At 42.6% G+C, this 576,716-nt stretch overlaps 4 protein-coding genes, 3 long non-coding RNA genes and 5 pseudogenes across 156 annotated transcripts, besides 35 other annotated features; 7 read left to right on the top strand and 5 right to left on the bottom strand.

Moving 5' to 3' along the window:
- The first annotated feature begins 986 nt into the window (after positions 1–986).
- On the top strand, positions 987–98,251 carry SPSB4 (splA/ryanodine receptor domain and SOCS box containing 4). Of its 3 annotated transcripts, XR_924215.4 has the most exons (4): positions 987–1,632; positions 15,592–16,438; positions 29,930–30,048; positions 38,636–43,524. XR_924215.4 is itself a non-coding variant. In NM_080862.3 (3 exons), exons 2-3 carry the CDS (start codon positions 15,745–15,747, stop codon positions 96,907–96,909), a joined length of 822 nt encoding a protein of 273 aa, NP_543138.1. In that variant the 5' UTR covers positions 987–1,632; positions 15,592–15,744; the 3' UTR covers positions 96,910–98,251. The 3 variants fall into 3 exon arrangements, 2 of the variants coding, with proteins under 2 accessions (NP_543138.1, XP_016862998.1); NM_080862.3 differs by lacking the exons at positions 29,930–30,048; positions 38,636–43,524 and adding an exon at positions 96,782–98,251; XM_017007509.3 differs by having other exon boundaries at positions 29,930–43,524.
- Positions 20,024–20,567: an enhancer, noted in NCBI's record as "OCT4-NANOG-H3K27ac hESC enhancer chr3:140789226-140789769 (GRCh37/hg19 assembly coordinates)". NCBI's record gives its function as "activates a minimal SCP1, AML or CMV promoter by ChIP-STARR-seq in naive H9 embryonic stem cells {active_cell/tissue: H9 hESC(naive)}" and the evidence as "EXISTENCE:reporter gene assay evidence [ECO:0000049][PMID:30033119]".
- Positions 20,568–21,110: an enhancer, noted in NCBI's record as "OCT4-NANOG-H3K27ac-H3K4me1 hESC enhancer chr3:140789770-140790312 (GRCh37/hg19 assembly coordinates)". NCBI's record gives its function as "activates a minimal SCP1, AML or CMV promoter by ChIP-STARR-seq in naive and primed H9 embryonic stem cells {active_cell/tissue: H9 hESC(naive and primed)}" and the evidence as "EXISTENCE:reporter gene assay evidence [ECO:0000049][PMID:30033119]".
- Positions 23,635–24,220: an enhancer, noted in NCBI's record as "OCT4-NANOG-H3K27ac-H3K4me1 hESC enhancer chr3:140792837-140793422 (GRCh37/hg19 assembly coordinates)". NCBI's record gives its function as "activates a minimal SCP1, AML or CMV promoter by ChIP-STARR-seq in naive H9 embryonic stem cells {active_cell/tissue: H9 hESC(naive)}" and the evidence as "EXISTENCE:reporter gene assay evidence [ECO:0000049][PMID:30033119]".
- Positions 32,995–33,504: an enhancer, noted in NCBI's record as "H3K27ac-H3K4me1 hESC enhancer chr3:140802197-140802706 (GRCh37/hg19 assembly coordinates)". NCBI's record gives its function as "activates a minimal SCP1, AML or CMV promoter by ChIP-STARR-seq in primed H9 embryonic stem cells {active_cell/tissue: H9 hESC(primed)}" and the evidence as "EXISTENCE:reporter gene assay evidence [ECO:0000049][PMID:30033119]".
- Positions 36,284–37,057: an enhancer, noted in NCBI's record as "H3K27ac-H3K4me1 hESC enhancer chr3:140805486-140806259 (GRCh37/hg19 assembly coordinates)". NCBI's record gives its function as "activates a minimal SCP1, AML or CMV promoter by ChIP-STARR-seq in primed H9 embryonic stem cells {active_cell/tissue: H9 hESC(primed)}" and the evidence as "EXISTENCE:reporter gene assay evidence [ECO:0000049][PMID:30033119]".
- Positions 52,587–53,103: an enhancer, noted in NCBI's record as "NANOG hESC enhancer chr3:140821789-140822305 (GRCh37/hg19 assembly coordinates)". NCBI's record gives its function as "activates a minimal SCP1, AML or CMV promoter by ChIP-STARR-seq in naive H9 embryonic stem cells {active_cell/tissue: H9 hESC(naive)}" and the evidence as "EXISTENCE:reporter gene assay evidence [ECO:0000049][PMID:30033119]".
- Positions 154,418–154,928: an enhancer, noted in NCBI's record as "NANOG hESC enhancer chr3:140923620-140924130 (GRCh37/hg19 assembly coordinates)". NCBI's record gives its function as "activates a minimal SCP1, AML or CMV promoter by ChIP-STARR-seq in naive H9 embryonic stem cells {active_cell/tissue: H9 hESC(naive)}" and the evidence as "EXISTENCE:reporter gene assay evidence [ECO:0000049][PMID:30033119]".
- Positions 156,433–156,934: an enhancer, noted in NCBI's record as "H3K4me1 hESC enhancer chr3:140925635-140926136 (GRCh37/hg19 assembly coordinates)". NCBI's record gives its function as "activates a minimal SCP1, AML or CMV promoter by ChIP-STARR-seq in naive H9 embryonic stem cells {active_cell/tissue: H9 hESC(naive)}" and the evidence as "EXISTENCE:reporter gene assay evidence [ECO:0000049][PMID:30033119]".
- Positions 181,204–181,583: a silencer, noted in NCBI's record as "silent region_14773". NCBI's record gives its function as "represses an Ori minimal core promoter by ATAC-STARR-seq in GM12878 lymphoblastoid cells {active_cell/tissue: GM12878}" and the evidence as "EXISTENCE:reporter gene assay evidence [ECO:0000049][PMID:35858748]".
- On the top strand, positions 181,465–244,564 carry PXYLP1 (2-phosphoxylose phosphatase 1). 28 transcript variants are annotated; one of them, XM_047449220.1, is made up of 11 exons: positions 181,465–181,620; positions 181,973–182,075; positions 183,856–183,958; positions 184,526–184,596; positions 185,038–185,194; positions 185,337–187,787; positions 209,763–209,894; positions 227,982–228,140; positions 229,018–229,144; positions 236,954–237,093; positions 241,908–244,564. In XM_047449220.1, the coding sequence occupies exons 7-11, from the start codon at positions 209,816–209,818 to the stop codon at positions 242,843–242,845; spliced, it is 1,443 nt and encodes a 480-aa protein (XP_047305176.1). In that variant the 5' UTR covers positions 181,465–181,620; positions 181,973–182,075; positions 183,856–183,958; positions 184,526–184,596; positions 185,038–185,194; positions 185,337–187,787; positions 209,763–209,815; the 3' UTR covers positions 242,846–244,564. The 28 variants fall into 28 exon arrangements, with proteins under 28 accessions (XP_047305176.1, XP_047305175.1, XP_047305179.1 ...); XM_047449219.1 differs by having other exon boundaries at positions 181,465–181,609; positions 185,912–187,787; XM_047449223.1 differs by having other exon boundaries at positions 181,465–182,075; positions 184,509–184,596; positions 185,912–187,787.
- Positions 208,058–208,419, top strand: RPL31P21 (ribosomal protein L31 pseudogene 21; annotated as a pseudogene).
- Positions 209,436–210,180: an enhancer, noted in NCBI's record as "H3K4me1 hESC enhancer chr3:140978638-140979382 (GRCh37/hg19 assembly coordinates)". NCBI's record gives its function as "activates a minimal SCP1, AML or CMV promoter by ChIP-STARR-seq in naive H9 embryonic stem cells {active_cell/tissue: H9 hESC(naive)}" and the evidence as "EXISTENCE:reporter gene assay evidence [ECO:0000049][PMID:30033119]".
- Positions 223,466–223,635: an enhancer, noted in NCBI's record as "experimental_64847 CRE fragment used in MPRA reporter constructs". NCBI's record gives its function as "activates a minimal promoter by MPRAs in K562 erythroleukemia cells, with activity observed for both the introgressed and non-introgressed 3:140992753 variant alleles {active_cell/tissue: K562}" and the evidence as "EXISTENCE:reporter gene assay evidence [ECO:0000049][PMID:34662402]".
- An 8,908-nt stretch (positions 244,565–253,472) lies between the features above and the next one.
- On the top strand, positions 253,473–271,363 carry LOC124909441 (uncharacterized). The gene is made up of 4 exons (XR_007096119.1): positions 253,473–253,568; positions 255,396–258,047; positions 261,277–261,396; positions 268,915–271,363. It is a non-coding gene; the product is annotated as an uncharacterized LOC124909441 (long non-coding RNA).
- PHF5AP7 (PHF5A pseudogene 7) lies at positions 257,050–257,583 on the bottom strand (annotated as a pseudogene).
- Positions 261,280–261,469: an enhancer, noted in NCBI's record as "active region_20622". NCBI's record gives its function as "activates an Ori minimal core promoter by ATAC-STARR-seq in GM12878 lymphoblastoid cells {active_cell/tissue: GM12878}" and the evidence as "EXISTENCE:reporter gene assay evidence [ECO:0000049][PMID:35858748]".
- On the top strand, positions 273,826–399,432 carry ZBTB38 (zinc finger and BTB domain containing 38). Of its 116 annotated transcripts, none has more exons than XM_047447844.1 (9): positions 317,963–318,023; positions 318,261–318,444; positions 319,512–319,586; positions 331,065–331,127; positions 336,512–336,577; positions 353,567–353,671; positions 363,129–363,279; positions 387,908–390,253; positions 392,029–399,432. In XM_047447844.1, exons 8-9 carry the CDS (start codon positions 390,131–390,133, stop codon positions 395,614–395,616), a joined length of 3,711 nt encoding a protein of 1,236 aa, XP_047303800.1. In that variant the 5' UTR covers positions 317,963–318,023; positions 318,261–318,444; positions 319,512–319,586; positions 331,065–331,127; positions 336,512–336,577; positions 353,567–353,671; positions 363,129–363,279; positions 387,908–390,130; the 3' UTR covers positions 395,617–399,432. The 116 variants fall into 116 exon arrangements, with proteins under 116 accessions (XP_047303812.1, XP_047303813.1, NP_001073881.2 ...); NM_001387947.1 differs by lacking the exons at positions 317,963–318,023; positions 363,129–363,279 and adding exons at positions 337,081–337,527; positions 345,899–346,143 and having other exon boundaries at positions 318,144–318,444; positions 387,883–388,005; XM_047447842.1 differs by lacking the exon at positions 317,963–318,023 and adding an exon at positions 345,899–346,143 and having other exon boundaries at positions 318,144–318,444.
- Positions 286,971–287,050: an enhancer, noted in NCBI's record as "active region_20623". NCBI's record gives its function as "activates an Ori minimal core promoter by ATAC-STARR-seq in GM12878 lymphoblastoid cells {active_cell/tissue: GM12878}" and the evidence as "EXISTENCE:reporter gene assay evidence [ECO:0000049][PMID:35858748]".
- Positions 316,943–317,718: an enhancer, noted in NCBI's record as "H3K27ac-H3K4me1 hESC enhancer chr3:141086145-141086920 (GRCh37/hg19 assembly coordinates)". NCBI's record gives its function as "activates a minimal SCP1, AML or CMV promoter by ChIP-STARR-seq in naive H9 embryonic stem cells {active_cell/tissue: H9 hESC(naive)}" and the evidence as "EXISTENCE:reporter gene assay evidence [ECO:0000049][PMID:30033119]".
- Positions 316,943–319,270: a biological region, named in NCBI's record as "P300/CBP strongly-dependent group 1 enhancer GRCh37_chr3:141086748-141087947".
- Positions 317,546–318,745: an enhancer, noted in NCBI's record as "P300/CBP strongly-dependent group 1 enhancer chr3:141086748-141087947 (GRCh37/hg19 assembly coordinates)". NCBI's record gives its function as "activates an origin of replication core promoter dependent on BRD2, BRD4, P300/CBP, MED14 and CDK7 cofactors, with strong dependence on P300/CBP, by STARR-seq in HCT116 cells {active_cell/tissue: HCT116}" and the evidence as "EXISTENCE:reporter gene assay evidence [ECO:0000049][PMID:35650434]".
- Positions 317,811–318,040: an enhancer, noted in NCBI's record as "active region_20624". NCBI's record gives its function as "activates an Ori minimal core promoter by ATAC-STARR-seq in GM12878 lymphoblastoid cells {active_cell/tissue: GM12878}" and the evidence as "EXISTENCE:reporter gene assay evidence [ECO:0000049][PMID:35858748]".
- Positions 318,495–319,270: an enhancer, noted in NCBI's record as "H3K27ac-H3K4me1 hESC enhancer chr3:141087697-141088472 (GRCh37/hg19 assembly coordinates)". NCBI's record gives its function as "activates a minimal SCP1, AML or CMV promoter by ChIP-STARR-seq in naive H9 embryonic stem cells {active_cell/tissue: H9 hESC(naive)}" and the evidence as "EXISTENCE:reporter gene assay evidence [ECO:0000049][PMID:30033119]".
- Positions 322,548–322,597: an enhancer, noted in NCBI's record as "active region_20625". NCBI's record gives its function as "activates an Ori minimal core promoter by ATAC-STARR-seq in GM12878 lymphoblastoid cells {active_cell/tissue: GM12878}" and the evidence as "EXISTENCE:reporter gene assay evidence [ECO:0000049][PMID:35858748]".
- Positions 323,654–324,247: an enhancer, noted in NCBI's record as "OCT4-NANOG-H3K27ac hESC enhancer chr3:141092856-141093449 (GRCh37/hg19 assembly coordinates)". NCBI's record gives its function as "activates a minimal SCP1, AML or CMV promoter by ChIP-STARR-seq in naive H9 embryonic stem cells {active_cell/tissue: H9 hESC(naive)}" and the evidence as "EXISTENCE:reporter gene assay evidence [ECO:0000049][PMID:30033119]".
- Positions 325,276–325,455: an enhancer, noted in NCBI's record as "active region_20626". NCBI's record gives its function as "activates an Ori minimal core promoter by ATAC-STARR-seq in GM12878 lymphoblastoid cells {active_cell/tissue: GM12878}" and the evidence as "EXISTENCE:reporter gene assay evidence [ECO:0000049][PMID:35858748]".
- Positions 325,536–325,665: an enhancer, noted in NCBI's record as "active region_20627". NCBI's record gives its function as "activates an Ori minimal core promoter by ATAC-STARR-seq in GM12878 lymphoblastoid cells {active_cell/tissue: GM12878}" and the evidence as "EXISTENCE:reporter gene assay evidence [ECO:0000049][PMID:35858748]".
- Positions 329,058–329,207: an enhancer, noted in NCBI's record as "active region_20628". NCBI's record gives its function as "activates an Ori minimal core promoter by ATAC-STARR-seq in GM12878 lymphoblastoid cells {active_cell/tissue: GM12878}" and the evidence as "EXISTENCE:reporter gene assay evidence [ECO:0000049][PMID:35858748]".
- Positions 329,238–329,327: an enhancer, noted in NCBI's record as "active region_20629". NCBI's record gives its function as "activates an Ori minimal core promoter by ATAC-STARR-seq in GM12878 lymphoblastoid cells {active_cell/tissue: GM12878}" and the evidence as "EXISTENCE:reporter gene assay evidence [ECO:0000049][PMID:35858748]".
- Positions 329,458–329,507: a silencer, noted in NCBI's record as "silent region_14774". NCBI's record gives its function as "represses an Ori minimal core promoter by ATAC-STARR-seq in GM12878 lymphoblastoid cells {active_cell/tissue: GM12878}" and the evidence as "EXISTENCE:reporter gene assay evidence [ECO:0000049][PMID:35858748]".
- Positions 337,196–337,425: an enhancer, noted in NCBI's record as "active region_20630". NCBI's record gives its function as "activates an Ori minimal core promoter by ATAC-STARR-seq in GM12878 lymphoblastoid cells {active_cell/tissue: GM12878}" and the evidence as "EXISTENCE:reporter gene assay evidence [ECO:0000049][PMID:35858748]".
- Positions 342,586–343,195: an enhancer, noted in NCBI's record as "NANOG-H3K27ac-H3K4me1 hESC enhancer chr3:141111788-141112397 (GRCh37/hg19 assembly coordinates)". NCBI's record gives its function as "activates a minimal SCP1, AML or CMV promoter by ChIP-STARR-seq in primed H9 embryonic stem cells {active_cell/tissue: H9 hESC(primed)}" and the evidence as "EXISTENCE:reporter gene assay evidence [ECO:0000049][PMID:30033119]".
- Positions 343,196–343,806: an enhancer, noted in NCBI's record as "NANOG-H3K27ac-H3K4me1 hESC enhancer chr3:141112398-141113008 (GRCh37/hg19 assembly coordinates)". NCBI's record gives its function as "activates a minimal SCP1, AML or CMV promoter by ChIP-STARR-seq in naive and primed H9 embryonic stem cells {active_cell/tissue: H9 hESC(naive and primed)}" and the evidence as "EXISTENCE:reporter gene assay evidence [ECO:0000049][PMID:30033119]".
- Positions 351,706–352,015: a silencer, noted in NCBI's record as "silent region_14775". NCBI's record gives its function as "represses an Ori minimal core promoter by ATAC-STARR-seq in GM12878 lymphoblastoid cells {active_cell/tissue: GM12878}" and the evidence as "EXISTENCE:reporter gene assay evidence [ECO:0000049][PMID:35858748]".
- Positions 352,096–352,385: a silencer, noted in NCBI's record as "silent region_14776". NCBI's record gives its function as "represses an Ori minimal core promoter by ATAC-STARR-seq in GM12878 lymphoblastoid cells {active_cell/tissue: GM12878}" and the evidence as "EXISTENCE:reporter gene assay evidence [ECO:0000049][PMID:35858748]".
- Positions 359,447–359,536: an enhancer, noted in NCBI's record as "active region_20631". NCBI's record gives its function as "activates an Ori minimal core promoter by ATAC-STARR-seq in GM12878 lymphoblastoid cells {active_cell/tissue: GM12878}" and the evidence as "EXISTENCE:reporter gene assay evidence [ECO:0000049][PMID:35858748]".
- Positions 398,279–405,525, bottom strand: LOC124906291 (uncharacterized). The gene is made up of 2 exons (XR_007096120.1): positions 404,844–405,525; positions 398,279–404,236 (listed from the first exon to the last, which is right to left on the bottom strand). It is a non-coding gene; the product is annotated as an uncharacterized LOC124906291 (long non-coding RNA).
- Positions 400,806–400,978: a silencer, noted in NCBI's record as "fragment chr3:141170008-141170180 (GRCh37/hg19 assembly coordinates)". NCBI's record gives its function as "represses an EF-1alpha promoter that drives an FKBP-Casp9 reporter gene in an ReSE screen in K562 erythroleukemia cells {active_cell/tissue: K562}" and the evidence as "EXISTENCE:reporter gene assay evidence [ECO:0000049][PMID:32094911]".
- Positions 401,772–401,911: an enhancer, noted in NCBI's record as "active region_20632". NCBI's record gives its function as "activates an Ori minimal core promoter by ATAC-STARR-seq in GM12878 lymphoblastoid cells {active_cell/tissue: GM12878}" and the evidence as "EXISTENCE:reporter gene assay evidence [ECO:0000049][PMID:35858748]".
- Positions 405,219–405,861: an enhancer, noted in NCBI's record as "H3K27ac-H3K4me1 hESC enhancer chr3:141174421-141175063 (GRCh37/hg19 assembly coordinates)". NCBI's record gives its function as "activates a minimal SCP1, AML or CMV promoter by ChIP-STARR-seq in naive H9 embryonic stem cells {active_cell/tissue: H9 hESC(naive)}" and the evidence as "EXISTENCE:reporter gene assay evidence [ECO:0000049][PMID:30033119]".
- KRT18P35 (keratin 18 pseudogene 35) lies at positions 420,206–421,590 on the bottom strand (annotated as a pseudogene).
- Positions 436,576–437,455: a silencer, noted in NCBI's record as "silent region_14777". NCBI's record gives its function as "represses an Ori minimal core promoter by ATAC-STARR-seq in GM12878 lymphoblastoid cells {active_cell/tissue: GM12878}" and the evidence as "EXISTENCE:reporter gene assay evidence [ECO:0000049][PMID:35858748]".
- Positions 436,667–564,984, top strand: RASA2 (RAS p21 protein activator 2). Of its 6 annotated transcripts, none has more exons than NM_001303246.3 (25): positions 436,667–436,856; positions 461,803–461,920; positions 465,968–466,071; positions 479,348–479,442; positions 490,173–490,249; positions 503,497–503,580; positions 505,480–505,552; positions 508,526–508,602; positions 509,534–509,635; positions 520,552–520,708; positions 521,046–521,194; positions 522,249–522,363; positions 522,787–522,861; positions 523,584–523,707; positions 526,640–526,746; positions 530,008–530,091; positions 530,740–530,817; positions 535,665–535,738; positions 536,286–536,392; positions 539,770–539,781; positions 557,318–557,400; positions 558,129–558,337; positions 559,060–559,163; positions 559,517–559,706; positions 561,923–564,984. In NM_001303246.3, exons 1-25 carry the CDS (start codon positions 436,724–436,726, stop codon positions 561,951–561,953), a joined length of 2,562 nt encoding a protein of 853 aa, NP_001290175.1. In that variant the 5' UTR covers positions 436,667–436,723; the 3' UTR covers positions 561,954–564,984. The 6 variants fall into 6 exon arrangements, with proteins under 6 accessions (NP_001290175.1, NP_001290174.1, NP_006497.2 ...); XM_011513059.3 differs by lacking the exons at positions 436,667–436,856; positions 539,770–539,781 and adding exons at positions 451,785–456,079; positions 459,208–459,313 and having other exon boundaries at positions 536,286–536,395; NM_001303245.3 differs by lacking the exon at positions 539,770–539,781 and having other exon boundaries at positions 536,286–536,395.
- LOC124906292 (putative uncharacterized protein MSANTD5) lies at positions 471,913–472,558 on the bottom strand (annotated as a pseudogene).
- RASA2-IT1 (RASA2 intronic transcript 1) lies at positions 474,773–475,761 on the top strand. The gene is made up of 2 exons (NR_046792.1): positions 474,773–474,996; positions 475,374–475,761. It is a non-coding gene; the product is annotated as an RASA2 intronic transcript 1 (long non-coding RNA).
- On the bottom strand, positions 548,899–550,340 carry YWHAQP6 (YWHAQ pseudogene 6; annotated as a pseudogene).

Raw genomic sequence — 576,716 nt, forward strand, 5'->3', positions numbered from 1 at the left:
TCCAGGAGCTAATTCATGTAGACACATTTACTAGGAAACATTCCCAGTTGCCCTTTCCAGTCTGACAAATTCGCCCCAGAACCTCTCTCAAAACGTTTCCTTCATAGAGTTGGATTGTCTTTACTTGTTTTCCATGTCCTTGATGAAATGCGCACTCTGCATCTAGACTCTGTCTGCATCTAGACTCTGTCTGCATCTAGACTCTGCCTGGTACCTGGCACAGAGAGGGATTGGGTTAGCAAATGACTGCGTAATGGACCTAAAGTCAATTCTGGGAGCACAGACGAGGGCCACCAAACCAAGAACTTTCAATTTCCCCAAGGAAGCGCAGATACCAGAAGCACCCTCGAGGCTTCTGTTTTGGCCACGCCCTTTACCCCATCGCTCAGTTCAGGCTCCCAATGAGGCGGCCCACCATCAGCGCTGGTAGAGCAAAGAGACCGACTTCCTGCGCCTCGGGTGGGCGGGGAACGCTCCTTGAGCAGGTGCGGTATGAAATTGGACTTTAAGAGATGAGTTGGAGCCTGATCTCAAAAATAAAGTGTGGACGTGTGTGTCTGAGGAAGGGGGATAATAAACCACCCTTTTTTCCTCCTGGCTGCTATTTCCCACGTGCGTTGAGTAAAGGCACCAAAGCTGCCTAGTGACTGGGTGTCTCCTCCCCGTCAGGGGCACCCACCCTGGCGCTCCAGGAGCGCTTGAATGAATCCGGGAGGACCCGCGCGCAGGAATGAATGCGAGAGCTAGGGAGTGAGCGGGCGAGTGGGCGGGTGAGTGAATGGCGACCGCGCCGCCGCCTTGGCACAGGGGCGCGGGCGCGGGCTCCACTTCCCTCTCCCGCCAGCTGGTGGCCTCGAGAAGGTGGCGGCGCCGGCAGCGGCCCGAGCTGGGACGGCCGGGGCGCGGGATGGTGGGGGAAGGGGCGTTCCCGGCGACCGCGCCTTCCGCGGCTATTGGATTAGTGGCCTTCAGGGATGAGCTCAGCCAGATCGGCTTTCAGCTGCAGCCTCCGGGCCGGCCGGGAAGGCGGGGAGCGGGCGGCGGCGGCGGAGGAGGGGGAGGCGGCGGCGGCTGCAGCATCCAGAGCTGGCCGTGGCGGCCGGCGCGCCCCGCGCACAAAAGCACCCAGCCCCAGGGGAGGGCGATGAACACACCACATCCCGGGCCCGGGCCCCAGCTGCTGCTACCGCTGCGTGCGCTCAGGGCGCTGGGGAAGACGCCCGGCGCGCCGGGGGCCAGCGGCCGAGGCGCGGCCCGTGCGCCCTGAGCGCGGGACTCGTCGCCCTCCGGGTCAGGCGCCAAGCTTCCAAGCGGCTAGAGCGCGGGCCTTGGAGCGCCCCCAGGATCGCTTCAGTAAGGCGCTTCCCCACTCCAGGCCCGACCCCCGGCGCCTGAGCGCCAACTTCGCCAAGAACGCTCCTAACTCCAGGCCATCCTGCAGCGCAGAGGGGGCGCTGCTGCCGGGCATCAGCCGTGAGGACGCGCCCCTGGCCGTGCGGAGAGAGCCGGCATTTGCGGGTCACTCGGGCGCCCCTGAGTGGGCGGCGGCGGCAGCAGACCCCTCTCCAGGGAGTCCAGGACCTGCCAGCGCTGGGGATTCTTCCCGAACAGGCGCTTGCCCTCTCTTTTATGGTAAGTACTCTCCAGCTCCTGGTGAGGGGCGCGCGGGGGCCGGGAGCCGAGATCCGGCTGCACGGACTTTGTGCGGGCCAGCACTCGACACAGCTGGCGCTCCTGACGTCCCAGTCCCTGAGAATTCCTCTCTGCAGGTTGTGGCAGTTCGAGATGGTTGATTTGCGCGCAGCCCTGGGGCGTTTGGGGCCCGGCCTTTGGTATCATGGGTTCTAAGCCCTTTGCTTCTCTGCGTAGCGGACAACGCACAAAAAACTGCCATCCGATTCACCCGCTTTGGTTTGGATCCAGGATCCGTCACTCACTGGCTGAGTGACCTTGGACAGGGCGCCAAACCTGTTTCCTCATCCGTAGGATGGGAATGATAATTGTGCACATTTTATAGGGGTATTGGAAAGATCTATGGGATGGTGTTCGTAGGTAGACATGTGCTGGGCACACAGGAAACACTCAATCATATGTTAGCTAGTATTATTATTAGCTTTGCGAGCCCAAGCTTGTTATCCAACTTTCCGAAGCTGCAGCAGTTCCGTCGTCCGTGTAATGGGGACAATAATTCCTGGGGGTCTGTTCGTCCGGGGTATTCGGAGAGGTGGAAGTAAAGCACGGGTCACGCAATAGGCACCGGTGGCTGTTGTTACCGTTTATTCCTGACTCTGGGGCAGTGAGGCTGGTCGCCTGGCCCGAGAGCGACTCAGGGACCAGTCCTGGCCTTGCTTGAATACAAACTTGTCTATGCTCGGGAAGGGAGGGGGTTGGGAGCTCAGGAAACCCTAGGCGCAGGGCTCTGGGAAGGAGGGAGGGGGTCAGAGACTTGAGCGCGGCAAATGTGTCCGCCCTGGTCGCTCTGTACGCGCCAGGGGCTCCAAGCCAGAAGGGGACGCCGAGCCCCCGACCTCTGACTGGCGGGAGAACCGGGGGAGTGGCTGCTCCCGCCGGCCCATGGCCAAGCGCAGACGGCTGCCGGCAGGAAGGAGAGGAGGGCACTTTTCTGTACCGCTGTCGCGAGAAGGTGGAGAGTTCTCAGTTCTGGAGTCAGGCTTGGGTTCGAATCTGTCTCCACCACCAGCTCGCGGTGTGACCTTGGGCAAGTTCTCTAACCTCCCCCCGCTTGGTTTCCTCTTCTGCGCCCCACTCTCCTCCTTGGGGGGTTGGGGGATGAAGATAGGAGTTCCTTTCTCTCAGACTCTGAGCCCTCTATCCTCCCACCCCCTTTCTGGCCCCCTGCCCCCCACCCGCGCAATTTGATGAGCTTAAGTCTGGAAGACGTAAAATGTGTAAAAGCATGATATAAACATCCTTTACCCAAGGGCATATTCCTCTGAGACACATACCCTCTAATTTATTCCATTTTTAAAAATGGTAATGAAAAGAATTTAAGCCACCTTTGGCAAATCACAAACAAAATTCAACTTACTGGACCTTCTACCCAAATATCTCTCCAGTTTGTATTTCTCGTTTATTTTAAAGATATATTTAATGATATAAAAATAAAATCTGCAAGGAAAAGAAATCACCAGAAACAGTCAAAAGATATATGACAAACTGTCACATATGACATATACCACTCCTATCACAACAGGCTCATCTCTTTAAATATGTAAGAGATTCCTGAGGTCAACAAACAAAAGATCAAATGGGCAAAGACACGATTCATACATGCGAAATAAAATAGAAATGATACCAAAACATATGACAAGATACCTTACCTCAATACGAAAAATGCAAGTTAAAATTACAAGATTTTTTTTTAATGTATCAAATTAGCAAGTAGTCATAACCATTTATCAGAAGCATCTTTTAAAAATGTAGATCACATTTCTCCCTAGCTCAGGACCTCCTTAAGGCTGCCACAGAGTAAAATCTAGATGATCCCAGGGGTCCTCAGGTCTGGTACTGCCCTTCTCCACCTCTTCCTCACCATTTTCCTCTCCCCCACTACCCACCCTCCTAGCCTTCTTCCTTTTACTCCAACACTCCAAAGGCTCATTCACTTGCTGTTCCCCTGCCTAGAATACTTTTCCTCCTAGTTTTTCATACAACTGAAACTTCCTCATCATTTACGTAGAACTGTCCTTGGAAGGGCTTCATTTCTATCCCAGAAAGTGGCCAAGCCACAGTGGCCAGTGCAGAATTCCTTGCCCTTTTGGGGAAAGACCTAGTACAACTCACCATACAGGAGTTACTTAATTTCCCCTGAGCTGCCCGACCTGTTGTCACACATCCATGCTCTAGAAAGGTTTTTTCTCTGTTGATACAGGAGTGAAGGGTCTTGGGCATGAAAATCAGGGGAGTGGCAGGCCGTAGATGGAGGTCACCAGAAGTCTCTGCCTATATATGTACTATATAAGTACATAGTATGTACTCTTGATTTATGTGAACATGACCATCTGTGGTAAGAAAAGATCAACTATAAAAAATTTTTAAACCAGCAACACGTTTTTAATAAAACATGGTTCCTACATAAGCCAACTAATTTATTTGCTGCTGATCAGTTCAAGAAATAGGGATTTGTTTTGAGGCTATAGGAAAAACAGTTGTGGGTGGTGTGCCCTTTGGGAAAGAGGTGGTATACCTCAAACCAGTTATCATGAACTTTGTGTGGAACTTTAGAAGAACTTTCCTAAGCAGTGTTGATTGCATGTGATTTTTGCTTCACACATTGAGTTCAGAACTTACTCCATTTAAAATGTATACGTGTGGTGGTTCATGCCCGTAATCCCAGCACTTTGGGAGGCCGAGGCGGGGGGATCGCAAGGTCAGGAGATCGAGACTATCCTGGCTAACACAGTGAAACCCCGTCTCTACTAAAAATACAAAAAATTAGCCCGGCGTGGCGGCTTGCGCCTGTAGTCCCAGCTGCTGGGGAGGCTGAGGCAGGAGAATGGCATGAACCTGGGACGCAGAGCTTGCAGTGAGCCGAGATGGCACCACTGCACTCCAGCCTGGGCAACAGAGCGAGACTCCGTCTCAAAAAAAAAAAAAAAATGCAAACCATGCAGGAGGTATAGAGTGGCTAGTCCTTCTTCAGTCTGACAAGCACGTCTTAATGCAGCCAGAGGTAACAGGTACAAGGCTGTGTACGAGTATTGGAGATAAAGGCTGGTTGGGCACTGGCTCCATTAAGAAATGCAGATGTGGTGCAAGAGATAGCAGCAGGAATCAACAGCTAAGATGAAGACAAAGTGGGTTGGAGGGCAGAGGGTGCAGTGGGACGTAGGCAAGAGGACATAATGGGGCGGAGGGAAGAGGATGTAGTGGGCTGAGGGGCTGCCACGGAGGGGTGCCCAGTTCTGCTTCTGCTAGAAGGGGCAGGGGAGTGAGAGAATGTCAGCCAGGTCAGAGAAGATGGGAAGAGTCCCAGGATGTGCTGACGAGGAGAGTCTGGCATGACTGGTCTGAGGTGGGCCGTGATGACAGACAGTGTGGAAGAAATAAGAGCAGCCTGGAGGGCCCCTGGGTGCCAAGCAAAGAGGTGCAGCTTCTCTCTGGAGAAGCTGCCTGGAGGGTTGAATGAAGAGATTGGTGGGTGTCTTGGTCCAACTTACCTGTTGGCAGCATGGAGAGTGGGTTGGCGGGCAAACAGTGGAGTCAGGGAAGCCTGCTAAGAGACCAGTGGAGTAATCCAGGCAAGTTCTGAACTAGGGGAAAGCTGACGGGGTTGAGTGGTGGGGACCAAGAGACGGGATCCATGGCAGGAACAGTGACATGCAGAGGAACCTGGCATGTGAGAGAGGGAAGAGGCCAGGCTCAGCCTAGGACCTGCAGATTCCGAGGTGCACATGGACCACAGATGTCCCGCAGGGCTGAGAGTGTGGGTGTGCCCATGGTAGGAGGCTTATGATGGAAAGAGGTCAGCTGGCCTTACAAGGTCATTTGAAACAACACCCAGGCAGGGCTGACCAGGGGCTTCTAGTAGGTAGGTCTTGTGCTGAGGAGAGAAGGCAGCACTGGAGACCCGGCTTGAGAGTGTCTGCACGGGGCTGGAGATGCAGGTCATAAGAGAAGATGCATGGAGAGAGAGAGTGAAAAGCGGAAACTGAAGTTGAAGCAATGGACTTGGGGGTGCCCCATTGATGGGGTAGGCAGGAAGACATTGGAGCCAGGAGGAGGCAGGAAAGCTGCTGTGGTAAGCTCTACACTTCAATGTGCTGGTATGTGTGGTGGGAGACGCTGGAGCAGTGCCAAAGTCATCCATCTGACCTTTAATGTTGTGAAATGTCATGTATGGTGAACTGGAGCTCTGCTTTCTCCAGAAGTGAGTGGGCCTTGGCCCGGTTTACTGGCCACAGAGACATTCTACCTGTTATCTACCTTCAGGAGACATCTACCTGTTATCTGCATTCTATGAAATGTGCAAGTTGTACAGATTCCTGGGGCTGGAGCAGCTCCCTCCCCGATCCTGCTCCCTTTCTCCTCTCTTCCTCTCATCCTCTCTCCTTTCCTCCTTAGTATCTCAAAAATGCCCCCAGAGATACTGTAGGCTTAACAGAGGGATCTTCAGAAATCCCAGCAGGTCCCTATTATGACCTGGCTCAAGCCAGAGGCATGAATAGTTCTGCTTTTCTTTTAGGCATTCTGTTTCCAGACAACCAGTTATACCAAGTGGAGAAGGTTCATCTTGGGAGGTAAATGAGGGATTGGACGCAAACCTTATCATGTTTTCATCATCGTTTTCCCCAGAGGGCTTCATTAAATGGTACCCTTCCCATCTTCTCCCTTCATGCTTTGACCCAGCCCAGACATGCTGGGCCTCAGGGAATCCAGCTGCCCTGCAAACAACCTCCACATGTGCCTGGGGCAGGCCTCTGGGCTCAGGGGCAGCTGTGGTGACCGGGCTGGCCCGGACTGCACGTGGCCTTGCTGTCTCAGTGGTATGTCTCTTTCAAATGACCTTGCAGAGCTTGCTGCCCTGGTCACAGCCTAGCAAACCTCCTTCATCCCATTTGCTGCTCTCCTTGCTGGCTGACAGCCCAGCTTGCACCTTGGGGGCCCCTGGCTCAGTCACGCGTGGGAGGATTCCCATGGAAACCCCAGGAGGAGGAGAGGCTCAGGGAAGCCTCATTGATTCTCGCTCCAGGAAAACAGGCGTGAGATGATTCCACCTGGAACTGGACAGATGGCTCTCTTTGTGAGCTCTTGGGGAAGAAAGGGCTTGCCCAGCCAGTTGTAGCCTGAGCTCCATGTGTGTATAGCAGGGAAAAGCTAATGAATGCCTATGAACAAAACCTTGGGGGTTCTTTAGTTCATTCATTGTTGGTGGGTTCATTCTGAATGAGCATCTTTAATAAAACAGCCTCCCTACTTAATATTTGCACAAGAAAAATCTTAAAAACATTCCAGTTAAACTAAGGTCAGGCACCTATCATTGGTACCTTTGCACAGAGTCAAAAATTGAAAAATAAAGACATGAAATAAATAGTCTGAGCTCACAGTGCTCTGCATTCCCAGTTCATTCTTAAGTGTTGGTTCTTTCTAAGGCAGTGTATTGCTTTTCTTCATTTGTTCGTGCTCGTGCATTCCATAGACGTTCACCCACCACTTTCTCTAAGCCAGGTCCATGGGGACTCTGATGAGGGACACCCGGCCCCTGCTCCCAAGTTGCCCCAGTCCGATGGGAGGGAGGCAGCCAAAGAGACATCATGTCCCCTTGTGATAAGAGCTGTGGTGGGCACAAGTACAAGGGCTCTGAGAGCACAGGGGGCTGGGGAGCTCCCCAGAGGCACTAATATCTAATATCCTGAAAGCCTCAGAGAACCTGTCGAGGATTTTGAGCAGGAGCGTGATTAGATCAACTGTGTACTTTTACAAGTGCAGTAGTATATATTTGAAAGTAATATGCAGTCTATAAAGGAATTCCAGTGGTATCTAACTGGATTTCTTTTTACAGTCTTTGTCATTATTCAGATCTCTCGTGGAGTCTGACCCCTTTGGTGTAGGCTGTCTCCCTAAGGGAAAGTGGTTGAGTCTTATGCTTTTCAGCAGCCTGAGATCCCCAGGGCAGGCATCATTACTGCTGGCTAGATGAAAGAAGGAGACTTGCCCCCACCTCTGGCTCCAGCAAGTCCAAAGCCAGAGGCCACACAGAGAGAAGGGCATTTCACGCAGTCACTACCAATCCCCACAGCAGTCATGTCTTCTTGCAGACCCCGTGCCTATTGAGCTCAGCTAGACAGGCCTCTGTGGCTGTGATTTTGGGTCCCAGGCCTCTGAAGACTGTGCATCATATTTTTCAAACTAATGAGGTTCCTTAAACAGTGTGGCATTGCCACTTCATGTCTCCTCATTTCCCTGTCGGGTAGGAACATCTGCTAGGGTCCTGGGAAAGGCAATTAGCAAATTAGAGTTTTTGTTTTCTTGCTCAGCCATGATTGAAGCCCCAGAGCAGATCCTTCTGGATAATGTCATTAAGCATCCCCATCCAAGCATGACGTAGGAAATTAAGTTTGGTTTTGGGGAAAAGTGACGGAGGCATCCTTTGGCGTTCTTCAGGATGCTGGCTGCTTACTGGGTTGAGAGATGATGGTATTCCTGTCAGGAAGATGGATCCTGTTGTATGTCCCATGTGCCTGGCCCAGTGCTGCATGCTGTAGTGGAGATGAGGAGAGGAGAAATGTGCTAAGTGCCCACTCCCTCTGGCTGGAGAGAGAAGGCAGGGATGAGCCCGACTTGGCCACTGCTGTGTCCCTTGCTCTCAGCTGCACAGTGCCTGGCACTGTGTTCACTAAGCATTTTTTGAACGAATAAATGAGGGTTGGAAGCAGGGAAGGATGCAAAGCAGTAGCTAATAAAGGAGTAGACTGGATACAGCCAAGAGTCAGCTGCTCAGGAGTGAGAGTCCAACTATGATAGTGGCATTACTGGGCTTCATGTCCCCATATCCTGACTTTAGCCCTGGCCCTTTCTCTGCTTCATCCTCTGAAAAACAGCAGAGCATGAGCCCTCCCTGAAGCCCAGCACAACCTCTCCACAGTCCATATGTGTGTTCTGCCCCATGTTCAAAGTACCAGGCTTGTGTCTTGCATGGAGGGAGTAGTGCAGTGGCTGGGGGCACAGAAGTGCTGGTGAAAGTTTCCTGCCATCAGAGGAATGCCCTCAAGGTAGAAAAAAGCAGATCAGTAAGGCCTGAAAGATGTCCCCCTGGCTGGCTCAAGGGTGGACAGAGGTACAGGGCAGGCCCCAGGAGGCCTACTGGATCAGGGCAGGCTTCCTAGAGGAGGTGGAGCTCACCCTCATGGACTAATTATCTCTCAAAGGCTCCACCTCCAAATACTATCACACTGGGGCTTTGTGTTAGGCCATTTTTGCATTGCTATAAAGAAATACCTAAGACTGAGTAATTTATAATGAAAAGAAGTTTAGTTGGCTCACGGTTCTGCAGGCTTTACAGGAAGCACGGTGCTGGCATCTGCTTGGCTTCTAGAGAGGCCTCAGGAAGCTTACAGTCATGGCAGAAGGTGAAGGAGGAGAAGGCATGTCACATGGTGAAAACAAGAGCAAGAGGCGGGGGTGGGGAGGTGTCACACACTTTTAAATGAGCAGATATCTCTCCAGAACTCAGTCACTATCCCTAAGACAGCACCAAGCCATGACAGACTCACCCCCATGACCCAGACAGCTCCCACCAGGCCTCACCTCCAGCACTGAGGATTACAACTCAACATGAGATTTGAGCAGGGACAAATATCCAACCTATATTAGGCTTCAACATGTGAATTTGGGGAGGACACAATCAGTTCATAGCCAGGCACATTCAAGTGGTGAAATGGCAATGTTGGAACACATCCACAATTTAAAAGAGCACTCACCACTTACTGGAAGCCCTGTGATGTGCCAGACTTTACAGGTGTCTGCTCTGATACTTGCAAAAGCAGGTGAGGTTAGCACATAGTTAGCAGCACTTCCAACCAGTCTCAGAGAGATTAAGTTCTGGCCTAGGGTCCAACAGACAGGTGGGGATTCACATCTAGGTCTCCTGTCCTTCATTAGATTGCCCAGCTGCTAGTTTCCCTTAACGGCTTATCATTCATGGACATGAGCACTCTGCTGTGCGCCCTGTACTGGGGGAGCAGCAAAGGGGCTGTCTATTTACTTGCCCACCTTGTCACACCACAGTGTGAGCACTCTTCAGGATCTCTGCCTGCCTCTAGTAGGGACAGAGACTTTGAGACTATGATTGCAAAGGAGAGCACTGGGCCCTCAATGACCCAGTATGGGCCAAGCCAAGTACTAGTAAGAGGTCTTCCCTGGGGCTGCTGTTTGGCTGTTGCTTTCAAACATGTTTAAGTGTCTTTTCAGCAACAGCAACTCCACAGTTGGCATGGTTGTGTGCAAGGATAAAGCAGTTTCCCTTAGAAATTTTCTGTGTGGGCCACACAGAGCTGGTTACAGTCATTGCTGTGGAGAGGGCATTATTCTAAACAACATGGAGGAAGAAGTAAGAGCACAGGCTTGTCATATGGTAACTCTGGGGTTGATCCCAGTCCTGCCACTTCCTGGCTGTGTGACCCCAGGTTATGCAAGTTATGCAACCTCTCTGAGCCCGGGCTGCTATTGCAAAGAGTGCTGCGTATGTATGCAGTATGTATGCATGTGCTGTGTACATAGGTAGTTTTGTGCATTTGAGAACATATCTGAATAAATGCTGGAAGTAGAATTGCTAGGTCAAAGGGTCTGTATATTTGCAATTCTGAAAGATGGTGTTAATTTGCCATTTGCCGAGGCTAAACCAGTTTATATCCACTTTAGCAATGTATGAGTCTGTCTTCTGTTCCACACATTCTCCAAGCATGCGTTATCCATTTTTTTGACCTTTAATAAGCTGATAGACAAAAATGGCATTTCAATGGAGTTCTAACTCATTTCTTTTTCAGTATACATTGAGTATCTTTTCAAAGGAACCATTTGTTTTTGTGTAAACTGTTGATATCTTTTCATATTTTGTACTTGTATTCATTTGTAGGAGTTTGACATATATTTGTTGGTAATTTGTGTTGCAAATTTTTTCTTATGTTAAAACAAGTCTAACTTCTTTTACAAGTGCTTTCAGCTACACCGTTTTGTTATTTCCCATTTTCATTTCTTGTTTTACATATTTCTGTCTTCTCCCCCATTAAATGATTATATGGTTTATGTTTTATGTGTTTTTAAAAATTTAGTTACTTATGCATTTAAAGTATATTTAGTGATATGTGAAAATGCAAATTACATAATTTTTAGGTGAAATAATCTAAATAAAGGCCCATTATACCAATTTTTAAAAAGAAAATTCATTATAATTTATAGACCAAAAAAAAAGAGAGAATAAAGCAAAATTCCTCCAAAAGCTGACAATGTTTATATCTGGTTAATGAGATAGGAGAAAGAGGTGAATTCTAGTTTTTGTCCTTTTTTTGTATTCTCTAAAATTTAGACATTTATTTAACCTTTTCTAATTAATGAGCTTTATTTCTTCAGAATAGTTTTAGATTTAAAGAAAAACTAAACAGATAGTACAGAGAGGTCCCATATGCTCACTCCATTTATCACCCTAGTTTCCCCAATTATTAGCATCTTACATTAGTATGGCACATTTATCACAACTAATGAACCAGTATTGATACATTATTATTAACTTATTTTAATAATTAATATTAATAATTGTTATTAACATATTTTTTCAGATTTCCTTTTTTTCTCAGATTTCAGTTTTTACCTAATATCCTTTTTCTTCTCTTTCTTTCTTTTTCTTTCCTTTTCTTTCTTTCTTTTTTTTTTTTTTTGAGATGGAGTCTCCCTCTGTCACCCAAGCTGGAGTGCAGTGGCACGATCTTGGCTTACTGCAACCTCCACCTCCTGGGTTAAAGCAGTCCTCCCACCTCAGCCTCCAAAGTAGCTGGGACTACAGGCGTGTGCCGCCACACCTGGCTAATTTTATTTTTTTAGTAGAGACAGCATTTCACCATGTTGGCCAGGCTAGTCTTGAACTCTTGACCTCAAATGATCCACCTGCCTTGGCCTCCCAAAGTTCTGGGATTACAGGTGTGAGCCACCAAGCCCAGCCCCTAATATCCTTTTTCTGTTCCAGATCCCATCCAGGATACCACATTATGTGGAATTGTTAGGTCTCCTTAGGGCCCTCTTCACTATGATGGTTTCTCAGACTTTGGTTCCGATGACCTTGCCGGTTAGGTCAGGTATTTTGTGGGATGGCCTCCAGATGGAATTTGTCCTTTGTTTTTCTCATGATTAGAGTGAGGTTATGGGTTTTGGGGAAGACACCCAAAGGAAGATTTCATTATATCATATCAAGGGTACACACTATCAACATGATAGATTAATATAATAGTAATATAATAATATAACATAATATAATATGATACATTACATGATTAGCTTTAATAGTTTATATGTTTTATTGATTTTGTTTTGTTTTTGTGGTAGTTTTTCCCAAAGAACCATCTCTTTAGTTTTTGCTTAGTTCTATTATTTCCCTATTTTATTATGCTCCATTCATTTTTTAAAATTTAATAGCATAAATATATCAGCCATGATTTCCTCTGAGAACTGCTGTAGAGGCACCCCGCAGGTTCTAGTATGTGGAATGCTTTTTGTTATTGTTGTATTCCAGATATTCTGCAATTTCTATATGGATTTCTTTTTTGATCTGAGTTGGGGTCAAGTTGTTTAAAGAATTTTTTAAAATGCCTAAGTGATAGGATTTTGTGATCTATAATTTTGTGATTAATTTCTAGTTTTCCTTCTGTGTTATCAGATACTGTATTATTTTTGCTTTTTTTGAAGTTTTGTTTGTGACCTAATATACAGGAAAATTTTTTTGATCATTCCATGAACACTTGAAAAGAACATGCATTCTTTGTTTTCAAGGTATAGAATTTGATGAACACATTAGTTAGATCTGTCTTATTAATTATGTAATTTGGTTTTTCTATGTCTTTACTTAATTTTGGTCCACTGGTCCATCATGAGCTAGAAGAGGGAAATTAAAATTACATGCCTCTGATGTGTGTCTGTCTAAGGCCCCTCCTTATATTTCCTCTAGCTTTTGCTCTGAATTTTGGTGCTATTTGGTGAGTTCGGTCTTCAATTGTGGATCGCATTCTTTATTATTATTAAGTATTCTTGTCTCACTTAAAACCTTTTGTCCTGAAATCAACTTTACTTGCCTAATATTAAGATTACAGTGCCTGCTTAGTTTGAGTTCACACTTCCCTGTTATGTGTTTGCCCTTCCTTTATTTTCAAAATTGTTAAATCACTTTGCTTTGGGGAATGTCTCTTATATGTAGCATATGGTTGGGGGTTTTGTGTTTTTCCCCAGTCTTATAATCTTTTTTTAGCAGTTTACTATGGCCATTTAATGACATGGTCAATATTTCGGTCTTAGTTTTACTATCATATTTCATGCTTTTATGCCTTTTTGCCTCTCTTGCTTTCTAACAAAATCTTTCAGTATATGATCTGTTTTATTTTGTATTATGTTCAAGGTTTGTATCTGCAAGATGTGTATTTTTATTTTTAGTTCTGGAGGTTACCTTTATAACTAGCCAAAATGGATTTAATCTTTTGTTGAGACCATGCTAGGTGTCTCCCTTCTGAAATAATCAATCACAAAATTAGTTTACAAATTTGGTTCCCATTTTTATCTGCTTTGTGGCAGCTTTTTTCAGGTGAGTTTGCTTGGTTTGCCATGTTTTGTCCTGTTCGTTTATTCCTTTCTTTCTTCTATAGCATCTTTGACTATATCCTGTGCTGGTTCCTCTTTGAAAGAGGTAAACCTTCTTGGATCAGCATTTTGCAGGAGACACATGTGGAGGAGGTACCAAGAAGAGGGCAGGATTGCTCCCTGGTTCCCAGGAACTTTGTTCACAGGGTTGTTGTAGTGACTTCCTTTAGTCTTTGCTTCTACTCTGTCAGCAGAGTTCTGCAGCTGTGGGCTTCTCCCAATTCAGAGCCCTCCTCTCACTCTGCCTTGCCAACACACTGCTTCCTGTGAAGATGGCGGGTCTGTGGTTTCCTCTGTTGGCCCTGCCCTCCTCTTCCCCCAGGGTGTAGGAGGCAGCTCCCACTACCAGACCACATGCCCTGTTCCCATTTTTTCTGATAAGGGATCATTAGTTTTTTCCTTCAGGGAATGCCAGCTCCTGGCTGGCTCTGCCAGCTTTGTCTGAGATCTGCCACCACAGGTGTCTTCTCTAGGTGTTTTCTCACAGTATTTTTGATCTTCACTGCTTTTGGTAGCCCTTACCTGTTTTGGGCAGCCTTTCCTTATAAGCTGTGTTTCAGGTTATAAATGTGTTCTAGTTTGCTGAAGAAGGAGTTTGCATTTCTTTTTTTCTCCTGGATTTTGGGTGATTTCGGATATGAAAAGGAGTAACTTTATTCTGCTATCTTAAAACTGCCTAGTGTTGCAAATTGTTATGTGTTCTGGTATTCCCTCAGATTGAACATTAGCCAGAGCTCTCGGAATAGGGTCAACATCTGCTGAAGCTGGGATCTGACAATAGAGAGGGAAGAGTATGAGAGTTAAGAATAAAATGGAATGGTGAAAAACCCACAGGATACTTGTCTGTGCTGTGTGGCAGCAGAGTTCTTTTCGTCCCTACCTGGACTTTGGCTAGGGGTGTACCACTGTCTGGGTGGGAGGTTGAGGCTGGGGAGGGCAGGGCATGAAAAACACCCATCCATCTCCTCATCTGGCTCAGGAGAAGTTGTTCTAGGCCCAGCAGCTCTCAGGCCAGGGAGGGGAGGGCACACGCCTCTGCTCTGGACAGGGCTTGGCTCTCCATCTCTCTCCATACCCAGGGCCCGTCCAAGTAGTCCGAGCTCCTTGGGTTCTGTCTGGTTTCCTAGTGATGGTGGCCAATTCCTTCTCCATGAAAACCAGGATCCTGTCTCAGGGAAGGCAGTCTGGGGTCAGTGCTGTTAATGGTATTTACCTGATCGAACAAAGAGCTCACCCATCCAAAGGGAGGGGATCCACATGGGATGCCCAGAGAACAGAGCCAGAGAGGAAAACCTGTCGGCAGAGTTCCAGGACCCTTTATATTATGGTCTCTCAAGTTCCCCCATCACCAGAGGGAGGTGTTTTATCCTCATGTTTTTTACTGGCAAGAAATCTGGAGTATCCAAGAGGCTAGGAGGCTTTCCTGTGGACCCACAGTAGGAGATGGAGAGAGGGATTTGGACGCAGTTCTGTCTGGCTCCAGAGCCTGGACACCGGCTCCCTTATCCTTCCTCCTCACCTCTATTGACCTCCATTCACCTTCCCATGGAGCTCTCACCCCATCTTCCCACGCTGCCTGATGTCCATGTCCCTGGTGACCCTGCTGCACCTTGTTCTGTGTCTTGCCGCTCAAGCCTGGCTACATTTTAGGAGGTTATTTAGGCTCCCCAGGACTCCAGGGTTGGGAACCAATGGGCCACACCCTACAGCCCTGTGTCTTGAGCAGCTGTGTGCCCCCCAGCCTTGGCACAAGGCTTGTCCCCTGGGATCAAAAGCACCTGGGTTCTCATCCAGGCTCTGACCTTGAGCAAGTCACAACTGCTCTGGGCTCACGCCTTATTTCTAAAATCAGACTCCCTATGATTGTTCTAGGTCCGGAACACAGACCCTGAAGCCAGATGACCTTGGTTTGAATCTTGGCTCAGTCACTTATTTGCAGTGGGACTTCGGCTAATCGCTTATCCTCTCTCTGACTTCAGTGTTCTCATCTGTAAATTGTGAATAATAATGTATATCTCTTATAGGGAGATGTTAAGGATTAAACAAACTAATAAACATAAATAATTTAGAACACTGGCATATGGCAGGTGCTAGATTAGTGCCAGATATGAGTGTACGAATTATTACTATTATTGTGCATGCAAAGGGCTCAGCCAAGGCATGGACATAAATGAAGGGATTGGCAACTGGCTGCTGATGCTGCTGCTATAACCCGTGCCCTTTGCTTCCTTCCAGGAGCTTGGGCCCCTGCCGCAGCCCGGTAGAGGCTGTGGAGGTCTACCGTCCGGAAGCCTGGTTCCCAGCCCCGTGGCCCATTCCTGGCTACGGGGAGTGGAGGCTCCCACGAGGTAGCGGTGGCCTGCAGCGGCCTCCTCCCCGCAGTGAAGCATGGGCCAGAAGCTCTCGGGGAGCCTCAAGTCAGTGGAGGTGCGAGAGCCGGCGCTGCGGCCGGCCAAGCGGGAGCTGCGGGGTGCAGAGCCCGGGCGGCCGGCGCGGCTGGACCAGCTGTTGGACATGCCAGCGGCGGGGCTGGCTGTGCAGCTGCGGCACGCGTGGAACCCCGAGGACCGCTCGCTCAACGTCTTCGTCAAGGACGACGACCGGCTCACCTTCCACCGGCACCCCGTGGCCCAGAGCACCGACGGCATCCGCGGCAAGGTGGGCCACGCCCGCGGCCTGCACGCCTGGCAGATCAACTGGCCGGCTCGGCAGCGCGGCACCCACGCTGTAGTTGGTGTGGCCACGGCCCGTGCTCCCCTGCACTCCGTGGGCTACACGGCGCTGGTAGGCAGTGACGCCGAGTCGTGGGGCTGGGACCTGGGCCGCAGCCGCCTCTACCACGACGGCAAGAACCAGCCCGGCGTGGCCTACCCGGCCTTTCTGGGGCCCGACGAGGCCTTTGCGCTGCCCGACTCGCTGCTCGTGGTGCTGGACATGGATGAGGGCACACTCAGCTTCATCGTGGATGGCCAGTACCTGGGCGTGGCCTTCCGAGGTCTCAAGGGCAAGAAGCTGTACCCGGTGGTGAGTGCCGTGTGGGGCCACTGTGAAGTCACCATGCGCTACATCAACGGCCTTGACCGTAAGTTGTGCTGGGCTGGGGGGCAGGGCTTTCAGAGGCTGCCAGGCCCTAGGGAAGCTGGGCAGGCCACACCTCCATCGCCACTTGGGAGGATCCTGCAATGTGGAGGAATGGTCAGGACCTGGGTTTCAATCCTGACTCTCTGCTGGCTTGGTGATTTGGGGCTGTGCCTTAGTTCTCCCATCGGCAAAAGCATCACGATGATAGTAATCTAGCTCACAGTTGTAACGATCAAATAAAGTAATAGTAATCTAGCTCACAGTTGTGAAGATCTAGATAACATGTGTGAAGTGCTCAGAACAGTGACTGGCACCCAACAGGGGCTTTGAGTGTTGATGCCAATTACCAATCTTCCAGTCTGTACAAAGGTTGTACCAAATGACCCAAGCTAGTCACAATGGGAAGACAGTGACAAGTCCCCAGTCCCTGCACTTAAATGCCATGTACTCAAGTTATTGATAAGTAATAAGTACTGATAACCGTCCTTTATTGGCCATCTACTGTATTTGAGAGGCTGAACACCCCAATTCCAGCGCTTATGGGCCAACTATTAAAGGGGACAGCTGCCTCTTATCTCCAGCCGACTGTCATCTCACGGGAATGAAAACCCTGGGTTGTGGAATCTTGTGACTTTTTCCAAGAGAGCCCAGAAATCTAGCTTGTGTGAACTGTTCCAATTTTTAAAGTTGACAGCTGCTGAAAAGTCTATATGGGCAAACAAAATACCCTTGCAGGCTACAAACCAGCCCACAAGCTGCTGGGGTTGACCCCTGACAACTCTATGGCTTCCTCTCATTTAATATACACAACCATCCGGCAAGATAAAAAGTGTAGGAACAAAGACGGTTATTGGTTTTGGGAGGGAGTCACTCAGGGAGACAGGGTGGCCTCTGGACAGAGGCACACGTGGCTGCCTGTCCTGAGTTGAATCCCAGCTGAGGGGCCAGGAGCCAGGCACTTGTGGGCTTGCACACTCCCCAACATCAGCCCACTAGCACCAATCCAGACTTCCTGCCACACCCCAATGAAGCTCTCAGAGGTGGCGCTGAAAGCTAGAATTTCCAGTTTATTCATTCTAAATAAGAGATGTAATTACCAGCCCCTGAGGCAGATCCTCCTTTTAGAAATAAGAAAACTTAAGAGCAGAGCTACAGAGAGCCAGAATCAGGGTTCCCCCCAGTTCTGATGGCCCTGAAGTCCACTCGTTTCCTATGTTCTCCCCTTTAGATGAGGGACTGAGAGTAACACTCCAGAAAAGAGTAACACTTCTCCAGAAAAGAAGTCAAGGACAAGATTTTACTCAAGCAAAATTTACATTTACTGGAGCACAGGAAGGGGACATTTGATGGTTTCCAAGGGTGGCAGGCTAATGGAAAAGTGGCTGCTGGTATGCTCAGCACTCTGGCATAATTGTCGACATTCTTGCTCATATTTTATTTCCGTGGTTGTTGCCTACAATTGCCATTGAATGGCAAAATGTTGTTCCATTTTCTCTGTTTAATGGGTTAAATCTAGGAACTGATGATTATGTCCCTGAGAAGGGCTAATTTAGTCATCACAGTGCCTTGTGGAAAGTGTCTGGAGCCTTCTGAGACATAGTGACCAGGCAAATCCCAGTGGTGAGAAAACCAACAGAAACAACAAACAATCTTTATTTAATGGAATTGGAAAATTTATTTGCTGGAATTAATCACTGGACTAGAAGAGTGGCCTTGGTGTACCAAGGCTCTGGAGTCTGATGTGACTTATTTCCAAGTGCTCAGTGGTTTTGTGTCTTTGGTGAGTCACTCTTACTCCTTAAGACTCACTTTATTCATCTGCAAAATGGGATAGTATCAGGTCCCCTTTTTGCTGCTGTAAGCTCTTGTGTGGTAGCACCAATAATATGGTAGCTGAGATTTAAGGCCTGACGTTGACACCCAGTGGGAGCTACCAGAGCCAAGAGTTACACTCCTGTTGTAGGCTTCCTCTTGGCTATTAATTCACTTGGGCTTTATTGGTTGCCTGGTTTTCAGGTGCAAAGCCAAGATGCTAACAGGGTTGCAGCCTGTGGGGCCATGCATATTGGAATCAGGAGCAGGGACCTACCTCATGGAGATTGGGTGAGGAAAGGCAGTTATGTTTGGGGTATTTTAAGCTTGTGGGTCCTTCAGGTGGTTGAACAAGTTTGGTGGAACTAAAATGTGAAGTGTTCTAACCTCCTCCTTACTGGCAGTGATTTTTCAGGTTGGCTGAATCTGGAATACTGAATCTAGGAGGCAAGAGAGGCCAGATGTCATGGGATGCAGGCCTGGGGCATCTTCCATTCAGTGATAGGGTTGGCTTATCTGCTATAGCACTAGCCTGTTCTCTAGGTAGGGGTAATGTTCTGTATCTCAGACAGGGGTGTGACTGCAGAAAAGGGAAGCTCAGCTTCTCTGGGCTTGAAAGGCCTATTCATGGCCAGCCTGGGACAATCTCTGACTCCAGAGTGGGCCATAGGAGAAGCTGCAGTGGAGTCTCGCAGGGATAGTTGGGAAGGGACTGTGTGATGCCTATAGCCTGTGTCCTGGGCTGAAGTCCACCATGAATCCCTGGGTTTGGGACTAGTTTGGCTCTAGGGAGTCTCTGAGCAGGGAAGGTGACCCAAGGTGGATTCTGTGCATGGAAAGGATTCTGAGTTAATGTCGGTTGTGGACATGGTGGCAGGTCCCCAAACTCAGACTTGATTGGTGTGTGAGGGACCAGAGTCAAAGACATCCTTGGAAGCAAAAGGCAGGCCAACTCTCTGGGGTTACTTCCCCACAGGATCATAGGAGGAGAGAACTCTGCCCGGGGCACCTCACAGAGCCGGGTCAGACCCTGGCCCCAGCACTCAACAAATGGCTGTTGGCGATTGCCTCCTCTTTCTGAACTTCAGTGTTCTCCTTTGAAAAAGGATGAGGATGATAAAGCTCACCGGCACAGAGCAGACACATAGCAATTGGTGCCCCTGTGTTGATTAACTAGGTGAACTGAGGCAAATTCTGGGGTTCACCTGTGGCTTAAAGCAAAATGGCCTTAATAGAGGCTTTTCCTCTAACATGATGAAAGTAAGGTAATGGATATCACTTTCTCAATTTTTGAATTTTTATTACGGTAAAAGCAAGACTTAGAAAGGGCTCACTACGTTTAACTCTGGAAGCATGTATTCACTGAGGGCACGAACTCCTGGAGGTGTGATTTCCTATTGCAAATGCATAACATTGTCAAACCTTCTGCAAGTGGAATTGTTTTGCTACACTGTGGAGTGAAATGGCTCAGCATCTCAAAGCTAACTACAAAGAGCTGCAGGACGCACAGGGGCCCTGCCATCTAAGTGAACTGAGAAGTATGGAGCCAAGGCCAGGCAAATGGAGAAGCTGTCCCAGGGGTTGTCCAGGGCACAAATAATAATAATAATAATAGCAACAATAGCAACAACTAATACTTATGTAGTGTTTAGTCTGAGTGGGTGAGGGGGGTGGTATTCTAAACACTTTACAATTTCTTTTTGTTGTTGTTGTTGTTTTTTGTTTGTTCATTTGTTTTCTAGAGACAGAATCTCACCCTGTCACCCAGGCTGGAGTGCGGTTGTGCAATCATTGCTCACTGTAACCTCTCACTCCTGGGCTCAAATGATCCTCCCCTCAGCCTCCTGAGTAGCTGGGGCTACAAGGATATGCCACCACTCCTGGCATATATATAAATATGAATGAAACTGGCTCAGGAGGTAATGGCTAATTTAAAAAAAAATTTTTTTTGTAGAGACAATGTCTCACTATGTTACCCAGGCTGGTCTTGAATTCCTGGCCTCAAGCAATCCTTCCACCTCTGCCTCCCAAAGCACTGGGATTACAGGCGTGAGACACGTCACCCGGCCATTTTGCAAATTTTAATTAATTTAATTTTTGTAATGACTCTTTGCACTAGTGCTATCTATATTATCATCTTCAGTGTATGATGAAGAAATTGAGGCACAGAGAGCTTGAGTAAGTTGCTGAAGGCGACACTACGAGTAACTGAGGGAGCCTGGATTCAAATGGAGGCAGACACGGGCACCTTGTGGAGACGTTTACCCTCAAGGCAGGGAGAGAATGCGCAGGAGCATCTGCTCCATCTGGCTGGTGACCGTGCAGCCCAGGGCCAGGTCCTTGCCTTCAGCAGTGAGTCTGGGCGAGTCTCTGAGATGCTGTCCCTGTCATTTTTCCTCCTCTGGCTGGCTTTACCTCCAGCCCTCAAAGCTCTTGGCTCAGCATGGAACTCTGCAGGGTGTTCTGAAATGCTAAGTTGTATAAAGGCATCCCCAGCAGTGGCCATGGATCAGGCATGCTTGATCACTAACAGGGGAATGTCACTGCAAATGTCTCGACTGCTGTGAGGTGTGGGCCCCTGCGGTGGGCCAGGCCTTTGGAATCTGCTCTGGGCTGCTTTCTGGAATTGCTCCGTGGCTCCCCAGCTCCTCTCTCCACATGCAGGCGGCAGGAGGGCTGACAGAACGGCTTTGTCTCACATCTCGGAGTTCTTGGGTGGTGAGTGGTATGTGAGTGACACAGGAATAAGAGGGGAGTATCAGACAGAGACAAGAGGCCTTGGGGTCCCTGGCAGCTTTGATTTGGGGGCATTGATGACACTTTTGTTGGCTCCCATCCATGTTCTGTGCCCTGGGCTTAGGATTTTACTCATTTTTTTTTTCTTTTCGTCGCAATAAGTCATGAGGCAATGTGGCTGTTATTATCCCCATTTTATAGATGAGGAAACTGTCTTGGGAAGGTAACGAATTTGCCCAAGGCCACACAGCTAGCAAATGACACAGCTGTGCTTATACCCAGCTCTGCCTCCTATGCCTGGGCCAACCTGCCCAAGCCTGCCCACCACTGAGCATGGCCTGACCCCACAGAACGGGCGCCAGTGTCAGGGCTGACTTTCACAGGGTGGAGCGTGGAAATACAGGTATCTTGGGCCTAACTGGCTGAGAGGGCTTTCCCCCTGCACGGAGCCGAGGAAGCTGTATTTCCAGACGTCTTTCCTAGATGGTTTAATTGATCTGCCAACAAGTATTTATTGGCTCAATGGCTGAGCAGAGGAGGCTGGCAGCTAGCCAAGGCTTCTGGTATTGATGAAGGCCAGAGAGAGTTTGCTCTCACGATGACTACAAGGACACTGTCTCCTTGCCAGAGCTGCACTCAAGACCTTCTCGCTAGACCCCCGTGCATCTCCCGGGGTAGTGAGGTCCTCCCAGCCTCCAGGACATCTGGACTTGGCCCCTCTGGGCCTGGTCGCCCCTTTGCCCCCATCCCTTATCAATCTGTCCTGACCCCAGCTCACCTCCAGGCCTCAGCCGAGGACTCTGGCTCTGCATGGGGAGTTTAGCACTGAGTTCTTCTGCATCTGCAGGGTTCACTCATTTTTCCACCCATAGGCCTTCTTTCCCCAAGTGGTTATGAAGTTCCTCAGGGCAGGGATGGAAACCCAGGAGGTATGCATGGTGAACTGGGAAGATTAGGGACATCATATGTGCCTATTTACTTGATATCGCTTGGATATTTGTTTCCTACAAATCTCGTGTTGAAATGAGATCCCCCAAGTTGGAGGTGGGGGTTGGTGGGAGGTGATTGGGCCGTGGCAGATACATCATGAATGGCTTGGTGCCCTCCTCGTGGTAATGAGTGAGTTCTCACTATTAGTTCATGTGGGAGCTGGTTGTTTAAAAGAGCCTGGCATCTCTCTTACTGTCTCTCTTACCATGTGACACACCTACTTTCCCTTTGCCTTTCGTCATGAGTAAAAGCTTCCTGAGGCCCTCAGCAGAAGCCGTGCCATGTTTGTACAGCCTGCAGAGCCCTGAGCCAAATAAACCTTGTTTCTTTATAAATTACCCAGCCTCAGATATTTCTTTATAGCGACACAAAACAGACTAAAACATTACTCTTGAAAGGAAAGCTGTGCATGTGGCAACAGATTTAAATACTACCAAAGGGCGTATGGTGAAATAACCCCTCCTGTGTATCTCGGCCCCCCATCCGCTCCTGCTGGCAGCCACTATTAGCAGTTTCTTGTCTTTCCAGAGACATTTGTGACAGATAATTTTTAGATCATACTGAAAACATTCCCCTGTATCTTGTTTTCTCCCTTCAATGGACCTTGGCAGTTATCTACTATCAGTTAATGTAGAGCTGCTTCATTCTTTCTTAGCAGTCGCATGGGTCCATGATATGGTTGTGTTATAATCTAATTACTTAGATCCCCATATTTGGACATTTAGGCAGTTTCCAATCTTTGAGCATACATTTTGATCCCAATTGAAATTTCCTTTCTGCCCCCTCTAGCTAATTAACATCCCCAAGCCTCAGTTTTCCCATCTGTGCAGTGGGAATAATTATATGTACCTTTCAGAGTTGCTGTGAGTATTAGAAGTGATGCAGAAATGAAGCACTGCCCAGCATGAGGCTCACAGTAGGTTAATATTGATATGCGTTCCCTGAATTTCTGATTGCGGTGCTGAGCTCATCTTGCGCACCTGATGAAGGCTCGTGAATGACTTTGTTTCCAGTTTAAAATACAGTAGAATCACGTTAATTTTTTCTCTTTTTAAAATTTATTAATTTGATATTAAGGAGGCTTCAGACACATTGTTGGATTAATATTATTTGAGGTGTCTAATTCAGCCAGTCCTTACATAGTGTGTAGTCAACATAAGACACCTAGCCCTTTACTTCACAGAATAAGCCCATAATGTGTGTGTTTTGCTTTTCTGTTATTGCTGCTGCTGCTAATGGTGAAAGTGGTGGCTCTTTGCTGTGGCAACTGCATCTTGGCCTTTTCAACCACCCTATAGCAGCCCTTGCAACAGAGTACATAGTCGGTGCTCAGTAAATGCATATTAATGTCCTGGCCTCCCACCAACTGAATAAGCTTTTCTTTCCTCTGCCACAGGGGGACTTGAGTCACAGTTGGCTGGAGCAGAGGGGCTGGCTATGAGCTGCCCCTGAGTGACCCTTTTTCCATCTCTCATTGTGTCCTGTGTACAGCACATCTGTCCCTGCACACAGGCCAAGCAGAGGCTGCTTGATGGGTCAGGCATGTCAATGCAGGATCCTGACATTCAGAAACTGCCCCCTACCCTTTGTTTGAAAGGAACAGTCTCTCAGTTGAGAAAAGGCCTCGATCAGATGCTGTGGCCCTTCTTTGAAGGAGGTTTTCATATTAACATAGTCATAATTCGGTTCATGGAAGTCTGGCTTGCAGAAAGGTGGCTTTGAAATGCAGGTGACAGCATTTGAAATCAGGCTTAATCAGGACAAGCATCACCGTGGGCCACAGCATGGTCTTGTGGGAAGAGCAGGGTTCAGGGGTCTTCCAGCACTGGCTTGGCTTCAGTCCTGACTTGGTTTCTAATTAGCTGTGACCCTGAACAAGTCATTTCATGCCCAAGCCTTCATTTTCTCATCTGAAAAACAAACTTACTTTGCTACGAGGTGTCAGGATCATGGATTAATATATAGAAAGTGACTGATCTAGTGCCTAGAACGTAGCTACTGAAAAAGCGGTAGGTTTAAAAATGGCTAATTATGACTATTACTGCTCTCATAAATTGGTAAAATTACAGTTATTAAATATAGAAATAATTATGGTTATTAAATTTTGGTCCACACTGTGAAACTGAAGGATTTCACACGAGGGAATCTGTGGTGGTTTGGATGGTCTTGGACTCGTTTCTCTCTAAGATACATGATGGAAATGCCACCTGAGGTTCACAGGCCATTGTGAGTTTGTTGCAAATGAGCTGGGAGTGTTTAGCCTTCCCTGTGAGCGGTTTCCGGCTGCATGTCTTATTCAAGTGTTTCTCTAAAAGGCCGCAGCTCCCCGTGGTGACTTGCCTGGTGGACATGCATTCACAAGGATACCCAAATGAGCAGCACCTTCACCAGCTGTGTGCAGGCAGACATTCAGCAGGGATGAGCTGCCGAGGTGGCGGCCCTGAGGGCCGGCGTCCACCTCTGCGAAAATAGTGACTTGGTCTAGTTGTGGGCTGGCCATTATTGGACCTTTGGGAAAAAGGGAAGGGGAAGAGGTAAAGGGTCTCACCTTTTCAGGCCCTGGCAGAAGGGTGAAGGCAAAGGCCCCAGACACAGGGATAGAAGAGATGGTATCTGGCAGCCAATGCAAGACCCACCTTTTACAGATGGGAGCTGACTGGACCAGAGAGCTGGGAGGCTTTGCCCAAGGTTACCTGCCAGGTAGTGGCAGAACCTGAACTAAAACCCAGGCCTCCAATCCCCCTTGAAAATGTTCCCCATCAGAAACAAGGGAGTGAGAATTCAATGCAGTTTCTGAGTCCGTATTGAAAAACACAGCTGTGGGAGGATGTAGGAGCTTAGGAGGAGAGTGATTAGGGCCAGGGGTGATGCTGATGGGTTGGAGGGACTTTCTGAGGGGAGGCCTTGGAGCTTGGGCAGAGTTTAGACCAGTGTCTCCCCACAACACACACAGATGAAGACCCTCCATGGCTTCTCAGTGCCTCCTGCATGTCAGAGACCCTGTCCTGGCCGCCGCTCAGACCATACAACCAGGGGGTTAGCACAGTCACAGATACCCAGGTAAGAACTGGTCTTCCTGTTTAGTACCTGCGTGACCTGGGCATAAGTTTCCTAACTTTGCAGTTCCTCGGTATCCTCACCTGTAAAGTGGGCATAGTGATGGCACTTACCCCGTAGAGTTGTCAGCAACACTTCTCAAACCTCAGTGTGCATTCAAGCCACCTGGTGACCTTCTTAAAATGCTGATTCTGACTTAGTAGGACTGGGTCGGGCCCAAGATTCTGCATTTCTAACAAGCTCCTGGATGATGCTGATGAAGATGTAACACAGATCAAGGGCCCCCAATCACAGCTTATCCCCACGCCCCACCATCCACCCATCTACCCGCCATGCTGAATGATCCCGCAGCCAAGCTAAAATGCATATTCCAGCCGGGCTTTGTGGCTCACGCTTGTAATCCCAGCACTTTGGGAGGCCGAGGCAGGCGGATCACTTGAGGTCAGGAGTTCGAGACCACCCTGTCCAACACGACGAAACCCTGTCTCTACTAAAAATACAAAAAAAAAAAAAAAAAAAAAAGCCAGGTATAGTACACATGCCTGTAATCCCAGCTACTCAGGAGGCTGAGGCACAAGAATGATTTGAACCCGAAGGTGGAGGTTGCAGTGAGCTGAGATCGAGCCACTGCACTCCACCCTGGGCAACAGAGTGAAACTGTGTCTCAAAAAAGTAAAAAATAAATAAGATAAAATAAAATGCGTATTCCTCTGTGCCTTGGTCTGTGTTGCCCTCTTTGTTGGAAATGGCCCACTTCCCTGATTCCAGCTCAGCCTGGGGTTACCGAGCCTGGCTCTGCCCTCGTCCTTGCCACCTGGCTGACGCCAGGCCAGTCTCAGGCCTTGCTTGGCCCTGCTCCCGACAAGGCAGCTATGCCTTCTGCATTTCCTCCTTTTCACGTCCGGCCCCACTTCCCTTCCCAGCTACCAAGTGACTCCATGTATGTGCCCTGGAACCCAAATTCTTATAGTTGCCAATGCAGTGTACACGAGTAAATCCACACTCTTATCCATGAATGTTCCTGTGAGGATGACTTTGTTTGGCAAGGGATTACTGCAAATGGAAACAGCTCTTTGTTAAACAGTCATTGATTGAGCACTCACAAAAGGCCAGACACTGCCCAGCTCCACCGCCCTGCACAAAGGCTTGTCAGCACCCTATGCAGCATAGCTCATTTAATCTCCACGGGTGAGGAGAAGTGCTGGTATCACAGTCTGCACATGTGGAGATTAGGCCTGAGGGACATGAAGAGCCAGCAGTTGCTTGGGGGGTGTCTGTCCCGAACTTGAGTCCAGGCCTACTCCAGCACCCACACCTGTAACCTCTGTGCTACTCAGGGTCACGTTGAGTCTTCAGTGGTTTTGCAGGTGGTCCCAGGCCTTGGATTGACTGTGCTTAACAAGAGTTTACTGAAGCCAGCATTGGCAGGCCCCAGTACCACAGCACTTAGATACCCTTAAATACAGTACAGCAAACTGCATTCACTCTGAACTCTTCTGACTTGCTGATGATTCTGAGTGGGTGGTGCTGGGAAAGCATTGAATAGAGGAAGCAAATTTGCCGGGGCGGGGGATGGGGTTTAAGTGAGCGGGGAGAGCCAATGCCCTGCCAGGCTGGCGGCAGCCTTTATTTACAGGGTCGGGAGCCAGCTGATTTGCTTTGGTTAAAGCAAGGGGGCGGTTAGCGTGAGTTACGGCCTCGCCCAGACACTAATAAGGCTGCTTGTCTGAGGCATTCCATAATTCAAGCAAAGGCTGTGCCGCTTAATGGCCCTTCTTCGTCAGATCTTCCAGGACTCGGTGCCTCCTTAATGAGTTATTTGCTTGGGATGAAATTAAGCCGAGACAGCGTGAGCTTGGAAAATACTGCCGTGCAGGCTCTCCCCGGTTCTTCATCCTTCTCAGCGGCTGCTTTCTATAAATAGAGCCGTGAGTTCTGCTTCGTGACCCGCCTGCTGGGAGCCCCAGTGGGCGCCTGGTGTCTCCCATCCCTCTTGTCTCCCACGCCCATGATCTCACTGGTGAGCAGCAGGGGGCTGGAACTGCCAGCAAAGACCTTGTCATCATCCCAGCTTTGAAGTCATTTAAGTAGATGCTTCTGAGTCGATCCAGGGAGCCACAGCTGACTTCCAGATCTTGTCCTCTTTGTTGATGTTTCTCCCTCAAAATGCAATTCATGAGGAGGTCCCAGGGTGAGAGCGTGTTTGCTTCTGGCGTGTTCTGGGGTAGAGGACAGCTCTCTGCCTGATGTTTGAGCCTCACGAGGAAGAGCATGGGAGATACCGTTCATCTCCTAAGGGTGAGGGGTCACCCTTCTGGAGTGAGGGGCCACGGGTCACAACTGAGGGCCACTCACAGTGCTTATGCAGAGGCCAGGCCAGGTGCCAACAGTGGGAGTGGGCTGTTTAGTGAGGGCTCCTTTGGAAGCCCAGAACTCACAAGTTGCCTCAAGGAAGTGGTGAGCATAAGGCTGCATGTGGATTGTGGGAGGCGGCAGGTGGTCCAGGAATGAGAAACCGCTCAGGCACCCCATCACTGCATCAACTGCACGTCTGCCATGGTCTCCCCCCATCTCCTCTATCTTTTCTGTTCCCTCATAATTTGAGGTGCCCCTTGGCTTTGGCTCACTGTGGCCTTGGCAACTTTATAATGTGCAAGCTGGCATGCTGTGTTCCCAGATCTTGGTTTAAAATCCTGTGAGTGTCTGATGGGCCCAGGGCTTCTCCTCAGGTGCAGGCAGAGGCTCCCACTAGCCCTCTGGTTGGGATGGGCCTAGCTGCTTATTCCTCAGCTGTGGAAGAGCTTGGCCCTTAGCATACTTGCCTGGACCTCAGTATCCTTCAGGGCATGTGGAAGACACAGATCTCTGCTGTCTCTCACCTGCCGAATCAGAAACCCTTGCAGTGGGGCTTGGAACGTGTGTGTCACAAGCTTCCCAGTTGACTTGTGCCATCAGTCCCTGCACTGGCCAGAAGTCAGCTGCCTGGAATGCCTGGCTGGAAGGAGGGTGTGGGGAGTGCAAGGTCCTTAGGGGCAGGGTATGCTGGAGGGAGCCACAATGCTCCAGATTCCCAGGAACCGGTTGGGGAGCTCAGTCTAGGGCAGAAGCAAGGATCAGGCTCCCAGTATTGGCTGGAACAAGCTTGGGGGACCTGAAGATCCTTTCCATCAACTCTGCCACAAAGGAAAGGTGTGTTTAGCAGAATTCAGGGGCTTTCCTCTCCAAAGGGACAATGTGTCCATGCAACCTAAGTACCAGTGGTAGATGCTCTAATTTGAAAAAGCAGCTTCATTTCACTGTTTCTTCCTGGTACCTCCTGAGGGGCCTCTGGGTTAAGCGCCAAGCACTCTGCCAAAAGCCAGGCCCTCCGCTGCAGTTCCAGGAGGTACGGTGCTCTTGTGTGCACCACTTCTGCACCCTCAAGATTGTGTAGTACAGCCTCAAGTCCTCCCAGTCACTGCCCTTTTCCCGACAGCAGGGGCTGGGCTGTTCTATTTGTCCTGGCATGTAGTGGATTCTGTGTGTGTTTGTTGAATGAGCTGCTGCATCACTCAGAGGCCACACGGTAGGATGAAAAGCACATTTGGGGCCGGGCACGGTGGCTCATGCCTGTAATCCCAGCACTTTGGGAGGCCGAGGTGGGCGGATCACAAGGTCAGGAGATTGAGACCATCCTGGCTAACATGGTGAAACCCCGTCTCTACTAAAAATACACAAAAATAGCCGGGTGTGGTGGCAGGCACCTGTAGTCCCAGCTACTTGGGAGGCTGAGGCAGGAGGATGGCGTGAACCCGGCAGGTGGAGGTTGTAGTGAGCTGAGATCACACCACTGCACTCCAGCCTGAGCTCCAGACAGAGCAAGACTCCATCTCAAAAAAAAAAAAAAGAAAAGCACATTTGGTTGGCAGCAGAGGCCCAGGGAAAGAGTGCCCATTTCCCACAGCATCCCACAAAACAGAAAGAGTATAGACAAGCTTCTTACTGAAATTTTGGAGAAGGGAATCCTGAGAAATTTCCAGTTAGCTACCAATAGTAAATTGAAATTCATTGCACCCTGCCCGTAGCTACTTAATTTGATATGAGTGTAAAGAAGCCATTCCACTTTCCTCAATCACATGCAATCCTGCTAGGTCAATCGGCCAAGCAGCGTGGGGAGGGCAGTGACACCCAGGCATCTATCCCTGCACCAGTGTTTATGAAGGGCCTGTGGTGTGCTGACCCTTAGCCGGAAGCTGGGCAGCAGTGGTGGGCAAGGCAGGTCCAGTTTCCACTCTCATGGAGGAAACAGAGTAAACCAAGAATACATGCTTATGAAAATTCATAAATGCTTATGAAAATCCAGATATAGAACAAAGTTGGAGAATATGATAAGGGAGGGAGGTCAGCTGCTGCAGTGGTCCCCTTTGGGGGAGGGGCATTTAAGTGAGACCTAAATGATGAGGCAGAGGGAGCCATGTGAAGATCTAGGGGAAGAGCGAGTCAGTGGGGACCAACAGGCAAGCCCATGGCTGGCAGGGCTGGGGATCATGGAGGGCAGAGTGGGGGTGGTGAGGCTCAGGGGTCAGCAGCAGGGAGACACCAACATGTCTTTCCATCTTTTAGACTTCAGTCATTCCACTATTTTTTTTAAAAGTTATACACAATCTCATTTTAAAAAAGTAATTCTTACTACCAGTCTCTTTTCCACTGGGACAGGTCTCCCCGCTGCTAAAAAATGGCATGTTGTTGGAACTTTGGTCAGGGTGGCCTTTGGTTGAGGTGGATATGGCCATTTGCATTTTACAGACAAGTTAATTGAGGCCCAGAAAGGTTGAGAGACTCGCCCAGGGTTGCACCATGAGTGGTAGAGCTGATTTGAACCTCCATCTTGTGCTTTTCCGTCTTGCCATTGCTCCAGAAAACTGAATTCCAGGCTTTTTAAGAAAGCATAGAGTTCCCTGGGTCTACTAAGAACCATCTGGCAGTCCAGCCAAGAAAAGGGGCCTCTGTAAAGCAGTGAACTCAGCGTGAGCTTTGGTAAGTCTCAACTCTGTCCTGTTCTTGGGCAGGGCATTTGTGTTTCAGTCTTCCCTACCTGGGGCAAGTGAGTGACCCAGGGCTTGGAGCCCACCCCGACCTCTGTAGCTGTGACATATGTCCCCCGCCTTGTCCATCATGCTGCAGCCTCTCCACATTCTTGGCTGGACCCTGGGAAGGGCAGCACCAGGGCAGGGCTCTGCTTGGGTAAGCTCTGGCTTCCCCTTTTGTCACCTGGGGTGGTGGAGCTCAAGCTGGCCTGGGCCCTTGTCACCACCATGCTGCGCAAGCCACCCAGGAGAGAAGTGGTGAATTGTGGGCTTGTATTTCCTTTTTGGCTGACACAGGCAACCTCCCTTGGATATTTAAGGTGTTCTGCCACAGTGGACTGTTCAGATATGTGAAAGTTAAAAAAGCATACTCAACCTGAACTGAGTTGTACCCAGAGTCTGGTGTGGGATTATAAAAGGCAGGAGGCGGACAGGTCCTGGAAAGAGCACTTGTCTGGGAGCCAGGAAACCTGGCCCAGTGGGCTCCAGCTTGCCCACTTGCTCTGTGACCTCGGGGAAGTCAGCTCCTCTCTTTGTGCCTCAGTTTCTCCACTGCAAGGAGGGGATTGGATAAGATGACCTCAAGTGGTCTCCATCATTCTGCAGTCTCTGAGATGGAGGGACTGGGCATCTGGATTTTTTGGATGACAAACACTTTACACTGTGGTGCTACATCAGCTCCACATCTGCCCTATCCAATGTGGGAGCCACTAGCCCTAACCATATGTGGTCGTTTAATTAAAATCAAATAAAGTTAAATGTTCAGTTACTTGGTTGTGCTAGCCGCATCCAAATGCTCCACAGACACGGCTCGTGGCTGCCCTATTGGATGAGCCCATGTAAACCATTCCGACCGCGGCTCAAAGTTCTACTGGATGGGGCTGCTTTAGAGCCACTGGAGAGGGCTGAGGAGCCCCAGAGAGAGAGCACAGGCCTCTGTTTCTGCCATGGGACTTCTTCTGGGCCAGTGGTCAGCAGAGTGGCTCCAGGGCCCAGGGAGTGAGTTCAAGTGGGGGTGGGGGTAGGAGAAAGATTTAGCCCAGATACCAGCCAATGAGTGTCAGGCTGCAGGACCAGAAAACCTTAGGCGAATGTCAAAGGTCTTTGGTGGTGGGGGGTAGCCACTGACAGGAGGTATGCCAGGAATGCTGAGGAGGGCCTGGGGGACAGCAGGGGCCAGGAGCTCTGCGGGGGGAGGGGCAGCTGTGCAGAACACAGTGGCAGTTCTGCAGCAGGCCTCTTGCTAGCTCTGTGTCCTTGGGGACGTCCCTGAGCCTGCTGAGCCTCCATTTCTTTGTGGGTGAAATGGGAAAAATAAGAAAGAGGGCTGTTATGGAGATGAAATAAAGCAAAACCTGTGAAAGCCCCTTGTAAATCGCAAAGGCCTGGACGGCGTTAGGGGCTACTTCATATGGCACTATTATTTATCTCAGCTTGTAATCCTAGACTGTCCTCAGTTATGATTTTAAGGTTCTGGGGTGTCCATCCTGTCTTTCTGATGGGGCTGTAGACCATTTAGAGAAGGAGACCAGCCATGTCCCTCCTGTATCCCCAACAGCCATGAACAGTGCTGGTGGCTGCCGCATGGGGAGCACACGTCTTTCTCTTTTCCTCCTGACCTGGTGGCCTTTCACCAGGCCATATTCCTGCCCCAAGAGTTGTTGAACACATTCCTTGTCCCTGACACATGTGTGCATCTGGCTGGGTCTGGTTGTCATTTGCTGAACCCATGGCCCATCGTGAGCCCCACCACATGAAAACAATTCGGGGGCAGAGGTCAAAAGCCAGAGCTGGGCTTTGCCAGGTCTCCCAGGGAGTGCGCCTGGCAGGAGGTAGCCCAGTGCCAGGCTGCATCAGGCGGCCCCTCCCCAGGCTGGGCCAGGCTCTCATCTGCATCCATGGTTGGGAGGTGGCATTTCTGGCTGACTTATTGATGATGGATTGTCTGCTACACTCTAGCCCTGGGTGGGTTCATTGCTTAGGTCTGGCTTTGGCTTTTCGTGAGGTCCACACCACAGACATGCAGAACACAGAGAGGAGTTTGAGCCCTGCCAGATAAACTTTTTCTGTCACAGAACTGCTGTGCTTTCCAGCAATATAGGCGGTGAAGAAAAGCCAAAGTAACCATTTGATGATTATCTCCTTGCCCCAACCCAGGTGCTATCTATCTATCTATCTATCTATCTATCTATCTATCTATCTATCTTTCCATTAAATCCTTTTAGCCCCATGTGTGAAGTGTTAATAATATCCCCATTTCACAGATGGGGAAACTGAGGCTGTGAACGGCTGAAAGGTTTCAGGGCCAGAACTAGAATTTGGACTCTAGTCTGCCTGATTTCAGGCTCAAAGCGTCCCTTTCAGAATGTCCTGAGGGCTCTTTTCTTCCCCTGCTGTCTTCACTCTGACCATGATGAGCTGCACCAGGCTTTCTAAATATCTGAAACGCTCTACGCCATCCCTGCTTTCTTTGTTTGGCCTCAGCGTGGTGATCTGGGCTTCCTCAGATTTGGGTTTAAGGCCAGGTTTTGCTGAGCTGTGTGACCTGTGTCCACCATGGACCTCCCCAGACCATGATGAGCTGCACCAGGCTTTCTAAGTATCTGAAATGCTCTAGGCCATCTCTGCTTTCTTTCTTTGGCCTCAACGTGGTGATCTGGGCTTCCTTAGATTTGGGTTTAAGGCCAGGTTTTGCTGAGCTGTGTGACCTGTGTCCACCACAGGTCCCCCCAGGTGCCCTCACTAGAGTGGGGGTGCCTGGCCAGCTTATTTGATGGAGGAGATAGAGGGCTAGAGTGCCACGTGCATGGCTTCCCCGGCTGGTTTGGAGGGCCCATGGGGACTGTGTACTGTGACTTTTCCAAGGAGACAATCACTGTTGTCTCCACACTGCCACCCCCCCACCCTCTGTAGAGCCCTGGATGGTGCCCCTTATGGTCCCAGGGCGTGTCCAGCAGAAGATATGAGAAAGGCCCCTGCCCCACTTGGGGCTTAGCTCTGCCCCTTTCTCTGGGCAGGGCCAGGGAGGTGACCCTTTTGTGTGGCACCCAGCACCAGAACCTGCTTCTCCACCTCCCCCAGCAGAGGAGTGCGACCTCCCAGCCCTCAGTGCAGCCTCCACATCCCCCGGCGGGCAAGTCTCTGCCTCCATGCTTCTGCTTGTGCTGTGCTCCCTGCCTGATGCTGGCCCACTTCTCCACCTGTCTAAAGCTATCCTTTCTGGAGGCTCCGAGCAATGCCACCTTGGTTTCTAAAGTCCTCTTTAATGACCTTAGTCCATATTGCCCATTCTGTTCTGTGCTGCTGGAGCACATTTGCGGTGGTGAAGGGGGTCTGTGGGGTCTTTATAAGGCATGGCCCCTTCTTAGTGAGCAATCCTCACAGGCCTTTTTCTGAGACTCCTCGTTTGACTCTGGCCCCTGCTTACCTCCCTCCCCTCTGAACTCCAGAACCCTCTGGAGGCCCTGCAGGGTAGAGGGGAAAGACTCTGAAGTTGGGCAGAAAGCCTGGGCTTGCCTCACAGCTCTGCCACTGCAGGCTGTGGGACTCTGCTCTTTGGCGTCATCATCTGTAGAATGCGGCTAATAATGGCAGAGCGAGGTGGATGAGGCCGCAGTGTGGGAAGCCCGGCGTCGCTGGGTAGAGCTCATGTGGATTTACTTCCTCTCCCAGAGAGTAACAGCATCTGATGCAGACCCAGGGAGACAGTAGGCACACGATAAATACTTCTTGACTTTTTTAATGCTTTCTTTTGTGATGTTTCTTTTAAAAGCAACCTAAGGCACTCTATGGCCTGGAGCAGAAGCATAGGGCTTGCTCAGCCTCTGAAGGGGCCTCTAACCGTCCCTTCCCTCCACCTCCCCCACACCCCTCTCCTGGCCTCTCCTTGCCCTCACCCTCATGCCGCCTGGGTGGCTGCACTGGCCTATAAATCAAACGGGTCCCTGGAGACCTTTGACCCAAACCAGATGGCTGTACTATGCCAGCACAGAGTAAGCTTAGCTTCCAACAATGCTTGGCCCCCCTCCCCCTGCCTGCCCTGGGGCTTGGAACATTTTTAGGCAGCTGCCCTGTCAATCACAAACACTTGGTGATCCCAGCCCGGGCAGCAGCTGGAGGCTGTGACCTCTCCAAGACTTCAGGGACCATCTTGGAGATATTCCATTAAGCCATATAAAGATCTCTGGAGGGTCTGTGGTGTCTACTTGTTATGGCACAGGCATTAACCTGGACCAATAGACCAAGCTGGCATTCCCTGTGCTGCTATCTCTCCCTCCTCCTCCTCCAAGAAGCTTTTCTGCACTACGGCAGCTGCTGGAGCTTCTATAGCTCAGAATGTCTGACCCCTCCAGATGCTCATTCATACCTTGTTCATTCTTTCTGCAAACATTTACTGTGCTTCATCTGCCTGGGCCCATGGGGAAGATCAGACACTGCCCTTGTGCCAGTAAGTCCGAAAGACAGCTATGGATACAGAATTGTAGGAATTGGTGATAGGGGTTGTAATTGAGCAGGAAGGCCAGGGCACTGTGGGAACTCAAGATGGATGCACTGCAGTGTCAGAATCCAGGACAGCTTTCCAGAGAGGAGTGCTTGAGCCGAGTCTTGGAGGATGGGTTGGCATTTGCCAAATAGATAGGGTGGCAGAAGGGTGCTTCAGATAGAAGGAATAGCATGTGGAAGGAAGGTACAGGCACAGGATGGGAACCAGCTTGATGGATTCAGGGACCTGCAAGTTGGACAGCATGCTGGAAGTACACCTAGGGGAGAAAATGAGGAGTTGGAACTGTATCAGTGAGAATTAGATCTGCTTGTTTGCAACCAAAAATGCCTAATACTATGGGCTTAAACAAGAATTTCTCTCTCATGGAAGAGAAGTCTGGAAGCAGGCAGTGCAAGGATGTTGTGGGGCTCCATGATCACTGCCCCAGGCTCCTTCTGCCTGCTGCTCCACCTTCCTACCTTGTGGCTTCCATTCCCATAGGTACCTCATTGTCTGGAATGGCTGCTAGAGCTTCAGCCATTGCACCCACATTCCAGGCAGCAGAATGGAAGAGCTAAAGGAGGGCACGTGACTCATCTTTTAAAAGATTTTTCTGAAATGCCTTACTATGCTTCTGTGCATAGCCCAATGGCCAGAACACTATCACATGACCACTTCTAGTGCAAGGAAGCTGAGAGATACAGTTCTGATCAGTAGGTGCTGCCTAGAGCACTGTTCTGCAAAGGATTCTGCAGCCCAATCTTACGTCTGTGGGAAAGAACACTGTGATCAATTAATGATGCCTCCCTTTGGTGTGGGTGTGGAGCCAATAGCATGTGTCTTGCTGGTCTTCTGCCAGAAGGTCCCCTCCCTAGGGATTCCCAAGGTTTGGTGCAGCTCCTGCAAACAGAGCTGGCACATGGCCAGCCATCCCCCAAAGCCCCAAAGCAGAGCGGAATTTAGGTGAAGGGTTTCTTGGTGCTCTGCAGTCTGATTTTATTTCTGATCTGCAGCCTCCTTAAGGCATCCATTGCCCTTCAGCAGGGCTTGAGTCTGCAGAATGGTCTGTGTGGTTGGAGCATGAATTAGGAGGAAAGAAGGAAATACAATGTCACTAATGTAGCTGCAGCCTCATCCCCTGGTGAGAGGTTTTCCAAAATGCAGTAATACAGAAAGAATTTAAGGGAAGTTCTGAGCCATTTTATTTTCACACCTGGAAATGCATTGTCTTTTGGTTTAATTTCACTCCTGCTGTGTGTCACAGCCCAGGGTTTCCTTAGCTGTGAAAGGGGGTAATACTACCTTCCTTGAAGGGTTTTTGAGAGGATCACATGAAATAAAAGAGGGCAAAGCAGGTGGGAGACACAGAGGGTAGCAATTAGGTGCAGAGTTTATGTTCAAACTGCCTGGGTTCCAGTCTTAGCTTTCCTGCTTGCTTGCTGTGTGATCCTGCATCTGTTAATTAACCTCTCTGTGCTTCAGTTTCCTTGCCTGTAAAATGGAGATGATGATAATAGTGCCCACCTTATGGGGCTGTTTTGAGGCCTGTACATATGACATATACATAAACATCTTAAGACCTGGCACACAGTGTGGACGTGTAAGTGGTAATGGCTCTTTGGCCATGGTACAGTATTTGGATCCAACAGGTCTGGGATAAGATCCAGGGTAAATTACTCTTCTAAGCCCCAGTTTCTTTATTTGAAACAAGGATAATGTGACTTGCCTTGCAGAGTGAGGATTACTGACAGAATAACTGTAAAGTCCTGACACATAGGACATACGCAATAAGTTAGAACTATGGTGAAGATTATAAAATGATACCGTGTCCCAGGCTCTGTTATCAGCACTTTATATGTGTCACCTCTTTTATCTCATAAGAACACTATAGAGGCAGGTGGTGTTAACATTCCTCTTGGGGAAACTGAGGCATAGAGGCTTGCCCAAGGTCACGTAGCTGGTAAGAAAGGAAGCTGAGAGTTGATCTCCTGGGTCAGCTGATCCAGAGCCTGTGCTATCCTGCTTGGGAACACTGATTCTGCAGAGGAGCAGGCCCTGCGTTTAAGAGCAGAGGGAAGGGGATAAAGGTGGCCCAGAGCTTCAGGGCCAGCTGCCTGGAAGATGACACGCGCACAGCACAGAGGACTAGGGCTTCTGAGCCTTCACAGCCAGATTTGCATGCAGGACCCCGACCCTTATTCAGGAGGATGAGCTCTCTGAGCCTATCTTGAAGGGGGCTGTCCTTCTGGGGCTGGCGTAGCAGGCAGTGTGCACAGTAGTATGGCTGCAGTAGGTTGACTGGCCGGAAGGAGACCTCTAGGAGGCCTGGAGCATGAGGCTGCAGAATTTAGACTTCCTGTAGGCAGTGGGAGCTGTGTGACAGTCTGACGGAGCATGATGAAAGCCAGGTGTTAGGAGGATTCTCCTTTAGTGAAGTGGTAGGAAGCACCAGGGGGCCTTGGACAGACAAAATTGAAGAAGGTGGAGGGAGGCAGGCCACATAGGGAGGTAACCCAGGAAGAGGGTCCCAGTATGGGGTAAAATGTCCAGCATGTGCTGGGGGAGCCCCCAGTTGTAGGGTCCCAGTGACGTCAGGCACTGTGGCAGCTGCTTTACATCCATGATCTCATTTGATCCTTAAATAGTCCTGGGAAGTGTGTGTGATGTACCCATTTTCCAGATGAGCAAACAGCCTCGGAAGGTCAAGTGGTGGCTTGAGGTTGCAAGGCCAGGGAGTGGCAGAGCTGGACCAGGGCCCAGGGCTGCATACCAAGCCACAGAGTCCTGCATTCCCCACGTGCCCACCAAGGCAAATGCGGGCAGGGCAGAGGAGGAATGGGAGGGGATGATGGCAATTGTCTCTAGTCGCCTGTGAGGAGTTGCTGCCGGATGCGTTCTGGCCTTGTCTGTGGTAGGGGTGGGGAGTGGTGAGATGCTTCTGTACTTTACAACCTTAAATGATAGACTTTTCTTTAGGAAACAAAAGTTTGGTTGGGCTCAGTGAGCAGGAAAATGGAAGTGACCCTTGAGCGGAGATTTAAAGCCCTGTTGGCCATTTAGGCAGCACTGTGTTTAACAGCTGAGACACAGCATCAGGGTGATAACTCCGCAGTGTGCTGTGGGGTGGGGAATGGCCCAAGGGGGTCTCTCTGCTCTCTGAGTTCCATCTGGTCCTGAAACTCCGTCCCCCAGGGCTCTCTTGGAAATGGACCCAGGAGCTACCCACACCTTCCCCTGGACTGCAGAAGCTGTTAGTGCTGGCTTCAAGGGAAGTTGTTGCCAGCGGTACACAGGGACACAGAAAAGGGCGCACAGTTAAATGTACTGCGTACATCCATGCTACAAAGAATAATGCTGGAAGGTATATTCCAAACAGGCTATTGACGATTACTTCTAGGTGGCAGGATAAGACGTGAATTTTCCTGCGTCTTTGCGCTTTTATGTACTTCCAAATCAACACATACAAAAGGATATAACTGTGAAAATTCTAAAGTGCCTCTATCCCCACTTCCTAGCAGACTCTTGGGGTGCCCCCACCACATCCTCTCAGCTCAACTGGTTAGGTACTGCTGTGGGCATCAGTCAGTTTTGCTTTCTCCTAAGCTGCAGGTAGCCACTCAGCCGGATGCAGGCAGCACCGGGATGTGCAGGGGAGTTAACACCCTTGGGGATACCCCTCAATGACTCGGAGACAGGAGTCCATGGTTAAGTGCCCCCAGCTCCCCAGCCTCCAGGGAGACAGTTCTGAGGTCCATCCTACATAGATGCTCAGAGCATCCTAGTGAATGAGCCCAGGATGCCCACAGCAGTATGCAGCTCATTCACACATTCTCTCTACTCTTCCTCCCTTCCCTGTCTCACTTTCTCCGTCTCTCATTTTCATCTCCTGAGATCCTCCCACAAAGCTATCTGCACCCACATCTTTGTCTCAGGAACCCAAACCAAGGCCCAATCTGACCAATTTCTCATAGAGCTCCACAGATATATTCTAGGCATATATAAGCACATCTGTGTCCATATCCAAACACTGATATATACACTTTCTTTTTCACAGAGTACAAACGGGGCCACACTGAACTTACCAGTGTGCAACTCGCTTCCTTCATGATTGAATGAAACATTGCAGGAGGAATTTCAGGCCAAGGAGCCCTTCCTGGCAGCGTCAATCCTGCTTAGGGGGTCATCCCCATCCTCCAAGTTTGGGACCAACCCAAGCCAGAGGCTACTGGTCCTTAAGGAAGGGGTGTGTGTGACAAGTTTTTGCTCTCTTCAGGTGGACGAGGGTCCAAACACTGGCTGACCTTTCCCCATCTGCACCGGGAGGCCAGACCAGGATGGGGATTTGCAGCCACAAAGATTGGCCAAAACGGTTCCAGCCCATACGTCCAGCAGGAGTAGAACAGTGCAGTAAGGACCCCAGGTGCCCACAGACCTCAGAAAGGATACACAGGACACAGAGGAGTCAGGGAGTGAAAGGAGGGCTGTGCAGAGGAGGTAACACTCTGAGTCCTGAAATCTGGGTATTTGCCTAGTGGAGTAGAGCCTGGAGGAGAAGGAGGGGCCTAGCAGGAAGGCAAGGCAGGCCAGAGGCCAGCTTGAACAAAGGTGGAGGGAGGAGATGAGTGTGGGGCAGGTAAGACAGTGAGCAGAGGTGGTGTTTTCAACGTCTTGGCCTGTAGTTTTCCTGAATGGCAATGAAGCATTTTATCAGATTTTCGCAGCCAGGCCTGTGCCAGCAGCCTCAGGGTTGGGAACCAGATGAGATGATGGACACATTTGGACAGAACCTCTTACCTTATTCTTTGGGGAAATTTGTCAAAAGCCAGTTATCTTTGCAAAACCAATTTTCAGGGATTTCACAGAAATCATTTCACAATTTTTGGGTGTTGACAGCTCTGCCATTAATCAGCTAGGGTGACCTTGGGAAAGTCACTCTAGGTCCTGCTTTAGAATTGCTTTTTTTGTTGTTTTGAAAGCAGCTGATAAAATCTTGCAGTGGGGTGGGGAGATCTAGGAACACTTGTCTTGGTTGGTGTTGGCCACTCCCTCCCTCCCCCGTCCCTTGTGTTTTTGCTCCTGCCTCCCTTACAGACCACTTATAAATGAGGGGAAATGCTAAGCAGAACAATTCTTTCTCATCCCCTCTTCTCTCCCTCTCTTCTCCTGCTTCCCAGTTTGGGAATGTATTAATATGTTGGTGTTAGCCCAGAATTTAAACTCCCAATTCTACCACCATGTGTCCATGAGAAAGTCCATTTTTAAATTAACTGAATCTGCACATATTAATTGAGTACCTACTACATGCCAAGCACTATTCCAGGCACTGAGGACACAAAACAGCAGGGACAAAACGGACAAAAGTCTCTGTCCTCATGAAGCTTATATTTTAGTAGGTGGAGACAGAAAATCAGTCAGTAAATGAACAGTAAAGTGTTAGCTAATGATAAGTACGGTGGAGAAAAATAAAATAGGAAAGGAGCTGGAGTGTGTTGGAGGAGGCTGGGGCTTGCAATTTTAAATAAGATGGTTGAGAAACTCGTGGAGAAAGTGATATTTAAGCAAAAAAAACTTGAAAGAGGGGAGGGAGTGAGCTATGTGGGTATCTCTGGGGAGGGTTATCCAGGCAGCAGAAACAGCATGTACAAAGGCTCTGTGGTACATGTGTTAGAACCCAAGAGCAAGGGAGAGAGGAGCAGGGCCTGAGACCAGAGCGAAACCGGGCACAGAGGTTAGCCGATCAAGGATGATGTTTGGCTTTTTCTCTGAGTGAGACGGGGAGTCACTACAGACTTTTGAGAAGAAGGGTGGCATGATTTGCCTAGGTTTTAAAAGGATCACTTTAACTGCAATCTTGAAAATAGACCGTAGAGGGGCCAGGGCAGAAGTAAGGAGGCCAGCTAGGAAGGAGGCTATTTCAATTAAGGTAAGAGATGCTGGTGGCTTGGCTCGGGATGGCAGCAGTGAAGATGGTGAGAAGTAGTTGGATGCTGGATTTATTTTGAAAGTGAAGCCAACATAATTTGCTGTAAAGGATAAGAAAAGAGTCAAGGATAACTCCATGGTTTTGGGCCCAAGTGACTGGAAGGATGGAGGGGCCATTCACCAAGATGGGCAAGACTGTGGGTTGGGGAGTGGCCAGCAGGGGCTCAGATTTGGACATGCTATGGTTGAGATGCCCATCGGACATCCATGAGGAGGTTCTGTGTGGACAGAGGTCAAGCATACAGATTTTTAAAATAGCCATGATGTAGCATGAAATCCCCTGGCGAAGGAGGGTGGCTACTGAAGAGAAGAGGTCCCAGCACCAAGCCCTTGGGCACTGTAATGCTTAGAAACCAAGGCTCAGTTTCTGCTTCTGTAAAGTAGGGATAAAAGCCATAACCACCTCGTGAGCATTGTCATGGAGATTAGTGAGACAGTCCATGTAATAAAGTGCATACAGTAAGAGTACCAAAAACATGAGTTTCTATTAATGACAGAAATTATTGTTTCAACAAGCATGATGCTGTCTACTTATAAGTGCTTTTCAACTTTTGAATCTGTTTTCTATTATTTTTGACCGTCAAAACTGTCCTGAGCAATAAGGCAGGACATAATCCTTCCCATCTGACAAGTGAGAACCCTGAGTTCAGAGAGTGTAAGGGAAGTGCCCAGATCTCCACCACATGTTGGTGACAGAGCCAGGGCTGTCATGGAAACCCCAGACTCCTGCTCCTCTGATCTCTCTGCCACAGCCTGTAAATGCTGACAAATGACTTAATTAAAGTAGTGCAGGTGCTGTTTGCCAGCAGTAATGTGGACGCTGACTTCGCTCAGGATAGCCCAATGGCACTGCCCACTACAGGTGGTACCAGGGGCCCGGGTTCATGCTAAAAATGGCCAGGGAACACAGGCTGCAACCTACAGAGGTGGTGACAGGGCAGAGAGACTTCCTTTTGTCAGACAGTTTCCTTTTGGAAGGCAGATGAGCAGGTAGAGCTCATTCCCTACCAGCTCCCTTCAGCAAAGCCTGTGTCTCTGGAGCCTGCTCAGCCCAGATGCTGCTTTTCTCAGTAGTCAGTGTAACATGGAACACAGCAGGGAGCAAACTCTGGAGGAAGCTATGAACCCAGAGCTGGCAGCATGGGGACAGGCAAGGTCTGGATTTGTGGGAAGCAGAATGTCAGTTTTGAATCAGACGGAGCTAGGTTCAAATCTCAGCTTCCTTTATCCCGAGCTGGGAGACCTGGTGCAAGTCATTTCACCCCTCTGAGCTTTGGCTTTCTCTTCTGCAAGATGGGAGGGTAATCCTTGCTTCTCAGCATTGTTTAAGGATTAGACATAACAATGTAGAGTGAGGGCACAAACAAGGCCTGCTAAATAGTAGATATTATTATTAGCATTAGCATTAGCATATTAGCAAAAGACTTCCAGGGTGAAATCAAACTACATTCAACCAAAGCCCTTCTCCTTCACTAACCATATCTACCATTCTCGACTATCAACAAATGATCAGTCAAGAAGCATTCATTAGAGCCGACTACACATAAGGCTTTGTTGTTGATACAACTAATACCTCCATGTGCCCCTGTGCACCAGGAGTGGGCCTTGAGGCTGGGATGGAACTGGACTCTGCCAGAATAACTCTGGGCAGCTGGGGCCTGCTCAGGCAGCTACCACCTTTGCCCAGACACCCCTTCCTGTACTGCCCTACCAGCTGGCCCTTTAGAGGCTTGACTGGCATGGGGGCTCAGGCTCTTGCTGTGGGGTTTACTGCTGCTGAGGCCGGGTGAGCAGCCTGGGCACTGTCCCAAGGCAGGGAACGAGGAGGCAACATTCCCTGCACGGGAAGGGAACCTTCCTATATGGCAGTGCACGCTCACTGTCTTGTCAACTTCCTCACACCTGTGCTGCTGCAAGGAGGGACTGCTCTCCCATTTTACGAGGCTCAGAGGGGTGAAGTGACATGCCCAAGACCACGCAGCTGTTTCCAGGCTAGTCTGATGCTTGGGCTCTGCTCTTTTTCTTCTGCCTGCTTTCTCCCTCCCCAGGCCTTGCTCAGAGGAGGCTGTAGTCACACCATGGTTGCTGGCCTGCAGTACAGGCTTCAGGGTGGCTCTGGGAAGGGGGTGGCAGTGGGGCTGAGACCGCATGACAGGAAAAGGTGTCAGGAGCCCTATACCTGGATGGGATGGGAAGAGGTGGTGGAAGATGGGGCAGCTGCAGGGATGTGGGAACATTTGCAGAGGGAGTGCAGGGAGACGAAATGGTTCTCTTTCATAAGAGAGTCTGTAGAGAAAAAAATCAAAGCTTCTTGGAACTTAAACCTAAAAATGCCAGCTGAATATGATGACAACAACAATAATAAAATATCTAGTAATGCCATACATTGCAGTAAGCACTTTTCATATTGTCAATCTTCCCAGGAAATCTGCAGAGTAGACCTTAGTTTCTTTTGCACTTGATGGCTCAGAGGGGTCACATAACTTTCCCAAGGTCACCCAACTAATAAGTGACAGAGCCAGGATCCAAACCTGGGTCTGTCTCATTCCAAAACCTTACTCATTCTGCCATACCGAGGTGTAATGCATCACAGTGTTTGAGCTTAGGTGACATAGAGGAGGCCCAGAGAGGTTAAGCTGGGCTTGAGACCCATGGTGGATTAGTCACAGCCAGTGAAGCTTCCGGTTCTCCAGAGCCACCTTCCCACCCTGCGGCGCTGCAGAAGGGCCATGCCGGCTGCCAAGGCTCAGCTGTGCTTCTCTCCCATCATCCCACATGCATATTAATCACACACATAGACTCTAATGAGCAGTTCAACCTCTGCAGCAGGCTCAGACCAGAAGCCAGGGGTCCTCACCAGCTGGGCATGAAGAGCCCTGTGCCCACTCCTCCAGCCCTCCAGAGCCTGAGCCGTGCCTTGCTGAACTCCAGCCTGAGCCATGCCTTGGCCCCCTCTTCTAATACCACACAGGTCTCCCATGTGACCTTGTTCTGGTCACTGCTGTGTTCTGAGCCTCTGTTTCCACCTCTGGGAAGTGGAGGCTAGCAGCACCAGCCCCATGAGATGTCTGTAAAAAAAAAGCCAGGCAGGTCCCGGCAGGCAAATTCCCAGCTGGCCTGGCCAGGTTCCCTGTAGTTGTTGGCAGCCAGGCGTGCTTGCTGTATCTCTACAGCAAGCGGTTTGCAGCAGCCTTGCTGCCTGAGGTCGGCTGGGGCTCAGTGGTCTGCCCTGAGGCTGACACTGCGTATGTCCACCTTCTCTTCCTCCTCCAGCTCCCACAGCTCCCAGTCTCCTCCCGCCATGGCCCTTCTCATCTGACTGTGAGCCTGGTTGGTCTGTGTACCTCTGGCCTCCAGCACTGGGCCGGCTCAGAGCAGGTGCATGGGAACTTGGTGAATGAATGAGTCATTGCATTTGTGCCTGGCTGTTTCCAGATTTGCACTGGCTGCCATGGGACATCCAGGGGAGAGTCTCTGCTCCTGCCCTCTCCAGGTGACCACGGGGAGATGAGGCAGTTCCTTATCTCTGTCAGTTGCCTCGGAGGGAGCTGAGCTAGACAGCTGTTGCATGCACTCTTGTGCCCTGAACTCGGAGAATGGCTGGTGAGAGACTCAGGGAAGGCCTCTTAGAGGAGGCAATTTTTTAATGACGACCTGAAGAGAACATGGGTTGGATATTGTGTTTACTCCTGGGCCTTTTTTTAACCACCCCCAAAAGTCGTGTAACAAAATGCTCTCAAGTGGAAACCACGTTATTGCACCCTGAGGAGGAAGCTGATTGCCTGCTAGACTGAGATGCTGGCTTATTTCTTGGCCTGAAGGTTCTCCCTTGTGCCCTGCCCGCCCCCCGCCCCCCGCCCCTTTGCCCCCCTGGGAGCAGCCCTCAATCACTGTCTGGAGGGTTGGTGTACACATTCTCCAGCCCCCTCACCCTATCCCTTGTGTTGGCTCACCCTGTAGCTGGCTGAGGACAAGCCTCTCCTGCCTGTGCTTCCCTTGTCTCCGAGACCTCATCCATTTTCTCAGTGGCTGCACTGCTCCTCCCAGAGAACATGGGAGATTTAGAAGTACCTCAGAGACCACTAGGGATGCATTGTATCATATGAGAGAAAAGGCTCCACTGGCTGGCGGTGTATTCTGCTGCCAAACGGGGCGTGTCTCGTCGGTCCCTATTTGAGTTAGAGGTGGGGAAGAGGCCGAGGCAGGCCAGGGGTAGGGGTGAAGACCGCTTCAGCCACCGTGCAGAAAGGTGCCTGCGTCCTAGGTGTGCGGGTGATGCCGCAGCCCTCCGCAGTCCCCGGAGAGTTGCTGTGCTGCCGAGACTGCGGAGAGCATGTTCAGGAAGGGATTTCCGGGCTACTGCGAGGCGGAAAATTTGAGACTATAAGCTCCTCAACAGCTGTGTCCTCTGTATTGTTTGGGTCGCTGCCTGGAGCACCATGGCTACGGAATGAATACAAATGCATAATGGAAGAGGCTGTCCTGGGGCGCAGAACAGACTTATTCATTCCCCACTCACCCACCTGCTCCCTTCCCGGCTCCCCTGAGACTTTGCTGGGACTTGGTGTTGTCAAAAGTCATATAAATCCTAATGTCATCTGGCTCTGTTGTCCCCCACTGCCCCAGACATCAGGCAGAAGAAGGGAGTTTTTACTTTTCTCTGTGAGAAGGATGGATGAGGAGGGCCTGTGCCCACCCAAACTTCCTGGGAAGCTGCCAGGACCTGGACCCCTTGTGTCCTGTCCCCTCGGAACATTCTGGAAAATCTATCCCAGTGCTTTCTGCTTATGAAGCTGGGCCTGAGGCTAACCAGGGTGGAGCTGGCACTGTGGGCAGAGGTACTGTCCCAGGATGAGGGAGGCCCAGGGAGGAGATGTGGCAGAGATTATTGGAGATCTTGGATCCAGACTCAATGGAGAGCCAGGAGACTCCTGAGAGCAAGTCTGGATTGGGGCCCAAGGCCTAGATTTGGGCAAGAAGAGCACAGGTCTTCCTCATCCATCCTTCTTACAGCTAAAAGTAAAAACTCCCTTCTTCTGCCTGATGTCTGGGGCCATGGGGGACAACAGAGCCAGATGATATTAGGGTTTATATGACTTTTGACAACACCAAGTCCCAGAAAACTCTCAGGGAAGCCAGGAAGGGACCAGTTGGGTGAGTGGGGAAGAGCAGAGGTAGGAATAACGCCTGAGACAGAAGAACCAGAGGTACCTTCTGCCTCAGTCAGAAGCCTTTTATATGCTTCCTTGTAGAAGAGGAGCCAAACCTAGAATGCGACAACCACCCAGGGCCCCAGGGGGAAACAGCTAAATAGTTGAATAAGATGGCACATGAGTTTAGTGACCAAAGGAGGTACATGACTTGTTAGACACTTGGGACCTCCTAAAACACAGGTTGTAGTAGGACCCTCACCTCCCATCATCTGGACCTTATACTTCTTTTGATGCAGCCTCTGTTAGTCTTAGCTAATTGAACAGCCAGCTCATATTGACCAGTCTCAGAGAACTTGTGACTTTCTTTCATGGAACATATTGCCAGGACAGCTCTCCCTGTCCTGCCAGCTGGATTGATTTCCAAGGCCTAAAAACAGGACTTTACAGGAATCCCTAATGGGTTCCATCTAACTGCACTATGCCAGATTTCCTAGAGTATGGAGACCATTTGGGTTTCTAATTCCATACTCTTTGTGCTGTCTCTCTTTTTCCAGCATGTGCTGCTCACGCATTTGGTAACATCATAGTAAACATATTACAGTATATAGCATCCTACATTAAACATAATGGACATGTAACTGTGATCCAAGTTGCACGTGACTTCTTGACATAATGCTTTTTTTTGGTAGATGTTTAATTAAAACATATTAATTTTAACTTTATGATTTTCTTTCAGTAGTTTTTGAACCAATAAATTCACCATATGTCTCAAACATTTTTTAAGGCCCTTGAAAAACACATAGTCCAGAGCCCTGTGCCTGGAATGAGTGCCCCATGGTTGAAATGGGCCCATTGCCTTCTCCCTGGCATCCTGGTCAGCTGAATGAGCATCCCAGCCAAACTTCCTGTCTCTGATTTCCTTGTCCTCAATCTATTGTCTTTGTGCATGGCTTCTAAATTCATCACCCTGAAATACCCGTTCTTTCCATTTTCACCCTTTCTTGACAGTCTGTGATGGTGACTAGAATCAGGCCATGCCACTCAGCCTGCATGGGGACTCTCCATCAGCAGCTCCCAGCCGCCATGTGACCCAATGTCCCTCTGCCCTTACATAGGCCATTGCTGTAGTCTGGCCAGGGCCTTTGTTGGCCCTTGGACCCGCCATGTTGATTCCTTCATTTCCCCCATTGTTCCTGCTCTTACCTAGACTGAGAATGGGAAGAGCTTCACTAGACCCAGGGATGGTATTTCAACCAAGGCTTTCAAACTACAGAAACTGTTTCTGAGACTGCCCATGTTTTTCTCCAGATTCACACATTTCCCATATTCTGTTTTTGTTTGTTTGTTTGTTTTTTGGTTTTTTTTGAGACAGGGTTTACCCAAGTTGGCCAAGCTGGTCTTGAACTCCTGACCTCAGGTGATCCACCCGCCTCAGCCTCCTGAAGTGCTGGGATTACAGGCATGAGCCACCGTGCTTAGCCACACATTTCCCATATTCTTGATCCTCTCTGAGAACTATCTCCTAATACCTCTTCACTTTGACTTTCTGCTTGTCTCTCACAGAGGAGAGAGACTGGCCTCCCTCCTGTTCAGTGAGGAGGAATGGTCTCTGGGATCTGCAGGTAGCTATATTTGGGAGGCAGGACCTGACAGGGAACTGAGATGTGGCTGGTCCCACAGAGCAAAAGGTCAGTGAGCCTCTGATTGGCTGGCAGATTGATAATATTTAATAATAGAAATAATTTTAAAAGAAAGTGTAATTACCAATAATAAGAAAATTACTGATAATAATAGTGACCCTTTAATGAATAGCCATTGTATTGGAGTTCCTAGTCTGAGCAGTTTACATACATTACCTTACTTAATTCCCGCAGTATTTACATGAAACAAAAACAGGCTCAGAGCAAATGCCAGAGACATCTAAGGTCACATGGGCTGGGAGGACAGCTCAGGCCTGTCTGGTTCTCAAATCCATGCCCTTTCTTCTTCACCAAACCATTTTTTTACTAACCAGCAACTATTTGCCAGTTTGTAGAGAAATGCAGTGTTCCACTGATCCATCTAGTCCTTCACCGGTACCAAGTGGTTTTAATTACTGCAATGCTATGGTTAAAAATCTGTTTTAATAGCTGATAGGACCACTCCCACCTTACTCCTCTTTGTTTTAGATGTTTCTGTTTCGTCTTTTGTGTTTGTTTTTTTGAAGAATTTTAGTTAATTATTTTAGTATGGTCCCCACAAATCCTGTTGGTATTTTGATTGAGATTATATGGCATTTATAGATTATTTTAATGGATAAATGATATTTTTAAATTGTTGGGTATGCCAATCCAAACATAAATGTCTTTCCATTTATTCAGCTTTTGTTATATCTTTTAGTATATTTAATTTTTTTCTTACAAGTCTTACATAATTCTTGTCACGTTTATCCCTAAGTATTTAGGGATATAAAATTGTTTTTATTATGAAAGAAGCCTATCTTTCATTGTATTTCCTAACTTGCTATTTGTCTAGAAGGAAGCTGATGATTTTTTGTTACCAATTTTGTAATTATCTGCCTCACTGAATTCTAAGTTCCTCTAGTAGATTCTCTTTTGATTCTCTAGGGTATTCTAGGTATACCATCAAATCTTCTGCAGATAATGACAATTTTGCCTTCTTTTTCTATATAATTATTTGGCTAATACATCTAGAACAGTGAAAGGTAATAGTGGTGTTGGTGGGTGTCTTAGTTCATTTTCTGCTGCTAGAATAGAATTCCAAAGACTGGGTAATTTATAAAGACAGAAGTTTATTTGTCTCACAGTTCTGGAGGTTGGGAAGTCCAAGAGCATGGCATTGGCATCCGGCGAGGGTCATCCCATGGTAGAAGGTGGAAGCGAGCACATGAAAAAGAGACCAGATGGGGCCAGACATCCTTTTATCAGGAGGCCCCTCCCAAGATACTAACCCACTCCTATAGTAACAGCATTAACATATTTCTGAGCATGGACCCCTCAGGACTTCTTACCTCTTAAAGGTCCCATCTCTTAATACTGTTACAATGGCAATTAAATATCGACATGAGTTTTAGTGGGACATTTAAACCATAGTAATGGGATAATATGACTTTTTTTTTTTTTTTTTGAGACGGAGTTTCGCTCTGTCGCCCAGGCTGGAGTGCAGTGGCGCGATCTCGACTCACTGCAAGCTCTGCCTCCTGGGTTCACGCCATTCTCCTGCCTCAGCCTCCCGTGTAGCTGGGACTACAGGCGCATGCCACCATGCCCGGCTAATTTTTGTGATAATATGACTTTTAATGACTAAATAATATGTCACCATTTTGTTATACCATAATCCAATTAATGTCCTTTATTTTGTATGTATAGATTGCTTATAAGTAATATTGCAAGGAATGCTCTTATTTATACATTTACCACCCATGTTATTTATATCCATGTGGTAGATTGTTAGGAGTAAAAATGATGAGTCAAGGAATAAAACTGTTTTTGACATTGCTGATGCTGAATGCCATCTGATTTCTCAGAAAAGATTTCTTTGTTAACCAAAGTGTATACTTCAAAGCTTCAGATGTTGGTTAGTGCCTTGCAGAATCTTAGGATAGTGAGGGGATTTCCTTAGAAGGGAATTTTTGTGGTGTGAGCTTGTACGTTAGTCTTGTTGGGAAGGTGTTTTATTGTGAGCTTAGATTTAGATAAGAACAAGACATCGTGGCACCAGAATGTGCTGGTACTGAGGCCATCCCCCCTAACCTGAGGTCAGTCAAACAGAGCCTCTGTTTACTTCTTTCTGAGAATCCCCTTCCATTAGGGACTGTTATAAACCATGCAACCATCAGACACATGCCCTAGTATGGTCTTGACTGGTCTTGTCCAAGCCCAAAAAGCCACAGTTTTGTGATAGTGGCTGTCATCAGCCATACAGCAGCCATGTGGCCTCTTCCTCTGGCTCCCCATGGCTCTGCCCTCTGTGCTGACTTTGCACAAGTGTCTCACTCTCACTCATTCTCTCTCATTGTTCTCTGGTGGTCAACCCAACTGCCCTGTAGTGAGCTGCTGGGCTGTGCCCTATTCTTCCCTGGCAGCTCTTATCTTCTCTTGCAGAAAATAGACAGAAGTGTTATGAGTTGATTGTGTCCCCCACAAATTCATATGTTGATGTCCTAACCCCAGCACCTCAGAAAGTGACCTCATTGGGAAATGAGGTCATTGCAGATGTAATAAGTTAAGATGAGGTCATCAGGGTGGGCCTGAATCTGCTGTGACTGGTATCCTTATGGAAAGGGGAAATTTGGACATAGACATGCACACAAGAAGAACGCCCTGTGAGCATGAATGCAGAGACCAGGGAGATACATCTATAAGCCAAGGAAAGTCAAAGATTGCCGGTAAACCACCGGAAGCTAGGGGAGAAGCATGCATGGAACAGATTCTCTCTCACACTCCTCAGAAGAAACCAACCCTGTAGACACCTTGATCTTGGGCTTCCAGCCTCCAGAACTGTGAGGCAATAAATTTCTGTGAAGTTACACAGTCCATGGCACTTTGTTACGGCAGCCCCAGGAAACTGATACACAGGGTTAGGGTGCATCTTCTCAGCCAGTGTGAAGCAAAGGTTCTTCACTGCTGAGGAATGACTTGTCATGGTGGCTTGAACAGGTGAGGCCAAGGGTGGAGAGGCGGCAGGAGGGGAGAGGAGAGAGAGCCTGTGGAGTGGGTACCCTGAGTCCTGGGGTGTGGTAGCCCTCGGTATGGGCAGGGGCCTAGGGAGAGAAGGGAGGGTGCCCTGGTACCCACATTGTAGCCCTCTGGTGAATGCTTGTTTTATAAACTCAACAAAGGGTCCCTGTGAAGTGGTTGGAGGCCCCTTTTCCAGTGCCCAAGACAGATAGCTGCCCCTCTGGTAGCGGGGATGCATGATGGCCAAGAAGGGAATGGAAACTCCCAGACAGCAGAGGGCTGGGTCCCCCTGACACCTGCAGCTCTGTGAGTATGGAAGGATGTGGTACGAGTTGTCATGGGTGAATGGCACTGGCCCAAAAAATGCCACCTGGACCTTCTGAGGCTGGCAGTGAAGGAGCCCCCCGAGGAGAATGGTGGGTGGAGCTTAGAGCCCAACTCTTGTCCCCTTGGACACTGCCACAGCTCTCACCAGGTTGACACTGCCATGCTTTAGTGACCTGGCCAGAGTGATCTGAGGGCCCACGCTTTGCACCTCCCCTCAGCATCGCACTAAGGCTGGGAGGTCAGGAGAGACAGACCTGGCAGGACCAGGGGCTGGGAACCTTCTTTCCATGATAGCACTTTTGTCTTCAGCCTGGGGACACCTGCCAGGTGGCCCCTGCCCACCTCCTCGCTCTGCAGCTGGGGCAGAGACTTAGGAGTCCAGCTACCAGGGGGAGAGCCCAGCTCTGCCCCAAGCTAGTTCTGGAACCATGACTGAGTTACTCAACCTCTTCAAGCCTCTGTCTTCCCATCTGTAAAATGGAGACAATAATCCCCGCCTCGCAAAGTTCTCCTAAGGATTAAATAATAGAATGGGTATAAACTGCCCAGGACGGTGCTGGCACACAGTGGTGATCACCATCAGATGGCTCTTATTATTACCTGTGTAATATTCCCCAAATCATGGACACCTAAATTCTTTCCCACGTATTAATGTTTTTACCTTCCCTTAAGCTAAACAACTGACAGCACACTAAATAGAAGATGCACCGATAACGTGTTGCACATCTTAAACTAGTCATAATAGGTTCTGCACTATTCGTTTCCACGCACCAGCCCTTGCTCACTGGAGACTTGTAGGTTTCCCTGAAGCATTTAGAGAGATGCTTGTAAAGTCATCATGCTTCCCTGAAGGCAGTACTCCTTCTCAAGGGCCCTTTCCTCCAGGAATGCTCCTCTAGCCCCACATTTCGTGCCTTTCCAGTTGTGCAGTGGATTCTCACATAAATCACCAAAAGTTCTAATAGTTTGTTTATTCATGCTTTCATTGATTCATTCATTCCTTCATCTAAGACTAGGAATTACTCAAGCAATAAAGGTGTATCCAGGCAGAAAGAGCAAGAAATCGGAGTTATGAGAGGGCTCGGGGTCTGGGGCAGCTCAGTGTGGATAGAGCTGGAGTGAAGGGTGTAGTCACTTAGTAACTGAGTAATATATACAGAGCAGGTACTGTGGCCAGGCCCTGTGCTAGGTACTGAAGATAAGGCAGCGAACAGGCAGCCAGGGATCCTACCCCATGGAACGTACAACTTAGCAAGGAAAACATACAACCGATTACAGAAATTAGCCTGTGGTTACTAGTGTGCAGGGTGGCATGTCGGGAAGGTAGATGGTCCTGGGAGAGTGTATGAGTGGGGCCTGGTCTGTCTTGAGAGCCAGAGAAGGCCAATCTAAGGAACCTCTAAGCTTAGAGGAGGAATTAACAAGTGAGGTGCCTGTTTGGGGGTGAGGGATGAAGAAAAAGGTATTCTAGGCAGCAGCAGCAGCATGTGCAAAGGCCCTGTGGCAAGAGGGAGGCTGGCACAATTTAAGAACTCAGGTGGCAGGTGACATGCAGGGAGCATGGCAGGAAAAAAAGCTGGAGAGGCAGGCAGGGTCTCACAGAGGATAAAGGAACCAAGCAGGAACAGAAACTTTGTATATATGAAAATTTTCAGTAAGGATAAGTTGGGGTGTGGGCAAAATTGCAGACTTACTAACAGGTAAGTGGCCCCTTTGAGATGCCTGGAGGTCAATGCGGTTGCTCAAAGAAAGCATGGCCAAGAGAACACTGCCTGGCAGAACTCCTCAAGCCCTAGGGCAGCCAAGCCTGCCCATGAGGAAGAGGCCACATCTCTGCCTCTACCTCACACTTGGACTCCAGGACTCCCCTCTATTCCCAGACCCTAAAAGAGGATTTCCTGCAGCCCAAACCAGATACGGTCACTTACAAAAAAAGGAATGGCTCCCAAGTGGCCGCGCCTGTCCTGGGTGCTGCATAAAGCTGTTTGATGTCTCTGTTTTCCCAATACCTGATTGTTAACAACAGGGCTTTAGGAATCCCAGTGGCAAAGGGGCAGCCTCTGAAGACAGCAGCCTACACTGGCCTGGAGCCATGTCCCCCTCTGAGCTGGCTCCATTTGCAGACCTAGCATGCCCTTTCAAGGCACAATTAATTCTAAAGCAGGAGCTGATAACAGTGAACCCTGGGGTAGGCCACATCCCCCAAGGCAAGTCAACTAGGACTTGTTACTGAGCTACTCCAGGTCAGGCACAGTGTGGACACAGAGGGGCCCCACGACAGGGAGCAAAGAGCTTCCCATCCAGCTCACTCATCAACCCAAGGAAATGGCAGCATCGGAACAGCACACACTTTTGGTGCCCTCAGCTGTACACAATCCTGACCCTGAAAATGAATGGAAAAGACTCAGTTGGTGCCTGGGAAGGAATCAGCTTCTGTCCTGAAGTATATTAAAGAAAGGTCTTCTCAGGTGCTACTTGCTTGCAGTTCATTTATACCTCCCTGGTTACCTGCCTCCCATTCCCTCCGCACAACAAACCACAAATGAGAATGTAGGGTAGGTAAGGCCAGAGACAGGCACACCAGCCGCAACCCTCCAACAGCGAACTGCCTACCCACATGAGGGACACAGAACAGCCACAGCAAACAAGAACTCTTAAAGTGCAGCTGTCCGGAGCCATTCAGCAAAGGGGCATGAGGCCCAGCCCTCAGGAGCCAGGCAGAGCAAGGTTGTAGTACCAAAAATGACCTTTTTTTTTTTTTTCCTTCTAATTCTGAATCCTCCAGAATGGATTCAGTTATGTTTAGGGTGATTAGTTCAAGATCAGGGAATAATGAGTCTTAGAAAAATTCCCACCCAAAGAGATCATGCTCAAAGTAGGTTCGTCACTTAAAAGGACCATTGATCCGACAAATTCACTCATGTTGAGAAAGCTTTCCCCAACAGTTTCCAATAAATGAGGTGTCAGTGAAATGATCTCAGCAGTGAAATAAATAATACCAGCATTAAACTATAAAGCAGCCCCTAGAAGGGTGTGATTATCTAGTGAGGGGTACAGACAAGGAGTGCCTGCAGGTCCCTGCGGGTGCAGAATGACAGAGGGACTGGGCCGAGAGGAGGACCTTGTGCAGCATTGAAATGGGGCAGGAATGGGCTGGAGGGAGAGGGCAGGGGAAAAGCACTCCAGGCAGTGGGAGTGGCAGGAGCAAAGGCAAGGGGCTGGAATGTGCTTCATTTCTTGGGGAAGGGGAAGAAAGTACATGAGACTGGCAAGAGGGAAGTTTGTGGGTAGATTCCTTGAGGAGAGCCTGCTGGGGCCAGACTGTGACCTGGACACGCTGCAGACACCTCCCAGGTGGCTGCCACTGACCAGCCACAGAAGCTTCTTTGAGGGCCTCCCAGACACACCCCCAAGGATCTCCTCTGCATGGCAGATGGCTGGGGTTGTTTTTGGCAGCTTAGATTCTGGAAGTCTGTGGGAGGAGATGGCCAGGCGGGAATGAAAGGCTGCCAGACCTCGTGACCTGCACACAGGTGGCCGGTGTCAGGCAGGCAGTGGTGTCTGCAGACTTTGCTGCCCAGACCTGGGCAGGGCCTGCCAGGGCGTCCTGGGAGCCAGCACAGGCTGCGCGGCCGGCCCATCACAAGTGAGCCTTTGTGGCCCCGGTTTACGAAACCAGCCAAATATTTTCCTTGTCACTTTATGAGGTGCTAGGTCTACCCATTCAAGCTGGGAAAAATAAAGCGTCACAGAATTTGCGCCGTTAGAGTTGAGGAGGTTTGAAGTGAACCAATGCTCCTTTTAAAAGAATTCTGTGCCCCTGGGAAGGCCTGTCAGCCTGAGGGGTAGGAGTACACCCAAGATCCCACCTCTGGAAGGGATGGGTACCATCCAAGCCGCCTGCAGGTTTTACAGACGTAGAGAATGAGGCCCTGAGTCTGGAAAGTCTTCAGCCCACAAGGCGGATGGAGTCAGATGAATGAGGAGACTGAGTTCCTTAAATATCTTTAGCACCATACATTCAGGAACCATTTTAGCCTCTTTTTCACAGGTGAGGCCAGAAAGGCTCACAGAAAAGGGTGGATGGGAATTCTCCTTCAGAACTTCACTGCAAGGCAGAAAGGATTCCAGAAGGGCTTTGAGGCTGAGGTGCGTGGTGAAACGGGATGTTACACACTGAAGTTGAAAAGCATCCGCCTTGTGCAGTAAGCCAGTGGGCAGTCACCATTGCGCTGATTCCTGGCCTCCCACTGAGTTCCCACATCCCCTACAAAGCCCCATTTCTTACTGCCCATGGCCTATAATTTCATTGGTAGATCTGCTTCCCTTTTGCCTCTAGTAATAAGTTTCATTTATTGGGTACTTGCTATATTATGCCAAGCATTCCACTAGGTACCTCATTCATTCATTTAACTGAGATTTATCAAACACCTACTATATGCTGCCCCCCGAGGATGCAGCAGCCCTGTCTGGCGTAGTATTGAATCCATTGTTACAGATGGATCATTTGAGCTCAAAGAGAAGTGACTTGCCGAAGACATACAGCTAATACACGGCAGAGTTGAATTTCAAAGCCAGGCGGGTCTGACTTCAAGGTATGGCTTCTCTCCACTCCCTCATTGACAGGGTTAGGAAGAGGCAAGTAATTAATAAAGAAGACACAATGTAAGTAATCATAATTCTTTTCTTTGCCTTCAAAGTTATAATAAAATAGATTAAAGTTTTAAATGCTTACTACGTTTTTTAAAAAAATTTCTTTTCCATCTCCCTTTCCTGGTAAACTGCTTATTATCTTTTAGATGAAATAAAGATACACTTTCATAAAAGAGAATCCGTGATGGCCACTTAAAATTCCACACTACATGTGGTAACTACATCGCCACCTGGTGGTACAGATTTTGCATAACGGGATGTAAATCAAGAGCAAAGACAACAGCTATGGGCCATTGGAAGGGACTACAATTTGGAAGTGAGAATTCAGAGGTTCTAGTCTGTGCTCTGCCCTAGACTGGCCGTGGTGGCACTGAGTCAGCCACTCCAGCCCTCTAGGTGGCAGATCCTTTTTTTGCAGCTCCTGTGTGGGCTGGTGTCCCTGGAGACTCCGTTTTAACTTGGACATTCCCTCTTTATTGTCCTCCTATGTTGCACTGAACTCAAAGAAAAATGCTCAGGTGGGTTTTGAGGTACCAGTTGGGGAGATAGTGTGGGGCAAGGCTTTCTGGAGCCCTCGGGCCACTCCATGAAGGCAGCACCTCCTCCTCTAAGTGTGCACCTTGGCCTGGCCTCAGGTATCCCATTATGGCTTTTCACCCTCCCTGGGATCTGCTCTGACTGCAGTCCTCTTAAGGGCAGTTCTCACCCCATGCCTTTCTCACCAGACCAGAGACCCTCTACCACACCCTAGGGTATCCATCAGGAATTACCTCCGATCAGAGTTCAAGAAACCAAGTTCAGGGTCTAGGATGGGCTTAGCACAGCAGAAGTAGTTTGTTAGTTGTATTCTTTTATAAGGAACAGAAGACCTGACCCCAAACTGCCTTAAGTTAATAAAAGGAATATATGTGCTTTTGTCACTGAGTAATTGTAGTTGCTTTAGCCTCACCTGTAATCCCAGGTTCAAACACCATTGGCAGGGTCTGACGTCTCTCTCTCCATTTCTCAGCTCTTCTTCCTTCGTGTCTAGTGGCACCTTAGGGGTGTCTTATGGGGCTTTAGGCCCCACACCCTCAACCTACCTGAAATAACAGGATCTAAGCAGACAGTGTTTCCTAGATCTCCCATCTCACAGACCACCACTCCTGAGCCCCTCCTACATACACATTCTAGAGGCCTCTGTATGGGGTCATCTTTCTCAGGTCCCCAAATGACTTCAAGGAGGCCCTGGGTCCACCTGTTGCTCCTTCTTATTGCAGGCCATGCCCAGCACAAGTCCTGGAATCCACTCTCATGGGCCCCACTGGGATCTCAGGCTCACCCCTGAACCAGTCAGTCACAGTGGCCACTGGACTGGAATGTGCTGATTGGCTCAGCCTGGTCAGAGGCTCCACGCCTGGGGTTGGGATGGGGCAAAGCCTCAGGAAAAACACACTCCCCAAGGGATCTGAAATGTTTTACCTAAAGGGCAGGTGACGGATGCTGGAGGCAAAACCATCAGAAATCCATTAGTAATTAACATAAAAGTTAGTAGAATGGAAGTTCATACATTATTTATCTTTTGAGTAAATCAGAGTGATAAGACTATCTTAATGGTAATGTCGCTTCATTCACTGGAAAGGTGTGTTCATAGGAATGCAAAAGGCTTAGGAAAAAAATAAATAAGACGAGAAGAGTCTGTTCAGCGACAGAGAAAACAGAGTTGGGCCTGGCCTCTGTCCTGTCCCCACTATGTGTCCATCCAGGGCAAGGACAGTATTGGTGAAGACATGTTTCAACAATGCCTTCAACTCAGCCCTGAAGAAGAAAGGTAGTCCCTTAGGTTTCTGAGTTTCCTTCTGGGAGTCTGTCTTGCATGTGAATATCATCCTGTAACTATTGGGACAGCCTTACATCCCCTCTGCTAGTCTCTAAAATTGACTTGAAGATTTTTATTTGTGCCCAGGCACAGTGGCTCAGGCCTGTAATCCCAGCACTTTGGGAGGCCAAGACAGGTGGATCACCTGAGGTTAGGAGTTCAAGACCAGCCTGGGCAACATGGTGAACTTTTCTCTACTAAAAGTACAAAAATTAGCCAGGCATGGTGGCTCAAGCCTGTAATCCCAGCTACTTGGGAGGCTGAGGCACGAACATCACTTGAACGCAGGAGGTGGAGGTTGCAGTGAACCGAGATCACACCACTGCACTCCAGCCTGGGCAACAGAGCGAGACTCTGTCTTAAAAAAAAAAATAAAATAAAAGATTTTTATTTGTCTGCGGTGGCCTCTTTCGCTGTTCTGTCCTGCTTGGGCTAATGTTTAAAATTCCAGATAGAGTGTCCAAGTGGGCAGGGCCTTAGGGACTCTGGTGCAAGCCCCTTCTGCTGTGAATGGGGGCCAGCGAGGGTCAGAGTCTTACTGAATTCACAGAGCTAGTTAAATCACCGAGCTCAGGAGCCTCTGCCTGGCAACCCCTTCTCGTGGGAGTCTCGTTACCACAGGGTTCCCAAGCAGGCAGACAGAGAGGCAGCCAAGGTGAAGGCCCCGATGACACCTTTGCTATGAATAACCCACAAAATCAATTACTGCAGTGGGCAGAGCAGCAGCCAGGCCCTTCACTGTGTGCTGCTGGGCGCATGTACTGAGATCACTTCTTGCTGCAGGGCTTCCCTTCCTAATTGTATTTTGCTCAAACTAATGTTAAAAATTAACTTTCCCAGCATTCAGATGAGGCCAAAGCAGGAGGTGGAATAAGAGAAAAGACTTAATTTTTAGTGGATAGACCACCAGGGAGCCACCTGGGATAGATGTTCTGTGTGTGTTTGATCTCTCAGAGATGGAGAACATTTACTGAGCAGCATTCTGTGCTAGGTCCTGGGGTACTCCCTAGGATCAGACCGAGGCCATGCCTCAAAGAGCCCCTAGTTTATCGGGTAGCCACACAAGTAACAATAGTGATAGTTCAGTGAGATGAGCATTAATAAAGGGCTCTGGGTAGTGCAGGAGGCGTGGAGGAGAGAGAGAATATCAGGTGTTTGGGTCAGCTGTGGCATCGAGGAAGTGCAGACAGAGGAGGAATATTTGAGTTGAGATTTAAAGACTCAAGTATCCCTTTCCCTAGATGGAGAAGACCGAAAGCAGCATTTCAGGGGAGGGCACAGCATGTGTGAAGGCACAGCGGCTTTAAATTGCACAGCAGCACTCAGGAGGTTGTGAGAAGTCCAAGGTGCATACGAGGAAGAGAGCAGTCAGCAAAGAGACCAGATCATGGAGGGTGACCCCACCGCTCTAACTGGTATTTATTCATTCATCAAAACCTGGGCCTTTTGGAGTCCAGTTTTTTAAATTTAGATTTTACTTATTTTGAATACATTTATAAGGTTTTATTAAAACATGACAGTGATCAGTCTTCTTCCCACCCCTGTTTTCAGCCACCCTCCCCAGAGGCAACCGATGCTGTCAGATTCTTGTGTATTCTAAGGTGTTTCCCACAAATACACAAACAGCAGCAGTCCACTCACACCTTGCCATGCACCTTGCTTCCATCACTTCATATATCTTGGAGGTGATTCAGCACATGGAGCTTCCGCCTTCTCCTTGACAATGGTGGGAGCTCAGTTGTTAGTCCTAGCTTAGAGACCTTCTCATTCCACCCCTCATCTTACAGTGGAAAGGCCCAGAGAAGGTGGGGAGCAGCTCCAGCTCACCTGCTGTTCAGGGACTGAGCCAGGCCTGAAACTCACTCCTCTGCCTCCCATACCCACCCTGGGCCAGCCAGATCCACTTCCTTGCCAGCGGTCCTCATTTGCTAGCCCATCAGCTGGGTGAGGCTGCCATTTTTCATAGCCATTACAGGCAGAGAAGCTGGTGTTTCCATCGGCCTCGTGATGTGGATTTTAGACTTCCACAGTAATCTTTATCATTGTTTTCTCACTTTCCCTTTCTCTCCCCTCTTCCTCCTCCTCTTCCTCCCCATCTTACATCTCAGCAGCCTTGTATCAAGCCTCTGCCCCACCCTGGTCCCAGCAACTGGTCACCATGGCAACAAGGGCCTTCCATCAAAAAGCGGCCTTCCAGGTATTTTATTTTGAGCCCCAATTAAGCAGGGCAGGTCACAGGCTGGGAGCAGTGCAGAGAAGAGTGTTTTACGGCCTGTGAGAGAGCCCAGGTGCTATTTATAGCTCCTTAATCGGTGTTGCTAAATGGGTCTTAACTCACGTCCTGTGGCAACTGCACATTTTCATCGCAGAGAATCTCCGCCCCACAGCCTCACTCCCTCCATCTGTTGGCCTGAGGGAGAAATGGTGCCTCCTCTGTGCTCAGCAGCTGTCAGGCCACTTGACCCTTCTGACCTCCTCCTGACACTCTCTGGCCCTTTGCAGCCCTGCCTTTGGGGATATTTGGTCCACAGCGGATGCTTCTTTCAGGAACCCAGAGGCCTCAGCCCTGTCCCAGGGCTGGAGTTCTGTCCCCAACCTCCCACCACCTCTTCTCAGCCTCCCCATCAAAGCCAGAGTGGTAAGAGGGACATGTAAGACAATATATCCAGGTTTTTGTGGATACTCCAAAAATTCTTTCCATTAACATCTCATAGGTTAACTAGCATTTTCAATCATTAAAACAGAGCAAGTTAACAGCTTCTTACAGTTGGGGAAATAGAGGCTGAGAATGGGAGAGGGAATTAACAGATACCCATTGCCACATACTGCCTTGGAGCTTTATATGTACCATCTCATTCAATCTTCACACAACTTGTTTTATAGAGAAGGAAACTATACCAGTCAGGATAGCCCAGGTTTTGCTGCTGTAACAGACAATCCCCAAACCTCACTGACTTCAAACAACAAAGGTTTGTTTTTGCCCATATTGTGTGCTCATTGCTGTTCAGCAGGAGGCTTTATTCCACAAAGTGTGTCCTCACTTTGGGTCCAGGGCAGAAGGAACAGCCCCTAATGGTGACTAATGGAAAAGTGAAGGCAGCAAAATTCACACTGGCTCCTAAAGTTTCCAAGCAAAAGTAACACACATCACTTCTGCTGCCATTTCCTTAGCAAGTCTTATGGCCACACCTAACTTCAAGTGAGTAGGGAAGGATAAGCTGATCATTGCTCAGAGGGCAAGAGCCAGAATATTTGAGAACAACCACATTGACCTCCACAGAAGCTGAGAGTCCCAGAGGTGAAGTGATTTGCCCAGATCCCACGGCTCCAAAGTGGCAGAGCAGGGATTTGAACTGTCAGCTGTTTCCCCCAGAAACCTGTGCATGTAACAAAGTGGTTATAGACTTGGGCTCTAACGTCATACTTCTGGCTTGAACTCTATCTCCAGTATTCACCAGCTATGTTATCCTAATTAGGCAAGTCATTTAACCTCTCAGAGCCTCATTTATTTGTTAAATGAAGACACTAGTGCAGGACTATGTTCTGAAAACCAAAACTTTTTTCATAAGTTTGGGGCAAACTCATTTGGCAGCCAGACTCAACTTGAACTGGGTGAGACTATTTATATCACTCCTTATTTCACTTGGCGTGAATATTCATAGGTTTCACTGTAGAAATATTAAAGTGTTTGGTTGCAGTCCGCTGGGGATGTTATACCATACATAGCATATGCAACCTAATTACTAAACCCTGGAACTTGCTTTTTTTTTTTTTTTTTTTTTTTTTTGGTAAGGGACAATGGTCCTGTAGTACTTCCCTCATGGGGTCATCATAAGGATTAAGGGAAATGATTTGTCAAAAATTCTGAGCACAGGGCCCAGCACATAGTGAGCGCTCCATGCTTGGTGGTTATTTTTGGTCCCTAGATTGAACTGTTGAGGCAGGAAGAGGCCTGGGCTGCGAGAAACTGCCATGCAAGCTGAAACCACAGCAAGAAAAGAGTGGGAACACTCCAGTTTGCACAGAACCCACATCAGCGGGTCTCTCAGTTTCCTGAGTGTTCCGTCCTAGGAAACAGGTTCTTTAGGGCCCCATTAATCCTCTAGGGTGTTTTTGGAATGATTCACTCTGAGAGCAAATGGAGTGTTTGGGTCCTCGGAAAAAGACAAAGTGCTTTGTAAGTATACGGTATTGTTTTCACACTTATTAAATGTGATGTGCCCCTTCCATCGGGCAAGAGTCTAGGGCTTTGCCATATTCATTTCTCAGGATCGTGGAACCCAAAACCTGTTCCTCAGAAGACCTCAAAGCCCTGCCTTATGGTTAGAACCTGAGACCCCACCCTCCACTCTGAGCAGCTTCCCGTCTCTCCGCTAAATAGACTGGAGTTCTGCATAAATTTCATTTGGCAAAGGGTTCTGCTGTTTGGAGAAAACCCGCCCTTCTCCTCCCAGCTGGAGAACTGCAGCCCAGGGAGGCACCATGCGTGTCAGTCAGAACCTGGGCTAGGACTGTGGTGGGATCCCCACTGATCACTCACTGGCTCCAAGATGCCCTTAGGCAGGTGGTGACCCCCCTGTGATCCACTTTCCTCATCTGTAAATGAAGATGCCAAGGGTTGTTATGAGGATTAAATGAGCTAATTTATGGAAAGTTCTTAGAACAGTGCCTGGTACAGTAGACACACTAGTGATGCTGGCTATTAATATTTTCTCACAGCAAGTTTGTGGTAGAGCCAGTACCTGGGCCTTCTATCAAAAGACAGAAGGAGGCCGGGCGCGGTGGCTCACGCCTGTAATCCCAGCACTTTGGGAGGCCGAGGCGGGCGGATCACGAGGTCAGGAGATCGAGACCATCCCGGCTAAAACGGTGAAACCCCGTCTCTACTAAAAATACAAAAAATTAGCCGGGCGTAGTGGCGGGCGCCTGTAGTCCCAGCTACTTGGGAGGCTGAGGCAGGAGAATGGCGTGAACCCGGGAGGCGGAGCTTGCAGTGAGCCGAGATCCCGCCACTGCACTCCAGCCTGGGCGACAGAGCGAGACTCCGTCTCAAAAAAAAAAAAAAAAAAAAAAAAAGACAGAAGGAATCTTGTTCAACTAAATTCATGGATTTTCCCTCTGCCTGCTGACTGGGCTGTCCCATCATAACCCTAGATGGGTTATTGGGTGCCAGACCTTGCTCCTCTCAGTCCTCGGAGTGGCCAGGCAAGGCATGGGGCAGCAGAGCCCATGGACGGACCACTTCTGGCCTCAAGGAGCTTTCCAGGGCCTCTCAGCAAGTGGCCCAAGTAGAGGGGTTCTGACAGGGGCCTCTGAGGCCCCTTTAGGTAGCTAGGACAATGGGCAAATGAATTGTTTGACCATGTCTTGGACAGATGCCTGGACAGAGCCCCTCCAGGTTACCCCAGCTGTTCTCCCATCTTCTTTGTATCTCATGCTGAGCAAAAGGTCAGGAAGCAGTGCTTTAAATTCAGCACAAGGATCCAAACCACAGTGAGATGCCACTTCATACCCACTAGGATGGTTATAATTAAAAAGCAAACAAGCAGAACAGAAAATAACAAATGGGGAAGATTTGGAGGAATTCCTGGTGAGAATGTAAAACGATGCAGCTGCTGTGGAAAACAGTTTGGCAGTTCCTCAAAAAGTTAAACATAGAATCACCATATGACCCAGCAATTCCATTCTTAGGTATATACAGAAGAGGAATGAAAACAGGTAGGTATTCAAACAAATACTTATGCATGAATATAGCAGCACCATTCACAACAGCCAAAAGGTGCAAACAGCCCAAAATGTCCACCAGTGGATGAATGGGCAAATAAAATGTGGCATATTGATATAATGGAATATTATTTAGCCATAAAAAGGAATGACATTCGGATACATGCTACAACATCAATGAACTTTGAAAACATTGTGCTAAGTGAAAGAAACCTGATACAAAAGGTCTCATTATATGATTCCATACAATCATATAATATTCCATATTCATATTCTGGGCATGGAATATCCAGAATAGGTAAATTCATAGAGACAGAGGGTAGATTAGTGGTTTCCAGGGTCTGGGGAATGGAGGATGGGACATGACTGCTTAATGGGCACAGGGTTTCCTTTGGAAGTGATAAAAATGGTTTGGAACTTGACAGAAGTGACTGTTGAATAACACTGTGAATGTATTAAATGCCACTGAATTGTATACTTTAAAATGGTTAATTTTGGCCGAGCGTGGTGGCTCACGACTGTAATCTCAGCATTTTGGGAGGCCAAGGCGGGCAGATCGCTTGAGTCCAGGAGTTTGAGACCAGCCTGGTCAACATGGGGAAACCCCATCTCTACAAAAAATTAGCCAGACATGGTGGCGCATGCCTGTGGTCCTGGCTACTTGAGAGGCTGAGGTGGGAGGATTCCTTGGGCTCAGAAATTTGAGGTTACAGTGAGTTAAGATCACACCACTGCACTCTAGCCTGAGTGACAGAGTAAGACTCTGTCTCAAAAACATAAAATAAATGATTAATTTCATGTTATGTAAACTTCACCTCAATTTAAAAATTATAAATAAATTCAGTGCAAGAAGTTGCCACCAGAATTCAGTCAACAGGTCAGCTGTGTTCATGTGGAAAATACCAGGGGTGAATTCAGTCAATCGCCCTGAGCATGGCCCTGGGGGAGCACCCTTCATTCCCCATGACCCCAGGAAAGTGTGCTCTCCTCCAGCTGAGGGTATCTCACTCATTTCCAGCTCCCCTGCAGCTGACCTGGCACGTGACAAATCCTTAAGAGCTTTGGAACTAACTCCTATGGGTAATTGACGAAACACGGTGAATGCGCAGGTGCCTGTCCTCTACTCACCGGCTCTGCAATATTGTGCTAGAAGCTTAATCTCAGCACTTGGTTTTCCTCACTGTGAAGTAACATGGGAAAATGAGGCCGAGTCTAGACCCACTGTGCTGGCCCAGCAAGCAACCAGATGCATCTAAACCACCGTGGCCAGCCTGGGCACACTGGCAGGGCTCTGCAGAGGGCAGCTGCGCTGGTCTTAGGTGATTATCATTGTTATCCACGGTCAAGGGCATCTCAGTCTGTGGTCTTTTGAGAAACTGCTTTTGCCACTATCTGAACTAAGGTATTTTTCTGCCTTTTCCCAATTCAAAAAAAGTTCATTTTCTCTATCATTTTTCTCTACCAATATGTTTTTGTCCATAAACCTCTAATGTCTGCTACCCCTTGTCTACGGTAAAATAAGAAAGGAAGTGTCTGTTTTTATGGAAAAAGTAGACATTGTAGGCATTGTACATTAAATATGTGAATGTTCTGGGCGTTGACCAGTGTCTTGTGGGGAACGCAAGAGTCTTGTGAGCCCAGCAGCCCTGCCAATGTTGCCTGCATGACCTTGGAAATCACGTGACCTCTCTGTGCCTGAGTTCCTTCATAGGGTGTGAGGAGGACTGAGTAAGCTACTGTAGGTCAAGTGCTCAGCCGGCATCAGCGCAAAGTGAACTTCCCAATCTGGACACTCAGACACTAAATGGGGTTTAAAAGCAGTTCTGGTTTTTTACGTAGTTACGGACATCATAGCTAGAGTTGGTTGAGGTATGGAAGAACAATGATCAGATTCCTGGATCCAACTGCGTTTGGGCCTCTGTGGTTGGATCCGATCTCTGGCAGCTTACTGAGGGACCAGCTGTCCCCAGTGGCGTTGGCAGGTACTGACATCCCTAACGGTGGTGGATGAGCTTTATTCTGCGATAGAAGTGACACTGTCAGCTCAGTGCTGGATCTGGGCCTAGAAATATTTTGTTTGGCCATACTAAATTAAAACAACACAGAAATGTCACATAAAAACCTGAATTTTGGAGTTTTCTGGAAAAAGCAGGAAATGCCCCCTGCCCATAGCTTACACCTGCTCCCCACTATTCAGTTAGGTTACCTGCCTGGCACCATGGATGCCGGAGTTTGCAGCCTTTGATCTAAATTGCAAATGTATTTGTGGTACTTGAGATAGTTTTCATTAATGCACTGATCATTAGCTTTTTAAAAATTTATCTAAAACAAAAAATCATTTGCCTTGAAACTAGAAGCGGAAGTAAAGTAGCTGTTTTTAAATTTGCCAACTATTATTTTGTATCATGGCTGTTTATAAACTGAAAACATTTATTTCAGACTTCATCATTTACCACTTCTTCTTAGACACAATTTTCCTCTTCTGGAGTATCTCATAAATACTGGGTTCCTCTTGGGCCTAATTGGATCATTTGACTAAAGGAGGAGGGGAGCTTGAGTGAGAAAACTGGGCAGACTCCATCCAAGAATTCAGTTTACTCATCAGTTTTACTTAACTTAAGAAAAACAAGCTTCCACCATCCTCCTCTGGGCCTGTTTCTGAGCTCACACTTGGAAAGGTCAAATAAACACAATAAATCCATTAGAAGGCCTTCATATTAAGCCCCTGGGGTTTATACTATTTAGCAAGAGGCTAAGAGATGACGTTTCCCAAGTAGAGGAAGTTTGCTCAAGCATAGCTGTTTGCTAGAAAACAGGAGTCAACTGTGCCAGTTAGTCTCAGTGGTTGTGAGGAGCACAGCCCCAGGCTGCTTCAGGAAGGGGGCTTGATGGTGGTCGTTCTGGTGGCTGGGTCTGGAGGGGAGAAGACCCCCTTGTGGAGTCCATGTCAGCTCCCTTTCCCTTTCCAAATTCTTCAGGCCAAATCCCAGTTGGAATTAGGTGGATTGAACCCGTTAGTTGCTGCCCCCCACTAGGCAGGGTCCCTCACTCTGGCTGAGCTTGGAAAACCAGCTGGCACCACCACATGGAGCAGGGCTGAGGGTCAGGGCCATGGGGCCCTTGGGACTCAGGAACAGAACTGATAGGGTTGGTGAAGAGGTTTCCTTTGCAGTGACCATCATCCCACTTCTTCATGGGAGTTGGCAGCAGAGAGTGCATCCCAGACCATGTTGCCCCAGTTCCAATCCCATACTCACCACTTAACTGTGACCTTGAGCAAGTGCCTATCCTCTCAACTGCCTCCATTTCCTCCAGTCTGTAGCTGGCCATTCATAATAGTAACTACCTCATTGGGTTGTTATGAGGATTAAATACAGTAAGACAAAGAAAGTGCTTAGAATGTCTCATGACATAGGAAGTACTATGTAAGCTACAACTTACTACAACTATAATGTTACTATTATTATTGCCAAAAAAATCAGTTGAAGAGTCCAGTAAGAGCACTCAGATGGGCTTTGAAAATATGTCAACACTCATGAGTTCCCAAGGCCTCTGCTTCTGATGAGAAGATTGGAAAGAGGATCCTGAAGAGTGGAGCAGGCTGATGGGTGTGGCAGAAGCCACAGGTCACACAGAGCTGGCTCTGAGCCCCAGATCTGAGCCCCAGCTCACAGATGCATTAGATGCTGTGTCCTGAGCAGGACTCTGTGTGGAATTATCTGTGGTTATTGATGTAGAAGCATCCTACCTGGATGTCCAGTCCTCAGCTCCCTACACCAGCCGCCTATTTTTCACCTTGTCCCGAAGAACACTAACTTCTCTGAAATATTAATAATAGCTGTCATTGATTGATTGCCCACAAAGGACAGGGCCTATGCTGGGTACCTGGACTCTGTCCCTTTTCTAATCCTCCCAGCACTCCCCACGAGGCAGGTGATGTTCCCATTTTACAGAGGAAGCAGCCTGCCCTGTAAAGCCAGAACCTGACTCTAGGTCTTCTAAGTCCAGGCCTGGGCTGCTGTTTCCTTCCAGCTCTGCCTTTGCCCAACCACGCTAAGTTCCAAGCAGGCAAGAGTGACTCCATTATTACTCCTTAGCTAGAATTTATAATTCATCTTCTGGCCAAGCTCTTTGAGTTTGGTTGGGGCCACCTAGTAACTTTCTCATTCAATTTTGTTCTCTTTCTCTGTTTTTATTTTTATTTTTAAGTTCTAGGGCACATGTGTACAATGTGCAGGTTTGTTACATAGGTATATATGTGCCATGTTGGTTTGCTGCACCCATCAACTCATCATCTACATTAGGTATTTCTCCTAATGCTATCCCTCCTATAGCCCCCATCCCCCGCCCAACAGGCCCTGGTGTGTGATGTTCCCTGCCCTGTGTCCATGTGTTCTCATTGTTCAACTCCCACTTATGAGTGAGAACATACAGTGTTTGGTTTTCTGTCCTTGTGATAGTTTGCTGAGAATGATAGTTTCCCACTTCATCCATGTCCCTGCAAAGGACATTAACTCATCCTTTTTTATGGCTGCATAGTATTCCATGGTGTATATGTGCCATATGTTCTTAATCCAGTCTATCATTGTTGAACATTTGGATTGGTTCCAAGTCTTTGCTATTGTGGATAGTGCTGCAATAAACATACGTGTGCATGTGTCTTTATTGTAGCATGATTTATAACCCTTTGGGTATATACCCAGTAATGGGATTGCTGGGTCAAATGGTATTTCTGGTTCTAGATCCTTGAGGAATCGCCACACTGCCTTCCACAATGGTTGAACTAATTTACACTCCCACCAATGGTACAAAAGCATTCCTATTTCTCCACATCCTCTCCAGCACCTGTCTTTTTAATGATTGCCATTCTAACTGGCATGAGATGGTATCTCATTGTGGTTTTGATTTGCATTTCTCTGATCACCAGTGATGATGAGCATTTTTTCATATGTCTGTTGGCTGCATAAATGTCTTCTTTGGAGAAGTGTCTCTTTATAGCCTTTGCCTAATTTTTGATGGGGTTGTTTTTTTCATGTAAATTTGTTTAAGTTCTTTGTAGATTCTGGATATTAGCCCTTTGTTAGATGAGTAGATTGCAAACATTTTCTCCCATTCTGTAGGTTGCCTGTTCACTCTGATGATAGGTTCTTTTGCTGTGCAGAAGCTCTTTAGTTTAATTAGACGCCATTTGTCTATTTTGGCTTTTGTTGCCATTGCTTTTGGTGTTTTAGTCATGAAGTCTTTGCTCATGCCTATGTCCTGAATGGTATTGCCTAGGTTTTCTTCTAGGGTTTTTATGGTTTTAGTTCTTACATTTAGGTCTTTAATCCATCTTGAGTTAATTTTTGTATAAAGTGTAAGGAAGGGATCCAGTTTCAGCTTTCTACATATGGCTAGCCAGTTTTTCCAGCACTACTTATTATATAGGGAATCCTTTCCTCATTGCTTGTTTTTGTCAGGTTTGTCAAAGATCAGATGGTTGTAGATGTGTAGTGTTATTTCTGAGTCCTCTGTTCTGTTCCATTGATCTATATATCTGTTTTGGTACCAGTACCATGCTGTTTTGGTTATGTAGCCTTGTAGTATAGTTTGAAGTCAGGTAGCTTGATGCCTTCAGCTTTGTTCTTTTTGCTTAGGATTGTCTTGGCTATATGGGCTCTTTTTTGGTTCCATATGAACTTTAAAGTAGCTTTTTCCAATTATGTGAAGAAAGTCATTGGCAGCTTGATGGGGATGGCATTGAATCTATAAATTACCTTGGGCAGTATGACTGTTTTCACAATATTGACTCTTCCTATCCATGAGTATGGAATGTTCTTCCATTTGTTTGTGTCCTCTTTTATTTCATTGAGCAGTGGTTTGTAGTTCTCCTTGAAGAGGTCCTTCACATCCCTTGTAAGTTGGATTCCTAGGTATTTTATTCTCTTTGTAGTAATTGTGAATGGGAGTTCACTCATGATTTGGCTCTCTGTTTGTCTGTTGTTGGTGTATGGGAATGCTTCTGATTTTTGCACATTGATTTTGTATCCTGAGACTTTGCTGAAGTTTCTTATCAGCTTAAGGAGATTTTGGGCTGAAACAATGGGGTTTTCCACATGTACAATCATGTCTTCTGCAAACACAGACAATTTGATTTCCTCTTTTCCTAATTGAATACCCTTTATTTCTTTCTCTTGCCTGATTGCCCTGGCCAGAACTTCCAACAATATGTTGAATAGGAGTGATGAGAGAGGGCATCCCTGTCTTGTGCCGGTTTTCAAAGGGAATGCTTCCAGTTTTTGCCCATTCAGTATGATATTAGCTGTGGGTTTGTCATAAATAGCTCTTATTATTTATCCAGGAATTTATCCATTTCTTCTAGATTTTCTAGTTTATTTGTGTAGAGGTGTTTATAGTATTCTCTGATGTATTATTGTATTTCTGTGGGATCAGTGGTGATATCCCCTTTATCATTTTTTATTGCATCTATTTGATTCTTCTCTCATTTCTTCTTTATTAGTTTTGCTAGCAGTCTATGTATTTTGTTGATTTTTTCAAAAAACCAGCTCCTGGATTCATTGATTTTTTTTGAAGTGTTTTTTTGTGTCTCTATCTCCTTCAGTTCTGCTCTGATCTTAGTTATTTCTTGCCTTCTGCTAGCTTTTGAATTTGGTTGCTCTTGCCTCTCTAGTTCTTTTCATTGTGATGTTAGGGTGTCGATTTTAGGTCTTTCCTGCTTCCTCTTGTGGGCATTTAGTGCTATAAATTTTCCTCTACACACTGCTTTAAATGTGTCCCAGAGATTCTGGTACATTCTGTCTTTGTTCTCATTGGTTTCAAAGAACTTATTTATTTCTGCCTTCATTTCATTTATTTACCTATTAGTCATTCAGGAGCAGGTTGTTCAGTTTCCATGTAGTTTTGGGGTTTTGAGTGAGTTTCTTAATCCTGAGTTCAAATTTGATTGCACTGTGGTCTGAGAGACAGTTTGTTGTGATTTCTGTTCTTTTGCATTTGCTGAGGAGTGTTTTACTTCCAAGTATGTGGTCAATTTTAGAATAAGTGTGATGTGGTGCTGAGAAGAATGTTTATTCTGTTGATTTGGGGTGAAGAGTTCTATAGATGTCTATTAGGTCCACTTGGTCCAGAGTTCAAGTCCTGGATATCCTTGTTAACCTTCTGTCTTGCTGATCTGTCTAATATTGACAGTGGGGTGTTAAAGTCTCCCATTATTATTGTGTGGGAGTCTAAGTCTCTTTGTAGATCTCTAAGGACTTCCTTTATGAATCTGTGTGCTCCTGTATTGGGTGCATTTATATTTAGGATAGTTAGTTCTTCTTGTTGAATCGATCCCTTTACCATTATGTAATGGCCTTCTTTGTCTCTTTTGATCTTTGTTGGTTTAAAGTCTGTTTTATCAGAGACTAGGATTGCGACCCCTGCCTTTTTTTGTTTTCCATTTGCTTGGTAGATCTTCCTCCATCCCTTTATTTTGAGCCTATGTGTGTCTCTGCACGTGAGATGGGTTTCCTGAACACAGCACACTGATGGGTCTTGACTCTTTATCCAATTTGCCAGTCTGTGCCTTTTAATTGGAGCATTTAGCCCATTTACATTTAAGGTTAGTATTGTTATGTGTGAATGTGATCCTGTCATTATGATGTTAGCTGGCTATTTTGCTCGTTAGTTGATGCATTTTCTTCCTAGCTTCGATGCTCTTTACAACTTGGCATGTTTTTGCAGTGGCTGGTACAAGTTGTTCCCTTCCATGTTTAGTGCTTCCTTCAGGAGCTCTTTTAGGGCAGGCCTGGTGGTAACAAAATCTCTCAGCATTTGCTTGTCTGTGAAGTATTTTATTTCTCCTTCACTTATGAAGCTTAGTTTGGCTGGATATGAAATTCTGGGTTGAAAATTCTTTTCTTTAAGAATGTTGAATATTGCCCCTCAGTCTCCTCTGGCTTGTAGGTTTTTGGCCAAGAGATTCGCTGTTAGTCTGATGGGCTTCCCTTTGTGAGTACCCTGACCTTTCTCTCTGGCTGCCCTTAACATTTTTTCCTTCATTTCAACCTTGGTGAATCTGACAGTTATGTGTCTTGGGGTTGCTCTTCTCAAGGAGTATCTTTGTGGTATTCTCTGTATTTCCTGAATTTGAATGTTGGCCTGCCTTGCTAGGTTGGGGAAGTTCTCCTGGATAATACCCTGAAGAGTGTTTTCTAACTTGGATCCATTCTCCCCATCACTTTCAGGAATACCAATCAAACATAGATGTGGTCTTTTCACATAGTTCCACATTTCTTGGAGGCTTTGTTCATTTCTTTTCACTCTTTTTGCTCTAATCTTGTCTTCTCGCTTTATTTCATTCATTTGATCTTCAATCACTGATGTCCTTTCTTCCACTTGATTGAATCGGTTATTGAAGCTTGTGCATGTGTCACAAAGTTCTTGTGCTGTGGTTTTCAGCTCCATCAGGTCATTTAAGGTCATCTCTACACTGTTTATTCTAGTTAGCCATTTGTCTAACCTTTCTTCAAGGTTTTTAGCTTCCTTGCAATTGGTTAGAACACGCTCCTTTAGCTCGGAGAAGTTTGTTATTACCGACCTTCTGAAGCCTACTTCTGTCAACTTGTCAAACTCATTCTCCGTCTAGTTTTGTTCCTTTGCTGGCGAGGATCTGCAATCCTTTAGAGGAGAAGAGACGCTCTGGTTTTTGGAATTTTCAGCTTTTCTGCTCTGGTTTCTCCCCCTCTTTGTGGTTTTATCTACGTTTGGTTTTTGATGTTGGTGACCTACAGATGGGGTTTTGGTGTGGATGTGCTTTTTGTTGATATTGATGCTATTCCTTTCGGTTTGTTAGTTTTCCTTCTAACAGTTGGGCCTCTCAGATGCAGGTCTTTTGGAATTTGCTGGAGGTCTACTCCAGACCCTGTTTGCCTGGGTATCACCAGCAGAGGCTGCAGAACAGCAAATATTGCTGCCTGATTCTTTCTCTGGGAGCTTCGTCCCAGAGGGGTACCTGCCTGTATGAGGTGTCTGTCAGCCCTTACTGGGAGGTAGCTCCCAGTCAGGCTACACAGGGGTCAGGGACCCACTTGAGGAGGCAGTCTGTTCATTCTCAGAGCTCAAACACCATGCTGGGAGAACCACTGCTCTCTTCAGAGCTGTCAGACAGGGACGTTTAGGTCTGCTGAAGCTGTCTGCTGCCTTTTGTTCTGATATGCCCTGCCCACAGAGGTGGAATCTACAGCAAGGCAGCAGGCCTTGCTGAGCTGTGGTGGGCTCTGTCCTATTTGAGCTTCCCAGCCTCTTTGTTTACACTGTGAGCATAAAACCGCCTACTCAAGCTTCAGCAATGGCGGACAACCCTCCCCTTGCCATGCTGCAGCATCGCAGGTCAATCTCAGACTGCTACGGTAGCAGTGAGCAAGGCTCCGTGGGCGTGGGACCCGCCAAGCCAGGCACGGGAGGGAATTTCCTGGTCTGCCTGTTGCAAAGACTGTGGGAAAAGCGCAGTATTTGGGCAGGAGTGTACCGTTCCTCCAGGTATAGACTGTCACAGCTTCCCTTGGCTAGAAAAGGGAAATCCTCCAACCCTTGTGCTTCTCTGGTGAGGCGACGCCCCGTCCTGCTTCCGCTTGCCCTCCATGGGCTGCACGCACTGTCCAACCAGTCCAAATGAGATGAACCAGGTACCTCAGTTGGAAATGCAGAAATCACCCATCTTCTGCATCAGTCTTGCTGGGAGCTGCAGACCAGAGCTGTTCCTATTTGGCCATCTTGGAAGCCAGACCTAAATCCTCTCTCTCTTTTTGTTTTTAACTGAACTTCTGATATACAGAATTGGATTAAACATAATCCTTAGTTGTAATACACTGTCATCTTTGGTCCCATGCATAGCCCTCTTTAATTCTAATTTCCTTATTTATGTATTTACCCCTTTATAATTTAATGCATACCCATGAATCTACCACCCTACCCAGTGCCTAGAACATTGATAATCAAGCACCTCTGTGCCCCTTGTGTTGTCTCCGCCAATCTGCACCCTTGCTGAAAGGCAACCACTCTCAGAATTTTGTGCTTATTATTCCTTTGCTCTTTTCCTTATAGATTTTTTGTACACAGATGTGTGCCTCAATAATGCCTTGTTTCATTTTAGTTGTTCTGCAACTTCCTAAATTACTTACTCCTATGCCAGTACCACTCAATGTCATTGCTACAGTGTTAAGTAACCTGATATCTGGTAGACAAGTCCTGCTGTCCCCAAATTCCTCATTCCTTTTTAGAAGGAGATGCCACGGGGAATTGGGGACCCATTCCTGAGGACTTCACCCTGCCCTGGATGAAATTAGCACCAACTGTCTCTGCAAGCACCCTTCTGCTTCCCCTGCCTGGTCTCTGATATTGGATGTGTTTCTTTCAGTACCCATAGGGGCAGCTGGGTTGTTCCAGTGCTGCAGTGACAGGGAACACTGCAGAGGTTGGGAAGATCCGTGGAGCAGGGTGCATGCCAACCCAGAGGCACCCCCACCTGACACTCTCCCCATGTGACAAGGGCTGTCCCATCCAAGGCCAGCATGTCCAACCATTGTGCAGCTCCCTGGGGCAGGTTCCAAGTTAAACACAGTCAGACTTTCTGGGACAATTTTAAGCTGAGTTAGGAGTATCCTCTACCAGACCAAGGAACTGGTGCTGTGTGTTACTAATTCTGTCTGCCTGCAGGACCTTGCCAGGCTTCTTCAGTGGACTCAGGGCAATATGAAAGAGCTACTTTTTATTCATTACCTGCATCAGAGGACCTGGGCTGCATTTTCCTTTGTAGAGATGCAGGCTCATTTCAGCTGCCTCCTCTCTCCCGAACACTGGGTTTCTCATTCTCATTGACCCAGAACCTACAATATCCAAAGCAGAGCGGTAAGGGCTGGACAGCTAACACGAGACCCAGCCCTGCCTGTGGGAGCCCATAGGGGTGAGGACAGCTCCAGCAACAGGGAACAGTTCTACAGAGATTCAGGGTGGTCAGGGATTTCCTGAAGTTTGAGGGCAGGGAGACCATATTTCCCAAACCCCAAATTAGGACAATGAGGTCTGGCAGCAGGACAGAATATTTCAAACCAGGATCGTCTCATAAAACTCTCAGGTTTAGTCACCGTAATGATGAGAACCACTCACAGGCCTCTGCCTAGGAGGGTCTGATGAGGATGTGGAGAAGGGCTCACAGCAGCAGGTGTGAGCTGTGTTTCATGGGGACAGGGAAGGGCAAGGAGACCTAGGGAGGCTGCGTTCATAATGGAGTCAGGAAGATAGAAAGGATGGGACAAAGAGATGTTTAGGACGTGGACATGAAAGCACTTGGGGGTAGATTGGGCTTGGAGAGCAGAGGAGGGACATTGTGAGTGTGTCTGAAGATCTCAGCCTGGTAACATGGCTACAAAGACAGGGCTCCCACTAGAGAAGTACAGCAGTAAGGAGGAAGGGCAGGGAACTTGGTTTCACTGCGGAGAGTTGACATGTCTATGAGGCCACAGACAGGGCATGTGGACCAGTGTATTAGAATCACTCAGATCATGTTAAAATGTTGCTTCTGATGCAGTAGGTCAGGGTGGAGCACAAGATCCTGCATTTTCAACAGGCTCCCAGGTGACACTGGTGCTGCCAGTCCACAGATCACGTAGCCAGGCTAACGAGGGTCCCAGACAAGAATCGGGCAGAGATCACATGTGACAATGTCCCTAATTTGGATAAGGAGTTAAGTACATGTTGAATTGAGGCATGTAGTGTCATTTTTCATTTCCCCCCACAAGAAAAATGTCTCGACTTCCAGGAAAACCATTATCGATCACCCTGATTAGAATCCAGGGATGCAAAAATGGAAGGGGAGATGTGCCTTTATATAATTTTTTTCATATGAAGAACTGATTCCTCTAACTTTCACAGGTATGACTTTGGTTGTAAGCAGTTGAGCAGAGCGATATTTTTCTTTCTGCCTCTTTGGAAGTGAATTTTCTGATGAGGTTAGCTCCTTCTCTCCGTTTCACCCATGCGCTCACCAGCACAAGGTGGCAGGGTCTGCAATCAGACAGGAAGTGGCTGGTGTTGCAGTAATATTAGAGTCAGGGCAGCTCTGTGCCTTCATCACATCATGGCAGGGGAAGAATCAGAAGGTTCAGAACCCTGAAGACCAGGACTCCCATGCCTCCTCCTCATAATACCTGGACTCAGGTGTTCTCAGGCATATCCATTAGTATGAATTGAAGTCAACATGTGCCCCCTGCCAGGGGTCAGTCTCATTCTGAGACCTCAGTCTGCCTGCAGAAATAAGCAGTGAATGGATTTCAGGCATGGGCCCAAGGTTCAGGGGGATGTATGTGGTTCCTCTGAGAATAAGGAGGCTGTGTCCTGCCCAGGGTTGTCTCTGCAGACACCTCCTCCCTCTGCTTATATTCAGGGAAGGGTTGCAATTCAGCTCCTGCATATTGGGCTCATTTTGAACTTTAATGACACCAAAAACAAAACAGTTGACTTTGTGACTTGGTTTCCTTTGGGAGTTTAAATAAATATTACTATAGAAATATCATTCTCCTTGTCCAAGGCTTCTCTTCTAAGAGGTGTGAAGATAGAGGAGAATCATATTGGATCCTAGCCTTTCCTCTATGGCTTGTGGAGATTTTGTGGGAAGGCCAGTCAAACATATGGGTGCCCCACGCAGACAGGTTTGAAAGACCTACCTGAGAAGGGGGTTCTGGTTACATCCTTGCCACCCCACCAAATGCTCCCCAAGTCTTTGGGGCTCTATGATTCACCACAAGAGAGTGAGCCCCAGCATTTCAGAACTGACCAGATGCTTAGAGAAAATCTCATTCAGTGGCCTCAGACAGGAAAGAGAAGCTCAGAGAGGGAAGAAATGTAGCATCCCAAGGGGTTAATGGAAGAACTGAGGCTCAAACCCCTGTCTCCTGAACCCAGTCACCTCTGCCTCCACCTCCCTGCCTTCCTTGGCCTGAGGAGTGGCATTCACTGCAGCAGCCCAGGTCCCAGCCAGCCTTTCATCCCTGAGGCCCTGGGCTCAGGAGATCTCAGACTCAATCCTGAGGAGAGAAGACGGAGCAGCCTGTTGGAATGGAAGCTGACCCCAAGTCCACGTCCACAGAGATCAAGGCTCCTGGATCCGAGTCCAGTCCTCTGTTTTTCTCCCACTTTCCTTCAATTTCCAACCGGGGTTCCAGGCTTGCTACCAACATCCCAAGAGTGATATTTTTCGAAGGACACCATCTGCCCATTGTATCAACCCCAGAGGATCTTCTTCCACAGACCCAGGGAGACCAAATAACAACAGCAAACCAAATATCGATGGCATCTGAGCATGTGCCAGGCCATGCTTTAATCCTTTCCGTAGGTTACCTCCTTTAATTCGCACAAGCACCGTCAGAGACAGGTCCACGAGCTGAGTTTGCTAGGACCTTGGCTGGGATAGGACTTGAATTCCTCTGTGAAAATAGAGCCCACTCCGACCCCTTCCATGGATAGATTAGTAGTGGATCTGCCTCTGCTTTTGATGGTAAGAGGCTAGTGAAAGATTCTGGCTTGGGCCTTACACTAGGGTGGAGACTGAGCTAGGATTCGCCTCCAATACAGCCCCCCATGCCCCAGCCCGGGCTCTCAAAGGCTGGGCAAGGGATGGGACCTTCTTCCACCTCTTCACTCCCCGCCCAACCCAAACACACAGAGGTTTCTCCAAGGTGTGTATGCTTCGAGGTCAAGAAGACCCAACAGTGGTCCAGGACACAAACCCCAGTAGGACCTGAGTCTCCAGTGCCTGCCTGAAGCCAGTCATTCTTCCTCACAGCTGGGAGGGGGTCAATAGTGAACACCCATGTGGCTCAGCAGGGCTGGGGGGTGCAGCAGCAAGCCAGCAGTGGACAGGCAGCTGAGCACTGCTGAACTGTTGGCCAGGAAGGCAGAGACCTGTGGAAGGAAGGCCACCAGAGAAGGGTTCAGGTCTCCAGACCCCTTGTTCTTTTGACAGTGCTAGTGTGAGCCCATGGCTAAAATGAGCCTCACCTGTAAAGCTGAGTGAGGCCTCAGTTCAGCCAGTCCTGCCTTTGATAATAACAGCAGCTTAGAGCCAGCCCTGCCCTTGGGCCTGGTTCAGCCCCACCTCCCCGAGGAAACCTGCCTGGCCTCTGTCCAGAGCTCAGAAGCCACATCCCCAGGTCTGCAAGGCTCCTCTAACATTTATCTCACAGGCATCACTTGCCTTGCCATTCACTTTTTCATGTGCATTTTTTTTTTCTATCAAATCTAATTTGATTTGGTACAGTCAAGGCCCTTTCACTGCCAGGATTAAATGTGATTTCTGTTCTGCCAAACGTCAACCGGTGGAGAGGAGCCTCAGCCATCACGCCAAGCCATTTGCCACTCTGATGGAGACACAGGCTGGAGAAGGAAGGCGAGGCCACTCTGCCAGCTGGTGGCTGAGACTTGCCAGGCACCCAGGGCTCCCAGCTGCCTAGCTGCATGGCAGGTCAGGGAAAGGAGGACAAATATTCTCTTAGGCCCTGCAGTAGAACTGAGGTCTAAGAACTGAGAACCGAACCGAATTCCAGAAGCTCTTTGTTCCCAGTTCATTTCCTAGTCCTTAGCCCTGCCCCTCCCACAGTCCCTCACTGGCTGCCCCATTGGCCTGCCTGACCTCATACCCTTGGTTCCTGGGAATAGTGAATTGTTCAACTGGATGAGGAGGGAGGAGAAGAAAAAGAAGGCTGGTGGGTGGAGCAGATCTGAAGAGACGGCCCTGCGGCCTCCAGGTTTCCCTGAGGGGAAATAATGGTTAAGTCGGTGGGGAAGGGGGTGGAGTGTGGTAAGTCATTGGTCAGAGACTGGGGTGCAGAAATGGGTTTAGGAGTAATGCTGAGGTTGATAGTGGCCCAGGTAATAGTGGCTGGATGGAGGAGAGAGTCCCTGAGGATCTGGCAGTCAAGAATCAGGAGCCTGAGTGATGAGAAAGTGATCCCTGTGGAGGAGTCATCAGGGCGTGACAGGTGTGGGTGGAGAGGGGCTGTGGGGGGCCAGGCCAAAGCCCTGACAAACACTGGGCCAGTGGTCAGTGGATGACAGCATCAAGGAGTGGGGAGAGGACTGAGCCAAGTGGTGTAGTGGTGTGAACCACACAGGAAGGGGGATTTCTCACAAACAGAAGGTGGGTGTGGAGCTTTGTATATGGCAGAGGAGCCAGGAGGGGCCCTGCCCTGCCTCCAGGCCTGAGTGAGCACGCAGCCCCCAGAGAAGGTGGAAGGGCAACGGGGTGCCGGCACAGAATGCTTGGTCCAGTTGAGGCAGCTGGGGGGAGCTCACAGAAGGAGCTGGGGTTGCAGTTTTCTGTATGTGGAGTGGCAGTTCCAAAGGGTGTAGTGGAAGATTTGAGTGGTAGGGAAGCTGAGGGCTGGAGTCAGAGGTAAGGGGGACAGAGCATCATGGGGGGATGGCTCTTTAGCAAAGTCAGCTTCTAGAAAGAGGTTCTACTAAGCATCAGGATCCAACAGAACTTTAAATTGTTCCATTCTACCTTCCTTCACTTCAGGGTGTCATTCACTCTCCTCTTTTTCTGGAGGTGGGTACCATCCTGTTTCTAGGGCTCCTTTTTCATTTTGCTGGAATGCCTCCTTGAGTAACTTTCAGACTAGGTGGACAGAAGCTCTTCTTTCAGAGCCACTGCACACATCCAAAAAGGAAGCTGCTGTTTGCTCTGCAACAGTGTAGCTCCCTTTAGCCTGGGAGGGTGAGGAGTCTTTGGGTGAAAATATTTTGCCAGACACACTCTCCTGTCAGTACTGAGTCAGGGAGCTGATGGGAAGGCCAGACCCTTGAGTTCTTCATCTAAGTGGAGGTGTCTTTCCCACACATCCTGCCCACCTCTGCTGTGGAGGTTTTGCCCATGCTCTATTCAGCTTCTCTATTGGACCTTCACAGCTCCAGGAGCCTCTCCCAAAGGCTGCCCTGCTCAAACAGAGCTGGATCAGGCTCTGCAGCTGGGGCAGACAGGAACACAACTGTCCCAGATGTTGGGATTACAGTTCTTTAAGGATTACCCTATGTTTGCTCCTTGGAGCTTGGGGTTTCTCTGGGACTCTTTTGGTGAGAGCCCTGCACATCCCTGGTATACAAGGCTACTGGTCTCGTTGCTTGATTTCTCCACCATCCTGTTGCACCTGCTTCCTGTCTTCCTGGAATTTACCATAATGTCTGGCTGCTGATGGCCTTTCTTGTTTTCCAGCACTCTTATCCTGTCCCTCATGCACACGCATGCACACATGAGCGAATCTTCTGTCATTTCAGAGAGACGCTGGGTAGGAGGGGTGCAGTGTGTGGGCCCAGGCTGCCCCCTTGATCACACTGCCTTTGTCTTTGGAACAGCCCCACACGGTTCAGCTGGAACATTCGAATGGAATTTTTCAAGCACTCCCTGTTCTGGGTTGTCCCCTTTGGAGGCTTCTCACATCCTTGCTTTGCAGCGTTGCTAGGGAAGGCCATGCATTATTTAGGACTATTTTCCTGTGCAACACTCCTCTGCACAAGAAGTAACTTGATAGCTCCGTATCCCAGGGAAAATGAGGGCCCCACCTGGGCTGTGGGGACCATCTGTGTGGATGACGCTTGTTGGCACAGAGTTCATCTGAAGATGCTGCTTGTGTCCCAGCTGTAGTCACAACCCTTTTTGCTGGGGAAACAGTGAAGCTTGTCAACAGAAAACGCTCCAAATTCCAAATGCTTCCTAGATGGGAGCTGAGGTCTCTGTTGGCCATGACAGGGCCAGTCGGTACAGGGATGCCATATTTTAGAAGTAGCATTACTACAGGTAATGATACACTTGACAATTTGCATGATTAAGTGGATTGACACCTAACAGATGCAGACCCTGAGGGCAGAGGAGCCAAGTCATTGAGGAAGAGATGACACTTGATTTGAGTCCAGAAAGATGAGGCATGTTCCTGGCAGGAAGTACAAGGAATGGTGTTCTAGGAAAAAGGAGCAGCATGAGGGGAGTCTCAGGGGCATGAAAGCAATTCTGAGGCTTCGGACACCAAAACCATAGTCTGTGGATAACTGATGAGCACAGTGTCTGCCACAGAGTGTGTGTGTGCTTGCACATGTGTGTGTCTCCTCCTCATTTCATTCCCTGAAAACAAACAGTGCTCAGGTCTATTTGAGTTCAGCTTTCAGGGCTGTCACTCAAACCCTCCCCTATCTGCCGACCATTGTCTAAAATTACAAGAGAATTTCACCTCTTGACTCTAAGATGCTGATCTTTTTTCAAAATATAAATACAGGGTTGGGGTAGGGTAGTGACTTGTGTCTTGGCATCTTCTCACTGCAGGCAGAGAAGACTTCAGAGGGCCCAGGGAAGCAGCTTAAGCCACCAATCTCTGCACCAAGATCTCCACCCATTTCCATCACAGAAACAGGCCATCATAACTGGATGCAATAACTTTCCCCATTTTATTGATAGCTAAACAGAGTCCCTGGGAAGTCCAATGGCTCACCTAGGGTTGTGCAGGTGGTCAGTGATGGAAAATTAAGGAATATTCAGATCACTGGAGAACTTTTGAAATGATTACCTTGTCATATTTTTAGCACAGAACCAGACATCCATCCCTGGCTCCAGGAAATCTTCATCAAGAGCAGAACATTGTTGTCAATTAGGATGATGTACTGAGGCATTTGTAGAACCACAATAAGTAAATTATGACTATTTTTAAGGGTGCTTCCTGGGCTGATGGCCTGAAATAAGACACATTTTAGAGAGAACACCTTTAAGGCAAGGGGCCTGTTACGTCATACCATCATCACAACAGCCCATAGATGGAGGTGTTGCTATCCCCATTTTACAGATGATAAAAATGTGGAGCCACATTTTTCTCCTCTATTAAATGGGTGTTGGGAGCAGAAACTAGGATTCCAAGCCAGCTCCTTCCCCCTACTTTTTCCCATTAGGGCAGGCAGGCAAATGCTTCACTTGTGTTGCGTCTCACCAAGTACTTCTGTCAGTGATTTTTTTTAATGTAAACTTATTTTTGAAGTATAAGATATATGTAGACAGCACACAAATCTTAAGGGTGCTGCTTGATGATGTTTACAAACAACATGCTAGTAGAACCAGAACTCAATTCAAGCAGCAGAAAATTCCAGCCCCCCCTTCCCAACCCCCAGGAATCCCTCATGCCTCCTCCCCATCACTACTCCCTTAAGGTCACCTCTGCCCTAACTTCATCACCTTGCTTTTGCTTCTATACAGAAGACGTCACACAAAATGTACTTTTTCTCACTCAAAGTTATGTCGAAAGATTCCTCCATGCTTTTACATATAATTGTGGTTCCTTCATTCTCGTGGCTGATTAGTGTTCTATATGAAGTTACACAATTTATTTTTACATTCCACTGTTGATGGACAGTAGAATTGTTGCTTTCAGTTTGGTGCTGTTACAAGTAATGCTCCTATGAGCATTTGTGAATGAACATTTTGGTGAACATGTATATGCTTTTCTGTTAGGTGTTTACCCAGGAGATTCAGCAGTTTTAGTCAATGTGGCTAGTTTTCCAAAGTGGTTGTGCAGTTCACGTTGCCACTAAAAGCATTGTGAGCATTCTGGTTGCTCTACATCCTCATCAGCACTTAATACTATCTTTTTCATTTTAGTCATTCTTTTTTTTTCTTTCCTAATTTCAAGTTTTTGGTTTCTTAATTTCAACAGGTGGTTTTTGATTTCATGGAAAAAGTCTTTAGTGGTGATTTATGAAATTTTGATGCACTACTCAATGTGTAGTCTTTTATCCCTCAACCCCCTCCCACCCTTTCCCCCAGGTCCCTAAAGTCCATTATATCTTTGTTTTTTTTTTTGAGATGGAGTCTCACTCGGTTGCCCTGGCCAAAGTGCAGTGGCACGATCTCGGCTCACTGCAACCTCCGCCTCCCGGGTTCAAGCTATTCTTCTGCCTCAGCTTCCCGAGTAGCTGGGACTACAGGTGAGCACCACCATGCCTGGCTAATTTTTGTATTTTTAGTAGAGACAGGGTTTCACCATATTGGCCAGGCTGGTCTCAAACTCCTGACCTCGTGATCCACCCGCCTCGGCACCCCAAACTGCTGGGATTACAGGCGTGAGCCACCGTACCCAGCTTTTATGTCGTTCTTATGACTTTGCATCCTCATACCTTAGCTCTCATTTATAAGTGAGAACATAGATGTTTGGTTTTCCATTCCTGAGTTACTTCTCTTAGAATAATGGTCTGCAACTTCATCCAGGTTGCTGTGAATGCCATTATTTCATTCCTTTTTTATGGCTGAGTAGTATTCCAAGGTGTGTGTATATATATATATATATATTATCATATTTGGTTTATCCACTCATTCATTGATGGGCATTTAGGCTGTTTCCATAATTTTATAACTGTGAATTGTGCTGCTATAAACATGCATGTGCAACTGTCTTGTTCATATAATAACTTATTTTCCTCTGGGTAGATACCTAGTAGTGAGATTGCTAGATCAAACAGTAGTTCTACTTTTAGTTCTTTAAGGAATCTCCACACTGTTTTCCATAATGGTTGTACTGGTTTACATTCCCACCAGCAGTGTAAAAGTGTTCCATTTTCACCACATCTACACAAACATCTGCTATTTTTTGACGTCTGTTATTTCTTAAATTATGGCCATTCTTGCAGGAGTAAGTATTTCATTGTGGTTTTAATTTGCATTTCCCTGATAATTAGTGATGTTGAGCATTTTGTCATATGTTTGTCAGCCATTTGTATATCTTCTTTTGAGAATTTTCTATTCATATCCTTTGCCTACTTTTTGATGGATTATTTGTTTTTTTCTTGCTGATTTGCTTGAGTTCCTTGTAGATTCTGGATATTAGTCCTTTGTCAGATGCATAGTTTGTGAATATTTTCTCCCACTCTGTGTTTACTCTGCTGATTATTTTGCTGAGCAGAAACTTTTTAGTTTAATTAGGTCCCATCTACTTATCTTTGTTTTTATTGCATTTGCTTTTAGGTTCTTGGTCATGAACTTTTTGCCTAAGCCAATGTCTAGAAGAGTTTTTCCTGTTATCTTCTAGAATTTTTATGGTTTCAGGTCTTAGATTTAAGTTTTTGACCCATCTTGAGGTGATTTTTGTATAAGATGAGAGATGAGGATCCAGCTTCATTCTTCAACATGTGACTTGTCAAATCCCAGCACCATTTGTTGAATAGGTTGTCCTTTTCCCACTTTATGTTTTTGTTTGCTTGGTCAAAGATCAGTTGGCTGTGGGTATTTGGCTTTATCTCTGGGTTCTCTATTCTGGTCCATTGGTCTACATGCCTATTTTTATACCAGTACCATGCTGTTTTGGTAACTATAGCCTTGTAGTATAAAGTTGGGTAATATGATGCCTCCAGATTTGTTCTTTTTGTTTAGTCTTGCTTAGGCTATGTGAGCTCTTTTTCAGTTTCATATGAATTTTAGGATTGTTTTCTCTTGTTTTGTGAAGAATGATAATGGTATTTTGATGGGAATTGCATTGAATTTGTAGATTGCTTTTGGCAGTATGGTCATCTTCACAATATTGATTCTACCCATCCATGAGCTTGTTTTGTGTCATCTATGAATTCTTTCAGCAATGTTTGGTAGTTTTCCCTGTGGAAATCTTTCACCTCCTTCATTAGGTATATTCCTAAGTATTTTTCCTTTTTTTTTTTCTTTTCTTTTTTTTTTTTTCTTTTTTCTTTTTTTTTTTTTTTTTTTGCAGCTGTTGTAAAAGGGATTGAGTTCTTGATTTGATTCTGGTCACTGTTGGTGTATAGCAGTGCTACTGATTTGTGTACATTGATTTTGTATACTGAAACTTAACTGAATTCATTTATCAGATCAAGGAGCTTTTTAGATGAGTCTTTAGGGTTTTCTAGGTATACAGTCATATCATCGGCAAATAGCAACAGTTTGACTTCCTCTTTACAGATTTAGATGCCCTTTGTTTATTTCTCTTGTCTGACTGTTCTGGCTAGGACTTCCAGCATATACTGTTGAATAGCAGTGGTGAAAGTGGGCATCCTTGTCTCGTTCTAGTTCTCAGGGGGAATGCTTTCAACTTTTCCCCATTCAGTAGTTTAATGTTGGCATGGGTCTGTAATAGATGGCTTTTATTACCTTAAGATATGTCCCTTCTATGCCAATTTTGCTGAGGCTTTTAATCATAAAGGGATGCTGGATTTTGTCACGTTTTTTCTGCATCTATTGACATGCTTATATGATTTTTGTTTTTAATTATGTTTATGTGATGTATCACATTTATTGACTTTTATATGTTAAACCATCCCTGCATGCCTGGTGTGAAACCTGCTTGATCATGGTTAATTATCTTTTTTGATATGCTGCCGAATTCAGTTAGCTAGTATTTTGTTGAAGATTTTTGCATGTATGTTAATTAGGGATATTGGTCTGTAGTTTTCGTTTTTTGTTATGTCCTTTCCCGGTTTTGGTATTAGGGTGATACTGGCTTCATAGAATAATTTAAGGAGGATTCCCTCTTTCTCTATCTTTTGGAATAGTTTCTTTTTTTTTTTTTGCAGCAATATATCAATTTAATTTGTAAATGAGGTATAACAGGTACACTGCAAAAGATATATAAGCATACTGTTCAGTGAATTCTTAAGTATATACACATGTAATCACCACTCAGATCAATACATAGATTCCCAGCACTGGAACAGGGCTCTCTTATCTTTAATGTCAATAGCACCAACAACCCCAGCCCCACCATCTCACCCCCAAGTAACCACTATTCTCACTTCCATCACCATAGATTAGTTTTGTCTGTTTCTGAATTTTGTATAAGTTGAGTAAAATATAATTGTTGTATGATTCTTTTTACTTTATATTATATATGATTTATAAGATCAGTTATGTATAGTAGAAGTTTTTGTTTTGTGTGGCATTGCATTGTATTAATATACCGTAATTTATTTATCTACTCTCTGATGTACATTTGGGTCACTTCCAGTTTTTCTTTTATTATTATTATTATTATTATTATACCTTAAGTTTTAGTATACATGTGCACAACGTGCAGGTTTGTTACATATGTATACATGTGCCATGTTGGTGTGCTGCACCCATTAACTCATCATTTAGCATTAGGTATATCTCCTAATGATATCCCCCCTCCCCCCACCCCACACCAGTCCCCGGTGTGTGATGTTCCCCTTCCTGTGTCCATGTGTTCTCATTGTTCAATTCCCACCTATGAGTGAGAACATGCAGTGTTTGGTTTTTTGTCCTTGTGATAGTTTGCTGAGAATGATGGTTTCCAGCTTCATCCATTTCCCTACAAAGGACATGAACTCATCATTTTTTATGGCTGCATAGTATTCCATGGTGTATATGTGCCATATTTTCTTAATCCAGTCTATCATTGTTGGACATTTGGGTTGGTTCCAAGTCTTTGCTATTGTGAATAGTGCCACAATAAACATACGTGTGCATGTGTCTTTATAGCAGCATGATTTATAATCCTTTGGGTATATACCCAGTAATGGGATGGCTGGGTCAAATGGTATTTCTAGTTCCAGATCCCTGAGGAATCGCCACACTGATTTCCACAATGGTTGAACTAGTTTACAGTCCCACCAACAGTGTAAAAGTGTTCCTATTTCTCCACATCCTCTCCAGCACCTGTTGTTTCCTGACTTTTTAATGATCGCCATTCTAACTGGTGTGAGATGGTATCTCATTGTGGTTTTGATTTGCATTTCTCTGATGGCCAGTGATGATGAGCATTTTTTCATGTGCTTTTTGGCTGCATGAATGTCTTCTTTTGAGAAGGGTCTGTTCATATCCTTTGCCCACTTTTTGAAGGGTTTGTTTTTTTCTTGAAAATTTGTTTGAGTTCTTTGTAGATTCTGGTTATTAGCCCTATGTCAGATGAGTAGGTTCCAAAAATTTTCTCCCATTCTGTAGGTTGCCTGTTCATTCTGATGGTGGTTTCTTTTGCTGTGCAGAAGCTCTTTAGTTTAATTAGATCCCATTTGTCAATTTTGTCTTTTGTTGCCATTGCTTTTGGTGTTTTAGACATGAAGTCCTTGCCCATGCCTATGTCCTGAATGGTATTGCCTAGGTTTTCTTCTAGGGTTTTTATGGTTTTAGGTCTAACATGTAAGTCTTTAATCCACCTTGAATTAATTTTTGTATAAGGTGCAAGGAAGGGATCCAGTTTCAGCTTTCTACATATGGCTAGCCAGTTTTCCCAGCACCATTGATTAAATAGGGAATGCTTTCCCCATGGCTTGTTTTTGTCAGGTTTGTCAAAGATCAGATGGTTGTAGGTGTGTGGTATTATTTCTGAGGGCTCTGTTCTGTTCCATTGGTCTATATCTCTGTTTTGGTACCAGTACCGTGCTGTTTTGGTTACTGTAGCCTTGTAGAATAGTTTGAAGTGAGGTAGCGTGATGCCTCCAGCTTTGTTCTGTTGGCTTAGGATTGACTTGGCGATGTGGGCTCTTTTTTGGTTCCATATGAACTTTAAAGTAGTTTTTTCCAATTCTGTGAAGAAAGTCATTGGTAGCTTGATGGGGATGGCATTGAATCTATAAATAACCTTGGGCAGTATGGCCATTTTCACGATATTGATTCTTCCTACCCATGAGCATGGAATGTTCTTCCATTTGTTTGTATCCTCTTTTACTTCATTGAGCAGTGGTTTGTAGTTCTCCTTGAAGAGGTCCTTCACATCCCTTGTAAGTTGGATTCCTAGGTATTTTATTCTCTTTGAAGCAACTTTGAATGGGAGTTCACTCATGATTTGGCTCTCTGTTTGTCTGTTATTGGTGTATAAGAATGCTTGTGATTTTTGCACATTGATTTTGTATCCTGAGACTTTCCTGAAGTTTCTTATCAGCTTACGGAGATTTTGGGCTGAGATGATGGGGTTTTCTAGATGTACAATCATGTCATCTGCAAACAGGGACAATTTGACTTCCTCTTTTCCTAATTGAATGCCCACCTTCTCCTGCCTGATTGCCCTGTCCAGAACTTCCAACACTATGTTGAATAGGAGTGGTGAGAGAGGGCATCCCTGTCTTGTGCCAGTTTTCAAAGGGAATGCTTCCAGTTTTTGCCCATTCGGTATGATATTGGCTGTGGGTTTGTCATAGATAGCTCTCATTATTTAGAGATATGTCCCATCAATACCTAATTTATTGAGAGTTTTTAGCATGAATGGTTGTTGAATTTTGTCAAAGGCCTTTTCTGCATCTGTTGAGAAAATCATGTGGTTTTTGTCATTTGTTCTGTTTATATGCTGGATTATGTTTATTGATTTTCATATGTTGAACCAGCGTTGCATCCCAGGGATGAAGCCCACTTGATCATGGTGGATAAGCTTTTTGATGTTTTGCTGGGTTTGGTTTGCCAGTGTTTTACTGAGGATTTTTGCATCAATGTTCATCAAGGATATTGGTCTAAAATTCTCTTTTTTTGTGTGTCTCTGACAGGCTTTGGTATCAGGATGATGCTGGCCTCATAAAATGAGTTAGGGAGGATTCCCTCTTTTTCTATTGATTGGAATAGTTTCAGAAGGAATGGTACCAGCTCCTCCTTGTACCTCTGGTAGAATTCGGCTGTGAATCCATCTGGTCCTGGACTTTTTTTGGTTGGTAAGCTATTAATTATTGCCTCAATTTCAGAGCCTGTTATTGGTCTATTCAGAGATTCAACTTCTTCCTGGTTTAGTCTTGGGAGAGTGTATGTGTCGAGGAATTTATCCGTTTCTTCTAGATATTCTAGTTTATTTTCATAGAGGTGTTTATAGTATTCTCTGATGGTAGCTTGTATTTCTGTGGGATTGGTGGTGATATCCCCTTTGTCATTTATTATTGCATCTATTTGATTCTTCTCTCTTTTCTTCTTCATTAGTCTTGCTAGTGGTCTATCAACTCTGTTGATCTTTTCAAAAAATCAGCTCCTGGATTCATTGATTTTTTGAAGGGTTTTTTGTGTCTCTATCTCCTTCAGTTCTGCTCTGATCTTAGTTATTTCTTGCCTTCTGCTAGCTTTTGAATGTGTTTGCTCTTGCTTCTTTAGTTCTTTTAATTGTGATGTTAGGGTGTCAATTTTAGATCTTACCTGCTTTCTCTTGTGGGCATTTAGTGCTATAAGTTTCCCTCTACACACTGCTTTGAATGTGTCCCAGAGATTCTGATATGTTGTGTCTTTGTTCTCGTTGGTTTCAAAGAACATCTTTATTTCCGCCTTCATTTCCTTGTGAACCCAGTAGTCATTCAGGAGCAGGTTGTTCAGTTTCCATGCAATTGAGTGGTTTTGAGTGAGTTTCTTAATCCTGAGTTCTAGTTTGATTGCACTGTGGTCTGAGAGACAGTTTGTTATAATTTCTGTTCTTTTACATTTGCTGAGGAGTGTTTTACTTCCAAGTATGTGGTCAATTTTGGAATAGGTGTGGTGTGGTACTGAAAAGAATGTATATTCTGTTGATTTGGGGTGGAGAGTTCTGTAGATGTCTATTAGGTCCGCTTGGTGCAGAGCTGAGTTCAATTCCTGGATATCCTTGTTAACTTTCTGTCTCGTTGATCTGTCTAATGTTGACAGTGGGGTGTTAAAGTCTCCCATTATTATTGTGTGGGTGTCTAAGTCTTTTTGTAGGTTACTAAGGACTTCCTTTATGAATCTGTGTGCTCCTGTGTTGGGTGCATATATATTTAGGATAGTTAGTTCTTCTTGTTGGATGGATCCCTTTACCATTATGTAATGGCCTTCTTTGTCTCTTTTGATCTTTGTTGGTTTAAAGTCTGTTTTATCAGAGACTAGGATTGCAACCCCTGCCTTTTTTTATTTTCCATTTGCTTGGTAGATCTTCCTCCATCCCTTTATTTTGAGCCTATGTGTGTCTCTGCACGTGAGATGGGTTTCCTGAACACAGCACACTGATGGGTCTTGACTCTTTATCCAATTTGCCAGTCTGTGCCTTTTAATTGGAGCATTTAGCCCATTTACATTTAAGATTAGTATTGTTATGTGTGAATGTGATCCTGCCATTATGATGTTAGCTGGCTATTTTGCTCGTTAGTTGATGCATTTTCTTCCTAGCCTCGATGGTCTTTACAACTTGGCATGTTTTTGCAGTGGCTGGTACCAGTTGTTCCTTTCCATGTTTAGTGCTTCCTTCAGGAGCTCTTTTAGGGCAGGCCTGGTGGTAACAAAATCTCTCAGCATTTGCTTGTCTGTGAAGTATTTTATTTCTCCTTCACTTATGAAGCTTAGTTTGGCTGGATATGAAATTCTGGGTTGAAAATTCTTTTCTTTAAGAATGTTGAATATTGGCCCCCACTCTCTTCTGGCTTGTGGAGTTTCTGCCGAGAGATCAGCTGTTAGTCTGATGGGCTTCCCTTTGTGGGTAACCCCACCTTTCACTCAGGCTGCCCTTAACACTTTTTCCTTCATTTCAACTTTGGTGAATCTGACAATTATGTGTCTTGGAGTTGCTCTTCTTGAGGAGTATCTTTGTGGCGTTCTCTATTTCCTGAATTCGAATGTTGGCCTGCCTTGCTAGATTGGGGAAGTTCTCCTGGATAATATCCTGCAGAGTGTTTTCCAACTTGGTTCCATTCTCCCAGTCACTTTCAGGTACACCAATTAGATGTAGATTTGGTCTTTTCACATAGTCCCATATTTCTCGGAGGCTTTGTTCATTTCTTTTTATTCTTTTTTCTCTAAATTTCTCTTCACGCTTCATTTCATTCATTTCATCTTCCATCGCTGATACCCTTTCTTCCAGTTGATCGCGTCAGTTACTGAGGCTTGTGCATTCGTCACGTGGTTCTTGTGCCTTGGTTTTCAGCTCCATCAGGTCCTTTAAAGACTTCTCTGCATTGGTTATTCTAGTTATCCATTCGTCTAATTTTTTTTCAAAGTTTTTAACTTCTTTGCCATTGGTTCAAACTTCCTCCTTTAGCTTGGAGTAGTTTGATCTTCTGAAGCCTTCCTCTCTCAACTCGTCAAAGTCATTCTCCATCCAGCTTTGTTCCGTTGCTGGTGAGGAGCTGCGTTCCTTTGGAGGAGAGGCGCTCTGAGTTTTAGAGTTTCCAGTTTTTCTGCTCTGTTTTTTCCCCATCTTTGTGGTTTTATCTATGTTTGGTCTTTGATGATGGTGACGTACAGATGGGTTTTTGGTGTGGATGTCCTTTCTCTTTGTTAGTTTTCCTTCTAACAGACAGGACCCTCAGCTGCAGGTCTGTTGGAGTTTACTGGAGGTCCACTCCAGACCCTGTTTGCCTGGGTATCAGCAGCGGTGGCTGCAGAACAGCGGATATTGGTGAACCGCAAATGCTGCTGCCTGATTGTTCCTTGGGAAGTTTTGTCTCAGAGGAGTACCCGGCCGTGTGAGGTGTCAGTCTGCCCCTATTGGGGTTGTCTCCCAGTTAGGCTACTCGGGGGTCAGGGACCCACTTGAGGAGGCAGTCTGCCCGTTCTCAGATCTCAAGCTGCGTGCTGGGAGAACCACTACTCTCTTCAAAGCTGTCAGACAGGGACATTTAAGACTGCAGAGGTTATTGCTGTCTTTTGTTTGTCTGTGCCCTGCCCCCAGAGGTGGAGCCTCCAGAGGCAGGCAGGCCTCCTTGAGCTGTGGTGGGCTCCACCCAGTTTGAGCTTCCTGGCCACTTGGTTTTACCTACTCAAGCCTGAGCAATGGTGGGCACCCCTCCCCCAGCCTCGCTGCCGCCTTGCAGTTTGATCTCAGACTGCTGTGCTAGCAATGAGTGAGGCTCTGTGGGCATAGGACCCTCCGAGCCAGGTGCGGGATATAATCTCCTGGTGTGCCGTTTGTTTAAGGCGTTGGAAGAGCGCAGTATTAGGGTGGGAGTGACCCGATTTTCCAGGTGCCACCTGTCACCCCTTTCTTTGACTAGGAAAAGGAATTCCCTGACCCCTTGCACTTCCCAGGTGAGGCGACGCCTCGCCCTGCTTTGGCTCATGCATGGTGCCCTGAACCCACTGTCCTGTACCCACTGTCCGGCACTCCCCTGTGAGATGAACCCGGTACCTCAGTTGGAAATGCAGAAATCACCCATCTTCTGCATCGCTCACGCTGGGAGTTGTAGACTGGAGCTGTTCCTATTCGGCCATCTTGGCTCCACCCCCCCAGTTTTTCAATATTACATATTAAACTGCTATTGGGTTGTGTCTGCACCAGCCAGGAGCTTTCCCTGACACAGAAGAGGGAGATGATCTGAAAGTCTATAGGCAGCAGCAACAGCAGTGGAATAGTTTCGGAAAGATTAGTACCAATTCTTCTTTGAATACCTGATAGAATTCAGCTGTGAATCCATCTGGTCCTTGACTTTTTTTTTGGTGGCAATTTTTTATTACCATTTCAATTTCACTATTTGTTACTGGTCTGTTCGGAATTTCTATTTCTTCCTGATTTAATCTAGGAAGGTTGTATATTTCAAGAAATTTTTCTATCTCCTTTAAATTTTCTAGTTTGTATGTGTAAAGGTGTTAATAATCCCCATGAATGCACTTTTGTATTTCTGTGGTATCAGTTGTAATATCTCCTGTTTTGTTTCTAATTGAACTTATTTGGATCTTCTCTTGTCTTTTCTTGGTTATTCTCATTAATGGTCTATCAGTTTTGTTTATCTTTTCAAAGAACTGGCTTTTTGTTTTATTTATCTTTTGTATTTTTTGTTTCAATTTCATTTAGTTCTGCTGTGATCTTTGTTATTTATTTTCTTCTGCTGAGTTTGAGTTTAGTTTGTTCTTGTTTCTCTAGTTCCTTGAGGTATGACCTTAGATTGTCTATTCATGTTCTTTCAGCTTTTTGATGTAAGCATTTAATGCTATGAACTTTCCTCTTAGCACTGCTTTGACTGTATCCAAGAGGTTTTTGTAAGTTGTGTCACTATTATCGTTCCATTCAAAGAAATTTTACATTTCCATCTTGATTTCATTGTTGACCCAAAGATCATTCAAGAGCAGATTATTTAATTTCCATGTATTTGTATAGTTTTGATGGTTCCTTTTGGAGTTAATTTCCAATTTTATTCCACTGTGGTCTGAGAGGATACTTGATATAAGTTTGATTTTCTTAAATTTATTGAGACTTGTTTTGTGGCCTATCATGTTGTCTATCTTGGAGAATGTCCCATGGGCTGAAGAAAAGAATGTATATTCTGCAGTTGTTGGGTAGAATGTTCTGTAAATATTTGTTAAGTCCATTTGTTCTAGGGTATAGTTGAACTCCATTGTTTCTTTGTTGACTCTGTCTTGGTGAACTGTCTAGTGCTGTCAGTGGAGCATTGAAGTCCCCCACTATTGTGTAGTTGTCTATCTCATTTCTTATGTCTAGTCATAATTGTTTTATAAATTTGGGAGCTCCTGTGTTAGGTACATATATATTTAGGATTGTGATATTTTCCTCTTGGAGTGATCCTTTCATTATGATATAATGTCCCTCTTTGTCTTTTTTTTTTTTTTTTTTTTTTTTTTTTTTTGAGACAGAGTCTCGCTCTGTCACCCAGCCTGGAGTGCAGTGGCATGATCTCAGCTCATTGCAAGTTCCACCTCCCAGGTTCACACCATTCTCCTGCCTCAGCCTCCCGAGTAGCTGGGACTACAGGCACCCGCCACCACGCCCAGCTAATTTTTTGTGTTTTTAGTAGAAATGGGGTTTCACCGTGTTAGCCAGGATGGTCTCCATCTCCTGACTTTGTGATCTGCCCACCTTGGCCACCCAAAGTGCTGGGATTACAGGTCTGAGCCACCACGCTTGGCCCCCTCTTTGTCTTTTTAAACTGTTGTTGCTTTAAAACCTGTTTTGTCTGTTATAAGAATCGCTACTCTTGCTTGCTTCTGGTTTCCATTTGCATGGAATATCTCTTTCCCCACTTTACCTTAAGTTTATGTGAGTTCTTGTGTGCTAGGTGAGTCTCTTGAAGACAGCAGATACTTGGTTGGTGGATTTTTATTCACCTTGATGTGGTACTCTCCTGCTTCCCCTAGGGACGGGGCTACCTGAGAGCTGGACTGCAAAGATTGGTATTGCTCTTCTGGGTCTAACCATGCAGTGGGGCTACCAGGCTCTTGGCTGGTGCTGGGAGATGTTTGCAAAGAGTCCTATGATGGGATCTGTCTTCAGGTCTCCCAGCTGTGGATACCAGCACCTGCTCTGGTGGAGGTGGCAGGGGAGTGAAGTAGACTCTGTGAGAGTCTTTGGTTATAGATGTTTAGTGTGCTGGCTTTCTCTAATGCTGGTTATGCTAGCAGTGAGATTGTAATATGGACAGACTTGGGACCCACTTGCTAGCCAGGATTTGGCATGCAGTGGAATTAACTCCTGTTTCTCCTTCCTTGGAGCAAGGTTGTTCTGTCATGAGTTGCTGTAATGTCCTGAGTTGGTTGGCCTCCAGCCAGGAGGTGGTGCTTTCAAGAGAGCACCAGAGTTTTTTTCCTGTTTCACAGAATTTGCAGTGGCCTGCTCCTTCTTTTCATTATGTTATTTTAATTACATCTGAGAGTTACAGAATGAATAAAAATTTAGAAGTAGACAAACATATGAGTCCTCATTTTTACATTAATATATAAATGTAAGTAGACAATAAAAAGTAGAAGAAAAGCCTATTTTTAGAAAAGACCAAATTAATAGCTCCTAACAGTGTCAGGGACATTTATTTGTTCATCAGTTGAGTCTGCATAGACAATCTTTGAATCACCACAGCTGTTTGAGCAAACCTGGATTGGAGGACAAGCTATGCAGTTAACTCTGAATTTTGGCTAAATATTTGACAACTTCTAAGCAGATCCTATCAGACGTCTTCATCACTCCAGACTTCAGTCCCAGGCATCACAGGAAAGAGGATATCATCATTTTAGTCTTCCTTGTTGGTATGTGGCAGAGTCATATTATGGTATTAATTTCTACTTTCCTGATGATTCATGAAGTTGAGCACTTTTACATATGTTTATTGGCCATTTGGATATTCACCTTTATGAACAATGATTCTTTTTCGGTTTTATCTTTAGTCAAAAAATAGTTCTAAGAATAGCTCCCATACTGGAAAATTCTGTGCTTCCTTTCCTATCCAGGTGATTATTTCCAAGCTTTGACATTTGGTAGTTCTAAGAAAAGCCTCAAAGCCAGGAGAGGTGAGAAAGAAGAGCCAAGAGAATGGGCGCAGCCAACGTTGGGCACTCTCCGAGCTCTTAAAGTTCCACAGTGGGGGCAGGAACTCAAGGACTTTCTCTGTGCACTTTGGAATTGTCAGTTTACTCTCCCCTCAGAAGTTCGGAGAGATGATTTATATTTCACATTTAGAGCTAGCAACGTACTCTGAACTCCTTTTCCTTCTTCCTTTGGAATTTAGAATCTAGATTGATTTCAGTGACTGCAGAGAGATGAAGATAAAAGACATTCTGTCCTCTTCAGCCCCTAATTGGGCAGGCAACACACAGGGAGTTGGGTTTGCTGACAAGGCTAAGCATTTTGGGCGTTGAATACCTATTATGTGCCTAGGGCATTAAAGTGATAAGAAAATCTCTTAAGGTCTGCCAATGATTTTGAAATTTTAACAGCTCAGTTTTCCTGATGCCAGATGGGGGACAGGGAGTGGGAGAACTGGGTACAAGGGTGTTGCTGGAGGAGAGATGGGGACACCCTGAGGGAGGGTTGTCAAATGTTGGCCTAGGCACAGTGATTGGGTGACTGGGAGGTGAGCGATCAGCCTTCTGCACCTGGAAAATAGGGCATGGCTGGGCTTCCCCTGTCCAGCCTCATTTTGTATGAGGATCGATATACTGTCTCCATATTTGACTATTCTGAAGATTTTGTACAAGTGGAATTATACAATAAAAATAATAATTATTTTAAAAAGAGAATACAAAAAATTAAAAAAAAAAAAAGATAAAAAAGAGGATACAGAGGTGAGTGTTTGGAGTCACTAGTGCTCCCTGCAGATAGCCTTGGGATCTGGCCTCAAGTGAAGGAGAGCTGGATGTACTCTTGTGCACAGCTTCCAAAGCATGCTCCCCAAGCCCCACTTTAATTTTAATGGCTCCCCTTATTAACTCTGCAGCTCAGGTAAATAAAAATTCCTATAAAACATATTCTCGACTCTTGACTACATTCCCATGTAAAAAGTACTTCACTGCAGGTTGTGATAAAAAAATGTTTGAAAGCTGCAGGCCTCGGGTGGATCTGTAGAGGGCCTTTCTCTGTGGTACTATTCCTATCACAACTCTTGTGTTAGTATTTACCACTCAACAGTTTTGTTGTATCTTAGTACATTATAGGATGTTTATGAAATATCATTTATTCTATTACCAAAAAAGTATTAAGATGCAGGTTCAGGCTTCCAGCATACTCCTGGAGGACTGGGGAAACCAGGCCTGTACAAACCATACCAGATGCCATGTGACCACCATCATCATCTTCCTTCCAGCTGATGCTAACTGATCAGCACTGTTCCTCTCCCCACAAACCTCCAGGCTGTCCTGTTTTATTCCTCCTTTGCCTTTGCCTGTTCTCTCTGCCTAGGATACCCTCCCCACCCTTATGTGCCTTTAACCCTCCTATTCACTCTTCAAAACCCCATTATGTGTCCTCTCTGTGAAGCTTTCAAACAGCTCTTCTATATAAGAAATTCCCAGTTTCTGTACCTGTATATTTAAGAATTATTGCATATATTACACTCTATTAAAATGATTCACCTATTTAAAATCCCAGATCATGAGCCTCCACCACCCCCCTACCTGCCCCCACCCTCTTCCAGAGCTGCCTCTGGTGCTAGCTTAGTTATCCCTGTATCCCCAGGGCTAATCAAAGGGCCTGGACCAGAATAAGAGCTTAATAAGGGGGTCTGCAATAAACCTAGTTAAAGTTGGTTTAACTGGTCCTATGTCCAGTGGTTCCATTATTTATGGATTTTAACTTACAAATTTTTCCAGAACTAGGTGCTGGAAGAAAATGTAACCCGCTGCTGACCATCAAGGAAAGCTATAGGGGAAGTTTCAGGGTTCACAGGCATTTCAGACAGCCTCTCAGAATCTAACCTGTTTGTAGAGGAAACCCCTCTGCAGATCCACCCAAGGCCACCAGCTTTTAAACATTTTCCATCATGACCTGAAGTGAGAAGTCCTTTTCACATTAAGACACACCAGGCCGGGCGCGGTGGCTCACGCCTGTAATCCCAGCACTTTGGGAGGCCGAGAAGGGCGATCACGAGGTCAGGAGATCGAGACCATCCTGGCTAACACAGTGAAAGCCCGTCTCTACTAAAAATACAAAAAATTAGCCGGGCTGGTGGCGGGTGCCTGTAGTCCCAGCTACTAGGGAGGCTGAGGCAGGAGAATGGCGTGAACCCAGGAGGCGGAGCTTGCAGTGAGCCCAGATTGTGCCACTGCACTCCAGCCTGGGCGACAGAGCAAGACTCCATCTAAAAAAAAAAAAAAAAGACACGCTGAACACCTACATCAGAGACCAGAGACAAGGCTTTCATGAAACAATATTTATCCTTGCTATGGGTATTGCTCCCATTTTCTCTTTTTTTAAAAAAAATTATGGCTGGTCACCACCCATTGAATTGATTTTGTGACTCTTTAGTCTCACTGGTTGCATTCCACAGTCTAATGAACACTCCTCTAGGCCTTCAGCTTATGTAACCAGAGAAATCTTCTCCAAGGAGAAGCCATTGACCCTGAAGGCCAGCTCAGAGGAGCAGGCAGGAGGCGGTATGCAGTGGGGGCTGGGATGAGAAGGTGCCAGGATGGCACAGGGCACACTCTAACTGCTTCCCTCTCATTGCAGCCGAGCCCCTGCCACTGATGGACCTGTGCCGGAGATCCATCCGCTCGGCCCTGGGCCGCCAGCGCCTGCAGGACATCAGCTCCCTGCCCCTGCCTCAGTCTCTCAAAAACTATCTGCAGTACCAGTGAGCCAAGCCTGATGGGCAGCACAGACACAGACACACACCGCAGGGCCCGACCCTCCTGTCATTCACAGTCCCATGGCACATAGGGGAAAGGATCTACCCTTCTCCTGGCTCCCCAGGACACTCAGTTCTTTCAAAGACCAGGATGTGGTACCAACTTTGGAAACGAAAGGTCTCTTGCCAACAGTATCTACTGCCCTCGAGGCAGCCCTCCCAAGTCAGACACCTCCTTCGGAGCCACAGAGAGCCTGGAGTCTGCACCTCCTGGAAATCCTGCCACCAACCAGGACACAGCAGCCACCGTATTGATCAGAGAGCCTGTTTCCTTATTCAAGAGAATGAATAAAACATTTAGGCAGGAGACTTTCTATTGTGTGCCCCGTTGCAGACAGGGCCAGGGAGAAATTAGCCAGTGCAGGGGGAAAATTGCCTCTGAATAATGAATGATGAAAGCCTGACGCCGTGCCCCTCCTGGCCCATACGCCTTGCCAGGGCGGCAGGATTGTCACACCGTTTTAGGACTCTGTGCCACTTTGAGAGACTGTTCCCAGGAGGCCCAACCGCAGACCTGGCAAGTGGACAGTGCAGTGTGGAGACACCTTCCGGCTTACCTCTTTGAACGTTGTTTACCTACCCCTTTCCACGTGCTCCCCTTCCCAGCCACTGACTCACAGTTCTCTGGATGCCCAGACACCTCTCTTCAGGGAAGATGAGTCTGACTGGTTTGCCCCAGGGAAGAGCATATCCTTACCATTATTTTAAGTAGCATTTGCATTTTAAAAGAGGAATGCGGAGAGGACAGTACTTAGTCCAAAGGTGCTAACGGGGGAACTGGGGGCATTGTGACACCCAAGTCTGATGTGTCCTGGGTTGGGGGGCCTTCCTGGAGTGTCAGGGTCTCTGGGCAACGTCCATTCAGGGTGCGGCATGGCTGTCACAAAGCTTTATTTGAGCAAATTATTTTTTCACTTTAGGAGACTTCTACAAGTTTGTTTCCTGTTTCAAATGTGTGTGTGATGTGCTGTTTATTTATCAGCTTGAGGTCCATGGGGGCAGCCTTGTGACTGGAAGGGTGGATATGGGAGACACATTCTCTACCTGCTCCGAGCCTGGTCCTCTCGCAGGAATGCTGCTGCTGCCTCCGCCGCCACTGCTGCTGCCACCTCTTATATGTTTCAGACACTCTCTGCCCAGACTCATTTTTAACTGGAAATCATCACAGCAGTGGGATATCAGAGCCCCAGACAGCACTGCCTCTTCCTCCCCACCCCACTGCCCCCACCTTAATGTGAATTTGACTGATGAATGAAGAGCGTTTCTAATAAAGTTTGTCATTCAGTCCTTCAGCTGCGTATTAAATGTTGTTTGGGGAGGGACCCAGAGAGCTTCTTCCATCAACCTGCCTGGTCCGTCAGACTGATAGAAGCCAGGCACGTGAATCCCTCTTTAGACATTTCTTGTCTCTTCTGACTTGTGGTCCTTGCTTGAGCCCAAACTCCAGCTATTTTGCAAAGGCCTGCCCTGGACAAGAGAATGTGCCTGTGTCCTGGGTACATGCAAAGCTGACCTTATGGTGGAGAAACAACTCAGCCTCCTGTTGCCAGAGCCAAGGGGTAGCCCTGCAAAGGGGCTTAGGGTCAGGCAGGGCAAACCCTATGGAACACCAGTTTCCAAGTGGACTGGAGGTGGGGCTGGATGTGACTGTAGTGAATGCATGTTGTCACCAAGGAGCAGTGCAAATTGTTGAAGCATGAGTGTAAAGAAAGGCCAGGCTCAGAGCTGATAGCAGTTCAGGAGTTAGAGTCAGGATAGGGTCTGGGTAAGGACTGGAATAGCATTCATTCAGCAGTACCAGCCAACAGCATGCGCTGTGCCAATTTCCAGGGACCCAGCGCCCAGGCTGATATATCTCATCTCCAGAGATGTGTAGTACAGCATAATAAAGTGAGAAGGAGCTCATGAAGAGGGGTGGATGAGAATAGAATATGAAGGGAAGGCTTCCTGGAGGAAGAGGCACTCTCCAGACTTGTTATTTTAAGGGCAGACAAGCTTCCTGAGGACCACCAAGAGACCAAACTTGCAGCACCTGCCCCCAGGGTAATGTTTCCAGCTCTGACCTCGGGGCTGGGCTCCGCATCAGGCAGCTTTCAGTCATTTTGTTTGCCAAAGGCAGCTTCCTGTGGCCATGACATGGAGGCTTTGAGGCTTTGTGTGTAGGAAGCCTGGGTTTGAGTCCCAGCTTCATCGTTTATGTGCTATGACCTTGGGGAAGTCACTTCCTTCTGTGCACACTGTGCTGGCTGAGCCAGGTAGCCAGTAACTGGGAACTCTTCCTCTCCCAGCTCATGGAGTCCCCATCTCAGCACCAGCTTTCCAGCTTGGATGCATCTGTCTTATCTCGGCTTCCAAGCCTCACTTATGTGGTTTCCCTCACCCTAACAATGTCCTCCCCATCTTTACCCTCTCAAGGATCTGGCTTAGCGTGGCTTCCTTGAGGAAGCCCTCTTTAACCACTCCCCCCATCTCTGCTTCTTCTGAGAATTCAGCTCTTCATGTCCTGACCTGAGGATGCCACTCCTGGGGCCCAGGACCCTCTCCTGAGCACAGGGACTTGAGCTCCTTTGCCCTGTGGTCTCACCTGCCCAGGGAGCTGTGGACCTTTGACGGGCAGGGCCTCTGCCTGCTCCTTCCCACACAGCCCAGACCAGACACATGGGCTCAGCAAAGATGGAGTGGTGGGTGAAGGTGCCCCTGCAGCTGGGATGACCATGGGAAACTGCAAGGAGGAGCGGGGAAGGGAGGATCCTCCCAGAGCCAAGAACCTGGCCTTGAGGCTCACGGATCTCTTGCCCTTTCATTCCCTCACCTTTTCCCAGGTATTTATAAGGCATTTTTCATGCACTCAGCACTATTATGAGAACATGAATAAGGAAATCTGGCCCTGCCATATCAGAGCTCACATTCTAAGGGAGAGACAGGACACACAAGCAAAGAAACAGATGATGTCAGAGGGCGGAGATGAGCAGCGGGTAGGCTAGAGCCAGGGAGCAAAAGGGACCCAGTAATTGAGGGTGATGGGGGGAGGCCCTCTGGGAAGATGCTGAGTACTGAAGAAATGAGAGGGAGCCAAATACCTGAAAGGGCGTGGATCTCCAGGTCATGGGGGGACTTCTGGCTCTCCCAACCTTCTCAAAGTGGGAACTCCCGAGCCCCAATGAGTTGAGCTGAGGAAAGGAAGCCCCTGTGCTGCCACTCCTGCCCAAGCCGCAGCTCAGCATCCCTGTGTGTGTGAGCCCCACACACCTCCAGGCTTGCTTGTGCAATTGTGCTCCCTGCAGGCATGCAAGTGCACCCACACACAGACACACACACGACCAAGGGCCTCTCCCCAGCAGACATCCTGGGAGCTCATGACCACCCCCCAGCGCCAGAGTCCATTATAACCCGGGCCCAGCCCCCTCCCATGCTTGGCACATTCTCTAAAGTTTGGCCTCTCCACGACCCATTTCCAGCAGGGGGACTTGCCAAAGCAGTCTCGCTAGTCACTTTGTAATTGTCTACGAATAGAGCATATGGTGGCACCGTCCCCCACAGATCTGATGATCCCCATGAGCACCCTGTTTCACTCTACCCCATTTGACATTCCCATATTCTGAGTAAAGCCACCCTTTTTCCCTTGCTTTCCTCCTCTGTCATCTGCACTAGCAGCTGGCTCCTGTGTGGGTTATCTTTCACTAGGAAACAAACATTTCATCTCCTTACAGTGTTACAGAAGAAGTGGGAGCAGGTAGCAAGTAACCCCATTATATGGCAGTTGATTTGTGCCAGGGCAGCTGTCTCTGTCCCCAGGGCCTTGGTCCCAGCCACAGCCTCTGAACAGGCGGCGCATATTTGCCAAGTCAGAAGAACAGGGAACCACACAGCATTACTCTTCAGGTCCCTAACAAGGAGTGGAAATGCCCAGTTTTAGTCCAAAACACAAGAAAATTGGTCCACTCTTGCCTATAGTTCTGGGTGCTTGGATCTCATTCCAGCCTACAGATTTGTTTTGTTATCATACTTGTGTGTGTGTGTGTGTGTGTGTGTGTGTGTGTGTGTGTGTGTGTGTGTGCGCGCGCGTGTGTTTTAATAAAATTGAGCCTAACAAAGAAAAATCAAGTAATTTAATAGAAAAATCCAGATTTCAGACTTCTCTTGAAAAATGGGGAGAGGTGTTAAAGCCAGGCCCACATTCCTTCATGGTGAGGTTGGCCAAAGCTGAGTAAAGGAAAGGCCTCTGCTCTGTGGTCCAGCCCTACGTCCAACCCTCCCACAACATAGCACTGGGACCTCTCACTGCCGCCACCCTCAAGGGCGTTCACTCCCTGCGTCTGGGCTAAGGCTTCTGAGTTTGCTTCTCTGGACTATTGGTATAAGACACATAAGTGGGTAGTAAGTACCCACACGTAGGCGTGCACACACATACACACACACGCGTGCACACACACACACCCACGACAGAGGGAGGGCTCAGGAGGGGAGAGTCTGCTAGCTCTGCACTTGACTTTGAAGTCTCTCCAGCCTCAGCCACCAATATTCAAGGAGCTCACAGATGCCCAGGATCTTTACTCAGACACCAGAGAAACCCAGGTGTTCCTGGCTAGATGGTGAACTCCTAGAGGACAAGGACAAGAATTCTCAGGGCCTATTTGTAATGAGCTGGGTGACATGATTAGACAGCCTGGCTGCACATTAGAATCCCTTGAGGAACTTTGTAAAAAGGCCCAGTGTACAGGCCCTTCTTCAGTCCAATTAAATCAGGACCTCTGTGGGTAGGGCCGGGCCATGGCAGTTTTTAAAGCTCCCTAGATGGTTCTAATGCTCAACTAGGGCTGAGAACCACTGGATAAGGCGCTTAATTAAGTCAGCTCCTTGAAGAGGTGGTTGACGTTTGTGAGAATGCACATCCTAGACCAGAAAACGCTGGCCCAGGCTCCCTGCATTCCCACAGCCGACGGGATACTGAGTGGTGGGAGTCCCCAGTGTGGCCAGGTCCAAAGGCAGGGAGTCCCTCCCAGCCCTTCTTCCCCCTTTCCAGCGATGCCGAGCTGGTTGCTCCTGAGCATGGGGGAGAAAGGACCAGCCACACCTGCCCTGATGCTGCACAATTCTTGACAAATTGACTGCAGCCCCACTCGCTCCCTGACCTGTGAGGCCCAAGCTGTGGGGCAGTCTTCCCAGACAGCATTGTCCTGAGCAATCAGAATAACCGTAGAATTAGAAGTGAAGAGCAGACTGAGAATGGCTTGGTCTTCAATGTACTATTTTGAATAGAAAAATTTGAGCTTATGAGAATTTGAGATAGTGAGTGGTTTGGTTCCTGGCATTTCCAAACCTTGCTTTCTTAAGGCCAGGTAACACATTTGGCCAATAATAAATAATAAATTATAATTATAAATTATATGCTTATCATTATAATTATAATTTATATTTATATTTGTATTTATAAATTATATAGTTATAATTATAAAATTATGCCCTTCACACACACACTTCTAGGTTTTAGAGTAAAATGAGCCATGAACAAGCCAAGCCTGGCTTGATGGCAGTGTTAGTGTCCCCAGCTGCTCTGCCTCTTCAATAAGCAGGGCTCTTTCCCTGGGAGGAGGCCTGGTACTGGGTGAGTGCAGCCCAGTTAGTCCATGGAGGAGGATCAGGGTAGGTCATTTCCCTTCTTCCAACCAGCTCCAGGGGCCTCAGTAACACTGTTCCTATGCCTGGGGATTTCCATTCAAGGGAGATAATATGTTGATGATTTGCTGCACAGTGATGGCATTTAAAAAAAAAAAGAGTTGCCTGTTACTTGCCTGATTCAACAAATGGCTCTGTACCAAGCTCTGTGCAAGCTCAAGAACACTCCTGCTGCCCGAGAGCGCCCCTACACCTCAGGGAGACCAACAGGCAAACAGGTGTCAACTGCCTGCTGACAGGATGGGCAGCAGGCCAGTGGAGAGAAGGCACAACAGAAACAAGTGCTGGAGTGTAGAGAGCATAGAGTGTGGTGGGGAGTGTTGAGGAATCCCAGACAACAGAGGAGAAGCTACATGGGGTGGCTCGGGGGACACACACTGATGAAGGGTGGGGCCTTGCAAGTCACACTCAGGAATAAAGGTTTGGGATTTGTCTTAGTAAGTTCGTGTTGCTATGACAAAGTACCACAGACTGCATAGCTTGTAAATAACCGGAATGTAAATATTCCTCACACTTTTAGAGGCTGGAAGTCCAAGATCAGGGTGCCAGCATGGTCAGTTTCTGGCAAGGGCCCTCTTCCGGGTTGCTGACTGCTGACTTCTCATTGTGTCTTCACATGGCAGCGAGCAAAAGAGCTCCCTAGGGCCTCTTTTATAAGGGCACTAATCCTATTCATAAGGCTCCACTCTCACAACCTAATTAGGTCCCACCTCCTAGTACCATTATGTTGAGGGTTAGGATTTCAACATATGAACTTTGGAGGGACACAAATAGTCAGTCCATAACAGTATGGGTCAATGTTCTAGGAGGAAACAGCTAGCACACTGAAATAGTAGACTGAAGAGAGTTCAGTAAGAAAGGGACTATTTACAGATGCATGGGCAGAGTTCGGGGAAACCAGCAGCTGAGGGTGAGGAACCCTGGGGTGGCAACACTGGGAGGGAAAACCATTAGCATCCCTAGGCTCAAAGGGCCAATAAAAGGGAGCAGTAACTGGGAAAAGAAAAAAACACAGCTGTAAGAGAGAGCCACCCAACAGGAGATACGAGGTTAGATGGAGGAACAGAGCCACAGCCACTGCCAACTAAAGCCTGGCAAGGAGGAAGCAGGACATAAATATTCTCACTTGCCCTTGCTCTTCCTCTCATCTCCTGTCTGTGCCTCCCACTGGCTGAAACTCAGGAGCACAGCAGACAAGGGAACCTGATTGGTATCATCCACAGACATCAGCTTTCTACACACAGAGCAGGGCAGAGGAGGAGGGAGAGTGGACGAGTGTCAGGAGAAGACTATATGCAACAGACTTTATCTATAGGATAAACAAACAAAATTGCAAAAATGCAAAACTTGAGTGCATAAATAGATAAAAGCTAATTTGTTTCAAATGTGGGTGGGGGACTTTTGAACCCCACTCCCGTACCTCTCCCATCTGAACATCAGATGCTAAATACCTGAAACACCTCCAAAGAGCCTTAGGTTATCATCAAAATTACATTATTCCTAAAGTACAACCCAAATGTGTGACACAAACAGGTAGGTCCAGAGCCTAGAACTAGATTTTGTAAATGCTGTTGCAAGAGCGACAGAGGATTTGAAGTGGGAATGATGAGGTCCAGTTTGTGTTTTTGTACAGCCTTCCTGCAGGGTCTTTGGATGGGGGCTTAGCAAGTCAGCAGGAGTAGAGGTGGGTAGCGGGCATGGTGGCTCATGCCTGTAATCCCGGCACTTTACAAGGCCAAGGCAGGCAGATCACTTGAAGTCAGGAGTTCAAGACCAGCCTGGCCAACATGGAGAAACCCTGTCTCTACTAAAAATACAAAAATTAGCTGGGTGTGGTGGCCCACACCTGTAGCCCCAGCTACTTGGGAGGGTGAGTCAGGAGAATTGCTTGAACCTGGGAGTCAGAGGTTGCAGTGAGCCAAGATTGTGCCATTGCACTCCAGCCAGGGTGATGGAGCAAGACTCCATCTCAAAAAAAAAAAAAAAAACCAAGAGTACAGGTGGGGAAATTGAGGGAAAGGCTGTTGGTTCTAGGGAGAAAAACAGGGCCTGAATGAAGTCCATGGGAGTAGGGGCTGGGAAAGAGAGCTGCTGCAAACAGGCCAAGTCCACAGAGATTAGTGACTTGGTGCATGCAGGACTCCGGCAAGAAAAGAAGTGAGGACACTCGCAATCCATTCATTCACTTGTTCTCTATACATTTATTCGGGGCCTGCTATGTGTGAGGCACTGCTGTTGATGCAGAGGACACTACAATGAAGAAAACAAATATAAAATCTGCACCCTTGGAGAGCTTATACTCTAGTACAAAAGGTGCATAGACAGGTAACCTGGTAAATGTAAAGTATCTCACATGCATGCTAAGCCAGGAAGGAGTAGAGAGAGCAGATGGCTGCGTTGCCACAGTAGTGTGTTTGTAAATGTTTAACAACCATCTCTCTGGGGATAAGTAAAAGATTTGTAGTGTTTGCTGTTTTCCATAATGTAAATACTCCCACCACAGCCAATTTTAAGCTCCAACGTGATGCCACTGAATGCAGATTGGGAAAAGATGATCAGTAGCCAACCATCATAGAGTGTTTCCAATCATACAGATATGGTAGATGTAAATGATCTGAACAGCAAAGATAATAATGAAATGTAGTAAAATAATTAAAAAGTGATGAGTTTTAAGTATTTATTTGTTTTTAATGTAATTTATTTAATTGTACACTTATATAATTTAATTTTTAATAATGACTGTAATAAATAGCCAGTTTGAAAGATTTCCAAAGTTTTAACCATCAGTTTTTGCAAGCCAGTATGAGCTGGCTCCAGGATACTACTATGTTGCTGAAATTAGGATTATCCCATATTAATTCTGACCTTGTTTGGGTACTCTACCAAGTTTCAGCACATTTCACTTGGCCTAACATTACAATGGTCCCTTTTCTGACAGTCCCCTTGATGAGTGATGAAGATAAGCTGGCTTAGAGTAGATGGGAGTGAGGGAAACCAAGCCTCAATGAAGTTTTCACAGCAATGACCTACACAGAGTCTGACCCATGTATGAGAGTTTATACCTCTAACTATTCCTGGGCACCCAGCATGCACACAACATTACCAGAGACACTAGTTCAAAACAGAGATGCAAAGATCTGAAAATGTTAGCAAATCAAACTTAGGAGTATATATATATATATATATATATATATATATATGTGTGTGTATGTATGTATGTATAGGTTCATCATGACCAAAGTGAATTCATTTTATGAGTACAAGTTTGGCTTAATAATCAAAAAGTGATATAATCATATTGTCCAAATTTAAAAAATTAAAAAAATTATCATCTCAATAAAGGTAGAAAAATTATTTGCTAAAATTCAATACCTTGTTTATGATTCTGGAAAAAACTTTCATAAAACTAGGAAGAGATACACTTACTTAAACTAGTAAAGGATATCCTATGAAACACCTACAGCTGATATCATATTTAATGAAAAATTATTGAATGCTTCCTTTTGAGATGAGTAGTAAGAAAAGTTGCCCTCTATTATCACTTCTACACAATATTGTATTGGAAACCCTAGGCAGTTTAATAAGCCAAAAATAAGAAATTAGAAGGTATAAAAATCGGAAGGAAAGAAACAAAACCACCATCATTTGCAAATGACATCATTGTATACATAGGAAAAAATATAGGAAACTATGAGAATTCATAAGGAAATTTAGAAAATATGAATACAAGGTTAATATTTTAGAAGTTGTATTTCTACATATTAACAACAAACAATTAGAAAATGAAATGTAAAACAATGCCATTTATAGTAACAAAAATAGAAAAATCTAATGAAAAATGTGCAAGACCTCTACACTGAAAATTACAAAACATTGGCAAAAGACATGGAAGAACTAAAGAAATACAGGGCTCTACCGTGTCAATTGGATAATTCAATATTGTTAAAAGTGTCAGTTCTACCCAAAGTAATCTGTATAGTCAATGCAATAACCAAACAAATTTTCTGAGCTTTTTTTGTGGAATTGACAAGTTGATTCTAAATTCATTTGAAAATGCAAAGGACCTAAAATAGCTGTAACAATATTAGAAAAGAAAACAATGTCAAGCCAAGATGGCCAACTAGAAACAGCTAGTATGTGTGGCTCTCATGGAGAGGAACAGAAGGCGTGAGTAAATACAACACCTTCAATTGAAATATCCTGATACTTGCATTGGGACTAATCAAGGAAACAACTTGACCCATGGAGAATGAACAAAAGCAAGACAGGACAGTGACCCACCCGGGAGCAACACAGAGCCAGGGAGACCCTCCCCTGCCCAGGGAAGTGGTGAGTGAATGTGAAACCCCAGGAAACCACACTTCTCCCATGGATCTTTGCAACCCTCAGGTCAGGAGATCTCCTTGTGAACCCACTCCACAGGGGCCTTCAATCTGATAGACAGAGCTATGTGGACTCTTGGCAGAGCAGCTGTTCAGGCATGTATGGAGAGCCTGGAGACTTAGATACTTGGGCTTTCCAGCAAAAAGTAGCTGCAGGTCCAACAAAATGGGAGATTAGACTCCCATACATACCCCTAGGAAAGAGGCTGAATCCAGGGGGCTGAGCAGTGACAACCTGCAGGCTCCACTTCCACGGCACTTCACAAGATAAGACCCACTAACTTGGAATTCCAGCCAGCCACCAGTAGTGGCATTGCACCTCCATAAGAAGGAGCTCTTAGGGGGAGGGGTTGAACACTATCATTGCTGTTTGGGCACCTTAGCCATTCCAGGCTTCAGGCTGTGGAGAGTCTGAGCCAACAGAGGGCAGAAGGGATCCCCCACAGCACAGTTGCTCTACCAAAACATGGCCAGACTGCTGCTTTAAGCAGATGCCCGATCCTGTTCCTCCTCACTGGGTGGGGCATCCCAACTGAGCGTCCAGCCACCCCTGCCCATGTTCACCATCTGACAGAGATTTGAATTCTCCTCGGACAGTGCTCCCAGAGGAATGGGTGGGCCGCCATCTTTCCTGTTTAGGCCACTTAGCCAATCCAGCCTTCAGGCTTTGGAAAGTGAGCAACTGGAGGCAGAAGGGATCCCCCAGCACAGCACAGCTGCTCTACCAAAATGTGGCCAGACTGCTTTTTTAAGTGGGTCTTCAATCCCATTCATCCTCACTGGGCAGGACCTCCCAACCAGGGTCTCCAGCCACCTCCTACAGTTGCCTTTGAGCTGGCAACAGGCCTGTACATTTTTGGAATGAAGTTCCTAGAGGGTGGAACAGGCTGCCATCTTTGCTGTTTTGCAGGCTTCACTGGTGATACCTCCAGATACTGGAAAATGTAAGGTGACTGGAGTGACCCTACAGAAAAGCAGCCAGACTGTTACATGGGTGCCCATTCCCATATCTCCTCACAAGGCAGGTCCTCCAGGCCTGGGCCTCCAGCCACCCTACGCCAGAGCTATCGAACCACTAGCAACTCAGCGATTCCCTGAGCAGAGCCTCCAGGGACAACTGAAAGCCTCTCTGCCACTGCCTCTGCAGTGGAACTGCCCTTGCCACCCTCTGACTAACGAAGGTGTAAAGACCCTAAGTGCTTTATCCATACTTCCAACAAGCTGCAGTCAACCTAAGGAGAGGAGGCCAGTCTGTCTCCCATGGGTTCCACACACCTCCCGCTGCTCATCACCAGACAGGGAATCCCTTGCTTGGGCCCAGCACATACCCTCCATCCTGGGCTGATTGCACTGAGCAATTGCTGACCCAAAGCTCTCCGAGGTGGAGTTCCCAGGAGACAAGCAAATGACCCTTGGCCACAACCACTACTAAGATCTCTTCCTCTGCTGCCTTCAAGTTGGGGAAGAAACATAAACACCGAGAGAGCCCCAGAGCTACAGTGAGCAGCCCAAGAGTGCCAAGTCATGATCTACACAGTCAGGACTCAAGGGGAAGAGGAACCCAAACTTTCAGAGCATTGAGAGGTGACTTGGCTGCAATTGTGAGGAAACACAGGGGAGCCACACAACCAAGCAAGAGTCTCCCAACTGACCAATAAGCCTAAGTGCCACCTGCTGGCTCACACCCCAAAGCTTCAACACCAAAAATACCTCACTAACATACAATTCTCTGAAACAAGGGACAGGAAGTCAGCATCAAATAAAGACCCTGCACAAAGCCTCGGCCCAGTGAAAACATTCAGAATAAAAGTCTATTGACTGTACTCAGTCTACACTGCAGTCAAAGGAATACCCACATGCAGAGATGAGAAAGAACCAATACAAGAACTCTGGTAACTCAAATGGCCAGAGTGTCATATGTCCTTCAAACAACCATACCAATTCTCCAACAAGAGTTCTTAACCAGGCCAAACTGGCTGGAATGACAGAAATAGAATTCAGAATATAAATAGGAACAAAGATCATCGAGATTCAGGAGGATGGCAAAATCCAATCCAAGGAAAATAAAAATCATGATAAAGCAATACAGGAGCTGAAGGACAAAATAGTTGGTATATAAAAGAAACTAACAGGTCCAACAGAGCTGACTAACACAATGTGAGACCGTTTCTCTGAAATAAGACAGTCAGACAAAAATAAAGAAAAAAGAATATGAAGGAATGAACAAAACCTCCGAGAAGTATGGGATTCTGTAAAGAGGCCAAATCTATGAATCGTTAGCATCCCTGAAAGAGATAAGGAGAAAGCAAACAACTTGGAAAGCATATTTCAGGATATCATACATGAAAACTTCCCTAACCTTGCTAGAGAGGCCATCAGTCAAATTCAGAAAATACAGAGAACTCCTGCAAAATTCTACACAAGAAGTTCATCCCCAAGATACATAATCATCAGATTTTCCAAGGTCGAAATGAGGGAAAAATGTTAAAGGCAGCTAGGGAGAAAAGGTAGGTCACCTGCAAAGGGAACCCCATCAGGCTAACAGTGGACCTCTCAGCTGAAACCCTACAAGCCAGAAGAGGTTGGGGGACGATATTCAATATTCTTAAAGAAAAACATCTTCAACCAAGAATTTTATATCCAGCCAAACTAAGTTTCCTAAGTGAAGAAGAAATAAGATCTTTTTCAGATAAGCAAACATTGAGGGAATTCATTACTGCCAGATCTGCCTTGCAAGAGATCTTGAAAGGAACACTAAATATAGAAGGGATAGACCACTATCAGCTAATACAAAAACACACTTAAACTCAGAGACCAGTATCACTGTAAAGCAACCACACAAACAAGCCAACATAATAACCAGCTAACAACACAATGACAGGATCAAATCCACACATATAAATGGCAACCTTGAATGTAAACAGGCTAAATGCCCCACGTAAAAGACAGATATTTTAATTCTCCTGAGACAGTGCTCCCAGAGGAAGGGGTGGGCCACCAAGCTGAATTTAAAAAAGCAAGATCCAATGGTATGCTGTCTTTAAGGGACCCATCCCACATTTAATGTCACTCATGGGCTCAAAATAAAGGGATGGAGGAAAACCTACCAGGCAAATGGAAAACAGAAAAAAAAAAGAGTTGCAATCCTAATTTCAGACTATTCAACATAGTATCAGAAGTGCAAGCCAGAGCAAAGTCAAGAGAAAGAAACAAAGGGCATCCAAATAGGAAGAGAGGAAGTTGAACTATCTCTGTTTGCAGAAGACATGATTCTATATCTAGAAAACCCCATAGTCTCAGCTCAAAAGCTCTTCCTACTGACAAACAACTTCAGCAAAGTTGCAGGATACAAAAATCAATGTACAAAAATTACTAGCATTCCTATACACCAACAACAGCCAAACCAAGAGCCAAATAAGAATGGCAATCCCATTCACAACTGTCACAAAAAGAATAAAATACCTAGGAATACAGCTAACCAGGGAAGTGAAAGATCTCTACAATGAGAATTACAAAACACTGCTCAAAAAAATCAGAGAAGACACAAACATCCCATGTTCATGGATAGGAAAAATCAATATCATTAAAACGGCTATATTGCCCAGAGCAATTTACAGATTCATTGCTATTCCTATCAAACTACCAATAACATTCTTCACAAAACTAGAAAAAACTATTTTAAAATTCATATAGAACCTAAGAAGAGCCAAAATAGTGAAGGCAATCCTAAGCAAAAAGAACAAAGCTGGAGGCATCACATTACGTGACTTCAAACTATACTACAAGGCTACAGTAACCAAAACAGCATGGTACTGGTACAAAAACAGACACATAGACCAATGGAACAGAATAAAGAGCCCAGAAATAAGGCCACACATCTATGCCCATCTGATCTTCAACTAAGGTGACAAAAATGAGCAATGGGGAAAAGACCCCCTGTTCAATACATGGTGCTGGGACAACTGTCTAGCCATATGCAGAAGATTGAAACTGGACCCCTTTTTTACAGCATATACAAAAATAAACTGGAGATGGATTAAAGACTTAAATGTAAAACTCAAATCTATAAAAACCTTGGAAGACAACCTAGGCAATACCAGTCAGAACATAAGAATGGGCAAAGATTTCACGACAAAGACATTGAAAGCAATTACAACAAAAGCAAAAATTGACAAATGAGATTTAATTAAACTCAAGAGCTTCTGCACAGCAAAAGAAACTATCAACAGAGTAAGCCCAGATTGGGTACTGCGCTTAATACCTAGGTAATGCAATAATATGTACAGCAAACCCCTGTGACATGTATTTACCTATGTAACCTTCACATGTACCCCCAAACCTGAAATACATTTTTTTTTTTTAATTGGTGAGACAGAGTCTCTCTCTGTCGCCCAGGCTGGAGTGCAGTGGTGTGATCTCGGCTCACTGCAACTTCTGCCTCCTGGGCCCGGGTTCATGCCATTCTCCTGCCTCAGCCTCCCAAGTAGCTGGGACTACAGGCACCCACCACCACACCTGGCTAATTTTTTTGTATTTTTAGTAGAGACGGGGTTTCACTGTGTTACCCAGGATGGTCTCAATCTCCTGACCTCGTGATCCACCCGCCTCGGCCTCCCAAAGTGCTGGGATTACAGGCGTGAGCCACCGTGCCCGGCCAATAAAAGTTTTAAAAGTTAGAAATCTACAGAATAGGAGAAAATATTTGCAAAACCCTGTGATATGTGTTTACATATGTAACCTTCACATGTACCCCCAAACCTGAAATAAAAGCTTAAAAAAAGTTAAAAAAAAAACCCTACAGAATGGGAGAAAATATTTGCAAACTATGCATCTGACAAAGTCTAATATCCAGCATCTACAAGGAACTTAAACAAATTTATAAGAAAAAATCCAAACAACCCCATTAAAAAGTGGGCAAAGGACGTGAACAGACACATTTCAAAAGAAGACATACATGCGGCCAACAATCATATGAAGAAAAGCTCAATATCACTGATCATTAGAGAAATGCAAATCAAAACCACAATAAGATACCATCTCACACCAATCAAAATGGCTGTTTAAAAAAATTAAAAAATAGCAGATGCTGGCAAGGTTGCAGAGAAAAGGGAACACTTATACACTGCTGGTAGGAATGTAAATTAGTTTAACCATTAGGGGAAGCAATGTGGGGATGCCTCAAAGAGTCAAAAGCAAAACTACCATTCGGCCCAGCAATCCCATTACTGGGTATATATCCAGAGGAATAGAAATCATTCTACCATAAAGACACATGCACGCAAATGTTCATTGCAGCACTATTCACAATAGTAAAGACAAGGAATCAACTTAAATGCCCATCAATGGCAGACTGGATAAAGAAAACGTGGTACATTCGCACTATAGAATACTATGCAGCCATAAAAACAAATGAGATCATGTCTTTTGCGGGAACATGGATGGAGCTGGAGGCTATTATCCTTAGCAAACTAACACAGGAACAGAAAACCAAATACCACATGTTCTCACTTAAAAGTGGAAGCTAAATGATGAGAACTTATGAACACAAAGAAGGAAACAACAGATACTGGGGTCTATTTGATGGGGGAGGGTGGGAGGAGGAAGAGGAGCAGAAAAGTTAACAATTGTGTACTGGGCTTAATGCCTGGGTAATGAAATAATATGTACAGCAAACCTGTATGACATGTGTTTACCTATGTAACCTTCACATGTACCCCCAAACCTGAAATAAAAGTTAAAAAATAATAATGAAGAAAAGAAAAACAAAATAGGAAACTTACATTACCAGATACTGAGAAAACTATGAAGATATGATGATTGTTACGGTTTGAATGTGTCCCCCAAAGTTCATGCATTAGAAACTTAATTCCCAATGCAACAATGTTGAGAGATGGGGCCCTTAAGAGGTGGTTAGGTCGCGAGGGCAGCCCTCATGGATAGATTAATGTTGTTACCTCGAGAATGAGTTAGTTATCATAGGAGTGGTTTCCTGATAAAAGGATGAGTTTGACCCTCTTCCCTCTCTTTTTCTGGCGTGTGCTGTCTTGCCCTTCTGCCTTCTGCCATAGGACGATGCAGCAAGAAGGCCTTTGCCAGATACAGGCCCCTTGACCTTGGACTTCCCAGTGTCCAGAACTGGAAGAAATAAATCTCTATTCTTTACAAATTACCCAGTCTCAGATATTATGTTACAGCTGCACAAAATGGACTAAGATAATAATTAAGATAGTTTGATATTGGGGTAAGCATAAAAACAAATAGACCAGTGAATAGAACTGAGTCCAGAAACAGACCCACACTTACATGGTCAATCGTGTTGCTGCAATTCACTGGGGGAAAGATGGTGTTTTCAACAAATGGTACTGGATCAATAGGATATCCATATAGAAAAAAACATGAATCCTCACCCCTACCTTACACCATAGACAAAAACTAAATGGAAAGTGATTATAAACCTAAATATGAAAGGCAAAACAGCAACAACAAAAAAACTCCTAGAATAATACATAGGAAAAAAAAACCTTTATGTTTTTGGGGTGGTCAAGGCTTTCTTAAACAGAAGACAGAATGCAGTAACAATTAAGAAAAAGACTAACACAGTGAACTTCATTGAAATTAATAACTTCTTTTCATTAAGAATCACATTAAGAGAGTGAAAGACAAGGCACAGTCTAAGAAAAGATAGTTGCAATATACATAACTGATAAAAGAGAGTATTCTTAACACTCCCAAATTGGAAACAATCCAAATGGCATCATTGGTAGAAAACAAAAATAAATAGTGGCATATTCACACAGTGGAATACTATACAACAATTTTCAGCAAAAGAAACACACTGCTGCTACACACCACATAGATGAAGCTCATGGAATGTTGAATAAAAGAAGCTACGCATAAAAGATTATATGATTCCGCTTAGGTGAATTCAAGAACAGGCAAACGTTATCTATGATTGTGGAAGTCAAAATAGTGTTACTTTGGAGGGAGAGAGGCATGTTATTGATTTTGGGAATGAGCATGAGGGAGCTTGCTGGGGTCCTAGAAAAGTTTCACATTTCTATCTGGGTGATGATTATATGAATACATACATATGTAAAAATGCATCAAACTATGTACTTAGGATTCGTGTACTTTGTTTTAGTACACCTAAGTTTTTTGTTTGTTTGTTTGTTTTTGTTTTTTTGTGACGGAGTCTCACTCTGTCGCCCAGGCTGTAGTGCAGTGGCCCTATCTCGGCTTACTGCAAGCTCCGCCTCCCGGGTTCAGGCCATTCTCCTGCCTCAGCCTCCCAAGTAGCTGGGACTACAGCCACCCGCCACCACGCCCGGCTAATTTTTTGTATTTTTAGTAGATACGGGGTTTCACCGTGTTAGCCAGGATGGTCTTGATCTCTTGACCTTGTGATCCGCCCGCCTCAGCCTCCCAAAGTGCTGGGATTACAGGCGTGAGCCACCGCACCCAGCCCACTGAAGTTTCTTTTTTTTTTTAAGGAGGAGGGAGGAGTAACATCCCCAAACTTCTGTGTTTAAAAAGTTACTACCTTCTCACTAGAAATTCTTTGGACTCAATGCAGTGTTTCCCTTGGCAGTAACTACATCTGAGCAGGGAGATGGTTCCATCGCGGAAAAAAGAAAGGGGGCTGAGAGATTTGAAGATCTGGAAGAACAAAGAATCCTACTGTCTAGTGAAAACAACTCCCAGAGCTAACGCCCTAGAAGCACTCACAGGAGTTCAACATCTGTTCAGTGACTCCCTGCATCAAGTGACCTCCTATAAAGCAAGTGTGGGTGCTCTCAGGAGCCCAACTGCACACAGGCCATACGTTCTAAAATTGCGAATTTTCATCTAAAATGCACATTCTTTTCCTGGATAATGATTATGTTACACAACAGCCTCTGGGATTTCCACAAAGAGCTAAACAGGATATCACTGCCCACTAGCTAGAGAAAAATCAGTCTTTTTTTTTCTTTTGTAAACAGAGAAGATACGCCTTTTCTTTTTCCTTTTCTTAAAAAAAAAAAAAAAAAATCTCCCGGCAGGTAAATCAATTCACTTTTCTCAATGTGTAGGCAGTCCCATATTCCTCACCAATTCCTCCAAAATTTTCAGATGAAGTTGCTAGGACTGGATTTGAATTATTAGAAATATAAAACAGAGACCAAAAAAAAATCCATTTCTTGTAGAAATACAAACACATATCTTCAGATGAAATGGCATGATATTTGGGACTAGGGGCAAGGAGAATGGATGGGGATATAAAGATGAAACAGAATTGTCAAGGCCAGGTGCGGTGGCTCACACCTGTAATCCCAGCACTTTGGAAGTCCAAGGCAGGCGGATCACCTGAGGTCAGGAATTCGAGACCAGCCTAGCCTGACCAACATGGTGAAACCCTGTCTCTACTAAATACACAAAAATTAGCCAGGCGCGGTGGCGGGTGCCTGTAATCCCAGCTATTCGGGAGGCTGAGGCAGGAGAATCTCTTGAACCCAGGAGGCGGAGGTTGCAGTGAGCAGAGATGCCACTGCACTCCAGCCTGAGTGACAGAGGATGACTGTCAGAAACAAACAAACAAACAAACAAACAAAAAACAGAATTGTCAATGAATTGAAAATTGTTGAAGCTGGGTGATGAGAACATGAGAGTTTATTATACTCTTTGTTCTAATCTTGTTTGAAATTGCCCATAATAATTATAATAAGAGAATTCTCTGCGGGTGAATTGATTTGGAAGGTTGAGCATTTACATATGATCACATGAGTTTATAATCAAGGAGATCCTGACTGATTTAATCAACTTGCCATTTCTCATCAAGCTTGGAAAATGAAAATAAAATTCCCTGATTTGATACCCAAGTCCCTAATTATTTTCTGCTTTCAATTGTTCTTCACTAACTGGTGTCCAAGCTTTGAGTTTAATATCTTGTTATTTTCATTTTTGATTGCTAAAGAACATATTGGTTCTTCTGTACTCTTTTTTACCTGAATTCTTTCAGTTAAATAACAGCATAATTATACATGTTTTTAATGCGTAGCAATAGTAAATTCCTTTTTATTGCTGAGTAGTATTTCATTGGATAGATATACTACAGTTTGTTTATCTGCTCACCATTGATGGGCATTTGGGTTGCTTCTGGTTTGGGGCCATTACAAATAAGGCAACTGTGAGCATTAATGTTCCGACATAGACTTTCTTTTCTCTTGGGTAAATACCTAGGAGTGGAATGGCTGGATCAAATGAGAGGTGTATGTTTAACTTTTTAGGAAACTGCCAAACTGCTTTCCAAAGTTTTGTCATTTTACATTCCCACCAACAGTGTATGAGAGTTTTACTTCCTTCACATCTTTGCCAACATTTGATATGATCAGACTTTGTAGTTTTAAGTATGAAGTGGTATTTCATTGAGTTTTTAATTTGCAGATCCTTAATAACTAATGAGCTTGAGCATCTTTTCATATGTTTATTTAGCACTCATACATCTTTTTTTGCTGAAATATCTGCTCAAATCTTTTTCCCATTTTTAATTGGTTTGTTTGTTTTTAATTAAGTTTTGAGAGTTCTTTACATATTCTGGATGCATATTCTTTATAAGATATATGCTTTATTTTCTCCCAGTGTGTGACTTGTCTTTTCATTCTCTTAACAGTGTCTTTCAAGAACAGAAGTTTTTTACTTTAATAAGGTCCAGATCAATAATTTATTCTTTTATAGACTATGCTTTTAGTCTCTTATTAAAGAAATCTTTGCCTTACTCATGATTCCAAAGACTTGCATCTGTATTTTCTTCCAGAAATTTTATAGCTTTAGGTTTTATATTTAGGTGTTTGATCCACTTTGAGGAAATTTTTGTATATTTTACCTTAGAGGAATTGATCAAAGTCATTTTATTGAGTGCATATATCCAAATGTTCCAGCACCATTTGTTGAAAAGACTGTCCTTTCTCCACCCAATTGCCTTTGCATCTTTGTAAAAACTGAATTGTCCCTATGTGTATGGTCTTTTTATAGACTCTTTATTCTGTTCCATTGATCTATTTGTCTTTCCTGATGCCAATATTATGCTATCTTGACTACTGTAGCTTTATAATAGGTCTTGAAATCAGATAGTATTAATCCTCCAACCTTGTTCTTTATGAAAGTCATTTTGACTATTCTAAGTCTTTTGTATTTCCATATAAACTGTAGAATCAGCTTGTCAATATCTCCCAAAAAGAAAATTTACTTGGATTTCAGTAGAAATTGCATTGCATCTATAGATCAGTTGTGGAGAGAATTGACATTATTGAGTCTTCTACTTTGTGAAAAAAAAAATACCTTTCCATTTATTTAGGTCTTTTTTAATTTCTCCCAAAAGTGTTTACTAGTTTTAGCGGACAAGACTTGCACTTCTTTTGATAGATTCACCCCCAGATATTTAATATTAATTTAATATTAAATCGGTGTAAAAGCAATGGCAGTTTTTGCCATTACATTTTAAAAACCGCAATTACTTTTGCACCAGCCTAATATTTGTTGATGTTATTGTAAATTTTTAAACACTTTTCTACTTTGGATTCTTGGTTGCTGACATATAGAAAACCAATTGATTTTTATATGTTGATCTTGTATCCTGCCAACATTGCCACAGTAGAAAATTTTTACCTATTAGTTCCATTGTCTTTTTGCAGATTTCACTAGTTTTTGTACATAATCGATCATGGTGTCTGCAAATAAGGACAGCTCTACTTCTTCATTATCAATCAAGATGCCTTTTATTTCCTTTCCTTGCCTTATTGCATTGGCCAGACCCTCCAGTACAATGTTGAATAGAAGCAGTGAGGGAGGACATTCTTGTTTCATACCTGCTTTTAGTGACGTAAGTATTCAGTCTTTCACTGTTAGCTAAGATGTTAGCTGTTTTTCATAGCTGGCTTTTAACAAGTTGAGAACATTCCCCTTAGAAGAAATGCTAGTTTGTTGTTGAGTTTTAATCTGGAGTGGATATTGGATTTTATCAAATGTTTTTTCTGCATGTACTGAGATGATTATATGGTTTGATTTTGCTTTTAGTTTGTTTATTATTTATGTATTTATTCATTTATTTCTCGAGACAGGCTCTCATTCTGTTGCCTAGGCTGGAGTGCAGTGACAGGATTATAGCTCAGTGCAGCCTCAGATTCCTGGGCTCAAGCAATCCTCCCGCCTCAGCCACCCCAGTAGCCAGGAGTACCAAGTGCATACCACCATATCCAGCTACTTTTAAATTTTTTTTGTAGACCTAGAGTCTCACTATGTTGCACAGGCTGGTCTTGAACTCCTGGTTTCAACCAACCTTCCCACCTCCCCGAATTTTGGGAATACAGGCATGAGCCACCACGCCTGGCCGTTGTTAGTTTATTAATGGGGAAAATTGCATTAATCATTTGTGACATGTTAAACTAACCTTGCATTCCTGAGATAAACCCTACTTGGTAATAATTTGTTATCTCTTTTTACACATTTTTATTAATTTGCTAACATTTTGTTTTAAAGTTTTGTATTTGTGTTTGTGAGGGATACTAGTCTGTAGCTAACGTCTCTTGTAATGTCTCTTATCTGGTTTTATGTAAGGGTAATATTGGCCTCAAAATGAGTTGGCAAGGATTCCCTCCTTTTCAATTTTCTGGAAGAGTTTGTGTATAATTTTAATACTATTTCTTTCTTAAATATTTTATAGATTTCATCAGTGAAGCCAACTGTGCCTGAATTTAATACCTGTTATGGGGATCTATGATCAGTAATCTTTGATGTTACTATTGTTTTGGGACACCATGAACCACACCCATATAAGATGGCAAACTTAATCAATAAATGTACGTGTTCTGACTTTTCTACTGACCAGCCATTCTCTGTCTCTTTTTCCTCAGGCCTCCCTCTTCCCTGAGAAACAGTATTGCCATTAGGGCAATTAACCCTACAATGGCTTCTAAGTGTTCTCACTTTAAAAGCTAGAAATTTCTCACTTTAAAAGCTAGAAATAATTAAGTTTAGTGAAGAAGCCATGCTAAAAGCCAAGACAGGCAAAAATCTAGGCCTTTTTCACCAAATAGCCAAGTGGTAAGTGCAAACGAAAAGTTCTTGAAGAAAGTTAAAAGTGTTATGTCAGTGAACGCATGAATGATAAGACAGCAAAACAGGCTTATTGCTAATATGGAGAAGTCTGAGTGGTCTGGATAGAAGATCAAACCAGCCACATTTCCTTAAGCCAAAGTTCAATCCAAAGTAAGGCCCTAACCTAATTTTATGAAGCCTGAGAGAGATGAGAAAGGTGCAGAAGAAAAGTTGGAAACTAGCAGAGATTGGTTCCTGAGGTTTAAGGAAAAAAGCCATCTCCAAACATAAAACTGTAAGATGAAGCAGGAAGTGCTGCTGAAGAAGCCACAGAAAGTTATTCAGAAGATTTAGCTAAGATAATTGAAGAAGATGGCTACACTAAACAACAGATTTTCATTGTAGACAAAACAGCCTTCTATTAAAAGAAGATGCCATTTAGGACTTTCATAGCTAGAGAGAAGTCAATGCCTGGTTTCAAAGCTTCATAGGACAGGCTGACTCTCTTGTTAGGAGCTAATGCAGCTGGTGACTTTTAAGTTGAAGCCAGTGCTCATTTACCATTGCAAAAACCCTGGAGCCCTCAATAATTATGGTAAATCTACTCTTTCTGGATGATAGCACAACTGTTTCCAGCATGGTTTACTGAATGAGTATCTTAAGCCCACTGTTGAGACCTACTGCTCAGAAAAAAAAAATCCTTTCAAAATATTACTGCTCACTGACAACACACTTGGTCACCAAGAGCTCTGATAAACACGTACAAGGAGATTAATGTTGTTTTCATGCCTGCTGACATGACATCCATTCTGCAGCCCTGATCAAGGAGTAATTTTTAACTCAAGTCTTATTATTTAAGAAATAGATTTAATAAGGCTGTAGCCGCCATAAATAGTGATTCCTCTGATTGATCTAGGCAAAGCAAATTGAAAACCTTCTGGAAAGGATTCACCATTCTAGATTCCCTTAAGAACATTCATGATTCATGGGAGAAGGTCAAATATCAACATTAATAGGAGTTTGAAAGAAGTTAATTCGAACCCTCATGGATGACTTTGAGGGGTTCAAGATTTCAGTGGAGGAAGTAACTGCAGATGTAATGGAAATAGCGAGAGAACTAGAATTAGAAGTGGAGCCTGAAGATGGGACTGAATTGCTGCATTAATTATCAGATAATTATTAAAAGATATTATTATTAAATATTAAATATTATCTTTTAATTATCAGATAATTAAGGCATGTACATTTTTTAGACATAATGCTATTTGTGTAGTGTATGTAAATGTTATGTTTATACTATACCATAGTCTGCCATAATAGATTATGGGTGAGCTAGCCTGGTAACTAGCTATGTTATGTTTATACTCTACCATAGTCTATTGGTGACTCACCATAATAGACTATGGTATAGTATAAACACTTATATACACTAGAAAGACAAAAAAATTGTGCAACTCACTTTATTGTGATATGTGCCTTATTGCTGGGGCCTGGAACGGAACCCACAGTATCTCTGAGGTACGTCTGTACTTGAGGGAGATCCCCCTGTCCATTACCAGGTTCTTTCTCTGTGCCACTCCCTCCTCTTCAGTGCTCTGCCCTGTGAACTCTAGCCACCTTGGCCTCCCTGGACTAGCAGCTCCATGTCCTCAAGTGCAGAGATACCACCAGGCTCCACTCGGGGTTGTTCTCTTTGCACCATGTCCTGGAGCCTCTCTTAAAGCAGTAAGCTGGTGCAATTCTAGGCCTCACCTTGTATCTCTTCTGTCGTCCAGAGAACATTGTCCTTAACAGGCAACAGCCTGATGTACAGTGTCTTATTTCATATGTCTTGTATATATTTTTCTGTTTGCTTGGGGTTTTTTGCTTCAGAGAGGAAGTTCAATCCAGTCCCTGGCCCTCCATTTTTTTCTGAAAGAATTATCGATCAACTGATTTTCAACAACATTGCCAAGGCAATTCAATAGAGCAAGGTAAGATTTTTCAACAAATAACACTAGTGTGATTTGATATTGATATAAAAACCAACTCTTATCTCACGCCATACACAAAACCTAATTTCTATTAGAAAACACATGAAAAAATTGTTGCAACCTGGGAATAAGCAAAGGTTACTTGGGGCCAGAAAAGCATGAAACATAAAGCAAAACGTTGATAAGTTGGACTTTATAAAAATCTTTTATCTCCAAAATACACTGCTTAAAAAAAGGCAAGTCATGGTATCAAAGAAAATATTTTCTATTCTTATATCTGAAAAAGTACTTGTATCCAGAACATATAAAGAACTTTTACAACTTAATATAAAGTTAATCAAAACAATATGAAAATGAACAAAGTATTTGAAAAGAAACTTCAACAACTTACAAATAAGCAGAGACACCACCAGGCTCCACTCAGGATTGTTCTCTTTGCACCATGTCCTGGAGCCTCTCTTAAGGCAGCAAGCTGGTGCAATTCTAGGCACACAAAAAGATGCTAAATATTATTAGTCTGGGGAAAAAGCAAATAAAAACCACAATGAGAATAGCTAACATTTAAAAAGCAAATTAAAAATGTTCACAATACCCAGTGTGAGCTAGGATGTGAAGTGTTTGAAACTCCTATACTCTGCTGGTGATGTGTAAAATGGTAAAACCACTTTAAGAAATTCTTTATGAATGTTTAAAACTTGAACATTCATTTACCATACAATCCAGCCATTCCACTCCCAGATAATTTCCCAAGAGAAACTAAAACCTCTTCACAGAAAGACATGTCACAAATATTTATAGCACCTTTACTTAAAATTTCTCCAAACTGGAAATAACCCAAATGTCCATCAATAAGTGAATACATAAGCAAAATATGGTGTATCTATAGAATGGAATTCTACTCAGCAATAAAAACAAATGGAATACTGATAACATATAGCAACATGGATGAATTTCAAAAATAATATGCAGAATGAAGCAATCATACTCAAAAAAGTATATACTATATCATTCCATTTATGTAAAATTCTAGAAAATATAAACTAATCTATAATAACAAAAAGCAGGTCACTGATTGCCTGGGGCTAGGATGGAATGCAAAGGGGTATGAAGGAACTTTGGGTGGTGATAGAAATGTTTTGTATCTGGATTGCAGCACTGGCTTCATTGGTGTGTATACATCTGCAAAAAGTGAAACTGTACACTTTAAGTGGATGCACCTCATTATATAAAAATTATACCTACATAGAGTTGATTAAGGAGACTCTAATATTTGGGAGATTTATTTTATTTTATTTTATTTTATTTTATTTTATTTTGGTTTTCTTGTTTTTTGTTTTTTGAGACAGGGTATCACTCTGTCACCCTAGCTGGAGTGCAGTGGCACACTCGTAGCTCACACAGCTTCAACCTCCTGGGCTTAAGTCATCCTCCCACCCCAGCCTCCTGAGTAGCTGGGACTACAGGCACACACCACAATGCCTGGCTAATTTTTTTTTTTGTAGTGATGGGGTCCCACTATGTTGCCCAAGCTGGTCTAAAACTAACTCTTGGTCTCAAGCGATCCTCCTGCCTTGGCCTCCCAAAGTGCTAGGGTTATAGGCTTGAACCACCATGTCTGACCAGGATTTCTGCTTTCACTTAGGACCTAGAAAGTTGCAAGACAATTCCTCTAACTATAAAAATGACATGTAGGACTGTGGACAAAACCGAAATAGGCCCACAAGAATAAAACAGATAAAGAATTCAACCAAAAGAATATACAAAATTTTATATATAAAGAATAAAAGCCAATGAAGATTGAAAGGATGTCCCAGAAGGAAAAAAAAAATGTGAAAACACAGAAAAGGCACATAAAATAAAGCAAACCGTCTTTTAAAGTGAAAAAGGACTCACCCCGAATTCTTTCTTGCATGAGATCCAAGAACCCTCTCTTGGGGTCTAGATCAGGACCCCTTTCCAGTAACACTGGGAGGGAAGGAACTGATGAGGAAGTGGAATAGTCTTGAACTGGCTGAGTTTAAATCTACAATTGACACATTTAAAATCAGTTCGGCTAAGGTGCCTTCAACTAGTACATTTAGTTCTTTTTCTGAAAAGGGAGTCTATCAGCCACTCACTTAAGAAAAAATAAGGTACATATTTGCATGTCTGAATTAAGATTGCAAATTTTCATACTGACCGCCTGTTAGCAAATTCCATTTCTGTCTTCATTCCTTTTTATTGTTACTTTGAAAGTATCCAACATCTCCAGGCTCTTTGCCTCTGTCAACCTAAATAACCAACAGAGAGAAGCCCTCTAAAAGAAAATAATATTTATTTGGGAATAGGGTATTGCAATGGGAATACACATACCATCGTAAACTATGTGTGTATTCAGGAAAGTAAGGGAAGACAAATGGTTTTAAAGAAAAAATGAGGAGGATTACATAATTGTTTTGAGATGATCACCCTTTGCTACAAGGATCAATAACAATGGTGACACCACTCTGAGTTTGGACAGGCAGTTGATGGGCAGGTGTCCCTGCAGAATTATCTTTTGTGTAAGGTTGTGATAACCTCTGTGCAATGTTTTGGTTTTTGTAGAACCTTTTGTGATAGTTTTTATTATCAGGCATTTGTGCATGAAAACCCTCTCTTTATAGCTTTTTTAGCTCTACTTGTCAGAGTTTGTTGTTGTTATTGTTGTTGCTGTTTTGTTTTGTTTTAACAGAAGTGACTCCATTTTGATTCTGACAACTTGCACACATCTGTGGTGTGTCTATGTCCTCCTCTGATTGTTGTGAGATTTCCATGCTAGAATGTTCACAGAAAGAAAGCCCATTCTCCCCTCTGTATGAAAGAGAATGTGCCAGGAGTCCACTGGCGATCTGAATAAACGGAGTTTAATAATTTGGTGCATATAAATCGACATTGGACCAGAATTTCAAAAGGACCATGGATGCCAGGGAAATTTCTATTTTCTGAAGAGAGATCATTCCTGTAATTTATGCTGGGGCAGAGAAAGTCATAAGCATAAAGAAGATTGCAGAAAGGTATTCGAAGCCCAGTTCCTGATAAGATGGAAAGATGAACACAGGACCGTGTCCCCTCAGTACTCTGTACATAGTAGATGTTCGATAAATATCTACACACTTTTTTAATAGATAAATAAAAAATTATTATTGTCCCTCACACATTTAAGTTCATATGCTCTTCCTTCCAGAAGTTTCATCATTTCAACCTAATTGGTTATTCAGAGATTGCGGACTTCGTCCCACCCTAGAGGGGGATATAATGACAGTCATCATTCCTTCTAGCCGCCTAGCACCCATGAACTGAATTTGGGGAATCCCCCACGGTGTGAATTGGGCCCTCCCACTAGAGGAGCTCTCTCTCCCAGTTTCCCTAGCAGCAAGGGACCAACCTGAGCCCCACCCTGAGTCAGCTGCCTCCATGCCAGACTGTAAATCTAAAGCTGATGATAAGGAGGGAATGGGCCCCCATGGGAGCCACTCAGCAAGGATGGCAGCAGCTGCAGGCTGGGGCAGGGCTCCCCTAGTTCCTGTGCCTGCCTCCCAGGGAGCATTACTCCTGACCATGCAGCCACCTTGCCTGGATTTCTGACCCACCTGGAAATTCTGTGAGCTATTTAATATTCTCTAAGCTTTGCTACTTCCAGTGAGATGGATGGGCCAGCAGCAAAGGCATCACCTAATTAGAAATGCAGAACCCCAGCCCTACCCCAGACCTACTGAATCAGAATCTGCATTTTAACAAGCTCCTCAGTGGCCTGAATTTGCATTAAAGTTACAAAGTACCAAAAGATTTCTCAACCATCCACAAAGAGTTTCTATCATTTGTGATAAAGAGTCCTGCTGATGGGAGTACTCATCTCTGGGTCCCCATCTTCTCATCCATACATTGAGAAGGCTTGACTTGACAGCCTTGAAAAAAAGGAAATTGTGACACATGCTACAACATAAGGGTGTTATGCTGAGACAAATAAGCCAGTCACAGAAGGACAAAAACTGCATGATTCCACTTGCACAGGTCCCTAGAGTAGTCAAACTAATAGAAATTAGAATGGTGGTTACTAGGGGCTGGGGTTGAGGGGAAAGGAGAAGGAGCTGTTTAATGGATATAGAGTTTCAGTTTTCCAAGAAGAAAAGGTTCTGGACATTAGTTGCACAGCAATGTGAATATACTTAACACAAACTGCACACTTAAAAATTGTTAAGGGCCAGACGCAGTGGTTCACGCCTGTAATCCCAGAACTTTGGGGGACTGAGGTAGGCAAATCACCGGAGGTGAGGAATTTGAGACCAGCCTGGCCAACATGGTGAAACCCAATTTCTACTAAAAATACAAAAATTAGCCAGGCATGGTGGTGCACCTGTAATCACAGCTACTTGGGAGGCTGAGGCAGGAGAATTGCTCGAACCCGGGAGGCGGAGGTTGCAGTGAGCCCAGATCGCACCACCGCACTCCAGTCTGCCTAACAGAGTGATACTCCATCTCAAATAAATAAAAATAAATTAATAAATACATAAATAAAAATCAAATCAAATCAAATCAAATAAAGTAAAATAAAATTGTTGGCCAGGCTCTGCGGCTCACGCCTGTAATCCCAGCACGTTGGGAGGCTGAGGCGGGTGGATCACGAGGTCAGGAGATCAAGACCATCCTGGCTAACAAGGTGAAACCCCGTCTCTACTAAAAAAACACAAAAAATTAGCCAGGCGTGGTGGTGGACACCTGTGGTCCCAGCTACTCTGGAGGCTGAGGAAGGAGAATGGCACGAACCGGGGAGGTGGAGCTTGCAGTGAGCCGAGATCGCGCCACTGCACTCCAGCCTGGGCGACAAAGCAAGACTCCATAAAAAAAAAAAAAGCATACGAAAACATGAAAAAGCACATGAAAAGATGTTCAACATCATTAGCCATCAAGGAAGAGCAAATTAAAACAAGGGTAAGATATCGCTTCGTAGCTATCAAAATGGCTAAAATACAAAATCGGGAGAATACCAAATGCTGGTGAGGATGCAGAAGAACTGGATCGCTCCTATTGTTGGTGGAAATGTAAAATGGTACAGTTCCTTGAACTATGAAAAATGATTTGGTAATTTCTCAAAAAACTAAGCATAGAATTACCATAAGACATAGTAATTTTACTCCTTAGCATTTATTCCAGAGAAATGAAGACTTACGTTTACACAAAACTCTGTATATAAATATGCACAGTAGCTGTAGTCATAGTAGCCAAAGCTTAGAAACAGTCCAGATGCCCAATGGTGAATGGTTAAACAGACAGTCAGACATCTATACCATAGAATACTACCCAGCAATACAAAGGAATGAACCACTGATACATCCAAAAACCTGGATACATCTCCAAATAATTATTCTAGATGAAAAAAGTCAATCCTAAAAGGTTACACTCCATTCATATGACATTTTTAAATGTAATGACTCTATTCATATGACATTTTTAAAATGTCAAAATTGTGGAAATAGAGAACAGATTAATGGTTGTGAGGGGTTAAGGAGAGGGTGAGTAGGAGGAAAGTGAGTGTGGCTACACAAGGGCAACCTGAGGGATGCTTGCAGTGATGCAAATGTTCTACCTTCACTATATCAATGTTAATTTCCTGGTTGAATATTGTGTAATAGCTTTGCTCAATGATGTTATCACTGAGAGAAAACAAGTAAAGGGTACACAGGATGTCTCTATATTATTTTTTACAACTGCATATAGATCTACAATTATCTCAAAATTAAAAGTTTGATTTAACACACACACACACACACACACACATAATTCCTTAATTTGGACAATACATTATACAGTCATCCCGCTTATAAGGCTCGCTATGACGACCTTTGCTTATGTCTCTATGTCCTGAAACTCCAGTTTGCACCTCTAGCCACACAGAATTGCTTTTGTTCCCCACACTTGCCTGCCAACTCTACTATTCCTCATCCCCACAGCTGAGTCCCCTGCTCCTAGAGGTCTCCTCTAGTACCCCATTCCCATGTCCTTCACCCAACCCTGCCCCCAGCATCATTTGTGTACCTCTCTCAAACTGAGCATATTCTCACAATTCCCCACTTGCCTGTCTGTCTTCTCATCTGGCTGGGAACTGATCTGCATTCACCTCTGTCCCCTCAGTAGCTGCTTGTTAAGTTGAGCTCAACTAACACTCACTAACACAGTCAACATTAACACCACACCTCTGCAATGCCATTGGACTCAGCACCCTGCCTAACCCATCCCTGTCTCTTACCTTCACTTCCTCAAAATTCAAAATTCTTTGCAGGAATATCCAATTAGCTGAGCCTAGGTCACAGGCCCATATCCCAGCCTCCAGAGGGGTAGAAAAGGGTTAGCCAATCACTACACATTCTGAGGCTGGAGGCAGAGCCCTGTCTCCTACCAAGCACCAAACAACAGAGAATTACCTACAAGCAGGAAGAGGCTTCTGTTGTTGGATGGCCAAAAAATAACAAATACCTAATCTACACCTCAAACTGCAGGAGCACGAAAAGTATAGAAGGCTCTCTAATTTCTTCTCTCCCTAAAAATGTTTCACTTGCTCTTCTTGCTTCCCTCACAAACTCTTTGGGCCACTTTAGCTCAAATAGAGCCAATATATAAAGGGATTACATTTACAAAGATTATTGAAAAATGACAAAAAATGCTCCAGTCCCAGGCATTCAGGGCCAGCTGGTGTCGGAAGATGTGGTCGTTGTCTGTGGCAATAAACCTTAAGTGCTTCCAGCTCATGCATGAATTCTCAACCTTCTTTGGATCCACTCTTAGCTCACCTTCAATTATCCACAACTCAAGTCAACTATGTGTCAGACCAAGAAATCCAGGGGGAGATGATGACGACAATGATGATGATGATAACAGCAATACTAATATCTATTAATAATATTTGATGAGCACTTTTACTCCAAACATGACTCTAAATGCTTCACATTATTTTATTTAATTCTCACAATATCCCCATGAAAGCAATACTATTTTATGCTCATTTTAAAGATGAGGAAATAGAAATCCTGAGAGATTTTCTACTGAAAATGCCCAAGGTCACACAGCTAGTAAGTGGTGAAGCAAAGGTCTAGTTCTAACCCCCATGCCACCCTGCCTTTTGAGAGCAGCTGCCTGTGAGGCAGGGACTACAGCACCCAGGCTCCAGCTGTTAGTGCCTCTGCAGGAGGTATTGGTGCTTCTCAAGCTCGCACATTGAGGAAGACCCTTCTCTTGTGAGGAGAGGCCCAGCTCCCTCCATCATCCAAGGAGGTAAAATATCATCAACATCTGTAACAGATAACTGACTGAATTGTCATTCTGGCTCTTACTTTCTTGGACTTCTTCAACATTCTCTTGGCTTCTCTTTTTACCAAAGGTTGGAAGCATGTTTCCTTGCAACTAAATGAATGGACTGGAGTAAAATGAAAATAAAAGCTTTCTCTAAAATCTCTCAATCCGTTGTTTATTTTTAAATAAATCGATGCTCGTCTAGAGCCCTGTGGGTGTGCTGGCAGCATTTGAGAAAGTCCTGGGTCTGGGAGCCAGCAGACACCTGTGTACAATAATGAACCAGGATCCTCTGCAACCTGAACTTCTAAAACAATCTTGTTGCTTGCCAGACAACTGGGAAAATATGCCCATTGACCTCCCCACTTCCCTGGCCAGGCCAGGGTTCCAGGAAGCCCAATGTTGTTATGCATCTGAGCAGGGGAGGGGGCAGGAGGTGCTGGGGGATGGGAATTTTTGTGCAGAGTGGGTGCATAGGCCCATGGAATATGGGGAAGGAAATCCATATAAATAGATGATGTGCCCAAGTCTTGGCCAGTGCAAATGCCCCATGGAGGCTGTGGTTCAGAGCGTGATGGCTTGTGGCCTCCTTCCCCATCCAGTGTTTCCCTGCTACCCTTTCCTACGGGAGATCAGGCAGGACATCAACAAACCCGGTTTGTTGATGCTTTAGTATTTCCTCACATGTTCCAGTGATAAGGGGCTTCTATTTGTTGAGCTCAGCAAGAATCAGACGCTTTATACACAGTTACAATATTTCTACATGAGGGCTTTGAGTCTGTCCGTGTAACAAAATGGAGGCTTAGAAATTTGGTCAAGGTTCAGAGTCAGCAAATGGTGGAGCTGAGCTAGGCCCAGGTCTTTCTGATGAGAAAATGTCTATGTTTTCTCTGTATATACACAGCACCCAGGAAGGCATGGTTGCCCCCAGCTTGGTGACACCCAAGACCACACCAGGCTCACCTCCACCAGCAAACACAGTGTTGAACAGGGTCACAGAGGGACTGGTAAGAGTAGGGGTGAGGAAGAGAAGAGCAGAGGAATAGTGCAAGAAATATTTCAATAATAATAATAACTGAAAATAATATCCAGTCATAATTGACTGCTTACTATAATTAAAGCAAATAAGAAGGAGACCGTTAGCCTAAGGTTGTCTGTATATCTGGAGCTCTTACAGAGTTAACCCAAAACTTCACTTGGAGGCATTTCTTGTAACCAATTTAAAACAACAACAACAAAACTGAGCTTTATCCAATCACAGGCAGCCAATTAGCCAGTCTGTTATAGAGCTAGGGATCTCCCCTTGAACTATACCCAAATAAAGCAAATGCTCAGCTGTAGCCAATCAAGTAATTTTGTCAACTTTACTTTTGCATTCAGCCTATAAAAGCTGGTTGCTCATGCTGCTGTGGTGGAGCTCTCTGAACCTCTTCCAGTTTTGAGTGCTGCCCAACTCATGAACTGTTCTTTGCTCAAATAAACTCTGTTAAATTTATTTTGTCTAAAGTTTTGCTTTTAACATGCTGTGCCAGACACTATGCAAAGCACTTTACATTATCTCCTCTAAAAGAAATAAATTCCTTAAACTAGCCACCTATGTGGGCAGGCAGAGTGAAAAGTCTCCTCTGCTAGATGGCATGGCTGAAGAATCTACCTCACGAGGATCCAGACCTTGTGAACAATAGACACCGTATACAGGTATGAGAACTCACTGAGCTGCACAGGCAGGCGGTTGATTCCTCCCACCAGACTCTCTCTCTCTGGTGGAGATATAGATGCCCTTCCCACCCACTCTTAGGAAGACTCTGCTTTCTTGTAGACATGTCTGGCCACCGTGATTATCCAACAGTTAGAATATTATCTCAGGGCTGGCCTGAGACATGTGCATGTCTCAGACAGGCTAATGAATCTGAAGCCCCTTCAATAGCTTAACAATATTTGTTCCATATGTGTCAGAGAAGTGTTCTCAATGAATATTTAAATGTCCCCTAGTATGCTTTCTGTCTCAACAGAAGTGGACCATGGTACATTTTGCCACATTTGTGTGGTGTCAAGTGCAGACATCTGAGTTAACTGGTACCATGTTTTCCATTTATTCTGCTGCTGTCTTAGTGGTCCTTGTAGATTGACACCTCAGACCCATCGGCCTGCCCTTTCGTATGATTCCACTGGCTGTGGTGGTTTTGTGAGGATCATAAATGTCCTTCAATTAGAGACAGGTGCCCCAAACTTTATTCTTCTAGTAACATACCGGCCTTTGCCAATTGTGAATTCCTCCTAGCCTTTCTTGAACCTGTCTCCATTTCCAGCCTGTGCTATCTCTCAAAGTGACAGGTTGCCCTTGGGGAAATAGGATATCCTTCTCTGTGTTTTAAAGTTCTCCCAAGTGTCTAGATTTTTGTCATAAGATCCAAGTCCTATTCTACACCTTCTCCATTATTTCACACACTTTGTAAGTCTCTAAGGATGAAAGAGGCAACTTCTTTGTCTCTCTTTCTTAAAAATTACACTCCGCTATTGCTCTAGTTTCTTGATGCTATTTTTTTTCTCACTGCAAAGGAGACCCCTCTTCTTGTGTGCCTGTGCTTGACATCAGGATTTAAATACAACTGCTTGCCTTTGGTATTGTGGCCTCACATTCCAGGCTTCCCTCGTGTCTGATTTCAAAACTGTATCCACTCCAACCACTGAAATGGATTTGCACTTCCACCACAACATTCAAGAGCGAGAAACATTGCATTACTTTCTTTTTTCCTAATTCAAATTCCATCTGGCTCTCAGTCCCTACTTCCCTGGGCAGTGAAACGCCCAACATAACTCACTACTGGGGATACCTTTTCTTCCCTAGGGTCACCCAAGAAGCCAGTGAGTCTCTCACAGTCTTGAAAACTTGGGGAAGGACCTCTCTGGTCTTCAACCTACCACTAAGATTCTCATTGCCCATGTTGTCTGTTTAAAATGGGTGGTGTCACATTTTACACCCTGTATAGGGCACAGTGTTTGTTTGCTGCTACTCCCAACATCACATCCTTTAGGGCCCAGTAACTGACAACTGTGTATAATCCCCTGGAGGCCTTGACACGAAGGTGAGGTGCCATTTTCACCATGTATGGACCTCACCATCACCTTCTCCTCCACCTCCAGGAGTCACCCCAAACACCAGGCACCAGCTTCCACCTCCTCCTCCTCAGGCAGAACCAAGCTTGGGCCCCTAGTGTAGAAGGGCTGTCTTCTGGGTGCCAGGTGCAGCAATCACTCTAGGTGTCTGCTGCTAAGCCCAGAACTCGCCTTTCCAGTGACTAAGCTTCTGCTTGAGGACTTTCATAGCCACAGGGGTGTGCTTGGCTCATTGTGCAAGCCAGAAGTACCTGGAAGTTAACGACCTGGAAGCAACCTCAATCAATGACTTGAGGATAAATACATCAGCTCCTGGTCCCTATGGTGGAACAACACATGGAGCTGTGTTTCACACAACCTCCCAGTGGGATGGAGCCCGAGGTGCCCTTGGCAGTAACCTTCTGGTCAACACACCCTGCATTAGCTGCCCTCCATGCCTGGGCTCACTTCTCCACTCTGCCTACTGTGTGCCTCCTGTGGTCACCTCCCAGATTGCCCACAAACTCTTGTACTAAGGTCTGCTTCAGGGAATCCCAACCTAGGAGCCCTGGTAGCTTCTGTTCTGGGCTCTGAAACCCAAAAGCTATCAACATCTCCAGAGGCAAAGGAGTCCAGACCTAGTCTGCCCTTATCTGTTAAGAAAGAAAAGAGAAGAAAGAAAAATGACCTTTTTCTCCTTCTGGAGTCTCCTCCACAAAGAGGATAAGAGAAATGAACAACACCATATATTTTACCGCCATAGAACAATTACTAACTGAGCACCTACTATGAGGCCAGCCTGGCCCACAGCCATCTGGGGGATAAAGAAGAAAAATGAGAAGGTGCTGATGACCCAGATCTCAGGAGAAGAAAATCAACGTTCTTGGTGTGGGAATGAACAACAGTGGAGCACTGACTCTGAGACACATGTCCTATATTCACATCCTCAGGTATTTGCTGGGAAAATTAGGGCTCAAGGGAATGCAGTGACTTGCTCAAGCTGAAGGTCACCTAATCCAACCATGGTGTGACCACGCCTTGGCCAGCAGGGTCTCTTGCCCTGATATAGGGGGCTCTGGTTGGCAAGGAGAGGACTTTGGCAATGTAGGCCCTACATTTGACAGGACCCAAACAGGGCTTCACTAGGGCTTAGTTTTCAAAACCATGTACTTCAGCTCCACCCAGCCCTTCTAGGGAAGGTGCAATTCAGAGAAGCTGCAACAAACACTCACAAAATGGGTTAATAACAGTATGGCAAACACCAAATTAATTGCCCACTCAAGTAATGCAGTCCATATGGGGGCCCTGGAGAGCAGAGACAATGGGTGGATTCTCTCCCTGTACTCAAGTCAGCAGGAGTCAAAGTCACTGAGATTGAGGATCCAAAGTTCTCCCAGAGCCATGAGTGGTGGCTTCACCTTATTCTGGCCTCCTTGCCTGTAACTTCTATAAAGAGAGTTTTGCAGGGCGTGAAGTCATTGCTGAGACAAAGTAGAGGTTGTGTTTTGTTGCGCTGTGAGCACTTTCTCAAAGAGAGGGTCTGTTTGGAGCTCTGCTTCCCTGGCTTTCCTCTTCTAAAGGCCAAGAGCTTGCAAACACTGCAATGTGAACTATGCATTAAAATTTTATACACTAATATATATTTTACTGAACTTTTTAATAACCCTGGGAGAAATAGCTTTAAATAATTCAATATGGTGTTGGCCCCGAGCTGAACTATGCTACAAGTAACCATGTATAAAATATGACACTAATATTGCATACCTTAATATAATAAATGTTTATCTTGATAATAAGCCATTTGAATTCTAGTAATGTGTGAGTTACAGTTGCTATGGCACAGTCTTGTTAAGGTTTTAAATGAGACATCAACAGCAAAAGCAACATAAATGTACACATTAATCTACTTGCTATTTATAAACGAACCAACTGGACAGTGAATAGCTTATTCATAAATAAAAGCTTTAAATGCCATTTATGAGGCAAGTGAATGACTGGAGGAAGTTTGCGGCCAGTAATGTATGTTTTCCTCAGAGCTACCTTTGGGATTTTATAGAAAGTCCAGCATGAGGACAGAGGTCAGTTTCCCCACCCAACAAGGAGGCCATTGTCAGAGGAAGGAGCCATTGATGCACAGTAGGTGTTCAATAAATTCTTATTGGAAGACTTTAAGTGGCTGCCTCAGGAAGAAGAATTTAAGAATTTGAGTGGTTTCCAAACCTGGCTATGAATCAAAATTACCTGGACGTTGTGTTAAAAATACAGATCTCCAAGTCCCGCCCAGATACAGAGCTAGAATCTTCAGATTTTCAGCCTAGGAATCTCACCCCAAGTCTACAGTCAATTTGCCTTTTAAAAAATTTTAAAAAATTCTACAAGTTTTTTTTATTTTGTTTTGTTTTATTGTTGTTTTGTGAGGGGCTAGGGGTTTGTTTGTTTGTTTGTTTGTTTTTAGAAACAAGGCCCCACTGTGTTGCCCAGGCTGAACTCAAACTCCTGGGCTCAAGCAGTTCTCCCACCTTTGCCTCCCAAGTAGCTGGGATTACAGGTGTGTGCCCTGCACCCAGCTCTATGGGATTTTTAGGGGAGAATCTTAAAGTTGGAAGAAACCCTGGTGATTATCTAATCCAACCTCTAAAATCACATAGCAGGTTTGTGGGCACGCTAGGACCCATCTGCGTTCTGATCCCATACCAATGTCCCAACATTGTTTTCACCAGGCCTGTGTCTCCAAACTGGGGCATGTGTCCACTAGTTGGATTAGTCAGGACTTGAATTTTAGTTACAAGTGGAAATAACCTAAGGCAAATCAATTTAACCAAGAAATTACATGGCTTTAGGTACAGCTAGATCCCAGGATTAAAATGATGTCATTGGGGTTTACCTCTTTCCACCCTTCACTTATGCTTCCTTTGGGTTGGTTCATTCCCAGGCAGTTTCCTCTACTAGCGACCTTGAAATTTCTAGGCTACATCTCAGCGGTTTACCCCCCCAAGCTGAAACAGGCTTTCTCTGTTGCAAGAGTAGCAGCAGACGCCCAAGGGCTGATACTCATTGGTCTGCTTGGGCCACATGTTAATTTTTTTTTTTTTTTGAGGTGGAGTCTCGCTCTGTCGCCCAGGCTAGAGAGCAGTGCCATCTCAGCTCACTCCAACCTCCACTTCCTGGGGTCAAGCGATTCTGCTGCCTCTTCCTTCCCAGTAGCTGGGATTATAAGGCATGCACCACCACAGCCAGCTAATTTTTTGTTTGTTTGTTTTGTTTTTGTTGTTGTTGTTGTTTTTAGTAGAGATGGGGTTTTGCCATATTGGCCAGGCTGGTCTCGAACTCCTGACCTCAGATGATCTACCTGCCTTGGCCTCCCAAAGTGCTGGGATTACAAGTGTGAGCCCCCGTGCCCGGCCCATTTCTGAAGCAAGCATTGCACTCAGAGGAATGTAACCTGAGTTACGGGTATACCTGGGACAGGGCAGGGTCCAGCCATGGACAGAGAGTTGGAGGGGTGGTTCCCCCAGAGAGAAATTGAGCCACTGGTACCAGAAAGGGAATAGAGGCAGGGCAGGAAAAGCAACAGAGCAGCTGTCTCCTCACCAACACTGTGCCAGCCACATGTGAAGTGACAGGTGAATGCAGGCATCTTCTGCAGCTCCCGTCTTACTGACAAAAAGTAGCTTAACACATCAATATTACGTTAAAACAAGCCCAGAAGTAGAGTGCAAAATTCTCATGAATTTTTAAGAGGAAACGAGTAATTTCAAAGAGCCCTCAAGCTTGCAGCAGGCGATGCCAGCTCACCCCAGACTCCCAAGGGCCCGGAGAGGGAGCTCAGTAGGCACATTCACTGGGGGAGTCTGGGAAGCCTGAACTGCAGGGTCTGGCCCTGAAATGATCTGCTGCTTAAATTATTCATTATTTGTTCTTTTGATAAATCTAATATCTCTCCACCCCGGTTGTAATTCCCTCATGGCAGGGCCTGCTCCCTTGCCCCTCCTTGATCTTCCCTTGTGTAGAAGGACCTGAAGGTCCCACTCCCCACTCCAGCCTCAGACACTTTGCCAAGATTGGGTCCTACTGGAGGGCAGACATAGGGTAGTCAATGTGCTCTAAGCCAAGCTAGGGAGAGCTTCAGACTGAAACAGGTTTAGCCTTGGCACTGCCAGACAGGCCAAGCACTGTCACCCCTGGATTCCTTTTCTCTGACTTTAGCAGCTGGGCTGGAGGACATGGGCATGAGGCCATCCATTTGTCCCACTGGCTGATCCTGTTCCTGGCCACTATGATGTGATGAGTATGAGCATCTTTGCCTTCAAGGTGCCCCTAGTCTAAGCAGAGAATGGGGCAGGATCTTGAGCATCAGGACACCATGTGTGGTTGTACAGCTTGAGCACTGCACAAATGTCCCAACTGAGGGGGCCAGTCAGCACTCACTTGCTTATCTGTGAACTCTGGCACAGGGCTATCTGCCCACAGGAAGAGATACAAAACCACCATAGGGCTAAGTGGCAGCTCTAAGGATGTCATGTTCCTAAGACCAGAGTCAGGTCTGAGGAAGAAGCTGGGAAGCGGAGCCATGGGAGTCTGAGGCACCAGCTCCAATACTGGATCCCCAAACCCAGCAATGGGGAGAGGAGGGAGCAATTGTGTGTTAGTAAAAGAGCAGAAACCTTAGTTAGAAGGCAGAAAGAGCCTGGAAACCAAGAGAGACAATGAGAAGTCAGAGGAAGTAGGCAGGTCAGGGAAAAGCTGGGAGAATCTATGAACTGCATATTTACCTCTAACCCATTCCTTGCCCTTCTCCTGCCTGCTCGGTATTGCAGGGAACTGCCTTCCCCAGGCTCTCTAGTTCTCTGACTTCTGGGTAGTGTTATGTGCAAAATCTCTCTTTACTGTTCCAACTCTGGCTACATGCTGTTCCCTTCATCCAGAATATCCTTCTCCACCAGCCTAACTTTTTCAGAACTCAACTTAGGTATCACCTTCTCTAGGAAGTATTTCTACCCACACAGTCTGAATTGTACACATTTTCTTCAAGCCCAACAGCCTCCTGTGCTTCCCTGTTATAACAGACCATATTGTGTTGTTCATCCACTGACATAATCTATTCCCATCCCACCTCACATGGGCTCTGAACTTTCAGAAGGCAGGGTGTCATCTCTCATCTCTGCATCCCCAACATCTAGCACAGAGGAGGGGTCCAATAAATGTTGGTTGGATGCCTACTCTTTATCAAGTGATTTGCATATGTTTTCTCATTGAATAATCACATAACCTGGCATGGCACAAACTGTCATTATCCTTCTCACTTCACAGATGAGTCTAAGTGACTTTCCCAAAGTTGCCCTGTTAAAAGGTAGTTCTTGGCTGGGCATGGTGGCTCTTGTCTGTAATCCTAGCACTTTGGGAGGCCAAGGCAGGCAAATCACCTGAAGTCGGGAGTTCGAGACTAGCCTGGCCAACATGGTGAAACCCCGTCTCTACTAAAAATACAAAAATTAGCCGGGTATGGTGGCACATGCCTGTAATCCCAGCTACCCAAGAGGCTGAGGAAGGAGAATAGTTGGAACCTGGGAGGCAGAGGTTGCAGTGAGAAGAGATCGCACCACTGCACTCCAGCCTAGGTGACAGAGTGAGACTCTGTCTCGAAAAAAAAAAAAGTGGTTCTTGAACCCAAATTCCCCCATGTCCTCAGCCCTTCCCAGCTCCTGAACAGCTTCTCCTACTTGAATGTTTTTCTAAGAGTCTTAGCACAATCCGCCCCTCCCACCCCACCCCAAGATGGATAACACCATTGCTAACCTCAGCCTTGAGATCTATGAGTTTTCTGGAGTTAGAATACTACCTAGGTTTAAATCTCTGTTCTGCTATTTGCTAGGTAACCTTAGGGAAGTTGCTTAATCTCTCCAAACTTTAGCTTCTTTATCTGTAAAATGGGTTCAAAAGAGTCTCTACCTTGTAAAGCTGTGTGAAACTTAAATAAGATGAGATATGCAAAGTCTTAGCATACCACCTGGACCATAGAAAGAATTTTAAAATATCAGCTAGTAGTAATAGAGTAAGTTGATTAATCAGATTATGTATTCTAACTCACTGCTTCTTAAACTTCAATGTGCCCGTGATTAAATTGGGGGTTTCCTTAAAATGCAGATTCTGATGCAGGAGGTCTGGTGTAGAGCCCCAATTTTGCATTTCCAATAAGCTCCTGAGTAATGCTTCTGCTGCAGGTCCAACAGCCCCACCCTTTGAGTACCAAGGCTCTAGGTCAATTAGGAGCAGGACCTTGAGAGTCAGGGGCTTAAAGGGGAGTGGAGGTGTATTATTTTGGAGTCAGGGGTCCTACCTGAGGTGGGATGAAACTGTGAATTTGGGAGGGGGTTCTGCGGTGGACCAAAAGGCAAGTAATAAGAGGGCAGAAGGGTGCCCTGTAGACCAGTGTCCTCAGCTTTTCAGATTGTGGCAGAGGGGCAAGAGGAAAGGAAAGAAGGATTGGGACTTCCTTCCTGGGACCTACCCTCTCACCTGCAGAGGGGTGAGTCTTACAACACATGAGCATGTATCTAGCTGCCAACTGCTGCATCCATCTGTCCTCAGGGAGGAATGCTGGGGCTACAGAATGGCCAAGAGGCTGGGAACAACTGGTCCAGAAAGCAAGTAGCCCTAGGTTCCTGTTCACTGGGGAGTAATGGCCCATCTCTCTGCCCTCCATCCCAGCTAGGGGTATGCAGGAGGTGTAGGGAGGCCCTGAATGGCTGAGCTCCTGAGGTCTGGGTCTAGTCTGACTCCCCGTCTGCTCCCCGCAGGCAGCACATATACCCCACCCAGTGAAGGGCCCGCAATTTCTTTCTGACTTTAATAGTGGCCTTCCAGCCCTGGCACCCCACCTGGTCATTTTGCTCAGGCCTCGCTTGATGAAGCCTAATAGGGGCTTCATCCTAGGCCCACCATGTCCCAAGGTTTTTGGGGAGGGAGTGTGAACTGCAACAGATTTCTAAGGGAAGCATGTCTGTCAATAAATTTTAGATTCTAGGAACTGCCTATGAATGGAGTGTTGTCAAATAGCCCCCACCACAACCAATGTGATGACCAAAAAGCTCCTCTGGCTGGCTTTGGGTTTTTAGCATATGCACATGGTTTTTTAAAAAGTCAGGGAGCACAGAAGAAATTATAAAAGAAGGCCCCAGATATCACCCTCCCTCCCCACCAACTCCCAGTGGGGCCACTCTGGACTCTTCCAGTTGCTTCTGCGTGTATTTCCCTCCAAGTCTCCAGATAATATGATTTTAACATACTTTCTAGACTTAATGATTTTAGGCATTATTTCTTAGTGCATATGACTAAACTCAGGTTATGCAGGAAACTATTTTAAATGTCTCATTTTGATGTCTTTATAAGTGTAAATACCACCTTTATACTTCTGCTCCTAGGGCCACCATGCCTCCAGAATGTCTCTTGACTCTCCCTTGGCAAGCTAAAGATATTAACTTCTCTCCCTACTCCTTCCTACCAACCCAAGATATGGCTTTACTTTAAGTTTTCTTTTCTTTTCTTTTTCTTTTTCTTTCTTTTTTTTTTTTTTTTTTTTTTTTTTTTTTTTTTTTTTTTGAGACAGGCTGTCACTCTGTCACCCATGCTGGAGTGCAGTTCTGTAATCTTGGCTCAATGCAAACTCTGCCTCCTGGGTTCAAGCAATTCTCCTGCCTTGACCTCCCAAGTAGCTGGGATTACAGGCATGCACCACCATGCCCGACTAATTTTTGTATTTTTAGAAGAGATGGGGTTTCACAATGTTGGCCTGGTTGGTCTCAAACTCCTGACCTCAAGTGCCTCACCTGCCTCGGCCTCCCAAAGTGCTGGGATTATAGGTGTGAGCCACTGCATCCAGCCTTACATTATGTTTTCAAGATTGATATTCTGTTCTACAACTCCAATCAAGGTTTATGTTCTTTGTTTACAGGCTGAATCTAACAACTGAAAATCAAGAAGCAACGTTTACACATTACGACTAGGCAAATATTGATGGCAGTTCAGCCGATACAGTAAAGTACTATGAGCACACTGCTTTTCTTGCAAACTTTTTATTTCTCCTGGAGTTTCTATTTATCTTTCTTTTCTCTTGTCCTATTTGCTTATATCACATCCTCACTTTTTTCAAACTTTCCATCATATCAAATATTCTAAGAAGCAAGGAATTATACTAAAAACATTTAATCACCAACCAACCCAATTTAATTCCATTTATGGGGATCACTTATAGCAGAGAGCAATCAGAATAGACAGAGCCCTTGTCACCAAAGCACCAAGGAAGGGTGCTGGGAGCCCCTGGTTGTGCCAGCCATGAACTTCTCAGAATCCGGATCATGGCAAGGTCCAGGAGATCCTAGGAAGGGGCTGGCCAATGGAAGAATGGCGGCTCATGTTAGCTGCTATTTACAAACCCACTCAGAAGCACTTAAACTGGCACATCCTGGCTAGCCATTGGGCCTGCTAACAAGTCATTTTCCCTGTGCCTTCCTCTCATTTCCATCTAAACTTGCTGCATTCTGGACTTGCTGTCCAGCCCCCTTCCCCACCGGGCTGTGCTGCAAGGGATCTCCTGTGTCCTAGACCCCATGTCTTCTTTCTTGGTTTATCCCTCTTGTTTGTGCTAAATAGAAGATTAAGTTTTACCATTTTATATTCAATTCAGAAGACAATCTTAAACATATTTAACCACCAACTCATTAAAAATTTTTAATCACTGGGCATCTTGTTACAAAATTACACAAAGACTCTGATATTTGAAAATCTCGTTTTCCTAAAGTTACCACCAGTGACATCCTATAGTTGAAAAAATGCTGTTTTGCAATTGCCTGAAAGTCAGAAAACAAGAGAGGAGGCCACAGTAGGCCATCGTTGGTGTGGAATTCCCATCCTCCTCTCGGGATGCTTCATGTACCAGGGTGATGCAGGGGTATACAATACATCAGCTACATCATTATCAATCTAGGTATTAAATACCAATAGATGATTAATTGTGTTCTTGTGATTTAGTTAAAAATTAAATGCAAATGGAAGTTCTAAAATTGTCCCCCTGGATCTCAGTGGGTCATCTTTCACAAGACTTGAGGTGCCCAGAATCCTACTTTTGGTACCACTGCTTTATTCAACATGCAGTTACTGAGTGTTTCTTATGCCCGTGTCTCCTGTTCTCCAGGAGCTCACTATTTAGAAGTGGGCACAGACAAAATAACACACCATGACACCAAGAGTGATCAGTAATGTGATAGAGGGAAGCACAAATGCCTGTGGGGGCACTAATGAGGGACCTCACCCAAAGGAAGCAAAGTCTAATCAATTGCTTAGATGGATGTACAGATAAGTGGGTGCATAGGTGGATGGATGGATGCATGGATACATGGATGGATGGATGTATGAATGGATAGGTAGGTGGGCGGGTTGATGAATAGGTGGGTAGATAAATGGATGGATGGATGAATGGATTGATGGATGGATGGATGGATGGATGGATGGATGGATGGATGGATGAGTGGATGGATGGATGGATGGATGGATGGATGGATGGATGGATGGATGAGTGGATGGATGGATGGATGGATGGATGGGCGGGTGAGTGGATGGTTGGGTGAATTGGTGGGTGGCTCAATGATTGGATGAATGGATGAGGAAACATCACAGAAGGCAGTAGAGAATGAGGGCTCAGTCCTGATTGGAGCAATCATCCCTTCCCTAGACTGTAAGGGGTGGAGACAATATATGAGTCATCCCTGGATTCCAGTGTCTGGCACAAGCCTGACACATGGTAGGCATTCAATAAATGTTTGTCAAGTGTGTGAATCAATGAGAGCTAATGAACACCAGGCATTGAGAGAGTTCAGCCAAATGTCTTACCCTTTCTGGGCCTCAGTTTCCCTCCATGTAAATTAGATATGAAAACATGCACCACCAGAATTTATAACACTACTGGTGCTGCAAAAGGTAGACTATGCTTGTGAATCTGCTTTTGAATTCACTGTGCGGCAGGCCTCAGAGAAGTAGCATCTTTTACTTCACCCAGTTTAGCACTCCACCCTTTGATATGTGTGCATTAGCTTGATGCCTAACTATCGCAACATTGGGATACGTATTGTTATGATCATGTCCCTTTGACAGATGAGGCTACTGAGGCTTGAATGGATGGATAAGCAACCTTGAAGCCAGACCCACCAATCCTGGCTCTGCTGTGTAAATCTGGGCAGATCACTTTACTTCTCTGAACCTCTCAAAGATGTAAAGATTAAATGAGATAAAGCATGTAAAGTGCCTGGCATGCAGGAGGTAATTAATGGTGTTTATTTGTTGCCCAAGCCAGGAAGTTGCAGAGACTGGATTGTGTTCTTTTTACCAAAGCATAATGCTACTGAAGCTTTTAAGTTAATCAACGAAAAAGATTAAAATTCTGGTTGGTATATGGTGCTTCAATACATGTAGGGAAGATTTCAGTAACACACTGTGGAACCTGTAATATCTAGAACAACTCACATTGTCAGTGAGCTGCTGTGGCCGCCCCCGTTTGCTGCTCCACCACTCCTTCCGTGCAGTATGTGTCATTTCTTTTCCCCGCCTGCCCCCTGGTGGTAGATTTGGGGACCACAGGCTCAGTCTCTTAACAACAGGCCTTGCAGGAGAGCCAGGCTCATGGCCGCCCCGCATTGCCCTCTGGTGACTGCTGCTAGTTAGCACTTTGCAGAGAAGGAAAGGAGGAATACCGTATGCGCCAAGGAAAGGATTGAAAATGCACTGGCTGGATCTCACTCTCCTGCTCCATCGTTCACTGGTTGTGTGACCTTGGGCGTATCACTTAACTTCCCTGCATATTAGTTTCCCTTATTGGCAAAATGGGTAATACACCCACTCGGAGTTTTTGTGGTGAATAAGATAACTGAGTTAAAACACCTAGCACAAAGTAGATGCTCCATAAAATGTAACTTCTCTCCCAATAAAATGAAAAATAAACAGTACATCATCCAATTATTACAAACTGCCTTACCAGTTTCATAGCAGAGTCAAGTATCTTGATAGATTGGGCCACAGGGTAGGTCAGTTTAGAGGGCAGGGGGAGATAGACAAAGGGGATTGTTAGGAAAATTCAAGGCTTGGGTCACAGCTGAGGATTGCAGGTAAAGATTCAAGAAGACATTGAAGATCTCTAGTCTAGGGGGAGTGGCCAAGATGGCCGACTAGAAGCAGCTAGTGTGTGTGGCTCTTAGGAAGAGGAACGGAAAGGGTGAATAAATACGCACCTTCAACAGAAACCTCCAGATACTCGCACTGCGACTAATCAAGGAAACAACACGACCAGGGAGGATAGAGAAAAGCAAGGCAGGATGACAGCCCACCTAGGAGCAACATAGAGCCAAGGGAACCTCCCCTGCCCAGGGAAGCAGTGGGTGAGTGGGCGACCCCAGGAAACCACATTTCTCCCACGGTTCTTTGCAACCCTTGAATCAGGATATCCCTTGTGAACCCACTTAGTCAGGTCCTTCAGCCTGACACACGAAGCTATGTGGAGTCTCAGCAGAGCACCTGCTCAGGCACGCGTGCATGGAGACCCAGGAGCTTTGGATACTCCAGCTCCGGGCTTCCCAGCAAAAGTAACCGCAATTCTGACAAAGCAGGTTAGACCCCTATACATACCCCTAGGAAAAAGGCTGAATCCAGGGGGCCAAGCACTAATGGTCTGCAGGCCCCACTTCCACAGTGCCTCACAGGATAAAAATTCCAGCCAGACACCAGTAGCAGCATGGCGCCTCCCTGGGATGGAGCTCCTGGGGGTAGGGCAGGCTGCCAGGTTTGCTGTTAGGGCAACTTAGCTGTTCCAGTCTGTGGGCTTTGGAGAGTCCAAACTGACCAGGGGCAGAAGGGATCCCCCAGCACAGCACAGCTGCTCTACCAAAACATGGCCAGACTGTTGTTCTTTAAGCAAGTTCCCAATCCATTCCTCCTCACCAGGCAGGACCTCCTAACCAGAGCCTCCAGCCACCCCACCAGTGTTCTCTGGCCAACAGAGATTTGAAAACTCCCTGGGACAGAGCTTTCAGAGGGAAGGGTGGGCCACCATTTTTGTTGTTTGGGTGACTTAGCCGTTCCAGCCTGCAGTCTTTGGAAAGCCCACCTGACCAGGGCAGAAGTGGTACCCCAACATAACACAGCTGCTCTGTGAAAGTGTGGCCAGACTGCTTCTTTTTCTTTTTTTTTTTTTTTTTTGAGATGGAGTCTCGCTCTGTCACCCAGGCTGGAGTGCAGTGGCATGACCTCGGCTCACTGCAAGCTCTGCCTCCTGGGTTCACGCCATTCTCCTGCCTCAGCCTCCTGAGTACCTGGGACTACAGGCGCCTGCCACCACACCCGGCTAATTTTTTGTATTTTTAGTAGAGACGGGGTTTCGCCATGTTAGCCAGGATGGTCTCGATCTCCTGACCTCATGATCCACCCGCCTTGTCCTCCCAAAGTGCCGGTATTACAGGTGTGAGCCACCGCGGCCGGCCGCCAGACTGCTTCTTTAAAGCAGGTTCCTGATCCCGTTCCTCCTCACTGGGCAGAACCTCCCAAATGGGACCTCCAGCCACCCCTGCCGGTGTTCTCTGCCCAACAGAGATTTGAAAACTCCCCGGGACAGATTTCCGGAGGGAGGAGTGGGCCACCATTTTTGCTGTTTAGGTGACTTAGCCGTTCCAGCCTCTGGGCTCTGGAAAGCCCAAGCTGACTGGGGGAAGGAGAGGTACCCCAACACAGCACAGCTGCTCTATGAAAGCATGGCCACAGTGTCTCTTTAAGCAGTCCCTGATCCTCTTCCTCCTCACTGGGCAGAACCTCCCAACCGGAGCCTCCAGCCACCCCCACCGGTGTTCTTCAGCCTGCAGAAATTTGAAAACTCCCTGGGACAGAACTCCCAGAGGGAGGGGTGGGCCACCATCTTTGCTGTTTGGGTGACTTAGGAGTTCCAGCCTTCAGGCTTTAGAGAGTCCAAGCCAACCAGGGGTGGAAGTAGTATCCCAGCACAGCACAACAGACCCATGAAAACATGGCCAGACTGCTTTTTTAAGAGGGAGGACAAACTCATTCCTCATCACCAAGTGGAGCCTCCTAACCAGAGCCTCCAGCTACACTCACCAGTGTTCTCCAGCTGACAGAAGTTTCAGGACTCCTTGGGATGGATACCTCCTCCCCCAGGAGGAGGGGCAGGCTGCCATCTTGGCTGTTTGGTCAACTTAGCCATTCCAGCCTTTGGGCTTTGGAATGTCCAAGGTGACCAGGGGCTGAAGTGTATCCCCAGCACAGCACAGCTGCTCTATGAACATATGGCCAGACTACTTTTTTAAGGAGGTCCCAATCCCATTCTTTCTGACTGAATGAGACCTCCTATCTGGAGTCCCTGGCCATCTACAGATGCATTTGAGCCAGCAACAGGTCCATACCACCTTGGAACAGAACTTCCAAAGGAAGGGGCAGGCTGCCATCTGTGCTGTTTTGCAGCCTTCACTGGTGATACCTCCAGACACTGAAAAATCTGAGGTGACCATGCACTGGAGCAGACCCCCAGCATACTGTAGCAGCCTGACAGAAAGGTGGCCAGACTGTTAAAAGAAAAAAAAAATCCATCCAAAAGTCAGTAACCTCAAAGATTGAAGGCAAATAAGCCCAGAAAGATGAGAAGGAGTCAGTGCCAGACCACTGAAAACTCAAAAAGCCAAAGTGTCCTCTTTCTCCCAAATGACCACATAACCTCTCCAGCAAAATTTCAGATGAGGCTGAGATAGCTAAAATGACAGAAGTAGAATTCAGAATATGGAAAGTTCAGAATATGGAAAGTTCATGGAACTAAAGGAGTACATTGTAACTCAATGCAAGGAAGCTAAGAATCATGCTAAAATATTGCAGGAGCTAACAAAGTAGCCAGTATAGAGAAGACTGTAACTGACCTGATAGAGCTGAAAGACACAGTACAGGAACTTCATAATGCAATCACAAGTATTAATAGCAGAATACAACAAGCGGAGGAAAGAATATCAGAGCTTGAAGACTGCCTTTCTGAAATAAGACAGGCAGACGAGAGAGAAAAAATGAATAAAATGGAATGAACAAAACCTGCAAGAAAAAGAATGAGATTATGTGAAGAGACTGAATCTACGATTGATCAGTGTACCTGAAAGAGATGGGGAGAATGGAACCAACTTGAAAAACATATTTCAGTATATCCTTGAGAACTTCCTCAACCTAGCTAGAGAGGCCAGCATTCAAATTCAGGAAATGCAGAAAACCCCAGTGAGATACTCAATATGAATATCATCCCCTAAGACACATAATCATCAGATTCTCCAAGGTGGAAATGAAAGAAAAAATGTTAAAGGCAGCTAGAGAGAAAGGCTAGGTCACCTACAAAGGGAAGCCCATAAGACTAACAGCAGACCCCTCAGCTGAAATTCTACAAGCCAGAAGGGATTGAGGGCCGATATTCGACATTCTTAAAGAAAAACATTCCAACCCAGAATTTAATATTCAGCAAAACTAAACTTCATAAGCAAAGTAGAAATAAGATTTTTTCAGACAAACAAATGCTGAGGGAATTTGTTACCACCAGACCTGCCTTACTTCCTGAAGAAAGCACTAAATATGGAAAAGAAAGACCATTAGCAGACACTACAAAAACACACTGAAATGTACAGACCAGTGACACTATAAAGCAACCACGTAAGTCTGCAAAATAAACAGCTAACATCATGATGACAGGATCAAATCTATACATACCAATACTAACCTTAAATGTGAATGGCACAATGCCCCAGTTTAAAAAACATAGAGTGGCAAGCTGGATAGAGAACCAAAGTCCAATGGTATGGTATCTTCAAGAGAGTCATTTCACATGCAACAACACACATAGCCTCAAAATAAAGGGATGGAGGAAAATCTACCAAGCAAATGGAAAACAGAAGAAAACAGGGGTTGCAATCCTAGTTTCTGACGAAACAGACTTTAAACCAACACGATCAAAAAAGACAAAGAAGGGCATTACATAATGGTAAAGGGTTCAATTCAACAAGAAGATCTAACTATCCTAAATATATATGCGCTCAACACAGGGGCACCCAGGTTCATAAAGCAGGTTCTTAGAGACCTTCAAAGAGACTTAGATTCCCACACAATAATAGTGGGAGACTCTAAAACCCCGCTGACAATATTAGATTATTGAGAAAGAAAATTAACAAAGACATTCAGGACCTGAACTCAGCACTGGATCAAATGGACTTGATAGACACCTACAGAACTCTCCACCCAAAAACAAGAGAATATACATTCTTCTCATTGCTACATGGCACTTACTGTAAAGTTGATCACATAATTGGAAGTAAAATACTCCTCAGCAAATGCAAAGGAACCAAAATCATAAAAAACACTCTCTTGGACCACAGTGCAATCAAATTCAAAATCAAAACTAAGAAATTCACTCAAAACCATACAATTTCATGGAAGTTGAATAACATGCTCCTGAATGACTTTTTAATAAATAATGAAATTAAGGCAGAAATCAAGGAGTTCTTTCAAACTAATGAGAACAAAGATACCATATACCAGAATCTCTGGGACACAGCTAAGGGAGTGTTAAGAGGAAAATTTATAGCACTAAATGACCACATCAAAAAGTCAGATCTCAAGTTAACAACCTAACATCACAAAAGAAACTAGTTCTAAAAGAACTAGAGAACAAAGAACAAACAAATGCCAAAGTTAGCAGAAGTCAAGAAATAGAGCTGTACTGAAGGAGATAGTGACATGAAAAACCCTTCAAACAATCAATGAATCCAGGAGCTGGTTTTTTGAAAAAAAATTAATAAAATAGGTAAACCACTAGCTAGACTAATAAAGAAGAAAAGAGAGAAGATTCAAATAAACACAGCCAGAAACAACAAGGAGGATATTGGCACTGACCCCACAGAAATACAAACTACCATCAGAGAATATTATAAACACCTCTGTGCATATAAAGTAGAAAATGTAGAAGAAATGGATAAATTCCTTGACACATACCCCTTCAAAGACTGAAACAGGAATAAATTGAATCCCTGAATAGATCAATAACGAGTGGTGAAATTGTGGCAGTAAGAAATAGCCTACTGATCAAAAAAAGTTCAAGACCAGACAGATTCACAGCTCAATTCTTCCAGACATACAAAGAAGAGCTAGTACCATTCCTACTGAAGCTATTCCAAAAAATTGAGAAAGAGGGACTTCTCCCTAACTCATTCTGAGGCCAGCATCATAGAATGATACCAAAACCTGGCAGACATACAACAAAAAAAGGAAACTTTAGGCCAATATCCTAGATGAACATCAATGCAAAAATCCTCAACAAAATACTGGCAAACCAAATCCAGTAGCACATCAAAAAGTTTATCCACCATGATCAAGCAGGCTTCACTGTGGATGCAAAGTTGGTTCAACATACACAAATCAATAAATGTGATTCATTACATAAATGGAACCAAAGACAAAAAGCACATAATTTTCTCAATAGAATGCAGAAAAGGATTTTTATAAAATTCAACATTAATTCATGTTAAAAACTCTCCATAAACTAGGTATTGAAGGAACATACCTCAAAATAATAAGAGCCATGTATGACAAACCCACAGCCAACATCATACTGAATGGGCGAAGGCTGGAAGCATTTTCCTTGAAAACTGGCAGAAGACAAGGATGCCCTCTTTTGCCACTCCTATTCAACGTAGTATTGGAAATTCTGGCCAGGGCAATCAGGCAGGAGAAAAAAAATGAATGGCATCCAAATAGGAAGAGAGGAAGTCAAATTATCACTGTTTGCAGATGACATGATTCCATATCTAGAAAACACCATAGTCTCAGCACAAAAGTTTATAAGCTGATAAACAACTTCGGCAAAGTCTCAGGATACAAAATCAATGTGCAAAAATCACTAGCATTTCTATACACCAACAACAGTGAAGCTGAGAGCCAAATCAGGAAAAAATTCCCATTCACAATTGCCGCAAAAAGAAGAGATACCTAGAAATACAGCTAACTAAGGAGGTGAAAGGTCTCTACAAAGAGAACCACAAACCACTGCTCAAAGAAATCAGAAAGGACACAAACAAATGGAAAAATATTCCATGCTCATGGATAGGAAGAATCAACATCATTAAAATGGCTATACTGCCCAAAGCAATTGATAGATTCAATGCTATTCTTATTAAACTACCATTTACATTCTTCACAGAACTAGAGAAAACTATTTTAAAATTCATATGGAACCAAAATAGAGCCTGAATAGCCAAGGCAATTCTAAGCAAAAAGAACAAAGCTGGAGGCATCATGCTACCTGACTTCAAACTATGCTACAGGGCTCAGTAACCAAAATAGCATGGTACTGGCACAAAAACAGACACACAGACCAGTGGGACAGAATAGAGAACCCAGAAATGAGATCACACACCTGCAACTACCTGATCTTAGACAAACCTGAAAAAAACAAGCAATGGGGAAAGGATTCCCTATTCAATAAATGGTGCTGGTATAACTGGCTAGCCATATTGCAGAAGATTGGAACTGGATTCCTTCCTTACATCTTATACAAAAATTAACCCAAGATTGATTAAAGACTTAAATGTAAAACCCAAAACTATAAAAATCCTGGAAGACAACATAGGCAATACCATTCCGTATGCACGGCAAAGATTTCATGGTGAAGATACCAAAAGCAATTGCAACAAAAGCAAAAATTGACAAATGAGATCTAATTAAATGTAAGAGCTTCTGCACAGCAAAAGAAACTATCAACAGAATAAACAGACAACCTACAGAATGGGAGAAAATATTTGCAAACTATGTATCTGACAAAGGTCTAATATCCAGAGTCTATAAGGAACTTAAACAAATTTACAAGAAAAAAAACAAGCAACCCCATAAAAAAATGGGCAAATGACATGAGCAGACACATTTTGAAAGAAGACATACATGCAGCCAATAATCATGAAAAAAAGCTCAACAGCACTGATCATTAGAGAAATGCACATCAAAACTGTAATGAGGTACCATCTCACACCAGTCAGAATGGCTACTATTAAAAAGTAAAAAAAGAAACCCAGATGTTGGTGAGGTTGTGGAAAAAAAGGAACACTTCTACACTGTTGCTGGGAGTGTAAATTAGTTCAGCCATTGTGGAAGGCAGTGTAACAATTCCTCAAAGACCTAAAGACAGAAATACTATTCGACCCAGCAATCCCATTGCTGGATATATACCCAAAGGAATATAAATCATTCTATTATAAAGACACATACACATGTATGTTCACTGCAGCACTATTCACAATAGCAAAGGCATGGAATCAACCTAAATGACCATCAATGATAGACTGGATAAAGAAAATGTGGCACATATACACCATGGAATACTCTGCAGCAATAAAAAGAAAGAGATGATGTCTTTTTCAGGGACATGGATGGAACTAGAGGCCATTATCCTTAGCAAACTAACACAGGAACATAAAACCAAATATTGCATTTTCTCACTCCTAAGTCGGAACTAAATGATAAGAACATCTGGACACATAGAGAACACACTGGGGCCTTTCAGAAGGTGAGGGTGGAGGAGGGAGAAGATCAGGAAAAATAACTAATGGGTACTAGGCTTGATACCCAGGTGATGAAATAGTCTGTACAACAAACCCCATGACACAAGTTTACCTATGTAACAACATGCACTTGTACCCCTGAACTTAAAAGTTAAAAAAAAAAGATCTACTCTATGACCTTAAGGAATGACCTCTACTGTGTTGTTAGGACATAAATGTGAAGCTTACAGGACACAGCAGAGGAGATGGAAGTGCAGATAAGTGGGGAGATAGGTAAATGGATAGATAGATGGATGAATAGCTGGGTGGATGGGTAAGGGTATAGGTGGATGGATTGGTGAGTAGATAGATGGATGGATGGATGGATGGATGGATGGATGGATGGATGGATGAGTGTATAGATGGATGGTTGGACAATGGCAAGTGTTCTAGCAAGACAAGAAAGGACTGAGGGATAGGCCACCCAAGGCTCCCTGGAAGAGGGAATATTTAAGCTGCAGTAGAATCTGGATATGAAGAATTCTGCAGCAGACAAGCCAGAGAGAAGAAGGCAGGAGCAGGAGGTCGGGCTACTCTGGGACCAGGAACTTCACTCATATAAGGAGGAGCCCATGAAAACATTCAAACAGGGACATGATGCAGATATTGTATACAGCACCTTCACTTGACTTCTCTGTGTGGGTTGGCTGGGACAAAGAATGACTAGATTTGGTCAAATGCACAAATAATTTAAGGCAACAATCTCTGAAACAAGTATTGAGTAGGAATAGCAAAGGGTCTGTCTCCTGGCCCTGGCAATTTTACTCAGAATCTGCTGGGCCTGCTACTACTCTGTGCAGGGTTGCAGTTGCCCCATCAGAGCCAACCGAGCTAGCTCCTCCTCGCTGCTGTACAGGGGGCGTGGCAGCTTCTCCTTCCACTGGGAGTCAGCCAGACATGATGCAGGGGCTGATCCCAGACCTGCTGAGCATCAGGATTACCTGGGAGACCCAGGTACTTATAAAACAAACAAACAAACACACAAAACAAAAACTCCCAGCTCTAGCCCAAAACAACTGAAGCCAAATCTATAGGGTTTGGCCTTAGAATCAGAATTTTTAATAGCTCTGCAGGTGATGGAGATGTTTATACAGGTTTAGGATAATTGGTGAGGTGAGAAAGAGCAGCGATTTGGAATCAGACCCAGGGACAATCCCAGGCCCCTTCCTTTTGAGCTGTGCAGCCCTGGGAAAATCATTTCACCTCTCTGAGTCTCAGTGTTTCCAACTATAAAATAGTCATGATAAACTCTCCCCAGAAGGGATGTCAGAGGCTGCCAGCACAGTGCCTGGCACATAATAGGTGCTCAATAGATAAAAAATTAAACCCATGGGTGCCTGGGGCCCTGATTGCCCTTACCTGTGTTACACATACACAGCCTATAGTTGCTAATTAAGTCTCCCCAAGAAGAAATGTCTGGAAGTAACTCTGGGGAAAAACAGGGAAGTCCCCAGGAAGGGAGTGCTGCAGCAGATTCAAAAAACAAAAGCTAAGATTTGGCCTGGAACTTTCCTTGGCTGTGACACCACCCCAGATAGCTGGGCCCTTAGTGGGGCAGAGAAGAATGACCCTGGGGCCTCATGTCCCATTTAGGGACTCTTCCTCCCTCCATCCAGCCCCCAGACACCCTCCTTTTTTTTGTTTAAGGCAAGCCAGATCTAGCACCCAGGAGAGCTGCTGGCATTCAGCAGCCTCTGAACACCATGGCCCAGAGGTCTATTGGCTATGGGGTGATAGTTTTTGATGACCTGAATCACTGCCCTGAGATAAAGTCATGAGGTAGGAAGGACAAGATTTGATCTTTGACTGGGTATGAAGAGATATAAGGGAGTCAAAGGAGAGTCCTGGTTTCTGGTCTAAACAAGAGGTGAACCAAAAATGGGCAAAGAAGGAGAAACGGTTCGTTTCACTGGGATAGGACATGCAGGAGGAGGAAGGTTTGTGGCAGGGAGAGAGCATGCATTTATTTGGGCAGGTGGAAGAGAGTTACATCGGGATTAATTTCAGCTCCTGGTAACAGACCCAACACACAGGGGTATTCCGTTTTGTTTGTTTGTTTTTCTTCTCTCATAAAAGAAGTCCAGATAAGCATCCATGGCAGATCTTGAGGCTCTACTAAGTTATCGAGGATCCAGACTGCTCCCGTCTTTTTGCTCCTCTACATGTGACTGTCATCCTTAAAAATCTTCTTGTGATCCAAGATGGCAGTGAAGTCAGGCATTACACCTCATTCCAGACGGTGAAAAGGAGAAAGGGGGAGAGGGACAAGGATGTGACTCCAAGTTAACTGAGCTTCTTTGAAGGAGCCTAGAAGTCCCGCATGACACTTTCACTTCTCAATGGCTAGAACTAGGTCACATGACCACAACCACTTGCAAGGAAGGCTAGGAAATACCTTTATTGTGGACAGCCATTTGCCCATATTTAGAAATATCAGGAATCTGTTACCAGGTAAAAGGGGAGGATAGCTGCAGGAATGCAACCGGCAGTCTCTGCTATAATCTGAGGAGAGCAAAGATCACCTGGTTACCATCAAGCAGGCTATCCAGAGGCAAAACACGTTATCTGAGGAATTCAGAAGTAATTAGGCCTTCTTATTATCTAAAGCAGGCATCTGTTCCAGGTTTCTTTCCCAAAATATTATAAGTAACTAGAATTTCTGCACATCTCTGCAATTCATGCATATGGAAACTCATTGTGCAACCCTTGCTGATATTAAGGCACCAAAATGTCTACAAATATAATCATTTATGACCTACATGGCTTATGTTTCATTATGTAGATTCCTCTCGTGCCATCTCCAGGCTTTTAGGTCCAGAGTTGTGTTGATGAAAAAGCCAAACTTTGTGAAATATCTGAAGAGATTTATTCTGATCCAAATGTGAGGACCATGACCTGTGACACAGCATCAGGAGGTCCTGAGAACATATGCCCAAGGTGGATGGGTTACAGCTTGATTTTATATGTTTTAGGGAGACATAAGGCATCAATCAATATATGTAATGTACACATTTGTTTGGTCCTGAAAGGTGGGAAAATTCAAAATGGGTGAGGGAGTGATTTTCTTATTGGCAATTGCTTGAAAGAATTAAGTTTTTATCTAAAGACCTGGAATCAATAGAAAGAAGTATCCAGGCTAGAATAAGGGCTTGTAGAGACCAAGGTTCTTATTATGTAGATGAAGTCTCACAGGTGGCCACTCTTAGAGGCAATAGATGGCAAATGTTTTCTATTCAGACCTTTAAAAATGTGCTAGACTCTCAGCTAATTTCTTTAGGATCAGAAAAAGACCTGGAAAGGGAAAGAGATTCTCTACAGAATATAAATTTCTCCCTTGGCAGGGCAATTTAAGAGTATCTCAAAGAAATATATTTTGGGGTAAAATATTTTTATTTCTTTCAGGGCCTGCTATCTGTTATGTGATGCTATACTAGAGTCGGATTGGAATTTGGTAACTTACTGCTATAAACAGTCTGTTTTCTCCCTCTTAAGATCTCTGTTTTCACGTTAATGATGGTCAGTTGTGCCTGAGTTCCAAAGGGAGGAGAGTATAATGAGGCATGTCTGACCTCCCCACCTTCCCATCATGGCGTGAACTAGTCTTTCAGGTTTCCCTGGACTCCCCCTAGCTAAGAGGAGGTGTCTATTCATTGGTTGCGAGGCTTAGAATTTTATTTTTGGTTTACAGTTGTCTCTAGTGATCAACTCCTGTCCCTCCTGGTAGACAGGAGAGGTGGGACACTTTTACAAATCTATTTCCTACTTTTAGATAAATAGAGGGCAGAGGTCTTTCCATGTATCTGTTTCTTCTCAATTGTCTTCAGCAGGGTGAGGGACAGGTGTGGTGATAATGAAGGAGGGAGGGACTGTTCCGAGAGTGTGACATGTGGATGTGAGATGCTGCTGGTGGAGTGGGGCTCTGTAATGGGGAGGTCTGCAGTGTGGCTGTGGGTGTGAGTGGCTGAGGCAGAAGACAAATGAAGGCCCTGGCTGTCTGCAGCCCCAGAGGCTAGGATATTGGATGGGTCAGCCTCTGGGCACTGGAGACTCCAGGGTGAGGACAGGACCTGCAGTGAGGAGGGAGGCGGTGAGAGGGAAGTGCCCAGGAGGGTAGGATGTGTCAGCACTGAGCAGGAATGAGGGTGACAGAGCTGTACTGAAGCTGCTGTTAAAGTGAACTAAATATGGTGGCCTGAGAAGGATTCTGTACTCCTATAGTTAAGTCCTTGCGGACGAACTGCAGCCTAGTTTAATAGGTAGACAAGATTGAAAATCTAACTTAGGAGTATGTGCCTGTAACAATAGCTAAGTCTTGGCCAATTCCAGCAGCTGTACTTCAACCATTCAGTCATTGCTGAGCGTTCATACTGTTCAAATAAGGCAAACACCAAGCTGTACCTGTACCTCATTTCTGATTTCTGTATGTCTGTCAGGCCTCTGAGCCCAAGCTAAGCCATCATATCCCCTGTGACCTGCACGTACACATCCAGATGGCCAGTTCCTGCCTTAACTGATGACATTCCACCACAAAAGAAGTGGAAATGGCCTGTTCCTGCCTTAACTGATGACATTATCTTGTGAAGTTCCTTCTGGCTCATCCTGGCTCAAAAGCTCCCCTACTGAGCACCTTGTGACCCCCACTCCTGCCCACCAGAGAACAACCCCCTTTGACTGTAATTTTCCTTTACCTACCCAAATCTTATAAAACGGCCCCACCCCTATCTCCCTTTGCTGACTCTCTTTTCGGACTTAGCCCACCTGCACCCAGGTGATTAAAAGCTTTATTGCTCACACAAAGCCTGTTTGGTGGTCTCCTCACATGGACAAGCACGAAATTTGGTGCTGTGACTCGGATCAGGGGACCTCCCTTGGGAGATCAATCCCCTGTCCTCCTGCTTTTTGCTCTGTGAAAAAGATCCACCTACGACCTCGGGTCCTCAGACCCACCAGCCCAAGGAACATCTCACCAATTTTAAATCAGGTAAGTGGCCTCTTCTTATTCTCTTCTCCAACGTCTCCCACTATCCCTCAACCACTTTCTCCTTTCAATCTTGGCACCACCCTTCAATCTCTCCCTTCTCTTAATTTCAGTTCCTTTCCTTTTCTGGTACAGATGAAGAGAGATGCGTTTTATCCGTGGACCCAAAACTCCGGTGCCGGTCACAGACTCAGGAAGACAGTCTTCCCTTGATGTTTAATCATGGGGGGGAAACCTGCCTGATTATTCACCCACGTTTCAGAGGTGTCTGACCACGCAGGGACACCTGCCTTGGTCCTTCACCCTTAGCAGCAAGTCCTGCTTTTCTGGGGGAGGGGCAAGGACCCCCACCCCTTCTCTCCCTGTCTCTACCCCTTCTCTGCTTTTCTGGGGGGCAAGAAACCCCCAAATCCTTCTCCTTCACCCTTAGTGGCAAGTACCGCTTTTCTAGGGGGCAAGAACCCCCCAACCCCTTCTCTCCATGTCTCTACCCCTTCTCTGCTTTTCTGGGGGCAAGAACCCCCCAATCCCTTATTTCCACACCCCAACCTCTTATCTCTGTGCCCTGATCCCTTATTTCCACACCCCGACCTCTTATCTCTGCACCCCAATCCCTTATTTCTGTGCCCCAACCTCTTATCTCTGCACCCCGATCCCTTATTTCTGTGCCCTGACCCCTTTTCCACTTTTCTGGAGGACAAGAGCCCCCCCACCCCTTCTCTCCGTGTCTCTACTCTCTCTTTTCTCTGGGCTTGCCTCCTTCACTATGGGCAAGCTTCTTCCCCCTTCTTCTCCCTTAGCCTGTGTTCTTAAAAACCTAAAACCTCTTCAACTCACACCTGACCTAAAACCTAAATGCCTTATTTTCTTCTACAATGCTGCTTGACCCCAGTACAAACTCGACAGCGGTTCCAAATAGCCAGAAAACGGCACTTTCAATTTTTCCATCCTACAAGATCTAAATAATTCTTGTCATAAAATAGGCAAACGGTCTGAGGTGCCTGGCATCCAGGCACTCTTTTACACATCAGTCCCTCCCTAGTCTCTGTTCCCAATGCAGCTTGTCCCAAATCTTCCTTCTTTCCCTCCCACCTGTCCCTTCAGTCCCAACCCCAAGTGTCGCTGAGTCCTTCTAATCTTCCTTTTCTACAGACCCATCTGACCTCTCCCCTCCTTGCCAGGCCGAGCTAGGTCCCAATTCTTCCTCAGCCTCCGCTCCTCCATCCTATAATCCTTTAATCACCTTCCCTCCTCACACCTGGTCTGGCTTAGAGTTTCGTTCCGTGACTAGCCCTCCCCAACCTGCCCAGCAATTTCCTCTTAAAAAGGTGGCTGGATCTAAAGGCATAGTCAAGGTTAATTCTCCTTTTCCTTATCCCAAATCAGAGAGTGTTTAGGCTCTTTTTTGTCAAATATAAAAACCCAGCCCAGTTCATGGCTCTTTTGGCAGCAACCCTGAGATGCTTTACAGCCCTAGACCCTGAAAGGTCAAAAGGCCGTCTTATTCTCAATATACATTTTATTACTCAATCTGCTCCCAAAATTAAATAAAACTCCAAAAATTAAATTCCGGCCCTCAAACCCCACAACAGGACTTAATTAACCTCACCTTCAAGGTGTACAATAATAAAGTAGAGGCAGCCAAGTAGCAACATATTTGAGTTGCAATTCCTTGCCTCCACTGTGAGACAAACCCCAGCCACATCTCCAGCACACAAGAACTTCCAAATGCCTAAACCGCAGTGGCCAGGCATTCCTCCAGGCCCGCCTCCCCCAGGAGCTTCCTACAAGTGCCAGAAATCTGGCCATCAGGCCAAGGAATGCCCGCAGCCTGGGATTCCTCCTAAGCCATGTCCCATCTGTGCGGGACCCCACTGAAAATCAGACTGTTCAATTCGTGGGGCAGCCACTCCCAGAGCCCCTGGAACTCTGGCCCAAGGCTCTCTGACTGACTCCTTCCCAAATCTTCTTGGCTTAGCAACTGAAGACTGACGCTGCCCGATCACCTCGGAAGCTCCCTAGACCATCACGGACGCTGAGCTTCGGGTAACTCTCACAGTGGAGGGTAAGTCTGTCCCCTTCTTAATCAATACGGAGGCTACCCACTCCACATTACCTTCTTTTCAAGGGTCTGTTTCCCTTGACTCCATAACTGTTGTGGGTATTGACGGCCAAGCTTCAAAACCCCTGAAAACTCCCCCACTCTTGTGCCAACTTGGACAACACTCTTTTATGCACTCTTTTTTAGTTATCCCCACCTGCCCAGTTTCCTTATTAGGCTGAGATATTTTAACCAAATTATCTGCTTCCCTGACTATTCCTGGACTACAGTCGCATCTCATTGCCGCCCTTCTCCCCAACCCAAAGCCTCCTTTGCGTCTTCCTCTCGTATCCCCCCCACCTTAACCCACAAGTGTAGGACATCTCTACTCCTTCCCTGGCAACCGATCACATGCCCGTTACCATCCCATTAAAACCTAATCACCCTTACCCCACTCAATGCCAATATCCCATCCCACAGCATGCTTTAAAAGGATTAAAGCCTGTTATCACTTGCCTGCTACAGCATGGGCTTCTAAAACCTATAAACTCTCCTTACAATTCCCCCATTTTACCTCTCCAAAACCGGACAAGTCTTACAGGTCAGTTCAGGATCTGCGCCTTATCAACCAAATTGTTTTGCCTATCCACCCTGTGGTGCCCAACCTGTACACTCTTTTTTTCTCAATACCTTCCTCCACAACCCATTATTCTGTTCTGGATCTCAAACATGCTTTCTTTACTATTCCTTTGCACCCTTCATCCCAGCCTCTCTTCGCTTTCACTTAGACTGACCCTGACACCCATCAGGCTCAGCAAATTACCTGGGCTGTACTGCCGCAAGGCTTCACAGATAGCCCCCATTACTTCAGTCAAGCCCAAATTTCTTCCTCATCTGTTACCTGTTTCAGCATAATTCTCATAAAAACACACATGCTCTCCCTGCCGATCGTGTCTGACTGATCTCTCAAACCCCAACACCTTCTACATCCTGGGCATGGTTGGATACTTTCACCTTTAGACACCTAGTTTTGCCATCCTAACAAAACCATTATATAAACTCACCAAAGGAAACCTAGCTGACCCCATAGATCCTAAATCCTTTCCCCACTCCTTCTTCCATTCCTTGAAGACAGCTTTAGAGACTGCCCCCACTCTAGCTATCCCTGATTCATCCCAACCCTTTTCATTACCCACAACCAAAGGGCAATGCTGTGCAGTCAGAATTCTTACACAAGAACTGGGACTGCGCCCTGTAGCCTTTTTATCCAAACAACTTGGCCTTACTGTTTTGCCTATCCCTCAAGTCTGTGTGCGGTGACCACTGCTGCCCTAATACTTTTAGAGGCCCTCAAAATCACAAACTATGCTCAACTCACTCTCTAAAGCTCTCATAATTTCCAAAATCTATTTTCTTCCTCACACCTGACGCATATACTTTCTGCTCCCTGGCTTCTTCAGCTATACTCACTCTTTGTTGAGTCTCCCACAATTACCATTGTTCCTGGCCCAGACTTCAATCCAGCCTCCCACATTATTCCAGATACCACACCTGACCCTCATGACTGCATCTCTCTGATCCACCTGACATTCACTCCATTTCCCCATATTTCCTTCTTCCCTGTTTCTCACCCTGAACACACTTGGTTTATTGATGGTAGTTCCACCAGGCCTAATCGCCACACACCAGCAAAGGCAGGCTATGCTACAGTACAAGCCACCAGCCTGCCTCTTAGAACCTCTCATTTCCTTTCCATCGTGGAAATCTATCCTCAAGGAAGTAACTTCTTCCATCTGCTATTCTACTACTCCTCAGGGATTATTTAGGCCCCCTCCCTTCCCTACACATCAAGCTCAAGGATTTGCCCCCACCCAGGACTGGCAACTCTTAACTCCCTCTTAGAGTGGATAGATGATCTTTGCTGGCAGGGGACCCTCCAATACTTTCACCCTTACTTTTATACTATTCCTTACTTTTATACTCACTCTTATTCTCATTCCCATTCTTATGCCACTCTCTACCTCTCCCCAGCTATCTCCACCACACTATCAACCTTACCCATTCTCTCCTAGCCACTTCTAATCCCTCCTTAGTGAACAACTGCTGGCTTTGCATTTCCCTTTCTTCCAGTGCCTACACAGCTGTCCCCGCCTTACAGACAGACTGAGCAACATCTTCTGTCTCCTTACACCTCCGAACTTCCTTTAACAGCCCTCACCTTTACCCTCCTGAAGAACTCATTTACTTTCTAGACAGGTCCAGCAAGACTACCCCAGACATTTCACATCAGCAAGCTGCCGTCCTCCTCCACACTTACTTAAAAAACCTTTCTCCTTATATTAACTCTACTCCCCCCTTATTTGGACCCCTCACAACACAAACTACTATTCCTGTGGCTGCTCCTTTATGTATCTCTCAGCAAAAACCCACCAGAATTCCCCTAGGTAATCTTTCACCTTCTCGATGTTCCTTCACTCTTCATCTCCAAAGCCCAACTACACACATCACTGAAACAATTGGAGCCTTCCAGCTCCATATTACAGATAAGCCCTCTATCAATACTGGCAAACTTAAAAATGTTAGCAGTAATTATTGCTTAGGAAGACACTTACCCTGTATTTCACTCCATCCTTGGCTACCTTCCCCTTGCTCGTCAGACTGTCCTCCCAGGCCCTTTTCTTGTTTACTTATACCCAGCCCTGAAAATAGCAGTGAAAGTTTGCTGGTAGATACTCAACGTTTTCTCATACACCATGAAAATCGAACCTCCCCCTCTACACAGTTACCCCATCAGTCCCCATTACAACCTCTGACAGCTGCCGCCCTAGCTGGATCCCTAGGAGTCTGGGTACAAGACACCCCTTTCAGCACTCCTTCTCATCTTTTTACTTTGCATCTCCAGTTTTGCCTCTCACAAGGTCTCTTCTTCCCCTGTGGATCCTCCACCTACATGTGTCTACCTGCTAATTGGACAGGCACATGCACACTAGTTGTCCTTACCCAGAAAATTCAATTTGCAAATGGGACCGAAGAGCTCCCTGTTCCCCTCATGACACCAACATGACAAAAATGAGTTATTCCACTAATTTCCCTGCTGGTCGGTTTAGGACTTTCCACCTCCACTATTGCTCTCGGTACTGGAATAGCAGGCATTTCAACCTCTGTCACGACCTTCCGTAGCCTGTCTAATGACTTCTCTGCTAGCATCACAGACATATCACAAACTTTATCAGTCCTCCAGGCCCAAGTTGACTCTTTAGCTGCAGTTGTCCTCCAAAACCGCCGAGGCCTTGACTTACTCACTGCTGAAAAAGGAGGACTCTGTATATTCTTAAATGAAAAGTGTTGTTTTTACCTAAATCAATCTGGCCTGGTGTATGACAACATAAACAAACTCAAGGATAGAGCCCAAAAACTTGCCAACCAAGCAAGTAATTATGCTGAACCCCCTTGGGCACTCTAATTGGATGTCCTGGGTCCTCCCAATTCTTATTCCTTTAATACTCATTTTTCTCCTTCTTTTATTCGGACCTTGTATCTTCCGTTTAGTTTCTCAATTCATCCAAAACCGTATCCAGGCCATCACCAATCATTCTATATGACAAATGTTTCTTCTAACATCCCCACAATATCACCCCTTACCACAAAATCTCCCTTCAGCTTAATCTCTCCCACTCTAGGTTCCCACGCCGCCCCTAATCCCGCTTGAAGCAGCCCTGAGAAACATCGCCCATTCTCTCTCTCCGTATCACCCCCCAAAAAAATTTTCACTGTTCCAACACTTTACCACTATTTCATTTTATTTTTCTTATTAATATAAGAAGACAGGAATGTCAGGCCTCTGAGCCCAAGCTAAGCCATCATATCCCCTGTGACCTGCATGGACACATCCAGATGGCCAGTTCCTGCCTTAACTGATGACATTCCACCACAAAAGAAGTGAAAATGGCCTGTTCCTGCCTTAACTGATGACATTATCTTGTGAAATTCCTTCTGGCTTATCCTGGCTCAAAAGCTCCCCTACCGAGCACCTTGTGACCCCCACTCCTGCCTGCCAGAGAACAACCCCCTTTGACTATAATTTTCCTTTACCCACCCAAATCTTATAAAACAGCCCCACCCCTATCTCCCTTTGCTGACTCTCTTTTTGGACTCAGCCTGCCTGCACCCAGGTGATTAAAAGCTTTATTGCTCACACAAAGCCTGTTTGGTGGTCTCTTCACACGGACACGCATGAAAATGTCATTTCCCTTTTTTTGTCTATAAATCTTCTTCCACCATGTGGCTGCGCTGGAGTCTCTGTGAATCTGTTGTGATTCTGGGGACTGCCTGATTCATGAATCATTTGTTGCTCAGTTAAACTCCTTTAAATTTAATTTGGCTGAAGTTTTTCTTTTATCATCACCTTTGCAAAAATTATAACTGAGACAATTATTACAGTGAAAGAGATCTGGGCTAACTTACTCCATCTTGCTTCTACCCACCAAGCTGTCCTTGTTCATTCCTGGGTATAGGCCAGACAAAGTCCTGGGAAGAACTTACTTAGTTTATGGTTTAGATCTGAAAGAAAGACAGTAACAGCCCTTTCCCAAAACAAATTTCCTCCTGCCTGGAGACTAGACTGCCTTTGCAGGACTAACAAATTAGCCACAAGATTAGAAATTATGGTTTAGGAGTCATGCAGCCAGAGGCTGCAAGATTCTAAACCTCCCCAAATTGCTACTGTTGTAAAACCTAAGATCAGTGCTTAAGATATTTTGCAAACCCTGCACTGGATGGATCAGCTGGCACCACCCAGACAGATAAACTGGTTCCTCCGGTCTTGTGGCCCCCACTCAGAAACTGGCTCAGCACAAGAGGACAGCTTCAACTCCATATGATTTCATCTCTGACCTGACCAATCAGAGGTCCTGATTCACTGGCCCCGTACCCACCAAATTATCCTTAAAAACTCTGATCCCCAAATTATTGGGGAGACTGATTTGAGTAATAATAAAACTCCAGTATCCACACAGCTGACTTTGCATGAATTACTCTTTCTCTATTGCAATTCCCCTGTGTTGATAAATTGGCTCTGTCTAGGCAATGGGCAAGGTGAAACCATCTGGCAGTTACAAATTAGCAGAAGCCCCCAAAGAGAGGGGAATTTTATACCAGGTGGTGGGGAAGTGGCATGGGAGTAGGGACAGCTGAGGTATAAGGCATGAAGGAGGAGTCACCTGCATTGAAGGAATGTGCAGGTAGCAGTGTCCTGGGGGCCAGACAGTGAAGGCAGGTGCTGGATGAGGCTTTCATTGTGAGGGGTAAGAATGAAGGGAGTTTGTTTTCTGTGAAACAGCAGTTACAGAGGCCTCTGTGGGAGGAGCTGGCTCCTTCTCAGTGAAGTGTGAGGAACTGACTACTTAGCAGGATGGGCACTGGCACCCTTGATGCCAGTGCTCTATCCCTCCCCCAAACTAGACCTAACGAATGGATTGTTGCACTCTTCCCTGGTGAGAGCCCTGCAGGGGCCCCTCAAGCCTCAACAGTTTCCTGGGATGTCACCACCAATGAACTAGATCAGAGGTTGGCAAATTACAGTCCACAGGCCAAATCCACCCTACTGCTTGTTTTTGTAAAAAAAAGAAAACAAAAAGTTTCATTGGAACATTTGTTTATTTATTGTCTATGACTGCTTTCATGCTACAAGGGCACAGCTGAGCAGTTGTGACGGAGATGTTGTAGCCTGAAACCCTGAAATATCTATTACCACTCACCCCCACAGCCACACTACAGATGTCCCCATAACTCAGCCTCTTAAGAAAAATTTTGCTGTATTAAAGTCTGTATGAGAGATTAAACACATTGCTCTCCTGGATTAGCGTAATACTCTGCTCAGGGATAAATGCATTTAAAATTTTTAAAATGTTTTTTAATGCTGAAAAAGTATGATGCAGTAAATGGCAAAAAGTGAACTGATCTTCAATGTACAGCCAACAGATTTTTACATATAAATATATTCATGTAGCCAACACCTAAATCATGATAAAGTACATTTCCAGTCCCCTCAAGGTTGCTTTCCACCTGATCACAGGCAGTAGCCCCACTCTTTGGCCACCTGACCTCTTACCTCTGACCTTTAACGTCATTAGTTTTTCCACCTCTTTAACTTCATGTGAAGGGAATGATAACATACGTAGCCTTTTGTTTCTGATGTCTTTCTTTCACCTTATGTCCATGAGATTCATCCACTTTGTTGCAGACACCTGTATTTTATTCCTTTTTATTGCTGTATAGTATTCCATTGTACAGATGTCCACAGTTCAGGGGTTTTCTAATCCATTTTCCTCCTGATGGACATTTGGATGCTTTCAGTTTGGTGCTATAGTGGAAAAGGTTGTGATGAACATTCTTATATATGTGTTTTGCCAGATGCATGCACTTATGTCTCTCAAACATATACTTAGAAATTGAATTTCTAGATCATGGAGTAGGTGTTTATTTTAGTAAATACTACCAAATAGTTTTCTAAAATTGTACCAATTTACATTTCATTTGCAAATACATTTAAATGGCAGGAAAACTTTAGCTATTTGAGTGATGTCTCCTAAAAGTGAGCTCTTCTATATTATTGTGCAGATAAAGGAAATGCCAGAACCAACAGACCTGGAAATCACAGCAAGAAGTGGTCATACCAAGCTGGTATGAATGTGAATCAACTGGATGTCATTAGTACCATATAAAATGAATAGTGCCTCCCTTGGCTCCCAGATCCTGGAGAATCCAGGCCTCAGCTGGGCTGTGTTTCTTGGGCCACTCAGAATGTTTTCTGTCAGGGTTTGGCTCCAACTAACCATACTCACGGGAGACTGATGTACCCCTTGCCCCAGAAGGAGTGTGTTCACAGCAGTGGGATCCTGATCTGATGCCAGGAAGGCTCCTGATCATTCTCAAATAACGACTTCCTGGTAGTGATGTGCTGAGAAGGTAAGGTTTTAACCGTTCAGCTGCTTAAGAAGCATGGACCCTGAAAAGAATCTCCCACCCCATGGCTGAAGTCCCTCCCTAGTGGCAGGATTGAGGACCCTCTATCCAGAGTCGCTCCTCCTTGGATAGTAACATTGTCTCTCTGAATCCCAGGTTTTCTCTGCTGCTCACCTTCCACTGCACACTCCTTATTTTATTTTATTTTATTTTATTTTATTTTATTTTATTTTATTTTATTTTGTTCTATTTTTGAGACAGAGTCTAGATCTGTCACCCAGGCTGGAGTGCAGTGGCCCGATCTCGGCTCACTATATCCTCTGCCTCCTGGGTTCAAGAGATTCTCCTGCCTCAGCCTCCCGAGTAGCTGAGATCACAGGCGTGTGCCACCTCACCCAGAAGATTTTTGTATTTTTAGTAGAGACGGGTTTCCCTATGTTGGCCACTCTAGTCTCTAACTCCTGAGCTCAAATGATCTGCCCACCTCGGCCTCCCAAAGTGCTGGGATTACAGGCATAAGCCACTGCACCCTGCCTCCATTGCACACTTCTTGAGATGGGTTCATGTCCCTGAATTAGCTACTGTCTCTCTGTGCTACCCCAGCCAGCCCAGGAGTCATCCTTTGTGGATTTCATTCATCATATCTTAGAGCTCTGGGGGCCTTAATGTTGTAGTTGCTGTAAGAATTTGATTTGGGACAGGTTGAGTTTCTATCCCTAGTCTGCTCAGGCTACTATAACAGTTTACTATACACTGGGTGGCTTATAAACAACGGGCATTCATTTTTCACAGTTCTGGAGACTGGGAAGCTGAAGATCAAGGTGCCAGCATATTCAGTGTCTGGTGAAGGCCTGCTTTCTGGTTCATAGACAGTGGCTTTTCACTGCGTCCTCACATGGTGGAAGGAGAGCTCTCTGGTCTCTGTAGTTCCTCATAAGTACACTAATCCCATTCATGAGTATTCCACCCTCATGACCTAATCATCTTCCAAAGGCCCCACCTCCTAATACCATCTAATTAAGGATTAGGTTTCCACATTTGAATTTTGGGGGACCACAAATATTCAGCTCATAGTAATTCCTTTTAGGACACCTGAGTCTAGCAGGAAAATAGAAGCACAAGTCAAGAGCTTAGGGGATCTGGTTGGACCAGGATTTAGATTTGGTAAAATCTAAAAAATTAAGTTGAAGGATTAACTCAGGTTACATAGAGCAAATGGCTGAAAATTTAACCTTGAGGAACACTCCAAAATTTTAGAGCAGAAGGGGTAGAGGACCTAGAAAGAACCATATTTTTGAAACTAAGAGCACATCCATCAATCCTGCCATATATAGTAATTATTCAACACATTTGAATTGTTTCAGAAGGCTTTGGACTATTAGTACTGACACCTTAAAGAGCTTCCCATGAATTAAGTGCCAGAAGGACTTTGGACCAGATTCTGACATCTCTGATTGTCATCCCTCATCATGTCCGTCTCAGACGCAAAGGCACATTCTGTGGGATAGGAGTGCTTTGAGGGACTCTTTTGGATTCTACTCCAGAATGGAAAGCAAAGTTTACCCGCATATCCCTTGGCAAGACTTAAATAGGTGACTGTATAAATGAGAGTTCAAGGGTAGTGGTGGAGTAGTGCTATGGGGAAGGAACGAAACTTTATTTGCAGAACAAAGATTAGACTGTATGTGAGACAAAATACCATCTCTGCCTGTCTCCCATTTCCTATTGCAATGTCTGGCCATGTTTGGTGCCCAATAAATATGTGTGGAATGCAGGGATGAAAAACAAATAAATGAATGGATGGATGATGAGTAGATGAATGCATAGATGGGTGGAGTATGAGTGAAGAATGGATGAATGAATGAATGGATGATGGATAAATAGTTGGCTGTATAGACATATGGAGGATAGGTGAGGGATGGATGATGGGTGAGGGATGGATGAATGAATGAATGAAAAAATGGATGCATGGGCAGTGGACAGATGGTGAGTGGATGGATAAGTAGATGAATGGATGGATGAGGGATTGGATGGAGGGCAGAATGAGATTTTATTCACCTGTCTTCCAATATGGTTGCTGCCCTCCCCTCTGCTATGGCCCAAGTCAGCAGGACCCACTAAGAAATTATAGCAGCCTTTTACTTAATCTCTTAAAATTCAGGGACGGGGCTGAAAGACAAATTTCTCTTTCAGCACTGAGGTTTATGTTTACATAACAATAAAATTATAGATATGAAACTGTATATCTATATATCTATATAATGTTACAGGAAAAAGTTAAATTGAAGGATTAATAATGTATGTAAATACATAAAACTTCTAATATGTATTTATATGGCCTCTAAAAGAACACAATAAAGAGAGTACTACTCAAAGAAAAAACACATCATCTTAATGGCATTTGCAATATTTTAGATTCGTAATAATGGGCCCTATATAATTAATTCATGAGAAATATTTTCAAGGTCTTCCTTCTTTGACATTTCAAAAAGATGCCTTCAGAGGACCTGGAGCTTAAAAAAGAAAAAAGGAAAGAAAAGAGAAGATTTTTAAAATCTTACAAAAAGATGCCTATAAAAAAATCCCTGTACATTCATTTGCCTTTGCTGCAAATAACATGCACCCGGGAAGCACCATTTTTCACCTACTTCATCCCCCACACAGACCCGAAAGCCTTTCTGACATTATGACCCAGGGTCCCCACAGCATGACTGGAGTGACTCATCAATTGTCCTGCTCTATTCTAATGGCTCCTAGTGTGGAGATAGGACCCAGGGGTCCAGCCACAGAGACAAGCATTTTAAACTAGGGGAGAGCACAGTTAGGGAGGAATTCCTGTACCTGCCCCATCCACCTTACAGGGTTTCTGAGAGAACCCCTGAAGCAAAATGGATCAGAAGGCTCTTTGTCACTTTCCAGGCCCTGAGTAGAAATTCATGTCATGGCTATTAGAGGAGGATTGTCCTTTCAGAGAGACTCTGACTTGGGTTGGGTCACATCACTCATCTGTTCAGAAGGCTCTGGAGCCCCCTCTCACATGGCAAATATAAGCAAAGCCCTCCCCACAACCTGCAGGGCCATTTATGGTCTGGCCCCACTAACTTTCCAAGCTCGTCTCTTACAACACTCCCTCTACCAACTGGAATTTGACCTACCAAGCTCGATCCTCACCCCTTCCTCACCCCAGGACCTTTGGACTTGCTCTTCCCTCTGCCTGGAACACTCTTCCCTCAGAAGTGCCCACTTTTTGAGCTCTCTGCACAAACACTTCCTCATCACACTGAATCTTCCTCACCAACCCTATCTGAAATACCACCCACTTCCTACTCTGTCCCCTTTTTCTTCATGGCAATAATGTATTAATTTACTTATTGTCTGACTCCTCAAACAGAATGAAACATCCATTAAGGCAGGGACATTGTCTGTCTTACTCATTGGTGTATTCATGGCACTTACAACATCAGTAGGTACTTGTATTAGTTATCTATTGCTATGTAACCAATGATCACTAAGGTAGTAACTTAAAACAACCCATGTTTACTATCTTAAAGTTTCTGTGGGTCAATAATCTGAGCATGGATTAGCTGAGTCTTCTGTAGTAGACTTTCTCATCAGGCTGCAATCAAGGTGTTGGCCAGAACTGGAGTCTCATCTGCAGGTCTGATTGAGGAAGATCCTACTTCCAAGCTCATGTGGTTCTTGGCAGGATTCAGTTCCTTGTGAGTTACTGGACTGAGAGTCTCAGTTCTTGCTGGCTGTGGCCAGAGCCCAATCTCAGTTGATTTCCAGGGGGTTTTCTCCATAGAGTAGCTCACAATATGGCATCTTGCTTCATCAAAGCCAGTAAAGAACAAAGTCTGCCAACAAGACAGAAGTTGCTTCTTATGTAACATAATCATAGAAGTGTTGTTTCATTGCCTTGCCATATTCTATTGTTAGAAGCAGGTCTCAGGGCCTGCCAACACTCAAGTGGAGGGGATTACATAGGGTGTGAATGCCAAGAGGTAGGGACTGTTGGGAGTCAATTTAGAGTCTGTCCACCATGGTGCTCAGTAAATACTTGCAAAATGTTAAATCCAATGTTGAAAACTGATGCTCGGGTAGAAGAACTGTGAGAATCAAGATTTTTGCAATTCATCTCTTACACAATGTAGAACTTCTGTGAAATTTACTTTGTTCTTTTCTCAACTTCCCTCTGATGCTTTGTGGCTAGCTGGCTTGTGTGCCTGCACAGGCTGCCCCAAGTTTTAGGGATTCAATCAAGAGAGACGACCCACATGCAATCCTGGCCCTTCAAGACTCTACAACCCAAAGATCACCATTCAGAGCTTATTCCTTACCCACCATGATCTCCAGAATTGGAGAGTTGCAGCTTTCCTTATTCAATGCTGGAAATGTTGTTCTTATTGAACAGGCACTTGCATTGATGAGGTCTTGTTGCTAGCCAGGTTAATAATGCATCCAAAGGAAAAAAAAAAAACTGTGCAGTCGGGTGGATCTTATTAATATGATTCAATTTTAAAAGGGCTATTACTTCAGAGTCATAATGTCTGGGATGCTGTTAAAGAATCCTTTTTTTTTTTTTTAATAAGTCACCATGACAACAGAGAGACACCCCATCCCCCAGCCTGAATCAATTACAGATTTGTCTGTGTAGGGGATTAGAATGCCTTCAACTTACTGGGAATTATTCTTTGCTGCATTTGGCAAAAGCCCTGGCTTCTTGTCCAGAGTACACAGGAGTCCCAATCCATCAATATTCACTGATGAAGCATCACTGTTCATTAACAGGAACTCGGTCAGCAGACATTTATTGATCACCAGGCATGTGAAGGCACTCTGGGGCATTCAGGGACATGGCCATCTGAGAAGCTGACAGGCCCACTATGGTGACAAATCACAGCTAGTCAAGGCAGTAGAAGCCACATAGGGCTGACCTGCACAAGGGACCTGAGACCAACCAAGACATGACATGCAGCCTTCACAGTTCTGATTGGTGGGGGAGGGCTGGACTGATGGGAGGACCAAGACCACATAGAGGAAAATGACCCTGGGCCTTAATTTTATGCAAACCCAATGAACAAATTTCTGGGTCAAGTTGGTCATGTCACTTAACCTCTTTGGCCTTTACTTTTATCCCTTACATGAAATGGGATTAAGGTTCTCCCTGATGAACTCCTGGGATCACAGGGAGCATCACAGAAGAAAACAGAAGAGTAGGCTTGGTAAGGACAGTGCTTCATTATCTATGTAAAGGAATAAGGACAGGTGGACCTCAAGGTGGCCACTGGGATGGGCAGAGGGGAGGAGGGAGAAGGGCCTTCCCAGCCTGGAGGGGCAAAGAAGTTTGAGCAGGAAGCCCCAGCTGAGCAGGGGCCATGCTAAGAGGAGCCTCCACAGTGGTTCCCAGCCCTGCTTTTTGTGGCTGTTCACCCATCAGGAGAAGCACACACAGTGAACCTCAATCCAGTGAGAAGACAGTGCTCCCTGCAAGCTGGATCATGAGACAACAAGCCCGGGCATCTCCACCACATGGGGGTCCATTGCTCTGTACCTTCCAGCTGCCACCTGGAGCACAAGTGGGCTGCTGGGTTCAAGGGATGAGGTGGGATAGGAATTGTGAGTTACTGAAGTGGGCAAGACCATTGCCTCCAAGTCCTTCCTCAACCTCATTCATGTCTGTCTGTCACCCTGCCTGTCCTCCCCATTGCTCCTCCCTTCCCCAGACTCCTATTCTACCATCACATCCATCCCAGCTTGCTAGCCATCCAGCTGCCCTAGCGCTTCCTTGCCATTGCTAAGAAGAAAGGCAGCCCTGTTGGCATTGCCTGTTATTCTGTGCATGATACTGAGTGCTTGTTTTGTGGAAGGCAATGGTTCCCAAACTTGGCTGGCCCTCAGGGCCATCCCCAGACCTCCTGAACAGGCCAACAAATTCAGCAGGGTAAAGCAACCAGGGGCCCAGGCCACAAATCTTAGGAGGCTATTGCTTCAGGGTCTTGCAAGTGCAGGGTCTGCTCCTGAGAACGGGGGCTCCTTGAACTTTTCACCCTAGGCTCCTCTCTTATTCCACCTTTGTCTCAGCCCAGCTCCTGAGAAAAATCTGTGTGTGTGTGCTTTGAATCTGTATTTCAACCAGTGCCCAAGTCCAGTGCCCAGGCCAGGGTTTTGTACCCACTGCCCTATAGGAGTACTAGTGGGGCCTGTCTAAGCTCTCCTGGATATTCGGAATAAGGAGAGAGAACAGGGTTTCCAAGAAGTAGTTCCCCACTTTTGGGACGTGGTAGAGGGGACACATTCTTTGCCTCCTCCAGCCTCAACATGAAGCCCTGGAGGTGGTGATGGTTTGATGGATGCCAGAGCAGCTGACACCTGCAAGGCTCAGCATTCCATCTCCCTGGAGAAGCCCGCCTTCCCCCTTTGCCATCCTCTTGCCCACCCCAGGCCACCTGGCCCAGGGAATAGAGCATCCCAGATACTGTGGTCCTTCTCCAGTCTGCATATGTCGAAACCTGGGGTAAGAGTCAAACACGGTATCTCTGTAGGGTAGAGTCTCTCCTCTTGTCCATAATTCTGTATGAGGTGACCAAGGAGGGGCCTCCAGGAACCCCCACAGGCTGACTTTGCCCAAGGCCAAGCAGCAGGTCCCACTCTTTCCCCCACTGCAAAACCCCATTGCAGTGGTCCCTAAACCTATTGTGATGTTCCCAAATAAAGTCTCCTGTACCATGCTTTAACAGGTATCACTGAATAATTTTTTCTTTAACAACACCATAGCCTAGGAGAAGAACATGGTGCTTCTCACTTTCACCCAAAAGGACTGGTAACTTGGATCCTTTAAAGTCAAAAGTGAGTTTTGACTGTACACAGGGTGACTATTTGTGAGGAATTGGGAGACTAAAAGGGGCTGAGACATTCACCAAGGTCCAGACATGACACCGCACCTTACCTGGGCCAGGAGCCAGCATAGGTAGGGAGGATGTTGAGATCCTCCATCCTCCCAAACTCTCTTGGGCCCAACAGGGGTTTCCACCAGGAGGAGTGAGAATTAATGGAGGAACCCAAGTTGTCGGATGGAAGGGGAATGAGACTGAGAAGGGAGGCAAGAGTCAGGCAAACAGAGGTCAAACCTGGCTCCGCCCAGAGAGCCGTGTGATGCTAGGCAGGCTGTTGAAACCTCTGAGCATCATTCTCCTCATCTGTAAAATGGAGTTAATATTCCCAACAACCACTGGAGCTTGAATGAGATGGTATATGTGAAGATGTTTAGCAAAAGGTCTGGTGCACAGGAGGTGCTCAATAAAGGGCAGTTGTTTTTATGGGTCATTTAGAATTCTTGAGGAAGCCCTTCTCCTGAGAGAGAAGCACATACAGACGTGCTTTGCTTTTGAGCTTCAGTTGAGAGTCATGGCCTTCAGAATATGGAAAGAGAGTCCCATCTGCAAACTGTCTTCTGCCTGAGAGGCCAGGCTGTGCAAAAACCCTGAAGCGCCCAGGACATGGCTCTGCCACATCTGCCCCTGCCAGAACCATGGAGGGAAGAAAGGCTAGGCTGACTTCTGCTCACCCAACGGACCTTCACCTCTGGGAAACCTTCCCTCTTCTCCAGGCCAGGTTAGGCCCTCCTGCTCAACCCCTATCACTGACTCAATATTGTAGTCTGTTGCTCGTTTGATCATATGTGTTCTTAAACAGGCTTTGGGGGCTGTCAGGCAGATACCCGTCAAGATACTCAGCACAGTGCTGAGAATGCCTTAAACACTCAATAAATGAATGAATGGAGATTGGAGACCTCTTGAAAACACACTTCATTCTTTGTCCATCCTGCCACACTACCATTATGCTGGCCTCTTACTCTTCCAAAAGGACTTAGGTTGATCCTGCCTTTGTTTACCCAGGATAATGGGAGATCACCCCAGTTGTCCCAAGCCTACCTCCTACCCTGCCCCAGCCTGTGGCTCAATTCAACCTCTCTGTTTTAGGCTATTTTGAAACCCACGTAGGATCCAAGGTAGTGGGGATGGGGTGTTGGAGCCAGGTATGATGGGAGGGAGGAAGGGTCAGAGGACGAGGGAGTTAGGACTCCTTAGCTCTTTGCTCCCTGTGAGGTGTGTGAAAATTGTTGGTACTCTGGGAATTGAAGGAGCAGCTAGCTCTAGTATTAGCCAGCTAGACCTAACATTGCTTTAGTTACTTGGGTGGAAGGGATCTTTTAGGCCCCCATTAAAGGCAGATGAACAGGTCTCTGACATCCAGGATTACGTAGAGCTGGGAATTGTTGGTGCTCCCACCAGCCATAGTGGGGAAACCTTGTAATGCGTGGGAACTTAAATAAAGTACTCAAAAGGGTATTATCCTAGTAATGGGGAAAAACCATGTATAGACTAAAGGCTGGTCTGATCCCACATAACAAAGCATAAACATAAATATTCAAACAGAGCAAACTGTTTCTAAGTAACTTATGTGTCCTAGAACAAAGTTCAAAAATATTTGTTAGAAAACAGGAATATTCAGTACCCACAAAAATATAATTTACATTGTTTGGCATTGAATCAAAAATTACCAGGCATGTAAAGAAGCAAGGAACTACATCCCATGATAAGGGGAAAAAAATCAAAATCAACCCAGAAATTATACATTAAATAAATAGGCACATTAAAAAACTCACAACGCTACTATATACGGTCAATAAAGTAGAGGAAAATATGAGCATGTTAAATAGAGACATGAAAAATACTTTTTAAGTTCTTTTCTTTTTATTCTTTACAGAAGGTCTTGCCCTGTTGTCAGGCCAGCATACATGGCTCTCTGCAGCCTTGACCTCCCAAGCTCAAATGATCCTCCCATTTCAGCTTCCCAAGTGGCTAAGACTACATGTATGCATCACCACATCTGGCTAACTTTTTAATTTTTTTGTAGAGACAGAGTCTCCCTATGTTGCACAGGCTGGTCTTGAACTCCTGGACTCAAGTGATACTCCTACCTTGGCCTTTAAAAGCATTGGGATTACAGGTGTGTGCCACCACACCCAGTGAAAAATACTTTTTAAGTAAAGCTTCAATCAAGTGTCTAGATATAAAAAATAAAATATCAGAGACAAAAAATGCACTGGATGAGACTAACAACAGATTAGACATGGCAGAAAATAAAAGATAGGTGAACTTGAAGATGTAGAAATAGAAACTAAAACAAAACACAGAGAAAAAAAGATGGAAAAAAATGAAGAGTATCAGTGAGCTGTGCTACAATTTCAAGCAGTCTAATATGTGTGTAATTGGAGTCCTCAAAAGACAGTAGTGGACAGAAAAAATATTTCAAAAAATAATGGCAGAAATTGTTATAAATTTGGCGAAAACTTCATATATAAAGAAAATTAGACCAATGTGAATCATAATCTAATTGCTTAAAACCAATGATAAAGAGAAAAGTATAAAAAGCAAGCGGGGGGAGGGGGGCACAGGCATTACATAAAGAGAAAGAAATATAAGAATGACAATGGACTTCTTTTCAGAAACAATGCAAATAGGAAGACAGTGGAAGAACATCTTTAAAGTACAGTCATGTGTTCCATAACAGATGCTGCAATGATGGATCACATATATGACAGTGGTCCCATAAGATTATAATAGAGCTGAAAAAGCCCTGTTAGCTAGTGATGTTGTAGTCATTGTAACATCATAGCACAATTGCTTAATTTTTTAAATAAAAATTCTATAAAACCTTCCCATAAAGAAACTCCAGGTCAAGATGGCTTAGTGGTGATGCCTATCAAACATTTAAGGAAGAAATAATACTCATACACATAAAGTTTTCCAGAAACTGAAATAGGAATGAGCATTTCCTAAGTCATTCTATGAGGCCAGCATTACTCTGATACCTGGACCAAACATTATGAAAAAAGGAAAATTATAAATCAATATCACTCATGAACATAGACATAAATATTCTTTAAACATTTTTAGCAAATCAAATACAGCAATGTATTAAAAGGGTAATGTATCATGACCAAGTGGAGTTTAGCCCCAGAAATCCAAGGCTGGCTTAACATTAAAAAATAATCAGTACAATTTACCATATTAGCAGATAAAAAAAGAAAACCATATGATCGTCTCAACTAAAAACTGTATGATCCATCTCTTTATATGGACGAAGAGCAACTGAGAAGATCCAACATCTATTACTGATTTAAAAAAAAAAACCTCTCAGTAAATTAGGAATAGAAGGAAACTTCAACATGATAAAAGCAATTTATGAAAAGCCCATAGTTAACATCATACATAATGGTGGATGTCAAAGACCCTCTAAGATCAGGAACAAGGCAAAGATGTCCAATCTTACCACCCCTGTTTATGCCATTATACTAGGTTTCGGTCAGTGCAAAGTAACAAGAAAAAGAAATAAAAGGCATCCAGATTGAAAAGGAGGACGTAAAACTGTCTTTATTCACACATGACATAATCATCTCTGCAGGCAATCTTAAGGGACCTAAAAAAGCTGCTAGAACTAATAGATTAGTTTAGCAGAATACAAGGTCAGTATACAAAACTCAATTTTATTTATGTCTACTACCAATGAACAATTAGAAATAGAAACTTAACAATATCATTTATAACAGCATCAAAAATTTTGAATCCGTAGGTGTAAATAAACAAGAAACGTATAAGACCTGTGCAATGAAAACTAAAACATTGCTAAGAAAAATTAAAGAAGATGCGAACAAATATAAAAATATGGTGTACATGTGTCAGAAGATTCAATACCGTTAAGGTATCTAACCTTTCCAAAGTGATCTACAGATTCTATACAATCCCAGCCAAGTTTCTAACAAGGATTTTTTTTTTGTAGAAATTTACAAGCTGATTCTAAAACTTATATGGAAATGAAAAAGACATAGAGTGATCAAAACAATTCTGAAAAAAATAAAATTAGAAGACTTATGCTCTTGCCATCGGGATTTATTATAAAGCTACTGTAATCAAGACAGTTTGGCATTATCATAAGATAGACATTTAGATCAGTAGAACAGAATAGAGAGTTCAGAAATAGACCCACAGATACAAATCAATTAATTTCCTACAAAGGTGTCCAGGCAAGTAACTGGGGAAGGGATAATGTTTACAACTGCTGCTAGACTAGTTGGAATCATATGTAAAAACTTGACCCTTACCTCATACCCTATATAAAAATTAACTTGAAATAGAACATAGACTTAAATATCAGAGCCAAAACTGTAAAACTTCTTGAGGAAGTTAGAAGAAAATCATAGTTGTATTGGGTTTGGCAAAGATTTCTGAAAGAGAACACAAAAATCAAGAACTGTAAAAAAAAAAAAAAATCAATAAGTGGCACTTTATCGACATTTAAAACTTTGTTCTTCAAAACACATTGTAATGAAAATGAAAAAGGCAAACCCATAGGCTGGAAGAAAATATTTGCAAATGTAAATCTGACAGATTTGTGTCTAGAATATATACAGAACACTCACAACTCAATAATATGGCAAACAACCCAATTAAATAGTCAAAAGATTTGAACAGATGCTTCACCAAGGAAGATACACAGATGGCAAATAAGCACATGAAAAGATACTCAGCATCATGAAACAATGGTGAATTACAAATTAAAGCAAAAACAATATTGCTACCCACCCACCAGAATGGCTAAAATTAAAAATATTGACCATACCAAGTGTTGGTGAGGATATGGAGCAAAAGGAATTCTCAGCATTACTGATGAGAGTGTAAAATGATATAAGCAGTCTGGAAAACAGTTTGACAATTTCTTTAAAGGTTAAACATATCCCTATCATGTGACCCAGCCATGCCATTCCTAGATAGTTACACAAAAGCAATGAAAGAATGTGTTCATTGGTACAAGTACTAATACTTGTACACAAATGTTCACAGAAGCTTTGTCATAACCCAGTCTGGAAACAACCCAAATGTCCATCAATGGTGAATCAAAAACAAACTGTGGGATATCCTTACCATGGAAAAATAGTCAGCAATGAAAATGAATAAGTTATTGATACGAGCATCACTGTGGCTGAATTTCAAAATAATTGCGCTAAGTAAGTGAAAAATATCCAGCAAAAAAAAGCATACATACTATATGATTTCATTAATACAAAATTTGAGAAGATGCAAACTACTCCATAGTGATAGAAAGCAGATTCATGGTTTGGACTAGAGTGGTGATGGAGACGACTAAAGTGGGCAAATTAGAGGAATATTCACAGAGGGAATGATGAACAGGACTTGGAAAAAGACCAGATGTGGAGGATGAGGGAGAGAGAGGTGTTTCCCATGTTTCTAATTTTCAGATTAGGACAGTTGGCACAGGCGCTATTCCCTACAACAGAAAACACCAGTTAAGTTTTGGACATTATGGAGTTTTTGGTGCTTTGAGAAGTTCAACGGAATCACTGAGTAAGCAATTGGATATTCTGGTCTGTCCTCAACAGGGAGGTGTGGGCTGAAGGCAAAGGATCTCAGAACCCAAGGCAACTCAGCCAGTGTTCATGAATATAAGTCGCCTGGATCCACTGAGGGAAGTGGTGAGCCCAAGTAGTTTCGGGATGCAATTTGTGAACAATCCAAACTTGTAAGATAAATTTGTTCTGCTCCTCTTTGGAGAATACTGAGATGTTTTATTTTCTTTTTATTTAGTGGCTTAAAAAACATATATATGGGGCAAAGAACCCAGTGCAGTTTAGTGAAAAGGGCCCTGAAACGTTCAGGAGGCCTGGATTTTAGTCCTGGGTCTCCCACTACCTAATTTTGTGACTGATTTTGGGTAAGTTGATTCTTCTCTGTCTCTTGTTTATTCTGGGCATAGAATTCTACACTGGCAATGACTTACAGCACTTTACGGCTGTTTTCTAGCTTCCAATCTCTCTCCTTTGGGTCCTAACTGGAAGTCTAGGGTATCGCCTGGGCCCCATCTCTCATGGACCCTGAACTACAATTGCTGTTTCTCAAGTGGCCATGAGACTGCAGAAAGCTCCGTCAGCTGCTCAACCTCCTCTCATCTCCTTTCTGATTAACATTCCATTATAAAACAAGAAGTATGGTCTTTTAGCCCATCTATCCATTCATCCAATTTTCATACAGTACCTACTATGTGCCTGGTATTGTTTTAGATGGAATAGAAAGCCAGAGTCCTTGTTGTCCTTTTATGACTTCTAAATGTTATTTGTGTTCATCTAGTACTTGTTTGTTTCTTTTTTTTCTTTAGAAGCCTCTTTCAGTTGGGCTTAGAGGTTAGAAGACAAAAATGAGTATTTAGATCTATGATTCAGCAAATTACTGCAGTTCTTTGATTTTTTGGCTTAAAGTCAAGTTCAGAGCCATCTCTTATTTTTATTTAATGTGGTTATTTTGTGTTCTGTTCTTCCAGATTTGGCTTTCTAATTAAATTTCACCCAGATAGATGGGAAAATGAGTTTGCCTCCCTAGCTGCTCTCAGGAGGGGGAAGGGACTTGCATAATAGGCCTGCTAGGGGTGGGGAGAAGGGATTACAGCTGGTGGTAAGTAAAATGAATCATGCATACATAAATAATAGAGAACAGACCACCCTGGAGCTGGCCTGGATTGCATTTTTAAAAACTATACATGTGTTAGAGACAGTGCAGCATTTCTGCAAGAAGCTAAGGATGATCTTTAGCTTTTTGCAAGATATTTATCTCCCTGAGGCCCTGCAGTTGCCAGGTGTGGGGTAGAAGTGTGAATGAGGCCATATTCTCTCTTTACATCACAGTTTGATATTCTCTACTATATTAATCAACATAAATCTATTATGTATAATTTTAGTTTTAATCTTTATTTTTGTGTGCTTTGTATTTTTCCAAGTTTCAACAATGAATAGGTACTTCTTTTGTCATCGGAGAAACAAAACCCATGGTAAATGGAATTTTGAAATGAAATTTATTCTCTGGATACTGTGATGGGCACAGAAGAAAGGTTTAGTGTGGATGTATAAAATCTGTCATAAGTCAAGACTGCAGGCAGCACAGGCCTTTGGAACTTAGAACATGGTGCAAATAACCACTCCACCTCCATCCCCTAGAGGACTCCCTGGTATTGTCATCTGTCATCTCAGTCTCTGTCCTAGACTATTTGTCTTTCCCCATGGTAAAGTCCCTTTAAGTGTAGAGGCAGTAGCTCATTGTTTCTTTAAGTCTACAGTACGGGACAAAGGAGGCTGTGCAAATATTTGTACAATTTTTGCTCAAAGGCTTGAAAGTGAATTGAAGCTGGACACCTGCTCCCAGTTGCTTATAGTCTAGGAAGGGATCACTTGTGTAACATGGGAGCAAATGCTGCCTAGCGGAATATTCGTGACTTGGGTGAGTCTGGGACTATTTTTATAAGATGGGTGGGCTCTGCTTTTAATGAATGTTGAGGGTTTCCTTGGAGGTCAAGATGTGAATTTGGAAAGGACAAAGGAGCAGGCTGGGAATAAGAGGGGAGACAAAAGTTATTGAGCATACTGCATGCACTTTTCATTTCTACAGTTTACAGTTACCAAAGAGGATGGCTTGCTCATTTATCATATGAATAACGGTGATGATAGTTGCTATTTTACAGGAACTAATGTGTGAGGTCCTATGCTAGAGGCTTATACTAGTCAAGACTCTCTTGGTTGCAAGTGACAGAGAAAGCCAATTCTAATTTGCTTGGGGGAAAATGGGGTATTTACTGGAACACGTACTTGAAAAATCCAGTGGTATGTGGGATTCAGGCACAGCAGAAACCTGCCTATGACATCCATTCTGTTGTGAAGGTAAACAAAAAAGAAAGAAAGAAAGAAACCTGCCTATCTCACCACTCTGCTTTCCTCTGTCAGCTGCAGTCTCTGGCACAGTCTCCCCAGGTGCTGGCCAGATGGTCCCCAGCTGTGTCAGGCTGCCATCCTGCCTCTTCAGCAACCACGGAGGAAAGAGATTTAGTGGGAGTAATGGTCTTGAGATGCTTCCTCATATCTATTTTCCCTGTAGGAAGCTTTTCTTTTTTCTTCCCTATAGCCCCTTTCTCCATTAAGGCTCGGTGGGTACCACTCAGAACCCAGAGTCCACAGGGGGAGGAGATGCCTCCTCTAGAATGGAAGGTAGCATAGACATCCTCAGGGAATCGGGAAGGTGAGGTAAAGAAACAGGATGTGAGTCTAGGGAGTGTATGATGCCTGATTCCATGAGGGCCTGAGGCTATCCCTATACCAAGTGTGGACCTAGGGAAGGGGGTGGTACAAAGACACAGATCTCAGATAGGTTAAGGAGGAAGCTGAAAGCAGAAAGGGCCTGTGTCCTATCTCCAGGCTGAGACTCTGCCCCCACAGTATGCCCTGCGCTGTCAAGCAAAGCGCTGGTGTGGCAAATTTTGCAGAGAAATGGCTAGAGATGGTGCCCTGAGTTACCTTTAGTCCCCTTGTGACAGAGAAGGGATCCAAGAGTGCCTACATGCTCCCTGCTGAGGGTGATAGTGTGTCCACGAGTGAACCCACCTGCCATGGAGTCACAGAGGCTGAGAGCACAGCATGGACATGTGGCCCAATCCTGCAAACAAAGCCAGGTCCAAGGCTAGTTGCAATGGCTGGCAGAGAAGCTGATTTTCTGCTAGAACTAGAGCTGTGAGGCTGTGAGCCTGGATCTGCCAGGGTCTCATGTGCGCATGAAAGCGTAGTTCATGTGGAAGACAGCAAAACTGAGACGGGGAGTCCCTGAGACCCTGGGACTAAAGCCAGGCCTGAAGCAGACAGGCTCTTCATGTACACAGCGGATCAACCCTTTGTGATTTAAGTTAGTGTGAATTGGGTTGTCTTTTACAGCAGAAAGCACCTTGACTAACCCATGTAGAGAAGAGGGTGACAGTGTGAGCTAAGCAGTAGAGCCTGCAATCCGTGAGAGGACAATCAGAAGGGGCAGAGGAGACATTGTTGGGCGGGCTGCGGTGGGCTTCTGTGGGGGCCAGGTGGGAGAGTTGGGGGTGATGCCAAAGGGGACAGTGAAAAGATTTTGTGCTCATGGATTGGGAGAGGCTGTCAGTATTCAGGGCAGAAAAAAGGCCCGGGATAGCGCTGCATCGGGGGAATACCAGAGGCGGACAGGCAGCAAAGTCCGGTACTGACGAGCCATTAAGGCACCTGATGAAGAAGGCATGACAGGTGGCTGAGAGAATGGCGAGACCACGGGGATAAATGGAGTTGGGAGCTTGGAAGAGGTAAAATTTAGTGCCAGACGTGGTAACTTGAGGAGGAAAGTTCTAAGAAAAAAACCGGAGGGTAGGGGGAAATATGGCTAACATATCTGAGCCAAGTGTGTGGATTTGAGAGCCATCAATCAAGGAGAGAAAGCAGAAGTCAAGGGATGAGATCCTCCCAAAGGTGCACCTCAAAGGTATATAGTAGCAAATTCGAATCCGTATCTATTTTGCCTGAGGCTAGTTGTGCTAGGACACACAGGGTTGCTGTAGACCTCGAGCTGACAGCAAAGACCTCTCTGATAATCGCTGTTGGTCGTTTCATCTCCCACAGAGAAATCTGGTGGAAATCTCCACCAGCTGGAACCTAACATTTGCAATAAATGACCCACAAATACTGATCAAACCAAATACAACCGTTCGCCTATCAGATGTCTAACGGGGCGTTACAGGCAGCCCTCAAGTGCTCTGAGGATCTTCAGCAGCGGCTCCAAGGAAGCCGCGGGCCGGGAGCAGGTGGGAAGGGCGACTGCGCGGGGCCACGACCTCCCCGGGTCTCTGCAGACCGTTGGAGACGGAGCAGCAGCGAGGACTAGAGCAACACAAGGCCGGATGTGTTCTGAGCCGGAAGAGGAGTGTGGGATAGGCCGAAAGGGGTGGGGGGTGGGGGGTGACAGTTTGGGTCTACGTGGCAGCAGGCGCACCCCAGACGCGCGCGCCCACCCGGCGATAGCATCAGCGGCGCCAGGGCAGGCACATGGCCCCAAAGCACCCACACTAGGGCCCGGGCCGGCCAGGGCTGTGTTCCTGGGCCTTGGCGCGCCTCCGCGCAGTCCCTGATCGCAGGTCAGGAGTTGTGAGGCACGCGAGAGCCCTGCGCGTCTGTGGTCGTGGTCCCTGCGCGCTCGGCTTGTCCGTGCCCGTGGCTTTGCACGCCGAGGGCTCTGCAGACTGACCAGTCTCTCCGGGCTGTGCTGGGCCTCCCAGAGGCAGTGTCCTCTCAGCAACCCCGCGCGGTCGCCCCCGCCCAGCCGCACCGCAACACCGCCTCCGGGGCGGAGCTCCAGGGCTCCTGGTGCAGGGCCGGCCGAACTGAGACGGGGCGCGGCGGGGTCGGCAGGGGGCGCTGCCGGGCCCCGCGAGCTCCCCGGTGGCGGGTGCGCGCCGCCCTCGCCTCCCCTCGCGCCGGGAGGAGCTGGCGGCGAGCGCCGAGCCGGGCGCGCAGCGACGGAGCTGGGGCCGGCCTGGGACCATGGGCGGTGAGTGCGGCGCGGGCCTGGGCCGGGGCGGTTGCCGTTGGGGCCGAGCAGCGCAGAGGTTCTAGGCGGGTGGGCGTCCAGGGTCCGAGGTTGGGAGACTGAGGGGGTCCCCCTAACTCGCCAGTGGGAGAGGGGCGGGAAGGCTGGGGGCGCTTCGAAGCGTCGGGTCCGAATCCCGCGACTAAGCCTCCTCCTTTATCCCCGCGCTCGCCCCTGAGCCTAGGACTTGCGCCCTCTTTCCTGCCACTCCCCCCGTGCGCCCGGTGTCCCAGCCCCGGCGCCCGCCCCATAGCCCCCTTCTCCCAGAGCTGGCGCCGTCTCACGCCCGCTGCGAACCCCCGGCTCTGTCTCCAAGCCCTCGCCCCCCGCAGCCCCGCACTCTCCCGCGGAGCCCGCCTCCACCTCGCCCCCGCCCTTCCAGCCCTCTCCCGCACGGCCCCCGCACTCCCGCCGCTGGATTCCAGCCGAGATTCAAGCTCCCGGGATCCCCCTTCCCGGGCGGTCCTGAGCCGGCTAGTCTCCAGGTAAGGAGGCGGCCGCAACTTCGCGGCCTTTCCCGGAGACGGGGCTGGCTCCTCTTGGCAGCCACCTGCAGCCTGACGCCTCCGGGAGTCCCGGGCCTGGCCACGGGGCCGCCCGAGCGCAGGTTAACATTCCTGGATGCGCAGGTTAGGACCGTGTGGTGTAGACCCACGACGTTGCTTTTGCTGGTGAACTTGCCTATGTCCTGATCTTTTAAATAAGCTGGGTTTGTCACACACACACACACAGAGAGAGAGAGAATGGATTTGCTTAGGGTAGGTTGCCTGCTTTGCAGCCGCAGCTGCCTTTTAAATTGTACCTGTGGATGGTAAAGGATTCACGGTGCAGGACGTGGAGCCATATTTTCCCGCTTCGGCTGTGAGTTCAGCGATTGCGAGGGGGCTCTGTAGTGAGTGAGGTTATCACCGCCTGGCTAGCCAGTGTCTTTGTGGAAAGGCAAGGATCCTTTGTAAGCATTCAACAAGTAAAATCAGGAGAGATGGGGAATCAGATCGAGCTGTGAATGGGGAAGTGTAGGGGGGTGGATGGGGGATCGGAGAGTGCTCCACAAATGGAGCCGTTTGTTGATATTTGCAGAAGGCCCGTGGGTGTGAAGCTGGCAGTGCGGAGCCCACCCTTTCAAACGGGATGCGACTGCGGTCGGGCTTGGCAGTAACTTACCCTCCTCAGAGGTGTTGGTGCCCAATCGGGACATCTGTGGGAAGGGGATTTATAGCAGATGGATCAAAAGGCCTCGGGCGCGGTGGCTCACGCCTGTAATCCCAGCACTTTGGGAGGCCGAGGCGGGCGGATCACCAGAGGTCGGGAGTTCGAGACTAGCCTGACCAACATAAAAACCCCGTCTCTACTAAAAATACAAAATTAGCCAGGCGTGGTGGTGCATACCTGTAATCCCAGCTACTCAGGAGGCTGAGACAGGAGAATCGCTTGCACCTGGGAGGCAGAGGTTGCAGTGAGCTGAGATTGCGCCATTGCACTCCAGCTTGGGCAATAAGAGCAAAACCCTGTCAAAAAAAAAAAAAAAAAAAAAACCCTCGTGGTCCCTGGAGAGAGGTGAAGATGCACGGGACAGCCTGAAAGCCAGTGTATGAATCTGCCCCATCCCTTCTCCTGGCTTTCATTAAGTCTTGGATTAAATTAATTGCTTATCTCAGAGAAAGGATGTGTAGGGGGAACTTCTCTGTTAGGGATTGGCTCCTGGCCAGCCCATCCTCACTGATGCCTTGGGAGGCTGCGTTTGGGCACCAGGAACAGCGTGGGCCACCTGGCCTTTGGAGCACAGCACTCCGAGTGTTTGTGGAACTGCAGTATCTGTAACTCTTTTTTCTATTGATCAGCTTGAATAGTTAGCTCAATATTACTTCACTATTGATTAGATAAGTAGCCCAAGGACATACTGGGGCTCAGTAGGGTCTCTCTGTCCAGAAATTCCCGTGGGCTTCTCCTTGGCCCTCCCTACACCGCTCTGTGATGAGTCGCTGTCAGATGCCCCACTGTGCAGGAGCATCTTCAGGGATGGGTGGAAGGAACCACCTCTGTGGCCCCAGGTCCCTGCCTGGTCCCCCCTGTCTACCACATAGGGGTACTCAGTGTTTGTGAGGAAAAAAAATGGATGCCCCGGTGAATTAGTCTGAGTTCACAACCAATGTTTTCTACACTTTGCTACACTGTTCAAAATGTTACCCTTAAATTCAACAGTTTTTTTTTTTTAATGTGTCATATCACCAGAGACAAACTCATTTTTGTGTGTGTTTGGAGCAGTGAGTGCAATCTACGGATCAGTCTCTGATGGTGGGTCGTTAACCTCAGTGGGGACTCCAAGATTTCCATGAAGAAAATCAGTTGTCTTCATTCAAGAATTGGGGTAGGTGGTGGTGGGCGCCCTTGGAAGCTACTAAGTTTGTCTGCTGAGGGTTGAGTCCACCATAGCTTAACCTATAGTGCCCAGAGCTGTAGCCCCAGTCCCCTTTAACATTTCCTATCCCTGCCCACTGACGGAGGAAGCTCCCAGGGAGACAGGGTACCACTTGCAGAGCCCCACTGGCCACTTCAGATTGCACCATCCCCACTCCAGTGGGTGTTGCTTCCTGTGGCGAGCTGGGAGTGCCTCTTCTTGCACATTTCTGGCACTGTGGCTTGCAGCTCTATTGGTGGGAGGGAGGTTGGTGTTTTGGGCCAGTGCTTTGGTCTCTTGGAGGTGGCTATAACCCACTGGCAGATGGGGCAAGGTCCAGCTCTTGTGCCTCTGTCAAAGGCCACCCCCAGGCAGTACAGCCAAATGCTGAGGGGGTGGGAACACCTCATGTCCCCCTTTTTTTGTGGGGGAATCTGGAAAGGGCTAAAATTGAGACTGCCACTTGGCTGTGGGAGCCTGCACTGCCCCTGGCTGTCACGAACTTATCTTTCTTACCCAGATTGTCTCTGTCTTCAGGTCTGGCTCAGAATTCCTGCAGCTGGTGAAAATCTGTTTTCTAGAAGAGGTTTAATTAATGCCTGCAGTCTGTGAGTAAGAGAAAGGGAGGAGAGGGAGAAAGAGACATACTACTATCTAGAGGTGGGTGGGAGAAAGGATAGGAGAATGTTCAAGGTCCTGAAAATTCATAGGGGGAGATTTTGGCCCCAGAACCTGTCCCTGGACAAGGTTCCTGGTTGGTGGATAAGGAAGTGTGCCCACATTCCAGTGTAGGGGTTACCAGTTAGGAGCAAAGTCACTGAGATAGGAAAAATGACCCCATGGGAATCTGAAATCCATTTGCTGGGCCCATCATTCTGGTTTTGAGAAGGCCTTGAAAGCCAGCTGAGACTTGGGCTTAGCACGGCAGGAGAGCACTGAGCTGTTTGAAGTTTTTGAATGAGGTGTGTGCCCTTTTGGAAATAATGGCTTGAGCAAGATTGGTCTGGGGTTTGGCCTGGGAAGCCACTTTACCATGGCTTAATTTATAGGCCCTGAGCTGTAGCCCCAGTCCCCTTTGACATCACCCATTTTCCAATGGAGGAAGCTTCCAGGGAGACAGGGTACCACTTGGAGAGCCCCCATGGCCACTTCAGATTGCAGCCATTGCCACTTCATCTCACCTGAGGTGCTGAGGGGAGAGTCTAGGTAAGTGACAAAAGGAGCAGTGGCTTGGAAGGTCTGTGCACCTGTATTTAGGAGGTGAAGAAGAGGGAGCAGCTTTCTAGTAGGATGGTGGGCCTTTTGATAGAAGCATCTCCCAGGGACTCTTTTTGAACCTGCTGTGCAGCCTTGCAGGTAAACGACGGCCCATTGGAGCCTCTCAACCTGGAGATGCTGCATGGCAGCCACGAGGAGGCACCCGTGAACCCAGAATGAATTTCAGGGTCCGCTCTGAGTCCAAAAGGCAGGAGGGCCCTGGCCAACTAACACCTAACTGAGCCACAGACTCTGGCCTGTTTATCCTCCACCCTCAAAACCAGCAGGCTTCTCTGACCCTTTTTGGACTTTGGCTGGGGAAGCCACTGGCTTTTGGAAAAAGTTCAGTCTGCAGTGATGGCGGGAACAATCTCAGGAGTCTGGAAGAAGTTAATGATTAAAAAGGCATGGAAGAAGAACTGGATGGCGGCTTGGGGAGTAGTTTCTGCAGTCAGGAGGCACCCTTCACCTCATTCCCTTGGCCCACAGTCATCTGTGCATGCGTCTGCCCCTCCCTCCATCAGTGGAGCTCCCTCTGAGCTGCGTACTCGAGGGTGGAGGAGAGTTTGGGGGAACTCAAACATGTGGTAGTAGAGACTGTAGTAACTTTAAAATTCTCTTTGTATTTGCAGAATCATTTCCCCAATTTACACACTCATGTTTCAGTTTACAGGGCATCCTTTTGTCACCTGCTCGCCACCCTTATGCCCCTGGGTGTGACCAGCTTCCTCAGAAAGAGCTGTAATCAATAGCATATTGATTAAAAAGCATATTAAGATGAAAATTATTGCACCTGGTTTTGATGCCCCCACTCTCTCCCCTTTCCTCCTCCACTTCTGTTTGTGGTTACAGCCATCATTTACATTAAAGTTACAAATCATTTTGAATACTATTTGTCCCACCCCTCAGTTATTCAGAGACATGTGTCTTTTCAACCAACAAAACCACAGCTTGCTTTCCTAAGCTTACCTCATTCTTGGATCTAACACCAACCTTCAGGCCTTCAGAGATCCAGCAGTATCATTTTGAGCTTTTAACCGTAAAATAAAATGAAGCTCTTACTTGCTGTTTGTTCTCTGCAGACATAGGAGAATCTAGTTAGAATTAAACATTTACTGTCTTGTTAAGGCTTTATGCTTCTAAAATGAAAGTGGCAGTTGGATTACCGTAAAGTTAGTAAAGTTGTAGAACAAATTTTTGGAAGCTCAGAAATAATAATGGAGGGACTTACAGAAATAAACTATTAAGCTTAAATCTTAAAACATAGATATAAATATGAACTATCTTGAAAGTATAGAAAATTTGGCAAGTATAGATTAATAAGTATATAATATTTTATGCAAGTTATATTAATTATTAGGATCATGCATTATGTTTATACAGTACCTTACTATATAAAAAAGCAACTTTGTCCATATCTCATTTGATTCAATAAGCCTGCGATCTGCTTAGAGATGGGGAGATGGGACCTTGGGATGGTTAAAAGGCTTCCTCTAGAATTCAGATCTCATAAGCAGAGAAATACTATGTAAACCTGGATATCCCTGCCCACGTTGCTTGATAACCAAATGTGGTTACATAGTTTTTTGAAAATTGTAGGTGGTCCTATTCTTAGGGATAAAAATAGGCATTGGTTTTCTCTAAAACTTTCTGCAAGTCAAACAAACAAACAAAAACTCTGTATGTAGCACCCAGAAACCTGAAAGGACTTCTCAAGGTTTGTAGATGTCAGAGGTTCTCTGTTGATGACTTCCTAATACTAGAGTACCTGAGTTGGTTGTGTATTCAGCACAGTGCAGTGATTGAGTGTGTACATTCAGAGGCCAAACTGACTTTAAACCCTGGCTCTACCATTACTAGCAATGTACCCTTGAACAAGTTACTTCTCTGTGCCAGTTTCCTTATTTGTAAAATTTGGGTGGTGATAATAATACCTACTTCATGGTACTGTTGTGAAACTGAAATATAATAATACATGATGAGGGCTTAGAAAAGCACCTACCACATGGTACATGCTTTAAAAATGTTAGCTGCTATTCCTATTCATTTGTTTCTTAAAATTACCTTTTAGGCGCCAACTGACTGCACTGAGATGATGGATACAGGATAATAGTCTCTGTCCTCATGGAACAGAGGACATTATATTTCAGTTTGTGGTGAAGGACATGAATGGCGGTGCAGATCGATTTCCAGGCACTTGCTCACTTACAGCCATGAGAGGCTGTGAAGGGGCTGACCATGGGGTGGTGACCTTGCCAGCTCTTTGAAACAGGCACTCATTTTGACTCATCTGTGTCTGACACATGCTGGTTGTTTTAACTGTCACTCTTGGCCACAGGTTGTTAGTGGGAAGCATGATAAGAGATCCTAGATCTGTTTAGTCACCTGGTTTTGCCAACACTATTTTTGGTCCTGGTTGACAGAATGCTGCCCTGGCTACTATTTTGGACTGGACTGGCTCTTCAGCAGCCCCAGAAACCTTTGGTACTATCAGAGACCCAGTTCTCTGAGCAAGAAATGGCACAGCTGCTCCTGAGAGCAGGTAGGGGACTAGCCAGAGGCAGGAAGCCAGAACACTGCATTTCCTGTGTCTGCCGTAGCTAGAAACTTCTTGACCCAAAGAAACTATGTTGACGGGCATGGGTTTCCTAACTGGTGCTGGAAAGAGAGGACCTTCCTCCTCAGACCTCGCTTTGCTTGCTCTGTGCGTCCTACAGAGAGGCTCCAGCATGGCAGCCTGCCCGACTAGCACCTGCCATCACGGAGCTGGCACGGCCTCCAGCAATGGGCTGTCGACCAGAAAATCCTTCTGTGATTGCTGCTTCAGGAACTCGAGTGCTTCTCTGCCTCGTTTGAGCGTGATTAGCCCAGCTTGTACTCAACATACACTGGAATACTTCATACCGATAAGTCAGCAGTCAGACTGGAAAACCAGTCATCAGTTATCTTAGTGGCAACCAGCTTATTTTTATTTACTTTAAACTATGGTTGACCCTTGAACAACTCAGGGGTTAGGAGCACTGATTCCCCCCACCATGGCCCCCCACAGTTGAAAATCCAAGTATAACTTTTAAATCCCCAATATTGTAACTATACATAGCCTACTGTTAGCCAGAAGCCTTACTGATAATGCAGTCAGTTAACACATATTTTGTATGTTGTATGTATTATATGCTGTATTCTCACAATAAGCTAGAGAAATGAAAATGTTATTAAGAAAATCATAAGGAAGAGAAAACATTTCCTATTCGTTAAGTGGAAGTGGATCATCATAAAGGTTTTATCCTCATTGTCTTCACATTGAGTAGGCTGAGAAGGAGGAAGAGGAGGGGTTGGTCTTGCTGTCTCAGGGGTGGCAGAGGCGGAAGAGAACCTACGTGTAAGTCGACCTGCTCAGTTCAAATCCGTGTTGTTCAAGGGTAGACCTATGTCCTGGAAATTTTAAATGAAGTTTTGTCTTAAAAAAAAAAAAAAAACCTTGCCCCACACTTGTAAAACAAAGAAACAGCAAATAATGCCAACCTTTTGTATGTAGGGAGAATTAAGGTAAAAGGGGGAAAACCCTTTCTCTGTTTTACAAATGGCTCCCCAGGTGCTCTGACTTCTCTGGTCATGATCATCTCTTGATTTCCCAGACTGGAACCTCTTTTGTCGCCAGTGTGTCTGTCTCCGTTGCAGTCCCTAATGGAAACACAGACCTGAAAAATCAAAGCTTGGGCATTTATGGTCGAAGGTCATGGCATGGATGGTTGATTTTTTTTGGCTCTGTCTTCAAAGTGAAAAATCACTGTCTTCTTTGAGAAAGAAAGTATATTTTGGGAGGTGGCTAACGTCAGCAGGCAGGAAGATCTAAGCAAGCCTGTCTCATCCTCGGTTCACATAATTTCTAGCATTGCTAAGTTAGCAGCATATGATTTTTTTTCTCTTGTGCATCTTGCTCTAATGACTGCTGATTATCTTGAAACAGCTGCATTAATTGATGGTGTTTAACGACTCTACTTACACTAAGTAATTGCAGTTGGCTTGGCTGAGGATCCCGAGTTCTTTTTACTTGCTTTTTAGCTTGAGAAGTGTTTATTTACTCTGTGTGCCAAATGCCCGAAGGGGAGTTGGGAATGCCTCACCTCAGTGCCAGCCCACTGCCCAATGCTCACACTCTCCTGGGACATCATCATGTGCCACCACAGCATCCATTCCCTGTGTATTCTGATTGTCTGCTCATGGGCCTCTCTTCCAGCTTGATAGGGAGCCCCTAGAAAGCAGGGACCATACCCAGCTCATCTGTAAAGCTTTGGCCTTTAGCACAAGGACTGGCATGAAACAGGCCTCAATAAAAGTTGGGTGAATGAATGATGAGTGGTTGCAAAGCATATCAGTTATGAATGTGTCTGGCTGAAAGTAGCAGAAAGCCCTGGCTTAGTGGCTTAAGTAAATAGGGGTTTGTTTATCTTATGTAACAAAATGCGTGAAGATAGGTGATTGCTGGTGTTGGTTTCAGCAGCTGACATCTGTCTGTACTGACACTTGTGTTACTCTCTTGGCCTTTCCTTCATGATGGCAAAAAACACCAGCAAACCAGATGTCCCCTGACATTTCATGGCCAGAACTGTATCACATGGGTTGCCCCCAGTTAAACGGGCCATGTGAGTGTGTAGTGGGGCACACTGAGGAAGGCTCACTGCTTAAACAAAGTATGTTTAATGGTTCAAATATGGTAGGCATTCACTTTTTGCTCACACACAGTCCAAAATGGCTGTTTCTGCTTGGGGCTTTCCTCCAAGAGGATATTCAGGGACTCAGGCTCTCAAGGCTGCCATGCTCCTTTGCCTCACTCAGCTGAAGAGGAAGGAACATGGAGGATGGTGTGTGGGAGGATTTTGTGGGCCAGGCTCAGAGGTGCTGAACTACTGGCCCTGACATTCCACTGGCCAGGGCTCAGTCGTGTGAGCATACCTTCCAAGGGGAGGAAATGTGGTCCAGCCACATGCCCAGGAGGGAAAGGAGATGGGTATCACAATTAGCTGGCAGTCTCTGCTACACTGTCTGCCCCCTCCTCCCCCCAAAAATCAGGATTCTCTTAACAAGAAAGAATGAGTGGATATTGAGGGGCTAGTGGGGGTGTTTTCTTTAGAAGGAAATGCTGTGCTAAGAAGGCTCCAGCCAAAAGTCGTCTTCATCCCCAGGAGATCATCTGTTCTGAATCCCTGCTTCTGTTCCTACCTTTGGGAACTGGGCCAGATGACTCAGTAGGACAGTGGGAGGCCCTCATTATCCCCCTGTCTTGACACAGGACATGTTCTTAACAGCTTTGTGGGAATGTGTCCTAGTTGATTCACATCAGCAGTTGGAGGTTACCCCAGAGGAAGTGGTCTTTAGTCCCCCAAGGCCAGAGGAACCTATGAGAGCTCCCTGTTTTCAAGTGCCCCTGCCCACTCAACCTTCCAAAGCTTCTCTTCCTCTCCAGCCCCCACCCCAACCCACATCTGGAGGGGAGGAGAGGACACAACAAAGAGTAACCTGATTCCCCTCTAATTCATTAAAAAGTGTTTTCCCACTACTTCCTGCTAGTTTTCCTCAGTAATAATTGATGAGTGGTATATTGATATACTGGGCTGTAGTGCTTTATTCTTGTTTAGTTTGTCGTAGGTTTCTGTGATGGGGCTATTCCGTCCGCAGCATTCTTCCTGGTGCTCACCCTTCCTTTTTCCCACCCTCCCTCCCTTCCCCTACACACCTGTTGAGCACCTGCTGCTTGCTCTGCTGTCTCTCCACCCAGCCCTGGGGAAGGTGGGCAAGGAAGCTGACATGAGTCTGTCGTGTTGATGAGTAGAGTGGGAGGGGTAGGCTCTGAGGGCTGTGGTTGCCCAGTATTGGAAGATGTCACCCAGCCTTGGGGTCAGGGAAGGCTTCCAGGGGAAGGTGGTGCTTAAGCTGAGTTTAAGGATAAGCAGGAGTTAACCAGGTCAAGAAGACATCTGGGCCAAGAGAGTGGAATGGGCACAGACATTGAGTTATGAAAAGGGGGAACAGCAAGTCGACTGTGCCAGAGTCGTGCGAGATGGTGTGGCCATTCACCCGTCCAACACTGCTGTGCCATGGGGCCTGGCCTTACAGGGTTTGCAGAAAAGGACCAGCCCCCATGGAACTCATGGGCTGGCTGTGAGAGGGGATGAGTCTGCAGAGGAGTTTGGGCCAGAATCTGAGGAGGGCTTGGCTGCTGTCCCAGACTCTGCTCTAAAGGGTCTGCTGCTGGAGGCTGAGTAGGAGAGGGGCCCCATCACTTGTGCCGTCACGTCTTGTGCCCTGTCCCTCTGTGTCTGATTCTTGACTGGTCCTTTGCCCGGGCATTACTCAGGCTATAAAAATAGAGGCTGGCACCAGAACTCCAGCATGTAGTTGGTGAAGAAAGCTGAAGCTGTCATTACATATCAAGATACTTGCCAGGGAGATTTTTGATGGAGCACTTTCTTGGAGCCCAGAGGATGAAGTTCTAAAGTTGGCTTATAGTTTTTTTCTCCCTTGGACTTATACCAATGCTTCTGGCTACTCACTTGGAATATGTACTGGTTGTGCTTGTTACTCACCCCCGCCCCAGGCTCATACATGCCCTCGAGGACACATTGAAATGAACGCTCAATCCTGAAATCCACCAAATGAGGGCTCGCCTTGCCACAGACTGGCCTGATTAGAGGGGCTGAGTCCTCTCCATGGGGCCCGCTGGAGGCTGGTGTGCAGTCCATCAGGTGTTCATGTCCCATATAAGGCAGGACACCCTGGCCCGAAAAAGGAACTTTCAGCACTGCCTGAGAAGGTAAGGGTTCTGATAACTGTGCTTTCTTTCCCTAAGGAAAAGAGGGCTGAGCCAGGGTTTAGCAAAGCTGTCAGCTGCCTTGATTGTGATGAATGGTTCCAAGGGTGATTTCCTTCGTTCTCCCTCCCAGCCCTGTTTATTAAGGTGGACTGGAGACAGTGCTGGGGGGTGGGGTACAGAGAGATGAACCATCATGCTAGTCTAAGCCAAGGGCTGAATGAACTGCACTTTGCTTCAAGCTGGGTTAATCTGTATTTGTAGACAGAGACTGAATAGTTTGATGCTGTTTTTTGGGTGCCTTCTTGGTCCAAGTGCTGCAGGGAATGCAAATAATAATGAGAACGAAATCATGACTGTCTTATGTTTTCCAGGATGGATCTCATCTAATCCCCTCCATGCCCCCTGAGGCAGGCAGCAATATTACACTCCACTAGAATAGAAGCTCCATGAGGGCAGGAATTTGGGGCTGGTTTGGTCACTTCGAATCCCCAGCTTCTATAACTATCCTTGGCATAGAGCAGATGCTCAGTAAATATCTGAATGAATGAATGAATGAATTACTACTTGCAGGTGAGGACACTGCAGCTCAGAGAGATTAAATACCTTGCCCGAGCTGTTAGGTGGTGGAGTAAAAGGCCTGGTCTCAGTGCCAGGGAGGGACCATGAGCTGTGACTTGGGGACCCCAACTCTACTGCCCCTGGAATGAGAGCTACTTCTAGGATAGCAGTGTAGGAGGGCCAGAGCCTGCCTGGCCTGGTCTACTGAACACAGCACAATCTTGGAAAAACCCACCAGTTGTATGATGATACAGCCACAAGGACCCAGGAGGTTGGAGGGTGTCTTCCTGCTGCCAGCGCCATGATGTAACTCAGAGGTGGGGTGATATGCAGGCTGTATCTATCAGCAGCTTGAGAGTGACATTTCAAGAATACCACCTTCATCCAGTCAGGCGTATGCTGAGAAACTTTCAGTGGCTCCCTACTCCTACGGGAACCCAGTCTGGCTCCAGCCCTCCTCCACCCTGTTCACTGATGACTCACTGCATAAGGCCTGTCATCCACGGTACGGTGACATAGGGGTGGGCTTTGCAGCCTGCCTCTGTACCATTTATCCTCACATCAGGCACGCCCACTGACATCCTCCCTGCCTTTTAGTTTAGCACAGTTTCCGCCTCTTTCACGCAGCCCTCTCGCTGATCATCCCAGCACAGTCCCCCACCCCTCGGGTGCCTGTAGCCTTTGTCTGTCTGTACGGTGCATTTCCTAAGGATGTTCTTGGAACTCTGGGTTCGGCAGGTGGATGGAGCTGCTGCTAAGTGGGGCACGAGGCCCCTCCCAGTCCACCTAAGCACCTCCACTGCTACCTGAATTCCACATCAGATTCCATGTTGTGATGAGTGTTGAAAGAGGATACTGTTTGAAAACCACTGGTCTCTATAATTTATCATGTGCCTGCCTTGTGAGATACTGCTTAACTGCATTGTTTAAAAATAATTTAAATATGTTTTACAGTACTCCTTTTTTCTGATTTTTAGAAGTAATACAAGTTTGTTTAAGAAAATTTAGAAAATGCAGAAATATATGCGAGCAAATAAGCCTGCCAGGATTCCTACTTACTTAAGGAATAGTGAGCCAGTCTTCTGTCTTGTAATTTGTTTGTTTTAAAGAAAATTGAGATTACTTGTCAGTACAGCTATAACCACTCATAATATTTAGGACATATTCTCTCCTTTTAATGTTTTTCCTTTTTAAAAAAAAATTGTTACTTTTACAAATAGCAATTATTTAAATTCATTTTTTAAAATAGCACAGGTTCAAATTCTAAAGTGTACAATGAAAAGTCTTGCTCCTACACCTGCTTCAAGCCATTCAGCCCAGCCTGTACATTCTATATTGTAGCTTGTCTTTTTGACTTAACAATATAACGTTTCCCTCTGTCATTACTCACCTTTTTTTTTTGTTATTTGCACCCAACATACTATAAAATCAAAGCATTAAAATATGTGAGTAAATATTGGAAAGTTCTTCCTACTTCACAATAGAGATCACACTGTTAATTTCAGCAGCCATCTCCCGCTAGACCTTTTTCGGTAAATTTATGTTTTCCGAAAATTTACATATATATGTTGGGATATGCTAGCGTTGGTTTTACCTAAGTGAGATTACACTGTATCTAGTATGCTGCTACTTTTGTTTTCTGTCTTTTGTTTTTAACTTGGCGATATTTCTTGGAGGTTTGTCTGTCCACACCTAAGCCCACTTCTTTCTTTTTTTAAGGCTGAATCGTGTTCCATTGTTTGGACAAACTGTGATTTTCCAACTGTTTCCCTATGGATGAACATTTCAGTCATTTTCACATTTTTATAATGACTCCTAATGCTGCTTTGTACATAGGCGGTAACACTTTTGTAGGATAGAAACCTGAAATACAAATTCTTGGGGCAAAAGATGTGCATGTTTATTGTTTTGGTGGAGACCACCATTTCCCCTTCACAGATACTATTCTAATTAATCCTCTCACCAGCAGTGTATGAAAGAACTCATCCCCCTGAGACTAACTAACATTCATGATAGGTGAGAGGTGAATTTTTTTGGCCAATCTGAAAGGTAAGAAATGCCACTAACTCCCTTTTTTTTTTTTTTTTTTTTTTGAGACAGAGTTTTGCACTTTCATGCAGGCTGGAGTGAAGTGGCGCAATCTTGGTTCACTGCATCCTCTGTCCCCCAGGTTCAAGCAATTCTCCTGCCTCAGCCTCCCAGGTAGCTGAGATTATAGGTGCCCGCCACCATGCCCAGCTAATTTTTGTATTTTTAGTAGAGACAGGGGTCTCTACTAAATATAGCTTTGTCATGTTGGCCAGGCTGGTCTCGAACTCCTGACCTCAGGTAATCCACACGCCTTGGCCTCCCAAAGTGCTATGATTATAGGCATGAGCCACCCACACCTGGCTGCCAGCTCATTTTTAAATGTATATTTCTTTCCATCCTGGTTTTCCAAACATATGCATAACTATACATATTGATTAGAATCGTGCCATGCCTTGTTCTCTGTCCTTTTTTCCTTTCACATTAGGTCAGGGACGTTTTCTCTGTTCATTGCATTCTCTCCAAAAGCTCAGTTGTTCAGGGTTGCTGGCCTGTTGAGCTATTGCAGATCACCTGGAGTGTTTTTTATTTTAGTTTATTTGTGTCTTTGATCTTCAAAGATCCTGGGAATGACAAGTCATAGAAAAGAAAGGAGAAGAAACACCTCCTGCAGAGAATTGGCACAAGGAGTGTCCAGTAGACAAGAACCAAATGAAAATCAGAATTAGATATTTGCTCACGGGCTCATCTCTTAGGTATTTGGCGGAGAGGTCCCTAAAATATCACCATGAGCTCTTGTTATATATGGATATTGTATACTCTGTGTTATATGTTAAGCTTGACCTGTTCCGTGCATTCTGCTATGAAAAGTACACAGCTTTGCTGTTGTTGTTTGGATAGAGAGATTATGATGTTTTCAGAGCATTTAATGTCAGTGGAAACATCCAGGAGTCAGTGTGGTATGATGGAAATAGCATTGAACTGGAAAGTCAGGAGAGCTGGCTTCAGACTCTAGTTCTTCCCCCGACTGACCGACTAAACCTGGAGAAGACACCTAGCCTTTTGGGTCGCCTGGGGTCTGCGTGGCAAGGATGACCTGGGTGTAATGGGTTTGGAAAGCTTGGTGGGGGGTAGGCTAGCAGTTAGAGGTCAATTCCAGCTTAGTATTAAAAGAGAGCTCTCTAAGAATTGGCACTTTCTAAGATGAGACTGGCTGTATGTTGCCAGTTTTCAGAAATGTTCTGACAGGCGGTCAGTCAGCTCTCTGCAAACACGCAGACACTACCCCTACTGTCATGTGGCTTAGGGTCAGTCGCAGGAGACAGCCAGCCACCCAGGAATTTCACCATGGTCATTTGATTACATAATGAATAGTGCTGAGAAGTGTCATGGAGGAGAAATACAGGGTAACTTGAGAGTGTGAGACAGGGTGCTAAACAAGGCGGGTGAGTTGAAGGGCAGCCTCTATGAGAAAGTGATCTTTGAGCTGGGATCCAGGGCATGGTCAGCAGTCAACAAGGTGAGAAAGTGGAGGCACAGAAGAGAGGCAGCATGCTGGCTGGAGGCAGGTTGGGGGATTGCTACTGGCTGTAGTGAGTCCTCCATTCATTAATCTCTTCATTCATACATTCATTCACTCTCTCAACAAATATTGGTTAAGCACCTGCTCTGGACCAGGCAGTGTTCTTGGCCCTGGGGATACATGTATAGGGAGCAAGACTGACAAAGTTCCCAGCCTTGTGGAGCTCAGTGTTGCCACATAGTAAATCATTCCCAAACTTGGTGCCTTAAAACAGCCGTCATTTTACACTTATCCTCATAGTCTGGAGGTAGACCAGGCCCAGCTGGCTGTTTCTCATACATGTGTCTCACACAGTTATTCAGGCAATAACTGGTCTCATTCTCTGTGTTTTTGAGCACTTCAGCCTTGGCTTCCAACCCACTACCTGTCTCAGCTCACCAGAGTCCTCCCAAAAAGGCAGTCCAGTGGCGTTATGTGCTGGCTCCAGCATGCTCCTTGGGGTCTTACCTCCCTCCCCTGCCTCAGGCAGCTCCAAGAGTAACAGGTTTCTCCACCTCAGGTTCATTCTTGGGGAGCAGGAGTGATGCCCTTTTGACATTCCAGGCACCTGCCCAGCTGACCCAGGCCTGGAGTCCCCAGTGAGCAAGGCTCTTCTGTGGGGCTGAGAGATGTCTGGGTCTGGGAGAGGCATAATGTGAGGGCTTGAAGTGAGGCTGCACTGGTAGGTGGGGCCGTGGAGGCCATGGGCAGTATTTGGTTGACATCCATGGAGCATTATGGGAAACCACTAGAAGACCAGAGATCTGATGACTCCCTAATGGGAAGATTACAGAAGACAGTCCTTCTTGGAAAACAAGATTTTAAAATTAATCTGTTAGAATGATTTGTCTTATAAAACAAGGCTTTCAGGTATGTCCCTGAAATGCAAGTGTCCTCTAGGATTACTTGTCCTCTGGCTTAAAGAGAGGAAGCATAGATGTCCATCCTGATTCTATCAGTTATTATATCACAATCAGTGATATGGCAATCTGTGGTTCATTATCACAGAGTTGGTGGGTAGAGTCAACTTTCTATAACCAAGACTTCACATTCTACAACAAACATTCCCACCACTGCAATTTCCTATAACACACAACAGTACCCAAGCAGTAACTCCATGCGCCTTGTAAGAGAACTACAAAAACAAACCTCTAAATAATACAGTATAGCTTTTTGCCCTATTTGAAAGACGTATTAAGTAAGAAACTCCATCTAGAAACTTGATTTTATTATGATAATACAGAATAAGTACTTGCTCAGTTAGCTGCAGTTTGTGGAAACTGGTGTGTAAACAAGGATCATGGCCACCCCCATTGCTTTTCATTCTCAAAATTACTTGTGTCAACCACTTTGGCTCCCAAATTTCTCATTAAGTTACATCAACCTGGAGTTGTGTGTTTCATTACAACTGTTAGCTGAGCTGAATCAAAGCTTCGGAGCTTTTAAGAGTTTTTGTTTTGTTTTTTTTTTTTTTTTTGAGATGGAGTCCCACTCTGTCACCCAGGCTGGAGTGCAGTGGCGCAATTTTGGCTCACTGCAACCTCTGCCTCCCAGGTTCAAGCAGTTCTCCTGCCTTAGCCTCCCAAGGAGCTGGAACTACAGGTGCCCGCCACCAAGCCCAGGTAATTTTTTGTGTGTGTGGCATTTTTAGTAGAGACAGGGTGTCACCATGTTGGTTAGGCTGGTCTCGAACTCCTGACCTCAAATGATCCACCTGCCCCGGCCTCAAAGTGCTGGGATTACAGGAGTGAGCCACTGAGCCTGGCCTCTTAAGAGTCTTATTACCTACTTTATTGGCAGGGAGCTGGGACTCGAGGCAGTTCAGATTTCCTCCAAAGCTAAATGTTGTAATTGTGGGTAACAGTGCTCTTAGCTCTATTTTTGCTCTACCTGTCACTTTATAAGTGCAAAGGAGCAATATGTGTGCGTGTGTGTATATATATATATATACACACACACACACGTATATATATACACACACGTATATATACACACGTGTATATATATACACACATGTATATATACACACACGTGTATATATACACACGTATATATACACACACGTATATATACACACGTGTATATATACACACGTATATATACACACACGTGTATATATACACACGTATATACACACACGTGTATATATACACACGTATATACACACACGTGTATATATACACACGTATATATATACACACACGTGTATATATACACACGTATATATATACACACACGTGTATATATACACACGTATATATATACACACACGTGTATATATACACACGTATATATATACACACGTATATATATATATGGAGAGAGAGACAGAGTGAGTGTGTGTGTGTGTGTGTGTGTTTTGAGAGCTTGTTTTGGGATCTGAGTCAGAGAATCCTTGGATCTCAGCACGTGGAGGGCTCCGAAAGGTCACCCACATCAGCCCCTCTGTAGCATCACCAGCAGTGGCTACACACACTTGGCCACCTCCATGGGCAGGAGGGCTCATTCTATACTGACACTGTCAACCTCCTACTAAGTGAGACAGCCGTGTTCTCAGATTTACTTCTAAGGATGTAAAGTTCATGCCCACTGGCACTGGCAGTGATAACAAGCTACAGGGCTCCTGGTGCCCCACTCCTCTTCATGAATGAGTCATAGAATCACCTGCCAGTGAGAACAGGGTCTTGCCAAAGCTCTGTAGGTAAGTGTGATCCCAGCCTAAAAAGGCCTCATTGGGCAAAACGCCTCTCAGTGGCATGCGTGAGTGCTCCTGTCCATGAGTCCATCCAGAGCAAAATCCCGTTCCTATATAATATTGTTAACACAGAAATGCAGGCCTTGATAACCTGTCCTTTCAGGTGTGCCTGATTTACATTGCACAGCTATGAGTCTCAGGACTTTGGAAGCTTTTTTTTTTTTTTTTTTTGCCTTTAAAAGTTTGACTTTTATCATTCAAGCCTTGATATTATGCCACTTGTACTTCCAGTCTTGCAGCCTGCCTGTTTAATCCTCTCGTGCTTTCTTTGACATTTTAAGAAACTTTCAATTGACACACTTTGCTTGCAAAATTTTTTTAAAAACAGCTATATTTTTAAAGTGGCTTTGCGGTGAGTAAATCATGCCAACTGCATGTTCTCCTGTCTTTGTTGAGGTACTTATAGCTTCTCGACATTCTAAAATAATAATGCCAGTCTCAGATGTAGCTACTTTGAAACTTAAGAAAGAGCAAAGCAGTAACGTTGGATGGAACACAGACTTGTCTATGTCAAAAAATAATAATAATAATAACTGAAGCGTACATAAAAGTGAAAATCCTGGCTTGATGAGTTAGTTATTTTAGTCTGTTCTGGCCCTGAGAAATGATCAGATGCCTTGACAAGTTTATCCTTTGTAGAGTTGGAAAAAAAATCTCAAAGGAGAGAGTGGTTAGAACATGTAGTTCACAAAGGAAAAAAAAAAGTTTACTATTTCAGGGATTTAAAAATACTAAATCTGCAGATTATCAGCCTCAAATCCTTTTAGGAAAGAAATGGTAGCTAAATAATTAATGCTGCATATTTTAAAAACATGTAAAATATGAAACAAAAGGTCTGTTAGTGGAAGACGTACAGTCAGTAGGCTGCAGGAGGCTGCTCTGCTGTTTGTCTCTGCTGAATTACACCTGAGCAAACCAGCACTGATGTTTTTAAACATATAATTATGACTGTATGTGTTTTGATTATTGGATCTGAAAAGTTGTGGTACTGTCATCAGATGATTGTGTTTAAAAATAATTTTTTAGAATAATTGTGCATGTTGTCACACCTTCTCCAGTTGTGAGTTGTCACAAACATCCCCTTGCTCACTTACTCCTAACAGAGCCCTGACTCTATTCAGGTCTCTGCCCATTCTATCCCTGCGTGGGCGTCTGCCAGGAGGTGCATCCTGATTGGTTCCACCCAGTCGTTGTATCCATTCCCAGTGTCAGTGATTGGTTTGAGTGTGGGCACATGACACACTTCAGCCAGTGAGATGCGATGGGCAGCCTGGGGGAGGGATTTCTGGAGAAGGCTTCTTTGCTTCCAGTAGAGATGAACAGAGTTATCCCTTCTGCCTTTGCCCATGGCTGAGTATGGCTGTGATGCCTGGCAGTGTGGCTGCCAGCTTGCGACCCTGAGAGAAGCCAGCCTAGTAAGAGGACAGACATGGAAAGCTCTTGGCTTCCCATTGATGCTTGGAGTTGCTGAATCAACTAGCCTTGGAGCTGCTGTCCTAATACTATGGTTTGTCATGTGAGAATGTGGATGAGTCTCTTTGCTTGCTAGGGTTTTCTGTTACCTGCAGCCAAGCCATCTTTATAGATACATGAATTATTTAAGATAAAACAAAAACTAAAGTGCAAAAAGAACAAAGGTGACCACAACAGTGTCTCATATCATATCTAAGAGTGGTATTCAGCCTGGTCAGTGACGAGGTTTTCTGCCTAATGCAGCTCATGAACGCCTGTGCACTTACTCATTACACCTCCAGAAGGGAGCCCCATGAAGAGTACCAGCGTTCTGCTAACAGCAAGTTCTAGATCGGAAATTGGTTTGTCTGCTTAAACAGAAGTGAAATAACAATGGATTAAAATGCTGTGAGATTAATTTCTCTCACCCAAAATGATTTGAGCTGGAAGGCAATCAAGGAATGGGTGGCCTTGCCCCTTGGGGTTATCTAGGGTCCTTCTCTGTCATCCACTAGGATGTTGCTTCCATCTGCATGGTGAAAGTTGCTCCTCATCATGCCAGTGTTTCAGAGCCTGGAATAGGAGAAGAAAAACGTCAGGATGGTCTGGGGCAGGCAGCTTCCTTTTGATCTGGAATGGCCATATTACGTCCAATCACGACTCATTGGAAGAACTTGACCACATCTCTACAACAGTTGCAAGGGAGTTTAGGAAATATTCTCTCTAGCTGGATGGTCATGTATCCAGCTAAAATCCAGAGGGTTCTGTTCATAAGAGGAAGGAAGGAATAGACACTTGGGGCAGTTAGAAGCATCTGCCACATAGTATGTCTGCTACAGTGAAGAAGAACGTGACAAGGACAGATTGCTGGGTACCACTCTGAATGTGAAGCAAGGGTTTCAGCCATGCAGGCCAGCCTCCCTGAGCAGCTTGGAGCCTTTTGCCCCTCGGACCTGCCCTGGCCTCTCTTCAGGTAAATGAAGGGGTTTGAACCAAATGATATTTAAAACCTCTTCAAACTCTGACTTTCTCTGGCATGGTCTAGTGGAGATTCTATTTCTAGAGTTGGGGAGAGGGAACAAAGACAAGGGAGAAGTAGGGTAAGTAGCTCACTTGTGGCTGGTGGGTATTAAAACCATCAGCAAAATCACTGCTAATACTTACTGAGAGCGTATCAGAGGCTAGGTACTGTACCATGTTCCTTACATATCTTAACCCCACGACTCCCTCCCTATACAACCTATGAAATGGGCTCAGAGATTGTTCTCACTTCATAGATGAGGAAACTGTGGCTCATTATCACGTAGAGCAGGGCTCTAGACCTAGCCAGCTGACCCCAGGCCCATGCATTTAACAGCCTATTGTGGGTATGACTGGGAAATGAGGTGGGATTTGTGGGGTGTGGCCAGATCATAACAGGTCCTTAAAGCAGGGCAAAGAACATTGAGTTTGGTGCTGCCCTTTATTCAGGGCCTGCTTCAGGATCAATCTGCAGCACTGATCAGCACACCCCCTGTGTTAGTCCATTTTGTGTTGTAAAGGAATACCCAAGACTGGGTAACTCATAAAGAAAAGAAATGTATTTAGTTCATGGTTATGCAGTCTGTAAGAAGCGTAGTGCCAACATCTGCTTCTGCTGAGGCCTCAGGAAGCTTACAATCATGGTGGAAGGCAAAGGGGGAGCCAGCGTATCACACGGTGAGAGCGGGAGCAAGAGAGAGAAAGAGGAGGTCCCAGGCTCCTTATAACCAGCTCTCACGTCAACTAACAGAGCTAGAGCTCACTCACCAGCAAGAGGACGGCACCAAACCATTCATGCGGGAACCACTGCCATGACCCAAACACCTCCCACTAGGCCCCACCTACACTGGGGATTACATGTCAACATGAGATTTGGAGGGGACACATATCCAAACCATAGCACCACCTCAGCTCCCCACTGGCTTCCCCACAGCCAAGAGGCGGGTGTTACCACTCTATATCACATCTGGGCATGACAGTGACGCAGGTCAAATCACCCCTCACCACCCTAGGGTAGAAGACAGGCTGTTTTTCAGGAGGAGACCCCCAGGTGAGAGAGGGTCTGTGGTGCGGCAAAGTGCAAAATGTTCCAGGGGAGCCACGCCTCATGACTATTAGATATCCTTCAATATGTTGCCCCTGCTGAGAGGGGCAGGGAGGCCTCTGGGCCTGTTCCTGTCCAGTATTCCCCAAGGAGGCCAGGTGTTGGGAGGAGATAGGACCCTGGCCCTAGAAAATAAGGGTAGGTTCATGAAGTGGGCCTGTCTTTCAAGCTGGCCTGCCTGGTGGTGTGGATCCTGCAATCAGACCCCTCTTCCCGCTCCATCCTGCAGCTCAGTCAGCTTAGTGCCCAGAGGGCACTCCAGGGAAGGAGTGAGAATCAGTGAGTGTGTTTTCTGGTCCCACTGATGGTAGGACACCTTGAGGTCAGTGGGGAAGCTGGCCTGGGTAGAGGGCTGTGGGTGCTGGGCCAGGCAAGCCCATCCCTTGGAGAAGCAGACCCAGACATGGCAGGGGCACCCCAGCTCCGCCTGTGTGGCCTCTGGGCAGCTGGCTTTCCCTAGGCACAACACTTCCCTGCATGTATCAGTGTTGGATGTATCATCCCCCTCTCTGGCTCCTTTCACAACCCAATACCTCCCCACCACCTTTAACACCATCCCTTGAGTTCATTCTGTTTTCCTAAAATTCAGTCACAGATGCACCAACACCAATCTGCTCTTCAAGATGGAGTTCTGGCATTGCCACTTCAGAAATCCAATCTGCCGTATCCTAGCCTGGATGCAGTCTTCTTTCCTCCTGACAGCACTGGTTTGATAGAGCCTAGTGATCTGTTTACTCCCTACTTCCCTCGCCAGACTCTACACTTCTGTTTTTAAAAAAACTTCTTGAAACTTTTCTAAAAAAAAAAAAACACCTTTAACTTCTGACATACACAGAAGCAGAGAGGAGCAGATAATGAACCCTCAAGGATCTGTCACCCTGCTTCAACTATTGTCACCATTTTGCCAATCTTATTTCATCTATTCCCCTCAACCTTTTTATCTCCTCTGGAATATATATATATCTAATATATATTAGATATGTATATTATATATAATATATAAATTATGAATATATATATAATTTTTATTTTTTGAGATGAAGTTTCTCTTTGTCACCCAGGCTGGAACGCAGTGGCGCAATCTCAGCTCACTGCAGCCTCCACCTCCGGGGCTCAAGCGATTCTCATGCCTCAGCCTCTTGAATATCTGGGATTACAAGTGTATACCACTATGCCCGACTAATTTTTTGTATTTTTAGTAAAGATGTGGTTTCGCTGTGTTGGCCAGGCTGGTCTTGAACTCCTGTCCTCAAGTGATCTGCCCGCCACGGCCTCCCAAAGTACTGGGATTACAGGCGTGAGCTACCACGCCCGGCCCCTCTGGAATATTTTAAAGCTAGTCCTAGGTCTTGTATCGTTTCTCCCATAAATACTTTAGTGCCTTTCAGCTGGGACCTTCCATATGACAAAAACTGTGTCCTGTATCCTGTGTCCTGTGTTCTTACCACTTAGAATAGTGCCTGGCACTTACTGGCTCTCAGGAAATGTTATTTTGAATTGACTGACTGAATGAATGAGTGCGTGAACTGGCTTCAGCTTTTAGAAATGAGCCTGCAAATTAAGTGGAGAACTCTGGAATGTGAATAACTGCTGTGAACTCACAGCCCCTTCATCCCAGGTGCCTTCCTGGGGTTTCCAGGAGGCTCTGGAATCTGCGCATCTTCATCAGACTTCAAGGTTGGTTTTTCTTGGGCAAGCATCTTTGATTTGGCAATTAAACTCCACTTTGACGTGACTTTGGAAAAGGGGAACTATTAAGATATAGCTTTTACCTTTGCTTGACTCATATTTTGTTCACAATTGCAGACTTGAAGGGTTTTTTTTTTTAATTGTAATGCTGTATTTACTTAGGCCAAAATAATTCTGACCAAAAAAATCAACGTGTAGAATACATCTGAAGCATTTTCTTTAATACTACCTTTCTATTCTTGGTAATGGTATTTTAACTGCACAAATGAAAGGTAATTGTACATTTTCTTTCTAGCAGTTGTGGTCATGTTTAAAACCCTAAATTCTGTACACTTTGAAGGACAGCCTGGACCAGAGTTTGTCACTAGATGTGGTGTTTTCAGCTCTTACAAGGTGAAAAATAGGCCAAGGCTTGGGCCCTGGAACTCTCTGGTGGTAGAACGGTAGCTTGTAAAAATGCCTTTGACGTGTTCTTTTTCTCCTTTTAATTCAGAAATGGTATTCTTCATAATGTAATGGGAACTGCTTATTAACTAGTACTATGTTTCAAAATTGTATTCTAAAATCTTTTCTTTCACAGCTCAGACTTGTAATAAGGTTGAATTGAGTTAGCTGGGTTTTCTGTTTTTTGTTTTGTTTTTGCTGTTTCATCAGGAATTCAGAGTAATAATTCAATTTCTAGGTTTCAGATATTTGTACCACGTGGGTTTAGCACAGGGGACTGCAGCTGTGCCCAACAGACATGTGATGACTGACAACTATTTTATGTTCAGCCTGGACATATAACAGTTGTTTACACAGAAGTATTTGTGGGAATTGGATTTGGTCATGATGCCATGTTGAGCCAAGAGCATCTTTTCCACAGAAGGTGATGGGACTTGAGAGATGTTTGGGGATTAGAAGATGTGGGAGCTGTAATCCCATAGCACCTCACCCTGCCGGTGAAGCAGGGACTCTTCCTGTGGATCTTATTTTTAGGACTGTGAGCAAGCAGGCTGTGGGGGTCCCGCTCTGGGCTCAGAATCCTGGCTGTCGCCTGGCATAGCTTGTATGAGTCTCACCAGATGTCTTGAGGAGCTGCTATAGACCCCAGGGGTAGGCGCAGAGCTCCTATGGAAAGAAGTGCAGGAAGATGGCAGGAAGGGAACCAAGGACTGTGTGACTTCTTGAGTGGCTGTAGGAGCCTCCTACCTACCTGGAGATGGAAAGGGGGAAAGGGAGCTCTGGAAAACTCAGGCTGGAGATTGAACCACAGTGCCAGAAAGAGCCAGTTGGCTGGTACCTCATCCTCTTGGAGTGGGGCCCAACAGAAGCTGAGGCAGATGTTCCAGGCTGGAAAACCTAGGGCAAGGCAGGGACACAACAGCTGAGTCAGCCCCCAGGAAGGCTCATGGTGGCAGAGGAGCCATGAACATGGTTGCAGACGTGGCTGCCTACCCTGATGGATGGGATGGGGCCAGTGAGTAGGGGAGGGGCCAGTGGCCAGGATTTGAAAGCAGAGCCACAGCATGGAGCAGAAGCAATAGTTCAAGGAAAAGGGCGACTCCTTGTGTTTAGATTGTGGTATAGGTGTCTGTGTGATTCTTCCGGAGTGTGGAAGTCAGACATAGTACATATCTGCTCGACCGCAGGGCTCTGCCTGTTGTGAGATTTGCTCCCCACCGCCACCTGCTCTTTTGTCTCTTATCCTCAGTCTTATTTAAAAAGCAGGATCCTGCAGCTCAGAGAGGTGGAGCCAGTTGTCAAGACACACAGAAAATAAGCAGCAGAGCTAGGAATTGAACACAGATCTGCCTATCTTTGGAGCCTCGTCCTTTACACCACATTAGGGCTCCTTTCAGTCTCTTCCACTGAAGTGTCCCCAGCAAAGAAACACCCACAGCAGCAGAACTACGCACTCCACTTCTCATGTTGGACACAGGCACGTGCACGTATACATACACACACACACACGTATGCGCGTGTGCGCACACACACACACCCCTACTCCTTGGGGTCCTAGCTTCAGCTGCAAACTTCTTCAAATCCATGTGAATTTTGGATTCTATCATCATTTAGCCATTTTAATAAACCAAGACTAAAGTATGATCATTATCTTCAAGTTTTCTAGTGAAATGGGCTCCAAAAGAAGGCATCCTGGGATTCGGTGTTCCTCTGGCCAGGCTGTGTACATACACCCCTAGGGCTGTGATCACACCAGACTACTCCCTAGCACAAGTAGAAATAATGGAAATGCTGACCATGCTAGAGGCTATCAGAGGAGAGCCAGAAGTGGGAGGGTGCAGACCCCAGAGAGTATCAAGGGGAAACGGTGGATGTTCCCACTGTTCAGCAAATGAAAAGTCACAGATTGGTAGAGATGTCAGCAGTGCAGACTAGAAGCAGTCAGGCAGTTACACGATCCCAGCCATCTGGTTAACCTAACGTATTTAAATCTAAAACTAAATATAGCTGTTTTCCCAAAAAGCACTCCGCATATTAAAGAACGTAGACAAGATGGAGATTTTCATGTCGTGCCTACAGATGAGGATATTGAGATCTAGATCCTGGCTTAGAATTTCCTGGTGAAGATTCAAGGCATTTCCCATTTATTGTATCAGTTAGCTTTTGCTTTGTATCAAGCAAACTGTCACCACAGTTTGTTTCAAGGGAGCCTCAGCAGGGACTGCTTACCTTGGCTCCATGTGGTCTCTCATGCACCAGCAGTCTGGCCTAGGGTCTTCACATGGTGGTCTCAGTGTTGGAAAAGTAGTAAAGGAAGACAAGCCCCAATGCATAAGTACTTTTCAAGTCCCTGCTTGTAACACATCTGCTATTGTCCCATGGCCAAAACAAGTTCCTTGGCCAAGCCAAAAGTCAATATAGGAAAAGACCGGGTAAGCCCATGGATACAAAGAGCATGAAAAAATTGGGGGCTGTTACTGCGACAATTTACCATGCTATAAAACTGAGACTTATAGCAAGTAGCCACTGTTTCCACCAAATGCCCACCTGAAGACAACTGTAAACCATACTGTGGCTAATCCCTTATGAAAAGGCAGTGTCAGCCGGGCACAGTGGCTCACACCTGTAATCCCAGCACTTTGGCAGGCAGATCACCTGAGATCAGGAGTTCGAGACCAGCCTGGCCAATGTGGTGAAACCCTGTCTCTACTAAAAGTACAAAAATTAGTCGGGTGTGTGGTGGCAGCCACCTGTAATCCCACCTACTCAGGAGGCTGAAGCAGGAGAATCACTTGAACCCAGGAGGCTGAGGTTGCAGTGATCCAAGATTGCACCACTGCACTCCAGCCTGGGCTACAAGAGCGAAACTCTGTCTCAAAAAAAAAAAAAAAAAAAAAAGAGAGAGAGAGAGAAAGAAAGAAGAAAATGCAGTGTCAAGTAAGACCATAGGAAACATACTTAGCTGTCCTACTGGCCTCTCCCACAAGTCAGGGAGAGGGAAATCCCTTAAGAGCATGGAAGCAGGAAGTAGTTGAGGGACAAGACATGACCCAGCAGCAGAAACAAGGCCCTCGCCTCCCACATGCAAACGCAGGGCAACCAGCAGGCAGGTCGGCCTCTGAGGTGATGACACAAAAGACACCATGTGGCATCAGAAACCGGGGGTGGATGATTCCCCAGGGCCAGCACAGTGGCTTCCCAGGCCCAGAGTGAGAGGCCTGAAGACAAGATTTGCACCAGAGCTGCAGAGGGAGGGATGTGCAGGAGAACATGTGTACGTGTAGTACTGAGCTTCGGGCACGGAGGCACTGACTCTCGGTTAGGGATAGTGACTCATGGGACAGAAGCGTTTCCCTCAAGCTCTTCCTTTCCATCTTGGGCATGGGAGAATGGCTCCCACAAGAAGGGTGGCAAGAAGAAGGGCCATTCCGCCATTAACAAGATGGTGACCTGAAAATACACCATCAATATTCACAAGCACATTCAAGAAGCATATTCAAGAAAGGGCTTCAAGAAGTGTGCCTCTCCAGCACTCAGAGAGATTGAAGGAGAGGGGGACTTCAGATGTGCACATTCATACCAGGTTCAACAAAGCTGTCTGGGCCAGAGGACTAAGGCACGTCCCATACCGTCATGCGCGGCTATCCAGGAAACGTAATGAGGATGAAGTTTCAACAAACAAGCTCTATATTTGGTTACCTATGTACCTGTTACCACATTCAAAAATCTGGTCAATGTGGATGAGAACTAACTGCTGATTGTCACATATGCCAAATAGAGTTACAAAACCACAAAATCAATAAATAAAATGAAATTGGGATCTGTTTGTTAACAGAGATGCTGGTTGCTGGACACACAGGCGCAATCGTAAGGTGCAAGTGTGTTTTCATCAATCTGTTAGCAAATGTTCTCTTTTGGTAGAAAGTCTGACAGGTCGCTTAAACAAGTGGGTTTTCAAAGTCACCTACTGGGCCCTTGGGGAGGAGGTGGTAGGCAAGGGGCTCTGGGAGTCTGGCTCCTGCTTCATTCCCAAAAGATGTGCTTTTCGTAGTACAGCTTATTGAGATAGGATTCACCCCAGGTGTACAGCTCAATGGCTATATTCAGTTATATTCACAGTTACACAGCCCTCACACATTAGCAGATGAGCTTTTATCTGATTTTGTCTGTCTGATCTCTGAAGAAGATTATATTTGAATGGGGAAAAGATTCAAGTTTGAAATTACCGTTACAATCTAACTGTAGTTTAAGAACCTTTTCTAAAGAGACTATGGTTTGCAAGTTCTCTTTAAAATCCCAAAGAGAACCAGGAAATAAACTTGACTTCTAAAACTGATAGGGTAGAAGTTATAGTAGTCATTCATTTTTTTTTTTTTTCCCACAGAAGGGACATTTAGGACCTTATTCAGCTTTTTTAAAAAGTCCTCTTGCACACTTCCAATGTGGTTAGGGGAATTTTGAATAGGCAGGACGAGGCTTCCAGAAGACCCATGGATACAGCTGAAACAGGCTTAGTGGTCCAGGATGAAGGGAGGTCTCAATTAGCAGATGGAGCTAGTCGGTGTAGGAGCAAATCCTTTTGCACACCCAGACCATCCCCCAAGGCATTGGGGGACATGTTGTGATGATTGTTGTTCAGATTAACAATTACAATTAAAGAATACCAAGATCATTTCAGCAGAATGTCCACCAAAAAACCTTGAAGATTTAAAGGTTAAAGGTCACAGCAAGATGAGTCCGTGTGAAGATTTCCCTTATTGTCCAGCACATTGTAAATACCCAATAAACATCCTTTGCGTTTTTCCTTGGGAAGGTCATGTCTGTAAAATATCTCATTCCTTGTTGATGTCAGATAAGGCATTCAGGAACTAGTTTTTGCTTACTAACTTGAAGGGAGCATTCTCGCTTGGGCTTATTTGGGGGCAAAGACTAATCATAGAGCATGCTGTTGTTCTCCAGCTAGAGATGCATGCTTCCCTGCCGGGGGACTGGGCTAATCAGATTATTATCAGTTGACAAGTTTGGTTATTTTCAGTTGACAAATTTAGTTCTCCACCTCTAAACACTCATTTATCACCTCTGCTTTATTCACAGGACATGTTCCCGATTTGAGGTGAAACCATGAAGAGAAAATAGAATACTTAATAATGCTTTTCCGCAACCGCTTCTTGCTGCTGCTGGCCCTGGCTGCGCTGCTGGCCTTTGTGAGCCTCAGCCTGCAGTTCTGTGAGTAGAGCCGGGCCCCGCAGGTCGTGGGAGGGTAGGGGCTTCATAGGAAACAAGGAGGCCCCAAAGGCTTGTTTTATAAATGAATGATGAGGCTGAAGACAACGAAGTCTTTTTATTGTTGGCACTCACAGTGGCCGGTTGCAAGGAGGGATCCTAAACCACCGAGCAGTGTTCTGTGTGCTCTTTTGACTTTTGCATGAATTCCTGAACTGCCTGGTTATTCCCAGATTTTTTGTTCAGATTCACCAGATGGAGACACTGAGTGGCCCTGCTTGACTTCTTATGCTGAACCACACAGAGCAGAGGTGTTTAGCCCTTTGATTGGGTCCTTGCAAGTTGGGTGTCTGTTTAGCCTTCAGTCAGCCGCGGGGCTGGAGTTGTTTCGGGGAGGGTGGGGAGATTAGGTCACCAGTATCAAACCCACCCCCCAGGCAGCAGGGGCTGCATGGGAAATCCCCTGTGACGAGACAGGAGGACTCTGATAAAGCCAGGCCATGGGCCTCACCATGCAGCATCCTCCACTGAGATTCCTAGGCTCAGGCCAGGCCCCAAATCTGTGCACACTACAGCTCACCTAAGAGTGGCTGTTCTCAGACACAGATCTGGCCCCAGGACCTCCTTAGTGGCAACACCTCAGTGGTGGCCCATGGTCTTCTGAGAGGCCCCTTGCCCTCCTGTGGCCCCTCTCTGCTGCTTCTGTGCTCAGATCCTGGTGCTCCTTTGCCAAGAGCGTTCTCCTCCTCACCCCCTCTCATTGTTTCCCTTTCAGCCCTTGCCCCTTCTCCTCTAGGACCCTTCCAGGAATACTTAAGGGTTTGGTGCTTCTTTTATATACATCAGGATGCCCTGAATCCTTGAACCTGTCTCCCTCCCTCCTTCCCTTCCTTCCTTCCCCCGTTTTTTTCTTGAAATAGGGTCTTAGTCTGTTGCCCAGGCTGGAGTGCAGTAGCACGATCACAGCTCATTGCAGACTCAACATCCGAGTTTAGGAGTTTAGGTAATCTTCCCACCTCAGCTTCCTGGATAGCTAGGACTGGAGGCGTGCACCACCACACCTAGCTAATTTTTTGTATTTTTATAGCGACAGGGCAGGGTTTCACCATGTTGCCCAGACTGGTCTCAAACTCCTGACCTCAAGTGAGAACATAGGTGTTACATAAGCATAAACCTGTGCATTATGGATTAGTGCCATTTTTTTCAGCACAATAATAAGCAACCAATAAAGCAATTAAATAAATGGAGCAATTAAACTCCATTTCTACAGAAATGGGGAAATTCCAAAGTCACAGTTTACCTAGAAGAAGAAGAGCAGTAAGAACATCAGCCTCCCTAAGTTCTGGTATTACAGGCGTGAGCCACCACGCCCGGCCCCCTCCTTTCACTAACCATGCACTAGTATAATTTTCAGTTCTTGTGTCTTTTCCTTCTACCAGATTGTCTGCTCGTTGAGAGCAGGACCACATCCTGTTTCTCTCTGTATCCCAGGAACCAGCACTGCCTAGCACGTAGTAATATTTTGTAAATGTCTGCTGAATGCATGAATCCATGCCTGCTCTAAAAAGCAGATGGAACCTTATTTTCTTTCCTTCTGTTGCTGTGTATTTGAAGCTGAGAAAACATCTGTGTGATGCCAGGAATTGTGTTGTTGCTGTCACCTGCCTTCTCTCCGTTTAACCACCTCATCCTGATGGGTGGGAGACAAGCAGTTGGCACCCACACCACCCAGGACAGCTGTGTGAGGAGGGGCATTTCTGTTGCAGTTTGAATGATGGAAAGAAGGGCAGGTGGCTCGGTAAGTGGGATGTTATGAGTACACAGAGGAACATGGGGAAGGCTTGGCTCTAGGAGGAGGTGGTTTCAAGAGAGGAGACTTTGAGGAAGTTTCTCTGATTCACTTCCAATTGTGACATATTTCCATGTACATGCATATGACAGCCTATTTCTAATAGTAAAAAGAATTTAAAATACTCGTTTTATCCTTCCAGAATTGGAAAAGAGGTCAAAAGAAGGTGGGCATCAGAAGTTTAAAAATATTCCAGATGGCAAATGAATTGTAAAATCTGAATCCTTTCCAAAAAGTGTGGTAAGATATTCAGTAGTTTAATTGTTTATAAATTTTCATTAAAAATTTTCCATCCTTTGGTTGGAGAGGTAGGATGTTACAGTCAACCCTGATTTTATTTTGAGAGGCTGACAGGTTCTGAGACATGAATGTGTGTTACTTGTGTTTGTGGCATTTCTCTTGCATGAGCTGGTTTCCACGTCACTGAATTGGCCTGTGTGTTTTGCTTATATAACTCTTCTGAAAGTACCTTCTGTTTTAGGAAAGCCAATTTTCAGCCATACTTTTTTAAGGAAAATTTTGCAGGGTAAATTAGCCTGTCTGGGTCTGAGCTCTTTATTCTTGGATACGTTGGAGATCGGAAAGATATTAAGATATGGACGTTCTTACTGCTCTTCTTTTAGGTAAACTGTAACTTTGGAATTTCCCCATTTCTGTAGAAGTGAGTTTAATTGCTCCATTTATTTAATTGCTTTATTGGTTGCTTATTATTATACTGTAAGAAACAGCACTAATTCATAACGCACAGGTTTCGCTTATATACCACTTATGTTCTCATTCTTATCCTAAAATATATGGACTTTTTTCTTTACCATTTCTTTTTACTTATTTTTGAATACCAAATTAGCATATATAATTACTTTAAGTAACATATTTGAGGCAACTAAGTATAACTCGGTTTTCTCATGCTTTAAGTAAAGAATATAGCTTTGTTATCTGAAATGATCGTATATCTTATTTGGTCTTATTGGTAGTTTTCTTTTCCTGATGTTTTGAATGTGAAGAAGAAATAGCCCAGGTTACGATTCAAAAATCAGATTGCTTAAATAAGTATGTCTTCCTCTGGATACAGAAAGTATGTAGTGAACCTACATATATTTATTAAGTGCTTATGTGTGTTTGACGTTTTTCTACACTGTGGAAGTGGAGGTAGTAAGGAAATACAGAAAAGATTAAGATACTGTTCACAGTTTCTCAAAATATGTTCATCTTAAATGGTGCTAATGACTTGCTATATGCTAATTGTCTTTAATAAAAATAAGTCTATGTTTTCAAGTCTTTAATGTTTTGTGTTTGGAAGGTGAAACATTCTGAAATTCCTGATGTTTGAATTGTAGAAGGGAACAGGCAAGGCATAGATATTTTTGGTTATTGTAGTTAAAATACATACAAGTGGAAAAATAACTTCAAATTAAAGGACTCCTTTAGTGCAGCAAGGAAAGACTGTCAGGATGTGAAGACTTAGGAATCATGAGTTATGTTTCCACTTTTTGTGCTCATTTGTAATCATTCACTTCCCTCCTTGGCCCTTGCATTTTCTTAATGCTGATTTTATGCTCATTTCTCCATGTTCTGACCACCATTCCCAAAATGGTGTTGTGACAGGAGCACGCAGGCTCTAGAATCATAATTTGAATGTCAGCTTCCCTGCTAAGTGGCTGTGTGTCCTATTCCTTCTTCTGTAAAATAGAGTTAATTATTGCTGTTTTGCAAGGTTGCTGTGAGAACGGAGATACGGGAAAACCCTTGGCTCATGGAAGCATAGCCAACATAAACCTTTTAAGCAAACCAGCGCAGAGTTCCGTCATAGTGCACCATCATCAGAAACCAGGGCTCCTGGTGTTCCAGAAGTTGCCAGAGTTTATGTTACTTCAGCCACTTGGTGGGGAAAGCTTTTGAAATAGATCACGCATGCATTTGTTTTTAATCAGAGTGCGTTGGCCATGATGGGGTTAATTTATACTGAGCACATGGCACCCATATCTGGGGTTTCCCTCTTGGTCAGGGCCCCGATTGGCCAGAGCAGAGTCGAAGGAAATGCTGAAGGTGAACTGGAGATTCAGATTCCCAGTGGGAAAAGAGGAAAAGAGGAGGGCTAACCTGCAAAAATGAGAGTGAGGGTTGCTGTCAATATCTGAAGGGCCCTTTCTGCAAGAGGAGGTGAACATGGAGACACATTTCAGTTAAGCATATGGTAGAACTTCCTAAAAGTCAGTGCCATGCAGAGGTGGAATGGATGGTGTGTTCTCCGTCACTGGAGTCTGCAAACTCTGGAGGGCTGCTCTTTGAAGAGTAAAGTATTGGACAGGTCATTGAGTCTGATCCCATTTAAAGTCTCTTTAAACTCTAGGTTTTATGAATTTTATCTTTTCTCATTGATCCAGTGCCATGAGTATGTGACACTTTGTTCTTTAGCAAATGTTCTTTAGTTTCCACTGTGTGTTAGGCCCCGGGCTGAGAGTTTAATCCCTCATGGGCCCCAGGGAGCTCTTTGTCCAGTGGAGAAGAATCACAAGCCGACACCCTGGAATACCAGGTGCTGTGTGCTGGGACAGGTAAGAGGCAGCAGCACAGTGGGGTCAGAAAGAACGTGGGCTCTGGAGTCAGACTGCCTGGATCAAATCCTTGTCCTGCCACTTACCAGCTATGTGACCTCAGGCAACTTCTTTACCCTCTCTGTGCCTTGGTTTCCCCATCTGTAAAATGGGGACAATGATAGTTCGTATTTCATAGGGTTGGCAAAGGATTCAGCAAACTAATATTTATAAAACACCCAGAACAGTACCTGGCACATAGTAATCACTACGTATGTGTTTGTTAAACAAATGAATTAGAGATCATTTATGGAAGAGTAGTATGAGAGACTAGAGTACAGGAACCCAATCCAGCTTGGAGTTGGGGAAGACCCCCTAAAAGAGGTGGCATCTGAGTTCATCCTTTAAAGAAAGCAGGAGTGGTCAAGGAGGCAGCTGAGTACAGGTGCTCCTGGCCAAATGTGCAAAGGCAGAGTGAGAGAGAGCAGGCCCAGGTGAGTCACCTGTAGGTAGTTGTGAAGTTGGAACAAAGTCTGGGACCTACCTCCTATCACTACACTATTCCTGAGGCTGTGAGGAGCCACTGAAGCGAGGAAGACACCATCAGATTTGTGTCTTGGAAAGACTACAGTCCAGCACAGTGTTTTCCAAAGCACCTTCATCAGAATAACCTGGGAAGCTTGTCAAAATGCATGTTCCAAAACCAAAAAAAAAAAAAAAGCACATTTTGTGCCCTTCCTTACAGAATCAGAATCTTGGTGGTAGTGGAACCCAGAAATCTGCATCTTTAACAAACTCCCTGGGTGAGTCTAATGCACACAAAATCTAAGAACTGCCAATCCAGAGGCTTGTGAAAGGGTGATGCTGGGAGGCACCTCAGAGGCTGTTTTGCTCATCTAGTAGCAAGCTGAGGGTGGCCCCAATGAAGGTATTGACCCTGAAAGGAAGAAGCAAAGCCAAGAGACGTCATGGTGGTTCTGTGGAACTCTAGCTAATTGGGTGGTGTCGTGGGGCTAGGATGATGGTATCGGGGGGACTCTACCATGGCACCCAGGAGTCTGGCTCGGGGAGTTCAGTAGACACTTCATTCATGCATGCATTCATTCACGTAAATGACTCATCTCCATCTGGGATAAGTCTGCCATAGGTGGAAGTAAATTCTCAGAACACAGACTGGGAAGTCAACCATGCAGGGCTGGTGGCTCCCTGGGTCTGAAGAAAGAGGCCACGGGAAAGTGCTCAGAGCAGGAAGGGAAGTGGGACAGGGCCTAAGCAGCAGGACAATCTGGGGCAGAGCAGGAAGGAGACCAGGCTGGGAGGAGTCACTGAAGGGCATGGACATCATTGGAGGTAGCCAGCGGGCCCAGTGGATGCAGTGTCCTGCCTAAGAGTGGACCTGAGGGTCTGAGGCCTATGAGAGACCCTGTCAGAAGCCACCATCTGGGGACTTTGTATTCCCTGCTGGTGAAGCCCTGGTTTCCGGAGGACCAGGGCTCCTTGGAGCAGTGGAAGCTGCTCCAGACCAACAGCCTGTGAACTTGTTTTGTTTGGCCCAACCCCTGTTTTTAGATTTTTTAATTTATTTACCAAAGTTTTAAAACTAGGCAATTTCATGTAAACTTCCAGCTCCTCTTTGAAAAACCAGACTCTGCAGCAACCTGAGGCCCACGGAGCATTACGGGGACCGCTGGCAGGAGCCGGGCAGCTGAGTCGGGGCTGCCACCCTGGGTGGGGAGAGTGCTGTCTTGGTCGCCACAGCGCCCACCTGCCTAGTCCCTGTCAGCTTCTGAATTTGTGCCCTGCGGTGCAGATGGAAGAGAGAGCCAAAAGAAAATCTGGGCAGATAGAGGACAAGGGGCCACGAAGGAGACAGAACAGCAGCAGCCAGGGGGTGGACTGTGGACAGGAGTGGTCTAGAAGCCAAGGGGGCAACCTGCTTAGAAGTTCTCAGGTGGGGAGCTGAGGAGGCCCCACTTAGCCAGCTCTGTGTGTGTGAGAGAGGGAGAGACAGAGGGAGAGAGGGAGAGAGAGAGATGGGGGGAGAGAGGGAGAGATGAGGGGGAGAGAGGGAGAGACGGCGGGGGGAGAGAGGGAAAGAGTGTGCATGTGTTTTCGATAGTTTCCCTGGGAACTCTTCTACCTGCAGAGCTATCGTGTTTCCTGTGGCCCTGATCCCCTATATCCCCTCCCTTTTTCTGTGCTGCTTTCAGTCTGATATCCGCTAAGAAAGAAAATAACAATGCTTGATAGAACAGTGTGTACATTAACATAGAACTGCCTCTGAGTAGGCAAGCAAGGAGCCCTGACAGGTGCCAGGGTGCTGTGACACCTTCCTCGGTGGTTCAGACCCTTGTGTCCTCAGTCCTGCTCACTCTTGTAGATGGCCATTAGCATTTGTGGTTTCGACTCTTTGCAGGGACCCCTGAGATCTGTAGTATATGGTGATAGTGATTCTGCCGAGGCACACGTCTTGATGAAAGTAGCAGGAAGTGAGCTGCTCAGCTGCTGAGGGAGCCACGTCCTGCCACACAGCCAGGGGAGGTGGTCGTCCTCTGTTCTTTGTCCTGTGTACGTTCAGTGGAGAAAAGTACAGAGTGGTATGTTTGAATGTGGGGATGCGTGAAGATCTCAGTATGCTTCATGGAAAAGATTTGGGGATGCAAGCCCTTAGAATGCACAGGGTCTAACGTACTGCGTCCTCTATTCTAAAAGCCCCAATGCGCTTCCTCCTGAGCTTTTATTTTGTTCAGCTGGAGACAAAAAGTATGAGAAATTGAAAGTGAAGGTTTACATTGTTAACCTAAGAGTTCTGTCATATCGCCATCTCTTCATTGTGACCAAAGTTTTAAATTCTGTATTTTTTGTTAATTTTGGTCCTTTTCTTAAAGATTTTACTTTCTGTTTGATTTCTGGGAGTTTTAATTTGCTTTTCCTCAGAATGCTTTATGTCCAGTTGCCACATAGAGTTAAATATCTGCAGGTGAAAAAAAAAAAAACACCATAGATGAGTGACAAAATTAAATCTGACAAATAAGCTGTTGTCACAATTTCTTAAGCTCATGTTGTAGATGCATTGGAGTGGGAAGGTGAGAGTGTCATGTAGCAGGTTCTTCTGCAAGCTGAGAATGGACACATTTATGTCTGTGGGTCATTCCTAGTTTTCTTTCAGGGTGGAGCTAGATAATGACCTCCCTCCCTCCCTCTCTGTCTCCCTCCCTCCCTCTGTCCCTCTCTGTCTCTCTCCCTCTCTCCCTCTCTCCCACCTTCCCTTTCTCTCTTCTTCCCTTTTTTCTTCTTAGTTCCTTATCTTAAAGAAGTTCTCATCAATAATTAGATGAGGGGATAGAGATATCTGTTTAAAGATGTTTACTGCAGCATCATTTGTAATAGGAAACAAAGGAGAAGGCAACCAACGTGTACAACAGTAAATACCCCATTACCTCATGATCACATAGACCTGTCTCTATTGACTTGGAAGGTTGTGCATAATATATTAAATTTTAAAATGGTACCTTTATATGCGGGTGGGTGGGGGAGAGAGAGAGAGAGAGAGAGAGAGAGAGAGAGAGAGAGTGTGTGTGTGTGTGTGTGTGTGTGTGTGTGTGTGTCTTGAGTCAGCAAGAGCAAATACTATCACGGCTAGTTAGTAAAAATAGAAAGCATTAGTAGAAGTATTCAGTGAATTCAGGAAAGTGCCTGGAGATCTCTAAGATCCACTGAAGAGATGAACAGAATAGAAAGCCACAGGATTTATGTGGCTGTACCCACTGCAGGGAGAGCGCGAGGCCAGCTGGAGTCTGGCAGGCAGAGTGTGCGCCTGCTGAGCCAAGCCACGCAGTGCAGACCCCGCTCACTCCCTGTTGTCTTGGCAACAGGGCTTTGGCCCCATGCTGATGACATTAAAAGGAGGAAGCCCACCTTGAAATGAAGTGAGTGCTGATCAGAGGCAGAGCCCTGTTATGTACCAGCAGCCCCACCTCACAAGAGAGAAGGAAGAGGCTGATCTAAAAGAGGAGACAAGGGCAGAATCTGAATCCTGTACACGAGGGTGAAGTAGGGCGGGCACCTGGGAGGGAGCTCTGGGACTGCCTCACCATCCTGCCCTCACTACCATCCTGCCCTCCTGCCAGTGCGGCTGTCACACACACTACAGATGTTACCCTGTGCCTCAGAGCCGTAGCTCAGGGGTGGGCTCAGGTGGGAAAGAATGGGGAGGTGGCTGGGATGCATGGCCCCTCTCTAGGATTTATCTGGCTGGAGCTTCAGCATCACATCTTGCCTCTCTTTGCCTTTCTCTTTTCCCTGTGTCATCCGAGGGGCTGGACTCCACTGGCCAGGGGTCTGCCCGTCCACACCACCCCTAGGTATCTACCAGAGGGTGGGGCAGCTCTTGTGGGATGTCCACATGCCTGAGAGTGCAGGCCCCACCCTGGGCCACATTCTCTCTTTCCTTGAGGTGGCCTCCCCAAAGCCCCTCGCCTGTCTGGCTATGTCTTTTGAGCCTTTACACAGAAGGCAGACAACCCACCCACCCTCAAGGACAGGTTGCTGGTTTGGTGGCCTCAGTGGGTTGCAGACCTTTGAGACACAGGAAACTTATTTGCTCCTCTTGGGGAGAGAGAACAATGTCCTTGGGCCTGAGTGACCATCCGTCACCATTCCCACCGGAGCAGGGACAGAAGCACATGTTTAGCCTCTGGCAGGGCACATATATACTCAAATACTAAAATATTCCTTATGGGGTTCTCTGGGTGGTAGGATTTATGGGTGATTTTCCTTTTCTTTTTATACTTTAGTGTTGAATGACTATTTTATGATGAACTCATGTTTTTTATGACCCCTTTTTATTTTGAAAAAAGAAAATCTGTTCATCTCTTCTTGAGTGTTGAAATTGAAAACCTGTTTCCAGGTACTTTGGGTTCTTAGCCTGAACCTGTGGACTTCTGCATTGTCCCATGGGGTTTCAGGGGTCTTGTAAACCCCCAGAAGTCCAATTCACAAGACTGTGTTCGCATCGTCTTTCAGAGATGAGGATCAATCGTTTTCATCAGGTTCTCAAAGATGAGGGTCATAACCTTCATGACCCAAAAAGGTTAAGGAGACAGGTTCTTTTCATGGTTCTTTTTGGAGGCCTGTCCTGGAAATCTCTTATTTCTAGTTTCTGTCTTGAGTGTGTGGTGATTTGGAGTCTGGTGTTGGCATCATCTAATCCAATGGCCCTGTTAGGGTAAGGCCAGTTACCAGCAGCTCCCAGAAGAGTGTGGGGTTTCCTGACTCCTCTGAGAGGCTGCAACTGGGGCTCAAGCCCAGGCCACAGGGGGAGCCCCCATGCCCAAGCAATGGGTGGACTTAGGTCCCAGAGGCAAATGTCAGAGGAAAGGGTCAAGGAGGGAGGAGATAGAGCGTGCAAATAGCCCAGGGAGCAGAGCTCCAGGCTGATAGGATGTGCCCAGCCCTGAACTCTGCTGGAGTTCTCCGGCTCCCTGAATGCTACCAGGCGTATCAGAAGCACTTAATAAATTCTTACCTAATGTGGTTCACCATGAAGCAACATTAAGAATGAGGAAAACAAGAAAGGTTGGTGTATTGCAGCTCAAAGTGGATAGATCAAAATGGCAAGAGCAGATTCAACTGTTTGATCAATCTCATTTATGTAAAACCAAGTGTCTCAAAGTCTACAAATGTGGGCTTGACTTTTCCCATTTCACCTGTATAACATGATTCCCACTCCAGCCTTTAAAAGCAGACGATGAGAGGCAGATAACAACTGTGGACTCTTCGTTGTGGTTCTGGTTTTCATTTGACAGTTACAGTGCACTTTTAAAATTCAGTACAGGTTAGAGACAGGGCGGGCATTTAAGATAATTTAGTGGGTTGAGGAGCACTAAGGGAATTGTGGGAACTGACAGAGCGCGTCATTATTCCTTGGCAGACCAGTGAAGGAGAGAGAATTCAAGAACCTTTTGGTTTATTTGCGGGGAGAAATTGGAGAAATTAGGTGGCAGGACTGGGGGTGTTTTAGCTTATGAGGAGACGCTATCTCAGATAAGCTGAATGTATTTAAGGGAGCCAGAAAAGCTGCTAAAATTGGAGTGGCCAAGAGGAGAAGGGAGATTGGCTGGTTGTGCTTTTGTGAAGGGGTGGACGCAGGGGTTTGATATCCCTTCCAGATCCCAAGTTGAAGGGAGCGCCTTTTAAGAGCCTGCAGGAAACAGGAATAATCACATCCAGGGGATGGATGTAGAAAATAGCATTCATTCATTCATTCATTTATAAGATGGAGTCTCACTCTGTCACCCAGGCTGGAATGCAGTAGTGTGATCAGGGCTCACTGCAGCCCCGAACTCCTGAGCTCAAGCGATCCTCCTGCCTCAGTCCCCTGAGTAGCTGGAACTCTAGGCATGTGCCACCATATCCTGCTCACTTTTTAAACATTGAAAATAGTATTTCTTGATTCCTTACCAGAATCCATTCACAGGTGGTATCTCAACATCATCATTACCACCCTGATCTGTAGGTATCATCACCTTCATTTGACAGATGAAGGAAATGAGGCACAGAGAGGCAGGGATACTTGCCCCAGGTCACACAGCTAGGAGGTAACAGAGCCAGGACATGAATTCACATCTTTGTAATACTATAGCTCATTTGCAGCCCCCAGCCCCAGGCTACCTCCCTGCATTCAGAACCATGGTAGCAGGGGCAACTGAGGACAGATGTCAGTGGAGTTCCAAGGAAAAAGTGACTGTAGTCCCCTAAGGAAGTGACTAGCCCAGTGTTGAAGTCCCAAAAAGGGCAAGGCAGACCCTGGAGCTAGGAAGGTAAACAGATAGTGGAGCTGGACCTTGGCCCCAAGAGGTTCTTTGCTGGTGTAGTCAGTGGGGTGACTTGTGTGGCAGCTGATCCCAGAGCAATGGAGACAGAGCTGAGCCAACACTTTAGCCTCATCATGCTCACATTTCCCGGGAAACTCTGGGTCCCTGATACCCAACTGTAATCTGCCAGGTATCTGTGTAATCAGAAGAAGGCTGACAGCCAAATCACACAAGCATGGGGATGGCAGGAGGGAGGGGTTTGGAAGCCATCTGACTCCCACTGCAGAAGTGTCTTCCACATGGGACAGCCTGTCTTTCCTGGAAAGGTCCCTTTATTAGCACAGCTGCCTAGAGTCAGGTCCTCATCCCTGGGCTAGTTAGCAAGGCGGAGACATGGTCCTGGAGGAGCAGCATGACAGCCCCCACCGGGCCATGGGGTTGGCATGAGAAGAGGAGCTGCTCCCAAAGGAGGATGGGTCTGTCGCCACAGAAGGAAGTGGGGAGAGATGAGCTGACCCAGGGTTGGGGCCCTTCATTGTGCTCCATTAAAGTCAGTTTCAAGGCACCTGCAAGGAGCTTGCATACAGCAGTTTCCTAAGGCAAGAAGAAGGCCACATATGCAGGTAGATTTCTGTCCTTGGCCCTATCCCAGGGCCTTGGTATAGGGAGGTGACCTGGATATCAGGGAGGTTGGCTTGACACCCTAGGGGAAAGAAACTGGTGTGTCCTTGTGCAAGTCAGAGTAACTCCCAGATAATGAGGTGGCAGCAGATACTCGGTTATAACTTTATCTGCTGCCCCTATGGTTGTTGAGTTTCAGGGATAACTAAGGTGCCCTGAGGTTCAAAGGCTAGACAGGGGTTTGTGGCCTAGCAACCTGTGCTGTTATGATCTGACTCTGACCCTGGCCTTTTCCCTCCTTATTTTCTATTCCATGGGGACCATCAATGGAATAAACAAAAAATCAAAATGAGCAAATCATCATTAGATGAAACATGTCTCTCTAAACAAGTTTCTAGTGTTCGCTACTAACCCAAGTCTAGTTGATTAAGTCGTGTTTTGCTTAAAGCTGTTATTGACCACTCCTGGGCTCTCTAGAGGGACAGAACTAATGGAATATATACGTATATATATATTTATAAAGGGGAGTTTATTAAGTATTAACTCACATGATCACAAGGTCCCACAATAGGCTGTCGGCAGGCTGGGGAGCAAGGAAAGCCAGTCCAAGTTCCAAAACTGAGGAACTTGGATCCGATGTTCAAGGGCAGGGCGCATCCAGCATGGGAGAAAGATGTAGGTTGGGAGGCTAGGCCAGCCTGTCTATTCATATTTTTTCTGCCTGCTTATATTCCAGCTGCATTGGCAGCTTATTAGATTGTGCCCACCCAGATTGAGGGTGGGTCTGCCTTTCCCAGCCCACTGACTCAAATGTAAATCTCCTTTGGCAGCACACTCATAGACACACCAAGGAGCAATACTTTGTGTTCTTCAACCCAATCAAGTGGACACCCAGTATTAACCATCACATCTGGTAACTTCCCAATATTTCCTTTATATCCATGTCTTCACTGCATCGTTTCCATACCTGCACCCCCCAACCAGCAACCAGTGAGTGCAGGGGGCCCCGTGCCTGAGAAGGCTATTTTCTCCTTATGGTCCATGTGCTTTCTCCCCACCTTTTCTTATTTAATGTCTGACTGTCCCCCGCAACTGGATTGTAAACCCCGTGAGGGCAGAGACCTTGTCCATTTTATTCTCTGAAGAATCCCCAGCATGTGCTCCATACATGTTGGATGGCCAGATGGACAAATGCATAAATACCGAGCTTAGTGGGTGAGCAGGTCCGGGCTTACAGGCTTCAGGACCTTAGGTAACTCCCTTGACCTGCCTCTGCCTAAGGTCTACTGTCTGGCTGATGGTTACTCTTCCTAGGTTGAGATCCAAAGCTGGGAAAAGCAGAGAGAGGATCAGTTTGGCTTGCATCCTAGCTATAGCTATGGGAATGTTTACTAGTAATACATACAGAGTCATCCACTGTGCATTCGGGAGATGGGGTGGGGAAGGGTGGTGGGGAGGGAGCCTGCGTGGGATAGCATCTGGTTGTTTTACTCATGATTCTAAGAAATTTGTTGGTTGCTTTTGAGAGGGAGGGTCCCAAGGAGATGCTTTAGAGGTCATGTTCTCTGCCATTTCTTTGAAATTGAGACCTTGTCGGCATCTTTACACATGAGGGTTATAGATGTGTGGACAGGATGAAAGTGATCGTAGATGAGATGAGCAGAGAACACCGCCATAAAAGAGAGGCTTATTTCCAAAGGTAGCTTACGGAAATTTGCCCTCCTACTTGGTAATCACACCACAGAGAAATTGCATGCCCGTTGGTACAGAGTTAATCATCAGTAAAAGATATCTCGTATCCTGTTATTCGTGTTGGTCCTGGTGGCACAGTGGCCCCAGGACACTCATTTAGATTCATGGGTTTTCCCACCTACATAATGAAACTCGTTATCCTTCCATCTATTTATCTGCCCACTATTCTTTCTGATGCCCCCACAGCCTCTTTCTCTTGCCCTGTGACATCTGAGCTGCTGTCATCTGCCTGAGGTCAGCAGAGTTTCTAATTGTTCCACAGGACAGCTAGAGGCACGGGGGGCCTGGGCAAAGCCTGCTGGGAGGAGCAGTGTCCTGGAGCAGTGTCTGCCCCCAGCCCCTGGGTCTGTCCCTCAGCTCCCTTTATCTAGGTGATCGGGGCAAGCCTCAAGAGCTGATGTGGTGAGTAGCACAGCACCAGGGCAGAGGCGGCCTGCAGCCCGGGGTCTGCTCCTCCAGGCCCCTTCCCAGCCTTCCTCCTGGAGCCCGGCCTGCACATCGACCCTGGTGAGGCCAACCTGACCAGGCCTTACGGGACCCAAGGCGTATCCTGAGCCAGCTTGCTGACCCCCATCTGCCATGTTTGGCTGTGTTTCACGGCCTCCCCTCTGCTCCTCTCCTCTTCCCCTCCACACAGCCAGCTTCATCAGTTTTTCAGGCCCAGCTAGGTGTCTCCTCTGGGAAGCCTGTTTGGATGCCCCTCACCCCAGACTGGTTCGGCAACCCTCAGTGCTCCACATGAGGAGTCAATGAGATATTTCATCAAAAGCATGGAGCACAGCGTCTGCCCCAGTTCAGCAGGTATTTTTGGAAGACCTATCCTCTGTCAGTCAGCGGGGGATATAAATGTGAAAGACGCACACTCCCAGCCCTCTGGATGTTTGGGATGGCAGGGTGACAAACTGGGACACCCCTGCTTGCATATACTATGCTGTGAGCCATGACGGCAGCAGGAACTGGGTAGGCTCATAGAAGAGGATGTGGGAACTGGGGATTCAGGGCGGGCTTCCTGGAGGAGGTGACCCTAGGATCAGTTACAGTGTTGGTCAGATTTCGGGAGCAGAGGGTGAGAGTAGAGTTGCCAGCAAACGGTGGAGCATAGGCGAGAAACATCCTGTGGGGTGGGATGGCTCAGAGCAGCTCAGAACAGTGAGAACCAAGTTGGGATTGGGGTCAAGATGGAGCTGGGGAGACTTCTCCTCACAGCTTCTATGTGTCAGGACCTGTTTTGAATGCCTGGTATTGGGAAGGCCCCTTGTGAACTGATGCTATGTCCTGGTGACTCAGGGAGGTACAAATAGTACAGGGTGATCTCACACTCTGAACTAGTAGACACAGTTGACAGGCCCAGATACCAGAGGAAGCAGCAGATAAAATCTTTCTGGAGAGAAGGTCTCATTCTGATCTTTATCTGTGGTTTTCAAACCACTGCTTCCTTGGGTCATGGGTGGGTCATTTGCACCCAACCACCATGGTTCCCAAATGGCAGCCACAACAGGCCTCACCCCGGGTGCTTATAGATGAACTAGCAAACTGTGGGCACTCTAGGACACCCACTGTCCTCACCTGTGCCCCTCCATTTCTGTGTCACTCATATTATCCTGTCTCCTTAGCTGCTTCTGTCCCTGGCCCAGACTCCAAGGGAGTGTGCCCACAGGCATGGCCAAGGGGCCAGGACTTGGTAGATTTCACAAAAGAGCAGAATCAAGGACTGAGCCAGCCAGAAGGGCCAGGTCACTAAGAGACTGCCTTAGCACTTTTCTATATTTCCGTGCTCTTGTGCTAATCCCCCTGTAGTGAATTCCCTCTGAACACCTGGGCTGTGTTAGCCATCCTAGCACCTTCCAACTACTGGAAAGAAAGTGGCCCTAGGAGCAACCAAAGGGCTAATGTTGGGTGGGTGAATCACCAGTTCTGTATCTCTGTGATTGTTGTTTTGGTAACACAAGTAATGAAGGGAAATACGTTCACTGTAAAAAAAAAAAAAATGCTTACCTAGACAGCATAGAAATACAGAAATATATATTTCTATACATATAGAATACATTAATATGTGCTTACTATAAATACATATGCAGTCATGTACCACATAATGACTTCCATCAACGACAGAACACATATATGACAGTGGTGCCATATTATAATACCATATTTTTACTGTATTCTTTCTAAGTCGAGATATGTTTAGATACACAAGTACTTACCATTGTGTTACAACTGCTTACAACATTCAGTGCGGTAACATGCAGTTCAGGTTTGTAGCCTAGGAGCGGCAGGCTGACCAAATAGCCTAGGTGTGTAGAAAGCTCTACCATCTAGGTTTGTGTAAGTGCACTCTATGATGTTTACACTATGACAAAATTGCCTAAGGGCCATCTCTCAGTGCCTCCCCATTGTTACGCAACTCATGACTGTACGTATATGTGTGTGCGAATATACAAACAAGTAAAAATACTTTTTCACACCCCATTCCATCCTTTCCCAGAGGAAAACCACTGCTGTGTTATGATGGATAACCTTCTAGACATTTTTTCTATGCATTTACGTAATAAACAAATCCCTGTATATTTATGCATTTATGGTTTGTTTTTTTTCTTTACACAAAGAGGATTATATCAGTATACAGTGACTTGGTGTATTCACTTCACTTAATTTATCTTTGATTCTTTTCCCTTCTTTTTAACTGGGATAGAACATTCCACAGTAGGGACATAACGTTCTGTTCTGCTAGAGATGGATATTTAGGTTATTTCCCTTTTTTGTTATTACAAACAGCACTGCAGGGAATCTCTTTGGCCACACATTTTTGTGCGTGGGCATCGCTATCTTTATAGATACAGAATGGATTCCAAGACGTAGAATAACGAGATCGGGGGTAGTGCACATATACCATTTTGATGGCTACTGCCAAACACTCCCGAGAGGTGCCGGTTTCCACCCTCCCCATGATGTTTGGAAGCGTCAGGTTTCTCACACCCTTCCCAATATTGAGTGTTATCATTAAAACATGATTTTCCAGTTTGATGAGGAAAAATTATTAATATAGTCCACTGTTTGATTTATATTTCTTTAATTATGAATAAACAATTATGAAAAACAGTATCACACTGTTGTTTTATCTGTATCTAATTATGAACAAACTTAAGCATCTCTTCATGTGTTTATTGGCCATTGGTATTTATTTTTCTGCGATTAGCCTGTTCATATCCTTTAATGATTTTTCAGGTGTAGGGTCTCTTATGGACTTTGGATATTAATCATTTGTCTGTTAGGTTAGTTGCAAATATTTTTCTCTCAGTGTGTTGCCTTTTATCTTTGTTTATGGCATCTGTTTGCCAAAGGGAAGTTTTAAATATTTATGTAGAAGAATTTGTAGAAGTAATTAGGGAATTTACATTGATTTAGGCTGGTGGTTGGTCCCTGTTTTAGCTATTGTTCGTGCGCATGTGTAGATATTATGGTGATTAATAAATCTTTTAGAAGTTAAAAAGATCTGTGAGCACACTTATTTTCATGTGTTTCCCTCAAAGGGCGGATGCTGAAAGTATGACTATACTGTGTTGGGAGTTCTAGAGGATCTATGATGCTACAAAGACATTCCCTAGGCACGGAGAGATTAGGGACCACTGAGACAGAAGCTGTTCATGAGGGATAGATGGCTGGGCAGCCCCACATTTCCATTCTTACAGATTAGCATCCGAAAGAAAAAGAGCACCTCTTCTAGAGTCTGTATATCACCTGTCTCGAGGAAAGGGAGTCCAGTTGCCCCATTACTACCCTTATTGACTCTGGTCACATGTCCACCCCTGCCAGGGGGTGGGGACACTGTGATTGACAGTCCAGCCTGACCACACGTGGTGGTGAAGGGTCAGCTCACTAATGGAATGAGGGTAGTAGATGGACAAGCACACAGATTGCAAGACCCACACATGCCACGCCGAAGACAGTGGCAGGGAAGCTGGCCTGAAGTCAAGGAGTAAGCGTGAGACAGGCTTTCACCCACCACACATGCCTTGGTCCTTGGCTTTCTTCTGTAAAGTGCTCTCATGGGTTAGATGAGCGACTCTGAAGGCCCACAAAGCATAAAGCAGATGATGATAAATGGGATATGTCAGACACCCACATCTGGCACCTAGCAGGTCTTCAATGAGGAATGATGGTTTTCCTCCTTCTTGTTGTTACTGGAATTAAAGGGCATTAGGAAGAGGTAATCAGGTCCTAAGAAGTTAGTGTGTGAGTTCTTCCTCCAACTGCCCTGAGAGAGGCCCCTTTGCTTGGGAGGCTCCCCTGGTGTTGAATAGATGATAAGGAGAGGGTAGTGGCAGTGACGAAGGGGCAGGACACAGTGGGGCTCAGAAGCCCTTCTTGAATGGGAAGCTGACTTCTGCTCCACTGAAGTGCACCTTGATTCTCAGTGTAAGAATAGCTCCTCAAAGTGAAATCCAGCCCTGCGCTGGGCCTTGCAGCTGGCCTGGCGCCCCAGGAACTGTGCGTCACAACCTGCCTTACTTCGTTTCAGTCCACCTGATCCCGGTGTCGACTCCTAAGAATGGAATGAGTAGCAAGAGTCGAAAGAGAATCATGCCCGACCCTGTGACGGAGCCCCCTGTGACAGACCCCGTTTATGAAGCTCTTTTGTACTGCAACATCCCCAGCGTGGCCGAGCGCAGCATGGAAGGTAGGCCTGACTGTGCCACCAGGACAGATACCCCTTTGGGGACTAGTTATTCCAGCAGCATTGCACAGCAGTAAGGAGCAAGATGGCCAGGACCCAAGTCCTGCAGTTGCCACCAGGCTGTGCCCTTGAATGAGTTCCTGGGTCCTTGCATTCTCCTCTATAAAATGGGAGTAACTCACAGGACTTATGCCTGGGACTGGGGAGGTTTCAGTAACTGCTCTGAACATACCACGTGGCTCACGATCAACCCACCACAAATGTTTGCCATCATCATGATCTTTAGTGAGACAGCAGCAAGGTAGAAAGGTGGCCTTGGCAGGCACTAGTGCAGCACATTGAGACACTCTGCTTTTCAGGGTAGCCTCTTGGGACTCAGGATGTCCACAGGATGTCCTGCTGGCGTCTTGCCATAGAAGTGAGGCAATTTCTACAAGTTTTGCTTTTGTAAAAGTGTATCAGAGCATAGTGTTGAATCCTTATTGATCTCTTTATGCCTTCTCTGGTCTCATGAAAGATTTAAAGCAGAAATCATTGTTTCTAGTATTTCCGTGGCTCTCTCCCTGGTCTGTGCATGTGAGTGAGGCCACATTAGTAGTCATGCCCGCATTTCACCAGCCTCCCGTTGTTTCCAGGAGGTCTGGGACATAATCAGCCTACTCATGTTCCTCTGTCCCGCCTTGTAAGACTATTCAGTGGCCCCCATCCAGAATGGCAGCCAGGGCCCCTTCACTGTGGTGGCTCTGCAAACCCACGGTGGCCCCTGCTGCCTCCGGCTCAGATTCCCAGCCCAAATGTGGCCAGGTCATCCCCTTGGCCCCCTTCTAAAAGGATTGACACCTATTGAGTGATAACCAGACAATGTGCTTCTCTCGCGCAGGTCATGCCCCGCATCATTTTAAGCTGGTCTCAGTGCATGTGTTCATTCGCCACGGAGACAGGTACCCACTGTATGTCATTCCCAAAACAAAGCGACCAGAAATTGACTGCACTCTGGTGGCTAACAGGTAAATTGCACTTTTTCTAAAAGTCATTTTCAAGTGTCTGTTATATCCTGTAGGATAGAGAATGACAGGACCTACACTTGGTGAACCATACTGTTTGCAGGAGCCTGAGCTCAGAGCAGTCCTACATGTGAGTGCCATTATACAGTTGAAAAGATGGAGGCCCACAGAGGCGGGGACACCTGTTTGAAGCAACACAGCAGATATACTGAGCCCAGGCCAGTCTGAGGCTCACCCTCCCACCCTGATGTTTTTCACTTTAATAAACAGTTGGGACACAGTACAGTGAGCACTGAGTTAAGAGTCCTCCGCCCCAGCTCACCTGCTCCATTCAGAGCAGCGGGCAAGCCCCTTAGTGTCCTCTGAGCCTCAGCCTCCTACCTCTGAAACGGGGATCACAAGGCTCCCCATGCAAAGTTGGGGCAAAGAGTAAGTGAGATGACACAGACAAATGCACGTTAGCAATTGCAGAGCCATATAAATGTAAGAATTATTTCACCCTTCTAATTTTTCACTGGAGTAGAGGCAGCCTGTTCTTGGTTGAAAGCCCTTAGGATGAAAAATAATTGAACAGAGTGTGGAAATTGTATGGAAATGGCATGGCTCTAAAATTAGAGGCATAGTTAGCAATAAAATATTGGGCTAGACCTCAGCAAATGTGTCTGGAGGCACATAACATTCTAGCAGAGTTTAGTGAATGAGGTCAGGAGATGAAGTGCTCAGTGGGGAAGACGTTATTTTGATGGAATGCTTCTGGGATGCCAGCCTGCCCCGGGAGGGCGAGCCTGGTGGAGCCATGGATTACCTCACTACAGCCAGGGCTGTTCTTTAAAAGTGACACTTTGTAGCTCGTCTTGCAGGGCCCCTGTCACAGTGATGCCAGGACCCTCTAATGGGGCCATTTTTGGCGCTCCCATTTGAGAGGTTCAGTTCCTAGGGACCAGTTGGCCTGGCTGCCTCTGCCCTCATTTTCCTTTGCCTAGTTTTATTTTATTGAACATTCTGTATTTTTAGAAGCCACTTTAAATCCTTTGTGTGAAGAGGGTGGAGTATGCATAGTTACTTAATGTCATTTAATTAATTTAATCTTTAAAAACAGTAATAGTTGACTCATCATTATAAACAGGTACTTAAGAGTAAGAGTGAGCAGGAACCCCGGTGAAGGGGACCCTCTCTAGGCTGCTGACTCCCCCAGGACTGTGGGATCTGGGTCACGAGCAATACCTGCTGTCTTCCCAGGTGCTACTTCAGCTTTAAAAATTACTAATGTTGTGATCTCCTAAAAGGTGGTGTGCCCTGGAGCATGCCCATTATTCTAGTCTAGTGAAACGGAATACTGTGGCCAGCAGGCAGGGTGCAGTGAGCTGAACCAAGCACTAGCTGGCGGTCCACAAGTTTGTTGCCCCAGGGTTTCCATCCACGATGCCACACCCTGTGACTCTCAAAGCCTTTGTAGTAGAAGCTGCCTCTTTGTGAATGCCATGTGCTTTATAAGGAAGGTGCTATTTTAACCCTCATAGTATTACATTTAGCCAGCATTAAGGTTATTAGTTATTTATATGCCATATTTAGTAAATGCTTTTTTGCATTCATAAATATGAATTAAATATGCTTTTCTACATCCAAGGAGGAGAAAACATCCACTTTGATCAGCATTTATTGCACAAATTTTAGTTTTATGCTTCTATCATGTGCCAGGTACCAGAAGGCAGTACACAAGCAGGCACCTACATGAAGTGAAGGGGCCAGCCCTGTGATGGTCCGGGGACAGAGCGTTCCCTATGGAGTAAGCAGCAAGTGCAGGGGGCCCGAGGCTGAAAGAACTGGGCAGGTGTGAGCCACAATAAGACCAGGGTATGGCTGGGCTGGAGCAGTGATGGAGGGAGTAGGCTTCTGAGGAGTCGAAGAAGAAAGGCCGCTTGTTGGGGCTGCCTCTGCCCTCAGGGAGCTCAGCACATTTACAGAGACAGGCCCGGTGCCCAGGACACGGCAGCCCTCAGTGAATAGCTGGCACAGGTGGCAGCAGTGGTGGCAGCATTAGAGAAAGAAGAGGAAGAAATGGAAGAAGAGCAAGAAGTAGAAATGGAAGTAGTTTGGGTGCCATATTTGGGGGCATGAGCCAGAAGAGGGGCAGCCTGACCCCACCTGGGGCAGGGAGGGGACATGGGGTGGCAGATCAGGGAAGGCCACACAGAGAAAGGGACCAGAAAGGTGTGCAGGAGCAAGTCAGGCAGAAGCTGGTGCTGAATGGCCCCTTGGGTGGTGAGACCAACCCATGCAGTGTGAGGTGGTGGACAGCTTGGCACATTGGGGCCCTCAAAGTTAGTTTCACAGGCTTGAGCAGAAAGTTAGTTTCACAGGCTCAAGCGTGGAGTGGAAAACTGGGTAGGAACTAGGTTATCTGAGGCTTCGATACCCAGCAAGGGAGTATGTCCAGGCATGAAGGCAGTGAGAGAGCCGGGCAGTGAAAGGGATGAAAAGATGAAGGTCTCTGACAGCCATAGTGTGGAAGATGGATTGGAAGCTGGTGGCAGCTAGTGGTGTTATTATTAGGGTAGTGATCCAGAGGAGAGACTTCACTCAGAATCAGAATCCACATCCTTAAAGTGCCCCACAAGGCCTGAGTGCCCTTCCTCCACCCCTAACCCGCCTGACCTTGCCCTCCACTCTCCTCGTGCTCACTCACTGCGCTTCAGCCACAATGCTCCTAGCTCTTCCTTCCACATTCAGGCACTGTATGCTGCCTCAGGGCCTTTGCACAAACTGGTTTCTGTCTCTAGAAGGCTCTTCCCACAGAAAGCTTTATGGCCAGTCCTCTTACCTCCTTTAAGTCTTTGCTCAAATGTCACCTTCTCAATAAAACCTACTCAGAACACTCCAGTTAAAATGACAAGGTGCTCCTCCTTCCACCCTGGTCTCCCACAGCCCCCTTAGCCTGCTCTTCTCTTTGCCACAGCATCTGTTACTTTCTAACCCAGACAAACACACACACACACACACACACACACACACAGAGTGTTCATTGTGTATTGTCTGCTTCCCCAGGCTAGAATATAACCTCCCTAAGGGCAGAGATTTTTATTTGTTTTTGTTCACTGCTGCTGCATTCCAAGTGCTTAGGACAGTGACTGACATATGAGTGGTGGGGTGTGATTAAATGTTTGTTGAATGAATAAATGATGGCAGCTGAAACTCAGAAGTGGCAGCAGAGATGGAGAGAGTGAGTGGGTCTTAGAGAAGGTTACAAGGTGGGATCAATAGGACTTGGTGGCAGGTTGGACAGGGGTATGAAAGGCAGGCCCGATGGGGCCCAGGTTTCTGACTGGGTGTCTGGCTGGTGGTGGTACCCCTCCCTGGAATTAGAGAACACAGAAGGGAGGTATGGGGGGAAGTTAGTACAGGCATTGGTGCTACATTTGAGCTATCATGAAACATTCAAGAGACAGTTTCTAGTCAGTAATAGGCTGTATAATTTTTTTTTTTTGAGACAGAGTCTCGCTCTGTCACTAGGCTGGAGTGCAATGGCATGAACTTGGCTCGTTGCAACCTCTGCCTCCCAGGTTCAAGCGATTCTCCTGCCTCAGCCTCCCGAGTAGCTGGGACTACAGGCACGCGCCACCATGCCCAGCTAATTTTTGTATTTTTTTTTTTTTTTATTTTTTAGTAGAGATGGGGTTTCACCATGTTGGCCAGGATGGTCTTGATCTCTTGACCTCATGATCAGCCCACCTCAGCCTCCCAAAGTGCTGGGATTACAGGTGTGAGCCACCCTGCCTGGCCTAGTCTGTATAATTTTGCAGCTCAGGGGCACTGGCTTGCTGGGAAAAAGAGGTTTAGTTGAGAATCTTCAGCATGTTGATGGCATTTGAAGCTGTGGGCTTATATTACAGACAGAACCTGAGGAGTGAGGGATGGGCCAAAACCAGAGTCCTGGGAAGCACCAGCATGTGGTACTCAGAGAGAAAAAGGATTTCAAAAGGGGCCAGGGATGTTGCAAATGGGGAAAAGTCAGGAGAGCAATGTTATGAGAGCTAAGGAAAGCAGGGCAATGCATTACATCAAGTAAGACCAAAAGGTCCAGAAAGCTAAAAACAAAGAAAAGTACACTGGGCTTATCTTTTCATAATCTCATGTTATTAATATGTAAGATGATAAATTCTTTAATTGGCATGAACTTTAAAAATCTAATGTGATTCCAGTTTCCAGCTATGTATGCTCTTTTGGATTGTGTTTTCTGGTAACAGTGTCACTGGTCGTCTGCCTCTTCTGCTTGCCTTAACATTCTGTGCAGAACTCAGTCATTGCTGAGATTTTAAATAAACAATAAATGTTCTCATGGGTGTGTGGATTAGCCTTGGGGTTCAGCCTCAAACTTTGTGGCATAAATAGATGTGAATAATGCATATAAAAGTGAAGATAAGGACTCCAAAGTGAATGACTTGAAGGCTTAAGATAGTAACACTTTTGATTATTTCAGTTTTCATTATGAAAGCAGATTTTCAATGAGCCCACAATAATATGAGTTTTTCCTAAAGAAAAATTTATTTTCATGGATATAATTATGTCTGCATTAGTCAGGGTACACCTATTTTGTAAGTTTATTTTGTAGCACAGGGACTCATGAATGCATTACCTTAAATAACAAGGAAGTTTAGCTCTTCCTCATGTGAAGGTCTGAAATGTGTGTTCCAGATTGTGCTAGTCAGCTCCACCTGGTCATTCAGGGCCCCAGGTTTCTTCCAGGTTGTTGTTTCTACCATCCCCTGGGGATGGCTACATGGTTGAACCCTGGTTGCTGCCATGCCTAAATAATGGCTGGAAGGAAGGAAGATAATGTGAACCGGGCATACACATGATCAGAAAGCCTGAACCCAGAAGTGGCATACATCTTTCCGTTCTGTTGGCGAATGCGGCTTTACCTCATTTCAGGACCTCAGAAATAGGATCTAACCAAGTTCTTAAGAAGAGAATAGATTTTAGTGTACGACTAGTACACTAGTCTCATCCACACTAGCCTTTAGTTTTAATACAGTCATCCATAGAGGATTGGTTCCAGGATCCTCCTTGGATACCAGAATCTGAGATGCTCAAGTCCCTTATGTAAAATGGTGTTGTATTTACACAGAACCTGCGCACATTCTCCCATGTACTTTACATCATCTCTAGATTACTTATAACGCCAAACACAATGTAAATGCTGTGTAAATAGTTGTTATTTGTATTATTTTTATTGTTGTATTGTTATTTCTTATTGGGTTTTTTCCAAGTATTTTTGGATCCACAGTTGAATCTTCCAATGCAGAATCTGAAGAGATGGAGGGCCGACTATATTTTCATCAAAATCTGAATATTTTAACAAACCGTATGGGAACTTATCGTATTCATTTCTACAGATTATGGAAGGCTTGCTATTTTCATGAAACATCCAAGGATGGGACACTTCACAGTTGAATTCACTCACATATATTTTTAGAGCATCTGCTATGTGCTAAGCACCCTCTGGGCTCCAGGGATGGAGCAGTGGACCAGGCAGACAAGGCCTGGGTAGTCAGATCCAGGTCCAGGACTCGAGTTACCTGGTCTGCTTTCCACTAAAAAGATACAGCCATTTGTTGTCAAATGTTTTTTTTCTTTTTCTTTTTCTTTTTTTTTTTTTTTTTTTTGAGACAGGGTATCTCTTTGTCACCCAGGCTAGAGTACAGTAGTACAATCACAGCTCACTGCAGCCTCGACCTCCTGGACTCATGTGATCCTCCTGCTTTAGCCTCCTGAGTGGCTGAGACTATAGGCCTGCGCCACCATGCCTGGCTAGTTTTTGTATTTTTTGTAGAGACATGGTCTCACTATGTTGGCCAGTCTCAAACTCCTGGCCCCAAGCAGTCCTCCCACCTCGGCCTCCCAAAATGCTGGGATTACAGGCATGAGCCACCATGCCCGGCCTGTTAGCTATTCTTTAAATGAAGTTTTTCTTCCACAAATCTTCATCTTTGCATGCCAAAAACAAACAACACAACAACAACAACAAAAAAAAACAAAAATAAAAAACATTGGAATGAATGCAGTTAGATATCATTAAGCAGTCAGATGCCCTGAAAACCTGGGTCACCTCAGCAAACACTTCCAGTCATGAAATTCCATTTCTAAAATTGGCAGCAAAGCTTTCTCAGATCCTCAAAAAAAGCTCCAACCTGAAATAATGGCCTGGTGCAGAACATTTGACTCCTGTTGATGGATAGCCTTTGTTTATGTGGATTACTCTTGGCAGCCTCATTGTCAGTCTGGACATTTTATTTCCCAGTTTGCAAACATTTATGTGCTTTAGCCTCAGGCAAAATAACGTACCCTGTTTTTGTGGAAAGGCATAACTCCCTTTAGCTATCCAGGGTGATTTATTAGACTATATTACATGTCTGGATTAGTATTCTCTAATTTAAAAACGTATTTTTAAAAGATGGATTTTTTTTTTAGCTTTATGTTGTTGATAGATAATAAACCCATTTTGGCAGCCATTTTTAAAGCACTTTCAAAGTTAACTGGGCCTTCAGACAGCAGGGGTTTGCCATTAGAACAGTTTATCTTTGCTTCTTTTCATGCTGATTCTTATAGAGTTTAGGCATGAACTACTCTATCTGTCCACTTCTCTTCAGCTGGAAAATGTATATACATTCATAGGCTACTTCATTATTCAAAGAAAAGATGTTTATATTCATAGGTCATTTCATTATTCAGGGTAATTGTATATTAGTGACTAGAAAGATTTACCACATATACTTTGTGGCAGAAATATAGATACTCTCAGATCTCATATATAAACTTTTTTTGACATTTATTATTACCCTATATTAAATGAGAGGTTGTATGTCCAAAACGTGGAGTGGATTGTAAAGAGGTATAGAGATCCTGGTTATCTTATTCAGTTAACAATTTTCCTAAAGGGGGATTTTTCAGAGGTCAGAAAAATTAAGGATTATGGGTGACCTTGATAAAGGATAGGGTAGATTTTCTAGGAGGAAGGGATAGCTCGTGGGAAGTGGTGGAAGTGTTGAAGAATGAGGTGCGTTGTGTGTTGGAGGAAAGAAGGCCTTTGGCTTGGCGTGGCCAGAGCACAGTATTAGGGTAGAGAGGGCCAGTGAGTACCAGGGCGAGGCCAGAATAGAGGGACAGGCTGTGTGTGGCCCCTTCCAGAAGGTGGTGATAGGGAAGGGCAGTGACTGGTCAGAGTTACCTTTTAAATCAATCCTTCTGGTGGTGGAGAAGGCAAGATTATTAGAGGGGCATGCTTAATCAGCAAGAAGACCAATAAAGAGCCCATTGCCAGCCAGACAAAAGCTGCCTGAGGCCAGAACCTAGGTAGTAGCTGTGAGGATGAAGGAGAAGGGGATGGAGAAGCACCAGGAGAAAGAATCTGCAAGACATGGGGAGCAGACAGCATGTGCAGGGGCAGGGAATGGAGAGAGTGGGACGATGCCCAGCCTAGGCGTGACTGCTGGGTGGGTGTTGGCGGCCTCCCGGAGAGCGAGCCCGGAAGGCAGCACAGGTTGGGGAGCCGGAAGATAGACGGCGAAGCTGAATCCCACAGTACTGAGTTCAGCAGAGGTTAGGAACTCTGGCCAACCTCACAGAGGGGATTTCATGTGTCAGTGTCAGTGGTCGAGAAATAATGAAATTGGAACTGAAAAGTGATTGAGCCGGTACCTGTTACTGTGGGTGCAAAAGGCTGCGATACACGTGGGATTTGGCTCGCTGAAGCTGGAAACTGTTTGGATTCTTGTGGAGCACTCTGACCTCTAACTCTCTCTATCATCTCTCTAGGAAACCGTATCACCCAAAACTGGAAGCTTTCATTAGTCACATGTCAAAAGGATCCGGAGCCTCTTTCGAAAGCCCCTTGAACTCCTTGCCTCTTTACCCAAATCACCCATTGTGTGAGATGGGAGAGCTCACACAGACAGGTATGTGTGACCCCCATGCGCTCAGGGGTTCCCCCACCCGCTCTTCTGCTTGCATACCTTCCGAGCAGTTCTCCTGGGCGGGGTGCTGTGCAGCTCAGAGGGGGTAAGCAAGGACTGGCTCTGCAAGGAGCTCGGTCACCAGGGCCTCTAAATAAACATCAGAGTTCTCAAAACTAAATAGAACCTTTCTCCTTCTTACAAAAACAATACGTGTTCATGAAAATAATTTAGGAAAGACAAGTAAAAAGAAGAAAAAGTTTAAGCAACCGTAATTCCACCACAGAAATAGACCCTTAAGAGTAACCCTTCTTCCTGTGCTTATGCACACACACACATCTTACTAAACACACTATTTCATAACCCACTTTTCCACTCAACAACACATTTTGTTAATATTTCCCTATGAATAACTGTTTATCCACTACATCATTTATGATAGCGCCATATTCTTTCACTCTGGATGGGCAATTGATCATTTATTTAACTAATCTCATGTTCTCAGATATTTCTAACAAAACTTCTAATAGGTTTTCATGTACAAGATCTCAGGGAGGAAAATGCATGGCACATTTCTACTGCATGTGGAGTTTGTTTGGCTGAGCTGAGTTCTCACAGAAGCACAGCTTTCCCTCCGCAGCCCTAGTCAGACCATGTGCAGTCAGTTCACCATCAGGGTAGGTTGGTGAGTTAACTGTGGAGTCACCTTTGCTGGGAATAGAGGAACAGGTGGTCCTTCAAGAGGTTTCAGTTTTCTGATTCTTCAATCTGGAACCTCAGAGGACCTTTGCCTGGTCACCAGCCTTTATGGGTGAATTGGGAAGACCCATTGGCCATGTTCTGTCTTCATCTTGCATCAGCATCTTAGGACTTCAGCAGGGATGGAGGGAAGGTCTCCATCCTATAGTAGGCCCTCTTAGGTTTTGCCATTATTATTGGGGAAATGATATTGGATAGACAGAGTGGAACAAGCTGAAGCCTCTGGAGGACTAGCCGTGGATAAGGAGTTGTGTCAAAAGCCTTTGGCAATTAGTTCCACATGCATTACTTTAGAACGAGGGTTTTCATCCTAGCAGATCCAACACCCCCTTTGATTACACAATTAACTATTTTGCAATCTCCCTCAACTATCATGAAGTGAAATTTAAATATAATGTAACCAGCCAGGCATGGTGCCTCATGCCTGTAATCCCAGCACTTTGGGAGGCTGAGGCAGGATAATCGTTTGAGCCTGAGGGTTCGAGAGCAGTCTGAGCAACATAGTGGAACCCCATCTCTACAAACAATTTTTTAAAATTAGCCAAGTGTGGTGGCATGTGCCTGTAGTCCCAGCTACTCAGGTGGCTGAGGCGGGAGGACCACTTGAGCCCGGGAGGTCAAGGCTGCAGTGAACCATGATCATGCCACTGCACTCCAGCCTGAGTGACAAAGTGAGGCCCTGTCTCAATGAATGAATGAATGAATGAATGTAATCTTTCTATGCAGTTAATTACTTAAAAGTTATACCAGGGTCCCCAGCGATAACAAATGAAAAGAAACTAATTTACTACCTAATTATATGTGTCTCTGTATAAATGCTTAAGAACAGCTACACTAGAAAATAGAATGAAATCTTCAAATGCTTGTACCTAAATGTGACTCTGACAACTACAAATGCAGATGATTGATGGATGCTGTATTGTTGACTCTTAATACCACATGTCAGGACATGGTTTTTCTGAAGTTCTGATCAAAACAAAATATAGATGTTCCTTAGTTTATATTGTATTTCTGGAAAATTCAGTGAACATTAATATTATACAAAAATGGTTTTGTGTTCTAGACACAAAAACAGAATTAGATTCTACAGTCTAAAGTATTCAAATATGTTTTGCACGTGATGGAATGTCTCATGCTGCATTCAAAAGTTGTGTGGGACAGAGACACGTGTCCCTTCTGGAGACCAGCCCCCCAGCCCCTACCCACTAGGTGCCAGGAATGCCTTTCCCCATACTATTGTGATAACTCCACCCCCAAGCCCTCTCTGAAGGCAGTAGCACTCTTGCTGAGAACTGCTGCTTAGATTCTCTGGTTAAAAATAACAGAAAACACCTCAAGCAAAAAAAGGAAATTTATTATAAGAATTCAGGAATGACTCACAGACTCTAAGATCAAGAGTGTGACCAGACCTCTAGAGACTGGAACCAGGAATAAAAAAGCTGTCTTGTCCCTGCCTCTCTCTCTAATTTTTTGTTGTGTCTGTCAACAAAATTACAGTCCCAGCCACACACACAGATGAACTTGCAAATCCAAATTCTTGAGAGAGGGAGAATCCTTGAGGTCCTAGGGGTTAGCATCCATCAGCCCTGGCTAACAGGTCAGGGTGACTGTGCAGAGAACAGGAGGTGAGGGCGCCAGTCTCTGGATCCAGGAGCTGCTACCTGAGAAGAGGCTGGGGGGTTGGCCCTCACACACCTAATCATTCATTCAGATCTTTCTTCTCAATTCATCTATCATCATCATCGTTTCTAAATTAGTGTTACTCTAGAAATCATTTTTGTAATACTGTCTGCTCCTGTTTCCTCATTCTCTTTTAATGGTCATTTTTATTTCTATTTTAAATATCATGAAAAATGCATGGCTGTTATAATCATCTTTTGTCCCTGGTGCACTTACGGCACCCTACAGTAACTATGTAAGGTAAGATTGCTCATGAGTGCCTACCCTGTTGAAGATGCTTTGGCAGCTGCTGAGTGTGAGAGGGTAGCAGGATGAATAGGACCCTCCTGCCTGTCCTAAAGAAGGCTGCAACTGCAGCACACAATGTGCGTGGAGACAACTGCCTGTAATGCCAGATACTGCAGGGCCTTAGAGAGTAAACACAGGCCTTGGAGTCAGACAGACCTGTAGCATGGGGAGGAGCCTGTCTTCCCAGTGGCTGGTGGTGAATTTGATGAGGTAGCATGTGTAGAGTGCCTAGTGCAGTGCCGGCATATGAGAGGCTCCCAATAAATGCAGCTGATGTTGTCATGGTCCAGCAGCATATGGGAAGAGGAAGGAATTATTAACTTGACCAGGGAGAAGAAGAAGGAAAGCACTACAGAGCAGGTAGTGTTGGAGCTTGGAGCCAGGCCCTGGGAGGATTTCCCTAGGGAGAGAAAGGGGAACGGTATGAACAAAGCCATGAAGATGCAGGCTATGTTTGGCAAGTATAAGAAGCCCTAAATAGCTAGAACTTTGTATTTCGGCATGAAAATGTAAGGGTCTAAGAGCATAAAATTAGGACCAGATGGGGTCTTGGGTTTTAGCTCTGCCACTTTTTAACTGTAAATGGTTCAGGGCCTTTGTTTCTTCATCTATAAAATAAGGAAAATATAAAATATAATAATATACCTTCTTCATTGGGTTTTTGTGAGGATTAAATGGGAAAGGCCTGGCACACAGTAAGCACTCTAACTTTATGTGGCCTAACCAAATAAAATAGGCCCCGCAGTGAACTAGGGTGAGACACGGAATCTAATGTTTGTCTCTCACGGTTTGCATGTTTTTTTGCAAAGCGTCTTGGAAGTGCTAAATCCTGTTCCAGCCTTTAGTTCCTGGGTTCCTGGGGGAGTTCTGTTCTCAATACTCTTCATGCACAGTAGGACCCAGACATCCTTTGTGGGTTTTGCTGAGCTGTTCCCTTTCCCAGGGGAACATATTTCCCTCTGTCTCACAATTTTCAGCTGAAGTTGTCTCATCTTTGCAGTGGGACTTTTCATACTGTTTGGACATCTGAATAAATGGTGTCACTGGTCACAGGGCCTGTGTGTAGAACTCATGCCCATGACAGATTGTGTCCCGTTACCTCCTACTACAGGATGAGAGTGAGCTTGTTTTTGTCTTGGGTTGCCTTCTTCTGCTTAAAGATAAGGCTTTTTCCAATGTTAAAAGTTAATTTATTATCATACCATGATAGTTCAAAACTAAAACAGTACTAAGAAGTAAACTTTAAATTCTTGCTTCTACCCATGTTCCATCCACCTCATTTTTGTACCTCCGTCACCCCCAGGGAACCATTGAGATTAGTTTCTTATACAACTTTCCAAAGTTTCTTTATGCAAAACTCAGGCAGCTGCAAATACATATTCTTATTTTTCCCTCTCTTTCTTTTTAAAGGAGCATAATCAACATACTGTTCTACACTTGGCTTTTTTCCAGTATTCTATCTGGGTATCAGGAGATTGTTCCATATCATACAGAGAATGCATGTGTGTTGACGAGTCTGTAAAGCCCCCAGGATCAGGCAGAACGTACCCAGCAGGTTATCAGAGAACATTCGGTTGGCAGGCTGGGGAGGATGGGGTCAAGGAGGGGACTCTCCAGCAGTGAGGAGACAGCAGCAAGCAGGGAATCTGCAGTCAGCCTTCGCCTGAGCGGTTTCACTGAGCACTCGCTGCACACTGAGGAATGCTGGACAGGAGGGAAAAACCTCTCCTTAGGCCCATGCAATTACAGATATCCCCTGGCTGGGTGACTTCGAACCCTGAGACCAACCAGTCACAACACTTTCCCCAGGGAAGAGGCCAGTCTGGAGGCCAAGTGCAAGGCAGATGGTCCAAAGGCCGTGGTTCTCAAGGCCAGGGCCCCGCTCTGCTCATCCTTCATGAATAACCCCAAGAGGCTCCCTTCACAAGCTGTTGTGAACTCGAGCTTGTAACTTCCACACCATGGGGAAACAGGCTGGATGCCATTCTCTTGCCCTAAAACACTCCAGAGCCACACGCTGACTCCACCTCCCCTTGCTGTTTCTTTTGCTCAGCTGGAAGTAAGGTAAGCTTTGTGTGCTTGTGTTTCAGGAGTTGTGCAGCATTTGCAGAACGGTCAGCTGCTGAGGGATATCTATCTAAAGAAACACAAACTCCTGCCCAATGATTGGTCTGCAGACCAGCTCTATTTAGAGACCACTGGGAAAAGCCGGACCCTACAAAGTGGGCTGGCCTTGCTTTATGGCTTTCTCCCAGATTTTGACTGGAAGAAGATTTATTTCAGGCACCAGCCAAGTGCGCTGTTCTGCTCTGGAAGCTGCTATTGCCCGGTAAGAAACCAGTATCTGGAAAAGGAGCAGCGTCGTCAGTACCTCCTACGTTTGAAAAACAGCCAGCTGGAGAAGACCTACGGGGAGATGGCCAAGATCGTGGATGTCCCCACCAAGCAGCTTAGAGCTGCCAACCCCATAGACTCCATGCTCTGCCACTTCTGCCACAATGTCAGCTTTCCCTGTACCAGAAATGGCTGTGTTGACATGGAGCACTTCAAGGTAATTAAGACCCATCAGATCGAGGATGAAAGGGAAAGACGGGAGAAGAAATTGTACTTCGGGTATTCTCTCCTGGGTGCCCACCCCATCCTGAACCAAACCATCGGCCGGATGCAGCGTGCCACCGAGGGCAGGAAAGAAGAGCTCTTTGCCCTCTACTCTGCTCATGATGTCACTCTGTCACCAGTTCTCAGTGCCTTGGGCCTTTCAGAAGCCAGGTTCCCAAGGTTTGCAGCCAGGTTGATCTTTGAGCTTTGGCAAGACAGAGAAAAGCCCAGTGAACATTCCGTCCGGATTCTTTACAATGGCGTCGATGTCACATTCCACACCTCTTTCTGCCAAGACCACCACAAGCGTTCTCCCAAGCCCATGTGCCCGCTTGAAAACTTGGTCCGCTTTGTGAAAAGGGACATGTTTGTAGCCCTGGGTGGCAGTGGTACAAATTATTATGATGCATGTCACAGGGAAGGATTCTAAAAGGTATGCAGTACAGCAGTATAGAATCCATGCCAATACAGAGCATAGGGAAAGGTCCACTTCTAGTTTTGTCTGTTACTAAGGGTAGAAGATTATTGCTTTTTAAAGGCTAAATATTGTTTGTGGGAACCACAGATGGTTGGGGTTGAACAGTAAGCACATTGCTGCAATGTGGTACGTGAATTGCTTGGTACAAAATGGCCAGTTCACAGAGGAATAGAAGGTACTTTATCATAGCCAGACTTCGCTTAGAATGCCAGAATAATATAGTTCAAGACCTGAAGTTGCCAATCCAAGTTTGCACTCTTCTGGCCTGCCCCATGTTACTATGTGATGGAACCAGCACACCTCAACCAAAATTTTTTTAATCTTAGACATTTTTACCTTGTCCTTGTTAAGAATTTCTTGAAGTGATTTATCTAAAATAAAGGTTGGCAAACTTTTTCTGTAAAGGGCCAGATTGTAAATATTTCAGACTGTGTGGACCAAAAGGCCACATACAGTCTCTGTCATAACTACTCAACTCTGTTTCTGAAGCAGGAAAGCCACCACAGACAGTACATAAAGGAATATGTGTAGCTGGGTTCCCAGGCCGGACAAAACAGATGGTGACCAGATTTGGCCCCTGGGCTGTAGTTTGCTGACCCCTCATCTAAAAAATAGGCTATACTACAATTGCACTTCCAGCACTTTGAGAACGAGTTGAATACCAAGAATTATTCAATGGTTCCTCCAGTAACTTCTGCTAGAAACACAGAATTTGGTCTGTATCTGACACTAGAACAAAACTTGAGGGTAAATAAACATTGAATTAGAATGAATCATAGAAAACTGATTAGAAGAATACTTGATGTTTATGATGATTGTGGTACAAGATAGTTTTAAGTATGTTCTAAATATTTGTCTGCTGTAGTCTATTTGCTGTATATGCTGAAATTTTTGTATGCCATTTAGTATTTTTATAGTTTAGGAAAATATTTTCTAAGACCAGTTTTAGATGACTCTTATTCCTGTAGTAATATTCAATTTGCTGTACCTGCTTGGTGGTTAGAAGGAGGCTAGAAGATGAATTCAGGCACTTTCTTCCAATAAAACTAATTATGGCTCATTCCCTTTGACAAGCTGTAGAACTGGATTCATTTTTAAACCATTTTCATCAGTTTCAAATGGTAAATTCTGATTGATTTTTAAATGCGTTTTTGGAAGAACTTTGCTATTAGATAGTTTACAGATCTTTATAAGGTGTTTTATATATTAGAAGCAATTATAATTACATCTGTGATTTCTGAACTAATGGTGCTAATTCAGAGAAATGGAAAGTGAAAGTGAGATTCTCTGTTGTCATCGGCATTCCAACTTTTTCTCTTTGTTTTTGTCCAGTGTTGCATTTGAATATGTCTGTTTCTATAAATAAATTTTTTAAGAATACCTATACTATACAACTAATGGTTTGTACCTATAAGTCACTCGAGTTATTTTCAAGTGAGAGCCAGTATTTTATTTTTCCCCCTTCATTCAAATGTCATGCAGAGAACCAGTATTTTAAAATTTTATTTTAACTGCTTTACTAACTGCTGAAAGTTGTGTTATCTCTCAAGTATTCAAAGACTAAATGTGTTTTCTTTCCTTCCCACTCACAATATATCTGAATTAGAACTGCTAAACACAGCTTGAAGACTTAAAAATAAAAGTGACTCGGAAGATTTTTTAAAAAATCAATTGATAGTATCTGTTGGTAAAAGTAAATATTGTGGCTAAGAGTCAACACCAAAAGTGTAGATAACAGTTTTGTCTTCTAAGACACTGGTATGCACAGCATCAAAATATCTTCCTCACTATCAAGTTCCGAGACACTTCATTCCATAACAAACACTAAGCACAGAGATGAGATCAGTGGACACAGTCATAGTCCTTGGTTTCTGGGCAGTGGTCTAATGACTTAACTCATGACAGGCCTGGGTGTATACATGCATAATTTAGCTTCCTTGTTTTTATGATTAATACATGCCCACTAGAAAATAACCAATACTGAAAAACAGCTTCAGAAGTGATGTTCTCATCTAATCCCACCTCCAGAGGTAATGTTGTGAGCTGTCTGACATTCTTCTGGAAAAGTTCCATGTAGATTCAGAAATATATGTAGTTTTTAATAGGAACTAGATCATTTTATATATATGTAAATATATATAATATGTGTGTGTATATATATATAGTTCTGTGACTTGCTTCCCTTAAAAATATTTTTCCTTTAAAAATACTTTTAATAGCTTGTATCTTTTAATAGTATGTCTTAGAAGTATTTCTCTTTTTTTTTACAATGTAATTATTTATTTATTTTTCTTTTTTTTATTATATTTTAAGTTCTAGGGTACATGTTCACAACGTGCAGCTTTGTTACATATGTATACATGTGCCATGTTGGTGTGCTGCACCCATTAACTCGTCATTTACATTAGGTATATCTCCCAATGCTATCCCTCCCCCAGCCCCCCACTCCACAACAGGCCTCAGTGTGTGATGTTCCCCTTCCTGTGTCCAAGTGCTCTCATTGTTCAATTCCCACCTATGAGTGAGAACACGTGGTGTTTGGTTTTTTGTCCTTGCGATAGTTTGCTGAGAATGATGGTTTCCAGTTTCATCCATGTCCCTACAAAGGACATGGACTCATCATTTTTTATGGCTGCATGGTATTCCATGGTGTATATGTGCCACATTTTCTTAATCCAGTCTATCATTGATGGACATCTGGGTTGGTTCCAAGTCTTTGCTATTGTGAATAGTGCCGCAATAAACATACGTGTGCATGTGTCTTTATAGCAGCATGATTTATAATCTTTTGGGTATATACCCAGTAATGGGATCGCTGGGTCAAATGCTACTTCTAGTTCTAGATCCTTGAGGAATCGCCACACTGTCTTCCACAATGGTTGAACTAGTTTACAGTCCCACCAACAGTGTAAAAGTGTTCCTGTTTCTCCACATCCTCTCCAGCACCTGTTGTTTCCTGGCTTTTTAATGATCGCCATTCTAACTGGTGTGAGATGGTATCTCGTTGTGGTTTTGATTTGCATTTCTCTGATGGCCAGTGATGATGAGCATTTTTTCATGTGTCTGTTGGCTGCATAATGTCTTCTTTTGAGAAGCATCTGTTCATATCCTTCGCCCACTTGCTGATGGGGTTGTTTGTTTCTTGTAAATTTGTTTGAGTTCTTTGTAGATTCTGGATATTAGCCCTTTGTCAGATGAGTAGATTGCAAAAATTTTTTCCCATTCTGTAGGTTGCCTGTTCACTCTGATGGTAGTTTCTTTTGCTGTGCAGAAGCTCTTTAGTTTAATGAGATCCCATTTGTCAATTTTGGCTTTTGTTGCCATTGCTTTTGGTGTTTTAGACATGAAGTCCTTGCCCATGCCTATGTCCTGAATGGTATTGCCTAGATTTTCTTCTAGGGTTTTTATGGTTTTAGGTCTAACATTTAGGTCTTTAATCCATCTTGAATTAATTTTTGTATAAGGTGTAAGGAAGGGATCCAGTTTCAGCTTTCTACATATGGCTAGCCAGTTTTCCCAGCACCATTGATTAAATAGGGAATCCTTTCCCTAGTTCTTGTTTTTGTCAGGTTTGCCAAAGATCAGATGGTTGTAGATGTGTGGTATTATTTCTGAGGGCTCTGTTCTGTTCCATTGGTCTATATCTCTGTTTTGGTACCAGTACCATGCTGTTTCGGTTACTGTAGCCTTGTAGTATAGTTTGAAGTCAGGTAGCGTGATGCCTCCAGCTTTGTTCTTTTGGCTTAGGATTGACTTGGCAATGAGGGCTCTTTTTTGGTTCCGTATGAACTTTAAAGTAGTTTTTTCCAATTCTGTGAAGAAAGTCATTGGTAGCTTGATGGGGATGGTATTGAATCTGTAAATTACTTCGGACAGTATGGCCATTTTCACAATATTGATTCTTCCTATCCATGAGCATGGAATGTTCTTCCATTTGTTTGTGTCCTCTTTTATTTCGTTGAGCAGTGGTTTGTAGTTCTCCTTGAAGAGGTCCTTCACATCCCTTGTAAGTTGGATTCCTAGGTATTTTATTCCCTTTGAAGCAATTGTGAATGGGAGTTCACTCATGATTTGGCTCTCTGTTTGTTTGTTATTGGTGTATAAGAATGCTTGTGATTTTTTCACATTGATTTTGTATCCTGAGACTTTGCTGAAGTTGCTTATCAGCTTAAAGGAGATTTTGGGCTGAGACAATGGGGTTTTCTAGATATACAATCATGTCACCTGCAAACAGGGACAATTTGACTTCCTCTTTTCCTAATTGAATACCCTTTGTTTCTTTCTCCTGCCAGATTGCCCTGGCCAGAACTTCCAACACTATGTTGAATAGGAGTGGTGAGAGAGGGCATCCTGTCTTGTGCCGGTTTTCAAAGGGAATGCTTCCAGTTTTTGCCCATTCAGTATGATATTGGCTGTGGGTTTGTCATAAATAGCTCTTTTATTTTGAGATAAATCCCATCAATACCTAATTTATTGAGAGTTTTTAGCATGAAGGGCTGTTGAATTTTGTCAGAGGCCTTTTCTGCATCTAATGAGATAATCATGTGGTTTTTGTCTTTGGTTCTGTTTATATGCTGGATTATGTTTATTGATTTGCGTATGTTGAACCAACCTTGCATCCCAGGAATGAAGTCCACTTGATCATGGTGGATAAGCTTTTTGATGTGCTGCTGGATTCGGTTTGCCAGTATTTTATTGAGGATTTTTGCATCAGTGTTCATCAGGGATGTTGGTCTAAAATTCTCTTTTTTTGTGGTGTCTCTGTCAGGCTTTGGTATCAGGATGATGCTGGCCTCATAAAATGAGTTAGGGAGGATTCCCTCTTTTTCTATTGATTGGAATAGTTTCAGAAGGAATGGTACCAGCTCCTCCTTGTACCTCCGGTAGAATTCAGCTGTGAATCCATCTGGTCCTGGACTTTTTTTGGTTGGTATGCTATTAATTATTACCTCAATTTCAGAGCCTGTTATTGGTCTATTCAGAGATTCAACTTCTTCCTGGTTTAGTCTTGGGAGGGTGTATGTGTCCAGGAATTTGTCCATTTCTTCTAGATTTTCTAGTTTATTTGCGTAGAGGTGTTTGTAGTATTCTCTGATGGTAATTTGTATTTCTGTGGGATTGGTGGTGATATCCCCTTCATCATTTTTTATTGCATCTATTTGATTCTTCTCTCTTTTCTTCTTTATTAGTCTTGCTAGTGGACTATCAATTTTGTTGATCTTTTCAAAAAACCACCTCCTGGATTCATTGATTTTTTTGAAGGGTTTTTTGTGTGTCTATCTCCTTCAGTTCTGCTCTGATCTTAGTTATTTCTTGCCTTTTGCTAGCTTTTGAATGTGTTTGCTCTTGCTTCTCTAGTTCTTTTAATTGTGATGTTAGGGTGTCAATTTTAGATCTTTCCTGCTTTCTCTTGTGGGCATTTAGTGTTATAAATTTCCCTCTACACACTGCTTTAAATGTGTCCCAGAGATTATGGTATGTTGTGTCTTTGTTCTCATTGGTTTCAAAGAACATCTTTATTTCTGCCTTCATTTCGTTATGTACTCAGTAGTCATTCAGGAGCAAGTTGTTCGGATTCCATGTAGTTGAGCAGTTTTGAGTGAGTTTCTTAATCCTGAGTCCTAGATTGCACTGTGGTCTGAGAGACAGTTTGTTATAATTTCTGTTCTTTTACATTTGCTGAGGAGTGCTTTACTTCCAACTATGTGGTCAATTTTGGAATAAGTGTGATGTGGTGCTAAGAAGGTATATTCTGTTGATTTGGGATGGAGAGTTCTGTAGATGTCTATTAGGTCCGCTTGGTGCAGAGCTGAGTTCAATTCCTGGATATCCTTGTTAACTTTCTGTCTCGTTGATCTGTCTAATGTTGACAGTGGGGTGTTACAATCTCCCATTATTATTGTGTGGGAGTCTAAGTCTCTCTGTAGGTCTCTAAGGACTTGCTTTATGAATCTGGGTGCTCCTGTATTGGTGCATATATATTTAGGATAGTTAGCTCTTCTTGTTGAATTGATCCTTTTACCATTATGTAATGGCCTTCTTTGTCTCTTTTGATCTTTGTTGGTTTAAAGTCTGTTTTATCAGAGTCTAGGATTGCAACCCCTGCCTTTTTTTGTTTTCCATTTACTTGGTAGATCTTCCTCCATCCCTTTATTTTGAGCCTATGTGTGTCTCTACATGAGATGGGTCTCCTGAATACAGCACACTGATGGGTCTTGACTCTTTATCAAATTTGCCAGTCTCTGTCTTTTAATTGGAGCATTTAGCCCATTTACATTTAAGGTTAATATTGTTATGTATGAATTTGATCCTGTCAGTATGATGTTAGCTGGTTATTTTGCTTGTTAGTTGATGCAGTTTCTTCCTAGCATCAATGCATCAATGGTCTTTTACAATTTGGCATGTTTTTGCAGTGGCTGGTACCAGTTGTTCCTTTCCATGTTTAGTGCTTCCTTCAGCAGCTCTTTTAGGGCAGGCCTGGTGGTGACAAAATCTCTCAGCATTTGCTTGTCTGTAAAGGATTTTATTTCTCCTTCACTTATGAAGCTTAGTTTGGCTGGATATGAAATTCTGGATTGAAAATTCTTTTCTTTAAGAATGTTGAATATTGGCCCCCACTCTCTTCTGGCTTGTAGGGTTTCTGCTGAGAGATCAGCTGTTAGTCTGATGGGCTTCCCTTTGTGGGTAACCCGACCTTTCTCTCTGGCTGCCCTTAACATTTTTTCCTTCATTTCAACTTTGGTGAATCTGACAGTTATGTGTCTTGGAGTTGCTCTTCTCGAGGAGTATCTTTGTGGTGTTCTGTGTATTTCCTGAATTCGAATGTTGGCCTGCCTTGCTAGGTTGGGGAAGTTCTCCTGGATAATATCCTGCAGAGTGTTTTCCAACTTGGTTCCATTCTCCCCGTCACTTTCAGGTACACCAATCAGATGTAGATTTGGTCTTTTCACATAGTCCCATATTTCTTGGAGGGTTTGTTTGTTTCTTTTTACTCTTTTTTCTCTAAACTTCTCTTCTGGCTTCATTTCATTCATTTGATCTTCAATCACTGATACCCTTTCTTCCCATTGATCGAATCGGCTACTGAAGCTTGTGCGTTCATCACATAGTTCTCGTGCCATGGTTTTCAGCTCCATCAGGTCATTTAAGGACTTCTCTACACTGGTTATTCTAGTTAGCCATTCGTCTAATCTTTTTTCAAGGTTTTTTGCTTCTTTGCAATGGGTTCAATCTTCCTCCTTGAGCTCGGAGGAGTTTGATCGTCTGAAGCCTTCTTCTCTCTACTCGTCAAAGTCATTTTCCACCCAGCTTTGTTCTGTTGCTGGCGAGGAGCTGCGTTCCTTTAGAGGGGGAGAGGCGCTCTGATTTTTAGAACTTTCAGTTTTTCTGCTCTGTTTTTTTCCCCATCTTTGTGGTTTTATCTACCTTTGGTCTTTGATGATGGTGATGTACAGATGGGGTTTTGGTGTGGATGTCTTTTCTGTTTGTTAGTTTTCCTTCTAACAGTCAGGACTCTCAGCTGCAGGTCTGTTGGAGTTTGCTGGAGGTCCACTCCAGACCCTGTTTGCTTGGGTATCAGCAGCGGAGGCTGCAGAACAGTGAATGTTGCTGAACAGCAAATGTCACTGCCTAATCGTTCCTTTGGAAGTTTCGTCTCAGAAGGGTACCCAGCCATGTGAGGTGTCAGTCTGCCCCTACTGGGGGGTGCCTCCCAGTTAGGCTACTCGTGGGTCAGGGACCCACTTGAGGAGGCAGTCTGTCCGTTCTCAGATCTCAGACTCCATGCTGGGAGAACCACTGCTCTCTTCAAAGCAGGGACATTTAAGTCTGCAGAGGTTTCTGCTGCCTTTTGTTCAGCTATGCCCTGCCCCCAGAGGTGGAGTCTACAGAGGCAGGCAGGCCTCCTTGAGCTGCGGTGGGCTCCACGCAGTTTAAGCTTCTCAGACTGCTGTACTAGCAATGAGCGGGGCTCTGTGGGCATGGGACCCTCCAAGCCAGGTGCAGGATATAATCTCCTGGTGTGTCGTTTGCTAAGACCATTGGAAAAGTGCAGTATTAGGGTGGGAGTGACCCAATTTTCCAGGTGCCATCTGTCACAGCTTCGCTTGGCTAGGAAAGGGAATTCCCTGACCCCTCGCGCTTCCCGGGTGAGGTGATGCCTCGCCCTGCTTCGGCTCACTCTCGGTGCACTGCATCCACTCACTATCCTGCACCCACTGTCCGACAAGCCCCAGTGAGCTGAACCCGGTACCTCAGTTGGAGATGGAGAAATCACCCGTCTTCTGCGTGCTCATGCTGAAAGCTATAGACTGGAGCTGTTCCTATTTGGCCATCTTGAGAAGTATTTCTCATTAACTTGCCACCCTTATCAGTATGTCGTAAAGATATTTCCATGTTAAGATGATAGGTGATTGATTGACTGATTGAGATGTATATAAATGTAGATGGCTCTTTATAGCCATTGAGTAATATTTCATGGTATAGATTAGACATATTTTAAAAATCTCATTAAAAATCCATGAAATGGCAACTTAAAGCCAAGGTACTAAAACAGGACTACAAGGCTTTACACAGAACAAAGCGGAGGCTCCTTCATTGTGGTGCAGGTATTTATTGATGTGAGGTTTTTTTGGGGTTTTTTTTGAGACGGAGTTTTGCTCTTGCCCAGGCTGGAGTAGAATGGCACAATCTCAGCTCACTGCACCCTCTGCCTCCCAGTTTCAAGCGTTTCTCCTGCCTCAGCCTCCTGAGTAGCTGGGATTACAGGCATGTGCCACCACCACGCCCGGCTAATTTTGTATTTTTAGTAGAGACGGGGTTTCTCCATGTTGGTCAGCCTGGTCTTGAACTCCCAACCTCAGGTGATCCACCCGCCTCAGCCTTCCATAGTGCTGGGATTACAGGTGTGAGCCACCATGCCCAGCCTGATGTAAGTATTCTTTCTCTAACTTCACTTTAAATGAAATTGAGGATCTTAATCTAATATTGCTATTAAGCCTATTTGAGGGTTTTCATAGCCATAGCAGAATTAGACTTTCTGGAAGATTTAGGTGATTCCTTTTTCCAGAAGTCTTAAAGACTGTCTAGAGAGAGGCAGAGATACATGCTTCTGTTTCTCTGAATCTCAGGGAAGCCTTCTGAACAGATTTAGCAGTCCAGACAAGGGTGGGTGTGCCACCTTGTGTTTAAACACAACCACGAGTAGCAGAAAATAGCTGGGGTTTATGTTGCAGTTGTGGCTTTAAGAGCAGCCAGCACAAAGCTCTGGCCTAAACACCAGTTAACTCCCATTGCCCAAGGCCACTGAACTGAATGTTTGGATTGTCCCCCTGTATTTGTGCCTGCCCAGGAGCCAGCTCAGATGAGTAATAGCTTCTGCTGAAGAGGAAGCGGCTGAATACATCAGAGCATCTGGGCAGGACTTCTTGAAGCCCGACTGCCAGCGGAGACTGGCCTTGATGAGGAGAAGGCATCCCTGAGGGCCAGCTCAGCTCCTGAGAGCTACAGAGCCCCTCAGCAGAGGGATGGCCTGAGGCCTGCCTTCCAGACAACATTGTCAGCAGTAAAGTTGGCCATGTAGTGCCAACTACGTGGTTTCCACAAGTGTTTCTTCATGAATCTTCACAACATTCTGAGGAAAGTCCTAGTTCCCTAATGTGAATGAGGAAAACAGGCGGGGGGAGCCCGGCAGGGGTTGAAGTCACTTTTTCAAAGGAAGAGTCACAGCTGAGTCTAACTCAAGTTCACATGATACCAGTGAACTGAAGAGCACTTATAGCTGGGCATGGTGGCTCATGCCTGTCATCCCAGCACATTAAGCCCAAGAATTTGAGATGAGCCTGGGCAACATAGGGAGACCCTATCTCTACAAAAAATTAAAAGTAAAAAAATTAGCTGGGAGTGGTGGCACATGCCTGTGGTCCCAGGTCCTTGGGAGCCTGAGGTGGGAGGATTGCTTAAGCCCACGGGGGTTGAGGCTGCATTGAGCCGTGATTGTGCCACTGCACTCCACCTGGATGACAGAGTAAGACCCTGTCATTAAAAAAAAAAAAAAAAAAAAAAAAAAAACAACCACTATATGAGATACCATGGGAAAATTTACACCATTTCATTAATCTTCACAATAGTCCTACCAGATAGTATATTTGCTGGCAAATATCGATGAATAATATAATAGGGTTAAAGCAGTTCTACATTTAAATCTAAATGGTTAGGGGAATATTCCAACTCTGCCTCTAACCATCTGTGGCTTGCTATTCTCAAGAAAACTTATAATGTAAAATGTATCTTTGCAGCAGTTACATTACATTCAACCACTAGGGGGCAGCATCAACACAATTTTTCCAGTCTTCCATCTGTAAAGGAAGCAGGGTAGTTTGAGGGTGTTTTAATAGGTTGAGCAGCTGTGCAGGTTTGCCTGGCACTGAGTAGTTTCCCAGGATGTGGGGCTTTCAGTGCTTAAAAAACAGGAAAGTCCCAGGCAAACTGGAACAAGTTGGTTACCCTGGTGTTATATGTTGAAATGGTAGTGAGAATACTACTGTCATTCCCACTTTTACAGAAAAGGGAACCACGAGGAGTAGTTCGTCTGAGGCTCCACACGGCTGCTAGTGTGCAGCAGAGCTGGGATTCCCGCTGTGCCCATATCACACGCAGGACCATGCTCTTAAGCAGGGTATGTGATAATGCCTCCTGAACCATTTAGGACTGCCTTTGGTTCCGTGCTACCGAAACCTGATGACAGTGGCCTAAGCAATAAAGCCTTTCACTTTCGCCAGTGGCGCCATTATGTCATCAGGAACCCAGACTCCTGTTCGCCTCTCACTGGCCAGAGTGGGGCCCCTTGGCTACCTCTGCTGTAAACGAGTCGAGGGAAGTGAGGATCTTTATTGGGCACACTGCTGTCCCAAACAAGCTCAGCCTCCTTTCACTCGAGAAAAAAGGGAAAGTGGGTACTGGGTAGAGAACTCGCAGTGACTACCACACTCTCCAAAGCCACCATTACACTGAAGGTGTGGATGCTGCGCCACCCTGATCCCCCACTTCAGGACTTCTTCCCCCAGTTGCTGGTGGTGCTTGGCTGTCGGTGCTTTCAGGGCACTGCTCTGGAGCAGAGAGCCATCTGCTGAAGGACATGCTCCTTCCCAGGGCAGCCACATCCAATGATTGGTCAGAATAGGGATCGGAAGGCCCAGGGACAACCCTGAGGGGCCATCTCAGCTTCAGAGCGCCTTTGGGGTCAAGCCAAGGCCTTGTGACTACAACATAGCCCAACTTCTGCCTCATCCAGCATCCTTCACAGTGTTGAGAGCACTCCCCAGCAACCCCCTGCACACACGTCTGTCTCAGACTCTGCCTCCTGGGAACTGACCTGAATGGAAAGCAAGCAAATCCTAGAGGCTAAGGTCTCTGCTAGCATGGGCAGGAAAGCTGGACTCATTTCTAGAAAAGGGATAAGTATCTATTGATGACCAATAGATCTTCTATCACTGCCTTTGAGAGGCTTACCATTTTATTGCAGAAGCTAAGTATGCACATAGGAAGCAGTAGGAAAAATTTGATTTCAGACAATCCAAAGCTAATTACAGAGGGCTGTGACTTACCATTTGTTGAACAGATACCATGGGCTGGACACTAGGCTGAACATTCAACTAATGTAGTCTGTGTATCTCACAGTATGAGTGAGCACTTGAAGTAGGCATTTATTATCCCCATTTCACACGTAAGGAAAGGCTCTGAGCTCTGAGGCTCAGAGGTAGACGTGTACATAAGATCACACAGTCAATAGTAAGTGGCCAACTCAGGACTGGAAAGTGAATTATGCTAGACTATAAACTCTTCCAGGTCCCTCTAGCTTGGTACCTCTCCCTGCGCCCCCTACTCTGTTACGTCCACACAAGTGAATAAGTAAACTTGACACTTGGGCTACAGTCAAGAGTCTACTCTGCTCAAGGGGATGATCCCCTTCTTGCATCTCTGTTATGGATATTTATATTTCTAGCTCCTTTTGTTTCTTTTCCCATTTTTTCCTAATGTAGCTTTTCCAAGAAAACGGAATCTTGTTATAATAGATTGTCTTAGCCTGGTCTCCCTTGAAGCAGAGTCTGAGAAAAAAAAAAAAAAAAAAGCTTAAATGTAGTAGTTTGTTAAGTTGGTTAGGGGATGTGGTACCAAAGGAGCAGGAGTGAAAGAGGGGACAGAAGGGGAAGGAGGGAAAGCCAGTGTAAGGATGCACAGGGGCAACTGGGTGCTCTATCCCACAGGACCTCCTAAGAAGGCTTGGGAAATACATCTCAGAACTGTTCACTTGTGGGAAACATTTATCCATTGGCTACCAGCCACAGCTGCCTTCCCTGCTCTGCTGACTTGCATGTGCATGACTGCCCAGCAGGAGGGTGCCTTGTACACCATGGCATCAGAGAAACACTAGGGCAGGAGGCAAGAGAATCAATCTCTCTCTCTCTCTCTCTCCCTCCCTCCCCACCCCCATGTGTGGACACAGTAAGAAGGTGGCTATCTGCAAGCCAGGAAGAGAGGCCTCACTAGCAACTGAAAATGCTGTCTCCCTGACCTTGGACTTCTCAGCCTCCAGACCTGTGAGAAATAAATGTCTGTTATTTAAGGCAAAAAAGAGAAATCAGTAACTGGAAAAAGACTAAGAGGGTTGGAAATGGAGCACGAGATGCACTTTATGTGCAGGATGGGCCAGCACTTGTTGAGCATTTCAACGCCCAAGACATGCAGTGTGCTTTTTACGCAGAACCTTGTTTCATCTCACAGTAACCTGTGACTTAAAGATTATCATCCCCTTTTCTTTTTTTTTTTTTTTTTTTTTTTGGAGACAAGCTCTCACCCTTGTCATCCAGGCAGGAGTACAATGGCAGTAATAGCTCCCTGCAGCCTCAAGCTCCTGGGCTCAAGCAATCCTCCCACCTCAGCCTCCCGAGCAGCTGGGATTGCAGGCACGAGCTACCACACTCAGCTAATTTTCATATATTTTTTTGGAGATGGGGTCTTGCTGTGTTGCTCAGGATGGTCTCAAACTCCTGGGCTCAAGCAATCTGTCTAGCTTGGCCTCCCACAGTGCTGGGATTATAGACATGAGCCACCCCGCCCAGCCTATCATCCCCATTTTTAAGACAGGGAAAGAAACTGAGAGGAGAGGTCACTTGCCAAGGCCTCTCAGCCACGAAGTGGCAGAACTGGGAGGCAAACTAGTCTGACTCAAGCCCTTACTCATAGTCATTATATCATTATATTAAACATTCCTCACAGGGGTCTACAGAAAGCATGTGTGATGGCTTACCAATACATACTAAATAGTTCTCTCCGGCATGTATAGATTTTACATTCATGACAGCGTAAATCAAATTAAAAACGCTTCCTTGGCCCTCCACAGCCTTCCAGATAAAATCCAGGCTCCCTAAGGGCCTCCCTGAGTACATGGACTGCAGTTGTTGATGGATTTTCTGCATGTCTGGAAGACAGAAAAAGCGTCTTGGATCATGGTGTGGGGTGTGAGATTGACAGGATCTCCGAGAGGACAGTCGCTTCCAGAGCACTTCAGAAGCCAGTGATTTCTCAGTCCTCCACTCTTCTCCCCTTCCCTATCTGTGGTCTCCAGTGTGATCACCTAGAAAAAGAGCTTTGGAACCATATAGACCAAGCTCAAATCCAGTTCTCTACCACTTCGCAGGTGTGGAGCCTCAAGCAAGGTACCCAGGCTCCTACAATCCCTAAACCAGGGATGATGACTCCCGCAGAGTGTATGTGAAGCTCCAGACACATGGACCATCTCCACCTGGCAGGAGTCATTATTTCTCACAAATGACTCTCTCCATTGCTCTGAGACACCAAAACCAGTTGAAACCAGAATGACAGCCCTGCCCACATTTTTTTTTAATGTGAAAGATGAAAGGTCCTCATTTCTTGTTCTGATAGCTTCCTGCCACACACTGAAGTCTCCTCAAGGACACGTCTTTTACTGCATGCAGCTTCACAGTCAGCTCCTCAAGCAGAAGACTGAACCGTGACTTGTTTTTAGAAGCTCTCCGGGTAGGGAGGACATATCCATATGCAGGACAGAACCTTGCTTTTCAAATTCAAGAAAAAACAGTAACTAATCTATCGATTCTTCTGTGATTCAGTCTGCCAGGGTGTTCTGTAAAGAATCCTTTTCCATCCCTATCACACATTTGTACGAAAGGGGAGGGAGAGGTGGCAGGGTCCCAGTACACCGGCAGGCACTTCGGCGATGCCCGGGGCTCCGCTCCCTTTCTGTTGATAGTTGTAGGCGTCATTTCTGGCAGCTGCTGCAGCTCGATGCAGGGAAGGAAGGGGCCACCCACCAATCACCTCTTTCTGATGCCACATTTTTGACGTTCATGGAAGAGGCCTGTCTCAGAGCTCCCTAAGCTGACAATCTTTGGGCAGCCATCTCTATTCTTCTCCTGGCTGGTGCACTCCTTACAATAATAGGCATCAGAGACTCCCATGGCCTCCACAGATCTCACAGTGTCCCTGGTAAAAGCCATAGTTACACTCATCATATAAGCATACCAGGGTGAAGGGACAGACACAGCGGTCACAAATCACACACTTGCCGTCAGTTTTCACACAATCTTCCGATGGCAACATCAGCCTGCTTGCAGCAAAAGATCAAACCCAGATAATGTTCAGCCGTAGCTCCTGCTCACGCTGCATTGCCCTCTTTTTAAAGCCAAGAAGCCCATCTGGAGGCATCAAATCATGCTTTATGCATAAGTAGGAGCTACAACGCATTGGCCACATGCACCTCCCTTGGGGGGACTCAAATTTACTGAATCCTGCCTTTGTGCCCAACACTGCATTTGGAACCTTATATAAACATCTCCACTATTCCCCAAGAGGGTTCATCCTTTCCCCTTGTTTCTTCATTATCTATGTCTAACTTCCATCCTTCCTGCTTTAGTTGGACTTGCTGTTCATTTGAGAGGAAGCTGCTGACCACAGAGTTCAGCAAAAGAATGGGAGTATGGAGGCTCAAAGTGTGGCCCCTGGAGAAGCTGAATGAGAAGTAGCCCTGGATATGGTGTAGACTCCCACAAACCAGAGATCCTGCCCTCAGTGCCTCAGCTTTAGGAAGCTGCTCCCTGCCTTGCTCCTGGGCAGACAGGTATGGTATTGATTTCCCCATACCCCAGCATCCCCACCCCAGTTTCCCTCTCTTCCCCCATTGCCCGGTGCTTTGGCTGGCATGCCCCTGACAACCAGGGAGGGCAAGTCCTTCTCCTGGTGGGTAGCCGGCTGGCTTCCTCCCAGCTCAGAGCCAAGCATGCCTCAATTAGGTACGCCCTAGGATGGGAAGTCCTTCCAGGGGCCTTTCCTCAAAAGCCGGCCAGAAGTGGGCTCCTTCAAGCCTAAAGTTAAGCCGATGGAGTATGCAGGGTGGAGACGTGAAGGAAGGCCACACCACCTTCTGGTGGCAACTCCGCCTGGCCCACGTTTTGCCGCTTTTCCTCTTTCCCTGTCAACCACACCACGTGAGGCCTCTTTCCCAGCAAACCAAAGCTCCCTCTGGCGGCCCAGGAGGAGTCAAATCTTCTCCCCACCTGTGTACATTATTTTCCAGCTGTAGCAAGTAGAGACACGCTCTGTGTCCAGATGGCCTCACCCCAGCTGCCCTTTTGTCCCACTGATGAGCCAGGTGTTTAGCATTTTAAACAACTAGCACTCTGATTGACAGACTGACCATTAAATTGACTTTCTGACTGATGGATCCTGATGGACCACTGTCTATCTGAAAAGTTAATCCTGAGTAATTGACTGGCTGGTTGGCTGATTAAATATCTAAACACACAAATCACTTGATTGACCTAATGGATTTCTTTTTTTGTTGCTTTTTGGTTTTTTGTTTTTGAGGCGGAGTCTCGCACTGTTGCCCAGGCTGGAGTGCAGTGGCGTGATCTCCGCTCACTGCAAGCTCTGCCCCCCGGGTTCATGCCATTCTCCTGCCTCGGCCTCCTAAGTAGCTGGGACTACAGGCGCCCGCCACCATATATATATATATATATATATATATACATATAGTATTTTTAGTAGAGACGGGGTTTCACTGTGTTAGCCAGGCTTGTCTCAATCTCCTGACCTCGTGATCTGCCCGCCTCGGCCTCCCAAAGTGCTGGGATTACAGGCATGAGCCACCACACCTGGCCACCTACTGGATTTCTTACTGATGTACTAACTGTAGGTAACTAAACATCTGACAAGCTTAAACTGACTACATAACTGACTCTTTAACCAGCTGAATGACTGACTGCCCAGTGGAGGACCAACAATAACTGATGTCTGGCTCCATAACTAAGGGTTACAGATGGATGGGAGAAGAGGCTGCCCCTTCCTCACACTCCAACTCCTATGGGGATTGAGACCCTATTCTTCTCCCCCTCTTGAGCCACTTGAAGACTGCAGAAAGGGTGTTATGGTCAGAATATTGGTGATCTCCCCAAATTCATATATTGGAACCTAATACCCAATGTGATAGTATTAAGAGATGGGACCTTTGGGGAAGTGATTAATTCATGAAGGCTCTGCCTCAGGAATGGGCTTAGTGGCCTTATAAAAGGAGTTGGAATTGAAGGGAGCTAACTTGGCCCTTTGGCCCTTCCACCATGTGAGGACACAGCTACAAGGCACCATCTTTTTTTTTTTTTTTGAGACAGTCTCGCTCTGTCGCCCAGGCTGGAGTGCAGTGGCTTGATCTCGGCTCACTATAAGCTCTGCCTCCCGGGTTCATGCCATTCTTCTGCCTCAGCCTCCCAAGTAGCTGGGACCACAGGCACCTGCCACCATGCCCGGCCAATTTTTTTTTTTATTTTTAGTAGAGACAGGGTTTCACCGTGCTAGCCAGGATGGTCTCGATCTCCTGACCTCGTGATCCGTCTGCCTTGGCCTCCCAAAGTGCTGGGATTACAGGCGTGAGCCACCGCGCCCAGCCCCAAGCATCATCTTTGAAGCAGAGAGTAAGCCTTCACCAGTCCAGTCCTTGATCTTGGACTTCCTTGCCTCCAAAACTGTAAACAATATATTTCTGTTACTTATAAATTACCTAGTCTAAGGTATTTTGTTAGAGCAGCCTGAATGAGCTAAGACAGAGGGCAATCAGGAAACTGATGTTCTGATCTTCTGGTGAGGTTCTTAACCAGGGCCCGACATATGGGTTTCAATTTTGCTTTCAAAACAGTGTGGATGTAAAGATGTGTGTTTATCCAGGAAGAGGGTTCACAACTTTCTTTGGATTCTCAACAGAATTCAGCACACACGAAATATTATGTTCAGAGCTACTGCTCTGGGAATAAGAACCTCAGCAAACACATTTCAGATAAGCAAAGCCCTTGTCTGAATTCAAGCCCATTTCTATCTCCCTCCCATCAAGCCAGAGTGGCAGAAGATGACTAGGAAGAGTCAGAGGACCTTAGAGGAGGTGGATGTAGCCAAGAGAAAGGATAAAGGCTGAGCTGTTTGAAGTTTCCAGAGAGGACTGAGGAAGTCAACCTGGGTCCTTCTTGTGTGGAGGTCACACTTCGCCCAAGATAGCAGAGGCCGTTTAAACTGAGATGGATATATTTACCCTTTGTTTGATGCCAGGAGTATGTGATCATGAATTGTTATGTGGCTGTGTGTACTACATACCGGTGTGTTCACAAGGGTAGGTATAACTGAGCTGTGTGCATAAGTGAACGAGTGGCCTTTGGGTTTAGTGTGAGCATCTGAATGGTTTGGTGAAGGGATGTGCACGTGCATCTTTAACCATTTACCCATCAAGCCTCTCATTAAGTTAAGACAGGTTACGGAAAAGAATTCCACTAGGTGAGAGTATCTGCAGACAGGCCTACAGCCCACACCAGAAAACTGGGAATCCTCAACTCGCCCCACTCCCTGATCCCTCATCATCCACTGAATCCATGCTGCCACTCCCACCATCAGCCCCCATCAACTCTCCCTGGGCTGCTGCTCAGCCTTCAATGGCCTCCCCCAAAACCCTTCTGAATGAACTGCAGCAATAGTGATGACGGTAAAATGACTTTTGGGTCACAGCGCGTCTCCCCTGAAGCGAACAACGGCTTTCCATTGTCGGAGGATACTGCCCATCTCCTCAGTCTGACTCGAGGGCTCTTTCAAGGTCGACTCTGGGGTAGTGAGGTCCCCGGCTTTGGGCGCGTCTCCCCTCAGTCGGCTCGTATCCCACACCCCTTCCCCCTTGGATGCCTCGTTCTCTGGGGCCCTTTGGCGCTGCCCCTGCGTCCCCATCATGGAAACTACCACCTGCTGCCTAACTGCCAGACGCAAAAGTGCCCAAGCCTGTCTCTCACGTTCCACCCCATAAACCTTCCCCACCCGACCAGAAGCCAGAGAGACCACAGGTCGAAGCAGGACCACGCAAGGACGCGCACGCCTCTTTCCCACGCCGCAGAGCGATAGAACCCGCAACAGGAAAACGGAAAGGCCGTGCGCCGGAAGAACAGGTAGGGACTACGACTCCCAGAAGCCTCTTGACAAGGACTACATTTCCCAGAAAGCTCCGCGCGGTTCCCACCCCGGAACTGCCTCTGCTTTCGAAAGCGGAAGGCGGGCCAACCGGGCAGGGAACAGGGTTTCTGAAGGGATAGACCGGTGGGCGGTGTCGCCGGGTGTCTACCTCCAGGGGTCGTTCGTGAGCCAGAGAAACCCGGACTTAGGAAGGAAGGGGCCTGGCCACAGCCCTTCCGCTGTTGGCTGTGCATTGCCCTTATTCCCAGCTCATTCTCTGTCGTTGAGTCGAGCAAGGAGGGTCAGACAGAACCAGGTCCACCACGTTTGTGTCTTTCCGCCAGGTGAGACTTTTACTGATGCTATTCCAGTCATAAAAGCCAGGAGCTACATGGAGTTCCCAAGGAGGCAATTCCCCTAACACTACCCGCTCACTCGCTCACTCCGTAGTCAGAGCCATAGGCACACAGGCTTCAGCCACTACACCAAGTCAGTATTGCAAAGCATACAAAATAGTCTACTTAGTCAACATGTTAAATGTTGTAGATTAAATATTCCACATCAAGCAGGGTAACATTTAACATCAAGAGCAAAGGAGATAGATAGGAAAAGGGGTTAACAAACTAGTCCCAGGAGAGACAAGGTGTCCTGGCCTCAATGTCTTGCAAGGAAGAGTCTTTGATGTGGGCAAAGCCTTAGGCAGCAGATGCCGGGTGTTTATCATGGGCGACAGCAAGATAGGGTCTGTTAAGACGGCCATTTAGAGCTAGAGAAGTCCTGCTCTTTTTATGGCCACGGGGGTCTTCTGGTGACGACTGATAGTGAAGGAGTGTGCCTGTTTATGCCCGTATTTGGTTGGATACACTCTTTTTTGGTTAGGCGAACATCGGGACTCTGTTGGCATGATGCCTTTTGAAACGTAAAGTGGAGTCTTTTGCTAAGATGGAGTTACTTATGTCAAGGGTGTTCTATACACTCCCTCTGCCTGCTCTGGCTTTGCCTGTGGCCAGTACTTGCTCTCTGCCCACCTCTTGGTGTCTCTAGGGGGTAGAGGCTGGTGGCTAGATGGTCTGTCCCTCGCCCTTATCTCCAGTCCTGCATTGCTTATCTGCCGCTTGGAGGCGGTGACCATCTTGACTCTAAGAGCCAAACCCACAGAGCCCTACATGTGAGTTCCACAGCTCTTCTACTTCTGGCTGTGGCTGTCGGAGGAGGGGCTTCAGGCGGTGGAGACAGGCGTGGACAGTAGCTGGGGGGTGGCGGGGAGATCTGTGGCTCCTGATCTGCCACCTCTGTTCCCAAGAAGATAATTTTCCTGTGGCCTGGGCTCATCCAGCTTATCTTCTCAAATGCCTGAGTTCTGTAGGTGGCCGGCCTTCTTCCTCACTTCCTCCACTCCCAGCCTTATCCCTCAGACCCTAGCAATGGGCCCCATGGCATATTTTCACCTTTCCCCTTTAGAGCCACTTAGAGGACCTGTCGAGAAATAGACGTAACTGGATGAACTAAAACAAGGATGAGGCAGAAACAACTTTCCATAAGACATGTCCACCAGTGTGCCATGTCAGTTTACCGTAACCATGGCTACACCCGGGAGTTCCCGCCTCTTTCCATGGCAATGACCCGATGACGCAGAAGTTACTCCCCTTTTCCTAGAAAATTCTGCATAAACCAACACTTAATCTGCATGCAATTAAAAATAGGTATAAATATGACCATAGAACTGCCCTGAGCAGCTACTCTCTGCCTATGGGGTAGTCCTGCTCTGCAGGATCAGTCATGGAGCTGTAACACTGCCACTTCAATCAAGCTGTTTTCGGCTACCCTGCCACCAGCTAGCCCTTGAATTCTTTACTGGGCAAAGCCAAGGAAAAAGCCACATTTTGTGGCTCTCCTGTCCTGCATCACAACCGCTCCTAGGGAGCTACAACCACTGGTAACTGAGTGTCTTCTGACAGACAGTTTCATGAAGTACAGGCTTCCCAGAGGTGCCTGTCCCTTCTCCCATGTTGCTCCATGTTACCACATTTCCTACCTGGGTAGACCTTTGGAGATCCCTGAGATCCTTTTAGGGAATCTGCAAGGTCAAAACTGTTTTCACAATAATACTAAGTTTTATTTGCATTTTTCACTGTAGTGACATTTACGTTTAAAATCATAGGTAAAACTGCTGGAACCTTGGTGTGATTCAAGGCAGTGGCACCAAACTATATTGGCAGTTACTGTATTTTTCACCAGTATACTTGTAGGGGAAGGGGATGGGAAAGCCAGTTCCACTTAATGTCCTTAATGAAGCTGTAAAGAGTATTCATTTTACTCCATTTTGAGCCTTGATTACATGACGTTTAAATATTTTGTGTGACAAATGGGAAGTGCGCATAAAGCAAGTCTGCTGCACACCAAGGTATTATGTCCTGAGGAAAAGCAGTTCTGTGCTTGAGTTCGTAGCTGAACTAGACCTTTTTTTCTGGAAAACACCTCTTTTATTTTCATTGTATTTTTGCAAACTTTTATTTATTTATTTATTTTACTTTAAGTTCCAGGATACATGTACAGAATGTGCAGGTTTGTTACATAGGTATACATGTGCCATGGTGGTTTGCTGCACCTATCAACCTGTCATCTAGGTTTTAAGCCCCGCATACATTAGGTATTTGTCCTAATGCTCTCCCTCCCCTTGTCCCCACCGCCGACAGGCTCCAGTGTGTGTTGTTCCCTTCCTTGTGTCCATGTGTTTTCATCGTTCAACTCCCACTTATGAATGAGAACATGCAGTGTTTGGTTTTCTGTTCCTGTGTTAGTTTGCTGAGAATGATGGCTTCCAGCTTCATCCATGTCCCTGCAAAGGACATGATCTCATTCTTTTTGATGGCTGCATAGTATTCCATGGTGTATATGTGCCACATTTTCTTTATTCAGTCTATCATTGATGGCCATTTGGGTTGGTTCCAAGTATTTGCTGTTGTGAATAGTGCTGCAATAAGCATACGTGGAAAACACCTCTTTTGATAACTGATAGTATGATTGGGACCTGAGTATTTAATAGACATTTTCTAAAAAAAACAAAGTAAGCTAATCACTTCAAAGGAAACAACTGACATTATTTGATGCCAATGAGAAAATTTGAGTTTTCAAGAAAAAGGTTAGAATTTTGAAAAACTTATCCAGGCTGGACGTGGTGGCTCACGCCTGTAATCCCAGCACTTTGGGAGCCAAGGAGGACAGATCCCTTGAGGCCAGGAGTTCGAGACCAGCCTGGGCAACGTGGCAAAACCCTGTCTCTACAAAAAAATTAGCTGAGCGTGGTGGTGTGTGCCTATGGTCACAGCTGAGGCTGAGGCAGAAGGATCACTTGAGCCTGGCAGGTCAAGGCTGCAGTGAGCCACGTTTGTGCCACTGAACTTCAGCCTGGGTGACAGAGTGAGACCCTATCTCAAAAAAGAAAGAGAAAGGAAACATATCTGCCACCACAAGCTTAACAACATCCCAATACTTAAAAAGTTTTTCTGATGAGCTTGGTGATGGTATTAATAAACGTGATTTTAAAAAATATTGAATAATGAAATGTGCCAACATTTGGAAGATCTGCATAACTCCATGCAGAAAAAAAAAAAACAACTTCACTTTTTTTTTTTTTTTTTTTTTGAGATGGAGCCTTGCTCTGTCACCCAGGCTGGAGTGCAGTTGCATGATCTCAGCTCACTGCAACCTCTGCCTCCCGGGTTCAAGGAATTCCCAGGCCTCACCCTCTTGAGTAGCTGGGATTACAGGCGCCCACCACCACACCTGGCTAATTTTTTGTATTATTAGTAGAGACAGGGTTTCACCATGTTGGCCAGGCTGGTCTCGAACTCCTGACCTCGTGATCCACCACCTCAGCCTCCCAAAGTGCTGGGATTACAGGCGTGAGCCACTGCGCCCGGCCTAAGCTCCACCTCTTAAAGTGAGGAGTATCAAAGAATATGTGGACATATTTTAATAACACTACACTTAATGAACCAGTATTTTATTCATGATGGTACAAAACCATGATGGATGGGTAAGAAAAAAAAAATCTATTCCAATTGCAAGACAGTCCAATGGATTTTTAATGTAATAATAACTCAAGAAGTTAATGGATGTAGTTCTAGATTCCACTTTGCTTTTAAACATTAACAAGCTATATATTTGTTGAGTTTTGGTATAGTATCCAAGAATAATATTCACAATTGCCTGAAAAGCTGTTAAAATAATCTCCCCATTTCCAACTACCTATCTCTGGTAGACCAGATTTTCTGCATATACTTTAACTAAAGCATCAGAATAGACAGGAACGTGGAAGCTGAGAACCCAGCTGTCATTTATTAAGCCAGACAATTAAAGAGATTTGCCAAAGAAAAATTTGATATATTGGGCCTGAATGTGCATTGTTTGGCTCTAAAAAAATTTATGCACATTTCACAGCTTCCTGAGTCTGTCTCTGCAACATAGTTGTGATTTTTTCTTTTTCAACAGATGGGGTCTTGCTCTGTCACCCAGGCGGTGGGGCAGTGGCACAATCATAGCTCACTACAGCCTTGAACTCCTGGGCTCAAGCAATCCTCTTGCCCCAGCCTGCTGAGTAGCTAGGATTACAGGTGCATGCCACCATGCCTGGTTAATTCTTTCTATTTTTGAGAGATGGGATCTCACTACATTGCCCACATTGTTCTCAAACTCTGGTCCCAAGTTGCTGGAATTACAGGCTTAAACCACCACACCTGTTTTGTAACCTGAGCGCCTCCAGACTTCTAGCCACATGTGCGATCTCAATGGATTCTGGCGTAGTCTCTCTCTCCCCTAGGGTCAGGCAAGATATCATCATTTGTCATACATACATATACAGCGTCTATCAGATTCTCTCACAAAAAGCCCTCATGAATAGATATATACTGGGGTGGCTGCCATACCCTGAATCCACTTTAGACCCCTTTAGGAATTCATCTGAGCACCTTCTAAATGGAAGTCCACAAGAGGCATAAAGGTGGCCTCACTACACCATGGTTGAGTGAGTGGACCTGCTCCCAGTGTGATCACCGTATGTGGTCCCAGGGTCCCTCCCTCTCACCAAAGGGCCTTTGGGCTAGGAAAGCAAATTTCTCTTAATGTAACTCTTAGAAATTCATAAATCAAAGACAAGTTTCCTTCTCTTAATGTAACTCTTAGAAATCCATAAACCTGTTACCAGTTGAACATCCTAATCCCAAAATCTGAAACCCAAAATGCTCCAAAATTTGAAACTTTTTGAGTGCCCATATGATGCTCAAAGAAAATGCTTACTGGACATTTTGGATTTTGGATTTTCAGATTAAGGATGCTGAACTGGTAAGTATAATGCAAATATTCAGAAATCTGAAAAAGTCCAAAATACCCCTGGTCCCAAGCATTTTGGATAAGTGATACACAAGCTATAATAAAATTATTTTTATTTTTATTTCTTTATAAACAGGGTCTCGCTCTGTCACCCAGGCTGGAATGCAGTGGTGTAATCAGAGCTCACTGTAGCCTCAACCTTCTAGGCTCAAGTGATCCTCCTGCCTCAGCCTTCTGAGTGTCTGGGCATACAGGAGAGTGCCACCACACCCAGCTCCTGTGATAATATTAGAGAATTAAATAATTCAATTAACAAGATTAGTAGATACTTGAGCAAAATTTGGGCTTTGCCAACATGGAAGACAGGGCATGACTATTAGGTAGGCACAAAAAAATGCCTGCTACAATTCCCTGTATATATTTAAATTATTTCCACAATAAAATATATTGCCTACATGATTAAAGAAGGAAAGAAATAAAGGTAATGAATATGAGGGGAAAATGGAAATATAAAACTAAGAAGTGATGTCATATTTTGAGGTATTTGAGAAGACATGCTGGTAAAATAAACAGACTAATTTGCTAAAAGCCAATTCAATGATTGACCAATTCACCACATTTACTTGCTCCTTTTACTTATTTACAAGGTTTTTGGCAATTCATACTGGATGGTATTCTTTTAACAGTTTTTGAACATTTCTGCAAAATATTTGTTGGCCAGTATTCCTTTATATCTGTATAACAGCATTTTAAGGAATATTCAATCTGTCTCAGCCCAGTTAGTTAGAAGACAGGGTATATGTAGAAGAAAAATATTCACAAGATAAATAAAAAATAAATCAGTAAGAAAAAGGCAACCCAATTGAAAAATGGAAAAAGAATGTTAACAGGCTGTATTAGTCTATTTTCACACTGCTGATAAAGACATACCCAAGACTGGACAATTTACAAAAGAAAAAGGCTTAATGGACTTATAGTTCCACATGGCTGGGGAGGCCTCACAATCATGGCTGAAGACAAGGAGGAGCAAGTCACGTCTTTCATGGATGGCAGCAGGCAAAGAGAGCTTGTGCGGGGAAACTCCTCTTATAATACCATGAGATCTCATGAGACTTATTCACTATCAAAAGAACAGCATGAGAAAGACCTGCCCCCATGATTCTATTACCTCCCACCAGGTCCCTCCCACAACACATGGGAATTCAAGATGAGATTTGGGTGGGGACAAAGAGCCAAACCATATCATTCCACCCCTGGCTCCTCTCAAATCTCATGTCTTTATATTTCAAAACCAATCATCACTTCTGAACAGTCCCCCAAAGTCTTAACCCATTTCAGCATTAACTCAAAAGTCCACAGTCCAAAATCTCATCTGAGACAAGGCAAGTCCCTTCTACCTATGAGCCTGTAAAATCAAAAGCAAGTTAGTTACTTCCTAGATACAGTGGGAGTATAGGCATTGGGTACATACAGCTGTCCCAAATGGGAGAAATTGGCCAAAACAAAGGGGCTGCAGGCCCCATGCAAGTCCGAAATCTAGCAGAGCGGTAAAATCTTAAAGTTCTAAAATGATCTCCTTTGACTCCATGTCTCACATCTGGGTCACGCTGATGCAAGAGGTGGGATCCCATGGTCTTGAACAGCTCCACCCCAGTGGCTTTGCAGGGTATAGCCTCCTTCCTGGCTGCTTTCACAGGCTGGCGTTGAGTATCTGCAGCTTTTCCAGGTGCACAGTGCAAGCTGTTGGTGGATCCACTATTCTGGGGTTTGGAAGATGGTGGTCTTCTTCTTACAGCTCCACTAGGCAGTGCTGCATTAGGGACTCTGTGTGGGGGCTCCTACCCCACACTTCCCTTCTGCACTGCCCTAGCACAGGTACTCCATGAGGGCCCTGCCCCTGCAGCAAACTTCTTCCTGGACATCTAGGTGTTTCCACACATCCTCTGAAATCTAGGCAGAGGTTCCCAAACTCCCAATTCTTGACTTCTGTGCACTCGCAGGCTCAACACCTTGTGGAAACTGCCAAGGCTTGGGGCTTGCACCCTCTGAAGCCACAGCCCAAGCTCTACATTGGCCCCTTTCAGCCACAGCTGGAGTGGCTGGGACACGGGGCGCCAAGTCCCTAGGCTGCACACAGCACAGGGACCCTGGGCCTAGCCCATGAAACTACTTTTTCCTCCTAGGCCTCCAGACCTGTGATGGGAGGGCTGCCATGAAGACCTCTGACATGCCCTGGAGACATTTTCCCCATTGTCTTGCAGATTAACATTTGGCTCTTCATTATGTAAATTTCTGAAGCGGGCTTCAACTTCTCCTCAGAAAATGGGATTTTCTTTTCTAACGCATTGTCAGGCTGCAAATTTTCCAAACTTTTGTGCACTGCTTCCCTTATAAAATTGAATGACTTTAACAATGCCCAAGTCACCTCTTGAATGCTTTGCTGCTTAGAAATTTCTTCCACCAGACACTCTAAATCATCTCTCTCCATTTCAGAGTTCCACAAATCTCTAGGACAGGGGCAAAATGCTGCCAGTCTCTTTGCTAAAACATAAGAGTCACCTTTGCTCCAGTTCCCAACAAGTTCCTCATCTCCATCTGAGACCACCTCAGCCTGGATTTCATTGTCCATATCATTATCAGCATTTTGGTCAAAGCCATTCAACAAGTCTCTAGGAGGTTCCAAACTTTCCCACATTTTCCTATCTTCTTCCAAGCCCTCCAAACTGTTCCAATCTCTGTATGTTACCCAGTTCCAAAGTCACTTCCACATTTTCAGGTATCTTTTCAGCAATGCCCCCACTCTACTGGTACCAATTTAATGTATTAGTTCATTTTCACACTGCTGATAAAGACATAGCTGAGACTGGGCAATTTACAAAAGAAAGAGGTTTAGTGGACTTACAGTCCCACATGGCTGGGGAGGCCTCACAATCATGGCTAAAGGCAAGGAGGAACAAGTCACATCTTACATGAATGGCAGCAGGCAAAGAGAGAGCTTGTGCAGGGAAACTCCCCTTATAATATCATCAGATCTCATGAGACTTTTTTCACTATCATGAGAACAGCATGGAAAGACCTGCCCCCATAATTCTATTACCTCCCACCAGGTCTTTTCCACAGCACATGGGAATTCAAGATGAGATTTGGGTAAGGACACAGCCAAACCATATCACAGGTAATTACATAGTCAGAAACACAATTGGACAACCAACATATGACAGCATTTTCAACATTACTAGTATTCAAAAAAATACTAAATAAAGTAGCAGTAAGATGTTTATTTTCACAAAGCATATTATCAGATAGTTAAAGAGTAATAGGGTTATTGAAGGTATTTCTGAGATCAAGTCTTTTTGTTGAGTTTAATGTTGATGTGCATGTAAATTGGTACAGCATTTGTGGTAGGCAATTTGGCCCCCTTATCAACATTAAAATGCTTGTGATCACTTTGAGGTAGTAGGGAGCTGGGGAAGAGTGGGAGGGGCTAGGGGAGTGGACACAATGGGAGGTACTAAAGGACTGGAATGTAAAGGGGGGGATGTGTGGGGCCAGGAGGGATTTGGAAGAACCAGGATTGATTGGAGGAGGGGGAGAGGAGATAAAAGGCACTTAGAGGGACTGGTGGAAAAAAAACAAGAGAGATTGGAAACAACTGAAGAAACTTAGAGGGACAGGAAGAGAAGGGGTGGGACTGGCAGGGACTACACATGTAAAATGGAAACAACTGGCATTCAGCAAATTGACCTACAGCCACTGGCAAATGGGACCTGTTCACATTGACCAGGGTCCTTCAGGAGAATGAGATTTGTTAGCAAACAGGAAACAGTGATTTTCAGAGTGGTACTAACTGTGCTTTGCAGAGTTCTTTTACTTCCTGTTATCTTGACTCTATTATTACCTTGTATTTTGCTTCTACAAAGCAGCCTGAGCTCTTTGAAGACTCCTTAGTCTAAAGCCTCTGATGGCCAATGGTCTGCATCTTTCCCATGTGCTCCTGAGGTACAAAATGGACATTTCAGCTGCTTTTAATAGAAACTCACTGTGTCACTCATAAAACTCAGGAAGCTGTCCCAAATCCTGGGAGGACATGAAAAGAGGCTCACTCTGTAGTCAAGCACAGGTATGCCTAAGGTGTGCAGGTCCCAAGACTCTCCCACTTCTCTCTTAGTTTGGAGTGGGCATTCTTTTAAGAAGTGGAGGACCCTGTGGTCACTGGCTTCCTTAGTGGTGAATCATAGGGCAATCAGAGAGCAGGAATCTGCAAAGGGGCGCTGTCATGTGCTGAATTGTATCTCCTCAACATTTATAGATTGAAGCCCTAGCCTCCAGTATCTCAGGATGTGACAGTATTTGGAGGTGGGGCTTTTAAAGAGGTGGTTAAGTTAAAATGAAGCCATTAGAGTGGTCCTTAATCCAATATGACTGGTCTCCTTATAAGAAGAAACTTGTACACAGAAGAGATACACAAGGGACATGGAGGCACAGAGAAAAGCCCATGTGAAGAGGCAGCAAAAGAGTGGCCATGTGCAATCCAAGAAGAGAGGCCTCAGAGGAAGCCAGCCCTGCCAACACTTTGATCTTGAACTTTCGGGTTCCAGACTGTGAGAAAATAAATTTTTATTGTTTAAGCCACCCAGTCTATGGTGTTTTGTTATGACAGCCCTACCAGAGGCTTGAAAGCCTAAAGGCTTAGGGTCCTGGGAAAATAAAAGTTAATTCAGGTCCTCCAGTTAACTGTTATTAGGAACTATTTGAAAATACCTTCTTTAAGTATAGAAGAGGCCCCTGCTACACTCCCATACACATTTTTACTTATTGTTTAGGAAGTGTGGAGCTTGCTGTTACACTGCCCTAAAAGTTCCTGGGTTGAGCCGGTTGCCAATAGTAAGTTGGTAAAGAAAAATAGGGATGTCTGGCCAATTAGGCTGGGTCTTTCAGTTATCATAGCTTCTACCCCTGCTGAAGGATTAGTCTTGGGCTTTGTAGATTCAAAAAAAATTTCAGTTCAGGCCTAAGTAAGTAATTTACATACTAGTTCTAAGTAATTAATTGGAACTCACTGGTTAACAATGAGAACCATATTTTTCAAGAATACTGAACTATTCATGGTAGACTAGTCCTAAAAAATCTTTCCCATTAGGAAGAGCTAAGTGAAGACAAAAAAAAAAATTTACCTTGGAAGGATCCTTGTGACCCTTGTCCCACTGAAAGATCACTTCCTCAGGAATGCTTTCTCTCAGCTTCCTGGGGAGCATTAGATTGCCTCTGCTCTGAGATCCCAAGGAACCTTCTGTCAGAAACCTCAACCCAGTTTTTTAATTAGTTGAGTATAAGCCTGCATTTTTCCCATTAGACTGTGAGCTCCAAGAGGAAAGGGATTGTGTCTTACCTATCAAGTTATATTAATAGTATCTAGATTTTAAAAGGAGGCTGAGAACAGTGGCCCACACCTGTAATCCCACCACTTTGGGAGGCCGAGATGGGCAGATCACTTGAGGTCAGGAGTTCAAGACCAGCCTGACCAACATGGTGAAACCCCATCACTGCTAAAATATAAAAATTAGCTAGGCATGGTGGTGTGTGCCTGTAGTCCCAGCTACTTGAGAGCCTGAGGCAGGAGAATCACTTAAACCTGGGAGGCGAGGTTACAGTGAGCCAACATGGCACCACTGCACTCCAGCCTGGGCAGCAGAGTGAGACTCCATCTCAAAAAAATAACATAATAAAATAAAATAAACAGGAGAATGAATGAATGAATGAAATTATGATAGTCCATGTCTATAGGACATGGCTTCCAAATGGACAGAAGATCAGTCAATCATCCATCCATCCATCCCGCCAGTGCTGATGACACGGTGATAAATCCTTATTCCCTAGCTTTTCCAGACTCTTCAAGGATAATCACTCTTCTACAGATAGTTATTTGTCCTGTACCCTTCTGTTTTGTCTGAATTAACAAATAGTCTTTTCCCTGATTGTATTCACAAAGAGGCCCCTTACTCTCACCACAAAACTATCTTCAAATCGCAACACAGCATGAAAAATTTCTGGGAGAGCCTTCTAGAAGAAACGTGTTCTCCATAAACTATGATGCCTGTGATCTATAGTCCCTGATCTGGCCTCCAGGTGTTTAACCCATCTCAGTTTTGGGTTTGCTCACCTCTGTCCACTGACTGTGCTTCCTACACATTCTGAATGGGCTATTACACCCCCAACTCCAATTCTTCAGGTTAGAGATTTGAGTGTGGTCATGAAGATTGATGGATATCAGTTAAGCAAAGGACATTGCGTAAATATTGAGCCTGGGAAAGCCAGGGACTTGAGCTCAATTTTTAGAGGTCAAAAATCATAAAGAAATCTGAAATTCAAGAAGCTGATTCCTAGGCAAGTGCAGACATCCAAGGGTTTCATGTTTCCTGTTAGGGCAGGCCTGGAGGCCTCAGTATAGATGAGCCTGAGCCTAAAGATGTGGATGCTTATATGGTCTTGCTGAGCTAAGAGAAAGATAAAAAAGGGACACAACCTCAGACTAGTTAAAAGTTGAAGGGGTAGGTTCTTTGGGCTCTGGTATTCCAAAGAAACTAGCCAAACTTGGCAGATTCAAGTTTAAACATTGTCTTTTTCTTTGTATAATCCCTATCTACATTCCAGTTGATTTTTCAACATGCCCCCTGCATGTTGCTGAATTTTAAGCTTCATGAGGGCATGTTCACTGCTGTGTCCCCAGCACCATCACCTAGAACAGTGGTAATCAACAAGCATTTGCTGAATCGATCATCAACAGATGTATATATGGGTAGATGGATGTATGAACAAATCTGTTTCCAATCCATTGTACAGTGCATACTCCTGGTCCCCATGATGATTTGTGATTCTCTCTGTGATAGGTCCCTTTGTCCAGCCATCTGCCTCTTGGTAGCTCTGAAGGCCCTTAGTCATTTGGCTCAAAATCCCTAGCTTTGGAGACTAGCTTCTTATTAACTAAGCCATTGCACCACTTGTTCTTGTAGCCTTAAATTAATTTGAGTTAATTCTTAACTGTTTCCCTTCTGTACGTGTGTCATTTAATGGTTTTCCTTTATCTGATTTTCCCCAATTCTTCCTGTGCATTTGTGGTTGTCCACAGAAGCCCTCTAGCCAAGGCCTCGGGCAGCCCTACCAAATGAATATGGGCACTTGAGTTTTCTAGGAGGGCTTTCCTGCTGCCCTGGGTCTCATCCAACTGGTATCCATCTAAACATTCCCACCCAGGGTTATTCATGCTAGAGGAAGAAGAATGCCCTTTCCAGAGCCAGTTCTTGGGGAAAAGAGGAACTGTTGATATAGCCAGAGCCCGAAAAGAAGATTACTCTGCAACAGCTAAAGGTTGGTGACATACTTTTTCTCCAACTTAGTGAAAGCTCTCTATGTTTGCTTTCCTTCTCATGAATTCCATTAGTGTATTTTCTCTAAATGACCCTTGGAACAGATAGGAAAGATTTTAAATCAATAGAATAAGCTTCATGGAGACCAAGAGTTTATCTATTATTGATTCCCCAGCATCTAGCGTAGTGCCTAACATGTTGATGCTCAATAAATCATTGATGAAGAAAGAAAAGAAAGACAGGTGGAAAGGAGGGCAGAAGAGAAAGAAAAAGGGTTTGGAGAATAGGTATGAATGTAAAAAGTGTTAATGTATTATTCAGAAATCATGTGACGATAACAGTCTTGTTTTCAAAGTAATTGGGTATATTATCCCTGCTATCTGGAGTCAATAAAGCAATTGAAGTTACTTTGTAAAATGAAGAGTGTATTTATAAAGATAAAATAATAGCAGACAAGCAGAATAACAACAAAAAAGGTATTCTTTGAAACTTAGGTTTAAACAGTAGTGATCATATATTAAGATAAATTCAAAACTCTGTAACATTAACAGCCGTTTGTTCTGTGTCTATGCCAGTTTTCAAAAGCAAACTAAAACAGTGAAGAACTTTATTTTGGTGTACAAACAGATGTCTTATGGATAAATGCAAGCTGATCATGGTGGTGATAGAATTGACTGCAACTGGTCCATTTGATATTTAGAAAAGGTCAACTAATCAGGAATGATACACTGAGGAAATTTACAAATATCTAACCTTCCTGCCATTTAGTAAAATTAACCACACAGTAATTTAGCAAAGGCTCAAAAATATTTAATTGTGTGTCAAGGAAAAACATTTCAGTGCAGGGGGAATAAATTAAGAAAATTAGCATTTTTTTAGTATCAGTCTTTCATTTATTTGAGATCATACATTGACACACTTCAGGTCCAGCAAGCCAACTTTAAATGACATACACTGTTCATTGCAAAAGAACCCACCTAAAGTGGAGATAGAAGGGGAGTAATTAAACATAGTTTGTACAGAGTCAGGCTGTTAAGACTAAGGGATTCTTTCTTCAGCAACCCGGGTAGCAACACATATTAAAGTTCTCAAGGTTAGGAAAAGTCACTATATTTGTATACTTCCTTAATTTGGGGAAAATAAAATGTAACCTAGGAGAAAATATAAAAACATCTCCAAGGCAAATTCAGAAAAATCTTCCTTTTAACACCAGCTTTGCAAAGATTGCATTAGTGAAGCATAGAGTTTGGTGAGTTGAAGTGTTTGCTAGACTAATTGAGACTACCATGATTAACACAACTGTAAAAAAGACAAACCAACAAACAAACACTCTTGATAATTTAAGCAGACGATGGCTGGTGACTAGCAAAACAAATAAATATACATCTTAGCTGCTGTGGGTTGTTCCTAAAGTTATAATAAGATGATTAAGGTTTTACCTGTGCGATCAATTTTACTTGTGAAACTGACTAATGAAAGTGTTCAGAGTCCCACACTTCAGCCAGTATAATTTTTGCCCCATCTTTTAACCACTTGTGCTGCCATTTAACATGTTTTTTCTTTAATTAAAAAAAAAGTAACAACATTTTTTAAACTTAGTGGATATTGCTATCTAAAATCATCTCGAAGAGGCATTCTTTGGAAAACATGTCAATACCAAAGTAATAACAATAATAATGATAAGTTAAGACTATTTCAAAGTAATTCTATGAGATAGAGACATACTGGTAGAGAAGAAATCAGAATCCTTAGAGCTCATGGGAAAATGTTGAGGTAAATCATATGCTCAGATTACAGTTTGCTCTTTGCAGCTTTATTTAAGAAGCAAGTTAATGTTTACATGACATTGAATTTCAAAGTCCAGGCAATAAGGAGGAAAAGAGAATGAGAGAAAAACAGTTAATGTGCTTTGCCTCCTTGCTCCTCCCAACCCATGGAGAGGCATGGGGGTTGCAGGGGAGCAGGGTGGGGGACAGGAAATGGCCACTGGAGGGAACAAAAGCAGGGGGGTTAAGGTTTTATCTTATCAGAGTGCAATAATGTTTTATTAAATTGTAAAAATTTATTGTGCTAAGATACAAGTACTATGTTTCCTAACTCACATGACAGTTATTCTTGTTAGAGTTTCAGTATCTTTAAATAATAATCCTCTTTTCTACAGTCTTGGTGTGAAACTCTGTGCCTTAATTCTCTTTGAAGTGATCCAATCTCTGATCATGTTGTGTTTTTTTACAATGATACTCTTGGTTTACAGGAACAAAGTGTTGTTTTTGGAACAAAGTAGGACTTTATTTATCTATAATACAATGAAAAGATCCTCTGCATCATTATTCTTTTCAAGTACTTCCTTTCCAATTCCTCCCTCTTGAGGGGGGTGGTGTCATTATTCCTGACTTTGCAGTTAGGCCAGGCTCGTTTGTGGCACCAGTAGAACAAAGGGTGAGGCTTTGCCAGATGGACCCCTGGACAAGGAGGCATCCTTCTAGGCCTGCTTCGAAGGGGACCTCCATGCCCGAAGGGAAGTCATTTTACCTGCATTTTAAAATCTTGTGATGTAGTTTTTTTGAGGTGTTTGTATTTAGATACATTTAGAAATATTAAGTCCCATAAAAGGTCCCTGTAAAGTCAGGCTCTATAGTTGACAGGCCTGTGTGTTCTTAAAAGGGTGTCTGAAAGAAAGGAAAAGAAGCTGAAGAGATGTTCTCTTCAAATGAAAAGGCAGGGTGAGATTTAAAAAGCTGACTGCCTCTTTCCTCAAGAAGGTGGGGCATAACTCCATACTCCTTAAGTGTGGGCCACACATAGACTTCCTTCCAAAGAGTACAGCATGGAAAGGGGGAAAAAGAGAAATCTGACAAACACTATCTTAGCCAGGCGATCAAGGTCAATATCAACAGTGATGATGTTGATGGTCTGTACCTTGATATGATGTGACAGGAACAGCACCTTACCTCTGCGGTCTTCCTCCCCCAAACCCATGACCCCAGTCCAACCGTGAGAAAAATGTCAGACTAAAATTGAAGAAAATTCTATAAATACTTGACCAGCACTTCTCAAAACTGTCTGGGTCATCAAGAAAACAAGGAAAATGTGAGAAACTGTCAAAGCCCAGAGGAGCCTAAGGAGACGTGACAACCAGATGGAATGTGGTCACCTGGATGCTTCCTTAGAACAGAAAAAGGACACTAGTTAAAAACTAAGGAAACTGAATAAAGCTTGGACTTTAGTTAATGATACTATATCTGTATTGGCCTGTTAGTTGTAAGAAATGCACCACACTAATGTAATACATGAATAATGGAGGAAACTGGGTAATGGGTATATGGGAATTCTTTGTACTATCTTGTCAACTTTTCTCAAAATCTAAAAACTACTGTAAAATAGAAAGTTTATTTTAAAAATATATAAAGCTAATTGCCAGGGAAACGACTGGTTGGAAAGCTACTGAGACTCTGTGTCTTCCAATCTTTCCTGAAAACCCTTGAGAAATTTTATAACCACATGCAGAACTAGGTCATGCCTCTGGTGGCTGCTGCACCAAGATTAATGGGGAAAGATTCTGGTTGTATAGTCTAATGCTTGAAGTTCAAGATGGGAAAGCCAGGAGAAAAGGTAAGGTAATTCATCATTTTACATAATATATTCATCATTCATTCGTTCGCACGCCGCTGCACAGAAACAGTGACACCCTCTCTTCCAGTTCACCTTCTCCCAGTCTCCTTCATGGACTTCTCTGTCTATCCATGCTTAAAGGTGGTGTTTTTCATACAATTTCATGTGCATAATACCCGACATTTTTCTGTCCTCAGCCTCATCTACCACTTATTTGCCAATGACTCTCAGATCTAGAGATAGATCCACTTGTCTACAGCCATCCCCATTTGAATATCCCACATGCACAGCACATCTGCAATGGCACTTAGCACCTCCTCAAAACTTGTTGAAGCCACTACTCTTTTCTTAATCTCTCTTTCTGTGAATGATGTCACCACCCCCTCATTTACTCAAATCAGAAACTCAACCTGAACTTCTTGTCCATCCCAGAAATCCCCTCAGCTACCAAACTGTGCACACTCTACCTCCTAAATGTTTCCTGGGTCTAGGCCCTTCCCTCCAACCTCAGCACCTTAGCCAGCTTCTTATCATGTCTCATCACAGAGCCCCTACCTGGACTCCTCCAGCCCCTGGGTAACCCCCACACTCCCCACACAGAGCGTCTCTAAAACACAGCCCAACCACACCACTCCTGTGCTGACAACCCTCCAAGGCGCTCTGTCACCCCTGGAATGCAGCCAGGCTTCTCTGCCTGGCACACAAGGCCCTTCTTTCCCCTCTTGTCATTCCCTCCTCATCTCCTTTCATGTTCCCAAACGCACCTTCTGCTCCCACCAAACTACTGGGGATTCCCTTTCCCAATTTTTCCCATGTCCTACTCCTACTTGGTCTTCAAAATTCAACCCAAGCTCTCTTTGGGAGCATTCCCTGAGCCCTCCAGGCCTCCTCCTGAGTGCTCCCATAGGTGCTCCTCCCCTACCTGTCTCCCCGTCCCCCAGTCGTGCATAGCTCTGCCATTGCTCTCATTCTTTCATCCAATAATTGGCTAGTCTGAATACTACAAATACAACAGCGAACAAGCCACAAAAGAAAAAAACCCCGCCTCCTTGGAGCTTTTACTCTCTGCACACTAGTTTTCCTGTCTTTTCCCCTTGAAGGTGAGAACCATCCTTTATATGCTTCTTAAGCACTTAGCATAGTGCCCAGCACATGGCCAGTGCTCAAAAATATAGATGAGTATGTGAAGGAAGGTCCCTGACTGTGTTCCTCCCATCCTTCATGCCATTCAACGAAAGGAATTAGAGAAATGCCTTCAACATGCTCAGGAAAAATAACTTCGATACATCACTCCATCCCTTCCCACATCCTTCTCCCAGCTTAATTTTATTTCCCTCGGAGCGGCACACGTTTAATGACTCGTGACTGTACATCCTTCTTTGAGGGTCTCCACTTGCCTCTGGAAAGAATAATACTGCCACAAGCAGAGTATTATACATGCTACTTGTTTGTTTTTAATTTTAACAATCAACGTATATAAGCACAAAGAATTATATTTCTAGGGCAAGACATACAAGTTATAAAACGTGGTGCCATGTAGCAGTGATATTAAGGGACCCAGAGGTTAGGGACAGGGGAGGAGAGCAGAAATGGAAGGTTAATTTTCTCATCTTGTAAAATGGAAGTTTCCAGATACTGCATTACATTTATGTGTCAATAACTAGAATCCTATATTTCAACCTCTATTGCTTTTCATTGTACAGCTTTTGGTACTGTTTGGATTTTTTTTTAATTAGAAAATTTTAGAAAACTCGTTGGAATAGAAAAATAATGAAGGGTGGTGAGGCACGGTGGCTCACGCCTGTAATCCCAGCACTTTGGGAGGCCAAGGTGGGTGGATTGCTTGAGCCCAAGAGTTCAAGACTAGCCTGGGCAACATAGTGAGACCTTGCCTCTATAAAAAAATTTATATATCTACATATATTGTATATATATATCACATATAATTTATATACATTTATTTATGTATGCATGTATTTTATATATATAAAATAATGAAGGAGAGATGACATATTTATTGTGGAAGAAAGGTGGCACAGTCACCAGGAGGTTCTTTGAAGAGTTCCTTCCTCTGGAGTCATGATGGGCACTGGGAGGTGTACGTGTCCAGTGTTGACTATAGCCAGTGGCCTCAGGGAGTGTGTCTGGTCCAGCTTTCAGCTGACAGCTTTCTCATCAGTGCTGGGTCACTGGCTGCAGCTGCAATTAATGCGCTCTCCTGACTAAGGGTACCATGGAACGTCCTCTGCCTTTGCCCCCCAGAGCCTTGGGAACAGATTCCTGGAAATTCTGAGCAAGGTGCTAGCAAGTCCATTGCAACCCACTCACCAGAAAGCCTTCCTCCACTGATGGGGGATGTACGGTGGCTGTCTTTGTCCCTCTGTGTCCCTTTTCTGATGATGTCATTCTCAGCCACCCTGTGGAGTTGTTGGAAAGAACACAGCCTCTGAAACCAGAGGACCAGGATGAGAGGGTGTTCAGGCCCTCCCTTGTTCAGGGACCTTGTGTCAGACACTCAGACTCTTTATGCTTCTGTTCTTGCCACCCTGCCCAAATGCACTGCTGTGGTTTGAATGCTCCCCTCAAAATTCACGTGGAAACTTAATCCCCAATGGGGCAGTATTGAGAGGTGAGGCCTTTAAGAGTTGATTGAATCATGAGGGCTCTGCCCTCAAAAGTGGATTAATCCATTCATGGATTAATGGTTAAAGGGTTATCACAGGAGGGGAACTGGTGGTTTTACAAGAAGAGGAAGAGAACCTCGCCATGCGATGCCTTGTGCTACCCCAGGACTCTGCAGAGAGTCCCCACCAGCAAGAAGGCTCTCACCAGATGTGACCCCTCAACCTGGAACTTCCTGGCCTCCATAACTAAAGGAAATACATTTCTTTCCTTATAAAATACCCAGTTTTAAGTATTCTGTTATAAGCAACAGAAAACAGACATGTACTTTCCCCATGTCTCCAGATCCTTATAATGATCAAAGAGAAGATATATGTAGAGTTCCTCTGTCAGCTCAAATATTATTACTAGCAGCATCTCTTTGAACTTTTGCTTATAAGATCTTCAATTCCAACTCCATCTCATGAGTCATGACATCAACTCTAAATATCTCATTTACTCTTCTGTTGAAGCATGCACTATGCAATGTGTGACACAGGTGAACGTGTACCTTATGGAATAACATGCCTAAGAGCTCTGGGGTGATTGGGCAAAGTCCTTGGTTATGTTCCCACCTGGAGAATCTATTTCACTCTAGGCAACTACTGGACAAATTCAGGCTACTGATTATGTAGGAGAGAGAGACAGAGACAGAGCTGGCTAGCCCTAATATGTCACCATCAAATTGTGTCCAGTGAGGGAATGTCTTACACTGTCGTCCCCATGGAAGTCTGTAGCCTGAGTACAGCTTTCACCTGTACAGCACTGATGTTTATGCCTGCTTCAAGAATGACTGTGTTTGGGTTGTTTTTTGTTTTTTGTTTTTTTTTTATTGCTCACACACAAATGAGAAGGAATTACTGTATTTTTGTGTAGGTGTTTGTGTTCACTTTGCTGGTTTTAGGAGAGACTTCAACATGGGGCCATTCTTCTCTGTATTCCTTAGGCTGCAAGTGTGTCATAGTAAGCTGAGGCTGAGCCTGAGGCTGGGAGAGAGTTAAGGTGTTTCCCATTCATGGGTTTGAGCAGAAGAGGAAAGATCTGAGAAGCGCTGACCGAGCCAGGAAGCTGCTTTCACCAGCCGATGAACAAGTGTCTGGTGATCATGCATCTGTGCTTGGACAGGATTCTTCTGGGAAGGCCTGTGAGTCAGGGCCCCTGGGAGTCCTCGGCTGGGGACTTCAAATGAGTCACTGTGCTTTCTGATGCCTGACAAATAAGTGGAAGATAATGCACTTGCCTTCAGTCTGGAAGACGTGTGACCCTTTGGGGAAGAGGGTCAGCAGCGGGGAATTGTGTCACCAACGTTTCTTTTTCTGACCCTTGGCCTTTCCTGCAGATCCACGTCAAACACCATAACTGAGCAGCTTGATGTCTCATTTTTGTGCTTATCTTGTTTTTCATCCTAATACTTTTTTCCTAAGTTGAATCATTCAGGGCTCTTGATGGCCTCTGAAATGAGTTGAATTTTCCTAGCCTGTCATTCAAATTCTGGCCCCTTCCTATTTTCCCATTGAGAATGCCCTGCTACTCCAACCAAATTCATCAGCTGGCCATTCCCTGAGTGCACCCAGACAGTTCCACCCTTGCTCACATTTCTCCTCTTGTCTGTGTCTTGTCTACACACCCCTTCTCTTTTTATGTAAACCTATTGAAATTCTGCTCTAGTCCCACATACTGGGTGGCAGTGGCCCCTTCCCCAACTACTCTAGCACCTGGCAACTCCTCTCAGCTCTGAGCCCTGCAGCCCTAGCTGCACCTCCAAACTTGGCACAGGCTCTCACCCGGCCACCTCTCCTTTATGTTGGGGATGTGTCTTGTACTTTGCTGTATTTCCAGAGCTTGTCAGGGGCTATAATATGTAATGGGTGCTCCATGATATTTGCTGTAGATAAGGATGAAACGATCTGCCGCCCTGAGCAATGCCCTGAATGCTTGTTCCTGGCGCCCTTGGCTTCTAGAAGAGCCTGCAGATGGAGTGGGGGAGGGATGCCGAAAGAAGAAACCCAGAGGGCAGCTCTGCTTATATATCTTCTGTACTGAGGTTTCAAGTAACATTAGCTTAAGAAAAAAGATTCTGTGCTGAAAATTTGAAAACTACTGGAAACTATTGTTATTGTTTCTACACCTAATTGATAAACTAGGGGAAATTCATACCCGACATTCAGTGGCACAGAGAACTCATCAGAAAAGGAAGGATACAGAACAAGTGTGGGCATTTTACATGGCACCAGGAAAAAAATACCTGTCCTGTAGAAAGGGGTTTCTTAAACAATGAACTTGCCAAGACCATCTAAATTCTAGAAGTTTGCATTTTGGGTCTCAAGAGGTCACAAGTGATTGAAGCTCCACAGTGAGTTCTACAAGGGGTTGGAGATCTGGCTCCTTTGTAAAATCCTTAGCAGGCCTTTGAGGGCCCCAGGGGACAGTGTAAAGCCCAGACTCATTGTTTGCTCCGGTAAAGCCTTGTTCGGATACAGGAGACAGAAGCCAATGCCAACTGGCTCAGTTAATAGGGGACTGGGGTTGGTGTGAGGTTATAGGTAAAGGAGACCTAGGACAGCAAGTCAGACTCAGCCAGGCCCAGGAAACCAGCACGGGAGAGTCACTCACATGGTTGGTTGCTCACTCCAGGCCCACTTCATCCCTGCTTCTGTCTGCCTGTCTCTGCTTGACATCTACCAGCCCAGAGTCCACAAGACCTCATGGCTCCAAAGCCTGCTGCTATCTGGATGGCCAGCCACAGATGGCCTGCCACTCAGATCACATTTGTGAGATGGAGGCTCAGGTTGACCAGGCACAGCCCCTGCTGGGTCCACTCCATGCCTAATCAGTGAGAGGAAGGGGTTACCACAGGATCAAGAAGCACCAACAGGGCTGGCTGCAGAGGGTGGACAAGTAGAGCCCAGGCTGCCAAGACAAGGGCAGTGTGGGTGGGGAAAGAGTGCCCAGCCTTGCATTGACCCCTTGCCTAGCACCCTCATGGACCCAGAGACATCTGGCCCTGCAATTTGTTGGGTTTTGGAGCACACACTCACTGTGTAAGCACAGTAATATTGCAGTGGATATTTTCATAGCCAGCTTCCACCAATGATTGTAAGTTCTTGCTTCCTCCTAGGGCTGCAGTCTAGTTTCTCCCTCACAGTGTGGATCTTACAGCTTAGGGTGGAATCTGGTTGGCCAATTTTTCAGCTTTGACAACATGGAAAGTCAGAAAATAGACTTTCATAAACAGTGTGGTTGCCTCTTACATAAAAGGTAGTGTCTAAAGTCAGCACACACAGGGAAATACATGGAATCAAAATGTCTCCTGAGAATCCTTTGAATCACCCATAAAGAATGGGACGCATACATCTCTCAGGAAGCCTAATATAGCCATTTTCTTCTAGCACTAGACAGACCATGTGTTTTTGGCTGACAACCAAGCAATGTGGTTGGTTTGCATTCAGGATCATGTTTAATGAAAAATCTTTAGATCCCTTCTCAGGTATTTAAAAGAAAAAAAAAAAAGCTATGTGCCAAAGAGGCCCATGGTAACCTAGAACCTCAGGGAAATGCAGGTTCTCTCTGAGGCATCTTCTCATGGGAATGTGAGGGGGGATGCTTTCAACATTAAATCGCCTCCCTGCCTTCCTTCTTTCCTCCCTCCCTCCATTTTTCCTTCCTTCCTTCCTTCTTTCCTTCCTTCCTTCCTTCCTTCCTTCCTTCCTTCCTTCTTTCCTTTCTTCCTTCCTTCCTTCCTTCCTTCTTTCCTTTCTTCCTTCCTTCCTTCCTTTCCTTCCTTCTCCCTTCCTTTCTCTCTGGGAAGGATATATTGTTAAATTGCCTTAGGTTAGCTGTACATGGGATGTCACCATAAGAGGACAGCACCCCTGTCTGTCCCTCTCCCCTTCTCGCACATGGGGATGAGATACTCTCTCAGGCAGGGACTGTCCTGTGGTCTGCAGTGCCTCTCCCTATACCTTCCCCAGCCCCCGGCACCACATATCCTAGCCCCCTGCATGCGCTACATCCTGCTGTAATGACCCCTGATTAACGAGTTGATTCTAACCCTGCTGTGCCCAGTTCCTCTACCTGAGAAGTGAGCTTTAACAAAGAAGGAGACAGGCTGCATAAAATTAAAACACCTGATTTTGAACAATTAGCTAGATATGGAAGGCTAATCTTTCAGATCATCTTTCTAAAAATGAAAAAATGGACTAGATCTCTGGTCCTTAAACTTGGCCATCCATCAGAATCACCTGCAGAGCACAGATTCTGGTTCAGTAGCTCTGGGGCAGGTCAAGAATCTGCATGTCTGACACTACCGCCTCTGCTGCCGACACTACCGCTTCTGCTGCCGTCACCACTGCCAGGTCTGCCCCACTCAATGCTGGTGCTACCGGTCAGCCAGAACCACACTGCATATCCCTGGAAAGGGTGCTTGGTTGGAAGGCCTTTGTGAGAGAAACAGCCTTAGTGTCCCTCGTGCATAAACTGAGGATAATAGTTGTCTGCTCGTGTTATGTAGATTTGTTGCGAGCACTAAATGACTTAATATTTGTAGTGTTTAGAACTGTGTCTGATACAAAGTAATGGCCATACAAGTGTTTTTAAGTAACAGTAATTTTTAGAGTCCCATGCCTATTATCCACAAGTAAACTCTAGTCTTATACCTCTAGAACAAATGAAATCAACTTCCTTAGATACAGCTGAAATCCTGGCCTGAGTTCAGCTGAAAGCCTGGGCTTAGATGGCTGGAAAACAAAATAAGAAGTGTGAATGTTCCTCATAACTTTTCCCAGCCCTGGAGCACAGATAACCTACAAGATCTGGACTGAATCTGCTGTTTCAGGCAGCATGATGCCCTGGGCTGGGCTGGAAGAGACAGGAACAGGCACAGGCCTTCCGTGGCTGCTGCCTTGGCCACTGATGGCACAATTATCATTCCCCACAACAGGGCCCAGCTAGCCTCAGATCACCTCCCAGAGGCACCTCTGCTGAACTCTCCATGACATGTTGGTCCCACCAGTTTCTATCAATCACATCCGCATGCTGTTTCATCACAATAGTAACCACTGTTTAAAATGACCTGATTTATGTGTATCTGTTTATTTATTATGCCTTCTCCACTAGAATGTAAGCATTTATGTCTCATCCTCTACTACACCCCAGCACCTAGCACAATGCTGACACATAGTAGAATGCTCAGTAAATATGTGTTGAATGTATGAACCACAAGTGTCAAAGGGTATGAAATTGAAGGGGAAAATATCATATATTCTTTTCATTTTGCCTGTCATCACCTTTCTCTCTCTTACTACTGTGAGTTGAAAGCTGCTTTCTAAGAGCCAGTAGTGTGAAGCAGACTACTAGCAGACTGAAAGCAGACAGTCCTGTGCTGGAACTGCTAACCATGGGAGAAGGGACCCTCCCAACTTTACTTGGAAGGCTCTCAGTCTTGCCTGACTGCTGGTCGATGGGACGTTTGTCTTAAAGTATCAGCAAAGTACAAAGGCACTGGCTGGTGCCTGGATGAGCTTTATTCTCAGAAATATTCACATACTCTAAATGGGAGATGTCAAACCCATGCCAATAGCTCCATTAAAACCCAGGCTTCCCACCAAGAGCAACTGGCATGGTTTTCTATTTGCTTCTCTTGACCATCAGTGATAAAATTTACTATTTTATATAGAGAGACAGAACATGTGTTGGGCATCTCAGTAGTTCAAACCAAAGACAGAAAAACACCTCTTACATGTATGTAATAGATTTTTTTAAATATACAGTTTTCCTTTTTTTAATTAATTCATTTATTTATTATAGAGATGGAGTCTCACTGTGTTGGCCAGGGTGGTCTTGAACTCCTGGCCTCAAGCAATCCTTCCACCTCAGCCTCCCAAAGTGCTGGGATTACAGGTGTGAGCTACCACACCTGGCAGTAATAGATGAATTTACTTGTACAACAAACACAAATTTTTGTGTTGTGCGGTTTCTCACTAGGGCCACGGTCGGCCTCTGGGCAGAGATACTATTATGTGGTGTGGGATTTTCCCACATGGTAGGACATTTAGCATCCCCCGTCCCTGGGGAACTAAATGCCAGTAGCCCCCAGGAGAATTTGTGACATCCAGAAAATGCCCCCAGGCATTTCCAAACACCTTCTGATGGGTGAGACTGCCCATTTGAGAATCACTAGGCAGGGAAAAGTAAATTCCTTCATTTTACTTCAAATGGGGTGTGTTAGCATCATCTTGCTTGAGCAGCTTTAAAAAAATAGTTTCTAATTACGTACATAACACATTCTCTTTGCAAACAAATCCTATAGATAAAGCTGAAGTCTCCTTTGACGCCCACTTCCAGTTCTAGTCACTCCCCGCTTCTCTGAGGAAGTGAGAGTAACTGACATGGTTTCTACCTTCAAGACCCTTTGCTTTATGTTTATATACAGATGTAGGAACCTGCATACAAGTATAACGGAGTGTTGTTGGTGTGTGTTTGTGCTGTGTATTTCATCTGCAACTTGAATTTTTTACTCCACAATACCTGTTGAAGGTCTTTCCATGTCCAAACACGTAGAAATGCCTCATCCTACAGCCGAGTAATATGTAATGACTGCACAGCATTTTATCATGTTGATGGGCCTCTTAGCAAAGAGCTGCAAAGGAAATCAATTCCCTGGATGAGGCGTTGCCTGTGGTCTGGTCACAGGACCAAATTAGACAAAAGCTGAGGTCATTTTGAATCATCCCCTCCAACCCTGCCGCAGTCCACAGAACAAAGCAGTGGCCTGACTTGAATTTGAACATAGTATCTCTAAGCCTGGGTATTCTGGCATTGTGTAAACACAGATCTCTGAGCCTACTGCACTGAAATGGATTCATTTCCTTTTTTAGCTTCTGGCATGGCATTTTTAGTTGATAAATTGTGGTTCTAAGGAAGCAGGTTTGATGATCCCCTTTGTCCTTCAACCAAGTGTGTAAAGGAGGATGTTTACTTTTATGGGTAATTACAGGTCTATGAATTGAGCACTTAATATGAGGCACCTTCATCCCTTATCTCAAGTCCTCACAACAGTCCTTTGCAGGAGGTATTACTAGCTCATTTTTGCAGGGAAGAAAACTGAGACTTGCGGAGATTACATAATTTGTCTAAGGCAAATCAGTTAGTAAGTGACACAAACCCAGGGCTTACTCTCAGATAATAATTATCACTAATTTATTTATTTATTCAACAATATTCATTGAATGTCTATCATGTGCTGGAAATGGTACCCAGCACTAAGAATACATCAGTAAACAAGGTAGTAAACAAAGCCAACAAGCATATGAAAAAATGTTCAACATCACCAATCATTAGATAAATGCAAATAACCACAGTGAGATACCACCTTGCACCATCAGACTGGCTATTATTAAAAAGTCTAAAAATAACAGATGCTGGTGAGGTTGCAGAGAAAAGGGAACACTTATACACTGCTGGTGGGAGTGTAAACTAGTTCATCTGCTGTGGAAAGCAGTTTGGTGATTTCCCAGAGAACTTAAAACAGAACTGCCACTCCACCCAGCAATCCTATTACTATACTCAAAAAAAATACCCAAAGGAATATAAATCGTTCTGCTGTAAAGACACATGGATGCATGTTTATCGCAGCACCATTCACAATAGCAAAGACATGAATCAACCTAAATGCCCACCAGTGGTGGACCGGATAAAGAAAATGTGGTACATAGACACCATGGAATACTATGCAGCCATAAAAAGAATGAGATCATGCCCTCTGCAGTAACATGGATAGAGCTGGAGGCCATTATCCTAAGCGAATTCATGCAGGAACAGAAAAACAAATGCTGCATTTTCTCACTTAGAAGTGGGAGCTAAACATTGAGTACACATGGACACAAAGAGGAGAACAATAGACAACAGGGTCTACTTGACAGTGGAGGGTAGGAGAAGGGTGAGGGTCAAAAAACTTCCTATCAGGTACTATGCTTGTTACTTGGGTGATGAAATAATCTACACGCCAAACCCCTGTGACATGCAATTTGCCTATGTAACAAATCTGCACATTGTACCCCCTGAACCGAAAAAGAAAGTTGGAAAGTTGGAAGAAAAAGAAAATAAAACAAAGATGAGATCTTTGCCCTTCTAGATTCTAGACCTGACATTCTAGTGGGGGACAGAATAGGTAAACAAACAATCTTTTAGGGAACATTAAGTACTATGAATGAACATCTTTTAGGGAACATTAAGTACTATGAATGACCATAAAGCATAATAAAGGGACAATGAGTTGCAGAAGGGCCTTTTTAGAAAGGGTGTTGGATAAGACCTCCCTGGAGTTGTGACATTCAAGCAGAGACCTGAATGAAGCAAGAGAGTGGGCCATGCCAAATCTCAAGTGAACCAGTGTTGCAGGCAGAGATCAGTAGGTGCAAAGGCTCTAAGGCAGGATATTCTGGATATGTTCAGGAAACATAAAAAGGCTGACAAGGTCATATTGGAGTCACCAAGGCAGAGAGAGATAGGAGGTAAGATCAGAGAGGAAGCCAGACCCAGTTCACTTGAACTGTTCTAGGCCTAACATGCCACTCCACCAGCAACTCCACGGGTTGATTCTGAATGTGATAGGAAGCCTTTGGAGCATTTTGAACAGAAGAGTAGTATGATCTTGTTTAAGTTTTTAGAGAATCATCCTGGCTCCTATGTGGAGAAATGTTGGTAGGTGGGGAAGAGTAGATTTAAGGACACAAAGTAGGAGACTACTATAAAAATCCAGGGAAGAGGTCATAGATTGGCCCAGAGCAGTAAGCTGTGGAGAAGGTAAGATGGTAAGAAGTGGTTGAATTTGTGTGTGTTTCGAAGGTAGAGCTGATAAAGCTTTTTGATGAATTGAATAACTTTTAAAGAAGAAAAGCAGTTAAGGATGATTCCAACCTTTTTACCTGGGCGTCTCACTGGAGGTGGTGCCATTTACTGAAATTAGAAAGCCTGGCGTGGAGTGGCGAGTGGGGACCAAATTCGAGGAGGAGTGGGGAATCAAGAATTCTATTTTTGACATGTTACAATTGTGAGGCCTGTTAGACCTGCAGATAGAAGTGTTGAATCAGCAAATGAATTCATCAAGAAAAGAGTCCGGGCTAGAGATACTAATTTGGGAGTTGTTGACGTCTTGATGATCTTTACAGGTGTGGGATTTAATGAGCTTAATGGGAATTAAGTAAAACTATTTTGCTTATTACTTATTATGGGTAGGTCACAGCACTTTGTGCTTGGAGTATACCAGCAAGCAAGGCAGACACAGTGATTATTCTAAGTGGTTTGCTCCGAGCCCTGCATGCCACCAGGAATGGTCTTGACTTTTGTTATTGTTAAACTTATTAAATGTTGGAGTGGACGCAAACTTAGAGATGACCAAGTACAAATTCCAAAACCTCTCTCAAATTTACAACTGAGGAAACTGAGGCATGGAGAAGTTAAGTAATTTGTTAAAACCTAGTGTTTAAAAACCATGTATACTTTAGAGTTTTCAATAATATTCAGTCCAAAGCGTTCATATTCTTCCTTTTTATTTGTATTTTTCTTATAGTCTAAGAAAGGAAGTTAAGTTGAGGGGATAGTAAAAAAGATAATTAGAGACTTTGCCTAAAAGACCTATGAGAGATTCAATTGAATTCAATAACTAATTATTGAATGCCTATTGTGCTAGAAACTATGGGTATAAAGACGACTAAGAAGACAATTCCTACAAGGGGAGAAAATTTTGCAAATCACATTTCTGAAAAGAGACTTGTATTTAGAATATATAAAAACTCTTCAACTCAATAATAAAAAAGACAGATAACTCAAGTGAAAAATTGGCAAAAGATCTAAATAGACATTTCTCCAAAGAAAATATACAAGTGGTTGGCCGGGCGTGGTGGCTCACGCCTGTAATCCCAGCACTTTGGGAGGCCGAGGCAGGCGGATCACGAGGTCAGCAGATCAAGACCATCCTGGCTGACATGGTGAAACCCCATCTCTACTAAAAATACAAAAAATTAGCCGGGTGTGGTGGCGGGCACCTGTGGTCCCAGCTACTTGGGAGGCTGAGGCAGGAGAATGACATGAACCCAGGAGGTGGAGGTTGCAGTGAGCTAAGATTGCGCAACTGCACTCCAGCCTGGGCGACAGAGCAAGACTCTGTCTCCAAAAAAGAAAAGAAAAGAAAAGGAAAGGAAAAAAGAAAAGAAAAGAAAGAAGGAAAGAAAGAAAGAAAGAAAGAAAGAAAGAAAGAAAGAAAGAGAAAGAAGAAAGAAAGAAAGAAAGAGAAAGATAGACAAGTGGTTAATAAGCGCATGAAAAGATGTTCAAATAATTAACCATCAGGGAAATACAAATTAAAACCACAGTAAGATACCACTTCACATCCTCTATGATGGCTATAATAAAAAAAGACAGACAGTAGCAAGTGCTGGTGAAGATGTGGAGAAATCAGAGCCCTTCTACATTGCTGGTGGGACTGTAAAACAGTACAGCTGCTTGGGAAACAGTTTGGCAGTTTCCTAGAATGTTAAACATAAAGTTATCACATGACTCAGCAATTCCACTCCTAGGTATATACCCAAGATAAATTAAAACATATGTCTACACAAAAACTTGTATACAATACACATGACTGTATACAAATGCTGTTCATACCAGCATTATTCATAATAGCCAAAAAAGTAGAAATAAACCGAACGTCCATCAACTGATAAATGGGTAAACAAAATGTGGTGTAGCCACACCATAGATGGTATCCATATATACAATGGAATATTATTCAGGAGAATTGCCTGGGAAGCAAGTTCAGGGTGAGAATGGAGAGCCAAGGGCAGAATCCTGTGAAGCACCAATACTGAAAAGACAAGTAGCAAAGGAAGGTCTGTGAAGAAAACAGATGGTCAGGAGTAGAAGATTAAGAGAAAGAAGAGTTAATATTATGGAAACCAAGGGAAAGTCTTCCAAGAAGGAACTGCATAGCAGAGGCAAATGCTAGAGTGATGTCATCAGTGAAAACCAAGACACAGCCACCAAACACAGTGGACATCCATGACTGCAATCTGAACACACCAGCTGTGAAGACATTGCCAGAATAATTGAGGAAATAGGAATGTGGAATGTGTGTATAAGATGATACGACAGATTTGTTGTTAATTTTCTTGGTTTGATATGATACTATGGGTGTGTAGGAAGATGTTCACTTTTTTAAAAAAAAGCATACTGAATTATTTCAGGGTGAAACGTTAGAATGTCTATAATGAACAATAATTTAGCAGATAAAATGGATGAAACAAGGCAAAATAGTAACAATGGGGCCGGGTACGGTGGCTCACGCCTGTAATCCCAGCACTTTGAGAGGCCAAGGCAGGTGGATCACGAGTTCAGGAGATCGAGACTATCCTGGCCAACATGGTGAAACCCTGTGTCTACTAAAAATACAAAAATTGGCCAGGCGTGGTGGTGCGTGCCTATAGTCCCGGCTACTCAGGAGGCTGAGGCAGGAGAATCGCTTGAACCCGGGAGGCAGAGGTTGCAGTGAGCCAAGGTCACGCCACTGCACTCCAGCCTGGCAAGATGGAAGATACCAGGCAAGCTGGGACCAACACAGAAAATGGACCAATATCTTGAGCAATCTCAACAGAGCCAGTGAGACTCTGTCTCAAAAAAAAAAAAAAAAAAAGTAACAATGGTTAAATCTAAGCAACAAGTATATACGTTTATTAATTATACTATTCTCTCTAGTTTTTTGTCCATTTGAAAACTTTGGAAAATCTGAAGCAATCAACCACACAAACAAAACCTGTAAAGAAGCCACTGGATTAGGCAGTTAGGAGAACCCTGGTGACACTTGAGAACATAGCTGCGGTTGAGAAGCGGGTGCCACACCCAGATTGTAGGGGATTTGAGGTGAGGCTGGAGAGTGGACACAAACCCTCGTGCAAGAAGTTTAGCCCGAAATAAAAAAACTAGAGAGGGCAATAAGGTCCCATGATCTTTTTTTTTTTTTTTTTTTTTTAATGCACAGATCTGGGTTTGTGTACAGGCAGTGGGAAGAAGCCACTAAGAAGCTAAAGATGGAAGGTGTTGCTGAGAGAAATAATGATTCAGGGAGGGAGAGAAGAAAAATTATGAACAAGAGCTGAGGAAGGGGAGAGGACAGGTCTTTTAAGCTAGGGGTGGAAGGGGATTATTTGATGTGAAGAAAACTGAATGAGCACGAACAAACCTGCAATGTCAATATATGGAGCTGTGTTCCATCTCCATTGAGATCAAATGTCTGCAAGTCTATATGTTTATGACACTGAATATATCATCAGAAACAAAGCTGCAAAGTATTTCCCATCAGTTTCATACATTTTGGGCATTGCATACTGTATTGTCAGGATTGATCCAAGAGAACAGCAGCCATGTGGCTTGCTGGATCGGAGGAAGTTTAGGGCAAGGAAGTGAATGAATGGCAACAGGAAAGCCATCTGGGGTAAAAGTGGTAATCCTTCCCCACTCAGGGAAAAGATGGGTGATTCACAGCAACCAAGACCACGGGAGTATTGGTTAAACCAACACTCCAGTTTACTCTTATGAACCACCTCAGAATCCCTTGGGGTTTCCATTCAAGGGAGCAGGACAGTAGTATCATTTGGGGACTTCCAAGCATGGTGTTAGGTCATGAGAGCCAGGGAGGTGGGGATTGTCAACAAGCAGATACAAGGACCCTTGGAGGTTGGGGGAGGAGAAGGACTCTGAGCAAATGGGATCAAACAGGTAGAATGTTTCTCCCACAAATTCTCAAAGAGGGTGACTAAGGCTATCACAGCATATATAGTCTTCCCATCCACACAGGAGCTTTGTTTCCTGATCTATACCAGCAGAGGTACAGATCAATCCAGGATAATTATCCTCAGCCCCTGTTGGTTGAAGATACCAGGCAAGCTGGGACCGACACAGAAAATGGACCAATATCTTGAGCAATCTTAACAGAGCCAGGACCAGGCATGGATCAAAGTACAACTCTCCTTCTGGATAAAGAAATATCCACAAAAATCTGCTTCGAACATCATATCATCTTGAGACAGTTCCATGGCTCAGATTCGTGTTGTTTTCTCCTTTGTCTTTGTGCCCCAGAGACGTGTTCCATTTTGTAAATGACACGGATGAGGACACCATTCTCTTGTCAGTGATTCTCAAACTTTTTCACCCAAGGGCCTCTAACAGTAGAAGAGAGAAAACATTGATGCTGGGAATTTTGAGGGACTTGCATCTAATCAATATGTCCAAAGCACAAAATCGATTCCATGTCTCCTGGTTACCTTAGGAACCCAGGTGTACTTTGTATTCTAGTAACAGCAGGACAGGAGACCTCCAACTGTGGTCCACTTTGGCTATGTTTTAGTTGGCTGCTGTTTTCTGTTGCTGCTGTAGTAAGTCACCGAAAACTTGGTGGCTTAACACACACAGTTATCTTACAGTTCCATAGGTCAGAAGTCCATCATGGGTCCCACTGGGCTAAAATCAAAGTGTCTACAGCTCTGTGTTTCCTTCTGGAGGCTTAGGGGAGAATCCCTTTCCCTACCCTTCCCAGCTTCTAGAGACGGTCCTGATTCCTTGGCTCATGGCTTCCTTCCTCCATCTTCTTCTTCTATTTATTTATTTATTTTGAGACATGGTCTTGCTCTGTCACCCAGATTGGAGTGCAGTGGAACAATCACAACTCACTACAGCCTCAACCTCCAAGGCTGAAATGATCCTCTTGCCTCAGCCTCCTGAATAACTGGGACCACAGGCACATGCCACCACACCTGGCTAATTTTTTGTTTTTATTTTTTGTAGATGTGGGGTCTCACTGTGTTTCCCAGGCTGATCTCAAACTCCTGGGCTCAAGTGATCCTCCTGCCTTGGCCTCCAAAAGTGCTGAGATTACAGGCTTGAGCCACTGCACCCAGCTCTTCCATCTTCAAAGCCAGCATTGTGCATTTCTCTGACCTTTCTTCATAGTCATGTCTCTCTCTCACTAACTACAATTGGGAAAGGTCCTCTGCTTTTAAGGACTCAAGATTATATTATGCTTATTCAGATCTTGCAGGATAATTTCCCCACCTCAAGGTCCATAATCTTAATCACATCTGCAAAGCCTCTCTTGCCATGGAAGGTAACATATTCACATGATCTTGGAATTAGGACCTGGACATCTTTGGGGGTCCATTATTCTGTCTATCACAGCTGCTATTGCAAGAAGTCCTGCTGTTAATCCTAGGGAAGAAATTAAGGAAATTCTCATCTTCCTGAGAGGGGAGGCAGGCCTATGGTATTTCCAGACACTTCTTGTCATCTAGAGATCTAAGCTTAACTGTATATTGCTAAGAGTCATCAACCTCTCTCACACGAACTACCAAGAACTTTTGCAAAAGAAGCTGGAGAAGACTTTGTGTTGGGATAAGTTGGAAAAATGGGGCACCCACTCCAGATAGATGTATGGCTTAGGAAGAAGCTCTAGTGGTTTCTGTGGGAAAGGGAGGCACAGTGTTCCCAGATGGCAGAACTTTTTTTTTTTTTAATGGCTTTGGGAGGGTTGGTAAAGGTCAGTCCTGTGACACAGATATGGAGGAGCAACCACAGGGCTACCCTTGGCTATGGCTGCAAGGGCCTGGACAGCTGATGTTGGACTACATGCTGGGAACAGGTGAGCTCTGGCCCATGGTGGTGTATACATGGGGGCATGAAGAAATGAGGGCTTCTGCTCGGCCTGCAGCTCATTCTCTCCTAGACTTTTCTTTTCTCAACCCATCTATTTGCATGTGAGATTCATAGTGCTTCTGCTAATTCAACTTTGACCCTATTTTATGTAAACTAATTATCCTGGCCTTACTATGCAAGGACAGTATTCTCCCATCTCTTTCCTGGGTTCCATCTCTTAGCTTCCCTGTGTTGGCATATTACTTCTCCCTGAGCTCAGAAAGGCTGCTTATGGTTGTGGTGCATGGGTGTGTGTGTGGGTGTGTCTTGGGGTGGGAGGTGGGAGGCTGGTAGTGCTTAACCTACGATAGGTTCCAATGCTAGTTTCCTTCCCATCCCTCCCTTGCCCATTCTAACAGCTTAGTTTTCCCCCAGGCCCTCACCCACCAAATCATTGTGACAACTGAAGACACCCCCATGGATTTCCCAAAGACCTCCCGGGGGACAAGGCCACCCCCACTGAGAATGTCTGCTCAGAAGGGTATGAGTGGAAGGCAATGTCTGTTCCCGGCAGGGCTTCGGGGGCAGTTTCTGGCTTACAGAGGCTGAAGAAATTTCCTGGAATAATACCTACTGGGCTCCACTGCTCTAAATAGTGGCTGTGATTTCTTACCAGTTAAAGCAATCACCTCTCTCTGAAGCTCCTGTTGTTTAACCTTTGGCCATGATATATCCAAGGTGGGGCTCACCTCAGAGAGTCTCCACCCTGGCTGCACGTTGAAATCACAGGGTACCTTTAAAAAATACTGATACCCAGGTGTCACCCCAGACAGTCTGATTAAACAGGCCTGGTCCTCTAGCTATTTTAACACTCCTGGTGATTAGCCAGAGCTGATAACCTGTTATTAGGGGATTTTCTCTGTGAATAACCTTGACGCTGGAGTGAGGAAGGGCTTAGCAGCATTGAAATAAACGCTTCCCATTGGCTGGAGAAATTTCCTCGTGAGCCACTCCTCCTTTAATTTATCCCACCCTTTCTCCTTTCCTCCCTTCTACCCATTTTTGTTATAATTATTTAGAATTAATCATACAGTTCCCTTTCATTCATCCAAGCTATTACTCTGTTGCAACAAAGGTCAGGATGAAAAGGGCAGCGCGGTTGGCAGCTCCATATTTTTACTTCCTCTTGGTGTAAAGTTTTACTGAATAAAGGGAGTGCTACAGTGAGACGCTCAGACGAGGGGTAAATAGGAAATGAGCCAGTGCCCAGCTGGGCTCAGCCTGGTCCACTCCACATTGCCAGCCATCAGACTTTCTAGAAAACACAGGCTGAAGGCACCCCTGCTGCCTCTCAAACTCTCCGAGGTTTTTTGTTTTGTTTTGTGTGTGTGTGTGTGTGTGTGTGTGTGTGTGTGGTGCAATGCTCACACATGAAGAAGGCCAAACCTCAAGCTTTCTTCACGTACCTGTACATTTCAGTCTCTGAAAGAAAGCACTGTCTACTACGAATGTTTTATTCTGCCATCTGCCTGGTGGAAATTACTGAGGGAAACAGCTGGTTCAGCACTTCCGCCACTAGCTTTTATAAAGGAAGAACCAAAGAACTGTTCCTCATCAGTTGTGAAGCCTAGGTTTCAGAATGCACTGCTTTTATATTCTCATGAAAATTACCAAAGCATATTCAAGTTAGTTGTCACTGTTTCAAACGCCACACAGTTGATGAGTTACATATGCGTGGGCTGCATGGCATTTCTGCAGTCATGGGAATTGTAGTTGTGCATCTTAGACTCTATGCTCCTAGTGTTAGGGTTACAGACAAAATGTGAGTAGAGAAATTGTCTCTACTTTCAAAGGTGGTGGGGTGATGTGCTTCTTGGTTTAAAAAATTAAAAGTATAATTTGTGGCCAGAGGAGCAATAGTTTATGGCTCATTTGAACCTGATCTGAATTCATTAAGACAGTCTTGACTTGACTGGACAAGACATAATTTGATCTGAGTATATATAGAGCCATAGAGGCATGTACACATATATTTCTATAATATATAGTCTCTTAGCATATGTTTAACCTAAGGAAGGACCACGCTGTGTAAAATACATTATACACGGGCCTGTTTGGTTTCAGACTCCTTCCTCACCCTTCACCTACTCTGCTCTTTGTCTTACCAGTGCCCACTTTTGCAAACAGATTTCTCTGGCTGCCAGGTCACCTAGGCTCCGGCTGGGCTCAGCCAATGAGAAACACTGGAAGGCAGGAGGAAGGAAAAGACCAGGGTTTCTCTCCCTAAGCCTCTCAGATGTGGATGGTGCGTCTGACAGTAGCAGAGGCCTGGCTCCAGTTCCTGCCAGAAAGGCTGCCATGGTTGTGGCTGTTCTCAGTGACCCTAGTCCCTGGACATTGGTAACACCATCTCCTCCAATGGTTCCTTCAGTCCAGGATTGGGAGTGACTTCCTGCTGTCACTATTCTTAGCTTCTCAGATTCTCTGTCACCTGTGTAACCAAGTCTCTATATTATATTCCTTCTGTTATAAATACATGTAATGGTTTCTCTTGTTCTGATTAGACCCTGACTGATACATATGTCATGGTTAAAACACATTTTCCTTTAACATAGATTACCCATTAGTAGATTATTTAATTACAGTTGTGGTTGCCAATCTATTATTATTTGTAATTATTTGTTTGAAGGGTAGTTCTTAATCTATTGAAGTTATTTGTATTTGCCCATAACATTTTAAAATGCTTAAATATCATAAATGCTTGTGAATTCCACCATCTTGAGCTTCAAAGGAGTGGCCTAATTTTACTATATATGGTCATATGGTAAATGTAATGGAAATGATAAATCATAAGCCCGTGAATAATTGTTATTCATAATGGAACTGCTACTGTATTTTGTAGAAATAGCCCACATCTATTCTTGAGCTAATATACATGCTGATTTCCAGCAATAGTGCCATGGAGGAATTATCCAGTAGTAGTTACAGTAAAAGAAATGCTCATAATAGCTTTGGAACTTGGAAGTAATTATATCTTCCTCTTTAAGTGATTTATTTTTATCATTACTTGCAGTGTCTTTCCTGAACCTTAGCCTAAAATCCTCTCTCCTGCTGACTGCAAATTTAGATCCTTCCAGGAGGGGAATGCATTAGTAGAATATCGTCAAAGGGCCCTCAACTAAAGCAAGTCAATGTGGCTACCATTTCCTTTCTTCCCTCCTTTTCTCGTCTTACTCAAGCTTAAAGGACTGTACAAGTGTAAGTAAAGCACATAAACGAGCTAGGATTTCAAACATGGAACCTGGCACTGTATCTGTCAAGAGCCAATGAGTATCTGATTCAAGATGGCAGATAAGCACACTTGATTTATCCTCACCAAGACCCCACTAAAATGATAGTAATGGCATTTAAAAAGTGATAATCACCATAGTAATGGTAAAGGGACTCCCGGCAGAGAAGCAATTTTACAGAATTTCTGGAGGGTAAACAGTGGATGGAGAAGTGGAGGTAGAAGAAAGATAAAGGAAGCCAAACCTATATTACAAGAGTAAGGGTGGGGGAGGCTAGAACTGAGGAGGAAATCTTTGCAATGCAAAATCTAAGAGACTAGGCAACTCATAAACATCAGCTGAGAGAGTGATGGGGCTGAAATCACCATGATTCATGAAATACCCCAAAGGAGCACTTAGCCTTTCACCCCACTTGGCAGCCAGACAGGCCCTCCTCTACCTTTTCTCCCTCACTCCACTAAAAATCTGACAGACTTGCTCTTCTCTCTAAAAATGAGGTGGCCCCAAAAATGAAACTCCTGATATCCTGACATTTAGGAATTCCCTAGCTAAATAGCTGAGTCCCTACCAAGTAATTATAATGCAAGTAATAGAAGCAGCAAATAGTTATAAAACACTGCAATTAGTACATTATATATTAATTCATTTAATATTCACAACTCTAGGAAGAAACTAAAGCACAGAGTGCTGTTTGAGATCATGCAGCAGTTAACCGCTAAATCACCACAAGGTTAAATCACCACTAGTAAGCTCATTCCAGGTGCAAAAAACAAGCAAACAAACAAACAAAAAACCCCAAAGCCAATTAGCACCTTATTGTCTCATTCTGAATTAAAGACAACTGAGGATGATCAGATACTTGAAGAAAGAATACAACACGATACAAAAATTAGCTGGGTGTAGTGGTGCAGATCTGTAATCCCAGCAACTTGAGAGGCTGAGGCACAAGAATCACTTGAACCTGGGAGGCAGAGGTTGAAGTGAGCTGAGATCATGCCACTGCACTCCAGCCTGGGCAACAGAGTGAGACTCTGTCTCAAAAAAATAAATAAAAATACATCACGAAAGACAGATAAAAATAAAAACAAGAATGGCCCAAGAAAAGAGTAAAGATGAGAAACAGAAGGGAAGAAAGAAACCCCCAGTTGGCACCCCTGAGAAATTTGATGAGATATTGCATCATAAAAGAACAGGATGCAATGAAAAAAGAAAAATCAGAGCATTGTTAGAAGCCCTTGGATATTTAAAACATTTACAAAAATATCTCTATATATTTTTAAACAAAAGCATTAGAATATAAATTCAAAGAAATCTCCCAAAGAGGACAAAAAGATAGAAATCATAAAACGAAAGAGTCTTAGAGGGCTAATCCAGGATGCTCCACAGCTGACTAATAGTAGTGACAGTAAGAGAAAATGCATATTGAGAAATAGAAGACATTTCCTAGAGCTGAAGGACATGAGTCCATTAGACATAGAATCATTACGTTTACACATCGGGGATAAGAAAAGATCCTCTATGACATTTGTAGTCTGTGTTGTGACTAAAATGAAGTCTTTTGTGCTTTCTTTATAGGTTTAGTCTAGGAGTTGAAAATGAGTAACAGGGCTTACATTATGGTGACCATGAAAAATATTGTAGGTTTAGTAACCACTCTGATTATATTTCTTTTCTTGTATAGTCTTTTGGTTTTTTTCACTGGAGTTTGTATTTGCCTTTCTGAGCATCTTTGTCATCATTTTATCCCTCAAGTTTATTCAGTCTCCTTATGTAATCAGTAATTCTATCAAATCCTCTTCTTTGCTCCTGAGACCTCACCTACTTCAATTTGGACGTCTTGCTCTCTGGGTCTTCACTGGATTAAATTGCTTGGAGTCTACATTTTGTTCTTTCTGGTCTTAATTCCTTGGTTTGCTGAAACAGATCCTCAGGTAACTTCTTTAGAAAGGATGTATAGGTGATCAATTTTCTTTGACATCATATTTAATTATCACCTTTAATTGATATATGAGTCAAAAGTGTATTTTTAGTTTGAAAATTGTTTTTTTCTTGAAACATGGAAAAATTGTTCCAATGCCTTCTAGCATCAAGTGTTGCTAAGAAAAGTTCTGATAAAATTCAAATTTTCATTCTGTTGGTAAGAACATTCCTTTCCTCTACTCTCACTCTCTTAAAATGAATACAGCATGCGCTAGCAATATAAGCATATTGCTTAAAGATATGGAGATGTCTACCAGAAGAAATGTCTGAAAAGGTAAGAAACGATTGCCTTTGTACAGTAGTACTGGAGAAGACAGTTCACCATTGCTTTATTTATTTTTTCTTAACAATGTGCATTATTATTTTGAAAAAAATTTATATTATAAAACGTGGGTTGCTAAACTATAAAGAAAAGCCAGTGAAAGATTATCACACAGGGTAGGGTTGTGTTATCTCTAGGTCAGGGAGGTGGTTGTGCTCAGAACTCAGAAAGGAATGCTAGGGGCTCCTAGAGAACTGACATTACTGTTATTTGACTTGAGAAGTAATTGACCAGTTGCTTGCTTCATACTTATCCTTTAAATGGTACAACCATGTTTTATGAATGCTCCTAATATACAATTCACAATTTTTAAAAAGAGGCATATGACATACATTCATTCCAAATGCCAATGTAAATGTCTGGTCCAAGTCAGCTTAGCAAAATAAAAATTGTCTTGCAAAGATAAAATTATCAATACTTTTCTTTAATAGTACAAAAACATATATCAGACCAGGCATGGTGGAGAGAAAGTTCCCTCCCTAGGACTTTGGGAGGCTGAGGCAGGAAGATTGCTTGAGGCCAGGGGTTCATGACCAGACAGATCCTATCTGGGCAACATAGTGACCCTGTCACTACAAAAAAAAATTTTTAAAGCCAGGCACAGTGGCACATGCCTGTAGTCCTAGTTACGTGGGAGACTGAGGCAGGAGGATTACTTGAGCCTGGGAGTTAGCTGTAATCATTCCACTGCACTCCAGCCTGGGTAACAGAGCAAGACTCTGTCTCTTAAAAAAAAAAAAAAAAAAAAAAGTATTGTCATTAATTTTCCCTTTTCGCTTTTCTCAGATTCAATATTATAGGTTGAAAATGTTAAATATTAAGTGCAATCGTGATCTAACAATTCATTTATAGATGAGTTAAGCTTATATTTTTGAGGGGTTTTTAAATCCCATGGGAGAGGAAGATACCATTTGAACCTCAGGTTGTTGGAGATTTCAATACAAAGATAAAGTCTTGTTTTTGTAAGGTTTTGTTTCTAGAGGTTTACTTCTCATTATTTAATTCAGTTCCATATTGACTGAGTACTTGAGACCTACCAAGAATTCATTTACCCAATAAATATGCCAGGCATGGTTTTGGCCTAATGCTGCAGACAAAGTCCTTGCTCTCACCAAGCTTACACTCTAGGGGAGCAGGGGAGGCAGATAGTCAGCAATTCAATAAATAATTTTTTTATATATCAAGTGATAAAGAAAAATAGAGCAGAAAAAGAAGCTAGAGTGGAGAGAGTGGGCTGCTATTTCATGCAGAAACCCAAATGAAGTGAGAGAGGGAGACGTGTGGCTATCTGGGATGTATAATCCCAGCACCTGCCTCCTTCTGGGGTTACACAAATAAATATGTCTGTGTCCTCAAGGTATGTATAGACTATGAAAGAACCCATGATAATCTGAACTCTCAGAATCAGAATGTTGTAGAAGGGGTAAGATTCAGAGTATGTTTAGAGTGAAGATATACAGATGGAGGGAAGGTCAATGGGAGGGCTTCAAGTTTAAGAGAGAGATGAGTAAGCAGGCAAGAACAGATGAAGCATTTCATAAAGGGAAAGCCAGCTAGGGTTGGCTCAAGGAATAGCTAGGAAAATGGGGTGATGATGGTATACATGGGTGAAGGGAACTGGGGGAGAACTTAAAGCAAAATGAATTATAGGCATAATACATGACAAATGGGGTAAGCCAGAGAGTGGACGAGAGGGATGGATGATCTTTGCCACAAAGCAGCTCTCTAGGCAGAGTAGAGAGTGAAGCCTGTATTTTCCCCAGATGAAGGAGTGGCCCCGCTGAGCTGGGCCACTACATGCTGCAGCCATAAAAGCCATATCTCTGATCACAGCGAACTCACAGGCCAGTGAGCCCAGATATCAAGCATGCACAGACAAAGGAAACCTGAAGACACTCGACTGCAAAATTGAAGGTAACATAAGAACCCCCAAATAAGACTAAGCTGCCTTCAGTCTTAGTAGTACTAGTTTGCATGCCAAACAAATGAACAAACAAACCAACAAACCCTGACCTCCCCTTCCCCCATCCCCAAACCTTGAAAAGTAGCAGAGTATGTGCAGACCATGATGAAGGAGTTTCAGGGCATAATGCACAGCAAAACTTCCTCCAGACAGACAAGAGTCCCTTCGTCCCAAATCCCTCAGTTCACCAGGGGTGTTTAAGCCCAGAGGCTCTCTCTTTTCTCCTCCCCATCAATCTCTCTGTCTCTGTCACCTTCACCATTTCTCTTCTACCGCCTCCTCTTTCTTTCTCTCCAAACCAAGCCCTCAGACCTCAACCCAACCCTCTCTTCTTTCCATGAGTTCTGGCCCTTCCCCCTGAGGGTGATGCCCCTTTTTCATCTTTCCCCTTTTGCATCACTTACCCCCAAGCTTCCTCCAACCCACACCTCTTAGAAAGTAGAGAAAAGTAAAGAATTCTAAAATTTCTCATTGAATGTCTTCACTCTTGCTACTAACCAAAAAGCAAAAGACATTAGAACTCATGGAAGAAAATTGAGAATCAATTACCTACCAATACAATAGATATTTCAGTTTTCCAGAGGGAAAGGGCATTGGGAAGGGGGGAAGGGGAGAAGGGGGAAGAAGGAAAGAGAGAACAATGGCTCCACTATCATTTGTATGTATGTATGTTTCTCCCATGGATTATGGACCATGCCACACATTGCTGAAGCCTGTATCTTCCACAGCGCCTTAGCAGGTAGAAATACTTGAATGAATGAGTGAATGAATAAATGGACACATGAGCATAGCAAATGAGGCATTGAGTGCAGTGAGATTGCTCCTAGCTGTCTGATGACAGTCCTGGTTCACTGTTACTCACTGTAGATGGAGACAGCTTCTTGGAAGCTATCCTGGACTCCAGCAGTTATCTCCAGGAACACTCTAGTTGTTCCTCCGGCAAGTGTGGTCTTGCAGAACAACATGATCATCAGCTAACTGCTGCAGGAATTCATAAGCCACCTTATGAAGTCAACACTTGGGTATCTGGTCTTATCCCAAAATTTCTTCAACTCAGGCCCTCTTGGTTGGACTTGTTGATTTCGTAAGTCAATAATCCCTTCACACTCTTACAAATAGTGTGGATTAAGTGGTATCAAGGTATAATCTCTTTCAAAGTTCTGTGCACAATACACACAATGCTTGTATCTCAAAGTTAACTTTTAAAAAATACCATAAACGTTATTACAAGGAAATCATTACTAACCTACAAAACCCTTAACACTCAGTATATCCCACGTGAGCTGCCTGCTAATCCTCTTTAAACCCTGCTCTCAGCATGGAATTCCTGAGCTGAAAACCCAGCTGCCCAGTGTCTGAAAAACTCTATACAGCATTGAAAGCTGGTCCCACTTTCCAGGCCACACTCCATGCATTCCCCATTGCTTCCAACATGCTGCCTCGCAATCAGGTGGTGGCCATTCTCATCTCTGTCCCTTTGTCCAGCCAGCTTCTTCTTCCCTGGAGTTTCTCTCTCTTTCCCCTCCTCTCTCTCCCAGCTGACTGAAATGGAGAAATTGGATGGGCAAAAGTTTCCTCCTAGAAGCTCTCTTCCAGGGAGCCTTCCTGACTGGTCCAGTCCTTGTAGCTTTCTGGGCTCCCTACATCCTCCCTTGCTCATGGTCAGCACAGCCCCACCTCGGGATTCATCGGCATATCTCTCCAGGCAGGCAGTACCTTCCTCCTGGAAGTACCCATATCTTTTACTTCTCTCTGTCTCTCAGAATACTTAACACATTGCTTTTTGCATAATGGCTATTACTGCAAAACTCTGATTGAGTCAGAGGAACTAAATCCATTTGTTTAAGGACTTGCAGTTCATCCTGTTGTTCCTCAGGTGATGGGCACTGGGAGAATGATGGGCACTGGGAGAATGATAGGCGTAACCAAGATGGAGGGTCTAGGCCTAATTCCAGGCCTCTTTCTCACGATTCTTCTTGAAGATCCTGTTTTCATCTTATTTTTAGGATGGGTAGTGGAGCACATGGCAAGATCCTAAGAAGTCATGTTTCCACTAAATTAATATATGCACACATTGTTATAAACTAAGCTATACATGCTTAGTTTATATTCTCTTAGAATTTCTAAGAGGTAAAGATTACAATGAGAGGAAGGAGAGTTGAGGAAGCTCTCCTCAAAGTACAAGCACTCCTCTCTTTCCAGGGAATCTCATAGATTACATTATAGAGATAAATGTGGGTAACAGGTAAGAATGCTGTGTAATAGCAATACCCAGAGGCAAAGAATGTCACATTCCTGTACTTCTCTAAAATCAGATTAAACTTGGCTACAAGGTCCTTACTCTCCAAGGTTGGGAAATAGTCTAATATCCTGATTACTGGGTCTTCCTGACCCCTCCATGGGCATGTACAGGAGCCCTAGTCTTTCACATGCCCAGAGAAATGGGGATATCCTGATTCATAGACCGTGGTGGTTGTCGTGGTAACCGCTACTCCTGCTACTCCATGTTCTAGTCTTTTCTGCTAGTTGGACCCTCTAGGGGGCCATGGAAAGGCGTCTTGGTGCTGTGCTTGTCTCCCCTGGCCACAGGTTATCCATGGAGAGCCCTACTCCGGCTCTCAAAGTCAGAGCGTACAGTGTGCAGCCTCCACAGGCTTTCCAGTAGCTCCCACCTGAGTTCACACAGCAGGGGTGGGATGTAGATCCCTGCCACCCTGTAAATCTCTAGCCCAAACACCCACCTCCCACACAGACTTCCCATCTTAGGGGGGTCACCAGTAGGGCTGGACCATCCTCTCCTCCTTTAGCCACAGCAACTGTCTCCACCATCCTGAATAATTCTTCTTAATCAGTCTGGATTTCAAACAAAGATCTGAGTGGAGGGGCTTTATCCTGGGAGCCCAAAAACTTCTCTGTTTTAGGCTCCAAAGCACAAAGGGCTATTTCTTTCCCCCTGAGGAAGGAGAGCCAGCCCAAGACACAAAATTCAAAGCTAAGAAGAAATTCCCTTATCATGCTTTTTTGCTGGTAAGGCCGCAGCAGTAAAAAGGACACCAATTAACTTCTCTGCCACTCTGTTTCATGGGTGAACACTCAGCCTATAGGTGTGTGTTTGTGTGTGTGTGGTGGAGTGGGGGTTGTGTGGCCAAGTGCATTAACAAAGGCGATGTGGAGCCCTGATGAAATCTCAAAGGGCAGTTCTGAAAGAGGAGCCATGGAAAGAAAGCATTAACTGTAGCAGATGCTGCTGTGCCCTGGGACCATGGGAAGTGAGGAAATGGCAATTTGTTAGGATTTCCTGCACAGCAGTTGGACTAGGGCTGGAGTAAGGAATAGGACTGCTCATACAGTGGCCCAGGGGTGAGAAGACAGACGGCTCTTCCCTCGCCCAGCCTTGCATCCTGGCATGGGGCTACACTTCAAGGGACACCTTTTCTCACTCATACAAAAGTGTTACAGGGCTGCTGCGGCTCTGTTTAGGAAAGACAGTAGGGTAAGAAAATATGCCAGGTTCAGGGGAAGCCTCGGTATTTGGTCGACCATAAAGACTGACACAATTCTGTACTACATCTAACCTTACATGAAAGCCTCACCAAGCATCAGGGAAACAAAACACATTGACACAACCAAATACCAATCAAGGGAAGCCAGGGATGGGGAAACCAAGGCAGAGCAGCATCTCGTCCCCCTCCCTGCTCTCCTCATCGAGTTGGTCAATTGGTCAAGTGCTCTGGCTGTATCAGTCCAGGCAAATATGGGCAATTCTTAAATTCTCACTTAAAGTGTTAGAGGAGAGCTTTTAAAGATGATTGTTCCTGCTAGGCTTCCTTATTTGTTATTGCAAACAACTGGGAAATTATCTTAATAAGCGTATTCTATATAAGTGTCTTAGAATGGAGAAATTGGGGAAAAAAGATTTAAGATTTCCTTCATTAATCATCAAGAATGACTTTTTTTAAAAGTTCACTTGGGAACTATAAATGTAATATCTGTTCATTGCAGAAAATAATTAGATCACTACCAAATTGCTGTCTTCAAAATTATGTATAATATATGTTATAAATTATATAGAACCAATTTGTTTTCTCATTACTACTATTTGTGTTTGATCTTTTCTCCATACACTTGACCATTAGGCATATTCTTAATCTTTTCCATGTTTGCCAATGCGACAGGCAAATGACCCTCCTTGTGTTGGTCTCCATTTCCCTGACGCTAGTGATATTGAACATGTTTTATATACTATTTGTCATTGGTACTTTTTCTATGACTTACTTTTTTTTCTTTGCCCTCTTTCTTGTGTGTTGTTTGTTCTATTAGCACTGATATTAATCCTTTATTATTCTCCTGAAAATATTTTCTCAAAGTATGTCATTTGTCTTTCAACAGTGTTTATGGTGTCTTTAGCCAAACAGGGTTTTTATGCAAAGAAATCTATCAATGACTTACTTTATGGTATTTGGAGTTTTGTGACTTATTCAGGAAGGCACCCTCCATTATAAAAATATTCTTTTATTTTTCCATTTGGTATTTTTGTCATCTTTTGTTTTTTGTTTTGTTTTGTTTGTTTGTTCATTTGTTTGTTTGTTTCGAGATGAAGTCTCGCTCTGTTGCCCAGGCTTGAGTGCAGTGGCGCAATCTCGGCTCACTGCAAGTTCCGGCTCCGGGGTTCAAGCGATTCTCCTGCCTCGGCCTCCTGAGTAGCTGGGACTACAGGCACCCGCCACCACGCCCTGCTAATTTTTGTCTTGAACTCCTGAGCTCAGGTGATCTGCCCACCTCAGCCTCCCAAAGTGCTGGGATTACAGCATGAACCACTGCGCCTGGCTATTTTTGTGGTCTTTAAAAAAGTTTGTATCATCAACTTAGCTTTTATTTATTTGTTGTATAATGCAGAGGTAAGACCCTTAATTAACACCACCTAACCACATTTTATATGCATTGTAGAGAAAAAAGGAACCTAAGCTCTTTTATTCATCTGAGAGACCGTGGTGAGAACTCTGTGAGAGAGGAAAAGATGTTTCCCAATAAAGATCATACACTCTAGTGGGAAGGCTATTATGGTAGCCACATAATCCAAATTTTCTAAAGTAGTCCTGGTTTGTAATATTCTTTCTTACTGACACAGTATTAGCACCAACTTCTGATTCAGAAACTGTGGTCATATAGCCAATCAGCCTATGAAAGAGGACAAGGTAAGCGCCACAGGAAGTCTGTTGAATTCTACTAATTCAGAGGTGCAAGGGGCATTTCTGCCTGGCTTTCCAGGCAGAAATATTAGGGAGAACATTTGAATTGAACCTCAGAGGCAAGTTAAATTTTGATAGACCAAGATGGTGGGAGGGATCCTGCCAGGCCCAGGGAACAAAGGAGCAAAGGCAGAGAAGCAGTGAAGCACAGGTTGTGTGTCTGGAAGCCTTGCGATCTGTCCAATTGTCTGCCATATAGGGAAGTCAGGAGGATTTAAATTAGATGATAGTTTGAGGCCAGAGGGTGGAAAACTTTGAAAGTCAAGGAAATGAATTTGTGCTTTATTTTCTAGATAATAGATCACCACTGAAATGTTCTTTTAAAAATGGCTTTATTATGATATGATTCACACATCATTCAATTCACCTATTTAAAGTGTAAAATGCACCCTTTTAAAGTGTATAATTCAAATTTTTTTAGTATAGTCACAGACAAATGCAACCATCAACATAGTCACTTTTAGGAAATTTTCATCACTTCAAAAAGAAACCTTGTACCCTTTGGCTGTCACCTCCCTAAGCCCCTATCTCCATCCCAGCCCTAAGCAACCACTAATCTATTTTCTGCCCCTATAGATTTCCCTGTTCTGGACATTTTATATGCATGAAAACATAGAATTTGTGGTCTTTTGTCAGTGGCTTCTTTGATTTGGCACAATACTACCACTAAAGGCTTGAACTACAGAATTCTCTAACCAAACTGGCTCTTTAGAGAGAAGGGACTGGATTCAGGATGGTGGATTGGGGCTGGGCGACCAAGGAGAGCCATTAGGAGGCCAGTGAGTAGCTGTTATGTGGTCATATGAGTGCTCAGTAAGGAAGATTTTGGCTGCAAGTAAGGAACACTGAACTACAAATGGCATAAATGACAAAGACATATTATCTTACTAACAGGAAATCTGGAAGTAGGTGGTTCTCGAGTTGGCCCAGGACTTACCAGTGTTGCCAAGGACCCAGCTCTTCCACCTTTCTCTTCACCATCTTAATGTACTGGTTTTTACACTCTGACCTTCCCCCTCATTGTTGGAAGATGCTGCTGCTCTTCAAGGAATCACCTCTTCATACAATTGCCTACAGAAACCTGAATCTCTGGCTTTTAAGGAAAGAAACTTTTTCCCAGTGCTCTACCCAAGAAACTTCCCTTCATGTGCCATTGGCCAGGATCATGCCACACATCCATGCCTTAGTTGCGAGGTAGGCTGAGCATGTGCCTATCTGCCATTGTCAGCCCCTATGGTGGGTGGTGAGCTGTGCCCAGCAAGAAGGAAGGAAGAGGTAGTGGCAATTGTGTAGGCTAACAACAGTGTTTGCCACAAGAGACAAAGAAGATCCAGGATAGTAGAGCATTCTTAGTCCAGCAAAGGACAGTATTTTTTGAAGATAAGAATGTGGTCAAATGGCACAGTGAAGATAAGAAAAACAGTAATCAATAAAAAGATAATGGGCCAGGTGCAGTGGCTCATGCCTGTAATCCCAGCACTTTGGGAGGCCAACGCAGGAGGATCACTTGAGCCCAGGAGTTCGAGACTGGCCTGGACAACACAGCAAGACCTCATCTCTACAAAAAGTTAAAAAATTAGCCAGGCATGGTGGTCCATGCCTGTGGTTCCAGCTACTCAGGAGGCTGAGGTGGGAGGATTGCTTGAGCCCTGAAGGTTGAGGTTGGAGTGAGCCATGATCACACCACTGCACTCCAGCCTGGGCAACAGAGCAAGACCCTGTCTCATAAACAAAAACAACAAAATTTTTTTGAGTTGTCTTAGTTTTTCTTATAAATTTGTCATAAGATGAAGTTTTAAAACCTCATATTCAATAGAAAACCAACAGTGCTTCCTATAAAGTGCCCATAATAATAAATACAAAAACAACAAAAGAATCTTACTAATTTCTAGTTAGACAGCATAGCCTACAGAAGACTCTAATCCTGAACCAAGCTCTCTACAAAAGGGTGAGATCCCAAGTGTCAAAGAGGCATTAAACACATGCACCACACAATTCAGTGTCCTCTAATGTCTGTCATAGACCATCTTAGCTCTGGGACCCCACAGTGCTGCTTATAATCTGTGCTGTTGACTCTAACTCCTGTATGACAAGCAAAGTCAAAAGAATCCCCTGTGTGCCTTGATGCTTGTTTCGGCGTGTGCCTGGAGTGAGGGATGAACGTCTTAAGCTTTGCCATCAGAAATTGCCATTTTTGTACATCAAAAAGGGTCTACAATTGTCATTTCTAATACAGTTCGGCCTAATCAACCACCAAAGATTTTAACATTGATTCTGGGGAGGCATGAGGGGATGGAAAATCTTTTAATTATATTTTATTATATTACTCTTATTTATGAACATGTATTATTTTTGAATCATTAACAATTCTAATTTTTAAAAAGTAAGGAACAAAAAGAGAGTGCTTAGTCTGAGCTGTCAAAAGCTGTGAATAAGCTGTAAGTCCCTGGGCAGGTCCCGTCATTTTTCTAGTCTAGGATTTCTTCACCTCGGCACTATCGACTTACTGGACCAGATAGTTGTGTTGGGGTCGGGGGGCTGTCCTGTGTATTATAGGATGTTTGGCAGCATCCCTGGCTTCTACCCACTGTTGACGGTATTACCCCCAAAATGACAATAAAAAAGTCTCCAGATGTTGCCAAACGTTTTCCAGGGGGCAAACGCACCCCTGGTTGAGAATCACTGCTCTTGTCCTCAGTTTCTCATCAATAAAAGGAAGCACAGAACCAAGTGCTTTAAGCTCACCTAAAGCACCAAATTCTCTGACTCCGTCAATGTCAAATCTGTAAATTTGTTTTCCAGAAGCTATTTTCCTCCAGAGCCACTAGAGGGGACACTCTGCTACACAAAGGACAAAAACAGAGCACTCAGGGAACTTTGTTTTCCTCTCCTCTTGACTTTGTTTCTGTTTCTGACCGCCCCAGCCTTAAATAAATAGTCTTTGATGTTGAGTGTGATAACCCCTTACCACGAAGCATGAAGAGTTGTTTGTCTTGTGCCTGGTGCCATAAAAGTCAGTGTTTTTAGATATGGCGGGGAGGGGAGGGCAAAATATTCTCTGCTTTTTAAACATTCTTTGTAAGGTAGTCAGATGAATCATGCCTCTAAAAAAAGATGTGCATTTCCATAAGCGGAGCCTGCAGGACAACCAGGCTGGGAGGTGGAAAATCTAGTTCTGTTCCTGGTCCTGCCACTTCTGGGCTGTGTGATGTTGGCCAAATTTCTTGACTTCTCTGGTTTTATATAGATAACAGAACTGAGGAAGCTGAGGCTGAGAAGTTAAGGTCACACAGTATGTTAAGTGGTCAAGCAAGGACTTGCGTCTGACCCATCAACTTCATAGAATAGTTGTGAAAACCAGAAGAGATGGAGAAAGTGAAAGAGTCTTGAAAAATAGAAAACCCCACAACAAGTTCAAGGTGTGAATGTGTAGATATTGTGGGAATGAGAGAAGGGGATGGCTATGGGGTAGCATGAGGGAGCAGGGTAGGTCCAGACAGCAAACAGAAGTTACTCCTTCTCCAAGTGTTGTAAATTACAGGAAAGAGCCTCAGTGCCCCCAAATACTTCACTACTGATGGAGCTTCATCCCTAGGACTTAAGGTCTCCATCCCTATAAAAGTGGACAGATCACTAAGAGGAGTTTACTTTATGCTCTGATGAGTTGTTTATACACCTCAGCGAAAGTGAGGGATCTACAACACTGGTTTTTAAACATTTTTTTAAAACCCTGAACCACAATAGAAAATATGTTTCACAGAGAGACCCAGCTCACATACATATTATAAAATCGAAACGAAAGTGTTAGTTATAATGTACTTGGATCTTTTCTATTGTTTTATTTTATTCTATCACTTGCAACCCATGCTGACCCACTAAATAATGAGTCCTGACCTGCACTTGAAGGTATTATACTAGAAGGTTTTGTGGAGGGGAAAGAGTTTAGGGTCCTGGAGCTGGTCTAGGGAGGAAACAGATGTGTCCTCCGAACAGTATTCAAGGATCCCTAAAGATGAACTTTTTACAAGTTTTATAGTTTTCCAAGGGCTGATTCTCTGAGGCGTGATTCAGGAGGAAGAAAAGAGAACAATAATTCCAAATTTGAATTCCCAAAATTCACCCAAATGAGTGAGGATGGGCCATTGGGTAGCAACCTCTAGACTGGATTCTCAGAGGTTATGATCTAAACCCCCCACATCATTAACATAAAATAGATAACATAAAATATAGATAGCATAAAATGACCACCAGCACAAAAAACATTTTTAATCCAACATTTATTGAGCCATTATTATATATCAGACATTGCACTAAGCACTTTACATGAGTGATAGGACATAAATTAAGTTTAAGTGTTCCCTGATTTTCTTCTCTTCCTGCCCACTAACAAGAGTTCTGGCTTTGTTTGTCCAATTTCTTTTTCTGCCCCAACAGAAGAAGAACTGGACAGAGCGGAAGGACCAGAGGAAGGCTGATTAGGACTGGAGAAAAGATTTCAGGGAGTTTGGGAGAAAGAAAGGGAGGCAGAAGCTATGGGGTGTAAGAGGCTTGGATAGGAGGGGAAAAGGATGCTGAGGGGAATTGAAGGGGCTCTTTGTGATGTTTGAGAAATGCAAGTATTAATATGAGTTAATTAGAAATTACTTTTGGTGACTAGACTGGGTTTCTTGGGCTGCAACCCTGCCCCCCACCCCAAGACTGCACCCTGTAGGTCATGGTCTGAATAGGGTTACATATGCATTATCTTATTTAATCTGCATAACAAACCCATGAGGTGGTATTAGTATTTCCTTTTTCTCAGATGAAGAAAAAGAACTTGATACAGTCTAAGTAACCTTACATTACATGCAGCTAATAAATAGTGAAACCAGGACTGGGACTTAAGACTTTTGATCATGAAAGCACAAGCTCTTAAGTCCGTGAGCATAGATGATTCCCAGTATAAACAATACCAGTTAATAAAATACTCGAGAATAAATTTAACAAAAGAATTGCAAGACTTGTACACTGAAAACAACAAAACATTGCTGAAATAAATCAAAGATCTAAATAAATGAGAAGGTTTCCTAGGTTTATGAATCAGATGACTGAATATTGCTAATATGGGATTACTCCCAAAATTGATCTGCAGGTACCATTTAACATCTATCAAAACCCCAGCTGTATTTTTTGCAGAAATTGAGAAGCTGATCCTAAAAATCATATGGCAATGCAAGGGATCCAGAATAGCCAAACGATTTTGAAAGAGAACAAAGTTGGTGGACTCACACTTCCTAATTTCCAAACATAATATGAAGCTATAGTAATCAAAACAGTGTGGTACTGACATGACAATAGATATCTAAATCAATGGAATAGAATTAAGAGTCCAAGAATAAATATTAATATTTATGGTCAGTTGATTTTTGACAAAGGGGCCAAGACAATTCAATAGAGGGAAAAATAAATAAACTCTTTATTTTAGAATAGTTTTTTAAATAAACTCTTTATTTTAGAATAGTTTTATATGTACAGAATTATTGTAAGAATAATCTTTTCAACAAATAGTTATGGGACAACCAGATAGCCACATGAAAAGAATGAATGTGGATCCCTACCTCACACCATAGGCAAAATTAACTTAAAGTGTATCATAGATCTAAATGTAAGAACTAAAACTATAAAACTCTCAGAAGAAAACTCAGGTGTAAATCTTCATGACCTTGGGTTAGATAATGTTTTCTCAAATATGATGCCAAAAGTACAAGTGATGAAAGAGAAGATTGATAAGTTGGACTTTATCAAAATTAAAAACTTTTATGCTTCAAATAACACCAACCAGAAAAGAAATGACAACCATAGACAGGGAGATAATATTGTAAAATATATATCTGGTAAGGGACTTTTGTCTGGGGTATATAAAGAATCCCTAAAACTCAAAAATTTAAAAAAAAAAATTAGGCCGAGTGTGGTGGCTCACGCCTGTAATCCCAGCACTTTGGGAGGCTGAGGCAGGCAGATCACCTGAGGTCGGGAGTTCAAGACCAGTTGGACTTCATCAAAATTAAAAATTTTTATGCTTCAAATAACACCAACCAGAAATGAAATGACAACCATAGACAGGGAGATAATATTGTAAAATATATCTGATAAGGGACTTGTGTCTGGGATATATAAAGAATCCCTAAAACTGAAAACTTTAAAAAAAAAATTTTAGTCCAGGTGGCTCACACCTGTAATCCCAGCACTTTGGGAGGCTGAGGCAGGGAGATCACCTGAGGTCGGGAGTTCAAGACCAGCCTGACCAACATAGAGAAACTCCATCTCTACTAAAAATACAAAATAAGCCAGGTGTGGTGGCACATGCCTGTAATCCCAGCTACTCGGGAGGCTGAGGCAGGAGAATCGCTTGAACCCGGGAGGTGGAAGTTGTGGTGAGCTGAGATTGTGCCATTGCACTCCAGCTGAGGCAATAAGAGGGAAACTACATCTAAAAAAAAAAAAAAAAAAAAAAAAAAAAAAAAAAGCCCAATTTGAAAGATAAAGGATTTGAATAGACAGTTCTCCAAAGAAGATATACAAGTGACCAATAAGCTCCTGAAAACACACTCAACATCATTAGTCATTTGTTAAATGCAGTTCAAAATCACAATGAGATATCACATTGTACCCACTAGGATGGCTATAATAAAAAAGACAGGCAATAACAGCATTGGTGAGGATGTGGGGAAATCAGAACCCTCATAAATTGCTAGTGAGAATGTAAAATGATGCAGCACTTTGGAAAACAGTTTGATAGTTTCTCAAAATGTTAAACATAGTACGATATCACTCAGCAATCCCACTCTTTTGTGTCTACCCAAGAGACATGAATGCATGTCCACAAAAAAAAAACTTGCACATGAATGTTCATAGCAACATTATTCATAACAGCCAAAAAGTGAAAACAACTCAAGTGTTCATCAACTGAGATTTGGATAAACAAAATGTTGTATACCCACACAGTGGAATATTATTTGGGCATAAAAAGGAAAGAAGTACTAAAGTATTCTATGCCTTAGTTCATTTGCTGTTGCTTAAACAGAACACTTGAACCTGGGTAATTTATAAAGAAAAGAAATTCACTTCTTACAGTTATGAAGGCTGAGAAGTCCAAAGTCTAGGGATCACATCTGGTGAGGACCTTCTTGCTGGTGCGGACTCTCTGCCAAGTCCCAAGGTGACACAGGACATTACATGGCAAGGTGGCTGAGAGTGCTAGCTCAGGTCCCTCTTCCTCTTCTTATAAAGCCACAAGTCTCTCTCTTGTGATAACCCATTAATCCATTAACCAATTAATCCATTAATCCATGAGTGGATTAACCACCTCTGAAAGACCCCACCTCTCAGTACTGCCATATTGGAGATTAAATTTCAACATGAGTTTTGGAGAGGACAAATATTTGAACCATATATTGTATGATTCCATTTGTAGAAAATGTCCAGAAGAGGAAAATCTATAGAGACAGAAACTAGATGAGTGGTCATCTAGGGCTGGTAGGTGGGGACAAATGAAGAATGATACCTAATAAGCATGGTGTTTTTTGGGGTGGTGACAAAAAGTGTTAAAAAAAAATAGATTACAAATTACATAATTCTGTAAATACACTAAAACCCATTGAATTGTACACTTTAAGTGAGTGAACTTTCTGATATGTAAATTATACCTTAATAATTTTTTTTAAAGAGAGGGAATAAAATGAGAGAAATCTAAGTCAACAAGTATAGACAAGTCTTCCAAGGAATTCCTTGCATTCATAAAGGTTTGGTTTTAATTACCAGCATTTAACTGCATTTGTTGTAGCAAAGGAGGAGGATGCTCCACTTCACGTAGAGACCAGGGAAGTGCCATTGTACTTACTTCTCTGTATCTCCAAGTGGATATTTTTCCCAGTTCTCTGATTTTATTTTCACTGTTAGTATCAACCCCAGAGCATATAACCCAAGAATCTGTGTCTCACTTAAGCTTACTGATCATTTCTGCTTCTTTTCTTTATTTTTCTGTTCACATTATCCTGATAGGATGCAGGGTGAAGAAATAATCAGCCTCTGTTCATCTTATTAGAGAAATAAATACCTGTGTATATGAAGCAAGCAAGGCCACTGAGTCTTTGGGGAAACAGAGCAGGGAGGTGCCCAGAGGCATTTTCTGCAGAGAAGGAAGAAAAGAATAAACAAGTCTTCTGCCAAAAATGCCTGGAACTTAAAGCGATTTCCTCAGCCCAAGATCAGGCTGTGTGCAGACACTGACAGTGAACCTGATCAGTTGCTGCTGCTCCCTTGATTAAAAGCATGTAGCTTTCTCTCTTGTGAAATTCACCTCTATAAATTCCACCTGCCTAGGGATTCAAACTACATGGAACAAGTGCAATTCCTCAGAGTGGCAACTGGCAGAGCTCCCAGGAACAAGGTAGAACTACACAATGTCCCAGGCATCAGAGGCATAGATTGCCTGAGTCAGGGAGAGTGGTCTCTGTGACCTGACACCCCACCCACAGTGGGAAGGAAAGCTGTGGGTGTGTTATCAAGGAGGCCTCCACAAGGGGCTGGAAATTCCTGGTTTTGTCTTCCTCTTGGAATGAGACATTTACTCTAAGAGAATCATGGAAAAGTACAAACCACAGAATCATAAACCACAGAGGGAGAAGCTACCTCGTAGGTCATTCTTATGCTGGGCCCAGATACCCCGATAAGCAGATGTTCTCTTCTCACCACCCCTCCTCGCCTTTGCTTGCCCACAGCCATTGCCAGGACTCTTCCTCAGGCCCAGAAAGGCAGCTGATTCCTGGTAGGAGGGCGCTAAGAGTAGAAAGTAACTACCATTGTCAGGTCCAGATCTGTTCCCAATCCCTTCTCACTCCTCCTGCACTCTAAAACCACACCACAGTTCCAACTCTTTCTGAGTCTGGAATCTTTGAGAGTGCCGTCATGTCCTTCTTCCTGTAGCCTTCTTGTCCACCCCAGATGGACTGACCCTCCCACCTACATCCATGAGGCCAGAAGGCAACAAAGACAAGCGTGGACTCTGGCTCCCGCCGAGGTACTCTGTACCCCGTGGCTCTCGGATTTTGCATCTACCACATGCCACAGGCTTGCGTCCATCCGACCTCCCTAGTTTCTCATCCCCACTTGAACCTGATGACTGATTCGCCCTCCTGGCTACGCTGAGTAAGCCACCCACTTGCCAAACCTCAGACCTGGTGTTGACGCAGTAAGAAGGCATGAGGCCCATGTTGCCAGAACATTCCTAATTGTTTCATTGTTTCCTTGTAGGATGTGGTTTCAAGTCCCATCTTTGTCTCTTTTCTCCTGGCCAGGTTGCCCTTGGTCAATATTCCTTCATTCACTCCAGCCACTCAGCACCGTGATTAAGAAAACAGGATGTGAGATTAGATGATCCAGGCTCTGCCATGAACTAACTAGCTGTGAGGCTTTAGAGAAGTGTCTTAACCTCTCTGAGCATCCATTTCTTTCTCTATAGCATTAGGAATATTAATAGTACCTACCTCACAGCTTTTTTGTTGTGATAATACCAATAAATGAAATAATCTTCATAAAGCACAGAGGCTTGAATGTTCACTCTAAGTATTTAATATGTGTCCTCTACTATTTTATTTTACAATTATCATTCCTTAATTCATCATATAATTACCAAGCCTCATGCCAGGCACTGAGATATAAATATCCCCTTTAAAGAGTGGTCATGTCTTAAATCCAGGAAGAGCTAGTTCATGTTGGCACCCAGGGTAGGGAGCGAAGCCCAGGGCCACAGCACAGAGGCAGAGGAGAATAGACACTGACCACCAGGAGCTGCCCGGGGATGGTGACAAAAGTGCCTTCCACCTTTCCGCATCTCTTTCAATACCACTGCAACTCCTTGAGTAAGGTGGGCACCACACAGAAGAAGGGGGATGGCAGAGGGGCAGTGAGAGGTCCCCAGGGAAACACCCTCTTCTTCTTCCCTGCTTCTCTGACAGAGCACGGCCATGCCTCTGCCATGCAGGAGGGTGATGTCCTTTGGGGAGGCCTTGTTGAATCTGTCTGGGGCTGTTCCGGAAGTAGGAAGGGCGGCTGGGGGTGGGGAGACGGCAGGAATGTTCTCCTGGCCTGCTGGTCTGTGCCGGCGAGTGTGCTGAGAGGAGGGCCTCTGGACATCAAAGGTTCCTTTTGTCCCCTTCCGAGTGGCAGGGCAGCCCGGCCCGGGCTGCTGGCGATGACTCAGGCCTGGCCCTGACGTCACCCACGCCCGGCCACTGGCCTCCCTCTGAAGCCAGGAAACTAGTTGGGGAGTGGCACTCGCAGCTGCAGCAAATCTCAAAATAAAGAGGCAACGGCCTTTCTCTTCCTCTCCATCTCCCTATAGCACACCTTTTATTTCTTTTCTTCTTTTTTTTAAGCCTCACGAAAGATTTTACTTGTAGATCAACTTTCAAAATGTAGGAAGTCAGAATGGGTGACATCATCAGAAAAATATGTGGAGCTGATCACAAGAAGTGAAGAACCCAGAGCACGAAAGCGGTTGTGACTCCTGGGCCCAGGGAGTTGACAGCGTCTGGGTTTCAGAGGAGCCAGCGCCTCCGAGTAAGTGAAGGCCCACTTTTGGCCCCCCCTCACTCAGCGCCCTTCACCGTAGGGCGCCATCTTGTTCCCTGACGCCTACAGCTTGCCAAGCCCCAGCCCAGAGTTGGGAGTAGGGACTGCATTTGGGAGACCCTCTAAATACGGCCCCAAAGGGATCTGATATCTCTCTCCACAGGATCAGAAAAGAATGCAAAAAAAAAAAAAAAAAACAATACTAAGACGGAAACCCTGGGGAGAACAGCCCAACTGATGCCTTTCCCTGTCAACCCTCTTGTTTTGCCTCCTCTTCCTCCCCTCACCTGAGTATTCCGTTTCAGGCTGTCAGAATGTTTGTTCAGAGTTCTGGATTGTTTGCTTCCTAGATCTTATACTGAGCGATCAGACATAAAAATAAACCCTGTTCTAGGCAAATACGTGTCCTGTGCCATCAAATGGTATTTTCACACTTAACCTGGTAAAATATGACAGCCCTGGTAAAAAGATGTACATAATTGTGCTGCCTTTACTGAGCACGTTTCTGATTGTTCTGTGTATGAACCTCCATTATCTTATCGCCCTGTTTACAGAGGACTTATTTTCATTCCTACTTGTGCCATCGTATCTGGGATGATATTAAGCACAAAGACACAATGTGTCTGTTTTAACTTTGTCTAAAAACTCATAGTTCTTTACAAAGCCTATAATTTCACGACCTCTGGAAGTTCCTACCCAAGAAAGTTAAGTTCCCAAGAGAAAAGTTTTGACACATACATGAGAACAGCACGTAGGCATAGAAATCATACCCTGATTTTCCCGGCTTCTAAGTCATCCCCTGAGTCAGCATCTAGTCTTCGTATAGCTGACGTACCAGGGGAGATCTGTTCTTCAGAAATTCTATGTTAAAATGACTGGGAGCGGGGAGGCGTAAGTCTCATTTTAAAGGCAGTAAGGAAGCTTGTCATTTACTGGAAAACAGTGGCATATTCCTTTGTAAATGGACAACTCCCTTTGGAAATTAACTATCACACACTAAAATATCTGTTTTATAGGCCTTATGTTTTACTTTTTGTTTTACTTTAATATATTAGGTTGTCTTGAAGTGAGGCTCTGCTGTAGTCCTGTTCTTCTGGCTCTAAGATCTGAATGTTGTGACCACTAATTTGGTAAGTGTCATTTGTCCCCAACAGCTACTTAAATTTAAGTCTCCCAATTCTCCTTTTTTAGTTTGTGGTAAGATTCAAAGAAAAGGGGAAAGGGCACAGAGATTTCTGTACACAATGATTACAGCTATATTAAAAAGGATATTAGGATAGGCTAATTGTTATAATAGAACCCCAAATCTATAATGGCTCAAACACAATAGTTTATTTCTTGCTCATGTAACAGTACAGGTCAGTGGGGCAACTGTCTTTCATGCATTCATTCAGAGACACAGGTAGAGAGGGGCTTTGCCTTCTGCAGCATGTGGTTTTCAAGGTCGCCTAGGGGTGTCTCCACTCCTCAGTGCAGTAAGAAAAGAGCATGAAAAAGTGCACATGGGAGTTTTTTATGGGCTCTGCCTAGAAGTGGTGCGTGTTACTTCTACTCACATTCCATTGGCTAAAACTCCATCACATGACCACAGCTAACCACAGAGGAGTCTGGGAAATGTAGTCCTTGGTGGAGCAGCCACTTAGCAGTGACAGCTCTGGAGGGGTTTCTGAAGAAGAGGTAGTTCTCTCTGGCACAGCACATAAAAGAAACTTGGAGATACTCAAGGATAAAGTTGCATAGAAACAGTGGGAGAAGTAAACAATTATCCACATTTAGGTTTTCCTGACTGACACTCTTAGGTAACATCTGGCCATGAGGGCAAGATGCAATGGATGAGATTTCTCAACACCTCTGTCCATTATGACCCTAAGCATCATGTTGCCCATGGCCAGTGAACCATGAAGGACATTTTCCTTATTTCCTTTTACTTATTTTTCCTCTCAGGATCCTCTTGGTCTAGGACTATACTGGCTTTCTCTTCTTCCTGGATCTAGTCATATTAGTTGGAATTGTGACAGAATTCTGCTCCCCCAACTATGAGCCCCAGTGGTCTATAGGAAAGCTCTTGACTTCCTTAGCTCGTAGTTTTCTCTGCTACTGGAGGCTTTGGAAATGTATCCTACAGGATCTGCTCCAGGTCTTGGGACATTTGATCAGGGTGAAAATTCCCGAAGGTTAGACCTTTAAACCAAGTTATTAAACTGTTTTTTCTTTTCTTTTCTTTCTTTCTTTTTTTTTTTTTTTTTTTTTTTTTTGAGGCAGAGTCTCACTCTGTTGCCAGGCTGGAGTGCATCGGCATGATCTCAGTTCACTGCAACCTCTGCCTCCCAGGTTCAAGTGATTCTACTGCCTCAGCCTCCTGAGTAGCTGGGACTGCAGGCACGCACCACCACACCCAGCTAATTTTTGTATTTTTAGTAGAGATGGGGTTTCACCATGTTGGCCAGGATGGTCTCCATCTCTTGACCTCGTGATCTGCCGGCCTTGGCCTGCCAAAGTGCTGAGATTACAGACATGAGCCATAGCGCCCAGCCGAGAAACTTTTTTTTTCTTTGAGACAGGGTTTCACTCTGTCACCCAGGCTGGAGTGCAGTGGCACGATCATGGCTCACTGCAGCCTCAACTTCTCAGGCTCAAGCGATCCTCCCAAGTAGCTGAGACTACAGGCATGTGTCACCATGCCTGGCTAATTTTTGTATTTTTTGTAGAAACAAGGTTTCACCATGTTGCCCAGGCTGGTCTTGAACTCCTGGGCTCAAGCAATCCACCACCCACCTTGGCCTCCCAAAGTGCTAGGATAACAGGCATGAGCCACCGGGCCCAGCCGAGAAACATTTAAAAGTAGACTAAAAAGTCTCAGGCTGGGGCTATTAATGCTACCCCAAAAGATGTGATATATATGTCTAGCTTTTTATTTTCAGGAAAAGTTTCAAAACATTTACTGAAATAATAAGTGGTAAAGTTGTAAGCTCTGTTTGGAGAACTTTTAATAAGTTTAACATTTTATGTAACCTTCTAACCATTGTTGATGTTGGTGAAGTATTCCCCTCATTCGTAAATATAAACCATATGATGGGTGCCTTGTGATGCCCCAGACTTAAAGGTGTGAAATAAAAATGAACTCAAGTCTTTGCCTGAGGTGCCTGGTACCTAGTTCTCTAGTTTTGTCAATATCTGACTAAACACTCTGGTTTCTGATTGACTTTTGCCCCTGGACTTGACCTTTCTGGCACCCACATCCACACCCTGAAGAGCATGTATTGTCTGTTGTGTGGGGATACCTGTTACTGGCCAATTTGCCACAGCTTCTCAGATATCTGACAGAGGCTGATGCCTGGCCTACTCTCCTGTTATGGCTGCCTAGCCTCTGCCCAGTCCCCTTACATTAGGATGGAGCTGAGGAGGAATGGAATAGAATAACAAGATGAGTTGCTGCAAAAATACTTCAGCCTCTGAAAGTCTGTCTTTCCAAGTTGTTAGGAACTGAAAGTGTCTATTGATCGGGGAGCTGGCTGGGCTAGTGGTATAAGCTAATGATAAGACCAGGTTGGGCTGGGCATGGTGGCTCATGCCTATAATCCCTGCACTTTGGGAGGCCGAGGCAGGTGGATCACTTGAGGTCAGGAGTTCAAGACCAGCCTGACCAACATGGTGAAACCCCATCTCTACTAAAAAAAAATACAAAATTAGCCGAGCAGGGTGGCGCACACCTATAATCCCAGCTACTTGGGAGGCTGAGGCAGGGGAATTGCTTGAACCTGGGAGGCAGAGGTTGCAGTGAACCGAGATCACACCACAGGACTCCGGCCTGGGCAACAAGAGAGAAACTCCATCTCCAAAAAAAAAAAAAAAGACCAGGTGAATGGGGAATACAGTGCCTGCTAGAAGGGTGCAGTTGAAGGAATAAGTTAAGAATATGTGCCAGATTTCAAAAGCTGGAGCCAAATGGGGATGATGTGTTGCTGGAAGTCCTAGCCTAACAGAGTCTTTCAGGAAGGGCAGAGCCAAAGGTCTCAGTCAACATCAGGGTCCATTCATGTGGGAGAATGGCTAATCACAGCTTGCTAATTTCAACTACCATCTGTTATGACTCCTCAAAGCACTAAGTATGCAGTAGTTGACATATGAATGGTGTTAGGGTTGGGGGAGGGGGCCAGCCTCCTGATTTCTAATTTCTAGCTGCATATTACTACAGGAAGGGGAGTAAGACCACCACATCAGGTACCAGAATTTCACTACTGTCAACACTTTGTGTTTGAAAGAAAGCCATAGATCCCTGTGACCACTGGATGCTGAGTGACCTCACAGACAACATCAGCAAAGCAGGATTGTGTACAAACACACATTTTGTAAATATTTTGATATTTGACATTTCAAAAAAAGCATCAAAGGAGACAGCCTGGGAAAAGTTAGACTTTGTTGAGCTTTCTCAACCTTAATTTTGTATTTTGTTATTTTTTTCTATTTTAATTTCACATGGGAGTAATAATTCAAATTTGAGGCACTATAGTCTTTTCAGAGCTTAGGTCATCTAAAGATCTGAGCCTGGCCTTGTTGAGCCATGATGAGCAGATGTGGACTGAGCACACAGTCTCACACAGGCAGCTCTTACACTAGTTGAGTATTTTAATCCCTGAGGTTTTAGAATTGTCATAGCACAGGTGTGCAAGCTCCTTTCTCCCCATGGGTCAGCATCATGAATGTTCTGTCACTCTCCTTAGAGAGTTTTGCAGAAATACCACATCATATTCACCAAAACTAAGAATTCATAGTAATAGGGCTTTATAATTTCTCACACTGAAATCCCCTAATTTCTTGTCAAGAACCAAGTTGGAAAATACCACACTTCAGGGTTTTGTTTTTAACTCAAGAAGCTTCTGGTTTTCATCAGAACTTTAAAGCTCCCTCCTACCTCCAAAATAGTATTGTTAGAAAATGTAATGCTGAGACTCTGTCAGAATAAGTAGGTGATATATGCAAAATGATATGGGCAACTTAGAAAAGTGCATGTCAAGGTAAACTGCTGATAAAGGCCGGGAGTGGTGGCTCACACCGGAAATCCCAGCACTTTGGGAGGCTGAGGTGCGCAGATTGCTTGAGGCCAGGAGTTCAAGACCAGCCCAGCCAAAATCGTGAAGCCCTGCCTCTACTAAAAATACAAAAATTAGCTGGGCTTGGTGGCACATGCCTGTAATCCCAGCTTCTTGGGAGGCTGAGGTATGAGAATTGGTTGAACCCAGGAGGCGGAGGTTGTGGTGAGCCACGACTGGGCCACTGTACTCCAGCCTAGGCAACAGAGGAAAAAAAAAAAAAAGTGTTGATAAAAAATAATCATCATAATTATGGTCAGTATTGGTGCTTTGACTTTTGATATTGTTATTATCATTATTTTAAAGATTTTTTTGTCTTTCTAAATTGACTTTCATCTGGGAGCCTTAGCATCACTTCTAACTAGCCAAAGCATGTTTGATTGTAGGCCAGACTCCCCATGGAGAGGCTTCTGATCTTATTCACAGGGACATTTAACCTGGGGTTCACTGAAACCTTTGAGGAATGATGGATGAGTCATCTCTCTGCCAAAAGAAGATGATTCCTGGCATTCTATGGGGCTCCCAGTGCATTGGGATAAGGAGGCTTGGAAACTCCTCCACGGAGGCATTGACCTTGGGTAGTGCCTTCCAAGCCAGAGTGGAGAGAGTGGACCCCTCATCTTTGTCCAAAAGAGCATTAGTATAACCCCTCACCCCAACCCCACCCCATTCTCTCCTTTTTAAAAAGAGAGAAGAATATATACAAGAAAAAAATTGGAAAAAATACATCAAAATGTTAAAAATTGTTGAGATGGTATTTTATGTGGTGTTTTGCCCCCATTTAACATTATGTTGTAAACATTTTACCAAATCACTAGATGGTCTTTGAAAACATGATTTTTAATGGCTCTATTTCCATTGCACTGATACATTTTAATGTATCAGTTTTTTGTTGTTGGACATTTTGATTCACTTTAGTGTTCTACTATTTTTAAAGTTTCTAATGCATATTGGTGAATTGGCCCCTAGAAAGGTACGAATGTCTATTTCAAAACCTTGGTCTTTTTTAGTTTCTCACATTAAAATGCATGCTGCTAGGCCCCAGTGGTATTGGAAGCTCTGAGGAGGAGCCTGGGGATATGCATTTTAACCTGCCCTCCCAATTCTTCTGCATTAATGCCTGAGAACTATTGACATGCTGCATTCAGTTCAACAAATATTCAGTTGGCAAACATTTATTAGACAAAAAAAATTAGGAAACTCTGAGCTAGTATGTCTATGCCAGAATTTAACTTAAAGTCTTTTTTTGGCTTCTGATTTTTAGATTTTCCTTTAACTGTAATATGATGTAGTAAAAAGATTATTAGCTAGGGAATCAAGAAACCATATTGTACACATGAAATCACTGAGGCCCATAATGGTTCATTTACTTCCTGGTGGTCACTCAGAGATTTAATGGCAAAGGTTGAACTAGACAAAGGGCCCAGAGTCACCCAACCTTTAGGTAAGAGACAAAAGGCGCCAATGAGAAGATTCACTCCTGAGGCAACGCCCTGCCTCAGCCAAGGAGCTCTTACCTGCCCTCAGATAGGCATGCCCGTACTTCAAGACACTCTTGGGCAGCCTAGACCTAGCAAGGGGCCCACGTGCCCATCTTGGTCACCTAATGGGGCCAGACTGTGGTGTGCCCTGATCCCTGAGGTGGTAGCACTGAAGAAGCTGGACCCAGGAGGACAGAGGGCAGCCGTGCAGGCAGCATCCATGTGATCAGCATCACAAGAGCAGAGTAGGAGGTGGGATCTGGGGTCAGAAACCAAGACAGCGGAGCAGGGTCAGGGCAAGTGCCAGACTAAAATATGTGGGCAAATTTGAGGTCAAGGCAGGGATGAGTTGAAAGGAAGACAAGCAAGAGCTAGAGGGGAACTGCTGAGGATTTGGCCTCAAGGATGGAGTCCCACTGTGTGACCTCACAGTCAGGGGAGGTACCTGCCCCAAGCCGTGCCTGCCTTTTTAAATCTGAAAGGTGCTGTGTGCTGGGCTGCCTTCTGACAGCAGGAGAGTAGGAGCACAGCCTGAGAGGCGGCAGGCCAGAGCAGGAGGAACCTGAAAATGGAAATTTAGGAAACAATGGAAAAAACAATTATAGCAACAAAAAACCATTTTCTTTAAACTCTCACCATCCTCTAAGAGGAAGTCTGACTATTCATCCTGCCTGCATAACCCTGCTGAAACCCATCAACCCACACCCACTGATCACCTGACAGTGTCTGACTGCCCGGCTTCCTCTCATCCCACCACCTCAATTTCCAGAGCCCACCAAGGCATCACTTGACTTTCAAGTTCTGCCTGGACAGACTGCTCAGCTCCCTACCCGCCCCAGTTCACGTTCAGGTTCTTGAAATCAACTTTAGTTTCCTCCATGCCTACATCTATGCTGATCCCCTGCAAAGGCACCTGGTGACACACAAGAGCCAGAACCCAAAGGAGCTCCTCCACAGGATCCTCCCAGGGCTTAGCCACCAGGGAATTTTGTTGATGATCCCCAAGCTTCACTGCCCCATGCAAGTCTCCATTATCTCAAGGTTATCCCTGTTCAGGATCACTACTCTCCTGATTCTTGGCCTCCTAGTCCAAACTCATGGCTCCAGGGTCATGATGAGTAAGAGTTCTGGAAAAGTCTACAACCTCCCTTGAACCAGAGGTACCTTGAATCAGATGGAGGGTGACTTTCCAAGAATGCCTGGGCCGGTTCAAGTCTTCACTATAATGTTTGCCTTATGTAAAACCCATCACCTTGTTGTCCTGCACAACTTTCTTGAGTGAAGCACCTCTGATACTCAGATGACATTCTAATTGCTCACGAGACCTGGACCCCTGGGCCAGGAAAGCCCATGTGGTGGTGACAGCAGTGCTTCCAAATCTCACCCACAGGAGACAAAAATAGGAGTTCCATGGCATCCAGACAAGGTGTCCACATGCTGCTGGAGAGTCTTGGGTGGTCACAGAGTACAAAGTTCAAGGGCAAAGATTGTTCAGTGGGTCCCAAGATTTGACAAGTGCTACTGGTGGTCCCACCCTTGCCTCTCTACATTGATTCCATGTCCCACTTCCTCTCACACTATGCTGATAACGATCTAACCTGAGAAATTAAAAGTATTCACACAGCCTCTGGCCAAAGCTACAGGAAGACCCTGGCCCAGGCAAACTCTGTTCCTGCCCCACAGCTGTCATTTCACCTGCCCTACCCCATGGGAGCATGTACCACTGGTATCAAGTCTTCCTGCTGGGCCAAGAGGCACTGCCTCAAAGAGGCCCAGCATCCCCAGATAGCAATGTCCCACCACTGCAGTCAGGAGCAACTGGGCAAACCCAAAGACTCAGCCCCCCCATCCAGAAAGACCATCCCATTTTCCATCGCCTAAGTGCCAGACAGCCCAAACTGCTGTGTAGACAGCTACCAGGAAAACTGGAGCAATGAGAGACATCTGAGGTCACCCCAGCTAAGCTCAGAAGGCCACAGAGCTTAACTGCCTTCTTGACTGTGGCCCATCAAAAGGAGCCCGACACATCTAGTAGATGGCTTAAATAAAAAATACTGAGGTTACCAAATGCTGGCAAACATGTGGGGACACTGGATCTCTCCTACATTGCCTGTAGGAATGTAAAATGGTACAGCCACTCTAGGAAACTGTTTGGCAGTTTCTTATAAAAGTTAAACATATACTTACCACGTGATCCAGCAATCCTACTCATGGGTATTTACACAAGAGAAATGAAAACTTATGTTCACGCAATAAACTTTACATGAACATTTATAGCAGCTTTATTTGTAATACCTAAAAACTGGAAAATAGCCAAATGTTTTTCAGCAAGTTAGTGGGTAACACACTGGTACATCCACACCTTGAAATACTATTCAGCAATAAAAAGGCATGTGCTCTTTACATACAATTCAAATGGATCACAAGGGCATTATGCTGAAAGCCAATCTCAAAGAGTTATATGCTACATGATTCCATTTAGAGAACGTTCTTGGACTGACAAAATCACAGTGATAGGCCATGCACGGTGGCTCATGCTTGTAATCCCAGCACTTTGGGAGGCTGAGGCAGGAGTGCCCAGGAGTTCGAGACCAGCCAGGGTAACACAGGGAGACCCGCATCTCTACAAAAATTTACAAAACTAGCGGGATATGTGGGCGTGCACCTGTGGTCTCAGCTACTTGAGAGGCTGAGATGGGAAGACTGCTTGAGCCCAGGAGTTTGAGGCTGCAGTAAGCCATGATTTTGCCATTGCACCCCCAGCCTGGGTGACAGAGCGAGACCCTGTCTCAACAAGCAAAAAAAAAAAAAAATTACAGTGATAGAGAACAGATCAGTGGTTGTCAGGATGGGTGTGATTATCAGAGGAGGAGCACAGGGAACTGTGGTGGTGACTATTCTCTATTCTGATGGTGATGGTCATCACTCCAGCCTGCACATGTGATACGTTGCATAGAACTGTAGACATACAGGTACACACACACACACACAGAGTGCATGTAAAAACTGGTAAAATCACATAAGACTGTATCTGCGTTTATTTGAACTATACCAGCATCTGTTTCTTGGTTTAGCCCAAGTACTACAGCGATGTAAGACAACACTGGGGGAAGGTGGAGAAAGTAGACACTGTATAACTTCTTGTACGTCTTATGCTATTTCACAAAAAAGGTATTAAAACTTTTTAAAAGTTGTTAAAACTATGTTTAAAACAGGGTTCTCCCACCTTGAGGAGGGGGATTTATCCCCTGGCTTCCCCTTTATGAGCAACTCCTACTATTTATTTTGCCGCCTTCTAACTTGTGGTTTGAAGTCTACAATGTCCTGCTGGCTTTGGCCGCACCCTCTGCTTCTCAGAGACTGACAGCCCATCTCGGATGGAATCAAAGCTCAAGTATGCCAGCAATGAATGTGAATGTGCCCCATTTACCCCTCCCTGAGACCATAACTTCAAAGCTAGGTAGATTCAGATCTAAGAAATGGTCTCATGGTGAAAATCAAGGACAAATCATCCTTCTCGCCCCTGTGCAGTAATTTCTTTTCTGGAATGGCTCTTTGCTCTGCTCTTCATACAGATTACACTCTTCACCTTCACCAAATGGGCCCTCCTTTAATGGAAGGAGATTAACCCTTCTTTGCCCCCTTTCAATCTCATTCAGCTGAGGGCTTTCTTTTAACAGCGCTGCTGTCTCTGGGCCTTGTGCCACAGCTGAATGCTACAGAGTGAGATGGCTGCCTTCTCTTTGAAGCATTTACGTCCCTGTCAAATACCTTTTTGCCAGACTTGGCCCTGGAAAGACAGTTTTGAAATTAAATTTATTGTGAGCTGCCTGGGTTGGCAGTATGGAATTGCACAAGGCCATGGGCATTTAGGTCAAGAGGGACTTGCTGCACTCACCACCTTGGGAGCCCTATCTTAATGAAACTCGAGCTGTATTTACTCCCAGGTTCTGCAGAGGAGTCCCCAGCATCACCTAAGATGGAGGCTGAGCATATGGGCTGAAGTCTATGCGGCATCCTGTCCGGATGTGACAATACACTCACAATCCACTGCTACCCCAGGACTGGCCTCAGCCTCCAGCTTCCAACTGTGCCTTAGTTATTAGAGGGACTCAACTCAAGAGACCATGATGAGAGGGACAGCGGTGCTCATTTCTCGGGCCTGGCTGTGAGTTGGCAACCAGGATCGTGTGCTAGAAAGGTGACAATTTTAATCGCTGACTTTCCGTAGTCGTTGGTGAATCTCGTAGTTTTGCACCTTTTAGTTTCAAAACCATACTGAACAACGGAAAATGAAACCTGCAGCTTATTTTTAGCCGTTCATGCTAAATCATGAGATTTTTCTTTGCAAACCAAAGAGGATAAAGGCTACTTCAGCAGGCTAAACTTAGTCAATTGACTTAATATAGCAATCAAGTCTGGTTCTCTGACAAGTCTCAAGTGACATTGAGAAGTTTCAGGTGATATTTTGGCCAACATTGACTATTTTGCTTAAAATTATATTTAGTTGAGTTTTGTTTTTAGTTAAACAAATGTAGTATGATATTTTCATCTGAGAGGAATTGGAAAACATATTATAAACCCTCCATTCTGTCATTTAGTCATTAATTCAATTAACCTATAACTATTTTTAAGTATCTGACAGCTTAGAATTTTTTTTAATTGAGTCAGTGTGTTGAATTACAAAGAGCAGAATGCTAGAAATTAAGGAATATGGCTTCTATGCTCATTGATGAGGCATTTATGTAAATATGACACTTACTCTCTTTGAACCTAATTTTCTTCTCCCTCAAAGAAATGGTTTAGATGGCATTTTCTAAAGCGTCTTCCTTGTCCTTTAATTCTGTGAAACACGCTCTGCCACTGAGGGCCTGAGGAAATGTTGAGGTATTCTTTGGGGGCTGTGGCAGTGTTGTCAGGCCACTCTTATTTCTGTCTCCTCTTTCCCTGTTCTAGGAGAGACAGGTTTACACAAAGCACTGTGGTCTGCTTGCCAGACAACTTGTGGCTCCCCTTGGTAAACAAGTGATTAAGTGCTTGAAAGATTTTCATAGAGATTTTCAGCCCCCAAGCCCATTCCTTAACTCCTGAAGCAAGTACTTTAACTTTAGGAAGTGGCTTCATGATACAAAGCTGAGGATCCCACTGGTAGTGGTAGAGAAAGGACTCCGGAGTTTGATGTTGGTGAGTCCAAAACATCCTCAGTGAGCCTCTCCATGGTGTTAGGAAATGCTCTAGTGCCCTGGAAGATACAAAGATCTTGCAGGAAGCAAGCCAGAGACGTGGGCTTAGGTAGATAATTCAATACAACCAAAATGCATTGTGTTTTTTTCTTTAGTCGAAAGGAGTTAAAGACTCACTGAGGTTTGTTAAGCTTCTCTGACTGAGAAGAGGTGCATTGTTGTGGCCCTTTCTGAGCTGCAATGTCATGTATCTGAGAGAAGAGAAAGCAAGTAAATTTATTCCCAGGTTTAAGTCTTGAAATATTTGTTGCCCAGGGTGTGAAGAAAGATATAAAGAGAAGATTATGCTCTCACATGAGGTGGATTTTTATGGATCTGTAAGAATTCTTACTTTTTTACCTTCATTTATATCCCCACCTTCCCTTTTCAGCCTAGTTGCCAGTCTCTCCAAAAAGATGAAACTCTACTTCCTTGCTGAATGTGTTTTGCCAATTCAGAATCTAGAAGGCCCTGTTGTTTCACTTGCTCTCCATCTGGTGCGTGACAAGCAGTCATGGCAGAAAATGAGCATGTGATTGGGTAGTAGGAATGGGCACTCAAGGTCATTACTCATGCCATGTTTCAAATGCACTGATGCACTGAGAAATGAAAGCAGCAACTATTCAGTTGCTAAAGCCGAGGTAGTGATTTCCATAATGGTGGTGACACCTGTTGAGGATGCTCCCACCAGAGGATTTGAGTTGGGTTAGGATGGGTTGAGATGTTGTCTACCACAGTCTGCCTTGCAGCCTATGTCATTTGCCACTTTTCCTTTGTTAAAAAACACATGGTTTACAGTTCCCTTTTCCTTCCAGCTCTTTCCTGGAGAGTAACCCCAGTTTGGTCCACAAGGCTTGCTGCCCAATCTTTGCCAACAGGTATGTACTCCTTTCTCATGTCCTACACAGATGCTAATGGATGGACGTGAGGATGCTCATGTCTAAGAACTGGAGAAGGTTTCCTGGAGTTCAGAATCCTCAAGCATATCATTCACCCAACCCTTCATTCTACTACCTATGAGCGTTGAGCAAGATAGTCTTCCTCTCCTATTCCCAGGTAGGGTGGAGCTGGTGGATTAGAAAGCCCCCTTTGAGAGCCATCTTGTTGGCATATACAATTACTGCAAATGAAGCAGGATAGTCAGCTGGCCACCTACACCAGAAGACAGGAGACTTGGAGTCCAGCTCTTGGCCTACTTGACCTAGAAAACAAGCTGGGCTTGATTTTTTAGAATCACAAACTTTTAGAACTGGAAGGGACCTGAGACAGAGGCAAAATGAACAGATGTTAACAAACAGAGTCATTAAAATGATTTTAGTGTTTAAATCATTTTAATGATAAAATAAAGCAGTAAATTTGGTTGAGGAAAATCTCTTACTTCAAAATTAGGCTTTTTAAAATTCCATTTAAAAATATGTTGGAAAAAAATCATAATAGCTACTTAGGTTATCTGTTCAGGAGAAAAATACTATTTGTGAGTTGAAAGTAGGTCAGTTTTAGCCGGGCACAGTGTTATGAGCCTATAATCCTAGCTACTCAGGAGGCTGAGGCGGGAGAATCGACTGAGAGTTCAAGTCCCACCTGGGCAACATAGCGAGACTCTGTCTCAAGAGAACCCAAAACCAAACAAACAAAAGAGAACAGGCTACTCTGATTGTTACACTGATTTTTCTTTAACTGATCATTTAGAGTAGAACACTCTAACAACCTGATAACAAATTTATTCACAAATGCTGAATACATTGGGTGTAAAAGGAAACTAGCTATAATTTTTAATATAGTGAAAGGCTGCATTAATAATAAACTCACTTATGAAGTGTGTGATCTTGGGCAAATCGTTGTATCTCTCTCGGCCTGTTTGGTCACCTGTGAGAGGGAAAAAACTAGACTCCACTAGGTTTTAATAAATACATTTCAAGTGGAAATGTATTTATTAAAATAAACATTCCATCTGAAATATATTTATGTCATTTATTTTCATTTATTTTGCCTCATAAAATATTTTTTGAATTATGGCAAATCTCCCACTAAAATATTTACTCTGCTTTCTACACTTAACTTTCCAACATGGTCCATCTGATTCCTCCTCTTTCATTGTGTCTTTTCCACCTGCTGGGCCCAGCCTGTCTCCAGCTGGTGGCATCCTAGGTTCCCACAGTTCCCAGGGCCTGGAGGGTAGAGGCTGATTCATATGAACAGAGGTAGTCAGGGCTCCAAGGAGATAGAGTCCTCTACCAGGTGTCTGCACAATAATAAGATTACTGACATCAGGGATGGAGTGTGGACGTAGGAGGAAGTTTTATCCTCTTAGGACTGGTGGAAAGACGTAGACTTTGCAATCAATCAAACTTAGGTTTGAATCCTAAGTCTGCTATTTACTGTGTGTAATCTCTATTAGTTCCTCACCTAAAATTGAAGGTACTCAGTTTGCAGGATTATTGGGTTAGAATGAAATAAACATTGGACGTGTAGCTAAAATATTGAGTATGTAGTAGGTTCTCCATAAGGGCAGCTAGTGTAGACTTTTTAGCTCTGATCAATGTGGAAGGCAGAAGTTCCTGCCCAGGTCTCTAGGCAAGATGTAGATGTTCAAAGTAGCTTTGAACTTTCTCAAAAATCCAAAGGCATTTTTGGTCATTTGTAAATTAAATCACCATGTTGTTTCCAGGACTAAATACGCTATAGACAGATGTAATAACCAACCTCATTAAAAAATCTTAAACTTTTTAAATATTAAGAATTTAAACAAAAGTGTATTTGGTAAACACTTTTATTTTTCTTTTAATTTCAATTGGAATAGCCTAACCTGACAACAATGTACCCACAAATGTTGACTACCTCTATTAGGTGTAAAAAGAACCCAGCTGTAATGTTTAATGTGGTGAATGGCATAAAGGAACATGCAAACTGATCCAAATGTTTATAAACCAAGTATTCCTCTGGGACTCAGTGCCCTGACTTTATGTTTTTTAAAACATAGAGAGTCAAGCTTTGTTCATACTTGAATTATGTACATTGCATTAGCCGTGCAATTTAACTTTAACCCACAGGACTGCAAAGAAAATTAGCTCAGCCTGCAGAACAACGAGACCACGAGCAAGTAAGCACGTTAATCAAAGTGAAAGGCTCACCCCTCACGTCTAGCTCCGTCCTTCTCCAGCCTGTGCCTGCCAGATTATTTCGGGTTCCTCGTGTTTGACTCGTCAAAGTGGCAGAAACAGGCTAAAATGTTCACTGTGGAAAAGGGATTTGCCTTTTAAATTAATGTTTGTGCACATGCCCCGAGGAGGCTGATGAGAAGCACGCAATTTTTTTAAATCATAAGTGAATGCATACCCTTGCCACTAGTAATCATGACAAAGCTTAAGTAATTCAGGCATGGGCATGGTTTTCTGAAAGTATAAAACAGGATTTACTAGTTGAGAATGTCTGCCTAAACAAGCTCATTGCTTTGAATATTTTCAACTATAGTTCACATTTGTTTAACCCGAGCAGGTCTGGTAAACGTACCACGTTTACTGATTGAGTGTCTTGGAACATCACAAAATAAACCAATACATGGCTTTTAGGCTAGTTTTGACAGAGGGTGGACAGAGAACCCCACAGGGGGTTTGGAAACTGCCCTGGCATCTGGCTTACAAGTACCAGTAGGGGACCTGACCACATTCACCACCCTTCCCTGTAAAGGGAATAGAACACTATTTACTCATCTCCTGGGAGCCTAATATGGATTACTGTTGTTGTCACTGTCATTTATTATTCCCGACAGAGGAGGCAGATGACTTAGTTCTATGTGGTCAGAGTTGATTCCATAACATGTATATTTAGCCTACATGATAATAATTTGCGAGTATTTTTAAATGAATGTCTAGCTTTCAAACGTCATTGATGGGGAATATCTCAACAGACATGAAGAGCATTCAATGCCTAGGTGTTTGCGTCAACCTCCTCCCACCCCACTCTAAGGACTCTGCTTCACAGATGACCGTATATTGAATTGGTGCCTTATAACTCAGCGTGATCATCTCTCTAATTCTCGACCCCCATGGTAAAGGAGGAATTGGCCTAAGGACACTCCATTCTAATTTTCTGACGCTGTCAATGCTAACCAGAGCTCATAGAGCAATGATGTGGGGGTGGGGAAGATGGTTCCACCATTGGTGTGAGACCAGGAGCTACTGTTTTCGTTAGAGCCACATTTATTTCTGGAGTAGTTGTGGGAGAGAGATGTACTCCAAAGAGAAGAGGACTCTTGCTATGGTTCAGGTATGACCCACCATCTGGACAACTCAACTCAGAGACTTTAAAGTGTATAGGATATAGGAGGGCAGGGTACATTCCATACACTAAGCTAAAAATCACTTATGCTCTGGGGCAGGAGATAGCATGAGAGCTAGAAACAAAAGATCCAGTTGTGAAACCTAGTACCTCAGCTAAGGTGTTTGAACATATTTTCTCTTTTAAAAAAATTCTGGGGAGCTTCAATGTGTTGCTAACCTGATTATTTTCAGCCAGTCCTTACAGAAGATTGAGGTGCTGGAAAACTAGCAACCCCAGAAAATATTAATTCATTTTTGCAAGCGTTAAAATTAACAACAGCATATTCAGTGATGCAATAGGCAATTAAAGACTTTTGGAGAGATAAGAAGAAGAAAACTATAAATATTATATATTCAAAATCAGTCTCAGCATTTTATAAAAATGTTGGCTTATGTCCAGGATCTAAGGGTGGGGGTGGGTATGGTTTCTTTGTAGCTATAGAGTGGAAAAGAATCTGTTCTATTTCCTTAAAAATAAAAGACTTCTTGTTTTATACAGCATGGCAAATAAAATGCTTTTTTGTTTTTTTACCTGCCGGCAGGATCTGGAGGAAATTTTGCTAGCAAGCTATGCTGTTTTCCTCTTTGGGGACCTGGTGACACTGGTTTTGCAGCAAAACCGTATTTGCTTATTAGGCATTTCTTAAAAATCCTGAATAAGCAGCTCTTTCAACAGTTTTTGTTCCACATGTTAAACATTTCATTGCAATTCGAGCTTTGAGTGTGTGTGTGTGTGTGTGTGTGTGTGTGTGCGCGTGTGTTGATAGGAAGGAATGAAAGGGGGTGCATAAGAATTCTTGAATGTTTTTTATTTAAAAAATTAATTCCTCACCATTACATATTGAACTATCTGCAGAAGGTGATTCCAATTTATTACATACCACCAAACTAGATCCCATCAATCTTGAGCAGTGGGGGTAGGGAGGTGGTTTTGAAGATGACATGAAATTTGGTGTTTGAGTAGATGAGATTTAATTTTCGGAAAACATTTCACTCATAAAACGGATATCAACCCAGTGTCAGCACTGACCTCCTGATGTCAATGTCATCATGCAAGCATAGCTAAAATAAGCCTCAAAGTAAAACAAAGAAACATTGCATCTCAGCACAACACGATTTCTTCTCTTACAGTATGTACTATCTATAGCCTTTTGGTATTCCTATTAATGGCTTGTTACTTTAAAATTTAGCTTTTGGAGGGGGAGGGAGAAGATAAATCATTTTGCATTTTCTGTGTTCTGAACGCATACAGTATGCTGCTGTAAGTCTTAGTATTATTTAGGTCAGTATCCTAAGGATAGCTTTAATCGTTCATGATGGTCAGCTATACAGCCAGAGGAATTCAGCATCAATTTATTTTTCTGTTCTGATTTTATTCTGCTTCCAAGTTTTAAAAAATCCATTCACATTTTAATAAAATTCTGAGGCGGTATCTGCCGCTCTGTACTGCAGATACATTTAGCAGGATACATTTACACTGCTTGTGGTTAAAGGTTATAGCACGGATACAGACAGCTGATCATGCATTTTTCTACAAGCCTGCCGGCACCATTTAGGATTTTGAAAAATAATCTAGAAATGCTATACCCTTTATCAAAATTATTTTTTACTTTGCAAGAGCTTAACAGTTTTGGTTTTTTCTTAGCAATTCTATAAAATTAACATCTATAAAATGCATCCCGGACCAGATACATACTGTATTGAAAGCTTTCTTCAGGAAGAGAATATGAGAGTGTTCTTTCCAGCTTATTTTCTTCCTTAGCAAAAGGATTGTTTGATTCTCAGAAGCAGAAGGACACATTCATTGTGGAGCAGCTCTGCTTAAGTGTATGAAATGCCTTCTGTCTGGTTGCAGAATTTGGAGTTTACTAAACAGTGTTTAGTGATTGGGCTCATCTTGCATCACCAGTTGATGACATTTTTCTTTGTTCCCTCCTACCCAGTTGAACCAAGACTCTGAGGCTGATATGCAATGTCACTTACAACATTAATCAGATACTGCATTTAAGGTGAGCTGTCCCTTGCCTCCTCCTTCCCCAGTGCTCGTGTGCTGCATGCAGTGCGTATCTTGCTTCTGCGAGCCTAAGATGGCAGGCAGGATTAGCCGTGCTTGTGCTGTGTGTGCATGCTGTGTCTAGAATTCATTACACGTTGCCTAGTATTTCAGATGTGAGTATGTAAATGCTCTGTATGCCATATCATCTGGTAGCGAAGACTTGTTTTTGCCTCATTACAGCCTTAGATATTTCAACATCACCTTTCATTTCCAATTCATTTGCTTCTGGATGTTTGTTTTTCATCACATTCAAAATATGATTTTACCTTTTTTTTTTTAACAAAACCAAAACCCCCCACAAACCCTAAAAACAAAAACAACAACAACAAAACTCTGCTACCAGATGGTGTCTCTCCTTTCTTCGTGCATTTGCTGTCTTTTAAATAATGTATGTTGTATTGTTAATTAATGTGAATATCAAATTAAACACTTGAAACTTACATGTTTATTATGCAGGTAGGAGGCAAGGTGGATTCTATTTTTAACTCTTATGCACTCCATCATGTGCAAGCAACTTGGGTTCTCAAATTTGTATTTTCAATGCTGGTATCAGTGGTTTGATTTTCAGCAAATGTGACAGTGGCCTTTGCAGTGGTCAGCTCCGAGCTTTGAACTCTCAGAGGAGGAAGGGGAAAAAAATTCAACACACCACCTCCTTGGTTGCAGTCTCAGAAAAACCTTGGATGAGAAACTTCTTTTTTCAATCCTGTTTTCCTGTTGATAAATTCAGTTCTGTGATCACAGTTCATTCAAGCTGTTCTGCGTATGATTTTTGTGTGTATGTGACAATTGCATCTAAAACTTGTGAGCAAGAAGACAGAGAAATCAGTTGGTCTCCATCGCTTTACATAAAAATGGCTGAGTGTCTTGTCATGCTAGCACTGCATTAAGTGATGCATACAGGTAGGTTGAAATTTGCATGTTTTTATAGTTTTTTTTGAGCCATGCAGCAAGAACATTAGATGCATTAGAATATGACTTTTAAAAAAACAAAAATTAAATAAGACAGCTGTAATCTTTTGGGGGAGGGTTTTTAATTGGACAGCCTCTGCTATTCAGATAGTATATAAATGTATAGCTTTTACAAACTTAGTAAATGATTCTGCCATAAAAGGGAGATTTTTTTTAAAAAAAAATCATATATATGATAGGTGTGGTGCCATTAGACAACAAAAGAATTTTTTGAAAAGAGTGATGATTCAGCTCCATTTCAGCTTGAAACTAAAAATAAATGGGTTTCTGGAGATGATTTCAAAGAGCGTAAACAAGCTTAATAAGAAACATTAAAAATATTTAAATTTTAAGAAGCGGTCTTTAAACGTGTTTATGAAAGATGAAAATAAAAACTGATATGCTTCCAAAATTAATTTTAGGTAATATACAAGAATACATTATATTATGTATATAATTTGGGGGGATGAGGAGTTACAATTTTTAAAGAGGGAAATATTAAATATAGATGGCCCTCTTAAAAGAAATAGAGCTTCACTAAATGAAACCGAGCCCCTAGAATGGTTCATTGCAGACCATATAGCTGTGGTTCTGGCACTTTTCAAAATAATTTCATGAGCTCTTTCTTTTGAACTTAACTTCTCAAATATATTTTAGTTTCAAATTTAACACTGGGCCAGAACCTGTTTCCTTGGTAACCAAATCGTATTTAAACATGTAATAACAGATATGCAAAAGAATGTCTTTAAAAAGGAAACAAATGTTTAATGAAAAATTTACAGTTCTTTTTCCTCTCATATAGAATCTGAACTGGTTTTAGATGGTTTTTAATGCGGTCTTCAAGCCTTAAAAATTAAGCCATGTTTCTAAACATATAGAGAAAGCTTGCACAGTGACAGCTTTTCTCTCCCTCCTTTGTGCTCAGTACTTTCAAAATTAAGGTTTTCTTTGCAGTATGCTCCAGAATGCAGGTCAAGGTTTGTGTACAGAGGTGTAGTTTCATTATCACAAGTTCACCAGCGCCACTGAAACAAAAGGTATTTCAGAAATTCTGAGAATCAGAAAATGCTTGTACTCTTGCCTTCCCTGATCCCTCCGTTGGTAACCTCAGTGCTGTCGGTAGAAAAGGACCCACATCCAAGCCTACCCCTCCAATGACAAGTGCACCCTGAACCTTTGTGGAAATATCTCTATAGGTGTGTTAGGAAGATGGTGCTAAACCTGAAACCTCCCCGAGGTTTGCTTCAATGTGAAGAACATTGAGATTCAAAACCATCTGTGTAAATGGCTGCTTTATTCTAGCAGTTTAACTAATATTCTATTCCATAGCACTATCGTAGAATTGAACCTCTCTAATGGGCTGAAGGGTGGTGGTGGTTGTTGTCATGTTGTTTTGTGGCCAACTAAAATATTTTGCTTGGAGTCTTTCTCTGGTTCAATTATTTTGGAACGTGATTCATCTCATACTGATTTTGTTCTCCAGGCTTGCCATGAAATACCCTTCCTGCAACACCTTTTTTTTTTTTTTTTTTGGCTGTTGGGAGCCATTTTCCTTCTTGCCTGTGACTTTAAATGACTAAGTACATTTTGAATATAGTATCAATCAGAAGATTGTAAACTGAAGGGAAATATCAGAAACCTGATTCAATATTGCCTATTTTTTTTAGTACCAACAGCATTAACAGTTGCAATAGGATCAAGCTAATTGTCATTCGCTCTTGAGCAAATAATGAGCCAGGCATTTATAATTAAAACACTACTGCTAGTCAGAAAGCTTATAACTACAATGTCTTCTATTTTGATAGGCCAGTACAAAGTAATCATTTTGCACCTATTTGAATCTTAATTACAAGATTAGATGGATGCAATGCAATTGTTTTACCATTAAAATGAATGCCTGATAGATTCAACAGTGTATTTCTTCTTTATAGAATGTCGATTCTTTTGTTTGTGACTCAAGCATGGTTGCGTCATCTTGTAGATTTTCATACTTAATGGCGTTTTTTTGTGGCATTATTCACTTATGTTGCTCTTAGTCTTGCCTAAAAGAATTTTAAACCCAATTCAAGGATCTAGAAAGCCAAATAAGATTGTTGGGAAGTGTATCGTACCATCGTCATTCTAATAAATAAACCAGTGAATAGAATAATAATTACTATATATTACTTCGTTGTGTTTCACCTTAATACTTTGCCTTCATATTTCACAGCAATCTTGACAAGGCACAAAGCTTTCCTAAACTTACCCATTTACAATTATTATTGAATTTCCAAGATTAGCTGAAAATGCTTCTTGATGATTGTAGAGGATGGCACTTACCCCATCTCATTGTTTGAAAAGCTATCCTGAACCCATTTACACTTTTTGGCTCCGGTATTTTTACTGGGCAGGCCAGAGCAGGTGTGACAGCAAGACTGTGCAAACAATTGCACTGTTCTCACCAAAACAAAATGGGCAAATATGTGGTTTTCTGTTGGAATGATTTATAATATAAAATACTATAATATTTATAATACTATAATACCAAGATTGCATCTCTTGCCATAATACTAGAGTGGTATTGATCTACCCCATCCATTTCCATGGATCCCCCGGAGATGGACTGGGAATCAGACTATGACTTAGAGCCTCTTCACTGTTATGTGAGAAGAATCTAGAAAGAGATCTAGCACTTTCTCTTTAGTACTAGGTCATGCTAAGTCTTTAAGTTCCTGGTACCATGTGGTTCATTCTAACAGCTCCTTTCCAAGGGAAATCCTGTTCTTAACAGCTCTCTTGGTAAATAAACAGTCAACACATTTATTGAGCATCTGCTACATGCCAGGCATATTCCAGAGGACGGGAGGGTGCTTGCAGGGAGGGGAATAAGCAAAAATATAGATGTAAATAAAGAAGGCAAGTGCACAGAGGAAAATTAAAAATTTTAAAATGAAAGTGGGCCAGGCACAGTGGCTCATGCCTGTAACCCCAACACTTTGGGAAGCCAAGACGGGAGGATTGCTTGAGACCAGGAGTTTGAGACCAGCCTGGGCAACATAGCAAGACCCCATCTCCACAAAAAATTTTAAAAATTAACTGGACACGGTGGCTGGTGTGCACCTGTAGTCCTAGCTATGCCGGAGGCTGAGGTAGGAGTATTACTTGAGCCCAGGAGTTCGAGGTTGCAGTGAGCTAGAATCATACTACTGCACTCCAGCCTGGGCAAAAAAGCAAGACTCTTTCTCTAAAAAAAAATTAAAATTAAAAAAAATAAAATAAGTGAGGGTTATGTGGTTCTAGGGAGGAGAGCCACTTTAAAATGGTTGATCAGAATGTTCTGAGGATGTAGCATTTAAGTGAAGATCGTGTGCTGAGAAGGATCTAGTCAGGTGAAGATCTGACGTGGGGCATTACCAGGAGAGGAGTGCTCATGCTCAGCCTTCAAACTTTCCTTTCTTTGTGTAAATGTTGCTATCTCAGAGCCAGGTCTGACAGTTTCAAGGACTGAGGCTTAACTTAGGTAAGCTTCCCCTACAGTAAGAGGATGGCCCAGGTCCCTGTGACTGGTTTTAGCCAGTCAAACTCCCAGAGTCTGGTACTCATGGGGTCATTGCCTTTGACCCCGTCACGACCCTGAAACTGCTTCAGAAGGTAGAGTACATTGCAGTGCTAGGTGGTGATGAAATTCTGGCACAGATTCAGTGTCAACCCAAGAAATGCACAGAAGAAAGACCTCTCAGAGTAGAGAAATTTCTGAGAAGCCTCTTGCTTTATTTTTCATAAGAATTCTGGAATTTAAACCAATGGCAAAACATTGAGATAGTCATTGAATTTTTTTCAAAGGCAAAATGGTGGAAGGGTTTGTCTCATCTCATCTCATCTGGCCAGTAGATTGTCTTAGTCCTAAAATGCCTCCCATCAGAGTGAAGTTTTTTTCAGGTTTTGCTAAAACGCTTCAGCTCTGCACACATCTTTGCCTGTTGGTGGCTTTCTAAAGAACTAGTGAGGTTTTTTTTCCTCTATTAGAGCAAGTCATTCTTTAAAAAATTCTTCTTAAGAACCAGAACTCTTTCATGCTTTTCAGGTTATTCTGTTGACAAAGGTCAGGGAACAAAGGGAGAAGTTTGCTATGTGAGTTAGAAACTATAAGGCTCTTTTGAGCCTTCTAAACATTTCAGAAGCACCGTCTAAAATTGATTCATTACTTAGCTGACTTTGCTTATCACAGTAGAGGCGGCCTGGCTGGCATGTTATACTTCGTTGGGTTTTGAGAGGCCCTGAAACATTCCACAACATGAAGACAAGCTTGTTCGGTTCCTTTGTAGTAGAGTGGGGAAGGGGGCTGGTGGTAAAGGGGCTCTCTGCCCATTAGTGGGGAAGGGGACTGCAACAATTCAGTTTACTTCTTTGAGCATTTGTTGAGCATCTGCTATGTGCCAAACACTGCTATAAGCCAAGCAGAATGAAATATGACATAGTCCCCCTATGAAACTGCAGTCCAGGTTCCCACACAAGGGTAGAGCATTGTATGGACAAGTACAATTGTGTATCCTCCCTGTTCCAGGAAGAAATAAATGGCATGCTGTTCTCTTAATGGCCTTTTATACTGTTCGCTAGAGGCCATCCCTCAGTTTGGGGCATTTCAGCTGATGACAAGGACAGTTCTTCACTTGGACTTTGTGTCTTGACCTCACCACCTTCCCGAGATGTCTTGGCTCCTAATAAGCCACCGTATGTCTGGCTGCCCTTCTTCAAGCTGGTCCGCCTGCATTGCCAGGTGACCTCAATAACGGCTGCCACTTTTGCATTCATGAGCAGATGTTAAGTTGAGAAGCCCTCAAATGCAAAAATTTGAATTTGTGATGTAGGCAAGATGTTTTTGCTTTCTTACCTTCCCTGGTTGACAGTGGGGGGTCTCCATGCTGGCTGTTCTGCAGAAGGCTTTCCGGGCAGCAGGTAAATCAGAGACCAGTTGCAAAATCAATTGTCTTTGTTAGGTGATCCCAGCATGCCACTGCCTTAGCCTAAATGTCTCATTGACCAGAAAATTGCTCTTTTGATCTCATAACTCATTTTGCACTTTTTCCCCCTTAATGTTCTCCTTGCTTCTGCAGCAATTCCTGCTCAGGGTTCAAGACTGAACACTCCCTATGTTTGGCCTGTGGAGGGAGTTTGTTTTCTGGTGCTGTTTGGTTTGAAAATTGCCAGTGTAAATATTCTTTCTGTGCTCATGAAAAGCAGTGGAGGCTTTCATTATATGCTTTCTACAATAAAACAATCCTCTTCCTTACTCTGTGGTCATTGCTGCCAAATGGATATTTTGAAATTTCTTTTCCTCTTGCTTGCTAAAATCTCCCACCCTGTCTGAGGCCTTGCTCTAATTAAGGCCTGACAGTCCTGCCGACCTTCCCCAGCGCTGAGCATGACGTAGAGTCCCTGCCCTGAGGGCCTTACAAGCCAGTGAAGCCAGAAAACAAAAGCCACCAGCTGAGAGTGTGGTTAAATCCCAGAAGGGCAGTGCCCTTGTCATTTTTTTTTCCTTTTCTCTTGTTTCTTGAACTGAGGAAGGGAAGAGAGGAACCTGGAGCAGGGAAAGGAAGGAACTACACCATGGAAAGATTCTCTGAAGTACTCAGGGTACTGGGGAACAGTGCGGAAGAGAATGGGGTGGTCATCTGGGAAGCAAAATGGGGAGCTGGCTGTAGATAGAGAGGGCAGCATGGGGGCAGGGTGAGGATGCAGAAGATAAGAAAGAGGGAACAAAGGAAGCAGTCAGGAGGCAGCCAGGGGGACAAAAGGAGATGCCGCTCTGCTGCGCCATGGAGCTGGGGGAACAAGGTACCAGGGAGAAAGTGGGAAGGGGTTGCAACTAGAAAAAGAAGGCTCAGGAGAGACCTTAAATGCAGGTTGCAGGCCTACGGCATACAGACTGGGTGCTATGATGTACTCTCTGGCTTCGCTCATAATGTTGGCCTTGCTACTTAATGGCCCCACGTTGGCGATTGTGAAGCGCCTACAGATTGATGTCCTTAAAGGTGATTTATTTACTACAGAGTCATAAGAACTTTCCATTTCTTTTTTTTTTCTTTCTTTCTTTTCTTTCTTTTTTTTTTTTGAAACGGAGTCTTGTTCTGTTGCCAGGCTGGAGTGCAGTGACGCAATCTCAGGTCACTGCAACCTCCGCCTCTTGGGTTCAAGTGATTCTTCTGCCTCAGCCTCCTGAGTAGCTGGGACTACAGGCATGCACCACCATGCCCATCTAATTTTTGTATTTATTTTTTTTAGTACAGACGGGGTTTCACCATGTTGGCCAGGATGGTCTCAATCTGTTGACCTCGCGATCCGCCCGCCTCAGCCTCCCAAAGTGCTGGGATTACAGGCGTGAGCCACCGCGCCCAGCCTGAACTTTCCATTTCTCTCCCAAGTCTCCTATTCTACATGCTGAGGATGCCAGAGGGTCCCCTTACCACCACTCCTCACCACCCCCTACCACCCTCCTCCCCATCACTGTACTAGATCTGAATTAAACATTAAATGAAATAAGCAGACTTTTTATTCATGCTATGTGATCAAGTGCTTTTGGTCATCTACAAAGCACAGACTGAAGACCTACCCAAAATACTTGCTGTACACTGCAGATTTTAGAAATTATTTTCCCCAAAGTCAGGTTGCCCACTGCAGGCATGCTAGTTTGCTCTGGGAGCCCCCAGAGCCTTCCTCTTCCTTCCTTCACCAGCCTATCCAGCCCCTAGTCTGAGTGCCTGTGGAGCCATCCTCAAAGGATATTCTGATTGTTTGAATCGCTTGGTCTCCAGGAGAACCACACCTGGCTGGCATACCAGCATTTAGCACTGCATCATCCCTGTACTTCCTGCTAAGCTCTTATGGGAATCTGAACTACACGTTTCTGTTGCCTTATTGATTTTAGACTCTATACTCTATCTTTGAGGGAATCATGGCCCAGAGAAGATGGGACTTCTTAAGGTCTCTCGGAGAGTTAAGTGGTGGAATGAAACCAGGCATGACTCCTAGACCAGTGCTCTTTTGACTAAAGCTGCCTTGAGGTCACAGGGAAAGCCCAAATTCTAAACCAGAGGCTGACAAACTTTTTCTGTAAAGAATCAGACAGCAAATACTTTAGGCTTTATGGCATGAAAAAACAAATTTTCAACAAATTGAGTTTAAAGATCTACTTGGTTTTTATTAGCAATTCGTGAATCAGGCAGCACGCTATCTATAACAAATAGGAAGGTATTCTGTTGGGCATGGCAGAACAATTGGTTTTTATAAGGTAGCTTAGGCAGGAACAAGGAAATAACATAATACAAAAAGCAGATTGGTTAACATCAGGTTACTGCAGGTAATTTTCCTTATAAAGGTTAAAGCAGAGGGGACTGCTTTATCATTCTGGCTAAAATTGGCCTATTATCTCTCTCCTAATTTCTCAAGTCGGATAAACAACTTCATTTCAGTTTGGTGATGTGGAACTTTAGCGTGAGTGACTCCATTTTGGTTTGGTCTCTTGGGGCTTAGTGCAGGAGCCAGTCTAAATCAATGGCCTTCTATACATTTAGTTTAACAGTGGGTCAAGACAAAACTGAAGATACTTCGTAGGTATTTATATAACAAGTGACAAAGCAAATTTTCATAAATTTTGTATTATGAAATTCAAAATACAATAATATATAATATTAAGTATAGTAATAATGATATACTATCATTCACAGATACAGAAATGAATGAATGTGACTGTGTCTCAAAACTTCACTTATAAACTCTAAAATCTGCATTTCATATAATTTTCACATCATGAAATACTGGCATACCTCAGATGTCACAGGTTCGGTTCCAGGCTACTTCAATAAAGCGAATGTTGCAATAAAGCAAGGTGCACAAACTTTTTAGTTTCCCGGTGCATATAAAAGTTGTGTTTGCATTATACTGTAGTCTATTAAGTGTGTAGTACCATTATGCCTTAAAAATGTATATACCTTAGTTTAAAAATAATTTGTTGCTAAAATATGCTACTGATGTCTGAGCCTTCAGCAAGTCATAATCTGTCTGCAGATGGAGGGTCTTGCCTGGATGTTGAAGGCTGCTGACTAATCAGTGTTGTGTTGCTGAAGGTTGGGGTGGCGATTTCTTAAAATAAAACAACAGTGAAGTTTACTGCATTTATTGACTTTCACAAAAGATTTCTCTTTAGTTTGTGGCACTGTTTGATAGCATTTTACCCACAGTAGAAATTTCTTTCAAAAGTAGAGTCAGTCTTCTGAAACTTTGTCCTTGCTTCATCAACTAAATTTATGTAATATCATATATCCTTTGTTGTCATTTCAACAAGGTTCACAGTGTCTTCACCTGGAATAGATTCCACCTCAAGAAACCAGTTTCTTTGCTCATCCATAAGAAGCAACTCCTCATCTGATCAAGTTTTATAATAAGATTGCAGAAATTCAGTCTCATCTTTAGGCTCCACTTCTAGTTCTTATGCTATTTCCACCACATCTGCAGTTACTTCCTCCACTGAAGTCTTGAATCTCTCAAAGTCATCCATGAGGGTTGGAACCAACATCTTCCAAACTCCTGGTAATGTTGATATTTTGACCTCCTTCCATTAATCATGAATGTTCTTAATGGCATCTAGAATGGTGAATCCTTTCCCAAAGGTTTTCAATTTGCTTTGCCCAGATCCATCAGAGCAATCACTGTCTATGGCAGTTATAGCCTTATGAAATATATTTTTAATAAGACTTGAAAGTCAAAATTATTCTTTGATCAGGACTACAGAATGGATGTTGTGTTAGCAGGCATGAAAACAACATTTATCTCCTTGTACATGTCCATCACAGTTCTTGGGTGACCAGGTATATTGTCAATGAGCAGTAATATTTTGAAAGAAATCTTTTCTCTGAGCAGTAGGTCTCAACAGTGGGCTTAAAATATTCACTAAACTAGATCTGCTGTCATCTAGTCATTGTTGTTCCATTAATAGAGTACAGGCAGAGTAGATTCAGCATAATTCTTAAAGGTCCTAGGATTTTCATAATGGTCAATGGGCACTGGCTTCAACTTAAAGTCACCAGCTTCATAAGCCCCTAATTGAAGTTTTGAAGCCAGGCATTGATTTCTCCTCTCTATTTATGAAAGTCCTAGGTGACATCTCCTTCCAATAGAAGGCTGTTTTGTCTACATAGGAAATCTGTTGTTTAATGTAGCCACCTTCATCAATTGTCTTAGCTAGATCTTCTGGATAACTTGCTGTAGCATCCACATCAGCACTTACTTCACTTTGCACTTTTATGTTATGGAGACAGCTTCTTTTTCACACTTCATGAACCAACCTCTGCTTGCTCCACATTTTTCTTCTGCAGCTTCCTTACCTCTCCTAGTCTTCCTAGAATTGAGGAGAGTTAGGGCCTCACTCTGGATTAGGCTTCGGCTAAAGGGAATGTTGTGGCTCGTTTGATCCTGTATCCTGACCACTCATTCTTTCTCCAGATCAGCAATAAGGCTTTCTTATCATTTCCGTGTTCATTGGAGTATCCCTTTTAATTTCCTTCAGGAGCTTTTCCTTACAACTTGGCTAAATGCTTAGCACAAGAGGGCTAGCTTTTGGCCTGTCTTGACTTTCGACATACCTTCCTCATGAAGCTTAATCATTTCTAGCTTTTGATTTAAAGTGAGAAATGCTCAATTCTTCCTTTCACTTGAACACTTAGAGGCCATTGTAAGGTTAATTGGCCTAATTTCAGTATTTTTGTAGATGAGGAAATATGGAGGCCCAAGGAGAGGAAGAGAGGTAGGGAATGGCCAGTCAGTGGAACAGTCAGAACATAAACATTTATCAATAAAGTTCGCCATCTTATATGGGCGTGGTTCATGGCACCCCAAAGCAATTACAATAGTACCATCAAAGATCACTGATCACAGATCACTATAACACATATAATGATAATGGAAAAGTTTGAAATATTGTGAGAATTACTAAAATGTGACACTGAGACACAAAGTGAGCACATGCTATTAGGAAAATGGCACCAGTCAGACTTGCTTGACTCAGGGTTGCCAGAAACTTTCAACCTGTAAAAAAAGACGCAGTATCTACAAACCCGATAAAGTGGAGTGCAATAAAACGAGCTATGTTTATATTCTCCTTTTGATTTTTTCCCAATAATTAAAAAATGTATAAACTATTCTTAGCTTGTAGGCCACACAAAAACAGGTATCAGGCCAGATGTGGCCCGAGGGACCAAATGGGTTTTGCAGGCCCATTTTCTAATTGGAAACCTGTAAACTGGGGCCCTATTGGCCAGATTCAGTCCACCTGTGTGTTTGTTTCACTTCTAACAATGTTTTTAGTTGAATGAGTCGCCAATATTTTTGTTTCTTGGTTTTAAAATGATTATTACCTTTTTTTTTCAAATTATAAAAGTAGTATATCCCTATTATGAGGTAATTTGGAGTGTTGAACATTTTGGCCTTTTATCTACGCATGGTGCATTTTTTAATTGTTGAGATAGTATTTTATAGACAAACTATGTATCTTCTTGTCTACTTAACATCCTAGCAGAAGCATTTTATGTCATTTTAAATACTTTTATTAACATAACCTTTTAAAACTTTATGAAAATCTTAAACATATGTAGTAGAGGCTAGTTTAATGAACCCTCAGTTCTTTGACAATTATCAGCTGCTAGGCAATCTTGTTTCATGTAAATCTCCTTCTGTATTTTTTTTTGCACTGTTCTTGTAACACTTCTATAAGTTTGAAATATTTTGAAATAAAAGTTTTAGAAATGTAGATTACTTTTAAAATATATTTTTTAAATGTGGATTACTAAAAAAGAAAAATAACCACAGTACTAGACCACACCAACAAAGAACAATAATTCCTTAATAACATCAAAACATCATAGCATTCAAAAAATGAGAGGTCATCTTTTAAAAAACCAATTTATTTGTTCAAGGCTCAAATCCAAAGAAAGTCCATACAGTGCAATTGACACTATTAAATTTCATTTAATTTATAGGTTTCTCTCCTCTCTTTTTTTCCTTGCTATTGCTGTAAAATTTTGTTGAAGAAACTGTAGTTTCCTCCTATCTGAAATTTGGTGATTACCTCCCTTGGTGCTGTTCTGTGTGTTTCTCTATCTCAGAGATTTCCTGTAACTTGGGAGTTACATCTAGAGCCTTGATCAGATTTATATTCCTTTTTTTTTTTTTAAGTAGTCAACATTTCATAGATTTTATATAAAAATCCTGATTTAGACTCCCTTAGGAAGTGCTGCAGATCTGGCATTTCCACCTGGCAACAATTGGTCGGGGTTGGGTAGCCACCATCCCCATTCCCCACCTCCCAACCCCATTTAGGTGGGACTTGAATTCTCCTGCAGGCCAAAATTCATGCCACTTCCCATAAGCAGTTTCACACATTTATCTGCCTGGCTCCCACGGGCATGGGAAGTTGACACCTCTATTCTAAACATTGCCTCTTCAAGGGCTTTGGTAGATTTACTACCAAACACACACATCACACACAACAAGTAGCCTTTCAAGAATGTAGTAGAGATGAGAAAAAATGATTTGGAAAGAGACTTCCTTAAAGTGCTTGAAGGGAAAGAGATAAGCAGCCAAATTAGGGGAGGCCAAGTTATAGAATTTGGTGAGAACCCAGGTTGAGGGAAAGAGGAAAAAAAGTAAAACCACGAATTAAATTAACAGAGTGCTGCTAGTATGAGAGTTGGAATGAGTTAACAGATTCCTAACCAATAGTAGGAAACAAAGACAGCAAGCAGGTTTAAAAAAGATACTTTAGTCTTTTAATATATTATAATATTGAAACCTTAAAGAGAAGACGTTAGTAAGTGTTAAACTGGCCAAGAGTCCTAGTCAGAAGGTGCAAGCAGGCAGTTGTAGGATAACAGAAACCTGTGTGGAGATTAAATGAATGAGGTAGGAAAGCCTTCTAGAAAAGGCCCCTGGAAAAGGATAAGGAAGCATATTGTGGGAATAGTGAAGAACTGGTGGAAATTTAAGAATTTAAGAGAGGAGATAATCTTGAAAGTCTTGCTTTTTTTTTTTTTTTTTTTTTTGCAAATGTATTGAAATGAGAAGTATTATAAAGATAGAGGAAACACATCATGTTTAGTGGTCTTGAAAATGATAAACTTTTACAGAAAAGAAAATAATTATGACAACTTGGGCCCTTCCTGGAAATTTCCAGATAGTTCCCCATACTCAGAAGAATGATTAAGAGAGAGAATCTGTGACTGGTTATGAGGAAGGATGGAAAATTTTGAAGAACGGGTTGATTATGTAATTTTTAGACTGTGTTGTTTAAAACTGTTGCTGTGATATTTTAGTTATTAATAACAATTTGGGGAAATCTAGCCACTTCTGGAGAAACATTTGGCTCTAATAAGAAAGAAATGCCACTGTTTGTGAATTCCCAAGTGGATGTAAAGACCCATTCACTTGCTAAGCCTCTTAGGAAACCCAGAGCCGGTTTTACCCTTAACAAGCTGTTGACAGAGTCTGGTCAAGGTACCACCTGGAACATGTTAACAATACAAAAAAGTGGATATGGATTCAGACCTGTGTTTCAATCCCTTTATGTCACTCACCATGTGACCCTGGCAGATTACCCATGGAAAATTTCTAGGGTGTAAAGGTTGTTTTACACACAGTAGCTATGATTCTCACTGTTTGGATGGTAGGAACTTAGAACTCTGAATACTTAACTTCCAGTACTAACAGCAGCCACAACAGCCTGCAATCATAGCGTGCTTACATAATACCAGGTACTCTTGCAAATGCTTCATATGTATTATCTCATTTAGTTCTTAAAAAGCCCTACAAGGTAGGCACTAATATTAAAATTAGTCCCATTTTATAGATGAAGAAGGCACGGGAGTTGAGCTAACTTGCCTAAAGTGGCCTTGTAAGCAACAAAGCTGGGCTTTAAACCCAGGCAGGCTGAATCCAAAGCGGAATTGCCTTGCCCTACCACCTCCCACCTTCCAGTCACAGGGAAACACAGAGAGCAATACTGCATACTAGCACTTCCCAACCCTGGTTCCTAATCCATGTGCCTCAGTTTTCTTGGAGGTCTTTGAGTAATTTTCAGAGTTTCCAAAAGTTTCAGTGGAAACATACAAACATGCAATTATTAATAGATCACAAATTTTTTAGGTTGGAATCCACTATTAACAACAGGTTAGCTCAGGTTTTGAGAAAGCTCTGATTGGTAATTGCATATACAAAAACATTGCAGGTTTTTGTTTTTGTTTTTTTTAAGTGGGAAGATGAATCATTACTTAATAAATGCAGTTTAGTTGAGTAGATCTTTCTGAACACATGGCATATGGAGGAAGAATAAAGGGTGCTTGGCTTTGAGGAGGTTGGGAAATGCTAATATACATGTGTATGCATGTTGCCCAAACTGTCGGCCTTCAAAACTCTTCCTTTTATTTTTAAATAACATGATTATTTAATTTGACCTGGAGTCAATATATTTTTCCCTCATTATTTAAAATGTTTTGTTGGCTTTATATTTAATATTGGAATCTATTCATCAAGTGATCACATTCTTAAAACATGGTCAGGAACTGGGATGCAGAATTGCAAGTACTGTAGATTCCTGGCTGAAAACGTAAAGAATTGACTTTTTAATCCTTTTAAGCTGTGGCCTTGAATTTTTTTTTTTTTTAAGAAAATTTAAGAATAAGACTCTACTGTCAAAACACAGGGAACATGGACGATTTAAAAAAAAAAACACCTGTCCATTATTCGTGCATTAGCTCCACATGGCCAGCTTGTGGCAGGCCCTCTCTGAATACTTTTTCAATGAGCAGCCCCTGGATCTTGGAAGAAAGATGCCAGCGGCCAGGGCCCTTCATTTAAAGAAGAGGACTGGGTCTTTTGCGTGAAATAGTTTCTGTGCCACGTTGGGAAAAATCTATCTAGGCCTCTCTTGACGGCCATGGAAAAAACACAGGTGACTCCTTATTCCTGAGAATTTGATGCAATTGAAACAGCGACTTTCTGCGAATCCAGTGTGCATAGTCTCGAACAGGAGCCCACGGACCCTTCTGCGGCCCGAGGCCTTGTTCTGACAGTCACCAGGCTCTGTGGCCCAGAGTCCTAACTGCGTTGTCCTTCGGCAGGTTCTGAATTGTGTCCTCCCTGAGGAGGCTGAGGCCGCTGCCTCCTTGGTGGGGGGCCCCGGCTGGCCACTGGGTCGGGCATGGGGCCTTACGGGGCCCTCACGGGTCCCGCCGCCGCCCTCCTGAGGCCTGGTCCTTGGCGCCGCAGTTACCCCAGCCCCGGGCCCGCGGGGCTGCGGGTCGGGCCGACCTCCTCCCGGACGGGCTGCGTCCTCTGCCCCGCGCCGGGGGCGGGCCGGGCCGGCAGAGCCGAGCCGCCGGCGTCCATTTTCTGGGCGGTGCTGTGCAGCGCTGCGGCCGGACTCACGGGTCCGGAAGCACCATGGACCCCCGGGGAAACGCGCCGGCGGCGAAGGAGCCGAGCCCCGTAAGTGCCCCTCGCAGGGTCTTCGCGGGGCCGGGGGCGGGGCGGGGCGAGGCGCGGCCTGCGGGCGCGGCGCCCGTGGCGCCGCCAGCCCGATCGCTCCTCGCTTCTGGAGGGAGCCGGGAAGCCGGGCTGGGGAAACCCTCGCAAGGGTTGAGCTCTGCAAACGCAGCAGAACCGAGCTGCCCGCGGGGAGGAAGCGCCCGCAGGTGCCCGGACTCCGGGGCCCGCGCCCGGAGCGGGGCGGGGCGGGGTGGGTTCGGCTGGAGAGTGCGGGCAGGTTGCGCCGCATCCCGTGGCCCAACTGCGCGGCTGTGCTAGAGGGCGGGGGCCGAGGAGGAATGCGCTCCCGGGGCTGGGGACGTGGTGGGCTCGAGTCCAGCGGGCTCGGGCACTGCTTTGACAGTCACACCTCCCGTCTCCTGGATTGGGAATCGGACCCTAGTCCTGACCCTATGGGAACTTGATGATTTCCTTGATGCAACACCAAGCCCCTGGAATTGAAAGGGACGTGCAAAGGCAGGGACCTGCCCCCAGGGGTTTGCAGTCTCAGCCGCCTACTTCTGCAGTAGTAAGGTCTGCTCTGTTGGTACAACATACAACACAACCGCCCGCCGTTAGCCACTTTTTTTATAGGGTACATCATAAATCACCTGAGATTTTAGTCTGTCCGCGGTTCCACTTTATAACTCCTGCACTGCGGTAGGTAAGTGCCTAATTCCATTCTGGACGTTGGCCCTAATTGAGTATCCCTTCTAAGGATCGATTATAGGTGATATGTGTTATGGTGCCTTATACATATTTTAAAGGTTAAAGACTTTTCTTCTGTGAAGCTCAACTACTTGGTCAGATTCTCATGGTTACAAAATGTGGAAGAGTTTTGTCCTGGTTTCAGAGAAGCAGCTAGTGAGTCGCTATATCTAAGTGTAGCGTTTTTCAAGAGTGGGGGACCCATTCTAAGATTGTGGGATCAGTTTAGCGGGTTGCTACTGGAAATCTTCTTAAAGATATAGAATATATAGTACAATACAGAGAAGAATAGAAAAAATAACGTGCATTGCACATAGTAAGGGTAAGCATTGTTTTATGAGACTTTTGGTTTTCGGTTTATATAATGTAAATTTTTAAAACCGTGGGTCACTGTCTGAAATGTTTTTAAAACCCTGACTTACTGGTTAATAGCCCAGGCCTTGGAATCAATTGAATCTGGATTTGAGTCCTAATTGTCACATACACCAGCTGTGTGACCTTGAACAGGTTCCGTGGTCCATTAGAGTCTCCGTTTCTATAGCTGTAAAATGGGGGAATGTTCCCTACATCTGAAGGTTGTTATGAAGACAACACGAAACCACATATGTCAACCACTTTGTGGGTGTTTGACTTATGTGTTCAATATGTGCTAATTGCAGTTATTATTGTTGCTAAAAGATGAAATCCTAGCAGCTAGTCATGGGACACTGCACTTTTTTTTTCTTTTTAGATCTTGATGTGGAAGAAATGGAGGACTCAGAACCAAGGATTTCCAAGTGATTTCTTCCAAAGCACAGGAATCTCACTCTGTTAAAGCTGGTCTGTTCTAACTGAGGTAACTAAAGTCGCGTCTCTCCTTAGTCTACATGAGATAGGAAATGGTCTTTCTGAGGGACTCCCAAAGGGTATATGATTCAAGACAGCAATCCACCAAGTTTTGGGGTTACAAAGTGACCATGACACTCAAGTGATATGTTACTGGGAGACCGGATGTGTGAAGCCCCCGTGATGAAGGGGAACTAGGAGATCAAGGCTTTAGGACAGCTGGTTTCTTGTTCCAGTTCTGTCAGCAATTGTCGTGGGGTCTTTTACATGTCTCTTCACAGATCTCTAGTTTCCCTAGGCTGGAAGGATGCACTGACATTGCTGAGGCCCGGAGAGTTTAAATGACTCTTCAGGGTTACCCAGTGGGTTGGGGTCAAGGCAGGACTGGACCTTGAATCTTCGTTGCTCAGTCACATAGCCAGCTTCAGGGCCTCTGTGAGGTGAGCGCTCTGCTAGGCACCGAGTATACAAATGTGAAGAGACCATCCCCGGGACACTTGCAGCTGTCGCAGACAAATATTGACGGCCCAGCACACTAAGCTCTACCTTGGAGCCATATACAAGGTCCCAGATGGTGACAATAACAACTACCATTTGTCGAGCATTTGTGTGCATGTGTACGCTAGGCAGTGTGTGAAGGGCTTTAAGCACAGTATTTTTTATTTACCCCTCACGATAGCCCTATGAGGTGAGGAAGAATAGGCGTAAAGGATTGAAATGTGAAAATAGAGACAGGTCATGGAGAGCTTTGCATCTCATACTGCATGTATGAAGACCCTTCTGTGGGCACAGCTCTGTGCCAGGACTGCAAAGTGCCCGTCCTGGAGGAGCTTGCAGCCTGATTCCAGAGAGGCACAGTAGGATGGACGGTGCTTGCCATTCACCCCCACCTTCTTCCCCTGCTTCTCCAGCAGTTGCAGAGTGGGGTCCATCGCAGGGACAGACCAGAGTCATAGACACACCAAAATTCCTACTTCTAAATTCAATTTTTCTTTTTTCTCCACTTAAATCTATACTTCCACCTATCTATTAAAACTTATGCCCTCAATTTATAAATGATAGTAAGGCCTTCTCTGAATTCATTCATTTATTTTTCATCAACAAATGTTTATTGAGCTTCTACAAGGCACTTGGGTACTCAAGACCAGACAGATTTGTTTTTACAATCATATTAGTCATTTCCAGTCTCTTAGCAAAGAATTTGTTGTTCAACTGTTAGCAATTTTCTATTGTTAATATGCTAGAATGTCAGCTCCACGGATGTTGGAGATTGACCCATACGTAGAATTCCAAATGGATATATAGGAAAGCCATTTAAAATGTCTTAATATCTTCAGAAAGGAATTTCACACTTCTCTTTAAAATTTTGATTTTGTCATTCTCGTTACCTGCTTATAGAGGCCTTTTCATTTGTACATTTAACTCATAATCCAAGAAAAAGCAGTTTGGCAAGGGGGCTTTGTTTGGTTTGAAATGTTCTCTTTTTTTAGCTTTGTAGGCCACAGAAGACTGTGGGTATTCAAAAGTAAAGTAATTTAAGAAATATGTTTGTTTAATTTATAAGGTAGAAAATTAGAGATAGCTCTAAGAATTGCAGTAAGCCACAGAAATCAAATCGCAAGACTTGAATACTACCTGTAATAACTTAATCCCCAAATAAAACGAATGAGATGTTGAATGTGAACATGCTTTGTAAACTTGAAGGTGTTCTGTGAATGCTGTACAGCATACTAGAAGTATGACTGTGCTAGAGAGAATGGAGAATTCAGCTGCCACAAAAATCTGGTCTCTTCGCTCTCAGACTCTGTTGAGGAAAGAAGATATGCAGAAATAACCACGTGATAAATGCAAAAAGAAGATATTTTGGTAATTTGAGGAGGAAGGGGTCCCTTTTATCCCTGGCAGTCAAGAGACTCTTGAGAAAAAGCATCTAAGCAAGTCCTTGAATGATGTGGCATTTCAATAAAAGAGATGGAGAGGAGGCATTTGAGATAGGAGGACTAGTAGGAGATGGAGAAACTTGGAGCATATTCAGGGAAAAGCATCAAGTCCAACTGAGTTAGAACTGGTCTATATACAGGCATCAAAACTGGAGAACATTCAGTGCCAAATGATACAGTCTTGAATGCCAACTAGGAATTGTGAATGCATTAACCAATAGGTGTCATTAAAGGTACTTGAACAGGGGAGTGTTGTGGCTGTGCTTCAGGACCAGGCTCTTGTGAGTAGCTTGGGGGGAGATCGGGAGGAGAGGCAGGGCAGAAACTAGAGGCCAGAAAGCCAGTTAAGCTACTACAACCCACCAAGGAAAAAGAGGGGCAGAAAAGGCCTGAAATGGATGATAACAATGAAATGGGAAAGGAATAGATGCAAAGGGAAGAACTGACAGAATCTGATGTCTCAGTGAAGGAACAGCTAAAGCTGACACTGCGATTTCCAGAGCAGTGGTACCCATGGAGGAAACTCAGAAGGAGGTAAGGAGCTACATTTTAGAGGTGCTGTGTTTGCAGTGTTGAAGCATGCTGTCTCCCAGGCAGAAGGGGGCTTTGCGCTCCACAAGAAGGCCAGGGCTCATTTGGGAGTCTTTGGTTTATAAGAAAAAGTCAAGAGATGGGAAAAGAGATTTTTGAGAGAGAATATAGGGGAAAAATGGTTGAGGATGGAGCCTTTTGAGAAAAGAAAGGAAGATCTAGGGAAGCAGATAGAAGTCTGGCAAGATAGTAAGGAAGAACCATGGAGGAATGCAACTCCAGAAGCCAGCGGAAGGGGGTTCCTAATGGAGGGAGCCAGGCATGTCAGACCGTGGAAGGTGAGGGATGAGCTTAGGAAGACTGGTGGATTCACAAGTGCAAAGTTACATTGTTGGTGTTTTCCTTTTTAAGGTAATATGACGTGTATGATGAATATTAAGTGGTTTAATTTACACAAATTAAACCACTCAAATTTACACAAATCAAGAATCACTCTTAAATTTGTCCCCGGCAAGTCCCAAAACACATTTCTGATTATGAAAATTCAGGCTGTTAAATGTGGTTTTGATAGTAGTCATACACTGTATTCTGTTGTCAGCATACAAATTAAAGAATATCCCTTAATAGAATTGAGTCCTTTAAAAAATACATTTCTGTTGACTCAAAAAGTTTCTAACAGTAATGTAATTCCATTGCCTTTTACCATATGGCTATTGTATGACATGTGCGTGTCTGCGCATTTTCACGTGCATATGAGCTTAGTACAATGGAATGAGGAGACCGGGGTCAGATAAATCTAGTTTCACAACCTAGCTGGGCCACTTTCCAGACTTGTGACTTTAGAAGAGTTTCTCTCTAAGCCTGACTTTTTCCATGCATAACTCATATAGGATTATTTGGAAGACTAATTAATACATAATTTGGTCAGGATTTCTATATACCATAGTAGGTAATTAATTAATATTGGTTCCCTTCCCCTCACAACCTTGTATAGATATGTAAATTTATATATTGTGCATCTACACGTAAAGCCTTATCTTTAAGACTCATTTTAATTTTTAATTTTATCACAGAAAGCACACATCTCCTATTACCACTGATTTATTCTGGGTTAGTCCCAGTGATCATCAATTTAGTATGGACAAGAATCCACCTGGGGAACTTGTCAAAATGTAGATTCCCAGGTGGGGCAAGGGAATCTGCATTTTAAACAGCACTGTCATGGCTGGTGACGAAGATTAACAATTGCCAATTTCTGCGAAGCAGAGGAAGAGATAAACCTGAGATTTGAGATGCTAGTTTCAACTCCTGTTTCTACTAGAGATATGTCTATACTCAAAATTTTTATATCATTAATGTTAATGGATTATATGCATAATCAGACAAAAACAAATACGTTCCAGAGAGTCAGGGAATGGTGGTATTATTGCACCCTCCCACCCCGCATCATCTCATTGCTCTCTGCTGTGTGATCACAGTACTGGGTAACAAGCTGCCTGCAAACCAGTTTCTTTTTCTGGGGAATAAGTGATGACACCCTGTCCCCATGGCCAGAGTTTGCAAAACCATTGTAACTTGTTTGTTAGCAATATGTGACAACACTACAGTCATGCCATTAAAGTATTCTACATGACTCTGTCTTCTGGTGGATAAACATCTCTGTCATTGTATTATTTCCCTCAATCTCTGCATCTTAAAGTCACTTAATTTTTAGGCTAAAGTTCATATTCTTCATCTATCCCAACTCCATTTTATAGATGAAAAAATCATTTGGCTGGGCACAGTGGCTCATGCCTGTAATCCCAGCACTGTGGGAGGCCAAGGCTGATGGATGACCTGAGGTCAGGAGTTCGGGACCAGCCTGGCCAACGTGGCAAAACCCCATCTCTACTGAAAATACAAAAATTAGCCAGGCATGGTGGCGCACACCTGTAGCCCCAGCTACTTGTGAGGCTGAGGCAGGAGAATCACTTGAACCTGGGAGGTAGAAGTTGCAGTGAGCTGAGATCGCACCACTGCACTCCAGCCTGGGTGATAGAGCAACACTCCATCTCAAAAAAGAAAAAAAAAAAGAATGTATCATTTTTTTCTTCCTAATTCTAGCTTCCCTCTTTGTTTATTCACAACAAAGGATTGAGATATATAGACATGTTTGGTGTTTAACTTAGATATGGAAAGTATAAAACATTTGACATGTATATGGAATTGCTCTTTATGTTCTCTATACATAGTTTAGAAATCAGATGACTTATTGGGAATATATTTATGAAAACTATATTGAGTCATTTTAAAACGATGTCAGCATCCTCTTGCTGGTTTGCCTCTTTGGAGGAGGATGCTGATGGCCTGGAGCCTTTCCTAGAAACAGAGTTTCTCTCTCTATACCCACAGCTCCCAAGGAAAGAGGATGGAACTGACATTCATGGAGTTAGGTCTGTACCTTATATGCATTATCTCAGCCATCTTTTAGAACCTCAGACAACATGGTGTGGCAAGTGAAGCAAAAAGAAACTCAACTACAGCCAAGATTGTAGAGATGGGAGTTTATTTTTTTTTAATTATTATTTTTTAAGACGGAGTTTTGCTCTTGTTGCCCAGGCTGGAGTGCAGTGGCGCTATCTCAGCTCACTGCAACCTTTGCCTCCCGGGTTCAAGTGATTTTCCTGTCTCAGCCTCCCAAGTAGCTGGCATTACAGGCAACTGCCACCACGCCCAGCTAATTTTTGTATTTTTAGTAGAGATGGGGTTTCACCACGTTGGCCAGGCTGGTCTCAAACTCCTGACCTCAGGTGATCCACCGGCCTCAGCCTCCCAAAGTGCTGAGATTACAGACGTGAGCCACCGTGCCCATCCTGAGGTGAGATTTTTACACCCTGGGGTCTGTCTGACTCACAAGGCCAGCCTCTTCTCTCCACACTCTGGGCTGCCTCCCCAGCCACATAGTGAGAGTATGAAACAGGTATTTGTTCCTGATTTTAACTGAGAGGCTCAGAGATCCTCATCCTTAATATTATTGTAACCTCAGAATTTTTGACAAGAAGCAAATGGAGCAGAGATAATGTGCAAACTTGAATTTGTTCAGCAAATATTTACTTAGTATCAACTACGTGCCAGGTAGGAGATCAGGACCCCACCCTCATGGAGCCTCCCTATATCCCTAACCTATCCTTATCTACTGTCTGTGCTGCTGCTGCAAGCCTTTCTTTTAGAGTAAAACACCAATGGAGTTCCACACTGATCAGATCAATCAATTTGTGTCTTGCTATAGCTGTCACTGTCACTGTGCTGGGCTAAATGTTCCCAGAGCCTATACCAGTTGAAAGTTTAAAACTGCTCCTTGGGGGATTGCCCAGAGGGCTAAGTAAATGTTTGTTGATTACCCTCTGAGGCCCTGAGGAACTCTACAGGGGGCTAGGAAAATTGCCCAGAGCCCCTGCAGGGCTGGGTTGGGGTGAGAAGAAAGACATTCGTGAGAATCCAGAGGGGAGGCCTAGGAATTGTTCCCAGCATGACTTTGCTTGTTTGGTTTCCTCACCTATAACCAAAGAAGGTTTTGCTCAATGGTGGCTGTTTCCTTCCGGCTCTAAGGTGTAGTACTTTATTTTCTTTTGAGCAGAAAAGCAGAGGTGCTGGGACAAGCAGGGGCAGGGACTCAGTCTGAGGTCTCCCAGGGGTCTCAATGTAGTAGCTCCCTCCTGTCCTCATAGATATGCCGATATTAGCCAGACTTTGGGTTCTGCCTTTAACCCTCTACACTTGAGGAAAGTGCATGAATTTAAGGGTGGGAGATTGTCCACTTTTGAGGGAATGAAGACTCTTACAGAAGGATTGGGACAGGCTGGTAATCATGGTTTTCAAATTTAATGCTTACAAGGAACCTGGGAAATAAACTAGCCCGACCTCTTTGCATTCCAGATAAGAAGAGTCCAGAGAAGTCTTAGGACTTGCTCAAGGCCACATCATTAGTGGCAAAGTGGGAACAGAACCCACTGTCCTAGGCCCAGTCTGCCAGAAAAAGGCAGGTTATCAGAAGAGCAGGAGATGGCAGTCAGCAGCAAAGCTTAAAGAAGGACTGGCATTGTCCCATGAGAGCAAGCTGACCATGACATCTGCTGGGCTTCCAGCAGACACACGCAGTAGGACACCGTGATGCAAAGCTTCCGGTCCAGTTGGAGCCCTTGGGTTTTTGCCAATTAAGATAGTCAAGCAAATTTATTTTTGACCTGGGAGAGACAGAAGGCTGTTTTCCATCTTACAAAAGCATTTCTCCTCTCTTATGTAAATGAAAATTCCTAAGCTGTATTATAACTTAATATTGAAAGAAATTAAAACATTTACGCAGGGAGAGAGGAAGACCCAGCTTGCGCACCCCTATTTTTCTGGCCACTACTGTGAGTGTTCATACCAGGATGCATTTTCATGAAAAATCCAGTGGCTGTTTAAGTCCTGGAAGGGTATCTTGGGATTATTTCAGCAACCCGTGAAGGCAGGCTTTGTGCAAGGTGAGACAGATATGAGCTGTCACTTCCTGCTTTGTGAGTTGGATATTGTTTCTAGGCCCTGTTTTATTTATGTTATTTTTCCTGTTCATGTGTTAGAACAACTGACTGTTTGTAGAGTTGATGACAATTAGATAATAAGACCACCAATTCAGTCCAAACAAAGATGAATTCATTATCTTGCCAGGCAAGGGAGACCCACATATTCAGATCAGTCTCCCCATACTTTTGTGCGTTTTCATGTAAGCATGGAGATTTCCGATTAGTTTTAATAGCACAGTGATTGGCTCCTAGACACCTAAATGAGGATTTCCTTTTTGAAAAACCTACTCAGCATTCTGATCTGTCCCTGCTTAAACCTATTTAGTCTGGTCTTATAGTCCCTGACTTGAGCCCAAAGAGCAAGGTTTCTCAAGGTCTCTGTGCAGGTCTTTGATGCTCTTTCGTGGAAGAGATTTACAGTGGTTACAGCCATAACCGGTGCCTGTGGCTGAACCATGCCTTCTGTAGTGTGTTCAGCCCTTCCCTTGAATTAATGCAAGTTCCACCTTTGCTTTAATGGGAGGGGACAGAAGGACCACTTTGAGGAAGCGGAGGCAAGAAGATAGTCTGCAAAAGCCATGACGTGGCACTGAAATGAAGCCCTGTGTAGGGTTTTACTCAGACGTTAGAGAACTGGCTGCCCCTGAGTGCTGTGCTAACTAGGGAAAGAAAAAAAACCCTGACCTTTAAAATTTTTCCTGTGAAGGTCTAGCAATTCTGGAGTGTCTTCAGCGACTACACAGTGTAAAGCAACTTTTTGCACAGAAGCACCATAAATTACCTAAATGGAAATTTGCTTCTAAGTGAAGTTCTTACCCTGTCTGTTGGATATTTAGTATTGTCAATATTTGTTTTTGTTTTTGACATTTTCAGGAAACCAAGAGCTTTTTGTCACATTTGAAGAATCTCTTTTAAGAGTTTCTTTTCTATTTATAATGCGTTTCTGATAAGAAGATTTGCACCTTTCTCTATTTTAGAAAATACTTTTTGAGGTCTTTTGTTTTTCCTTTTATGAAGTTTAAATAGTTGTCTTAACCTCCAATCCTAGCAACTCCCTTACATTAAAAATGACCTATATTTTTTTTCTCCCATGAGGTTCCTTTGCTCAGAGAGAATAAGAAAAGTTCTGGTAATTAGTCACTGTGGTATTCTGTAAACAAATACTTTGGAAGCTATGATTTATGTTACTGGTCGGGAAGAAAAAAAAATGGTTTTGTGTATCTCTAGACGATTACCCTTGTGAAAGGCAAGTGCCTCGTATTCCCAAAAGGTCTCTTGGGTGCCCTGTTTGTTGTGTTAAGGTCTCTCAAAGCCGGTGGCCATTTTCTGCGAGCTGAATCCCTGTGTGAAACTCCTCCCACTGTGAGGTCTACGAGCATTTGTTTTCTAAAATGAAAGCACAGGCAGAAACTCAAGCTATTCTACAGAACAGTCTGTTCTTTTGATTTTTTTTTTTTTAGATCAGTATATTTAAAGCATAATTTTTCTAAACAACATATTGCGAGTGTTTACCTGCAGTGGTTTGGAGTTTGTTTGGGGAGTTTTAATTATTTTTTAATGTAGACAACTTATTTACCAACATCATTGCTCCTTCTGCTCAGATAATTCTACCCTAAACCAGGTGAATAGGGGAACTATGTAGGCACCTGACTACTGCCAGAAACTTTCCTTCTGTTTCTATTACCTTTCTTTTGGGGTGAAATTGGCAACAGCTCACTGGAACTTAGCTCCCTTAATATTCTTTCTCCCTCCCACAATTTTTTCCACTCGGTTTTTTTTTTTTATCTGAACCATTGTTCATCCATTTGAAACACTGGCCAGAGTTTTTGTCGCTTTTCCATAGTAGGAAAGCCTTTGTGCCTCTCTTTGTACCTCAGACCTACTGGTGGGCTTGCCGGACAGCTCTGCCAAGCGCCTGCGTCTCCTGAGCCTATGAAGAGGCGACTTTCACAATCCTGTGCTGCCTTCGAGCTCTGTGCTGCCAGGCCTGGCCTCCCTCCAGAGGTCGTAGTGTTGCCAGCAGTGGCTTCAAACTGGAAACATGGGAGGAGGAATTGTGGGAAATGGGGAAGAAGAAAATGTTTGTGCAGGGAAAGTGTGTACGTGGACTTAAATAAATATCTGAGGGCCCAGGCCCATACAGATGATCTCTGTACGCTGGTATTTTGCGCCTGGAGCCAGGTGTCTGTTGACAGTGGGGAGGAGGTGGGGAAGACCCAGCCGGCCGAGAGCCTCAGCCACCTTCCTGCAGGAGGTCCTCACACCCCAGACGGTCAGAATGCTCCCCAGACTGAGGAATCAGCTGCACATCCCCCTGATGTCTCTAAAGCTGAAATCTGCTTCCTGGGTTTAGCCACCATTTTCATTGAGCAGTTCTGAGGATTCCTTGTGGGTACTTGTGATCTTGGTGGAGATGCTTCATGGTGTTGACCCTATTGTTTTGAATACCTGACAGCTGGATGGTCCAGGCCCTATTTCTATGATCTGTTTTTTGGAACTGTTGTATTTGTGTGACACAGTGATGGAGCATGATGTCAACTCCCACATACTGTAACCCAGGAAGGAGCATGATGTCAGCTCAGGATACCGGAACCGATAAAAACTCAGTGAGTGTTGCTTCCCCCGTTACACACCTGCTCATGATGACTTGTGGGATGCTTGTTTTAAAGGAGAGCTGAGTGCCTCTGATAGAAAATCTGATTTCATGAAATGCTTATTAGGAGTTAAGTACCCCTTTTTCTTGAAGCTTGAACAGACTTTATCATTAATGTGACTGACTGGAGCAAAGTGAAGAGTTTGATACCTGCCACTCTGTCTCTGAAGATTTACGTAGAGAAATTTTCCCCATAGGAATGGACAAACTAAAGGGATCCTTAAGAAATAGTATGTCACCCAAATATATTCTGTGGTAAGGCTTCTCAACACCTGTTCTTCATTAGGACGGAGCACTCTGAGAGTTTTGAAAACTTGAATACTGACATCTCATCATTTAAATTTTAGAAGGACAATGACTCACAGTACAGAGATTAAAATTTCACAGGCAGAACAAAACCTACATGTGATTTATACTTACGTTTTTATAGACTAAGATCTAAAACTCACATACATACAGGAACAGGAAAGTAATATGAACATCAAATGTGGGCTTGGTATAAGAAGGTAAGCAAGTGGTTAGATTGTGGCAAACTGGAGGTTTGAAACTTTTTCACACAGATAGGGGCCTGATGAGAGCGTCTGCAGGCCGAATGGAGCCTATGGACTGCTTCTTGCATGCCAGTTGCACGCCATTTGACTCAGTCCGCTGATCCGAATTCCCTCAGTGGCAACCTGCCCAGTCTTCTCCTGCAGAGCGTTGGGCTTGAAGCTGTCTAAGGCCCAGCCCAGGGAAAAGTAAAGACCATTGAACCTTCTCCATGTCACCACAAATAAGTCAGCCACTTCAGATATAACTATGTCCATTTCATACAGGCAAAGTAATTATGTCAGTGGGGTCAGTAGCAGAGCATAGTATTTGTGTCCAGGGACATCTGGAAGGCATCAGACAGAGCAGCCCTGACTAAGTTGCCCAGTGCTCGGTGTACTGATCCCAGGGTGAGACAGGAAGAACATCAGAGGAAGCCCCTCTGTGTCCAGGCATGTCCGTCTTAAGGCAGCCAGATGGAACCAAGCCTGCAGAGGCTAACCTGGATGGCATCAGGTGATGGATGACAGCAAGGGACAGCAGATACGTCCTGGTGTACTTGGTCTTTGGTATGTTTGGTCCAAGGATGTTTTCTGAAATATCAAACAGTGACTCCTTAACTAGGCCTAGACTGGGACAATCTGAGGATTGTCCTCTCTGCCTCTGTTGACACTTTATTGACCTTCCACACACCCTGGAATTTACAGTGCTTTCCCTCTTTTCTGCATATCTTTTAACCCTGCCCTTTCTTTCTCGGTGCTGAGTCATAATGTCTTTGACGCACATAGCACAGGGCCTGGGATGTAAAAGGTGCTCAGTCAATGTTAGCTTTTCTTGTTTCTGGCATCATCATCATCATCTTCTCCATTCTAGCTATTATTTCACCAGAGGTCAGGGAACTTGGTTTCCCTACACTCCATTTAAACCACATCTTCAGGGGTACCTCAGCCATCTCCACCCTGACATAGATGAAGACGGACCAGACATACAAGAACCTTTTCTGGAATCTGTCCTGTTTACGTCACCCATTTTCGTTGTAGGAGTTGGGCTTTTATTAGAAATGCAAGTTTCTGCCATTATAAGTCAAGTTGTAGGGCTTATGCTGTGTGGGCTGGACTCTAGGGGGGCCAGGGTGGAATCATTCTAGAAACTTGTTCCAGGATGACTTGACCAAAGAAAAGCCATCAGATGCTGTTGCAGTGGAGTCCTGACATTTGCTACCCCCAGTGTGGTCCTCAGACTGGCAGCATGGACATCCTCTGGGAGTCCGTTAGAAATACAGAGCCTCGAGCCCTACCCCAGACCCGCTGTGTCAGAAAATGCACTTAACAAGATCCTCAGCTGACTTACACACATTGACATTTGAGGAGTGCTGCTCTAGACACTCTGGCGAAGCACAGAGACAGACTGACATAGAGATTGGCCTATGTAAGATTGTGGACTTGCTAACTAGGAGGTGCATTGGAGGCTTTGGTCTTAGGCGGTGGGGTTGAGGGTTGTGCCTTTTAAGCCCTGCTGTAGAAATGTATGATGGGGTGATTGACCACATTAAGAATCTGATTCTGAAGACTCTTGTTGTCCCCTGGTTGTGACTTTAATCTTATAGTGCCTCATTCCTTTCCACCATCTCCAGCCCCCACTGACCTTCTGGCCTTGGAAACCCTGTTGCCAAGCAGGGAAGGTCCTATTTTAGGGGACAGAAAACCTTTGTGTATCAGGGAACTGACATAAATAATTATAATGTAGGATTTTAATGGTGGAACGTGTATCAGTATAAAAACGAGGGGTGGTCTGCTCTCAGTGAATTTTTATGGGACCCTTGTAGGTGGTGAAAAGGGAGGTGTAGCTGAACTTCTTTAATGTTCATGGCTGAGGGCATTGCCTGCTCCTGAGAAAACAACGGGAAAGACAGAAATAATTAATCCCATGCTGCCATGGTGACCTGTCTGGACTGGAAACTACTAGGGTGGTGAGAAAAGGGCTGCAGAATCTTAGAGAGGAAATTCCAGCTTCATATTACATTAATCTAGTTTAAAAATGAATTAAAAGCCTTTTCAGCCCTTCCAAGTTCTTGCCTACATTTTGAGGGCAGCATGGCCTGGCTTTTTGTGAATTTATGGTTGTTGTGATTTTTTTCCATTCCGTGGAGTACTCTCAGGTGGTCCTTTGCCCTGGACTCACAGTGGCCTGGGGTCCCTTGAGCAGAACACAACTTGGGAGTGCAGCTGGATATCTTAGGAGTCTCTGAGCTGGCTCGCTCTCCCTTCCTCTCTTCTTCCTCTTCCTACCACTGTCAGGAAGCTTAGCGTGGAGTTCTGGATCCCAGCTCCCTCTCACATTCATTCATGTGAGCTACTGCCATGGTGTCAGTAATGGGTTGAATGGCTGCACCCCAAAAGATGTGTCCATGTCCCAGAACCCGTGAGTGTGACCTAATTTGGGAAAAGGGTCTTCACAGATGTAATTAAGGATTCTGAGATGAGAGGTGGACTCTAAAGCCAATGACAGGTGTCCTTATAAGAGACACACAGTAGAGACACTTGTAGAAAGGAGAAGGCCATGTGCAGATGAAGGCAGAGGATAAGCGTTACGCAGCCACAGGCCAAGGAGAGACTGGAGCCACCAGAAACTAGAAGGGGCAAGGAAGGATTCTCCCCCTGCAGCCCTCACAGAGAGCACGGCCCTGCTGACTCCTTGATTTTGGACATCTGGCTTCCAGAATTGTGAGATAATGAATTTCTGTTGTTTTAAGTCACCAAGTTTGAGGTAATTTGTTACAGCGGCCCCAGGAAACAAGTACAGTGTCCAAACCTAACCTTGATCCAGCAGCACAAGGGAGCTTGTTAGAAATGAGATTCTGGGGCCTTACCAGATTCAGTCAGTCTGGAGTGGCACGAAGAAATGAAATCGCAGTAAGGGTCTGCAGGTGGTTCTGATGCACCAGCATCCATTGTTCATGCTCCCCTTTTAGCCCTATTTTCTTTTCATCCAATTTACTTCAACTTGGGCAAAATGCATGCTCACGTTTGCAACCACCTCCCATATGTCATTGCACTGTACATCTGAATCTTCACCCCAGCTCCCTTTCAGCACTGAAGTCCATTTTGGATGTCTGTTGATTGAGGGAGCCACCTGCATTTTCCTCAGGCTTCTCAGAGGGAGCACAGACTTCACAACCTTCATTATCCACCTCCCAAACCAGCTCTTTGATCTGGGCTCCTGACCTGTTAGTAGCACATCTAAACGCAGTAGAACAGGCACGTCAGTCATTCTTGCTCCACTGCCTTTCCCCTAATTTCCAGTTAGTCGATTCTTCATCCAAATAGCTTTCAAATTTTTCCCCTCTCTTTCATCCCCACCTGTCTCTTTGCCTTCTTTCAGACTTTCTCCAGACATCCTTCTAGCCAAACTGCTTTCAGAGTGACCTGTCTGCAAATTTGTCAAATCATTCCTATATTAAATCTTTTAAATGACTTGCCATTGCTCAAGTTGTACATAGAGAGCTTATTTTAAAAGCCCAGGCTGTGCGCAGTGGCTCACACCTGTAATCCCAGCACTTTGGGAGTCTAAGCAGGCTTGATCACGAGGTCAAGAGATGGAGACCACCCTGACCAACCTGGTGAAACCCCATCTCTACTAAAAATACAAAAATTAGCTGGCGTAGTGGTGCATGCCTGTAGTCTCAGCTACTCGGGAGGCTGAGGCAGGAGAATCATTTGAACCCAGGAGGCAGAGGTTGCAGTGAGCCGAGATCGCGCCATTGCACTCCGGCCTGGTGACAGAGCGAGACTCATCTCAAAAAAATAAATAAATAAAAAATAAAAAGCCCAATACTCAGGCCCCACCCAGGACTAAACACATCAGAATCTTGAATTGGGGCCTGAGTATTGGTGTTTTCTCAAGTTTCCAAAGGCGATTTCAGTATGTAGTTAGGGGGTGAGAACTATGGGACTAGAGGATAAGGCCCAAACTCATCCAGTATTGGAAACTTTTCATGACCAGGCCCCACCAGGGTTCCTCCCCATCTCCTAGCGCAGCCCTGCACATGCCTGTGGGGCAGCCATCCCACCTGTTTGCCCCTCCCCAAGTGTGTCATTCTATTTCATACCTTCCTGCCTTTGCTTAGACCTCTGCCTACAAAAGAATGCCTTTTTCCCTCTTGGATTCCAAGGAAATTCTCCCTATCCTTCAAGAGCGAGCCCCCCCTCCCTTGCACTGACTCCTGTTCCCCAGTTTAAGGCTGCTTCCTCCAGAGCCCTGGATGCCCCATCAGTGAAGCACTCTCATCATCATAGGAGCTGTCTGCACGTCTCTCTCCTCCATTGGAGAGTGGGCTCCAGGAGGTTGCTGAATGAGGGAAGAAATAAAAGATTCAAAAAGGCCAAGGAGAGGAAATCATTCTGTTTCTTAGAATTATTGTACTGATACTGCATTATACCTCATCAGATACTTGTTAAGAAAACAAAACTCTGCTTGATTTTAGTGAAAGCATTGAAAATGTGTTAGTAGTAGTAATATTGTGTACCATTAATTGAATATTTGCTAGCTAAGGTCTCTATATTCACTGCCTTCTTCAGCTATCACAATAATCTTCTCAGGTGTTATTCTCATTTTAAAGAACAAGTTAAACAAAATACTGTGTGATCAAGTAAACGCAAGATGGTAGAAAATACAAAGTAGAATATTTACGTGATCACCTGGTCAGCAGTGTGCTAATGGCATGCTATAGACTGATCAGGAAAGACTGGTTTTGTTGGTAAAGATAGCTAACCATATTGTATTAGTCTGTTTTCACACTGCTGTAAAGAGCTACCTGAGACGGTAATTTATGAAGAAAAGAGGTTTAATTGACTCACAGTTTTGCAGGCTTAATGGGAAGCATGACAGGGAGGCCTCAGGAAACTTAATCATGGCAGAAGGTAAAGGGGAAGCGGCATCTTCTTCACATGGCAGCAGGAGAGAGAGAGCAAAGGGGGAAGTGCCACATACTTTTAAACCATCACATCTTGTAAAAACTCACTGTTCAGGAGAACAGCAAGGAGGAAATCCGCCCCCATGATCCAGTCACCTCCCACCAGGCCCCTCCTCCAGTTCAACATGAGATTTGGGCAGGGACACAAACTCAAACCATATCACATATGTAGTTTTTTTGAGTGGCAGATACATGTATGACACTGAATTTGGCATAAAATAAGCACAACTGTTAAGCATACCAACCAAAAGATGAGATGGTGGTTTATATTTGCTAATGTTTAGAATCACACAAATCTAGTCTTCCATTTAAGTACGTTAGAAGTTAGTTTGAAGCTCAGAGTCACAAGATCAGGACTGAAAACCCGACCTTTCCAGTGACATGTGATGTGGTGCTGGGACTTTGTCTTCATTTTTCTGAGCCTTGGTGTCCCATCTTTGAAATAGAAATACAATTTCCCAGCCTGCAGTAGCATCGTAAGAAGGAAAATAAGGAGGGGTGTATGAAAGAGATTTGTAGGCCAGGCACAGTGGCTCACACCTGTAATCCCAGCACTTTGGGAGGCCGAGGCAGGCAGATCATCTGAGGTCGGGAGTTTGAGACCAGCCTGACCAACGTGGAGAAACCCCATCTCTACTAAAAATACAAAATTAGCAAGGCGTGGTGGTGCATGCCTATAATCCCAGCTACTCGGGAAGGCTGAGGCAGGAGAATCGCTTGAACCCAGGAGGCGGAGGTTGCAGTGAGCCAAGATTATGCCATTGCACTCCAGCATGGGCGACAAGAGCACAACTCCGTCTCAAAAAAAAGTGATTTGCAAATGGTACAAGGCTACACAGGAATGAGGCTGGGTGTTTTTGTCTTTGTTCTGTGTTTGGGTTGAGAAGGTTGGTCTTTGGGAGGAGTCAGGATGAGGAAGGTGGTGTTCTGCTGGGTAAGCGGATATGGGCACTGAAACAATCGCAGGCTGCCTGAATTCCAGGCAGGGTGGGGCACGAGGATGCTGGGATGTGAGCCTGAGAAAAACAATTGGAATGAGCTACTTAGGGAGAATGAGGGAATAGAGAAGAACAGTTGAAAATTAGAGTCTTGCTGTGGTTTTGAAACAGTGAAGCTGAGAGAATGTAATTGGTTGGAGTTTTGCACTGGGTCACCTGTAACCAAAGACCAGCCCAGAGACCACAGATCAGTTCCAGGGAGCTTGATATCTTGATCTTTTATTCTTAGGTTATTCCCAACAATTCTGCTCCCAGGAGCTCTGAAACTTTCTGGATCTGAGTTCAAGAGCTTACTTGCCTTGTGGCCTCAGTACCTTGATTCCAAACATATTGATGGATTAAGCTGTTCAGAACTGCTTCCTACAGGGTCACATCCTAATGATGTGTGCTCAGTTTCCTTCTTTAAAGATGAAGCCAAGGCTTTCTCTTTTTTTATTCTAATAGATTTAAAAATATTTTCTAAGTATAACAGTACTGATCTCAAAATATGATTTTTGGGGAAGAAGAATGATCCCTTTCTGCTGCTCTGTGGAGGTGAGCTAGAATACAGTCATGTCTTTTTATCCCAGTCATCACCGTCCTGAACTTACTGAAAGTTTCTAGAGCAGGAATCAGTAGAGCATGTTTAAGTGATCAGTAGATGTATTTTAAGATAGAATTGATGTTCTAAAATACCTCAGCAGGCAGAGAAAGGATGGATAAAACAAACACAATTAAGTTTAACCAGAATAAATAAGGGAAATTTTGAGTTTCAGTTAAAAAAAAAATCCAGTCCTGGAGGTTTGGAAGCCATAGGAGAGGAATAAAACAAGGGAAGAAAGGAGAAGTTCAGGAAAAAAAAAAAAAAAGTCTGTATATTATAAATAAAATCAATTATTGAGCACTTACTACTTGCTATGTACTTGCTGAGTGCTCATATACTCTCAATCCTCCCAGAACTCCATGATATGTATAGTAGTCACTCCGTTTTATAGATGAGGAAACTGAGGCTTACAGTGAGGTCAACCACTTTAATAAGTGGGGTCCTAGCATCTGCCATTTGAGGAGTATGGCATAATAAGCCATGTGGAACCAGGAGTCTAGAAACTTCTCTCTTTTTTTTTTTTTTTTTTTTCTGTTTTTAACTAAGACTGGGTCTTGCTATGTTGGCCAGGTTGGTCTTGAACTCTTGGCCTTAAACAGTCTTCCCGCCTCAGCCTCCCAAAGTGCTAGGATTACAGGTGTGAGCTACCACACCCACCGGGGAGTCTAGAAACTTCTTTTGGTCACACTATGAGATCTTAGGCTTTTCTGTAGAGTTTTTTGGGTTTTTTTGTTTTGTTTTGTTTTGTTTTTGTTGATATAAGGGAGTAGCTGAAGAAATTGGAGATGTATAGCCCAGGAAAGGGTAAACATTCAAAGGGCTGTCGTATGGCAAAGGCTACAGTTGAGGGCCCCTCAGTTGCTCCCTCCCTGGTGGGGACTTCTCTAACAAGGAGATTCACACACTGGCTGGAGCCGTCCTCAGCCCCTCACCCCACTCCCCATCTGAAGAATCTCTAAAATCCATTCATGGCAAATAAGAATGAGTCAGAGTGCGTGTTCCACTAAGCATCATGCCCTCTGTGCTTTTTGTTATCTAAAACATCCCAAGCTCTGGTCATAGTGAAGTGATGCTTACTCATCTGCCCATTTTGAGAAAGGTCTTGGGGCTGGATGACTGGCTACCTGGGACCCAGGAGCATTTCCTTGAGTGGTCTCAGCACCATCTTGTGGACACAGCACTGTGAACTGGGGATGGGCTGTGGTCATCAAATCTAAAGGAACCCCAAAACACAACCCTGAAAAAGCTGCCGCTGGGGAAGGGCTCTGCCCAAGGAATCCTGTTTTTAAGAGGGACTGCCTGCCCTCAGAGCTAGGAACTGCCTTGGGGCATTCACTTTTATGACTCTAGCCTCCTTACTAAGCCCATGACACCTGAAAGCAGAATGGGCAGGCTCAGCAATGCAGAAAGAGCCCAGCCTTTCCAGGAGTATGCTGCAGTACTGGGCTACCGTTCACTCAGGGGGACAGCAGAGGCCTCCTGGGTAGGGGGAGCCCCATGCCCCTTTCTCTCTGGCCTTTCTCCTCCTGCATCCTGCCCCACCTCTCGGGCCAGGACACCCCTGTACCCTGCCTCCCCTCCTTGCCTGGCACTTATTGCCTCTCAGAGCATAAGTCACCTTACTGCGTTTAAAAGGCCCCTCGCCACCAAGGCAAGGATGGACCAGGATGAAGCTGTGAAGGGAACAGAGTGCTCCTATGCTGAAATTCTTTGGCCTTCTTAGCCTAGTCTCCTAATGCTCTGGTGAAGCTGGGTGCCCTGATGTTTCTATGTGTGAAGAAACTGAATAATCATCTAATTCAGGGTAAAGTGATGCTCGGAGGGCAGATTTGCTCAATCTCTTTACTTGGACGGGAAGGGGCAACGTTTAGGCCTATAGAAGCCACTCAAGGGGTAGAAGCTCCCCTCTGGTTGTTTGAACCCCTAACCTCTTCTCTGTTTATTCTTCACAGTGGGGCTGTGCGGGTGCCTTATCCTTAATGGGCATGCAGGGCTCCCCAAAACAATATAGTCACTTAATTTTGTGTCTGTTAACACACAGTTATTGACTGTATTTATCACAATATTGCATCGTGATGCATGTATCTATTCTTTCAAAGTATTATAAAAATAATTTTTTATATAATTCTTTGAAAGTATCAAAAAATAGGTTTTTTTCACTGTACCAAAAATATTAACATATTCTCCCAAAGTCTTAATATATGAACTCTTACTGTATTACCTATAATCCCGTATTTTGTTAAAAATTTGGTTTTGCATGTGCCTTCCACAAGCACTTTTTCCCTGGCTTCCCTTCTTTTGGGGTCAGCCTGGCCTGAGCCCTTCAGCTCCTGACGATACGGCCTGCAGAGCTGATCTTGCCAGGACTTAGAGGAAGCTCTTAAAGCCTGAATCTCTCCAGGCCACTCAACTCTCCACTTCAGCACTAGGGAAATCTCCACTTACAAACTGACCCTGCTTCCAATACCTTTCAACTGTCGAGCATTTAATTGGTTGCTAGTATCATAATGAGATGGACTGGAGAAAAAAAGCTGTAGTTATAGGTTTTTGTTTGTTTGTTTTCTGGAATTTTCATGGAAGATTACGAGAGTGAAAAGCAATAGAATGAGATACTACATTTTATCTGTATTATCTCATTTAATCCTTATAAGAATGAGGTCACACTGCTGTGTCCACTTTATAGTTTTTTTAAAAACCAGGTCTAGAGATGCTAATTAACTTGTACATGTGCATACAGCCAGCAAGTTAGCGGAACTGTAATTTAAACCCAGGAGTGGGTAACCAGTGCTCTACCTCTGAAGACAAAGATAACTCACTATACGGGAAGAAAAAGGATGCCCCACAGAAGAGGAAAGGAAAGCTTGGAACTATCAACTACATTTGACAGTTCCCGGTAATTTAATCAAGGACTTCAAGGGAAGCTTGAACCAAAATCTAAAATAAAGCACAATAAACATGCCAAATCCCAAAGTGAACCCAAATTTTTAATTATTTTTTACTGAACAAAATACAAACTAATGAATCCACTAAACTGAGACTTAAATGAAAAAGATTCTAAAATCAAAAACCCAAAACACCAAAGTATTCTCTAAAATAAATTGTAACCAAACTGATATGTTATTAAAAAATCCCCTTTGCATCAAGAGAAAGGAGCAGATGTGATTTGTCAAGTCTGTAAACAGATCGGAGAGGTAATGAGGCCCAGTGCAGGAGAGGCTTCTTTAGGAAGGTGAAAGAATGTCACTATCCAAAACAGACAATACACAGATAAAACCCTAGCTTTGTTTTTATTCATCAATTTATACCCAAATTTGAGTGACCTTCTGATTTAAGAGGATAAGTCCACATAATGGAAATTTATTGATGATCTAAGTATTTATCTTAAACACCTTCCTTTCTACCAAGCTTTTTACTGGAACAGGTAATAAACAGTGAACTTGAAAGACTTTTTATTTAAATAGTTACTGCCAGCTTGGTGTGGTGGCTCACACCTGTAATCCCAGCACTTTGGGAGGCCAAAGCCAGAGGATCACTTACGCCCAGGAGTTCAAGACCAGTCTAGGCAACATGGCAAGACCCTGACTCTACAAAGAAATAAAAAAAATTAGCTGGGCATGTTAGCGGGCACCTGTGATCCTAACTACTCAGGATCTGAGATGGGAGGATCACTTGAGCCCAGGAGTTCCAGGCCACAGTGAGCAATGATCAAGCTACTGCACTCCAGCCTGGGTGGCAGAGTGAGACCCTGTCAGTAAAAAAAATAAAAATAAAAAATAATAATTCCTTTTTCCATTTGCTTAGAAGAGATGCTAACAATGCAGCTAAAGAAAGAAAATTATTTAAATGATAGTTATAATTAAATGCCTGTATGTGTGTGTGTGCGTGTGTGTGTGTGTGTGGTGGCCAAAGCTCACATGTAACTGCTGTCTGAATTAAGAAAGAATAATTAGTTAATGAGCCCCTATGGGGTATCAAGCACTGTGAGGGGGTCTGGGGAACTCTGGACACACAGTGAAATAGGATATTTGTCCCTGCCATTGAGGAATTTCACATTCCCTAATTTGGGGCCTGGGGCCAAGGCTTAGCTAATACTTGCTCCTGCTGACATTTTTGACTAATAATTAATTGGTAATAGTAATAATAATAATAGCTAATGTTTATGAAGCTTGATTTTTATGCCAGATACTATACCAAGCACTTTAAAGGTACCACTTAGTCCTCATGTTAACCCAAGTATCTTCTATTATTAGCTCCCATTTTGCAGAGGAAGAAACTGAAGTGCAAGGAGTTTTTAAAATTTGCACAAGGTCACAGCCAGAGCATGACAGAGCCAGGTCCCCCAGATACCAAAGTTCAGACTTTTAGCCACTGTACCAGACTGGACATGGTGTGCCTTATCCTAAAGTATCTATCGTAGAGCCCTGTTTTAAGAATGGAATAACATGGAAAGAGTAACAATGCTTTGCGAGTCTCTCAGTTCTTTCAGTTCAGCAACTTTAGTCTCCCCACCATTCCTTTTCTATGCCCCCATCATATGGTAACTCTACGTATACATTCAATATTATCTTGAAATGGGAGTGGATAAAAATCAAAATCAAAATAAGTCATATTCATAAGTGCCATATATTACTTTGAAGTTCACATTTTTTAAGAAAATGAATTAAAAGTAGAATTTATGGAAAATACTGAATTTCCCTTAAATGTTCACCCCAGGGCCACCTGGTGGTCCCATATAGCATCTTTGTACATAGTGAGAAATGGCCTTCTTCTGGCAGGCACTGCAGCCCTGCACCGAGGGACATGCCCAGCCAAGCAGAGCCTGGGCTGCCTCTCAGCCTACCACAGGGCATAGCCTGTACCCCACACGTGGCAGCCCTGCTCCAGGCCCAGTTACATTTTGCCAGATGTAAACTGGTCAGTAGGCTAGTGTGATGCCCTATGAGCCTTCAATAGTTTGGTCGCTAAATGAAACCAAGAAAAACATGGACAAGCTAAGTTCTTTATGTTTTGGTGCTCCTGCACCTGAAATGGAAAGTGTGGTTTTGAGTCATGCTGCCTGGGTTTGAATCCCAGCTCTGCCACCAATAGCTAAACAATCTTGGCTGAGTTCCACAGCCTCTCTAAACCTCACTTTTCTCATTTGTAAAATGAGAAAGATTGCTGTGAGGCCTAAATGGAATGATATAAATGCAGTGTGTAGAACGGTGCAGAGCACACAGCACATATATGCTTGTTAGGTGTTGGGACACAGCTTGGATGACATATGTAGGTGACTTCCTCCTGTCAAATGATGTCACAATGGGGACATTGTTGCATTTGTTTGGAGTATGGGCATGTCACTTTAAAGCAGTTCTCAGACAGGCTGCCCAGAGGGGCTCCAGCATAAGCAGGAGACATGGTAAGCTGTTCCTTCATAGTGTAGTCAGAAGTCACAGGCCAGGTCGTGCGGACTATATATCTTGGTAATTTTCAGCAGGATGCAAAAGCACACCTGCCCAGACCCTGTCTCCCAAACCCTGGCTCAGTGTCAGTGATATCATTGATCTCAAATTCTTTTTGTGGTTCCACAGGTGAGTCTGATATGCATAGTTCTGAGAACAACCGTTATAAGTACACACGACCGTGCCTTTTCCATCTACTATTCATTGCCTGATGGGGGGCAAGTGCTGGGATGCAGAGCATCTACAGTTTCATGACCCAGCAGCAGGCCACAGACCCAGCACCGTCTCCAGATTAGCTCCTTATGAGAGGAGGAGAGGAGGCCGGGGGAGGGAGCAGACGCCAGAAGGAAGTGACCGGTGAATGCAGGGTGGAAAGCTGCCAGAGTGTGGGAAGGGAAGATGTCACGTGGAAGCTAAGTCCTTTACAAACACCCAGCACCAAGGCCTCACACGACACTGCCATGTCGCCACCTTTACAACTTTTTTAGTATTAAATTTTAAAGAATTTGTTGCCAATTCAGCCCAGGTACTCAAGACAAAGGCCAAATTCCTGGACTTTGAACAAAGCATGTCGGTAGTGCTTGAAAGATTGCTCTTTTTCTTCCTTTTGGCCAAAATGGTGATAGTAAGCAGTTTTTCAGTGTTCCAGAGCTGTGGTTCAGTGTTTTAACTTGTTTGGGCTGTAATAGCTTTGTGGGCAGTGGATAGCTCTGTTTTATCTTATGCAGCTCAGCTTTAGGCCAGCAATGTCGATTTGTGTGTGGGGTGGGTTCTTTTTCCTTTTTCATGTCAGAACAACCTTCTTGGCTTTTTTTTTTATGACCACCCATTAGCATAGGTGGGAAATAGCAGGGCAGTTCAGGTTGACCTGACACTGGGTCTGGAAAGCTCGGTAACAGTGCCAGGTATGATAGGCTCTATAAAGCTTAGTTTTGGGTGCTTTCTGTTTTTCATTCATTCAGTAAAGGTTTATTAACAATTATTATGTGGCAGTTGCAGGGCTGAGTGCTAGGAAAACTGGTCAACAGTCTCAGCCCTCATATAATTTTTACTCTGTAGTAAAGGCACAGACTTGTCAAGTAACTTTTAATTACAATCATAATAAGTACTATGAAGGAAAAGTATGCTAAAAAATATATAACAGAGGCACCAGATGGGAGGAGAGAAGTGGGTGGTGGATGGAGGTGAGGGTGGGCTGCCCAGGCTAGAAGGACATTCCAGGCTGCAGAAGCAGCATGTGCAAACGCCCTGGGCTGGGAAGGCCCCAGGCACACTCAAGGAACAGAAGGGTGGCTAGTGTGGGTTAGAATGGCAGGAAAGGAGGTCAGATCACAGGGGACCTTAGAAGCCTTGGTAAAGCAGCTGAGATTTGGATTCAGGGTGTTGACAAGCCCTGCTGACCAGTCTCCACTCTGTATTGGCCAGGAGACTCTTGCCTCCATCATGGAGGAGGTTCACACCAGAAGCCAGCTCTGCCCTTGGAGACTCTCTTCCCCCAGTGCTCCCCTGAAGCTTCACACTCACCAGTCTCATGCTGCACCCTGACCGGCAGGTCCCTAGCATGAGCCCCATAATCCCTGGGGACTGCATTATCACAGACCAGTAATAAGAAGGTAAACCTACATCCTTGTGGTGGGGGAGGGGAGGCAAATGAAAACCCATCTTCCTGAGGCATTTACTTTAGATTAGCAAATCCTGGCTGTGCCAGTGTTTTCTGGGCTGTGGGGCAGACACAGATTAATTACATGTCAGGCGGCACCTGGAAAATGCCTACCGGACAGCTGTTGTACACCTGGCCAGCCATGAAGGATCCCAGGCCCAAGGCCCACCACCCAGCAATGCTCAGATCATCCTGGCAACTGCCACCCGGGATCAAGGGGCTGCATGCCTTAACTGCCATCCTCGGCTGCCCTGCTTGGAGACCTCTCTGGCACATTCCTTGTTCTCTCTGTGATTTCTTGGCATATGACTCAGGCTGGTTGCCCCCAACTGCCCAACCTCTTGAATCCCATTCTGGGTCTTTTCCAGCTGCCAGCTTCTTCCATGGGGATCTTGTATAACAAGCCTGCAGTTTGGACTCACTGCTGGGCCCTTTTGTGCCATATAGAACAAGTCACCTGCTCTGACTTAATTACTGCTGTATGTGTACACATTCATGTGAGGCAAGTCACTTCTCCAGGCTCAGTTACCACATCTGTACTATGAGCATGTTAATAATACTAGCTTCCATATTGAGCACTAACTGTTAATTCATTGAATCCTGTGAGTACATACTAGTATTTGCATTTTTTTTTTAGACGGAGTTTTGCTCTGTTGTCGCCCAGGCTGGAGTACAGTGGCACAATCTCAGCTCACTGCAACCTTCACCTCCGGGGTTCAAGCGATTCTCCTGTCCCAGCCTCCCGAGTAGCTGGGATTACAGGCGCCTGCTAATATTTTGTATTTTTAGTAGAGACGGGGTTTCACCATGTTGGTCAGGCTTGTCTCAAACTCCTGACCTCAGATGATCCTCCTGCCTCGGCCTCCCAAAGTGCTGGGATTACAGACGTGAGCCAAGGCGCCCGGCCAGTATTTCCATTTTTTATGTGCCGGCCTCCACAGGATTGTGGAAGTGATTAAATTAATTAATATGCAAAGTGCTTTGCAACTTGAAATTTATCTGATAAAAGCAATTTTATTCAATATTGGGGAATTCAGACAGATGAAAATTGTAATTGGCAATATTTATGGTGACCATCCTCATGTAATGTTGATTTATAAACATATATCTTTTTATAGTATAGATTGTTCCTTTTGTAAATGAATACTGAGGGCCTGTTCTGTGTCAGGCACTGTTCCAGGTGCTTAAGATATGTCAGTGAAGAAAATCAAAGATTGGTACTCTTATGGGGCTTACATTTTTGCAAGCAGACAGACAATAAGTAAGTCCATTTTGTATGCAGTATATTGGAATGTTGAGGGCCGTGGAAAAGTCAAAAAGCAGAGCAGGGCAAGGGGGATCGTGAGTACAGGGGAAGGCGGCAGGTTGCCTTTTGGGGGATGGTGAGTGCAGAGGACAGAGGCATATTGCTTTTTGCGGGGATTGTGAGTGCGGGGGACGGCGGCAGGTTGCCTTTTGGGGGATCGTGAGTGCAGGGGATGGCGGCAGGTTGCCTTTTGGGGGATCGTGAGTGCAGGGAATGGTGGCAGCTTGCTTTTTTGGGGATCGTGAGTGCAGGAGACAGCAGCAGGTTGCTTTTTTTAGTCGGGGTGAGCCTGGTTTGTGTTTCAAATGCATGGTCATGTCACTTACTCGCCAGACATTTACTGCGTGCTCCTGCCATGTGCTGCGGCCTGGAGATACAGCAGTGAACAGTGAGCAGCCTAGAGAAGCAGCTCCTCCTGGAGCTTACTTTCTGGCGGGCAGAGTGGACAGTAAACAAGCAGGCAACGACGGGTGATAATTGCAGGTTGAGGTAAGCAGTATGAAGAAATAAACAAGGTGATGTGAGGGCAAACCAAAGGGGCAGCAGATAGAGAGATGGGGTGGCCCCTCCGAGGCGACATTTGAGCTGGGCCTGAAGCACGAGTCTGAGCCAGCCATGGGCAGTGCCGGAACCGTGTGCATCAAAGGCCACAGGGCCAGAAGAGACTGGGCAGGTAGAGTCCGCCCAGGGAGCCTGTGTGCCTGAGCAAAGGCAGCGCAAGGAGTGCAGTGGGAGGGAACGAGTGAGTCTGGAGAGTGGACAGCACAGGGCCTTGCTGGGCACTGGGAAGGGTCTGATTTTATCCTAAGATCAGGGGAAGTCCGCTGAAGGGCTTTGAGCAGGGCTTGACTTGATCTCATTTGTGGGTTTGTTTTTTCGTTTTTTGTTTTGTTTTGTTTTGTTTTTTTGAGACAGAGTTTCGCTCTTGTCACCCAGGCTGGAGTGCAATGGTGTGATCTTGGCTCACTGCAACCTCTGCCTCCTGGGTTCAAGTGATTCTCCTGCCTCAGCCTCCCGAGTAGCTGGGATTACAGGCATGCACTACCACACCCGGCTAATTTTTTTTGTACTTAGTAGAGATGGGGTTTTGCCATGTTGGTCAGGGTGGCCTTGAACTCCTGACCTCAGGTGATCCACCTGCCTCAGCCTCCCAGAGTGCTGGGATTACAGGCATGAGCCACCACGCCCGGCCTCATTTGTAGTTTTTAAAGATCACCCTACATACTGGATGAAGGATAAGCCGCATGAGCAGTTCCTCCATAGCCACCAATTAGGCAGATGCAGTCAGTTCTCAAGCTAATTCCAGCTGACATTTCTTGAACCCCCTGCCAGGTGCCATGGACCACACTTGGTGCTTTTCAGGCGCATCATCTCATTCACTCTTCACTGCCCAGTTTCTGATTTATCCAGGAAGTACCAATGTAAGCTGTGATTCACTGTCTTGCAGGAGAACCCAGAAACCCAGGGTGCAGAGGGGCAGGGAGTGGGGAGCGGCAGTGCAGTGGGGGAGGCGGATTTAGATTTAACACCAGAGCAGCAGCTGGTGCCTCGTCCATTTTAGGACAACTCATTCTTGTGATTAGCTGGAGGTTCACTCTTCTTCAGAAGCCAGAATGTAAACGGCTCTTCCCTGTGCCGTCCCCCAGAGGTAGCAATCAACTGAGAGGTACAGAGCCACCTTCCATTCAATCAGCCAGCCCTTTGGGTTCACAAGGAAATGACGGTTGGCTTTTGAAACCAATTCTTGATAAGCTCACCCCTAAAATGAAAATTTTCAGGGAACAGGAACCCTGTCCTGGGGAACTCTGGGACACATCATTCCCCACAGCATTCAGATTAAAAATACCTTCTATTAATACATTTTGGGGCCAGGCACGGTGGCTCACACCTGTAATCCCAACACTTTGGGAGGCCGAGGCAGGAGGATCATCTGAGGTCAGGAGCTTGAGACCAGCCTGACCAACATGGTGAAACCCCGTCTCTACTAAAAATACAAAAATTAGCCGGGCATGGTGGCAGGTGCCTGTAATCCCAGCTACTCCGGAGGCTGAGGCAGGAGAATCGCTTGAACCCAGGATGTGGAGATTGCAGTGAGTCGAGATTGTGCCATTGCACTCCAGCCTGGGGGACAAGAGCGAGACTTCGTCTCAAAAAAAAAAAAAAAAAAATATATATATATATTTGGGGGGGACTCTGAGTGTCAGTGGAATTTGGGTAAAACAAGAAATAGAGACACGGCACTCAAAAGGCTTCAGAGAGATTCTCTAAGCCTGTTTGCCAGATTTCTTAAGCAAGCAGGTGCCCAGGCAAGCTTGATCCTGAGATGAACCCAAGGCACACGAGCTACCCTGAAACACTGCTGCATTTCAAAAAGAAAAAAGAAACCCAGGACCTTTTCCCCCTTTCATCTTTCCAAACAAGCAACCTAAAATATTTAACTGGGCCCATTGCATCATTCATGAATCTGACAGTACTCGTTCTCACAATCCTATGTGCACGCAACTGCAAGTCCAGGGCCCTAATGTTTACCTTTTCCAGATAATAGGTGAGGTTGTCCAAGCTGGCCTCCCTCTCTGCTGAGTGCACTCCAGCAGCTTCCCGATGTTGGCCTTTAGAACAGCCTGAATTTCAGTTAAAAAATAAGCTTCCCCTGTCACACGATGCCTTCTTGAATCTGATAGCTTAAGTGCAGTAAAATCTGATAAATGTAGCTTTTCTGTGCCCGTTTCAGGCCACATTTAGAAGGCAACATCAACAGGATTTTCCTTTTCCTAGACACAGCTCAACTCCATAAAGGACTTCTGTTTTGTAATCTGTTTTCGAGATCTGATGCGTGTGTTTCTAACACCCCGTCACGTGAGGAGGTCTGACGTAGTCACCCAACATGACTTTGAGAAAATATACTGTAAAGATGTGTGTGGGATGGTACAGCCAGCTCACTGAAGCAAAATATCCTTTGTCGGAAAACTTTCCGCAGGGAATAACAGACCTGCGCAGTAGATTTCACTTTGATATGGCCCCTGTGCTGGCCCAGTATGGACTGCAGGTTTGACTTTTGCAGGATTCCAGGTCAGTATCCTAATACAGTGCGTTCTTTTTTTAGTTAGGTTTTATTTCTACGTTTCTTTTTATAGAAGACAACTTGCCATAGATGGAGGAGAAAGTTGCTCTGTCGATTCTGTTGTTATTATGTACGTTAGGAGCTGCGTGGCCAAGGGCTGGCAAGAGGGCTCTTGGCCTTTTCCTCTGATTAGAAGATTAAAAAAAATGGGGTTCAGTCTGGCCCTGGAGAGTGGCTTTGAATAAGTGACTTGTAGTTCTCACTAAGAATGTGGACTGAAAAGGTTTACTTAACTCTCCTCTCTGTAATGTCTTAGAGCTTTACTAATAAAAATATACCAGATTTTACTAACAAGCCCTATAAAGATCTGCATAATAGGTGCATTAGTTAACAATTTAAAGAGATTTTTCAAGATTCGTTTTGCATTGTAAGAATTAGAGTTTATATGGAAACTATCATTTTAAGTTTTCTTCTGTGCATTTCAGTAAGATCGCCTTAACTAATTGAAGGGAGAGAAGATTTAATTAAGCTGGAAATACTGGGAAGTAGTTAAAGTCAGATTATTGCCAAGAATTGTTTCCCTTATTTTCAAATTCATTCCCAGAATGAGTGAACCAATACTTAAAAGCAATATCCAGGATAGATTACTGTGATCAAGCTAACCTTTGAGACTTGGAAGGCAAGGATGCAAGCAATGATAGATTGATTGTATAAACAAATTGTAGGTAGCAACCTCAAAGAACAATTTTCACCTGTGTATAGTGTGGACCGGACTGTTGGTCCGCCTGGTTTTTCAGCCATGTTCAAACTCAAGAAATAGTCATTGCCTCAAACTTGGAAAATTAAGGACAGGTATGGAGAGTATGCATATCTGCATGACTGTGGGTGTGTCTATGTTTCTGTATTCCTTGGCCTCCATCTGTCTCCTGAGGATTTCTGCTTTGTGTTTCATCACATTTTTATTCACTGTCTCTTTAGTCCTTTTAGGCTTATATATATTTATTTTATTGAGTAAAATAATTTTTAAATAATTTCTTAGAAAAATTATTTAATTAAGATTTTTAATTAAAATTGTTTTGACTTTTGTTTTGTTTTTTTTTGTTTTTTTTGGTTAGCACAGCAGTTCTCAAACTTTTTGGTCCCTAGACTCCCTTACACTCTTACAGTCATTGGGTATGCAAAGAGCTTTTGTTTATCTGAGTTCTTTCTGTCAATATTTACCATATTCAACATTTTAAATGAGAATGTAAAGAACTATTAGATTGATGCAAAAGTAATTGCAGTTTTTGCCACTACTTTTAATTGCACCTACCTAATATTTATTAACTGATGGAAAATGACTGTGATAAATCCAACTGAATAATAAAATAACATTTTATTAAAAGTAACTATTTTTTAAAACAAAAAAATAATGAGAGGACTAGTACTGTTTTACATGTTTGCAAATATTTTAAAGTCTGGCTTGATAGAAAGACAGCTAGATTTTCATCTCTGCTCCTGCCTTCAGCCGTGGTATGCTGTTTTAGTTGAAGTATATAAAGCAAATCCAGCTTCTCACAAATAGGTAGTTGGAAAGGGAAGGAATTTTTTAATAGCCTTTTCAGCTAATTATGGATATTCTTTGATACTATACCAAAACTTGACAAGTGATAATCTCCTAAAAGTGTGTTTTTATTAGTAAATCTTTAAGAGATTGCAGAGAGAACTGTGAAGCAATCCTACATTCTTAGAACTCGAAGGCACTTTCTCAAGGCCGCTCTCTAGGGCCAGTTCCCCTCTGCTCACTCTCAACATCACCAACAACGGATTGTCATGCCTACAGGTGCAGGGAGTACAAAGATGAATCAGATTGTCCCTGTACTCAAGGAGCTCATAGGGAAGATATAAATGTGAACAAATGCATGATACCGTACATTGTAATGATGGGAAACCAAAAACTAGAAATTCCAGAGGAACAAGGCTATGCAGATAAGACATCAACTGAGACAAGAACAAATGAGGATTGCCAGGTAGGGGAACTAGGGACTGGGAGAGAAGGATAATCTTAAGAGGAAAAACAGTTTCTCTCCTAAGGCTTTATTCAGGCAGAATGTAGAAGTCTTCCAAAGTTATAAGAAAAGGGACCTATGACGAGGGAGAGTGTGTGCTGTGTGTGCACTGGGGGGGCGGGGGGAGTATGGTTGTAGGGAGTGGGGAGGCTAGGATGGAGAAGGGGACTTCTGCTTTTTACCTTAATGCATATCTGTGCTGTTTCAGTCTTTGACCATGAGCATAGATTCATTTTCTTTTTCTAAACCTAGGAAATTCTAAAAAGCAAGTGAAGAAAGTTCATTTCAGTCATCAAAAGTATCTAAAGTGCCTCTATTTACATTATATGTATGTGTTTTTATTATATAAGGCTGAAGCATAGCAGGAGACAAAAACAGAAAATTCCAAATATGCTAATTTACTAGAATTTCCCAGTGGCATTTATATAAAGTCTAATTATAAAATATGTTTATCAGATATTTATATAATTCTTAAAAGTACTTTACATATTCGTACAATATACTTTATGTAAATAAACACAAATGTCCTTATAAGTATAATATATAATTTTATATTTAATTTATATAGGCTGGCTGTGGTGGCTCAGGCCTGTAATCCAAGCACTTTGGGAGGCCAAGGTGGGAGGGTCACTTGAGCCCAGGATTTGAGACCAGCCTGGGCAACATAGTGGGACCCCGTCTCTAATAAAAAATTTAGAAATTATCCAAGGATGGTGGCACATGTCTGTTGTCCCAGCTACTGTTGAGGGATGGGGGAAAGCTGAGGTGGAAGGATCACTCAAACCCAGGAGTTCAAGGCTGTGATGAGCCATGACAGCACCACTGCTGTCCGACAGCACTCCAGCCTGGGTGGCAGAGCAAGACCCTGTCTCAAAGAAGAAAAAAGATAATAAAAGTAAAATAATTTATATAGAGATTTGTTTATATATAAAATGCTGGATGACCATTCATCCTGATTTTTTAAGGTATAATCCCAATGTATACCTATTTCCCTGGCATTAGTCTTACCTCCTTTCTCTCTCAAGTGTCCTGTTTTGGATGCTGAATTATATGTTCATCCTATTTCTACATCTGTGCATATAAAATGTATTTAAGTATAATATATGTCAGCATATTTATATATTCATGCTTGTATTTGCACATACATGTGGCTATATACACATGTGTAATATGCATTTTAAAAATATACTTTAGGCCGGGCACGGTGGCTCACGCCTGTAATCCCAGCACTTTGGGAGGCTGAGGTGGTGGGCAGATTACAAGGTCAGGAGTTCAAGACGAGCCTGGCCAACATGGTGAAACCCCGTCTCTACTAAAAATACAAAAATTAGCCAGGCACGGTGGCACACACCTGTAATCCCAGCTACTTGGGAGGCTGAGGCAGAAGAATTGCTTGAACCCTGGAGGCGGAGGTTGTAGTGAGCCAAGATCGCACCACTGCACTCCAGCCTGGGCAACAGAGTAAGACTGCCTCAGAAAAAAAAAAAAACTAAAATAAAAATATATTTTAAAAGCTATTCCAGCTAAAATGCAAACTCAGGAAAATAATGACATTAAAGTCCGATGGCCAGTTATCCAATTACAAATTACTTTATGTTTTTAAAAATATTGACTCATCTACAATTTCATATCTAGAATATTTTTGTTAGCTTTTTTATGCTTATCTATTCCATCTCAGTGAATTTATTGCACAAAACTTGCTTTTTAGAAAATATTTTAGAAAGTTACATGTAAATTAAACCTCATCTTCTTTCTAACTTATATTTCTTTTTCTGAAATCTATTGGGGGCTTTCCATTGGCAGGAGCTCCTAAGACTTCTGTTTTAAGTTACTCTTTATGAAGAAATGTAGTGGAGGAGGTTGCTTTAAAGTAACTTTAAAGTCAACGAATACTGTTTTTGGTGAAAATGACTGTCCCCCTCCCACATGAGCTCTTTTAAAGTCTAAATTTTCATCCTGGGGATATCCTTCAAGTAAGTATGTCTAAGATCTGTGGGTCCAATGTTATTTTACTTACTGTTCTTATCAGTTACACAAACTGAACCTGCCGAAGAGGCCAGGCAGGCCACATTACTGAGAGAAGCTGCCTGGTGATAAATCCTTGGGCAGGCAGTGTGTGTGTGTTGGGGACACAGCCACTTGGCACCAGTCCTTTTTGCCAGGCAGGCTACAACCCCAGTGTTGCCTGGTCTTCCTATTTTTCAAAAAAAGCTATATTGATTTTTTTTGTGTGTGACTGAGTCTTGCTCTGTTGCCTAGGCTGGAATGCAGTGGCGTGATCTCGGCTCACTGCAACCTCCGCCTCCCAGGTTCAAGCGATTCTCCTTCCTCAGCCTCCCGAGTAGCTGGGACTACAGGCACTCACCACCATGCCTGTCTAATTTTTGTATTTTTAATAGAGATAGAGTTTCACCATGTTGGCCAGGCTAGTCTTGAACTCCTGACCTCAAGTGATCCACCCACCTTGGCCTCCCAAAGTGCTGGGATTACAGGCATGAGCCACCGCGCCCAGCCAGCTATCTTGATTTTTATGTTAGAGTTTTTCAACATGGTTAACTAAGATTTTCAAAAACATAGTTTTAAAAATCACATGGGTCAAACAAAACCTGTGGGGACCGGATTTGCTGCATGGCTTACAGTGGGCCTCCTTTGGTCTGCAGATTTAGAACTCATTTCCTTGTTGCACTTTGGACCTGTGAAATAGCTTTTAGCCGTAGCACTTTCTGAGATCATCCAATGAGCTGGATAACTGTGCTCTAAAGACAGTTTTGACGATACTTGGTGGTTTTGGGAGCGGGCACTGTTAAGATTGGAGAGGTGGATACTAGAGTCTTAACTTTAAATTGCTTCTCCAACAAGTTTCACTGCTTTTTTTCAAGTTCCATTCGCAGATTTGGACTCTTTGTTTTAAGCAGTTGCATTGACTCCTGGATTATAAACTTCTTGAGGGCATGAAACTCTGACTCTGTCTCTTTCTGCCTGAAGTTCCCTTTTCTCCTCTTGTCCATATCTGCAGCACTCAATTCCAGCAGCAGGATCCAGTACATACCACGTCCTTCTGCCTCCCTTACTCTCTGTTGAACTCCCATACCTTTTCCCTGCATGCCTGATCCTGGATGTTCCCTGGGTATCTTTGTTTTGCAGTGTTTCATGAGCACATCTTAGTTCCCCTGCCACCCTGCAAACCTTTGAGTGTAGAATTTTTGTTTCTCTTATGGCACTGAGTTTTAGTGTCAGCCCTTAGAACGGTTCTGGCTGGTTGATTAAAAACTACCTGAAATAAGGTGCTCCTCTGGAACAAGGTGGGAAGGAGACTTTCCAATGTTTACTTTGTGTGCTTTTTCAATTTGATAATTATATGTATGTATTACTTATTCACAAGAGAAATTAAGGTATAAAAATACATATGGATTCCAGGGTCTCACTCCAGCTGTTCTAAACCAGAATCTCTATAGGAGCAGGGGAGGTGGAATCTGTAAAGCTGTACTATCTGAATACCTCCCAGGTGATTTTGATGCCTGACCAGGTTTAGGAACCAATGTCTCAAAGCACATAATAGGTATTCAGTAAGCATTCGTTCAAAGGAGGGATGAACGCTTGCCTTTCTTTTTTCTTTTTCTTTTTCTTTTATTTATTTATTTTTTTTGAGATGGAGTCTCGCTCTGTTGCCCAGGCTGGAGTGCAGTGGCGCAATCTTGGCTCACTGCAATCTCTGCCTCCTGGGTTCAAGCAATTCTTCTGCCTCAGCCTCCCGAGTAGCTGGGACTACAGGCGCACGCCACTATGCCCAGCTGATTGAACGCATGTCTTTCTATAGCACTTAGCTGATGCCTTCTGCCTAGCAATTGTTCAATAAATATTTGTTAAGAGAATTAAATTTTGAATTCAGATGCCATCACCACCTCCAACACCCCATCCCACTTTCTTTCTTTTTTTTTTTTCTTTTTTCTTCTTTTGAGACGGAGTTTCGCTCTTGTTGCCCAGGCTGGAGTACAATGGCGCAATCTTGGCTCACCACAACCTCCGCCTCCCGGGTTCAAGCAGTTCTTCTCTCTCAGCCTCCCGAGTAGCTGGGATTACAGGTATGTGCCACCATGCCCGGCTAATTTTGTATTTTGAGAAGAGACGGGGTTTCACCATGTTGGTGAGGCTGGTCATGAACTCCCAACCTCAGGTGATCCACCTGCCTCGGCCTCCCAAAGTGCTGGGATTACAGGCATGAGCCACCACGCCTGGCCCACCCCATCCCACTTTATTAGCTGGGAAGTGGAGTCATCTGTTCTTCCCCAGGCTCTCACTCTGTCTGGGGTGGATAGCTACTTTTTACCTGGACCACTGTGATGGCCTATTGGTCTCCTGCCTGCAGCCTGCCTCCCTCTGAGCCTTTCAGCATACTGCAGGCTGCGTGATTTTTTTTTAAAAAAGCTCAAATTTCATTATAACTCTCAATGGTTCCCTATTCCCTGCAATATAAAATTTAACTGTAGGGAGTCCTTTAGGGCCCTTTATGATCTGGTCTGACCCTTCTTTCCCAAGCTCTCTCATTCAACAGATACATGCTGAGGCCTGCCATGTGCCTGGCCCCACATAGACGCTGTCGACTGGGCTGCACACACTACTCCTGCTACCACTCAGACTCCCTCATTAGCCCCTGAGAACAGTACCCACTTTGATCATTTTTAATTTTTTTTTTTTTTTTGCCTATAGTGTTCCTTCTGCTTACAGCATCCTTCCTATACCCCTGTTTTACTTATTTATGGAAGTAATCCAGGGCCTCTGTAAATAATTGTACTTACTCTTCTAACATTTTATACTTATCTCCAGTATATGGCCTGCCATCATGGATTCCAATGATTAGTTGACAGTTCTCTTTCTTCCCCTAGACTCTGGGCTCCTTGAGAGCAGAGACTTGCCTTCCTCCTGTTCATATCTCCAGTATAACTCTAGCACCCAAGTACTGTGTCTGACCATATTAACATATTTGCTGGATAAAGTTGTTAAAAGGTGTGTCAAGAAGGCAAATCAAGGTGCTACTTATTAACTATGATTTTTAAAGGCTTTCTGACACACAAAGGTAGATATCCCCGCTGAAAAATGTCATGCTTGGATTTTGCAAAGTTATGACAATATTTTAATGACATATATAATGATATTTATTGTATATGTTGTTCTGTTAAGTATGACTACAATATTATTCCATGTTAAGAGTTGGCCTTTTGCTAACCATCCTAGTTGAACAATCTGAGAGAAGAATCAGAACCCCACAGAAGTGGTTGGGGCTTTGTATATTATAAATCTGAGTCAGGACACCCTAGAGTGTTCATTAGCCTGATTTGAAATGCCGTATTCCGCAAATGGAAGCAGAGCCTAAAGGGAGGTTCAGGATGCTGTGAAGCAGAATGTTTTGGAAGAAGCAGTAGTTTTGAACTGGAAAGACAAAATAGATGATGTCAGCATAGACCTAAGCCACCTTTTTGAATCATATAGCATGTGTTTTGTCAGATCTGAAGCTATCTAGTCAGGCTGATAAAGAATTAAAATAACATGTGGGCTTCCAAGAAGCCAAACATGATAAAAATATATGAGTCAGGGGAGAAAGGAGATCCTACAGGGGCCCAGAGCCGAGAGACTTGAAAGAAGGCAAAAGAAACATCAGCAAAGTATGCTATTGATCTGTGACCCAGTGAAGGACAGACTCCTTCACTCCGGGGTCACCCTTTCTCCCTTCAGGGGCAAAGAGGAAGTCATAAGATTCCATTTCATTTCATTCTAGTTTTATTTGTAGAAATAATCCCCCATACTTCTAGAAAAGATTCATGGAAGATTACAGTTAAAGGCAGGGTAAACAAGAGCAGAAGAACTAATGTTAAATAAAGAAAATGAAACAATAGGCACACCAGAAACCCAGGCCAAGAATAGCTACAACAATTGATGATAAAAGTTAGTTCTGAGCTTCTTTGTCTTGAGAATTAAAACAGAAACATGGTGAATATAGTGTTCTCATTATCTGAATTGAAGAATTTGTTAGTAGAAAGGTACTTTTTTCCTATGACTGGATACAATAAAAGAATTTATCAAATGGATCCTTGTATAAAGGACACTAAATAACATAATAGTCACAGCTTATAATAGCAGCTTTACAAAAAGGTAGAGAGGTTCTTTGTGTGGCCATCTGGTCCATCCAACTAAATAAATGCCATGAGCTAAATGTTATACTTTACTGCTAGGAAAACATTGCCACTGAGAGTTAAAGAAGTATCATCAAACTGTAAGGCTTTCTGGAGACGTCTCTTAATACAGAATAGCACAGAGAGACTGGATGAATCTCTGGTTAGTATGTTCTGTAGACCAGAGGGTTTTTTTGTGTGTGTGTTTTGTTTGTTTGTTTTGCTTTACTTTTAACTGCATGTGGTGATCTATTACTGGGTAGTGAAATTAGTGAGTTGCTGTAAGCATTCTTTAAAAGAAAAGGCTGGGTGCAGTGGCTCACACCTGTAATCCCAGCACTTTGGGAGGCTGAGGCGGGCAGATCACGAGGTCAAGAGATCGAGACCATCCTGGCCAACATGGTGAAACCCCGTCTCTACTAAAAATACAAAAATTAGCTGGGCGTGGTGGCATGCACCTGTAGTCCCAGCTACTCGGGAGGCTGAGGCAGGAGAGTCGCTTGAACCCTGGAGCCGGAAGTTGCAGTGAGCTGAGATCATGCCATTGCACTCCAGCCTGGTGACAGAGCGAGACTCAATCTCAAAAAAAAAAAAAAAAAAGAAAAGAAAAAGAAAGAAAAGAAAAATACTAGAGCAGAACAGAATGCATCACACCTAGTAAGGGTGAGTGTTAATTTCATTTGTGTCTTAGGTCACTATGTACTGTGTATCTCTTACTGTGGGAAGTATGAAAGCTGCTACTTTTCACTGCCCCTCACTATAATATCAGTTAGTAAGCTTTAGCACACCAGACTCATGGAATAGGACTTATATAGAGAATATAGAAAATACAGAGAAGAATGGAGATGGGATCCTCAGACCAGAACAAGAGCCACTGTGCCTTGAAGTTGTGCTAATTCAGGAATCTATGACTAGATTCATTCTTGTCCGTTCTTGTCAAAGGACTTAGAAATGTCCTTTCCTGGTTTTACATTTTGTCTCCTTTTTAGTTGCCTTCAGTACCTGACAGTTCTTTTTGAAAACCCTAGTCTACTTTGTCTCTACTAAAGGGGAAACTAGAAAAGGAACCTGATGAGTCACCATAGGGCCAATAGCGCAGAGAGGCGGGGGTGCCCCTGGTGGTCAGACTTGGTTACACACCCTGCAACTCTAGAGATTGACCCTTATGAGCCACAAATTAGGAAGGGCTCCTTCAGTTCTTGCTTCTTCTCTGAGTGGGCAATAGCTTTGCATATAGGTACCACTTAAGGAAAATTCATTTAAAAAAATAGCCTGGGCAACATAGCGAAACCCTGTCTCTACCAACAATACAAAAATTAGCCGGGCGTGGTGGCTCTCACCTGTGGTCCCAGCTATTCAGGAAGCTGAGGTGAGAGAATCGCTTGAGCCGGGGAAGTGGAGGTTGCAGTGAGCGGAGACCACACCACTGCACTCCAGCCTGGGCAACAGAGCGAGACTTTGTCTCAAAAAAAAAAAAATCATTTTCCTGCTTCATGGTTGTGACTGGATCATCAGATTTCTCTTTGAAAATAGGCAGGAAGCTTCTGGCAGGACCATGGCATTGCCCAGCTCTAGTAGTTCAAAGCAGCAGCCTTGAATGATGATGAGACCCTTAACATTTCAGAAAAAAAAAAAAAACCTCCTCCCCTCCCAAATTTGGACATGTATATATAGCTCCAACTTTGGAGAAAAGGGGAAGGAGTTCTGGGAGGATTTCCAATGATAACAACTATTAGCAATGGTATGAGAAACAGGCTGGGGCAAGAAAAAGATTTAGCTTCTAATGTTGACTCTTGAGTCTCGGGAGCATCAACAGAATGAGATAAAAACCTGAAGTTTCATACAAAAGAACAGTTTTTCACAGAAGTGGAAAATAGTCTAGAGATAAAGAAGCCACCTGTGGAAGATTATCTGACCATTTCTCTCCTCTTGTTTCAGATGACAGTCATGTCCCTTTCCAGGGACCTCAAGGACGACTTTCACAGTGACACGGTACTCTCCATCTTAAATGAGCAGCGCATTCGGGGCATTTTATGCGATGTCACTATCATTGTGGAAGATACCAAATTTAAAGCCCATAGCAATGTTCTGGCAGCTTCAAGCCTGTATTTTAAAAATATCTTTTGGAGCCATACAATCTGTATTTCCAGCCACGTCCTGGAGCTGGACGATCTCAAAGCTGAAGTGTTTACTGAAATACTTAATTATATCTACAGTTCCACAGTCGTTGTCAAGAGACAGGAAACAGTCACTGATCTCGCAGCTGCAGGAAAAAAGCTGGGAATATCGTTCTTGGAAGACCTTACTGATCGCAACTTCTCAAATTCCCCGGGTCCCTATGTATTCTGTATTACTGAAAAGGGAGTGGTTAAAGAAGAAAAAAATGAAAAAAGGCATGAAGAACCAGCCATCACTAATGGGCCAAGGATCACAAATGCATTTTCCATCATCGAAACAGAAAATAGTAATAACATGTTTTCCCCGCTGGACTTGAGGGCAAGTTTCAAAAAGGTCTCCGACTCCATGAGAACAGCTAGCCTTTGCCTGGAGAGGACGGACGTCTGCCACGAGGCAGAGCCTGTCCGCACACTTGCCGAGCACTCATACGCTGTTTCTTCCGTAGCTGAAGCTTACAGAAGTCAGCCTGTACGTGAACATGATGGCAGTTCACCTGGTAACACAGGGAAAGAAAATTGTGAAGCCCTTGCAGCGAAACCGAAAACATGCCGGAAGCCAAAGACATTCTCCATACCACAGGATTCGGATTCAGCCACAGAAAATATACCACCCCCTCCAGTATCCAACTTAGAGGTTAATCAAGAAAGAAGTCCACAACCAGCTGCTGTTCTCACTCGTTCAAAATCTCCAAACAATGAAGGAGATGTCCATTTTTCCAGGGAAGATGAAAATCAATCTTCTGATGTTCCCGGGCCGCCAGCCGCAGAGGTTCCACCTCTGGTGTACAATTGTAGCTGCTGTTCCAAAGCCTTTGACAGCAGCACTCTGCTCAGTGCCCACATGCAGCTTCACAAGCCAACCCAGGAGCCTTTAGTGTGCAAGTATTGCAACAAACAATTCACCACCCTGAACAGGTTGGATCGGCATGAACAGATCTGCATGAGGTCAAGCCACATGCCCATTCCTGGAGGAAACCAACGCTTTTTAGAAAACTATCCTACCATTGGACAAAATGGAGGTTCATTCACAGGTCCAGAACCTTTATTATCTGAAAATAGGATTGGTGAATTTTCCAGTACCGGAAGTACTTTGCCAGACACGGACCACATGGTTAAATTTGTTAATGGGCAAATGCTCTACAGTTGCGTTGTGTGCAAACGTAGTTATGTGACCTTATCTAGCCTCCGAAGACATGCAAATGTTCACTCCTGGAGAAGAACATATCCTTGCCATTACTGCAACAAAGTATTTGCATTGGCTGAGTACAGGACAAGGCATGAAATTTGGCATACGGGAGAAAGACGATATCAGTGCATTTTCTGTCTTGAAACTTTCATGACCTACTATATACTCAAAAATCATCAGAAGTCTTTCCATGCCATCGATCATAGACTTTCCATCAGTAAAAAAACAGCAAATGGAGGCTTGAAGCCTAGTGTCTATCCGTATAAACTTTATAGGCTACTGCCTATGAAATGCAAGAGAGCCCCTTATAAGAGCTACCGAAATTCTTCCTATGAAAATGCACGAGAAAACAGTCAAATGAATGAGTCTGCACCTGGTACCTATGTTGTTCAGAATCCACACAGCTCTGAATTACCAACGCTGAATTTCCAAGATACTGTAAACACCCTGACCAACAGTCCAGCCATCCCATTGGAAACATCTGCATGTCAGGACATACCCACTTCTGCCAATGTACAAAATGCAGAGGGTACCAAATGGGGAGAGGAGGCATTGAAAATGGATCTTGACAATAACTTTTATTCAACTGAGGTGTCAGTTTCTTCCACTGAAAATGCTGTCAGTTCTGACCTCCGGGCAGGGGATGTACCTGTTTTATCTTTGAGTAATAGCAGTGAGAATGCCGCCTCTGTGATCAGCTACAGTGGCTCTGCACCCTCGGTCATTGTACACAGCAGCCAGTTTTCATCGGTGATCATGCACAGCAATGCCATTGCTGCCATGACCAGCAGCAACCACAGAGCCTTTTCAGACCCAGCTGTCAGTCAGTCCCTGAAAGATGACAGTAAGCCCGAGCCAGATAAAGTGGGTAGGTTTGCAAGCAGACCCAAAAGCATTAAGGAGAAAAAGAAAACTACATCACATACCAGGGGAGAAATACCGGAGGAGTCAAACTATGTTGCTGATCCTGGAGGATCACTGAGCAAAACCACAAATATTGCTGAAGAAACCAGCAAAATTGAAACCTACATTGCAAAACCTGCTCTGCCGGGAACCTCCACAAATAGTAATGTTGCACCCCTTTGCCAAATAACAGTGAAAATTGGAAACGAAGCCATTGTGAAAAGGCACATTCTAGGATCTAAATTGTTTTATAAAAGAGGGAGAAGACCCAAGTATCAGATGCAGGAGGAGCCTTTGCCACAGGGGAATGACCCAGAACCCAGTGGAGACAGCCCACTCGGGCTTTGCCAATCCGAGTGCATGGAGATGAGTGAAGTGTTCGATGACGCAAGTGACCAGGATTCCACTGACAAACCGTGGCGCCCTTACTACAACTACAAACCCAAAAAGAAATCCAGACAGTTGAAAAAAATGAGGAAAGTCAACTGGAGGAAGGAGCACGGAAACAGGAGCCCGAGCCATAAATGTAAATACCCAGCAGAACTGGATTGCGCCGTGGGGAAGGCTCCTCAGGATAAACCCTTTGAGGAAGAAGAAACTAAAGAGATGCCCAAGCTGCAGTGTGAACTCTGTGATGGAGACAAAGCAGTGGGGGCTGGAAACCAAGGAAGGCCCCACCGACATCTTACTTCTCGGCCATATGCCTGCGAGCTCTGCGCCAAGCAGTTCCAGAGCCCTTCCACACTCAAAATGCACATGAGATGTCACACCGGGGAGAAGCCATACCAGTGCAAGACCTGCGGACGGTGCTTTTCGGTGCAAGGAAACTTACAGAAACATGAACGCATCCACCTGGGCTTGAAGGAGTTCGTCTGTCAGTATTGCAACAAGGCATTCACCTTGAATGAGACCCTCAAAATCCATGAAAGAATCCATACTGGAGAAAAGCGTTACCACTGTCAGTTCTGCTTTCAGAGATTTTTGTATCTCTCCACCAAAAGGAATCACGAGCAGAGGCATATTCGGGAGCATAATGGGAAGGGCTATGCCTGCTTCCAGTGCCCCAAAATTTGCAAAACAGCTGCTGCCCTTGGAATGCACCAAAAGAAACACTTATTCAAAAGCCCAAGTCAGCAGGAGAAAATAGGTGACGTGTGCCACGAAAACTCAAATCCCTTGGAGAATCAACATTTCATTGGTTCAGAAGACAATGACCAAAAGGATAACATACAAACCGGTGTGGAAAATGTTGTCCTTTGAGTGGCAAGAATTAGAAAAATCTTCAAAAATATAGTTGGTGGTTTTTTTAGTTATGATTTAAGTTTAGTTTCATTTTGTCCATGTGACAGTCATGAAGGAGTGAAATTAAAAAAAAAAAAAACTCATTTGTGAAAATTCCAGAAAAAGGATCCTAATATCTACTTTGGGTTTTAGCATTAACTTTATGCAAAGTGCACAAAAACAAAATAGCTGACTCCTCCAATATCCCAAGTTTCTTGTGAAAGTTAATAAAATTCTTAGCTGTGGTATTTCTACCAGTGAAAAAAGGAGTTTAATTTTAGCCTAGTTTAAAACTTTCTAATAATTGCTAATAAGAACTGGCTGCTGAACTGTCTTTAGTCACTGGAGAAAATAAGGGTCAGATATCCTGAAGATGGCATCTTCGTAAATATGTTACGTGGTAATAAGCTGTGTGACGGTCTTTATTCCCATCTGGCTTCTGCACTATTAAAATTTGTTTAAATTAATGGATACACATGAAATACTTAAACAATATAACTGAAATTATGTGCATAATGAGTAACCTAAAGTAGGACATTCATACATTATGTAGAACTACTTTTCTGCAACACAAACCTTGTAAAATACATATATAAATCACTATAACTTTTAACTGTCCATATCCCCTGTAGAGAATTATGAGGAGCAATAGATCTGCAAATAATGAGGACTGATGTAAAAATCAATAGAAAGCATTTTGAATATGATTTAAGAGCATGTGAATGCTTTTAGATGGAATGCTGTTCCCTTGAAGTTATGGCTGAGCTGTTCTTAGAACTGGTCTACTCAATTCACAGAAAACATAGGTCATGCCTTATCTATGGGGGAACACCCTCCCAGAATTTACCTGTGATTACCTGTGCTGCATATTACTTTGCAATGGCCTCATCTCAGAGAATGAAAGAGGGTCACATTGTTCTGAAACTCTCTGCAGTCTTCCAACCACCACAAGGCCATGGATGTGGGGGTCTATTCCAGACAGACTTAAGGGCTCAAGTGGAACCTGCCATCTCCCATTCCACTGAAGGACTGTCCAAGAGATTTAGTGCAAGGTACACTGCAGTAGTGAATTCCCAGGCACTTGAAAGTGACTGCCTAATCCCTACAATTACTAGCCTTGTTGGAGATTATGCAGCCCACAAGTACAGACTAGTATAAAGCAAAAGGACAAAGGAACCCCCACCCTCCACCCCACCCATTAATGACTTGAGTGGGCAAGAAGAAGTGATGGCCTTCCTTGCCTAAAACAGTAGCTTTGTTTTTAGGGGGTGGGAAGGTAGGATGTGGAGTGACATGGTTCTATCCTTTACTTATGAGACTCAGAAATATATCTACAAAGCCAGATGCTCTGTCTTCATATTTGCAGACATCTAGACCCCTTGCTAAAAACCCACTGAAGTTTTTTTTTTATGTTCTTTGACCCACACCATCAACACTACCCTCAAATCTAATTGCCCTACAGCATATTCTATCATGTGGACTAGGTTCCTGGAAAGCCGGAACTCATGATTCTTTTTCAAACTGCCAGAATAGAAGGGAGAGAGAAAACATTTCTACCCTTTGATCACCAGTGTGAACAGAATCCGGAATGCAGTTTCAGCGTGACCTGCAGTCATTCATGTTCATTGGATTTGACAGATGGAAACCCAAGGTTATCGAAGATTGGAAGGTTATCATTGTGAAGAAGTAGCTCAAAGGACTCCGGTTTCTGTCTACAAGTGTGATGTCTCCATGAAGAAGACTTAGTATGGATTTGGGTGGGTAAGAAAGCATTTAAACGCCCAGGAAAGGACATGATTAAAGTTGACCTTTTAATACTGTAGTACCTTGCTGTTAAGTAACCCCACTATTGTATCTGCATTTATCTTTTGTTCATCTACTTTCACTTACATACAGTATTATATAAGTAGAGAAAAATGGGAAAATGCAAGCAAATTCAACTTTATTTTATACATTGTATATATGTACACCCTACACTATTCATTTGGGTTTTATTAAAGAGATAGTCACAAAGGGCTTACGAAAATCATTTTTGAATTGATAATTAGAATATTGAATAAGCAATCCTATGATCCACTAATTTGTTTTATCAGTTAATAATATTAATCAAAGACATTTACTGTATATTCTAGTCATTTTGATTTGAGTTAACCCCAAATATAAAATTACCTGTAGTGATGTCTCTCTCCCAGCCCTTATATGTGGATATTTTTTAAGTGGACTTGTATGCTGATAATTCTAGACCAAAGTAAATATGGCAGAATATTTATACATGAAAAAATAATTTTGCAAATATTTTCTATAATTGTATTCATTTAAAATGTTGATAGCTTGTGTTAGTTTCAGGGAGGGGTGTATATTTTGATAAAAAAATACTTGACTTTGTAATTCTGTATATTCTATACAATTTATAGCAGAGCCGTTTTAAGACAGCCTTGTCACATTTTTTTGTTAATTGTGAAAATTTTATTGAGTGATGTTTAAGTATGCATTGAGTACATGACCAACTAGAATTAAAGTAAGTGTAAACAGTGAACATACTGTATGCTGTACAAGATATAATGTAACTTGCTGTTTTAGCATCTGTATTTTGGTTAGAAGATATTATTAAATGCAGATGTTAAGGATTGGAAAAGTCTAATTTTATTTTTAGAAATAATGGATATAAATTTGTTTTTGCTTGATTAAAATAGCTTATTCCTACATTAAGTCTCTTTTTAAATGTTTTCATGTTATTTCTTTTGTGCAGCTATTTCATCTGTGTGAGTCACAGCTTTGTTTCCACGTATTATTCAGTTTATTTCTGTTTCCTTACTTGTTTACATTCCGTGGTACCTACTTACATGCTTAGGAGTCAAATGGATTATGACATTAGGAAAAAAGCAGAATAAAAGAGATTGAAGTCTTCTGATGATTGAGTGTTTTGGATAGGCCTGATCTTATAATGATAAATCAGAGAATGAAATGCTCTCCAGGAAGCATTCTGCTCCACTCATCCGTGGGAAACAAATTACATTTATTGAGTACCAGGCACTGGGCAATGTCTTTACATAGGCTATTTCATTAACACACACGCACCAGAATTCGACCTCATTATCCTCGTTTTATAGTGACTTTGAGAAGGTCTCACAACCAGACAAAGCCAGGATGCTAACCTAGGTCTGCCTGACTCCAAAGCCCATGTTTTTGTTCCTTCTCAACACTGTAGAGAAAAATCATTTATAGAAACTGAACAGAGTATGAGGAAAGGAGATATGATAAAGTAATGCAGCTTTAGGATGGCAGTTAGTGACTGCCCTGGAACAGGATTAAAGGAGGCTGTGTCAGGTTCAGCTTCCCCTGAATTGGGCTTCCCTTATATCTCAGGAGATTGCCCTATAAAATCAGTAAAATTTGTGCACTTTTTTAAGGATATGGAGTAAAATTGTAATAGCATTATAAGCTGGTAATTTTCACACAAAGAAAAAAATACGTTCCGTCGTCACAGACTCTACTCCTAAACTTAGCTAACTAACTATCTTGCAAATGCCTGCAGTTTGTCCCAGTGGGCAATGTGAGAGGGGATGTCGGTGGCTCAGGCAGCACAGTCCATCACCAACACAGAGAAAATTACTGCCAGGCCTACCGGTGGCTGGCCAGTAGCATCAATTTTGTATTGGAAGGGCAATCCAAACCAGATTCACCAAAAATTTGATAACTGTTATCTGCTAAAACTAACTTCATTATGTACAAGAACAACAGATTTAATATTGAAAGCATCTGTAACAATTGGGAAAGTAAAAGCATAAAACAAAAGTGTTAGTATATTTTTTTCCATTACTTCGGATACTTTCATTCTTGCTACTCATCTTTTCTCATCACCTACTGATTGATTTAGTTGCACTCCCATCTGTCTCTTATCAGTTTATTTTTACAGAAGCAACAGCTCTTCCACTTCAGTTTCCTCCAAATCTGAGAATGCATCCCCCTCGCCCTCCCCAAATCCTGACCAGCTATTGATTTCTCTTCTGGAGAGAGAAGCCTCCTTTACTCCCTCCCTAGTTTGTACATCCTAACCCAGTTCCTCAAGCAAGATGGTCAGTGAGCAAGAAAGTTGGCTGGGTGTGCAATTTAGAACTATTCACTCTAAATTTAGACAACGAATGAAGAACTAGTTAGAAATGTTATATTTTATTATTTCATTAGTAACATCTAAAACATTCTATTTAGAATGTTTTTGTGGAAAATCAAACACTTTTTTGCAATAATTTTAAAATATATGACTTGTATGTAATTATAGGTGAAAGTATTTTATTCCAGTTAGAGAAACTGGTAAACAGACATTTTAAAGATGTAATAATGTGGCCGGGCGTGGTGGCTCACAACTGTAATCCCAGCACGTTGGAGGCCGAGGCGGGAGTTCAGGAATGGGCTGGCCAACATGGTGAAACCCCGTCTCTACTAAAAATACAAAACTTTAGCTGGGCATAGTGGTGGGTGCCTATAATCCCAGCTACTGGGGAGGCTGAAGCAGGAGAATCACTTGAACCTGGGAGGCGGAGGTGTAGTGAGCTGAGATCGTGCCTCTGCACTCTGGCCTGCACAACAGAGCAAGACTCCATCTCAAAAAAAAATAATAATGCTAACTTATGTAAAATTGTAATTAATTCATTCAAAATATACTTAATTTTTACTGCTGAACTAGGACTACAGAGATGTGAGGTAGCTTGTGCCTTTGAGGAACTTAAGTCTGGTGAAGGAGATTGATGAGACAATAGATGATTATAAAACAAAACTCTGAGCTCTTAAGAGGCCTAGAACCAAAGCAGAGAGAAGTGATACTGAGCGGGGGCTGGTGGAGCTGGGCTTCACCAGAGGCGTCGGGTCCAGAGAGGAGCAACTAAAACAAAGGAGCCACCGGGGAATGTAGGTTGTTCCAAAAGTCTGGCGTTTGGGATGATGAACCTGGAGAGGCACATGGGACACATCATCAGGGCCTTGGCTTTGCCAGAGTTGGACCTCTATCCTGACAGCATAAGGCAGTGGGCAAGCAAAGAAGGGGGCTGGGTAGTAAGAGATGAACTCAGAGAGAGTTAACACAATATCCAAGCAAGATGAGAAGCCTTTGGAGGACTTCAGCAGAGAGTGGAAGGATCTGATATGATTACAAGGATCACTCTTACTGCGTGTACTGAATAGACCACAGCCCGGGGCAAGGGTGGAGGCAGGGAGATGAGATAGGAGACTGTGGCAGCACAGGCGGGAGATGACAGTGGCTTGGAAGAGGGTGGGAGTAGTGGGGATGGTAAGAAATGGGTCACATTCTGGAGATAGATTTTTAATTTTGTAATGTGGAAATTTTCAAGCCTATGCAGAAGTAGAATAGTTTGGTGAAACCCAGTGTACCCATCATTCAACAATCAACAATTCACAGCCAATGTTGTTTCATCAATACCCTCACCTACTTTCCTTCTCCACTGTATTATTTTGAAGCAGATCATAGACATCATACCATTTCATCTGTAAATATGTCAGTATACATCTCTAAAAAGGTAAACAACATTTTTAATATAACCATATCATTACCATTCCTTAAAAATTAACATTTCCTTAATATCAAGTTCCATTCGTTAAAATTTCTGGTTGTCTCATCATTATATATATATTTTTTACAATTGGAATCAGAATCCAACTAAAGTCCCATACTACAATTAGTTGATATACCTGTCTTATAATCTATAGATTTTCTATTTTTTCCCTTCGCAATTTCATTCCGAAGAAATTCGGTGTTCACAGTCTAGGAAGAAACAAGGCAACTTCTTAGGTTGGGTTATGTTCTTCCATTAGGAGGTACACTCTGTGTGGCTTAGATATTGGATGTATTTTGAAGACAGATCTGATAGATTTGCTAATGGTGTAGATACCAGGGGTTGAAAAAGAGAGGGATCAAAAATGACACCAAGGTTTGGGCCTGAACAATTAGAAGGATGGTGTTGCCAACAAACTAGATACCTGGGTTGGAAGTTCAGAAGAGGAGACTGACTTGAGGTAAGGATTTGAAAGTTGTATTTTATTCATTCAAAATATATTTGAGGTGGGAGTACAGCACAAGAATGGCCAAAACAAATAGTCCCTGGAGCCTGTGACATAGTGGGGAACACAAAAGGCTAAAAAGCTGATTATTTACAACCATACTAAATGCTATGCAGAAGGGCTGCATGGTGCTCTGAGGACATCTAATGGAGGAATGTAACCTAGTTGGGAGGTTCAAGGGAGGCTGTCTTTGAGGAAGTAACTTTTTGTTTTCAGACCTAGACCTGAGGAAGTAACTTTTGAGCTGAGGTCTGAAAGATAAATAAGAGTTGAAAGGAGAGAGAGTTTCTAGGTTGAGGGACTAACAGATATCAAGGGCAGCCTGTGGAGGGAACACAGTTCTTTGGAGGCCAGTGGTGGCCAGAGTACAGAGAAATTGATTTAAAATCAGACTAGAGGACAGGAGCCATACCATGCAGAACCTTCAAGGTCATGCCAAGAATTTGGATCTTATTCTTAAGATCCAGAAGATCTTAAGAGCATCAGAAAGCCATTGAATTATTTAAAGCAGGTTGGGACAAGAAGAGGTATATTTAATCAGTTTTGTATTACAAAAAAGTCACTGTGGCTGAAATGTAGACAATGGCTTGGAAGACAGTAGCGGCCAGAAGTAGAGCAGTTAGGAAGCTACTGCAGTTGTGCAGGCTAGAGATTATAGTGGCTTGGATTTGTTAACTGGAAAAACCTTAAACAAGTTAAATGTAACAGAGTTTAATTGAGCAAAGAACCATTTGTGAATTGGGGACCCCTAAGAACCAGAATAGGTTTTAAGAACTCCAGCCTACAACGTAGTCAGGCAGCATTTATAAGAAGAAAATGGAAGAAGTAAGGTACAGAGGCAGCTTCATGGGCTACAGCTCACTGTTTTGCCTTATGTCAATCAGTCAGCTGTCTGAGATTGACTGAAGCTCAGCTGCTGAACTGAGACTCAGCTGTTAGTTTAGGCATTTAGTTAGTTTATGCAACTAAGTAAGGTTGCAGTTCATTTTGGACTTGAGTATGAAGGCATCCTTAGGCCAAATTTAGTTTAGTTTAACTGATGATGTGATTGCAGTGAAGATAGAGAGAAAGGGGAGGATTTGGGAGATACTTAAGGGAGAGAATCAGCAGGACGTGATGTTTGATGATATATGGGAAGTGAGGGCTAGGGATGGATCAAGGATAGTCTTTGGGTTTTAGAATTGTTGAAGCTAGGAGTGCAAGGTGTCCCGTCCATGAAGCTTGTATAGAGAAGGAAGAATCCAGAAAACACCAACACAAATGACCCCTGACTTCTGAGGTTTCCACTTACAACTTTTTGACTTCATGATTATGCAAAAGCAATACACATTCTGTAGAAACCATATTTTGAGTACCCATACAAGCATTCCATTTTTTACTCAGTACAGTATTCAATAAATTTCATGAGCTATTCTACACTTTATCATAAAATAAGCATTGCATTGGATGAGTTTGCCCAACTGCAGGCTAAAGTAAGCATTTGACCCACATTTAAGGTAGACTAGGCTAAGCTATTTGGTAGATTTTTTTTTTTTTTTTTTTTTTGAGATGGAATCTCGCTCTGTTGCCCAGGCTGGAGTGCAATGGTGCGATCTTGGCTCACTGCAACCTCCGCCTCCCGGGTTCAAGTGATTCTCCTGCCTCAGCCTCCGGAGTAGCTGGGATTACAGGCACGTGCTACCATGCCCGGGGAATTTTTGTATTTTTAGTAGAGATGGGTTTCACCATGTTGGCCAGGCTGGTCACAAACCCCTGACCAGGGGGTTAAGGGGCTTGCCCAGGCCAGACAGGACCAACTCTGAGCCTTTTGGTCTCCAAGACACTGTTTTCATCCCCACCTACTTATTCCACATTGACTAAGGTATTTTTTGGAAGAACCTAGAGCTAAAACAATAAAAAATACTGTCCTTTCCTGAAAATGAGTGTTTATTGGCCTGAGACTCTAATACTTTCAGAGACCTAGGTCATTCCTTTTTTTATTCGACATATTCTGTATGGCAACTAGTACTGCCAGGCGCTATTCTAAGCATCTAATGAAGATTAACTCATTTAGTCCTCATATCACCCCATGAGGGAAACACTATTATCATTGCCAACAATGTTTAGTTTGGTTATCTTTTTGCTGCACGGTGTCACAAAACAGTGGCTTAAAACAACCATTTATTATTATTTCACATGGTTCTGTGGTTTGACTGGGATCAGCTGGGCAGAGCCTCTCACGCAGTTGCAGTTAGATGGTGATGAGGCTGGAGTCATCTAAAGGCATGACCAGGCTGGCATTAAAGCAGCCACAGCCCACCCAGTTTCAAGGGGTTGAAGGTGTAGACTCCAGTCCTCAGTGGGGGAGTCACAGACACTTACAGGGAGGGAAGGAATTGATGGCAGCCATCTTCAGAGGTAAGCTACAACGACGGGTCATTCCCAATGAGAAAACCAAGCACAGAGAAGTTAAATTACTTACCAAAGGCCATACAGCTGGTATGTGAATAAACAGAGTTCATCCCAGGCAGTTGTGTTCCAGAGCCTGCTAGGAGAGGCAAAAGGGATTGGAGCTCAATAGCGCAGCACGGACTCTCACAGCAGAGTCAGAGTGTGAAGAGCACAGCATTATTCATAGCAGAACTGGAGAGTCCTAGAGTCATCCATCAGGGATCGGTGAAAAGGAAGAAATTCTAAAAATACTAGGAAATGTCAAGGACTGCCTAAACAAGGCTGTTATTATGTTGGGGGGTGAAAATATGGTCTCATGTGGCCCAAGGCAAGTGGAAGCCTTCATGCTTTCATTTATCTTTTCAATCAAGAAAAAATGAAAATATGAGTGTTGGGGGGCAGGAGTGGGTGGGGTATGTGTGTGGTATTTTTCCTTATAAATAATTAACATCTGGAACCTTTAGTCAGATACTCAAAGGGGTCATATACGGGAGAAACTAAGGCTTGGACCAGGGAGTTAAAATTTGCAGTGCAGACCAGCTTCAGAAGGTATCTTCAAGCTCCTCTGCTAAACGTCTGGGTCATCGATGACCTTATGCACATTTGCTCCCTCTAATGGAAGGACAAGGAAATGACATGTCTACTTCAGAAAGGTTAGTCACATCACAGGAGTAGTGGGTATTGCCAGAAATAAGCCGACTCACCTCTGGAGTGGTTGGTTTCTCTCTGGAACTCTAGCGACCTGAGACAGTTGGGTAGCTTAGGCCATTTTCGATGTCTAGCTTCTCAGAACTTCTGGGTCAGAAAGGGAGGTTCCACACATTGATTTGGACGTGCTCGACATCTGCGTGAGTGTGGTGAGTGGAAGAGCATCAGGCCATGTCCCAGGTCTTTCCAAATCAGACTCCATTATTTCTGACATTCCTCTTCCTAAAGACCAGAGGTAGGAATTCAGGGCCGCCATTTTCGTCGTCTCTTATCACGATGGGAATCAGCGTTCTCTGCTGCTGCTCCTGCTGAACACGACGACATTCCAGCCACCGGGAACTGCTCGGGACTCAGTATCATTCTCAGACCTAGGCAGGAGCGTTCCGTGCTTGCCCTCCTCCACAGGTGCCCCGCCGCACGGGGCAAAGAGTCTGCAGGGCCAACAGGGATGTGCCCCCGCAATGTCCACGCCATCCCCAGAGACCGCATTCTGGTACCCAGAACCTGAGAATTCCCTGCAGACTTTCAAGGCCTGTTCTGGCCGCTTCCTTGCCAGTGCCACACCCCTGGGGCAGCCAAAGGGCAGCTGTTTGCAGGGGTTGTGGACCGAGTTTGTGATGGAGTTTCAGCGTCCACATGTGTGCCTGAGGCCCCTAGCAGCCTGGGAGGGAGCAGGGTGAGGGGAGGAGGGGATGGGAGAAGATCTGGCCCACCTCTTCCCCTGCTGTCTCGTTCCTGCAGGAAATGCCAGAAACTAGGAATTCCACATTCCAACACGGTCTTCCAGATTGCTGTGAAAGTATATTTGTCAAGGGAGGAGAACAGAATATATTTAATTAAGAACTTGCTAGCCTGGTTTATACCTTTTAAATATTTAGACACATGATATATACGCCTCCATCTGTACACTTGCTCCCCGCCTTGCGAGTGTTGAGGGGGCGGCTGTCATCACTCTCCAAAATGCCTGGCTTCTCATCACGCTGTCTGTGTATACAAGCTCCTGACCATGCTGAAACGTTCATGCCCATCCCTACCCCAGCCCCATCCACAGACGTGATCATTTCTCAATACCTAATTCAAAGGCCCCATCAAAAGCCTCTTCCTTGCAGTGTTGTGTGAGACAGCCCCTCACGCCTCTGCTTGCCTTGACCTCCAGCCCCACCACAGCTCTCTGGATTCAGCCGTTTTCAATTCTGCCTCTGCCGTCAGCCAGCGAGCTCCTCCCGGATGTTCCCAGCATCAGCATGCTGCGGTCAAATGCAAGTCATCTATGAAGTGTGCCGATTCGCCACTCCAGATGACCAACTGCCTTGGTGTGCCTCGCACTGAAGACTCTCCCAAGTTGCAAAACATTCAGTGCTAAAACTGAGACAGTCCCAGGCAAATGAGGACGATGGGTCACCCTAACGGGGAAGAGCCTCTTCAGAAAGGAAAGGAGCATCAGCAGGCATGGTAGAAGTAGAACTCACTGGCCAATTTCAGTTTCAAACAACTAATAGGACGTTCTTTCCTGAGCAGTGAGGAAACACCTAGGCCACACAGAAATCTGGCCAGGCTGCACAAGTCTGGCATGAGAAAATGGAGGGAAGAACCTTGGGACCCAATCTCCAGAGCCCTACTAAAATCCTTCAGTGATTTCACAGTCACTCCTACTTCTCTCATTTCTCTGAAAAACCTCCTGGGAAACCAAGCTCACCATACTGCTTCCAGCTGCCCACACAAGGCATTTGCCTCTCAGAATTTTTGATAGCGTCCACCCTAAAAATCAGTGAGTACAAGTCTTCCACTACATCCTGCCCAGTGTGGAGGAAAGCTACAGGTTTTCCTGCTGAGTCCTTTTCTATGTTTATGGGTGAAAGCACCTGAATTTCCTTTAGGAAAACCCCCTAACCCTCTTATTCATCAGCCACACCTTCAGACCATATCTGAAATCAGGATCAGGTGACTGGTGGCCACCTGATGGGATTGGGAAGGAAGCATATAAGCCGGTTTCTAGCACGTGTTTTTTTAAATCTCAACACAAGAATGAGGAAACTGAGTCAAGACCTTCTCCATTGCCAGAGATAGAAACCCAGTTGTTCATGATATGGGGAGGATATAGCTGGCTTTAAGCAAAACTGAATTCAAGGGCTCTAGCAAAATGATATCTCTCTCAACCCCTCACTCTCTGTCCCTTTTCTCTCTTACTTTCCTCTGCATTAGCTTCAGTCTCAGACTGGTTCTCCCCAGTTGATAGACAAAGATATCCATGCTGAGTGAAATCAAGTTCTCCAAAACAAGTGAAAACACACTCTTCAAAAAAAAAAATAAAAAGTCTTCAAAGGGAGCAGAGATATTTCTAATGATAACCTCTCAAGAGCAGAGTCTGAATCCACATCCAGGACATCTAACATCAGAGTTGACACTCAGAATCTCTACTAATATAGGGTACGCACCTCCTTTCAGGACACATTAAAGAAAAATTTATCAAAATGACCACAAAACACTCTGCATCGAGCTAAGACTAACTGAGCCAGGCACATACTTTCATCTTTATTCAGAAGAACCTGGAAAGAAGGTCTTGTTTTCACCATTTAATCAATGCAGCAAGTGAAGGCCCAAGTCCAAGGACTCTGCTGCTCTGAGTGATGACAATCCACACAGGAATGACAGCCCCAGTTTACTGACTGGCAGTTCCTCAACCTCAGATATCAACTTACTGGTGCTCAGACTACACTCTCCACATTTCCCTTCTGCCCTCACTTTGTGTGGTTCCAGGAACACCAGCCTTCACTTCTTCCTGCTTTTACCTGGCCACTCAATGGTTTTTATGCATGAAAGCAAACATGTTAGAATAGGTGACCCAACCAGTGTGGACATGTATGAAGATCTGCCTACCTCAAGTTCCAGGAACTCGTATGATTAAGAGAAATGACTACTCTGTAATTGTAGTATAAAGAGAGATAATACATTTTTGTGTACTTGTGTATTATGTATGTATTTTAAAAGCTAATACATGTACACAGAAAAAATAATTTTCAAATACTGCAAAAGGGTACACAGAGAAAAATGGTCTCCCTCCCTCTCTGCCCCCAGGTTTCTCCCTAAAAGTATACACTGTTACCAGATCTTGGGTGTCCTTCCATAGATATCCCATGCATATCTAAGCATATATATATTTTATATATATATAATATATATATGTGTGTGTGCATTTAAACTTACAAATTTTTTCCTTTCTTTTTCTTGTTGTATATAAATGAGAGCACACTACACATGCCACTCACTACCTTATTTCATTTGTTTAACAATAGATAATGGAAAACTTTCTATGCTGGGACATATGGATCTCTTTTATTCTTTTAGTGACTGCATAGTATTCCATTGTATGAATTTGTTTAGGCTCCCTCAAATCATGGGACATTGTATGAATGTTTAACCCATTGTCTAATAATTGGCTAGCATTTGTTTCTAATCTTTTGCTTTTGTGTTTACATTTTAGACATATTTTTATAATACAGATATAAACAAAGAGAAAAAAAGTTTTCTGCTTAACTCTTATTTAACCAGAAAATATGATGAACAGAGGCCATACAATATTCTGAGGGTTCTTGGTAGTTGGAATGAAGGTAATTCCAATTCTGAGCTCTCAAGTAAAACTTTTTGGAATTCTTCTGCTGTGTATTAAATGCAAACTAAACAGAAGTTCGTGTCTTAGGGATCTTTAGTTGCTTAAGCAAAATGTGATGTTGGAAGGAAAAAAGAAACTAAGGGAGGACAGGGAAAAGCTGGAAACAGGAAGCAGAAAACTTCCCTCTCTCCACCTCTTGTCATCTCTGTGTCCCCCGTGTCACCTTTCTTCATTTCTGTCTGTGCTAATCATCAGCCTTCTCTGCCTCTCCCTGCCTGTGGATGGAAGATACTAGCCAGCCCTATAGGACCTCACAGGCAAAGGAATCCACGGCCCTCCTTCCCCACCCCCACTAAAGAGACTGGTTCTCCCATGATCTGATGAGCTCTGGTGAAAGGGACAGAGCCCTATAGTAGAAGATAGCTGCAGGGGCCCCACCCCAAGGACAAACACGGTGATCAGAGAAGGTTGGGTGGGCTGGGAATGGCCATCAAGTGCCACCACGTGGTTCCACGGGGACGAGAGCTTTGTGGACAAGGGCTGCTTAGTCAGTAACTCTGCATGAGGGACCCTCAAAGCCATCACGATGGCTTCAACTTGGCTGTCTAGCTTTCTAGCCTGGAGTATTCCATTATAGATATGTCAGGATAGGTAAGAAAAAGTTCTGCCAAGGCCTTGTCCAACAACAGCATTTCACACTTATTTGTGGGTAAGATGTGGTGTGCTGAATTGAGGAGTAGGATTCATGTATTTGTAAAGGATGCTTCAGCTCCTGTCCTCTACACACACACAAAAGTTTTGAGAGTGTTTTCACATCACCTTGTCAGATTGTAAATATGTTATTCTCAAGAAATGTCATGGATTTGTTTGGGTGACACTTGTTGTTGTTTTTGTTTTCAGACAAGGTCTTACTCTGTCGCCCAGGCTGGAGTGCAGTGGCGCGATCTCAGCTCACTGCAGCCTTGAACGCCCAGGCTCAAGCTATCCTCCCACCCCAGCCTCCTGAGTAGGTGCGATTACAGGTGCGTGCCACCAAACCCAGCTAATTTTTTTAATGTTTTGTAGAGATGGTGTCTCACCATGTTACCCAGGCTGGTCTTGAACTCCTGGGCTCAAGCAGTCCACCTGCCTTGGCCTCCTAAAGTGTTAGGATTACAGGTGTGAGCCACTGCGCCCAGCAACCCTTGTTTTGTTCTTTTTGAGAACATATTTTTAAAGAAATATGTTTAGATCTGAAAATGAGTAACGTAAAGAAGCCATATGTGTTTGAGAGAAAGTTCACTGAAGCAAGGGTAAGAATCTGTCTCAACTCCTGACTGTGTAACCCCAGCCTTTAGTGACAGTTTTAGCAGGAAAGCCCAGTCGGCCCTCTCCGTGAGCATCAGTCTTGGGGCATCTCTCTGAAGAACACTACTGAACCACACAGACTCCGAGGGAACTCCTACTCTCTGTGCACACTGGAGAGGAAAATCCTGCCAGCAGAGGTCACTGCCGTACCAGCTGGGAGTCAGCAGCGGGACAGCATCATCCCAATAAGGCTGTGCCCGCCTCTCCCCTGCCCTCTTCTTAACCTGATGGCTGCTTAGCTCATTGAAGGAGATAAATGGCAGTGTTGCACTAACCAAGTGTGCGTGGGCCATCAGCAGTTTTTTTTTTCTCAGTAGTAGGCTTTGATATCCCAAACCTAAGGGTGTTTAACATTAATACTCAGAATAAGACACACAGAGAACAGCGGGTTCTGCTTTCACCTTGGATTGTATTTTTCCGTGTTTAGCCCAATCATAAACTTAATCCACCTGCTTCTTGCCTGGATGACTGAGAGGAGACTCCCACCCCAGGACACAAGCCCGTGTGCATACACATGCACATACACACACCCCACACACACAACGTGGCCTGAGGTAACATACATAGATCCTCGTAGAGGAGGAAATGATACCATGATATGGAACCTCAAACATTTATCATTTCTTGATGTTGGGAACATTTCAAATCTTCTAGCTATTTTAAAATATACAATGAATTATTGTTAACGATAGTCACCCTACTGTGCTATTGAACACTAGAACTTACTCCTTCTAACTGTATCTTTGTACCCATTATTCAACCTCTCTGATCACCCCTGCTTCCCAGCTGCTGGTAATCATCATTCTACTCTCTACTCCCATGATATCCACCTTTCAAGCTCCCAAAAACAAGAGGCATCTATGAGCTACCTGTGGGCCAACAGCTAGCCACAGACAGTACCTATGTATAATGGACTGACTTGCCAGCCCTCTCAAATGGCCACCATCAGAGCAAAGACATGTCACCAGGGCTCATCCACCAATTAAAGGTGAAGGGGAAGAAACTGTAAAATGTGGCAGGAAGCAGTTGGGCACCTACAGACCATTGAATTGCCACATGATGGCATCTACTTCACATACTGGCCAGGGCCAAGAGGCCAGGTGAAAATAACAACTACAGGAGCCATTAGGATGTATGGCCTGTCCCCCACCCAAGCACCAGGTAATTGAGCAGCCAGGTCATTGAACCTTACAGCCTTTGGGCAATGGATGTGTGATATGCTTGTTCCCGTGCAAACATCTAGGCCATTCTGAATCTTTGTGACCATTCCTGACCCAGAGTGGGACCTAGCAATCGCAAGGCACAAATCTGAAATCTAAGATTAACACAGAGATAATAACTGTCCTATTACATGTTGTCTGCAAAAAACGACACATACTTAAAAGCATCTTATTGGAAATGAAGAGATTCTAGCAGAAGAGGAATGATAAATAGAAATTAATTGGACCATTCCCACTGTTGTGAATTTAAAATGTGTAAAATATTACAAATATTCCCTTTATTCAAAGAAGTGCCTTTCTTCCTTTTAGTGATGGTAAAAGATATTTAGGACATTTTTTTCTTTTGCTACTTTTTGGGTTTTATTGTTAAAGTGAGACATGCCCACAGTACAGCATGCAAATCTTGCATGCAGCTTAATGAATTTTAACATATGTAAAACGAGTGACAGGCTCTATGGATCTGTGTCCTCATTTGTCAAGTGAATGTTACTGAGACAGCATTTCTTAAGTCTCCTCTTAGAAACTTTCTTCTAAGCCAGCAAAATTCATTCTGCATGTTTTGATGCAATAGCTCCTATATCACTATTGCAGTATGTCTTTTGCCCCACACCTAATGCAGTGGCCCTGGCATAATTGGCACTGCATAAATCTTTGTTAGGCTGAGTTATCCAGAACTGTCTCTGATGCTACCTCCAAAAGAGCCTAGCTTTGGGAGGAGAAGGATGTGAACCAAAGAGCCCACAGTCCATGGTCCACAGCAATGCCAGTCATCACAGTGCACACAGAGATCCCATCACCCCCACTGGTAAATGCTCACATGGAGGGGGCTTAATAGATATGGATGGATGGATGGATGGATGGATGGATGGATGGATGGATGGATGGATTTCTGTTCCAAATTCTTCAGGGAGAGAAAAAGAACTAAACAAAAAAGGAAGCGGGTTCTGAGGTTAAAGGACTGTGGTCTTGACAGAAAAGGGGATTCCCTGGCCATCCAGCCTGATGCTGATTGTTCAAATCAATTTCCAGTTCCTCTGTAGTGTAATGACACAATGAAAAGAAATCAGAAATCCTCCGGAGTTCAGCATCTTGCCTGAAGCCATAACTATACCAGAGTGTTGATATCAACTATTTGCTGAAGGTTTTGTTTTGTGGCTGATTATGTTAGGTCAGCTGGGAAGAAGTATCTGTATCAGTTAGGAAGCTTCAGTCTGCAATCCACAGAAAAACCACCTTAACAAGGTGTCCCAAAGGAAGCAATTCCAAAGCCCAGCTGTGTCAACAAAGACTCAGGCCTTTATTCACACCTGTCAACTCTGTTTGTAATATCTACCCTCATGGCCAGAAGAAGGCCAAAGCCAGTCAAAGCATCCAACCCTTAAACGAGTCCAAAAGCAAGAAGAAAGTGCAGCATGACAGGACCCTCTCCCTTCCTTATAGACCCTCAGCACTTCACAGTAGGCCAATCCCTAGCAAAGAGGAAAGGGATGGCTCCTATGAGGGTTCTCCATTGACAGTGGTGGCATGGTTACTGAATAGCTGTACAGAATCGAGGCTCCATGAGCATGGACAGAGAAGACATGAGTTATGGGTAAACAACAAACATGTTCAACAAACATGGCCGCAGTCGCAGTCCTTGGCAATTATCCAGGCCAATCAAAACCCAACTAAATAAATTACCTTTTAACTTTAAATAACCAATTGCCATAGTAAAATTGGATCATAGGCCTTGACCAGGCAACCAAGGGCTCTGTGTAAAAAACTGGCTTCTGGGGTCAGGCATGGCGGCTCACACCTGTAATCCCAGCACTTTGGGAGGCCAAGATGGGCGGATCACCTGAGGTTGGGAGTCCGAGACCAGCCTGGCTAACATGGTGAAACCCCATCTCTACTAAAAATACAAAATTAGCCGGGTGTGGTGGTGGGCGCCTGTAATCCCAGCTACTTGGGAGGCTGAGGCAGGAAAATCACTGGAACCCAGGAGGCGGAGGTTGCAATGAGCTGGGATCACGCCACTTCACTCCAGCCTGAGCAACAGATAAGACTCCGTCTCCAAAATAATTAACTAACTAACTAAATAAATAAATAACTGGTTTCTGAAGGCCCTCAGTGACAATGTGGGCCTTCTTGCTCTGTTTACCACAGATTCGCTGCAGCAAATGCAGACACTTGGTAAGTGTGCTTGGCCTCTTCCTGGCTAAAGGGCATGGCTTCAGGAGAAAGCAGTTCATTGTGTGGCCTTGCAGAACAGTCATCGTTTGTTCCTTCTCAATGAAACTCTGCAGTCTGGGAACAGAATCGACTAACTTTCAACTTCCCTTGCTAGCTCCACCTCGAGAGCACACCCACGTGAGCCTGGATAAATTGCACTGTGAGGAGGAGCGCGGGGGTGGGCAATGACCCTGGAAGGACCAGAGGTGAGGGGAAAGGGTGATTTCCCAGGAAGTACCAAAAATGTCACCTAAGAGGTTCGTATACTAACAATTGGTCTTTTATTTCCATCCTTTCTCTGTAGTTATAGAGGCAAGACCAAGGCTATCCCTGAATGCCAGGACAGAGAGAGAGAGAGAGAGAGAGAGAGAGATCAGGGTCTGAGTCGAAGTGTGGTGAAGTGGGCAGGGCCAGAGTGAGTTATACCTGTAGTGATTAACCCACCCCCAGGGCTTGCTCTGGTTCCACAGGGTGCCAGTCTTTCCCCTCCCTCTCATGGTTGGGAGGAGGTCATGGGACCAACTTGGTAAAAAACAGGTGTGTTTGGGGTCATCATTGCTGTCACATGCTCTCCCAGCCTCTTTTCCACCTTCTTCTTTGTTCTGCTTCTACTTCCATCCTTTTGCCGTGACTCTGCATTGGCTGCAGTAGAAGGAGCCATTTCCCCTAAGACCCCTAAGACCAGGGTATGTGTACCACAAGAGGTGCCTGAGATCATTTCAGTGGCACATTTTATAGTTTAATAGATATGCACTTATTTTACTTCTCTTTACCAAAAAACCGCAAGTTGTGTGGTAGCCATATATACTAGTGTGTTCTCATGCTGCTATAAAGAACTGCCCAAGATTGGGTAATTTATAAAGGAAAGAGTTTGAATTGACTCACAGTTCCACAGGGCTGGGAAGGCCTTAGAAAACTTACAATCATGGCGAAAGGGGAAGCAAACATGTCCTTCTTCACATGGCAGCAGGAAGGAGAAGTGCAGAGCAAAGCAGAGGAACAGCCCCTTATAAAACCATCAGATCTCATGAGAACTTACTATCATGAGAACAGCATGGGGGTAACCGCCCCCATGATTCAATGACCTCCCATCAGGTCCCTCCCACAACATGTGAGGATTATGGGAACTACAATTCAAGATGAGATTTGGGTGGGGACACAGAGCCAAACCATATCACCATAAGAATTCCATTGATTCTTGAGCTCTTCCTCCAGGAAGAGAATGCTGAACTCCCCATAGAGGCTGAGGAAAACAAGACCCAAATGAAAGGGACTTGCCTGGCATCATGGAGCATAAAAACAGTGATTTCAGGATTAAAAACCATGTCTGGGGTTCCAGTGCTTTTCTCTCCACACCACTCTTCTGTTAAATACATCTGTTTCATCTGGTGCACTTTCTATTTTTATATTAACAAAATTTTTCTTGTAAATTAATGGAAATGGCTGCTTTCTAGAGGACAATATAGAGAACTGGTAATTTCTGGATCTAACCTGATTTGTAATGCCGCTTGCACCTACAGCTTTTAACAACTCTCTGAATATCTTTCTATTTCCTCATCCAGGAAATTACAGGACATTTCTGACATTTCAATGAGTTTTTAGTTAGGGACTTTAAAGGTAATAAGTATCTATTGCCTGGTTTCAAAGGAAGCATAACTGAAATTAAAGTCTAGTACACCAAATAAAAAGCTACATCATAGACAAGATAGCACAGCTTACATTTCTTTGTCAATCTGTTTTGTAAATGTCTGCATTTCTCATTGCAGACTCAATGTAACTGAGACATCTAGTGTTCAGTCCTAAGAAAAACAAATTTCCATGAATCTGGGTTTAAGGAATTCACAAAATCCCTTTTATGTTCCCTCTGAGTAAAACTGAATTATTCTCCCCATCCCCGATCCTGGGAAACCTCTTTATGGCTCTTCCTGGGCTTAGCTCTTTCCCAGGTGAAAATTTTTTTCATATCACAGACGCTTATGAAATGTTTCCCACATTTAGTGTTCTTGTTATTATAACTGTGTTGTGAGTCACATGGATAAAACCCATCCCCTCAGTCCAACCTCACCCTCCTCTAACTTTTAAAGCAATTGTCTCAGATAGAAAATGCCTTTCCTCGGCTGGGCGCGGTGGCTCATGCCTGTAATCCCAGCACTTTGGGAGGCTGAGGCAGGTGGATCACGAGGTCAGGAGATCGAGACCATCCTGACTAACACGGTGAAACCCCGTCTCTACTAAAAGCACAAAACTATTAGCCGGGCGTGGTGGTGGGCGCCTGTAGTCCCAGCTACTCAGGAGGCTGAGGCAGGAGAATGGCGTGAACCTGGGAGGCAGAGCTTGCAGTGAGCCGAGATCGCGCCACTGCACTCCAGCCTGGGCGACACAGTGAGACTCCGTCTCAAAAAAAAAAAAAAAAAAAAAAGAAAAAGAAAATGCCTTTCCTCTTCAATGGGGCTGCATGTAGGTCACACCTTGTTTTCTGGATTTCTAGTAATTAAGAATGTACACATAAACCCAAAATATTTAAATTATTTCATATGAATGTAAATAACATTAATTTCTATCACATAATGAATAATATTTGCATATCAGGATAACTTATAAAGGTGAATTGTATATTAAATATGGCAGCAAAAGCACAAGCAACAAAAAATAGGTGAACTGGACATCACCGAAATTTAGAACTTTATGCTTCAAAGGGCACTATCAAGAAAATGAAGACAACCCACAGAATGGTAGAAAACATTTGAAAATCGTGTATCTGATAAAAGACATATTTAAAATATGTAAAGTACTATTACAACTCAAAAAGACAACCCAATCTATAAATGGGCAAGGAATCTAAATAGACATTTTTGTCCAAATTTTCAATTTGGGGTGATGAGTACAGTAGAAACCCACCCACCATTATACAATATACTCATGTAGCAAACATGCACATTTGTATATTTTTTCAGATATACAAATGGCTAATAAACACATGATGCTCAACATAATAAGCACAAGATGTCAAACATCATTAGCCATTAGGGAACTGCAAATCAAAACCACAATGAAATACTACCTCACACCAACTATAGTGGCTGTAATACAAAAAAAAAGATAAAAACAAGTATGAGGGAAAATGTAGAGAAATTGGAACCCCCATGCATTGCTGGTGGAAATGTAAAATGGTGCAGCTGCCTTAGAAACAGTTTGGCAGTTCCTCGAAAGATTAAACAGAGTTACCACATGACCCAGCAATTTCACTCCTGGCTGAAGTGAAATTCACTGAAAACAAATGAAAGCCTATGTCTATACACACACTTGAAGACAAGCATCCTTCATAATAACCAAAAAGTGTAAACAACCCAAATATCCATCAACTGATGAAAAGGTAGATAAAATGTGGCGTATCCTCACAATGAAATATCATTTGGCCATAAGAAAAGGCTAATCTGCAGAGACAGAAAGTTGATTATCAGTTGCTTAGGGATAGGGTGGGGACGGAATGGGAGGGAGAATGAGTTGGAGGGAAATGGAAAGTGATTCCTAATGGGCATGGAGTTTCTTTTGGGGGGGTGAGGAAAATATTATAAAATTGATTGTGATGAACGTACTAAAAAACAGTTAAGGTCAGGTGTGGTGGCTCACACCTGTAATTCCAGCACTTTAGGAGGCCGAGGTGGGTGGATCACCTGAGGTCAGGAGTTCGAGACCAGCTGGCCAACATGATGAAACCCCGTCTTGACTAAAAATACAAAAAATTAGCTGGGCTTGGTGGCAGGCGCCTGTAATCCCAGCTACTTGGGAGGCTGAGACAGGAGAATCACTTGAACTTGGGAGGTGGAGGTTGCAGTGAGCTGAGGTTGCGCCACTGCACTCCAGCTTGGGCAACAAGAGTGAAACTCCGTCTCAAAAAAAAAATGTTTTTAAAAAAATAAATTAAAAATATTTAATTATATTTTAAAGTATAATGGGTGAATTTTATGGTAGGTAAATTATACCTCAACAAAGCTTTTATTTAAAAGTAGGTTATAAGTAGTAACTTTTTTCCATTAAAAGTTCCATTTACATTTACATAAAAGAGTTAATTTCTTACTTAGTGGTTAGAAGTTCATGATGTTTTCTTTTTTAATTAATTTTTAAAATGTTTGATTCATAGGGTACATGTGCATGTTTGTAACATGGGCATATTGCATAATGGTGGGGTTTGGGCCTCTAGTGTACTAGTCACCCTAAATTGAACATTGTCTCCAATAGGTAACCTTTCAACAATCACCCCCTTCCTCCCTTCCCCTTTTTGGAGTCCCCAGTGTCTGTTATTTCCATCTTTATGTCCATGTGTATCCATTGCTTAGCTCCCACTTATAAGTGAGAACAGGCAATATTTGATTTTCTGCTTCACTTAGGATAATGGCCTCCAGCTCCATTCATGTTGCTGTATGAAAGGAAATTATTTCTTTTTTTTATGGCTGCATATCACACTTTCTGTATCCAATCAACCACTGATGGATACTGCGTTAGTTCCTTGACTTTGCTATGATAAATAATAGTGCTGCAATAAACACACAAGTGTGGGTGGCTTTTTTTTTTGTATTATTTCTTATGTTTGGGGTAGATTCCCTTAGTGTGATTGCTCTATTTTTAGTTCCTTGAGATTTTTCCATAAAGGTTGAACCAATCTACATTCCTACCATCAGGGTACAAGAGTTCTCTTTTTTCGCATCCATGCCAACATTTGTTGTTTTTGACTTTGTAATAGTATTCTGAATGATGAAAGATGGTATCTCAGTGTGGTTTTTAATTTGCATTTCATTAATGATTGAGTGATGTTGAGCATTTTTTCATGTGTTTGTTGGCTGCTTATATTTCTTCTTTTAGGAAATGTCTGTTCATGTCCTTTGCCCAGTTTTTAATGGAGTTATTTGTTTTTTTCTTGTTCAATTGTTTGAGTTCCTTGTAGATTCTGTATATTAGTCCTTTGGTGAAGGAATAATTTGCAAATATTTTCTACCATTCTGTAGGTTGTCTGTTTATTCTGTTGATTATTTCAGAAGTATTTTAGCTTAATTAAATCCTATCTGTCTGTTTTCATTTTTATTGCGTTTGCTTTTGAGGTCTTTGTCATAAATTCTTTACCTAGGCTGATATTCAGAAGTGTTTTTCCTCGATTTTCTTCTAGGATTTTAATAGCTTCAGGCTTTACATTTAGGTCTTTAATCCATCTTGAATTAGTTTTTGTATGTGATGAGAGATAGAGGTCCAGTTTCCTTCTTCTGCAGGTGGCTAGCCAATTTTCCCAGAACCATTTATTGAATAAGGGTGTCCTTTCCCTATTGTTTATTTTTGTCAACTTTGTCAAAAATCAGTTGGTTGTAGGTATGTGACTTTATTTCTGGGTCCTCTATTCTGAACCATTGATCAATGTGTCTATTTTTGTACCAGTACCATGCTGTTTTAGTTACTATAGCCTTGTAGTATAATTTGACATCAGGCAATGTAATGCCTCCAGATTTGTTCTTTTTGTTTAGGATTGCTTTGGATATTTGGGCTTTTATTTAGGCTCCATAAGAACTTTAAGATAGCTTTCTTCTAGTGAGTAGTAACTTTTAAATTGATACATAATAACTGTACATATTTATGGAGTACATGTGATATTTTGATACATGCATACAATGTGTAATGATCAAATCATGGTGAATAAAATACCCATTACCTCAAACATTTATCATTTCTTTGTGTTGGGAACATTTCAAATTTTCTCTTCTAGTTATTTTGAAATATATGATAAATTATTGTTAACTTAGTCATCCTCCTGTGCCATCAAACACTAGAACATATTCCTTCTATCTAACTGTATTTTTGTACCCATTAACCAACCTCTATTCATCCTCTGTCCTTCCCAGCCTCTGGCAACCATCACTCTACTCTCCGCCTCCATGAGATCAACTTTTTAAGATCCCACACGTGAGTGACAGAATGTGGTATTTGTCTTTTTTCACTTTTCTAACCTAGTTATTTCACTTAACATAGCAATCTCTCGTTTCATCCATGCTGCTGCAAGTGACAGGATTTCATTCTTTTTTATGACGGAGTTGTATTTCATTGTGTATATATACCATATTTTCTTTATCCATACATCCATTGATGGACACTTAAATTGATCTCATATCTTAGCTATTGTGAAGAATGCTGCAATAAACATAGGTATGCAGATATCTCTTCAATATGCTGATTTCCTTTCTTTTGCATGCATACCTAGCAGTGGGATTGCTAGATCATATCATAGATCTATTTTTAGATCTCAGTGTTTTGAGGAACCTCCACACTGTTTTCCATAGTGACTGTACTGATTTATATTTCCATCTGCAGTGTATGAGTGTTTCCCTTTCTCCACATCCTCACCAGCATCTGTTATTTTTTGTGTTTTTCATAATAGCCATTCTAACTGGGATGAGATGAGATCTCACTGTGGTTTTGATTTGCATTTTCCTGATAATTAGTAATGTTGAGCATTTTTTATATGCCTGTTGGCCATTTGTATGTCTGCTTTTGAGAAATGTCTCTTCAGTTCATTTGCCCATTTTTAAATTGTATTACTTGGTTTTCTTTGTTTTGTTTTTTTGCTGTTGAGTTGAGTTCCGTATATATTCTGGTTATTAATCCCTTGTTGAATGGATAGTTTGCAAATATTTTTTCCCAATCTATAGATTGTCTCTTCACTTTGTTGATTGTTTCCTTTGCTATGCAGAAGCTTTTTAGCTTTATGCAATCTTATTTGCCTATTTTTGCTTTAGTTGTCTATGCTTTTGAGGTTTTAACCCAAAAAAATTTGCCCAGACCAATGTCATAAAGCACTTTCCCAATGTTTTCCTCTAGTAGTTTCAAGTCTTACATTTAAGTTTTTAATCCATTTTGATTTGTTTTTTCTATATGGTGAGAAATAGGGGTTTATTTTTTCTTTTTTCTTTTTTTTTTTTTTTTTTTTTTTTGACCTCTGAACTTTTTATTGGCCTCCTGCTCCCCAAAGGGCATCCTGCTTCTGCTGTCTTAATGTCTCAGAACTTTGGTGTCATTGGTCTCAGACACCACTTTGCCAACCACTATCTGGCAGATGGTGGTCTTTTGGATGGTTTGCAAGGAGTTGCTACTGTCCAGGGCATCACCAAGATTGAAGTCCTCGCCGTCTTCCAGCAGGCGGCGGTGGGTGGTGCTCTCAGCCTCCAGCTTGGCCTTGATGTTCAGCAGGGCCTCATACTCCTGGGCCTAACACTGCCCCTCTGCCCGGGTCTGTGCCAGCTGTGACTCCAGATACAGCAGGATCCCATTGAGCTGCTCCATCTGCAGGGCATAGCAGGCCTCCACCTCCTTCAGGCTGTTCTCCAAGCTGGGCTTCAGATTTCTCATCGAGTCCAGGTTGATCTCCAAGGACTGTACTCTATGTCTCAGCTCCCTGAGCATCATCTCAGCAGCTCTAATCTCAGCGGACTGCGTGGTGACTACTGTGGTACCCTCCTCAATCTGCTGAGACCAGTACTTGTCTAGCTTCTCTCGGTTCTTCTGAGCCAGCTCGTCATATTGGGCCCAGATATCTGCCATGATCTTGGTGAGGACCTGAGATTTGGGGACATCTACCTCCATGGTCAACCCAGAGCTGGCCACCTGGGCTTGTAGGCCTTTTACTTCCTCTTTGTGGTTCTTCTTCATAAAGAGCAGCTCCTTCTTGAGAGCCTCGGTCTCTGTCTACAGCTGCAGCTGAGTAACATTGGTGTCATCAATGACCTTGGGGAGTTCATGGATGTCGCTCTCCACAGACTGGCACATGGCCAGCTCTGTCTCATACTTAACTCGAAAGTCATCAGCAGCAAGACAGACATTGTTGATCTGAAGAACCATGGGAGCATTGTCCACAATATTTGCGAAGATCTGAGCCGTCAGGTCCTTGATGGTCTTAAAGTAATGGCCCCAGTCTCTGATCTGGGGTCCCTTCTTCTCCAGGTGCTCCCGGATTTTGCTCTCCAGCTTCTGGTTCTCTGTCTTCAGGTAGGAGGCCAGGCAGTTGTTCAGGCTTTGCACGGTCTCCTTTTCATTTTAGATGCCTCCCATTCTTACTAGACCCCCGGCCATCCCCGCAGCCAGGCCCCTGGGCCCCAAGCCACCCCGGAAGCTGATGGAGTGGGACACAGAGATCCAGAAACCAAAGCCCCCCCATGGCTGCATAGACACTGGCCATGCTGCTGACCAGCCAGGTGCTGTAGCTGGGTGCCTGGACAGACCCCAGGGACCAGTAGTTGGTGGAGAAGGTGGACCGAGTGGTGAAGCTCATGCTGTCCAGGGAGGAGAGCGAGAGGACAGGACTCAGGCTTTGCTGATGACCGAGATAGGGGTTTCATCTTTCTGTCTATGAATATCCAGTTTTCCCAGCACCATTTACTGAAGAGACTGTCATTTCTCCATTGAATATTCTTGGTACTTTTGTCAAAAATTTATTGGCTGTAAATACATGGATTCATTTCTGGGCTCTCTACTGTGTTCCATTGGTCTATGTGTCTGGTTTTATACCAGTACCATGCTGTTTTGTTTACTATAGTTTTGCAGTATATTTTGAAGTCAGGTAATGCGATGCCTCCAGTTTTGTTGTTTTTCACTCAGGACTGCTTTGGCTATTTGAGGCCTTCTGTGGCTTCTTTTGTTTTAAAAAAAATTTTAAGCTAATGTTCTTACTGGACTTCTGTGGTTTCATATGAATTTTAGGGTCATTTTTTCTACTTCTGTGAAGAATGTCTTTGGTATTTTGATAGAGATTGCACTGAATCTGTAGATCATTTTTGGTGGTATGGTCATTTTCATAATATAAATTCTTCCAGTCCATGAACAGGGATGTGTTTCCATTTTCTCTGTGACCTGTTCAATTTCTTTCATTCATGTTTTATGGTTTACCTTATAGAGATCTTTCATCAACTTGGTTAAATTTACTCTTACATTTTTTATAGCTGTTGTAAATGAGACTGATCTCTTGATTTCTTTTTCCACTAGTCTGTTATTGGTGTATAGAAATGATACTGATTTTTGTATGTTAATTTTTTATCCTGCAACTTTACTGAATTTGCTTATCAGTTCTAAGAGTTTTTTGTTTTGTTTTGTTTTGGTGGAACTTTTAGGGTTTTCTATATATAAAATCATGTCGTCTGCAAATAGGGACAGTGTGACTTCCTCCTTTCTAATTTAAATGCCCTTTATTTCTTTCTTTTGCTTATTTGCTCTGTCTAGGAATTCCAGTACTATGTTGAATAAGAGTGGTAAGAATGGGCATTCTTGTCTTGTTCTAGTTCTTAGAGAAGAAATTTTCAGTTTTTCCCCATTCAGTATAATATTAGCTGTGAGTTTGTCATATATGGCCTTTATTGTATTGAGGTACATTTTCTCTATACGTAATTTTTGGAGGGTTTTTTTTTTAATCATGAAGGGATGTTGAATTTTATAAAATGCTTTCTCTGCATCTATTGAGATGATTTTTTATACTTCATTCTTTTGACATAATATATCACATTTATAGATTTGCATATGCTAAACTATCCTTGCATCCCTGGAATAAATCCCACTAGATCATGATGAATGATCTTTTTAATGTGCTGTTGGACTCAGTTTACTAGTATTGTGTTGAGGATTTTTGCATCTATGTTCTTTAGGGACATTGTCCTATAGTTTACTTATATTGTTGTTGTGTTCTTGTCTGGTTTTGGTATCAGGATGAGCTGGCCTCAAAGATGCATTTGGAAGAATTCTCTCCTCTTCAACTTTCTGGAAAAGTTTTTAAAAAAAGGTATAGTTCTTCTTTAAATATTTGGTAGAATTCAGCAGTGAAATCATCAACTCCTGGACTTTTCTTTGATGGGAGACTTTTAATACTGATTCAATCATGTTACTCACAATTGGTCTATTCAGGTTTTCTGTTTCTTCTTGGTTCAATCTTGGTAGTTTGTACATGTCTAGGAATTTATGCATTTCCATTATGTTTCTCATTTTTTGGTGTACAGTTGTTCACAATAGTCTCTAACAATCTTTTGGACGTCTGTAGTAGCAGTTGTAATGTCTCCTTTTTTTGTTTCTGATTGTATTTGTTTGGGTCTTTTCTCTATTTTTCTTGTTTAGTCTGCCTAATGGTTTGGCAATTTTGTTTATCTTTTCAAAAAAACACCTTTTTTCTTTTGTATTTTTTTGGTCTCAATTATATTTATTTCTGCTCTTATCCTTGTTATTTCTTTTCTCCTACTAATTTTGAAGTTGGCTTCTTCTTGATTTTCTAGTTCCTTGAGATGCATCATTAGGTTGGTTATTTGAAATATTTATACTTTTTTAATGTAAGCATTTATTGTTATAAACTTCTCTCTTAATACTGCTTTTGCTGTATGCCATAGGTTTTGGTATGAGTATTTCTTCTCAATAATCTTCTTAATGGATGTGTTGCCATACCATCACTGTAGAGTGTATTTCTACCACAGATATCTGTGTCTTCAAGTGATCCATGCATGTCGCATAAGGTAATTTATTAATGCGATACTTCAATTCCCTGACTACTTTTGTGAATCAGAAATTTTACTACGATTTACTACATAAGATTTCTTTATCTGAAATGTGGAAAATGGGGTGAAACAAAGCTACTATTTAATAGAGAAAGAGTGAGAAAACAGTAAGTTTAGCTGAGGAAATGAAGCCAAATATAAAAATTTGTTAATGCCAGAGGAGATGCCACAAAATTCAGATGGGACTACATGTTTCTTTGCAAAGGGAAAATGTTATTGTGCAAAAAGCCGAATTTTCTGTTTTATCCAACAGGGGGCACTACATTAGCACCACGCCTCAGCTGCCAGGAACTACCAAGAGCACTTCACGTAACAGCAACTGTAGGATCCATTATTTATTTGTGTTTGATTGTGGCCTTTAAGAAGATCATTTTGTTAAAAACAAACAAATATACCTCACACAGACAGTAAAGTGTACTTGATGAAGAGATTCCAATTACTCTTCCTAGAGGTACATTCATGTGTTGATTGGTTTATTGAGTGCTTTTTTTTTTTTTTTTGAGACGGAGTCTCACTCTGTCGCCCAGGCTGGAGTGCAGTGGCGCAATCTTGGCTCACTGCAAGCTCCGCCTCCCGCGTTCACGCCATTCTCCTGCCTCAGCCTCCCGAGTAGCTGGGACTACAGGTGCCCGCCACCACGCCCGGCTAATTTTTTGTATTTTTAGTAGAGACGGGGCTTTGCTGTGTTAGCCAGGATGGTCTCGATCTCCTGACCTCATGATCCGCCCACCTTGGCCTCCCTAAGTGCTGGGATTACACGCGTGAGCCACCGTGCCCGGCCTATCGAGTGCCTTTTTTATATGTCAGGCACATACTTGGTGCTAGAGATACAATCGTGAGTAAAATAATGAGCCCTGTTCTTATGAACCTCATGGTTTAGTGGAGGAAACAGATATTAATGAGATGCTTATGTTAATGAAATAATCCAAATTGTGGTAAGTGACCCAAAGGAAAAAGGCAAGCCATATTATGATACAGGCACCAAGGTGGAAGGCCTGTACAGATGTGGACTAAGTTCTGTACAGAAGAGACAGAAATTGTCTAAAATGTTCAAATCTACCTTGTGCATATTTATTGGATTTTAAAGAGTGTCTGTGGCTCTCTTAAAAATCAGCTGGTCCCCCATGGCAACCAACAGACACAATAACTAACAGACGTAGAAAAAGTGCCCCATTCATGTCGCACTAGATGTTACACTTCAGCCAAAGTCTGGGATAGGTTCCATGCTTTCTCTCCTGAATGGCTTTCCTTCCTCTCACTTCTCTGCCACAAAATGCAGTAATTCCACCAGAAGCTGCACATAACCTACAACTTAAATTTCCCAAATATGGTTTCCTCTTAGCCAATTCCCTCTTCATGAAACAGACAGAAGCTCTGACTTTCTCAAAGCTGGCATTCTAGTCCTCACCCTGTGTGTTACTCAAGGATCTCCAGGACATGCTCCGGCGTCCTTTCGGTCCCACCTCCCATAGGCCCCCATGCAAATCCTGTGGGCAAAGAAGTATACCTACTAGCCTTGGAATGACCTTGTTTATCTCCCTTCTCTGGATCTGTTCCATGCCTTTGCTCCATGCCATCCAGGCATCTGAAGTGGCTTTCTTTCTTGTCAGTAAATGACGCCTTCCTTAAAATAAAATCATCAACTTTTCAGGTATTAAACGAAACACTGACAATACAAATAATGCTTTTACTTTTTTTAAAAGAAACATTTACAATACAAATAATGCTTTGTTTTAAACATCCGTGCTTGGCAAAATAAAAAGTGATACTCCTATGTTAGTCCTCTTAGTAAAAATATTTTACTAATATTTTTACTAATTGCTAATCTTTTGAATTGTAGATTCAGGGAAGCAGAGCCCTACAAAGAAGTCTCCCTTCGAAGACCCTGGCCTGACTCCATTTGAGAGAGAAAATTGGCCCACATGTGGGAGGACTGTCCTGAGGCTCCTGTGAGGCCAGGCCAAGAAACCTTGAGATGGCCAAGAACCCTTGAGATGGCAAAGAATGCTTTCTCCTGTCTGCTAAGATTGCCCTCAGAGTTCTGGTTTCCTGTCTGAGGACCTACATCTTCTTCCAGCCATTGGCTGGACAGATGTGGTCTACCCACAGGGCTGTGGTCTCAGCCTTGCAAGCCTCTATGGAACAACCACATTAGAACATGATGTGCATAGGAAAAATTATCAGTGCATATAATGGTGATAATATCATTTTGAAGTCCCTCAACTCGCTGCCTTCTTTTACATTTTCTTGTACTTACCTTTCCCCCAATCTTTAGAGGTTTCCAGTTGCCTCAGGGAGGTTTAGGATTGTTACAGTGGGAATGCAAAAAAAAAAAAAAAAGAAAAAGAAAAAGAAGAAGAAGGAGAAAAGAGAAAAAAAAAGTTAATTATCAGCTTCTAAATAGGATTTGGGGGCTTTTTGGCCAGGTAGTAGCTTAAAAGCTAGGCTTTATAAGAGAGAGAAAAGACGTTCTAGATTCCATCTTGGAGGTTGTTTTTGTTTGTTTGTTTTGTTTTTTTGAGATGGCATTTCACTCTTGTTGCCCAGGCTGGAGTGTAATGGCACAATCTTGGCTCACTGCAATCTCCGCCTCCTGGGTTCAAGTGATTCTCCTACCTCGGTTCCTGAGTAGCTGAGATTACAGGTGCATGCTACCATGCCCAGCTAATTTTTGTATTTTTAGTAGAGATGGGGTTTCACCATGTTGGCCAGGCTTGTCTCACACTCCTGACCTCAGGTGATCTGCCTGCCTCAGCCTCCCAAAGTGCTGGGATTACAGGCATGAGCCACCGTGCCTGGCCAATCTTGGAGTTTTACACAAGGAAAGACAAGAAGAAAAAGAGGAAACCCCTTCCCCACTATTCATCCCAGGGGACTACCTAGGAAAAGGGAGGTAAGGGAGGCCACATCTAATCTTCCTTTTCCTGATCCTGCCCAAAGTGAGGAGGTTTGTTAAGCAGATAGGGGAAAGGCTGAGGGCTTCGGAGTACTGCATCTTTAGGACCCTGGGAGGAGTTCACCTTATCGGTTGCCTGACACCACCCCAGAAGTGGCTATATCAAAGTTTAACTCAATAGCACAGCATAGCTTGCAGGGAAAGGGGTGAAATATAATTTCCTGAGCTTCCCCCAAGACCAGTACGGACTAGACTGGACCAAGGAGTTTCCACATACTCCAGAGAAGAGGCGTGGAAAGCAGCTGAGGTGGTAGCCACCAGGCTTCCAGGCACTGGCCATCACAAGGGAAAGGTGAATCAGCAGTGAGGCTGGGGAGAGATATTCTAGTGAAGAGCCAGATGGAGGATGTAGGGTCTGAGAGGCAGCCAGAGTGGAGTCTGAGTCATCAGGGAAAACAAGCAGGCGCTGCCAAGCCAGGAGGAACCAAATCACAGGTACTATAGATACAGCCTCAATAGCAGGCCCTCACACAACTCCCAGGATTGAGCCCGTCTCACCCTCAAAAGAAGTATCCAGAAAGTATCCAGACCACCCACCCACAACAGAAATCTGCAAAGATGCAAAAGATACTGCATTGATACAAGGACCCCACCTCTTCTCTGTCTCTATGGGGTCATTTAGCCACAACTCCATCAAAAACTCAGACACCATCTCAAAAAAATATAAAAAAAGAACGCAGATATCTAAGAGGCTGAGCATTATTTACCTAAATGGATGGACCATTTATATAATGTCTATTTAGGTCGCTGACACCTGTAATTCCAGTACTTTGGGAGGTCAAGGCAGAAGGATTGCTTAAGCCCAGGAATTTGAGACCTGCTTGGGCAACAAAGCAAGACCCCCATCTCAACAAAAAATAAAAATAAAAATAAATGGCTTATACCTATAGTCCCAGCTACTCAGGAGGCCAAGATGGGAGGATCCCTTGAGCCCAGGAATTCGAGGTTGCAGTGAGCTATGATCATCCACTGCACTCCAGCCTGGGTGACAGAGTGAGACCGTGTCTCAAAACAAACAAACAAACAAACTGGTGCATCAGAATATTTTCCCCTCTATTCAGTTATTGGAGACTCATAAGGAAGAGAAGAACAATTTTAGAGAAATGAAGATGCTACATCTTCTTTGCACATCTGTGGGTAGGATGAAAAAAATCTGCAACCCTTCACACATACTAGTGTTGCCAGTTTTTCTTGTCCTCCTCCCCACTGCTAAATTTGGTGCTGCTTGGGCTGCTCAGTTCCTCCCATCCACCCACACCCAACTGTAGAGAAGAGCGTGGAGGGTCCAGACCGGATCTTTGGGACTTTTGATGCAAAATTTAAAAAAATAAGAGAGGAATAGAAATGACATAAGCCACATGGGTACATTCTAGGGAGAAAAGAATCAAAGCCAAGCTTTTCTTGCAAGAAGCAACTGAGAGTGGGGGCCATTGATGTGCTCAGGGGCATCAAGTGGGAGCAGGAGGACAGTCAGAGATAGAAAGAGAGAACGGGTGGGTGGGAGAGTGTGCTACTCTGGGGAAAGAGGGTGAGGGATCTTGGTTTTGTTGGATATTGGAGAAGATAAGATGAAAAACATTTTGATAAGAACTGCTCCAGCCTGGTGCTGTGACACACACCTATGATGCCAGCTACCTGGGAGGCTGAAGCAAGAGAATCCCATAAACGGGAGTTCGAGACTCACCTAGGCAACATAGCGAAACCCCATCTGAAAAAGAAGAAGAAAGAAGAAGAAGAAGAAGAAGAAGAAGAAGAAGAAGAAGAAGAAGAAGAAGAAGAAGAAGAAGAAGAGGAAGAAGAAGAGGAAGAAGAAGAGGAAGAAGAAGAAGAAGGAGAAGAAGAAGAAGAAGAAGAAGAAGAAGAAGAAGAAGAAGAAGAAGAAGAAGAAGAAGGGGAGGAGGAGGAGGAAGAGGAAGAGGAAGAAGAAGAAGAAGAAGATGAGGAGGAGGAGGAGGAGGAAGAGGAAGAGGAAGAAGAAGAAGAAGAACTGCTCTAGATTATATACTTGTATCTCATTTTTTAACAGTAGAATTACTATCAGGACTTTGCTTCTTTGAACTCTACCCACTCAGGCACTGAACAACGCAGACCTCAGCTTTGACAGGTTTACAAACACAATGACCCTGTTAATACAAAAGATGTATTAACATACAGCAGAGATTCTCAACGGGGCGGTGATTTATCTCCCAGAGGATATTTGGCAGTATCTGTAGACATTTTTGATAGTCACAACTGGAATATGCTGGTGGCATCTAGTGGATAGAGTCTAGGGTGCTGCTAAATGCCCTATAATGCACAGGACATTCCCCAACGAGAAAGAATTACCCATCCTAGCCAAAATGTCAGTAGTGCCACAGTTGGGAAACCCTGAAATAGAGAAATGGAGGAAGGGCAGTTGTTTCCTTACAGCTTCCCTTTCCAATGACAAAATAAAAGACAGCTTTGTTTCATTCGAAACACGTTCTCAAGTGTGTGATATTCATTCTTAATCAGCACTACATACATATAATAATCTCAGCCAAACCATATAAATCAGTTCCCTAAAACCCTTTAAGGTAAAAGAATTCCCATTGAAGAATTCCAGATCCTGTGGAAAAAACGGAGTTGAATAAAGAAGGCTCCAGAAAATTTTGGAAAATCTTTATAAATATTTGTATTTTCAATATGAAATATGAAAATATAATAAAACTAGCACAGCAAATAAAATAGCTATGACATGTAAGACATGCTTATTATGGGTAATCAGGTTACTCTCTATGCTTTGCTCATTCTGAGAGAATCCTCAGAATCTAGCTTATATTCCATCACGCCCCTTGAGAAAGTTTAGCTGAGGTGTTAGTACGTTTGTTTTGCCTCATTGCAGATAAGACATTCACTAAGAAGGATTATTTGGAGTTAAGGGTGCTGGGGACAGTGGTATATTTGGCCTTCCATACAGATGCTCTATAAATGCCTCTGGATTTTTATTTCAATCTCCTTGGCCCCTCTCTCCAACAGCCCTTCCCAGTTCTATCTCTGCACAGACAGCCCAAGAATTCAGTCCTAAGGACCCACCTTACATGGCTTAAAACAACAATACACAAACTAGATGTTTTACATTCTGGTGGCCATGTCGAGTAATTATTTGATAGGCCACGAGCTTTCATTTGTGGCTGTATATCCAAGTCAGTTTTCCAAAATTCAGTTATATGATTATAAAATAAGTACCAATGTCTTTAGAACTAGACAAAATACAATTTATTAAAATATTTTATCTTTATATATGTGATAAGGATTGAGGGGTTCACTCCCTCATTCCATCCCCAATCTTGCCCTCTTTTAGATGAAAGGCAGGAGGCAGTTGCCTAGGAGAGGGCAACCAATAGCCCTGGCCTAGGCAGGTCAATGCTGGCCTCTCTCCTTCCCTTGGACCCTCAACTGTGAGGGCTAGGATACCAGGCCGGGCTGTTCCTAAAGACTCTGAGCCCAAGCAGTGCAGCTGGGCCTAGAAATGGGGAGGTAACCCTTCTTGCCAACTTTGCTGAAAATGTGGAAGCCCCGCGGGTTCTGAAGGATAACGCTCTCGGCTTGGGCCTTGATAGTCTCATAGCAGGCATCATAAAGTGGTGAGGGTCCCTTTTTGTGACAGTGGCAGGGGGAGCCAGAGCAGGAGAGGAAGAATATAACAAATCCAGCAACCCCATCATGTTCCCCACACCCTACTCTGCCAATGTAACCCACTGGGCACTCCTGAAAATCAATAATTGGGAAGAGGTTTAATTATTTGGGCAGGTAGAAAGTGGAGACACAATAGAGAACTGCGGATTATTTATGTTAACAGGATTTCATTTGTAGCCACAGACTGACATGCTGCCTAGATATTTGGTCATAATAACAAGTATGAAAACACCTTGCAACTTTGAAATCAGTTTTCCCAGCTTCTACAACCACCCACAAAAAATTGTATCTAGCCTACGTTTAGAACACAGATTATGATCGATGAGCTTCTGCTCTCCTTGGCTGTCTCTGACAAAAATGAGCTGCTTGTGACAGACGCAGCCCCAGCCCAGTGTGAGGATTGGAAACCTCAGACCCTGACTCTTTCCCTTTCTCCTTCCTTATCTGACTCCTGAGCTATTATTGCCTTTTCTCTGCACCTAAGCTTTCTGCAAAGCCCAGACCCAGCCAGCTGGTTCTGTGGTCTGCTCTGATTTCCCTTGTGGATTTTAAATTCAGAATTCTAGGCTCATTTGTTAGCAGCTTCTCTGAACACATTATCTCATTTATTTGCTCATTCATTCATTCGTTCATTTATCAAACATTTAATAAGTGCCTTCTGTGTTCTTCTATATTTTCTATGCGCTAGGGAGGCAAAGACAAAACATTGTCCAGTCTTTGAGATGGTTTCAGACAGGTAAACAAACAGGAATAGTAAATGTGTTATGAGCACTACAATGATTATGTGTATTCTTATATACATGGTACATAATGGCCTAAAGGAAAAAGAGGCCAGTTCTGTGAGACAAAGTCAGGAGGTGAAGATTGGGCATTAAATGTATTGAAATATTTTCATTTGAACTTAGGCACTATTATTGGAAGATAAGTATGTTGATATGGTGAACAGAGTTGGCTGCCTACTCCATGTCTTACTGCTCCCCTTTCTGTGTCACAAGAAAACACTGGTTTGGTTCAGGCTTCAGGTCTCAAGTAGCAATGTACTTTGGGAAGGAGGGTTCATCCCCAGACCCAGGGGTATCAATGTTGCTTAGACTAAGAAAATTATATATTCCTTGTGATTGTAAATGAGCCTTAAGAAGATACCTCATGGTGGTGATTTACAGGAAAGCTACCTGGAAAAGCGTTCCTCCCTAATATTAGGTTGGTGCAAAAGTAACTATGATCTTGCCACTGAAAGTAATGAAAAAGACATTTTAGAAAAAAAAAAATACACCTTCCTGCCATTGGATGTTGAGATATTTGGAGGTACAGGAGCCATATTGTGACCATGAGGCAAAAGCCAAAAGAATTGCAAAGAAGCTAACCCAATAAAGTCCTGTTTATGAATGAATACAGAGTAGAAAATGAAACAAGTGAATGGCTGCACAACATTTCCAGTTTTCTTTTTACACTTATTGTTTTGTATGTTTTTATTTGTTTGGTTGGTTTTGAGTTTTGGGGGTTTTTGTTGTTTTTGTTTTTTGATTTGTTTTTTTAATAGATTTGGGGTCTCACTATGTTGCCCAGGCTCGTCTTGAACTCCTGGGCTCAAGTGATCCACCCAACTCGGCCTCTGAAAGTTCTGGGATTATAGGCATGAGTCACCATGCCCAGCCTACACCCATTGTTTTGTTTTATCACTAAAATGACAAGAATGCACTGCAGATGGAATGGATATGGCAAAATAGTTCAAAAGGAGGGGGATTGAGAAATAACTGAAGTCACACTGACCTAAGGGCATCAGCTGTATTGTGCTCAGATATTCAGGCCTTTAAAGTTCTCTTGCAAGAGGTGACAGAATTTGAAAAAAAAAAAATTCTATTTTTAGAGACAGGGTCTCTCTCTGTCACCCAGGCTGGAGTGCACTGGGATGATCATAGCTCACTGCAGCCTCAAATTCCTGAGCTCAAACAATCCTCCCACCTCAGCCTCCTGATTAGCTAGGAGTACAGGCAGGCACGTGCCACCATGCCCAGCTAATTTATTTATTTATATTTGTAGAGACAGAGTCTCACGGTGTTGCCCAGGCTGCTCCTGAACTCCTAGCCTCAGGTGATCCTCCTGTCAAAGTTGGTATTACAACCGACTGTTGGATTACAGGCATGAGCCATCACATCTGGCCTTGAAAATATTTGTACCGAAGGAGTTGGAGGTTTTAAGGTAAAAATTTGTCCACATTTTTGTCCACACAGCCTTGTCAATGGCCTTATTTGGTCTTCAAATGAAATGTTGAAAGTATGTTTTCTGAACATTTAAGGTCTCTCCTCACCTCCTACCACTCCAATTTTATTTTTTAAAATGCCAGTTGGATTTAGAGATTTTTTTTTAATAATGTAATTAGTGCATAATGCTTAACATCAAACAGTACTCTGATGGGGCAAATGGGGAAACCAAGTCATCAATGATCAAAGGAACTTGCTTTCCCACCAGTCCGGCAGAAACAGTTCTGTCTCATGAGTGTCCAGCCCTATGAAAATGATCTACATTTAAATATTAAAAAGAAAGCACATTTCTCTTCCTCCTACTCGCCAGAAAAAATGTAATAAATAACTCAAGGCCAGGAGACAACCCCTTACAATGCCATGTTATAGGTTGGTGGGTGCTGATTCAAAAATATGCCGTAACAGACAAGTTATGGAATTAGTTTCTAGCTGCAGGTTATAGTCTTCTTATTAAGAGACAATGTAGTTTTCCTACATCATCTGCCATAAAGCAAGCCAATGTATGGGTTGAAATGACTGAATGAGTTTAAAACTGGTGAAGAAATAGGAAAAGACATAGTAGTGAATGGTTGCTCATCAGAACGAAGAGTGGTAGGGATAGAAGGGATGGCCTTTAAACACATTCATTAATAATTTGAGGAAGGAAGTGAAGTTCAAGTTTGTGATGATGCAATATTGTTCCAGTTACTAAACATCATGAAGAAAAGAGAGGAACTCTAGATGAATTTAAAACATAATGCAAGGGCAATAAGGGGAATGAGATGTAACAGCCTTCTCGTAATTATACTGTATGTCTTGTTAGTCTTTAGAAAACTTTATTTTCGGCCGGGCGCGGTGGCTCACGCCTGTAATCCCAGCACTTTAGGAGGCTGAGGCTGGTGGATCACGAGGTCAGGAGATCAAGACCACAGTGAAACCACGTCTCTACTAAAAACACAAAAAAAATTAGCCGGGCGCAGTGGCGGGCGCCTGTAGTCCCAGCTACTAGGAAGGCTGAGGCAGGAGGATGGCATGAACCCGGGAGGCGGAGCTTGCAGTGAGCCGAGATCGCGCCACTGCATTCCAGCCTGGGCAACAGAGCAAGACTCCATCTTAAAAAAAAAAAAAAGAAAAGAAAGAAAGAAAGAAAACTTTATTTTCCAAATATTTTATATTAAGGAAACATTGACATTACCCAAGATCTCTTCAAAGTAGGCAAGTATCAGTAAAAACAGAATAATTAGAAGTGACTTCGGATGAAAAAGCAATGGAGTTTGGGGATTTTAGTGAAACGGTATAAGTCCGAAATCTGCAAAAGGAAGACTGTCTGGAAGAACAAAAAAGTGGAGTGTCCCTTTATGTAAAATTGTTTTCATACCTTTAGTGACCATTTAGTAACAGAGTTATGCACTTGGGGTTAAGCTAGTGAAAAGGAAGGGAAGTTAGAAGATTTTGACACTAATGGACAAAGATATTGATACTTTGTCCATTGGATACGTTTGTCCATTGGATACATTTGTCCATTTGTACATTGATACTTTATCCATGGATACATTTGTCCAAAGGTTCAAATAATTTCTCTGTTTATTGGAGAAAGAAATAGATGGATGAGGCATCGCTTGGCCAAGCAGGAGGAAGGCCAGAATCAGGCTGGTGAGAAAAGGGGCTCAGTGTGGCTGGAGATCAGAGGAGTCAGGTACGCTGGATCCAGTTCCAACTCTTGGCTGAAGAATTTGAACTTTAGTCATTTCTAGCATTGTTCATTACCTGTAGTGTGCTCTTGCTAGCTGGCTGAAGGGATAAATGAAGCCACTGATGTCCTCTTGAGCAGGCAACTGATAAGCTCCATTTTTTTTGTTAGGAAAGTTAATTTAAGTGGTATGTAGGAGGAATGAGAGGGATGGGGGACTTATTACCAGAGTTCCAGTCAAAAGCATGAGGTCAGTTACTGAGGTAATCCTACTACGTGCTCAGCATTCCACTAGACACTTAACACCCTGCTCCCAATACTTATTTAATCTTAATAACAACCCTTCAAAGAAGAAAGTTTAGCATTTCCACTTTACTGTTAAAGAAACAGGTTCAACCGGGCGCAGTGGCTTACACCCAGCACTTTGGGAGGCTGACGCGGATGGATCACTTGAGCCCAGAAGTTCAAGACCAGCCTGGGCAACATGGCAAAACCCCATCTCTACCAAAAATACAAAAATTAACTGGACATGGTGGCGCGCACCTGTAGTCCCAGCTACTTAGGAGGCTGACATGGGAGGATAGCTTGAGCCCAGGAAGTTGAAGCTGCAGTGAGCTGAGATCGTGCCACTGCACTCCAGCCTAGGCAACAGAGCAAGACTGTCAAAAAAAAAAAGAAAGAAAGAAAGAGAAGAAACAGAAACAGGTTTAGGAAGGTTGAGTAACTTGCCCAAATGTAAAAGGGGTAGAAACAGGCTCTATGTCTGATTCTAAAAAGGGATGCCTTTAAAAATAAGGGGGAAAAAACCCTGTAACACGTTGATACTCTTTAAATGAGAATAATTTTAACAAGGGCAATGACAGAGAATGGAAAGGAAGGAAGAGATTTCAGCAGAGTCAGAAGGATGTGGCAACTGAAAACAGCATTGGGACAAGGGATAAGAAAAAGTCAAAGTTTCTGGCCTGAGTAACAGTATAAGATGTGAACTCAGATTTGGAAAGGGAGACAGGAAATTAAGTTTTGGACTTATGTTTGAAATGACAGCAAAACATTCATATAAGAGGAAGTGGTTCACTTTATCCAACAAGTGTAAAGATCACATGGGGAAATAGAAGTCACCTGCAACACAGGCAGAACTGGAAGCTTCGCTGGCCAGGTCCATGTTAAACTCTGACCATTCTCTGGGGCTGTCCAGCCTTTGCACAGGCGGCGCGTTTGTCTTCAGTTTTCAGGTTTCCCCGTCCTATTTCTTATCTCCCAGTGCCTCTGGCCTTTTCTGTGTCTCCCTCCAGAATGAGCTGGAGCTCTCTTCATCTTGACCTTTGTGTAGTCTCTGAGGTCTGAGGCCATCACTATGTCTGACCCTCAAAAAATATTTGTTGACTGACTGGCTTATTCCTGTTGTTGCCCTGGAAAAGAATTACCCTGCCCGATTAAGTCACAGTTTCTTCCTTCTTAGGGCAGCGTAGTTAACAACCTCAACACCAGGAAATTGTCTTCCTCATCACATACCAGGGTATTATTCATGCAGTTTACTCACTGTAAAGAGTTCCCTTGAAATAAAGCTAACAATTAGTCAAAGATTTACACATTTCCTAGGGTCAGTCAACTTTTTAACAAAGCCAACTTTTAGTAGTGGTGGCGGTGGCGGGGGGGAGCCCTTCTTTGCTTTTTCTGTTCCTGAAATACAAAAGTGATGGTAAATGCTTCAGAATTTCTCTATGAGAGGGTCTCAGGCACTGCACTCACGCTGGAGTTGGGGGTGGCTGGTCCTTTTCTTGAACCAGGTTTTGCAGAGAATTGGTCCTAGTAAAGAGTATTTGTGTGGGAGGAGTTTGGCTTGCTGGCGGGGAGTATTTGGATAATACTGGAAGAGCCTCAAATGCATCTCTTGCCTCCTTTTGAATAAGATACTTTTGAGGTCCACCCACCTGCCAAATTCCATTCTATTTTCTTCCCACAGGGAGTTTCCCTGATTGGGAAGGGCCTGTATTTCCCGCGAGCGTTAGGAGATGTGCAGGTCTATTCATTGGGGGAGCCCAATTCCCGGGAGGATTTAGGGATCACGGGAGGGCCGGGGCGTTCTCCTGGTGGGGATTTTAAGGCCGCTCAGAGCCACGACTGGGAGCTACCCTTAGCCAGCGCCCCAAGCCGGGAGTACGGTTCTCTGCAGGGTAGCCCGGCTCGGGGGTGGCGAAGGCGGTGAATGGAGACCCGGGGGGGGCGGGGGCGGGGCCGCGGCGGGCGGGGCGGGGCGGGGCGAGTCGGGCCGAGGCCCGGGGGCGGGGCCAGGCGCGCGGCTGGCCTGGGCCTAGGCCGCTGCTGGGCTCCGCCTCGCCCGGCTACGCAGGCGGCAGGGCTGCGGCACGGGCCGGGCGGCACCATGGCGGCGGCGGCGCCTGCTGCTGCGGCGGCTTCTTCCGAGGCGCCAGCGGCGAGTGCGACTGCAGAGCCCGAGGCCGGGGACCAGGACAGTCGCGAGGTTCGAGTGTTGCAGAGCCTGCGGGGCAAGATCTGTAAGCGGGGGCTGGGCTGAGGGGACGCCCTGGCGGCGCTGGGCGCGAGGCTGAGGGGGCGGCGGGTTCGCGGCGGTGGCGGCGCCGAGCTGCGCTGGGATCGCGGGCCCGGGAGGGGGCCTGGGCCGGGCGCGGTTGAGGCTGGAAGGGGGTGTGTTGGGGGGCGGCGTCGCCTCGACGGGGCGGCGTGGGCCGGGGCTGCTGCTCTCCGGAGGGAGTGGGAGCTGGAGATGGGCCTGGGGTGGGAGAGCCCGGGCTGCGCCGGCGTGAGGGGCTCGGTCGTGGGGAGCGGCCTGGACGCGGGGACGCTGGAGTCCGGGGCGCGGCCGGGGGCGCGGTCCGGGGGCGTGAGGAGCTTCCGGCCGCCCTCAGACTCAGGCCTTCGCGCGGCTGCGGGCGCTGGGGAGTGGCCCCGCGGTGGGAGCCGAGCAGTAATTATACGGAGGCGCGGCCCGAGGAGGTGGCGGGCTGGGAAGTGGGGCTGGCCCGAGGGGAGGGGGCTGTTCGTTTCCTGGGCTCGGCGAGCCTGGGAGAGGTTGAAAAAGGCGCCCTGAGCTGCAGGAAACGGGCCGCCCTGGGGCCCGAGTGGCTACCGCGCGGTCTGTTCGCGGGTGAGCGCCCCGGGAGGAGCTCGGCGGGACACCTGTACTTGCCCCACCTCGCTGCGGCCGGGACTTGAATCGAGGGACGGCGTGACAGGCGGGACTAAAGGCAGGATGTAGTGGCTTCCTGTGAGCAGGTCTCAAAACACAATCACCCAGCCCGCACTCAGCCCGCTTAATTCCCTTCCTTCTCATGCGTGTAATTGCTACTTTAGTGAGCGAGCCTACCAGTTGACTAAATACGAAATTTTGCTCAGAGTTGTCCGAGCATTACTGTGGACAGATTATTTGAGTTCTGTCATTTGAACATTTTAGTTTTAAAAACGACCCTTTGGTGTCAGGTTGCCATTTTTTTTTTCACAGTGGTTTATTTAGATGAAGTGCTTTTTGTTTTCTGTTTGTAAGAGAGATCAATAACATTTATTTTTGCATTTGTCGAAAATTAGCATTATTTTCTTCATGCAGTATTCTCAGATTGGAAACATGCTTCATGTTTCTTATAAATAACCCTCAATTATGAGGGCGTACTTTTCACTTTGAAGAAAATTGACTTGCATTAAAGTGGCTAACAATTCTTTCCTGGGCAGGATGTAAAATTTTCCTCTCCTCTAATACCAGTACTGTTGAGCTCACATTCTCCCACTTTTCCTCTTTTCAGGTGGTTCACGTATTTGGGATTTTATGAAACCTCAGAAGCAGACATGTTAACTTTTCTTATCTTTTTATTCCCTGAGGTAGTCCTGGGGCTCTTAAGAGATTACAGTTCTTAAAACCTGGAAAGTGACACCAGAGAGGTAGATCTTAGTTCCCAAAATTAAAGTTACTTTCTAGGGCATAAAACCTTTTCAGAATTCAGATTAAATTTTATTTATTTTTTCTTTTTTCTGTAACCTTATATTTGAGGGGAAAATTTTGTTTTCAACTTTTGCATATATCTAATTTAACATTTGGGAAAACTGTAAATGGGCCAAAGTTTCTCCCTTTATATGATTTTCCAGATTTTTACCACTTTCTTAGTGCCACTTGATGCTAGGCATTGTCTATTGGAGACTCACTGGTACGTAACTGCAGGTTTTACCATGGAACTACATATACACATGTCTTGGAATTGAGGGTTAGGGTTTCCAGAAGGACTTAGTTGTCCTGTGCTTTTGTCTGCCCCATGCCAAAGACCACTAAGAACAGTTTTGTAAGTGAAACTTGGGTCTACACGTTAAAAAAAAGAAAAACAAAAAACCACTTTGTTTCTATGGTTTAAAGCAACCCTGGCTTGGAAATTGATCATCCAGCTGCTGGGAATGATATTACTGCTTTAACCACAGTTGAAGTATTCTATCTGTTATCCTAGTCAGTTTCTTGCTTTTTAAATTGCTTATCTTATAGCTCAGGTTATGGAGTGTCTGCTTTCTAGAAAAAAAAAATGTATTTGTATACTTATATACAGAAGCTCTCTTCCCATTTCTTTGTCCTCCTTTTAAATGATGTAATCCACAGTTGGTTGACATTCAGAACCTTGTGAAGAGATGCTGTTTTCTGTTTCCCTGAAACTAACATGTGGGTTTTGTAGGGTGGGGACTGAGGGGTTGGAAGAGTCATTAGCAGGTGTCAAGGTCACAGAAATGAGATGGTGGTGGTTCTGACAAGATATTAAGCAGCTTGGGGAGGGTGTAACCGTGTCAGCTTTTCTCTTCACCACAGTAGGAAACCTTGGAAGAAAGCCTGATAGTGCCCACTAGGAGATGTGCTGGCAGATTTTATACTACTGATTGAGAGCCTCTTTTCTGGAGAGTTAGAGATCTGTAGGGGCTGAAAATTAGCCTGAAGAAATTTTCTTATTTCTGGACTTGCATAGGACTTTTAAACTGCACATCACCCCAGTGAAAAGTGAGGATGGATTGGTTTATGTATCTTGAATGTTCAAGAGATAATAGTCCATAACCTTCTTTAGGGATTTCATTCCTGTAATTATTTCCCCTTATACTTCACAAGGTGAAATATCTGTCAGTTGGACAGATATTTGTCTATTGGACAAGAGGAAACTTAACAAAAAGTGGTAACCAAAAAGGTGGAGGTCACAAAATAACAACATGAGACCTCAATATATATAAAGGATGAAGCCCCAATACCCCTTTTTTGCTTGAGTGTACTTTTTTTTTTTTTTTTGCCGGGGGGCTGGGGAGGAGGGAAGAAGGGACATGCAAATATGTTTCAGGTGTTTTATATGCGCTCAAACGAACCCAGGGAATTCGAGATCCATCTATAAGACAAAATATTGTCAGCAACCCTGGATTTGCTGCAGTTTGCGCTAGGAAACCATGACAGTTCTGAATTGTCTGCTTCCTTAAACTTTTTCAAGAGGTGAGTTTGGTTGTTTGATATCCTAAGGTTGTCATATGAACCCTTGATAAAGGAAATTAGGGGTGTACTCGACTCCATTCTTCGGTCTGCACTCCTGTGTAGCGAGTAGCAAGTATGCTAGAACACCTGAAACACATTTGCATGCTCCCTCCTCCCCTCAAAAAAAAAAAAAAAAAAAAAACCGTATTCAAACAGAAAAGAGGGATTGGGGCTTCCTCCTTTATGTATCTTCAGGCTTCATGCTGTTATTTGGTGACCTCCTTTTTGATTAGCACTTGTTAAGTTTCCTCTTATCCAATTACATTAGATTGTAAAAATGTTGCGGAGAGCACCCATGCCACCATATGTGTGGGCTTATCTACTCAAGGAATACCAGATCAATAAGAGAGCCAAATGGGAAAATTTTGTGTGAATTTTCAGATGTGTGGTACAGTGCGAGATCTGTGGGACTATGTGTTCCAAAACTCACTTAGTTTCTCTGGTGTCTTCAGACCAAGAATAGCCTAGGGTTATTTGACAGAGTAGGGAAGATCTATAGGGTATGGTTAAGTGCTTGAGCTTAGAGGCTGGGTGAAAAAGTTAGTTACCTGGGTTTGAATCTTCACCTAATTTCCAACTTTTGTTAATGTCTTTGGGCCTTCATATTCTCATATATAAAATGGGGATAGTAAAAATACCTATCTCACGGGTTGTTATGAGGTTTAAATAAGCCTCCCTCCCTACTCTGCCCCTCCTCATCTCTGCCTGCTCTTTCTCACTCCCCAGGATCTGGGTCATACACCGACCATCTCTTAGGAAGGAGTAAAGTAGGAGATAAAAACTAATCTTCATCTGATGTTCTTGTCCAATGTATACTGGAGTTTCCAGGTGTACAAAGCTGATTAAAATCTGAAGACCTATATTCTTCTTTAAACGTTGTTAATTAATCTTCATATGGCGTTAGCCAGCTCACTTATCTTGAAGCTTACCTTCCGCATCTTTTAAATGGGAATGATGCTTTTCCACTATCCATTGTATACAGGTTGTTCCCTCTGCTTGGGATTGTCTTTCTTCTTTACTCCACCCCATCTTTATGTCAGGAAGCTCCTACTCATCCCTCAAAAGCCTGCTCTATGTGATCTCCTTCCCAAAACCTTCTGAGACACTTCCAGTGCCATCTCTGGCCAGCATCTCTGCTGCTGGGGAACACAATTCCTTGCTCATTTCCTTATTATAGCACATTTCATAGAAATCATTTGTTCACTTCTCCTGTTAGATTGTGAGCTCTTTCAAGATAGAATTGATTCTTGTTCATTTTTAAAAAATCATCCCAGTGTCAGCACAATGCCTAGAACAGAATAGGCCTTTAGAATATGCCCTACCTCACAATGTTATCCTGTGGATAATTACTAGATATGAAAGTATTTTATAAATTATATACCTAAAAAAACTAGAAGGTGTTAGTATTAAGAGAAAACTGTATGAGTCTGCATCAGGAAGTTCATCCCTTTCAAAATCACAGTGCCCACTAAGCTTAGGTTTGAATTGATGCCAAAGTTGCCTTGTTAGGAAAAAGATTAAATTTTTCTTAATGCTCTGATTACTTATTATTAGGGCATTTGAATATTGTTACTAATTGGTCCTGGAGCTTGGAAAAGAAAATCTCATATTCATACTTTACACATTAAGTGTTTTAATTTGACATGACAGGTTTGAATAAAACCGTCTATTTAATTCTGTGAAGTATAAATCAAAACATTTTATTGACTATCCAGTAAAGTTGAGTGGAAGAGATTAAAAAGGGTGTATTCATGCTAAGAGTTCATTTTTATCAGATATTTGAAATGAGATGATGAGTTATTTAGGATGGAGGAAGAATCCATCTTTCAGATGGATAGAAACTGGGGAGAAAAGGGTTCTTTGTAAAAGTTCACAGAGCAGTCTGCTAATCATTTGCTCTGTGGAAGACGGGAGGTAAACCTCAGTGAGTTCATAGAGTTGTTTTTTTAAAACTTAGAACTCTTTGAATAGATCCTTAAGTGACTAATATAGCCAGAATAAAACCATCATTTTATCCTTTAATCATAGCTGCTAATCCTATTTCCTTGTTAATGTGCTTTATGAAATTATTTGACAATAATATCAGATTACATGTTTTTGCTACTAATAAAGTTCTATTCTCTTTTGAGAACTGCAAACAAAATGTTGTATAGTCATATATTCATGTAAGTTAAGCTTTTTATGTGTATTAAGACATTTTTATGGCATCTCTTTAGGTTTGTATGTAATTTTAGTTATCAAAAACCCCTATCTAAAGTGATAAACATTAAAAGTTTGTATCAGTACACATACAGAGAACCATAAATGACAAATTTGTTTTCCTGTCATTAATGACAATGACTTTGGGCAAATTCTTTAACCTTGCTGAGCCCGTATTTCCTTACTTGTAAAATTAGAGGTTTGGATATGGTCTTTAACATCCCTTCTACCATTTTGATTATTGCTTTTTAACTTGAACCATTTGCTTTAAGGCAGTACATCAGATGCTTTATTTTAGTGTTTAAATGTATTTAGTACACTTGTTTTGCATGATTCACTGTTTTAAAAATATTTAAGATTTATTAGATAAGAGCGTTTGAATTCTAAATTTTTTTTCTGTGACTGTTAATTAATTCAGCAGCACGTAATACATATCGAAGGGTCTGTTAAGAGACGCTAACCCACTGGACTGAAATGGGCCTAAGCTGTGAATCGGATGAAAGATCCTATTTTATCCTAAAGTCTATACTAAGCAATAGCTGTTTTTAGACATCTGTATTCTTAGACAATTATAGAAATTTAAAGCTGGAAGGTAGAGAACATGAAGGTAGAGAAAATAAAGGTTCTTACCCTTCATTTTACAAATGAAGAATCTAACAGAGACAGCAAGTGTCACACAGTTGATGGCCTGTTCGGCACTAGTCCACTATTATCAAAGTTCTTTCTAGAATGCTATATGAGATTAACTTATTACTATGAATGTTGCAAATGTACTACATTTAATACACAGAGATTATACTACTTATCTGTTTATATATTGAGAGGTGGTAAGATTTTCACTGTGCCGTCTACACACTCTTAACTGTTCCTTCTTAAGAACTTTGTGAAGTGGTTAGGATTAGTGATGAAACTATGGTTATGACCTAGGTGGAGATTGAACCTGGATGTTTAGTTACTTGTGCCATGGTCTACCTCAGCTATTTTCAGTTCTGACTGTCTGTCACCATCACCTGTGAACTAAAAAAATTATGATGCCCAGACTGTACCCCAGACCTACTAAGTCAGAATTTCTGGTTTCAAAAGTTCCATAGGGGGTGATGTTGGGCAGCTAGGATAGTGAATTTCTGCTTTTGTCACAAATAGATTAGCCACATACCCTACCTAAATGATGGCAACCTGCTGTGCTATCATTTAAAAGGTATCAGTAGAAAGGTTGGTATAGTTACAGTGAGATTTTAGTTTGTTTGCATATATATTTGATATATTAATTCTATTTGATTAGATAATATGAACACTTGGTACAAAATTCAAGAGGTACAAAACAGTATATACATTGAAAAGTATTCCTTCCTTTCATTATCTTCTAGCCATTCCCTCCCAAGAAGCAAGCATTACCAATTTGTTATATCCTTTTTGTTGTGTGTTCTTCCAGAAATTAAGCATTTACAAACATAAATTTATGTGCACTAATATATTCCTTCCACCAACATACAAATTATAGCAAAATATATACATTTTTCTGTATCTTGCTTTTTTACACTTAACAACATAGCTTGAAGATTTTTTCACATTCACATAAAGAGAGATCTGCCTTATTTTTTAAACAACTGCATAATATTTCATCATTTGGCTGTACCACAGTTTATTTAGCCAGTCCCCTATTAGTTGACACTTAGGTTGTAAACAGTCATTGCTATTACAGACATTACTACAATGAATAACCTTGTAAGCATGTCATTTTTAATATGAGTGTCTTTTTGTAGGATACATTTCTAGATAGATGTTAAATTGATGAATTGAAGGATATGTGCATTTTTATTTTGGAAAGACAATGCTAAACTATAGCAATTTAAGCTCTCACCAGCAATGTATGACTGCCTATTTCTTTATACCCACGTAGGGTGTATTTTAAAACTTCTTAATCTTTACTGGTCTATGAAATAAAAAGGAACATTTAATTTGTAGTTTTAATTTGCACTTTTAAATGAGAGTGAGGATTGCTCTGTCACCAGGGCACGATCTTGGCTCACTGCAACCTCCGCCTCCCGGGTTCAAGCGATTCTCCTGCCTCAGCCTCCCGAGTAGCTGGGATTACAGGCATGTGCCACCACGCCCAGCTAATTTTTGTATTTTTGGTAGAGACGGGGTTTCACCATGTTGGCCAGGATGGTCTCGATCTCCTGATCTCGTGATCTGCCTGCTTCAGCCTCCCAAAGTGCTGGGATTACAGCCGTGAACCACTGCGCCTGGCCCTAATTTTTAAATTTTAAATTTTTCTAAGGCTTGAAATTAAGTTATAGGATCTCTTCATATTTTTAAGAGCCTTTTTTTTTGATGTGCTATGTGAACTGGTCTATTTCTTTTGTCCTTTTTTTTCTGGTGAGTTACAGTCTTCTTGATTTGTGAGAAAATGCTTTATGCTGTAAGGAAGTTAGCTATTATTTTAAAACCTGTGCAAAGATTTAAAAAATCTGTATACTTTGGCTGATGCCTGAATTTATTCTTAAGTTGATTGTGAGATCCAGTGAGGGCAGTCAGTTGTAAGTTTCATCTACTTATATAACGTCTGATGGTTGAGAAATTGAGAAAGAACTGCTTGAGGAAAGGTAAGTGAAGACTTATAAACAAAAGTTAAAAGACAATAGATTGGGAGAAAATATTTGCAGTGTATCCTTCAGACAAAGGAAATGTGTATAACACTGAATTCTTTGCCAGGCACTGTTTTAAAGCACTTTATGCGTATTAACTAATTTAATCCTTACAGTAACTCTAAAAATACCATTATTATCCCCATTTTACACATTATGAGGAAACAGATACACAATAGCTAAGCTAAGTAAATTGACCAAGGTTAGATGGCTGGTGAATGGTGGAGCTATCAATCAGACTGGGCAGATTGGCTCTAGAGTCCATCCTGTTAACTCTTAACCTACTGTGCTATTATGCCTCTCTATTTATTATGTCCAGATTATATAAATAATTCATACAGACTTAAAAACAAGAGGCCATTAGAAAAATAAAGGATACGAATAGGCATCTCACAGGAAAGGAAATACAAATGTCCAGTAAACATGAAAATATTGGTAAAGTAAAAATTAATCAGGGAAATAAAATTTTAAAACATCAATTTACAAAAAAAGGAAAGTTTATCTCAGTCTTTGGTGAGGGTTTAGGGAAATAAGTATTTTCCTCATTGTTGTTGTGAGTTTAAATTGATAAAGCAATGTTGGAGAGCATTTTGGCTATATCTGTTAAGAATTTAAATGTCTATACACCATGCATTTTTACTTCTACCTATTTGCCCTGCATCAACAGTTGTACATTTAGAGAAGAGGCATATACAAAGATATTCAATGTTGCCTTGTTGGTAAAACAGAATAATTGGAGACGACTTAAATGTACATCGGTAGGAAAATGGATAATATGTTCATACACGTATTCTATAGCAACTAAAAAGAATGAGGTATATCTATGTTATGAAAGGAAAGAACTCCAGGATGTCTTGTTGGGTAAAAACAGCAAGTTGTAGAATAATATGTGTAGTATCCTGTGTATTGTTTTAAATCTCAAAACATTTTACTTTTCTGCATGTAGATGGATAAATACATAAAAAGAGGTCTGAACAGTTGTACAGATAACAGTGATTGCCTCAATGGTGGATAAAGGGAGTTAGCCGGTGCTGGGAAAACTGGCTAGGCATGTGTAGAAAGCTGAAACTGGAACCCTTCCTTACACCTTGTACAAAAATTAATTCAAGATGGATTAAAGACTTAAATGTTAGACCTAAAACCGTAAAAACCCTAGAAGAAAACCTAGGCAATACCATTCAGGACATAGGCATGGGCAAGGACTTCATGTCCAAAACACCAAAAGCAATGGCAACAAAAGCCAAAATTGACAAATGGGATCTCATTAAACTAAAGAGCTTCTGCACAGCAAAAAAAACTACCATCAGAGTGAACAGGCAACCTACAGAATGGGAGAAAAATTTTGCAATCTACTCATCTGACAAAGGGCTAATATCCAGAATCTACAAAGAACTCAAACAAATTTACAAGAAAAAAACAACCCCATGAAAAAGTGGGTGAAGGATATGAACAGACACTTCTCAAAAGAAGACATTTATGCAGCCAACAGACATATGAAATAATGCTTATCATCACTGGCCATCAGAGAAATGCAAATCAAAACCACAATGAGATACTATCTCACACCAGTTAGAATGGCGATCATTAAAAAGTCAGGAAACAACAGGTGCTGGAGAGGATGTGGAGAAATAGGAACACTTTTACACTGTTGGTGGGACTGTAAACTAGTTCAACTGTTGTGGAAGTCAGTGTGGCGATTCCTCAGGGATCTAGAACTAGAAATACCATTTGACCCAGCCATCCCATTACTGGGTGTATACCCAAAGGATTATAAATCATGCTGCTACAAAGACACATGCACACGTATGTTTATTGCGGCATTATTCACAATAGCAAAGACTTGGAACCAACCCACATGTCCATCAGTGATAGACTGGGTTAACAAAATGTGGCACATATACACCATGGAATACTATGCAGCCATAAAAATGGATGAATTCATGTCCTTTGTAGGGACATGGATGAAGCTGGAAACCATCATTCTCAGCAAACTATCACAAGGACGAAAAACCAAACACCACATGTTCTCACTCATAGGTGGGAATTGAACAATGAGAACACTTGGACACAGGAAGGGGAACATCACACACCGGGGCCTGTCGTGGGGTGGGGGGAGAGGGGAGGGGGGAGGGATAACATTAGGAGATATACCTAATGTAAATGACGAATTAATGGGTGCAGCACACCAATATGGCACATGTATACATATGTAACAAACCTGCACATTGTGCACATGTACCCTAAAACGTAAAGTATAATAAAAAAAAAAAAAGAGCGAGTTAGCCTTATCTGTAATGGTTTGATTTCCTATAGGGAGTATATTTATATATTATATTATCAAAAGTAACTATTTATATAAATGAACTTGATACAGTATTAATCTTAAGCTGTGCCAGTCTCTGTTGCTCTACTTTGGAAGACTATCCTATCTGCAAAACAAGAGTAATCAAATGTTAGGTTTTGTAACATTTTGAGTGCTATAGAAGAAATAAAGTCAACTTTTCTGTTAAGTTTTTTTGGTAACTTTTGATATAATTTCAAACTTACAAATTGTAAGAATAGGCTGAGGAGGGTGGATGGCTTGAGCTCAGGAGTTTGAGACCAGCCTGGGCCACATGGCAAAACTCCGTTTCTACAAACGAAAAAAAAAAAAAAATGCCAGGCATAGTGGTGTGTGTCTTCAGCCCTAGCTATTAATACTTGGAATGCTGAGGCCAGAGAATCACTTGAGCCCAGGAGGTTGAGGCTGCGGTGAGCTGAGGTCGCACCACTGCACTCCAGCCTGGGTGACAAAGTGAGACCCTGTCTCAAAAAAAAAAAAAAAGTAGAAATAATACAGCAAATTCTTATATACTTTGCCTGTTTGACTAATTGTTTATGTTAGAAAAACTTTTTAAAATTTTAATACATTGTTTCAGAGAAATGTGGTAAAAAGGGTCTGAAAATTTTGGATCCTTTAAAATATGACATTTGTGTGAGTGGTACAGAATTTTAGTTTTGAATTTTACAGTTTTATATAAAATATTCTTGGTAGATGGGGTGAACTAATGTTTATTGAGTATTTCCTGGTTTCCAGATGTTGTGTTAGGATACTTTGCAAAATATTTCATGTAATCCAATTTCATGAAGAAGATTGTTATTCCTATTTTAGAGAAGAAGCAACAGACAGAGGTTATTTGCTCAGGATTGTAAGGGAGCAGAGCCAAGTTTTCAGAAAGTCTTTATGTTACCAAAGCCCACATCCCTTTCTCTACAAAGCTGCCTGTGAGATGATATATTGGAAGGAATTGATGAATACATTTATGTTGTCAAGAAGTTGATAATTACTCCTAAATTGGCTATGGTCTAATGTAGTGGATATTCAATAAAATTATGATGTTTGAATGCCATAAGAATTTATCTTCTGGCCTGTTTTGGGGGTTCATGAATGTAATTATTTTAGCTGCCTAACTGCTTATGTGGGTTTGTATGTACTTTTGAGTGGTTCTTGGATATGTGTACACACATACATACACACACACAGATATACACATACACACCTTTATATGCTCATGGGTGTAACTTCTTTATGTGTCTAGGTGTCTTTTTTTTGTGGAGGGGGGGCGAAGATCAATATGAATCCTATTTTGGCCCCCTGGATGCTGTCACCAGAAATAACAGCCATATCCCATATATAGCCTGTCCATGTAGCCCTGAGTTCTGCCAGCACCTGGCTTTTTGCCTTCCTTTTGTTTGTCATACCAGGCTCTCTTGGTCACCTTGGTAGCCTTGCTAAGCTTCTTGTAGCTATAGGTACCATTGGCTTAGCCCAGAAGAGATTCCTGCCATATGTACTTCAGAGTTTGGTTTGCCACTTGAGGAAGGGGTCTGTAGGGAGCTTGTAGATCAGCACACATTCAAAACTGAAACCGGAAGTGGGCAAGGCAAACCACAGGAAGATCCTGCCCGCAACTTGGTGACGTATCTATATAACCCATAGACACTTCCTGGCAATACCTTGTGAAACTTGCCTTTTCGTGTATAGTAGTTTCCTAACTTCTTGTTCTAGATTAAGCTTCAGTGAAAAGTGATTAATATGATAGCAGTGTAGATAACTGTATGATAGTTATTGTGCACATGACTTCCATGCAGCAACTAGCCCCGATTATGTTCTGTAGACTTTATCACTGAGGAGTTGCAGTGGTATTTATGCGTTTACTTTGACTTTGTCTTGTCACTAGCCATTGTCTTACTTATGTGTAATTGTACTTATATATAGTTCAGGTTTTATACCCACAAAAACCCTTGTGATATAATACCACTATACAGGATTGCCTTATTTATGTGGAATTGTACTTATATATAGTTCAGGTTTTATAGCCACACACACACACACGAAAAAACAGTTCTTTGCTTCACTGAGTCTCGGCTAGCCACCCAAACTGTGTCATATTCCTAGAGTCCTGTGCCCACTCAAGTGTTTGCTCACTGGTACTACCTCATTTTATCATAGTGCCTTGTTCTTAGGCAGAACCAGATTTCTGGTAGGAGTTATTTAATGTGTTGATTTTTTTTTTGAGACGGAGTCTCCCTCTGTCACCAGGCTGGAGTGCAGTGGTGCGATCTCAGCTCACTGCAACCTCCACCTCCCAGGTTCGACAATTCTCCTGCCTCAGCCTCCCGATTAGCTGGGACTGCAGGTGCACGCCACCACATCCAGCTAATTTTTGTGTTTTTAGTAGAGGCGGCATTTCGCCATGTTAGCCAGGATGGTCTCGATCTCCTGACCCGCCCACCTCGGCCTCCCAAAGTGCTGGGATTACAGGCATGAGCCACCGTGCCTGGCCAATGTGTTGTTTTTTTAAAGATTACCAATCGAGTGGGATTATAGACTCTTGGATTATTTTACAGATACAAGTCATTTGCCAGGAGTGAGGAAAATTGCTTGACAACTGAGTTATCTCACCATGTTAATTTATGCATTGGAAAACTCTGCTTAGTGGTAGATATTCCAGCAGTCACCATATGCCTATTGGTACTATTTCTCATTCTCTGTCTGATTAATGTCACAAATGTGTAACTTTCCAGTGGTGTTTTCAAGATGACAGTTAAGGAGCCACTAAGGAAGGAAATAACAGCTACATAACTTTTTTCTTTTCAGTAGTTCTTGACAGTCCCCCCTCCTTTTTTTGTTTTTGTTTCTTCATACCCTGCAGCAATCTGATGTACTCTGAAGGGGGTAAATTTGAGACTCTTTGGAAGGTCATGTGTGATAAAGACAGTTCTTCTCTTCCTTTCTCCATTCAGAACTGTTAAAGATAAATCAATGGGAGTGTTTTTTTCTTGTGTAAGATTTATTATATACAAAATATTTTTTAAGTGTGTGAAAACTGATTAAATGATAAAGGCTAAGGTAGCATGTTTAAAGCATGGTTTTCTGCTACTTTTCTACTAATCACTTAACCTCTCTGAGCCTCAGCTTCCTTGTCTACAAATTAGGAATAGTAGTTTTACTAATCATATAGCATAGTTGTGAAAAGGTTAAATGACTCGGTATACTGCCTGGCATTTTGTGCTCAGTTAAGTGTTGGTTCTAACATGAGCAGTAGTGATACTCATAAAGTATCTTTTCATAGTTTTCTTAATGGATAACTTATTTGATAGAAATGTACTGGAGTATTCATACTTACATGTATATCCAGTTCTTGTAGTGTTCATCAGGTTAAACTGGCAATAAGTGTTAATATCTGAAAGCATTAGAAATCAGTGTTACTCTGTGCTTTTTAAATTTCAAGTGTTGTCTCTCAGATTTTATTTTTTTATTTTTTATTTTTTTTGTCTCTCAGATTTTAGAGCTATAGAGAACCTAGAAGATTAACTGGCTAAGGAGTTGCAAACTCAAATATACACAGACCAGGTATAATGCAGTAAAGCCCAGCAGAGATTATTATGATTTAGTAAGATACACCTGTCTGCAGTTTCCACTCAAAATCATTTTGCCAGATTTTGATTATTAAAGAGAAACCAGAAATACAAATTTATTTATTGTTAGCTCTCAGTTTCTAGATGGTCACAAATTATTTTTTAAATTTGGTGCAGGCCAAACAAATCTCTGGCTAGCCAACCTCAGATTTGTATCCTCATTTTAGAGATGTGGAGCTTGAGGTATAAAGGTTGGACGTGTTTCCATGTATTTCCTATAATAGAAATCCATTGATTCTGTAACAAAGGACTCATTTTAAACAATGACCTCCTCTGTTATACCCAGTTGTTATATTACAGGTTATTTTTGGTCAGGAGCTAATGGCTTGGATGAAGGGAATTGTATATAGATGCTAATTTTTAAGAATGTCTAGCCAAGAAAGGGCACTAATAGTTACTATCCATTGAATATTTACTCTGTCTTAGGCATTGTGCCAAGCGCTTTACCTTAGTTAATGCTCACAACAATCTTGAAGCATTATAGTTACCTCTTTTTACATAAGAGGTTGAGAGTAAGGACATACAGATAGTTAAATGCAAAGTTCATGTTGAAACGCAGATGTCTGCCTCTGTAATGCATTCATTTAACTTGCTATACTATACTAGTACTGTATATGTTTTTATAATTATGCATACCTTTTATCATATTGCAAAAATTGAAATTAAACTTTAGAAGAAAATTTCAAAGACCTTATGATATATTACCATTATATAGGGTTGTCTTATTTATATGGAATTAGATTGGCACAACAGCATTTTAATTTTACTCTAAACTAGTCAATACCAGAGACTATATCATATTTTTAAATGTGCATTAGATTCATTCTTTCTCACTCTTTTTTTTTTGTTGTTGTTGTGAATGTAAATGACAAAATGTGCATATTTTATATCTTTTCATCTCCTGAAGTTCTACTGTTCTGTTTAGGTTGATATTTCTATTACTGGTTGAGCATTCCAAATTTCAAAGTCCAAAATTCCAAATGCTCCAGGATGCAAAACTGAGCACCAACATGATTCTCAAAGGAAATACTCATTGGAGCATTTCAGATTTTCAGATTTGGGATGCACAACTGGTAAGTATATATAATGCAACATTTCAAAATGTAAAAACATTTGAAATCTGAAATACTTCTGGTCCTAAGCATTTCAGATAAGGGATATTCGATCTGTATTAGAACATTATGTCCTGAGTCATTCAAGCCAGTTAATGCCAAATTCTGTGGATTCTGTCTCCATAGTAGCTCTTCTATTTTTTCTTTCCTCCTATCTCCCTTTGTTACCTTAATGTAGGCTCTTCAGACTATCAGAGTACTTTTCCTGAAGTATGAACCACACAGAAACTTTTAGCGACCCTTGTTGCCTACTGAATAAAGTTAAACCTTAGCTTGGCATTTTAGGTTCTCTGTTTGATACTAGCTGTCCTTTATAATCTTTTCCCTCTCATTCCCCCTTCATCTCTCTTTATGCTTTAGTCAGTTTATACTATTCACTGCCTCCTCGATGGTGCTCTTCTTGTTGCCACCCTCCAGAACTTGTTCATGTTATGCCTTCCTCCTGGAACGTTATCCTCCGATCCCCAATTTCTGTATTTTGAAAATATATATCATTCAGAAGAGTTATTGTGAAGATTAAGTAAAATAATATATATGAAGTCAATGAAAAATCTGTGTAATACATGTATTAATTTATTCAGTAAGTGGTAGCTATTATTATGATTTGGCTTTCTGTCACCCCAAATAATCCTTAACTTTGGATCATCTTGTCCAGGACCCTGGCTCTTTGCAGTTTTTCTAGGGGATTAATCCCACTGGGACCCATGTTGGCGCCTACCCTTGTACTTCAGGTAACCTTTGAAGCAGACCTGGACCTACTACATCTCTTTCAGATGGGAATAGTTTCTCAGCACAGCTGTATTCAGAAAGACCTTAAGAGTTGAATAGAAAGACTCTAGGCTTTGGAGTTTGATTTATGCCAGATAACCTTACCAGCTATGTAACTGAATTTTTTTTTCTTAATTTATGAAAGGGAATAGTAATGCTTATCTCACAGGGTTGTCGTACCGATCAAATGAAACATTTGAGAAAATATTTAACACTGTCTTGGAGCATCTAACTACTTAATAAATCTTTATCTTCTTTTCTGTCTTATCCCTGTAGTGTCCTCCCCTAGGACATGAAGAAACATACATGCAAACCTTCAGGTATAAATGCATGCACATAATCCTCAAACATCCACATAGGCACATAGGTACATACTCACATATGTACATACTCACATACATGAACAGAAGCATATACATCAGAATCTCTACCTTTGATAGTAGCCTGATATTGGAATTTTTGTCCTAGATAAAATTTATATGGTAGGATTTGAATTTACTGTCTGATGACTGTTACATGGAATCATTGATCTTGTACATAGAGAGTTGGCTGTTTTTCCATTTCTGTTAATCTTAACAGTTTTGATTTGATGGTGTTTATCTTTCGCGCTTTAAACTATTTACTTTTTAACAATATCTAAAAGCTGCTGTTTTCTATAGTTACATGTCTCTCCTCTTTTTTCAGGTATTTATGCAGAAGTTACTTTCTCAATGAAGCCTTCCTTGAGCTACCTCATTTCTTGTGGTGCCCATACTTATTAGTATTAGGCCATACATTTTTACTTATTTATCTTATTTGTTGTCGATCTCTCCATGTGTGTTAGCCTAATAAGGACACAGACTTTTTGTCTGTTTTGCTCACTGTCATATCCTAGCAGCTTAGTAGGTACTCAGTAAATATTTGAATGTGTGAACTTCAGCACTGGTTTATTTTCAAAACGTCTCTGTATTAATACAATAAAGATTCTTTAAGTGCTTTTGGTAACTGTATACAGGAGACTTTTTAAAAAATCTTTGGAGTAGTTGACATAAATCAACTTAAATGAAATGGAAAAAAGAAGTTTACATACAATTTTATGGTTTGTGATGTGGTATTGGAACCTCTTTTTTGCCCATGCCAAAGTTATATACACACGCATTGATACTTATTCAGCAGCTGTTTCATTATATATTTTATGCTAAGGATGGTGCTAAGAATTGGTCCCCTTCCTCAAGAAGTTTATAGTTCAGTGAAGAGACAACCAAACTGCTTTTGCTTGGTTGTGTCTCATCTTTACCACCTCAAAACATTAGAGAGCCCTGAGGCTCAGTCTTCAAATTTCTTTTCTATATTTGCTCCCATTGTGATTTTGTATTGTCTCTTGGTTTTGTAAATTTTATGTACTTACTGATGATTCTCAAATTTTTTCTCTATCTAGGACCCTTTGTCCTTGGACAGATTGTCTGCACTTGGATGTATAAGGCATCTCAGATTTAATATTCAATACAGTCTCTTGAATTTGGTCCCCAACAAGAGGCTGTGTCTCTAGAAATAGCATCTCTATTCATCCAGCTGCTCAGACTAAGACTCTTAGAAGTCATTCTTGACTACTCTATTTCTCACACCCTGCAGTAAATCCTGTTGGCTCCATCTTCAAAATACATGCCCAAATGACCCATTCTCTCCAGACCCGTGTCTGCTCTGCCCCTCCCCTGACCTGCAAGTTTTCGCTCATTGAGATTACTACAGTAGCCTCCTATCTAGTCACCTGCTTCTACCTTTCCCCTCTGCACTGATTTTAAAACAAAAAATCTTGCCATTTTTATGCTGAAAATCCTTCAAAACCTTACCATCTGACACACAAAAAAAGCCTAAGACTTTCCCGTGCCTGTAAGACCTTATTTAACCTGTCTCCTCCCATACCCTTACTCCATCTCTTACTATCTCCTCCCTCTCCCCACTTTGCTTATTGCTTTGTAGCCATACTGCCCTCCTTGCCACTCCTCCAGTGTGCCAAACTATCCTGTCTCAGGGCCTTTGCACATTTTATTCTTTCTGCCTGTCCGTCTCCTTCCCCAGATATCTGTATGGCTTATACCCTCAATGACTTCCTTCAGGTATCTGCTTAAATATTTTAATTGAAAGGCCTTCCCTGCTTCCCTATATAAAATAACATTGACCTCCTCCCTGTCTCTACCCTCTGGGCCTGCCATTCCCTAACTCTCTTAACCTGCTTTGTTTTCTTGAATAGCAATAAATATTTATTTCTTCCATGACAATAAATACTATATGCTTATTTAAGAGTTTGTGGTATTTGTCGTCCCTGTATATATTGTACAACAGTTTCGTATGGGCAGAGACCTGTTTTTATTCACTGTTATATCCCCAGCACTTAGAACAGTGCCTCGTGTGTTTAGGCACTTAGTAAATATTTGTTGAGTGAAATGCAACAAGTACAAAACAATATGATCACTGTAGTAGAGATGCAAGGTACAGTAGAAACACATGGGAAAGAGTGACATGACTACATAGGAATTGAGGAAGACTTTGCAAAGATGCCCTTAAGCAGAGCTCTTTGGAGAGAAAAACAGGTAGGGCATTTCATACAAAGAAAATAGCATTGCAGATACACAGAGGAATGAGAGAACAGTGTGTTCAAGGAACTAAAATATAGTACTGCTACAGCATAATTTGTGGGGGTAAAGATGAACTAGATGAGGTTGAACATGTAGTAGATAGCACCTGATCATGGAGGGATGGAGGGTTTTTGTGCCAGACTAAGGAATTTTAGATTTTGTCCTGTCAAGTGGGCAGTGGTAGATAGTGTGAGCCATTGAAGACTTCTAAGCAAGGGATGTTTTATTTATATTTATTTATACGTGTCTCTGTGTTTGTGTGTGTGTGTGTGTGTACGTATTAAAAAGGTAACTAGCAACATTGTGAAGGTTGAGTATCAAAGCTAAACACAGCATTTTATTTAAGATATGTATGATTTAGGAAGATATGATGTAGAAAAACAATTACTATCACATGTGGGCGAGAGGATATTTCATTTTATATTTGGACAAAATCATGGATGTATAGTGGGAAGATGTTCTTGGCATACTTGCAGTACATTTGTGAAAGAGAAGAAATGCACAATGGAGGATTATTCTGTTTGTCTTTGAAAATCCACCCTTTAAGAAAGAAGACTTTAAAAAATTAGTTAACAGTTATGTTGTAAGTCGTAATGTACACTAGAAAAGTGCTTAAGGAGTACCAGTTATGAATCAACAAGAAAAGATGTTACAGAATAAAATAAATTGTGCTTGAATGTCAACCTCCTTTCTTCGTAGAGGAACAGTTGGTTGTCATTGATATACCTCCTGATCTTGATTTATTGTTGAAGGAAATAGTGACAGTTGTACACACAATCAAATCTATACTGTTTGCTGTGGGAACAATGTATCTGCCTTTGTAGGACAAATGTCTGCTTTTGCATATTGCAGGACTCCGCATGCACAGAATTTTTGAAATGAGGGATGAACTATAAAAACATTTCTTCCTTTCATTCAAATGCAAGTAAAAACCATTTTTATTATTTCAGCTGGCTTGCTTGTGTCATATCTTAGCAATATATTGAATTTCTTGAATACTTTATTCTTATTAATTTAGGGTCAAACTATGATTTGTGAATTTAAGGATAAAATAGAGGCACCCAAAATGGTGCACACGATTTGAATGTTAAGAATTTGGATTTGGCACTCCCAGCCAGGCATGGTAGCTCACGCCTATAATCCCAGCACTTTGGGAGGCCAAGGCAGGCAGATCTCTTGAACCCAGGAGTTCAAGACCAGCCTGGGCAACATGGCAAAACCCTGCCTCTCCATAAAATACAAAGCAAATTAGTCAGGCATGGTGGTATGTGTCTGTAGTCCCAGCTACTCGGGAGGCTGAGGTGACAGAATCACGTGAGTCCAGGAAGGCGAGGCTGCAGTGAGCCATGATTGTGCCACTGCACTCCAGCGTGGGCGACAGAGCGAGACCCTGTCTCAAAAAAAAAAAAAAAAAGAAAAAGAAAAAAGAATTTGGCATTCCAAATTCATGAAAATATGAATACTGTATTATTGAATATATTTTTAAAATTTTATCCAAATGCTACAGAAGATGAAGAAATATTTTGTGAAGGTAGATACAACTATATATGGAGTTAAGATCCATTTCCCAAGTTAAAGGATTCCCTTTTTAAGTGTGCTGCTATTCAACTCACTATCTGATGGAACAATGAAAATAATTTTCAGTGAAAAATTGCTTGGTAATTTCTGTGTCCATGTTTGATCCAGATAGCCACGTGTAGCCGGTGGATTTACCCAACCATGATGACCAGTAACTCAAAGTGGGATTTTCTAATTTGTTGGAAACAAAGGTTAGAAAAGAATTGAGATTAGGTGACAGCATCAACTCTAGTTAGTTTAAGCAGAAAGAGCTTTAATAAAAAAATTTTAAGTGGCTTACAAAATTGTTGACAAGGCTGAAGAAACAGACTCTAGATCTAGAAAAAGCCATGTTGCATCTAGGCCACCAAGAGAGTTATTGCCTCTTTTAGGATCAGAAAGACTTTTGCAGAATTGTGAAACTGTAACTTTTAGATGCCTGTCTTAGAACCTTACCACCTCTGCCATGATCAGGAGTCTACTACTGTTAGGAAATAGCCATTAGCAAGCAGCCACCTTCCTCAGTAAGCCGTTGTTGTTGCTGGCCCTAGAGCCAAGCCCTGCCTACCACAACCTGTACTGCAGAATGGATGCCTTGTGCCTTTCTTAATATTCATGAAATCTGTGACTGAATACTAGGACTTCAACAAATACTGCTGTGAACATGAACATCTCCATGACAATGTTTGCTAGTAAAACAACCCAAACTCAACCTCCCTTCTCTTCTGTCCTTGAAATTTCTAGTGAGTGCATCTGGTTGGTGGAACTTAAATCACATTTACAACTGTAGCCACAAGAGAGGCTGGGAAATGTATTTTTTAACTTTCTCTTCTCTGCAGCACAGGAAGACATACACTGAAGGAGGTTGAAATGGATGTGAACAGTAATCTACCATATTTACTGCAGGTTTAGAACCTGGTTCTCCTTAAGGCTGGCTGTCATTAAACGGGCTATAGATAAGTTGAGAAAGTTTATAAATAATACCGTCAAACAATGTTGAGAAACTCATTTGTTTCTTTGTATATTTTTATTGTTTTATAATGACTACATTAAAAAAAAAACTAGAATTTGTCCTTCACCTCTATGATGAATTAAGTGGTCTGTGGATACCGAAAGTTTCCTCACGTTTAAGATGTGGTTAGTGGATAAAAAGACCAAAAGAGGGAGTATAAGAAAAACCCTCATACAAGGTTACCTGAGCTGAGGAAAGGTTAGTGTTGTCAAATAATGAAGAGTGGTCAAATAAGGTGGGACTGAAAAGCAGTGTTACGATTTGGGCACTTAATATTAGTGGTTTTTTGGGTTTTTTTTTTCTTTCTTTACTATTGAGACAGGGTCTTGCTCTTTTGTCCCAGGCTGGAGTGCAGTGGCAGCTCACTGCAACTCCCATCCCCTGGGCTCAAGCCATCCTCACACCTCAGCCTCCCAAGTAGCTGGGACCACAGGCATGCACCACCACGCCTGGCTAATTTTTTGTATTTTTAGTAGAGATGAGATCTCACCATGTTGCCAAGGCTGGTTTCAAAATCCTGTTCTCAAGCAGTTTGCCCACCTTGGCCTCCCAAAGTGTTGGGATTACAGGCATGACCACTGCGCCCAGCCTGTTAGTGTTCTTCAAGGTTCTAAACAAGAAGTAGAGAAGTAGGATAAGAGGGCAAGTTGCAGGTTTAGGCTGTGAGTTGAAGGGAGCACTTGAAAGGAGAGATTATAGAATAAGTTTTCAAGAAATTTGGCAATGGATTTTTTTTTTTTTTGGTCCAAGGCGCATGCTCATTTATATACCAGAATTGGCTAGAGTTCATGAGGCCCTGAACAAATATCACACACAAGCAAGTACAGTCTTCCAAAGTTCTTCACTTTTGTCTTTTTGTGTAGCTTGATGTAAAGTGTGGCTCTTAACATATTCTCTTTATGCTTAGAGATATAATAGGCACAATATTACTTTTATTATATCTGTAACCATTACTTCCTTTTTGATTATGTTGTTTATAAAGTGCCAATTAATCACTACTATAGTTTGGAGTTACAGTATCTGACTTAACATATTTGTACAATTGATTGTTGAGCCGGGCATTGATTAGATGAATTAACTTTCAACAAAGTTTATTTGAACTTCAGTCATTGGTGGATATTTAAGAAGTACAGATTATGATAACTGCTTTTATAGGAAAGGATGCTTGGTACATTTTTTCATATGACATAGATCTTACATTTTTATTTATTCTGGATAAATATCTGATAATGTCAGGTTCATTGGATTCTTCAAAATAACCTCATTGTCTCTCTCTTAAGAGGGAGAGGGAAGTAGAATATGTGTAAATTTATATAATGTTGTTTTCTCAAAACTGCACCTATGTGAATGAAACAGAAACATGTTCAGGGACAGTTAGTGTTTCAAATTCTCCCAATTAGATATGGAGCATATTTATTATGGAGCATATTTATTAAGTAGAAAATTATTATGGTCTAATTCCAAATTTTTTATATTTTAGGTCCTATATTGCGACCTAGTTGGACTTTCGTTTAAAAAAAAGTCTAAATTATGCAGAAGGGAGACGTCAAAGAAAAAGGAGAGACTGAAGAACAAGAAGGCTGAAAGTAATGAAAATAGAATTGCTAGACAGTGTCCTGGAGGGACAAGAGGGAATGGGGTAGAGAGAGCACAGGTAAATGGATGAGCTTTGGATGAGAAGAGGAATAACTAGTCTTTGGAGGAAGAGGAAAATGGATGAATACCGGTTCAGATATAGATTATTTGTCTTAGTGACCTGGTTTATTTGTAAGGACTAACCCATTTTAGGCAGTTAATTAAATTAATCATTTAAAAGGTGAGATTCCTCAATTCTGACTTGAGATGGACCTAAATTTGTTTATTCTGTTTAAGTAGTAACTTTATTTTTTTAGTGACAGATTTAAGAAGTATCTTACTGGTACTATTCCATTGGTTTTCTTATTTCAATTTTATAAATAATGTGTTTACTGAGTTTTTTTATAGGTGCTTCTTAGGTTTCTAATAGACTTCTCTAAAATATATTGGTTTAAATGGCCTTTAAAGTTGATAAGCAGAAAGATACTTGAGTTTATCTAGTCCAAACCTTCATCAGGAAAGCTGTGATTGAGTGATTTGTCTGAAGTCATACAGCCACTTAGTAGCAGAGTAAGAGAGGAATATTGGTTTTATGGTTCTTGGGGTAATGCTGTTTCCCTTATGCCAACTGATTGCATAAGGGAACTAGTGTACTGATTTCAGCGCCCATACTTGTGTATGTCCTTTGAGCTAGAGTATCAAAGGACTTCAAAACTTCAAAACTAGACTTTTTAGGTTATTTAATATTCCTTCAACAAATGTTTCTCAGCTGTCTACCGTATGACAGTCACTGTTTAAGATCTTGAAGATCAACAAGTTCTTGGGCCTCAAGAATGAGGGAACCAAAAAATAAACACTGAATTAAAAATGAACAGAAATTTAGATAATCATCAGTGCTATCAAAGAAACAAAATGGAGAAATAGAATATGGTAGCAGAACTATGTGCTTTAGATAGAATAGTCAAGGAAGATTTCTCTGAGTTAGTGATATTTGAGCTGAGACTGAATGATAAGGCACTCGCCATTGAAGATATCTAGGAGTGTAGCATTCCAGACAAAAGCCCTAAACTTGAACATGGTGTGGCACAGTTGATGAATGAAAAAAACTAAACACTGACCGGGGTTGGGGGAATGGAAGGAGAAGAGATCAGAGAGACCATTAAGTAGGGCTTTGTAGACTGTGGTATAGAAAGATAATTTTATTCTAAGTGAAATGGTGTGGTATTGGAGGAGGAGAGTGAGTGAGTAACCTAAAGAATATGTTTCAAATATCACACTGCTTGATGGAGAATGGATTGTAGGAGGGCCAAAAGTGGAAGCAGGGGCACCAGTTAGGCAACTCTCATGTTTGTTCGAATAAAAGATTGTGGTGGCTTGGACTCGGTGATTCTGGTCAAGGCAAAGAGAACTGGTTGGATTTGGGATTTATTTTGGAGGTCTGCTGGATTTGCTAAGAGACTGGGTATGGGAGTTTGGGGAAATAGAGGATGGTGAGAGTAAGAGAGAAAAATGGTAGACTGGGGAAAGGGCACATCTTGGGGAAAGAAATCAGATGGTTTTTCTGGGACTTGTTAAATTTGAAATGCCTACTGGATATCCAAGGAGACAGTTAAATAGTCACATCTAGTGTTTGTTGAGGAGAGGTTAGACCTGGTGTTGCAGATCTGGGAGGCGTTCGCATTAACACCATATACTGCAGAGTTGGCAAAGAGAAGGAAGAGAAGGTGGTTTGGAATTGAGGCATTGCATGTTTAGAGGTAGCCAGGGGGAGAAGTCAGCAGAGAGCCAGTGACGTAGGAGAAAAGTCAGAAATACTGTGTTGTGGAAGCCAAGAGAAGAGAGCATTTTAAAGAGGGATATTTATGTTCACTTGGGTTAAATCATGCTGCCAGGCCGGGTATGATGAAAACAGAGAAGTGACCGTTGATTTGGCAATGTGGAAGGCATTAGTGTCCTCAGCTAGAGCAGTTTTAGTGGCATGGTGGGGTCAGAAGCTGATTGGAGAGGGTTGAAGAATGAATGGAAGGTAAGAAGAGACAACGACTAGAGATGATGCTTTTAAGAAGTTTTTTTTCCTTTTCTTTTTGTGTGTTTTTTTAAGTTGAGAAATTCCCATCATCGTTTATATGCTGATGGGAATGATCGCTAGAGAGGAAAATTAATGGTGATTTGGGAAAGAAAGATTAATTGTGGAGTAAAGTCCTTGAGGTAGCACTGGTGGAATGGGATAGAGAGCACAAGTAGAGGGATTACCCTTTCATAGGAGTGGGGATGCAATTACGTAATATAAAAAAGGGACCTCAAGCCACTTTACACACAGCCCCTCCCTTCAGTCTTAACAATCTCCTTTAGACCAGCTTGATCTTTCTGTAATCACTAGTGTTTTTTTTTTTTTCTGTGCCACATTAATATGTTCTTTCAGATTGAAGTCATCCTATATAAGGCTTAGTATGAAGCAGTTGATGATATTTAATAACAATTTTAAATTTTATGCCAACAGGTGAAGCAAAAAATTTATTGCCATATCTTGGACCCCACAAAATGAGAGATTGTTTCTGTACCATAAATTTGGACCAGGAAGAAGTTTATCGTACCCAAGTTGTGGAAAAATCTTTAAGGTTGGTAGAAAAAATTGGTAAATTATAATTTTTACTATATAGATTGGTAAATATTATGCATTTTCCAGATTATAATAATCAAGAAGACAAGACAGAAACAGTGCTTGCTTTCATGTGGCTTTTCATTGCCTCAAAATGTATCTTCCTCTTAATTGTTCCTAATTTTATCTTTGTTTTCTGGAGAAAAGTTTTTTCACATGACAGGCTAAATATTGCCTATTCGTTTGAACTTTCCTCAAAGTACATCTTTATTTTATTTATCTAAAGAATAAGTTACTTAAAGTTCATAGAAGTTGCTTAACTTAGTAGTGCATTATCAGGGAATGAATTCTCAGATAGATGTCTCATCTTTGAAAGTGTAATTGCCCTTTGAGAGTATCATATTAAATTCTAATTCATAAAACTGGAATATACCACCTCTGCACCGTAGCAATGTGAACATAATTCTAGTGCAGAGTTGTGCTGAGAATCTTGTTCAGAGACAAAAGTCAAAATAAGGAGGCCGGGCGTGGTGGCTCACGCTTGTAATCCCAGCACTTTGGGAGGCAGACGCGGGCAGATCACTTGAGGTCAGAATTTCGAGACCAGCTTGGGCAACATGGTGAAACCCCGTCTCTACGAAAAATACAAAAATTAGTTGGGCGTGGTGCTGGGTGTCTGTAATCTCAGCTACTTGGGAGGCTGAGGCAGGAGAATCGCTTGAACCCAGGGGTCGGAGGTTGCAGTGAGCCAAGATTATGCCATTGGACTCTAGCCTGGGCAACAAGAGTGAAACTCCATCTCAGAAAAAAAAAAAAAAACAAAAAAACGAAAAACAGGGTGTGGGGTATTATTGGAATGAGCATGTGGTGGATGAAATATTGAATGCCATGCCTTATCTGAATCATATTTTAGGTCAGTTGTATTTTAGGGATCTGTTTTTTTTTTTATGCCTTTAAAAAAATATCTTTCTTTTACATTTGCCTTTGAAGTTTCCCTTTATGTCTTTATTTTCATTTTTTATAATTTTAAATATCTATTGAATTCTTCTTAGAAAAGGTATTGTATAAAACTGAAAATACTTTAGTAGCCCAAAAACATTTCAAGGAGTAAACTTGAAATCTTTAGTCTTAATTCTCATATTGTTCTTATTTGGCTTTAGAATGTACTTTAAACATAATATTTGAATGTGGATGTGATATATAAAGGAAATTCTGCATTTATAATTGTTTAGAAAATAATGCAAAGAGATACATACCTACACATGTCTTGTCTTTCATATCATGTTTTCATATCATATTTGACTAATAGTTCTTTTTGCATTGATTTCTATGTTGAAATTAATTAGAAGGCTCTAGTTACTTTGTGAGACCAACTTTTAAAAGTTTAGTTTGGTTACATTTGAAGGGAAAAATATAGTGACAAAAGTTCACCAGGCATTTTAACAACTAAAAAGCTGAACCAACTGTTTTCTAGACAAGATCAGATATGACTTCTGTAGGAGTATTTTACTTTATATTTCAGCTTCTCATTTAGTTATGACATCATAAAGATACTGCATTTCATAGCGATATTTCTAGAGAATCTTTTTGTTCTTTAAACTTTCTCAGGAAAGAGGTACACTTGACAAAAGAAACTATCATTTCAGAGATTCGCGTCTTCATAGAAGAATCATAGAAGGATAAATATATCAAAATGGCATTCTTAAAATGAACTTATAAAAATAAGCTTTGCAACATGAGGATGGGCAAAGATTTCTTGCTTTGAATGCAAGAAGCACCACTAATTATAAAAGATGAAAATTGGTAAATTAGATTTTATCAAACTTAGAGGCTCCTTTTCTTTAAAAGACACTGTCAAGAAAATTAAATGGCAAGCCACACCTGGGAGAAAGTATTCTGACAAAAGACTTGTATCCAGAATTTATTTAAAAACAAAAACCCTGATAACTCAAAAGAAGACCGATGGCCATTTAAAATATGGGGAGAATACTTAAACAGATATTTCAGAAAAGATATGGCCAAGAGCACATGAAAAGGTATTGGACATTGTTAGTCATCAGGAAATCAATTTAAAACCATTTTTGTCACTATAGATTCTAGAACATAATCTGCAGTGATAGAAATCATATCACTGGTTGCCTGTAAGAATATGGTGGGAGTGATTGCAGAGTCACAAGGGAACTTTCTGGGGAGATAAAAATGTTTTGTATCTTGATTATAAGGTAGAGATTACATAGGTGTATACATTTATCATGTTACATTCACTAGAATAGCTAAAGTTAAAGGCTGTCAGTACCAAGATGTGGAACAACTGGAGCATTGCTGTTAGGGGTGTAAAACAGTACAACCACTTTGAAAACAGTTTGACAGTTTCTTGTAAATTACACATTCACCTGCCTTTTAACTCAGCAGTTGCATTCTCAGTAATCAAAAGCATGTGTCTAGAAAAAGCTTTATATAAGAATGTTCATAGCAGCTTTACTTTTGATAGCCCAAACTGGAAACAACTCAAATAACATCACTAGGCGAATGGATTTGGAATGCAATGGAATACTATGCAGCAATTAAAACAGTTGAACTACTATGTACACAACAACATCGAAAAAATCTCATAGACATTAAGCTGAATGAACAAAGCTGGACATGAGTACATACTATATGATTCTATTTATGTGAGATTTTAGGATAGATGTATAGTGATAGAAAACACATCACAGGTTGGGGCAGGTATGATGGGGTAACTGAAGGAGAGGCATAAGAGAACTTTCTGGGGAGATAGCAGTGTCCTTTATTTTGATTGGGGTGGAAGCTACACAGTTGTATAAATTTATCAGAAGTCATCAACCTCTATACTTTAAATTGGATTTTTATTGTTTGTAACTTATAGCTCAATAAAACTGATTTAAAAATACCTTGTTTTAATTTTTTAAAAATATTTTTTAAAGTTGATTTTAAAATTGCATATTTTAATTTTTTAAAAATAGCTTAATTTAAAAAAAAATTTTGAAGTAGCCTTTCACATAACATTGGCTGTTTTAGGTATTATGTATTGTAAATAATACAGCTTTACACATTTCTAAGACAAGGATGGTATGAATGACACTATCCTCACCTCTCAAATGGTCCACCTTAGGTGAGCATGACCCCAGGCAGTTACTGTATCTTCTATCCACAGGACTGCTGAAAAGCTATTTGTTCAGAACTCATACTGGCAACTTAGATCCCTTCAGTGTTCAGCTTGGTTTGTATAGAACTTAGTTGAAATTTAGCATTGAGAATTATTTTGGGGCTTTTCAAATTCTTTTCAATGGCATTTTAGTCCATAATTTCATTAACTTTATTGAAAGTGATATTATTTGGCCAGGAACATTAGCTCACTCCTGTAATCCCAGTACTTTGGGAGGCTGAGGCGGGTGGATTGCAAGGTCAAGAGATTGAGACCATCCTGGCCAACATGGTGAAACCCCATCTCTACTAAAAATACAAAAATTAGCTGGGCGTGGTGGCATGTGCCTGTAGTCCCAGCTACTCGGGAGGCTGAGGCAGGAGAATCGCTTGAACCTGGGAGCTGGAGGTTGTGGTGAGCTGAGATCACGCCACTGGACTCCAGCCTGGCAACAGAGCAAGACTCTGTCTCAAAAAAAAAAAAAAAAAGTGATATTATCATTCTCAGCAAACTATCGCAAAGACAAAAAAACCAAACACCACATGTTCTCACTCATAGGTGGGAACTGAACAATGAGAACACTTGGACACAGGAAGGGGAGCATCACACACTGGGGCCTGTTGTGGGGTGGGGGGAGGGGGGAGGGATAGCATTAGGAGATATACCTAATGTAAATGATGAGTTAATGGGCGCAGCACACCAACATGGCACATGTATACATATGTAACAAAGCTGCACGTTGTGCACATGTACCCTAGAACTTAAAGTATAATAAAATATATATATATTAAAAAAAGAAAGTGATATTATTTGAGTATTTATACAATTATTATTGAAAGTGATATTAATTATTATTTATTTTATATTATTTGAAGTAATGAGCTTTCCTTTTCTTTCTAGCCCATTTTTCAGTGAAGAATTTTACTTTGAGATTCCAAGAACTTTCCAGTATTTGTCTTTCTATGTTTATGATAAGAATGTTTTACAAAGAGATCTCCGTATAGGTATGTACTATTCATAATTATCTTTAATCACAATGTTAATGTTTATATTCATTCGTTCTCTTAGTATAGTTTTGAAAATTGCAGAATAATATATGCTCAACATCTCTGATCTTTTTCTGTAGACTACATGTTCATTTGTGAAATTTCATTTTTAATTTGTATGTTCAGCTTATATGACACTTTCTCAGGGAGGCCTTTGCAGCTCCCCTAGTCACTATGTCATATGTTTTTATAATTCCTGATGGTTCCCTTTCCATGGTACTCATTATGCTTATTCATTAGTTGGCTGTTTCATATCTAGGTTCTCTAGTTAAATGTGAAATTTAAAAGGGCAGGGACTCTTTTTTTGTTTTTTTTTTTGACACAGAATCTTGCTCTATCTCCCAGGCTGGACTGCAGTGGTGCGATCTTGGCTCACTGCAACCTCTACTTCCCAGGTTAAGCGATTTCTCCTGTCTCAGCCTCCTGAGTAGCTGGGATTACAGGCGTGTGCCACCACGCCTAGCCAATTTTTGTATTTTTAGTAGAAACAGGGTTTCACCATGTTGGCCAGGCTGATCTTAAACTCCTGCAGGAAATCCACCTGCCTCGGCCTCCCAGAGTGTTAGGATTACAGGCATGAGCCACCACGCCTGGCCGGGCAGGGACTCTTTCTTACGGAGCACCTTACACTTAGTAAGTGTTGGGTAAGTATTTGTTTAGTGGTTCAAATAATGTTTTTATAGAAAGATTGCAGTTTTGATCCTTCCAAAGAACATCTGTTGTTGAGGTTTTTCTAATAGAAGTAATAATTCACTTTAATCTATTTATACATTTTCTTCCTGTCTGTATTAGTGACTGTATTAGTCCATTCTCACACTGCCATAAAGACATACCTGAGACTGGGTAATTTATAAAGAATATAGGTTTATTGGCTCACAGTTTTTCAGGCTGTACAGGCTTCTGCTTCTGGAAGGCCTCAGGAAACCTACATGAGTGAAAGGCAAAGGGGAAGCAAGCACATCTTCACATGGCTGGCAGGAGAGAGGAGAGTTGGGATGTGCTACACACTTTTACAATAACCAGATCTCATGAGAACTCACTGTCATGAGAGCAGCAAGGGGATGTCTGCCCCCATGATTCAGTCACCTTATGCCAGGCCCCTCCTCCAACAGTGGGATTACAGTTTGCCATGACATTTTCGTGGGGACACAGAGTCAAACCATATCGGTGACCAATAAATATATTTCTCTTTTTTTTTGAGACGGAGTGTCACTCTGTCGCCCAGGCTGGAGTTCAGTGGCGCGATCTCAGCTCACTGCAAGCTCCGCCTCCTGGGTTCACGCCATTCTCCTGCCACAGCCTCCCGAATAGCTGGGACTACAGGCTCCCACCACCACGCCCGACTAATTTTTTTTGTATTTTTAGTAGAGACAGGGTTTCACCATGTTAGCCAGGATGGTCTCGATCTCCTGACCTCGTGATCTGCCCACCTCGGCCTCCCAAAGTGCTGGGATTACAGGCGTCAGCCACTGCTCCCGGCCAATAAATATATTTCTTAAATAATTGTCAGACTAGAGTGTGATCTGTGGGCATGAACTAGAACAGAGCTAACTGGCCACATATGTGTCACATTCCTGATCTTTGCACCACTATCTTTGTATTTTAATCATAGGCAGAGGTCTAATTTACATTTATTCTCTTTCTTTTTAGTATCCTAAATTTCATCTCCCTTTCCTTTTTTATTTGAAATATGGTCAAGTCTCCTACAGCTTAAAAAATTAAGCATTATTTGGCCAGGTGCAGTGGCTCATGCCTGTAATCCTAGCACTTTGGGAGGCCGAGGTGGGCAGATCACGAGGTCAGGAGTTCAAGACCAGCCTGGCCAATGTGGTGAAACTGTCTCTACTAAAAATACAAAAATTAGCCTGGAGCGGCGGTGCGCACCTGTAGTCCCAGCTACTCAGGAGGCTGAGGCAGAAGAATCGCTTGAATCCGGGAGGCAGAGGTTGCAGTGAGCTGAGGTTGTGCCACTGTGCTCCAGCCTCGGCAACAGAGCAAGACACCATCTCAAAAAAAAAAAAAAAAAAAAAAAAAAAAAAAAAAAATTAAGCGTTGTCTTTGTCCTCTTAACTAACTTCTGATGTTTCTCTGTGTTTGATATTGAACTCCTTAACAAATGGTCTGTGTCAGTCCTCTGCTTGCTACTTATTTCTTTTAAAATCTCTATAATCTGGCTTCTATGTTTTTTTGATAAACCTTTCTTGAAATTTGCCAACATCATTTTAATCAAATAACCTTTAAAACAATATGTTTTTCTTAATTATAAAACTGTTATATGTTCTTAGTATTTGGTAGTGATTCTCTACAGAAATAACTACAGTTAATAATTTGGTGTATTTCTTCCATTCTTTATTTCATACATTTGTATTACTACATTTTATTCAGATTTTTTCCTTTTCAATTAATACCATAGTGATCCTTTCCCCATATCATTAATATTTGTTAAAACTATTTGTTACATAATATCCTTTATAGAAAAGTGTTTTATTTTAACCACATCCTTGTTGGTGAACATTTACATTTCCAAATTTTGGGCATCCTCAATGGTGTTGCTATGAACAAATGTCCTTTGGCATAAATTTTTGCATGTCTCTTTTTCCCCAGGATAAATTCCTAGAAGTGAAAATACTGAGTCAAGGGGTATGAACATTTTTATGATTTCCTCTGTAAATTTCTGTATTGCCCCTCTGCCCCACAGAGTATCATACTAATATGGACGACATAAATGTTGTACTAATTTACATTTCCTCAAAGATGTCATGGGCATAACCATTTTACCACCCCCTGGCCATTCTTGCATATTATCATTGAAAAAAATTTGCCAATATGATAGGTGAAAAATAACACATTATTATTTTAATGTGTGTTTTCTGATTTTGAAGGAATTTGAGGAATTTTTCATATGTTTATTGGTATTTACATTTTTCTTCTGTGAATTGATTGCTCATTCCTTTGCCTATTTTTCTTTTGGTTGGAGTTCTAACATTTATCCTTAAGCCTTCTTATTTTTAGATATGTTAACTTTTGTCAGCTATATACATACCAAATACTCTGTCTCACAAAAGGCATTTTCTTAGTTTTTATTGTTATCTGCCTCTGTGTCACATTTCACTCTCTTGATTGCTTATTCGGTTTGCTGAAAGTGAAAGAAAAGACATTTTCATGGTGGTGTATTTTTTTAGATGTGTTTCTCCCTCTGATGCCTTCTTATATGCAGACTCTTCTGTTTGTAGCAAACTGTTGATTATAGATCACCCTTGAAGCTGTATCCTCAATTCAGTTTAACATTTACCAAACACTTCTCCGTGGCACACAAAGGTTGGGACTTTTAAGATGAGTAAGACTCGTTGCTCATCAGAGAGGCAGACTTCTAGTCTAATACTAATATATTAATACTAATATATTAGGGTCTGTGCTGGAGATATGAACAGAATACTTAGAATAGTAGGGAGAACAGCTCATTTTATTTGGTAGGGGAATAACAGAGACTACATAGGTAGGAAAAAGAAGAACAATTTCTTTTCTTTTTCTTTTTCTCTTTTTTTTTTTTTTTTTTTTGAGATGGAGTCTTGCTCTGTTGCCCAGGCTGGAGTGCAGTGACATGATCTCCGTTCACTGCAACCTCCACCTCCTGGGTTCAAGCGATTCTCCTGCCTTAGCCTCCAAGTAGCTGGGATTACAGGCATGCAACACCACACCCAGCTAATTTTTGTATTTTTAGTAGAGACAGGGTTTCACCATGTCAGCCAGGCTGGTCTCGAACTCCTGACCTCGTGATCTGCCTGCCTTGGCCTCCCAAAGTGCTGGGATTACAGGTATGAGCCACCACGCCCCACCAGGAAGAACAGTTTCAAGGTGACAGGGATTGGCAGAAGCAGAGGGGGAAGAATGAATCATGTTTGTGGTGTACCTGCTGGAGGAGGGTGATAGAAGCTGAGGATATAAATTGGGACCAAACTGATGAACCCTAGAAACCATTCTTAATTCCAAAAGCTAAGGAACTTGGACTTTATTCTGTAGACAGTGGTTTTGAACCTTTTGAGAATGTATGTAACTATATATAACTGGAGTGTGTGTGTGTGTGTGTTATAATATACATGCATTTGTACTGCTAGAAACAGAAGAATCTGCATATTGTATTATATGATATACAGTTATATATAGTTACATACACATATATATATGCACACACATATATACACATACACTTATATACACAGATATATATACACACACAGTTATATACACACGCAGATATTATATATTCTAATTTAAATATGTAATCTATATACATCGAGTTTGTAGTACTGTTGTAGGCCATAAGAAGTTGTTGATTTGGAATAGGGAGCGGTTAGAGGCAGGAAGACCAACAGGTATGCTGTTTTCAAATGAAATGAGTTAGGGCAGTTGCAGTGGAAATACAGATGAGGGAATGTACTTCAGGGGTTTCAAATAGGGCATAGGGACCAAGATGAACAGGAGATGTGAAAAGGAGAAGAGTTTAAAATGGTCTTGTTTGTATGGCTGTCATTAAATTAGATAAAGAACACAGCAAGAACATTCACTTTTGAGTGAGAAGGGGAGAGGATGACTTTGGTTTCAAACAAGTTAAACTTAGTATTACCGGGGTACATCTTAGTGGACATGTTGGTTGACAGTTGGAAATATAGATCTGAAGCTTAGAGAAAAGAGCTAGAGATGTAGATTTGAGAGTTATTAGCATTAAGTGATAGGTGAAGCCTGTGTTGGAATGAACGAAATTACCTGGGAGTGGATAAGGAGGGTTTCAGGGAAGAAGAGACTTGAAGATAGATAAGGCATATCAGGAAGTAGAAAGAAAGATGGGAGAGATTAATGTCAGAGAAGATAAGGAAACCTTTTAATGTCAGCAACTAGAGAAAGGTGGAGTCAGATAAGGATTGATAGAGGCTATTGGTAGTTATTAATAACCTTTGAGAGAATGTATAACTTCGGCCATCATACCTTAAGAAAAATGTTTAGTAATTTTCGTCTCTTTACATGTTATAATCTTAAGGTAATATTTCTTGAAAAGGCCTTTAAGGCCTTTTAAATAGCAGCATAAAGTTGAGGTTTATGATTTCCAGAAGTTGCCTTTGTTTTTTGTTTATTTTGAAAGTAAAAATCAACTTTAGGTAAAATAATTTCTAGTAAAAATCAGTTGTTTAGGGAGTGGTGTCAGAAAGCTGTAACTGTTGGTGTGATAACTTTTTCTTAAATGTTTATTCTTTCTAAGGGATAAAATTTATACATTTAACAGAAAATTCTTTTTCCTTTTGCATATAGAGTTATTATTAAACACACTACATACCCTTTAAGGTTGGAAGTGGTTGATGGTTTTACTTATACATTTTTAACATTTTTCTAGTTCAGTATCATTTTCTTTTGTCATTAACACACAGGTTTTTTTTTTTTTTAATTTTGAGCTATTGGAAGTTGAGTTTTCTTAATTTATAATTTGGAGCCACTCAATTGTAGATTAAACACTGACACAGCATTTTCTGGAAATGAAATTTGAGCTAGAATTTAGAGAATCATCTTTTAAACTTAAGATCTTAGATTCAGTACAAGTTGAGCATAGATAGATTTTAGGGGTTTTTTATTTTTAATTACATGAGTAATGTATGGATTTTTTTTTTGTCATTCATTTATTTCACATTTATTCTCATTGTACCAGGCAAAGAGAGGAAGGAGTCATGCACCAACACACACAGATTGTGCTGTTTTTCAGTCTTTCTGATAGAATCAGGATCCAGATTCTAACTGTCTTCTAAATCTGGATCAGTCAGTAGAGATGGACCACTGTGGTGGAGGGCCCGGGGCTGCTGAGAGAAAGGCAGGATACATCTGTAGAACTGACCATGGCAGGTTCATGTTCCAGGGCTCCCATCTGGGTACCTGAGCATTTTCCATATAGATCACAGGTGTTGGGGCCCACATCGGCTCCTGAAAGTCTCCGGGAATGCCATAGGCGTGGGGCTGGTGCTCGGGAGGTGCAAGGTCAGCCACATCAGCACAGGGAGGACCTGAGAAGACGCTGATCTTCCATCTGTATCCCAGAATCCTGTGCAGGGCCTCTCCATAAGGACATTGCAAGGGGTGGCACCTTGGCCTCTGGTTGGCCTCATGAATAGTGAAGTATAAGTCCTGCAAGCTTATCAGCATCTGGAGACATTCCTGCCAGCTCTTCTTTATACCTCTGTGCTTGAGATGCGGGGCAACTGCTTTTGATACTGTGTGATACTTCTTCACCCCGTACACTTCACGCTCAAGAAATTCCCATTCTTGCAGGAAACTCTGGACTTCCTGGCTACTCCATGGTTTAATTAACTGGACTGAGGGCTTTTCTGGTCCCTGGACTGCTTTTTTTCTGCTTCATTTTCAGGATGTTTCTGGTAGTTTCAGTCTGAAGTATCACTTTCTCCATTTTTATTCCTGAGTTTTCTTCTGGGATGATTCTCACTGAGTCTGCAGGGCCTGTTCCTGGGTTGGCGGAACACTGGCACTTACTCTGCTCTAATGGAACCTAGGAGAGTCAGAAGGAGCCTGAGTGTGGAAATGTGTTTGCTTCTCTCTGCTTCTTATGTATGGATATTTTTATTTTTGTAAAAAAATTTTAAATTATGGCATAGATAATCCCATTTTTTTTTTTTTTGAGACGAAGACTTGCCCTGTTGTCCAGGCTGGAGTGCGTTGGCATGATCTCGGCTCACTGCAACCTCCGCCTCCTGGTTTTAAGCAATTCTGCCTCAGCCTCCTGAGTAGCTGGGATTACAAATACCCACCCCCACACCTGGCTAATTTTTATATTTTTAGTAGAGACGAGGTTTCGCCATTTGGCCAGGCTGGTCTCAAACTCTTATCCACCTGCCTTAGCCTCCCAAAGTGCTGGAATTGCAGGCGTGAGCCACCGTGCCCAGCCTAAATTACTTTTGACCACTGCCTCCTCCCAGTCCTCTTCCCAGAGGTAATAATTGTTATTAATTCGGGGCATAATTGTTTATATTAGGCATCTTTATATGCTAGGAACTGTTAGTACAAAATGAGAGAAAAAGAAAAACTTTAAGCATATATTTTTATTTCCAATGAGGATTCTAATAATATTGAAATTAAAACATAAATGTTTTACCTCCTATTATGTATTTTTTAGTTATTTTGTTATTCAAGAGCTCAAACAAGTAAACTATGACTATTTTTCTAGAGCTCAAACAAGTAAACTGACTATCTTAGTAGACTCTGGCAGTTCTCCCCGACCCCTCACTCCACCTTGGTTCAGAACCATATAGAAATGAAAGGATTTTACTAGAATGTCAGAGACCTGAATACCAGTCATGACTATGTCACTATCTATCTATGTGATCTTCATTGAGTCATTTTCTTAGGCCTGGTTCATCCATAAAATAAGATTGGGTTTAAAATTGCTAAGGTCTTTTCCAACACTTTGAATTGTAATTTCTGCTGACATTTAGCTTTTAAGCAAAATTTACTGTGTATAAATTGCTTATGGCTACACTTTGGTGTCTGTTTGCACAGGGACTATATCAGTTATCTACTGCTATGTAAGTACTCCAATACTTACTGGCTTAATACAGCAACCGTACATTTACTCATGATCCTATTGTTTGTCAGTTTGAGCTGAACCTAGCTGAGTGGCTCGGCTGGTCTCGCCTGGGGCTGATGTGCAGTTATCTGGGAGATTGGGGCTGGCTGGTCTGATTCATATGTCTGATGGTTGGTGCTGACTATTAGCTGGACCTTCCTCACCACATGGTCTCCTGATTGGTTCTAAGAAGGCAAGCCCTAATGCAAAGGTGTGTCACATTTGCTGATGTCCCATTGGTAAAAGCAAGTCACATAATCCAAGAGTCAGTGCTATAGGAGACCACACAATGGTGTAGATAACCAGGAGTTATGGAGGCCATTAATATACCAGTTTACCACAAAGACCAAAATATGTCTATCGAAACCTCGTACACTAAGGCTTCGAAGTGCTGCCATTGTCTCTAAATTGCTGCTGTTGACTGTTTGCCAGGATTTGTTCAGTCCTCTGGTCCTGTTTCATTTTTCTATAGACAGTAATATTTGTCACTGTTTTTGTTTGTTTGTTTTTTTGAGATGGAGTCTTGCTCTGTCGCCCAGGCTGGAGTGCAGTGGCGTGGCATGATTTCATCTTACTGCAACCTCTGCCTCCTGGGTTCAAGCAATTCTCTTGTCTCAGCCTCCCGAGTAGCTGGGACTACAGGCGCACACTGCCACGCTCGGCTAATTTTTTGTATTTTAGTAGAGATGGGGTTTCACCGTGTTGCCCAGGCTAGTCTCAAACTCCTGAGCTCAGGCAATCCACCCACCTCAGCCTCCCAAAGTGCTAGGATTACACGCGTGAGCCACCATGCCCGGCCTGTCACTGTTTTTATCTCCTCTTTTAGCCATTTCTGCTAGTGCTCAAGTAGGAACAGGACTATCAGGATTTTCCTAATTGGTGAATTGTATCAGGCTGAAATTTCTAAGAATATATTGTATCTAAAAATGGGTCCCAAGGGTAACACAGTATTTACTGATGGCAAGAAAATGCTGCTGAAAAATGGTATTAGAAAGCTAAAAATGCTTTTTTTTTATTTAAAGATCAACAAAGGTGGTTTCTGTGCCCACAGTTCCTTCATTTCCTTTTGTGTTTCCTTTCTTTGTCTGATTTTAAGGAACTAATACAGCATCTGGTGTGTATATGTTTGGTTTTAAGCTCTTTCTGTCTGTGAGTTTGTCAGGACAGTGAGGAAATGAAGTACTAACTTTAAATGATTTGTTGGGACGTTTGTTTCTTGTTGACTTTTTTTTTTTAAGAGTTGGGGGTCTCACTGTGTTGCCCAGGCTGGACTTGAACTCCTGGGCTCAAGCAGTCCTCCTGTCTCAGCTTCCCAGGTACCTGGAACTACAGGCATGCACCACTGCACCCAGATGTGTTTGATTTTTTTTGAAGTTGGTAACTTCATAGCTAGTGAAATAATGAATTAATTTTGTTTAAAATAGTAATCAACAACTGGCCACAGTGGCTCATGTCTATAACCCCAGCACTTTGGGAGGCCAAGGCAGTTGGACTGCTTAAGCTCAAAAGTTCAAGACCAGCCTCGGCAACATGGTGAAAACCCATCTCTACAAAAACTATAAAAAGTAGCCAACTGGGACCAACTGTAAAAATTACTTCTGGCTACTTGGGAGGCTGAAATGGGAGGATCACCTGAGCCCAGGAGATCGAGGCTGCAGTGAGCTGTAATCATGCCACTACACTCCATCCTGGGCAGCAGAGCAAGACTCTGTCTCAAAAAAAAAATTAAAAAAAATACATAAATAAAAGAAAATAGTAAACACTAAACTAAAACAATCTTTGGGACTATTAGAGGCACAAAAAGGGTTTTTAAGATCATTAAGTTAAAAGTCATTCTAATGCAGAGGAGGCACATCAGATGTAGAGTTTGAGTAATTCACCCGAGATTACACAGCTAATAAGTAACAGAATTGACACTAGGTTATGGAATTAGTGTTTGTGTTGGAAGGAGCACAAACAGGCATGCCTTGGTTTCAAAATCTGGCTGCAGCACCTGTTAGCGGCAAGTTTAAAAATATTGTTCAGCTTTCCTCATCTGTAAGATGGTGATTATACCCTCTACCTCCAAGATTGTTAGGAAAATTAAACAAGAAAATATATAAGAATGTCTCCTACCTGGTAGAGACTCAGTAAATGCTGGCTTTTCTTTCAGTTCAGTGCTCTTTCCACTGTGTCGGGCTGCCTACCTTTTACTGTTAATGCCTGCCAGTTTAGTGATTAAACAACAAATCAGAATCGTGAGGCTTTTTTTTTTATTCTATTTGTGTTTCAGAAACTTGTTCCTTCTTTCCCCATCCTCTCTTCTCCCTCTCCCGTACTTCCTTCTCATTTATCCTTCCACCTTTTTTCCTCCTTCATTCTTTGTCTGTCTTCTCCTCTCCCTCTTCCCTGTTTTATTCCCTTGGGCTGATGATGTATATTTCTTTTTATATGTTATATTGCCTAATAAAGTGCTGGACATGTTGTAGGTATCCTGCTACCTATTAACTTCAAATATTTTTCTTAATTTTCCTGTGCCATTCTTATATATCATTTTCTCTAACTTTGTGGAATCATGTACTCTTTCTTCTCTGTTTCTTCAGGCCAACTGGCCTCATGCAACTAGATCTTTACATATCAGAAACTGACATCTTAAAAAGGAGCTTAAGAATAAGAGCTGGCAATAAAATTACAGATTATTCTCAGCTCACAAATGACTTGTTTATGCAGCTAGTCAGAGAAGGGTTTCCCTCTCATAGGACAAGAAACATTCAACTCTTCAGTGACAGTGAATGTCATGATACTCATGATGCAGAATAGGAGGAAGAGGCTGCTTGCTTTAGAATATATTACCTGTGTGACTAAGAGAGGATTCTCTTTTGGGAAGGCACCTGTGACAGATGAGATGTATTTCCAGTGATCTGAGAGTAGTGAGTCATAAATAGGACAGGTAAATTTCTACTCTAGTTTTTAGCAGCATTGTTAGTTAAATAGAGTTTGGTTAGGGAAGCCTGGAAATCAAATCAGCATTTACAACACAATGCCATTGTGATTGTTGAATGAGGGAATGAATTTGTCAAACCAATAAACTCCTAAATAAACTTTGTAGGCAACCCTCTTTTAGAATTTGGGACTTGTTTTAGTGGTGTTTGTATGTATTATATGTATGTACATATGTACATCTATATACATATTCATAAATTGTGTACAAAACTAAAAATTATGGAAATTGTAAAGTAGAAATTTCACCAGAAGTCTACTGATTCGTTTCTGGATGGTAAGTAAACTCTCTTAAAATTTTGTGCCAGATATTATCTGTCCTTTTTCTGGGGAGAGGACATAAAAGATACACAGTTACAAAGATTCTTAAAGGGAGGATAATGGTTCTCAAAAGGTAAGAGCTTCAGCTATAGGATGTATAGATGTATTTCTGTATGTACATATATATTTTTTGAGTATCAAACTGTTATGCATTGCCTTAACATTTTATTTATGTCTGGTGTGGAATCTGTGGTAATTAGGACTACTTGATAGAATTATGGTAATCATTTGTGGTGTGCAATATTGAATACTTTGTCATAATTTTATATCTTAAGCCATTCCTGGTAATATATGGATTTGCCAGGAATTTGATACAATTCATAGATAAAACATATCCAGAGATTTGGATGATTTGTCTCTTAACCTAAATTCTTCCTGCAGTTTAAGGAACATTTGAGTATTCCAGTTAGTACCTGAATTTTATATTTGGCTTTTAATCTGTGTATTTAATACTATAAGAATTTCTGTTTTCCCATCATTTTTATCTTAAATTTAACCAAAAAAGAACTAAAATACATTATTTCCCTAGTGTCATTTTCCATGTGATTTGAATGAACTATAAATGCTGTATATTCACATAAAGATTTTGATCTTCAATTACATTTTATCCAAAGTATTCAAAAGAAAGTTGGGAAGATACGTATTTGTTATCAGGACCAATTTATTTTAAAATTTTATATGTTTTAACTTCATGTATTCATAGACATATAAAGATGAACTTTCAATAGGCCTCCTTCGATTGTATTTTTTTAATACAGTTACCACTCGTATTTTTTTAATACAGTTACAAACTCTTTAATAAAATACAGCTGTGTACTTTACTATTTTCTTTAAAATTAGATGTATCGATTGTCTTTACAGTTTGAATTCCAAGACATGAATGAGAAGCTTATCAAAAACTGTAATGTGGTTACATTCTAAAAATAACAGTTTTATTGAGATGTAATTCACATACCATTAATTCACCCTTTTAAGGTATACATTATATTTGCTTTTCAGTGGTTCAGAAAAAGAATCATTATATACGTTAGAGGGAGAGAAACATTATAAAAGTTAACAGTAGGGGAATGTGAGTAGAAAATATGGAAATTTTTAGTGTACGGTTCTTGTAACTTTTCTCTGTTTGAAATTATTTCAAAATACATCTTTTTTTCTTTTTTCCAGCACTAATGGCTTGGGTGAATTAAAATATTTTTTAAATTAAAAAAAGTGTATGGTGTGGTGGGGGCCTTAATATATTCACAGAGTTGTGTAACTGTCACCACTAATTCCAGAGTGAAATTTTAAGCATAGTTTGTGTTTGTTTTCCTGTTCCTTCCTTTTCACTTGATATACAAAAGTTGACGTATCTTGACAGAAAAATTTCTTTACAATTTTCTTAAAGTTTTCAAATGTTGAACTAAAAGACCAAGGTATATCATAAGTACAAGGAAATAAAGTAGAATTAGGGCGTATAAAATGAAAATTCTTACTTGACAAAAGAAAGTGAACTGCTTTTAACTTTATATATCCTTTGTTGAAACTTTTGTGTAGAATCCTGGAATAAATCATTAGTCTTATGCAAAACTGTGTCTACTTCTTAAAACTTGAATTGAGGAAGGAAATGCTTTGTACCAAGATGGCAAATATTTTATTATAAGAACATTTCTGTTTCTTCCTCTCATACTACTATGTTCATTGTACTGTATCTTCCTCTGAGAGGGTTTAAACTCTTTAGAGAACTGCCTTAATTTTTGTATGTATTGGAGCAACATAATCAGTGTTTGCAATGTTTTGATAAAAGTAAATTCTTAATAATAAAATTGTTATAATCTCCCATAATTTTCAAGTCAGTTTTCACTGTTGTTAATGATGTATGATATTGTTTTTCCTTTTCTCTTAATTGGAATTTATAAACTCTTACTAAATGCAGATACATCTGCTCAAAACTTGTCATTTGTTCTTAGGGTCAAAAAATTGGGAAGATTAGTTTGCACTACCATTGTACCTTGCTTTTTATAATGAGTGTACTCTGGGTAAAAACATGAATCTGAATAAGTACTAAAAAAATGCAGTTGCCTGTAATACAACTGAGGTTTTATCTAATCCCCTGATTCAAAATGACCCAGACAAATGTCTGCCAAGGGGCAAGGAGAAATGAGACACTTTTTCATTCTTTAGAATGTAGAAAAAATGCTTTATAAAAATGGATTTTTATGTCAATAGGTACAAATCATTTTAAAATATTTTCTATAAAGTATTATATAAAACAGTGCTAATGAGTCTTAGGATTATACGAAGCATGTTTTCTTATATTGTTTTACTTATTTTCTGTAGGAAAAGTAGCCATCAAAAAAGAAGACTTGTGTAATCACAGTGGCAAAGAAACTTGGTTTTCATTACAGCCTGTTGACTCCAATTCAGAGGTTCAGGTAAATATTAAGGCTTATGTAATACAAGAGATTGTCACAGGAAATGAGTAAAAAATGAACTAATTAAACTGGTTCATGTAAATAGAGCATATTATACCTTATTTTAAATTCTAGCATCAAATATTATAGACTTTTGGGTAATATAGGACAGGAAGGTAATGGCTTTGTCATATTGTTTCAAGAATAATGCTCATGTATATGCATATGTGTAGATTTGTGGAGATTAGGGCATTTCTTTCTTACCTTCTGTTTGAGTCACAATAGCAAATTATTATTTGTCTTTGAGGGGAAAAGTTTTAAGGGAAAATATGTGTTTTATTAACTCTGACTTTGGGGGAGAATCCCTGGAAGTCTGATTTTGTCTGTCTTGATTCTCTGTTTACTCTCTAGTAAACTGGACTTGGGGAAATGTTATTCATTTAAACCCTGCCTGAGCCCACTGTGCACAGCCTTCACTCCCACACCCACCCTTTCCTGTTGTTCACCTCGCTTTTTATTTGAAAGAGTATCATTACTCTTTAATCTTTTTCTTTTTTCCAAAATAAGAGACCTTTTTCAGATTCTGAGTAAAGATGTGTGTTTAGCCATGTAGCTGAAGTTTCTATTTGTTTTTAGAAAATCTGAGTTGCTCTTAGAAATTATTTTTCTAACTAAAGGGAATCTTTTTGCTGTAGCCTTATTTATTTATAAAATATGGTAAGGATTGTGAAACCATTTCCCGAGGGCATAATTGCAAGCAGGATTCTTCCTCTCCAAAAGAAGTTTTAATTTGCCACTGTGACTCAGAAGTTTAAGACAAGAAAAAAGTGCTACACCCACACCACAGATAATTTGCAAATAAGTGCCTGTGTCTCCATTTCCTCATAATCTCTCAAGCATTCTCTTTGATTAATTATTAAATTCTCAAAAAATTAAGTACTTATGCACTAACCCCCCTTCTTAACTGCAAAATTTAACATACTTTTCCTGTTTAACCTACTTTGCCATGTTTTAATATTCTTGTCTTTCCTTATGACCATAGCTATTATTCAGATCCCAGTTGTACAGTATTGTAAATGATCCATGTGAGAAGCAATGTGAAGAAGTGGAAAGTGTTTAAATTAAAAGGCAGAAAACTTAGGTCCTAGTTTTTATATGTAGTTACTTAAATGACATTGAATTTCATTTCTATAAAGTGGGAATAAAAGTTGCTGTGTTCGATTCATATGGTTGTGAGAATTAAGTGAAATATCTGTAAGAATAGTTTAAAAGCTGTTAATGCTATACAGATGTAAAATATTGTCTGTTTACCACCAGTCAGTCTGGTGGCTATTTCCCTAATATTCCTTTACCAAAAGGCAGATATGAAAGTTTTAAAGTACCAGTTTTTCTTTTAATAGTTTTAAGAAAAGGCATGATAGGAAAAGGCTTTGAAAATTTAAACTGAAATTTTATGAACCATTACATTTTATAAAACTCATAAATTTTGTGAATTTTATGTAAATTTGCTAAACAATTTAAGAGTTCCAGCTCTCAAAAGGTAAAAATCTATATAGAATATAGAATTCTTGTAGATGGTACTAAAGATTAATACAGAGACACAAGACTTTATTTGATGGTGTGTGTGTGTATATATATGTGTGTGTATATATATATGCATATGTGTATATATGCATATGTGTGTATATATATGCATATATATGTATATATATACACACACATTACATACACATGGGTATGCATATTTATAGATATACATATATATGCATATATGCATGTATATATACACATTTGAGAGATATATATCTCATCTATGAAACATGAAAATTGGGGAAGCAACAGTTACCCAGATATAATATAGTCATTTAAAAATTTTGTACAAGTTATTTTCATGACTGTGAGTTATTAAACTTTACAACTCTTTTGTCTTAAATGATACTTACTTAATAAGATTTGCTCACTATTTAAAACAGATTTTAGAAGGAAAAGTACTTTGTGGGGTGGAAGAGACATATAACACTTTTGGGTTAATATGGTACCATTGAAAATGTTGTTGTCCCACTGCTGATAAGGGAATACTAAATTATGAGTCTAGAAAAGATAGAAAATCATCCCATGGTTCATACAAATCCTACTTTGTTAATAAATTTGTTCACTTCCATAAACTTTATAAAATTTTACAAAAATACCATGAAACATAAGAGCAATTAATAGGGAAATAGGTGAAAGCTATGAAACAGATTGCGTTCAACAGGAACTCAGTCTGATAATTACTATTAGTAATTATACCAGTGTATCCTAAGCACAGTACTAAGTACTTAATGTCATTTAACTTTCAAAGTAGCATTATGAGGTAAATAGCATCACCTGCATTTTACAAATAAGGCAAATGAAATTCAGAGGTTAAATGTCTTCTCCAGAGTCACAGAACTACTAAGTAGTGGAGCCTTGATTCCAAAAGAGATCTGTCTGATTCTAAAACTCCTAACCACAGTGCCTTTACTACCTTTCACCATTCTGTACTATTAGTCATTAAAAAAAATAGATTAGGAGTATCACTTAAGTAACATCTGAGTGTAAGGAAGAGAAGCCTGCTCAGATTTGCTCAAAGAAAATGGGAGAGGCCATTGGAAAGCTCCTAAAGAGTTTCTTGGAATGTCATCATAGGAACTTTACATTGCCAGTGTGAGCTAGAAAGTTGTCAGGCATTTGCAGAGGAGATGCATCTTAAGTGGAGGCTAGATTCTTAGAACAACAGACATTAAAATTTGCCTAAGTTCATCTGTAAAATGAGTATACAAAATGAAAAGTTAAAAATTTTTGCGTAAGTTACAATTATTTTTGAAAAGAGTTTAGTTTCTTATAAAATACACTAAGGTATTTGGGTGGTTTGTTTGTTTTTGGTTGACTACCGCATAAAATAATTGGCTTGCATTCTGGGCCATGGTAAATGAAAACTATATACTGTATCTTTAAACTGTAGACCTCCCCCCTGCCCTGACTCAGTACAGCAATAGATACTGCAAGTGGCACATGGAAACTGAGACCCACTAATCATTTCTTATATTCCTATGTTCACTGTGCTTATTGAGCATAAGTTCTCACTGTTTAAATATTGTTTTTTTTCTTTCCCTTTCATGAAGTGAATAATGTTTTCTCTCAGTCTTTCCCTCTCATTTTAATAACTATTTGCTTTGCAAAATATAAAGGAAAGAAAAAAACACCATTTTGAGATGCCATTGTATTCTTTTTGTATGTATGATGAGACATGTCTCTTCCTCTGCTTCTCTGTAAATCTACTCCAGTCTCTTTTTGAGACCTAAAAGACGCCACACCAATTTTTGAGTCCATGTGACCATACAGCTTCCTCACCTCCAACATCTGACTCAGTTTTCTGCCACAATCTAGAGAGAAAGTTTGGCTAAACTTGGGTCAGATGTCTACTTCAATCTAATTTGATATGGTTGGAGGAAAATTCACTGTAAGGCAGTCCACTTTAGGGCTTTGAGTAGGCATGTTCCCTAAGGAAGGGGTTTGAGTAGAGGAAATGAATGGCATTGCTACCTCAGAGGGAGAGATGCTTGTTTCCTAGTTCTACCACTAATTAGCATTTGTGCCCCAAATAATCGCAAGCCTGTTACCTGAGGATCTTCATCTATGAAATGATAATGTCAGCGCAAAGGGTTCCCTTAGTTGTGAAGTTCTAGGGAAATAACATGCAGAAATGTAATTTAGCTTTCCAGTGGAAGGATCCCAGTAGTATTAAGATGGGCTTTATGCCAAAACAGTTGAAAAATTGTTTAGAACTATAACCTCTTACCTTGAATTGTCTCCCAGAGATAATTTTTTATTATTGCTGATACTGTTATACTTGTCAATAATGTTAATAGTTCTTTTCAGTTTCATCTTCAGTAGTTCAAAATATTGTTAGTAACATTTCATGAGTGTATTTTTCTACTTTTTTTTTGTATTTAGATTTTGGCTTGATTCTACCTTTTGTAATTTTTCCTTCTGGGCTGAACCATTTTTTTCCTCAACCTATTCTAATCTGCTTTCAGACTCTGCAGTGGGTCAGAGAGAGAGCAGAAATGGTTCTTTTTACCAATGACATTGTGTCAATAAGTCTAGTGGACATTTTTCAGTCCTCATCTTACTTGATCTTTGAGCAGCTTTTGATACTGGTGACCACTCCCTCCATTTTGAAGCATTCTTTTCCTTAGTTTCTGATCCTGTTTATGGTCCTAGTTATCATCTATTTCATTTGGTATTCTTTCTCAATATTCTTTGCCACATATGTGAAGTTAATATGGGTTGTGCTGGTGCCTTCTATAAATCCTCTTTTGGCTTCAGTGAACTACAGCCGTGCTATTAGTTATTAGGTCCTGTAACTCACCAGGAACATTAGGTATTTATCCTTTCTTTATTTCTTAGGCACAGTGATAAAAAGCATACTTTACATATGGTTGATTAACCAGGCCGGGTATGGTGGCCCACTGTAGTCCCAGCACTTTGAAAGGTTGAGGCAGACAGATTGCTTGAGCCCAGAAGTTTGAGACCAGCTTGGGCAACATAGCAAGACCCCATCTTTATAGGGGGGGGAAAAAGAGTGATTAAACCAAATCTCCCATATGGAGAATTTGCTGCTCTCATTAATTAAGGAGTTTGTCTCACACAACTTGTCCAAGCAGTAAATCCAGATGTGCTATCAACCATGTCCTATATGATGCAATTACTTAGTTAATAGGTCTTTACCAACAAGCATATCTTGAATTTCTGGATCATGCCATAAGTTATTGATTGTTTTATAGGTGTTTTTTTTTTTAAAGACCTCTGCCTTACCTGTTTAAAAAGACATTTAAAAAGAAATGCAATGATTATAGCTAATAATAAATACATGAGGATTTTTAAAACATGCCCTATTCAAGACATAACAAATGTAAAAACATAATTCATTATTGCAGGTTGATTTTTTTTAACTTCATTTTAAATTTTTATGTGAATTAATAATGAGCCATTCTAGATCATATTAAATACTTCTTTAAGGAGAAAACAACACCTTCATAAAGAACTGCCATTAATATAAGAGATATTAAATAAAATTTGTATTTTGCTTTTTCATCTGATGGGCGATTGTGTCCAAAATCATTTATAGAGGTAATTTCTACGTATTAAAACATCCATCAGAAACTCCGAAGTTGGGATATTTTTCACCTCATGTACAGGCATACCTTCTTTCATTGTACTTCACTGTGTCGTGCTTCACAGATACTGCATTTTTTACAAATTGCAGGTTTGTGACAACCCTGTGTCAAGCAAATCTATCTGCCTCATTTTTCCGACATCATATGCTCACCTCATTTCTCTATGACAGCCTTTTTTAGCAATAACATATTTTTAAATTAAAATATGTATATTGTTATTTAAGACATATTGCACACTTAATAGACTGCAATATAGTATAAATGTAACTTATATACACTAGAAAACCAAAAAATTTTTGTGACTTTCTGTTTAGATATTTGCTTTATTGAAGTGGTCTGGACCCTTAGACAGTATTTCCAAGGTATGCCTGTAAAAACATTTTTTACCAGTTGAAACATACTGAGTTATTTTATATGGAAATGGTTGTTAAAATTTAGTGTTTTGTGATAAAAACAAAATAAAGTTTAGACTTGAGAGGATTTTAAGTGCATGTATTATGTTTTGCTCAAATACCTCTATATTAGTCCATTTTTGTGTTGCTATAAAGGAACATCTAAGGCTGAGTAATTTATAAAGGAAAGAGGTTTATTTTGGCTTACAGTTCTTCTGCAGGCTGTACAGGAAGTATGGTGCTGGCATCTGCTTCTGGTGAGTGCTTCAGGAAGCTTACAATCATGGTGGAAGGTAAACGGGGAGCAGGCATATTACATGATGAGAGAGGGAGCAAGAGACAGAAGGCAGAAGTCCCAGACTCTTAAACAACTAGATCTCACATGAACTAACTAAGCAAGACGCACTTATCACCAAGGGGGTGGCACTCAGCCATTCATGAGGGATCTACCCCCATGATCTGACACCTCCCACTAGGCCCCACCTCCAACACTGGGGATCACATTTCATCATGAGATTTGGAGGGACAAACATTCAAGCCATATCAACCTCTGTTCATCTTATTTTCCCAAACTGTATGCAGAAATTTACACAGTATCTTCTATATGGTACCAAGAATATATGTAATACACAATTGAAATAATCACAGATATTTTTGTGTGAAATTTTTGTAAAATTAATTGAAATAAAGTTAGCGTATAAAATACTAAATCTTCAAATAGTACCTGTATTAGCCCATTTTCACGCTGCTGATAAAGACATATCCAAGACTGGAAAGAAAAAGAGGTTTAATTGGACTTATAGTTCCACATGACTGGGGAGGCGTCAGAATCATGGCAGGAGGTGAAAGGCACTTCTTACATGGCAGTGGCAAAAGAAAATGAGAGAGAAGCAAAAGCGGAAACCCCTGATAAACCCATCAGATCTTGTGAGACTTATTCACTATTACGAGAATAGCACAGGAAAGACTGGCCCCCATGATTCAATGACCTCCCCCCGGGTTCCTCCCACAACACATGGGAATTCTGGGAGATACAATTCAAGTTGACATTTGGTGGGGACACAGCCAAACCATATCAGTACGAGAGTAGTGTAAGTTCCTCAGAATGCCCCTTAATATAAGATAATGTGATATTATAACTGCATGTATCAGCCTAACATAGTCAGTGCTATGGAAGTCATATAGAGCAATACCTTCCAAGAATTTGGTTTATTTTTTATTAAAGACGTATAATACAGTGCAAGGTATCTGATCTTCCAACATTTTCTGACATACATGAAAAGTATACTGTCATTGAGCTTCCTTTAGGAGATTGAATAATAAGAATGCAGTTGTAGACCAAATCACATTACATGTTTATTATCAAACATAGTACCTTGTTAGATTCTTTTTTTTTTTTTTTTTTGAGATGGAGTTCTGCTGGAGTGCAATGGTGTGATCTCAGTTCACCACAACCTCTGCCTCCTGGGTTCAAGTGATTCTCCTGCCTCAGCCTCCCGAATAGCTGGGATTACAGGCATGCGCTGCCACACCCGGCTAATTTTGTATTTTTAGTAGAGACGGGGTTTCTCCGTGTTGGTCAGGCTGGTCTCAAACTGCTGACCTCAGGTGATCTGCCTGCCTTGGCCTCCCAAAGTGCTGGGATTACAGGCATGAGCCACTGCGCCCAGCCTCCTTGTTGGATTCTTAATGTTACTTCTTCGTAGGTTCTTTATTTTTCTTATTTGTCCCTAGGAGTTCTTGAATCTGTGGCTTGTCTTCTATCAGTTTTGGAAAATTCCAGGCAATTATCTTATCTCCTTTTTTTTTCTGCCCTGTTCTTTTTTTCTCTTCTCTGCTGTGACTCCAGTTACATGAATAATAGGCCATTTCACCATGTCTCATATGTCTCCTATGCTTTTTCCCTCTCTGTGCTTCATTGTGGATATTTTCTACTGACCTGTCTCCCATTTCACCAGTCCTCTTTTCAGCTGTGGCTACTCTGCTACTAAATACATTTTCATTTTGGTTTATTGCTTAGTTCTAACTTTTTTATTTCATTCATTTTATAGTTTCCAGGTATCTGCTGGATTTTTCATTTTGTTTTATGTCTTTTAAAAAATAGCTATTTTAGGCTGGATGCAGTGGCTCACACCTGTAATCCCAGCACTTTGGGAGGCCAAGGCGGGAAAATTACTTGAGGTCAGAAGTTCAAGACCAGCCTGGCCAACATGGTGAAACCGTGTCTCTACTAAAAATACAAAAATTAGCCGGGCGTGGTGGCACATGCCTGTAGTCCCAGCTACTCGGGAGGCTGAGGCAGGAGAATCGCTTGAACCCGGGAGGCAGAGGTTGCAGTGAGCTGAGATCACGCCACTGCACTCTGGCCTGCGTGACAGAGCTAGACTCTGTCTCAAAGAAAAAAAAAGCAATTTTAAATTCTGTCAATTCCAATATCTGCGTCTCTTGTAAGTCCACTGCTTTCCTCATTTTTTCTCTTGGTTTTTGATCTTCTGGCATATTCTGTAATTTTTAATGGAATGCTGGAGAATAAAATATAAAATATATTGGAGATAATTTGAGGGCCTGAATGGTATATTTCCTCTAGAGAAGAAGTATGATTCCCTGCCAGCAACTGCTGTTTCTATCTTGTTGGCCAGAACTACATCATATGGCTATCCCTGATCTCAAGGGAGGCTACAGAATGTCAGTTTGCTGGGCTCATAACTGCCCCATCAAAAAACAAAACACACACACACACACACACACACACACACAAACTTGTTTTGCTGCAATTCAAATCTATTAAATGATTACAGATATAAGTAAAACTGAACTTTTGTGTGAAAAGAGACTAAAAAGTATTCTAAAATGTTCACTGATTTGAGTTTCTAAAACTGAAAAGCAGTTTTAAATAATTTAAAACTTTATTTTTCTTTACTAAGAACAACACAGTAGTAGTAAAAACTTTGAAAATTAAATTGGTAGTATATACTTTTAAAATCTGAAAATTAAATTGGTAGTATGAACTTTTAAAATCTAGAGCAAAAAAGCAAAGAAAATCTTCTGAAATTTCACCAACCAAAGGTATCTTCTATCAACATTTTGGTAGATGATCTTGTAATTTTATACATATATGTTTTTTATTTTTATAAGTTAACATTATAGTATGTACCCTATTTTGTGATTTATTTCTTTTGCTAAGGATAGTATGTATTTCCTTGTTAAAGTATATAATGAGTTAGTGTTTTACAGTTTAGAAATTATAATTTCCTTAATTTAACTCATAATGCCTTTTAATTTAGTGTTCCACCCTAACAGTATGTGTTTTGTGTCTGCCTGTTCTGTCCTCACACTTTTCTTGACCTGGTTAATATATAATTGTGTTATTGTTGATTAATACCTAAGGAATGTTTTATTTACCAGTCAGTGGGAGTAATGAACATATTAGGTAGGCTCTGACTCAATAATAATGATTTCTGGCAGAATCTCATTAAATATCCTTTTGACTTGCTATAATACTATGATTTTAGTTGTAAACAAAATGATTATCTTTTTCTACTCTATTGTCATAGTTTTTATTTCTTAGAACTGGAATAGATCCCAGACATTTCCTGAGAGACAGTTGTGTTAGCATACGATTTCTGTAATAAAATGTATATATGTTAAAATTGTAAAACTGCAAATTTTTGTGCCGTTGGCTTGGCTCCCTTGCTAGCCAAGTAATACATACATGCTGTCACAACAGAAAATATGATTTCAAAATTCTAGTTGAGTAATATTACAAATTACAGATCATGGACCTTCAAGATCACCCTTGAATAGTAGAGATTGTAAATACTAAATGCAGGAATAATGAAAGACCTAGTTTACAAATTATATATGATTTTATGAATATTTGTGCCTAGATTTTTAGTGGAAGATTTGCTTAATTTAGTTCCAGCTCCACGTAACTGCTATTAATTTTTCTACCACAGATGTGTTTGCTCCTTTAGACCTTAGCTTTCTCAGGCAGACTTCTGTTTTAAGATCCATCAGTATTTTTTGCTCATCTCTTACTATTCATCTAACCCTGAGCTTTGTACCTGGTGGACCTCAGATTCATTCTTGTATAAGTCCCCTTAAAATAGTGAGGGTGTTTCAGGTTAGGTTTCTGTGAAAGAATTTTTGAAAAGGGTTGTTCTAAAGAGGAACAGTGACTAGATAATGAACTTTCCTACCTCTAATGAAATCACTCACGTCATCAGTCCCTAGACATCACTCCCCTGAAATCTCCACATGGCAATGTGAGAATTTGTCTTGTCAGCTGGAGGGAGGTAATCCAGTACTGTTTCTTAACCAGTTTAGAATTGTTAGCGCAGAATTGCTCATCACCAGCGGCAGGTTAGAAATATCAAGCTCTAGATTATATTGTTCCTAAGCCTTTATTTCTTGAGAAGTTGATTGTTTGAATTCTTTTGAACTTACACTACTTAATTTTTAAAAATTCGTCTATTAATATCTCTTTAAGAAAGTACTCCTTTATTTTCAGTGTCCCATCTTTCCATCAAGACTCTTGGCCATATGTTATCTTTTGTTTATTGTCTTCCCAACTAGATTGTACGCTGCTTGTAAGCAGTGACTTACATCTTTAACATCTATGGATTCCTACCCACTCCCACAGTGCCTTCTGAAACATAGTAGACATTCCATAAATCTTTATTGTTTGATCAAAGTAAGTAGTGACAAATTGAGTTTTATTGGCTGTAACTTAGTTTTTAGTTGTTTTAGAATTGTATGATTTCTCTGTCTTTTAATGAGACTGCTTCTGTCCTTAATGCTGGTTTATCTTCTGGAAAAAGCATCCTACATTTTATAATTTGGTTTTATCTCAAAATTTCCTTAAATTTAGGTATTGTCTTTCCTTTTAGTCTGTGATAATTAGATATATAAATATTTATTGAATTGGACATAAAATTCTTAAATTTGAATACCATGTTTGACATAAGTATTTGTTTCATATCTTTCAGAACTTTGATCTCTGGTTTTGGTTATTATTCATTTAACAAGTACTTAGTGTAGGCAAAGCCATGTGCTAGTGGTCAGTGGATAAATACTGTGGTGATTTGAAAAGGCACATACCTTTAATATTTTGTCAGTAAAATAGACTACTCAGTTTGTAATCTTTTTGTCATTATAGGGTAAAGTTCACCTTGAATTAAAACTGAATGAACTGATAACGGAGAATGGAACTGTATGCCAGCAGCTTGTTGTACAGTAAGCATTTTTTTTAACCAAAATCAACTAGAAATAATTCTCCATTTTGTATTCTTTCGATTTTAAGCCAACTCCTTGTTTTAACTTCAGAAACTTTTTTCAAAAATGAAATTCTGCTATGTCATTCCTTTTGTGAAGTTGATTTTCAATTTAATTTTCTCATAGTCTACTCAGGTTATGGTGAGTCATTAATTTATTCAACTAATATTTATTGAATATGGGTTAAATGATATATATGGGCATTAAGGATAAGGGTGTCTAACTCTCTGGCAGTGGAGAATTGGAAAGGCTTCCCAAAGAAGGTCCTCTAGAAATTGTCATACCACAGAGCAGAGCTTTAGAGACTTTGGAGCTAGAACTAATGCCCACTCAGAGATGACCAGTATTGATTCCCACCTACTTTGAATTCCTTTTTACCTCTTCCACCCTCAAGTCATTTTTTACCACCCAGACTCTAATCTCCTGGCTGTTCTGGAAATCTGTTGTAGCCCAATCCCCTACTCTTTTCCTCCCCTCCAAACCCTTACTCTGTGATATCAATAGACTGCCAGATAACCTTCACTTCTTCTGGGTGTTTTCCTCTATTTTTGCATTAGTTGACATCTGAATATCCCACAAAGTACAGCAGTTTCACAGCCTTCTCAGTTAGAGGCTTTGTTTTTCTATCATGTCCACATATTGTAAGGTCAGGGAGTAGAGTAGATATTACTCTCCTATTGCTGCTCCAGACTGTAACTTATTCTCATCAATTGTGAACCCCAGCTCCTTTGAGGTATTCTATCTGTATATAAATATGTCTGTTTGCTACTATATATAATATTTATTTCATTAATTTTTTCTGACCTCTTTGAAAGAAGATTGCATATGTATGACTCTTAATATATCAGTATGTATTTCCTAAGAATAAGGAATATTATCTTAAATAACTCCAGTACAGTTACCAAATTCAGGAAGTTTAACATTGTTACAATACTTTTTAAAAATCTATAGTTATTTTCTAATATTTTAATCTGCAGTTATTATATTCCACTTTTGTTAACTGTCCCAATGATGTCTATTAAGGCGTTTTTTTCCTTCTAAGAAAGGATCTGCTCCAAGATTATGTTTTATGTTTAGTTGACATGTCTCTTTAATCTCCTTTAACATGGAATAGTTTTTTGCTTTTCTTTGATTGTATTAACATTTTTTAAGAATATAAACCAGTTTTTTTTTTTTTAATGTTTCTCAATTTGGATTTACCTACTAAAAATAGTTCAAGATCTGTTTGCAGCTTTTTCTCCACAGACTGACTCTGTAGACCAACTGAGAGCATATGGTGAAAGTATCTGGATTAGGTCTTCCACTCCTCCCTCCCCTGCTTCAGTTTAATTATAATAGTCATTTGAAATATAGTTAGTTTGGTTGGTTTGGTTTGTTTGCATTCAATTTAAGGGTTTTTTTGTGCCCCTTCCCCCCAATTTAAGTTTTTTCCCCCATCCTTCTAGGCTTAATTTTATTTTTGAATAGAATATTTGCATGATTTCAAAAATCAAAACTATAACAAAAGGCGTTACTCAGAGATGTGTGTAGTTCAGTTCCCTCTCCCCACACCCAGCTCCAAGCAACCATGATCTGATTTCTGTCCCTACAGTTTTTGCCTTTTCCAAAGTGTTATTTGAACAAAAGTATATGATATGTCTTTTTTGTGTCTGCTGTCTTTCACTTAGCATAATGCTTTTGAGATTCATCCACACTGTACGTATATCATTTCCTTTTTGGTGTGTTATTTGTTTCTTGCCATAATTTGGTAGATACTGTTATCCTCATTTTGCAGATGACAAAACTGATGCCCATATTGGTTAAATAAGCCTAATTTCACACAGGAAGTGTTGGAGGCTGGCAGTTTGATTTTTTTCCCCCAACTTTAAAATTTTGAAATAATTACAGATTTACAGAAAGTTGTAAGGATAGTACAGAGAGGTCCTGTGTACCCTTCATTCTTTTTCCCTCAGTGGGTACATCTTGCATGACTATAGCACAATACCAAAACCAGGAAATTTACATTGGCATAATGTATGTATATAGTTATAGATCATTTTATCATGTGTGTTGATTTGTGTAACTACCACCACCAAGATACGAAACTCTTCTGTCACCATAAAGATATCTCTCATCCCATAGCTTTATAGTCATAACCACTCCTCTCTTCTAACCCTTGGCAACCTCTAATCTGTCTTTATATCTATAATTTTGTCATTTCAAGAATGTTATGTGAATGGAATCTTATAATATGTGACCTTTTGAGATTGGCTTTTTTTACTCAGATCTATCTGAATGACTGTGTGTAGTTTTTTGTAGACAGAATATAGTTGGGTCACTTTTTTAAAAAAATCATTTTTGCCAATCTCTGTCTTTTTTTGGTGAGTTTTTTCCATTTATTTTTAATGTAATTATTGAATATTAGGCTTAAATATGCCATTTTTTGTTTGTTTTCTGTTTGTCTCCTATTTTATAGTTTTCTGTTTTCTTTTTCCTGTGGGTTACTTGAACACTTTTTAGAATTCCATTTTGATTTATTTATATTGTGTTTTTAAAAAATCTATGGTCTCTTTGTATAGATTTTTTTTTAGTGGTTGCTCTAGGTATTACATTATACATGCATAACTAATCATAATGTACTGATGTCAACATTTTACCAATTAGAATAAAATGTATGTACTTTACCTTTCTTTAAATCCCTTTACCCTCCCCCATTTGTAATATACTTTGTCTTAAATATTTTGTCTACATATATTGAGAACCACATCAAACAATGTTATAATTTTTGCTTCAGCCATCTAACACAGTTGAAAAGAGTTAGAGGAAAAGGAAAGTGTAAGTCTGTTGTCTCTACCCACATTTTTGCCCTTTCCATGTTATTTTTTTCCTTTCTGATGTTTCACGATTCCTTCTGTGATTAAGTGTATAGAGTTTCCTCTTAACATTCTTTTAGAGTAAGTCTCTTGGTGATACATTCTCTTGGTTTTCCTTCATCTCAGAAGGTCTTGATTTCCTCTTCATTTGTAAAAGATAATTATACTAGATATAGAATTCTGAGTGGACAGTTCTTTTCTTTCCACATTTGAAAATGTACCACTTCCTTGTGTCCTCGATGGTTTCTGATGTGAAGTTCATTGTCATTCAAATTGTTTTTCCCTATAGGTAACACACCGTTTTTCTCTGGCTTCTTTTAAGGTTGTTCTTTGCCTTTAGATTTCTTTTCTTTTTTCTTTCTTTCTTTCTTTTTTCTTTTTTTTTTTTTTTTTGATATGGAGTCTAGTTCTGTCACTCAGGCTGGAGTGCATTGGTGTGATCTCAGCTCACTGCAACCTCTGCCTCCCGGATTCAAGCGATTTTCATGCCTCAGCCTCCTAAGTAGCTGGAATTACAGGCATGCACCACCATGCCCAGCTAATTTTTACATTTTTAGTAGAAACAGGGTTTCGCCATATTGGCCAGGCTGCTCTCGAACTCCTGGCCTGAAGTGATCCTTCTGCCTTGGCCTCCCAAAGTCCTGGGGTTATAGGTGTAAGCCACCACGCCCAGCCTGCCTTTAGATTTCTATATGTTTTAGCTTGATTGTGATGTATCCTGGAATAGATTTATTTAATTTATCCTGTTTGGGGTTCGCTCAGCTTCTTGACTATGTATATTTATGTCTTTTGCCAGATTTGGGGAATTTTCAACCATTATTTCTTCTATTAATTCTTTATCACCTCTGCTATCTTTCTCTTCTTCTTTCAGAACGCCAGTGGCACAAATGTTAGGTCTTTTTTTTACAGTCCCAGAGGTCCCCCTGAGGCTTTGTCCTTTGCTTTTCCCCCCAGTCTATTTTCCCTCTGTTGTTCAAATTGGGTGATTTCTATTGTTATGTCTTCAAGTTCACTGATTCTTTCCTCTGTCTTCTTCATTCTTCTGTTTAGCTTATCTGTTGAGTTTTTTATTTTGGTTATTTATATTTTTAAGTTCTAAAATTTATATTTGATTCTTCTTTATAACTTTTTTCCTTTGGTGAGAGTTTCTTTTGCAGAGACTTTCTTGTTTTTTTGTTTCAAACATATTCATAATTGTTCATTGCATTATTCACAATAGCAAAGACATGGAATCAACTTAAATGGCCATCAATCGCAGACTGGATAAAGAAAATGCAGTACATACATGCCATGGAATACTAGCCGTAAAAAAGAAAGAGATCATATCCTTTGCAGGAACATAGGCGGAGCTGAAGGCCATTATCCTTAGCAGACTAACGCAGAAACAGAAAATGAAACCAAATACTGCACGTGCTCACTTATAGTGGGAGCTAAATGATGAGAATGCATGGACACATAGAGAAGAACAACAGACGTTAGGGCCTACCAGAGGGTGGAGAGTAGGAGGAGGGAGAGGATCAGGAACAATAACTAATGGGTGCTAGCCTTAATACCTAAGTGACAAAATAATCTGTACAACAAACCCTTGTGACACAAGTTTGCCTATATAACAGACCTGCACATGTACCCCTGAACTTAAGTTAAAAAGAAATTGCTCATTGAATTATTTTTATGATGGCTGCTTTCAGATCCATGTCACATAATCATAACAATCATGTCATCTTGGTGTTAGTGTCTTGTGTTAGTCCATTCTCACATTGCTATAAAGAAATACCTGAGACTGGGTAATTTATAAAGAAGTTTAATTCACTCATGGTTCTGCAGGCTGTACAGGAAGCATGGCAGCATCTGCTTCTGGGGAGGCCTCAGGAAGCTTCCAATCATAACAAACACCAAGCGGGAGCAGGTGTCCTACATGGCAGGAGCAGGAACAGGAGAGAGAGTGGGGAGGTACTACATACTTTTTTTTTTTTTTTTTTTTTGAGATGGAGTCTCACTCTGTCGACCAGGCTGGGGTGCAGTGACACGACCTCCACCTCCTGGGTTCAAGTGATTCTCCTGCCTCAGCCTCCGAGTAGCTGGGATTACAGGTGTGCACCACCAGACCTGGCTAATTTTTGTATTTTTAGTAGAGTTGGGGTTTCATCATGTTGGTCAGGCTGGTCTCGAACTCTTGACCTCGTGATGTGCCCACCTCAGCCTCCCAAAGTGCTGGGATTACAGGCATGAGCCACCAAGCCTGGCCCTCTTTTAGTTATTTTTAAATGTATAATAAATTATTGTTGTCTGTAGTCACCTTCTTATGCTGTTAAATACGAGATCTTATCCATTATATCTAACTATATTTTTGTACCCTCACTTCCCGTCCCAGCCCCTGGAAAACTTTGTTCTACTCTCTGTTATCATGAGTTCAATTGTTTGAGTTTTTAGCTCCCACAAGTGAGACCATACGAGGTTTGTCTTTCTGTGCCTGGTTTATTTCACTTAACGTAATGATCTCCAGTTCCATCCCTGTTATTTTGAATGACAGGACCTGATTCTTTTTTGTGACTGAAAAGTACTCCATTATGTATATATACCACATTTTCTTTATCAGTTCGCCTGTTGATGGACACTTAGATTGCTTCCAATTCTTGACTATTGTGAATAGTGCCACAGTAACCATGAGAGCGCAGATACCTCTTCAATATACTGATTCCCTTTCTTTAGTGGGATTGCTGGATCATGTGGTAGCTCTATTTTTAGTTTTTTGAGGAACCTCCAAACTGTTCTCCATAGTGGTTTTATTAATTTACATTGCCACCAGCAGTGTACAAGGGTTCCCTTTTCTCCATATCCTCACCAATATTTGTTACGCATGTCTTTTGGATAAAAGCCATTTTAACTGGAGAAAAATTATAATTTCATTGTAGTTTTGATTTACACTTCTCTGATGATCAGTGATGTTGAGCACCTTTTCATAAATTTGTTTGCCATTTGTATGTCTTCTTTTGAGAAATATTTATTCAGATCTTTTGCTCATTTTTAAATCAGATTATTATATTCTTTTCCCGTAGAGTTGTTTGACCTCCTTACATATTCTGGTTATTAATCCGTTCTCAGATGGTTAGTTAGCAAATATTCTCCCATTCTGTGGGTTGTCTCTTCACTTTGTTGATCCTTCCTTTGTTGTGTAGAAGCTTTTTAACTTGGTGTGATCCCATTTGTCTATTTTCGCTTTGGTTGCCTGTGCTTGTGTGCTTGTGGCAACCATTATGCAAGAAATCTTTGTCTAGTCCAATGTCCTGGAGAGTTTCCCAATGTTTTCTTGTAGTAATTTCATAGTCTGTGGTCTAGATTTAAGCCTTTAATCCATTTTTATTTGATTTTTTTAATATGGTGAGAGATACGGGTTTAGTTTCATTCTTCTGCATATGGATATCTATTTTTCCCAGCACCATTTATTGAAGAAACTGTCCTTTCCCCAGTGTATGTTCTTGGCACCTTTATTAAAAATGAGTTCACTGTAGATGTACGGATTTGTTTCTAGGTTCTCTGTAATGATCTGTTGGTCTATGTGTCTGTTTTTATGCCAGTACAATGCTGTTTTGATTATTATAGCTCTGTAGTATAATTTGAAATCAGATAATTGTGATTCTTCCAGTTTTGTTCTTTTTGCTCAGGATAGCTTTGGTTATTCTGGGTCTTTTGTGGTTTCATATAAATTTTGGGATTTTTTTTTTCTATTTCTGTGAAGAATGACATTGGTATTTCAGTAGGGATTGCATTGAATCTGTAGATTGCTTTAGGTAGTATGGACATTTTAACAACATTGATTCTTCCAGTCCATGAACTTGGAATATCTTTCCATTTTTGAGTGTCCTCTTCAATTTCCTGCATCAGTGTTTTACAGTTTTCATTATAGATGTCTTTCACTTCTGTGGTTAATTCCTAGCTATTTTGTTTTATTTGTAGCTATTGTGTAAGCAGTATTACTTTCTTGATTTATTTTTCAAATTGTTCACTGTTGGCATACAGAAACCCCACTGATTTTTGTTGTGTTAATTTTGAATCCTGCCACTTTACTAAATTTGTTTATCAGTTCTAATAGTTTTTTGGTGGAGTCTTTAGGTTTTTTCCAAATAAGATCATATCATCTGTGAACAAGGATGATTTTACTTCTTTCTTTCCAGTTTGGATGCCTTTATTTCTATCTCTTGTCTGATTGCTCTAGCTAGGACTTGAATAACAGTGGTGAAAGTGGGCATCCTTGTCATGTTCCAGATCTTAGAGAAAAGACTTTCAGTTGTTCCCCATTCAGTATGATACTAGCTATGGATATGTACTATATGGCTTTTATTGTGTTGAGGTTTGATCCTTCTGTACCTATTTTTTGAGGGTTTTATTATTATGAAGGACTGTTGAATTTTGTCAAATACTTTTTGGCATCAGTTGAAATGATCATATGGTTCTTGCCCTTCATTCTGTTGATATGATGTGTCACACTGATTAATTTGCACATATTGAACCATCCTTGCATCCCTGAGACAAATCCCACTTGGTCATGATGAATGATCTTTTTAACGTGTTGTCGAATTGGGTTTGCTCATATTTTGTTGAAGATTTTTGCATCAAGGTTCATCAGGGATATTGGCCTATAGTTTTCTTTTTTTGATGTATCTCTCTCTGGTTTGGTATCAGGGTAACACTGGCCTCATAGGATGAATTTGGAAGTGTTCCCCTCTCTATTTTTTGGACTAGCTGAGTAGGATTGGTATTAGTTCTTCTTGAAATATTTGGTAGAATTCAGCAGTGAAGCCATCAGGTCCCAGGCTTTTCTTTGCTGCAAGACTTTTTACTGTGGCTTCAATTTCATTACTTGTTATTGGTCTCTTCAGGTTTTGGATTTTTTCATGGTTCAATCTTGGTAGGTTGTATATGTCCAGGAATTTATCCATTTCTTCTAGGTTTTTCCATTTATTCTTTTTTTCAAAGTTTCTTAAGCTTTTGCTCTCCATACTCACTGTCTTGTAGCAGCAGAGTTCCAGTGGTAGCTTTATGGAATTTATTGTTGATTTCTCATCCTTATAGATATTCTGAAATTCATGACATTCTCTGTTTTTTAGTATTGCTAAAGGCATGGTTTCACATATGGCTTTCTTTGTGCTTCTTGCTGGACTTTGGTTTTGGGGGAGTAATGTATGGGAAGATTCATATCCTAGTAGTTACTATTATCCTCCAGACCTAGAAAGTCCCCACTACAACATTTTTTGAACTTTAGTGAGACCTCCCTGCCATCCATTGATCTTCACTGTGTTCCTGTTTTCACTTCTTTCTACATCTTTTTCCGTGACCTATTGCTGTAGTCATTTTCTCGCAGGTTCCGTAAACTCCCCTATTGTTCTCATCATTCTTATTTATCTGGAAAAACTCTAATTGAAAATGACCTCTTCCTCTGTGTTCAATCTGCACATGAATATAGCTGGAGAAAATCATGTAGGCTGATTTCACTTTAAATTTATCATCACAGGCCTCACATGGGCACTTATATCTGCCCTGGAATTTAACTGTGCTTCTCTAATACAGCTATAAGATTCTCTACCACCACAGCCTGGAAATTGCTTACATCTTCCTGAATCCAAATCTATAAACCTAATTTGCATCCATAATTTTGTCCTTAGAGCAGAGGAGGTACTCCTTTTCTTGACATTGAATTCTTCCATCTGAGCTCTGGATTCCATTTATTTCCTCTACTTAATGAGTTTTGCTCCTTCAGTTATGCCTTCTTTTTCTTGTTTTGTCAGCTTTACCTTCTCTCCTACATGGTTCTCACCACAAATAAACATGGTCTAGTATCTCTGTCCTAAAAGGCATGCCTCCCCAGACCTCATCTCTGCCCACCCATACCCCAGTCCTTTTTATCATTCCCATTCCTCTGCTCTCCTTTGAAGGCAGACTTCTCTAGGGAAAAATAGTGGTAGGAGTGTGTATGAGTGTGTGTGTGCGTGTGTGTGTGTGTGTGTGTGTGTGTGTGTTTGCAATTCTCCAGTCAGCACTCTCCAGTAGATTTTTCTGTGATGTGGAAAATGCTTTGTATCTTCACTGTCCAAAACAGTAGCCACTAGCCATGTGTGGATATTGAAAACTTGAAATACAGCTAATGTGACCAAAGAGCTGAAGTTTAATTTTATTTAATTTTAATTAAATGTAAAAAACCACACATGGCTAATGACTACAGCATTAGTGCAGCTTCAGTAAAAGAACCTGGACTCCTTTTTAGCAGTAGCTTATTTCAGGACTTGGGCAGGGAAAATATGAGATGAGTCTGGAGCATCTTGGGGTCTCAAAAAGTAAGAAAGTGCTAAAAAATAATGGGGATATGTAAAAAGGACATTGAAGCCAATGTAAAGGGACTTCAAATTACCAAATCTGGAACAATTTGAGCTTCAGAATAAATAATAATAGTGGATTAAAACTTATAGAATAAAATAAATATAAGCGAATACTGGTACAAATAAACAATTAAAAACTCAAATACTTGGTAGGGAGAAAGGACTGATTTTTCCTATAGTAGAATTCTAGTTAATGAATGTAGGAGGAATGATGGAAATGAAAATCAACATTGGCAAACATCACAATAATAAGTGGGTGAGGGGACAATTCAAAAAATCATCTATGGATGCTAAGTGAGCATAAGTGTGGTGACAAGATGTCTGATAGATGCCACCTTAATTGAGTGATCAAAGTTAACATCACCAATAATGAGACATCCAGTACTTCCCAATAGGATGCATTGAGAAGGACACCAAGATACATAACCTCAACCTAATCATGAGTAAACATCAGACAAACTCAGATTAAGGAATACACTACAAAATAACTGGCCAATACTGGCAAGATCACGGGGCAAAGAAGGAAAACTAATGAACTGTCTCAGGATGGAGAGGAATAAGAAGACATGACAACTAAATGCACTATGGGATCCTGTATTGTGTCCTAGATCAAAAAAGGACATTGGTGAAATTTGAGTAAGGGCTACAGATTTCAGTAATTCTGCTGTGGTTCTACAAAACGTTAACATTTGTTGATGAGTATACAGAAACTATTATTTTAACAGCTTTTTTGAATATCTGAAATTATTTCAAAATAAGGTTTTTAAAATTGCCTGTACCTTGTGCATTCAACCCAGGTCTGTTTTCTGAGTTTCAGATTAATATGTCTACTTTGATGAATCACATTGCAAACTTAACACATTTAAAACTGAAGTACAGGGAGGCTGAGGCAGGAGAATGGCGTAAAACCGGGAGGCGGAGCTTGCGGGGAGCCGAGATTGCGCCACTGCACTCCAGCCTGGGCGACAGAGTGAGACTCTGTCTCAAAAACTGAAGTACTGATTCTCATGTCTATCCAACTCCTCCCCCAAAGTCTTAGCAAATGTTTAATTCCGCTCAGTATGTTTTTCATCTCTAGATTTTTCCATTTTTATTGTCTTCTGTGTCTGGATGGATCATATGGAATATAATTATAACTTTTAAATGTCTTTGTCTGCTAGTTCTGTCTTCTTTGTCATTTCTGATTCTGTTTCTATTGATTTTTCTTTTCATTATGGATCATAATTTCTTAGTTCCTTGCATTCCTGGTTATTTTCTGTTGCATGCCAGACATTGTGAAGTTGCTGGATATTTTAATATTTCTATGAATGTACTTGAGCTTTGTTCGGCACTTGGTTAAGTTACTTAGAAACAGTTTGATCCTTTTGTGGTTTACTTTTAACTTTTGTTAAACAGACAAGCACAGTCTTTACTGGAGGGCTTATGTTTTCCTACTATTAAGGCAGTACCCATGAATTACCAGGTTTTCTACTGTGGCTGATGGTACCTCTTGCTAGCCATGTGTGGGTTTTAGGAACTATTGCCTCTATTCTTTTCAAATGGTTCTTTCCCCAGCCTCAGATGATTTCCTCATATATACACGTATCAATACTCAGCTGAATACTCAGTGGGGATTCTTGTAGCTCCCTGGAGGTTTTTCTTTCTCTGTGCAACTTTCTTCCCTTTAGTACTCTGCCCTGGGGTCCCTAGTCACTTTGACCTCCTCCTGCTGACAGCTTTGCCTCTTCTTCTCAGAGAAACCATTTAGCTGTAAGCTGGGGCAGTTGGAGGGCTCACCTGTCCTTCACTGCTGATTTTGTTCAATTCGTTTTGGGTGGAGAGTAAATCTAGTTCCTGTTACTCCATCTTACCTGGATGTAGAAGTTAAAATTTTCTTTTAGTTTAAAAAAAAATCCAAAGAAAAGAATCAGATCAGTCTTATTCTGAACTGTTTATAATATTTTCTTACCTTTGTAAATTTTAGATACTATATTGTAAATGCTTTATATGTCACATATAAATAAAATATCAAATTCCTTATTGAGGTTATTTTCAACATTTGTTTTCTGCCCATCCATGATTTATGATATGAAATTGCTTACTTACAGATTGGAAGAACAGTGCTATGCTAGGTAATTAGAAAAATAATATTTCCAAATATATGTAATGAATAACCTATATTTAATAATATTACTTAAGTTTTGCAGAAAACTCAATTTTTAACTGTTTTATATTTAAAAATTAAGAGTACTGATGATTTCTGTAGGGTGCACTTCTGGTTTATGGGCATCCGTGTTTTGGTTTGTGGGTATTCTTATCGTTTCATAAGTTTTTTATAAGTCAGTACTGCATTTTCCTCTGCTTTTTTTTATACCTCATAAAATAGAAAATTGGATTTCTGTCATTAAGGTTTCTCATAATTGGTGTTTATGTGAGATAAATGTGGTATTACAAGGACAGTAATATTGTATTTGGGGGCACAGTGGGAATGTAGAAGGGCACTGGACTTCAGTAACAAAATTAAAAAGTAGAAGTTGAGTCTTGGCCAGCTTCTTACAAGTTACGCTACCTCTTTGAGCCTTACCTTGTAACTTCCTCACATAACCTGTGAGCCTTACTTCTTTTAAATGGCATAATTCTCTTCTCAAAGGCAGTTGTGAGAATTAGGTGCATTTTGTGAAAGTGCATAGTAAACTGCAAATGCCGTGTCAGATATCATTTTGAGGTTTAGCCTGAGAAGGGTAAGTTTTAAGCAGTATGTACAGTGGGAAAATCTGACTGTACCTCAACCCAACATTAAAACCCAGAATTATCTTGGCTTGTGTTTTCTTTGGCTAGTTTCAAAATTTCTTTCTTTATTTTTTTATGCTCAGCTATAATAGAAATGAGTCGTATTATCATTTCTGTCTTTACTCTGCAGTATACCAATAGCACTTCACTCACATCTGTGACCTGTGGGTTGTGGAGAGAAATAAGGATGTACTCAACAGCTTGCATCTTTCAACAAAGAATACTTTTCAGCAACACTCATGAGTTTCTCTTAGGCATTAGAAAATGCAGACCCTTAGACATTAAACTAAACTCATAAACTCAGTAATATTTAGTGAGAAAATTGGAGGAACAAATCACTAAAGTTAGATTCTGTGTTCTCTGTAAATGCCAACAACTGTGAGCCATGGAGTAGATTAGATGACCTTGGTTTTTATGGTCTAAAACATTTTCTACAGAATGGTGCTTACTGAGGAGCTGTTTACTGAGAATTGGAATAAAAGGCTGCAGAATTGTGTGAAGCTTGCCCTATATTTATGAATCAGATTTTTAAGTGGAAGCTGCAGTTGTTTCCTTGTTTGTCATTCATGCTTTAGCAGAGGATATGATGCCATAGAGCTGGCTTGGTTTGTAGCTTCTCATTTAGGGTTTGCACCACTTTCTTTTCCTTTTTAGAGGCCACAGCAGTTTTGATGTATTATCAAACCGCAAAATGTACCTTGTTGGGTATTTAGCAGAAGGAAATGTGTTGACTGTTACACATCCCTTATCTACAGTGCTTGAGACTGTTTTGAATTTCTTATTCTTATTTTTTTTTTGAGTATTTGCATTATATATACTTGCCCATTAAGCATCCCAAATCCAAAAAGCCCAAATTTGAAATGCTGCAGTGAGCATTTCCTTGGAGCATCATGTCAGTGCTCAGAAAGTTTTGAATTTTGGAGGACTTTGGATTTTTGAATTTGGAATGCTCAGTCTGTGTTTGATAGTTTCATTAGTGATTGTGGCATTCCTGTTTAGTCTCATTTTGAAAATACAGCATAAATTTAAAAATGCATACATACATATGTCCATACATATTACTACCTATTCCATATAGGTAGTATATAGCCATACAACTGCAGACACATGGAAAACAATTCTTAACCTTTTGAATGTATTAGTTTGTGTTTAAAGATAATGTTTTATCTTGTTTAACTGGAATCTAATATGTTAAATCTCTTTTATTCTACCTTAGCATCAAGGCATGCCATGGGTTGCCTCTCATAAATGGCCAAAGCTGTGACCCTTATGCAACAGTTTCTCTAGTGGGCCCTTCTAGGTAATATTTATTGAATTATTATTAGGTTTTAAAGTTTTGATGTTTGATTTAAAAATTTAAAAAGTAAGATTCTACGAGCAAATGATAAATAGCTATTTATAACACACAGTAATAAATGCTTTGAAAGAAAAATCTTTAGTGAGTTCTATTATACACTTGTCAATAACAAAGCCCTCTTTTTACAGACAGAAATTGGTACCCCATTTTAAATCTGCCATGCTCTTAGGCTTTAAGGAACAACTTCAGTTTTATACTAGTACAATGTAGTACTTTAAAACATAAACTTGACTTTTCATGCATCAGCATTCCTACTTTTCAAATATCCTGAATTTTATGCATGTAAAATCCTGTTTTAATGAATGCCAGTTCAGAATAACAAGACAATTTATATATTTTTATCTGGAAGGCAGCTCAGGACTGAAAATTGCCTTTTCTACTCATGAAATCTGTCCTCTACAGAGAGAATTCCAACTGTAGAAAAACTGCTGAAGTACTAGAGCATGGCAAAGTGTACCATATCATTGATTTAAATGATTTATAATAATTTGTGAAAAAACCTATAGCACTTTGTAATACGGTGTGTTATATGACTTCATTATGATTTCTTTAAGGAACTGACACATCTGAAATATGTCTACAACTTGAAGGTTTAGAATCAGGAAGCAAGAAACACAGTATTCCCTCTACACACACATACATGCATACATACACACCCCTTTTCCCCATCCCCAGAATCTCTAGTTATTCTTACTTTGTAGAAAATCACTACTAAGTCACTTTGAAAAATGTATTTATGTATGTATGTAAAGTACCTAGTACCATGCCGGTATTTATTAGGTGCTCAAACAATAGTATGCTATTAGCAGATACTCAGTCGTATGACATTAAATGCTATTAGAGAGATTTATTTTTGTGTGTTAAAAATGTTCAATCTAGTGGAGCTATTTTTGTTTTTTTTAATAATCTCTACCTGACAAATTATTTGGTAACATACAGTTAGAGACAATTTGGCATATGAATTTGTGTTTTAAAAAGTCTGGCCAGGCGCAGGTGGCTCACGCCTGTAATCCCAGCACTTTGGGAGGCCGAGGCGGGTGGATTACCTGAGGTCAGGAGTTCGAGATCAGCCTGACCAACAAGGAGAAACCCCGTCTCTACTAAAAATACAGAATTAGCTGGGTGTGGTGGCTCATGCCTGTAATCCCAGCTACTCGGGAGGCTGAGGCAGGAGAATCGCTTGAACCCTGAGGCGAAGGTTATGGTGAACCGAGATTGTGCCATTGCACTCCATCCAGCCTGGGCAACGAGCAAAACTCCATCTCAAAAAACTAAAAAATAAAAAGTCACTGTTGGTTTTGCTATTGTACTGTAGTTGTGTAAGATGTTAACACTGGGAGAGGCTGGGTAAAAACACAAGATTTCCTTATGCGTTTTTTGTGACCTCCTCTGAATCTATAATTAAATTAAAAGATTTTTTTAAGAAGTCTCTATTATACCTGAAGCCCAAGAAGTAAGCTGAGTTAAGAATGTTTTTCAAGTTCCTTGGGTATTTTTCAACATAGATGAAGGTGCTCTAAATCTTATTGTCTTCCTTCTATTTATTCTGAGTTGCTTATAGAATAGAATGTGTTTTTAAAACCCCTGAAAAAGGTTGGCAATCTAGTGTGTCCGTAGAGAGAATAATACAATCTTGGCACATAGGGGATGCCTAAAGCTTATATATTCTTTGATTTGAGTTTATAAGGACAGTTACTTTTTTCCAAGCAATATTTAAAACTGAATCTTCCCTGAGTCACCTTAACTTTTAAATGGAGGTCAGGCTCCCTGGTTGGAAATAGCATGTTTTATAATTGTGTACTGTTAAGTTCTACAAGGTAAAACTCTACCACATTGGAACAGGAATGACCAAAAGAAGACAAAAGTAAAGAAGAAAACAAGCAATCCGCAGTTTAATGAAATCTTTTATTTTGAGGTAATTTTTTGTTTTACGTAAATGTTAACATTAAATATGTAATATTTAATGCTAGTTGATTTCTTTTTTCAAACCACAGTCATAGTAATCATTTTATCAATTAATGCAGATAAGCATTTCTCTCCTGAAAGCAGTAGAACCATGGTGTGATGCAATGGATGCCCAATATATAAAATGAATAAAGGCAGAGCTCTAATTTGGGAGCAGGAAGGGCCAGGGCCATACCCACTCCCCAGTCATCCTCACTATTCATGCCCTTCCTTTGCACCCTCCCTTACCCTACCCAGCTCCCTACCTAACACATAGTGGCCACAGGATTCTTCTGCAGGGTACCCTTTGACAGTCACTAGTGAAGTAAGTGTAATTATCACTCAAGAAATCTGAGTTCCAGTCAAGTTGACTGAAAGAGTCACTAAATGTGACTCAAGTTTCTTATCCTGTGAAAGAATAATCGGAAGGGAAACTAGCAGCACTACCTGACTCAGAGTTTTTGTAAGACCCAAAGCATGTGAGAATCCTTTGAGACCATAAAATACTTTATGATTACAGCTTTATTATTACTTTTTTTTTTAAGCCTAATTCATTCTGTGGACGCCTGCTTATCTTCATAGACAGCTTCAGCTGCCTTGAAGTTGTCCCAAATACAGTTTGGACAAAAGCTTTGGAGTGCTTTTCTTTGGAGCATTTGTTAAAGAAATCCTTTTTCATATTATTTGCAAACTACAGAAAAAAAAAATCAAACTCTCAAAAAGATTGTATTCTAATAAAGCATGTTGCAGTTCATATCAACGTGTAGGGAAGGTTTGAAAAAAGGAGTTACATTTTGTGCCTTTTCTTCTGTGTGTATTTTTCTTGGTATTTCACAGTGGAGAGAATAACGGTACCTCTAGTCATGCCTGATTGCTGTACTTTAATAAAGGAACACAGGCCGAAGAAAATGCCAAAAGTGAAGCAGGAAGAATTGTGGAGGGGGAAGCAAGGGAGAAAAAAAAAACAAAAGAAAAAGTACCAATGTGAGACTTTTCCATTTCCTGGCTAAGGACTTGGTGCAGTTGTTCTACGTTTATTAATGGCGGTTGCATCTAACCTGGAGAAAACAAAGAAGGCAGCAATGTAAAGGGCCGCTGACTAAAGGCACTCACACTCCCCATTAGCCCACATACCTTAAACCTCAGCTGGATGGAATCTACTCTGCTTCATGGATCCTTACAGTCAGCAGATGACCTTTTAAAAGTAGAAGGCCTGACCTGCCTGCTGTAGCAGGAGTACTTGTTAGGCCTTGCAACATTCATTCAGAGGGCCTTTAGTTGGTTATAAAGATAGATACATTTCCATCTCTGTCCTTTAACTGAAGCAAGGAACACAAAGCAGACATATGTATGCATATACACAACAGTAAAATGCAGTAGATATTGGGGAGGTCAGATGAACTCTGCTCCATTAAAGGCTTGAAGAAATATTGGATTTTCTAAGATTGAGGAAAGAGAGTATTAGAGATGACGAACATTTTGAGCAGAGGCACAGAGACAGAAAAGCAGAAAGTTATGTCCAAAGTACAGTGAGTACTGATTTTACTGGGCTTGTGTAAGGAAATAATGGAAACTAAGATTAGAAAGGTAGAGTAAGACCAGCTGATGAAAGGCCTTGAGTGCCTAGTTATGGTGCTTAAGTAAATGATTTTGAGCCTATAAGTTATGAGTAAAACAGTGTTTGGGAAGGAATTAACTATGATCTGAGGTCCAGGTGGCTTAGGGAGAAAGAACAAAGCTGGGGAGACTGTTGTACTTTAGGTGTAAGAAAAATGGGGAGGGGATGGGGTATCTTTCAAGAGAGTGCTATGGAAATAGAGAGGAAGAGGCAGATAAAAGAGAGAATGCAAAGGGCAAGGTAACAAATTGGTTATAGAAAAAAAGAGAAAGGAAGTAGTTGAATGCTGCCCCCAAGGTTCCAAATCTGGAAAAATAGAAGAGTAGGGAAGAAGGAAAATAAAAGTGGCTTAGTTTGGAGCATAATTAGCTTGAGGGCTGACATTTTAAATCCTCCAGTAGGGAGTTTATGACTGAAACTTAATATGAGTGATAGTTATTGACCAACACTCAAGGTTTGTTTATATAAACAGCCAAGAAAGCCAAGAGAATAGAGGTATACAATACAGGAGAAAAGTGAAGAAACTAATTTCTGCGACTCAAGTATTTAACTTTCAGCATGTCATTTAATTTCTGTACTTCAGCTTCCTCATTTTTAAGTGAGGGTAATAAATCTAGCCCTGTCCGCCTCTGAGCAGCGTTCTGATGAACAAAGGAGATAATGCATGTGAAAGCACTTTGTAGATTGTACAGCACTGTGCAGCTCCAAGTTGTTTTTAGTGCAAAATAAAACATAAAATTTTGAAGAATAATTTATCTATAGATTCTGAAAAAGAAACAAAGACAGCAGCATAAGGTTGCCAAGGTAGTGCCCAGGTAAATTCTATAGAGTGTTTCTGGGAAAGGAGATACAGTTGTATGATCACTAAATTAAATAGGAGATCAAGGGAGGTAAGAACTGAGAATTTATCGTCAGATGTGGTGATGAAGAGAGATTTTAGGAGAGTGATCTGTGAGGAAGCCAAGATTATAAGGAGTTACTATAGTGAGTGGGTGGTGAGGAAGTACAAGCTGTAAGGATGGATTGCAGTTTTCAGATTTGTCTAAGAAAGGAAAGAGATAGGAAGACCATAATTTAAGGGGAGAATTTTTCTTAGACTTGAGTGAGATGAACAAGCTGGTATTATTTTGATTTTTTTTTTACACTACCTTATTCTTTTCTGCTACTTCCATAGTTGCTTTTATATTCAGCTATTGAGTAAAATATTACTTGGACATTTTCCTCTGCTTTTATCCACAATTGAATATTTTGCAGATGATCATTTTTAAGCTGTAGGAAAAATGTATTTTTTTAAAAAAAATTTTTACTAAAATATTTTGTTTACAGGTAACCAGATCCAGTAGTTACACCAGAAAGTCCCAGTTCCAGGTAGAAGAGGAGGACATTGAAAAGCTAGAAATCAGGTATGTGCCTTGGGGTTTTACAGAATTGCTTTTTTGTATACCAAAAGAAAATCCTAGATTCAACCAAAAAAAGTAAACCAACTTTAATAGAATTCTCTATAGCAAGTTGGTTGATGAAACTTAGAGGAATATGCAACTAATTTAAATCCAGATTATCTTTCCAAAGTCTGATTTGTTTGCAGAAATAGTCAAAGTGTATTAATTTTATAAACAAAGATGATCTAATTTTCATCTGTTTTATTGTATTGATTTTTAATTTTTCCCAAATTGTTCCTTACATTTCTGGATTATAGTGTAATGGATGGAAAGGAAGTTATATCTCAGCCAATTTAGAAATTTTTTTTTATTCTTCTTAACATATCTGCTGTCTAACAGAAATTTCAGTGAGGTAAGAAGATAATTCAACAGGTGCATGTGTTTGAAGTTTGTGCTGTTTCCTGGGTCTTAAATATCTATGCCCTTTGCGAAGGAAAAATCTTATAAATGCATGTGTAGGTGTGATGTTAACAGTGTGTTCATCTAGATGGTATATTAATCATGTGTTTGGAGTGATCAGGTAATGTATTTTTCTAATTTTTCTATATATATATTAATTGGTGGTAATCTAGAGAGAAACTGTAGTCTTATTGTAGTTTCTTTCTGTAGTCCTTATTGCTATAGGTTAAAATAAAGCCTCGACTTTCAAACTAAGACAGTTTAAGTGCCTTCTTTCAGACTATTTAAAATTACTTTCTGTGCTTTTTAAATAAAAGCTGCTGTAGTATTTTGCTTCTCTAGTCTGGATAGTGAGGTATGTATATGGTGTTGCTAACATCTTTTAAGCATGTAAAATTAATGCTGTAATACAGATCAAAGTAATTTGAAGCTGTTTTGTGGTGTGAACTCTCTTAAACATTGTTTGCAAAACATAAAGCCAGTTTTCAATTTTCAGGATCGACTTGTGGAACAATGGAAACCTAGTCCAAGATGTTTTCCTAGGTGAGATTAAGGTTCCTGTGAACGTATTAAGAACTGATTCCTCTCATCAAGCCTGGTAAGGGCCCAGCATTTTAGTGAACTCCATAGTTTAATTCTCTTTAGTACAGTATATATATGCAAATAAATGCTTACTCTGAACATATTTTAAATTTGCCATGTAATAAGCTAAACGTCATTAATATTGATATGTTCATTAATTCATTGTTGCAGAAGTAAATTGTAAGTTTTATGACTTGACCTGTGGTACTGAGATAAAAGAACTGAATCATCTAGGAATATTTTTCTGTTCAGAAGTGAAGACGACTCTTAAGGAGAAAAATGGGAAACATTTAAAACATTACATAAGAGTTGTTCATGTAAGAAAACGCTTGGTCACAAATCAGTGTCTGCATTTCAGAAGTTTTATTAGTGGTCATAGGAACTGTGGGTATTTGAAAGCAAAGGATTTTATTTAGGGGACTCAGTTGTTTATGGGAACTAACCACTGTTCTTCCTTCACCACACCCCATTGAAATGTACTGTAGATGGCCCTAATGTTACTTTTTGAATGTCTAAGGTCTTATGTTGTTGAGCTGGCACTTTTTAGGGCTCTTGGTTTTCAATAATGACTATAATATTATTTTAGTTTTCAGTGACTCTAATAATAACATTACACTGATGTTAAATTCAAATTAATGTTCAGACATTACATTGAGCTAGTTTCCTTAGCAGAATCAATGTGAAACTATTGTTTTTTTTCTGTCTATAGCACTTAAAAGCGTGTGTATCCTTTCAGTATGTTGCCCAGCATCTCTCTTGCTAGATTTTGGTTTCAACTGGGTATAAATGAACATGCCTTTCTCATTTGCCTTTTAAGGAGCACTTTTTGGATCTCAGTTTCTGCTGCCTCAAAGAGGAGTGTTTAGGTGTTTCTTATGGATATCAGTTTCATCTGTTCCTAAAAGAGCCTGCCTCTTCTGATTGGCCATCAGACATCTTCATTTTAGAGTCTTGTCCTAGAGCAGTTATCACTTGTAGACTGATATGGAGACTCTCAAAATTTTTACTTTATTTTTGCCTCTCTATAGTCCAAGGCAGATCTAAGATTTATTGGTCTTTATGTTGGCATTTTGTGTATTATAGTTTGTAAAATGCATCCACAGAGGGGGAAAAAAATCAAATGTAGTCACTATGAAAAATTGATGAAGATTTGGGACCTGTCATCCTCCCACTACACCATGTCTTCCACCTTCCATCAAATAGCATACATTTTAAAATGAAAATTTCTGAGCTCAGTTTGTCAAGTTTTTAAAATTATGTGCCAGACCACTCAGTACAGAAGAGAAAAACACGTTGTAGTGCCTCCGGGTCCCTCAAAATGAACTTGAAATGTGCCACATAATCTGTTTTTTAAGTAAGACTGTCTCCAGAGATGCCTTCCAAATTTGGCAAAACTTTGTGCAGCTTCCTTGGCAGTATGTAAGAACATTAACAAACTAATTTTATTTTTATAGATGTTTTTGGCCCATGATATTTTAAAGTAACCTGCCAGAAATATAAGTGCTGAAATTTATATAGCATGAAATAGGAACATCTGGTAATTCATATATAATTCCACAGTTGTAAGGAAACATAAAAATGTGAATGCCATTTCTTTTAAGTTGGAAATAAAACTCTTAACCTCCTCCATCAATTGTAGAGCCATAGCATCCCCTTGTGGGGTTGTTAGTAACTGCATGAAAACTCAAGAAAAGATTTATTTACCCTCAGGATTTCAGGCAAATTCTTTCTAATGTTGATGTTAAGAGAGTAATCATCAGTAATTTAATTCTGTTGTTTGAAAAGTCTCAAAATAGATTAATTTTTAAATTTGAAAGTAAGATTCAAATAATAGATAAAATGAATTACTGGGTTTTTCTTTTCAACAGAAGCACTTTATACATGATTTTAGACTAGATGAATATTTGATATGATTTAGCTTTCCAGTTTGTTAATTTTGACACCTTTTGTCCTCAAACTTTTTTTTGTGGGGGGGCGGTCTTACTTTTTTTGAGACAAAGCCTCACTCTGTTGTCCAAGCTGGAGTGCAGTGGCATGATCTCGGCTCACTGCAACCTCCACCTCCCGGGTTCAAGTGATTCTCCTGCCTCAGCCTCCCAAGTAGCTGGGACTTCAGGCACACACCACCATGCCGAGCTAATTTTTGTATTTTTAGTAGAGACGGGGTTTTAACTATGTTGGCCAGGCTGGTCTTGAACTCCTGACCTCGTGATCCGCCCACTTCGGCCTCCCAAAGTGCTGGGATTGTGAGCCATTGCGCCCAGCCTTTGGTCTCACATTTTTAACGTATCTGTTTAATATTTGAATTTAGAAAATATAACAAGTCTCCTGTCTTCAGTTAAAAAAAAAAAAAAAAGAAATAGGCCTGGCACGGTGGCTCAAGCCTGTAATCCCAGCACTTTGGGAGCGCAAGGCAGGCGGATCATGAGGTCAGGAGATCGAGACATCCTGGCTAACAATGGTGAAACCCCATCTCTACTAAAAATACAAAAAATTAGCTGGGCTTGGTAGTGGGCAACTGTAGTGCCAGCTACTCAGGAGCTGGCGCAGGAGAAATTGCGTGCACCTGGGAGCGGGAGCTTACAGTAAGCTGAGATCCACCACTGCACTCCAGCCTGGGAGACAGAGCGAGACTCCGTCTCAAAAAAAGAAAACAAAAAACAACAACAACACACAAAAAAAAACCAGAAATAACGTTAAACTTTTTTTTTTTATACGGAGTCTCGCTCTGTCTCCAGGCTGGAGTGCAGTAGCGCCATCTTGGCCCACTGCAATCTCCACCTCCCGAGTTTAAGCCATTCTCCTGCCTCAGCCTCCTGAGTAGCTGGGATGACAGGCATCCGCCACCACACCCAGCTAATTTTTGTATTTTTAGTAGAGATGGGGTTTCACCATGTTCACCAGGCTGGTCTTGATCTCCTGACCTCTTGATCCCCCCGCCTCGGCCTCCCAAAGTGCTGGGATTACAGGCGTGAGCCACCGCACCTGGCCCACGTTCAGTTATTAATAGAACTGCTTCTTTATTCTCTCATTTACATAGCATTATGTACAAATAATTGCACTTTGGGTTTGTCTACCTCAATTTTAATTACACAGACCCTATGGTTAGAATTGTTTAAATGCTGATTTTTTTCTGTTAAGGGACTGTCAAAACTGCTTACTCTTGAGAGCATAAGGATTGCTTTTATGCCTGTGAATGAAAAGTACATGTTTAGAGCAACTGAATGCTACTTTCAGTTAAAAATTTCTCTTTATTCCCTGTTTCTTTTTCTTTCAAACGGAAATATTTCATTCAAAAACTGACATATATATATATGAGTTTTTTGTTTTGTTTTCACTTAGAAATGCCAGATAGTCCTGAACTATTTAACAAATCTTGAGCCTTTTCTCTTTAGCTCTAATTCATACAGAATTATTTAATTCACAAGGATCCTTCAGGCAGTTTATTAAATTGAGCTTTTGTAATAATATTTTAAAATAATCACATTTATATAGTTATACAAATGACTATTGATAGTTATTCATATATTTAAGTGGTAATAGTTATACATCACATATATAAATGTTATATGTGTAACATTTACATAGTGATTACTGTGTGCCAGGAACTATTCTAAGTACTTTACTTATAATAACTTTTTTAGGGCTGTTGTAGGGTTTTAATGTGTTAAGACACTATTAATACTCCTTATTTGACAAATGAGGAAAAAGCACAGAGAAATTTAGCAACTTGTCTAAGGTCACACAGCTGGGATTTGAACCAAACTGTTTGACCCCAAAGTTTGTGCTTTTAACCAGTGTACTGTAAGTTTGAACTCTGGCATATTTCTGAATATATTTAAAACTCAAAAACATTCTTTTAAGCCATTAGCAAAGATTTGAGTGTCCCTTGCTTATAAAATATTATATAAAAGAGAATCAGAGAGTTCCCTACTCATTTAAAAAATGATCTTTTCAAGGGATGGGTAAAACAACAACATGTTGTGAAGTCTTTTTTTTTTTTTTTCAAGTAGACATAGATGAGATATTTTGTCTATGGGGATTTCTTATCCTGCAAAGAAAATCCAAGGAAACAAGTTTAGAAAGTATGGCAGGAGTGAACCCTTCTGGAGTTCTTAAGCATCCAAAAACAATGTATGCATAAAAATGAGTAATTGGTATAGCACTACCCTAATTCCTCTACATAGAACAATGCTATGTTAAGACTGTAGGCCTGGTAATTTTCAGTTATATGAGAGTAAAGAGGGATGTCATACCCCTCCCTCAGTTATTTGGAGCTAAAGGAAATAAAGTTGCGCTCTGAGCAAAATTTCTGTAGTAAAAACCAAAACAGAGTTTGTTTTGACTGTAGAGTTCAGAGACACTGTTTAAGATGGATAGGGATGGTCCCAGAGAGGCAGAACCAGTTGTAACTGAGTAAGCAGTAATACAAGTAATGTTAATCTACTGTGCATGGAAAACATTAGTTCAATAGGAGGAAAAGATTCATCTAGAGTAATAAAAAAGGATTCCAAAGAGGTAGGCATGGTACTGCCTATTCAAGCACAATTGAGGGGGTAGGGGATTCTGGTCCAGAAGAATTACTGTTTCCTTGGCAAGACTGTTGTCTTAGCTGAGAGATTCTTAAGGCTGCATAAAACTCCTTGTCATGCCTCTGTACTCACCACAACGCCTTTTGATAATTTGCCTTTCCAAATAGCCTACCAACAGGTAAAAAAATACAGTGAAAGATATAGATGAAAACCCTATGGTAAATGGTGATAATTGTTGTAACCAAGTGACAAGCACATGGGGGTGGTGGTAAGAAAGGGTGTTCATTATTACTATTATCACTCTTCTCCCTACTTTTGTAAGTGAGCATTTCTATAATAAAATGCATTGGTCACTTAACAATCCAGGTACTTATGCCACTTGACTATATTTCTTTTTCATAAATTTAATAATTGACCTGCTTTTAAGTATATCAGGCTCTGCACTCAGTCATTGCAATTCAGGTGCACCTTATTCTTTTTTTTTATTTTTTTGAGATGCAGTCTCTCTCTGTCGCCCAGGCTGGAGTGCAGTGGTGCAATCTTGGCTCAGTGCAACCTCCACCTCCTGGGTTCAAGCGATTCTCCTGCCTCAGCCTCCCAAGTAGCTGGGACTACAGGCCTGTGCCACCATGCCTGGCTAATTTTTGTATTTTGGTAGAGATGGGGTTTCACCATGTTGGCCAGCCTGGTCTCGAACTCCTGACCTCAGGTGATCCACCCGCCTTGGCCTCCCAAAGTGCTGGGATTACAGGCGGGAGCCACCACACTTGACCTTCAGGTTCACTTTAGATGTGCTGATAAAACGAGATGTCTGAATTTGCAAGGTTGCCGAACATGCCCTGGATTGTGAAAAATTGACCAAAGTATCAATTGTCAGGATGCTTGGTCATCAACCAGCTAAACTTCCTGATGTGGTTTGGCTGTGTCCCTACCCAAATCTCACCTTGAATTGTAATCATCCCCACATGTCAAGGGCAGGGCCAGGTGAAGATAATTGAATCATCGGGTGGTTTCAAATCCCCATACTGTTCTTGTGGTAGTGAATAAGTCTCATGAGATCTGATGGTTTTATAAATGGGAGTTCTCCTGCACAAGCTCTCTTGCCTGCCGCATGTAAGACGTCCCTTTACTCTTCTTTGTCTTCTGCCATGATTGCGAGGTCTCCCCAGCCGTGTGGAACTATGAGTCAATTAAACCTCTTTCCTTTATAAATTACCCAGCTTTGGGTATGTCTGTATTAGCAGCATAAGGACAGACTAAATACACTTCCCTTAGAGGTACTTCTGAGTCACCTTTGCTAACAGGCTTGTTTCTAATTATTTCATTGACCATATCTTTACATCACTATTTCTTAAATCAGACAGTAGATGTTCTGAAGGTTGATCTTCCTCTTTTGTGGGATAGTGATGTAATTTCTTCTTGTATTAACCATCCCTTCATCCTTTAAATTTGCCTTGGTTAATTCGCTAGTTGTCTTTTCTGTCTTTATCTTATCTTTCTCAAAGCTAATAAATGTTCTATTAAAGCCTTCCTCCTTCTATTTTTAAATGAATTAATATATTAGAGGAGGTCATAGCTGATAAATATATAAATTAAGTATTAAAACTACTATTTCTTTTATAAAAAGCATCTCAGCATTCCAGCTAAGTGAAGGAGGAGTGATAGAGTTATAAAATTATCATTTTGATGATTAATGGCTCTAAGCCGTGATCATCAGTGGCTGCTGATATTGCAAAAGGAGAAACAACCAGACATTTATGCCTCTTGGTAGAACTACACAGCATTATCAATGAAGCATTCTTGCCAGAACATCAAATCTGAATCTAACCAAGCCTCTAGATCTAACTACCAATATAGAGGAAATACAGAGAGGATGAAGGAATATGGTAAATGACATTGTGGAGGTAGAGATAAGAGTTAACACAATTCCAAAGGTGGAAAACTCTATAGGACCAACAGTGAGGAATCTATAAAAGAGACTTAAGAATGCTATTACCAATTCTAATCTATGGACCTTATTTGGATTCGAACAAACTGTAGAAAAACATTTATGATAAGTTTGGGGAAATTTGAATACTAAGTGAATAGTGATGACTTTTTAAAATTATATATGAAATTATACCTGGAAATTGCTTTAAAATAATAATGCAGGAACAGGATGGGAGAGTGAGTGAAGGTATGGCTGAAACAAGATCAGTCTTTTATTAAAAAAAAATCAGTGTATGTATTTTTAAATTTTGTTTGGCATTGCCTTTAGATAGAGAATAGAGAAGATGGCAGCTTTTTTCTCATGTTAGTTAGAAACTTCTAATTGCTTTCAAAAAGTGACCCAAGGCTTCAAAACCAAAGCATTCATTCACTCACTCTCTAGTCAATATCCATGGAATGTCTACTACTAAGCCCATGTGCCCTATTCTGACCTATCTACTGAAAATAAAATCGTGGGTTCAAACAGCAATGCTTAAAAAAACTCAAACTGCTTAAAAATATTGCACCTGTGAATCTGTTTTAGTATTTTTAGGGAATTACTTTACTACTGGGCTTTGTAATTTTAAACTTTAGAAAGGCCTTAGCACAGGATTTATAAAACTTGAAAACTATGAGTATAAATAAATAATTCCAGGCCAGGCATGGTGGCTTACACCTGTAATCCCAGCACTTTGGGAGGCTGAGGCGGGTAGATCACCTGAGGTCAGGAGTTCAAGACCAGCCTGGCCAACATAGTGAAACCCTGTCTCTACTAAAAATACAAAAATTAGCCCGGTGTGGTGGCCCGCGCCTGTAGTCCCAGCTACTCGGGAGGCTGAGGCGGGAGAATCGCTTGAACCCGGGAGGCAGAGGTTCAGTGAGCCGAGAGCATGCCATTGCACTCCAGCCTGGGTGACAGAGTGAGACTCTGTCTCAAATAATAATAATAATAATAATTCCAAACATTCTACATTCTTAGATAAAATATGTAATTTATTTCTCAAACAGTATAGGGGAAATATTGACAACATTTAAAATGCATTTTAATGTATTTTAAAACTTTTTAAATGTATTTTTAAAACATTAAAATGCATTCTTAATGTATTTTACATGTATTCACAAAATATAAGAAAATGCAATTCGTGTCATAATTGTGACATGATACCAAAGGAGAAAATCCCTCCCTTTACTGTAGCAAGTGTATACCATAGAGGCAGTGAGTAAGAGAGGAACAGAATAGAGCAGTAACAAGATGAAAATGGAAAGACAAACTCTTCCTCAGTATAAGTAACCAGTGCTATAAATTTGCCGTGCCTAGTACAAATGTTGAACAATTGTATAAACAGAGGTTGAGGATTTTCTGCAAATAATAAAAGAAATATCAGTGCAGATTATTCTGGGAGAAGAATGGCAAAGAAAATCCACAAAAGCATTTTAGCAGGACTTGGGTAACAGAGGACTGAGAGAGAGAATTTCCCAGACCCAAAAAGCAAATAAATAATTTTCCCCAGTCTCTTAGTAAGGAGGGTTGAAATTAAATTCAAAATTTTAATGTTTGCTGTTTATTGCTTTCTGAACACAATTATTTTTAAGTTACTTATGGCCTATTAAGCTGTATAGCATTTTCACTTCACAAGACAGTACAATTATTTTTCATTATATTCATAAATACCTCTCTTAAAGAACTCGAGTCCATTCATTGCATGAATATTATGTACCCGTTAAAAAGAACAAACTGGATCTATGAAAAGTAGTTTCAAAGAGTTAACTAGGAAGTGCTTTCAGGTAAAAAAAACAAGATACAGGAGAGTAGAATATGATAACATTTTTGTAAACTGACTAATAGGCTCAGAACTCATTTATAAATGTGTATATATGCACACATTTTTAAAAATCTATATAAAATTATATAAGCATGAAGAAAATAGAGAAGGGTCCATAGTAGGTAGTTAACAGGTTCCTAAGAGAAGCGGAGGTGCAGAATGGTAGTGTTTTGAAGATAGGAAAAAAGATAAGAGAAAAACAAAGTTAAAAGAGAAAATAAAGAAAACGTTCCTTAAAAAAACAAAAGCATTGATTTGATGACATTGTTTATATATGTATGCATCGTTATCTATTTGTCTATGTGTAGTAAGGATTTTTTAATATTAAATAAAGAAGATTCTGGTTCAAAGAGTGATGAAAATAGTAAGTGGCACTCCACACAGATTCTTTCTTAGTTCTTGAAGTTTGAGCTTCACTACAAAAAGAATCTCCATTCAGTTGCTTTTATCTACCCTACAGCGTTTGTTAATAGCAAATCCAAATTTGTAAATTTAATTTGGAGTTATTTCTGAAAATAAATTTTGTGGGCAATATGATGATAAGCCACAGGAAAAAAAATATGCAGATAAATATTTATAAATAAATTCCTTTAATATATTCTAATTGTGATAGTTTCTGCAGCATAATTTAAAATTATGCTATTTTCAGTGTCCAAATAAGGATGTTATCAGTGTTAGTATTGATCATCTGGCTGCACATAGTAACTTAAAATAATTTTGTTTTAGAATATACTAATAAAAGACATATATAATACAGTTTTTCTGCAGTTTGGTTTCTGGTTATAGTTAAGTAAAGCAAAGATTCACTATTTTATATACAGCACAAGAAAACGCCTTTTTAAAATAATGAATTATTGAAGAATAAGAATACAGTTAAGTTTTTTTCCTGGATGTTTTTAGATATTTTGCTCTAATGGAATAAAGGGGATGAAGTATTTGTAATGGGCATATTATTTTAGATAAATAAATTTTTAAGAGTTTGAACAATTTTTTAACTCCTGGAACTCTTGTGATATCTTGAATGAGTAGCAAACTTTTTTTTTTCCAGTCCTAGAAAGATATATTTTGGCTAAAGCCCAGCAATTCTGAAGTTTTAATGACCAAATTAGTTGAGTTCAATTGTTTTTGCCAACTTAGGCTACTTTAAGAGTAAAAATTGCCTTTCTCTAATCCTGATATAGTCTAGAAAAAAATAGGTATTTACACTAACAACAAATCATAAATTTCAAATTTAGGCAAGCATATTGCTGAGTATCCCCCCAAAAAGGAAATATGAATACTTGATTGTCAATGGTACTTTACAATTTTTATCAGCCTTCATCCAATTTTGTTTTGTTTTGTTTTTTAATTTTAGATTCAGGGGTATAGGTACAGGTTTGTTACATGGGTATATTGTGTAATGCTGAGGTTTAGGCTTATTATCCCTTCACCCAAGTAGCGAACAAAGTACCGGATGGTTTTTTCAATCCCTACCCCCCTATCTCCCTCCCCACTTTTGGAACCCCCAGTGTCTATTGTTACCATCTTTGTGTTTGTGCATACCCAGTGTTCAGCTCCCACTTACAAGTGAGAACATAGGGTATTTGGTTTTCTGTTTCTGCATTAATTCGCATAGGGTAGTGGCCTCCAGCAGCATCCATGTTAGTGCAAAGGACATAATTTTTTTCTTTCTGTGACTGCGAACAAGATTAGTCTTCAGTTGATAATTGTTTAAGCTAGATAATGGGTACATGAGCGTTCAATATTCTCTTTTGTTTGTGTTTTTAAATTCCCATGATAAAAAGCTTTTTTTTTTTTTTTTTAAACTCTTAGATTTCTGGTTTTGGTCCTGCAAATTTCTCTTAAGTTCAAATTTTTGGAAAAAGAATTTACTTTAAAACAAGGTTACTTACGCATTCTGATATGTCTTATCTACTTTTTTTTTTTTGAGACGAAGTCTTGCTCTGTCATCCAGGCAAGCCCAGACTGGAGTACAGTGGCGGGATCTCAGCTCACTGCAACTCCGCCTCCTGAGTTCAAGTGATTCTCCTGCCTCAGCCTCCCAAGCAGCTGGATTACAGGCACCTGCCACCATGCCGGACTGATTTTTGTATTTTTAGTAAAGACAGGGTTTCACCATGGTGGCCAGGCTGGTCTCGAACTCCTGACCTCAAGTGATCTGCCTGCGTCAGCCTCCCAAAGTGCTGAGATTACAGTCATGAGCCACTGCACCCGGACTGTCTTAATTTTCAGCTAAATGCCTCTTTCTTAAATTTAGTTGGTAAAAATTTATTTTTGATAATACATTGGATTTTAAATGTTTACCTTTTATTATCATTTTTTCTAAACCTGCAAGCTAATCAAACTCTTGTTCAACTCCTTTGAGATCTTAATTTCTGTAATATCTATGCTTTTTGTTTCCTGGATAAAAATGTGTTTATAGCTTTGTAATCCAATGTATAACCAATATTAGTTTTCTGAAGATGAGTATCCTGCTACTTATGAAGCTTCCTAACTGTAAATACTAAGTTGACTTTTTTGGTTTAGTTTTTTTATAACTTAACTCTTAACTTGCCTCATTGGCTTGAATGCATTTCCATCACATGGAATCACTTATATTTTTACTTTAGGTACTTGCTACAGCCAAGAGACAATGGAAACAAGTCATCCAAAACTGATGACCTGGGGTCTCTTCGATTAAATATATGTTATACAGAAGACTACGTGCTTCCTTCAGAGTACTATGGTCCTTTGAAAACTTTGCTGCTAAAATCACCAGATGTTCAAGTATGTTAAGAATCTTAAGGATATGATTTAACACGAAACGGCTAAAATAATTCTATAAATGATAAGGAAAAGATTTCAAGAGTATCAAGTCTTATTAAAACAGTAAAAATTATATACATACATATATATACACACACACATTTCTATTTATCTGAACCAGAGTACTATGATTCCTACATGTGCTCCCACAATCATCTCTGATAAAAAATTTCGAAAATTAAATGTCCTGTATAACAGCTTTAGTGACATTATTTCAGTTACTTTTACAGGCTAGTGATTGAACAGTTAATCATGTTTCCTTGATGTTTGTGCTTGTTTTCTACCTTTCTGTATTTAGCCAATATCTGCCTCAGCTGCTTACATTTTGAGTGAAATATGTCGAGATAAAAATGATGCTGTTTTGCCCCTTGTACGACTGCTGCTGCACCATGATAAACTTGTTCCTTTTGCCACTGCTGTGGCTGAATTAGACTTGAAGGATACACAGTAAGAGTTATATTTTATTAAATGTTAATTACATGTTGTTGAAATTGGACCTTAGTTTGACAGATTGATTTTGTAGTCTGAATTTTTTTGTATTGATCAGCCTTACTGTATAGTAGGCTGAAAAGAAGTACTTAACAAATAACAAAAGGCAGTTAAGCTATCAAACAGTATTCACCTACCTTAAGGACAACAATTAATGAAGGATGTTTTTCTTTAACTCAGGAAATTTCATTTGTTACTAATCTGCTTCTTAGTGTAATGGTTCACGTGTCACAAGTTAAAACACCAGAGCAGAAGTGTTTTTTTCTTTATTCATTATGTATCACCCTTATATGCATATGTATGACATTCTAAAAAGCAGTCAAGTGACTTCTCATTCACGTCATAGTCTAACACTGTTGTTTTTTTACACACAGAGACATACATATACTCCACATTTTTGGTTCATAAACATGATTTGCCTTTTTAAAAAAACATATATATATATATATATATATATATATATATACACACACACACACACATATGTATTGAGTTTTTTGTTTGTTTGTTTTTAAGACAGAGTCTCGCTTTTTCACCCAGGTTGGAGTGCAGTGGCATGATCTTGGCTCACTGCAGCTTCTGCCTCCTAGGTTCAAGCGATTCTCATGCCTCAGCCTCCTGAGTAGCTGGGATTACAGGCACTCGCCACCACGCCCAGCTAATTTTTGTATTTTTGGTAGAGATGGGGTTTCACCATGTTGGCCAGGCTAGTCTCACACTCCTGACTTCAAGCGATCCACCTGCTTCGGACCCCCAAAGTGATGGGATAACAGGCATGAGCCATCACACCTGGCCATTATTTTAATATATTTTTGGTAAGTTTGAAAAACCTAATGGCAGCAAGCTTTTAAATAAATGGTAAAAATTACTAAAATTGTAGGTCACTTATGCCTTCTAGTATGTCTTAATCTATTTCAGCTAAATGCTTCTTTCTTAAATTGGTCAAGTATGTTATATTATTGGTTTCAAAACCTTTGTTTACTACATTTGGTTTCATCTATTTCTATTTCAGAGATGCAAACACAATTTTTAGAGGAAATTCCCTGGCTACCCGATGTCTGGATGAGATGATGAAAATAGTGGGAGGGCACTACCTGAAAGTAACATTAAAACCTATTCTTGATGAGGTACAGAATATATCTCCAACAATGATAGTTTGTGGCCTTATGATAGTTGTTCTTTTATCAAGTGATCTATTGATGGGAAGGATTTATTCATTCATGTGTTACTGAAAAAATAGACTGAACACTTTAGAAGCAAATTATTTACTTCTCTGTCAATGGATTTTTACTCAAAAGGTACAGTATAGTATAATCTACATTATTTCTTTGTTATGGGATTTCTATTTTAGCTAGAGTTTCAAATATATGACAAATACTTTTTGATATCATGTTTTAAGAAAATTGTATATGTTATCCCTGCATAGGACATTTTACGCTTTGCTACAGTTTAAATTTCTATAATTAACTTTTATTATCAGAAAAATAAGTTATTTTCATTTTGTCAGACTACTTAGAAAAAAATCATTAACTGAAAAATTTATTTTTCAGATATGTGACTCCTCAAAATCCTGTGAAATCGATCCTATTAAATTGAAAGAGGGAGATAATGTAGAAAATAATAAGGTAAGTCCTTGTTATATTATTTATAATTGCATTAAAATTGGTCTTAATGGTGTACCTTTCTCCCACTTACATTATGATAAAGCCATATAGAGGGAAGCAGTGCTGTTTATTCTTCACATAAGCCTTTATTATTAGCAGCACTTCCAGCTCCTAGGATTAGTTTTTAGAATGTTATTTCCTCAGTGGTTTCACTTTATTTTTGTTCTTGATTGTCTCTTTTTGGCTCTAGTAACAATAGTGAACTTAAGCTATAGCTAGTTGCAGCCCCCGTTCTAGCCATTCCTTTGGGCTCAAACTGATCAGGCTAAGTGACACAGTGACTTTATCAGTCAGTAGTTTCAGTGGCCTCTGAAAAAACAATGATTGTGTTAGGGTCACAAATTTTTATTGCAGTGGATAATAGTGTCACAATGTCCTTGTGCTTGTGTATCCGAGTTATTTTGTGATTTCCTTTTGGATCATTTTATTCCCTCTTGCTTCTTGTGAGGTTTATTCATAGATTCACCTCTTACGCCTAGCAAATCTAAATTTAATTTATTAAATTAAGTCAGTATGTAAATTGTCCTTAAACTGAATGAGTTTGGAAAAGGGTAACAGTACTTTAAAAAATGTTAGATAGTGACTGTCTAATAAACCTCATTTTCTTACATTTTTCTTTCATGAAGGCTATTGAAGATGTGTGAACATCAAAATCTTAATGTTTACCTTTTTAAATCCTGCAGGAGAATCTGCGCTACTATGTAGACAAGTTATTCAATACAATTGTAAAATCAAGTATGAGCTGCCCCACTGTAATGTGTGATATCTTTTATTCTCTAAGGCAGATGGCTACTCAGAGATTTCCTAGTAAGTGCCTTGTTTTACTAAAACATGCCATTTATTTTTCTTTGACTTTTTTATAGATATTAATTACATGTTTGGTTTGTGAGATATTTAAGGTTTTTATTTATTTATTTATTTTTATTTTATTTTATTTTATTTTTTTTGAGACGGAGTCTTGCTCTGTCACCCTGGCTGGAGTGCAGTGGCGCTATCTTGGCTCACTGCAACCTCCATCTCCCGGGTTCATGCCATTCTCCTGCCTCAGCCTCCCGAGTAGCTGGGACTACAGGCGCCCGCCACCATGCCCAGCTAATTTTTTATATTTTTAGTAGAGACGGGGTTTCACCATGTTAGCCAGGATAGTCTCGATCTCCTGAACTCGTGATCCGCCCGCCTCGGCCTCCCAAAGTTTCTGGGATTACAGGCGTGAGCCACCACGCCCAGCCTAAGGTTTTTAAGTACAACCTTCTTTAGTTTTTCAAAATGATTCTATCTTTCTCATAAGAAATCTGATTTTTCTTGAAATCTCAAAATACATATTCCATTTTATTTCAGTATAATGCAACTTTATACAAAGAGCAAATCAAAATCACCATTAAAGAAAGGCAAAAATTCAGAACTGTAACATTATATAAGTAAGCACTTATACCAGATGCTTATGAGAGTTAAAAATACCTTTGTTATTTATACCAACTATCTTTTCCAGCTGCATGCATTCAGATAGTGAGAATCTTTAGTTCCATAAAATTGACTAGATTTGACAGTTTGAGAATGCTAATAAGGTTTTGGTGGTGAGAGGTTTTTACAGAAATGGTCTTAGACATTAGAAACCTTTCTGTTGTAACATACATAGAGTTTTAAGGTACATATATCAGTAACTGGCATGTTTTAATTTTGAAAAAGTAGCTATGTCAAGGTTTTGCTTAGAAACTTTTCATAAAATTAAGTGTTACTGTCGCTGCTAATACTTAGAATTATTCACATTTTAATATATTTCTGATAAGTAAATAAACTTGCTATAGGTAGCTTTCCAGATCTGTCTATAATGGGAGGTGGTGGGTAGGAGGGTAAAATTAGGCAGGTACTTAAATTACCAGTCTTAACCAGCTGTGCAAAACTGTAAGTTTATTTCTGTAACCATCTGAAGAGATTTTGCAGTTTTATGTTCTTTTAAGCATGTGCTCACCCTGTACACACATGTGTGCAGTTAACTGCACTTCTACTAAATTGACCCATTACTAAATTAGTGGGGCTGAGTTGTCTAACATGTAGATAAATTTAGATCTAAATGTCTTTGCTAATTATAGTTGCAAATAAGTAACTAAATCTAATCTTCATAACAAAAATAAGGGGAGCCAGAGGCACACGGAAAGGTGAAATGCTCATTGAAATTATATTTTTAAATAGTTAAATCATGATAACCACATTGACTACTTAGTAACACACACAGTGTTAGTGTGTTAGCCTCCATTGTCTCCTGTTCTCATCTTCACAAAACCACATGAGGTAGGTACTACTCCCATTAGGTGAGAAACTAAGGTTTAGAGAAGCTGAGTAACTTTACCAAGGTCTGTGGCGTGGCCAACAGGCAAGCAGGGCCTCAAACCTGGGCCTAGTCTACTCCAAACTACATGCTGCCATTCACTATACTCTATACTAACTGGTGATCTTGGCCTTAAATCTGTTTTAGCAGTTTAATTCTTGTTTATATAAATGATCTTAAACACTTTATGGGGTTTTTTTGGGTTTTGTTTTTGTTTTTGTTTTTGAGACTGAGTTTCACTCTTGTTGCCCAGACTGGAGTGCAATGGCACAATCTCGGCTCACTGCAACTCCGCCTCCCAGGTTTCCAGCCTCCCGAGTTGCTGGGATTACAGACATGTGCCTCCACGCCTGGCTAATTTTGTATTTTTAGTATAGATGGGGTTTCTCCATGTTGGTCAGGCTGGTCTCAAACTCCTGACCTCAGATGATCCACCTGCCTCGGCCTCCCAAAGTGCTGGAATTACGGGCGTGGGCCACCGCGCCCGGCCAACACTTTATGTTTTTATATACATGCAGATGTATCTCTTTAGTTATGTTTTTGTTGACTTAACTATTAATATGGTTATCATATCCTCAGTAGACTATAGTAGTGACAGTTTTGTTGCCATAAGTGTTTCATATTCTCTCGTTTTTGTTGTTCTTACTACCCTAGAAGAATGGGGGAAGGAGGGCAGAGCAGACAGCAGGTAGAAAGCAGATATTACTAAAGAATGACAAATTAAACGACTTGTTAATGGTTACCTACTGAATGACTTAGAAGAGTTAAAACTCGAACCAAACCTAAAGATTCTTTCCCTCACCATCTGCTTCACCACCATCTGTCTGATTGTTGGGTAAATTGTTGACTCCAGTCTGAAACGAAAGTTGTAGGTGAATGATCAAAGCCACCAGTAGTCTTCAGTTCATCTGCATTTTTATTTATGGACTGTTGATAGCTTTTTAAAGTAAACATTTCTGCCTAATTGTTTTTGTTGCATAACTTTTGATATTATCAAGATTTTTGGGGGGGATATTGAAACAAGAACCTAAAACTGAAAGTAGCCTTGTATCATACTCTTAAGGGATTCAGTGTTACCACTAGGTAGTGCTAGATACTACTTTTATTTCTGTTGTAATTTTAGCAGTCTCTTCTTGCAGGTGAGGAAAGAGGTATTTTTCAAATTAAAATATTTCTGAAAACCTAGCAGCTTTGTCTTTTTTCATATTATTTCTTATTTCTTTTGGATTTTTTTAATCATAGGGGTTTTCTTTTAATTGAGTCATAAATATCACTATCATTTCATCAACTCAGTTCTTACTAGACAAATTATGTTGCTCTCCTAGTTTACATGTCTTTTCTATATTTTTTAATTTATCATCTTTGTTTTTTAATTGTTTTTGTGCATGACATTTCACCATTTTTTTCCTGCAGATGACCCTCATGTTCAGTATTCTGCAGTGAGCAGCTTTGTATTTCTTCGTTTCTTTGCTGTAGCCGTAGTATCACCTCATACTTTTCATTTGCGACCTCATCATCCAGTAAGTGTTCATTCTTCTGAAAGCTTTATTCCATTTTTTTAATTTTTATTAAAATGAAGAAAAGATAAAATAAACCAATTTCACTAGGCTGTATTTTCTTATAACTGATACTTAAATTTACTCAGCATTTTTCTTGGCCATTTCAGTCTTTCAAGTGAGGCTAATAATCCTATTTTTTGTTGTTGTTAAAAGATGTTCTACAAGAGTAATAAAATGTTGTTAATTATTGAAGCTTGGTGATGAGTACAAAGGGGATTTATTATATTTTTTCATCTGCTACTGTGTGTGTTTGTAAATTTCCATAAGTTTTTTTTCATTAGTTACAGGTTTCATTTTGATAGGTTTTTTATTTAAACAAAATCTACTTTCCTGATTTATTAAAATAGGTTAATTTTGCAGATATTTTTAAATTGCACAGAAATTTGAAGAGGCTCTTCTCTAAGAAAGAAGGCTACAAGAGAAATTCCATTTAATTTAGAAACAGCATCTAAGATAGATTTCAGTAGCAATGAAACTGAAAGCATATAATTAGAAAATATTAAATGGCAGGTGAACTGGATAAGCATTAACAGTAAAAACAGAAAAAGAAACCAAGAATGCAGTATAGTGAAAGGCGTAGGAACTTTTATTGGAATATAACTTGTTAAATATATCAGTATTTTCACTTTTTATTTACCTGAGGTAATACTGTAAACATGAGATTTAAAAATTTCTTAAGCATATAAACTTTGTTCTGGAGTCCTGTTTAATTACCAAAAATCTAAATCTCCACTGCATAGATTTACATGTTTATTTCTTAATTTTTAAAATTCTTTATTTTTGCTATACTTCTGATTCCTTCTTATATGGTGTAATTTGGTTGATTCTTTAAGCTTTTATGTTCCAAATACTTTATAATCTTACCTAATTGCTCCTAGTTGCTGATTTGTATAACAAATAATAACAATAGTCCACATTTATTTAGTGCTTTGTACTAGGCCTTGTTCTAACTACTTTATGTGTTAACTTATTTGGTCCTCCTAGCAACCTGGTAAGGTAAATTCTGTTATCATCCACATGTGCAGATAAGGAAATCACAATACAGTAACTTTTCCAAGCTCACACAACTGACAAATTATGATTTGATCATACTCGATTTGAATTGGATTTAACTGGGATTCAAATTCAGTCAGTCTTTATCATCTGTGAGCTTAATCCTATCCCTTCCAACCTCTTAGACAGATGTTCAAGTACCTATAATGTATCATTCCATGCTCAGTACTGGAGATGCAGTGATGAGTAAGATACTCTTTGCCCTTAGGAAACTCACAGCCAAGAGGAGTTGCTCAATAGTGTAGGGAAAACAGATGAGTTTTAGAGTTAAACCAGGTTCTGAATACCCATTTCTTCTCTCAACGGCTACATGACATTGACACTCACTTAACTTTGTGAGAACTGAATAGAACCATGTTGCAGTGGCAGCACCACGCCCTTTCTTGCCAAAGGATAAATGGTCTGTGAGTAGCCCCAGCAGAGAGTGGGCCAGTGTCCTTTTGTTCACAGGGCTGTCCATTCTGTGGCTTTGTTACTAAAGCTGCACAGAACTCTGAGGCAGTGAAAGCGTGGTAGCAACATTCTGGACATAAACAGAACACCTACTTCTGAACTTGTGAGTCTGCCTTGTATTCATACTTGAATTTGCATATTCCTGTAACAGATGTTGGTGGATACTTAGGTTGGTTCTATGACTTTGCTATTGTAAATAGTGCTGCAGGAAACATGAGTGCAGGTGCCAGGACATCTTTAAGAATATTATTTTCTTCAAAGACAGAGAATTGTAGGGACCTTTTATAGATGTAATGAAATCCCAGATGTTACAGCTAAAATGTTTTCTGAATAGACTTAATTTAGGTGTGTATCTACTTTATAAGTATATTATAAGGATCATATTTCGGATATTCCTTCCTTTCCAGATTACCTTATATTCTGGTCATCTCTTCCCCTTCACATTCATTGCCTGTTTTCAATGTGGGGGTTGGGGGGATACTAAAATATCAAGGAATGGGAGCCAAAAATCAAACTAAAGCTTTTCTGTATCTAAATTTTTCTGGATATGTTTTTAGATGCAAGATACTGTTTACTTGAATCCGTAAATAAAAATGGTCTGTGTTTTGATAGAAACTTACACAAATGTATGGATTGGTGAAAATTCAGCAGGGTATTCATTTAATACCTATTCATTTTGTCATATGTAAATTATATCTCAATTTTTAAAAAAATGAAGGAGCAAAGATTCCTGAGGGAACACCGTTTAGTCAATTTTATATGCTACTATATATTACTTCTTTCAGATAGACAGGCCTGAAAAACCTCTTGGATAATAGACCCAAATAATCACCCTCTGGTAAGATCCAAAAATAACTAGGTGACTTCACATTTCCTAAGCTGAATTTAGGTCTTTGCTTCCATGGTGAAAAGAGTTAATTGCAAAAGCCATTTAAAGTATTGAATATGTTTAGAGGTGAGCTGAGCACAGAAAATTTGGAACACCTAAAACTGCCATTTTAAGTTATAAGGTAGTAAAGTAGAAGTGACTATTCCAGAAGTGACTATAATTTGCCAGGTAATCCAAGGTGCCATACTGTACAAAACAACTTATATATAATATTGATAAAATTATGGCTTTTGGCTGGTGCCAAAAGGCTCATGCCTGTAATCCCAGCACTTCGGGAGGCCAAGGCAGGCAGATCACCTGAGGTCAAGAGTTCGAGACCAGCCTGGCCAACATGGCAAAACTCTGTTTCTACTGAAAATACAAAAATTAGCCAGGTGTGGTGTCAGGCACCTGCAATCCCAGCTACTTAGGAGACTGAGACAGGAGAATCGCTTGAACCCAGAAGGTGGAGGTTACAGTGAGCTGCGGTTATGCCACTACACTCCAGCCTGGGCAACAGAGTGAGACTCCATCTCAGGAAAAAAAAAAGAAAAAAAAAAAAAAAAATATATATATATATATATATATATATATATATGACTTTTAAAAGCACCACATCTTTAATAATTACTTTGGGAAGAATTGTTAATTATATATGGTTTCTTTAGTCTCTTAATTCCTTAGGCTGGTGAGTTGTACCCAGCCTTAGCTAGATTTTAACTGTGTGTGTTTTGAACGTTTTTGAGTCATTGTTTTACAGCAATGTAGTCCATTTACTCTATTCTACTTTTTTATACAAACTATTTTCTTGAAAACTTAGTAGTTTTGGTCTTTTTTACATTCTTTAGGATGCACAGACAATTAGAACATTAACTCTCATCTCAAAAACTATACAAACTTTGGGAAGCTGGGGGAGTCTGTCCAAAAGCAAGGTAAGTCCTTACATCTTTTATTTTGTTTTTACACTTCTAAATGTTGTTACATCCTATGATCCCTTATCCTTGACTTACCTTCTTCCAAATTAAAAACAAAACATACACACACACACACACACACACAGACACAATAGCTGTCTTTTAAGTAGATACTCTCTTAGTCACCTGTTAAAGAGGACAGTTTCAGAAGCTGGGCATAGTGACTTGTGTCTTTAATCCCAGGAAGCCGAAGCGGGAAGATGACTTGAGGCCAGGAGTTCAAGGCTGTGGTGCACAATGATGGCACCTATGAATAGCCACTGCACTCCAGTCCCAGCAACATAGCAAGACCCTGTCTCTAGAAGTTTTAAAAAGAAAAAAAGTTTAATGAGAACATTAAAAAAAAAAAAAAGCAGACAGTTTCATGAAAACTGCTAAACAAGACAAGAGAGCCTAGTAAGGAGGTGCAGGACAGTCTGTCTGTCTGCCTGCTTCGGCCATAATCACATGACAGCTTTGAAAGAAGTCTTCCACTCCAAGCCCTGAACTCTCTGAAAATATATAATTGAGTCCTTTTAGGCCTTAATCCTCAGCTTAAAAATACAGTCCATTCTATTCTTAATTCTCTATTTAACACATATAAACCCTGTGTTTGTTTTTTCTTAGTCAAGTTTCAAAGAGACATTCATGTGTGAATTTTTCAAAATGTTTCAAGAAGAAGGATATATTATAGCAGTTAAAAAGGTATGATGGTTTTATTCTGGAATTGTTAATATTTATTTCATATAACATGGGGAAATAACATTTTATATATATTATTATTATCAATCCCCAGTTTAAATAATAATGTTTAAACTGTTCATCAAAAAGGCTTCCTTTTTCTTTTTTCTTCTTCCACAAAGCTGTGCTTTTCAGCTTTGAAAATACCTAAATAAGTTTAACAACAACTACTTTTGCCAGTGCATTAGAAACACAAATTACAGATGTCTAGGGTTAGGATTTCTCAAAGTGACACTATTGGCATTTGGGGCCAGATAATTCTTGATTCTGAGGGGCTGGCTTGTGCGTTTCAGGATATTTAGCAGCATGCCTGGCCTCTACCCCTTAGACGCAAGAAGTATGCCCCTGTTTTGACAGCCAAACATGCCTCCAGGTATTGCCAAATGTTCCTTGAGGGACAGAATTGCCTCTGGTTGAGAACCTCTGGTCTCTGGGGGTAAAGGCTTTGTATGGTGCCTGATGTAGAGTGGGCACTTAATTGCCATAGTAAAAAATATATACATTATTGAACATTTAATGAACAATATAAATTTATGGTAGTAACCTGAGGAAAATTACTATAAATGTACAAAAACCTGTAGTATATAATATCCTAACACAAGGCCTGCAGCATACAAAAATCACTGTACTTAGAAGTTCAGAATGTTTTGAAAGGATCTTTAATTTCTTGAGTCTTTAGTCCTGAATCATCTAAACAAAATATAGCATTATCGTAAAATGCTGAAAATTTATAAAGAAAAGTTACCTTTGAAGTACTCTATCCCATATAGTCTAGAAGTTAAGAATTAAAAAATAAGGAAAGAAATGAATTACATCTAAACTGGGCCTGAAGAAAGTACTGTATTTTATGTATCACAGTCTTAACTTAATGAATCCAAATTAGCAAAGCCAAATGTTAAAGACTTCATTCAATTTCTGTAGCACAACTAGCAGTTGGTTGCCAGAGTATTTATTTTGTTGAGATACATGTTTGAGCCTTTTTTTATACTTAGGATTCTTACAGAGACTTAGTAAGTGAAAAATGATGATTTAAAAAATTCAAGTCCGTTGGAATATTTTTCATCTGGAATAGTGCCTGTTTAACCAAAATTTTTTTAGGCAACCATTGAAGGCTTTTGAGGAGAAAGTCTTTCAAAAGAATAGGCAAAGAAAAAGCTGCCCTTTTATTTTTCAGACATTGTTGAAACATTTGTGACACTGTAGGCAGACTTTTATTGGCAGGATTATGATGTACTGTCTTTTGTTTGAGGGTTGTTTTTCCATGTTTTGTGACTGAGGCTACGGTAGCATCTGATCTTTTTTCCCCTGATATAATCAGAATGTTTAGAGTTGATAATGTCAGTGGAGAAAGGATTTAAGGGTTCCAGGAGTTTAGTCTGTTCCTGATCTACTCTGGGTCACCCACTCACATTCTAATGGACTATCGCCATAGTGTGCCTCTGTCTCAGATTTGGTTCTAGATCCCTAAGCTGACATAGGGTATTTTGCCCTAATATCCTAGTTTCCTTTATTATTTAGTAGTTACAACAAGATATGTGCAGTGCTATAAAGTGTAAAAGCTTGTGAAGCTCAATTTCTCATTTTATATTGGCACTCTGCCTAGTGACATTTACTATTGATGCAGAAGAAAATAAGAGTATAACTGAATCATATGCTATTCCCTGCAGAGTTTAGAAAGGATAACCTGGATAGTTCTATAAACAAGGTGACCATATAATTTGATGTCTAAACCAGAACACTTTTAAGAGTGAAAAATACTATTAGTGATTATTCTGGGATGATAGGAATGGTCCTGATAGGGATGGTCCTGAGCAAACTGGGACCTATAGTCACCCTGCCTATAGTCCATCTTAATTACTGGGTTTTCTTTCACTTATATCTCTGTATTTACCCCATAGTTCCTTAAGAATTATAATAAATAAATTATTGGCTGGGTGCAGTGGCTCATGCCTGTAATCCCAGCACTTTGGGAGGCCGAAGCGGGCAGATCACCTGAGGTCAGGAGTTGGAGACCAGCCTGGCTAACATGGTGAAACCCTGTTTCTACTAAAAATACAAAAAATTAGCCAGGCCTGGTGGCACGTGCCTGTAATCCCAGCTACTAGGGAGGCTGAGGCGAGAGAATCGCTTGAACCCAGGAGGTAGAGGTTGCAGTGAGCCGAGATCATGCCATTGCACTCCAGCTTGGGCAACAAGAGCAAAACTCTGTCTCAAAAAAATAAAATAAATTATTATAAATAATAAATATTTGCTAACAAATCAGTGACTTCAGGTATATATTAAGAAATAAAATATTCACATAACTCAGACTCCATTAGTGCATGGTCCATCTGGGAGAGTCGATGCTGTGATAGGGCGCTTCTTCAGTTCCCTTGGATACTTGTACCCACATTACCCACATATAATGCAAAAGGAACTCTGTTCTTGTTCTTTCACTTACCAATATTTTCTCCCAGCAAACAGAAGTAAACATTCCATTTCAAAACTCCTTAAGTCTGAGCTCTGGCAGGCAATTGTCAGCCAGTCTTAGGAGAAAATGGCTGTGCCTACAAATTCCACTTTAGAATAGGCACTGGAGCCTCAATACTATCCTTATTGGAATGTGGTTTGTTTTTAAGTCCTAAGCAGAATAATGTAGAGAAGTATAAAGGAAAAAGCAAAGAAATGCAGACCCTCTCTGAGTTTCTGAGTTTGTAATATCCATCTAATGAACTAAATAAATGGATAGCTCATTTAGGGGGCAAAATAGGATTCTTCTTTAAGAACAAGAATTGTTCCTCAAAATCAAAGTAATGGTAGATTAAAAAAAAAGAAGAAGAAAAGAAAAGAATTGTTCCAGCCAGGCACGGTGGCTTACGCCTGTAATCCCAGCACTTTGGGAGGCCGAGGCAGGTGGATCACAAGATCAGGAGTTCAAGACCAGCCTGGCCAATATGGTTAAACCCTGTCTCTACTAAAAATACAAAAATTAGCCGGGCATGGTGGCAGGCGCCGGTAGTCCCAGTTACTCGGGAGGCTGAGGCAGGAGAATCACTTGAACCTGAGAGGTGGAGGTTGAAGTGAGCCGAGATCGCACCATTGCGCTCCAGCCTGGGCGACAGAACAAAACTCCATCCCAAAAAAAAAAAAAAAAAAAAAAAAAGAAAGGAAAAAGGAATCGTTCCTTGAACTGCTGATTTCCCTTTCCCATGAAGAGACAGCCAAATACTAAAAAGCCCTTGACCAGTCAGGGTAGCATATTTATGAAGTTAAATGTTTTTCACTAGCTGACTTGGTAAAGATGGATACTATAAATTTTCTTGATGGGAAGTTTATAAATGGCGATTAGATTTCGATTATCCCAGATAATCTGTTTACTCTTCAGTCATGACTGTGAAATACCATCTCTCAGAGCTAAAGTCAGTTATATATGATAGAAGTTGGCAAACTCTTTTCTGTAAAGGGACAGTGAGAAAATATTTTAGGCTTTGCTGATCACATAAGGTCTCTGCCACTTAGTCTTTGTTTTCACAACCCTTTCACAATCCTAAATGTAACCCTAATTGTTACATTTAGAAATGTAATAGTTACAGGTTGAGTATCCTTTATCAAAATGGTTGAGACCAGAAGTGTTTTGGATTTTGGATTTTTTTCAAATTTTGAAATACTTTTATTCATTCTCTCTCTCTCCATATATATTTTTTTTAACTGATTGAGCATCCCTAATCTGAAAATCCAAAATTCAAAATCCAGAATGCACCAGCAAGCATTTCCTTTGAATATCCTGTTGGCACTCAAAAAGTTTTGGGTTTTGGAACATTTGGGATTTTTCAGATTAAGGATGTTCAACCTGTATTCTTATGGGCCTTACAAAAACAGGCTACAGGTCAAACGTGGCCCTCTGAGCCATACTTTGGTGATTCTTAACCTATAATAAAGGTTCACAATCTTATATGTAAAATCATTGGGACCAAAAGTATTTCAGAATTCAGTTTTTCAGAGTTTCAAAAGGTAATCAGTATATACTATATTTAACACCCCCCAGTGGAGCCTAGGGTAGCACCCCACAATCAAATACATTAATTCTTATAGCACAGTATATGAATACTTACAGTAAGTAATATAAGTACAGAGTGTAAATAGCCTTACACCAGTTCAGGTTAAGTTATACCCCTAAATGAGTACTTCAAATCAAAGACAAGATTTAAAAACTTTGTATTCAGAATGTTATGTATTTCAGAATTGCAGTTAAGGAATTATGGATTGAATTATTCCTACAAGGAAATATGTTCTGGGTTTTAAGTAACTTAAGAACAAAGTTTTAGGCTGGGCACGGTGGCTCACACCTGTAATTCCAGCACTTTGGTAGGCTGAGTCAGGCAGATCACTTGAGGCCAGGAGTTCAAGACCAGCCTGGCCAACATAGCGTAACCCTGTCTCTACTAAAAATAAAAAAAAATAGCTGCCCATGGTGGCACATGCCTGTAATCCCAGCTACTTGGGAAGCTGAGGCATGAGAATCACTTGAACCCAGGAAGGAGAGGTTGCAGTGAGCTGAGATTGCACCACTGCACTCCAGCCTGGGCAACAGAGTGAGCCTCTGTCTCCACATAAATAAATAAATAAATAAATAATACTTTTATAATACTTGTCATTTGTAAATTAGGGATTTCCTCTCTAATTAAATATGTGTTTTGTTTTATAAATTACTATTATGTGTATTCATTAATAATGAAGAACTTCCCATTATAATTAATGACATGTAAGATAAACTGAATTTTTTATAATGTACCTTATCACACAGTGTAATATTTGCCCATTTCCCCATTTAGTTCTTGGATGAAATTTCATCTACTGAAACTAAAGAGTCCAGTGGTACGAGTGAGCCTGTGCACCTGAAAGAAGGGTAATTTAATCAAATTAGACGTGAAAGTCATATATCAGTATAGATATTAAGTAAGTACAAAGAGCGTGGGTCTAAGAGTGAGGAGATCTGGCTTTGTGTGCTGTGTTAGAACTGCCAAAATTAGCAGTCAGGTAAGTCGCCTTTACTGTCCTACAAACTTTATGGCAAAAAAGCATGATTTCCTGTGCATACAGTCCTAGAGTTGTTTTGCAATTATAGTGAGATGATGGGTATTTAGAGTACTTTTAAAAAGTAACAGCACTATTAGTCTTAATGTAAAGTGTTTATTATAAGTTAAGGGGGGGAACCACTCATTTGACCCTTTTTTGTTCTGTATAGTACAATTAAAAATATTAAATTAATTAAAGACCTTATTCCTTTAGTGTGGCCAAAATAAATGCAACAGTCATGGATAGCAAAAACATTTTTATATATTTAATATAATCTTACACTACTATTCATGTCATTTAAAGTTAAAGGATACTTCTTTGTTTTGGATTAACTTTTAATTTTTATAGCTAAATGTTTACATCTGTTATGTTGGCAGTGAGATGTATAAAAGAGCTCAAGGAAGAACTCGGATTGGAAAAAAGAATTTTAAGAAACGATGGTTCTGCTTAACAAGCAGAGAGCTCACCTACCACAAACAGCCAGGTAGTTGTGTTTATGCTTTATTGTGGGGTTTTTCCTGGTTCTCAGTGAAGGTTTCTTTGCCGCTTATTGTGACTCTAGTGAATCCTTTCAGTAATATTACTGTAGTTTATGGTTTCTCACACTGATACATACGTACTAAGAATGAAAAAATATTTGACAGTAACCCCATGTATATTATGTTTTTCTCACATTAAATTTCTTGAGTTTCTGAAAATGGTGTTCCTTCAGTGTGCTCTGTTTTCTAAAAATCCATAGTAATCCATACTGTTATTTATCAAAGAACAACAGCTAAACCTCTTAGAACATGGGAGTTTCTTTAACTCTCAGAGGCAAAATTAGCAAGATTCCATATCGAATAAATGAGACTATTTCTGTCCTTTGCTGGGAAATATCAGCCAAAAATTCCCACAGTTATACCATAGATTGTGATCCCTATACAGTTGTCAAATTCATCCTAGGCTCTTAGCTAAGCTAACCCCAAGGTGGATGACTTAATAATTTGCCTTGTGAGAAGACTCTGTTGCCTTTACAAGTGGGCTATTTGTGTAAATGAAGCCATCTTCCTACAGTGTGATTTGAGAGCTGCAGAGAGGCAAAGCTTATCCTTCAGTAGACTGACACAGTCCTTTAAATAAACTACTTTTGAGTTTATTCCGTTGGGTTAATTTTCCACAGAAGGCCAGGTGTGGTGGCTCATGCCTGTAATCCTAGCACTTTGGGAGGCCAAGGTGGGAGGATTACTTGAGGTCAGGAGTTTGAGACCAGCCTGACCAACATGGCAAAACCCCATCTCTACTAAAAGTACAAAAAAATTAGCTGGGCATGGTGGCGCATGCCTGTAGTCCCAGCTACTCTGGAGGCTGAGGCAGGAGAATCGCTTGAACCCAGGAGGCAGAGGCTGCAGTAAGCTGAGATCTTGCCACTGCACTGTAGCCTGGGTGACAGAGCAAGACTCCATCTCAAAAAAAAAAAAAAAAAAAAGGAATTATCCACAGAAGGCCATTAGCTTCTGATATTTTAGCAAGAAGAATTTAGTATCTAGATGACAGATCACATCTATATAGTAGAATCCCTTCTGTCCAAAATGATCAGGATCCAGAGATGTTCACTTAACCAAACCAAAAGGTTGGTTAAAAGTGAGAATCATTTTAAAATAAACAAAAAGATGCATATAGATCTTAATTTATGTATTTGTTTACCAGCATTTTGGTAGAGAACCAAGATTATTTCTTTGACTATGGACCTATAGATCAGATTTCCTGTCTTTCTTGTGTAAATATACCCATAATGCATCAGTTTTCAGGATGATTTCTCCAAAGTAAATCTAGAACTTAGATACTTGAAAAGTAATTCAAGCACAAAATCCTCTTAGATTTTCAGGATAGTTACATTAGTCTTTTACAGCTGTCTTACCTCCACATAAATCAGCCTTATTTGTGGAGGTATGCGTCTCCTTTTTAGAGGCTTTTCAAAGCATTTACCTGATTTTCAAATAAGTAATAAACCTCTTGGTAGTGGGCACTTACTTTGTCTCTTTACATAAAGTAAATTATAATTACAACATAGAAAACTAGCATAAATAAGTTTAGCAACAAACCCAATGGATATAGTAAGCAAAACAGCCTAACCGATGGAAGTAGAAGGGCGCAGGCTTAACAGAGTACCTGAGCAACCACAAGCGTGTAGCACCCCGTGAGCAACATTCAGTATGTTTTACAGAGGAAATGGAGAGTCTGTTAATCTATCAAATCTGTTAGGTAAAGATCTGTTAAGAGAGCTTCTGCTGTAAATTCTGGAATAATACATCAGACATAGGGTGCTTTAAAGAGGATATAACACAGTTAAGTAGAGTGCTTCAGTGGAGACTCTTGAATAGTAGAGTGATAAGAAAAAATTTTTATTTCATAATTCTTCCTTAGGAATGGCTTAACCAGAATGACTACATGTGTCCCAGTATATTAGAAAGATATAAGAAACCAAATGCATTATACTTTTGGGTATATTACTCAGATAATTTGTTACAACATTTACATACTCAAATAACTAAAAGTCAATAGGCTACATACATGCCCTTCCAGATAGCTTTTTATTTTTATTTTTTTTTTTTGAGATGGATTCTCACTCTGTCACCCAGACTGGAGGGCAGTGGCATGATCTTGGCTCACTGCAACCTCTGCCTCCCGGATTCAAGCGATTGTCCTGCCTCAGCCTCCCGAGTAGCTGGGATTACAGGCGCCCGCCACCACACCCAGCGAATTTTTATATTTTTAGTGGAGACAGGGTTTCACCATGTTGGCCAGGCTGGTCTTGAACTCCTGACCTCGTGACCTGCCCCCTCAGCCTCCTAAAGTGCTGAGATTACAGGCATGAGCCAGCGCGCCCGGCCCAGATAGCATTTTTTAAGCTAAGCATATTTTGAATGTTTTAGAAATTATAACTTACTGAATACTATATAAATGTTCTCACCTATGCATAGCACTGGGTGCTAATTATGTTTACATTAATAGTACATTTAAATAAAAGTTAAGGTAAATTAGTCATTCTCTGTGAATAAATGAGTTCTTTTTTCTTCATTTAAAGCATTTTCTAATCTAAACCAATATTCTGAAGTATTTTTCGGTTTATAATCTTCTTTAAGAATTAGATAGCTATGGACCCCTTTGTCTAGAAAACTGTACCTACAAACATAGACAAAAAATTTTGCATTTAACTTCAGGGAGTTCATAGACACAAAATTTTGCATATAATATCAGGGAGTTCATAGACCTAAAGTTCATCTGTGATTCTCAAGTTAAGAACCTCTGTTCTGGCCGGGCGCGGTGGCTCACACCCGTGATCCCAACACTTTGGGAGGCTGAGGCAGGCGGATCATGAGGCCAGGAGATCAAGACCATCCTGGCCAACGCGGTGAAACCCCATGTCTACCAAAAATACAAAAATTAGCCAGGCGTGGTGGTGTGCGTCTGTAGTCCCAGCTACTTGGGAGGCTGAGGCAGGAGAATTGCTTGAACCTGGGAGGCGGAGGCTACAGTGAGCCAAGATCGCGCCACTGCATTCCAGCCTGGGTAACAGAATGAGGCTCTGTCTCCAAAAAAAAAAGAAAAAAAAAAGAATCTCTGTTCTGTCCACTGATTTTAAGAGGACAAAATTCTCTAGAATGATGAGGCTACTAGAGGTATAAAACAGACGCATTAGAAGCTATGTTGTTGTTAAGCATTAAGAAGTTTAAAATTTTGGAATGACATTGGAGGAATGAGATATGAAGTTTCAAGCTTATTTACCAAAGCCTGCAGTTTTAAGCTTCCATGCTTTTTGTTTTAACTATTTTGATGGATTTTTCCAAAATATATTACATGCTTCCCTGCCTTCTAAAAAAGAGTTCATTGAACGTAAGTTAACATCTTCTAGATGACTTGGGGCTACCATTGATAATATTAATTGTTATATGGATTCTGATTTAGTGATATTTTCAGGGCTGCTTAAAGGTGTGTGCAACTGTTTACTCCAGCTAAATGCATTTACTCCGCAGCTAAATGCCTTGGACTGCTGTGCTTTTTGTGTTCCTATGTTCGCTTTATACAGTTTTTCTGTATCCTTTGTGGTAAGGCTGTGGCCTTAAATTTCTTGTGATGTCTGTGAACCATAATATAACACCTTATTCCCATCCCATCACCCACCTCTATTTTTTACAGTAGTGTCCTATAAGTGAGGATGCAAGTGCTATGTTTGTTTAAATTATGCCTAAGATTAAAAGGCTTTGAATGAAAACGTCAGGACTTTCTCCTGTAAATAAAATACCTGGGCTTTGCATTCTCTGTTTGGTTGTTGAGCAAATGTTTTGCTTACTTCCAATTTCCCTGCTGTTTTCTAGGTAGCCAAGACTTGCTAGTTAATTAGTCTTTTGCTACACTTACTATGTGACTTTGGTGTCTGAAAGAATACCTCCCAAATTTCCTGTAACATAGACCTAAATCATTGAGTCTTTCACTCTCTCTTCCTAATATACAGTAGTATTGTGAATCAAGTATTTCTGTCACTTAGTGTCAAATAATATGCATAGTCTTTTCCCAATTTACTGGAAAATGAATTAGTAGAATTTTCTCTGTATTAAGGATTTTTCTTCAATAAGTTTTTAAATTTTTGAGGCCCCTTTAGGCAAGTGCTAACAGGCAATAGTAAGCAACTAATCAGTAGAGTTAAATTAACATGTAGCAAATGAATATTATCAGACACTCAGCCATCAGTCATGATTACCTTGAGAGATTTTTATGGCCCTGTGTACTTACAATTATGATTTTATATTGCTATACTATAATTTAGTCATCTTCTACAAGTAAAAGTTCTCTTAGTTATATGCGGAGATCAAACTAGTTATTGATGTTCTAGCCTCTTTATGTCTCATTCAGCCTCATCTTTTGCAGTATCCATATGTAGTTTCACCAGACTACTTTTTGCAGTGCCTTCTTTACATCTTTTGCATGCTTTTACATTCATGCTTTTGCATATGTACATAAAAATATCTACCTAAAAATTCCTTTATTTTCTCCTTTACCTGTGTAATCTGTTGTCCTTTAAGTCTTAGATCAAGTGTCAGCTCTTTATGGAAGCCATTGTAAGCCTCATATGGCTACCTCAGTGTAGCCATTCCCTTACTGTGTATCTTCAGCTACGTGGCATTACTGTGTGGTCATTACTTTTGTCCATCTCTTCCCCTAGTCTTTAAGATCCTCAGTGGTAAGGACCATATTATTACTAGTGGCATAAAGGCATATAGTAAGTATTCTTCAAAGAACACCATGTCTTCCATATATGCTGTCATCTGAATTACGTTACGAACTACTTGTCTTTCTAAAATTTCTGCCAGGCATACTAATTCATCTTTGAAATTCTGTTCTGTAGAATTTAATTAGATATTGTCTACTTTGGGGAGACCTGTTATACACATATACATACACACAACTTTCATGTGACATTAAATGCCCTAGCTTATATAGCCAGCCCTACCCTAGCTCATATAGCCAGTGGACATTGTAAAAGAAATGTCCATGATATTTTAAACATAAATGTTCAATACACTGAAGTTGACACGGTTTTCACCTACCTGTATTTTCACATACAGGGCTCTGCAGCTTTTTTTTTTTCTGATAGCTAAAGAACAAAATACATCATTGATTCAATCATGCATTTATTCAACAGGTATTTTATTGAGTGCCTACTATGTACCAGACACTGTTCTAGGCTCTGGAGAGAAAAATAGTAAACAAAACATACCAAATCCCTGTCCTTATAGATCTTTACTAAGACAATAAACAGTAAAAAAAAGAAAATTATATTTATGTTGGATTATAATAAATCAGATGAACAAAAAAGAAGCAGGGACAAGGTACAGAAAATGATGGGTTCAGTGAGGTGAGTTAAAATATTAAAAGGTCTAACCAGGGAAGGCTTCACTGAGAAAGTGACATTTGAGCAAAGACCTAAATCTAAAGATGGTCGGGGAGTGAACCATGTGGATATTTGGGATAAAAGTGTCACAGAAATAGCTAACAGCACCCAGAACAAATGCCTTGAAATAGAAGCATGCCTGGAGTGTTAAAGAGATAAGAGAAAGCTCTTGTGGCTGGAAAATTGAAGAAGAGGGTAAGTCATAGGAACTAAGATCAAAAAGATCATAGAAGTGCTAGATTTTATAGGACCTTGTGGGCTTTTACTTTGAGTAAAATGGAAAGACATTGGAGAGGTTTAAGCAGAAGAATAACATTGTTTAACTTATGTCTTAATAGGGTAACTTATGTCTGTGGAGTGTTACATGGAGAATGAATGAAGGGCACAAGGAGAGCAGTTAAGAGACTACTAAAATATTCTAGAGGAGAAAAGAGAATGGCTTGGATCTGTTGGTAGCAGTAGAAATGATAAAAATGGATCACATTCTGAATCTATTTGAAAAATAGTACCCAGAGGAGTTAGATACTGGGAGTGAGAGAAAAAGGCAAGTTAAGGATAATTCCAAGGATTTGGGCATGAAGTTGCCTTTTTAAAAATAGATAAAGAACTCTTTTTGAGGAAAAAAAAGAAGTAAAGAAGGGGAACAGAAAATGATGGAGTCAGTATAAAACTGAACTTGAAAAAAAAAAAGAAGAGTCCTGGTAATGGTAGAAAAAACCAAGAGTCCTGGTAGTGGTAGAGAAGCTTATATTAGACTAACTCTTATAGATAACAATTATAAACCTTTAGCAGAATATATATATAGCAATTCTCTGAAGAATTTGACCCTTGAAAGAAAGGAACCATGCTGGCTAAGATTGATTGATTGAGATGGAGTTTCACTCTTGTTGCCCAGGCTGGAGTGCAGTGGTGCAATCTCAGCTCACTGCAACCTCCACCTCCCAGGTTTAAGTGATTCTTCTGCCTCAGCCTCCCCAGTAGCTGAGATTACAGGCATGCATCGCCATGCCCGGCTAATTTTGTATTTTTAGTAGAGACAGGGTTTCTCCATGTTGGTCAGTCTGGTCTTGAACTCCCAACCTCAGGTGATTCACCCACCTTGGCCTCCCAAAGTGCTGGGATTACAGGCATGAGCCACTGCGCCCGGCCTAAGATTTATTTTTATACAGCTTTTCCCCTTGAAAGCACTCCCAGTCTAGCCAGTTTGAGGTGGTGCTAAAATGCAAGCAGAAAACTAAGCTTTATTGGCTTGAGATACCAAAGGATGGAGTTTAGGGCTACCAGAGAGGCTGGAAATTGAGGCATAAAGAGGAGTTCTTCAGTCTGCATGTGAACTCCTCTGAAATATTTAGTTGACTCTTAAACCGCTAATGCAAGAGGGACCTCCAAAGGGGCTAGTGAAAAGCAATAACTGAAAACTTGAAAAAGATGAGCAGAGACTTCAGTTTCTGTCCGCCTCAAAGGAGACAGAATTTGGAATTTTACTTAGAGAGCTTAGCAAACACTTAAATATTTTCATCAAAATCTCAAAAGAGTGGTGGCGCAGTAGTAAAGACTATATTCTAGGATTAAGAATAAACAAAGTATAGTATAAACAAAGTATAAAACCAACCCTCACGATAATCACCAATGATGTAACTTCAAGGGAAGGTAACTGAATCCATAGTTTCTACAATGTTTTATTCATGAAGGCCAGTATGTAATGGAACATTAACAACTCAAGAAGAAACACAGAATTATAATGCATAATCTGGAGAAAAGGCGATCAGTAGAAGTAGACCCCTAGATGATCTACATGTTGGAATTAGCAGACGTGAACGTTAAAGCCTCTATTATAAATATTTCAAGGACTTAGTGGAAAAGTAGTCATCATGAGTAAAGAAATGGGGAATCTCAGCCAAAAAAGAAAATAAAAAGGGAATCAAATGGAAATTCTAGAATTGAAAAGCACGATACCTGACATCAAAAATCTGATGGGCTTAACAACAGATTGGTTCACTGAACTTGAAGATCGATCAGTAGAAATGAACCAATCTAGAACACAGAAAAGACTTGGGGGAAATGAACAAAACCTCAGTGACCCTTTAGTACAATATCAGGTAGTCTAACATATGCATGGTTGGTGTCCTAGAAGGAGAGTAGAGAAAGAATTGGACAAAAAAAAAAATTTTTTTTTGAAGAAATAATGGCCTAAAATTTCCCAAATTTGGTGAAACAGTATCTTATAGATCTGAGAAGCTCAATGAACTGCAAGCATGATAAACGCAAAGGAAACCGCACTTAGACATAAAATAGTCAAACCAGAGATAAAGAGAAAATCTTGCAAGCAGAGAAACAAAAGACAAGATACATACACAGGGGAACAACAGTACAGTTGACAGCCAACTCCTCATAAAAAGCAACTAAAACTGGAGGACAGTGGAATGACCTGTTTAAAATGCTAAAGGAACAAAAGTCTCAACCTAACATTCTAGAGAAAATTTTCTTTGAAAATGAAAATATATTTTAAATAAATGAAAGCTGAGAGAGACTCCATTGTGAGCAAGCCTGCACTATAAGAAATGCTAAAGGAAATTCTTCAGGCTGAAAGGAAATAATACCAGATGGAAACTTAGATCTACAAGGAGTAAAGAGCACTGGAAATGGTAAATATGTGGGTAAATGTAAGAATGCCTGTTTTTTTTTTCTCCATTTCTTTAAAAAGCAACTGTTCGATGCAAAATGTATAACATTTAATTATAGGGTTTATAACATATCTGGATATGAAATATATGACAGTAACAGCACAAAGGAAGGGGGTGGAGTAAATTATTCCAAGGGTCTTATATTTTATGTGAAGTGATGCAAGAATAATTTTAAGTAGACTGTGATGAGTTAAGGCTGTATATTATAATATCTAGAACAAAAATTTAGGGAAATACTTGACATAACTAATCCATCCCCTCTCCTCCTCCCAAACAATAAATAAATTAAAATGTGAGGAAGGGAAGAACAGAGGAGCAAAAATCAGATGAGACAGACAGAAAACGTATAACAAAATGATAGCTTAAACCCAGCCATATCAATAATTACAGTAAATGTAAATGAACTACAATACATTGAAAGAGACTATCAGACTATATTTTAAAAAGCAAGATCCAATAATATACTTTCTACAATATATCCACGTTAAATATATTATAAAAGCACAGATAGGTTGAAAGTAATTGGGTGGAGAAAGATGATGTAAACAGTAAGCAGTAATCCCAGACCAAGTAGATGTCAAAACAACTTTTACCAAATATGTTTGGGCACATTTTATAATGGCAGAAGGAGCACATAATCCTAAATGTGTACATACCTAATTACAACTTCAATGTAGTTGGAGAAAAAAACAGAATTGAAATAGGACATCTACAATTCTAGTTGAATTTTTTTTTCTTTTTTTCTTTTTTCTTTTTCTTTTTTCTTTTTTTGAGACAGGGTCTTGCTCTGTCTCCCAAGCTGGAGTGCACAGACATAGCTCACTGCAGCCTTGACCTCCTGGGCTCAAGAGATCCTCCTGCCTCTGCCTTCTGTGTACCTGGGACCACAGGTGGACGCCACCACATCTGGCTGATTTTCTGATTTTTTGTAGCTGCAAGGTCTCACTTTGTTGCCCAGGGTGGTCTCAAACTCCTGGACCCAAGTGATCCTCCTGCCTCGGCCTAGAATTAACAGGTATGAGCCACTGCACCTGGCCTGTACTTGAATATTTTAATAGTCTTCTCTCAGCAATTGTTAGAGGAGCTGAGCACAAGAACCAGTTTTCTTACAGAAGTTTGAAATAATACTATCAGTCACCTTGATCTAATTTACATTTATGGGACACTAGGCCAAACAGGTGCAGAATACATATTCTTTTGAAATGTGCATTGGAACATTCAGTAAAATAGGCCGCCATATGCTGGGCCTGGAGTCTCAGTAAATATCAAAAGATTGACTTTTTACAAAGTATGTTCTCTGATCACAACAGAATTAATGACAATATGATACCTGGAAGAGCCCCAAATATTTGGAAATTAAATAAAATACTTCTAAGTAACCTATAGATTGAAGAATTCACAAGGAAACTCAAAAATATTTTTAACTTAAATGATAATGAAAATGCAACAAATATATCAAAGTTTGTGGGATACAGCTAAAACAGTATGTAAAGGGAAATTGATTGTTATTAACAAGTAAAGAAAATCTTTGAGCCTTTATAGGTTAGGCAAAGATTTCTTACATAACTAAATGTATGGTCTATAAAAGAAAATATTTGATAAATTGGATCTCATCAAAATTCAAAAACATTTCAAAAGAGGACCATTAAGAAAATGAAAAGGTAAGCAACAGACTGGAAGAATATATTTGCAAAACGCTTATCTAATATACTTGTATCTAGAATTTTCAAAAACCCAATTTAAAAAGAGGACGATAGATATGAACAAACATTTTATCAAAGAGATTATACAAGTGGATAATAAGCATATGAAAAGATGCTCAACATCATTATTAGGGAAATGCAAATTAAAACCACAATGAGATACCATTTCACACCAACTAGAGTGTCTGTAACAAATAAGACAGACAATACCAAATGTTGTTGAGAATGTGGAGAAACAGAAACCCTCATACATTTCCAGTGGGAATGTAAAATAGGGGCTTTGACAGTCAGCAACTGGGCAGTTCTCAGAAAGTTAAACATAAAACTACTATACATGTAACCTAGCAATTCCACTGTTGGTTACCTACCCCAAAAGAAATGAAAACATATGCCCACACAAAGAATCGGAGTGAATGTTCAGAGCAGCGTTATTCACAATAGCCAAAAACTAGAAGCAACCTAAATGTCTATCAGCTGGTGAATGGGTAAATAAAATATGATATATATATGCAATAGAACACTATTAGCAATACAGGCTGGGCGTGGTGGCTCACATCTGAAATCCCAGCACTTTGGGAGGCCAAGGTAGGAGGATGACTTGAGCTCAGGGGTTTGAGACCAGCCTGGGCAACATGGTGAAACCCTGTCTCTACAAAAAATAATAATAAAGAATACTACTAGCAGTAAAAAAGATTGAGCTACTGACACATGCTGCATCATGGATGAACCTCAAAAAATTACGCTAAGTGAAAGAAGTCAGAGCCAAGAAATTACGTACTGCATGATTCCATTTATACGAAGTGTCCAGAAAAGACAAAGGTATAGGAACAGAAAGTAGGTTAGTGGCTGCTTGGGACAGGTTGGGAACCAGTCCCAAGTAGCCGATTGGGGTATAAACAGGCATGAGGGATTTTATTGGTAGAATGAAGCTGTTCTAAAATTGATTTATGGTCATGGTTATACCACTCAGTAGAGTTACAAACAAACCTTCATTTGTACACTTAAACTGGATGAATTGATATGTCAAATAGGCTCACCTTAATAAAGCTTTTATTTTTAAAAAAAGAAAGGATAAAATCAAATATATTTTCAACTTAAACTAGAAAATGAGAAAATAAACCTAAAGTTAATTGAAGAATGGCAAAAATAAAGATGAGAGTACAATCAGTGAAATAGGAAACAAACTAATAGTGAAGCATAACAAAGCCAAAAGCTTTAATAAAATTGAAAAATGCCTAGAAAGACTGATAAAAGAAAAAAAAATCAAACACAAAATTACCATGATTAGGAATAAGACTACTACAAATTCCAATGACATTAAAAGACTAACCAGAAACTAATATGAGCAACTTTATATCAATAAATTTGACAATTCAGATGAATGGACAAATTTCTTGGAAAACAATTTACTAAAACAGATGCAAGAAAAAAGTAGAATATCTTAAAAACCCTGTATCTCTGCTTGTGATGAAATGTGTCCTAAAAAAGAATGCCAGGCTTAAATAGCTTTACTGGTAAAGTCGGCCAAACACTTAAGGAAGAAATAACGTCAACCTTACCCACAAAGTCTTTTAGAAAACAGAGGGAAAGAATACTTGCCAAGTCATCTTCTGAAGCCTGCATAACTCTAGTACTAAAACTAAAGATTTTTCAAGAAAAAATACATATAATGAATTAAATCCAGCAGTATATGAAAAGGACAATCCATAATGAAGTGGGGTTTGTCCCAAGTATATAAAGTTGGTTTAATATCTGAGAACTAATCAACATAATTTATCTTATTAACAGACTAAATGTATTTGACAAAATTTAACACCTCTTTGTGATTAAAGAAAATAAAAACTCTTGAATGAAGTCTAAAAGATAATCTCCTAAATCTGATCAAAAGTGTATGTAAGAAATTTGTAGTTAAATCAAGGATTATCCCCTTTAATAAATTCTGTTCAATACTGAAGATTTTAGCCAATGCAGTAAGACAAGAAATAAAAGGCATATAGTGTTATATTGAAACTCCTGAAGAATCCTCAGAACAGCTACTTGAACAAATAACTGAATTTAATTTAGCAAGGTCTTGGGATAAAGGATAAATATGTACAAATCAATTATATTTCTACAAGTTGCAAACTGTTAGAAAACAAAATTTTAAAAATCATACCCTTTACAGTAGTTCCCCCCCAAAAAAACCCTAAAATACTTAGGAATAAATTTAACCAAAGAAGGCTGGGCACGGTGGTTCACGCCTATAATCCCAGCACTTTGGGAGGCCAAGGTGGGCAGATCACTTGAGGTCAGGAGTTCAAGACCAGCCTGGCCAACATGCTGAAACTTCGTCTCTACTAAAAAATACCAAAAAATCAGCTGGGCGTCGTGGTGCATGCCTGTAATCCCAGTTACTCGGGAGGCTGAGACAGGAGAATCACTTGAACCCAGGAGGTGGAGGTTGCAGTGAGCCGAGATCGCGCCACTGCACTCCAGCCCCGGCGACAGAGCGAGACTCTGTCTCAATAAATAAATTAATTAAAATAAATTTAACCAAAGAAGTACAACACCTCTACACTGAAACTACAAAACACTCCGGAGATAAGGTAAAGAAAGTCTAAATAAAAAGAGACATGTCATGTTTGTGGATTGAAGATTGAGTTTCTTTGTTTTTTGGGTTTTTTTTTTTTTTTTTTGGTTTATAAAGTGTAATTTTATTTTATGTTACTCTGCTGTTACATAGGGCATAACATTTTCACAAGGCTTTTTTGGGACTACAGTCAATGATTAGCAACACACAATAGTGTTCCAACTCTAACAATCACTAGACAAACAGGACACCCTCTCACGTGCACAGATCTGCATAGAAAAGTACAAAAGTTTTAAATTTAGACTTGTGTACTTTAATTTGTTTCCCCTTTCTAGTGTATTAAAAAATGACATGCACTTTAATTTGCCAAAAGCAATGTTGTATTCTGGCAGCAACATGCTACTTCTATTACATAGTAAAGTGAATACCAGAACTACAAAGACAGGAGGTATAAGTGAATTTTTATTGGGAAGGGAGGTTGTCAACTTAAACAGCAGCAAATAAAGAGTGAATAAGGAAACTCCCTGTTGCCACAGATATACATGACCTCCTTATGTGATAAAGGAGGCATTTCAATTTGTGAACCATAGCCAGAGATGGCAAGTGCGTTTTCATTCAGTCTAATACTTCTGGATTCCTACTAAAAAGGAATACATTAAGAGCATGGAAAAATTGCTTATTGAAAGGAAACCCTCGAAGAGTAAGGGAGGGAATGTAGAAATTAAGTTATGTAGAACACTCTTTAAATTGTAATTAACTACATTTTTATATCTTCACAGTAATACAAAACACAGTCACTTGCAGAACTGTTTCAGATTACTTAAATACCAGATACATTTTTAGTCCTCTACATAAGTGTGTGGAAGTTACTTACGTTTATATGAAATGAAGCTATTAATATTTTTCTACAGCAGTAACTGCACACCAGGAAGGCCAAGACAAACACAAATCAGGGAATGAAGTTTTCCCAAAGCTGCAGTGTGAAAAGACTAAAAACAGTTGACTCCAAACACATGAATCGGTTTCTTTGCTATAGGAAATCCAAGTGGAATAAGGAATGGAGATGTGTAAAAAGGTTTCTTGAAGGAAAGAAGGAGGACACCCTGTATGTATTTAGTTTTCAGCCCCTTCTACTGCCTCACATTCTTCTCCTGCACTGTCTGATGTCCAAAGTGTTAGGTTGTCTCTAAGCAATTGCATGATGAGGGTTCTTGTCGGAGGTGTCAGTCTTCTGCTCAATGTTCAAGATGAGCCTCCAGGCGGACCTGCAGCCCCCGACCACATTCTAATAAGGAGCAGGTTGCGCTCCTTATTAGACAGCTCGGCGACCTACTTGGTCACAGCCTTCATGCAGGTGGCCATGTCATCGTAGTGCTCTGCCTGCTTGGCCAGCTTGGCCTTCAGGATCAGCTCCCTCTTCTCCTTGACGGGTGCAGGGCAGAGGGCAAAGAGAGCAAGGGCAAGCGCCGACCCGGAGCAGGAGGAGTCCTTCAGAGCTTCACATCTCCGTGGCCACAACTAGAGTCCCACCACTTTGATCTGCCTTTTAGATAAGTATTTTTTAAGAAGCCACATCTCCCTGAATTCATCTCGATTTTAACACAATCCCACTCCAAATCCCAGCCAGTTTTTAAAATAAAAATGGACAAGTTGATTCCAGAATTTACATGGATGGAAAAATAAAGGTCTTAACCATAGCCAAAGCAATGTTGAAAGGTAAAACAAAGTTGAGAGCTAATTTAAAGACTTACTGTAAAGCTGCAGTAATCAAGATTGTAGGTTTAGGATAAGAGAGAAAGAGATCAATGGACAGAGCAGAAAGAAACACACACATAAATATGGCCAATTCCGTTTTAACAAAGCTGTCAAGGCAATTCAGTAGGGAAAGAAAAGGCTTTTTAACATATGGTGCAGGAACGACCCTGATAAACATGGAGGGGAAATGAACTTTACCCCACCTCACACAACACAAAATTTAATTTAAGATGATGGGGCCGGGCACAGTGGCTCACACCTGTACCCTAGCACTTTGAGAGGCTGCGGCAGACAGATTGCCTGATCTCAAGAGTTCAAGACCAGCCTGGGCAATATGGTGAAACCCCGTTTGTATTAAAAATACAAAAATTAGCTGTGCATGGTGGCCCACGGCTGTAATCCCAGCTACTCAGGAAGCTGAGGTCCGAGAATCACTTGAATGCTTGAACTCGGGAGGCAGAAGTTGCTGTGAGCCGAGATGGCATCACTGCGCTCCAGCCTGGGCAACAGAGAGAGACTGTCTCCACTGTCTCCAAAAAAAAAGAAAAAAAAAAGATGATAGAATCATAGACCTCAAAGAAAATGTGGAAAAATATCTTCGAAACCATGATATGCTAGGATTTCTTGAAGAGAACATTAAAAGCACTGAACATTTTTCTTAAATGAATTGGACTTCATTGAAAAGAAAGATGTATTTTCTCCATTATTCATTGTGATTCCTTTTTCTTTTTTTAATATGATGACCATAAAATGTATTACTTGGTGGTTGAAATTTTTCAAGAGCTTGTTGGGGTTTGTTGAATTTTTTGAACCATAAGATAATGTTTTTCACCAAATTTGGGACTTTTTTGACTTATTTCTTCAAATTTCTCCCCTTTTTCTTCTAGGGATCCTCCAATTTATGCTGATAAATTGTCTCATGGATCTCACTGAGACTCAGTTCATTTTTCTTTTATTCTCTTTGGTCTCCAAATCAGATCATTTTTACTTAAGTTCACTGATTTAGCTCATGTGAATTTTTCATTCATCTGTTGTACTTTTCAGCTCCAGAATTTCCATTTAGTTCTCTTTGTACTTTAGATTTTTCTGTTGAGAGCCTATATATGTTCAGTTGCTATTAGTATATTTTTATTGAATTATTTCAGCATATTTAGAGTAACTGCTTTGAAGTCTTAGGCTGCTAAATTCAGTATCTGGACCCATTCAGAATCAGTTTTAGTTGGCTGCCTTCTTTCCCAAGTTATGTGTCACACTTTCCTGTTTTTTTATATGTCTTACTTTCTTATTAAAAGCTAGACATTTTTAAGATCAGCAGTCCCCAACCTTTTTGTCACCAAGGACCAGTTTCATGGAAGACAATTTTTCCACGGACTGGTGGGGGGTCATGTATTTGGGATGAAATTGTTTTACCTCAGATCATCAGGCATTAGATTCTCATAAGGAGTGCACAACCTAGATCTGTTGCATGCTCGTTTCACAATAGGATTTGCACTCTTGTGATCTCATGCCACCCTTATCTGACAGGAGGCAGAACTCAGGTAGTAATGCTTGCTTGCCCACCCACTGCTGCTCCTGCTGGGTGGCCCAGTTCCTAACAGGCCACTGACCAGTACCAGTCTATGGTCCAGATTTTGGGGACCCCTCTTTTAGATAGTACACTGTAGTGTGTCTGCATTTGGTTTGTTCTGAATGCTTGCCTAGACTAAAACTGCAGTCTCTCTCTCTTACTTACAGTGTATCTCTCTGTTCAGATGTTTCCCTCTAACCCTAGCTAGCTCCCTAGGGGGCCTCACCTGAACTTGATTAGTTTAGTGGTCAACAAATGAATTGAGCAGGCAGCTCAAATACCTCAAAGGCTTCCACCCTCTGTCATCTGAGCTGTGTGTGGATTAGAGAATACATTCAGAGTCACAGCAAATTGACGTCTCCCCAGGCTTTCAGTTTTTGCCAGACTCTGGGATATTCCACATACATGCCTACGTTAGCAGTCAGGCAGGGATCTGGCAAGTTTATTATCAGGCTTTCATAGCCCTCTTGCTTCCAGATTTCATCCTTAAATGGAATCTGTAACCTCCAGCCAGTAAAACTTGTATTTTCATTGCCTAACTTGGGGATAATGGAAACACCCCCAGGTAGGAAGACCATAAATCCACAGTTCTTACCCTATGCGGTTTTTCATGAGTAAACTTATCACCGTTGGTTGTTTTCCCGTGCCCTGAAGTTGTTTTTAACAATTTGCCCAGTTTTATACACCCATCTTTCTTAACACTATTATCAAAAATACAGTCATGGTAACATTGTTTTAGCTGTGTCCCTTGGGGCCAATATGTAGTTGGACATTCATTTTTATTGTGGTGGTAATTGTATTTTTTTAAATTTAGGCCAGGCACAGTGGTTCAGGCCCGTAATCCCACTACTTTAGGAGGCCAAGGCGGGTGGATCACCTGAGGTCAGGAGTTCGAGACCAGCCTGGCCAACATGGTGAAACTCCATCTCTACTGAAAATACAAAAATTAGCCAAGTGTGGTAGTGGGCGCCTGTAATCCCAGCTACTCAGGAGGCTGAGGCAGGAGAATCGTTTGATCCCAGGAGGTGGAGATTGCAGTGAGCCGAGATCATGCCATTGTACTCCAGCCTGGGTGATGAGAGCAAAACTCTGTCTCAAAAAAAAATAAAAAATAAAATTTAGATATAATTCACATACCATAAAATTCACCCTTTTAAGGTATACAGTTGATTGGTTTTCAAGATATTCATAGTGTTGCGCAATTGCCACTAATTCCAAAGCATTTTCACCACCCAAAAAGAAACCCTATACCCATTAACAGTCACTCCCCATTCCTCCCTTCTCCCAGCCTCTGACAACCACTAATATACTTTCTGTCTCTATAGATTTGCCCATTCTAGACATTTCATGTACATGGAATCATATGTAGCCTTTTGTGACTAACATCTTTCACTCAGCATAATGTTTTGGAGGTTCATTCATGTTGTAGCATGAATCAGTACTTTATTTTCATGGCTGAATCATATTCTCTTTTACAGATAATACCACATTTTGTTTATTCATTCACCAGTTGATGGACATTTAGGTTGTTTTTGGTTTTTGGCTATTATGAACAATGCAGTTGTGAACATTCATTTACAAGTTTTTGTGTGGATGTGTCTTCAGCTCTCATGGTATATACGTAGGAGTGTAATCAGTGAGTTAATAGGGTATTTCTGTTTAATTAGGAGGTAATGACAACTTTAAAACCTGATTTCAGCCATTTAGTAGGAAATTTAATGCACTCACATTTATTGTGATTACCATTACTACTACTTTGTTTTGTGTTTTCTATTTACTAGTCTTTTCTGTTTCTTGGGTTTATTTTTCCCTTCCTTTTTATTGGAATAGTTGAGCATATATGGGTGTTTGCACTCTATCTTTCTGTCTCTATCTAGTGAGGAAACTTGACTATCCTATTTTTACTTTTTAAATTGTTAACAAATTAAAACTTAAATGTTTATATTAATGTCTACAGTTGATCCAAGTCTCCATTCAAGCTGGGAAAGAACATTATCATGCTTTCAATTATTCTTTTCCTAGCATCTCCCTAAAGAAGTCATCTGGAATTTTAATACTTGTTTCTCTTGTTTCTTTTACCTTTTTACATTATGTTTTAATGATTTTGCATCCTTGCCTATCAATTTTACTGATTTCTTTGGCCCAACACTATTTTTTGTATAACACATCTTTTTCCTGGATTCATTATTATTTTGTGGGAGTACTTAAGGAATTCTTTCAGATAGGCTTTATGGCTGATAAGTTTTCTGAGTCCTTACATATACAAAAATGTCTTTTACCTGGGGTGTGGGGAGGGGGGAGGGATGGCATTAGGAAATATACCTAATGTAAATGACGAGTTAATGGGTGCAGCACACCAACATGGCACATGTATACATATGTAACAAACCTGCACATTGTGCACATGTACCCTAGAACTTAAAGTATAACAAAAATATACATATATTAAATAAATAAATAAATAAATTGAACAGGAATAAAAAAAAATGTCTTTTCCCCTTACTCTTGAATGATAGTTCAATGGAGTAAACATACTCCATTGTTTACTAGCTTCCATTGCTGCTGATGAGGATTTTGATGTCACTCTGATTCTCAGTCTTTTGACTCTTCTATCTAAAAACTCTTAGGACTCTCTGTAGCCTTCAAGTTCTAATGTTTTTCTGCCTAGTATTTAGGAGGTTTTCTTTTTTCTTCCATCCTGCTTAGTACTTGGTGGATAACTTTCTATTTGAAGATTTCTGACTTTATCTTGGGGACATTTTTATGTGTAATTTTCTCCTGAATACTCTTATTTGTCAGATATTAAAACTTCTAAATCCATCCACGATGGTACTTAACTATTCTATTTTTGCTTCTTTTTCTTCTTGTACTGTATTTTTGGAAAGACCTCAGTAAAATCTTTCATTTTCACTAACTCACATTGCAGTTCACTCCAGTTAACACTGTTAACTGTGAAATTAACCCTAATGATATCATGACAGTATATGTGCCTGGGAGCAATGCCCTTTCTCCACATATGCTGTGTTACAATTTGTCCAGAAATGAATAAATATAGCAATTTTCAGGGTATGTGCATTCTTTGTGTATTCAACAAATCTAAAGATAGAAACTCCTTGAAAAATTTTAAAATTCTCTGACTATAATGCCCCCTGTAAATTAGTACCCAAAGACATAGGTCTCTTCCCCCCCAATTTCTTAAACTCCTGATTTCCTCAGATGTTATCCTCCTTTGTTGCACATATGTCTCTTCTTCAGAGTGATGAGTTTCCTTAACTGGTGATTTTTTTTTTTTTTGGTGTTTTACTCATCTTTGTGTTTTGCAGTCCATTTACCTACTTGAGTGTTGAGTAGCTTACTGCCAATGATTATGAGGGAGGGACAGGACAAGCTGCTGAGGGGCAGGAGTGCTGTTGCTTGTCTTCTGGTGTGGGTATTCTCTCCTTCCCTTCTGAGAGTTAGCAGCTACCTGTGACATTGCACTGCTCTGCAGCCCAGTATGCATCCTTGCTGCTTTAGCCTGTGAATATATGCCTCTGTTGACTGCTGCTTAGCACAAACCTGGGAATGGGGAGGGCCTGATTGACCCAGCTGTTCCACATGCAACTCACCGATTAATCATCCTGATGTATGTCTGAGTGCCCCCAACCTTCAGCTGTCTGTGTCCACTGGCTCTGGCTTGAAACTCTTCCTTAACCACTCCTACTTTTGCAGATGTCTTATTGTACATCTGGCTTAGACTATGGCTTCCTTCAGTTACTGCCTCCCTGCCCCACCATTCAATTCCCCACCCCCATAAATATAATCTCGTCTGATTCTAGGAGATTGCTGATAGTCTTTCCTTATTATCTCATGCATTTATGATTTATATTTGTTAACTGTAAATGTCATTTCCTCAGAAAGTTTTTTCCTAGCCACCCAATTTAAAGTAATTTCTCACTTTCTATCACATCACCTCAGTTTATTTTCATTGTAGCATTCATCTCTATTTAATATTTATGGTCTTTTGTCTTTCCAGACCTAAATGCATACTCCTTTAGGAGCCTTATATGATCTATTTACAGCTATATCATAAGTGGTTAGAACAGTGCCTGATATATAATAGACATTCAGTATATGATAGTTGAATTAAGTGACTTTATCTTTTTTAAAAACATTATATGTCACATTTGCTTGAATTACATAAATTTTAGATTTTATACCAGAAACCAGGCTTATCAAATATTCCATCTTAACATCTCTGTCAAGACAAAAAAAAAAGAAACATACCTTTATTAACCAAATAGTTTTCTTTGCCCAAAACTATGCAATTAATTGGTTAAATAATATAAAATGCAAAGTTTCTTAACCTCCAGCACTTCAATCTATATGTCATTCAAGCAAAGCTTGGGGGTGAAATAAAAGCAAAGCTTTGATTTTTCTAAGAACAATATTACAAAATGACCAGAAGTTAGAATTATGTTTGCTTATAGTTTCTATGACTATGTGAGATATAATTTATTCTCAGGTAAATCGTTAAGTTGAAATGCATCATATTCTTATGCCATGTTATTATGGAGCTCCTTTAGCAAATTCAAATTTCCTTAATGGAATTTCCAAAGTCTTAGGTTAAGGATTCATTCTACCAGATAAGATTTTTACTTTTTTTCCCTACATCTCTTAAATTTTGTAGCTTTTGATCAGGTGGCTGATCAACCCATATGGGACAATAATGAACAGTTTTTCAGTTTAGAAATATTATTTTGAGGGTTAATCCCTTCATTAAATTTAGGTTAGAAAAATATAAAAATGCACATAGGTAGTCATAGTCACTGCTTACATAGTAACTCCTCCATGAAAGAAAAGTCCTTGTCTAGGCAAGTTTTGAGTTGGCCTCTTTTGCTGAGTCTATTTTTTCAGTCCCCATATATAAAATTTTGTAACTTTCTTACGTTCTACACAGAGATCAAATTTAGTCCCAGATTTTTCCTTGAAAATGTTTTAATATTATATGGCAAAGAAAAGCAGTGGTCACTTTAGAAGACAATCAAAATTCATCTGTTCCATGAAACAAATATTTATATATATGCCATTTGTAAGTCTTCTGTAGGTTATTTACACTCCTACCATCAAGAGGATGAGCTTAAACCCTACAGAATTAACCTCTCATCTTTATAATTCTGATGGAAATTACTTTAATTTTGTTTTACTTTTTTTATTATTTAGGCAAAGATGCAATCTACACAATCCCAGTAAAAAACATTCTTGCTGTGGAAAAACTGGAAGAGAGCTCTTTCAACAAGAAAAATGTAAGTTATGTAAATAAATATTTAAAGCTTTCTGAACTGCATATATTACTTAAGTATTTGTATTTCGAGGTATTTGTTAATACCTTGTATTTGTATCACCTATTACTTAGATATTTGTATTCAAATTTTCAAGAAGTTGTTTATTGGATTGTTTACTATTAATCATTAATAGTTCATAAATAGCTAGCTGAAACTCTGTCTTAAAATTGTCCTTTATTGTTGATGCCTCATATAGCTTGCCTAGTTTGTTAAGTTAAAAATACTTTTCTCAAGATTTCCCTGTTATACTGCTGTACATGATATTCAAGTTTCTAAGTAATACAGTCCCAAGCTATCTGTCCAGCTTTGTCTTCTGCTCCCATTCAGTGCATACCATACACTTAAGCCAACCAGGATGATTTCCTTGTTCCTAAATATTTTTCTACTGCTTTTTCTTTATACTTTTTCTTCCATTAACAATTCCCTCCCTTTATTCTTATCTATATGATAGTCCATTCCTTTGGATATGTGTGGCTTCTAAAACTTACATTCTTTTGTACTGCTTAGTACCATGTGACTCAGATTATGCTTGGGACTAACTTGCTTGAAACATAATAATTTCTAAGACATCTTAGCACCAGTTATCTAGCCAAGCAACTAGATTCCTTTAGGTACTTTTCTTCTGTTTTGTACTGTGTGTTGGTTTTTGGACTCTTGTCACTAACTTTTTATCTTAATTGCCTATGAAGATGTTCCAAGTAATACATACGGAGAAACCACTCTATGTCCAGGCAAATAACTGTGTAGAAGCTAATGAATGGATAGACGTACTCTGCAGGGTGAGCCGATGCAATCAAAACAGGCTCAGTTTTTATCATCCCTCTGTGTATCTGAACGGAAATTGGCTCTGCTGTCAGGAGACTGGTGAAAACACTCTCGGCTGCAAGCCATGTACTGCGTAAGTTTCTTTCTGATTATAAAAGCAGTGTGTCAAAATTTGATATATCCATGCAATGTTAATATTATTTGTCCATGAAAAGGAATGACATACTGATCCATGCAACAACAAGGATGGGACCTTGAAAAATTATGCTAAGTGAAAGAAGTCAATCATAAAGGCCACGTATTATCTGATAACATTGATATAAAGTGTCTAGAATAGGTAAATTCATAGAAACACAAAGTAGATTAGTGGTTACAAGGGATAAGAAGGGAGGAATGGGGAGTGCTATTGGATGCAGAGATTCTTTTAGGAGTGAAGAAAATGTTCCAAAATTAATAGTGGTTGCACAAGTTAAAAAATTTTAAGGCAATGTTTAAATAGAAGCATGAGCTTGAACCAAGATATCAAGAAAGAAGGATCCTTAGCATTCTCTTTCTAATTGTATGGAACAACCATTGTATTTCTATAGACTTAAGTAATAATATATTGTTTTGTGATGAAGCATAGGTTGTGGAAATGATTTTACTTTAAAATTTCCCTCCTTCTGATTAGAGTCACATAACAACCAAAACTCTCCTTGGCCCCACTTTATTTTAACTGTCAAATGAAACTAAATTTCCAGACTTCCTTCTGCAAAAGTCTGTGGTTCTATTTTTAGTCTCAAACCATCAGAAGTCCTTGGCATGTTAACAAAATAAAATTTGTATAATATCTTTATTTTTTTATTTTTACCATAGAGGTGTCCCTGCAGACATCCAAATAGATATTGATGAAGACAGAGAAACAGAAAGAATTTATTCCCTTTTTACCCTCAGTTTACTTAAGCTGCAGAAGATGGAAGGTAAATACACAATCTATTTTTATATAACCATAATCTTTCATTACCAATTCCTAAAGTATTGCTTTAGCATTATACAAAAGTTGAAAATACTCATAGATTTACCAAAATGTTATTTATTGAAAGTTGACAAACCCACAGAGAGGCATTTTTCATTGACATTCATGAAGTAAAAATACTGTTTTTGCATGAATGTGATGATCCTAATAAATAAAATGTATATATTTTAGTTATCTCGGCTCTGCCAAGGGAAATCCCCTCAGCATAAGACACTTGAAAAATTCTTATTTGTACTACATATTGCATTTATAGAATTTAGTTGTCTGATCAGAGATTTATTTTCCTGCTCTTTGTAGAGGCTTGTGGAACTATTGCAGTCTATCAAGGACCACAGAAAGAGCCTGATGATTATTCTAACTTTGTAATCGAGGATTCTGTAACAACCTTTAAGACAATTCAGCAAATAAAAAGCATAATTGAGAAGCTGGATGAACCTCATGAAAAATATAGGAAGAAAAGATCCAGTAGTGCAAAATATGGGAGCAAGTGAGTAATTTTTAAGCTATTGTAAACATATTTTTAAACGGAGTTTGAGATTGCCTCTCCTGCCCCAACCTCACACCTCCTGCTCACCCACATCTGTCAACATCCCGCTCAGGGCCATTCTCTGGTGCAAGTTTCCCTGGCCACTCCAAGTGCTCTTTGTGTTGTTCAGTTTAGCCATCATTTCACTGTGTTGGTGCTATACTTTATCGACTTTTTAATTTCATATATATGTATATGAAATTATATATGATATATGTATATAAATATATATTTTATATATATTTATATTTATATATTATATATTTATATTTATATATTATATATTTATATTTATATATTATATATTTATATTTATATATTATATATTTATATTTATATATTATATATTTATATTTATATATTATATATATAAATATATATATATATATATTTAGTTTTTGTAGAGACAGGTTCTTGCCCTGTCACACAGGCTGGAGTGCAGTGGTGTGATCATAATTCACTGTAACCTCCAACTCCTGGGCTCAAGCGATCCTCCCATCTCAGCATCTTGAGTAGCTAGGACTACAAGTGTACACCACTGTGCCCAGCTATTTGTTTTATTTTTTGTAAAAACAGGGTCTCGCTATGTTGCCCAGGCTGGTTTTGAATTCCTGACCTCCAGCGATCCTCCTGCCTCGTCTCTCAAAGTGCTGAGGTTACAGATATGAGCCAACACCACCAGGCTGTAACCAGTTTTAATGTTACATTCAGTTGTAATTCATTTCTTGAATACTTAGTAGCTCTTCGTTTTGTTTTTGTTTTTACTGATCCTCCTTCTACAGTACATAATAAGAATTCACAAAACTCACCCCCAAAAAAATTAAGCTGTAAAAGTGCTAGAATTATTTTATAGTTGATTTTTTGGACCACTTCAGGTGTAGATGGATACTGCAATGGATAACAACAGCAACAACTCGCATTTATTGGGAACTTACTCCAGCAAGGGGCACTGTGCTTATAGTACTTTACAGCTTATGTAGATTGCTTTTAGAAGCAAGTTAATGAAGTCCCAATTGAGGTGGCTTAAACAATAAAACTATTTACTCTTGCAAATTAAGTAGTTAACTTCTACAGTTGGTTAATTCAGCAGCTCAGCACTGTCATCAAGGAACACCTGCCACTCAGCCAACCTCAACAAGGTGATTTCTCTCCTCCTCAAGCTTGTTCCCCCATGGTCACAGATGAGCTGCAATAATTCAGAGCCCCACATTTTTATATGATAGCATCCAGAGGCAGAAAAGGCTGTTTTCTCCGTACTAGGAGAAAGGAACCTTCTCTAGAGTTACCCCCAGCTTTCCCTGAAACACATGGCTACCCAGTGGTAGAGCAGAATCAGGGTCTGTTACAAAGAAGTGGATAGGGCGGGGATGGGTCTTGGGCCAGCAAGGAACAGTGTTTGCCACAGTGAACACTCATTGATCCTCAAATCAGCCCAACTTGGTTTTATCCTCATTTTACAGCTAGAGAAACGGAGGCTTAGGGAAGCTAAGTGCCTTGCCCAAGGTCACACAGCTGACAAGTCACACTGCTGACTAGGGCTCTGAATCCTGGCCCTACCACTTTAAATGTTCTTTGAAAAATATGTGAATTAATAATTATATTTTTTATTCATGTACAATAAAAATCAATTTGACAAGTATAAATATTTATATGTTCTTCCTAGATAGATGCCTCAATTAGAAAGGTTATTAGAAGCATCCTAATCCTGTCTTTTCTGTATTAATGTAATTGGTTCTCTTCCAACAGTAGTAATCCAGTTTCCTTGGAGCCCTGGGAAGTTTCCATATGAGATCCCAGACATTCTTTCTTAAATAGTACCTCTCCACTCATACCCATACACACCATACCACTTCCCAGCTTTATTTTTCTCTATTAAAAAATATCAACCTCTACCATACTAAATATCTTATTAATTTTATTTACCCTATACCAGAGTGTAAGTTCCATGATGGCAAGGGTTTTCTTGGTCTGTTTTGTTTACTACTTTATCTTTAAGTTCTACACTAGGGTCTAAGATTGAATAGGTGGTCAGTAAGTACTCATTGAATTAATGAAACAACATTTGGCATGAGAGATTATCCAGGGAAAATTCTAAATACTTAATGGATTATATATTTGTCACCCTTTAAATTTTTGTATTTCTTAAATTTTGAAAAATGACTTTTTTTCTTCTCTAGGGAAAATCCAATTGTTGGGAAAGCATCTTAGAGTTTAACAGATTGGTTCAGAAGAACTGGAAAATATTATTTTTCTTGGAGCTTTTCAATTCATCATGTATTTTGTTCATGGTATTTAAGAATGAGCATCCGCTTCAATGTCATCTGCCTCCACATTGTATTTAATATTTAATAATTGAAATTAATTGTTTGGGAATCCTGGTATTGATGTATTACTAGAGAATTTAAAGCCCAAGATTCCCTTCATACCTGTGTGACCAAATCCATGTTTCTGCAACTTCTTTTTAATCGAAAGAATCTTCCTAGAAAAGCTTTGTAACAAAGGGAGAACTCCTCCGTAGCAAGAAACCATCTCTTCTTGTAACACTCTGTTCTGTGGACTTGTTTTCACTACCATCAGTGCCTGCTCTATACTGCCAACATTGTGTTTTACTAGAAAATTCCAATTCATGACAGTTCAGAGCTTTTCATTTAGTTCATGTAGACCCTCCCACTTTAAAAAAGAAAAAAAATAAGAAGTGTTTTTCCTTTGGTCCATCAGTCATTACAGGTTCCATTCAAGACAGTGATAGAAACTTTAGAAAACTGCCAGAGCATACTTGAAAGTTGGTAGATCCTTTTGCCTAAAGATGTAAACAAAACTCAAGACAGAAGGAATCAGGGAATATGTGCTATTGTGTGCATCTTGTTTACATTTGGGATCAGTGATGGCAAAAGAAGTAATGAGACCACTGAAATTGTTTTCATTGTTTTAAATACCAGGTACTCATTTTCTTGATTTGAAAGTTTAACATGACTTCTAAGGACATCTCTTCAAAAAGAAAGTAAACAGGGAATGAAGGTGGTGGGAAAATCACTTCACTTCACCCACTATTTCATGTTGTAATAAGGGCCACCATAAGGATGCCCTCCTCATAGTGTTCGGTTCTGATCTTCCTCGAGAACAGTCACTTGGCGCACTTTAATAATCTGGACTGCTCCAGATTTGACTTTAGATACTCCATGGTATCTAGTCTTTATGATCAGTTGAATGATCAGTGTTTAAGTCTAAAAATAATGCTTTCCTGAAAATGTTTATATTTCATTGCTGTTTCCTTATTGCCTGCTAGCCAAATGGAATTTGGGCAAGCAACTCTTTGAAGACTTTTTTACCCTAGAAATTTACTTTTGTCCTAAAAACCCTAACTGTAAATAAGCAGTCGAAGCAAGTTGCCACCTTGAAGTTGAGGGATACACTTTGCTTCATCAGTATTAAAAACCATGGTACTCTTATTTTGTCTTTTTTAATTCAAAACATTTTCTAAATGTGGTACTTTGAACCTTGGAGTATTTACATGTTTCTGTTCAAAACTGTGACTTATTAATGTAAGTCTGCTAGTAGTACTTTTTTTGTCTGAGCATAAGCTATATTTCAAGATATACTTTGCCAATTTTGTTATTGGTGGGTAATCATTTTTAAATTATATTGTTATTAGGTAATTATTTTTAAAGACTACTGGCATACAATCAAAGTTGTTCCATAAAAGAATATAACTGAGCAATGTATTTCTCTAAATGACTTGTAAAAATCAATGAATTATGTTTAAGTCTGCATTATGGTAGGTTATTACTCCCAGCTCATTTTAAAGACAAGTTTGAAAGAGTCCTTTAAATTTTATAAGCTTGTAGATTCCATAAACTACACTGATTTATACATTTGAAAGAATTTAGCCATTTAATAAATTTCTTATTCTCAAATTGCATTTAGATTAAAATTCCTTTTAAGAGTGTCTGAAATGTCTGCCTGCGAAGAACATGTAAACATTGCCAGATACCAGTCATTATTCTTTAGTGGCTTTTTAGTCCTCTGCTTTTTTTTTTAAGGCAAAAGAAATATGCATCTAGCATTTCTAATACCAAATCCCCAATTGTGATTGTTTTAAAGATCATGGTATGATCACAGGGACCAAGGCTGTGTGCATATATAACTCTGGATTTGAAAGGAGGAGAGTTCAGCCATCTAGTTCTTTTCTTCACATGACACTTTTAAACAGCCAGTTTGACTGGAATTAACCAACTTGGCACAGCCTAAAAAAGGAGTAATGTGAAATTAAATTATTTTTCTTTGAAAGTCTTTTGAAATAAGAGACCATGTAAGTAGGACCCTAAGACAACCAAGGAATTTGCTTCCAGGGCCCTCATTCCTCTGCTGTTACTTACAAATGTTTTAATTTTTACTACCTGATATTCTTTCTCTACCTTTTCCACATTTGAAAATATACAAGGCAGCTCACTTCATCCTAAAAACCTAAAAACTCCAGGAAGGAAAGAAAAGGATGATATGGGGAAATTTGCCATAAATGCCGGTTCTGGTTCTTAGTTTAGCCATTTCCATCAGTTGAAATTGTGGTGTGATCTGTTGCTTGTTTCGTTGTTGTTTTGTTTTTGTGTAGCTTTGTTTTTTAATATTCATTTAATAAGATGATGGGCAATAGCAAACATTTTTACTCCCAGGAATATAATTTATCAAATTGAACTATTTTATTTGCCAAAGAAACTTGTTTTTAATATCACGGGTAATGGGTAAGTGTGAAAACTAGGCTTTTTTTTATGAAACAAAAAAAGGTGACGAATAATATGGCTTTTGTTTCTGTTTCTGAAGCCTGATTTCATTTATGCCAGGTTTTGAAAAACAGATCTTTTTCTTAAGTGAAAGCACCTTTAATTTGCTCTAACGGTACATCCTGTAAAGACAGAATTCTGCATAGCCTTTTAGGTGTTTTTACAGTATGTGAAAAATACAAGACTCATTCTAGAGTTAAATTACCAATCTTGGTTGATATTATCTGCTTCCATTTTTATTAATTTGGAAATTAATATGTTGCTAGTAAATATTGGTTTTTACAGTACCCAGTTTGAAAATGTAAGTTATCAAAACTTAATGTAGTGAATTTGTGTAACCATGTTGTATTGTTGAGAATGTATTTTTATTTAAATTTTATTTTCTTATCAAGAGTATTATAAAAATTAACTTTTGTAACTGTCGCTTGGAAATAACTCAAATAAATTACAAGAAGCCTGTCTGTTCTTTGTGAGACTGTATTTTCTTACTGATTTAGTAATTTCTTCTTAAAATTATTATACCTTTCCTATTAGTAAGGGAACTGTGGAAGTGAGAAGTCTCCAGTAAGAATGATGCAATCTGAAAAGTGTTCAGTTTTCTTGCACTTAACTAGGCTGATTTTTGATGGGTGTGTTCTTTTTTTTTTTTTTTTTTTTTTTTTTTTTTTTTTTTTTTTTTTGAGACGAAGTCTTGCTCTCCCCAGGCTGGAGTGCAGTGGCACAATCTCGGCTCACTGCAACCTCTGCTTCCTGGGTTCAAGCGATTCTCCTGCCTTAGCCTCCCGAATAGCTGGAACTTCAGGTGCGCACCACCACGCCCAGCTAGTTTTTGTATTTTTAGCAGAGATGGGGTTTCACCGTATTGGCCAGGATGGTCTCTATCTCTTGACCTTGTGATCTGCCCACTTCGGCCTCCCAAAGTGCTGGGATTACAGGCGTGAGCCACTGCGCCCAGCCTCTAATGGGCTGTGTTCTTACATGTTCATTCATTCAACAGACTTGTTTTGAGGACCCATGGTGTTCAAAACACCTTGCAGGCTCCTGTCATTCCCTAGAGCCATGTACAACTGTCATGGAGGAATATAATTCACTTGTGTCTAGATAAAGTTTAAAGCTGAGTTTTCCAGACTATGTTTGACTTTTTAAAGAAGAGTAGAAAGAAGAATTCTTTCAGAGCCTATGGTTACTCAGGCCCTGCACTGACCCGTGCAGATTAACCTACCCCATAGCTTGACCTTCAGTGCATCATCCTTCAGGATGTTAGAATTTGCCTGTGTTCTGCCATTTTGGTGAGATGCCTGGAGAATATAAAGTGACAGCACCAGAGACCAGGTTAGTGGGTATAACTTGTGCCCTCAACAAGAGAAGCCAGGATCCTCCCTGATTCGTGCCTGAACCCTTTTATAATAGCATCCCTGAAAAACCCTTCTATAAAACAAAGTCCCTGGGCTCCGGAGGAATTAAAGGTTAACAAAGTGCAAAGGATAGGGTTCTGAATCTCTATATTTATTGAAACATTAGAATTCCTGTCATACTAGCCCATGTATAGAATAGAACTTGTGAAAAGCATCAGATTTAGGGTTCTAGTCTACGATAGAAGTAAACTAGGCATTTAAGGGAGAGGGGACCATACTCCTATTTCAAATTGTATGATTCCAAAATGAGAGACACCTAGGGCCAGAGTCCCTTTATTACACAAGAATAAGAAACAAGACATACTTTGCCACTCCTGGTATATGTTTTTCTACTCCAGTGGCAAGTACTGAACTCCTCTGGAAACGTTTCAGAGAATAACCTGTCGTGGGTGCTGACCATATTTAAAGATCTTTGGTCTTAATTCTTCATACATACCTTCACCTGAGGTTTGCTCTTTTGTGGCCAAGAAGTTCATTCTTTGGCTTACCATTTTGCCATTTGACTTCACAGTTTGGGGACACCATTTGCCATCATATTTTGAGCTTATGCCTATTTTTTATATTGACAGCAGAGGTGTGACTTGTTTAATTAAAGTACTATTAAGATTTCATCGCTTTTCTGCCTTGTATTTCAAACCTTTTTGTTTTGTACTATTAGGCAAAGGCTTTGTGCTTTTTATTGATCTGCTTTTTGAGATGGAGTTCAGTCTTAGATACATAAATTTTACTCATCAAGAAAGAATTCTGTTGTCTAGAGCAGATAACATTGTTTTCCAAACTTAACATTTTTTTTCTCAACTCCATCCAGAACCAAGAAGACCACACTGCCTGCAGAGTTAAAGGAGCAACCATTATTTTAATGGTTCCCTGTGCACAATGAGGTAAATGATCCCTAGACAGACACCTCAGAATCTGCATCAGAATGTAGTTTTTTTGTTTTTGTTTTTGTTATTTGAGGTGGAGTCTCGCTCTGTCGCCCAGGCTGGAGTGCAGTGGTGGGATCTTGGCTCACGGCAACCTCCACCTCCCAGGTTCAAGCAATTCTCCTGCCTCAGCCTCCCGGATAGCTGAGATTACAGGTGCCCAACACCACGCCCGGCTAATTTTTGTATTTTTAGTAGAGACAGCGTTTCACCATGTTGGCCAGCTGGTCTCAAACTCCTGACCTCAGGTGATCCGCCCACTTCGGCCTCCCAAAGTGCTGGGATTAGAGGTGTGAGCCACCTTGCCCAGCCAGAATGTAGTTTGAAAGACATTATCAATATTATTTTACGTTTGGAAATGCAGAATGTCACCTAATTTTATAATACAAACTACCAAAAACAAAGGTCAACAAAATCATCACTGAGAGAGAGTCATAGATGAGGCCATAATTCTCACCTGGAGACCTTTGGGGCCTGAGGTTTTGGTGTTAATGTGGGACATTTGCTTTTAAAGCTTGGAAAACACAGGAATATAGGCTAAAGTAAATTCCAAATCTTGACCTAAAGTCTTAGTAATAAACTGCCATCAAAATTATGTGTCAGGAGTAAGAATACAGCAAAAATCACTGGTCCCTTACAGCTTGAACTCTGGGAAATTGAAGAAAAGTAAAATATGTCAGATGGTGGTATGGAGCAAAGTAATGTGCAGGAAAGAGACAGGGAGTGCTGAATAGGATGAGGGGTCAAGGAAGGAGATATTTTTCAACAAAGACCTGAAGAAGGTGGGGAAGGAAGTGATGTGGATAGGAAGCGAAGTGATGTGATATGAGGGGAAGATCCTCATAGGAAGAAGAAATAAAATTACACGGTATACTCAAGAACAGCAAGGGGATTGGTGTGGCTGAAGCAGGATGAGTGAGAGGGAATGGGAGACAGGAGACCTGGGTGATGGAGAGGTCAAGTGGCTCAATGACGTGATTCACTTACCTTTTTTGGATTGCTCTGACTGCTATGTTGAGAAACATCTCAAGGAGGCCATAGGAGGAAGAGGGGACAGGTAGGCCAGTACACTCATCAGGTGAGGGGTGATAGTGATAGCGAGTGCCATGGGTGATTGGAGTGGTCAGGTTCTGGTTATGTTTGATGGTAGAGCCAACAGGATTTACTGACAGGCAGAATGTGGAAGGAGTCTGGGAAGATCCAGTAGCCTAAGCAACTGGAAGAAAAGGGGTCATTCACTGAGATGGGAAAGACTATAGGAGGAGCAGGATTTTATGTGTTTTATCTATGTCCATGTTAATGACTCCTGGAAGCCAGGTCCACTTAAATCACTTAGTAGCAGCACGTATTTTATCTAGTTTTAGACATTTATCATAACTTCCTCACCAGATTGTAAATGACTCCAAGGATAGGGAAGGGCTTTTATTATACCCTACAACCCTTGCTCTTAGTTGCAAAAAGGCGCAATAAACATTCCATGAAGGAATAACTTACTGTGGCTAATGATGGAACAGCAATGTCTTGGCTGACAGTGATGACTCAACTAGAAACTACATTTATGATCTTGGTTAAATAACCTCTTTGGGTTTGTGTGTCTTTACACATGTAAGATTTTAAAGATTATATTGTCTAGAAAAAGCATCGGGCCCCTGCTACGCACTACACACCCTGCTAAACCCAGGGGCCCTAAGATGCTGCCCTCAAGCTGCTCTGGGTCAAGCTAGGGACTGGACCAGAGGGACCTGAGGATTTTTCACAAGTTCAATGCCCAGACAACCCCTAGGGCCCCTCCCACCCCCCAATTATTTGTGTAGATCATTCAATAATTCCTCCAGTGGACTCTTCCTGAGAGGATCTTCCCAGCCTTCCCCAAAAACTCCATGACAATGGACCAATTTAGTAGCATCTTTGACCCTATAGAATGTATTGTCATGCTTCCCCCAGAAGAGTCCTGGTCATTCCTGAGATTTTTGGCTTAACCGATGAAAGAGCCTGATGTGGGAAATGAACCCAGCACCCATTCCGCCAACGTGTATGGACAAAAAGCAGCCTTGACCGGGTGCGGTGGCTCACGCCTGTAATCCCAGCGCTTTGGGAAGCTGAGGCAGGCGGATCACTTGAGGTCAGGAGTTCGAGACCAGCCTGGTCAACATGGTGAAACCCCATCTGTACCAAAAAGTACAAAAATTAGCTGGGCATGGTGGCGCACACCTGTAATCCCAGCTACTCCGTAGGCTGAGGTGGGAGGACTGCTTGAATCCAGGAGGCAGAGGCTACAGTGAGCCAAGATTTTACCCCTGCACTCTAGCCTGGGTTGGACAGAGTAAGACCTTGTCTCCAAAAAAAAAGAAGAAAAAAGCAGCCTTATGACTCAAATAAGGAGTGGACTGACAGTTGCATTCTGTTGGCACAGAACACATCTTGGATGATAATGGCCCTTCCAGTGTGCGGCATAGATCCAGATATTCTCTCCTCTGGCTGGGCAGCCACTCGTCTACCCCTCCCACTGTTTACAGGGAACATGGAAAAAATTAAAACGTGTGGCCAGTAAGAGTGTAACCATCATTTGGAGACTCAGTTGGATTTTTCTGTGTGGTGGTTTGAAAGAAAACAAAACAAAAATGCTACATTTCAAAAACATTTGCAGCAAAAAATAAAGTAAATCATTATCTCAAGCTAATTTTTATAAGTAAATGCTCTATTTACTTGTATCTTGGAAAGTTTCAAAACATTTTATTTTATTTAAATGCTTAAGGGAATGTAGAGATTTGCTCAGTTATGAGATAGAAATGCTTAAATCTAATCACTCTATTTGAAACATTTTATCCACATATTGAGAAATATGTGAAAACTTTTACCAACAGACCACTAAAACATAGTAGGGAAGCAAATCATATCACCTGCGTACCCTAAATTCCTAAAGTCTATATAGCAGTCAGCGAAAGTGCCGACATTCAGTTAACCTTTGTTTTTCAGCCACCCTAACAACAGCGAGGGGTGGCGGGGAGGGGGATGGAGTTCACGTTTCCAGTCATAGTTCAAGAGGTGTTTTCTCAAACCAGACCCAGGCTTCCTACAATTTCCTGCAATTCCAATACAACCAGCCCCACAGGGCTGGGGGTGGGAGGAAGAGCTTGTCCTTTGGCCTCCTTTTCACTGGAACCCTTCACTTGTCATCTTAAGAAGACAAAATGGCCTGGAGGTGGGGGCTGTGGGGGCTCCTCAGGCACCAACAGCCATTTACAGAGCCTGGGAAGGCCCGGCCTGCACCAGCCTCAGACCCCACAACCCTCCTCAGGGCTTCCAGGGCCACCCTTAGGGCCACATAGGTGGGCTTAGAGGATCAGTGCTATCGTGCCCTCTGCTGAACTAGTGCACATAATAAATTCTAAATAAATGTTATTATTACTACGAGGCCTGAGACAGACACCCAATCTCATAAGAGGTGCCCAAAACATTTAGGTAGCCCTCCTTCAAACCCTTGATGCTCACTCAACCTGTGGGGGTTTTGACTGGGGGTCACACTTTGAGAGCCATTGGCTGCTCCATCTCTTCATGAGACTGGCTCTGCCTGTGACAAAGCAACACCTGGACCACCTTAGAACAGTGATTCTCAACCAGGGATGGTTTTTGCCCCCAGGGGACATTTGGCAGTATCTCAAAAAAAAATTTTTTTTTAAATTTTTGAGACAGTCTCGCTCTGTCGCCCAGGCTGGAGTGCAGTGGTGCAATCTTGGCTCACTGCAACTTCTGCCTGTGAGGTTCCAGTGATTCTCATGCCTCAGCTTCCCAAGTAGCTGCAACTACAGGCATGCCCCACCATGCCCGGCTAATTTTTGTGTGTATTTTTAGTAGGGGTTGAGGGGGTTCACTATGTTGGCCAGGCTGGTCTCGACCTCCTGACCTCACGTGATCCTCTCATCTTGGCCTCCCAAAGTGCTGGGATTACAGGCATGAGCCACCATGCCCAGCCTCAAAAAATTTTTGTTGGTCACAACTAGGAAATTGCTGTTGATATCTAGTGGGTAGAGGCCAGAGATGCTGCTAAGCATCCTACAAGGTACACAACAGACCCCAACCACAAAGAAGTGTCAGGTCCGAAATGTCACTAGTGCCTAGTGTATCCAACAGTTAAGAGCACACAGGCCTAAGGGACAGACCTGGTGCCACTGGCCAACTAAGCAGCCTTGGCCTTGTTCCCTAAGCTCTGCAAACCCCAGTCTCCAAGCATCAAATGGGAATGATAATGATATCTGACCTCAGAGTTGGTGTGTGGAACATAAACAGAGTCACACAGCTCAGGTCCTTGAGCACACAAGCAGGTGCTCAGTGAGTGTCAGGCTTTATTTTTGGGTAATCCAAAGCTGTCTGCAAGGGGAACTCCACTTTGCTCTGTCTGAGCTACAGAGACCTTGTTTTCACAGATCAGGGCATCATGACCCCAGGTTCTCCATTTGGCTGTGCCCCTGACTTCTCCTCTCTATTACCTTTGCTCAGTGCTAGGGATACTCATGCAAGCGTGCAGGTGGAAGCCTACCAGGGGCGAGAAGTACACAGAGAAATCTCCACCCTGCTGAAGAAAGCAGCAGCATTACCACGCAAGAGCTCCAGAGAAACCTCTTTTCTCAGAACTGCTGGCTCAGCGGAGCAAAGGTGACTTTGTGGGACTCTGTGTGGGTTGAACCAACCCTAACTAGGATATTAGGAGCCATGCTGGTCCCCTAGTAGGAGGCTCCAGGCCTAACAGTGGGGCCTCAGGAGGAGTGGCCTCCACACCACACCTGAGAGGAGGGAGGTGGGGAAGCTGCTGGGCCTAGGGGATGGACAGCTAAAGGGCTCCCTGAAGAGGAGAGATCAGAGCCCCGCCCGAGGCCCTGGTGGCCAGAAGGGCACAGAATGGGAGGCACGCCGTGATGATGACCCCAGGCCAGAAGGAGATTTCTTTTCTTTCTTTATTTTTATTTTTATTTTTATTTTTTGAGATGGAGCTTTGCTCTGTCACCCAGGCTGGAGTGCAGTGGCACCATCTCAGCTCACTGCAAACTTCTACATCCCAGGTTCAAGCGATTCTCCTGCCTCAGCCTCCTGAGTAGCTGGGACTACAGGCATGCACCACAATGCCAGGCTAATTTTTGTATTTTTAATAGAGACAGGGTGTCACTGATACACACAGGAGACAGGGAAATACTGGATAGAAGAGGGCAGTTCCCTGGCAAAGGCCCACCCTCAAGCCTGGAAACCTGCGGCCCTAAATGAGGACAGGCATTCCTGTTTTCGCCCCCAAAAGTTGCCTTTTGACCTGCCATGCTCCCCTATCCTGTACCCGTATAAACCCCAAACCCCAGGCTCCACAAGCAGATGAGATGAACAGAAGAGCAGAATGGCAGAATGGCCTGGCGGAGAGAAGAGGAGTGTGTGAACACGGAGAAGAGTTCGGCTGGGGACAGTTGGAGAGGAGATTGGCCACTGAATGGCCAAACTCGAGGGGAAGATCATCTTCCCACTCCATCCCCCTTTCAGCTCCCCATCCATGCCACTGAAAGCCACCTCCACCACTCAACAAAACCCCTGCATTCACCATCCTTCAAGTCCACATGCAACCTGATGCTTCCTGGATGCTGGACAAGGACCTGGGTACCAAGAGGGCACTGAAGTTGGTTAAAACTTGAGCCGTCCATGGACGGCAAGGCTAAAAGAGGGCACTGTAACATGCACCCACTTGGGCTTTGGGGGTCGCAGACACCCACCCCTGGGCGCTGCCCTGGGGCTGGAGCCCAGGGGTATTCGCCCCAGCTCCTGCACCTGCCCATCTGCTCCCCCTCCCATAAGGGGTTTGAATGCATATGGCAGCCAAACAGACGAGCCACACTCCTGTTGCACGTCCTGCGTGGAGGGGTCAGGGGACTCTCCCGTTTTCATCACCATGTTGCCCAGGCTGGTGTCAAACTACTGAACTCAAGCAATCCACCCACCTCAGCCTCCCAAAGCGCTGGGATTACAGGCGTGAGCCACCACCCTTGGCCTCCAGGAGGAAATTTTTACTGTGTCGAACCAAAAACTGCCTCCTGCAGGCCCTGTCCTTCCCCCAGCCCTCTGTCCCTCCACCCTGCCTCTTGAAGGCAGCCCCACCCAGTTCTGGAACCGTCCTGGGGGCAGAAAGGACTTCAGAAGCTCCCACCGCAGCAGCATGTGGGTTCCGCCTGGGCTAGGGTTAACAGATTTAGGAAATAAAACACAGGACACCCAGTTAAGTTTGAATTTCAGAGAAACAACAAATAATTTATTAGTCTAAGTATGTTCCATGCAGTACTTATGTATTGTATCTGGCAGCTGTCCTCTCTCCACACACACAGGACACAGTCCCTCGGGAAAAGGAGCCCCTGGGGAGAGGCGCTCTGCCCTTGGCCCGCCTGTGGCTGCTGGTTCTGAGGGGTGGAAGGTGCCTGTTGGGGGTGCGCCCCTGAGCTCTAAGCAGGATGCAGTCAGCTTATGAGGGACCATCTTCAAGTCTCCAGAAAGTCCTAAGTTCAAGGAAAGGATAAAACTCCAAGCAGGCCCAGGGTAGCCCCAACCTCCCTGTCCCATGGACCCCTCCTTCCTCCCTCCAGCAGGGCCTCCCCGCCCAGCCTCAGTAAGGACTTGGCCCCAAGAGGCCTCTCTCAGGTGACTCACTGGGCACCCGGCCTTTGCTCCATCGGTGGAATCGCACTGGTGCGGATGTGTCTCAGAGCCTGGAAGCTGGAGTCAGGGCCCTAGGCTCCTTTCCTTGCTGTCATGTCCCCTTAGACAAGTCCCTTGCTCACCCAGTCTCCACTCCTTTTGCTGGAAATTGGAGACTAAGGCCTCTGCCTCCCTCAGGAAGTGTGTAGTTGGTGGTAAAGGAGGACACCTGTGTTCGGGGCAGTCATTATTCTTTGGGGCCCTAAATCTAAGTCCATGCAAGGGTTCACCTCTACGGCCATCTGCTCTTTCCCATTTGAAAACGTAATAGCGTGAAGAGTAGCTTCGGGACAGGCTCCAGGGACCCTTTAAACTCTTCTCATAGAAAAGATGCGGCCAGGCGTGGTGGCTCATGCCTGTTATCCTAGCACTTTGGGAGGCCGAGGATGGTGGATCACCTGAGGTCAGGAGTTCGAGACCAGTCTGGCCAACATGGTGAAACCCTGTCTCTACTAAAAATACAAAAAAGTAGCTGGGTGCAGTGGCATGTGCCTATAATCCCAGCTGCTCTGGAGGCTGAGGCAGGAGAATCGCTTGAACCTGGGAGGTGGAGGTTGCAGTGAGCCAAGATTGTGCCACTGCACTCCAACCTGGGCTACAGAGGGAGACTTGGTCTCAATGAAAGAAAAAAGAAAAGAGAGGAGAGGGGAGAGGAGGGGAGGGGAGGGGAGGGAAGGGGAGAGGAGGGGGGCTCTACCCTGTATAGAAGGATTAGTCACACCTCATAGTAGAAAGGCCCCCTCCATTCCTTGCAGTTCAAAAACCCTCATTTTGAATCTTTTCACATTCCAATAATCATATTTGCAGAGCATCTTTGACTCTTTTTCAAATTCCCACATCATCTAAACTTTCATGGCCTTGGGGAGAGAACCTAGTCCACCCTTCTAGCCCCACCCGGCTCTGCCTCAGTGCACAATTCTGCCAGTATACAGCCCACCCACAGTCCAGATCACCAGGTGCAGGCAAGGTTCAGGTGCCAGACACTGGGGTCAAAGTGGACCAGAGTTCTAGAAGCAGGGATGCGAGCTAACGCAGAGGGCATTCATATGCATTTCATGAGCACTCTCTTACATAATCCTCACAACGGTCCTGACACCGAGGGAGATTCTGCTGCCCAGAGAGGGTAAGTGGCCATCCCAACAAGGAAGGTATGGCCCAGAGCAGTCCAACTCATCAGGCCAACGGGTGGAAGCCTGAGTGCAAGGCTTAGAAAACTTGAAGGCAGGCTAGCACATGCTCAGTGCCTCTGTGGGAGGCTCAGCTACCACTGAGGAGCAAGGGCAGAGGCACAGGATGCAATGGGGCCGCTGACCAGCCTCCGAATGCAGGGGCCCAGAAGGGAACCTGGAGGACCAGGAATGGGGGAAGCTGGATGAGGAAACAGGAAGCATCATGGCAGGCACCTGTGATGTCTAACCTGCAGCCCACCTCAAAGATGCCACATCTGACGCCAGACAGCCCAGGAGTGCGCCCCTCTCGGGTCTGAATGGGCCCAGCAGGAGGTGTGGAGGACAGCCACGTGAGACAGCAGGGGCCCAGCCAGAGCCCAGGGGGACAGGTGTATCACCGGCCCTGGAGCCCTGAAGTTCATCCCTCACATGCCCTGGTGAAATGCTTCCCAGCACCAGACCTAAGCTGGGCCCAGACACAGGGCACTGTGCCAGGATGGGCCCTGAGTCACCCCTGCCCTCCCAAGCTCAGAAGCCACCTCCACCCTCATTTCCCCACACTCTGCTCTGCTCCTTCCTCAGTGTAGACTCCTGACGAGCCCACTGTCCCTGCACCTCCAGGCCCAGGCCTCAGGCTTACTGGACACTTGTTTCTAACTCTCGTTCACTGACAGAGTTTTCTGCCCAGTCCTGCGGATCTGCCCACCCGGGACAGGCAAGGGGCCAAGGTCAGGCCTCAGACTCCCTCCTCTCTGTGGCTCAGTCCCAAAAACTGACTGGGCTCAGATACTTAAAACTTTAAGGACTTTCTCCCAATATTGTGGATGCTCTGTCCCAAGTTCAGACAGCCACAGAGAATCCAGGATAATCCTCTCCCAGCACAGTCATCCCAGGGAGTGACCACATCTGAGTACCTTCCAGGAAATTGTCAGGTACCAGGCAGATTCTTGACCCTTGAAACAACCCCTTCACCCAGAGCCTGGGAATCAGCCAGAGGGTCCTTTCTCACTCGCCCTCCTTAAACCCCCTATTGCAGTTCAATCCCTGGGAGATGGAGTGTTTCTTCTCAGGCTTCTGCAAATCGGTTTCCCATCTGAGAGTTAACATTTTAGGGAGCTTTGGAAAGAAAGAGAAACATTAGACCAGTGGCTCACCAAGTGTGGTCCCCAAGACTAGCAGCATCAGCATTACCTGGGCACCTGCTAGAAATGCATCTTTCCAGCCAGGCGCAGTGGCTCACACCTGTAATCTCAGCACTTTGGGAGGCTAAGGCAGGTGGATCACAAGGTCAAGAGATCGAGACTATCCTGGCCAACATGGTGAAACCTTGTCTCTACTAAAAATACAAAAAAAAATTAGCTAGGTGTGGTGGCACACGCCTGCAGTCCTAGCTATTCAGGAGGCTGAGGCAGGAGAATCACTTGAACCTGGGAGGCAGAGGTTGCAGTGAGCCGAGATCGCGCCACTGTGCTCCAACCTGGGTGACAGAGCCAGACTCTGTCAAAAAAAAAAAAAAAAAATAGAAATGCATCTTTGCAGGCCCCAGCACAGATGAGTCAGCCACTGCGGGGTGAGCCTGAGCCATCTGTTTCACAGGCCTTCCAGGTGATTCTGACGGTGACTCAAGTTGGAGAACCCCTGCTTTTAGCACCCTCCAAGCTGATCTGGAAAGGTGATCAGGTGCTGTAGACCTCCCTGACACCTGCTGCCAAAGGGAAATCGGCCGCCTGCCTCTGGAGGGCACAGGCAATTCCTGGAAGCACCGGGTCATCCTGCAAGCCTCCTCTGACTTACTGTAGGTGTTAACACTGAGGGGGAGCCCCGAGCTGAATCCAAGTGGCATGGAGCCACCCAAGATAAAAAATTAAAGTTCTCAAAATATTATTGTTGGGAGTACTTGGGAAGGCTCTAGTGTGGTGCCTTTTACACAAATATTGTGAATCACAATAACTGTGTTTATCTTCTT

This window comes from Homo sapiens, chromosome 3 (genome assembly GCF_000001405.40).
Source record: "Homo sapiens chromosome 3, GRCh38.p14 Primary Assembly".
In the NCBI taxonomy this organism is placed as follows: domain Eukaryota; kingdom Metazoa; phylum Chordata; class Mammalia; order Primates; family Hominidae; genus Homo; species Homo sapiens.

What these genes read in the sequence shown, in the direction of transcription:
- ZBTB38 (XM_047447844.1), top strand. Translation starts at nt 390,131, where the DNA reads ATGTTATACTTTACTGCTAGGAAAACATTGCCACTGAGAGTTAAAGAA. An exon ending in AGAGACTGGATGAATCTCTG is followed by an intron (nt 390,254 to 392,028) that starts GTTAGTATGTTC and finishes CTCTTGTTTCAG; the next exon opens with ATGACAGTCATGTCCCTTTC.
- RASA2 (NM_001303246.3), top strand. Translation starts at nt 436,724, where the DNA reads ATGGCGGCGGCGGCGCCTGCTGCTGCGGCGGCTTCTTCCGAGGCGCCA. An exon ending in ACTCCAATTCAGAGGTTCAG is followed by an intron (nt 479,443 to 490,172) that starts GTAAATATTAAG and finishes TTGTCATTATAG; the next exon opens with GGTAAAGTTCACCTTGAATT. An exon ending in TCTCTAGTGGGCCCTTCTAG is followed by an intron (nt 503,581 to 505,479) that starts GTAATATTTATT and finishes ACATTGGAACAG; the next exon opens with GAATGACCAAAAGAAGACAA.
- PXYLP1 (XM_047449228.1), top strand. Translation starts at nt 209,816, where the DNA reads ATGCTTTTCCGCAACCGCTTCTTGCTGCTGCTGGCCCTGGCTGCGCTG. An exon ending in GAGCCTCAGCCTGCAGTTCT is followed by an intron (nt 209,895 to 227,981) that starts GTGAGTAGAGCC and finishes ACTTCGTTTCAG; the next exon opens with TCCACCTGATCCCGGTGTCG. An exon ending in GGCCGAGCGCAGCATGGAAG is followed by an intron (nt 228,141 to 229,017) that starts GTAGGCCTGACT and finishes TCTCTCGCGCAG; the next exon opens with GTCATGCCCCGCATCATTTT.
- SPSB4 (NM_080862.3), top strand. Translation starts at nt 15,745, where the DNA reads ATGGGCCAGAAGCTCTCGGGGAGCCTCAAGTCAGTGGAGGTGCGAGAG. An exon ending in CTACATCAACGGCCTTGACC is followed by an intron (nt 16,439 to 96,781) that starts GTAAGTTGTGCT and finishes CTCTCATTGCAG; the next exon opens with CCGAGCCCCTGCCACTGATG.